General features: G+C 43.4%; 3 protein-coding genes and 1 pseudogene across 13 annotated transcripts in view; 3 read left to right on the top strand and 1 right to left on the bottom strand.

The window, feature by feature from the left end:
• LOC126195266 (testis-expressed protein 10 homolog) overlaps window positions 1-81,770 on the top strand; it is a 194,624-nt gene extending 112,854 nt beyond the window's left edge. For all 3 annotated transcript variants that reach the window (XM_049933792.1, XM_049933794.1, XM_049933793.1), the window contains exons 7-10: window positions 40,236-40,503; window positions 50,796-50,991; window positions 69,401-69,555; window positions 81,522-81,770. In XM_049933792.1, the coding sequence (XP_049789749.1) occupies window positions 40,236-40,503; window positions 50,796-50,991; window positions 69,401-69,555; window positions 81,522-81,715 (813 nt within the window). In that variant the 3' untranslated portion in view covers window positions 81,716-81,770. The remainder of the gene's footprint in view (window positions 1-40,235; window positions 40,504-50,795; window positions 50,992-69,400; window positions 69,556-81,521) is intronic.
• Window positions 81,771-82,381: 611 nt separating this feature from the next.
• LOC126194901 (zinc finger protein 594-like) lies at window positions 82,382-171,920 on the bottom strand. 5 transcript variants are annotated; one of them, XM_049933258.1, is made up of 4 exons: window positions 171,694-171,920; window positions 142,901-142,991; window positions 108,369-109,722; window positions 82,382-82,991 (listed from the first exon to the last, which is right to left on the bottom strand). In XM_049933258.1, exons 3-4 carry the CDS (start codon window positions 109,665-109,667, stop codon window positions 82,971-82,973), a joined length of 1,320 nt encoding a protein of 439 aa, XP_049789215.1. In that variant the 5' UTR covers window positions 109,668-109,722; window positions 142,901-142,991; window positions 171,694-171,920; the 3' UTR covers window positions 82,382-82,970. The 5 variants fall into 5 exon arrangements, 4 of the variants coding, with proteins under 4 accessions (XP_049789215.1, XP_049789212.1, XP_049789213.1 ...); XM_049933255.1 differs by lacking the exon at window positions 82,382-82,991 and adding an exon at window positions 91,221-93,695 and having other exon boundaries at window positions 171,694-171,919; XM_049933257.1 differs by lacking the exon at window positions 82,382-82,991 and adding an exon at window positions 103,360-103,775.
• An 83,733-nt stretch (window positions 171,921-255,653) lies between these two features.
• On the top strand, window positions 255,654-575,551 carry LOC126194679 (phenoloxidase-activating factor 2). 5 transcript variants are annotated; one of them, XM_049932885.1, is made up of 7 exons: window positions 255,800-255,853; window positions 333,948-334,046; window positions 480,161-480,520; window positions 492,356-492,661; window positions 539,656-539,924; window positions 540,345-540,508; window positions 574,662-575,551. In XM_049932885.1, exons 3-7 carry the CDS (start codon window positions 480,162-480,164, stop codon window positions 574,857-574,859), a joined length of 1,296 nt encoding a protein of 431 aa, XP_049788842.1. In that variant the 5' UTR covers window positions 255,800-255,853; window positions 333,948-334,046; window position 480,161; the 3' UTR covers window positions 574,860-575,551. The 5 variants fall into 5 exon arrangements, with proteins under 5 accessions (XP_049788840.1, XP_049788838.1, XP_049788843.1 ...); XM_049932884.1 differs by having other exon boundaries at window positions 480,156-480,520; XM_049932883.1 differs by lacking the exon at window positions 333,948-334,046 and having other exon boundaries at window positions 255,654-255,853; window positions 480,161-480,466.
• On the top strand, window positions 446,757-446,873 carry LOC126195975 (5S ribosomal RNA; annotated as a pseudogene).
• Window positions 575,552-576,716: the final 1,165 nt, after the last annotated feature.

Raw genomic sequence — 576,716 nt, 5'->3', positions numbered from 1 at the left:
ATTTTCATTTCTTGTTTCCTCACTATTAATTGGGATGAGCTTCAACATTTTAGCGACTGTCTGGATCCTTGATATGGGTAACTTCACATTTATAAGATGCCATAAAGCTTCACTGTACAAATTACTTGGTCCCCTCTGCTGAAGTTACCACACATCGGTTGAGGATGGTGTTGAATCTCACGTGTTGCTGAATGTGTGTGTGTGTGTGTGTGTGTGTGTGTGTGTTTTTTTTTTTTTTTTTTTACTGGCTAACACCTGCTTTTGCGTTTCCTTCTTTCCTTCTAGTGCCTGGAACATGGCAGTTCATCATTCTGCTGCTTTATTCATCACTGCACATGATGGACCACACTGTGAACAATGGTGATCAGATGATAGCTAAAACAGAGACCGAAAATGTGTATGTTAATATTCACAGTCCAAGCTAATATGAACTCCTAAAACTTCAGTGGCCTTCTGTTTTCCTGATGGGTGCTCACCTTTGGTTCAGTCGTTATTTTCAAACTACTTCAAGTTAAGGTTCCTGTTGTAGTATTCTCATGTAGCTGCTATGTTGTTTTATCTGAGAAATGTAGAATGCTATATCAGATGTATGCTAACAGAATGGTCCATCTCTACATTGTAAACTAAATCTTTGTCTTTAGCTGGCTTCAAAAACTTCTGCTGCGTGCTGTGTATGAAAGGTACATTCAGTAGAATCGAGAATAGTGTTCCAGGTGAATGAGTAGTAAGATCGACAGATCGAGCGGGTGTTGCAGTCAAAATCAGCAATGCCTGAGGAAGCGGTTGAGACTGAGATAGAGAAAGTGAAGACAAGAATTGGTTTCTCCTTATTTTGGTCCTTTCTGTGGGAAAATAGGTAAAACCCCTACAGAAGCATGGCATCCAGCATATTTTACTCCAGTCGGCATAGATAAAACACTTTCTTAGTCATGTTTAAGTCAGTGTAGGTCTCTGAATGCTCTGTATGTACCACATTCCATACGAGTGTGGCTCATCTTTTGTGGGGTAGGCTACTAGAGCATTTGAGGAGAGGTACAAGGAACATCACTGGCACACCGAGTAAAACAACTGAGCAAATTACCTGCCACTGAGCACTGCCTCATATTTAATTGTGAGATGCAATACAATGAGACTAGTGTGATTGTGCAAACACCAATTTTCTGAGGCATTGTAATTAAGGAGACTATAGAAATAAAGATGTCAGAAAACCTAATAAACTGTGACATAGGTTTCAGTTTTAAAAAGTCTTGGGGTCTGGTTCTCTATCAACATTTTGCCAACTATCTCGTCCCCAGGTGACAGGAGACGAACTTATAAATAGCGGTGTGGTGCCGACAGTACCTCGCAATCTGGTTGGAGTTAAAGCAGCAAGTACTTGCTACAACACAACTTGCAGCACCTGATTAAGATGACTGTACCAGTCATCAAAATATTGTGCATAAAAATTGAAACATCACTTCAACTGAATACCTGGAAGTGTGTTATCAATCATGCAGAGGAAAGCCTGAGAGATCACGTGTTCCACTAGGTAGACAAGTTGCATAACTGTGAATTTTAAAACTTTTGCAGTGAACTGAATATTCAGAGAAGTTTTGGGCCTGCAGCTGTTATTCACTTCACTACATATTTTGAATAGCCATCCCCAGGCGAGCCATCGAAGACAAACTGAGACATCCCCTGTCCTTCCTGCAATTTATTAGCAAGCTGTGTGTTCCACACATGTTAAGATTGTGGCAACAGACTGACCACATCACATCTACATCTACATCTACATCTACATATATATCGATACTCCACAAGCCACTGTACAGTGTGTGGTGGAGCGTACACTGTACCACTGCTTGTCATTTCCCCTCCTGTTCCACTCACAAACAGAGCGAGGAAAAAACAAATGTCCGTACACCTCCTTATGAGCCCTAATTTCTTGTATCTTATCTTCGTGGTCCTTACGTATGATGTATGCTCGTGGCAGTAGAATTGTTCAGCAGTCAGTTTCAAATACTAGTTCTCTAAATTTTCTCAATAGTATTTCTCAAAAAGAACACTACCTACCACTCCAGGGACTCCCGTGTGAGTTCCCAAAGCATCTCTGCAACACTTTGGTGTTGTTTGAACCTGCCGGTAACAAATCTCTCTGCCCATCTCTGAATTGCTTCGATGCCTTCCTTCTTTCCGATGCGGTACAGCTCCCAAACACTCGAGCAGCACTCGAGAATTGGTCGCTCCAGCGTCCTACGTGCAGTCTCCTTCACAGGTGAACCACTGTTTTCTAAGATTCTCCCAGTAAACCAAAGTCAGCCTCGTTCCACCTCGTATCAGTTTGAAACGTTATTTCCAGATATTTAAACGACTTGACTGTTTCAAGCAGGACACTAGTAATACTGTATCCAAACATTACAGGTTTATTCTTCTTACTCGTCCACATTAACTTACATTATTCCACATTTAGGGCTAGCTGCAATTCGTCACATCAACTGGAAATTTTGTCCAAGTCGTATCTACCTACAGTCACTCAACTTCGACATCTTACCGTACACCACGGCATCACCAGCAAACTGCAGATTGATGCCCACCCTGTCCACCAAATCATTTGTGTATACAGAGAACAACAGTGGTCCTATCGCACTTCCCTGGGGCACTCCTGATGATGCCCTTGTCTCTGATGAACGCTTGCCATTGAGGACAACATACTGGGTTATTTAAGAAGTCTTTGATCCGCTCCCATATCTGTGAACCTATTCCGTATGCTCGTGTCTTTCTTAACAGCCAGCATTTGGGCACTGTGTCCAGTGCTAGAAATACGGTATCTGCCTGTTGCCCTTCATCCTTAGTTCTCAGTATATCACGTGAGAAAAGTGCAAGCTGAGTTTCGCTCGAGTGATGCTGTCGAAAACCGTGCTAATTTGTGGACGTAACCTTCTCGGTCTCAAGTAATTGTATTACATTCGAACTGACAATAAGTTCGAGGATTCTGCAGCAAACAGAAGTTAGGGATATTGGTCTGTAATTTTGCAGGTCCGTTCTTTTACTTTCTTATACACTGGAATCACCTGCGCTTTTTTGCAGTCGCTTGGGGCTTTGTGCTGGGCGAGAGATTCACGATATGTGTGAGCTAGGTAAGGGCCCGATGCCGTAGAGCACTCTTTGTAAAATTGAACTGGAATTCCATCTGGACCCGGTGATTCCCCCTCCCCCAAATATTTCAGTTATTTTTCTATTCCAGGTATGCTTATTTTTATGTCCTCCATACGGGAGTCTGCCAGTGGTCAAATGACGGCATTGTGTATGGTTCTCCTTTGTGAATGATTTCTTGAATGTGAAATTTAAAACTTTGGCTTTCGTTTTTGCTATCTTCAATTGCCACACCAGACTGGTCAACAATGGGGTGGCTTTTCCATCCTTTATCCACTTACTGGGCACGTAACTCTCCAGACCACAATTTACAATCTGCTTAAACTTTGCCCATAATTCCTCTACATCCACCTTAGTGGAACTAAGATATGCAGATTCACTGTGTAAGTGATATGTTAATAACTGCTTATCTGATCCATCTCACAGAAACACTTTCCTAGCCTTCTTGACTGATTCATTAACTTCGGTGATCATTGATGCTCTATAATGACATCACAATCACTAATCCCTGTTTCTATACTGGCACTGTCAATAAGATCCGGCCTATTTGTAGCTACAATGTCTAAGATATTTCCATTGCCTGTGGGCTGCTGAGCTAGCTGCACAGACACTTTTCAGAAAACATGTTCAAAAGTATTTCCCATGACTGTCTGTCTGTCTGTCTGTCCGTGTTCTCCACAATGAATCCATAGACATCTTAGTCTATACTCGGTGGGTTAAAGTCGCGTCCAGTTAGTATTGCATGATCTGGGTATTTACACGCTGTTGATCATAGACTTTCTTTGAATGACTCTGTAACTGTCACAGCGGAATCGGGTGGCCGGTAAAAAAATCCAACAATTGACTTAGTTTCACTTACATGTGTTATATGCAACCAGATGACTTCACTCTCACACTCAACTTCGACCTCAATAGACAATATTTTTTGTCAACTACAATGAACTGTCTTTCTAATATATGTTCGGGGTGTATACGACCCGGGACAACCGGGAGATCCGGGAAAAACCTGGGAATTTTTTCATCCGGGAGAAAACCAGGAAAAACCCGGGAATTTTTTAGAATTTCGCGAATTTTTTGTTTAGTTTTCAGTTAAATTTTTGTAATTTTGACTGGTAAGAATCAATACTCTAACAAAGGATATTACTGTATCCCGCTACTGCAGAATAATACTGCAACAATAAAATGTGAATGAGGGGAAAAAAACGAAAATAAAACATAAATTGCAAAGGAAATGTGCCATATACAACAACAAAACACAGTGTTCATGCAAGCGTTTGCCAACAGCGAAATGTGTCAAAGGCCTTAGAAAGACTATGCAATGCTTCATAACAACAAATTGCCTCCGGTGAGCGTGAAGTCACAACTGTTTACATTAGATTCGTTTTAGCAGTTACGAGCAGGCTCATGCACATGCGCAGTTGAGTCACGTTTGAGTAGTTCTCCCACTTCTGGCTACAGGAATGTGGCTGTTGGCTGTGCAAGTAGTTGCAGCAAGCAGCTAGATGCTACTGGGGAAAGGGGATGCCAAGTTCGTATTCTTGAGGGGGAAAAAAACCTTGTTTCACAAAGCGCTTAGGTCCAGCGCACGTTGGTTTATTAATTATTCATATGATTTTGAAACGCATCCCTGTTGGTTTTTATCAATCTTGAACACATTTTAAGTTGATTTCTGAATGAATCATAAGTTTATTTTTGAATGCGTGCATAGTGTACGTGATGTCTCTGTCAGAAGAATCTTCGTCACATTTAGAAATAAACTTTCTGCAGACAAAAGGGGATGGGGCTATACGAGCTGAGTGGAGTAAAGCCGAATGGATGAATGCCAATTGCTTTCCGATTATATGGTTGACTGGGTTTGCGAATGATCAGCGTTGTTATAATTACTAACGAAATCCATAGATTCAGACTACCAGAATGGAAATAAATGACTAACAGCAATAACAAGTGAGAAAGATTCCATATTATCTTCTCAGTGTATCCAAGAAAATGAAATTTTGACAGAAAATTTTTGGCCAGATCGCTACACTAGTAAGGACCAGTTGTACAGTCCCCAGCTAGCAGCCGCTTAAGTTCTATTCTGGAAGTAACACGGAAAATGTGTTGTACAAACATGTAACAATGCCTAACCGGAGAATAATCGCGAGATTACTAAACCTGTGGTTCTGGCAGGGTTAGAGAAGTTAATTGGCGAGCAAATTTTGAGAATGGCAGGGATAGGTACAGAATTGGTGACGACAAGATTGTTTGTTAGAATGAGGAAGCAGAAGAACCGGGGATGTCACATGAATTAAGGAAGAACAAAAGGATTCCAAATTTATATAAAAATTTCGTAATACTACTTTTCGATCTCATTTGAGAAACTGGTACGTACGTATGAATGAAATGTGAAACTATTTCCTAACACAAAGCTTGATGCTTGTAGTAGGCCTAATAGGCATTTGGTATTGATAATTCGTGAATTATATTTGTCGTGTTATAAAAATGACCATTTGTGCCAAAACAGTCTCGTTTATTTGGTGTGTGTTACAAAATTGCTGCAATATTAGAAAGGCCTATTTTGTTTTATCTAGCAGACAGTGACAAAATAGACGTAATCAGATCGAGAAACCACACCAGTCTTGGGTATTATTTGTATTAACAGCTTTTTCAGTATTAGATGACAACATTTTGCTTTTTCATGTAGCAAAACGTTTGACGAACTTTGATGAGGTAGAAAGGCAGAAAGCTGTAGCAAGATTAGAGAGAAAAAATGCTGCGCTGGCAGGTCGATACACACACAAACAAACAAAAACATACACACAAAATTCAAGCTTTCGCAACCAACGGTTGCTTCATCAGGAAAGAGGGAAGGAGAGGGAGAGACGAAAGGATGTGGGTTTTAAGGGAGAGGGTAAGGAGTAGTCATTCCAATCCCGGGAGCGGAAAGACTTACCTTAGGGGGAAAAAAGGACAGGTATACACTCGCGCACACACACACACACACACACACACACACACACACACACACACACACACACACACACACACATCCATCCGCACATACACAGACACAAGCAGACAATTGTAAAGGCAAAGAGTTTGGGCAGAGATGTAAGTGAAGGCGGAAGTACAGAGGCAAAGATGTTGTTGAAAGTCAGGTGAGGTATGAGCGTCGGCAACTTGAAATTAGCGGAAGTTGAGGCCTGGCGGATAACGAGAAGAGAGGATATACTGAAGGGCAAGTTCCCATCTCCGGAGTTCTGACAGGTTGGTGTTAGTGGGAAGTATCCAGATAACCCGGACAGTGTAACACTGTGCCAAGATGTGCTGGCCGTGCACCAAGGCATGTTTTGCCACAGGGTGATCCTCATTACCAACAAACACTGTCTGCCTGTGTCCATTCATGCGAATGGACGGTTTGTTGCTGGTCATTCCCACATAGAAAGCTTCACAGTGTAGGCAGGTCAGTTGGTGAATCACGTGGGTGCTTTCACACATGGCTCTGCCTTTGATCGTGTACACCTTCCGGGTTACAGCACTGGAGTAGGTGGTGGTGGGAGGGTGCATGGGACAGGTTTTACACTGGGGCGGTTACAAGGATACGAGCCAGAGGGTAGGGAAGGTGGTTTGGGGATTTCATAGGGATGAACTAAGAGGTTACGAAGGTTAGGTGGACTGTGGAAAGACACTCTTGGTGGAGTGGGGAGGATTTAATGAAGGATGGATCTCATTTCAGGGCAGGATTTGAGGAAGTCGTATCGCTGCTGGAGAGCCACATTCAGAGTTTGATCCAGTCCCGGAAAGTATCCTGTCACAAGTGGGGCACTTTTGTGGTTCTTCTGTCGGAGATTCGGAGTTTGAGGGGATGAGGAAGTGGCTCTGGTTATTTGCTTCTGTACCAGGTCGGGAGGGTAGTTGCGGGATGCGAAAGCTGTTTTCAGGTTGTTGGTGTAATGGTTCAGGGATTCCGGACTGGAGCAGATTCATTTGCCACGAAGACCTAGGCTGTAGGGAAGGGACCATTTGATAAGGAATGGGTGGCAGCTGTCATAATGGAGGTACTGTTGCTTGTTGGTGGGTTTGATGTGGATGGACATGTGAAGCTGGCCATTGGACAGATGGAGGTCAACGTCAAGGAAAGTGGCATGGGATTTGGAGTAGCACCAGGTGAATCTGATGGAACCAAAGGAGTTGAGGTTGGAGAGGAAATTCTGGAGTTCTTCTCCACTGTGAGTCCAGATCATGAAGATGTCGTCAATAAATCTGTACCAAACTTTGGGTTTGCAGGCCTGGGTAACCAAGAAGGCTTCCTCTAAGCGACCCATTAATAGGTTGGCATATGAGGGGGCCATCCTGGTACCCATGGCTGTTCCCTTTAATTGTTGGTATGTCTGGCCTTCGAAAGTGAAGAAGTTGTGGGTCAGGATGAAGCTGGCTAAGGTAATGAGGAAAGTGTGTGTGTGTGGATGGATATGTGTGTGTGTGCGAGTGTATACCCGTCCTTTTTTCCCCCTAAGGTAAGTCTTTCCGCTCCTGGGATTCGAATGACTCCTTACCCTCTCCCTTAAAAACCACATCCTTTCGTCTTTCCCTCTCCTTCCCTCTTTCCTGATGAGGCAACAGTTTGTTGCGAAAGCTTGAATTTTGTGTGTATGTTTGTGTTTGTTTGTGTGTCTGTCGACCTGCCAGCACTTTCATTTGGTAAGTCACATCATCTTTGTTTTTAGTTATATTTTTCCTACGTGGAATATTTCCATATATATATATATATATATATATATATATATATATATATATATATATATATATATATATATATAATATATATATATATATATTAAAAAGGGGGGGGGGGGGGGGCAGGATGTCAAACAGGGCGACTTGGATTAGGAGAGGCACCACAGGACATTTCAATTTCCACTGTCCTGAATATAGTTTGATGGCATGCATAACAAAATATACACGTTTCAATTCCACAGAGCGAAATATCGTGACGTGCGATAGAAGAATGTTGTATGAAGAGGCATGGCACTGCACTTTGGCACACTTAAGACCAAATAACATGTCTTACATTTCCTCGAACACATGTGTTTTACGTTTCAGGCTTTCCAGAAAGAAGTGCGCTACAAGATGAACATATTTTTGAAAATTCGATTTTTTTTTAGTTTTGATCCGGTTAGCAAATATCGTAGATCTGTGGCTGATGCGCAGAGCAGTCTGAGTTATAGTGGGTAGTTTCCACGTGACCCATGTTTACATTCAGTGATTTTGTTGTTACCCTTCATTTACTCTCACATCAAATGAAAATAAAACGGATATCTGTGGCCGGGAGCTATCAAGTGAATTAAAATACATTCACATAATTACTGAAGGCTAACATATATTTTTAGTTTCAAATTTTATTTTATTTCCACCTTTCTGACAGTCAAGCATTGATCACCTTGCAGAACAATGAAGTTATTTTTGTTGGTTTGCTAAAGAAATTTGAGTTTTATTGACCTTTTCCGCAGAGGCAGTCAATGGATTTGAAACGAAATGTTTAATTCCACAGTACTGGCTAGTTTCAACTGTTTGCTGCATTTGAAGTGCACGTTTTGATCTTCTAGCGTGTATGGCATTATGCCATAATAAAGAACCAAACATGATGTAATACAGTACTGATGCTCTAACAAAATTTACATCTCTAAAACCACTCTGAAAAGCTTAATATCAAGTCGAGGTCTACTTCATTGGATACTGGACATACGAATGTGCACTTTAAGTATGTACTTTAAATGTGCACATTTTAGTTATGGTTCACGAAATTCCCATGCTCTCAGAGTATCTTCTGATGTCCTGTTTCTTTTATGACATAATCTTTCAATGTTTTACACGTACGTACATTTGGAATTCCTACGTCATAGTAGCTGCATGAGCGCGGTGTCGCCTGTTATCTGTGTGCTCTGGAAACTGCAGAAATGAACGTATTTTTAACAGGCCGCGGGAAAATATTGCGAATGCGTTATTTTCAAAGTAAATAACCTTTTACGTAAGTTGATCTATGTGCGAGAATGTACCACGAATTTCTTAAATCAAAGAGCGTTCGACTCTCATTTAAAAATCAACTCTTTGATGATGAGCCATTTAGAAGAATTTCCAACGCTGAAGATCAGACATTTATGTAATTATTAAAAATTTTAGTGGCACATTTGTGTGATATATCATAAAATGTAACACACACAAAAAAGATCAACATTATATGGGAAAGCTTAGCTTCTCTTGCAGCTTATTAACCTTAGAGACCAATAATATATGTGGAAGCTTTGCTTTCCTTGTAGTAACGCTATGTATATTAATTTAAACTATTAACTGTCCCTGTTTGTGTGTTCGTGCTACTTATCAGTGATGTTGTTGTTGGCCGACTACATCACGTGTCCCGTGCTCTGAATATCCACAGTCATTGGCTGGCGAGATCACGTGACGTGAGCTATGACTGGCTCACAAAAGCGCATTGCAATCTCGATTTCAGTGATTTGGAAAGTAACATGTGGCGTTTAATGGAATTCCAATGTATACTTTCATAATACGAAAATACGCTGCATACATGTTGCTGCACATCGAAGATATTTCCAAAACGTGTCTTTTTCTGCGCCCTTGTATAAAACCGTAACCATTCAAAGAATTGATAAGTTTTGCAGTTCTGAGGGAAAATATACTGTCATTTAACACAGAAAAAGTGTGTTTTCACTCGGGAGACAGTGTATTTTTAACCGGGAAATGTGGGAAAAATCCGGGAATTTTTTTTGCTTGTCCGTGTATACACCCTGATGTTCCAAGAGTCACTAAATATCTCAGAGCTTTCCACTTCGGGTTTCAGCCAGCTGTCTGTTCTGAGAATAACTCTGAATGTGAGAACTTTCCTGGAGGACAGTAAATTCGGAAACTTTACTATGAATACTTCAACAGTTTACTGATAAAATTGTGACCGTCGAAGTGTCTTTATTCTGAACGTCGTTTGACTTCACTTGCTGTGAATCGATTGGCAAGTGTTCATCACAGCACCTCAAACTATGGCCTAGCCTAAGAAACCCTCATGTGCACTGCACCAGTACTCTGCTACCCAAGTAGCTGCTTCCTTTGTGTAGTGTACCCCTGACCTATCAAGGGGAGCCCTACAGATCCCCATACAGTAACTAGAAATCTACAGCAAAGATCATCACAGAGTTGACAAAGCCTTTGGTTGAGATCCTCCACTCGGCTCCTCTGGTAACGATGCTGCAAATTGTGAGCTTTGCTTGCACCCTGCGCGCAAGGCCCGCAATCTTCACCACCTTCACCAACCGCCTGCATGAACTGAGGATTGCCTCAGAACTCATGTGACAGATGTCGTTGGTGCCAATGTGAGACACAACTTGCAGTCGACTGCACCCTGCATTCTCGATAGCCACAGCTCACGAGTGTGCACTGCCATCGCTGGTGGAATTTCAGAACCCTGCTGTTGTCAGGGTTGCCACTCACTGTGGCCACTGATGTACTCCAATCATTTCCGTTTAAAGCAAAACGTGAATTGGTGGGGTTCTACGCGCTCTCCAACTGGCACCTGCTTTCACAATTCATTGTATTTTCGGATGTGCATATTTTCATGAATTCTGTAATAAAGGAGTCCAGAAAGCTGTTGCTGTGACCAGAATTGTTGTTTTATCATACTTCATTGAATGTGACTTACCAAATGAAAGTGCTGGCAGGTCGACAGACACACAAACAAACACAAACATACACACAAAATTCTAGCTTTCGCAACCAACGGTTGCCTCGTGAGGAAAGAGGGAAGGAGAGGGAAAGACGAAAGGATTTGGGTTTTAAGGGAGAGGGTAAAGAGTCATTCCAATCCCGGGAGCAGAAAGACTTACCTTAGGGGGAAAAAGGACGGGTATACACTCGCGCACACACACACACATATCCATCCACACATATACAGACACAAGCAGACATATACAGAGGCAAAGAGGTTGTTTTTAGATATATTTTTCCTACGTGGAATGTTTCCCTCTATTATATTCATTGAATGTGATGCGTAGATACAACATTCGGCAATAGTAGACTGAGTTGGTTGTAGAAGGATAGTATTGTGTGATGTTTGGTGCAGCATTCTTCCACGGTGCATGCAGTGTGATCTATGTAAGCTGTCCCACATTGGCAACGTATTTTAAAAACTCCAGCCTTCCACAATAGCAAATTGTCTTTCACTGATCGTAGAAGGTCTGCAGTTAAGGATGGTGGCAGAAAACCACTTTCATCTGAAATTTCCACAGGATTGTGGCTATATGTAATAAATTTATTTGCCAGTAAATAGAAGAAAAGTTATAGATTTTTTCCCTGTGACCTCTCCTCTTTATCCACTTCCTGGAATTTGTCTTTAACTGATAGTGTCCTTGTTGTCCTTTTTCTCTGAATACTGTTTTTAGGTGGGTGAGCTCTTTAACAACCTACCTGGGACTGAAACTGTCAGCTTTGTGTGCAGATCTTTTAAACACACACAGCTTGCGACAAGGTGTGCCAACTTGATGTGTACAATTATAAATGTGAGTCACCATGAGTGAGCATACAATATACTTAGTGCACCAGAGAGCCATCATTCTTCTGTCTATTCATGATGTCCAGGAAAGATAGGCGGTATTCTTTCTCCGTTTCCATAGTAAATTGAACGTTCGTATGAATGGAGTTGGTGATGCAAAAAAAACCTTAATTTATCTACTCCATGGTCACACTATGAAAACATCATCCATATACCTCCGAAATATGGTTGGTTTAAGAGCTGTTTCCTGCAAGCCCTCCATAAAGATGTTGGGCATCTGGGGAGAAAGAGAGCTAACAAGGTGAACACATCATTCCGCTCAGAAAATTCCATACTACAAAGCTATCATCTCAACACTGCACAGGTATCATCTGAGTAGAATCAGTCCAAAAATTGAAGTTCCGATGGGAAAATAGAGCAGCGGTCAACTTCATTTTTTGGGTGTGTCAGAAAAGCCAAGAAACTCAATTACAAAAAGTGCGCGCGCACGTGCGCACACACACACACACACACACACACACACACACACACTCTCTCTCTCTCTCTCTCTCTCTCTCTCTCTCTCTCACTCACTCTCTCTCACCAATTGGTCCATCTTAAGGAAACCAACCATCATCTAAGACAAAAAAGAGGTTTCATTAAAATCTTGGTGGACAAGGTTTATAAAATATGTGAGCTGTTTAATTTGCAGTATTAGCTGAATCACTTCCAGTCAAATTTCCTGTAAGGAGGGGATCAGATACTCCATCTAAGAAGAGAGAAAGCCAGGATTAATTAGAAACAATGGCTGCCAACTTGTAAAGTTATCCATCCTTTTACTAACAACATTGAGAAAGTGTTGGCAAATTTTGGTTCTGGAATGATCTTTAAACTAGCCAACAAAATAAAAGAATGATTAAGAATGGCACAAGATTTAAGGCATGTATTAACAATGCCTGAGATATATAGAATTCTGCCTAATTGTGGGCAATTATATGATGGTATAAATGTTATCATCTGTTTAGCGGAACAAAAAAGGAACTGCTGTTGGGGACAAACTGACAAATCAGTTATAGCGAAACGTGCTTTCTGATAATGAAACCACAAAATAAAATTCGGTAGTTTAGCAAGCACAGCACATTATTGTGCGTGGATGTGTAGAGAGGTCATAAAAATTTACAAACACCATAATAATTTAACAGAGAACAACATTAAAGCTAGGTAAAATGTGGATGTTGATTTTGCGCCAATAGAACAAGTCAATTACTTCTAACTGAGATTGATGGTGCCAGCCAGAGATAATCCTGCAGCTGGGATCATATGTGGCAAATTGTGCAGCCCACTATACAGCTCTAGAAGTTGGTTGTCCCTCAAGTTTTTTTGCTCAGACTGAGACGAAACATCAGGGAATGATTTTCTGTATCGACCATGACCTCTCAGAGTTTTAATTGGAGTAATCACTGGCCATGAGAGCCAACATTTTATTACAAAAGAGCATATTCAGTCAATCACTTGAATCTCTGAGAGAGTGTGTCCTTTTTCTTTCCCAAATAGTAGATTGCATCAGCTCCATGGAACATCAAATGTTCAAATAAAACAATTACCTGCATTAGTCACTCTTTTTATTTCATCCCCCTATATGTTTCGAAAATTGACACATTCATCTTCAGGTGGAAAAATAATATTGTGTTACATTTTTGCTAGCTGGATGCAGCCAGTTGTTTGTTGTGATTTCATTTTGCTACTAAAACATGTAACAGATACTTGGCAGTGTGACACTAAGACAATAAACTTCAAAATGTTATAGAGTTCAACATAATATGCATTTTTAACTTAGTTTGTCTCACAGAATATTAACCGATAACATAAACAAACTGAAGATAATAACGCTGTAAAGATATAGTGCTTTGCGTTGGAGATCATTCATTACTAAATTACATGGTGGACCATAAATACATAGAACAATAATTGAATAATATGTTACGTATAAACTACCACTGCCCTACTTAGTGCTATTTGTACTTATGACAGCTAAATTTTTTTTCTAGTAAATAAGAGACAGAGTTGCTGCTTTATAAGAAGTTGCTGCCTCCTCAGTTATACTATATAGCTGCTGTTTGTCTGCTATAGGTAGCTTAATGTTCACTGTATTACAGTGACATGTTCTCAAAGAAAATATTTACCTGTACCTGGAAATACCAAATAATATTTACAGTACATTACTGTTTCAGACAGTGGAAAATCTAGGATGGAATAACAACAGTATTATGAAAAGGATAGTCCGGCCTCAGCGGCCAGAGACAGTGGTCATGTGTTTGAATTGTGCATGTGTGAATGTGTATGAGTGTTTTACTTTAGAAGGAGGCCTTTTGGGCAAAAGGTCAAGTGTGTTCTAGTCTGTTTGTTCTGCCTATCTGCAACTCAAGCTCTTTCCATAGTACGTTTCACCCTCTGCGGGTTCGGGGGTAAGAATGGACCCGCGGTATTCCTGCCTGTCGTAAGAGGCGACTAAAAGGAGTCTCAAACGTTTCGGCCTTCTGTGATGGTCCCCTCTTGGGTTTGACCTCCATTTTTCCAAATTTCCGTTGTTAGTGCGTGCCATTTGGGGAAGGACGCCTTATGTGGTGTTCTGGGTTGCCTCCTTCTCGTCTTGCGCGCAATCCCCTTCTTAGCGCCCCCGACAACTGTGGACCCTTTCAACACCTAAAATCCAGCACAGTAGCCAGTCCGTTGTGGTGGGGTCATCATGTACCCTCTTGGTGGTAGTCCCCTGACCACGCAGGGATCGCACTACGGATGCCAGAGCTGTTTCCTCCCCATGCATGCCAAGGAGTATGTGCCCATCTTGTCTGGGGCACGGGGACTCCGGGCAACGGGATATCGGGCAGGTACCCGTTGCTTTGGCTGGGTGGCGCCCTTGGGGAGAGCCCTCGTTCGGAGTAGGTGGCATCTGGGCGGATGTGGCGCAATGAAGTGCAATAAATCACACCAATCTGGTGGTCGCACGGCCACCAGTGTCTCTAAGCGAGGTAGAGTAGACTTTGATGCTGCGCAATATGACCCTCAGTCGTTCCCCTCGTTGGCTGCGCCATGGGAGGGACGTAGATCTAGTGCCAAGCGGGAGCCTTACGTACCGCAATACCTTGTCTGCAGCCCAGTCACGAGCGTTGCTCTTGTGTGATAAGCTGGGTGACGTCCCTGTAACCGTCACTCCCCACAGTAGCTTAAATATGGTCCAGGGGATTATTTACCATCGTGACCTATTGTTACAGTCCGATGACGAGCTGAGAGCCGACTTAGAACGACGTGGAGTGCATTTTGTCCATCGTGTCCATCGAGGACCCAAGACTAACAGGGTGGCCACCGGTGCCTTTATCTTGGCCTTCGAGGGTGATGTCTTGCCCGATAAGGTCAAGGTGATGGTTTACCGTTGCGATGTCAAGCCATACGTCCCTCCCCCGATGCGGTGCTTCCAGTGCTGGAAGTTTGGGCATATGTCCTCCCGTTGCCCGTCCAGCGCTACATGTCGAGATTGCGGACGCTCCTCTCATCCCGATTCTCCATGTGCGCCTCGGCCTGTATGTGTCAACTGTGGGGAGCACCACTCTCCATGCTCGCCGGATTGCCCCGTTCTTCATAAGGAGCGGAAGATTATGGAATTTAAGACCCTGGACCAGCTTACTTATTGAGAGGCTAAACTGAAATACGAAAGGTTGTATCCTGCTTCCCTTCGAACATCTTATGCTGCAGCCACGTTATCGTCGCCCACGCGAGCGACGGTTGTCGCCTCCTCTGTGCCGCCTTCAGTGGGCCCTCGGGGCCGTGCATCTCTGTCTGCCCCCCTCATGTCTGGGGGCAAGCCTTCCTCTGTTGCCCCCTTAGCCGTTGGGGGTAAACCCACTTCTGTCGCTCCCCCCACGCTTACTTCGGGAGTGACATCTCCTCCACAACCGGGGGGCTCGATCCCTCCCCCTCCTTCTCCACCGGCGTTGCCTCTGCCGGTTCCTCTCTCGCGGAAGGGGTCCCTCGGGGCTCTCCCTTCCTCCGTTTCTTCTCCTATCCCGCCGGATGTCAGCCAGTGGCTGAAGGGTCCGCCACCTGCTGGTCGTAGGGCTTCTGCGTCGTCGTCAGCCTCCGACGCACCTTCTGAGAAGCTCTCCCAGCCCTCTCACCCTAAGGGCCGTCGTGAGAAGAAGGAACGGCATGTGTCCAAGAAGAAGGACGTTCCGGCGGTTTCCGTACCGCCTGCTGTACATAGTCCTGGCTCCGGGGATGAGGTGGAGATCCTCGCCTCTGCCGCGGATCTCGCCCTCACGGAACCCTTGGGGGCCTTTCCTATGGACACAGCTGACTCTCCCCCGGTGGCGGCTGTTGACTCTGAGGCGCCGTCTGCCTCTTAGTCGCATTCACGCCCTCCCAGTCCCTTCCTGCTTCCATTCTCCAGTGGAACTGCGGCGGTTATTTCCGCCACCTGCCTGAGCTCCGGATGCTTCTGAGTGATTCCCCTGTTCTCTGCATTGCTCTGCAGGAAACTTGGTTTCCTGCAATGCGGACCCCCGCCCTTCGCGGTTATCGGGGATACTATAAGAACCGTGTTGCCTGTCACCGAGCATCAGGTGGAGTTTGCCTCTTTGTTCACCACTCTGTCTGTAGCTCGCCAGTACCCCTTCAGACGCCTTTAGAGGCAGTCGCTGCCAGGGTTGAGCTCTCGCCGGCTATTACTGTTTGCTCTGTTTACATTCCTCCGGATGGGGCGCTCCCGCGCCATGTCTTGGCTGCACTGCTGGCACAACTCCCGCCACCATTGCTGCTTCTGGGCGATTTCAATGCCCACAACCCTCTGTGGGGTGGGACTGTCTCCGATGACCGTGGTCGGGCCGTGGAGCATTTGTTGGCTCAGCTCAACCTTAGCCTCTTGAATACCGGTGCTCCCACGCATTTCAGTGTGGCCCATGGCTCGTTCTCGGCCATCGATCTCTCTCTTTGCAGCCCCGGACTTGTCCCATCCCTCCACTGGAGGGTGCATCCTGACCTGTGTGGTAGTGACCATTTTCCCATCTATTTGTCACTGCCCCAGTGTCATTCTTCTGGGCGCCTGCCCCGCTGGGCTCTCCACAGGGCTGACTGGCCGGCTTTTACTTCCGCTGCAACCATCGGGTCTCCCCCACAGGGTGACATTGATGAGGTGGTCCGTGTCTTCACCACGTCAATTATTTCGGCGGCCGAGGCTGCCATCCCCCACTCTTCTGGACTCCCTCAGAGGAAGGCTGTACCCTGGTGGTCGCCGGAGATTGCTGAGGCTATTCGCGACCGTAGGCGGGCTCTCCAGCGTCATAGGCGGCACCCGTCTCTCGAGACCCTCATCGCCTTTAACAGGCTCCGTGCCTTCGCCCGTTATCTTATTACACGGCGTAAGCAGGAGTGCTGGGAGCGGTATGTCTCATCCTTGGGCTCCCGTGTCTCCCCCTCGCTCGTGTGGTCCCGGATCCGACGGATTTATGGACACCAGACCCCTATGGGTGTCCCTGGGATCTACTTGGACGGCGCTGTCTGCACGGATGCTGCCGCCATTGCTGAACACCTTGCTGCGCACTTTGCTAAGAGCTCTGCGACTGCAACTTATCCCCCCGCCTTTCGCTCTCTCAAGGAGCGCGCCGAGCGGACGCCGTTATCATTCCACACGCGTCGTTCTGAAACATACAATGCTCCCTTCAGCGAGAGGGAATTCCTGGCTGCCCTCGCCGATTGCCCTGATACAGCACAGGACCAGACTCCATCCACGCGCAGATGCTGAAGCATCTCTCCAGGGACTGCCAGCGACACATTCTCGTGATATTTAACCGCATTTGGAGCGAAGGTGTGTTCCCGTCGCAATGGCGAGAGGGTGTTATTGTCCCCATCTTGAAGCCCGGTGCTGACCCGCTGGCGGTGGACAGCTATCGTCTCATTCCCCTCACCAACGTTTTGTGCAAATTGCTCGAACGTATGGTGGGGCGGCGTTTGTGTTGGGTCCTTGAGTCGTGCGGTCTCCTCGCTCCATCCCAGGGTGGCTTCCGTCGGGGCCGGTCTGCAGCGGACAATTTGGTGCGGCTGGAATCTGCTATCGGTACGGCCTTTGCCCGACGTCAGCATCTCGTTGCTGTATTTTTTGATCTGCGGAAGGCGTATGACACCACATGGAGGCATCACATCCTTGCTACGTTGCATGAGTGGGGTCTTCGTGGTCCGCTCCCGGCTTTTCTTCAATCCTTTTTATTGCGCCGCTCTTTCCGGGTGCAAGTGGGTGCCGCCTCTATTTCATCTTATATACAGGAAAATGGGGTCCCGCAGGGCTCGGTGTTGAGCGTCTCATTATTTCTAGTGGCCATTAATGGTCTGGCTGCAGCCGTGGGGTCGTCGGTGTCTCCTTCTTTGTATGCCGACGACTTCTGCATCTCATTTGGCTCCATGACTACGGGAGTCGCCGAACGCAGGCTGCAAGTAGCCGTTCGCAAGGCAGCATCATGGGCTCTGACTCATGGTTTTCAGTTCTCTGCAGCCAAGACTCGAGTTATGCACTTCTGCAGGCGTCGGACGGTCCACCCTCATCCTGAACTTTCCCTCTACGGCCACCTGCTTGAAGTGGTGGACACTTGCCGCTTCTTAGGACTCATGTTTGATGCCCGGCTCACATGGGTTCCTCATATTACTCAGCTGAAGCAAAGTGCTGGCGGCACCTCAACGCCCTCCGCTGCCTCAGCCACACATCTTGGAGTGCAGATCGCTGCACGCTGTTGCGATTGTACAGAGCCCTTGTGCAGTCCAGGCTTGATTATGGGAGCCTGGCCTATGGGTCTGCATCACCCTCAGTGTTGAAGTTGTTAGACCCCATACACCACTGTGGGGTTCGGCTTGCAACTGGCGCCTTTCGTACGAGCCCCGTGGATAGTCTACTGGTGGAGGCCGGGGTTCCCCCGCTGCGGATTCTCCGCCACAGACTGCTCGCCGACTATGCTGTCCACGTGCATTGCTCGCCGGGCCATCCCAATCGTCGCCTGCTTTTCCCTGCCATGGTCCTCCATCTGCCCGACCGGCGACCTCGGTCTGGGCTTTCCATAGCTGTCCGCGTCCAGTCCCTGCTGTCGGAACTGGGGTCATTCCCTCTTCTGCCTCCCTTCCGGGTCCGTGCACCTACGCCTGCCTGGTGTTTGCCCCGGCCGTCCGTCCGTCTGGACTTGGCACAGGGACCCAAGGACTCGGTTCCGCCTGTGGCCCTCCGTCGCCGTTTTCTTGCGCTCCTCGCCTCATTTTCGGACTGTGAGACTGTGTACACTGATGGTTCCCTGGTTGATGGTCGCACTGCCTACGCTTTTGCTCACGCTGCCCATGTTGAGCAGCGCTCCTTGCCGGCTGGCTGCAGTATTTTTACTGCGGAGCTGGTGGCCATATTGCGCGCTCTTGAGCATATGCGTTTCTGCTCAGGTAGGTCCATCGTGATTTGCAGTGACTCCCTGAGCAGCCTTCAGGCCATCGACCGCTGCCATACCTCTTCTCCTCTGGTGTCCTCTATTCAGGAGTCTGTTTCCACCATTGCCCGTTCTGGTCGTTCGGTGGTCTTGGTTTGGACGCCAGGTCATGTTGGCATCCCGGGGAACGAACGTGTTGACAGGCTGGCCAAAGGGGCGATCGACGCCCCAGCTTTGGAGATCGTCCTCACAGCTCGCGATCAGCAGCTGGTGTTGCGCCGTAAGGTGCTTGGGATGTGGTCTGCTGAGTGGCGAGGCATGACAGCCCCTAATAAACTGCGGGCTGTCAAGGAGACGACCGATGCGTGGCGCTCCTCCCTGCGGTCTTCTCGCAGGGACTCTGTCATCCTGTGTTGGCTCCGCATCGGCCATACCTACCTGACGCACGGCCATCTTTTGCGTCAGGAGGATCCCCCCCTGTGTCGGTGTGGGTCCCGGCTGACGGTCGCCCACATTTTATTGGAGTGTCCCCGACTGCGCACCCTCCGGCAGTCTTTTCATCTCCCGGGCACTTTGCCTTTGCTTTTATGTGACGATGCCTCCATGGCTGACAATGTTTTACATTTTATCCGTGATAGTCCTTTTTATGGTTCCCTTTAGGGGGTCCTGCACCTTTCCCTTTCTTTTGTCCTCGCGTCTCTCAATATTTGTTGCTATTTTGGTGTGTCGTCGGATGGTTAACTCTTTCCCTTTTTTTGTTCTTGTGGTCAGTCAACCCGTCTCCGGCCATCTTCTTTTCTTCTGTTTCTTTCTGTCTGGTGTTTGTCTGTACTCTTCTTTTCTGTAGTGTTCATTGCCTAATTAGTGTTCTTTAGTGCCTGGGGGGGGAGTCTCCTTCCCCCTTGGGGTTTTATCTGATTCGCGACTTTATGTCTCGCCTGTATTTTTGGAATGGGGGACTGATGACCTTAGCTGTTTAGTCCCCCTTAAACATCCCAACAACCACCTCCACCATAGTACGCTTCTACTTGTCGTGCAGCTTTACAACAAACCTTGCTACTTGCCATGTAGCTGACAAAATGTTTCAATTCCAGAATGTAGCTATTTGGATATTCCGTAGAAAGAGTGCCAAGTGAGATACATTTTTAATTTTCTTGTGAACCAGTTGAGATTGCCAATTTCTTGCTTTGTGTTGGACTGGAGCTTGTAGAATATATTCTTACCAGAATACATAAACCTATCCTAAATGCCAGGCAAAATGTACATGAAAAATATTTTCGTGCCTAGTGCAGTAACTGTGTAAATCACAATTCAGCCAAAATTGTTAAAACCCATTATGGGTGATGCACACTTCAGTGAGTTACGATTCCCAGGTTGAACTTACGAACACTTTTATTCACAGCATAAGTTAACAATAGAGTTTGGTTCAAGCTAACAACTCGAACATCGTGAGAGTGACAGAAACAAAGTTCACCGGTATAATACCGATCCCAGCAGGGAGCGTCATTCCGAGTGGCTGTCAGAGCGATGTCCACGGTGTTGCTCTGTGCAGCATACCCTGGAGCAGTGCAGAGACAGTGCTGGTAGATGTGAGCATCTGGGCCGGTCTTGACGAGTTCTGACTGGTGAGCTATGAGTTGTAGCCAGCTCACGGCCAGGAATTTGGTGAGCAATTGAATGCTGCTGCTGGAGTTTGCACTTTGCCTTAAATATCCAGCAGGCAAAGGATATCTGTGACCATGTGATGTGCAGGCGTAACTTGTTTCCAGGACAGCAGTGCCACCATTTTCCTGTCGCTCCGTGGCTGGTGCCTTCTGGAGGCACCCGTAACAAACAACGTTTCGATTGACTGTTTGTAAATGGTATTGCATCCATAATGCAGTATGCCCTTGATTTGTAAATAGTCTCCAAAGGAAAGGCATGCACAGGCTGAGAGTAGGCAACTGCAGGGTGAAGGCACTCCGATGGAAGCATAACATAGATGGCCTGTGGCTGATATATAGCAGAAACTGGTTTTTATCAGCAGCAACAAATACCATTAAGGAGTAAATGTTCTGAGAAGTGAGTCTAAGAATTCCAGTATCCTTGAAAAGGCTTCTGCTAGATAAACTTATTTGGCAGCATGACTCAGGGACCTAAGTACTTGCTATACTATATCGGGTGATTGGATTTTCCTGCCAAATATTAGTTTCACTAAACTCCAGACATGGGAACTTTCGCATTGACTCATCTTCACATACTGACACCCTCTTGGTCAGAGTCTTCATTAACTCATCCCACTCCCTCCCTCCCTCCCCTCTCTCTCCCCCCTCCCCCCTCTCTTCCCCCCTCCCCCCCTCTCTCTTTGTCCTATACCATCTCTCTTCCTCTTTCCCCCAACTTTTATTCCCTCCCTGCCTCTCTCTCTCCCATCCCTGCAGTCCAAGTTGTTAATAGCACTACTCATCTATCAGCTCTGCACTAATTTTGGCACAATGCTTACCAGTGTATACCACTTCTATGTCCTGCTCCCCCTGACCCCTCCTACATCTTTTATCTGTCCTCATCCTCACTACAGTTGGGTGCCTCTCTTCCTTGGGTTTGAGTGACCACTCTATCCCTCTCTCTTCCCCGAGAAAGGAACTGATAGTCTAAAAGCTAGGATAGATAATGTCATCACATGCACTTTTGTGTGTGTCTGTTAGCTGTACAACACATTTCACTTCCTAAAGGTAAGTAATAGCCAGCAATTCTATCTCACATTTATTAGTTCTCTTGACTGATTTTTCCAAGATGATCTAGGCCTCTGATAGCAGCACATGTACTGCATTCCATGCAGATGTGGCAGCTCTCACATGGGGAATACTATTGGAACTGTAGAGAAGTGTGGCAAACATCAGCGACAAACCAGAGTATAAAAACTGAGAGCAAATCGACTGTCATTGAATACTGTCTCAAATAGAATCGTGAAATGAAATACGGCGAGAAAGGAATGTGGTGCGTTACCTTCCATCTGGGCGACGTAATTAATGAAACTGTCAAAATAATTGTCAAAAAACCTAATAAACCGAGATGGAGGTTTCACTTTAAACAATAATTGTGATCCTGTACTGCATTTATTAAAAGCTCACTGGTCATCTCATACACTAGAGCAGAAGAACTGAGAGAATGTGTGTTTCGCTGAGTAACAGCGCACGCTTTAGTAAATTAAAGAACTTCAAAGCGTGTAGTAACTGCCAGGAGTTGAACTCTGCTATAAATAGTGGTGTGACAATGGCAATAGTTCTGTCTGGTAGATGTTGGGGCAGTGAGTATGCATAATGACTCAGCTCTTTATGTTTGAAGGAGACAATGTGGATCAGTTGTCAAAATATTGTGCATAAAAATGGAATCGAAAACTCAACTGAATGCTCACAGGGTCATGATTAGAGTCCACATTGATTTTGCACAGAGCAACAGACTTGTTTGTTTTTGCCAGGTTATGTCCACATCGTCCTTGTCTGCTCATTTTGCATCTTCTGTGACAACCACTATGCACAAATTCAGCTGGTTCTCTGGTAATAAGGCCATTCCATGCCAAGTCATCTAATATCAGAAAAAATTCCCACATGACCTTCACAAATTTTGCTGAAATTTTGTGAGAACATTTGCAAGGGTTCACAAAAACATTGGTAAAGTTTCATGAGCACAAATTCAATACTTCCAGAGATATAGTCATTTGTTTGACCCCATAGCGCAGCTAACAACATTGCACCCATGAGTTTTTGGCAGCTTTGAGATATAATATTTCCGGCAATATTCCCTTGAAGGAAACAAAACTAAACTATCTTGTACAACATTTCGCTCTCTGTTAAAGGAAATAATGAAAAAAAAAAAAATCCTGGGCAATTTTCATATGGATAATTTCAAGCAAATTGACCCTCAAAGAAAATGTGAAGTTTGCAAATCAAATCTACTTTTTAGGTGGTTTAGAACATGGTCTTTGTAATGGAAATGGTTTAAAAGAGTTTGCAGAAAACTTTACCAATGTTTGTTGGGAACATGTGTGAATGTTCACATACAATTTCATCAAAATCCTTTATGGTCATGTGGAAGCCTCTAGACCAGCTGGCATAGAATGGCCCAATAGCAATTTCCTCCAGTGATGAGTGCACACTTTTTGACACTCTCATGATGGTCACAAAAGTAGAAATTGTTTGACCTGCTTCAAGTTGACTCATAGCCACTCGGTGGACACAGTCTTTTACACATAAAAGAATGCTTTGAAAACTCTTAGAACTGGCTTTCTGTGTAGAAACTGCAAATACTGTAGTCTTCAGCCCCCTTCATGTCAATTCTGTAGTGCTTGTGAAAATAAAAGTAGGCTAACAACAGGTCACAAAGAGGCAGACAAGCAGCCATTATTTCCATGACTATCTGTCAATGGGGAAACATTAACAAATGGTACAAGTTAAAAATTCTTTGTCACACATCACAGTGCAATATAGTGAGTGATGCTTTAGTAGGATTATTGGTTGTACATAGCAGTATTTTCTAAGTATAAGTGACTGATTCTTTGGTCAACATTCTCCACAGGTGGTGATGCAGAAACTGTTTCTTCCTGAGTTAGCATTGCATCACAGATCACTTGGCTGCTCCCACTGCCAACAGTTACAGGCCGATATATTGCTACAGCATAGTGGCAAATTTGTAGATCCTGTTTTATCAATGATAAAAAAATTTATTTGCTAAGCTGAGACTCTTTAGGCATCAGTATTATGAAAGATTTGAGCTGATGTAAATTTAATTTTCAGGGATGTCATGTTTCTTATCAACTTTCTTGAAACCTGACATAAAACTTGACAAATCACTACAGGTCAGTATCTCATATAGTTATGTTGATTATTTGCAGATAACCAGTAACTTAAATGAAGGTACCATGTGACACTACACATGTCAGCAATGGCTCCCATAGTTCTCTCTCTCTCTCTCTCTCTCTCTCTCTCTCTCACACACACACACACACACATGGATTGTAAAATCAAGGCCAATTCATATGGAAAGTTCCCACACTTTAAATTTAAGTGATCTTTATATGAAGAGGGGGATCAGTTGCAGTTCAGCCTTGGCCATAGTGTTGGAGAACAATTGGTTAGGAGTCGCACTCACTTCAAAAGCAGTGCAGTCTTTATAGTGGAATAAGTGGAATGTTGTTCTGTGGGACAGATCTTACTTAGAGATCTTGCACACAGATTGCCTACCCTTACCTCAACATTGGCTTCTCTGACAATGGGAACTCTTCCTCTGAGATATCATTTCATTTTTAAAATGACCTTGGACTCCAGCCTTTTGTAGTCCCAGTCATAATATCCATCAGTCTCCCTGTTCCTATTTCATTTCCTACCTCCTCGTCAACTTTTTACTTCCCACATTTTGTTTAGGTGCCTATGATCTATTGAATCTTATCCACACTGTTAATTCAGAGATCCGATGCCCATCTGTTCAATCTTCTCCTCCTTTCCTCCCTGCCCCTTGCCCTTCCGTTCACCTCATCCATTCCACCCAATCGAGCTTATATGTGCTCTGAAGAAGAATCCTAGTTCAACAAGTGACCTACTGTAATTATGTTCTAATTTATGTGCTTGTCTACTGCTCGACATCGTCATTTTCAATAAATAGTTAATCTTTATTCACTCGAGTCCTAGATTTTTCTTGATTTTTCTAACATTCTGTTACTGCTAACATTTCATTTTTGTTGTGCTGCTCACTCTTAAGAACCTTATGTATGATAATTAGTTTTAAATTGTGTTCTTTGTATTGGAAATACACTTCTAACACAGTATTGTGTCTACTTAGGACCGGAACTAGGATTTTTGCCAAGGGGGACAAGCTTAAATTTGCCATCCCTTTTTTCACCCCCACCCACAATTAAAATTGGCTCTCTTATAACAATAATATTATGAAAAGGAAAGATTGCTGCTCACCATACACTGAGATAATGCACATATCATCGATGAAGAAACAATACCGCGTAACTGACAAAGTGCCGATTTTTCGTTTTTCAGTCAGATGATGTCGTTGACCGTAGGCGCATCTGCTCTTAACACTATAGTGCCGAATTTTTAATTATTTGCAATGATAAAATTACATGAAACAATACTGCGTATGTGACACAGCAAATAAATAAATGGCAATACCATGGAACTGTAGAGAATTAAATACCGCGTATCTACAATCTATGGATACTGTAAACAATACTGCAAAAATACAAAAGTGTGCGCAGCCACAGCACATTGTTACTGACTTATTATGTATTTAACAGTGCTCGAAAGTGGTTCCATGCTTGTAGCTTCATTTGTGATAATGCACAGCGATATAAATGATGGATGATCTTTTTACTGAAGAAGAAATTGCTTCTTACCTGAAATCAGCTTACGAAAGTGGAGAATCGTTCCTGAGAGTGACTGACAGCGGTAAGAAAATTCTTTTATTATTCACCTTTGAATGTTAGTAACATCGCAAGTGTCTTATTGTGATTTATATCGGAATGCCCCCACTTCACTCGTTCTGTGCTTTATTTATTTCTGCCAAAGATTTCTAGACTGTCCACTTTCTTATAGGATCTCCCGTAAATGCAGAGCAAACAACAGGCGAGAAAAGTTACATTTACCGAAGAAGAATTAATTTATATGGGGTCCTTTGTTGCTGTTCCCTGCAACATCTAATGACGTAGATTAATTTTCTTGGGATTATTGTTAGCCAGCTGGTGTGGCCGAGCAGTTCTAGGCACTTCAGTCTGGAACCACGCGACCGCTACAGTCGCAGGTTCGAATCCTGCCTCGGGCATGGATGTTTGTCATGTCCTTAGGTTATTTAGGTGTAAGTAGTTCTAAGTTCTAGGGGACTGATGACCTCAGATGTAAAGTCCCATAGTTCTCAGAGCCATTTGATTATTGTTAATAGGTTTACTGATGCTGTCGTTCTCATAAATACATGAATTTGAGCTTCATCTTTGTCTGCTTAAATTAATTTATAAATATTTTTCTTTCTAGAAACTTCAGTGGCTATGTCTAACAATGCTCAAAATGAAACCACAGTCATAGTGTCCACTTGAGACGACCATACTTCACACTCATTACCATGCGATGGTGCTCATTGTTTGCCAAACACTGGATAAATTATCGGAAGATCACGGGAGCAATAATGATGCTGACAGTATAGACCAAGAATTTTATGGTGACATAAGCAGTGACAGGAAAAGAAAGCCTAAACCACATCCTGAAGATTGGAAGAAAAATGCCGATAAAATTCTGAGAATGCATGGACAGGCGTATATTGGATACAAATTTTGTCGAATTGGTAAAATCACTCATGATGCTCCAAAGGAAGGCATGAAAATTAGGTCCAACATGTACTTCGAAGATTTGCCAGAAATCCGTTCAAAGGAAGTGTCATCAGTTTTCCGCTGATGATAGGCAGGCAGTATTTAATACATTTTGGGAAACGATGTTAAGGGGCCAGAGGAAGGTTTACGTTATCAACTTTGTGGACGTAATTCCAACCAAACGTCCAGGGAAGAACACTGGTGAATCCAGGGGAAAAGGGACGCTCATTTATCTTTTGAAAAATGAGCTGAGGAAACATAAAGTATGCAAAAAGATGTCTCTCAATACTCTAAGGATTAAAGAATGGACTATCCGATATTGGCTGTTTAGTTCCACACATGGGATGAGTCCCGATACAAAATCGTTAAGACCACAAAACAAACAGACGAAGAAGAAAGATGAGAGAACCTTCATGAAAGAATTCCTGGACTCTCTTCCAAAACTTCCGTCGCATTACTGCAGGAAATCCTCCTCAAAGTTTTACCTTGAGCCTATTCTACAATCCAAACAACAGCTGTATGGACTCTATGTGGAAAAATGTCATGCAGAGAAGGTTTTACCATTAAGTCAGGTTACCTTTAACGACTTATGTTAGAAGAAACATTAAGGAAAGGAAAACCTACGTTTCTAGCATTTGTAGACTTAGAGAAAGCTTTTGACAATGTTGACTGGAATACTCTCATTCAAATTCTGAAGGTGGCAGGGGTAAAATACAGGGAACGAAAGGCTATTTACAATTTGTACAGAAAGCAGATGGCAGTTATAAGAGTCGAGGGGCATGAAAGGGAAGCAGTGGTTGGGAAGGGAATGAGAAAGGGTTCTAGCTTCTCCCCGATGCTATTCAATCTGTATATTGGGCAAGCAGTAAATGAAACAAAAGAAAAATCTGGAGTAGGTATTAAAATCCATGGAGAAGAAATAAAAACTTTGAGGTTCGCCGATGACATTGTAATTCTGTCAGAGACAGCAAAGAACTTGGAAGAGCAGTTGAATGGAATGGACAGTGTCTAGGAAGGAGGATATAAGATGAACATCAACAAAAGCAAAACGAGGATAATGGAATGTAGTGGAATTAAGTCGGGTGACGCTGAGGGAATTAGATTAGGAAATGAGACACTTAAAGTAGTAAAGGAGTTTTGCTATTTGGGGAGCAAAATAACTGATGATGGTCGAAGTAGAGAGGATATAAAATGTAGACTGGCAATGGCAAGGAAAGCATTTCTGAAGAAGAGAAATTTGTTAACATCGAGTATAGATTTAAGTGTCAGGAAGTCATTTTTGAAAGTAATTGTATGGAGTGTAGCCATGTATGGAAGTGAAACATGAACGATAAATAGTTTGGACAAGAAGAGAATAGAAACTTTCGAAATGTGGTGCTACAGAGGAATGCTGAAGATTAGATGGGTAGATCACATAACTAATGAGGAGGTATTGAACAGAATTGGGGAGAAGAGGAGTCTGTGGCACAAGTTGACTAGAAGAAGGGATCAGTTGGTAGGACATGTTCTGAGGTATCAAGGGATCACCAATTTAGTACTGGAGGGCAGCGTGGAGGGTAAAAATCGTAGGGGGAGACCAAGAGATGATTACACTAAGCAGATTGAGAAGGATGTAGGCTGCAGTAGGTACTGGGAGATGAAGAAGCTTGCACAGGATAGAATAGCATGGAGAGCTGCATCAAACCATTCTCAGGACTGAAGACCACAACAACAACAAAGGACGTGAAATTACACTTCCTAGCCAATACGCTATGATTTCTAAAGAAGCGAGAAAAAAGCCACAGCCATACAAAGTCCATTACCTAGATTATTCCTTTTTCATCTACTATGAAGAGAAAAGTTTGTGGCTGTACAACTCAATTAGGCCTGGAAGAGCTGTAAAAAATGAGCCTGCAGTTACCGATTGGAGGGCGCTACACTACTGCCCAAATGGAATTATTTACTGCAAGTGGCCTTTCAACGAGGTGTGGTAAGAATTACCGAGGCGTCCGAGCAAAATTCTTGGAGATATTTGCTTCCCGAAGCTATACAAGTCTGAAAATCAAGAAATCCAAATCGGATCATTATCAACAACTTAAATCTGTTCTTCCTAAAGATTGTCATAGTTATTAGGACAACATTCCTTACGAATGAAAATTATCGCGGAGGTAACTGTGTGACGAGTATCAGTGCAGTGTAATTCTCTTTTGCTGCTTTGATTGACGTTTAGGAATATTCTTGAAGAAATGTTCAGACATTGTCGGAACTATGTAAACAGTATATTTATTTATAATGTTTCTATGAAATCTTTCAATAAAAAATGATTAATGCTCTAAAACGTGCTCTACTAGCTTTCTCAGCACCAAATAGCAACTTAAATGTGTCTAGTCATGCCGGGAGACTGACAAACAAATACCGCGTAAGTAACAGGTCGTTGCATAAATACTGAGACAGTTCCGCATATGTGCCGTAATTAAGCTTCCTACAGCATTTTTTTTTTTTTTTTTTTTTTTTTTTTTTTTTGTTCCACATTTTTATTTGATCCAATATTTGCTAGTAGTGCTACGATGCAAATTTAGCGCCGATGTGAAATGTATTAGGCATTTTAGACAGTTTTTTGTCTCTCGTGTAAAATTTTTATTTTGCTACTTACGCGGTATTGTTCCTTCACAGACGATAAACAGATGGCAATTGTATCGTGCACACAAATTATTCAGGGCAGTACCTAGGTGGAGTAGTTGTGTGTAATCGAGTGATTCGTGTGGAAACGTTTCTGACGTGACTGCGGCTGCACGATGGGGATTAACAGACCCCGAATGCACAATGTTAGTTGAAGCTACATGCACGAGACATTCCAGTTCGGTAACAGTTAGGGAATTCAGTATTCTGAGATACACAATGTCTAGTGTGTGCCGAGAATACCAGATTTCAGGCATTATCTCTCACCACGGATAACGCAGTGGCTGACAGCCTTCACGTAACGACTGAGAGCAGTGGCTTTTGTGTACAGTTGTCAATGCTATCAGACAAGCAACACCACGTGAAATAACCATAGAAATCAATGTGGAATGTACGACGAACGTATTCAGTAGAATAGTGAAGCAAAATTCGGTGTCAGCGGGCTGTGGCAACCGTCGGCCGACACAAGTGCCGCCTTTGCTGATACACAGCATTTCCTGCAGCCCCCTCCTGGGCTCGTGAGCGTATCGATTGGAGCCTAGATGGCCTGGTCATATGAGTGCCAATTCAGTTGGTAAGAGCTGACGGCAGGGGTCGAGTTTGGCACAGCCCCCCCCCCCCCCCTCCCCCTTTTCCCATCCACACTCTTGAATTCCTGGGCCCGAGATGTCAACAAGGTACTGTGTAAGATGGTGGTGGCTCCACAATGGTGTGGACTCGACTGGATCTTTTAGTCCAACTGAATCAATCATTGACTATAGATGGTTATGTTCAGTTACTTGGAGGCCATGTGCACCCATTCATAGGCTTTCTGTTCCCAGACAATGATGGAATTTTTGTGTACGGCAATGTGTCATGTCAGTGGGCTTTAGTTGTTCACGATTGGTTTGAAGAACATTGTGGACAATTTGACCGAATGATTTTACCACCCAGGATGCCCAGTATGAATCCCATCGAACATTTACGGGACGTAGAGAGGTCAGTTCGTGCACAAACTCCTGCATACCGGCAACACTTTTGCAACTGTGGATGGCTGTAGAGGCTGCACAGCTCAATATTTCTCTAGCCGATTTCCAATGCCTTGTTGAGTCCGTGCTACATTGGTTTGCTGCACTACGTCGGGCAGAAGGAGGGGTCCGACAAGTGACTTTAGTTGCTTCATTGTATAGACGAGTTGTTGGATGCACACAGACACAACTAAAAGACTGCCATACATGTTGAGCTTCTGACCAAAATACTTTTTCCTAAAATAGACAATATGCACTCATTTAAGCAAGCACAAATTACACATACATGACCACTGTGTACGGCCATTGAGGCTAGAGAATGTGAGTTGTGCTTTTGTGAATATGTGTGTTGACTGCTTTAGAAAAAGGCCTTTTGGGCAAAAGCTCAACATGTATGGCCGTGTTTTTGTTATGTCTATGGCGCAACATCTCCTCTATATGATGAATAGCAGTCTTTCCTTTTCATAATATTGTCTTATTCCATCTTGGATTTTCCAGAGTTTTATAACAGTAATGTAAATGATATATTTCAAAATAAATATCACCATCTCATAACTTATTTTATTGACTGAAGTAAGGCCAATGTCCAAACAAACATAAAATACAAAAAAATAGAAAATTATTATTCTCTGTACAAATAATAAAATTAAAATTTCACTTCCTGAGCTCTTTTTGCACTAAGAATGTTTATGATCTCATCATAGTTTATGGAAGCAGCTTGTTTGTGCTCTTTGGAGATTGTACTGAGATTTGTTAACCTTTGTTGAGCAGCTGTGTTCCTAAAATAATGTTTTATTAGTCTCAGCTTGCTAAAATTCCTCTCTCCAGAGGAAAGAGAAACAGGCATGGCATGGAATATTTTAAGGCTGTAGTAATTTTGGATTACCCCTCTACCAATTTGTTTTTATAAACTGAACTTAAATATGGATGATACAATGACATCTGGCAAGCCACATTCTATTGCCTGTGCATCATGTTTGAGACTTTTAGTTTCAAAAATAAATTATTCCTTGTTAAGATCTTCTACATAGGTATCCGCCAATTCCACTGTTTTGGTCTTTAAATGCTCCACTTCCATTTCTTGAGTTTGGACACCAAACGAAGAACAGAACTTGGCACAAATTTTCTCTTGTGCCTTAAACCTGGTACTCAATACTGTTACCACTCTGTCAGTTATTTCTAATAGGGACATCCCAAACAAATGTTCCTGTGAATGTTTGGATATTTCATCTTCTCAAAGCTCAATGGCCATTTCTTGTGTCCCTTGATCCATTGTCGAGAATTCCATTGATATCTTGTTCTTTTCTGCTAATACTTGAGCCTCAGAAATAGCTTTGGATGTACAATGATTTTTAAAAATATTGCACACCAACCAGAAGCAAGTTAAAGTAATAAAATTGAGTTTTCTCGTATTGTTTAAAGTAGATCTTGCCTCGGTTTTTGTTCCTGGTGTTGACAACTTATAAGTTTCAACTACTTCCAGAGCCTTTATAACTTTATCAAAATACTAGTAAATAACTTTGACTGCCTCTACTCTTGCAGACCACCTGCTTGTGTTGTGGGTACATGTTTTTGCAAGAGTTCCCATCTTTCTGTTGAAGCTACAAGAATACATATAAACGAGAGGTAGTTACAAAAATAGTTTGCGCTTCAATGTTAAGTGTCGGCTCCATGTGCTCCTATTAAATTTAAAGAGTGACCAACATGTGGTACAAAATAGGCCAGTACAATCTTCTCAAGTATTCTTGACTGGACTATTTCATATTTTGCAACCATTTTTATCCTTTTGTTATAAGACTGCTCTCCGCAGTGCTTCATGTTGAAATCATTTTGTTCTATTTTTTGCAGCACCTCTTGACTATAACCTCCTCTTCTTTTGTCTCTAGCTATAAAAAGTCAACAAAATCTTCCACAGCTTCTGAGTCATTTAACGTGACATAGCAAACTGCTTGAGTCATCTGTTCATTGTGGCTGTTATCTGCTGTGCAATCAAACATCAATGAAAAGCGTTTAGTATCTAAAATATCTTTAATAATATCTTATTTTCTTACCAATTATGTCAAGGAATTCATCTTGTGCATTTTTGGAAAAAATAGCTGTCTGCCCTTTTTTGTTGCGTTCAGTATGCTGACAAAGGAACACTATAGTGTTATATGACATAGTGTGTTATGAGATCAATGGTATTTGGAAATTTGCAACTCTGTAGATCACCAAAATCACCAACTTCTTTTGTTCCTGTAAATGGACTCCTGTGCTTTGCTAGAAAGGGGAAAAAAACAGCATCAATATTACATTGCAATTCTGTTCTCCAATGAGATTCCTTTCTTCTTATATGGTTACCTGGTCTTGTAGACCGCTACCAATGAGCCCATTTCCAGGAGAAGGTTCTAAAGCCTTCCATGAGCAAAACCAAAGCTTATGGTGTGATGAATTTTCATGAGCAGGCAATTTTTAACTAACCTTTTTCCAGTTAAGCACCCCTTCCTCTTTAACTAACAATGATTTTGAATCTGAACACAATTGAGAAAATAACCTGGACGGTATACAGTATAAAGCAGAATGAAATTTTCACTCTGCAGCGGAGTGTATGCTGGTTTTGAAACTTCCTGGCAGATTAAAACTGTGTGCTGGACCCAGACTCGAACTCGGTACCTTTGTCTTTCGCGGGCAAGTGCTCTACCAACTGAGCTACCCAAGCACAACTCACGACCCATCCTCACAATTTTATTTTCGCCAGTACCTCGTCTCCTACCTTCCAAACTTTACAGAAGTTCTCCTGCAAAACTTCCAGGACTAGCACTACTGGAAGAAAGGATATTGCGGAGACATGGCTTAGCCACAGCCTGGGGGGTTTTTCCAGAATGAAATTTTAACTCTGCAGCAGAGTGTACATTGGTTTTGAAACTTCCTGGCAGATTAAAACTGTGTGCCGGACCAAGACCCAATCTCGGGACCTTTGCTTTATGCAGGCAAGTGCTCTACCAACTGAGCTACCCAAGCACGACTCACGACCCGTCCCCACAATTTTATTTCAGCCAGTATCTTGTCTCCTACCTTTCAAACTTCAAAGAAGTTCTCCTGCGAAAGTTGCAGGACTAGTACTACTGGAAGAAAGGATATTGCGGAGACATGGCTTAGCCACAGCCTGGGGGATGTTTCCAGAATGAATTTTTCACTCTGCAGCAGAGTGTACGCTCGTTTTGACTCAAACGAAAGGCAAAGGTCCTGAGTTCCAGTCTTGGTCTGGCACACTGTTTTAATCTGCCAGGAATTTTCAAAACCAGCATACACTCCGCTGCAGAGTGAAAATCTCATTCTGGAAACATCCCCTAGTCTGTGGCTAAGCCATGTCTCCGCAATATCCTTTCTTCCAGTAGTGCTAGTCCTGCAACTTTCGCAGGAGAACTTCTTTGAAGTTTGAAAGGTAGGAGACAAGGTACTGGCTGAAATAAAATTGTGGGGACGGGTCGTGAGTCGTGCTTGGGTAGCTCCGTTGGTAGAGCACTTGCTCGCAAAAGGCAAAGGTCCCGAGTTTGAGTCTTGGTCCGGCACACAGTTTTAATCTGCCAGAAAGTATAAAGCAGCCATGATCTTTTAACTTTTGTCCCCCTTTTGAAACCAATCGTTATTTAAACTTCTGTCTTCTCTATAGCTTTTACTGATATCAGGATTGTATTCATTTCCTGCTCTTGTTTTTATTACATAACACCTTTCAGGGTCAGGAAACTGCTTTGACCATGTGAAACGATTGTTAAAATCAAATTCAGGCAGACAAGTTCCACACTTTGACTGAAGCTCCAGGAATTGGTCTTCCATATTTCACTGTGTTGTCAATCTCTTTCTAACTTGCGTCAGATTGGTTGTTCAACTTCAATTTCACATGAAACCGAGAAGTATAAAATCTGTACTAAACTTGTGCAATTTACTGTGCTGAAGTAACTTGTTTACATTCATTTCTGTCGGGGTAGTATTACAGCGATAGTAAGGGGTTAATCCATCCTAAAAGTGACGCTTAAAAATGAATACAAAAAGAAAGCTGCCCGTACACAGTCGGTTGTCTTTTAATTTACATATAGAAGCCTATTGGTTATGTAAAACCTATATGATTGCATGAGGCAATGCAATAGAAATCTACAGTTATTTGCTTCAAGCTTAGATACGAGTTTTCATCTGTAAATTTACATTCATATTTATACCTCTGATTCATCTTCTATTTCATATTTACACATCATTTTTAGGACATTCAACATTCAAATCCATTTTTATATGCTCTATATTTAAAGACGTATAGATATGTTTGTGTGTATGTTTATCTTAAGACAGCAACTATTTGATAATTTTCATTGTTCAGAACTTTCACATACACAGACATAACGCAAACTCACAACTTGTATGATTGCATGAACACGTTAAAAAACAAATCAAATGATAAAATCAGGATAAAAGCAGTTATATATATAATTGTAAAAACATATAAGATGCAAATATATTAATACAATTTCAAGTATCCGTTATGAATTGTATTTATATTATACTAGCGAACGCAGCATTGCTTAACAGTTGCTGAATATGATGGGAATTGGATGTACGTCGTAATCTCTGTCTCATCCTTCCCCATCTCTGTGTTCATTTCCCCCCACCCCTCCCCTCGCCACCACTTCTCAGACTCTGAGCCTTATTTATTTTTTTACAAAGGAAACATTTATTGGGAATTATTGTGAAAATGATGGGTAAATTGGGTGGGATGATTGTTTTTTTTTTTTTTTTTTTTTTTTTTTTTTTTTTTTTTTTTTTTTTTTTTTAAAAAGAATAGTAGATTCAATTTCAGCATTTTGCATCATTTTAATCTACAAACAGTTAGGATTACATAGTTTCAGATGGTTCAGACTTCATAGTACTGTTACCACACTTAATAGTAAGGGGCAGAAATAAGAATTTTTTTTATTAAAACTCACTCACACTGCCACAGGCGAATTCAAGTCATGAGAAACAGAAGCAGGAAGCAAGTCAATATGTTGCAAGTAGGTCAGGTCGTCGGCACTGTTTGCTGAGCAAGGGTACGCTTTCAGCAGAAAAGAGATTGCAACACAAAGCCAAAGGAAGTGAGACAAGCGTATTTGTTAACTCATAGTGCCTGTTGCAAGAAACTGTACCTCTTTCATAAGAACACATAGCGAGGGGCCAACACAGTGGTTAACAGCCTGTTAAGTGAATATAGCAGAGTGAGGAGGACCCATTTCATCATAACGAACCAAGCTTTGCATAATAGCCTCACGATGGCTCCCTTTAAATATTCCAGCTCTCATCATGAGCTGATCATTGGAATTGATGGCATTCACAGTAATAGCACTCAATTCAGTGATCCCAATACTGCAATGAATCTATGTGTTAGATGCTCCAGTACAGTCTATGAACTAGCCAAAATTTACTCAAGATGATGGCCTTCACCTGTCGAATTTCATGCTGCTCACTGCCTACCATCTTCTGATGGAGAAGCTACCTATCTTCCGACAACACCAAATCACAATGTGCTGCCAATGCCAGACTCCAATGCAGAAGCCAACAACAGGGCCTCTCGGGGTCCACATTCCTGCTCAACACTGAGGGGCGTTCAGGTAGGGGTAGAGAGGAGATCAACCGACCACACGACTTCGGCACCGAGCACATTGCAGATGGGTCATCAAGCATCATTATAGAATTTGCAGTGTGATGAAGTACACTCCAGCAGCTAGCGCAAGAACTACTTCGCACTGGGCAGTGGCTGGTAAATGACATAGTTGCTTTCACAGGTGGCCCGATATCTGACGGGGTAGGATAAACCTGTGACAGGACTGGAATAGCGAGTACTGGGTATGCAGATTTGGCAGGTTTTACACCTGGGTCTTCCACATGGATATGATTCGTGTGACAGGGTATTGATATGGGGATTGGGAGTGGCAGTGACAAAGAGATGGACTAGGATATGGTGAAGGTGGGGTAGGCGATGGAACACGGCTTTGGAAGGGATGGGAAGTATCTCAGATTGGATGTCACTCATTGCAGGGCATGATAACACGTGTTCTAGCGTAACCTGCTGCCAGTACATCAGCCGTCAAAGAGGTTGCGAGAAGATTGATAGTAGGTGCAAGCAACGCACCTATCAGGAGGGAGGCCAAAGATAAACTTGCAAGAAACGCGCCGCCAACCCACCCCTCCATCCCCCCAACCTCCCCGACTGCCAGTATTTAGATTGCCACCACGGACTGGAGGGCCCAGTCAGGCATCCATTGAGTCAGTGAGTAGCGTCATCACGTGCAGCCCAGTGGGAGTCACAGTCCCAGTTAGCTCGGCCTCTAGTTCAGTCAGTCAGCACATAGCAACCAGAATACAGAATAGTGCGCAGTGCACATCACCGGGAGTGAGGCTAACATGGACTATTACAGAAGAGCTTGTACCACATGAGCTAGCCTAAGATCTACATCTACATCATTACTTTGCAATTCACACTTATGTGCCTGGTAGAGGGTTCATCGAACCATTTTCATACTACTTCTCTACCATTCCACTCTCGAATGGCGCATAGGAAAAGGGAACACCTAAATCTCTCCGTTCGAGCTCTGATTTCTCTTATTTAATTATGGTGATCATTTCTCCCTACAGTTCGGAAGAGAAAGTTGGTGATTGAAATTTCGTAAATAGACCTTGCCACAAACAAAACACCCTATGTTTCAGTGACTGCCACCCCAACTCACGTATCATATCAGTGACACTCTCACCCCTGTTGCGCGATAACATGAAACGAGTTGCCCTTCTTTACACTTTTTCGATGTCCTCCGTCAATCCTACCTGGTAAGGATCCTACACTGCACAGCAATATTCCAGCAGAAGACGGACAAGTGTAGTGTAGGCTGTCTCTTTAGTTGGTTTGTCACATCTTCTAGGTGTTCTGCCAACAAATTGCAGTCTTTTTTCGCCTTACCCACAATATTATCTATGTGGTCTTTCCAATTTAAGTTGCTCGTAATTGTAATTCCAAGGTATTTAGTCAAATTGACAGCCCTTAGATTTGTGTGATTTATTGTATACCCAAAATTATCGGACTTCTTTTATTACCTATGTGGATGACCTCGGACTTTCCTTTATTTAGTGCCAATTGCCACTTTTCACACCATACAGAAATTCTCTCTAGATCATTTTGTAATTGGAATTGACTGTGTGGTGATTTTACTAGACGGTAAATTACAGCGTCATCTGCAAACAATCTAAGGGGGCTGCTCAGATTATCACCTAGATCATTTATGTGAATCAGGAACAGGACAGGGCCTATGACACTACCTTGCGAAATGCCAGATATCACTTCTGTTCTACTTGATGATTTATCGTCTATCACTATGAACTGAACTGTGACCTCTCTTGAGAGCAAATCATGAATCCAGTCACACAACTGAGACGATACTCCATATGCACACAATTTGATTAATGGTCACTTGTGAGGGAACGGTATTAAAAGCATTCTGTAAATCTAGGAATATGGAATCGATCTAAGATCCCTTGTCGACAGCACTCTTTACTTCATGGGAATGAAGAGCTAGCTGTGTTGCATAAGAACGATATTTTCTGAATCCGTGTTAGTTATGTATCAATAAGTCCTTTTCTTCAAGGTGATTCATGAAGTTCGAGTACAGTATATGCTCCAAAATCCTACTGCAAATTGAGGTCAGTGATATGGGTCTGTAATTCAATGGGTTACTCTTATTTCCTTTCTTGAAAATTGATGTGACCTGTGCTACTTTCCAGTCTGAGGAACAGACCTTTTGTCAATTGAGTGGTTGTATATGATTGCTAAGAAAGGCACTATTGTGTCTGCATACTCTGAAAGGAACCTGATTGGTATACCATCTGCACTGGAAGACTTGCCTTTCTTAAGTGATTTGAGTTGTTTCGCAACACCTAAAATACCTACTTTTATGTCACTCGTGCTAACAGCTGAGATGAGCAACTTCCTGTTCTGGTTAATAAAGAACCTTCTTAATATATGTGTGCAGTTTGTGTTATAGAAGAGGATACCGGCCACCAAACATCATCCTATCCTTGTGTCCCATGGTACAGGCCTACAGTGACAATGAGACGACGTACAAATAGGTAATCAAAGCTCTGGCAAAAGATGTTGTTCAGTTGTTCCAGTCTGGGGTGGTTCTGGGTGATGAAGGGGACACTTCATTGTGGCTGGTTCTTGGGAGTGGTGGGAGGATTGCAACTGTGAGGGGAATTGGCAAGGGAAATCGGGTTGCAGACTAGATCCAGTGGGTATCCCCTTGCTCTTGAGCACCTGGAGTAGTATTCCAGACATCACCTCCATAACTTATCCAACCTGCTGTCTTCTTACTCCTGCCTCAGGGCACCACTATCCAACCCCTTTCATACCCACAGTGTTCCTCCTCGTCCACTTGTGACCTTTCCAACTTGCCACATCCACCAAAACTCCCTACCAACTCTCCACCAAATCCAGAGCCAACAAATTCCCGCGTCACTGTTATTAAGCTTCCAACCAATACCCTCAGCTCCATAGAAGTTTGAGTGCTATCCAAGGGACTCGCCTTTAGCCCTAAACCCAAATTTACCCATGCTGGACTTGTCAAAAACCTACTTTCATTCTCCTGATCCCTGCAATGGAAGGAATTCGTTGCTGCCAATCCCTCTTACCAAAACTACCCTAATTCCAACATTCAACCTTGCCTCTTCCAGTTCATCCCACTATCCAACTATGATCCTCCCTCTCCCCACCTAACCATGCGCTGGTCAACTTTCAGGAATTCTTTACCTTCAACTTAGCCTCACCATCCTTCCCCACATTCCTTCCTCAGAACACCAGCCTTTCAGTAAAAGAAAGAACAGCCATTCACAACCTCAAAACAAATCCTGACCTAATCATCCTACATGCTGACAAAGCCTCCGCCACTGTTATGAATCACAGTGACTGCATGGCAGAATGCTTCTACAAGTTATCTGACTCCTCCACCCATAAACAATGCCATAGTGATCCAATCCCACAAGTTCAAAACCAAATCCAATCCCTTCTTAAAGCCTTAGGCCCTTCCCTCAACACCCTGCACACCCACCTCCTACATGACCCCCAAAATCCACAAACCCAAGAATCCTGGATGGCTATTGTCGCTGGTATTGTGCCCCCACTGAAAGAATTTCGGCCCCGATTGAGCAACACCTCCAACCAATTGTACGTAATCTAGCCTCCCATGTCAAAGATACCAACCATTTCCTTCATCAACTTTCCACCATGCTCACACCTTTACCTCCTGGATCCGTACTCGTTACTATTTGACGCCACCTCCTTATATGCCAGCATCCTTCGTGCCCATGATCTTACCATTATCGACACGATCTTTCCCAACATCCTTCAGACTCCAAACCACTATTATAGAAATTATTAAACTAATTAAAATACACTACTATTAGAAAACACTAGAGATCAATAGAACAGCAATAACAGTTAGCGAACAATGCAATGTCATATGATGGGAGGGGTAGGCTGCATGTGCATCACGTCTGAGACCATTTCCGTACCAACGTGGGGAAACTTCAGTTTTATTGAGTGGTGTCGCTTTTTAATTGCACGTGATTCACTGGTATATAGTTCTGTGATATATCAATTCATGAAATATTTTTCAAAATTTGTTGGTGAGATATCAGTATCTTTTCAGGCAGGTTGTTTAGGTCAATTATTTGGTAAAGGACAATGCAATTTTATTTCCATGGCTGAAATAAATAGTGACTGAATGATTAATATGAGAATTATTTGCAGTTTTTTCATCCTTCTAGTTATTTATCCAATTACCTTTTGGTTTCGTTTGTACTGTGATGTACAACATTTTGTGAGTTCACAAAGAATTATAATTTATGGAATTAGTGCACAAAAACATTTAATTGAGGCCACCTCACAATTCAATTTGTTTCCGCTGTTGTGTTGATCTCACCAAAAACATTTTATTTCAGTGTCTTTAAGTCAGAATTTTCTTTCCACTCTTGGATGTTTTATGTTAATGTATAGCATTCAATTAGTTATTCTGTAGACTAGATCTACGGAACTCTTTCGTTATTAACTGAGCTTCACATTTACTTTCAGTTTTCCTTTCTTCTTCCAGACACTGTTGTTTAGGCAACAAAGTTCTTCTGACTTCAGACAGCATTTGATGTCTGGCTTCCCTTACTCGATCAACAAGTTGCCGTCAAGTGACAAGAGAGAGCAGCGGGAGCACCGCAGAAATATGCAGCTACTAACAAAATCTGGAGTGCCTGCAGCTGTTGATGCTGACTGTGTACAGCAGAACCTGGCCCTCTGCTATTTGGCGTGCTGTCTGCTGCAGCCGGTAGACAGCCAAGTCTCTGAGATGGTGTTGCAGTATGTAAGAAGTGAGTTCTTGTCATCAAGTTGTAAATTATGTTTGCCAATAATTTTTGCAAAAATAATGCATAAAACTGTTTTCAAGGGAATCCGTTGTTATAAGTAAGAAATTTTCCAAAGAAGGCTCAGTTGAAAGACAAATAAAATAACAAATTCTGGTAAAGAGACTGTGAAAACAGTTATTTTTAATTTGTGTTTCCGTTCAAGGAAAGCAAAATTTTGATGTATGTATGACAAAAGTCAGTATTCTTGATCATGATTGGGGCCATTATCAAGCTATTAGTGTCACCTGTATCAAACGATGTGAGATATGTGGACCTGTCACAACAAAGATGATGTGACTTACCATACGAAAGCAAGCGCTGGCAGGTCGATAGACACACAAACATACACACAAAATTCTAACTTTCGCAACCAACGGTTGCTTCATCAGGAAAGAGGGAAGGAGAGGGAAAGACGAAAGGATGTGGGTTTTAAGGGTAAGGAGTCATTCCAATCCCGGGAGCGGAAAGACTTACCTTAGGGGGCAAAAAGGACAGGTATACACTCGCGCGCACACACACACACATATCCATCCGCACATACACAGACACAAGCAGACATTTGTAAAGGCAAAGAGTTTGGGCAGAGATGTAAGTCAAAGTGGAAGTACAGAGGCAAAGATGTTGTTGAAAGACAGGTGAGGTATGAGCGTCGGCAACTTGAAATTAGCGGAAGTTGAGGCCTGGCGGATAACGAGAAGAGAGGATATACTGAAGGGCAAGTTCCCATCTCCCGAGTTCTGACAGGTTGGTGTTAGTGGGAAGTATCCAGATAACCCGGACGGTGTAACACTGTGCCAAGATGTGCTGGCCGTGCACCAAGGCATGTTTACCCACAGGGTGATCCTCATTACAAACAAACACAGTCATACACACAAAATTCTAGCTTTCGCAACCAACGGTTGCTTCATCAGGAAAGTGGGAAGGAGAGGGAAAGACGAAAGGATGTGGGTTTTAAGGGTAAGGAGTCATTCCAATCCCGGGAGCGGAAAGACTTACCTTAGGGGGAAAAAAGACAGGTATACACTCGCACACACACACACCCATATCCAACCACACATACACAGACACAAGCAACTAAACGAGCAGCGATAGAAATACACCGTTTGTTGCAATATGCATGGGACAACAGTACATTTTCAGGCGGACAAACTTTCGAAATTACAGTAGTTACAATTTTCAACAACAGATGGCGCTGCAAGTGATGTGAAAGATATAGAAGACAACGCAGTCTGTGGGTGCGCCATTCTGTACGTCGTCTTTCTGCTGTAAGCGTGTGCTGTTCACAACGTGCAAGTGTGCTGTAGACAACATGGTTTATTCCTTAGAACAGAGGATTTTTCTGGTGTTGGAATTCCACCGCCTAGAACACAGTGTTGTTGCAACAAGACAAAGTTATCAACGGAGGTTTAATGTAACCACAGGACCGAAAAGTGATACAATAAAGGATCTGTTTGAAAAATTTCAACGGACTTGGAACGTGACGGATGAACGTGCTGGAAAGGTAGGGCGACCGCGTACGGCAACCACAGAGGGCAACGCGCAGCTAGTGCAGCAGGTGATCCAACAGCGGCCTCGGATTTCCGTTCGCCGTGTTGCAGCTGCGGTCCAAATGACGCCAACGTCCACGTATCGTCTCATGCGCCAGAGTTTACACCTCTATCCATACAAAATTCAAACGCGGCAACCCCTCAGCGCCGCTACCATTGCTGCACGAGAGACATTCGCTAACGATATAGTGCACAGGATTGATGACGGCGATATGCATGTGGGCAGCATTTGGTTTACTGACGAAGCTTATTTTTACCTGGACGGCTTCGTCAATAAACAGAACTGGCGCATATGGGGAACCGAAAAGCCCCATGTTGCAGTCCCATCGTCCCTGCATCCTCAAAAAGTACTGGTCTGGGCCGCCATGTCTTCCAAAGGAATCATTGGCCCATTTTTCAGATCCGAAACGATTACTGCATCACGCTATCTGGACATTCTTTGTGAATTTGTGGCGGTACAAATTGCCTTAGACGACACTGCGAACACCTCGTGGTTTATGCAAGATGGTGTCCGGCCACATCGCACGGCCGACGTCTTTAATTTCCTGAATGAATATTTCGATGATCGTGTGATTGCTTTGGGCTATCCGAAACATACAGGAGGCAGCGTGGATTGGCCTCCCTATTCGCCAGACATGAACCCCTGTGACTTCATTCTGTGGGGACACCTGAAAGACCAGGTGTACCGCCAGAATCCAGAAACAATTGAACAGCTGAAGCAGTACATCTCATCTGCATGTGAAGCCATTCCGCCAGACACGTTGTCAAAGGTTTCGGGTAATTTCATTCAGAGACTACGCCATATTATTGCTACGCATGGTGGATATGTGGAAAATATCGTACTATAGAGTTTCCCAGACCGCAGCACCATCTGTTGTTGAAAATTGTAACTACTGTAATTTCGAAAGTTTGTCTGCCTGAAAATGTACTGTTGTCCCAAGCATATTGCAACAAACAGTGTATTTCTATCGCTGCTTGTTTAGTTTTTATTGCCGTTTCATATATATATATATATATATATATATATATATATATATATATATATATATATATATATATATTTTTTTTTTTTTTTTTTTTGTCATAACCCCCAAAGGCCTCACACTTAAAGTTCCCATCTCTGGCTGCAACCCTTCTTTCCATCAGTCCCTATACCAGTTCCAAACTGAACAATCCATTGCCCTCACCCACCTAATCCTTCACCTACACATCAGTTCAGCCAATGAACACACCCGTCAACTCCTATCCTTAATAAAAGTCCTCAATCTTTCCTCTCCCACATCCACACCAGCTATTCAGAGCATCCTCCTACAGGCCAACCGCAAATTAGAACAGCATGCCAAAAAACTATCCAATCTCCTGGTTTCCCACCTCTGGAAAGGCAACTCACTCGCCCTTCACAACCTTTCCAGCAAACCTCAACCACCTCTCATTGCACACAAACCCAGTCTCTCCCATCTACTCAGTCTCCCACTTCCAGCTCCACTCCCTCCAAAACCTCAAAATTCCAATCAACACAATCTGGCACCACAACACCCTAATTCAGTAGTTAACCTTTCCTCCAAACCTCTCTCCCAATCCGAAACCTCTGTCCTATCCAAAGGCCTCACCTTCAGCCCCACTCCCAGATTCAACCAAACAGCCCTCGTCAAAGATTTACTGTCCTACACTCGTACTCTCTGCTGGAAGTATCACTTTGCCGCGAAGAAAAATGATCCTAATCCTACCCCTAATGATCCAACTCCCCAAGACACTATCCAAATTGAACCCTGCCTGGAACAGTTCCGTCCTCCGTCACAGCGGGACCCACCTCCTCTTCCTCAAAATCACCCTCTCCAAACCTTCCAGGAATTTCTCACTTCCAGCCTTGCCTCTCAATCCTTCTTAAAAAACCTTAATCCTACTCCCAACATCACCACTGCTAAAGCCCAGGCTATCCGTGATCTGAAGGCTGACCGGTCCATCGTCATTCTTCCAGCGGACAAGGGTTCCACGACCGTGGTACTTGATCGTCGGGAGTATGTGGCTGAGGGACTGCGTCAGCTTTCAGACAACACCACATACAAAGTTTACCAAGGTAATCCCATTCCTGATGTCCAGGCAGAGCTTCAAGGAATCCTCAGAACCTTAGGCCCCCTACAAAACCTTTCACCTGACTCCATCAACCTCCTGACCCCACTGACACCCCGCACCCCTACCTTCTACCTTCTTCCTAAAATTCACAAACCCAATCATCCCGGCCGCCCCATTGTAGCTGGTTACCAAGCCCCCACAGAACGTATCTCTGCCTACGTAGATCAACACCTTCAACCCATTACGTGCAGTCTCCCATCCTTCATCAAAGACACCAACCGCTTTCTCGAACGCCTGGAATCCTTACCCAATCCGTTACCCCCAGAAACCATCCTTGTAACCATTGATGCCACTTCCTTATACACAAATATACCGCACGTCCAGGGCCTCGCTGCGATGGAGCACTTCGTTTCACGCCGATCACCTGCCACCCTACCTAAAACCTCTTTCCTCATTACCTTAGCCAGCTTCATCCTGACCCACAACTTCTTCACTTTTGAAGGCCAGACATACCAACAATTAAAGGGAACAGCCATGGGTACCAGGATGGCCCCTTCGTACGCCAACCTATTCATGGGTCGCTTAGAGGAAGCCTTCTTGGTTACCCAGGCCTGCCAACCCAAAGTTTGGTACAGATTTATTGATGACATCTTCATGATCTGGACTCACAGTGAAGAAGAACTCCAGAATTTCCTCTCCAACCTCAACTCCTTTGGTTCCATCAGATTCACCTGGTCCTACTCCAAATCCCATGCCACTTTCCTTGATGTTGACCTCCACCTGTCCAATGGCCAGCTTCACATGTCCGTCCACATCAAACCCACCAACAAGCAACAGTACCTCCATCACGACAGCTGCCACCCATTCCACATCAAACGGTCCCTTCCCTACAGCCTAGGTCTTCGTGGCAAACGAATCTGCTCCAGTCCGGAATCCCTGAAGCATTACACCAACAACCTGACAACAGCTTTCGCATCCCGCAACTACCCTCCCGACCTGGTAGAGAAACAAATAACCAGAGCCACTTCCTCATCCTCTCAAACCCAGAACCTCCCACAGAAGAACCACAAAAGTGCCCCACTTGTGACAGGATACTTTCCGGGACTGGATCAGATTCTGAATGTGGCTCTCCAGCAGGGATACGACTTCCTCAAATCCTGCCCTGAAATGAGATCCATCCTTCATGAAATCCTCCCCACTCCACCAAGAGTGTCTTTCCGCCGTCCACCTAACCTTCGTAACCTCTTAGTTCATCCCTATGAAATCCCCAAACCACCTTCCCTACCCTCTGGCTCCTACCCTTGTAACCGCCCCCGGTGTAAAACCTGTCCCATGCACCCTCCCACCACCACCTATTCCAGTCCTGTAACCCGGAAGGTGTACACGATCAAAGGCAGAGCCACGTGTGAAAGCACCCACGTGATCTACCAACTGACCTGCCAACACTGTGACGCATTCTATGTGGGAATGACCAGCAACAAACTGTCCATTCGCATGAATGGACACAGGCAGACAGTGTTTGTTGGTAATGAGGATCACCCTGTGGCTAAACATGCCTTGGTGCACGGCCAGCACATCTTGGCACAGTGTTACACTGTCCGGGTTATCTGGATACTTCCCACTAACACCAACCTATCCGAACTCCGGAGATGGGAACTTGCTCTTCAATATATCCTCTCTTCCCGTTATCCACCAGGCCTCAATCTCCGCTAATTTCAAGTTGCCGCCACTCACACCTCACCTGTCATTCAACAACATCTTTGCCTCTGCACTTCTGCCTCGACTGACATCTCTGCCCAAACTCTTTGTCTTTAAATATGTCTGCTTGTGTCTGTTTATGTGTGTGGATGGATGTGTGTGTGTGTGCGCGCGCGCGCGCGTGTGTATACCCGTCCTTTTTTCCCCCTAAGGTAAGTCTTTCCGCTCCCGGGATTGGAATGACTCCTTACCCTCTCCCTTAAAACCCACATCCTTTCGTCTTTCCCTCTCCTTCCCTCTTTCCTGATGAGGCAACAGTTTGTTGCGAAAGCTTGAATTTTGTGTGTGTGTTTGTTTTTGTTTGTGTGTCTGTCGACCTGCAGCACTTTCATTTGGTAAGTCACATCATCTATGTTTTTAGATATATTTTTCCTACGTGGAATGTTTCCCTTTATTATAACCATATCATTAATTTGAACCCAACAATTACGTTTGTTATTGTCGCTGTTGCATTTCGAAATCTTTCCTGTCGTCTTATTTTCTCTTTATTTTCTCTTTGTGTTTTAACCAGTAGTCTCACTTTGTATTCACCTTCCCCTTTTTACCGTAATACAATTTTATCCCACCTATATATACTCAATAATACGTAACCCACTTCCAAACCATAACCAAAAAAATTTTTATTTTCCGCTTTCAACACTACCGCTGCTATAAATTCCACCGTTTCTAGTTCAATATCAGCTGCTTTCACGTATTAAACAACCATTTCGACTAGTTCTAATAACTTTCACTTTATTTCCACTTCCGTTTTTCGCACATCACTGATCATTTTTAGCCGCTCCCCACAGGTTTTAACGTCATTATTACAATTGTTATCCCCATTTTCGTAATCTTTCACCACAACACTACTCCTTTAATACATTTACACGTTTTTTCGAAATTTTTCCGAATTTCTCCGCCCTTTAACGTGTTTTAGAGGCAACACAACCACCTAACCTTCAAGCACATCGCTGTCTACCAACCCAAGTTCACCACAGGATCAACTTAACCAACACTTTTTCGCCTTTTTTCATACCAGATCTTCAGTTACTTTCTAGTTCACCCTTATCTCTCCCCATATATTTTTATCTTTCATTTTCATTTCAACCTCATGTTACACTTTCCACCTTCTAATACCATGTCACCCTCACAACACCCCCACAACGACCCCATTAAGTTTCATTTACATTCCCTCCGCAAACATACCTTCACCCTAGCCAGATTACGCTCACATATTTTATTTTCTCAGGCTTGTCTGACATTTGGCATAACCCCCAAAGGCCTCACACTTAAAGTTCCCATCTCTGGCTGCAACCCTTCTTTCCATCAGTCCCTATACCAGTTCCAAACTGAACAATCCATTGCCCTCACCCACCTAATCCTTCACCTACACATCAACTCAGCCAATGAACACACCCGTCAACTCCTATCCTTAATAAAAGTCCTCAATCTTTCCTCTCCCACATCCACACCAGCTATTCAGAGCATCCTCCTACAGGCCAACCGCAAATTAGAACAGCATGCCAAAAAACTATCCAATCTCCTGGTTTCCCACCTCTGGAAAGGCAACTCACTCGCCCTTCACAACCTTTCCAGCAAACCTCAACCACCTCTCATTGCACACAAACCCAGTCTCTCCCATCTACTCAGTCTCCCACTTCCAGCTCCACTCCCTCCAAAACCTCAAAATTCCAATCAACACAATCTGGCACCACAACACCCTAATTCAGTAGTTAACCTTTCCTCCAAACCTCTCTCCCAATCCGAAACCTCTGTCCTATCCAAAGGCCTCACCTTCAGCCCCACTCCCAGATTCAACCAAACAGCCCTCGTCAAAGATTTACTGTCCTACACTCGTACTCTCTGCTGGAAGTATCACTTTGCCACGAAGAAAAATGATCCTAATCCTACCCCTAATGATCCAACTCCCCAAGACACTATCCAAATTGAACCCTGCCTGGAACAGTTCCGTCCTCCGTCACAGCGGGACCCACCTCCTCTTCCTCAAAATCACCCTCTCCAAACCTTCCAGGAATTTCTCACTTCCAGCCTTGCCTCTCAATCCTTCTTAAAAAACCTTAATCCTACTCCCAACATCACCACTGCTGAAGCCCAGGCTATCCGTGATCTGAAGGCTGACCGGTCCATCGTCATTCTTCCAGCGGACAAGGGTTCCACGACCGTGGTACTTGATCGTCGGGAGTATGTGGCTGAGGGACTGCGTCAGCTTTCAGACAACACCACATACAAAGTTTACCAAGGTAATCCCATTCCTGATGTCCAGGCAGAGCTTCAAGGAATCCTCAGAACCTTAGGCTCCCTACAAAACCTTTCACCTGACTCCATCAACCTCCTGACCCCACCGACACCCCGCACCCCTACCTTCTACCTTCTTCCTAAAATTCACAAACCCAATCATCCCGACCGCCCCATTGTAGCTGGTTACCAAGTCCCCACAGAACGTATCTCTGCCTACGTAGATCAACACCTTCAACCCATTACCTGCAGTCTCCCATCCTTCATCAAAGACACCAACCACTTTCTCGAACGCCTGGAATCCTTACCCAATCCGTTACCCCCAGAAACCATCCTTGTAACCATTGATGCCACTTCCTTATACACAAATATACCGCACGTCCAGGGCCTCGCTGCGATGGAGCACTTCGTTTCACGCCGATCACCTGCCACCCTACCTAAAACCTCTTTCCTCATTACCTTAGCCAGCTTCATCCTGACCCACAACTTCTTCACTTTTGAAGGCCAGACATACCAACAATTAAAGGGAACAGCCATGGGTACCAGGATGGCCCCTTCGTACGCCAACCTATTCATGGGTCGCTTAGAGGAAGCCTTCTTGGTTACCCAGGCCTGCCAACCCAAAGTTTGGTACAGATTTATTGATGACATCTTCATGATCTGGACTCACAGTGAAGAAGAACTCCAGAATTTCCTCTCCAACCCCAACTCCTTTGGTTCCATCAGATTCACCTGGTCCTACTCCAAATCCCATGCCACTTTCCTTGATGTTGACCTCCACCTGTCCAATGGCCAGCTTCACACGTCCGTCCACATCAAACCTACCAACAAGCAACAGTACCTCCATTACGACAGCTGCCACCCATTCCACATCAAACGGTCCCTTCCCTACAGCCTTGGTCTTCGTGGCAAACGAATCTGCTCCAGTCCGGAATCCATGAAGCATTACACCAACAACCTGACATCAGCTTTCGCATCCCGCAACTACCCTCCCGACCTGGTAGAGAAACAAATAACCAGAGCCACTTCCTCATCCTCTCAAACCCAGAACCTCCCACAGAAGAACCACAAAAGTGCCCCACTTGTGACAGGATACTTTCCGGGACTGGATCAGATTCTGAATGTGGCTCTCCAGCAGCGATACGACTTCCTCAAATCCTGCCCTGAAATGAGATCCATCCTTCATGAAATCCTCCCCACTCCACCAAGAGTGTCTTTCCGCCGTCCACCTAACCTTCGTAACCTCTTAGTTCATCCCTATGAAATCCCCAAACCACCTTCCCTACCCTCTGGCTCCTACCCTTGTAACCGCCCCCGGTGTAAAACCTGTCCCATGCACCCTCCCACCACCACCTATTCCAGTCCTGTAACCCGGAAGGTGTACACGATCAAAGGCAGAGCCACGTGTGAAAGCACCCACGTGATCTACCAACTGACCTGCCAACACTGTGACGCATTCTATGTGGGAATGACCAGCAACAAACTGTCCATTCGCATGAATGGACACAGGCAGACAGTGTTTGTTGGTAATGAGGATCACCCTGTGGCTAAACATGCCTTGGTGCACGGCCAGCACATCTTGGCACAGTGTTACACCGTCCGGGTTATCTGGATATTTCCCACTAACACCAACCTATCCGAACTCCGGAGATGGGAACTTGCTCTTCAATATATCCTCTCTTCCCGTTATCCACCAGGCCTCAATCTCCGCTAATTTCAAGTTGCCGCCACTCACACCTCACCTGTCATTCAACAACATCTTTGCCTCTGCACTTCTGCCTCGACTGACATCTCTGCCCAAACTCTTTGTCTTTAAATATGTCTGCTTGTGTCTGTTTATGTGTGTGGATGGATATGTGTGTGTGTGCGAGTCTATACCCGTCCTTTTTTCCCCCTAAGGTAAGTCTTTCCGCTCCCGGGATTGGAATGACTCCTTACCCTCTCCCTTAAAACCCACATCCTTTCGTCTTTCCCTCTCCTTCCCTCTTTCCTGATGAGGCAACAGTTTGTTGCGAAAGCTTGAATTTTGTGTGTATGTTTGTGTTTGTTTGTGTGTCTGTCGATCTGCCAGCACTTTCATTTGGTAAGTCACATCATATATATGGGGGGGGGGGGGGGGGGGAGAAGATATTTGTTTCTATACGAAACGAAAGAGGGTAATTCGATTGGACGTTGGTGACTGTTATAGTGTATTTCCTTTCCTTTCATTATTTTTATAATTTCATGCCAGTATAATGCAGTTACATTTCTAGCCCCATGATATTTTGCTGAATAAGTTACTGAATACATCTCTGTAATGAAGATTAAAAATTGAAGTTATTTTAGATTAACGGTCTATTGTACGTATTGTACATTTGTAATAGTTTAAAATTGTGTGCTGGCAGTTGGTTCCGGCTGGAAAGAAGCAATGAAATGTTTGAATACGTCTGTAAAACAGGTCGCTTTAATGGAAGGGCACAAAGCTGTAAAGGATAAGGAGCTGGGATTGGGAATTTGGTGTCACATTTTAACACGTCACGAAGAAGTGATTCACATTTTGTGCTCAATCCTAACTTCTATTTCATCTACCGCTTGATCTCACAGTAAATAAATGCATCATAAGTGTGTTGCAGTATGACAGATTGAGGGTCCACTGTCTTGCAGAGTGCCTGGAGTCTCGCACGGTTGACGATGCCGAGCTGCTACCTGTGCTCCGGGAGTTGCTCTTGGGAGAAGCAAAGACGTGGCGTGGGGTGCCAGAGCTCCTGAATGTAGTTGTTGCTGTCATCGGAAGGAGAGCAAAACTCGTACATATCCTATGTGAGTTACTGTCCAGGTCTGAAATCTCCTACTGGCAAAGGTAACATTCTAATTTTCACTTAGAAATTCCTTCTTGTTGATGCTTTCTGTGAAATAGTGTTTTGTCTCTAGTGTTATTTCAGTGACAAAAAGTCTAAGAAACAAGTATAACATTTTAATGTTAAATCTCTGGAAACTGTTGAAACCAAATTGTTTTACATTGGCACATCTCCAACATATCTCACGTAGTTTGTCTGTAGAGCTAGTTTACCTTAGCTTGTTGAATTGATGAAAAGTTTATGGATTTACAGCTGAGAGTAATTGTACTGGTGGCTGTAAAGGATGATTATCAAGACTTTGGGGGGAGGGGGGGGGGGTGAAGCTTAAAAGAACCAATCTGGGTAGATGCCAGAATTTGGCCATCTGGAGAAAGATCGTGGTATAGCATACCGTGTAGTGCTTATTAGTAATTATGAGGACTGCCAGAAACAATTTGTGCACTTGAGGACAACATCAAGCACGTCACTCGGAACGCTGCTCGTGATAATGTGAAGATTGTCACTCTTTGAGTGATACTACTGGCCCGGGATGATGCATTCAGTCGAACATATAAATGCATAGCTTCAAAAGTCACTCAAGAAAGTGAGTGTGACTGGTGATCACCCTTCACACAGTCGCAGCACAGATGGCACGGTCTATATCTCAATGTTCCTAGTTAGAGGGTACTTGCACAGTTAATTTCCAGAAGCATTGAGTATATTAAGAGCACCAAATCTGCGTGACTTTCAGTATTTTTGCTATGTCTCTTTTAGGATAAATTTTCGCAGGAAGTTAGAGATGTGAGATAAAACCGGTTACAACTGCAACAGTTTTTGGAGAAACAAAAAATGATGGTTTGGACAGCACAGAGGGTAACAGTCATGATAAACTTCGTGTTTTCCATAAGAACATAAGATGCTTATTAAAAAATAATCTTATCATCCTGATTTAGGAAGTTAAAAATATTGAAGCTGCTTTTCAGATCATTAATGACATCCTCGTTATCTGAAATGAGGTGGAAGACACCCTATCCATATTCCTTCAGAACTTCAGTGCTTTCTCCTCCATTTACTTGACCTGATCCATGTCAGCCCAACCAGCCAACTTCCTCAATGTTTCCCGCCACCTTACTGACAGCTCCATCAGCATCTCTGTCCACATGAAACCCATCAACCACCAATAATACCTCCATTTTGACAGCTGGCACCTATTCCACCCCAGGATGGCCTTTTCATGCAGCCTAGCACAGTTGTTGAGTCTCAGTGACGAGCATTCCTCCTCCAAATATTTGGAGAGTCTCACTGTGGCCTTCGCAGATGGAGATTACCCACCACACAGTCCAGAAACAGATCACCTGTACATTGTCTCAAGTCACCTACCATCCATCATATATCCACTGGCTAGTTACGAAGAAGCGCACCCTACGTGTCTCAGTACCATCAGAGACCAGAGCAATTGAATTGCATTCTCTGCCTCTCGGTGTCCCCTGCCACCCACGCAAATCCACATTATCATTGTGTACCCCTGTCTCCAACCATTTTCTTGTGGCTCGTATCCTTTGTAAAACACCTAGATGAAAGACTTGCTCCATACATCCTCCCACTACTATTTGCCTCAGTCCTGTCACAGTTTATTGCCTATCCCTTCAAAGTTGGGGGCAACTATAAAAGTAGCACTCTTAATTCTGACGACTGTGTTGTATTCTACGTGGGTGTCACTATGCGTGATTATCTGTTCCAAAGTATGGCTGAAGAACAGCTTGTACCACCAGTTGCTGAGCATGGTACCAGCACCATATGCTCGACATCAGCGACTGCTTCGCAACACGTGCTACTGAAACCTTTCCACCGACAGCAAATTATCTTAATTGCATAGTTGAAAACTGTCACTGCAGCATATCCTTCATCCTCATAACCCATCTGGCCTCAAACCTCACTAATGCCTTTCTTCCACATGCCTCCATGCCCTTCCCTGCTCCCACTGCAGCGTCACACATACATATCCCCCCCCCCCCTCCCCCCTCCTTTCATCCCTTCCCACCACACCACAGCACAGCCTCGCACTGCTGCACTTATAGTCCACCACCTTGTCCCCACAATGACCCAGCACACTCCCACATTCAGTACTACAGCAGCTTACCCCACCCCTGACCTGCTCTATCTTCATCTCTCTGGCCCCTGTCTCTTCTGTACGCCCCACCCACACCCACACCATACAAAATTGCTTCTGGCTGCAGTCGGACCTCAGAACTTGAAGGTGATAGAGGGTATATGTATATGTGATTTGTGCATATATAAATGTGTGTGTGTGTGTGTGTGTGTGTGTGTGTGTGTGTGTGTGTGTAAATCTGAAGGATTTTGTCTAATGGTTTAGTCTTTTATATATACGTGCTTTTAAATGTACCTGTCTGCTGCTCAACATCTCCACCATATGGTGAAAAGTAATCTACCCCAATTCATATTGTTTTTACAGATATGTTATACATAACAGAACATAGTTTGGAAGTCACAGGTACCGAACAGGAGCATGTTACTTTGTGGTGGTGGTTGCTGTTGTTGATTTTAGTTCCAATAGCATCATTAAATTTCGCGTGCGGCAGTTTCAAAATCGCTGTGTTATGACAGTCTTGCACAGTATTCACTTTCACGTAGTGTTCATTACAAGTTGTTATTCCAGCATAAATGGTGTGTTAAGTCCGGTGACACCATAAGATTGAGCGTGTGCGTGATCTGAAGCCATGTCCATGTCTTCTGTTACGACACAACACTCCAGGTCCTTGTGCGTTTTCATGACTATTGTTCCCGGGGCATATATGGTCGATGTAGTTTTTAGCCTCCACATCGCCTACGACAGGTGCTGAGTTTGTTGTCTCCAAAGCATCTGAAGGCTGGCCAGGAACAGCGGCGTCGATGTTCGCAAAGCTAGGTGTTTCATCACGTTGTTTACACTTGCCAACAAACGTTCATTTGCAGTGTGAAAATCCTCATTATCGTCGAAGTAAATTGCAGTTTATATCGATTTACAAACAGTTATTTGGTTTATGCACCATAAGTTTCACAAATAACACAAAAATCTTCGTTTTTAATGTTCACAGTTTAACACTGTTTGCCATATTTACATTTTAACAAAGTTCACTGTGTCCCAGCATGTTTACATCATTAATTATGAAAGCTTACATTTCGTGGTCACATTTCAAAATATGTTGACAATATGCAAAGTTTTAACACATATACAAATACATATAAATTTACAAGAATATGCATGTGAAATATTTACACTAAAAAATTATACTAAGTCCCATTGGCTTTCTTTTATTGGGGTATTAATTTTTTTTTTTATTCAGGTTTGGGCGTGCCAAGGGATATCAGACTTAATATTTAAAGCATGGGCTTTCCTTCATTTATTATTTCTTTCTTTCTTTTGATTCCATATCTTGGCTAGTGGTTGACCCGGCTTGTAATGCCATCAATATTCATGTCTTTTTATTCATACCTGAAAGTTTATTGTCACACAATATATTCTTACATTCCATAAACAAATAATACCCAGCTGCAGGAGGTGGTAGGATAATGGAGAAAGAAAGAAGAAACTATTCACTAGCTATAAACTACCAAATCCTACAGCTAATACATAAAAAGAGAACATAATACATTATAACGTTTGCATCACCTTCAAGGGGTGTGCGAAAGGAGGTGCTTACAATTTACCAAATCATGGGTAAATGTAAGTGTCCTTACGTCAAGTCTGTGTGGTGTAACATCATGACAGATTCTCTGTTTGTGTTCTGACTGTTCATATGATTAAGTGTATTATACATTAACAAATCCTTGCATGAGTAAATCACATATCTGCTCAGTACTTCCTCGATATCTCCACTTCTTGTGGATACCGTCCATACAAATGGAAAATATGTCTCACAGAGATTCTCTCTCTCATAATGTGTATTTATAATAACATATCAAATTTCCTCTCAAGAGTTCAACCATGAACTTTCTTCTACTTTAATGAAGGTTAAACATCATATATCATTTCTTTCTATAAAACATAAATAAAAAACATAGTATTATAATTGACAGTAAAATGTCTCTTTCTCAGTGTCCGTTGCTCGATGTCGGCTGCATGGGTGGTCACTGCTCCTTTGGACTTACCTTTCATAGCCTGAAAAGTCAAATGTTGTCTTCAACGTAGGTGTAATTTTGTCATCTGTTTGCTTAAGTGGGGGTGCTGTACGAGTCGCAAAAACGGCCTTAATAACTCTCCTATCTTTTGCTTCCTCAGGGTTTTCTGTCATGTGTAAGTATAATAAAGGATAACGTGGCACTAAATTTCACTTTCGTATACACAAATGTATTCACATGAGGGCTGTGTAAAAACTATATTTCAACTTAAGTTCCTTAAAATATCATTCTCCTGTCTGAACATGAACTATAAATGTTTTCTTCCACACAATGGTTTTACAAAACTTAACGAAAGGTTACTAAGTTACACTTCTAAAATAAATTAAAGCTAATGTGTTTCCAAGTTACATTCTTACTACACTTCTTTCCACAGCTGTAATCATCAATATGTTCACTCTGCTTTTCTTGCAATAGTTCATTTTCAAGGGCACTGAAAATAGATTCACATTTAACGTCTTGTACTCACGTGCCCTAACTCATCACAAATGTTTTCTTTCAAAATGAAATTCTTATGTACTCTTAAAGATGTAGACTGTTTACTCACTTCTCTATGTAGCACAATATTACCAAAACATTCTCACTCATTCCTTACTCACATATTCATCATAATATATATATATATCCTTATACATTAAACATATTCCTCATCAAACATTAATATATCACATACGTGGGGCCATTTGGCACTTCCATTCTCATAAAACTCCAATAATATTTTCCTCAAATAATCTCTTGTCTCCATCAACTACTTCACAGTAACTTACCTTCTTATATTAACTTAAATATTAACTCATTCATACTGATCATTCATTCTTACATCCTCATTCATTCTGCTACATACCTATGTCATTACTTATCTCAATAGCTACTATCTCCTGTCATTAGAGTGCCTTGAAATAACTAACAACAAATGTAACCTGTGTAGATCTCATTCCTATATGAATATCTTTTCTCATTCGGTAAGTGTACTCACCTGGGTTTACATTCTCTTCATAATTATGTGTACAAGTGTAACTGCAGTATATAATTTCCATAAATTAATGTCTGTGTTCTTTGGCTGTATAACTTAATGTTCGTGTATTCAATACAAATATTTATGATCTCGTTTTCACAGCGACTTGCGCATGTTCAAACTAGTTGTCATTATATTATGTAGTTTTAGTGCTCAAAGGGTTTCAAATGTCTGTGCGGATGCAGCCCCCTCGGCTTGTGAAATAACAGGTATTCTAGGGAGTAACAACCTGGGTGAGGTATGCTTGCTATTCTAAAAGGACCTGAGTATAATAACTGCCATTTTCTGTTCAGTTGTTTTAATTTTGTAGACTTGGGATGTGAACGCAAAAGAACGAGGTCATCAACCTGATAGGTTTGTTAATTCCTGTTCTGCTGTCATTTTGTCATCGTACCTGAGGAAACAAATCGTCTCAGTCGTTGTGCTCTTACAACACCTCACGACCGAAGCACGAGCGCTTAGCTTGGTCGTCAACTGTTTTCCGTCGTCTGCTGTGTTTGGCCGGGTTCACTGACCAGCTCCACTATCTTTACATTCCGGCCGGTTGGCGCCCACGCGTCAGCTGATGGCGCGCCACAATTATTACTGCTACTTCGTGGCGGGGAGTGCATAACTGTACTGGGGAACAGCGGCGGTTTCCGTGGAGGGTTATGATTTGTCATGAGAGAATTTTGTGTGTTCCACATATTCTGTCGGTGATTGTTGGGATTGTTATTGTTTTGGTGGTCATTATGTCTGTTATATGGCATGTTCCTGTCAAAGTAGCCTGGGTTGTACCCGTTATTCTAACGTCTCCTATTGTGGTTGTTGTTGTACTGTCTGTGATTTTCATTTTGCTTGTAGTTACCATTTTGATATGGGTGATAATTATTGTTGTTATTATTATTCCACGAATTTCTGGGTTGTTCCTACCGTCATACACGTTTCCATTTGAATATGTTTCGCGCACAGGCATCGTATTGTGTCGCGGTGCGGATGGATGGTTCCACCAACCACCGTCCCTACGGTTCCTTTGGGCTGGGTGCTGATTTTGGTTACTAATATGCGTAAAATTTGAGTGGCGTGAATCGCCTCTGTAAACTACGTCCATTTGATCTAAGAAGTTTAAGAAAGTCTTAATGTCATTCTCTGGTACTCCTATTAATCTGTCTCGGTATGGAAAGGGTAACTGGCTTTTTAAAGTGTCAATTATCGCTGGCAAGTCAGCTGGTTTGGACCAGTACAGTGTCTTGTCTAGGTACCTCTCAAAGTATTGTCTTAATGTCTCTTTTTTAGGGTCATAGGTCTTGGGGTTGCACACTTCTCTCCTTAGACTCTGTTGCTCATTCTCGGACCAGAATTCGTCCAAGAAGGCTTGTTCGAACTGTTCAAACGTAAGGCACCGCCGCCTCATAGCGGCACCCCACTTAGCTGCTCGTCCTCTCATGAGATTGGTGATGTATCTGATTTTATCGACTTCTGACCAACTACGTGGAAAAACACCGTCAAATGATGTAATAAACACAATAGGGTGGACCTTGTGCTTGTCCTCACTGGAAAATGTCTGGAAATACCCATGCCTTACAAACGTGTCATCGGCCATGCCGGTTGGCATAACTGTATTGACGTGGTTTTTGTCACTTGCTACTCTGGGTGTCGTACCGTAATATTGCTCGTTTGGTGGAAAAGAAAGCGGCACATTATAATTTTGATTTGAAATAGGTGATTCCACAATAGGTGTTCTGTCTGTGTCATTAGCCATGGTTTTAGCTGTTTTGTCGTTCCCTGACGATGCGTTTGCACCAATCGCCAAACACGACACAACATTGTATCGTAATTTTGTCACTTCATCTTCTATGTGTTTTGTCTCGTCTTTAACATGTGTCTTTGTTTTTGAAAGTATGTCCTGTGTAATTGAATCAAGTTTTTTGTCCAGATAGTCGTCACACAATTTACATTCATGTACAATTCTCTCGGCCATGTTGGTGTCGTTGTTTAGTGACGCGAGGTCCGCTCGGTCTTCTAATTTTTCTATCTTTTCTTTGAGGTGGGTTTGTTCAAGAACTACCATTGTGAGCTGTTGGGTAATATTTCCCACTTCTTCAGTCAGATTTTCTTGGGTGGAGCTAGCTGAAGTGTGGTCCTGAGCTAACTCTTCCACACGGGTGTTCACTTCCTGCTGCACATTAACTATTTGAGTTAACTTATTCTCACATCGGGTGATATTGTTTTTTGTTTCATGTGTGAATGTAACCAAAGTTTCTTCCTGTTTAGTGACTCGGTCGGACAGTGTCTCAAATCGCTGGCTGAGCTGTTGAGTGGTGGTATTTAATTCTGTCATCTGTTTTGTCGTTCGTTCAAAATTTTCCGTCATAGTATGGTTTAATATGTCAATTTTCTGACTAACGTCTCGTTTCATGTCTGCAAATAACTCTAATAGTCGGTCCAGTTTATCAGTTTCCTGTGTCCAATTTGTGTCACATTGCTGAATTTGTCTCATATTCGGTTCTGACATTGATGTTAACAATGGCGCTGACGGTCTAGTCTCGCATCCATTCCACATTTCGTCATTTAAAGTCGCCATCTGTGTATTATCACAAATGTTGCGAGTTTGAGGCAAAATCATTGCATTGATCTGTGAACTCGTCCATGGAGGGAAATGCGGACTTTCTTGTTGGTTGAAAGATGAATCTACTCCATTCAACCCATCTGCCGAAACTATCTCTACCTTACCGCGTTCCATTGTAATAGGATGTATAATCGTAAGTCAAAAAGGGAATAATATAAGTCTGATTAATAAAGATTTGACTCAAATTTAGGTTGAAATATTTTCTTGTAAATGTAAATGATTGCTCTATTGCAAACAATGGTTGAGAAAGATGCAGCAAGGCGGCCAAAATTTTTCGTAACAAATGACTGTTTGGCGGTCAAATTCACGATCTTCATATGCTACAATAATACTATAATTTCCACAAACTACAATAGAGATAGATAATTTTGAAAAAATATAGAAGAAAACTACAGGATTTGTGGAAAGGGAAAAATTGATTTTGCAGTTGGCTATTGAATGTTTGAATGAAACATAATTGTGTGACTCACCATTAAATTTTCTGTCCTGCAGCGTCTGGTCAATCACTTCTGCGTAAATCGTATTCGTCAAAATATCAATTTTCTTAATACATCTCCATCGGATAATCACCAAAAGGTCTCAGAATAACAGTTTTGCATCAATATATGCCATGCCAAGAAAAACAGATTGAATTAGTTACAAAAATTGTGTGCAATATTGTTGTATAATCATTTGCTTAGGTACAATAAAGTTGGTCTTTTAGTTACCATTTAAATTTCAGGATTTTCAGTTATTCTCTGTTGGGAAAAAATACAAATTAAAGTTTCAAATTTGCTCAAAAACGACATCCGAAAATTGCGTCCTGTCACGGTCACCAGTTGTAGTGGTTAATAAAAAACAAAAAGGGAAGAAAAGAAAAGAAAAGGTTGAAAAGGTGGGAAGAAATGGTGAGTAAAAAGGGGGTTTTAAAATTGTAAATGACCGTGAAAAAGGGAAAGAATGAAATGCAAATCGGACTTCGTATTACAGAAAAGCTATCGGACTTCGTGATTCGGAAAAGCTATTGTTGGGGTGGTCCTTGTGGCGTTTTTGAGCAAAAGTTAAACCAATTTCCACAAAAATTATTGAAAAAGAACAGAGAATAACATAATGTAACTGACAGGGAGAAATGGCGTAGATAAGAGTTCATCCTTTACCATGTTAACATGTCTTCTTTCGTGCGGCGTCCAGGTCTTCAAGAATCTCCTACTTCATTTCTGCGTGAAAAGTCTGCTCCGAAATCTTGCAATAAGTTTCATCGTCCAGGAATTTCTAATGTATACAAAACCGTCTTGATATTAAATGCAATGTATTTTACGTTGCTTCCCTCCTCCAAATGTCAGAACAACTTCCACAATGTGTCTACACATTAGTAAGTTTTTTTCGTCTTCATCAGATCACGTCTGCATTAAGCTTCCGCTCTCGAGAGACAATAAAAAAGAAACGGATAAAAAAAAAGTTACAATTTTAGTATTTTCTCTGCAGTCGAGTGCTCATACCGCTGCGACGGTATAATTTATATCTGAGGGAACGAGTGTAGTGCGGTGAAATTCAAAGTCCCGCTACACACTGCAGTGTCACACGTACATATTCCCCCCTCCTTTCATCCCTTCCCACCACACCACAACACAGCACAGCCTTGCACTGCTGCACTTATAGTCCACCACCTTGTCCCCACAATGACCCAGCACACTCCCACATTCAGTACTACAGCAGCTTACCCCACCCCTGACCTGCTCTATCTTCATCTCTCTGGCCCCTGTCTCTTCTGTACCCCCCACCCCCACCCACACCCACACCATACAAAATTGCTTCTGGCTGCAGTCGGACCTCAGAACTTGAAGGTGATAGAGGGTATATGTATATGTGATTTGTGCATATATAAATGTGTGTGTGTGTGTGTGTGTGTGTGTGTAAATCTGAAGGATTTTGTCTAATGGTTTAGTCTTTTATATATACTGCTTTTAAATGTACCTGTCTGCTGCTCAACTTCTCCACTATATGGTGAAAAGTAATCTACCCCAATTCATATTGTTTTTACAGATATGTTATACATAACAGAACATAGTTTGGAAGTCACAGGTACCGAACAGGAGCATGTTACTGTGTGGTGGTGGTTGCTGTTGTTGATTTTAGTTCAAAGACTGGTTTAATGCAGATCTCCACGCTAGTCTCTCCTGTGCAAGCATCTTCATAACTGCATAACCACCACAACCTCCATCCGTTTGAACCTGCTTACTTTATTTTAGCCTTGGTCTTTGTTTACAATTCTTACCCCTTACACTTCCTTCCATTACCAAATTGATAATTCCTTGATGCTTCAGAAAGTGTCCTGTCAACTGACATCTTTTTTTCAGTCGGGTTGTGCCATAAATTTCTTTCCTTGCCAGTTTGATTCAGTACCTCCTCGTTAGTAATCTGAGCTAGAGTGGACACACAATAAATTCACCACTACCTGCGCAGACGACAGGATAGGGAAAGGGATGGTGGTGGTGGTGGTGGTGGGTGGGGAGGGGGGGGGGGGTTGGGATGCAGACTAAACGACGACTGTGCGGTAGGTCCAGTGCAGTCCGACAGCTGAGGCCTGCACACAGACTCCTATTTAGCATAACTTATAAGCTACATCCGGCAAGTCTGCAAATGATTGAATTAACAATTTATGTCTGTATGATGAATAAGTTGACAATAGTAGATGTTCAAAGTCAATAGTTTTCACTAGAGTATCAAAGAAGAGGCCTGAAGTGCAACGACATATGGAGAACAAAACTAGTTCAAATGTTATCCACTAACACCTGTTCCTTCTTTGTTTTCCCAGTGTAAGATTGTGAAAAATTCCTCTTGGTCATTTTTGGCTGTATGGAATCTCTTGGTTTTGGCTCCTCTTTCAGTTACAAATTTGTCGATGTCCTGATGAAGTGTGAGCAGGCTGTAGCGATTGGCACATTGTTATTGTTTTCGGCCACAATCACTCAGTGTCCAAGTGCCAGACTACAGGTCCGAAAGTCACATTCCCAAAGAGAAAGCTTCAGGGAATAGGCGGCAAAATTCCTCTAACATCAACAGTACATGTACTGACAAACTAGGAGAGGCACTCAGTGCAGCAAATATCATCAGGAATACAAAGTGAGGTCATTCTTTTAATCATAATGGCAATACGCTCCTGCAATTTGTTGAGTCGTGTGAGAACTACATTGTGGTGAAGCGTTCCCTCTGAGGCATGCAGCCATAAAAACGAAATTTGTCTGTAAATCAATGAAATATTGCACCTATCGGACCTGATCTATAAAATGTCCCCAAACCTATAAAAGGTTAATACTGATTAAAGAAAATAACAGCTTCATTGTTGGTCAATCTCTATATGTCAAGTTAAAATTATGTACCAGTCCCCTGTACTTGTTTGTTAAAATGATCTGAATGTTAAGTTTTCTTTTCATTTCTCTGCAACTTTCCTGGGAGGATGGGGGTTTAAAAACCATGGGAGGTGCCAATGCCTACTCTCCCCCCACCCACTCCCTCCCACCACCACCATCATCACCAAACACTAGTGGCACCCTCTCAAGCCCATTTTCAGTGGGATTGTTACACACTTGTTTGCCTCTCAAAACATGGATTCACATCCCAAGTGCCTCAGTACAGAGAGCTCTCCGCACACCTTCAGTCCACGAAGGTTCTGATTCACCACTTTGCAGTGCAGAGATAGCAACACAAATGCTCAAAACAAACTGGTCAGCAACCGACAGTCGACTGGTTACTGAGACAGAGGTGTAACAGAGGGTTGGATTTGCCCGATGCTCAGGCCAGCATCGCATTGCTGCACTGCCGTTCAGCACTGGCAGGGTTGCCTTTACGGGTGGATTTACTGGTAGGCCCTGTGTAGGCAGAAGTGAGTACCGTGAGTACCACATGCTGCCAATATGTGTATGTCTGTGGTTCGCTGACGTGACAACATTCCAATTTTTCTCTCACACTTGCAAGTGACTAATTGATGTAATCCTCGAAGTTCAATAAGAGACTGTGTTCAAAGACAGATTTCACTGTAAGTGCAGGTTGGTGTGGTTTACCTGATTTTTAGAGATATTTAGATTTGACGGTCACTGCAGTAAGTTGTGCTACACGTTTATATCCCCCCCCCCAGCCACGTGTGACAAGATAAAAACAAAAATGGATTTTGTTTGTGATGACATTTCTTCAGTAAGAACAGTTAGCTCTTGGTTCTAACACCTGGGTTTGACAAGGTTTCCCCAGTAGAGCCAGCAGATGTGGTTATCAAAGAAATAACTGAAAAAGCCCACAATACGATTCTCATCAATTGTCAGTCGAAAGTATGTGAAGCAGCAGAGCCTGTAGGAGCATGCCAATAGAAATGACAGTTAATATTTTACAATATAAGTTGCCAACAGAAAAATTATTCACCCAAAGGGCCTTGTGAAGGCAACATGGAAGAAGCTGTATTGGGAGCAATTTAAAACAATGAAAATGATGGGTCACTTCTGGTAAATTTGCTGCAAAGAAGATGGAGATATTCCCATCTGTCCAAAAGTTCTGGCAATGATATTATGGCATCTGAAGAAAGAATGATCACAGAACAATGTACCAGTAAAATATTTTACTGCTGCACCAATAAAGTGAATGAAACACAGCCACATATCACAATAAAAAAGTTCTGATTCATCCCATTTATGAGGAGTAGTAGGTGGAAAAGAGCAAGAATTCCATTTGAATTGCTGCCGCACCCTCTGTGTGGGAGGTGTTTGTCAATGCATCAGGAACAGGCGTTGCCGGCACACGAGGCCGAAGCTAGTCCAAAAGACGCACTGCAACACCCGTGTCCATCTGGATTTCATACAGGCATTGGCCACGGTGTCGTAAGACGCGGCCATGACTCCATTTTGCCCACCTGCCATATCCCTATACCCATACGAGGTAGTCGGCGGTGAACCGGCCAAGCGAAGGCACCCGCGGCCGTGAGGTGGAAGGCTGCAGAAGATGAAGTAGCGTGCTGGGCTGTCGGCCATGTAAGAGCTCAGCCGGGGTGTGGTCGCCCATGGGGATGAAACGGTAAGAAGCCAGAAATTGGAGAAGCGCATCATCAGCAGAAGAAGTCAGGAGTTTCCTCATCTGAGCCTTAAATGTGCGGACCAGTCGTTCAGCCTCACCATTTGACTGTGGATGGAACGGAGGGGCCGTGACATGTATGACGCCATGATGGGCACAAAAATCCGCAAAATTGGAAGAGGCAAATTGTGGACCATTATTTGTAACAAAAGTAGAGGGAAGGCCTTCCAAAGAGAAAATTCGAGCTAGAGCATTGGTGGTTGCCGAGGTGTTAGGCGACGTGCAACGGACAATGAAAGGAAAGTTAGAGTAGGCGTCAGTAACGAGAAGCCAATAAGTACGTAAAAAAGGTCCCTTGAAGTCAGCATGAATACGCTCCCAGGGCTTCTCAGGCGAAGGCCACGGTGACAAAGATGACTTCCGGGCAGCGGCCTGTGACGCACAAGGGCCGCAGGCAGCGACCGTGTGTGCGATTTCAGAGTCGATGCCGGGCCAGTACACATGACAGCGCGCCAGAGATTTTGTGAGAGAGACACCCCAGTGCCCTTGGTGAAGGAGGCGCAAGACCGAAGCACGCAAAGACGCAGGTACCACAACATGCGGCGAAGCATTTTCGGTGGAAAGGAGGATAACACCATCCCTAGCCGTGAGGCGGTTAACGCAAAGCGTAACAGTTCCGCAACAGATCAGAAGTCTTAGCGGCCGGACAATCTGTCCAGCCCTTCTGGATACAGCGTAAAACCCAGGAGAGGGTAGGGTCAGAACCCGTAGCAGCCGCCAGCTGGTACCCCGGTGATGGGAACCCATGCACAACCCGCCGCTCGGCAACATCCAGGTGGAAACACAAAAGTTCGTCCTTATCAAATGCCAGATCAGGACCCATGGGAAGGCGAGACAGTGCATCAGCATTCGTATGTTGAGCCGTTGGCCGGAAATGAATCTCATAATTGAAACGAGACAAGTAAAGAGCCCAACGCTGGAGGCGGTGTGCAGCCTTGTCGGGAAGTGACGATGATGGATGAAACAAGGAAACAAGCGGCTTGTGATCCGTAACAAGATGAAATTTGGCTCCATAGAGAAAAACACCAAACTTATGAAGAGCATAAATAATGGCCAAAGCTTCTTTTTCAATTTGAGAATACTTTTGTTGGTCATCTGTGAGCGTTTTGGAGGCATAAGCAATGGGTTGTTCAGAACTGTCAGAAAAACGGTGCACAAGGACTGCACTGACCCCGTATTGAGAGGCGTCCGTGGCAAGAACAAGATGTTGGCGAGGTCGATAAGTAGCCAGGCACGGGGCCTGTTTCAGCATAGTCTTCAATTTCTGGAAAGCTGCATCGCATGACGCGGACCAGTGAAAAGGCACGTTTTTATGCAACAGGCGATGCAACGGCTGAGCCACCGAAACAGCAGACGGTAAAAACTTGTGATAGTATGCTATTTTCCCCAAGAAGGCCTGCAGTTCCTTAACAGATGTAGGGCGAGGAAGGGCATCGATCGCAGCGACAGTTTGCAGTGTACACTTTAACAGTCAAATCATAACTGAGTCCAACTCTAGCGGCCGCTGGCTAGCTGGCCGCTTAGGTGGCGCTGCTTCTGCATGGCTGGCAGACAGCGCCGCATTGTAGAGGATGCGCGTAACTGCACGGCGGCACTTTGAAAGATCGGCGAGTCACAACAGAAATCCTTTTCTTGAGTGATGAATGCTTACCATCACAACTTGCTTTCAATAATGTGAATTAGTGACTTTTCATGATAGTAATGTTTCGAAAACAAAAGGCATTGCTGCCAACAAGTCACTTTCATCACCTGAAGTCACTTTGTATCATTGAGTTACTTTTTCTTGCTATAAATCACTTTTTCTGCAATCTGAGGTGGTTTGTGTAGCTTTTTGGCAGAGAAGGAAAATACTTACAGGTGATTTTCAAACCACAACCAGAGATACAAATTTATTCAGAGCAATATAAAAGAAACACTACAATAATTTACAATGCTTGCAATTAAAATGCCCATTACTTCAAAATGACACCACATAAATGGCCGCCATATTCCTTCATGCTCATAATCAGTCATTTATGGAAGTAAGACGTCATATCTTGCAAGACTGGCACTGAAATTTGATTAACCTCCTCCCAAACTTAATCCTTCAAGTCCTGGGTGCTATGTAGTGGGTCACACTAGAAGATCTGAGATATCAAATTACCCCAATGGACAAAATCATATGCTGATAGGTCAGGGGATCTTGGAGACCAGGAAAGATGTTCTTTAGCTCGTTAATAGAACGCTTTGAGGTTTTGCATGTGGCCTTGCCTCGTACAGGTGGTATTGCAGTTCCTCATGCAATATTAGCCACGCCCCGCGATTTGATATGTCAGGTTGCAGCATGTGCTTGCTTGCAGATTGGTGGGACTTCGGCTGGAGGCTTCTTCTACTCACGCAACGTTCTCCGGTGTGCACTTGTGTTTTACACTTCCACGTCTCTTTCTCAGTATGTCACCCATTTACCTCAAAGTTCTGTATTCAGACTCTTGATAGTATGTGCTGACCGGAGTGGGGCATGATGTTCATGATTATATAGAGCAGAAAATACACGTTGCACACCCACATAGCTGCCACTGTTTTGTAAAACTCCTCCACAGCAACAGTGCATTGTTCACCAGTCCACGATGTCATCTCGACTGAGTGTTGATATTGGTGTCAATTGAAAAGGTCTGTTGTCCATATGGCACCACTCCTGATTTATGACTAACCTTTTGTTTACATCCCATGGTCTTGTGAGAGTTGACATCAGACTTCCCAGTTGATGTATCTTCTTCCACAATAACCTACTGCTTTGGTGCGTCATCCCAAGTACAGTGGGCAGATGTTTTGTTAGAAGCAACTAGTTCTTCAAGAGAGAATGAAACAGGAGCCAAGGTGTCTGAGTGGACAGAAAAATGGTGACCATGAAGTGTTTTGTGTAGTGTGTGATATCGTCATAAATGTGGAAAAGAAGAGGTTTCAGGCACTGAACCAACATGCAGTGTCATCAAGGCATAAAGAGTTATTTTGTACAAAAATGGCACCACAACAGCTTCATATTACAGCTGCATTGTGCAGTTCAGCATCTTCTCTGAACAGTAGTAGCTTTCACAGGGATTGCCTAGGCTTCATTTAATAAAGCGTAGCCCATCCAGATGGTTAACCCTGCAAGCAGCTGCAGAGAGAGTGCTTCAGCAATGGGATGATGTCAAAAAATACTTCTTGCATTTTATTCTAGCTAAGAAGACAGCAGTGACAAGCACATTGTTCAGCTTCTGACAGCAACTCTCAAGCAGGTATCTGGAAAGAACCACCTTCAGTTCTTGGCTCATGTTAAGAAGCATTTTACTAAGGCCTGTATATATGTTCATAAAACCAAGCTGGCAGGGTCAAGGAATCTGCAGCATTTCTGGTGTCTTCATCCATGTAACAGAACATCAGCAGAAAGTGTCAGTGACATTGTAAACATCTCAAAAATATTACCTCAGGATACTGACTGTGGTCAGCTAGTGGATGAAAGGAGGCTTCTCTAGTTAGAAACCAGCACAAGTTCAAGCAAAATTTCGTGGACAAGTAGAGTGGTGAGAGCAGCTCTAGCTCTGTCTCATGGGAATGCTGAGGGTGCAAATTAGTTGCTTTCCATCAAGAAGATATCTTAGAAGACAGACATCACTCAGAAAAAAACCGTCACTGCAGTTATGACAGTAAAAGGTAAAATGAAATTCAATGACAATGAACCAGAAACACTACCTATGACCAAAGAGCTGATTTGTTTGGTGCATAGAGCATACTATTTAGAAGAAGAAAGGGAAAAACAAAAATATGAAGAGGAAAAAATAGCAGTTCAGGAAGAAGAAAGTAAACAAAAACTTTAAGGGGAGAAAGAGAGTTTTCATCATGTGAAGAAATACTTAAAAATGAGAGCAGGCACAGGAAAACTTATGGCAGCTAATAAGCTCTGATACTAGTGAGGCTTTTGGCTGCCTTACAGAAGAAAGACTTTTAAAAAGCAAGGTTTGCCCAGGCCATGTCGACAGCTGCTCTTCAGGTCCAGAAAGAAGTTTAGAATCAGAAAAAAGATGCAGATGCTCTCCAGTCTAGATTTAATAAAAGAAAAAATGCTTTAATAACATCATTTATAACAAAAAAATCAAAGAATTAAAAACGTTAATTACTCTAATGTAATTTTCTATGGAATTACAAGCTTGTTTTTTATTTTATCTCTTTTCAGTACATGACTTACATTATGAGCTAAAGTGTTTATTAATAATGGTGGAAAGTTTGTAAACTGTACACAACTTATGTAATTAGTTAGCAAACCAGATCCAAAGTTGTACATTTACTGTTGATAACAGCGCAGTACATAGAAGTTTGATATTCCCCTTATACAGTCCAGGAAGATAAAATAAGTATGAAGCATGTCACATATGACAGTTATTAGAATAAAAGTTAAAGAAATGATTTATTCTTGTTTTTAAACAGTTACTTATGATCTTATCTGGCGTTTTTGGTGGGGGATATTTCTCTACTTATATCAATAATGTTATTTTTTAAGTAAATGTCATCACGTATTAAATAAAGTTAGTCACTTGTTTGCTAAATTTTGTCACTTTTATCACCTTTTTCACATCCAAAAACTGTTGACAGTCCTGTAAAAGGGCTCCATGTAGGCACGCGGTGTGGCCCATCTTGAACCTATTCAGTTGCTTGTTATCTGTGAACCCTTAATTTTGACTTGTCAGTTTTCAAAATATACTCCTACAGTAGATGTGTGGACAATAGTGACACAGATTCCACTTCTACACTGTGGAATGTCCTTGTTCTTTTCATGTGGGAAGCTGCTGTCTCCTGTTGTGTTTTGAGCAGAAAGAAAACACATAGGACATTAACCAGCGATGGCAAGTTTTGCCAATCATTTATTCCTTGCTGGCACTAACTTTTTATGCCACACTGCGGTCATTACTGACCATTGAGACAGTGACTGAAATAGGCCTGTAGGCAATGTGCATGCTGGACTTTCTCCGCCACTGTTAACCGTACATCAGTACTCCTCATACGCAATGGGGCATTCCAATTAAGAAAGGAAAGGGCACAGCTGTGATCACACAATGTGGCAGTATCATGTGTGCATTACCTGTTGTACAATAAATACAGATGCATAGACAGTAAATATGAAACAATGTGACCGTGATCATCTGGGACAATGATTTAATATGACGTTTCAAAATGAAAGTGAAATTTTTAGACTGAGCATGGTACCAGCTTAGTACCCCCGTGAAGGAGGAAAATTTGTGGAATTTGCTTATGCCGCATTGTCATTAAAGTGATGCTGCCTATTAAATAAAAAATACCACACTTTGAAAATTAAAATGGTGAGCTTTCATAAAATTTCCCAAGTCACACCTTCAATACATGTAGTTTACGGAACTGACAAAAATTCAGTTCACGTTTCATTTTTACTTTTTTTCTTTCTTTTTTACTTTCTTTCTTTCTTTTTTACTTACTTACTTTCTTTCTTTTTTTTCCCCACTTTTTCCATTGTGCAGGCAATAATAAACCATGTATTTTTCTTCCTCAGGAGTCCTTCATTCAAGAAGTGGATTGGTCTGTTACCTGATGAGTTATGCAAAGAGCATGTTCCTTACAAAGTTGTTCAAGCTGTCCATCAGTTGTTATCCCAGAAGAATGTTCTTTTGCTTGAGCAGTTATGTCATAAGATTCACAAAATAATCGGTAAGTCTACTTTGTTCAGTGATTTTACTGTGGTATTTTAGTGTCAGAGCTACTCTGTGACTGATATTGAAATACTATGTCATGTTAGTACAACTAGCATTCGTTTCTCTCTGTAATTTTACTGTTGTTTCATTTCACGTCCATTGGAAATCAGCTTAAATACACATCATTGGCTTATAATGGAAACCTTCTATCTCAGAAAACACAAATTTAACAAGAGGTGAAGTAAATTGATTTTGAGTTAATGAGTTTTGCATTCTATCTGACATAACCTTTATACTTGGTTTTTACTTATAATTGTAGCATTTTGAAATAAAATTATTTGGGTATATTGATTAAGATATTAATGTAAAGATAAATAGAATTGTACATACCTAGTGGTGATAAATGTATGTCTGGCTGTTGAAAACTGCTGCAAATTATTAAAACACATAAAACAAACTTCTTGTGCATGGTTTTTTCAATTAACTTGCTCGCCTAGCAGTATACATGGTTTCTTGTTTTCCTCACTGAACACAGCACCTCCCATCAGCATACTGATAGTTGAGATACAAAGTTTTTTACAGAATAATTATTACGTAAAAAACCTTGGATCTCAATTATTATTTATATGATGGTTTCATTCTAAGCCGATGATATTTTATATATAACACATGTAATATATGTGACTCTCAATTCACACTATCTTTCACATCGTTTCCTTATTGGCACCTAACTGGATTATGAGATTATGGACACATGCCATGATGGTTCAACTTGAACTTGTCAGTTCAAAATCATTTGTGTACTGGAAAAAAGAAAATTGGAGATGAAAATCTGTGCCGCAAATAATGAAGGATAGGATGAATAGTCAGCAAAATACAATATAAATTATGAAGAGACTGGCAATAACAAACAATAGTTTATTTATTGTTTTCAGAATTTGTTTTTGTTCTCAATGAGAAACAGTCAGAAAAGAAAGCTGAAATGAAATGGGGTGTTAACAACTCATGTTTTTAAACTATTAAAACACAACTGCCTTTCCCTGGCTAATGGGATAAAGGGATGACTTGTTAGGAGTTGGAAAAAATGGCAGGTTTAGTAATCTGCCTACATTTCAGAGTGCAAGCAGTAATATATATAGAAGAAGAGAGTTTGAATTTGTATCATTATAATTTCTCTCAAATTTCATGCAGAATTTAATACAGTTTCTTTCCTATAAATTATGGGGTTGCTGGAACCCAAAATGTTGCTTTCAAGTTGCTTTGTACACTTGTCTCAGGACCATTTTTGAATAATATGAATTGCCATTACCATCCATTATAAAGAAATATATGGCATTACACTTATGAATACAAAACTTTCTGGGATACAATCCATTCGTCTTTCTCTGTATATTCCATCAAGGAAAACAGTAGGGGTGTGGAATGATTCAAGCCATACATTGACAAAGAAATCATAAAATCTAGATACGCATACTGTATTAATAATGAGCAATCATGTTGCTATCGTGATGCCTGTGCCAACGGAACTTTAGTAACAACCCTGTTACCTCCTCAGTTATATTAAGTAGCTGCTTTTCAGTTCATATTCATAGCTTATTATGTACTTGAGTATTTTGGTATTTTTATTTTTCAAATAAAATAGTTACTATAGTTTGGAACATTCTTCCCAACAACAACAACAACAACAAAAATAGTACTACTACTGCTACTGTTAAAACTACAGGGACTTGCCCACATGTTGTGACTGAATCTCCTCACACAAGACTATCATATTTATGAAGGCACGTCAGTTTTCTATTGCATCTGTTTACACCATTTGTGTTTCTTTTATCTGCATGTGATCTTCAGCATTAATCTGTCATTAATAAACATCCTGCTATCAGTCTTAGATTTCCAACCTTTTATGAAGTTTCTTCATTTTTTTTCGTGGCATTTATCCCATATCTTCATGGTGTTAGCATGTTAATTATTGGATTTGGTGATGGTTCTGGTGGAGGGTCCCTGAATTGCTGATGACAGAAACAGCCAAGTGAAAACAGTCAATTCAGTCAATTGTTGGAAAACAACTGACTCATTCGGTTGTAGATTTACGTATCGGGTGGATTAGTCATTTATTCTGTCAAGTGAAACTGTCTGGGAACAACTGAATAAAAACAGTCAGTTCAGTTTATTTTAGCTTTGAATATTGACTGAATTACTCCTTATTTCTTTTGAAGTGAAATCAGTCTGTATTTGTTATGTTGGTGGAACCATGTATTCGTTCTTTCAGCTGAAACCACTTTCCAGTATTTTAGTTGGCTGGATATCCACTCGTTCTTCTTAGTGAAACCAGCGTTTTCATCATTTGTGATTAATATGTTTAGCATTTTATCCATCCTCAGCAACTGTAGTTTTATGTGACGAAATAATAAGCAACCAGTTGCACAAAAGAAATTTAATTTTTTAAAAGTTTTGGGCACTTAGTGCCCTTCTTCAGAAAGTTACATGTATCGCGTTATTTGCAGGTGTCAGCATTAAGAGGCACACAGCAAAATGTTTTTGTGGAGACACTGTGAACCATATGATCACATGATCACATGATCACAGCACCACCAGTAAAGAAATTAAATTTCTTTTGTGCAAATGGTTGTTTATTTTGATTAATATATTGCTGTGGATTAAGTCTTTCCAAGTGTAACATGTTAACTAACTAAGCTGATGTATCATTGGGGGTACTAAGTTGAGCATAAAAGTGCCCTTAGGGGTACATAAAGAAGAAATGAACATTGATAAATTTTAGCAACTGATTGCATTCTGTTTTACTGGAAGGGCGTGATGATGTCCGTTAATGTGAAACGAACATTTAACACTTATTCAGCGATTTATTTGTGTAGAAAGTAAATGTATCGTGCCTAAAATTAAGTTGGCAGCTACATATGTCCAAACCGTACCCATGCACACAAACCTGTTTAAATTTTACAATCTTGTAGCTATAGTATTTCACAGGCATGAACAATCATAATGTGGAAATGGAGTGATTTATCTGATGTCGACAAAGACACGGTCATTGGTTTTCTTGTCAAGGGTGGGAACATTTTTGAAACGGCTAAGTTTGTAAACTGTTTGTATGCCACTGTGGTTAAAATATACCATGTATGTCAAAATGGCACTAACCAAAACTGATGCCGAGGCAAATTGAAAACCAGTGCCGAGGTAACTGGTGCACCACGGGCCATAGATGTCGGGCGAATGAAAACTGTGGAGATGTGTACGGTCGAACAGGCGTGCAGCTGTCGAGCAACTGACTGCCCAGATAACCTAGGGGCTACCGACAGTGTCTCCTCGACGACTCGTCACGAACGTTGTTGTGTACGGGACTCCGCAGCAGGCGTCTGCTTCATGCACACGTACTGACTGTTCTCAATCTGCAATGAAGACTGGAATTTGCCCGCCATTCCCCCGATTGGATGTTCATTCAGTGACAAAAGCTGACCTTTTCAGATGAATTACATTTTATGCTGTCTTAGTCAGATGCCTGTCGGTTTGTAGGCTCTGAAACGTCTAAAGGCAAACACCCTACAACAATTGCCAGAAGGATCCAGGCCAGAGGCCATTCCCTGGGTGATTTTGTCATTCTGGTAGGCATGAGGGATTAACATAAGTATCGATCTATTCTTGGGGACCATGTCCACCCCTACATGCAGTGTGTTTCTCCTCGGCACAATGGCATCCACCAGCAGGATTATGCAACGTTTCACACAGCTTGCTGTGTTCACGTGTGGTTCGAAGAGGACTGGGAGGGGTTTACCGTACTCCCCTGGCCACCAAACTCCCCGGATTTAATCCCAATCAGGAATGTGTGGGACCGACTCATTCAGGCTGTTCGCGACACGGATGTTTGCCGAGAGAACTAGTGCAGCTGGCCACAGCACTAGAGTCGGCACGGCTCCGCACCCACGTCGGTACCTTCCCGAACCTCGTTGACTCTTACTGCGCATCTCGCAAAAGTCCGCACTGCGAGAGGTCGTTATTTAGGCTATTGGCACGTAGCCAGTGTAATATGACTGTACAGTGTAGTTCAGTTCTTTGTACATGTTCGTGATTGGGCATTTACTTCATAGCGAACTTTGTGTCTTGATCAAAATGCTGAAATACATAATGGTCATGGGAATGGGAGAACTCGTATGACTGGGTAAAAAGGATTACTCGAGATAAATTCAATGTGATACACCATATCTGCAAAGGGGATTCATATTTTGAAACTATATTAATTAAAGAAATTCTATGGAAATTAATGCACAATGGGAAATATTTCTTGCAAACTGACATGCTTAAAAAACAAGTGATTAAGTCACTAAACAATAAAAGAAATATATCTTAAATGCTTTCTGTTTAAGTCATCTTAACATTTACCAAAAGAATAATTGGTGATGAGTTTGAGCCATTGGGAAGAGAGAGACCGAGCTTCGAGAAACTTAAATTAAAAAGAAATTGTTTGTTTCTTCAAACATAAATTTATAATGTAGCAGCAGTTATTGACTTTTTCAAACCAACCAAAAATCCATATTTAACCCTTTCCCTGCTAGATAAGTGCTGTTTGTACTCTGTGTTTTTGTTATGGCTGTACTGGTTGCCAAATGCTGGTACCTGTACTGAGAGATGGCATTCCAGCCTATATGAAATACTTAGCATCAAATTTTTCAAAAACTATTGGGTAAAAAATTAATTTCTGCACATCTTTCAGTGAGATATCTTCACTCAATAAAGAACTGAATTTATTTTTGTTATTCATCAGGACACATTCAGATATCCATAGCCCTGTACGAAACTAAAAGCAGAGCCGTCCGCGGTGGTCTTGCGGTTCAGGAGCTCAGTCCGGAACCGCTTGACTGCTACGGTCGCAGGTTCAAATCCTGCCTCGGGCATGGATGTGTGTGATGTCCTTAGGTTAGTTAGGTTTAAGTAGTTCTAAGTTCTGGGGGACTGATGACCACAGATGTTAAGTCCCATAGTGCTCAGAGCCAACTAAAAGCAGAGTGCGTATACACCTCCACAACACATGGAGAACTGCGTAGCAGGACGTGTAAACAGGCCCATAGCAGTGAAAATGTTAATGCCAGAATTATGAAAAAATCACATTCAAGCAAAGAAATACATGAAGTTTCAAAATACATCATTTTTAGAAATATACTTGCTATTTACCTCTCCTTGAAATTAGATACATTTCAAAAAAATGTTGGCAACCCTAGTCTTGGTTTATTTATAACCAAAAAGAATGAAAAAGTATGCAAATGGAACCACTCAAACCTGAAGACCGAGTGAAAACATTCGTATAACTGACATAACTGTCAATATTATGAAAATGATGGATTGCTACTCTCCATATACTGGAGATGTTGAGTTGCAAGCAGACACAATGAAAAGACTGCTAAACAAGTAAGCTTTCAGCTAAAAGGCCTTCTTCTGAAATAGCAGAAAAGAAACCCACATGATGTGGTGTGTGTGTGTGTGTGTGTGTGTGTGTGTGTGTTGTCTATTTCAGAAGAAGACCTTTTGGCGAAAAGCTTACTTGTTTAGCAGTCTTTTTGTTGTGCCTGTCTGCAATTAAACATCTCCACTATGTGGTGAGTAGCAATCTATGCTTTTCATAATATTTTCATGATTTGCTCCTGGTTTTTCCATTGTTTGACATAACTGTCAGAGAATGCTTGAACAGAAAGAAAGTTAAAACCAGCCTGTTGTCCTATTACTACAGATGACCTTCTGTTGCTGCTGACCCTTTCCTCCTTGTGGATGGAATTTGTGTACCATGATGATGATGATGATGATGATGATGATGAGGTCCCATACTCCAAGGAGTGTAGGGGACGATGCGGGAAACCTGCACCGCCATACTAGGCAAGGTCTTAGCGGAGGTGGTTTGCCATTGCCTTCTTCTGACCGTAATGGGGATGGATGGATGATGATGATGATGATGATGATGACGACGCACCACCACCTAGTCATCTCGAGGCAGGAAAAATCCCCTGACCCCGCCAGGAATCGAACCCGGGACCCAGTGCGCGGGAAGCGAGAATGCTACTGCAAGACCACGAGCTAATAGCATAATTGCATGCAAAAGTGTGCGAATCTGGGTATCCGTCTAGTCGGATGTGGGAAACTGCCTAAAAATCACATTCAGGATGGCTGGCACACCAGCACTCATCATTAACCCGCTGGGCAGATCTGATTGAGTGCTGGCATGATTCCCCAAATCCCAGAAGTGGTGTGCCAATGTGTGCAACTATCTGGTGGATCATTTCCAAGCTTTTATGGATAATCTTCACATTTCTCAAGTTCTCTCATTTTTTTAAGTTCTCTTCTTAGTTTCTGTGATAATTATTCATTTCTTTGCATTACAAGTGACAAGATTATCTTTCCAGCAACTGGAAAAGCTCAAGCCTTAGTTATCATTGACAACCGCTTGACTTCCTTTTGTGAATTATCTTGAATGTTGAGTACTGGCATCTCCATGTGATATTCTGATGGTGAGGCTGTGCTCCCTTGACTTGTCCAGTTTTCTTAGAGGTTCTAATTACTCATTTTTAAGGCACTGTTGCCTGTCCTTCCCTTTGCTACATGTCAGAAACACACTGTTTTTAAGTTGGAGGGGAGGGGGGGAGGTGCAGGAAGCAGATAACTCCCTGCCTGTAGGGTGAGCGGATGGAAGGAGCTGTGGGGTGTCAGAGAGGGCGTGCAGTGAGAGTACTATTCTCTGACAATGAGTCCTGTGTAGAACCTATAATGAACCAGCAATTGCTTCATCATTTATTTGGCCACGAAAACGCTGGATGCAGCAGCCAGGCATTGTGTACTAGTGACTTTATCAGATTGAGAAGTAGGAAAAAATGGACACACTGAAATCAGTGGATAGCCCGAAACTCATTGTGGCATAGAAATGAGATTCACGCTTCTTAGCTCTTTTTAATTGTGTGTGGATGCTATCGACCAGTACGGTCTCGGTCTCTATTGTAAACTCTGACACGTTCTGCCAACTGTTAACTAAACATATACCAGCAATTCATAATGTAGTTTTGTGCGTACTTCATTAGCATTTTCTCTCTCCTAGTTTGAAAATTAGGACTTAAAAACAAAAGCTACAGGCAAGAGTTGGGCTCGTAGGATGAATTAGTCATTAAGCGGACAGCAGTGCCATGAAAAGAAAGAGTTCTGACCATTGAACTGTAAGACACCTATTTATTGACTCACTATGGATTGGAAGTTAAACAGAGGCATCAAGCATTGCCTGTACAGAGAATTAGATCAGAACTGACAAATTTTCAGTTTCTCACTCTTAAATAACACTCACAAAATGTTAAAAGTTGATTTTATCAAACTGAACAAATAATTGAGCAATGAAAAATGGCAGCAAGTATTTATGTTTTTAAATCTGTGAAATTACTCGATGTAAGTCACAGATATAATCATTAAACTGCAATCTTAACACCCCTCCTCACCGGAATGATTTTACATTTAATATTAAGAGAAATTAAGATAAACCTAACAAGCTTCTCAAAGCAGTGAGTCTAGGGGCTGGTAAGCCTTTAGTATGCCTGCAATCGGCTCCTCCAAACGTTCACACTCGGCAGTGATGTTTTTGCAGTGGTGAAGTTGACGCACAAACATATATCTTAATGTTCGTGTGCCTCAACTAGTGATATTTTCATTTCTTCAGTAACCATATACAGAACTGCTTACGATGTGGTAGCTGGAGTGGAATTTGAATATTGTCCAGCAAGTATTTCAGCTAGAGTAACTCAGCAGCAGTTGTTGGCAGAGCTACATATTCTCCCTCTGTAGAAGACAAAGCAACACTAATCTGTTTCTTCGTTGCCCAACAGACTGTGTCGTCGAAAATTGTAACAGATCTTCCTTTTTGTTCCAGTTTGCACGGCACAGGCCAGAAGAATTCCTCAATTCCCTTTTCAATAATGTAATTTCCTATCAGTGGTTCCCTTAATATCGCTCTAAACTCTTTTCCGGCATCTTCAGAGTTCTTCTAATGGATTGTTTTGATATCTGCCCGAGAAGTTGACCACAGCACACAAATCTGGTCTTGGTGCTGTCATTGCATGCATCAAACATCCAATTGACACTTTGCATAGCTTATTGATCCTTTTTCTCTCCTTTATGTCCAGTGTAACATCTGTAGTTGTCTTGACCATCTTGTATGTTGAATCAATCTTACAAACTCTTCAAATACAACGTTTGGCTCAGATATGTATCTACTTTGTTCCTTAGAATCTCAGTTCCCAAGTATGGTTGCGGTTCTCCCAGTTACTTTATTTTAAACTTGTACTTTAACTCAAATTTCACTCTGTCCATTTCCTCTCTGTTATTTCCTGTCATCAGAATAGATCACAATGTAAATGAGAAGTTTCTTTAAAATCTTACAGTAAAGACATTTATCTGCTTCTGACTGAGTGAATCTTAAGAAATATGGAATGTGTGACTAGAATGATTCCATGCGAGTGGTGCTTGCTTTAAGCTGTTTAAAGATTCCTGTAACTTGCAAACCAAACCAGTTGTGTCTTTCAGTTCTTGAGGAATAGCCACTCCTTCAAGAATAACCGTGTATATTTCCTCCTTGAGCAATCCTTGAAGAAAAGCATCAGTGAGAACCAGTCCTTGCTGGATTGCAGTAACTAGCATTACTCTAACAGTTGCAGGTTGGGCCACTGGTGCATATGTTTCCTCACAGTCAAATCTCTTTTTCTGTGAACACCTGGTACCCAAAAGTCTAGCCTTATGTCTTACGATATTTCCATCCTTGTCCTTCTTTAATTTGAATACCCACTTACTACCGATGGCCTTCCTTCCAGCGGGTAATTTAACAATGGTCCAAGTCTTGTTTTCCTTTATATAGTCAGTTTCATCCAGTATAGCTTTAAACCAGTATTTCTTACCTTCACAAGCTGCAGTTTCCTTGTAGCTTTTCAATTCATCATTGATAGACGATTCAGCTTTCAGTGCACGAACAGCATAGTCGTCCAGGTATTTCGGAGGGTTCCTCTTTTGTGGTAGAACATCCAACAGTTTCCTTTTCAGTTTCCTCTTTGTCATCGGTCAGTTCTGGTATGCCAATTCTTTTATGACTACCATCATTTGACTTAACATTTTCTTCGGTAAAGGCTCTTTCGTTATCACCTTTGTGTTCCTTCTCTGATTATCCCTGTACACGTTCTGGAATCCAGTCCTCAATCAGTGCATTATCAAAGTCAAATCAGCCTTCATAGAAAACAATATTCCTTCCTGTAGCTGTTTTTCCTTCCTCTGACATCAAAGTCTGCAGTCAATAGGACAGTAGCCAGTGAAGTAGTACTTCAAGAACTTGCTTGCCAAACTTCCCTGGTTCCTATGGTACCAGTAGATAAGTAGTGCATCCAAATACTCTCAGCTTCCTCAAGTTAGCTTTCCCATTGTACGACAAAGCTGCAGGAACCATTCCTTCCAGAGTCACAGTAGGATTTCTATTAAGTATGTTCACGGCAGTACAAACAGTTTCTGACCAAAACGTCTTATTTAATTTACATTGAAGTAGCATACGATGAACTTTCTCAATAAGAATTCTGTGCATTTCCTCCAAGACACCATTTTCTGAGGACTATATCTGATTTTAAACTCAAATTGCATTCTTTGTTCTTCAAAAGGTGCTTCAACTCATTCGATACGTGTTCGCAATCATCGTGTGATTTTCAAATTGAATAGCCACGGCACGAAACATCTTCAGGTAGTGAGTACCTCCAACTTCAATTCCAGTGTGTAGGCCACTGCGAAATGTATAAAGTCATCGACGAGGATATACTTCTTTTTGTCAAATGATTACAGTGACGTTGGCTGACACAGGTCACTGTAGATAAACTCGAGAGGACTGGGAGAACATTTCCTTCTGTGACAGTATGACAGCTGTAATTGTTCTTCTTTGACATAATCTTAGCATCGACCGTTGGGGATTGTTGGTGTGTCCAGTTACATACCACCAACATGTGACTGGAGGCATTTAGTGCTATCGTAACTCAAATGGCCTAATCTTCTGTGCCACAGTTTCACACGAGATCCAGATGAAGCAGCTGACAAGGCTTTACATTGCAAAAAATTTAAAAATATAACTGAGATTCGTTCCTATTTGCAGTGGCAGTAGTTTCTTTTTCTTTTTTGTTTAAACCGTAAACTTTTTCAAACATGATACTAAAACCATTTAATTAAGTTTTCCGTTGCTCCAGTCCAAGAACCAATTTATGTTGTTCATTGATTGGTTCTCACTTGATGCTGCAAAACAAAAACCATCTTCCTCCTTGATGTTTGCTGGTTCCCGAGTTCTTGTTTGGTAACTTCACACTTCAGTAAGCCCTTTTGTGACCAGGCTTTTCACAATGTTGACCAGTGAATTGAGAGTGTTTCCATTGCAATAACTACTTCATTGTATTCTGCAGGCATCGTTAAAAGTAGGTTGCACACAATGTTGATATCTTTGGTAGTAGCTTTAGTCGAACATAAATCTTGAATCCATTTATCAAACTTTAGAAAATGATCTACTGGTATATCATTTGTTGCATTAAATTTCATAATTAACTGTTGTTTTCTCAACAAAGGTTGACTAGCAATTGCTATACCAAGCGACCATCTCCAATGAGTTGAATGAGATGAGATTTACATTTCCGATCTTGTTTAGCCAGTTCAGACCCATCTCTCCGGCCGCCTTTTACCTCCAGTAATCATTTGATAGCAGGCTGAGTAGACATGGGGCTGTCCCAGAGGGACTAGAACGAGGAAAAATCCCCGCCCATATTCAGGATTGATCTAGGAACCTCTAGTGCTCTACCCACTTGACCACCGTGGCCACACTAGCATAAAATATTCTTACAAAATCTTAACTATTTCATTTTGCAAGCAGTAAAAATAAATTATTCAAAATTAAAAGATTTGTAACATAATTCATAAGGATATAAGATAACTTTACACATTCTGTCGGTCTGTGTGCTATACGACAGCTGTTCAAAGGTCTTTGACTGGACAGCTGAATCATTGGTTGGCATCCCATAGCAAGGTATTACAATCTTTGTTGGGGAATGACTGTTGACTGCTAGCCAGTGAATAGGATTCAATAAGAGGGTTAAGTGCTGTCAATAATTAGCAATGTTATACAGTGGGATGTATAATGGAGATTCAAGTGTGTTTGACAATGCAGTTTTGCTGCTTGCACGTTTTTAACTCTGTATATTAGCACAATACTTTCAAGGTATGGAATGCCACATGGACAAAATAGAAAACTATCTATTATATATGTTACTTTGCGAAATGATGATTCAGTAGATTGCTACTCACCATATAGAGGAGGCATTGAGTCCCAAACAGGCACAGAGAAAAAGGATGACAGAAATATATCAAGCCTCCATCAGAAGTAGAAAACTCTCACACATTCACATGACAACTAACACCACTGCCTCTCTCTCTCTCTCTCTCTCTCTCTCTCTCTCTCTGTGTGTGTGTGTGTGTGTGTGTGTGTGTGTGTGTGTGTGTGTTTTTCTCTATTCTGGAAGAAGGCCTTTTGGCCAAAGTTTAAATATATAGCAGTCTTTTTGTTGTGCCTGTCTGCAACTCAGTGTCTCCTCTATATGGTGAGTAGCAAACTTTCCATATTGGTTCTGTTCCATACTGGACTTCCCATTGCTTAAAATAATGACTTGTGTGTTCCTTGTTTGTAGCACTTGATAATGGAAGTATGTCTTCCCAAAATGTGTTTTAAAGTAAATAAATTGCTCATTCACACAACAGGTGCATCATAATCACCTTACTGATACAAAAATTTTGATTTCACTTTCTGTTTGTTGTGCTGTTTCATTCAAGAGAAAAATATTTGTTTTAAGTTCCTCTCATACATTTATATTTTGTGGAACAAATTATCACTCAATTTTTTTTCTTATTAATTGTGCAGTGAGTAATATTATGCGAATATTTTTTCAGATAATCTGGCATACATTACAATCACTGGCACAGAGAACACTCTTGAAGCAAAAAAATATCTAGGCAGTTCAGTGTACTGGGTAATGAACCATGATGGAAGAGTGGCACCCGTAGTACAAAAGCACATTCAGAATGATAAACTGGACAAGGAACTGAAAGTCCATATCGCTCAAATTTTGGACCTGTATAATTGAGCATGATTCTTATAGAATGTTTTGGAACTATAAATAAAAGTACAGAAACAAACTTTTTTCTGCTGTTTAATTATTAATTCTGTTTAATTGTAAATGTTTAAAAATAAATGAAGCAACATAAAATACAGTCGAAACCTGTTTATCGATGTCGAAGGTCATTATAGCTAATAGTTGCAACAAAAAAAAAAAAAAAAAAAAAAATTCCTCCTTCTTCTTCTCTCTCTCTCTCTCTCTCTCTCACACACACACACACACACACACACACTTTTTTTAATAAAAATTTCTAATCTATAAATTTTAAGGCTGCTGAAGAGTGAAAACTTCAAAAAGTATCATATGTACAATACGCCTACAGTATTTGCAGTATGCTATTCATGGAAAGGGGCTGAAGAGAATTTTTCTTATACTTATGCAGCACTTACAGCTATAACATGCCAGAAAATTGTAAAACTCTTTAATAAGAGAAGAAAGCAGCAGCAACAATGTAAATTGTTCAAACATGTCGAACATGGTCTTCGATAATGAATGAGGTAACATGTTGAGCATCTTTAAAACTTACTATAAGTGCTGCATAGTATGATAGTCATTCCAATTACTGCATTACTAAAATTAATCAACAGCACCAAAATGAAAAGACAGTGTTCTTTATAATGAAAATATCCAGCACATACAACCACAGAACATCAATAACAAATACACTGTTATTCCACACTATATGTTGAAAAAATAACACATTTTGGAATTTAATTTTCTAGTATTCTACTATCACAGTAAAGACAGTTTTGTTTTGATTTCAACCAGTTGCTTTAAATTTGAAATGCAATAGAGTAATGCATACTTCAGTACACTGTTCTGCTATCTTTTGTTTGCTTTTTACATTTAAGATGTGCATAAGCAGTTTCCAGATATGTTGCATTTGTATATAACACTTCTTTGAAAATAAGAAATAATGGCGAGCTCAGAAACATTGTATCCAAGATCAACTGTTGAAGTTTGGATTTCCAACAGACGTGCAAATTTATTAGCTTTCGCTTGAAAAATCGAACCATGAAGCAGCACATTGTTTGATTTTTTTCTGCTTAAACCATGTAAGTAGAGATTTTTTAAAAAAGCGGTGTTCAAAAAGACTGTGTTCTCTCCCTGTCTTTCCAAATTGTAGAAATTGTGATGCTGAAGTGTGTTTCCCCATTTTCTAATTGCGTTATGTGTGACTTTTCTTCAATGTTAAATACTTTCCTCTTCTTTTGCAGCATTTTTAAAGCAATGCTTGCATTGGCTGTTAAACAAACAAATTGATTTGAAACAAACAAACTACAGAAAACAGGAGTTTGAACATGGCGTTACGTCATTGTTCGTAATCTCCAAGTAGTTAACAAACAAAAACAAATATTGAATGTTATACTCGACACATTCCTCCGAAAATTTAATGAAAAATATGTTGTTTTACACAATAAGTCAAAATAAGCAATGTTGTACTAAGCAATTTTTTCTTAATATAGCATTTACATATAATTTAGAGGGAGCTTACATGCAATTTAGGGGGAACCATTGGATTTTGACTGTTATAGTCAATACATCACTAAAAGCGATGTTGCTGTAAATGGTATTGACTGTATATTATTTTAATGTAATTAAATTGGATGGTGACACATTGGTGAGGCCACACAGCAGCAAGATCTTCGGCATCTGTACTAAAATATAGTGAGATGAGCATGGATAAAGGTCACAAAAATATTAAAATGGGAACTGCAAATAAAACCATCAAGAATGCCCCCAAAACTTTCGTGCGCTGAATGGTGCTTCCTTTCCCCACTGCTGTAGGTTGTACAGCTGGTCATCCACAAGCTGGACCATTTTCTTTGCTAGGTACACATGCTGCAGGAATTGTAGGGTACAGAGAGTCAGGGTCTCTTTGAGCTCTATGGAAAATACAATATAATGATTAGGAAGATGTATCCTGAAGACACTGTTGGGGTAGATTACTGAACACCTAAGGGAGTCCCCTTGATGGCAGCAATCAGTGTACACAATTTAAAACTGTAATGCCCGTCAAAAATGTTAAAAAATAGAAATTGAAACATAAAATCTGGAGCACAGTATTTCTTAAAATTTGTCAACTCCAAAATAATTCTGGGCTTCTGTAGGATCCCAGATGGAGACTTCCTCTAACATTGGTGTTAAACCTGAAAACTAGCCACACCCATCTCCAAAAAGGCAATCCTTTGCACGAATTACGTAGGGCCTCATCGGTCTATGCTGTGTAGGAAAGTGGGTTCCCATCGGTGATAGAGCAACGTTTTGTCACGCAGATGTGCACGACGTGGACTGGGCCTGGCGCATTGCGAGGGGTTGTTGCCCGATGTGAAGCAGTGGCTCACTGCCGACTGTGCTGAGGCTCGTCAAGAGTCTGCTTTTGGCCAGCCAAATTTCTTCGTGGCTGAGAGTGTCCTGTGGATGCATACACCATGCTCCCTTAATCTACCCGAATTTGCACGAAAGCCCTGTAAAACTAGAGCAGACAAGTTAAGACATTTTAAAATATTGTGTGGTTTTAGGGACTGTCTTTTCATGTTTGAAGGGTTGGCAACCGTGTAAGTTGAGAGTGAAATGTGAGGTCCAGAAACATCACTATCTCTTTAAAATTAAGAACAGTGCCCCCCATTCTCAACACAGGAAAGTTTAAAACATAATACAAACAGTTAAAAGAGTGCAAAAAGACTTCTCGGTTGAGAATTTAAAACCTCTCTTCCCTGCCAATTCATTCAACCGTCGAAGAGTCAGTTGCAACTGACGAGTTGTTGTTACAAGGCTTGAAGAGGAACAAAAGGTAGGAGTTGTCAGCAAACAAAGAACGCTGGACAGACGGTTTAACAATGACCGCGACACTGCTAACAGCTGTGGCAGAGACAGTCACACTTAAAACACTATGTTGAGGGCCACTGTTCTGCTCAAAGCAATCACAGGGGATGTTACCAACTCAACATCTAAAATAGCAGCCCAAGAGGAAGGACCATAAAAAGATGGTAAAACATCCTTGAAAACCTCATTAAAGGAGTTGCTGGGATAATGTGCCTCCCAAGTGATATTGTACGTCTCCTCAGTTCAACAAATATATCCGAGAGGTGATGTCAGTGCAGGAAAGCCTATGGTATAGCTGCTTCCAGGTGGACCAGGCGATCAGAGGTGGAGCAGTACTTCCTAAACCCACACTGAAAGTGAGTGAAGGAGCTGTCTGAACTCTAAGATTCAGACAAGGCAGTGGTTAACCATCTGTTTTCCCAGACAGCTAATGAGAGCAACACTACAATAGCTACTCAGGTATAATAAGTCCCTCCAAAGTTTTGAAAGTGAATTTAAAATGGCCTGTCACCGTGAGTCGGTAAAGTACACTGATGCCAAAATAAGATTAAAAAGGATGAGGAATATTTCTTTGCTTCGCCCTGTGAGGTGCCATAACATACTATAAAGGACCCTATCGTGCCCAGGTGACATGTTACGAGCTGCAGATAATGCAGAATCCAGCTCCCACACGGAGAAAGGATAGTTGTATTCTTCGTCGGTGATGGAATTGAAGTCCCAGCTGCCCCTCTCAGCAACCACTCCGTAGTGCCGGAAAGTTTAATCGTGATGCAGTGGCTGTAACTGTAGCAATATAGACTGCCATAGTCTGAGCAGTGTCTTGCAGCTTGATCTGGAGACTTCCACTCCCCATTGCAACTGCCACTAGGCCCCTTCCTTCTCTCCCAGAAATCCTCCTGATGGCCTCCCATAAGACTGTACTCTCAGTGGAACAGTTTGTGGTGGTCAGGAACTGTTGCCACAATCTCTTCTTGTTCTTCCTAATAATTCGGCGACATTTTTTTTCCCTTGCTACCTGGAAAATTTGTGAGGTTCTCTGTAAGTTGGCCAGCCATTGAACCAAAGCAGACTGCCTTTTCAACTGGCCTGAAGATTGCAAAATGGTTGCTTCAACAGCTCGGTGGATCATTTTGGCAATATGACCTACCCAGTCCTAGACCGTGTTATGGTTTTCAAGCACAGCAAGTTATATGTAATGTGTCTAGTGTGCCCTACTGAGCACGAATTTACTTTTTGCACAATTCTGTTTGGCATGTGAATCCAGATGGGGAAGTGATCACTCAAGTGCAAGTTACTGACCACTTCTAACTGAGCAGTGTGTGAGAGGGCTGGAGAGTGTACCGAGAGATCAATAGCAGTGAACGACTTTATCACAGTGCTGAAATACGTGCGGTACCCTGTGTTCTACAAACTCACACATGAGGACATGAAAAGCTGTTGGTTGCTATACCCTTGCAGCAGGTGCTTGCTGCAAAGCATGTTGTGTGTGTTAAAATCACCACAAAGGATGAAGGGGTGTGGGAGCTAAGTAAGGAGGTCACAGAAACCTCTTCTTTTGGCACCTCATGTGGGGGCAAGTAGAGTGAACAGATTGCCAACCGATGACACACACACACACACACACACACACACACACACACTCTCTCTCTCTCTCTCTCTCTCTCTCTCTCTCTCTCTCTCTCTCTGTTACAGCGACTGCTTGTGGGGCTGGTTGTGAGGGAGAGAAATAAAGAGCGATAGGCAGCCTGACAGAAAATAGTGTTAGCACCCAGACATTGACAGTTCAACAAGCTTTCCTACACCCAAAATAGTGGTGGCAGCTCAATCTGGTGTCAGCAAGAGTAACAGCCCCTTGCAGCAGGCAGGAGAAGAGAATGAAAAACATATTTCTGCTAAAACAGTCTTACCGCTGCTCCCAAAACCAAGGTGGGGAGTCCTAAGGAGGAATGTGTGCTCACAAGCCTACAACCTCCATCACCTCAAGGGGATAAAGAAAACCCTACTCGTACCACCAAACGGTGGGGAGAAGTCCAATGACCACTCACCTCGAGTGCCATTCCATTTCATTTACTGTCATTGCAGAAGCACCCTGGACAAATGCTTTCTTTTAGCATTACATGTTTGGAGAACTGCTTGGAGCAGGAATGCGGTGGTGATGTTCTCCGTCTAAAATTTTACTCTATACTGTTAGCCAGAAATTATTTACCATGTGCATTTTATTATTATTATTACTCTCAGAAGTCTTCCTGTATGTTGTGTGTGGCACCAAAACTAGGAATCTGTCAGTGTCAACATCATAGTGGTTTTCCCTTTCTGACACATTTCTAAATGACACGATTGAGGTTAGAAAGTGAGCTTGGCATTATCAAGTACAATCACTTGTGCAAGTACATTGGTATAATGCACAAGATTTTTTTTATGCTGTCACATGGGATTTAGATATAGCACTGTTGTGCTGCAGCACTCTTTCAAGTACAAATTATCAGCACTGGTTGCACCACTGATTATAGTCAATTGGCTCTCACGATCTTTTGCAATTGACTCGAGCTGCTAGACCCAAATATACTGTAGCTGTGGCTTATTTAAAATGTGAGCCAGTCATGAAGTGGGGACCAAAAATGTATGCACCACAATCCAGAGACAGTGACTGTACCTGGAGTGATGGCAGAGCAGCAAGCTGTCAGTGAGGTGCACTGTACGAGCACTGCCCCACACCCCACCGTGGGCACAGGTGCTGGGGTAGCACTCCTACTTATAGACTTGTCTTTTTCTTTACTTTGTGACCTAATTTCTCTTTTGTACTTTTTATTTGGCTGCTTCTAACTAAAGCCACAGAATATTTATAACCATGTTTCTCATGGTATATTTTTAAAGGTGCAATCTTACGGTTCTTGCCTGCACTTGTACTGACTCCTTTATGCTCGAGTCCATTCTAATGAGAGAGGTGTCCCCCCTCACATTTTCTACACACTACCTTCCTCCCAGAGGAAGTATTCCTCCTCAAGAGCATGGAAGCTACCGTGTCATAGTTCTACATTACCTGAAATTGCTCTGCATTGCACCTTGTGGTAAGGAATACTCCATCATATTTTTTCTACTACTTATGGTAATTTAACAAATGAAAACCTGTAAAAACCAACCATACCATGATTTTTCCCGGTAAGATACCTGAATTTAGCAGTGGTTGAATTTATGTGCACGAACTAAAGGTCCTGACATACAGGGCTACTCATAAACGAGAAAAAATATTTCATCCATAGTGTCACACATTAGGGCACAAACAAAGGGAATTCTTTTTTTCCCATGTTCCTGTTAATAGTAACTGAATTTTATAAAGCAGAAATTTGAAGGGAGCTTTCGGATGTGCCTTTGCACCTGCAGAAACCAGAAGGAAACAGGACAAAAACTGCACAACTTGACAACATGAGCAATACAGGTATTATTGTTAGTGGTGTTGGGAAACATCTAAACCAAACAAGGCTCCAGGGCCTGATGCAAACAGTATCAGAACCTATACAGAATTTGGAAGCCGAATCTGCTCCGCCTCTCATAATATTCCATAGAAATAACTCTACCCAGTGGTTAGAAAAAAGCATAGATAACACGTATCCACAAGAATGCTAGCAGAAATGACTCACAAAATCACTATTCAATCTTCAGACTGGAGACTGCACCAGGGCTAGAAGGAGTTCTCAGCCCTCTTTCACAACACCCCCTTCAAGTTGGGGGACCTGCAATCAAAAGTGTACAGGTTGTCACCCTTCCACTGAAGGAGCCACCCCAACTGTCCCAACTCCTAGCTGGCAATCGGGCCTGATGGAGATCTTGTGGCGGGCCAGATGTTCTGCTGTCATGTATGCCATTGTGACCTCACCACCACAAGTGGACCTGTAGTTCATCTCTGTTGCAAACATATGGAGGCAGCCAATGAAGAGAACCATCCTGGGAGAATTGGGTACACTGACCAGAAGCAGCATCCCTGTCTTTTGCTAGGGCAGAGGCTGAGTTGCTCTGGGAAATGACATGTCTTCATTAACCAACAGTTGGCACATCTTCCTGCACATAATGCTTGAGCTCATCAAGTGTCAGATGAGGTAACCTGCCCACTGAAGGCAGGTACAGAAGTTAACGGCTGTCCTGTGTGGTGGTCAACACGAGTAGGAATATTCTCTGGGGCCACCGGGTCTGCTGCTCGATATGGTGTGGTCATCTCTGCATCTGCCACCAGACGTGGGTGGCGCCATTTGGTCTTAGACACGTCACCTACTGTTGGGGAAGATTACATCTAGGCTATCAGAGCATGCACTGCCCACACACCTCATGGTGTCGTTGTGAAGTATCATTGATGATGCAAGTTGGTGCTGACAGGCTTCGATGTCACTGTGGAGTCCCACCTTTGTACTGTACATAAGGAGGAGTCCTGAAGCGGGACTTCTTTGCCAGCAACTGAGAGAGATGGCCTTCAACTAGGTTGTGAATTGTCAGGTGTGTGTGTGTGTGTGTGTGTGTGTGTGTGTGTGTGTGTGTGTGTTTTCAATCAGCTTCAACATCTACGAACGTATGGCAGCCACAAGGCCAATGCCAAAGGTTAACATAGATTAGAGAGCCAGTATTTACGCGCACTGATTTCTGGTGCCTATCCCAACAGAATTCCATTGTCGTTTGTGTTGTCTTTGTGTTTTTTTCTTTGTGTGTATGGTTCTGTCTTTCTAAATGACCAGGTGGTCATGTAGTGTGAATTTCATGCGTGTGAATGTGTATGTGTGTGTGTGTGTGTGTGTGTGTGTGTGTGTGTGTGTGTGTTGTCTAACGCAGAAGAAAGCCTTTTGTTTTAATGATTAAGTTGTTAGCAATCTTTTTGTTGTACCTGTCTATGACTCAGCATTTATGGAAGCATATCACTCTCTCTCTCTCTCTCTCTCTCTGTGTGTGTGTGTGTGTGTGTGTGTGTGTGTGTGTGTGTGTGTGTGATATTCACTATAATCAATTAAAAGTGACAAATGTGCCCCAGGGAAGCAAGTTGGAGCCATTGCTATTCATATTGTACATTAATGATCTGGTGAATAATATTAACAGTAGCTTCAGATTATAGTTCTTCATTATATGTAACAATCTGAAATAGCTGCAGAAATATTCTACATCTACATAGATATTCCGCAAGCCACTGTATGGTGTGTGTACCACTACTTGTCACTTTCCCTCCTGTTTCACTCACAAACAGAGCGAGGGAAAAACGACTGTCTGTACGCCTCCGTACGGGCCCTAATTTTTCGTATCGTATCTTTGTGGTCCGTGTGTGAAATGTCTGATGGTACCAGTACAATTGTCCAGCAGTCAGCTTCAAATGCCAGTTCTCTGGAGTCCCCAACATATCTCTGTAACACTTACTTGTTTGAACCTACCGGTAACAAATCTAGCAGCCCGCCTCTGAGCTGCTTTGACATCTTTAATCGATCTGACCTGGTACGGATCTCAAATACTCGAGCAGTACTTAAGAATAAGTCGCACCAGTGTCCTGTATGCAGTCTCCTTTATAGATGAACTACACTTTCCTAAAATTCTCCCAAAAACCAAAGTCTACCACCTGCCTTCCCTACCACAGTTTTCCCACCTCATACCGCTTTGCGACGTTACACCCAGATATTTAAACAACTTGACCGTGTCGAGCAGGACACTAGTAATACTGTATCTGAACATTACAGGTTTGTTCTTCCTCCTCGTCGACATTAACTTACATTTTTCCGACACCCTGTCTGCCAAATTATTTATCTATATAGAGAACAACAGCGGACCTCTCACACTTCCCTGGGGCATTCCAGACGATATTCCATCAGATCTTGATAAAATTTCAAAATGGTACAAAGGTTGGCAACTTGCCTTAAATTTTCAGTACTATAAATGAATTCACTTCATTAAACACAGAAGCATAGTATGCTATGACTACAATATCAGTGAGTTGCAGCTAGAATCAGGCAACTCATTCAAATTACTGGATATAACAAATTCTGTGGGTGCAAATTGTAATTATAATTCTAGGTAAAGAAAGTGGCAGAGTCTGGCCTGTTGGTAGAATACTGGAAAAATGTAGTCAGTCTTATAGGAGATTGCTCATGTAACACTTGGGATCTTGCTCGAGTGGGTGATACCGTACAATATAAGACTAACAGGGGATACAGAACATATAAAATGGAGGGTAGTATGAATGGCTACAGAATACATGGCACAGTGGGACGCACCTTCTGCTGTGCACTTCACAGTTATTTGTGGAAGGAAGATCAGGACTTAACATCCCATTGACATTGAGGTCATTAGAGATGGGTTGTAAGTTCGGAGTGAATCAAACATGGGGAAGGAAATCATCTGTGCCCTTTCAAAGGAACCATCCTTGTGTTTGCCTGGAGTGATTTAGGGAAATCGTGGAAAACCTAAGTTGGGATGGTGGCATTTGGATTTGAACTGTTGTCCTCCCAAATGTGAGTCCAGTGATCCATGTGGTTTGCGAATAATGGGTATGGTGATTGGAGAAAGAGGGGGGGGGGGAGGGAGGGAGAGAGAGAGAGAGAGAGAGAGAGAGAGAGAGAGATTTCAAAACTTATACCAGTCATTACTTTAATTTTGAATAATTCATGGTTTACATTACCCCATTTTTACAGAAATGCCATCAGGTCAGTAGGTGCACGATGTATGCAATCAGATGATTTCTACCCAGCGTCTCACACTCATTACAGGAACTTGTACAGTGAGAGTTGGTACCTTGCAGTGGTGAGCGTACAGTTAATGAAATGTTGTGACAGATTAAAACTGTCTGTGGGTCTGCATTTCAGTGTTGGCTCTTGCCCTCTGAGAGCAGTTTTCTTGCTGGCAGCTAACCAGAAGTGCCTCACCTGGTCTTCCAGAGCATTTCTTGTATGTTACCAACTCTTCAGATGCACACATCGGTGCACTCCTTTGCTTTGAAGTTGTAACTTTTTGCAGTAAATGGTACATGGCTGATACTGTTTAATTGAGTAAGAGAAAAAGACAATCTTTTCAGTGATACACTCAAGTAGGGTTACTTTTTATACCTTGATTTTAATAAAGAATGTGTTAAAAGCTGTATTGTACTTTGTTGAGTAGTTTGTGTATTACTGCCACTATGCACTTTGGGAGATTATTACAGGTGAAATAAAATTTGAGAGCATAAAAGTGTACTCCGAAAACATTTTATAGAAAGTTACAAAAAGAATAATTTCAGGTCTACAGTCATTTTTTATGCCCTGAAGAAAATGTATATCAAACATCAGATGGCCTGGAGTTCAAACGACTTTGAAAGTATTGTTGAGAAACATGGCTCCGATTGTGGTACATTATCACTGTCTGTTGTTGCAACTGCAGGAGATTGTTCTGTAATTGCAGTGCTTTGATCTTTGTCATTGTGTGGGTCTTTTGCAATGGGATCAGACACTTCTTGTGAAAGAGCAGGCACTAATGCTACTATACTATCATCAGTAGGTAACAACACATCAGAATTGCAGCACAGATTTCCATCAATAGTTATACTGAACGGCCTCCGCGTTGCTACTGATCCTGAAGCAGTATTTTTCAGTTCGGAAACAAGACTGCTATCAGTTACGGCTGCTGAAGAGACACTTAATTCTTGTGCTTCATTGTGGTTTAACAATTCAGTTACAGTGCAAAAACTGGTATTTTTCTGAGTTTCTTCATCACAGTCCTGAGTGTACGATTGCTCACACATATGAAATGAAAACAGACTGGGTAATTCATTTGCTCCTGGTAACTGCAGGCTAACTGACGAGTGTATCTGGGTATGCTTAACTAAACTGTCACGGTAACGAAAGGATTTTCGGCAAATGTTGCAGCGATGGGGTCTTGAGGATGTGTGCAGTGTGGAATGTGAACACTGGTCTCTGTCTAATGAACATACTTTCTCACATTCGTCAGGTGGAACGTTATCAGCATTAGTGGTATCACCTTTGTCTTCTGTGCCCTTGTGGGACTGGAGGTGCTTGTTTAGCGTATCTCTGCTGGAACATTTCTTGTTACATACTGAACAGGTAAACTTCCGTTCATTTGTGTGGGAACGTGTGTGCTGTCGCAGTGCGTCAGGGCGAGTAAAGGTTTTGCCGCAAGTGGTGCACTCGTGTGGTTGTTCACCGGTGTGGGACCGCCGATGGTAAATCACTGTGCTGCGACCTGAAAACTTCTTGTTACATATGTTACACGAGTAGGGGCGTTCACCAGGTTTAGAATGCTCACGAATTCTGTGAGAATTCAGTTTTTCTTCAGTTTTGTACTTCTTTTCACAGCTGTCACATGAAAATTTGTCTTCATCTTGACCTTCTCTTATATGTGTGTCCATATGCCGTAGCAGGTGGTTCTTCTGCATAAAACCTTTTCCACAGATATCACACTGGTGGCTCATATGACCTAAGTGAGAGCCAGCAATATGTATTTTTAAAGCAGTTTTAGTTGAAAATAAGTTACCGCAAAGTTCACAACGATGAGTTTTATTGTGCGATTTCATGTGTGTCCACAGTGCGTGACGTGTAAAGTTTTTACCACATATCTCACACACAGTACTTTTCCTAGAATTGTTGTCTGTGTGGATTTTTTTATGATGATTGAGACCTGTCCTTCCGACGAATGCTTTATGACATATGGAGCATTCGTACGGTTTACTGCCAGTGTGAGTTCGTAAGTGTTCTGTCACGTACTCCTTTCGACTAAAGGATTTATTGCACACATCACAAGCATACAACACTGACTTGTCTTTTGTATGAGTTTTTCTGTGTTTAGTGAGTGAACTTTTTGCAGCAAACCTCATACCACACACGTCACACTGAAATGGCTTCGATCCAGTGTGAATCCGAATGTGCAGTCTCATCTGACTGGGTTTTTCAAAGCCTTTGCCACAATATTTACATTTTATCATTTTAGCATCAGGATGAATTTTCAGATGCTGTCTAAACTGCTGCCGATTTGGAAATGTCTCATTGCAACTGTGACACACCAGCCCCAAATTGTTTTGATATTCATTAAAGTTGTCCAGGATTTCTTCATCATCATCATCTTCTTCTTCTTCTTCTTCTTCTGAAACAGGCCGTGTGTCAGGTGGTGATGCCTGTAAATGAGAGAAACTGTGCTGTTTATCCCTCTTCGAAGTACCTTGCCTTTTTATATACACTAACTGAAAATCACAATTACAGAAGGTAAATAAAAAGTATACCATGAAGGGTATAAAAAAAGATAGAGCTTGAGACAAACCAGCTGTTGTTATAAAGAAAGGACTAATAAAAGTTAATCAAAGAAACTTTAGAGCATAATGACTCCTCTAATGGATGGGCTATGGCAGGTCAGTGAAAAGAGATTTGTGAAAGTAGCTGACAAGAAACCTATTCACATGTTAAAACCGATCAAGATAGGCACACAGATTATGCGTAAAAAAGGAGGCTAGCAAAAACTTTGGGAAAAATAGACAGAGAGATAGAGACCAAAGACATATTCAGCTAGAGAACAAAACTGGGATGCTGAAAGTGGTTCATTACAGTATTTGCATACATTCCTCTATAATCACACAGTATTTATCATAATTAATTATTTTCCAGAAGACAGTGCACCAGCACTAATTTACATCCTCATTGTGCACGATGGATAGTCCTTGTCATGAACTACAAGAATCCTTGGCTCTCCTGGTCATCACAAAGGTTCACAAAAATACATCAAAAGTTTCTTCTAGGGACCATATGACTAGAAACGTTGGGTCTATGATCCTAATTTACCAATTTGACATTGAAGGCACAAGCAGAGCAAAATGCAAGTTATTGTAGTTGCAATCTTCAGTCTGAATACTGGTGTAATGCAAGTCTGTCCTGTGCAAGCCTCTTCATATCCAACTAATTACTGCAACTCCTGTCTATTTGAACCTCCATTAACAGATAGATGATTCACTGACATCTTAGCGTGTTTTCTATCAACCAATCCCTTCTTTTTGTCAAGTTGTGCCATAAATTTTTTTTCTCCCTAATATGATTTAGTACATCTTTATTAGTTATTCAACTCGTTCATCTAATCTTCAGCATTCTTCTGTAGCATCATTTTTCAAAGCTTCTATTCTTGTCTGAACACCTTATCCACTGTGTTTCACTTCCGTGGAGGACTACACTCCAGAAAAATGCCTTCAGTAAACTTTACCTAACATTTAAATTTATATGATGTTAACGAATTCTTCCTTTTCAAAAATACTTTCTTGTATTGCTAGTCACCATTTTATGTCTTCTCTAATTCTGCTATCATCAGTTATTTTGCTGCCTAATTATCAAAATTCATCAACTATTTTTAGTATCACATTTCCTAATCTAATTCCCTTGTCCTCAGCTGAATTAATGTGATTACATTCTGTTACCACTGTTTCACTTATGATTATATTAATTTTATAGCCTGCTACCAGCAAACTGCCATTCAACTGATCATCCAAACCTCAAAGTTTTTATTTTTTCTCCCTGGACTTTAATTCCTTCTCCAAATATCCCCTTGGTTTCCTTTACTTCTTCCTCAATCTACTGGCTTGAATACATTGAGAACAATCCACAACCCCGTCTCCCTCCCTTTTCAACTAATGCTGATTCCCTTTTATGTTCAGTTCTTGCAATTGCAGTCCAGCTGCTGTGCAAATTGTGGATAGCACCTTGCTGCCTGTGAGCCTATTTTATCCCTGCTAGGTTCAAAATTTCAGAGAAGTGTATGGCACAATATTATCTTAAGCTTTCTCTAAATCTACAAACATTATAAATGTAGCTTTGCCATTATCCAGTCTGTCTTCTATGGTGGGTCATCAGTTCAGTATTGCTGTTTTAACATAAAGTATTTCAGTTCCTGTTGAAAAACTGGTAACGTGTAAAAGAAAAAAAAAAACCTTTGTTTTTAAATGTTGCATGAGTAGGACAAGATGTGTTTGTTTAAATTAACACTCATCATCTATACATGCCCTGTAAACTAACTCATTCCACATCATTTCGATAAAAGAAATCATTTAAATTATCTACGGACCATGTAACTACCTTACTTGTATTTTCCTACAAATCTCTGGAATACAAACTGATCTTCCACAAGATTGGATTCTACCAGTTCCTCAATTCTTTTTTAAACAGTTCTTGTCATTATTTTACAACGATGACTCATTAAACTAATGCTTCAGTAACATTCACATGTGTCAGCATCTGCCATTTTGGAACTTGAATTATTACTTTTTTTTCATGTATGCTACAGGCATTTCACCTGTCTCATATGACACGCACAGCAGTTGGAATATTTTGTCGTGCCTGGCTGTTCCAAGAATCTCAATGGCACTGAGGAAACTATGTCTACTGCAGGTGCCTTTTCTCAACTTTAGTCATTCAGTGCTCTATTAAATTCTTCCTGTAACATGACATCTCTTACCTTGCCTACTTTTCCATCCCTTTCCATTAAATTGTCTCCAATTTCATTTCCTCTGTGTGCTGGGATGACAAAAGTGACGGGATAGCAATACGGACATACAGATGTCGGTAGTATCGAGTACACGAAGTGTACAAGGGCAGTACATTGGCAGAGCTGTCATTTGTACTCAGATTATTCGTGCGATAAGGTTTCCAAAACGATCACGGCTGCACAATGGGAATTAACTGACATTGAACGTGCAATGATAGTTTGAGCTAGATGCGTGGAACAATCTATTTTGGAAATCGTTAGGATAATTCAATAGTCTGAGATCCACAGTGTAAAGAGTGAGCCAAGAATACCAGATTTCATCCATTAACTCTCACCACAAACAATGCAGTGGCCAACGACCGAGAGCAGCGGCATTTGTGTAATGTCGTCAGTGCTAACAGACGAGCAACGCTGCACGGAATAGAAATCAGTGTCGGCTATATGATGAAGGTATCCGTTAGGACAGTGCAGCAAAATGCTGTGGCAGCAGATGACTGACGTCAGTGCCTTCACCTACAGCACCTCTCGTGGGCTTGTGACCGGACTGGTTGGACCCTAGGTGACTGGGAAACCGTGGCCTGCTCGGACGAGTTCCGATTTCAGTCGGTAAGAGCTAATACTAGGGTTCGAGTGTGGCACAGACTTCGCGAATTCGGGCTGTCGACGAGGCACTGTGCGAGCTGGTGGTGGCTCCGTTAGGTTGTGGGTTGTGTTTACACAGATTGAACTGGGTCCTCTCGTCCAACTGAATCAGTCATTAACAGGAAATGGTTATGTCTAGCTACTCGGAGACCGTTTGCAGCCGTTTGTGGGCTTTATGTTCCCAAACAATGATGGAATTTTTATGGGTGACAATGTGCCATGTCAGAACATTCTAGGTAATTCACGCAAATTATCTGACCGTCCAGAACACCCGACATGAGTTCCATTGAACGTTTATAGGACACAATCGAGAGGTCAGTTCGCACACAAAATCCTGCACCGGCAACACTTTTGTAGTTGTGGACGGATATAGGAGGCGACACGGTTCAATATCCCTTCCAAAAACTTGCTAAGTCCACTCGCCACCTCGAGCTGCTGCGCTGCGCCCAGCAGGAGGAGCTCCACCGTGGCATTAGGAGGCGTCCCGTCACTTCACCTCGGTGTATATTTCTCTCATATCTTCCTTTCACCTTTTAGCCTTTCTTTCTTTAATTAGTAATGGCTGAGTATCTGAGCTGTTGACATTCATACAGCTGCTTCTCATTTCTCCAAACGTTTCCTTAATTTCACTACAGGTGGTATCTATCTTTCTGCTAGTCATACATGCTTGTACAGTTCAGCATTTCTGAGTCTGCAATTCTAGCTTTGCTATTTTGCACTTTCTGTCAGTCTCATTGTTTAGAGGTCAGTATTCTCTTTTACTTGCTTTATTTGCTGCATTTCTACATATTTGTCTTTGCCAATTAAATTTAGTATCTTATGAGTTATCCAGAATTTTTAATCAATAAATTATGCCCAGAGTCCACACCTGCCCCCGAATATGTTTGACAGTTATCAGGTTCGAAATCTCTTTCTTACCGTTACATAATCTATATGAAACCTTCTGGTGAATCCAGGTCTCTTATGCAAATTCACAATAAACCAAACGTTGGTAATGATTAAATTACTTTCTGCGCAATTTCAGAGCCCCGATCACAATAAAATTTATGTCTCCTGTAACTATCTGAATAATTTATTTTATGTAATCATAAATTCTTCCAATCTCTTCATCCCCTGCAGAGCTAGTAGGCATAAAAACTTGTCCTATTATGGTGGGTGTTGGCTTCGTGTCTGCCTTGGCTAGAAGAATGCATTGACTGCGTTGTTTCTAGTAGTTAGTTTGTTTTCTTATTCATTATGTTTCTTATTCATTATTATTCTTATTTATTATTATTATTCATGTATTACCCGTATTTATACACGAATAATAATGTATTACCTGTATTTACCCCCCCATAAACCATGGACCTGGCTGTTGGTGGGGAGGCTTGCGTGCCTCAGCGATACACATAGCAGGCGTATCTGTTGAGAGGCCAGACAAACGTGTGGTTCCTGAAGAGGGGCAGCAGCCTTTTCAGTAGTTGCAGGGGCAACAGTCTGGATGATTGACTGATCTGGCCTTGTAACACTAACCAAATCAGCCTTCCTGTGCTGGTACTGTGAACGGTTGAAAGCAAGGGGAAACTACAGCCGTAATTTTTCCCCGAGGGCATGCAGCTGTACTGTATGGTTAAATGATGATGGCGTCCTCTTGGGTAAAATATTCTGGAGGTAAAATAGTCCCCCATTCAGATCTCCGGGCGGGGACTACTCAAGAGGACGTCGTTATCAGGAGAAAGAAAACTGGCGTTCTACGGATCGGAGCGTGGAATGTCAGATCCCTTGATAGGGCAGGTAGGTTAGAAAATTTAAAAAGGGAAATGGATAGGTGAAAGTTAGATATAGTGGGAATTTGTGAAGTTCGGTGGCAAGAGGAACAAGACTTTTGGTCAGGTGAATACAGGGTTATAAATACAAAATCAGATAGGGGTAATGCAGGAGTAGGTTTAATAATGAATAAAAAATAGGAGTGCGGGTTAGCTACTACAGACAGCATACTGAACGCATTATTGTGGCCAAGATAGACACAAAGCCCACGCCTACTACAGTAGTACAAGTTTATATGCTAACTAGCTCTGCAGATGACAAAGAAATTGATGAAATGTATGATGAGGTAAAAGAAATTATTCAGGTAGTGAAGGGAGACGAAAATTTAATAGTCATGGGTGACTGGAATTCGACAGTAGGAAAAGGAAGAGAAGGAAATTAGTTGGTGAATATGGATTGGGGGGGTAAGAAATGAAAGAGGAAGCCGCCTGGTAGAAATTCGCACAGAGCATAACTTAATCATAGCTAACACTTGGTTCAAGAATCATAAAAGAAGGTTGTTTACATGGAAGAAGCCTGGAGATACTAGAAGGTATCAGATAGATTATATAATGGTAAGACAGAGATTTAGGAACCAGGTTTTAAATTGTAAGACATTTCCAGGGGCAGATGTGGACTCTGACCACAATCTATTGGTTATGAACTGTAGATTAAAGCTGAAGAAACTGAAAAAAGGTGGGAATTTAAGGAGATGGAACCTGGATAAACGTACTAAACCAGAGGTTGTACAGAGTTTCAGGGACAGCATAAGGGAACAAATGACAGGAATGGGGGAAAGAAATACAGTAGAAGACGAATGGGTAGCTCTGAGGGATGAAGTAGTGAAGGCAACAGAGGATCAAGTAGGTAAAAAGATGAGGTCTAGTAGAAATCCTTGGGTAACAGAAGAAATATTGAATTTAATTGATGAAAGAAGAAAATATAAAAATGCAGTAAATGAAGCAGGCACAAAGGAATACAAATGTATTCGGATATCCTATGCTGAGAATAACTTGTATTTCATACTGATTTCTTGTTTGCATGTCTTCCACAGTTTGTTCCTGTATATGACATATAAACTGCTTGACACAGTCATGAACCCACTGATAGCCACACTGCTCTGAACTTCCATGTTCTATGGTTCCACTCATGCCTCCAGCAATGCGTCTGCTCACAGCCAAGTTTCTGCTGTTTTCAACCTCTTCTGCATGATACTATCTTGCCAGATAGTGTATTGGTGGCAACATACATACCTAATGTATGAGCAGTGACAATATGGACCCAAAATTTCTTACATTGTGGAATGACAATGGAGAATAAACAGATGCAGCAGCAGACACAATAGCACAAGGAACTGATAGAGCATCGCATGGAGCAACAACAGTGAGTAGCATTGGGAACTCCGTAGCCAGTGCCTTCTGCTACTTTTGAAGAGGCTATGAAATCTAGCACCACTTACCTACATCGTTTTCCTGTTATATTTCAATGGAGTATTCCCATTGCAGCTCAGCAAGGCTGGTGATTTCAAGCAGGAAACTGTATGAACTTTCTTAGAAATTGTGGTCTGGAGCTGATGCTAGCAAATTGTCTTTTCTTCAAGATTGTAATTTGTTGTGTAAACAACTATGGATAACACACTCACATTATAGAATCTAGACTCATGTTTAAGCAACTGATAAAACAGCCAGTTTGTCATATGCAGTTGGGTCACAGCATTGCAAGGGTTAGATAGACAGTGTAGCTTTCCATGCGCAGTCTGTAATGTTTCGTATGCCCATTTGCTTATCCTTGACATCATTGTCCACTTAACTAATGATAAGCAAGTTTGATCCAAAGCATTATCTACTTCAGATCCATCTTTGAAAGAGGAGTAGTGTAAGCTTTTGAAGTTGCTGTATGTGTGCAGCAGACTTTCTAATCTGACTGCAGTTTGTATAATCTTTTGAGTAGTCAACGTTTCTATTCAAATGATGACAAGTAAGACTCATTGTCCTTAATGTCTTCCACAGGGAGAGCATAAGGGAACAATTGACAGGAATTGGGGGAAGAAATACAGTAGAAGAAGAATGGGTAGCTTTGAGGGATGAAGTAGTGAAGGCATCAGAGGATCAAGTAGGTAAAAAGACGAGCGCTAGTAGAAATCGTTGGGTAACAGAAGAAATATTGAATTTAATTGATTAATTGATGAAAGGAGAAAATATAAAAATGTAGTAAATGAAGCAGGCAAAAAGGAATAGAAACATCTCAAAAAAGAGATCAACAGGAAGTGCAAATTGGCTAAGCAGGGCTGGCTAGAGGACAAATGTAAGGATGTAGAGGCTTATCTCGCTAGGAGTAAGATAGATACTGCCTACAGGAAAATTAAAGAGACCTTTGGAGAAAAGAGAACCACTTGTATGAATATCAAGAGCTCAGATGTAAGCCCAGTCCTAAGCAAAGAAGGAAAAGCAGAAAGGTGGAAGGAGTATATAGAGGGTCTATACAAGGACAATATTATGGAAACGGAACAGGATGTAGTGAAGATGAAATGGGAGATATTTGAAGATGAAATGGGAGATATGATACTGCGTGAAGAGTTTGACAGAGCACTGAAAGACCTGAGTCGAAACAAGGCCCCGGGAGTAGACAACATTCCATTAGAACTACTGACAGCCTTGGGAGAGCCAGTCCTGACAAAACTCTACAATCTGGTGAGCAAGACATAATCCCAAAGAAAGCAGGTGTTGACAGATGTGAAAATTACCGAACTATCAATTTAATAAGTCACGGCTGCAATATACTAACGTGAATTCTTTACAGACAAATGGAAAAACTGGTAGAAGCCGACCTCGGGGAAGATCAGTTTGGATTCCGTAGAAATACTGGAACACGTGAGGCAATACTGACCCTACAACTTATCTTAGAAGAAAGATTAAGGAAAGGCAAACCTATGTTTCTAGCATATGTAGACTTAGAGAAGGCTTTTGACAATGTTGACTGGAATACTCTCTTTCAAATTCTGAAGGTGGCAGGGGCAAAATACAGGGAGCGAAAGGCTATTTACAATTTGTACAGAAACCAGATGGCAGTTATAAGAGTCGAGGGGCATGAAAGGGAAGCAGCGGTTGGGAAGGGAGTGAGACAGGGTTGTAGCCTGTCCCCAATGTTATTCAATCTGTATATTGAGCAAGCAGTAAAGGAAACAAAAGAAAAATTCGGAGTAGGAATCAAAATCCATGGAGAAGAAGTAAAAACTTTGAGGTTCGCCGATGACATTGAAATTCTGTCAGAGACAGCAAAGGACTTGGAAGAGCAGCTGAACGGAATGGACAGTGTCTTGAAAGGAGGATATAAGATGAACATCAACAAAAGCAAAACGAGGATAATGGAATGTAGTCAAATTAAGTCAGGTGATGCTGAGGGAATTAGATTAGGAAAAGAGACACTTAAAGTAGTAAAGGAGTTTTGCTATTTGTGGAGCAAAATAACTGATGATGGTGAAAGTAGAGAGAATATAAAATGTAGACTGGCAATGGCAAGGAAAGTGTTTCTGAAGAAGAGAAATTTGTTAACATCGAGTGTAGATTTAAGTGTCAGGAAGTCGTTTCTGAAAGTATTTGTATGGAGTGTAGCCATGTATGGAAGTGAAACATGGACGATAAATGGTTTGGACAAGAAGAGAATAGAAGCTTTTGAAATGTGGTGCTACAGAAGGATGCTGAAGATTAGATGGGTAGATCACACAACTAATGAGGAGGTACTGAATAGAATTGGGGAGAGGAGGAGTTTGTGGTGCAACTTGCCTAGGAGAAGGGATCGGTTGGTAGGACACGTTCTGAGGCATCAAGGGATGACCAATTTAGTATTGGAGGGCAGTGTGGAGGGTAAAAATCGTAGAGGGAGACCAAGAGATGAATACACTAAGCAGATTCAGAAGGATGTAGGTTGTAGTAGGTACTGGGAGATGAAGGAGCTTGCACAGGATAGAGTAGCATAGAGAGCTGCATCAAACCAGTCTCAGGACTGAAGACTACAACAACAACAACCCTTATTTAATTTTTTATTTCTAGCCCTGTAATGACCTGACCAAAAGTCTTGCTCTTTCTGCCAATGCATTTGACTAACTCCCACTACATCTGAGATCAAACTATCCATTTCTCTATGAAATCTTCACGTCTCTTCTTCAATTCTGTAACCTTCTTATCAACATGATTAAAGGATTTTATTTTCCACATGCCACCCCGCCAAATGCCCAAATTGTTTTTCCTGAAGACAAAATCCATCTGAGTAGTTCTGGCTAGGAGATCTCAATTGTTGAGAATGAGGGACTATTTTACTTCTTGTATGTTGTTGTCAAGATGATGCATTAAGCATTAATCATAAAGCAGACCAGACCTGCATTACCTCAAGATGTAGTTTCCCCCCTGCTTCCAACTGTTCACAATACCAACACACAAAGACCATATTGGTTAATGTTATAAGGCCAGATCAGTAAATCATCCACACTTGTGGCCTTGTAAATGGTAAAAAGACTGCTACCTCTCTCCAGGAACCGTAAGTTAGTCTGGACTCTATACTGATCTCTCTCCGATGTAGGTTCATGTATGGCACATCAATCTGTATTGTTGAAATGCTGAAGCCTCCCCACAGCAGAAAGGCACACAATGATGGGGGAGTTCGGGATTGGGGGGGGGGGGGGGGTGTTACCCACATAGGATTGAAAAAAGGTAATGGGAATGACATGGACATAGTTGAGGAAATCCACACTGAAATTACTAGTTCAAGTATTATACACTGATAATTACTGGAATCGCTTCTAGGCGGCTTTATACATTTATATGAAGTGTGATTAAAAAGTAACAGGAATTTTTGTTTTTCATAAAGAATCTTTATTCATTCATAATCATCAACTTTGTCCCCTTCAAAGTAATCCTCCTCAGATATAATACACTTGTGCTAGTGCTTTTTCCAATCTTGGAAGCACTTCTGGACTCACTGTAAGTTATGGTGTCTTATCTCATCAATGGTGGCAAAACAACATCCTTTTGTGGTTCTCTTCAGCATCAGGAATAGAAAGAAGCTGCAAGGTGCCACATCTGGTGAATATGGTGGCTGAGGCAACATAATCGTACTGTTTTTTGCCAAAAAACCACGAACAAGCATTGAAGTGTGAGTGGGATCATTATTGTGATGGAATTTACACAAGCAGTTTTGTCACAATTCTGGTCATTTTCTTCAGATTGCTTCACACAATCGGCACGCGACTCCCAGGTAGTATTCCATATTGGCTGTACAACCATCGGGCAGGAACTTGTGAAGCACTGTGCCACTGCAATCAAAGAAAAGAGTGAGAAGAACCTTCACGTGATCAAACTTGTCAATTTTTTTTTTTTTTTTTTTTCGGCCTTGACTCTTTAGGCAGTCTCCATTGGGATGATTGGGCCTTGGTTTCAATGTAACACCTCATGTTTCATCACCTGTTATAACCTTCTTTAGAAGTTCTGGATCATTGTTGACTTCATTCCACAATTTCAGAATGATGTCATTTATGGTTGAAATTCAACAATTTTGGAAGAAACTGTACTGCTACACATTTCATGCCCAAAACACCCAAAACATTGCTTGGCATGAGCCAAAGGATAGGCTGACAGCATCCCCAACCTCTCTGTTGGTTATTCAGCAATTTCCCACAACCATTTTCTGTACTTCTTCCCCACTGTTACCTGTAATTGGTGTCTTCTTCAACGTCTTCTTGACCCTCTCTGAAACATTTATACCACTCGTAAACTCTTGTCTTACCCATAGTAGACTTGCCAAAAGCCAAAGTCAACATTTCAAATTTGGTGCTACACTTTATTCCATTTTGCAAGGAAAAATTAATGCTGATTCTTTGATCCAACTATTTCAAAAGCAAAAATTTTCTGAGCTCTCTAAATTGTGTATAATCATTTCAACTGTCAAAAATAAACTAAACATTCAAAACAGCTGAAAATTCATACATACATGAGGAACCTGTGTATCAAAAACATAAAAAAACCTGAAAATCAGATTTACAAATCCCTCAAAATTAAAATCTTCCCATTACTTTTTGATCAAACCTCATATATACACCATCTAATCAAAAACATTTAGTGACCTATTAGTGGACATTAATATGGGATGTGTGAACCATTTTCTTTTCAAGACAGCTTGAACTCTTGAAGTATAACATGTTGTTCTTGATCTACATTGGCCAACAATTTTGTGTGTGTGTGTGTGTGTGTGTGTGTGTGTGTGTGTGTGTGTGTGTGTGTGTGTTAAGGTAGTTAACAAGTAGGAAGCACCCCACTTTTAGGAGGTTTTTGATGGTTTGTGCAGATCAGAGTTGCACCGATCCTGTGCTACCAGTGTTGACGGCTGTGGACTGGCACCTCTAACTGCTCGGTGGAGGTGTTTGCTTCTCAGGGCCACGGGTAAATGGTATGGAGTGAACACGACCTCCAGGATGTCAAAGAAATCATCACCAAAGAGACAGCTGAAGTTCAGATTTTATTGTAAAAAGTTGTTCAGAGTCTCTTGTGAGACACACTCTTGCAAAAGTCTAGACAAAATTTTAAGTTTATGAAGTCAGTCAATTAGAAGTTAGGATTGTATGATGTAGGAAATCATCTAGTTCAACTCCTCTGGGTGTGTTGTTCCTCTATGCAGAAGAAAAAGTCTCTTTCAGTATAATTGACACTGCAGATGAAAGTCCACATGGGAGAAGCTGGTTCACAGTTCCAGGGAACTGAGTAACAGGACCCTCACAGCATCAATATTGTACAGCGACTGACAGAAAATGTAAGAGAATTGGAAAATCCAATAAAATACAAGAGCTACATATCAACTACTGGACTCTTTCAACAGCCCATTCCTCTCACCCCCAATGGGAAAATAAGCCGCCAAATATTCCACAAAGCAGGTATACTTTCAATGAGGTGTCTGAATGTCTGTGGAGAACTGGCAGCCCATTCTTCCACAAGAACCAGAGAAGATGGTGACGTTGGACACTGGGTTTACAAACGAAGTTGATATTCTAACTCATCCCTAAGGTGTTCCATTGGGTTCAGGCCATGCCATTTCAGGAATATTACTGCCAATAAACCAATAAACCATTGCTTCAAAGATGATGCTTCATGCATTATCATGCAGATGCAATCAACGTCATCGAATTGCTCCCCTACTGTATATGGTATGTGCAATGCTGTGTAATGTGTTCATATCCTTCTACATGTAGCATTTCCTTAAGTGCAATACAGGGACCACACCCCAACTGTGAAAATCACCACCTCCTCCATATTTCATTACAGGCACTACACATGATGAGAGTTAATGGGTCTCCAGGTACTCACCAAACTCAAACATTTTCACTGGACTGTCACTGACTACAGCATGATTCGTTACTACAAATCACTCGTTTCCCATCATCCACTGTCCAGTGGCACTGCTCATTACACCTCATGAAATATTGCATAGCACTTGCTACAGAAATGTGTGGCTTACGATGAGTAGCTGCCCGACAATTATACCCCGTGCTTTTTACGTCCCTAGACACAGTCCTTTTACTATCTGAACTTCTGGTAGCACTTTGGAACTCTCGTGTGATGTCTTGAGATTTTGTACAAACACCCTCTGGAATTCTAGACGAGTCCTTTCCATAAGTACGTAAGGTCTGTCTGGTCATGTTTAACTGTGGTCATTCTTTTGTGTTTCCAGTTCACAATCACATCACCAAGTCTACACGTGCAGGTTCTAAATGTCCCAGATGGATTTGTTAGAAAGTTGACATCCAATGACTAGTCCACATTTGAAGTCACTCAGCTTTCTTGACCAACCCATTTTGCTGTTACTGCTTGTCTATGATAACACAATAGTGCTCACCTCATTTTATGCCAGTGGGTCCGCCTCTCGTGAGAGCTAGCAGTCAATGCCACTTTACACAGGGGTGTCTGGATACCTCTTACCAGATAGTTTTTGTTAGAAGAACAGAGAGCTACTTTGGGAAAAAAGCCATTACTAGCACCAGTCTCAACTTCTCAGTCACTGGCGTTCTCTGCTACTTCATATGAAGCATTTATGTAACTTCACTGATTTGAGAGACCATTATCAGCTTCCTGTATACTAGAAAAGTTAAAACCTGCTTAATATGAACATAACTGTTAACCAGACTTTGTATTCCCAAGCCCAGATATTCTGATAAATTGAGTCTATGGATGGGAATTTCCAATTTACTTTCTGATGTCTACCACCAGTTTGTTGCAGAAGAATGTAAGACTCTGTTCTCATCCATAGACAGAGACACATAGTCTGTATGTAAACTATTTTTATTTCTAGTACTCCGGCTACCTGCCTGGAGAGCTGTGCATGTCAGAGCACTGCAACTGGGATTGGGAGATGCACCAGCCACAGACTGCTGAGGGTCAGTGTGCCGGCTAGTGTGAACGTGGTTTCTACATAGTTTCCCCTATCCTACTTGGTGAATACTGGGCTGGTACAAAAGTCCTGCCTCAGTCACATGATTTCCAGATATTTGTATAATGTTTGCTCGCTTACTGGTGTGCAGAAAGTTAGATTGCACATATTCCGTTCCAGGGGATAATGGAGTGGCGACAGAATGGCATCTTGTCACTCCACCAATTAACCACGACAAATTCATTCCTAACTGTGTTGACTCTGTGTTGATGTTGGAAAAAGGCACACGAAAAGAATTTGGTAATTTTTGGTAAGATCTTATGGGACCAAAATTCTGAGGTCATCGGTCCCTAAGCTTACACACTAGTGAAGCTAAGGACAACACACGCACCCATGCCTGAGGGAGGACTCGAACATTCGAGGGGGGAGCCGCACGAACCATGACAAGGCGCCTAAGACAGCGCAGCTACCACCTGCAGCACTCGAGGAGGGGGGGAAGAAGATTCTGAGTTCATCCTAAATTCCTTCTTATTACTGACCATAAATACCATAAAGGAGCATATGTATTTTCATGTACGAGTGAGAAGTGCAAGGTTTTTGAAGAGGCTTCTGCAAGATGTGGAGTTACTGTCTTTTAGACAATATTCTTACTGCACACTTTTGTAGAAGCAATACATTTTTACCATAACCGGTTTTCCCCAGAAGGGTGCATCATAAAACAGCATCTATTGAAAGTACGCTAGCAATCCCCTCGGCAGGTCGATACTGTGAGAGGGGGCTTGTAGGTGCAATTGGGCTGAACTGAGCATTTTGACTTACATCTTTCATTATGTGCCCATGAACTACATATCTGGTACCTGAACTAAACTTTTATTCATCTGGAACAAGAGTCTCTGTAAGATGAAGCGTTAAGTGTTTGCTGTGAACCAGCTGTAAGCCTGTTTCATTATTCACTCGTCTGTCTCTGGTTTCACTTTATCAGTATATTTGTGTCATCAGCAAACATCACAGTTCCAGAAGCCTGTTTCATTATTCTCTCGTCTGTGTCTGGCTTCACTTAATCAGTATATTTGTGTCATCAGCAAACATCATAGTTCCTGGAGTTCTCCTGTGTCTCTGGCAAATGATTTTTGTTTAAAAACAGGAGTGGGCCAAGCACCAAACCTTGTGGAACACCATACTTAATGTTTCTCCATTGAAAATTTACTTTTATTCCTGTGGAGCCATTTTTCAAATTCTGTTCTACAGTTCTGAACTTCATCTGTTGCCGATCAGTTGGTTTGCCTCTCATCCAATTATTTTGTGTCACACTTGGTCATTGCTGTTCTGTTTGCTGTAGTTGTTTCATTAACATCAATCAGTGTGCTATTACATATCACTGAATCACTGCATAACTCTACAGCTTCTTGTGCACCTGCACACAAAGTTTATATAAAAATATCTAGTGTTTGTTCAATTAAAACGGAATCATTAATATTTTTACATAACTTACCTTTCCTTCAGTAGTATCTTCATTCTCTGAGAATATAGTCTTCTCCGTTGAGTATATGTTTGTGACGTTTTCACTGGATGATGTCTCATTAACTGTGTCGGAGTCCGTATTATCGTACTGCGTTGTTACGCTGTTTTTCTCACACACTGGGAGCAAATCAAAATCCAACCATTCAGACATGAATTTACAGAAATCAGACACACTGCCAGGAAATTCTGCTTCCCCCCTATATATATAATCAATGAAAGCTTGTATATGTTGGATTCTTAAGCCACTAATCAGCACAATTGTATGGCTCAATTTGTCTTTGAGTTTGCTTGTGATATTTCTGAAGAGTGTGCTAAAAACGCTTAAAATAAGGAGGTGAGCTTCAAGTTTAGAATTTTCCACATATATAGAAACATCAACTAAATTTCCACACTGCAACAGAGAATAAAACAAGTCCTGCAGGGGATTTCTTACAATACCAGACTCCTCACATGCCCCAAATGATGTTCTTATCCTACTCTGTTCTCTTGAATTTACAACTTTTTGCATAACTTCTAAAACATAGGGAAATGCTAAGGAAAGTTTTTCACAAAGATTTTCGACACCTAGAAGCTTTGCTGTTTTGTACACAGATCTTGAATTTTCATTGCTAATCACCACAAATCCTTTATAACAAAACTCAAGCACAATTTGTAAGTCATCCTCTGTCACATTTGGCAGTACAAATAGAAATGGTTTTTGTTTTTCTTTTCGATGTTCTTGAAAAATGTGTAGCAAATAGGGACTGCAGGCACCTAAAATGCAAGAGTGAGCCTGCAGCTGAACATAACCACTTGTTACAAATATAACATCACACTTTGAAGGATCAATTCGTGAGTCCCACAGTTCCTGTAGTATTGTTTCAGGGTAGTTGGGTAACGTGTAGTAAATTCCTTCTTGCTTCACATCTTTCCTTGCAGCCACAAAATTGATGTCAAAAAATTTAGCACTGTTATCAAACTGACTTTTAAGTTCATTAGGTGCTACAACTACTCCTGTATAAAAATAATCAATCACTAACTTCAGGCTATGAGAATCGATTTTTGTATCAGAAATGTACACTGAGTATACTTCATCACAGAGGCAGTCTAGTATATGTGAACTGAAGCACTGGATTATAGGAAGATGAGCACAAACTTTGGTTGTCCCAGTCACAAAAGTAACATTTGTTAATATTCCATCTGTGCAAAATGTTTTCAGAGTATTAATGATGTGTCCACAATGATTTGTCACCACAAGCTTTTGAACAGATTTGTCATCTGTTGAACACATTTCCAAGGGTATTCTCGCTTTGGGAGCCTTCTAGCAGTACATTACCAGCTTCTTCCTGCAATAAATAATAAAATAATTCATTAGAGGGACAAACTATTTAACTGCCAGAAAATAATAATTTTACAACTAAAAGCATGGCAGATGAGTGCAACTAAAGAACAATGTACTTTTAACACCGGGTTGTTGGTCGAAAGAGCCACAAAATGTGAGATATACTTACTGGATCTTGAACAAAAGAAGACAGGATAGGAATAAAAAACTCAGATACTAATGAAGGATGATGTTAAGTTAGAATAGTCAGCAAAAGTAGAGGAAAGTTAGGGTGTAACATCCTGTTGACAACTGTATCGGCAGAAATGAGACAACAATGGAGCACAAATTCAACTTGAGCCTTTTTAAAGAAGCTTATCTAGTATTCACAGTAAATGGTTTAGGAAACCACAGAAAACCTTTTTAAGGATGACCAGAAAGGTATTTCAAACCAGGACCCCACAGAACGTGAATATGGTGTGTGTGCCTACTGCTCACCTTCCCAGAATGCTGTAGTTGCAAGTAAATTCCTCATATGGCCTAAAGTGACAGTCTATGACCAGTGAATATTGCTAGTACTAACTTATTGAAGTGAAACATGCACTTTAAATGCTCAAGCAGTTCAAAATTTGAAGGATGCCCAAGAAGCAATTGAAAGACATGTGTTCCACATTATCAGAAGTGACAGAAAAACAGACAAATGGATAAGAGAAAAGTCAAGAATTAAAGATGTGATAGTGGCTGTTACAAAACTGGAATGGATATGGACCAGGAAACCAGCAAGGCAAAATGATGGAGATGCATTAAGGGGTTTCTGTGTTTGATTCCTCATGATATAAAAACAGGCTATAGGATGATGTAACTGAATATGGATTGATGGCATAAAGAAAACACCCAGGGCACACTCTGATTCAAAAAGCGAAAACAACATAATGTATGGGAAAATCCGGACAAGGCCTATATCCAGTGGTGGGGGATGACAGACGATGGGTCCCTGCTACAAAGAGATACTTAAAACGCAAACTTAAACTGAAGAAATATATTTTAAATATTGATGAATGGTGTTTATTTGTTCCTGCCGCAATACGTGATGTTTTGTTCTGTTGTGTTTAAGGGCGCCAAAACAACTAAGGCCATACGCACCCATCTCAGAACCACAGAACACAAAGACAAAAAAGGAATGAAAAGTGACTACACATTAAGCCTAATCAATGGAAGGAAAGACAGCTAAAAACAGGGACTTTCTCTTGGAGAAACGACCATAAAGTATGCCATAGAGACAATGGAGGTCCTGAACTAAAGATTAAATGTCCTTCACCAGATTGTTATGACGGATAAAAAGTAAAACATGGCCAACAGCCCACACTCATTCACTAAAACAGCTGATAATTCACATAAATTAGAATGTAAGCAGTTGAAAAAAGGGCATTCCATCAGGAAATGGCAAAGCATCAAAGGTTGATGACGATGGGGACAAATTGGTGGGGTTACCACTTAACAAATGGGGATGGCTAAACAAATAGTGCCCAATATGCAACTTGGCTAAAATGATCTCCATGCAGCCAGAGGGTTTAATTTCCTGGAACTTATTCCCATGAAGGGAAGTCCAGTGGTGATGCCAAGGTGACACAGTGATCATCAGAGGGAATGGAAGAACTAGCAGGCCGAGGTACGAAGACTGCAGCCTTGGCAGCAGCATCAGTGGCCTCGTTTCCTATCAGACTGACATGACCAGGGACCCACAGAAAAATCACAGTGGCTCCATCAAGAGTGAGCAAGTGAAAGCTTTCCTGGACCTGCTGCACTAAGGGACGGATGGTGTACAGCACATAGAGGCTCTGAAGGGCACTGAGAGAGTTTGAGCAAATGACACAATCGAAAAGCCTGTGTTGCCAGATGTACTCAATAGCCTGACACAGGGCAAAGAACTCTGCTGTAAATACTGAGCAGTGCTCCTGAAGTCGATACCAAATATTGTCAGTGCCAGTGACGAAGGCACACCTGACACCATGGTCAGTCCAAGAGCTACAGTATACACAAAGGTACTATCATGAAGTTTTGTGCGAATGTCAATAAACTTACAGCGATAGAGTGAGTCTGGAGTAGTGTCTTCAGGAAGTGAATGAAGTCCAAGGTGAACATAGGCAACCACATGAAGCCAAGGTGGTGAAAGGTTCACCCCCCATCAGGAAAGTGGCTGATAGTGTTAAGTTAAGCTGCTGGAGCAAAAGCTGAAAGCAAACTCCAGTAGGTATAGAGAAGAGGTACACACCCCATACAGTCAGTCAAAGAGTCATCAAAGAAGGAGGCACAGGTTGGGTGGCCAGACAAACAGCACGCATATTCGCTAATGAGAGCACCGTATCAGTAAGACGGTGGTAGTTCGGCAGCTTCTGTATACGGACTCTCAATCGGGCTAGTGTGAAAGGTTCCAGTGGCCCGTACGGATGCCATGATGGTGGATTGTATTGAGACGGTGTAAGATGATGGACGTGCAGATGCATAAACAAAACACGCATAGCCTAGCTTCAAAAGGACAAGGGGTTGGCACAAATGGAGGAGGCGGTCCAATCTGCTCCCCGCAGGAAGTACCGCTGAGGACATTGAGTGACTAGGTACAGCAGGTGGCCAGGTAAGACACACTGGAGGACCAAGAAAGTTTCCTATTGATCATAGGCCTCAGGAATTTTGTAGTTTCAATGAACGGAAAAGCAACAGACCCAAGATGTAAAGACAGTGGAAGAAACCCATTGTTCCATCAGAAATTCATACAAACGGTTTTGTCAGTGGAAAAGTGAAAGCCACTGTCGATGCTCCACGAGTAAAGATGATTGAGACAATGTGGGAGATGCCACTCGAGGAGGCAAGTCCGAGGAGAATGGCAAAATTGTCAACTAAAAGAGAGCCGGAGATGCCCGGTGGGAGACAGGCCACAATGGCGTTAATGGCGATAACAAAGAGGACGATGCTCGTGACGGAAACCTGTGGCACACCGTGTCCGACAAGGCAGAACCCACACGTACCTTGAAAAACCTGTCTTCTAAAAATTCCTGAAGTAAATGGGGCAGGTGGTCTCGGAAACCCCACACGTAGAGAGTACTGGGGACATCAGTCCTCCAGCAAATGCCGCACACTTTCTCCAAATCAAAAAACCTGGCCACAGTCTGGTCTTTCCACAGAAAACTGTCCACGACACGGACTGACAAAGTGACTCGATGATCAACTGCAGAAGGTCACACTCGAAATCCACATCAGTAAATTGTTAGGCTCGAGCCACCATACCAGCTGGGCACGAACCGTACATTCCATCACCTTGCGAGAACAGCTGGTGAGAGAAATGTGGCGATAACTACCAGGAAGGTATTTGTCCTTACCAGGCTTAGGTATGGGTATGGGTATGGGTATGACAGTGGCTTCAGGACAGTGTCTGGAAAATGTGCCCTCTGCCCACGTGATTGTACGTATGAAGGAGAAAGTGCTTGCCCACAAAAGAAAGGTACTGCAGGAACATCTGAATGTGAACATCGTCTGGCCCTGGGGCTGAGGATGGGGATGGGGAGGAAGCCAGAGCACGATCTGGCTCCCTCGTAGTAAAAGTGGCGTTGTAGCACTCGCGATTCTGAGTACAGAAGAGTATCGCCCGAGCCTCCTTCAATCATTTCTGACGGAGGAAGGTAGCGTGATAGTGCGTGGAGCTCAAAATCTTTGCAAAATAGCAGCCCGAGGTGTTGAAGATAGCAATAAGGTCCACAATGACATCATCTGCTATGGTCGGGCTGAAAATTGGAGGATCGTGCTCCGTAGAGCCGTCGGAGGTAAGCCAACGTGGCCGAAGAGGGAGTGGAACTGTTAAAAGAACTACTAAATCCAGGTAGCTTTTTTGCTATCCCAAAGAATGCAGTGAGACTGTGCGTGCAACTGTTTACATCAAATGCAGTTCACCATCGTAGGACAGTGGTTAAAACTGTGGAGAGCATGTCTCTGAACCGATTTGCATTGGGGCACGTCTCTGTTCATCAAGTGTCCAGGACACACAGTGGTAAAGATGAAGTGAGAGGAATGGAATGTTCTGCAACAGTAAGGATACGCTTGATACGGTATTCTACCTGTTCGTCACAGCAGGGCAAATGTTGTTTGTCGAAGGTCGTGAGGAAGGAGTAAAGCCTCCAATTTGCCATGAAAGCTGCCATTTGGGTTTGCACGTATGTGCGGTAGGAGTCAGCAAACCAACAGCATGTGGGAAATGGTCTCTCCAGTATGTGTGAGAGAGAATGGACCACTCGAGATGACGGGCAAGCTGGGCAGTGTAGAAGGAGAGGTCCAAATGGGAATAGGTGTGCGTGGAGTCTGAAAGGAACATGGGTGCTCCAGTGTTAAGACAGATGAGGTTGAGTTTATTGAGAAAGTCAGCCAAGAGGGCATCTCTCACACAAGTTCTGGGAGAGCCCCAAAGGGGATGGTGAGCATTAAAGACACCGAGCAGCAAAAAGGTGTGAAGGAAATGCCCAACAAAATGGTTCAAATGACTCTGAGCACTATGGGGCTTATCATCTGAGGTCATCAGTCCCCTAGAACTTAGAACTACTTAAACCTAACTAACCTAAGGACATCACACACATCCATGCCCGAGGCAGGATTCGAACCTGTCACTGTAACGGTCACGCAGTTCCAGACTGAAGTACCTAGAACTGCTCGGCCACAGCAGCCGGCGAAATGCCCAACAATGTGGGCAAGTCTGCCCTGGTGACACCAAAGGATGCAGGGATGTAAATAGTACAGAGGGAAAATGTGTAGTGAGCAAGGAAAATGCAGGCTGCAGCAGCTACCAACTGGGTGTTTAATTGAGATGGTTTGACTATGAAAGTTGTCACGGATGAGCAGCACGATCCCCCCATGAAATGGAATACAGTCCTCAGGTAGAAAGTCAAAGTGGACCAGAAATAAATGCAAGAGGTCAAAGTGGACCAGAAAGAAATGTGAGAGGTCAAAGTGGTCGTGAGGACATAATGTTCTCTCCTTGAGGCAGAAAGTGGACACTACATTTCCAAGAGAAACCATAATTCCTCCTTATTGGATCTAAGGCCGGAAACATTCCATTGGAGGTGAGTGATGATAAGGAAAGGGGAGAGGGAAAAAAATAAAGGGTTGTCACCTCGGTGGCTGCCGAGTGCCAGCCTTCGAAGACTCTGTGCAATAGAATGCAGAGGCTGAAGGATCCTGCTCAATGAGATCTATAGAGGCACCGGCATTCTCCCTCAGTCAGTCTGCAGAATACAGGGCAGAAAAACAGTTGGCTGTGCACACTAGCGACAGAGGTCGGCCAGGTGAGGGTATAATGTGGCTACACCATTGAAGAGGATCTCCCAGTCAGCGAAGGAGAAGATTGTTGGACTTCTTGGAGCCTTTGCGATTGGCAAATGATGATTTAGATGTTTGTTGGCTTTGTGTAGATATTTGTTCTGTCCTTTCTGGCCTGCCGGTTTTGCAGCAGGTGATTTCACGGCTCGAGTCGAAAATTTGATGGCTTTGATGGCTTGTTGCACAGTGGGAGGAGAAGGAGATGAGGGTGCTACCATGACACTGTCAAATTTACATCAGTGGTGCTGAATCTGAGGTCGCATGTCTGCATGGCTACGTCCTTCGTGGGGCAAAATGTAAGAAGAACAGAACTGATAGTGCCAGATGGTAAAATGCAAGGTTTCTGACTAACCAACAACTTGCGAGCGACAGGGAAAGGCACTTTCTCCTTCACCCAGACCTCCTGGATGGCCCACTCATTGAGATACATGGGACAATCATGGGAGGAGGCATGGTCACCATTGCAATTGATACAGCGGATAGAAGAAGGCGGAAAATCGCCCTCGTGTGGATCCATATCACAGGTTAAACTTTTGGCCAGGTGTCAACAGGGCATTCGAGCGTGGCTGTAAGAATGACATTGGTAGCACCACATCAGGTTCGGAATGTAAGTTTGGATTTCTGCCTCTGTCAGACCATTGAGCAGCCTAGTGTGATATCACCATGCGCTTTAGCATTCAATGGACCTCGAGATGAACAGAATAGATGTGAAGGAGTGAAGCTGCAAGCAGTTGCTGCACTTGAGAATCACAGGTAGTTTCCAAAAGCAAAGTGCCATTGTGTAAAGGGGAGCAGGATTTCACAGGGCCGGCAATTGCATCAACACATTTCTGAATGATAAACAGATTAACCATAGCAAAGGGCTGACCACTTTCAGTACATGGTACCATGAGTACAGAATTGTTAGTCTCATTCCATTTACGTTTAGTAGATGTCAACTGACAAGAAGATGTTTGGGTCATTGCAAGAAAATGCCCCATGTTAGCCAGAGTCTCTAGAGACGGGATGCTCCTTCCAACTGGAGGACCTCCCCCCCCCCCCCCCCCCCCTCAGATGATTCTTTGGTCACCCACGTCACATCTCCCAAACACCTGTCAGAGGTACCAGTTGGCACTTTGGGAAGGTAACAGCTCAGGCAATCACCCCTCCCTGTGCCTGGCCAGTACCAGAGTGTACGTGCAAACCCTACCTGTCAACCAGGGGCTGGTAATTACACATTACCCAGTCACCTGTTACACGTAGGACACATGGGCAGGCCTTCAAGAATGCACAGGGAGGAAGAATCTCAATTGCTGAAGTGGGGAAACATAGGAGAAGGGGAATGAGGAAAGAATAAAGGAACAAAAAACAGTGGGTGGACTGTTCTGATGTCAGGCCACTGGAAATGCAAAACACATCACCAAAAATATCCCAGACATGTTCCCCAAGGGACAGAAAAAAATAGCAAAATGCTAGACATCCACTACAGAAGGGGAAAGATGCTGCAAAGGCCGGGGCCCGGTGATAGCCAAGCACGAACTCACCAGAGACATGAGCCATCTGGTGGGAGCAATACATGATGGTGGCACATTTGATTTGGTGTATATGTGTGGGTATAGGGTGGGGGGTGCAACCAATTTCACATATTCTTTAACGCAGAGACCAGTATCGATAATTGCAGTGCTTTAGTAAATTCTGCAAGACTTTGCTGTATGTGTTTTGTGCCCACCACCAACTGGGTGTTAAGTGTCAGGTAATTGTGTTGTTCCTTCACTTCTTTATATTTCTCCATCCTCCCAACTATCACCCACTATCTTCCCTTTTGTCCAAGTTTTCCTCATTTATGTTTCTGTACCTACTGGCTTTTTTGTTACATCTAATGTGCTACATACTCTCCATGTCAGTTCTAATCCTTTGGTTTTCATATTTATACCAAGACAGGCCTCCGCTTATTGCTTTCTGTTTTATACTTTTTTTACTATGCTTTTTTTTAAACGGGGGTCTCGGACACGTTCTTACTCAAACGCTGACCACTTCAAACTCTTTCCTCTCCTTAGGCAGATGGAATAACTTTCAATTTGGAAAGTTAACATTTGCTGGTGTATATATATGTGTCAAGTAGATGCATTTTTAATCTTTGCTCCACTATGTCATCAATTTGGAGATTGTTATAAAGAATAATTTGAGAGTTCATAGACTATAAAAGCAATCTGTCAGCACAAACGTACAGTTAGGTATTTACCCCTTGCAGAAAAAGCCAAAATTAAAAGTGCACAGGTAATTAACATCACACATAGTATATAGGGTGTACCATAATTAATAGCATAAATGCATACAGTTGAAAGTACACAATATTAGAAGCAAAAAATTCTCAGTAAATACAAGTGCACAAGTGGGCTGTTTGTGAGACAATTTCGACTTTGTGGTTACCAGCCACTACTAATGTGATTCTGTGTAATCACTGCATGCCAGTCTGTGGTGTGGTCTTTGTTCACATTTTCAAGATGTGGAGCTGCAAACAGAATGGCTACAATAGTGTAATATACAGTCAGAGTACCACTCCTGGCATTTATTTGTAGAGCATCAGTTGTGTTATATTAGTGTTGATGGCAACAAGGAACATTACAGTAACAAGGAATATATGGCTATGCAATTTACGTATGGTAATGCACGGGAGGCTGCACACTTTTACTGAGAAGCTTATGCCCCTGAAAGACACCCCAAGAGTCCAACATTTACAAGAGTGCAGCAATATCTCCAAGAAACTGGAAGCTTTGGACATGCTGTGAGAATGAGTAGGTCTCAATGAATTACAGATATGCTTGGAAACGTGGGCTGGAAACAGTGAAGCAGTCTCCACAAGGAGACCTACAACACGGTAGTGTTTGTAGGCTAATGCTTCACAAGGCAATATAACCTTACCACCTCCAATAAGTTGAGTTTCTTAGGCAGACTTTGGTCCTAGACTAATGTTCTGACAGTGGATGCAACAATAAGCTGTAAGCAGCTCTACGTTTGACAATAACATTTTATTTACCGATTAAGCAGGATTCACTCATCATGGTCTGTTTAATTATCACAATTCTCACGTTTGGAGTCATCTAGGCTCCAACGTACATGCTGTGCACAAGTCTGCACATCACTGACATTACTCAGTGAATGTGTGGTTACTAGGAGATTTTCGTATTGGGCTGTACTTGTGTTCAGTGGATGAAATTATCATTGGTTTCTGTGGCATCATCTTACAGGATTGCTTGCTCTCTTACAGCAGTGCCAGAGGATGTGGTACACACACCGAGCACTGACACATTTTGGTGCTACAGTGAGATGATATCTAATGTGTCAATAGGGCCAAAGATAGACTGGCCGAGGAGGATCTGTTCTGTAGCCCCCAGTACTGCCTGATATGAACCCCACAGATTTCTGTGCTTAGGACCACCTTAAAGGTGTTGTGTTCGCCATTCCAGTTAACGTGGTTGAAGTGTTGGAATAGAGATTTGTAAATAATTTCAAAATGATCCAGACACACTTGAAAGGATTTGAAACTCATTGTGGCAATGGGAATAGTCCTGCATCTGAGTACAAGGATGACATTTATGACATTTTTTCATTCACGTAAATGGTGTTGCGTTCATTCAAAATATGCACTACTGCCAAAGTATCTCTAATAACATTTGTTAATGTTGTGCATTATTGTAACCTTTTCCTAACTGGTATGATGTTCACATAGAATAGAATCAGCGGTGGCCAGTAATGACAAAGTTGCAATTATCTCAAAAATAGTTCGTTTGCACACCTATATTTATTGAGAGTTTTTTTGCTTCTAGTACCATGTACTTTCAACTGTACACGTTTATGCCATTCATTATTATACAACCTGCATATTTGGCACCACACAGAAAGATGCAAAGCTCTAGTGTAACAAACGGAAGTGTAAAAAAAAAATAATCGCCCAAAACCATTGACTGTTACTTTTACTTATAACAGTTTATAAAGGAAAGGCAATGTGTCTCTTTGTAAGAACAATGAATTGTGAAACAATACATGGGCTATTAAAGGTGGACGAAGGGGAATATCCTCATCACGCATAGTCAATGGTATTAATTTATGGAATTATCACATATTTAGATGGGAATCCAAACAGGCGGTCAGGACTCCCCACCCCCTCAAAAAATTATTTTAGTTAAAGAATTTATATTTTTTGCTTTCCGAGATGACTTTTGTTGAAAATTACAAGTTTTGTGTAACACACACCAGGATACTCAGCTGCATCCTGCAGAAAATACACCAGCCAGGTAGAGGTGTCCATGCATGGGCTGACTGCATCTGCCACCAACGAGCCCGACACCATCCACGAGTCCACAGGCAGAATTGGCAAATGACAGGAAGCTGAGGAGAAAATGAGAGAAAGACTGACTTCCCTAATGCAGGCAGCGACAGCCGATTCATAGTCTGGCGCTTTTCCACTGAGTCACATGTTGTGTAAATCAAGTTGTTAGAATTTCTAGGGGTTATAGCTTTTAAATCAACTGTCTAATGCATTTACTTTACGAGGGTCGCTCCAAAAGAAATGCAAACTATTTTTGTAAAAATACAGTTTTCATTCTGCATATGTGAAAGTTGTGTGTAGATACATTCTTCCCACTTGTTTTCAAACTTAGTTCAGCCTGTTCCTGTGAGTGGTGCCGTCACAGCTTGTCTTCAAGATGGCTGCTACACTTGACGTTCGTCAGAAGCAACGTGCTGTCATAGATTTCCTGTGCTGTGAAAACGAGACAGTGGGAAACATCCACAAGAGGTTGAAACAGGTGTATGGAGATGCTGCTGTCGATCGCAGTACAGTTAATCGGTGGGCAAGCAGGTTAAGTGGTGAAAGCGGGCACAGCAATATTGAGGATTGTCCTCGCAGCGGCAGGCCTCGTACTGCACACACTCCAGAGAATGTGCAGAGAGTTAACGAATTGGTGACTGCTGACTGATGCATATGTGACGACACTGAAGAAACTTCAAGCTTGACTGAGTCGTGTTTGACCATATCAGCAAAAGCAGGGTGTTTTGCTGTTGCAGGACAATGCACGGCCACAGGTCAGTCAAAAAACCATGGAAGCGATCGCAAAACTCGGATGGACAACACTGAAACACCTGCCTTACAGCCCTAATCTGGCTCCATGTGACTATCATCTTTCTAGGAAACTGAAAGACTCTCTTTGTGGAACAAGGTTTGAAGATGATGACTCCCTTGTGCACGCTGCCAAACAGTGGCTCCAACAGGTTGGTCCAGAATTTTACCGTACGGGTATACAGGCGCTGGTTCCAAGATGGCATAAGGCAGTTGAAGGGGTGGAAATTATGTGGAGAAATGAAAATATTGTTCCTAAAGGATGTATCTATACACTGTAAAACTTTCAAACATGTAGAATAAAAGATGGATTTAAAAAAAATAGTGTGAATTTATTTTGGAGTGACATTCGTAGAACAACTGTGCCATGTTGAAAGTTGGAGTAATAGCAAATTATAATTTGGCAGAGTGGGGGCAGGGGGGAGAGGGAATAAGACAGAAACAATCTCCCTACACACACCATCCTCTCAGAACTGAACCCTGGATCCCCACCTGCACACAATAGAACATACGTTGTTTGCTGTGATACATAGTCATTCATCAATAACATTGCCCAGTCTGTTGCAATCATTAACAAAAAGTATACTTTGCTTATTAATGCTATGATGAGATTCAATGTGAAGTTATTATTCATGAATGTGCCAAGAAGGAGACCACAAGCATTTTATGCAAATCCCTGGCACCTGACACCTGTGAAATACTGATGATTGTGATGACCCGTTTCATGTGGATAGCAAGCTCTACAAACAGCTAGAGGAGGTCACTTTGGGCAGTCTGTTAGTTGACAGTTCATTCGTGGAGAATTCTGAAAGAGAGACATGGCAACTCGTAAACATAAGGTGTGATACAGGTACGTCAATGACACACACAAATGCAACTCACACACACATGACTGCAGTCTCAGACAACTGAGACTCAGTTGCCTGCGACTGCAGTCGTGTGTGTGTGTTTGTCATCTAATTTTGTCAAAGGCCTTACTGGCCGAAAGCTTTATTTGTGACAGTCTTTTTGTTGTGCCTATCCGCGACTCGGTATCTCTGCTATATGGTGAGTAGGAAATTCCCTTTTCACAATATTGTTACTATATATTACACTTATTTACTTCCAGGATCAATTGTAGCTCCCTGCACCAATCATCAATTCTCTGCAAGTCTTCTGGCATTGCAAACTTCCTGTAGACATCAGCATCGTCTGCTTGTGGTGATATGCACAACTGCCCATTTTGAGATGTGGTGCAGTTGAAGCAATATAAAACCAATGTATTCACACTTTTCAAATGTTCAGGTAAGATTTAAAATAATATTTTCAGAAGTCTAGCCTAGTCACCACAGCATCGCCTGCATACGCATTCAATATATGTTGCACACATCTCCTCCTCCCCACTCTCTGTGTCCACCTCTTCTCCTTCCTTGATCTCTCTGCCCCCCTCATCTTCCCAGCTCCATCTGTCGTATCTCCTCCTCCTCACTCTCTCTGTCTCTACATCTCATCTTACCCCTCTTTGTCCACTTCCCCTGCCTCTTCTCTTCCCGCTCTCTCTGTCCATCTCATGCTATTCCTCTCTGGCTTTCCACCCCCTCTCTCTGTCCACTTCATCCCCCCCCCCCCCACCTTTTCTTGCCCAAATCTCCACTGTTACACAATCTAGAGGGTTGTAACCCCCACAGTGCTGATTCTCATATAGCAAGCAGTGCAGCATTTCATTGAAATCGCTCCAGTACTTTAGGAGGAGGTGGTGGACTCTCTCTCTCTCTCTCTCTCTCTCTCTCTCTCTCTCTCTCTCTCTCTCCCCCTCCCTCTCTCGCTCCCCCCTTTTTGTTCATTTCCTTTCTCTGACCATTTCCTCCTCCCCTCTCTCTTTCTTTTCCACCTGCCCACTATCCCTCTACACCTTCCACCTCCCTCGTGCACTCCCTCTCCTCCATTCTCTCTGTCCATCCCCTCCTCTATCCATCTCAATTTTTCACCAGCTGTTCCCACTGGCACCCCAATACAGTTCAGGAAAGCAGGCTGATATTACTCCAATATAGCACAACTGGCATGCATGACAGACTACATGCTGGAGTCCGAAAACAGTTGCTTGCCCATGACACGTAGGCTGCTCTGCAAAGTAGGTTGATTTGGCTGGCCAATTATGTTCCCACACAACATGCCTGTCGTGTAGGGCAGCCTATACAACAGGGACTGGAAAAAAACATGTTTCTGCCCATATCGCCAACCCTATTGGAACTAGTTGGTTAGAAACCCCATAATGCTGATATTCATGAGGCTTGATGTTTCTGTGCCAGATTTGGTTGAAATCAATCCAGATTTTGGGAGGAGATCCCAGACACACATACATACATTCTACTTTATGACACATACAAAAATCACACACTGAAAACCCATTTTTAGTTAGAGTGCATTCTTATTAGTTACAATTAGATTTTACTAAATGCCTTTGTTACAACTAGAATTTACTGCTGATCAAAACTGAATGTCATTCAAAACTGGTTTTAACTTCACGAAACATATTTTGGCCCTTACACCTGACGCAACAGAGTTAATTGTGATTGATCAAGTGACGTCCCCTGATTCGGGCGGGAAAAGTTGATCGAGAAGCGGCCCCCCTGGGCACATCTGTCCAGCACACACAGATCAACTGATATGTATGTCTCACGGCGGGTGTAAATCAGGAAATGCGATAGAAAGAAGCATATTTAAGATGGATATTACAGATTGGTGAACACAAAAAGTAAAACCTCTACAATAGGATTACTAATGAAACTTAGTGATACATTAGTGGACAAAACTGAAGCTCAATTAACTGAAAGAGAGAGAGAGAAACAGTTCAGGAAATTAAATCAGTCCAGAAAAATGAAGATGAAGAAAAGGAACTTGTTTTGAAACCTATGCTTCATTCAGAAATGAACAGTCATTGACAAGTTAATTGAAACGACATGCAAATGCAAGAAGATAACAGATATAAGTTTATAATGCTATATGAGTACCACATGATAAAATTTGTTACCATGCACTGCAAAGCACAAGAGCCATGGAAGTGACATGTCAATTAACAGGTATATTTTTGTGTTTGGTGCTCCTTGCCACTCTGATGATACCAAAGAACTTGTTAATTCTGTCACAAATGGTCTGACTTCATTTTGGCACTGCTGTAAACTGGTTCACGAAACACCAAGGCACAGCCAAAGTTAAAGTCCTGTTGAATGCGCTAACCGAGGCATTGAAAAAGTGTTGGCTTTATGGATGCAAGATGACAATACCATAAATTGGTCAAACAGCCTTCCTTTTGTACAATTTGTGGAAAATCTGGCACTTCATTTTGGTATCAAGCAATCACCATATAAAGTCATGTTTGGTACAGATCTGTGAACAGGACTTATGACTTCGAGTTTGTCTCTAGATGTTATTAACGAAATATGAGATGATTTTGACAGTCTGTAAGTAAAATTATTGTGATAGATGAAGCAAATGGTATAGATATATTACATAACTCAAAAGAGGTAATGGCTTTAGCAGTGGTCAGCTGCAGTCAGTGAATAAGTCCCAGAAGCCATATCTAGTACACGTGCAGACTCTTAAATAATTGCAGATAGTGATACAGATCTAGAAGTTGTATCTAGTGCAAACTGACAGTCCCAGATAACAGTAGCTAGACAAGACACTCATAGTAATACAATTATAGCAATTCCTAATGTCGATATAGGAAAGAGAGATCTTCGCAATATTATAGGAGTTGTTCTTCTAAAGGACGAACACGGTCTCCGCAAGACTGGAACAAAATATGGAATGCTTGACAAAATGGACTGTACTGTTGAACTGATTTCAATAATAAGGGCAGAATGTTGTTACTAACAGTTTCAGTGGCTCATTAGTTCAAAGCACTATTTAATGTTGCTAATATGCAAGTAATTCATTAATGTTTGAAGGTTTAATATTTTTACTGTAATACACACAGAGTGCAGAATCACCTATTAAATACCTAATCACTTGTTAAGTAAGCTAACTATACGTGTTTCTTCAGGTGCGAATTCGGTGTGTCCAAAGAAAAATTATTACTTTTAGAAGAGGTGCCAGAGAGAAATTTCTCTTCAAGAACTGTTGTCAAGACAACAGCCTTAGGAACACGACAAGGACTTGTTTGCTGTGTGTACAAGCAGGCATATATATTAAAAAGATACTTTTGTAAGGAAAAAAGAGGCAACCTGTATAACTCAAAACTTACTTGTTCCCTTTTTTATTAAGACTCAAGCTACTTTCATTAAACGTATCAGATTAATTCACACATTTTTAATGTATGATTTTCATTTCACATTTTTTAATTACTGCTGCTGACAATGCTCTGTAAACAATACTTTTTTTTTAAATTCCAGTCAACATGTAATTGGTTTTGATTGAATTGTTTCCCCCAAACAAGTTTCTCAAGCTAATGTGCCAGTTTCATCTAACTTTCAAAGTTAAAACTGGGTTCATCTAAAATTCAAACATTTATAGTGGTATGTTCTTGATATATAAAGGAAATTATAACAAAGGCATTCAGTATAAACTAGTTTTAACTAGAGAAAACACATTCTAACTAAAAATCAGTTTTGACTGCAACATATGTAATGGCCCTGTAATGCTCTTTTTGGGTACTCCCAAAATTACCTTCACACCTCTTGATTTTGTCTTGTTAAGAATTAAGAATAACACACTGAGTTCTCTCTCCTAGAATGTCCTGAATCCTGTCACAAATCTGGTCCGCTACTCAACAGGCTCATATTTTGTTCACTAAGTGACAATGTGAAACACCATTGAATGCCTTCCTAAATTTCAGGGCCATTACATCAACTTAGATGTCTTTGCCTATGGTCCTCTGAACATCGTGGATAAACAGTGTGAGCTGAGTTTCACAAGATTTCTGTTTACAAAATTCATATTGGTTTTTATAGAGCACATTTTCAGTCTCCAGAAATATCATAATGTATGAGGACAGAAAATGTCCCATAACAGTATAATGAAAAGGATAATTGTTGCTCACCATATAGTGGAGATGCTGAGTCACAGAAAGGCACAACAAAAGACTGTCGGAAAGTTCGTAGCTTTCGGCCAACGAGGCTTTGTCGAAAGTAGACAACGTACACACACGCACACACTCGTGCAAACACAACTCGAACACACGTATGACCACGGTCTCTGGCAGCTAGAGCACTGCAAGCAGCAGGGCATTATGGGACAAGCAACTGTGTGAGGGTAAGGAGGAGATTGAGGTGGGGAGGGGGAGGGATAGCAGGGTAAGGGTAAAGGACAGTAAAGTGCTGCTGGGAGTGTGCAAGGACAAGGTGGAGAGTGGGGGCAGCTACATACAGTTGGGAGGTTATACGGAGAGCGGGGTTTGCAGAAAAGGAGAGACTGTGGTGGAATAGAGTGCTGTGTAGGTACTGGGAATAGGAGCAGGGAAGGGGCTAGATGGATAAGACAATCACTAATGAAGGTTGATGCCAGGAGGGTTAGGGGAATGTAGGACATATTGCAGGGAGAAAACTCACCTGTGCAATTCAGAGAAGCAGGTGTTGGTGGTAAGAATACAAATGGCACAGGCTGTGAAACAGTCATTGTAATGGAGTGTGTCATGTTGCGCAGTGTGTTCAGCAGCAGGGTAGTCCAGCTGTTTCTTGGCCACAGTTTGTTGGCAGCCAGTCCTGCAGACAGACAGCTTGTTGGTTGTCATGCCCATTTAGAATGCAGCACAGTGGTTGCAGCTTAGCTTGTAGATCACACGACTGTTTTCACATGTCGCCCTGCCTTTGACAGGACTGGGGTAGACAGTGGTGGGAGGCTATATGAGACATGTCTTCTGTCTAGGTCCACTGCAGGAATATGAGACACGAGGCAAAGCCCCGGGAACAGGGGTTCCAGTTATTCGACACTTCCCAAAGCCCCCACCTACTGGCCAAAGAGGAGTGTTCACCTTGTGACTCAGTATCAACCAGGACTGGAGCAACTGAATTACATTCTATGCCAATTTTTTTTACTATCTCTCGTGTTCTGAAATGAACAAAATTCCTACCCACAGTGGTATTTCTGCCACCCTCCAAACCTCCACAATATCCTCTCCCATCTCTACACAACCCCTGCCCCCAGGCCCTGGCCTCATGCTTCATATCCCTGTTATAGACCTAAATGCAAGACATGTACCATACATCCTCCCAACACCACCTACTCCTCCTCTCACAAACATCACCTATCCCATCAAAGGCAGGGCGACCTGTGAAACCAGTCATGTGATCTACAAGCTAGGCTGCAATGAATGTGCTGCATTCTAAGTGGGCACGACAACCGATAAGCTGTTTGTCCACACGAATGGCCACAGTTTGTCGGACCACCCTGTTGCCGAGCGTGCTGCCTACCGTGACATCGTTCATTTCGGTCACTGCTTCACAACCTGTGTCATCTGGATCCTTCACACCGACACAAGATTTCTGAATTGCGCAGCTGGGAACTCTCCCTGCAATATATTCTACATTCCCATAACCCTCCTGGCCTCAACCTTCATTAGTCATTGTCCTCACCCATCTAGCCCCTCCCTTGTTCCCATTCCAGCACTACAAAGTCCTCTATTCCACCAACCCAACCAGTCTTTTTACTTCTCTCCTTCAAACCCCCCCTCCTCCTATGCCCTATCTTACCTTCCGACTGCTCCTAGCTGCCCCACTCCCCGACTCGTCTCTGCACACTCCCAGCATCACTTTACTGTCCTTTACCCTTGCCCTGCTATCCCTTCCCCTCCCTGCCCCAGCCTCCCCCTTACCCCCACAAGGTTTTGCCTCTCCCATAATGCCCTGCTGCTTGCAGTCTGGCGCTAGCTGCCAGAGACCGTGGTCGTATCTGTGTGTGAGTTGCATTTGTGAGTGTGCATGCATGTGTGTATGTTCTCTACTTTTGACAAAGGCCTTGTTTGCCAAAAGCTACTAACTTCCTAGCAGATTAAAACTGTGTGCCAGACTAAGACTCAAACTCGGGACCTTTGCCTTTCGCGGGCAAGTGCTCTACCATCTGAGCTACCCAAGCACGACTCGTGACCCATCGTCACAGCTTCATTTCTGCCAGTACTTAGTCTCCTAATTTCCAAACTTCACAGAAGCTCTTCTGCGAACCTTGCAGAACTAACACTCCTGGAAGAAAGGATATTGCACAGACACGGCTTATCCACAGCCCGGGGGATGTTTCCAGAATGAGATTTTCACTCTGCAGCGGTGTGTGGTGATATGAAACTTCCTGGTAGGAGTGCTAGTTCTGCAACGTTCACAGAAGAGCTCCTGTGAAGTTTGGAAGGTAGGAGATGAGGTACTGGCAGAATTTAAGCTGTAAGGACAGGTCGTGAATCGTGCTTGGGTAGCTCAGATGGTAGAACACTTGCCCTTGAAAGGCAAAGGTCCCTAGTTCGAGTCTCGGTCCAGCACACAGTTTTAGTCTGCCAGAAAGTTTCATATCAGTGCACACTCCACTGCAGAGTGAAAATCTCACTCACTAAGTCTACTAACTTTCCGACAGTTTTTCTGTGTGCCTTTCTGTGACTCAGCGTCTGCACTATACGGTGAGTAGCAGCTGTCCTTTTCATTATACTGTCACAGTCCATCCTGGATTTTCCATTGTTTGATTTTGAAAAACTGTTTTATGTCTGCAATATATGTCTATAATTGTGCGCACCTGTTTGATGACCCTTGTTGGAAACAGGAATGATGTGCTTTTTCCAGTTGTTTGGCACCTTTCATTATTCCAACTTCCAAAGAAAAGCTACTCATATAAGGAGACCAAGTTCTTTTACATAATCTCTGTAGAATTTCTCAGGTATTTCATCCTGTCCAGATGACTTTCTGTTATTGAGCAGTTTTAGTCAGTATTCTATTCAGCAACCATTTATCTCAATGCATTTTGGTGTGATGAGTGAAAGGAAGAACTGTATCATGATACTCCATAGTGAAACAATTTTGGAATACTGACCTCTCTTTTTGGAGTGATTATAGTCACTGAGCGACTGAATAGATGATGTGAACCAGCATACTGATTTTATGTAAGACCATAACTCCTTAGTCAGATCTAAGTCTCCTATTTACCTTCCCCACTACTGATTTCACATTGCTTCTTCATGTTACCCTTAAAAATTTTGACAATTTACCAATATAATCAGACACTACTGATTTCTTTGAGTTTGTTAGGAGCATTATCTTGCATTTATTTTTTACATTCAGTGAGCTATGTCACTTTGCTATAGGCAACGGCATGGTCAGCATACAATGAGTGTGCTGCATTGTGTATATTTAGCACACTGGCAGTCTTATTTCATTTCTTTGTAACACACCTGATGGTCTTTGGCCACCCCTTCTGTTGAACGTTCACTGCTCAGTATAATAAACTGGGTTCTACAAGTTTAAAATTCCTTGAGCTTATGTCATATTTGTGAAGATACTACATATGATCATACCTTGATTATCTGCCAACAATGTAGTACACAGTCAAACACCTTTCAGGAATCTACTAGCATGGTATCCACTTTTTCATCTTCCAAGAATCCACAAACGCAGTATCACTTTTCATCAGTGTCCACTATTTACAATTTATCATGCGTGAGAAGATAGAGTTCTTTTTAGCAAACCTGTTCCAATTCAATTCATTGAAACAAGCTTCTTTTCCGTTTTTCATTGTGTGCTCTAGGATCCAAAACAGGTGGACATTAGATATATTGGTACATGATTCTGTGGGATCCATTCTTTGATCCTCCTTATAAAGAGAGTGACCTGCATTCTTTTCCAGTTGTGTGGGATTTAATGCTGTATGAGAAAGTGTTAAGCAATATAAGTTTTGAAACACGCTGATTCTGCAGAGAATAATAGGAAAATATACTGAGAAAGGAGTGAAAAAAAGCCACATTTGCTGAAGAGGCATTTGTACCGTTGTCTGCTTTATGTAGTTTCTTTATTGCTTGAAGCAAGCAAGAGAGATTCATGATGTCGCTACTGTTATATTCTCTATTCAGCAGTCTACAGAACTATGAAAATAAATGTGTGATGTATCCACATCCAATGTCTGACTACGGCTTGAAAATGTATGGGGAGAGCATATGCTTTTCATCCAAGAATTCCTGACTGCTGGAAACAGTAAATTTCTGGAAGAATTATTTGTGTTATAAACACTATTTGGTTACTTGTCAATAGTAAGTGATGTCTTAAATGTACAGTCTACCTGAAATTTCTTAATGCATTCCACAACTATGCTTCATATGTTCCAGTTAGTTATTCTCTAATTTTTTTTATGACTAACCTGATCTTGGCATTTGCAACCTTTCACTCTTCTCAGAAATTACATGTCAGTTGACTGTACTTTGTTTTTATCCCTCTTTATGGTAACCCCAGTTTCACTCCCGTACAGTAGAGATATCACAGCCATAGTTTTGTAAAACTTTTTGTTTTTGTTTCCTCTCTGGCTCTGTTCTAGTACTAGTGTCACATATATACCGAAACTGAAAGCTTGTTGTCTATCTCTCTATTATGCTGATATCTTATTAGGCTTCCTAAGTAGTTAACCATGTTAACATGTTTAATTATTCTGTCATTGATAACAATTTTTGATTTCACTGGCTCAATTCCTTTAAATGCCTTTACCTTCATTTCATTAATTGAGAATTCCATACTGTATTCTTTGCCCAGCGAGTGCAGCTCATGAGCTTATGTATGGCTTATTGTAACTGATTTTCACTGTCAGATACAAAAAAATGACGGGCTGCAAAAAAGACAAATGTTCATGATTCTGTACTGTGTTATCTGTAAACTTGAATGTACTTATTGTTTCCATCTTCTCAATATTTCAGCAACTTATATATTAAATAATGTCGGTGATAAACTGCACCCTTGTCTGATACTCTTATTCTATTAAATGTAACATTCTTACAACCTTTTTTTTTTATTTTAGTTTCTGTGTACATATCTTCCAGAAACTTTATGATGTGTTTTGGATAATCTCATTTTTCTAGTGTGCTCCATAGCTTTTGACTATATACTGTACTGAAGGCTTTTATGTTATCTATGAAGACTATATGCATGTCCATATTAAAATTGTGCCTTTTCTCTACTGTTTTATAATGCTTTCCACTGAAAATATGTACTATAATGGTACAATTGATTCATTCCATAACACAGTGAGAGGTCACAATTATGATCCACAGAAATTAACTAACCAAGTGTTTCTCTTTTCCTCTGTCTGTGCTTTTGTCTGTAAAAATGGTTCATCACAAAATTTTAAAAGGCAATAGTGTTCTGTTTCCAGAGTGCAAACAGTTCTAACCCACACAGATTTTCTAACTGCTGTACACTGTTAAGAGGGTTATCTAAAAAAAGGAAGGAGAAACAGAAAACGGATCTTGTTCACAGAACAGAAACAATGAGCACAACCTCCAGATTCCTGCTTGCCTCCCATGGCCATTCAACAACGCTGCAACAAGCAAAGTGTCACTAAGACATACATACAATTCCTACCACTTGAGAAGTATGTCTCACCACAGATCATTGAGGAAACCATTGTGAATCAACACAATCTTACAAAGATGGTCAAACCGAGCGAGGTGGCGCAGTGGTTAGACACTGGACTCGCGTTCGGGAGGACGACGGTTCAATCCCGCGTCCGGCCATCCTGATTTAGGTTTTCCGTGATTTCCCTAAATCGCTCCAGGCAAATGCCGGGATGGTTCCTTTCAAAGGGCACGGCCGACTTCCTTTCCCATCCTTCCCTAATCCGATGAGACCGATGACCTCGCTGTCTGGTCTCCTTCCCCAAACCAACCAACCAACCAAAGATGGTCAAGAAATTAAAACACTCAGCTTCATCAAGTGTCACGGCTTTTGTGATGTGGCAACATTAATATAGTATTGGAAAGTTCTGAGTCGAATATAACAGTGGTAAGTGCATCTCAAACCACCTTATAGTTGAGATGTAGAGCGGTTAATAAACATGCTGCTTTCGCTGGAGAGAGAGAGAGAGAGAGAGAGAGAGAGAGAGAGAGAGAGAGAGACAGCATGCACAGCTGTCATATATACAGGGTGAGTCAGTAGGAAAGATATATGCTTTGACAGGTGATATTACTCGTGATTCTGGACAAAAAAAAACTTCTAATAAACATATGCCCTTCTCTCAACTGTCCCCAGGTAAACCAATGAAAACAGCTAGAAATGGGAAAGGTGCAGGTGACAGTAAATTATGGTTTGTTTAACTGTGTACATTTTCTCACAGAAGATGTTCAAACAGTCCACCGTCAACTTCAATGCATGTTGTTACTCTCGTAGACAGGTGTTGTGTCACCGGTTGGAGCTCAGTTTTGCATTCCTTTAACTGGGTACAAACATGTAAAATACAAGCAAGAAATTCCTCTCTTGTGTCCACCACTCTGCACTTGTAGACATGGCTCTTCAGCCTGCCCCCCCCCCCCCCCCCCTCCACAAACAGTAATCCAATGGGGTAAGATTGGGTGACCTCGGTGGCCAAGCAATGACTCTACAGCCACCGATCCAATGACCAGAATACGTTGTGTTGAGATACTGTGTCACTGGCTGTACAGAATGTGTCGGAGCTCTGTCATACTGAAAGTACATACGAGTCCATATTGCCAAAGGGATATTCTCCAAGTATACTGGTAACACATTTTGAAGAAACTCAAAATACAGTGTCCCAGTAAGACGGTTATCTAAAACAACTGGACCGATGAGTTTGTCACCAATAATACCGCACCACACGTTGACTGAGAAATGTCATCTAAAATTCGTTTCCACAGTAGCGTGCACATTTTCATTTTTCCATACATGAGAGCTGCGTGTGTTGTTGATTCCGTTGTGGGTAAATGTTGATTCTTCAGTGAACAGAATATGTGGAATTAATCGCTCATCAGCAATGATCCATTGACAGAATTCTTGCCGGGCGGCAGCATCTCCTTCATGCACTCTGCCAATGAAAGGGATACAGACTTTCTAGAGCTAGTAGTAGGTTGCATGTTCCACTACTTGAAGAATGATCTTAACTTCACGAAGAGTTTGTTGTACGGGATGTTCAGAGATAACATTTATGCTGGGAAGTGCACCACGCTGACACAATCCGTGGAACACCCTGATATCTGGCACCCTGGGTTTCAGAAATAGTTGTTGGTATTGTTGCACAGCAGCTCTGGAATTGCCATTGGACAAACCATAGACAAACACCATTTCAGCGTACTCTGCATGTGTGAAGATCCATGGCGTCTGACAGGGTTTCCCAGCTGCACGCCGCTCGGCTGCATCTTCTTCTTCTGACGGTATAGCTCTATTCTGGGCAGTTGCCCGTATCACAGGGGATGCATCAATTAACTCTTCATATGGGATTCGCGAGACTGCTTTCTAAACGTATGCGCTGTTCACGTAAATTTATAACTGCTATTTGTCCGCCATTATTTCTGGTCTGCAATAAACCCATAGATGATGCAGTTCCTGCACCCACTAAATTTGACAACACAAAATCGTATTCGTTGTTCACATAACACTGTAGTACCGAGACTTGAGGTAAACAACTGTACCATGCACAAGTGAGCTGTGTACTGATACGGTTAGTAAGGACAACGCTCACACGTTTCCTATTCCCAGTTGTTTTCATTAGTTTACCCAGAAACAGTTAAGAAAAGGGCATATGTTTATTAGGAGATTTTGGTTCAGAATCACCACTAGTATCACCCCTCAAAGCATGTACCTTTCCTCCTGACTCACTCTGTATATAGTCTGCAGCAGAGTTTGCTGACCTTCTTGCCGCAAGCTTAATGTGTTTAATAGTCTTTACATACTTATAATGTAGATATAGCTCCAAAACACATGATACCAAAATGCATCCTCCCAATGGGTGTTGGTAAATAAAACTAAAACCTCTCACACGCTTTCTGCCAATATGTTCAGGCTAATATCACTAGAGTAGAGTGATACACAATGAAGGTTTGTCTGTATAATTTATAAATATTTCATGAACTATGATGAATTAAAGCCTCCCGCCACTGTAAAAATGATGCTATTACCATCTAGTTGTGTATGGCAGGACTTTATTCACAAGATTGACCTGTGGGCCCAAGAGACAGGGCCAGGGCAGTGAGAGCCACTGTAGCCAGGAGAGGCTGGCAAGAGCCGCCACCCACTTCGTAAGTGACCTGTGATACAGAACCTGTCAGATATTAAGAACATATTTACGGAGTATTTGTGAGAAACAAACTATGACTGTTCCCAGCTTTTACAGACCATTGAAATGAGTGTCATTTCAATCCTAAGAAAAAAAATGTTTATGACTAACATCATGAATCAACAACAAGAAAGAGAAATTCTCTTTATAGTTGCCTGGAGGCACTAGCACACACATTTTTAAATAATCTACTACTCCCAAAAGTGAGATCTGCTGGACAAATTCCTCTCACTCTAGCATTGTCTCACATTGTTATGTTTTGTTTCAGGGTGCAAAAACAACTAAGCTCGTATGTGCCCCTTTCAGAACTGTAGAACACAAATACGACAAGGGAATTAGGAGTGACTACATTTCAAACCCAACTGTCAGAAGGAAAGACAGTTAAAAAAAGCAGGGACTTTCTGTTGGAGGAAGGGCCACAAAATACGCTATAGAGACAACAGAGGTCCTGACTAAAGATTAAATGTCCTTCACCGTATTGCTACGACGAATAAAAAGTAAAATGCTGTTGACAGCATCGTTCGCTAAAATGGCCGATAACTCAGAAGGCAAACAAAAACTAGAACGTAAGTGGTTAAAAACAGGGCATTTCTTCAGGAAAGGGTGAACCGTTGAAGGTTGATGGCAATGGGCACAAACTGGTGGGGCACCACCACTTAACAAATGGCGATGGCTAAAAAGACAGTGCCCAATACGTAACCTAGCTAAAATGATCTCCTCGTGGCAAGAAGGCCACGAGGAAGTCGGCCGAGCCGCTGGGAGAGGTTTAATTCCTCAGAGCTTGTTCCCATGACAGGAAGACCAGTGGTGATGCCAAAATGACACCACTTGCTGACAGACAGCAATACAGAGATCATTGGAGGGAATGGAAGAACTAGCATGCTGAGATACGAGGACTGCTGCCTCGGCAGCAGCATCAGCGGCCTTGTTTCCCATTAGACTGACATGACCGGGGTTGCACATAAACATCACAGTGACTCAAACAAGAGTGAGAAACTGAATGCTTCCCTGGACCCGCTGCACTAATGGATAGACAGTGTACAGTACACAAAGGCTCCGAAAGTCGGAGCAAATGACACAATTGAAAAGCCTTTGTCACCAGGTGTACTCAATGGCCTGATACGAGGTGAAGATCTCTGCTGTTAATACTGAGCAGTTTCTGGAAGCTGAAACTGCAAAAATCATCAGTGCCAATGATGAAGGCACACCTAACACCGTGGTCATTCAGAGAGCCACCAGTGTACACAAAGGTACTATCGTGAAGCTCTGTGCGAAGGTCGAGAAATTTACAGCGATAGAACGAGTCTGGAGTTGTGTCCTTAGGAAGCGAATGAAGTCCGAGGTGAACACGGGCCACTAAATGAAGCCAAGGTGGTGATGGGTTCACACTGGGGAAACTGGCAGGTAGCGTGAAGTTAAGGTGCCAGAGCACGATTTTTAGACTGAAGTCAGCTGATAGGTATACTCGCTTAAAGGAAGTCCCTCTAACTAAGGGCTCACCTTCAGAGGATGTCACGTTTCCAAGTAGAGAAGGAATTAGCATATTTCATCAAAATATAAGGCTTATTAGAGATAAAGTTGGTGAACTGCTTATAGGTGTTGACTATGAAATTATTGGTATATTGGAGCACCACTTAAATAATTTGACAATTCAGAGGCTTCCTTTACCAGGATACAGATTAGCTGGCTGTTTTTCAAGGAGTTCCTTGAAGGGTGGGGGAGTGGCCATGTACGTAAAAAACAGTATTCCATTTGAGTCCATAGATGTATCATGGCATTGCACTGAACAGATATTTGAATGTTGTGCAGGGGCAGTTGAATTTAGTTAAACTAAACTCTTACTTGTTGTTGTTTATAGGTCCCCTAACTGACTTCAGAGCATTTCTGCTCAAGCTAGAAAGGTTTCTTGATTCACTTTATTGGAAGTCCCAGAAATTAATTACATGTGGTGACCTCAACATTAATTTTGTATGTGATGGTGCAAGAAGAAGGAAGTTGGCAGATCTCCTAAATTCATATGATCTGATGCAGACTGTCTTTTTTCCAACTAGGATGCAGGGGAACAGTAGTACAGCCATAGACAATTTTTTTTTTATTCATTCTTCATTACTAGATGGGCATCCTGTTAGTAAAAGGGTGAATGGCCTTTTACACCATTATGCACAAGTTTAACACTAAAAGGGTTTAGTACTTTAGTACTCAAACAAATGTCACATATAATTACAAACTATGTAGGAAGTTAATCCAACAGCAATAGTTTTTTAAACCTCGCCAAGGAACAAGAGGCGGGATGTTTATAGTGCTGATAACATAGATGACAAATATAATGCTTTCCTTAACACATTTCTCATGCTCTTTGAGAGTTGCTTTGCTTTCCATTAGAATCCTCTAAACTGGATACTAGTAGTAAAAGGCAGCCCGGGTGGCTGGCTGGTGGGATAAGGATAACATGTAGAACAAAGCAGGAATTATATCAAAATATTACAAGTAGTCACAATAAAGCTACAGTAGCCCATCACAAACAGTACTGTAAGGTGCTTAAAAATGTTATTAGGAAGGCAAAGAGTATGTGGTATGCAAATAGAATAGCTAATTCACAGGATAAAATTAAAATCATACGGTCAGTTGAGAAAGAAGTGTCTGGTCAGCAGCACAAGGTCGACGATATAAAGTCAGTTCGTAGTAAAAATCGCTGTATCACCACAAGAGAGGTTGCTGATGATGTCAGCATATCCTTTAGCACAAGCCAAGCAATATTTTTGGATGTTTTGGGCATGAAATGCATAGCAAAATGTTTCTTCCCAAATCGTTTAATTTCAACCAAAAACAATGTTGCGTAGTCATCGCTCAAGAATTGCTGAACATAGTCAACAATGATCCAGAACTTCTAATAAACTTTATAACAGGTGACAAAACATGGATACATAGGTATGACATTGAAACCGAGGGCCAGTTGTCCCAATGGAAACTGCCTGAAGAGCCAAGAGCAAAAAAAAAATTGTCAAGTTGAATCACATGTGAAGGTTCTTCTCACTGTTTTCTTCAATTACAATAGAATAGTGCATCATGAGTTTTTGCCTTATGGTCGCCCAATCAATAAGGAATACTACCTGGAAGTTATGCACCATTTACGTGAAGCAATCTGAGGAAAATGACCAGAATTGTGGCAAAACCACACTTGGACATTGCATCACGACAGTGCCCCAGCTCACACCTCAATGTTTCTTTAACGATTTTTCGTAAGAAACAAAAATATAATGTTACCTCACCCGCTGTATTTATCAGATGTGGCCCCAAGCAACTTCTTTCTATTCCCGAGGCTGAAGAGAACTGTGAAGAGAGATCGTTTTGCCACCATTGATGAAATAAAAACAGAATTTCTGAAGGAGCTGAACACCATAAAAAAAAAAGCGAGTTCCAGAAGCGCTTCCATGATTGGAAAAAGCGCTAGCACAAGTGTATTATATTTGAGGGGGATTACTTTGAAGGGGACACAGTTGATGTTGATCAATGAATACAGACTGGTTAAGAAAAACAGAAATTCCAGTTACTTGTTGACCACATCTCGTATGTAACATTTTTACTGCTTTGAAGAACAATCGAAGTTTGAAGTGCAGGAAATCTTCAATATTTTTATTCACATGTTTGCTGATAGTTACTTCACCTTTAGGGTTCTTACACCATTCATAGGAGTGCATTGAAACTTTGATGAGTTGGGCACATGACCGTGAATATTTCTGTGGGCATAAGACCAACCCGCCACCTATGGGGATGGGTTTGAAGAGGGCTGACAAAGCTGTGCACAGGGAGCAATTTCAATCAAATTTGTTTATACATGACTCATTATCTGAATAATTATATCATGGGAGTAATATACTCCAACCACCCATAGGAGTGAGAAAATGTGACGTGTAAAAATATTCAATAACCACCAACACTAATACCAAATCCATAGTTTTCAGGGTCACTAGACATATTGGTGACAGTCATTATGACATTTTATCCCTTGAGTTGGCAGTAGTGGTGCTGGAGTGTGCACAGACAATGACATATCAGCATATCTCCATAATACCTGACGGAATTTCTGCCAAAATTGGCATACATATCACTTGTTATCAGGACAAATTTACTGCAACTTACCACTGTGGCTGATGGTGTGGGTGAAAAGGGAGGACATAAAAGCATTAATGAGGAACACCTAGAGCAATTTCAAACAAACTTGCTATAAACATGTATAAAAATACTGTGGGAGTAAGGCAATCCTACCAACACAAAAGATGGGGAGGGGTGGCAGGTGACAATGGGAAGTGGCGAAACCCAGAAATGTCCAAAAATGACCTGTTGGTATTTCTTTCCTGCAGTTAGTTTACTGGAATACTTCAAACGTATGAAGCGGCATTGTGTCATTCAGCACATCAACCACATCACGGGAACGAAAACTGCAGCAAATCAATAATTTTGCCAGTGTGTTTTGGAGCCAAAGATCATAGCAGATGGCTCAATACCACAGATACATTTAATGTCCTGTCTAGAGGTGCTTGGTGTAGAACAGCAGAAAATTAGACAGTTGCCAGCAAAAGTCCTTTTCCTTGAACTAATGATCGATTACTGGTGGAATTACAAGTTTCCTCAGAATTCAAATGAAATAGTATGCCAAAATTCACTAGAGGTACAAATGAAATACATGTGCAAATATCTGTGAAATATGTTAAATTTACGTGAAATACATGTGTGTGTGAAATATATATAACACATTTGCATATTTGGGCAAAACTGTGGGCAAAAAATTTTCAACTGTGTAGATTACATCTGAAAAATCAGTACTATTCACATGGTCCGTTATGTTCACAAGTACAACAGTCAACAAATTTGTTTGTTTTTACAGAAAATGGAAAGACCGAAAACACTGTATATCCCAAAGTATTTGAACACACATTTTACACTATATTTAATGCATACCACAAATCACTGTCTTTCATTGCCTGATTTATATACCTACTTAGAAGAAGAAGCATTACACTTCATGGTGTGCACAGCTTGTACTAAAATAAATTTTAGAGGCACCTCTGGTAAAATTTCCATACAAATACAGTGACTATTGCAGTAGTCTACTCTACTATGAGCTGGTGGATAGCCAAACAAATACCCCAATGTTATATGTAAATTGAAGGGTATAAATGCTGTTAGCTGCACTAGTACATTATGTGGAATTAGCGGCAATGAGTGAAAATGTGTACCGGACGAGGATTCAAACCCGGGATCTCCTGTTCAGAAGGCAGGTGCATTAACCACTGTGCCATCTGGGATATGTCTGAAAGAACAGACACCATGCATTTATATGATTGATACACCTAGCTGGGCAATGGATCCCCCTTCTTCAGTGCTGATGCACTAATAGATCTACATCTACATCGATAATCCACAAGCCATCATACAGTGCATGGCAGACGATACTCTGTACCACTACTTGTCATTTCCTTTCCTGTTCCACTTGCAAAAAGAGCAAGGGAAAAATGACTGTCTACATTCCTCCACGAGTCCTATTTTCTCGTATATTATCTTCGTGGTCCTTACGTGCAATGTATGTTGGCAGCAGAAGAATTGTTCAGTAGTCAGCTACAAATGTCGGTTCTCTAACTTTTTTCAGCAGTGTTTCTCGAAAAGAACATCACATATTCTCCAGGGATTCCCATTTGAGTCCCCGAAGCATCTCCATAACACTTACATGTTGTTCAAACCTACCAGTAACAAATCTAGCAGCCTGTCTCTGAATTACTTCGATGTCTTCCTTCAACCCAACCTGGTATGAATCCCAAACACTGAAGCAGTACTCAAGAACAGGTCGCACCAGCATCCTATATGCTGTCTGCTTTACAGGTGAACCATTCTTTCCTAAAATTCTCCCAATAAACTGAAGTTGACCATTCGCCTTCTTTACCACAGTTCTCACGTGCTCGTTTCACTTTATATCACTTTGCAACATCACACCCAGATATTTAAATGACTTGACTGCCAAGCAGGACACTAGTAATACTCTGTCCGATCACTACAGGTTTGATCATCCTACTCACTCGCATTAAATTACATTTTTCCACATTTAACCATTCGTAACACCAACTGGAAATTTTGTCTAAGTCATCTTATATGTTCCTACAGTCACTCAACTTCGACACCTTACCGTACACCACACCATCATCAGCAAACAACTGCAGATTGCTGCCCACCCTGTCTGCCAAATCATTTATGTATATAGAGAACAACAGCAGTCCTATGACACTTCCCTGGGGTACTCCTGACGAAACCTTTGTCTCTGATGAACAATCGCCAAGTACAACATACTGGGTTCTATTACTTAAGAAGTCTTCGCACCTCTCGCATATCAGTGAACTTATTCCATATGCTCGTACCTTCGTTAACAGCCTGCAATGGGGCACATTGTCAAATGCTTTCTGGAAATCTAGAAATATGGAATCTGCCTGTTGCCCTTCATCCATAGTTCTCAATATATTATGTGCGAAAGGGGCAATCTGTGTTTCGCACAAGCAACACTTTTAGAACCGTGCTGATTTGTGGACAAAAGCTTCTCAGTCTGAAGAAAGCTTATTATATTCAAACTGAGAATACATTAACGGATTTTGCAGCAAACCAAAGTTAGAAATATTGGTCTGTAATTTTGCAATTCTGTTTTTACACCCTTCTTATGTACTTACTGGAGCCACCTGCGCTTTTTCCTAGTTGCTTGGGACTTTATGCAGGGCAAGAGATTCATGACAAATGCAAGCTAGGTAAGGAGCCAATGTCGTAGAGTACTCTTTATAAAATCAAATTGGGATTCCATCTGGACCTGGCAATTTTTATTTGCTTTCAAACCTCTCCGTTGTTTCTCTATGCCAGATATGCTTATTGCTAAGTCAGCCATACGAGTGTTTGTCCGAAGGTGAAATCACGACATATTTGTATGATTCTCCTGTGTGAATGATCTTCTGTGCGAATCTCAGAGAAGTGAACAGGTGTCGTCAGTGGACAGTAATTGTGAATAGGTGGTGCTCAGTGGGAATGTGGATTGGCCGTGAGGTGCACTTAGATAGTCAGTGCAGTTGCAATAATGCCATGTCCTGGATGGTGTATCGGTTAACGCACCTGCCTCGCAAACAGTAGATCCTGCATTTGGATCCGGGTTGAGTACACATTTTCACTTGTCGCCACTGATTCCGCATACTGTCCCGCTGCAGCTGACGCAGTGATCCCCTTCGATTTTCATATAATGTTTCACAGCTGTGGATTTTCTTGGTGTCCATTCTTTCGGACATGTCTAAAGGAACAGACACCACGCATTCATAAAATACTGAACAGTTTGTTCTTTAGTTGCCATTTGTATTTTCTCTCAGACTTAACATGAAACCCAACTCTGGTGTTGATCTGAGTATGTGAAAATTGGCAGCAAGTTAGACTGTCATTTTAATTACAGCTTAACTGGTAGGTTGTGCCTTCATTGGGCCAATGTAGCAAAATGTATTAGTTTTTATTTGCCATTATACAGTTCCCAACAAAAGAAATAAAATACACAATTGTATACTTCATATTAAGCAACAAACACACAGCAATTTATATTTCTGAGATGGAGAAGAAACTATTTTCAGTCTACTTGGATGCAATTATACAAAGAGGGAAACAGCTACTGAATCACATGGCTGCTTTTACATCTACATCTACATTTATACTCCGCAAGCCACCCAACGGTGTGTGGCGGAGGGCACTTTACGTGCCACTGTCATTACCTCCCTTTCCTGTTCCAGTCGCATATGGTTCACGGGAAGAACGACTGTCTGAAAGCCTCCGTACGCGCTCTAATCTCTCTAATTTTACATTCGTGATCTCCTCGGGAGGTATAAGTAGGGGGAAGCAATATATTCGATACCTCATCCAGAAACGCACCCTCTCGAAACCTGGCGAGCAAGCTACACCGCAATGCAGAGCGCCTCTCTTGCAGAGTCTGCCACTTGAGTTTGTTAAACATCTCCGTAACGCTATCACTGTTACCAAATAACCCTGTGACGAAACGCGCCGCTGCCACTTCAAAGTAGTACAGACCACTGAGGTATGCAACTGATATCACAGTCAGAGCTGAGGAAGCAGAAAATATGATAAATCCGAGGAACATTCGAAAATTAAAGTTTGCACATAAACCTACTACTGACTCAGTGACTGCACTGAGCGTAATACTTTCAGACTTGTGATGCACAAATGGTTTTCATAGACAAATAATGTTTGAGCCTGTAACAATCACTGCAGGCTTGTTGCCATCCTCTGTCAAACTTCTACAAATGCAGCCATTGTTCGATAGTGAAGCAGAATATTTAAGAATGAGCAAAAAACATCTGTTGCAGATTGGGGCTACTGTCTGTTATGTCCTGTAAGTTAGGATGGGTCATCCAATTGAGCAGAATTAATCCTGAATGATTACTATACCACGCGATCAGTGTACAGGTTTTGTGAATGATGGTATTCAGGATACTGCCATGGACTACTTGTTGACTCTACAAACAGTCATAGATACACGGAGGGCTAAATAAACTGATGTTTAAGTGAGACCAATGAAATGATATTTAAATGATTATGGGGATGAGTGAACAGAATATGTGCCAAATATAACGTCTCTTATTTCTGCAATCTGTTAACAAATGTTTCCAGATGACAAAGTACTTTTTTTTTCCTAAATGACCATTATACTTATGCATACTGATAATTAATTGAAATCACACCAGCTTACAGAGGATGACTTTGCGGACATAAAAAGTTCCCAAAATTTAATGTGGTCATATTTTCCAAGAGTAAACTTATAGTCTCCTGTGTTTTAGTGTCAGACTGATTAAAAATAATGTCCAATTACTAGTTCCCAAATTAAAGCATATCTTTTTACTCAGAGAAAGTGGTTTATTTACACAGACATAACTACTACATATTTACAAATAAAATGCATTAGGCACAACAGCAATTCACTTTTTCTCAGCTTGCTCCAGAGCTTTCAGCATTTCTACGTCTCTCTTGCGTTGCAGCTGTTCTGCAAACTCTTGGATTTGTTTTCTATGCTGTGCACTCTCAGGGGGATACAATTCTCTTCTTGTCTTAATAACCCACTCTTCAAAGTATTCTGGCTGATTAAAAAAATGAAACATAGCAACAGGAAATGAAAGATATATTGCCATTTTTGCAGCTTCAAGTTTCCAGCCTCCCATTATCTGCTCCTTTTTTATAACGACCTGAAGTAATAAATAGACTGTAGAGTTTGTTCTGTCACATTAATATCTTCTATGATAATAAAGGAAATGTTCCCCATAGAAACAATATACCTGCAAAAGTAGAAATAATAATTACTTCACACTTTATTCCTTGTGTCAAATTTTAATGTAAATATATGTAAGTTATGTAAGTTCCATAAGTTTTTATTGGCAATTAGATATTCCACCAATCATTCCATACCAATATCTACAACAAATGTGTAATGGTAAACTGTTTAAAAAGTTTTAATTACCTTGTGAATAGAGAAGAGTTCACTAGTCCCACTTGGACACTCTTTCAGCACAAGCATGGATTTCTTACGGATGCACTCTCTTGCCTGGGCACTGAAACAACATTGAAGGCACCATAAACATATATAATTAATGTCACAAACAATTAACAACTTAACAACTGTGGAGTGGCAACAGGTTGCAGTATCAGCTTATCACTGCTGTGCTAAGAAACTGACATCCAATGTAAACAACATGAGAAAAAAGATAGATTGCTACTAAACGTAAAGGTGACACATTGAGTTGCAGACAGGCACAACGGAAAGACTTTTACACATTTAGCTTTTGGCCACAGCCTTCTTCAGAAAAGAAAAGAAAAAACACACACACACACACACACACACACACACACACACACACACACACACACGACCACCATCTCTGCCAGGTCATACTGAAGTGCCATTCCAGTCCGAGCTGCTGGTGATGGAGCTGCTGTTGATGGCGATCATGTGTGCATGAAGTGTGCTTCCTTGTGTACATTGTTTGATACCGAATGTATTTCTACCTGTATTCTATCAACTAGTGCCGAGGTATGGATGTTGTCTTGGAGTTTTTACCATATACACTCCTTAATTACTGAATCACGGACAGCTTAAAAGATATCGGAGAAAAGTATCAGTGCGAGCATTGTGGGATCATGATGCCTCGATGCACGGCTGACTCAGCCAGTGGTTGAGTTTGTAGATTGTCCTAGTTATGACTTTAATCTCTCATACTTATATATATGGCGCAGTTTTTCTCTTCTGCTAATTTTGATAGCAATTTTACACAGAGAAATATGGTGATGTCCAGTGCCGAATAGTCAAATTAAGAATTCCACCATGAGAAAAGTGGAAGATATAAGAATGTCAGTTAAGCACAAGAATTCGATTTGTGAGACTTTAAGATATTGTTTCATTATACCAGAAGGAAGAATCTGAGAGCTCCACAACTTCTCAACTTGAGGCAAAAGAGGTGGACTAATATTTTCTTTAATCTTCTTTCACGATTACTTAAAATCAAAATGCTGTACAGAAAAACTGGCATTTAATTAAATTAAACTATAAATATTTAAAAAATTACACACAAATTTAACTGATGACTTATTCAATTAAACTGAAAATACTTCATTCAATTTCTCAGTTTAATTTTCGAATTTTTGTCTCCCCAATGAAGCAACATGTATTCAGTCCATTGTGAACCAAGCTATTTACGGAGACTATTAAGTGTCATAACTCGTGCGCTATCAGCAGATTTTCTTGTAATGAAGGTATTCACCTGGTTGGTCGGTTGGTTTAAAAGAGGGGGTGGAAGGGACCAAACTGCGAGGTCATCGGTCCCTTGTTCTCAGTAAAATAATTACACAATGGAAAGAAGAAGTACAGCACAATACCGAGAGAAAGGAAGAACCAGAAGAATGACAGAAGAACAACCAACACTACTATGGACAAAAACAGGAAAAGAAAACCATAGAGAGAAGCAAGAAACAGGCAGAAGCGGTAAAAACAGGAGAGCAGATGAACGTGGATGGCTGACCACGAGAATAAAAAGGAAAAGCCAGCCCTGTGTGACACATTAAAACATCCACCCTAAAAGCATTAAAGTGGAGAACACAAAGGGACAAAGGACACGCACTAAAATTTATATCGAATGATAAAACCCACTGTCGCGTATAAAACGTAAAACTAAATTAGCCAATGAGGCATTGTCAGCTAAAATTAATGGCAACGAGTCCGGTAACTGAAGAGTTCGTCGCAGGGCAGCCAAAGGAGGACAGCTCACCAAGATATGGGCCACTGTCAGCCGGGCGCCGCACCGACACTGAGGTGGGTCGTCACGGCGCAGGAGGTAGCCGTGTGTCACCCAAGCGTGGCCAATGCGGAGCCGACAGAGAACCACAGAGTCCCTGCGAGAGGCCCGCATGGAGGACTGACACACATTCGTAGTCTGCTTCATGGCAAGCAATTTGTTGTGCGTGCTCAGGGTATGTCATTTCATCTCCCAAAGCCACAAAACCTTGCGGCGTAGTACTGAACTCAGGTCAGTTGCAGAGAAGCCAATCTCTATAAGTGGTTTCCACGTAGCCTGTTTGGCTAACCTGTCGGCAAGTTTGTTGCCTGAGATTCCGACGTGACCTGGGATCCAGACAAACACTACTGAACGACCGGACCGTTCCAGGGAATAGATGGACTCCTGGACGGTCGCTATCAATGGATGACGAGGGTAGCACTGGTCGAGAGCTTGTAGGCCGCTCAAGGAGTCAGTACACAGAAGAAACGCCTCCCCGGGGTATGAACGGATGTGCTCAAAAGCACGAGATATAGCCACCAGCTCGGCAGTGAAAACACTGCAGCCATTGGGTGAGGAATGTTGTTCAATATGTCCTCCGTGGACATAAGTGAAACCGGCACGAACATCAGCCATCGAGCCATCGGTGTAAACCACTTCATTGCCTCGGTACTTGTCAAGAATCGAGAGGAAATGGCAGTGGAGAGCCGCGGGGTTAACCGAAAGGTCCAGGCGAAGCTGCGGCCTAAGTGTACACCGTGTAAATGTACGCGAATGGACCTGAACTATAGGAGGTAAAGGCAAGGACTCCAGTTCAGAAAGAAGGGATCAGACACGAACTGCAATTGGAAGCCCTGACCTGGGCTGCCGATGCGGGAGATGAACCGACGTGGGTGGGAAAAGAAGACGGTGATTCGGATGTGCAGGAGAACTACGAATGTGTGCTACGTAACTGGCCTGCAGTTGTGCACGCCTAACCTGCAATAGAGGCACTCCGGCTTCTAGAAGGACGGTGGTCACCGGACTCATCCTAAAAGCTCCTGTCACTAGGCGAACACCACAGTGGTCCACTGGGTCGAGTAAATGCAATGCTGAAGGTGCCACCAAACCATAAATCAGACTCCCATAGGGAATGCAGGATTGAACAAGGGCTCTGTACAGCTGCAGCAGCATAGAGCGACCTGCACCCCAGTTGGTGTTGCTCAGGCAGGCAGCGGAGGTTCATGAGGTGCTGCCAGCACTTCCATTTAAGCTGCCAAAGGTGAGGAAACCAAGTCAATCGGGCATCGAAAACCAGTCTTAAGAATCGATATGTCTCTACTACAGTGAGTGGATCATCATTAAGGTGAAGTTCTGGTTCTGGATGAACGGTACGATGCCAACAGAAGTGCATAACACATGACTTTGTGGCCGAAAACACGAAACCGTGGGCTAGAGCCCATGACTGCGCCTTGTGGATGGCTCCCTGTAGGCGCTGCTCAGCAACACCAGTACTGGTGGAGCAGTATGAAATGCAGAAGTCATCTGCATACAGAGAAGGTGAGACGGACAGCCCTACAGCTGCTGCTAGACCATTAATGGCCACTAAAAATAGAGACACACTCAATACAAAGCCCTGTGGGACCCCATTCTCCTGGATATGGGGGGAACTATGGGAGGAACCACCTTGGGCACGAAGTGACATGAAATTCTGGGTAAAAATCAGGATTGGCCCTCGGAGACCCCACTCATATAATGTGGAAAGGATATGATGTGGACCAGTAGTGTCATACACTTTTCGTAACAAAAAAAAAGGGGGGGGGGCAACCAGGTGTCTGTAAAAGGCTGTTGAGGTGGCAGACCCTAGGGCACAAGATTACCAGTGGTAAAGTGACCCTGGCGGAAGCCGCCCTAACATGCAGCCAGTAGGCCACGACTCCCCGACCCAACCCAACCCAACCCAACCCCAGACACACTACATGTTCCAGCAGCTAACTTAACATTGGTGAGACTGATGGGCCGATAGCTATCCACATCAAGCGGGTTTTTACTGGGTTTGAGCACCGGAATGATGGTGCTCTCCCGCCATTGCGATGGAAAGGCGCCATTGCACCAGATCCAGTTGAAGATGACGAGGAGATGTCGCTTGTAGTCAGATGAGAGATGTTGAATCATCTGACTTTGGATCGAATCTGGTCCAAGAGCTGTGTCGGGGGCAATGTGCAAGGGCACAGAGGAGCTCAACACTGTAAATGGGGCATTATGGGATTCACTGTGGCATGCAGTAAACGAGAGGACTTTCCCTTCCAGCTGCCTTTTGAGAGTGCGAAAGGCTGGAGGGTATTCTCCGAAGCAGAGGCTCAAACATAGTGCTCGGCAATTGTGGTTGCGTCGGTACATAACACGCCATTTATGTTAACACCGGCAACACCTGTTGGGGTCTGGTACCCGAAAACACATTTGATTTTTGCCCGGACTTGGGAAGGTGATTTTTGGCACTCAATGGTCAAGACATATCTTTCCCAACACTCCTGCTTCCGTCGTTTGATGAGTTGGCGAACCCGAGCATAGAGCCATTTAAAGACTATGATGTGCTCCAGGGAAGGGTGCCGCTTATGCCGCTGTAGAGCTCGCCAATGCTACTTAATTGCTACAGCGACTTCCGGCGACCACAAAGGGACTGTCTTTCGCCGGGTGCATCTTAAAGAGACTTCTTAAGTAATAGAACCCAGTACGGTTGTCCTCGATGGTGAGTGTTCATCGGAGGTGAGGGTATCATCTGGAGTGCCCCAGGGAAGTGTGGTAGGTCCGCTGTTGCTTTCTGTCTACATAAATGATCTTTTGGATAGGGTGGATAGCAATGTGCAGCTGTTTGCTAATGATGCTGTGGTGTACGGGAAGGTGTCATCGTTGAGTGACTGTAGGAGGATACAAGATGACTTGGACAGGATTTGTGATTGGTGTAAAGAATGGCAACTAACTCTAAATATAGATAAATGTAAATTAGTGCAGATGAATAGGAAAAAAGAATCCTGTAATGTTTGAATACTCCATTAGTAGTGTAGTGCTTGACACAGTCACGTCGATTTAATATTTGGGCGTAACATTGCAGAGCGATATGAAGTGGGACAAGCATGTAATGGCAGTTGTGGGGAAGGCGGATAGTCGTCTTCGGTTCATTGGTAGAATTTTTGGAAGATGTGGTTCATCTGTAAAGGAGACTGCTCATAAAACACTAATACGACTTATTCTTGAGTACTGCTCGAGCATTTGGGATCCCTACCAGGTCGGATTGAGGGAGGACATAGAAGCAATTCAGAGGCGGACTGCTAGATTTGTTACTGGGAGGTTTTATCACCACGCGAGTGTTACAGAAATGCTTCAGGAACTCGGGTGGGAGTCTCTAGAGAAAAGGAGGCGTTCTTTTCGTGAATCGCTATTGAGGAAATTTAGAGAACCAGCATTTGAGGCTGACTGCAGTACAATTTTACTGCCGCCAACTTACATTTCGTGGAAAGACCGCAAAGATAAGATAAGAGAGATTAGGGCTCGAACAGAGGCATATAGGCAATCATTTTTCCCTCGTTCTGTTTGGGAGTGGAACAGGGAGAGAAGATGCTAGATGTGGTACGAGGTGCCCTTCGCCATGCACCGTATGGTGGATTGCGGATTATATATATGTAGATGTAGAAGAGTGAGGGATCGCATTGTCTGCCACAGAAACAATTGTTGTAGTCACCTGCTCAAGCATCACATAGAGGTTACCGTGTGGGGGAGATTCTACGGTGACAGCAGAGGTGTGAAAGTTTCACAGTCCGCCTTGTTTAAAGCCCACCTGGGCAGGCGTCCGTGGGCTTGATGCCAGGGCAGCGAGAGGAAGATGGGGAAGTGATCACTACCACACAGGTCGTCATGTGCTCTCCAGTGGATAGATGGGGAAAGTCTAGACTTCAGACTGATAAATCAATGGCTGAGTAACTACCATGAGCCACACTGAAATTTGTGGCGGCCCCAGTATTTAAGAGGCAGAGGTTGAGTTGTGACAGTAAATTTTTTCCATCTCTGTCTTGGCCAGTAAGCACAGTGCCACCCCACAAGGGGTTATGGGCGGTAAAATCTCCCAAAATTAGGAAAGATTTAGGGAGTTGAACAATCAGTGCAATTAATACATTCAGGGACACTACACCATCTGTAGGATACACATGGCAGACAGTTATTTCCTGCACTATCCTTATTCTGACAGCCACAGCTTCAAGAGGGTTTTGAAGGGACACAGGTTCACTACAGTCCGAGTTTAGGACATAAACGCAAACTCCACCTGACACACTATTACAGTCAGGTTCCTATAGAATCCCTTATAGCCACGGAGGGCAGGGGTCCGCATTGTCGGGAACCAGGTTTCCTGGAGGGCAATGCAGATAGGAGGTGTAAAGCTTAACAATTGCCACTTGTGAATGACGTCATCGTGAGACTGGGAAGGCATGGAACATTCATTGAGTCAGTTTACACCTCAGGGTCACCTGCTGCCACAGACTTTTCACCTGAGCAGTCTATATTCATTTTGTCTGAGGGTCCGGCAAGATCTAGGTCCTCAGCGAACGCCAGAATCTCCACCTCACCCGCAGAGCTCAGAGGTAGCAGTGGTGTGAGTGCCACCGCAATTCCCTTGGTTTTGGGGACCTTCTTTTTGGATTTCTCTCACTGTTCCTTGGGTTTCCCTGGCTGGGAGGACTTCACTGATTCAGTCTCCAGGACTGAGGATGATCGTGAAGCCCTGTGACCAGCTGCTTTTGGGCTCTTCAGCCACTGGCGGGTGTTATCTTTCCCACTAGCAGAAACCTGGGAAGGGAGCGACTCAAGGGATACCTTCCTAGTGAGAGCAGCCAAAGAAGTTATACGCTTCTCCTACTTAGAAGTGGGAAGCGGGGATGGACGTCCCCGATGGTTGGGGGAGCGGAGGGGGTGGGGGTGGGGGGGTTTGTTCCTGAAGTAGGTGGTGCAGGAGCAACAGGGAGGAAAGTGGCTCCCACCATCAAGGGGACAGGTGTAATCTTCCGGCTCTGAGAGGTGACTGAGGTTGGCGGAGCTTGTACACGATGTAGGCATTAAAATTCCCTCTTAGCCTCAGTGTAGGTCAGTCGGTCCAGGGTCTTGTACTCCACGATTTTCCTTTCTTTCTGGAGAATCCTGCAGTCTGGCAAGCAGGGCGAATGGTGCTCTCCGCAGTTGACACAGATGCGAGGCGGGGCACATGGAGTATTGGGATGTGATGGGCGTCCGCCATCTCGACATGTGGCACTGGAAATACAGCGGGAAGACGTATGACCAAGCTTTAAACATTTAAAGCACCGCACTGGGGGAGGGATACAGGGTTTCACATCACAGCGGTAAACCATCACCTTTACCTCCTCGGGTAAAGTATCACCTTCGAAGGCCAAGATGAAGGCACTGGTGGCAACTTGATTATCCCTCGGACCCAGGTGGACATGCTGAACGAAATGTACACCTTGCCATTCTAAATTGGCACGCAGCTCATCGTCGGACTGCAAAAGAAGGTCCCTGTGAAATATGATACCCTGCACCATATTTAAGCTATTATGTGGCGGCCCCACCACAACAGACTGGCTACCGTGCTGGATATCAGGTGCAACTAAGCAAATAAGTCCATTCTCATCATCAGCGTAGAAGACGATACTGAACAGTTGATGGAAAAATACGCATCCAGGAGGGTGACATCACCCAACAGTTGGAGAATGAGCAGAAGTTCAGATCCACATCAACGAAGGATGCAATAGGTCTCAGCGCACGAGGGACACGATGCACCACGTAAGGCGCCCTTCCCCAATTGGCTCGCTCTTCGGGAACATTTTGAAAAATGGTGGTCAAACTCAACAGGGGACCATCATCATTTAGTCACCTCTTACGACAGGCAGGAATACTTCGGGCCTATTCTAACCCCCGGAACCGCAGGGAGGGCATTCGCCTGGCAACCACTGTCGGAAGATGGTAGCTGTTTGTACACCGTGTGGTTGCACAAGTGTGTAGCTCCATCACCACCTTCCTATACAGGCACCAAACGCTCAGATGTGAGTAGGCGCGCATTAGTGAGCTCATCCCGGTGCAGGCAACGCATATAACAAATCAAACTTGAAGTAACTGTCACTGAGTGGAGAAATGGCTCGCATTATCCTTCACGAAGTCTTAGTGTAGCACAGAAATAAGTGAGACACTCAGCCACAAAAATTTTTGACCACTTACCCAGTAACGTAAATAATTTAACAGATGGTAAAATTAACTTCAAGTACAGACCGAAATTGTATCTGCTCGGTAATTCCTTCACGTCAACTGAACCTACGAATACCAAATATCGTCTTCATCCCATAACATAATAATGGTGTGATACAGAAAACAGAAAATTGGCAGAATGCAGACAATAATTCTTGTGTGTCTACATTAGTTTCTAGAATATATGTCGTGTTGTACCTACACTCTTTACCGATAACCACTACATATACAAAATCACGTCAGCTGAAAACTGCTCGCCTAAAACGACAAGGTCAGAGAAACATTAACACAACTATTAACTATACAAGTACAGACTCCTATCACTGACAACTCGACGTACACAGGCACAGATCTGGTCCGACTGGCAAACATTAGCTTACTGCCGAGAAGACACGAGTGGATGAGGCCCCACTAGCAATGGCCCAATGTGTGTGTATTTCCTGGCAGGCAGCAGTGGTGCACCTGCTTTACCTAGCTGCCACTGCCACTGGCACTGGGTACAAACACTGTGGTGGCAGGCTGCTGTGGAGCCAGTGCTGCAGGCGTCAGTGCCAAGAAAGACACCAGATCTGCCCAGGTGACCCAACGATGGCGACAGCAGCTGCACTGCTCATCATTGACTTCCGTTGGCCCCTACACATCTGAAGAGGCATTGCCATCACAGAGATTGGCTATCAGCTGCCTCCGGCCTCACGAGGCAGGAGTGTCCCAGACGACGGTGCGACGGCTGTAGTGGTGACCCCACGTGTGAGGGAGTCTGTGGACCGCGTAGCAGCGAGAGAAGGAGGTAGCGACGATAAGAGAATGTCTGTCCGGTGCTCTGAAGACTGGGTGGCATCCGGGCAGCCACCGTCACACAGTGGTAGAGGGTGCGGGGCAGCAGTTCCGTCTCTCCGTCGGCTACTGGCACGTGCGACGGAGGAGTCTCCGTAGTGCCCGGCCCTCGGTAGGACGCGGCACCTGTGGGAGGACCCTCCGACGGCATCCACTGCGGCTGTGGTGGACTGTTGCCTCACCGACGGTGTAGTTGACTCCGATGCCAGGATAGTGACACCCTGCCGATGTCCACAGTGAACATTCGGCAACTCGGTGTAGTAACACTGTTCACGTTACGTCGCACTTCACTTAGCGTAGACCGGGACTGTGTCCTAGGCATGCCCCATGTTAACTCACTGGGCACGGCCCGTGCTGCCGGAGTTGTCGTTGTTGTTCTTGTTGTTACGCCAGCAGAGGTCGCGTCCGAATTCTCGCGTGCCCTCTGGTGGATGGGACTCTACTTGTGGCAACTACCGCCCGTGACGCGCCGTGCCAATGTGCGCCTCCCGCGATCTTTCTGGTGGCTACTACACTCGGCATCTCCCAAATCGTAGCCGGTGCCCATCCCGGTCACTGACTAGCACACACACCCAGATGGCATCGCCCACGGCATATTGTGAAGGGCACAGCCGCGCCACAGGCCGTGGCATAGGATGGAACAGTATCTGGATTTGTTGGCTATGTGGAACCTCTGCTGAGCTATAGTCTTACAGAGGGGTGGTCCTGTAGGTGCTTAGGAGCAGAGGCAATGCTTTATCAGCAGACAAGTCCACCAAGTAGTTTGCTAATGGTGTCTTAAATGTATGCAACCATATATTGTGCCTCACAATTCAATTGGAGGTGAAATGGTGCAGATGGGAGGTGAATAATACCATTCTGGATGCAGAAATTTCGGAAGAATGCCAAAGCAAATTGTGGGCCATTATCAGAGATGACTGCCAGTGGCAATCTTTCGATCACAAAAATCTGCATAAGAATCCGCACAGTAGCATCTCCTGAAGTGGAGGGCATGTCATATGGATAGTTTGACAGTGAATCGACCACTACTAACAACGTGGAATTACAGGAAGGACCTACAAAATTGATGTGGATCTCACACTTTGCATCTGCAGATAAGCTTTTCAAGCAATGCCGAGCCAGTAGACAAAATGTGTTGCCTCACTAATATTTTCATGCAGTTTTTGCTTCAGTGGTTATGGTGGAGACGAACAAGAATCCAGGACCACACAAACAGTGTGGTGATAATGCAGACTTCATATGAATCCTTACCACAAACGAATGTGGCCGTAAGGTGCCACAAGCAGTGGTCAGTGATGAGAAGGAATTTGTTTTCATAAAGAAAAAGTGGAACTTGTAGACTGTGTAGCCAATCACCAACACTTCCTTTTGTATTTGTGAATAACTGCAATGAGCTGTGGTCAACATCGTTGAAGCATATGCCAGAGGTTGCTCAAATCCATCAGCTTCGCTGTGAGACAAAACTGCCCAAAGTCCATACTGGGATATGTCTGTGACAAAAACCAGCTGTTTACTGGGTGCAAAGGTAGCAAGATATGGAGAAGACATTAATTAGCAAGGACTTGATGTGGACAAATGCCTTGTCACAGTTCACTGAAAACACAAAAGACACACCTTTCTTCTGCAAACTGTTTATGGGATGAATGAGTCTGACATACTGGGGATGAATTTTGAATAATAACAGACTTCTCCTAGGAAAGCTTGAGTTCTTTCAGGCTTTGTGGTTTAGGAAATACTCTACTTCTGTCTGGGGGAAAAACAACTTGGACTTCCACAGGTTTCACTTAAGGCCTGTCTCTTGCAGTTTAGTGAAAAGATACAGAAGTTTGTCAATAGGTTCCTGCCATGAGGACCCTGTGATGAGAATATCATCCAGATAGTTTGCACAACATGGGAGGTCGCATATGAACTGTTCTAAGAATTGCCAAAAAATAGCAGGGGCACTCTCAGAGCCAAACGGCAAGCATGTGTGACGGTACAACCTGAACAAGTGTTGAGAACCATAGTCTGTTGGGATGGGAACCCAGACGGAGCTGTAGATACACCATTGTGAAATCAATTTTTGAAACACATTCGCTAGACAGCGACCACTAATGGTGGATTTGAAATCTCCATACAAACGAAGTGACCCTGAAGATTTGTGAATGACAACCAATGGCATAGCCGATTGGCTAGAGGGAACTGGTTCAACGATACCCAGACTCTGGAACCTGTTGTGTTACTCCTTGACTGCTGATCTTAGGGTGAACAGGAGAGGCTGTTCATGACAACTTTTAGTTCTGGACATTGGTTTGCGGGTTATGTGTGCCTTAAAATCCTTTAACTTCCCCAAACTAGAGGAAAGCAAGATACCAACCTCATGGCAGAAGTCATCCACTTCCTGGAACGGAATGAAGTTGGAAACCGAGATGGACCACATCTCGAATTTGAAAACCAAAATTTTCTCTAATGTGGCACTGTCTACTGCCAAAAGACGTGATTGTCCTCATGACAAGTTGATACTCCATGTCTAACATGAACTCTCCTTCAGCAGGAATGGGCTTGTTTCCATAACCAACCAAACCATGATTTGCGGAGGAGACAGGTGGTCAACCCAGACAATGATATGTTCCCAGGTCACGAGGGGCACAGAGGACCCGGTGTCAACCTGGAAATGGAATGTTGTAGCTGAATCAACAGCATAATATAAATCTTGCTGGGGATGTTGAGCTGTCAGTCATGGACTGGTGCAACACTGTGCCCTTCTGTGAACTTCAGACCCACATCCAAAGCTCTGCTGCACAGGTAGCAATGACACATCGAGGCAAACAGGGCTTTGTTTACAGGAAGTGGCCACACACAGCACGTCTATGTGGGCAGCAGTGCCACGAGTGTACACACAAACAATCAGGGCACGACGGGAAACTGCAGTGGAAAACAGCAACTGCTGATTGTGACCTAAATAAATTGGAGATCAAACTGTGGGCATCAGGGAATGCCGCTGATATTGTGCCAACGAGCGCACAGACGCAACATCCATGACATCCTCAAACTGTTCATACACAGCTGGTGACACTCTGGATGATCTAAATGCAATGCCTCCTGATGGGCCTCTCTGTCTGGCGCAGAATGAACAACAATGTTGCAAATCAGAGAATCGGCACAAGAGGGTTGGCAGTGAGCGCACACAAATTTACACTTCCTACTTAGCCCACAGAGGTTGGCTACACACGCTTGTCAGAACTGGACCGGTTTCTTCTGCTGCTGCTGCTGGTGGTGGACCTCCATATGGAAAACCACCATGTGTATTTGTTTAAGATAATAACCACTAAGGAAGTCATATTTCAGAAATAACAACACTGATGGGCCTTTCAATGGGGGCAAGTTTTCGAAGCAAATAAAATGTTTTAGGTGAAAGCTTTTTGCAGTGATGGATCCTCTACCTGAAATAATGCTGCAGCAGACACTGTGCCTTTTGTGTGTGTGTGTGTGTGTGTGTGTGTGTGTGTGTCCCAATCTTCCTTTGCTTCTTGGAATAGTGGACGAACTGAGAGGGGGCAGATTCGCATATATGCAGCAGAGACCTGGGGGAGGGGGGGGGGGGATGCGTTGTTCCCAGCGAATTTATACATAACTAATGAAACAAGTCTAACTCCTGCTGTTGGTGCTCAAGCTGTCGCTGCTGCATCTATCGAACTAATGCCTGATCCATTTCGCTTGCAGAAGACACACACTGAATGAACTACCTCTTCATCAAAACTACTATATCTGCATTCTTTACTGACAACCACTACATACACAAAATTGTGTTCGCTGGTAATTGCGTGCCAGATAATGAGAAAGTTAGTGAAACATTAACACAAGTATTAATTGTACAAGTACAGAGTCCTATAACTGAGAACTGAATGCACACCATCACGGAGCTGGTACGACTCGAGAACATTTGGGTACGACTGAGAAGATGCAATTGGATGAGGCCCCCCTGCCAGGGGCCCAACATGTTTGTATTTGCCGGCCTGAGCACGGCTGCAGGCAATGATGGCACAACCGCTTCGGCCAGCTGCTGCTGGAGCCAGATACGTATGCTGTGGTGGCAGATTGCATGGGTGCACCGCTACAAATTGTGGTGACACATTGATCGGTTGCGTACCGCACACTCTAGCTTAGGATGGAAGGTAACAGTCTGGATGTGAATTGGGAAAGCCAATGAATGTGAATATCAGGTCTTGACTGTGGCGACATGCTGACCAGTACTGTAGTCCACAATCTACATCTACATCCATACTCCGCAAGCCACCTGACGGTGTGTGGTGGAGGGTACCTTGAGTACCTCTATCAGTTCTCCCTTCTATTTCAGTCTCGTATTGTTCGTGGAAAGAAGGATTGTCGGTTTGCCTCTGTGTGGGCTCTAATCTCTCTGATTTTATCCTCATGCTCTCTTCACGAGATATACGTAGGAGGGAGCAATATACTGCTTGACTCCTCGGTGAAGGTATGTTCTCGAAACTTCGACAAAAGCCCATACCGAGCTACTGAGCGTCTCTCCTTCAGTCTTCCACTGGAGTTTATCTATCATCTCCGTAACGCTTTCGATTACTAAATGATCCTGTAATGAAGCGCGCTGCTCTCCGTTGGAACTTCTCTATCTCTTCTATCAACCCTATCTGGTACGGATCCCACACTGCTGAGCAGTATTCAAGCATTGGGCAAACAAGCGTACTGTAACCTACTTCCTTTGTTTACGGATTGCATTTCCTTAGGATTCTTCCAGTGAATCCCAGTCTGGCATCTGCTTTACCAATGATCAACTTTGTATGATCATTCCATTTTAAATCACTCCTAATGTGTACTCGCAGATAATTTATGGAATTAACTGCTTCCAGTTGCTGACCTGCTATATTGTAGCTAAATGATATGGGATCTTTCTTTCTATGTATTCACAGCACATTACACTTGTCTACATTGAGATTCAATTGCCATTCCCTGCACCATGCGTCAATTCGCTGCAGATCTTCCAGAATTTCAGTACGATTTTCCATTGTTACAACCTCTCGATATACCACAGCTTCATCCGCAAAAAGCCTCAGTGAACTTCCGATGTCATCCACAAGGAAAAGTGAGTTCAGTTGCGAGTTGGTAAATGTGTAATAATATGGTTTTGTGTGTGTGTTTTTGTGTTTGTTTTCTACTTCTGAGGAAGGACTTTCTTTATGGTTGTGGCTGTCTGTGACTCAATGCCGCCTCTACAAGGTGAGTATTAGTCTATCCTTTCCATACTGCTGCTGTTATTCCATCCTGGACTTTCCACTGTTTATATACAAAGGTTCTATAATGATGTATAACTGCAAAACTCATTCATTCTACATTAAAGCAAGAGGTCGCAATCGCGATCGTGGAGCAGGCAAATAACTTTAAACCGAACACCATATGCACAGCATATGAAGGCACATTTCAAAGAACATATTTATGTATCATGTTGTTCACTAGACACTTGCTGACTAAGAAAATGAGCTTTTCATAGCTTGTTTCTCATATTTCACTCTACAGTATCTGATGGAATACATTCTCCGTTGTGTAGCTGAAGCAAGTAAAGCATTCATCAAGAACAACTTATAAACATAGTCTATTGTGTGAAATGTGTCACTCAACATAGTATTGAGGCCTCTGAAACACATTTGTTTCCCTTTAAATTTACTCCTTAATGTAATTTGTGGGCATTAAAACATACTGCTTTCTGGTACATTGATATTTATGCAACCGTAGAGAATAAGTATAAAAATAATTTTCTTGTAGCCACTGCCTATTTGTCTGAGACTCAAAATAAAGATCTTGGTCTTATGCCATATGTCCTTAACAAGCAGACAAGACACACAGAGCAAGTAATATCTGCCTAAACTCAACAGAAAACTAGAAGTACAGTGAACATACATATACAACACACCAATTACTTGCAATCTTTGAGAACACTGACAAGAGTAGAGAAATAGACACTTCAAAGGGAGTGAAAAGAGTATCTAAACATTGGTTTCATATTCTGGATGATGTCAAAAGAACATCATTTGTGAGATGGCGAGAATGATTTCTGCCAATCTCATTAAGAAGACACCAGGATCACAATGAGCCGAAGAAGTGTTTTAGGGGAAGCCATGAATGGTTCCACAAGTCTAAGAGAACAACTGGCATCCACAGCACTGTGAGACACAGCAAAGCAGGCAGGTCCGACATAAAGGCAGCAGCGAACGTCGTCAGCAATTTCAAGATGCTCGTAGAGCCTGAGGGTTATCTGCCACAATAGGTTCTTAACTGTCACGAGACGGGTCTATTCTGGAAAATGATGCTGAAGCATACCTTTATAATAGTAAAGGAGAATGCACTACCTGGTCACAAGCCACTGAAAGACCATCTCACAATGCTATTCTATGCCAATGCTAGCAGTGATTTGAAAATTAAACCACTGCTTGTTTATGTTTTTTGTGATTCGATCAATGGGGTGTTTGGTCTTTCAGTGAAAAAATATTTGCTTGAGATGAATCTGCCACTCCAAGTCTTGCTTGTTACAGACAATGCTCCTACCCATTCTCCAGGCCTACTAAGACCATCTCCTTGAAGAATTTCAATTCATCAAGGGTCAATTCCTGCCTCCGTTACTCATGCCTATGGACCAGCAGATTTTCTAACTAAGAAGCTCTACACTGACGTACTCATCGAGCATTGCTTTGAGTTGACTGAAGCTACCAATCACACTCCCAGAGGGTTTTGGAAATACTGAATGATTAATTGAGGGCAGTTATGGGAATAAACAGCAGGGACATCAGAAGAGAGGCCCCAACCACAAGCACCCTGTCCCTGCTCCAGTGGTAAAGGAAAACTTTACACCTGGGAAAAAAAACAACACTTTCATGCAGAAAACTGAGAACCAGTTCAACCATTCACGAATCATCTGATAATATTAAAATTAAGTAATCTGGAAGACTACGCTTAGTATGAAGGGCCGAAAGAAGAGGACATTCCACCAATATGTGGGATATAGTCAGTCTGGCTCCACAACCACATTATGAGGGTAGTTCGTTACGTAGGAGGAAACAATGGGTGGGCGTGGTATGACCAATGCGTGGACGGAATAGGACAGTGGACTACTTCTGAGAGGAGCAGAAGGAAGAGCGCCAAGCCGCCATAGACTCCTTGATTGTACAGAGCTTATTACTGAGAGCAGTACCGCACCAGATGCCATTCGACTTTGGGGGGAAAAAAAAGATTTGATGTAGGTCTGCATATCTACAGCTGAGTGTTGGGAATATCACTTTGACATCATTGTCTGTGTCAAGATGATCGAAAAGGTGTGGGAAGGGGTTACTGAGAGAACTCTCACTCCTGCTCGGAAGGAGCTTTGGCCGGATTGCATTGTCATATGTGACTCCGAGGCATTTGAGTCAGTACCTGTCGAGCTTGTAGTCAACGAGATGGCCGAGACCGTGTGACTAGAAGTGGATAACAATGATGTCATTGAGTTTGTGGAACATCACAGCCAAGAAAAGACCACCAAAGAGCTTATGAGGTTTCAGTGTGTTTCATAAGAGGACACTGTGGAGAGGAGTTCTTCAGAGGATGAGGCAGTAACAGGAAAGCAGCAATCTTCTGGTGCAATAAGAGGAATGCTGAAAGCACGGGAATCAGTTGCATCGTAAAAGAAAACTTTTAGTATTTTTCTGCACAGAACGCATTATCATATTTTAGGTTAATTTATATGGGATTAATTATTTAATTTAACGAGTGTTTTGCACTATGAGTAAGATTCTGGAATGAATTATACTTCCTATGCGAGGTTCCACTGTATGTTATTAGGGCACACATGCGCGCGCGCGCGCACGCACGCACGCACGCGCACACACACACTTCCTTTTTTTTCTGGAACTGAAATTTCCTTCTTCAGAGATGAGCGACTGATAGCCCAGGAAGGAAAGGTGAGGTCAGTCAGACTCCAGGTCAAGAGCAACCTCTCTGTTGTGAGGATGAAGGGAGAATGAGATGAATGGGGAGCTGTCGGAGAAAGGAGGTCAAAGACAGCAAACTGTTAAGTTCTGTGTCAGTTCGCATGCAGAGGTCATGGCACAAAGTAAGAAGTAAGGATAGATTAGAGAGAACAAGAAACAAGAAGTGGAATGAATAGTGTATATACAGGGTGTTTCAAAAATGACCGGTATATTTGAAACGGCAATAAAAACTAAACGAGCAGCGATAGAAATCCACCGTTTGTTGCAATATGCTTGGGACAACAGTACATTTTCAGGCAGACAAACTTTCGAAATTACAGTAGTTACAATTTTCAACAACAGATGGCGCTGCGGTCTGGGAAACTCTACAGTACGATATTTTCCACATATCCACCATGCGTAGCAATAATATGGCGTAGTCTCTGAATGAAATTACCCGAAACCTTTGACAACGTGTCTGGCGGAATGGCTTCACATGCAGATGAGATGTACTGCTTCAGCTGTTCAATTGTTTCTGGATTCTGGCGGTACACCTGGTCTTTCAAGTGTCCCCACAGAAAGAAGTCACAGGGGTTCATGTCTGGCGAATAGGGAGGCCAATCCACGCCACCTCCTGTATGTTTCGGATAGCCCAAAGCAATCACACGATCATCGAAATATTCATTCAGGAAATTAAAGACGTCGGCCGTGCGATGTGGCCGGGCACCATCTTGCATAAACCACGAGGTGTTCGCCGTGTCGTCTAAGGCAGTTTGTACCGCCACAAATTCACGAAGAATGTCCAGATAGCGTGATGCAGTAATCGTTTCGGATCTGAAAAATGGGTCAATGATTCCTTTGGAAGAAATGGCGGCCCAGACCAGTACTTTTTGAGGATGCAGGGACGATGGGACTGCAACATGGGGCTTTTCGGTTCCCCATATGCGCCAGTTCTGTTTATTGACGAAGCCGTCCAGGTAAAAATAAGCTTCGTCAGTAAACCAAATGCTGCCCACATGCATATTGCCGTCATCAATCCTGTGCACTATATCGTTAGCGAATGTCTCTCGTGCAGCAATGGTAGCGGCGCTGAGGGGTTGCGGCGTTTGAATTTTGTATGGATAGAGGTGTAAACTCTGGCGCATGAGACGATACGTGGACGTTGGCGTCATTTGGACCGCAGCTGCAACACGGCGAACGGAAACCCGAGGCCGCTGTTGGATCACCTGCTGCACTAGCTGCGCGTTGCCCTCTGTGGTTGCCGTACGCGGTCGCCCTACCTTTCCAGCACGTTCATCCGTCACGTTCCCAGTCCGTTGAAATTTTTCAAACAGATCCTTTATTGTATCGCTTTTCGGTCCTTTGGTTACATTAAACCTCCGTTGAAAACTTCGTCTTGTTGCAACAACACTGTGTTCTAGGTGGTGGAATTCCAACACCAGAAAAATCCTCTGTTCTAAGGAATAAACCATGTTGTCTACAGCACACTTGCACGTTGTGAACAGCACATGCTTACAGCAGAAAGACGACGTACAGAATGGCGCACCCACAGACTGCGTTGTCTTCTATATCTTTCACATCACTTGCAGCGCCATCTGTTGTTGAAAATTGTAACTACTGTAATTTCGAAAGTTTGTCCGCCTGAAAATGTACTGTTGTCCCAAGCACATTGCAACAAACGGTGTATTTCTATCGCTGCTCGTTTAGTTTTTATTGCCGTTTCAAATATACCGGTCATTTTTGAAACACCCTGTAAAATTTAGTAGGAAGTTAAGAGGCGGAGAGGAGGGAAACCCAAATGAAAGAGGAGGAAAAACGAACATATAAAGTAAAGTATAATAAAGATGGAACATAGTAAATTAAGAAAAAAAAGGGGGTGTTAACCGAGTTTAAACCCTGGAGGTTGGTGGGTGAGAATAAGTTGGAAAGGAAGTTCTCATATCTGGAATTCAGAGAAACTAATGTGACAATAAACAAGGTTTCAGGGAGACTGCTGTGAGCATTACGGCTGAGGTCTACAGTAAGGCACACTGAGCGTTAGCCATTAAAACTGCAACGTTCGTAAGGATAGCAAAACAAAGAAACTTTACTAACGGTGCACATACAGCTCACCTACATACATACTGCACAAGCCACTGTACTGTGTGAGGCACAGCATAGCACGTTCTATTACTCATTATGTCCTTTCCCGTTCTGCCCACAAATACAGTGAAAGAAAAACAACTGCTGTATGCCTCCATATGAGCCCCAATTTCTCTTCCCTAGTTCTCACAATCTTCAAGCGAAATGTATGTCAGCAGCAGTACAACTGTTCTGCATTCAGCTGCAAATACTGGTTCTCTAAGCAGTATAGCGGGAAAAAATACACGATTAAATTTGTATGAAATTTGCGGATATAAGGATTTGAAATTTAGTGCATACAGCTGCCAACTCTGTCAGCAACAGCAGCAATAACCTCGACAGGCACCGAGCTGCATTCACCTCGGATGACAGGTACGTGTAATTGGGTATGTCATTCTGTACTGCTGCAGCTATAAGCCACAGTTGACGAGTCATGGTGATGGCATCACAGTCTCTCAGCAAATTGTGGTTTGGTTTGTGGGATTGAAGGGACCAGACTGCTACAGTCATTGGTCTCAGCAAATTACGACCAGACATTTTCAAAGTGTGAGATGCAGAGAGATCGTGCCAACCACACTGACAGGCGAACACACACTGTATTGAAGCAGGTCGGGATGGCAAACGTAGCGCACAGTCTCGCGCTACCTCCTCCGAGGGCACCAATATGGAGACGCCAAAGGTAGAGTACAGCCGCTGGCCTCGATATGTCAGAAACGTGACATCTGCTGTCCAAAACACCAGCTACAACGAATCGGAGGTGACTGTGTAGCATTGCCAATGGCACTCCATACCATCACGCCAGGTGAATGGTGTGCACGATGGAGACTAATGTGATCTAGTAATGTCAGTTTTCTCTGCAGCCTCGTCACACAGGTCCGTCCATCGCAATTCTGTACACAGAATCAGTTTTTGTCTGAAAAACCGAAGTGGCGCAACTCCCATGCTCAGTGCTACCACTGAGTACAGCCTTCCAGGCTGCCATGCTGACGGAAGCTGCAACTGCGGTGACCGTGTCGACAATCTGCAGTCCTCCAAACACTGTCATAGTGACCATATAAATACGTGTTCTGCTGAAAACAAACCCATTTATAAACTCGTAGCATGCGACTCGGCAATACAATCACACACGGATGAGTGAATGATGCGTCTGTCAACAAGAGCACCAATCGTGCGGAGTAACTGGTTCAGTACAGTATCCAGTCCTCGTCTTCCTGAAGCTGTCCATTTCATTTCCCCACAGCAGTTGCAGGATTCCGACTGTCATGAGCAGCAATATCCCGTAACTGTAAACAGCGGTCATGACAAGTGCCATTCCTGTCCTGCTTCTCCTTTTTACATGTGGCACAACATGATCTTCTCCAAACCAAACTAACTGAATGGTATTTACTATCGAGAAACCCAGTGTGTAATATTTCTTTGCATATATCTGGTGTAGTTGATGTTACTCCTACCTATGCTGTTGCATATCCAAGCATATAGTACACTTCAAGCCTGTCTGACATTTGTCATGTGCCGCCTTTGTGGTGTTCCAGCATTAAGAGTCAACAGCGTAGGACTGAGAGTCATATGGAAGAGAGGGATCCAGGTGGGAACGGAACAGATATGGGCTCGTGCATTCTAGGAAGTGGTTGGCATGTTTATGTAGGATGAGAGGCTCTGATGGATTGGAGGTGCTTCCTGTAGGCAGTTTGAAGTCCATTACAATATGGCAGCTGAGGTGGCCGGTATTTATGGAAACAGGTATAAGTTAAGGATGCATGAGCCAGGAAGTGTTAAGGAGTTCCAAGTAGGCAGTTGTGATGGACCTAGAGATTTTTGAAGATTTTCTGCAGCTCGGCCCAGATAGGGGCATACAGTACCCCATTACCGAGTACAGTGTGGCGCCTGAGTAGCTATACACAGCACAGCACACTGGTTCCCCTCAACTCCAGAGAAGGGAACTTGCTCTCCAACATATTCCTACACCTGCCAAAATCCTGGGGTTAACCTCAATTTATGCCCCTCCCTTTTTTCCCCCATTTTACAGTAGTAAATTTGCCCTGTCTTTATTTAATATATAATATTTCACATTTACTCAGTTATTTACTCTTTCTATTTTCTTTTCTGTACCTTTGTGTTTTACTCCCCCCGTCCCACCCTCTCCTGTCATGTCTTTTCTGCTTTCCTTCCAGTTCTTAATTCCTCTATTCGTTTTACTTTTCCTTTCTCTTCCTCTTAATCCAGCTTTACTTCTCATTCTATCTTGTCCTTTCTGGACTGATAGTGTTTTCCAATGTACTACCTTAACCCTTTCTATCAGTTACCCTTCATCTTCGCTCTCCTCTTCTTCAAAACATATGATACCCTTGACCTCCTACTCCTTCCCATCTAACCTTTGTGTTGAGTCCTATCAACAAGTTACTTCAAATTGATTCTATATTTCTAGATTTCCAGAAGGCTTTTGGCACTGTACTTCACAAGCAGCTTGTAATGAAATTGCACGCTAATTGATTATTCATCTGTTACACGACTGGATTCGTGATTTCCTGTCAGAGAGGTCACAGTTCATAGTAACTGAAGGACATTCATAGAATAAAACTGAATTGATTTCTCCCTTTCCCCGAGGTAGTGTTAAATGCCCTCTGCATTCCTTATCTATATTAATGATTTAGGAGACAATCTGAGCAGCCGTATTAGGTTGTTTTCAGATGATGCTGTCATTTAATGTCTGGTTAAGTCATCAGAAGATCAAAAACAATTGCAAAATGATTTTGGTAAGCTATCTGCATGGTGCAAAAATTGGCAGTTGACCCTAAATAATGAAAAGTGTGAGGTTATCCACACGGGTGGTAAAAGGAATCTGTTGAACTTCAGCTACATGATAAATCAATCAAATGTAAAGGCCATAGATATAACTAAATACCTAGGAATTACAGTTATGAACAACTTAAATTGGAAAGAAATATGGTTTGTTGGCAGAACACTCGGAAGATGCAACAGATCTACTAAAGAGACTGCCTGCATTACACTTGTCTGCCGTCGTTTGGAGTACTGCTGTGCAGTGTGGGAAGCTTACTAGACAGGATTAACATACTACAACCAGAAAGTTCAAAGAAGGGCAGCAAATTGTGTATCATCAACAAAGAGGGAAGAGAGCATCACGGAAACGATACAGGATTTGGGGTGGAAATCATTAAAACAAAGGCTTTTTCAGTGCAGCAGCAATTCAATCATCAACTTTCTCCTCCAAATATGAAAATATTTTTTTGATGCCAACCTACATAGGTAGAAACAATCATGATAGTAAAATAAGGGATATCAGGGCTTGCACAGAAAGATATAGCTGTTTGTATTTTCCATGCACTGTCCGAGAGTGGAATAACAGAGAATTAGTGTGAAGGTGGCTCAATGGATCCCCTGCCGCCAGGCACTTGGGTGTGACTTGCAGACTAGCCATGTAGATGGAAATGTAGATGTACCCATCTTTAATCCTTGTGGACGGGTCCTGACAGTTCTATAGCTTGTTAATAGTTTTTCCTACTTTGGGAAGTGGCCGTAATTTCAACACGCGAAGCTATGTGACAGCCAACCACCCTACCTCAATTTTACAGGTAATGGATATCCTTTCATAATGATTAAGCAAGCAATAGTAGAAAAAAAGAAAGTACAATTGAGAAAATAGTAGGTTTCCTGTTTATTTTATTAAATTTCATTGTTGTATTTATGAGTAGTATGTAAGACTTTAATAACATTCAATTTTGATAGCACCATACTTCCCTCTGGTCCTTCTTTCTATACTCCTGAAGGCCCTGCTTCCTAATGGGATCTAATGAAACTGAAGTACCAACTGATGGAATCAGTGACATTTTCAGTTAAGTAAATGTCAAAATAATTCTGCTTGCCTTGTTCCCTCAGTAATAAGGCTTAATTTTGCTGGAAACTTTTGCGTTGGTTTCTGTTTTCAACTGCAGCAATTACACACATAACTGTTCGGTCACTACATTTGATAGAGTCACTGTAGAGCGCTGCCCTCTCTGAAGTTATTTGTGCCCGAGTGTCTATGCTCAGCAGGTCACCAATCTAAGGGTGCCTAATGGTATATTTGCAGCTGCAATGAAGAGAACGGCTGTGAATGCAGGCTCAGTCAGTCAACTATCACAAGCTAGTGGCTCATGTGTCTCATACACTGAAAGGCGAATGTGTATATTTTGGCACACAATGAACTGTGGAAGGTCTCAGATGCAAATTAATTGTGACCAAGACTTTCCACAATTCATTGTATGCCAACTCTGAATGGTCGCCTGCTGTGTAGATGAAAGCATTTCTCTTATCAAGTGAACACTTATCAACATTCACTGCAATCTGAATGGATCCAAAATTGATGCAGTCCTTTTAAATTCCTCGTCCTCCGATAACACATTTGGTTTATGTTCTGTCTGCAGATGTAAACACTTTGGTTCTTCTGGGCCGGACTGCGATGAATTCAGTGAAGCAATGTGCAGTGGCAGCCATCTGTCAGAAGAACTGCAGTGACAACTTTCCGTGAAACCACAAGTAGATGCAACCAGCAGCACCGACATGACACTTCTGTAAGCAGAGTATCCAGTCTGGCTATGTTGCTTCCTGTAATTTCCATTCATCCTAACTGCTGCTTCTGTTGCTGCGTGCTAGCATTAGCTTTCTACAGTGAACAAAATTGTAAGAAAGGAATTCGTAACTTCATGCTCAGTGGAGAAAGCGAGTCTCATGAGACAAAGATTGTGAACAAATCTGGCGTAACAGGTATACCAGACACCTCTGATACTACTGTTAGGATAGAACAGTTGCCAAATATCATGGAGAAATATGATGTGCATGCAGTCATAGCTTTAATTGTTTGAAGAAAGAGATATGAGCTGAGGAGAAAGAAAGCTCCAAAAATAAGGAATCCAGCACCTGGTGAAACCTTGTCCGCTGTGTTGGCGTGATTCATCTGAATTGCTACTCTGTCTTTTTCTTTGCCAGATGCTGGGTCTGTTCTGAGTGTATAAAAACACAGCACCAAGTTGCCTGCCATAAAACTGCCACATTGTTTGACAGTGATGTAATGCAATGCAGGCATCTTTGTAAGTCTCATCCAAAGTCATAAGCAATTGGAGGAAATTGTTAAGTGTCATCATTTGTTTAGTTCATTAACAGGTGAAGCACACGATGTAACTGCCATCTTCTGATGATTAACACTAATTTTAAGGCAGCTTTTGCTTTGTTTGCAATAGATACAACAATCCTCGATTGATTGCATCAGCGCATTTAAAGCAACTGTTACTTCTACTGTCAATGACAGAGATGTGTGCAAGTGAACTTCGTCTACTACTGAATGATGCTTCAAGCAATGTGCATGCACTGATGGCAGTACAACTAGATGCCTCTTTGCAAGATGTCATTATGCAACAGCCACTCATAGAAAGGGATGACAAGTCTCTAAGATCAGGATCTGAAGCTAATTTGAGCTCAAAGAGCTTCCTGACATTCAAAGAAAGTGCACATTCCTTGAAATCAAATGCAAATCATAAGAAATTGTCAAGGCTACAGTACCACCACATAAGGGCACACCCAACAATAAACAGCCCAGTGCGTCAATGCTAGACAGTTTTGGCATTTGAGACAGACTAATGTCACTGCTAGTGCTGCTTGTGTCATGTGCTATCAGCCTAATGTGCTGCACAAGTGCAGTAGATTCAGACACACCACATGTAGAGAGTCAAAAGACATTGTAGTGCAGGAAAATGTTTGCTACAATTGTCTGACGAATAATCACAGGGCTTCCTACTGCAAATCTGTTGGCTGTGCTACTTGTCGAGACTGACACTATGCGCAGAATCACAACGCGCACAAGGTGGAATAAGGAAGGACTGCTCAAATGACACCCAACACACATACAATGACAAAACAAATCAATTACATTGAGTTGATGTTCGCTGAAGGTCACACCAGGCAAACAAGTGCTTCATCCAACAGCGAAAATAAAGCTGCAAGACAGTAGAGGTAAGTGGAAAACTTATTGTGCTTTTTTAGATCGATTTTCGCAATACAGGCTGAAGTGCACTTATGGAGTGCTAAGCTCTTCCTTTGTGTCCTGCTGTTGGCAATATGTTTCTGACGGTTGTAGCCAATTGCATGACAGTATATAGTAGCCAATGAGAGTCACTGAATCTGATATCCATAACAGACTGATGTGCAACTTAGCCCAAGATGTACATTCATCATTGCAGTAACCTAAGTGTATGTTTTATTTCTGATTTTGCCAAAAAATTATGACAACAGCATAAAAAAATTGACAATAGAATAAAATACCAACTAATGCTATTTATGAACCCTAGGAAATTATGAACGTGCACACCATAAGTGCACTTTTACCCAGTAATGCTTCAAATCAGAAGCATGTACACAACACTTCAGACTTCAAAGGTGGCACAGCAAGTACTTATTTAAGGAATAGGTGCAAATCTCTCACGAACAAAACATTGTGTCTCTGTACAAGTGGGCTCTGCATAAGCATCTTCTTGTTGTCTGTTGAATGTTTAGTTTTGCTGAAGATAAATGACACCTTGCCCGAACATACAACTGAGCCCAATGCATGGAACTTGGTAAAATTTGTAACATCCTGAACCAAAGTTTTTGTCATCTGACAAGATTGACGTATTGCTAACAGCAGAATTTTGTCCACACATTAAAATGTCTAGGTCTATCTGCAGAGGAACTGATCACATGTGCTTCAAGAGACAGAACTAGGCTGCTGGACCACATGAGGACATTATCACACAATAAACACATCAGTCTGTACAGGCAGCCTGTCGTTTCACGCTTTGTAAAAAGTGGCCCTGGCGTTCAAATACTTTTGAAGAAATTCTCCAAGACAGAATAATTACATCAAGTTAGTGATGAAAGAAGAGGAACAGTACGAAGCACATTTTGCTGAACATGGGAGGAGGGATTCTATAGGCAGATTCATTGCCCATCTTCCATTTCATGATGAGTTAAATCGATTGAGTGATTCTTTGCACACAGCATCAAAATGCTTCTCTCAGACTGAACAGAGACTAGCAACACTATCAAAGTGTGAGGAAAGCTACACAGAGTTTATGAGGGAGTATGAAAACTTAAGACATATGGAACCGTTTACTGACAATGAAGAGCCTAGCTGGTCCAACGTCATGAGTGTCTGCTGCAGACATGCAAGAAAACAGCCTGTGGGGGGAGGGTAAGCTGGCTTGAAGAAAAAATCACTTCAAGGCCTGTGCTACACACCTCTAACATTTCTGCATCTGCGAAGGTGCCACAAGAAAGAGCTAAAGTTCTCTGTCACATCAGCAGAACAATCCAAGATTAAGAAAGCATCAACCAGCATTTCATTCCTCCAGCATCACCATAGTTTGATTGTAAGTTCCACTTGAGACGCATCATGGGATCATATATCTAACGATCAAAGTGTTTACAATGCTGACTTGCAATTTGAGGCTTGCTTGAATTCTTGCCCACTCACAGATCTATCTTACAGTCCTGCTAAACCCCAAGGCCTCACCCCAAGTCATTTCCTTATTGTAACCACAGTCAACCATCCCTCAGCCAGATAAAGGTACAGCCAACCTGAGCTTGCTCACAACGTGGGAACTACTGCAGCAAGAGCTCCCCATCTTCCAGCAGTGCTGGTCATCTGACTTCCTGAATCATCTGCCGCAGCGGGCCAAGTGGACGGTCCCCAGTCAGAATTTGCAACTAATCACACTGGCTGTAATAAGGGAATATAATGTGCTACGTTTCTGCTGAAAGCTGGTCATCATCGAAGGGGTACACCATGGGCATAAGTGAGTAGTCACTGTTTCCACACTCCAAAACAGTTTTCAAGAGACCAAACAGCAAACTACGCCCTTTACCAAGTGTAGTGAAGCAAAATAGAACAGCATATTCATGTTTTGCCTTTTTTAACCTTGTATATTTTCCTTTCTTTGTGTATACTTCATCAGCAGACTCGTGTATTGTATAATTTTATTTTTAAGTTTCTGTCTATTTTTTGTTTATGCAGTCATGATTTTCAGGATCCAGTTACGAACTATATCTACTGACAGAGCAGGTAGTTGAATGACAACGATATGTGTATGTCCACATGTCCTCTATCATGGTTTACCATGACATGCATTACTTACAGTATTCTGAAAAGAAATTAATATTTCTTTGGCAACCAGACTATTTGGTTGCTACATTCGACCAAGTCACTGCTGAGTGATGTGACCTCTGCCGTTATTTGTATCTGAAAGAGGGGGGGGGGGGGGGGGCAATGATCAGCGGGCTACCCATCCTAGGTGCCTAACGATACACTCGCTGCTGCGGGAGAGAGAACAGTGATGTATGCAGTCTCCGCCAGTTTGCTGTCATAAGCTTATGGCCTGCTCGGCTCGTATGCTAAACAATGACACACACACACACATATACATATATATATATATATATATATATATATATATATATATATATATATATATATATATTGAATTGTGAATAGTAAGTGATTCACTGATACCTGTCGTCATTCATTGCAATCTGAATGCATCAAAACCATTATGCAGTCCGTTTATAAATTCTTGGTCCTCCAGCAAAATGTAGCGTTTATATTTCTGTCTGCAGGCACAAACATAACTATTTCATGTCACATTAATGTCAATTGTGTATATATTTTTTTTTAATCAAGAAAATTTTTAAAAGGGTCACAGGTGCTAATTTTGTATGAAAGTAGCACCTGTTTTCACGTTCTTTCTTCAGTTCATTCTAAGTAAACAGGCAAAAATACATCACAAGTTATCTCTTCACAGTCCTATTCATCATATGTCATAAATTACCTGTTGTATATCAACACGTCACAAAAATAAATACATTTTCTTTCACTAATTTCCCACCCACCAGTGAGAATCAGACATGTTTTATTTAATTTAGCTGTTATATCTAGATTGTCACTAACACACTTTACCCCTGTACTTCTCTCTCATCCTCAGTAAGCTGAATATTTTATGTAATGCTTTCAAACAGTGTTGTCTTTCTATGAGACACCTAAGCTCCCTTCCACATATTTTCAGTTGATTTCCGATATTCACAATGGTAATCAGTGACTTTCTCATGTGGAAGAAAGCAATATCAAGCTTAATGTCCCACAAATGTACGCCTTCTTAAATGTGGTGGGATCTTTGAAATGAATGCATTCTGTACGCAAGTTCACAGGGTTCACCACTGTGTACACGAATTATCAGTGGACTTAAAATGAAACTACTCTATAAGCAACAGCAATACTGGTGTAATTAGTTACATTAACAACACATGCTATATTAATCCACCTAGAGATAACCACGCAATGGCAATTCACTAGCTAATAAATACACCTGCATAACACGGCCAATATCCAAAGTAACCAGATTACAACAACAAATTCATGAGATGTGAAACTCCATTAGCTTATTGTTCAATGTTTTCAAAACAAAAAGGTATGGTAATCACAAAAGCTGTTTGCTTAGCATCACTTGTCTCTTAAGTCATCGTCAGTTCTATATATATGCTAGTTTTCTAACCTTAGCCCGAGGTATAATACACTCACGAAGACATGGGTTACCAGAAATGTCATACTTTCCGGGGATTACATGGGAACTTGCATGAATGATCGCTGCTAGTTAATATGTTTCACACAAATTTTGTTTTATGTTTGCAGTCTCCTATCAAGAGTTTTTGACGTTAGCAGGCATTACGCAACTGAACAACAAAAAAATTTGTACATCTGTACTTGCTGTTCACACAGCCTATCTGAAATTTTTTCATACCTCGGTATACCTCACCGATTCCACTCCTCCTCGGCACAAAAGCCGCTAGCACTTTCCTCACCTATAAAAATCACAACATAAACATTTGCATCCAGATCTTTTAGTGGAAAGAAATAACACACTTTGCTCGTGATATGTCCGATTCCGATTGTCGATTCACCATAGGATACTAGTTGGGAAAATAGCTGGCAAAAGTATGGTAACTTTCTGTAAATGAATAACTGTACCACGTCGTTGTTACTATATAGTATTTACCTTTCATTTTGTCTTTTCAGAACATAACATCGCAGATATTCTAATATTTTCATTCGAAGGAAAAATGTTTCTACTGAACTATTCGTAATTGACTAGTTAATAAATTCCATTTAATGTGTCTGAAGTCATGTGTTCGAATATTTTCTTATGTACAAATAAAATTATTACAACTTTTTTGGGTAATTTCCAAAAATAATTGTCTATTGAACGTCCGGGCCTCTAACGACATATATCGAATGTGCGACTCGATGTCGACTACACGATTCTGGTGGCGCGAATTATGATAAACGCGTAGTGAATTGCCGAAGGAACATAGTTCATAGCTATTACAGCGCCATCTATCACAAAGAGAAAAAAAGTGGTCCAACTAAAACATTTATATTTCTTTACGTACTACACGAATATGTAATAAAAAATGGGGTTCCTATTTAAAAAAAAACGCAGTTGATATCCGTTTGACCTATGGCAGCGCCATCTAGGACCAATCATAGCGCCATCTGGTTTCCCTCTTCCAGCTAGACGAGTTTCGTTCTATGTAGTTTTTTCGTTTGATGCTTATTTCGTGAGATATTTGGCCCGGTCACTATCAATGGACCACCCTGTATGTAGTCTATCATGGTATGTGTTGTCTATCATATAGTTTAACAATGACAAGATGTTGGTGTGATTCATGACTCGCACAGCTGGCTGCTGGTGCAGTTGCATTGAAATTACAGAGAAGAGTGACTTTATTATAATTATTATGAGAGGTATAGAAAAAATAAATCACAGTTTGTAGTAATATACATATTGTTTTTATTATTGAATGATCTTACCTTGAATGCAATACATCTGGGAAAAAATCAACAGGCTCTTTCTTCACCTTCACTCCTGTACAGAATTTATCAAATAAAGTTTTCATGTACGTTTGGAATTCAGCTTGAATTTCTCTCAAACTTGTTGGTTTTCCTTTGGTTTCTTTTGGCACTGTATTGATACACTGTTGTACATAATCAGCATACATACTTTTCACTCGGAGATAGTACACAATATCTTTGTATGTATGTTGAACATAAGGAGCTATCCGTTCACTCTTTCCAGCGCAATGGCTAGCAGCATCGATAGTCCAAACAAGTTTATAGTGGTAGAGCACTTTAAATAAATGGACCGACCGCCTGATCTCAGCATGAGTGCAGCACCATCATAAAATAATGTTATTGATATTGTCAGGCCACCACTGCAGATCTCCGGTGGAGGGTGGGACAGACTGTACTCTATGGTCATCTTCCGATTAATGTGAGGCCCTGCATTACACAGTTCATACCATTCTGACTGCATAAAACTCACATTAACACCTCTCAATGCATTTTCAATCTCTATCACAACAGATTAGTCACTGTCCACTGATGCTTTTATGCCAGCCAATATTTAAACGGTTTGAGGCGCTGGTTGTTACATTATAACTTGAACTGAATAGATTTAGAGCATTGGGAGGAACTGACAGTTTCTCACACACCACATCTACACATTGTCCTTGCAATAACATCAGACTTTTGTCGGATGGTGCGTATATCAGAGATCAGTAGTAACCTGCATTGTGTGGGGTAGAGATTTACGGACTGACAGCTTCTCACACACCACATCTACACACTGCGCTTGCAGTAACACCAGACTGTTGTGGGATGGTGCATATATCAGAGATCAGTACTAACCTGCATTGTGTGGAGTAGAGATTTAGGGGCTGGCTGGGTGTCTTCATTACACAAATTGATGACCAGGATGGATAACAGCAACACATTGTGCAGCTCCAACATAGCAGTCAGGTGCACTACTGGATCCTATGCTGTTGCAGATTCCAACAAGCTGCTGGCTGCCACTGCAGCTGGTCTGGTCATGATGGAGGTTGCTGTAGGTTCTGACAACCCAGGTGGTGCTGCTGGTCTGAACAAGCAGTAGCCCTCTGAACAAAGAAGTAGAAGAAACAATAAGCATCCACAGACAAAGACATGGAGTTGAACAGAGAACGACTATGTGCTGTAACAGTAGCAAACACATGTAATGAGAACTTACTCTGCCACTTCTTCTGCAAGATGGAGGTGGATGAGGATCTCGGCTGCTGTTGACATTTCGTGGCTAGTGCTATTCCACTGACTGCGACTGGTGGACTTCTCCATTCACCTTATATCACCCCTGCTGCCTTGATCATCTGACTGGATGTAGCATTCCTGCATTCCTATTGGCCCACCCCAATTTCCAGGTGAGGAGGACAAAATGCTACATTCCTATTGGCTCCTTGAGAAGGAGCAAATCCCACTCCGAGCACCATCCATGAAGGTTTTATGAACTAGCTCAGCCAGTCTGGGTTGTTGGTGAAGAACACACATTCGTCTGTTAGACATATTGATAGGACATTTCAAAAAAGATAGACAATATCAGCACAGACAGTGATCTGCACAGGTTGCAAAATGCATTTGCTGAAAAGTATTCTTCTTACACTCATCCATTATCTTTCGTTTCCTTTCCTCATTAGAGAGCTGTGGATGCAGTCCTCAGCTATGTACTTGCAGGTTTAGTTATGGTCTTCAGTCCTGAGACTGGTTTGATGCAGCTCTCCATGCTACTCTATCCTGTGCAAGCTTCTTCATCTCCCAGTACCTACTGCAACCTACATCCTTCTGAATCTGCTTAGTGTATTCATCTCTTGGTCTCCCCCTACGATTTTTACCCTCCACGATGCCCTCCAATACTAAATTGGTGATCCCTTGATGCCTCAGAACATGTCCTACCAACCGATCCCTTCTTCTGGTCAAGTTGTGCCACAAACTACTCTTCTCCCCAATCCTATTCAGTACCTCCTCATTAGTTATGTGATCTACCCATTTAATCTTCAGCATTCTTCTGTAGCACCACATTTCGAAAGCTTCTATTCTCTTCTTGTCCAAACTATTTACCGTCCATGTTTCACTTCCATACATGGCTACACTCCATACAAATACTTTCAGAAATGACTTCCTGACACTTAAATCTATACTCGATGTTAACAAATTTCTCTTCTTCAGAAACGCTTTCCTTGCCATTGCCAGTCTACATTTTATATCCTCTCTACTTCGACCATCATCGGTTATTTTGCTCCCCAAATAGCAAAACTCCTTTACTACTTTAAGTGTCTCATTTCCTAATCTAATACCCTCAACATCACCCGACTTAATTCGACTACATTCCATTATCCTCGTTTTGCTTCTGTTGATGTTCATCTTATATCCTCCCTTCAAGACACCATCCATTCCGTTCAACTGCTCTTCCAAGTCCTTTGCTGTCTCTGACAGAATTACAATGTCATCGGCGAACCTCAAAGTTTTTATTTCTTCTCCGTGGACTTTAATACCTACTCCGAATTTTTCTTTTGTTTCCTTTACTGCTTGCTCAATATACAGATTGAATAACATCGGGGAGAGGCTACAACCCTGTCTTACTCCCTTCCCAACCGCTGCTTTCCTTTCATGTCCCTCGACTCTTATAACTGCCATCTGGTTTCTGTACAAATTGTAAATAGCCTTTCGTTCCCTGTATTTTACCCCTGCCACCTTTAGAATTTGAAAGAGAGTATTCCAGTCAACATTGTCAAAAGCTTTCTCTAAGTCTACAAATGCTAGAAACGTAGGTTTGCCTTTCCTTAATCTTTCTTCTAAGGTAAGTTGTAAGGTCAGTATTGCCTCACGTGTTCCAGTATTTCTACGGAATCCAAACTGATCTTCCCCGAGGCCGGCTTCTACTAGTTTTTCCATTCGTCTGTAAAGAACTCGTGTTAGTATTTTGCAGCTGTGGCTTATTAAACTGATTGTCCGGTAATTTTCACATCTGTCAACACCTGCTTTCTTTGGGATTGGAATTATTATATTCTTCTTGAAGTCTGAGGGTATTTGACCTGTTTCATACATCTTGCTCACCAGATGGTAGAGTTTTGTCAGGACTGGCTCTCCCAAGGCCGTCAGTAGTTCCAATGGAATGTTGTCTACTCCGGGGGCCTTGTTTCGACTCAGGTCTTTCAGTGCTCTGTCAAACTCTTCACGCAGTATCGTATCTCCCATTTCATCTTCATCTACATCCTCTTCCATTTCCATAATATTGTCCTCAAGTACATCACCCTTGTATAGACCCTCTATATACTCCTTCCACCTTTCTGCTTTCCCTTCTTTGCTTAGAACTGGGTTTCCATCTGAGCTCTTGATGTTCATACAAGTGGTTCTCTTATCTCCAAAGGTCTCTTTAATTTTCCTGTAGGCAGTATCTATCTTACCCCTAGTGAGAAAAGCCTCTACATCCTTACATTTGTCCTCTAGCCATCCCTGCTTAGCCATTTTGCACTTCCTGTCGATCTCATTTTTGAGACGTTTGTATTCCTTTTTGCCTACTTCATTTACTGCATTTTTATATTTTCTCATTTCATCAATTAAATTCAATATTTCTTCAGTTACCCAAGGATTTCTACTAGCCCTCGTCTTTTTACCTATTTGATCCTCTGCTGCCTTCACTACTTCATCCCTCAAAGCTACCCATTACTCTTCTACTGTATTTCTTTCCCCCATTCCTGTCAATTGTTCCCCTATGCTCTCCCTGAAACTCTGTACAACCTCTGGTTCTTTCAGTTTATCCAGGTCCCATCTCCTTAAATTCCCACCTTTTTGCAGTTTCTTCACTTTTAATCTACAGGTCATAACCAATAGATTGTGGTCAGAGTCCACATCTGCCCCTGGAAATGTCTTACAATTTAAAACCTGGTTCCTAAATCTCTGTCTTACCATTATATAATCTATCTGATACCTTTTAGTATCTCCAGGGTTCTTCCATGTATACAACCTTCTATCATGATTCTTAAACCAAGTGTTAGCTATGATTAAGTTGTGCTCTGTGCAAAATTCTACCAGACGGCTTCCTCTTTCATTTCTTAGCCCCAATCCATATTCACCTACTACGTTTCCTTCTCTCCCTTTTCCTACACTCGAATTCCAGTCACCCATGACTATTAAATTTTCGTCTCCCTTCACTATCTGAATAATTTCTTTTATTTCATCATACATTTCTTCAATTTCTTCGTCATCTGCAGAGCTAGTTGACATATAAACTTGTACTACTGTAGTAGGTGTGGGCTTCGTATCTATCTTGGTTTGTAGTAGCTTACCCGCCTTCCTATTTTCCTATTCATTATTAAACCTACTCCTGCATTACCCCTATTTGACTTTGTGTTGATAACCCTGTAGTCACCTGACCAGAAGTCTTGTTCCTCCTGCCACCGAACTTCACTAATTCCCACTATATCTAACTTTAACCTATCCATTTCCCTTTTTAAATTTTCTAACCTACCTGCCCAATTAAGGGATCTGACATTCCACGCTCCGATCCGTAGAATGCCAGTTTTCTTTCTCCTGATAACGACATCCTCTCAGGTAGCACACCTATTAAAATTCTCCCTGCTCGCCACCAGCATCTCCTCGGTCGTACACATTCTGAACAAGATGACTACATCAGAGCAGATGACTGTCCCACCTCTTGCACTTTCGAAAACTGGATGGAATTTTCACGAAAGATCTATAGTTCCAGCACAAACTTCTGTCAACATGAGTTGCGAAATGTAGCTTCAACCCAGCCCACTACATCTTCTTTATTTGATGAAACATATTCTAGTTGCACTAATCCAATACCTATATGGAGACTGATCGTTTCCTGCCGTTTCCAGGGGCAGGATGGTGGTGGGGGTGGGTAACTTCATAGGAATGGGGGAAAGATGGGGGAGTTAGGTTGGTGGAGGGAGCCCAATTGTCTTATTTCCCACCATTTCCAGTGGGTGAAGGGTGTGTGACGCCATGCAGGGAGGAGTCAGCCGCCATTTTGAATAAACAATCTCTCCCATAAACAGCCTGGCCCCACTATTGCTCTGCTCACTCACGTACTCACTCCATGTCTATGTCCAGACTCTGGGCATACGAATAACCCAGCATGACCAGTCTTGGCACACTCCTATTTTCTTTCTTCATCTCTCTCTTTCTTTCTTTCTTTGTTTCTTTTATCTCTCTTTTTTCTATCTCTTTCTTTGGTTCAAATGGCTCTGAGCACTATGGGACTTAACTTCTGAGGTCATCAGTCCCTTAGAACTTAGAACTACTTAAACCTAACTAACCTAAGGACATCACACACATCCATGCCCGAGGCAGGATTCGAACCTGCGACCGTAGCAGTCGCACGGTTCCAGACTGTAGCGCCTGGAACTGCTCGGTCACTCCGGCTGGCTATCTCTTTCTTTCTCCTCCTTTTTTTCTTCTCTCTATTTTTCTTTCTTTTTTCATTCTCTCTTTTTAACACAAAAGTAAAGTTTCCAAGAATGCTTACTTTACAAGTTAACTTCATTCAGAACTTGGAAAATAATCTGATGTTCAGTACAAGATAGAAAAAAAAGACTCATTTCCAAATATTAGATTTATTCTGCTTGTCAATAATAGGAAACTACATACGCATTACATAAATAATATCCTTTAAATCTAGGAGATGACTGTCTTTAAAAAGAAAACATATGAAGAACTTCATATATTCACAACTGTGAGTAGTGGGACAAAGACAGTGCTGCCCAGTCTGCATTGTTGCCAAATTTATTCAAGACTGCAGCCATAGGTACGGCAACATCACAGTGACATCATGGTGGGAAGTTCAAAGTTTGGCGGGAAAATAGGTCAATTAGGCTACCTCCACGGACCTAACCCCAGGCCCCTGTGCCTACCCTCTCCCCTCTCCTTCCCCATCTGGAAATCGGTGTGGAAAGGATTCAGTCTGTGCCGTGCTGCCGAATAGGACGCGCGGTATCGATAGCTGCGACACCACGACGTAGGTCCGCTCTGTTAGGCTGGCACTACGAGAGACACCGACGACAGCGCCGTCTGGCCAGTGCTGTCGAGGTCTACGAGCTCCGTGACTCCTTCACCCCATTTGATCAGGTGCAGCCAGCCAGGACACTTCGCTTTAGCATCGCACCTACGTACAAAGTTATGTAATCGCTTATCACCTTGTTTTTGCACGAGTAAACCATTTTCTAGCAGTACCGGCTCGTATTATCTTTTCCCGTTCCTACCCACATGACGAGGATGGGACTAAATTTTTTTCTGTTTTTTTTTTTTTGCCTTTCCTATCATTTCCTTTTTTGCTCGGTACTGCTTTAGTTTTCTTGTGATACTCCCGTGTGTATGAGTGTTCCCACCATTCGCTATAAGACTTTCACTTGTGTAAACCGTGGCCTCGCCCCAGGAACACGCTTCGCTGTCCGATCTTGCACGTTTTCAGGCTCAGCAAATGACGCATCTGCTCGCTGCCATGAAGGGACCGGTCACACAACAAACTGCAGCTACTTCGGCGCCGCCTTCGCCGATGGCGCCTCCATTTCGTGCCTTCAATGCTGATGTTGAACGCTGGCCAGAATTCATCGCCCAGCTCGAGGCACACTTCGCAGCTTACGACATACCAGGTACAGGGCGGCTTGCCTTTTTCATTGCCAACGCGGCTGTTGTGTTGTACCGTGTGCCCGTGAAATTGTTTCCCACCACCCGCCTAGAAACTAAACGAAGAAGTGATTGAAGCTTTGAACTCCCACTTCCGTGACAGGGTAAATGTGGTAGCTGCACGCTACAAATTCTTTCGCCTCCGGCGCGGCCCTACTCATTCGAATAAATCTTGGTTAGCGGACCTTCGGGGACTAACTTCTGATTGTGATTTTAATTGCTCATGTGGACGCTCATATGCGGATATAATGATTAGAGACGCTATTGCGGAGAATGTGGCGGATCACCGCATCCGCGAACAAATCCTCCGATTTAAAAACCCGTCTTTGCAGGAAGTAGTGGACTTGCTAGACAGACGAGATACTTTAGACATGGCTACTTCCGCGTTCGAGGTGACCCCGGGTGTGTGTACTGTTAGCGCGGCACAACACGTGCCCTCCAAGCCAGCCGCGCCGCGCCGCGCCGCGGCGCTCGCGCGCACGTAAACATGGTTCAAACTAGGCAGCCTCTAACAAACTGAAATCATGTCCGAACTGCTTTCGTGCCCACCCACGGGGACAGTTGCCCATCCCGTCTAGCACAGTGTTATTTTTGTAGTTAGAAGGGACATGTACAAGCTATGTGCAGTAAGAGAAACACTAATTCACAACTTGTCTCCCGTTCGCGTGACTCGCGTGGGCGTCACCGCAACGTCAACCGCCGTGATCAGGATTCACATCAGCCTATGGACGTTAATGCCATTTATTCCAAGCCTTCTGCTTCACGTGCTTCGACAGCTCGTCGTGTGCATCAAGTTTTGGCAGACACTTCCTCTCGCATTCAGCGCGATGCGAGGAAACTTCTTGTGACTTTGAATATTTGTGGACGTTCTGCTCGCCTGCAGCTGGACACTGGTGCTTCAGTTTCCTTACTGAACAAATCTACGCATGACTTGCTTGGTTCGCCCCCGCTTCGTTGTTCGCATTCCACACTGACTGCATTTACTGGACAGGAGATATCAGTGCTCGGCGTGTGTAGTTTGCAAGCCACGTATGGTGCAACGACCCGTACAGTGTCTTTCCATGTGCTCGGCTCTAGTGTTGTTAAGAACATTTTTGGCATGGACGCATTTGAACTCTTTGGCCTCGCAATTCAGGACAATATACTTTGCATCAACGCCAGTGACCATGCAGACAGTGTTGCCACACTATGCGATGATTTTGTTGAACTCTTTTCTGATGGCCTCGGTTGTGCCACAGACTTTGCAGCGCATGTTATACTTAAAGACAATGCCGTGCCTATTTTTTCGAGGCGCACACCCGGTACCGCAAGCACTGCGCGACGCCATAGCCGCTGAACTTACGCATTTGCGAGACAGTGGTGTCATTGAACCTGTTCCTGCTTCGCCATGGGCTTCGCCTATAGTGTGTGTGAAGAAACCAAACGGTCGTCTCCGGATTTGTGCTGCCTTTAAGTCTACAGTAAATCCCCAGACAGTGGTAGCTACGTCTCCTTTATCGCGTACTGGAGACATTTTTGATAAGCTCGGTGCGGGAAAATTCTTTTCCACGATTGACTTGCGGGATGCCTACTTTCAGATTCCGCTCGACGAACAGTCGCAGTGCTATTTTGTGATCAACACCCACCTTGGCTTGTTCAAGTTTCGCCGCCTTCCGTTCGGTTGTGCTTCGGCTCCTGCTATTTTACAGTCTTACTTGCAGCAGTTCTGTGCCACTGTCCCTGGTTGTGCCAATTATCTGGACGATATAGTTGTATCAGGTCGCACCCCTGACGAACATTTGCAGAATTTGCGTGCCTTGTTTCCTGTACTTTTGCAGGCAGGACTAAAGTGTAACAGGGACAAGTGCAATTTTTTTCAAACTGAGATTCTGTATTTAGGACATGTGATTAACGGACAGGGTATCCACCCCTCGCCGTCACATCTCAGTGCAATTACAGACTTGCCAGCACCCAGGAACTTGAAGAACTTCAGTCTGTGTTGGACAAAATCACTTACTATATTCGGTTTATACGAAATGCAGCGCATATTGCAGCGCCTTTGCATCGCCTTCGGCGTAAGAACGTTACTTTTGTTTGGTCTTCGGGATGTGACGCTGATTTCCACAAGCTCAAATCTGCTTTGTTCAGTGATCGCTGTTTGATTCCTTTCAATCCCTCCAAACCATTTGTTTTGGCTGTCGATGCATCTTCTCACGGCACCGGAGCGCTTCTCTCGCACCATATTAATTCTGTCGATCGCCCGATCGCTTTTGCGTCCAAATTGCTCAATTCTGCCCAGCAAAACTATTCTCAAATCGCGAACGAAGCTTCAGCTATTGTATATGGAGTGACTAAGTTTCATGATTTTTGGTACGGTCGTAAGTTCTATTTAGTCACCGATCATAAGCCTTTGACGTCGTTGTTCCCCCATCAAATCCAGTTCCGGCCCGTACTGCACAAAAGTTGCAGCGTTGGTCTTTGTTTTTGTCCAACTACATTTACGAAATGTTGCTACGGCCCACGGCCCAGCATGGCACTGCTGATGCTCTGCCTCGTCTGCCTATCGGTCCTGACGAAGTGTTTCATTCTTCCGAACTGTCCTGCATGTTTATTGATTCGCAAAATAAAGATTTAGCTGATGGTTTTCCGGTGGGTTCTCGTCGCATTGCTGCCGCGACAGCCGCCGATGCTTCTTTGCAGATTCTTTTGCAGTACATTCCTACTCAATGGCCTCAGTCTGCTACGCAGATTCGAGATCCACTCGTTCGACGTTACTTTGCGGAACGTCACAACTTGTCTGTACACCACGGTGTTATCTTGTTACGACCCGACAATGATCAGTCTCGTGTGGTTGTACCTCGTTCGTTGCAGCCGGAAATCCTCCGTTTGCTGCACGCTGGTCATTGGGGTACAGTGCGGACGAAGCAATTAGCGCGTCACTGCCCTCGGGTCGGCATTGACAGACAAATTGAGAATTTGCTTGCCAACTGTCGCTCTTGCGCGGAGCATCAATCTGCTCCCCGCCAGCGCTTCTTTGCGTGGCCCACTCCTACTGCGCCTTGGCAGCGAGTTCATATTGATTTTGCGGGTCCCTTCTGGGACGCCCACTGGCTGATAGTTATTGATGCGTACAGCAAGTTTCCTTTTGTTATACCTATGTCCTCTACTACATCTGCCAGTACCATTCGGGCTTTGACATCTATTATCCGCATTGAGGGCCCTTCCTGAAGTTATAGTCTCCGATAATGCCCCCCCCCCCCCCCCCCCAATTCGTTGTGTGCTGCTAATGGCATTCGCCACCTGACCTCAGCCCCCTTCCACCCCCAGTCGAACGGCGAGGCTGAACGCTCTGTGCGTACGTTTAAGTCGCAGATGAGCAAGTTGCGCGCCACGAGCTCTCGCGAGCGCACCCTCTGGACTTCCCTCGCTTGCTATCGCTCTCAGCCGCGCGGCACCCGTTCCCCAGCGGAACTGCTACACGGCCGCGCCCATCGGTCGCTCCTGCAGCTATTGCACCTGCCGTTGCGCGCTCCAGGTTCTTTGCCTCATTCTGGCTTGGCGCTGCACGATTTGGTGTTCTGTCGCGTTTTCTCTGCCAGGCAGCACTGGGAGCAGAGGCGCATTCTTCTCCAGCTCGGCCGCGCCTTATTTGTCATTTCTGGTCCCTCCGCCACTGTCGAGCGACACCGGAACCAGATTCGTTTGTGCCGTCCTCGGTTTTCTGCCGGCAGAATTGGAGGCTTGGCGGCTTCCGCCGCCACGGCCCACGACGCCACCGACGGGTCCTCCGCCGCGGGCGCGCCTCCTGTCGTCGCCGCTGCCGGTCCAGTCACCTGCTCCGGACCGACGCCTCCCGCCGCGCAACTGGCCTTGTTCACAACACTGTCACCAGAGTGCACTGTTGTCCCTCCCCCACTTCCCTCTCGTCACGTAATCCAACATGGTAGTCGTGAAAAAAAGGGCAAGAACAAATAGGAGTCTTGAATCCAGTCATGTGATAGGCTTGGGACAATAGGATGACAGTATCTGGTGATGTGATCAGAGGGGACATAGGGCAGGCTCAGGAGCTCAGTGGCCTCAGTCTCACCCAGTCAGCGAGCAGCAGACGAACCATCAAGTGTCAGCAGCAGTCAAGATCCAGCACAGCCCTGCAGAACAGGAAAAAAAAAAAAAAAAAAAAAAAAAAAAACAGGCAGGTAAGTATCGTGTATCACATCTTTGTCTGTAGTTAGCAATATTATTATTATTATTATTATTATTATTGACTGTTTTCATTTCTTGGTCTGTATGTAATGCTTTCCCCTCCTCTTTGTTCATCAGTAATTTCGAAATGTCGAAGCCTGAGGGGCGAGCGCCAACATGTCGACCTTTGCCACGTCCGGACCTGGAGCAACTTCAGCTCCCATCTTGTTCAGACCTGCACCGACCTCTGAACATGCGACAGCAACAACCTCCAGCATGTCGGAGCCTGTAGCGACCATGTGGGATCGTTTAGCGCACATAACCCATTTTCTGGAGCACGACACACAGCTGTTGTTGCCTGTCCCGCTCATCGATTTGGGCAATGACGATGCCCAGTCTGTTCCTAACGTTTACAGTGCTGCTGGAGGTCCTGAACAACAGCAAGATGGAGGTCAGTGCCGGTCACCAACACACGATCCATCCCATCAGAGCACCCCTGTGGGAGTGCAGGAACGCAGTGCAGACGCTGTGGGTAGGATGGTTCCACACAAAGTCCACTGGATGGAGCAGGATACGGAGCTGTTATTGTCTGTCCCACTCGTCGATTTGCGTGGCGAGGATGCACAGTCTGCTGCCAACATCTTGAATGCTCCTGGTGGTCCTAAACAATAGCGAGATGGAGGACAGTATTGGTCACCAAGATAGGACCCATCCCAGCAGAACACCCCTGTGCTATCCCAGGGACAGATTGCAGATGCTGTGGATACGAAGGTATCAAGCGTGCCCTTTCTTTTCAGTTGTACATACAATTTAACTCCTTGTTGAACGGAACATCTAAATGTGGACATGGAAGCACATCACGACTGGGGGTTGCGTGTGAGAACAGAAACTGAAAATGCATCGATGGGTATTAAAGTGATTATTTCTGAGTTCGACTGGGACGTAATGTGTCATGCAGAGCACTAAATCAATCAGCAGATGACCATAGAGTATTATCCAGCTCATACCCCTCCAGACATTCACCTTCTGGTATGACACTATCGATTACAACGGTGTATGATGACTCAGCACTTTATGTGAAATCAGATGACAGAAGTGTTTATCTATGGCACGCCTCAGTTATGAACTTATACAATGTGGATACTGTCCTATGCCTTACATTGAAGACACTGAGCCGTTGGTTGCCGAGCATTGGCTCGGCATACAACGATGTTGTAAACTTCCTACTTATGCATAGTGAACAAGTTGATGATTTTTAGCAGCACCTTTGTTTGCACATGAATACGTGGCCAAAAGAGAAACAGGTTGGATGTCCGTCTGAAAAATCAGAGTATTGTGGGTTACTCATCAGTTTCAAGGAGATACACACAGATTTTTTTGCACATAAAAAAGCTTTATTTGGGAATTACTATACATGTACAAAGAAAAAGATAAAGAAAGAGACTAATGACTTTTTTAAATACCGGTACTGCATGCGATGTACTAGATTTAAATAAAAATGTGTATATATAATCTCATACCGTGTTTGTGTTTTATTTTATACCTCTCTCGTTATGGTCCAAGTATCGGATTTATTAGTATCTTTATTTTCAATACTGCACCTATAATAAAGCAGCAGCAGACAATTGCCTCGAACACCTCCTCACCAATCATTGTCAACATGAATAATGAAGTTATTCTTTGTGGGTTAATATTCTCTGTGTAGCCAATATAGCTCAGAATGAGATTTTCACTCTGCAGCGGAGTGTGCGCTGATATGAAACTTCCTGGCAGATTAAAACTGTGTGCCCGACCGAGACTCGAACTCGGGACCTTTGCCTTTCGCGGGCAAGTGCTCTACCAACTGAGCTACCGAAGCACGACTCACGCCCGGCCCTCACAGCTTTACTTCTGCCAGTATCTCGTCTCCTACCTTCCAAACTTTACAGAAGCTCTCCTGCGAACCTTGCAGAACTAGCACTCCTGAAAGAAAGGATATTGCGGAGACATGGCTTAGCCACAGCCTGGGGGATGTTTCCAGAATGAGATTTTCACTCTGCAGCGGAGTGTGCGCTGATATGAAACTTCCTGGCAGATTAATCTGCCAGGAAGTTTCATATCAGCGCACACTCCGCTGCAGAGTGAAAATCTCATTCTGGAAACATCCCCCAGGCTGTGGCTAAGCCATGTCTCCGCAATATCCTTTCTTTCAGGAGTGCTAGTTCTGCAAGGTTCGCAGGAGAGCTTCTGTAAAGTTTGGAAGGTAGGAGACGAGATACTGGCAGAAGTAAAGCTGTGAGGGCCGGGCGTGAGTCGTGCTTCGGTAGCTCAGTTGGTAGAGCACTTGCCCGCGAAAGGCAAAGGTCCCGAGTTCGAGTCTCGGTCGGGCACACAGTTTTAATCTGCCAGGAAGTTTCATATCAGCGCACACTCCGCTGCAGAGTGAAAATCTCATTCTGGAAACATCCCCCAGGCTGTGGCTAAGCCATGTCTCCGCAATATCCTTTCTTTCAGGAGTGCTAGTTCTGCAAGGTTCGCAGGAGAGCTTCTGTAAAGTTTGGAAGGTAGGAGACGAGATACTGGCAGAAGTAAAGCTGTGAGGGCCGGGCGTGAGTCGTGCTTCGGTAGCTCAGTTGGTAGAGCACTTGCCCGCGAAAGGCAAAGGTCCCGAGTTCGAGTCTCGGTCGGGCACACAGTTTTAATCTGCCAGGAAGTTTCATATCAGCGCACACTCCGCTGCAGAGTGAAAATCTCATTCTGGAAACATCCCCCAGGCTGTGGCTAAGCCATGTCTCCGCAATATCCTTTCTTTCAGGAGTGCTAGTTCTGCAAGGTTCGCAGGAGAGCTTCTGTAAAGTTTGGAAGGTAGGAGACGAGATACTGGCAGAAGTAAAGCTGTGAGGGCCGGGCGTGAGTCGTGCTTCGGTAGCTCAGTTGGTAGAGCACTTGCCCGCGAAAGGCAAAGGTCCCGAGTTCGAGTCTCGGTCGGGCACACAGTTTTAATCTGCCAGGAAGTTTCATATCAGCGCACACTCCGCTGCAGAGTGAAAATCTCATTCTGGAAACATCCCCCAGGCTGTGGCTAAGCCATGTCTCCGCAATATCCTTTCTTTCAGGAGTGCTAGTTCTGCAAGGTTCGCAGGAGAGCTTCTGTAAAGTTTGGAAGGTAGGAGACGAGATACTGGCAGAAGTAAAGCTGTGAGGGCCGGGCGTGAGTCGTGCTTCGGTAGCTCAGTTGGTAGAGCACTTGCCCGCGAAAGGCAAAGGTCCCGAGTTCGAGTCTCGGTCGGGCACACAGTTTTAATCTGCCAGGAAGTTTCATATCAGCGCACACTCCGCTGCAGAGTGAAAATCTCATTCTGGAAACATCCCCCAGGCTGTGGCTAAGCCATGTCTCCGCAATATCCTTTCTTTCAGGAGTGCTAGTTCTGCAAGGTTCGCAGGAGAGCTTCTGTAAAGTTTGGAAGGTAGGAGACGAGATACTGGCAGAAGTAAAGCTGTGAGGGCCGGGCGTGAGTCGTGCTTCGGTAGCTCAGTTGGTAGAGCACTTGCCCGCGAAAGGCAAAGGTCCCGAGTTCGAGTCTCGGTCGGGCACACAGTTTTAATCTGCCAGGAAGTTTCATATCAGCGCACACTCCGCTGCAGAGTGAAAATCTCATTCTGGAAACATCCCCCAGGCTGTGGCTAAGCCATGTCTCCGCAATATCCTTTCTTTCAGGAGTGCTAGTTCTGCAAGGTTCGCAGGAGAGCTTCTGTAAAGTTTGGAAGGTAGGAGACGAGATACTGGCAGAAGTAAAGCTGTGAGGGCCGGGCGTGAGTCGTGCTTCGGTAGCTCAGTTGGTAGAGCACTTGCCCGCGAAAGGCAAAGGTCCCGAGTTCGAGTCTCGGTCGGGCACACAGTTTTAATCTGCCAGGAAGTTTCATATCAGCGCACACTCCGCTGCAGAGTGAAAATCTCATTCTGGAAACATCCCCCAGGCTGTGGCTAAGCCATGTCTCCGCAATATCCTTTCTTTCAGGAGTGCTAGTTCTGCAAGGTTCGCAGGAGAGCTTCTGTAAAGTTTGGAAGGTAGGAGACGAGATACTGGCAGAAGTAAAGCTGTGAGGGCCGGGCGTGAGTCGTGCTTCGGTAGCTCAGTTGGTAGAGCACTTGCCCGCGAAAGGCAAAGGTCCCGAGTTCGAGTCTCGGTCGGGCACACAGTTTTAATCTGCCAGGAAGTTTCATATCAGCGCACACTCCGCTGCAGAGTGAAAATCTCATTCTGGAAACATCCCCCAGGCTGTGGCTAAGCCATGTCTCCGCAATATCCTTTCTTTCAGGAGTGCTAGTTCTGCAAGGTTCGCAGGAGAGCTTCTGTAAAGTTTGGAAGGTAGGAGACGAGATACTGGCAGAAGTAAAGCTGTGAGGGCCGGGCGTGAGTCGTGCTTCGGTAGCTCAGTTGGTAGAGCACTTGCCCGCGAAAGGCAAAGGTCCCGAGTTCGAGTCTCGGTCGGGCACACAGTTTTAATCTGCCAGGAAGTTTCATATCAGCGCACACTCCGCTGCAGAGTGAAAATCTCATTCTGGAAACATCCCCCAGGCTGTGGCTAAGCCATGTCTCCGCAATATCCTTTCTTTCAGGAGTGCTAGTTCTGCAAGGTTCGCAGGAGAGCTTCTGTAAAGTTTGGAAGGTAGGAGACGAGATACTGGCAGAAGTAAAGCTGTGAGGGCCGGGCGTGAGTCGTGCTTCGGTAGCTCAGTTGGTAGAGCACTTGCCCGCGAAAGGCAAAGGTCCCGAGTTCGAGTCTCGGTCGGGCACACAGTTTTAATCTGCCAGGAAGTTTCATATCAGCGCACACTCCGCTGCAGAGTGAAAATCTCATTCTGGAAACATCCCCCAGGCTGTGGCTAAGCCATGTCTCCGCAATATCCTTTCTTTCAGGAGTGCTAGTTCTGCAAGGTTCGCAGGAGAGCTTCTGTAAAGTTTGGAAGGTAGGAGACGAGATACTGGCAGAAGTAAAGCTGTGAGGGCCGGGCGTGAGTCGTGCTTCGGTAGCTCAGTTGGTAGAGCACTTGCCCGCGAAAGGCAAAGGTCCCGAGTTCGAGTCTCGGTCGGGCACACAGTTTTAATCTGCCAGGAAGTTTCATATCAGCGCACACTCCGCTGCAGAGTGAAAATCTCATTCTGGAAACATCCCCCAGGCTGTGGCTAAGCCATGTCTCCGCAATATCCTTTCTTTCAGGAGTGCTAGTTCTGCAAGGTTCGCAGGAGAGCTTCTGTAAAGTTTGGAAGGTAGGAGACGAGATACTGGCAGAAGTAAAGCTGTGAGGGCCGGGCGTGAGTCGTGCTTCGGTAGCTCAGTTGGTAGAGCACTTGCCCGCGAAAGGCAAAGGTCCCGAGTTCGAGTCTCGGTCGGGCACACAGTTTTAATCTGCCAGGAAGTTTCATATCAGCGCACACTCCGCTGCAGAGTGAAAATCTCATTCTGGAAACATCCCCCAGGCTGTGGCTAAGCCATGTCTCCGCAATATCCTTTCTTTCAGGAGTGCTAGTTCTGCAAGGTTCGCAGGAGAGCTTCTGTAAAGTTTGGAAGGTAGGAGACGAGATACTGGCAGAAGTAAAGCTGTGAGGGCCGGGCGTGAGTCGTGCTTCGGTAGCTCAGTTGGTAGAGCACTTGCCCGCGAAAGGCAAAGGTCCCGAGTTCGAGTCTCGGTCGGGCACACAGTTTTAATCTGCCAGGAAGTTTCATATCAGCGCACACTCCGCTGCAGAGTGAAAATCTCATTCTGGAAACATCCCCCAGGCTGTGGCTAAGCCATGTCTCCGCAATATCCTTTCTTTCAGGAGTGCTAGTTCTGCAAGGTTCGCAGGAGAGCTTCTGTAAAGTTTGGAAGGTAGGAGACGAGATACTGGCAGAAGTAAAGCTGTGAGGGCCGGGCGTGAGTCGTGCTTCGGTAGCTCAGTTGGTAGAGCACTTGCCCGCGAAAGGCAAAGGTCCCGAGTTCGAGTCTCGGTCGGGCACACAGTTTTAATCTGCCAGGAAGTTTCATATCAGCGCACACTCCGCTGCAGAGTGAAAATCTCATTCTGGAAACATCCCCCAGGCTGTGGCTAAGCCATGTCTCCGCAATATCCTTTCTTTCAGGAGTGCTAGTTCTGCAAGGTTCGCAGGAGAGCTTCTGTAAAGTTTGGAAGGTAGGAGACGAGATACTGGCAGAAGTAAAGCTGTGAGGGCCGGGCGTGAGTCGTGCTTCGGTAGCTCAGTTGGTAGAGCACTTGCCCGCGAAAGGCAAAGGTCCCGAGTTCGAGTCTCGGTCGGGCACACAGTTTTAATCTGCCAGGAAGTTTCATATCAGCGCACACTCCGCTGCAGAGTGAAAATCTCATTCTGGAAACATCCCCCAGGCTGTGGCTAAGCCATGTCTCCGCAATATCCTTTCTTTCAGGAGTGCTAGTTCTGCAAGGTTCGCAGGAGAGCTTCTGTAAAGTTTGGAAGGTAGGAGACGAGATACTGGCAGAAGTAAAGCTGTGAGGGCCGGGCGTGAGTCGTGCTTCGGTAGCTCAGTTGGTAGAGCACTTGCCCGCGAAAGGCAAAGGTCCCGAGTTCGAGTCTCGGTCGGGCACACAGTTTTAATCTGCCAGGAAGTTTCAATATAGCTCAGTTGGTTAAGTGATGGGGCTGTAGTGGATACACATACTGTATATCTATACTTTCTATATATGCCCATTACTTGTCAGTACCTGACGTAGTCGGTATCATGTTGGAGTGGGTGAAACATCCCCGTCACAAAGATTTTGTTGTTGGTGACTGGTCCTGTGAAGATCCAAAAGACGACGTGAAGAAGAAGAATGGAATACTCCTTCCTGATAATAAACGAGCAATTATTGTAGGTCCTTCCAATTGTGACAAGACTAATGTCTTCATGACACAAATAACACACGTAAATGGAGTCCAATTTGAACATGTTTGTGTATTTTCAAAAAAAAAAATAAATGGCTCTGAGCACTATGGGACTTAACATCTATGGTCATCAGTCCCCTAGAACTTACAACTACTTAAACCTAACTAACCTAAGGACATCACACAACACCCAGCCATCACGAGGCAGAGAAAATCCCTGACCCCGCCGGGAATCGAACCCGGGAACCCGGGCGTGGGAAGCGAGAACGCTACCGCACGACCACGAGATGTGGGCTTCAAAAACTCTGTTTCAGAATAAGTATCACCTATTACAGGAGATATTGTGCAGTGTAAAAGGTGTTACTTACACATACACGACGTCCAGTGAAAGCGGTGACATCCCCCCATCTGAAAAAGTAAAGCTGAACACTGTCTTCATATTTGATGATGTTGCTGTGGAAAACCAAGACCAAATTCGAAAATATTTCTATTTCGGTCGTCATATGAGTACTGATGCGTTTTATGTAAGCCAAACATATTCCAGGATTCCGAAACGGATGTCATGGATAATGCAAACCTCATTATAGCTTTCAAGCAAGACAATCTGAATTTGAAACACAGTTACTGTAGGAACTGACATGTCGACCAATGATTTTGCAAATATATGTTCCGATTGCTGGAATCATTCACAGTATGGTTTTCTCGCTATTGGTAAAACAAGCAAACTGAATGATAATATGTACAGGAGAAACTTCCAAGAGTTTCTGTGCCAGATAAGACAGGTGAGTACGTCAGTATGCACTGTACCATGGACAAATTCGTGCGCACGTCTAGCTTCCAGCCGAAGAGAATGAGTATACACAGACAGAACATTCGCTTGTATTTATACATGGAAATTTCAGACTATCGTGCATAAAGTTGGAGGTATGTACAGGGGGATAGAGACATATTATCAGATTCTTCTGAGAATGATCAACGCATTAAATGAGTTAGTTAATGAAGTTGGTACGACAGTAACGGACTTAACTGAAAAGGTTGAGGCTATTGAGGGGGGAATAGATGTAGAGCCCCTTTTTGTTGACAAGGGGAAACAGGCACATAATAAGAGAGAGAAGAGCGGATATATAAAGCCTCGCGCTGCAGTGACGTCTGGTTAGAATACACTGAGATGTCAATGAAGCAGAATGTCATTCAGGCACAGAAAACCCTTCGAGAGAAATTGTGGTTGCTAACATTAAGGTATAGGGATCGAAAGCAAACCCTAAGAGAGATATTTCAGCCAGTTACTGAATCTCTCTGGCAGTTCTCAGCAAAAACAAAACCACACTATAAAGATGGTGTTGCCACTGACGAATTCATTATCCATCACGTCACCTGGCGATACAGATAGGATATTTGGCGTCAGTAGGGGAAGACCGTACATGCTGGGCACACAGCCTGTAAATGTAACTGATGACACAGTACAGATTGGTGATAGGCGCTTTGAGAGAACACCTGGCTTAACGAATCTTATTTTCCTAAGACCCACGAAAAAAACCATAAACTAGTCAGTTAATTATAGGGAAATAGATCATGAAATACTGCATTTGACTGATGTAAGATCACAAAAACCCAGAGGAACAAGAAACATAAAACCATTATAAAACCAATACTTGATGCTGAAAACTACAACAACAGCAGCAGCAGCGGCGACAGTATTGACAGTGAGCATAAAGCAGTGAAAAATGGAATCCTGCTGTATATATACACTACTGGCCATTAAAATTGCTACACCAAGAAGAAATGCAGATGATAAACGGGTATTCATGGGACAAATATATTATACTAGAACTGACGTGTGATTACATTTTCACGCAATTTGGGTGCATAGATACTGAGAAATCAGTACCCAGAACAACCACCTCTGGCCGTAATAACGGCCTTGATACGCCTGGGCATTTTGTCAAACAGAGCTTGGATGGCGTGTACAGGTACAGCTGCCCATGCAGCTTCAATACGATACCACAGTTCATCAAGAGTAGTGACTGGCGTATTGTGACGAGCCAGTTGCTCGGCCACCATTGACCAGACGTTTTCAATTTGTGAGAGATCTGGAGAATGTGCTGGCCAGGGCAACAGTCGAACATTTTCTGTATCCAGAAAGGCCTGTACAGGACCTGCAACATGCGGTCGAGCATTATCCTGCTGAAATGTAGGGTTTCGCAGGGATCGAATGAAGAGTAGAGCCACGGGTCGTAACACATCTGAAATGTAACGTCCACTGTTCAAAGTGCCGTCAATGCGAACAAGAGGTGACCGAGTCGTGTAACCAATGGCACCCTATACCATCACGCCGGGTGATACGCCAGTATGAAGAATACACGCTTCCAATGTGCGTTCACCGCGATGTCGCCACACACGGATGCGACCATCATGATGCTGTGAACAGAACCTGGATTCATCCGAAAAAATGACGTTTTGCCATTCGTGCACCCAGGTTCGTCGTTGAGTACACCATCGCAGGCGCTCCTGTCTGTGATGCAGAGGCAAGGGTAACCGCAACCATGGTCTCCAAGCTGATAGTCCATGCTGCTGCAAACGTCGTCGAACTGTTCGTGCAGATGGTTGTTGTTTTGCAAACGTCCCCATCTGTTGACTCAGGGATCGAGACGTGGCTGCACGATCCGTTACAGCCATGCGGATAAGATGCCTGTCATCTCGACTGCTAGTGATACGAGGCCGTTGGGATCCAGCACGGCATTCCGTATTACCCTCCTGAACCCACCGATTCCATATTCTGCTAACAGTCATTGGATCTCGAACAACGCGTGCAGCAATGTCGCGGTACAATTAACCGCAATCGCGATAGGCTACAATCCGACCTTCATCAAAGTCGGAAACGTGATAGTACGCATTTCTCCTCCTTACACGAGGCATCACAACAACGTTTCACGAGGCAACGCCGGTCAACTGCTGTTTGTGTATGAGAATCGGTTGGAAACTTTCCTCATGTCAGCACGTTGTAGGTGTTGCCACCGGCGCCAACCTTGTGTGAATGCTCTGAAAAGCTAATCAGTTGCACATCATAGCATCTTCTTCCTGTCGGTTAAATTTCGTGTCTGTAGCACGCCATCTTCGTGGTGTAGCAAATTTAATGGCCAGTAGTGTATTATGACCACCCAAACGAGATAATAGGTCGACTACGGCTGCTCATGGAATCAGCTGCTGCAGGTAATACAGCTCACTCGAATGAGGCTCTTTCAGTAATCTCTATGCTTAGAGAGAGAGATATCATCGAATAAGTATGGAGATAGTAGTTCGAGAACTGGACAAACCATCACGCAAAACTTACCCTCGTAGGGATGTTATGATTAAAGTTTTGGATGACTTATGGTGGCCTGATCTTGGGATATGAGGGAATATTCACATGAGAATAATGGATTTAAATATATTTTAATGGCTATTGATACATACTCCAAATCTGCCTGGGCATTATCTGTTAAAACAAAAATGGGGAGGAATGTTGCAGATGTGTTTGAGCGTTTGCTGCAGACAGGGACGAATCGATGTCCAGACAACCTCCAAACCAATAAAGGTGGAGAGTTTTACAATAGATATTTCAAGACAGTGATGCAGCGGTATGGAATACATCACTACTCAACATTCACCCACTTGAAGGTGAGTATTGTGGAGTGTCTGAACAGAACAGTAAAAGGACAAATGTGGATGCATTTTATCTTTGCGCAGTATAATCGAACCAAACATAGCACAATAAAAATTAAATAAATCGATGTTAGTGATAAAGACTCATGGATACGCTATACTACCGCATTAAAATGCTGGATCCTCGCAAACATAAATTTAATGTAGGTGATTTGATATGTATCTCATAACACAAGACAGAATTTGAGAAATCATACCTACCAAACTGGTCAACAGAGATATTTACAGTCTCAAAGGTGCAAAGAACGTATATCTTGAAGGATAGTAAAGGTGAAGAAATTGCAGGTTCCTTTTGAAAGGGGGAGTTGCAAAAAAGCTCAGAACCGGATGTGTTTCTTGTGGAGAGACTGGCTCTGAGCACTATGGGACTTAACATCTATAGTCATCAGTCCCCTAGAACTTAGAACTACTTAAACCTAACTAACCTAAGGACATCACACACAACACCCAGCCATCACGAGGCAGAGAAAATCCCTGACCCCGCCGGGAATCGAACCCGGGAACCCGGGCGTAGGAAGCGAGAACGCTACCGCACGACCTCGAGATGCGGGCTTTGTGGAGAGAGTCATAAGATATGGGGAAATAGAACGCTAGTCAAACGCCTTGGTTTTCCTGCAGCACAGAACAGTTGGTTTGATGCTTTTTTTATGAATTAGAGATGGGGTCCCTCCACGCCCGCACCAACGTGGTGACCAGACCAATAGTTCTACTGTCACCTCCGTCAACATGTTAGTAACATGTTAGTAAGTGGATCACAGAATGCTGGGCTGTGATGTTATCCGTGCGTCTGGGTAAGACTACGCATTAACACGGTCCATCAGGTGATAGATAGTGGACGAAACGCGAGTGAGGGTAGCAATTTGAAGAGCAGAGGGAAAAAAAGTGCCAAGGCTCGTTCCGTGGGGAAAAAACCTCTGCGACAGTGGGATGGGTAGTAAGAGCAGTAGTGGCTTACTAGCTGTGATAGTTCATGCGAGGTTGGATTTGTTAGTGTGGGTATCGTGCATCATTACCGTGGCAGGCGATAGCGATGTATCCCAGTTGCTGCAGCCGCTACATTCCTGCAACAATCATGATCGTTATTCAGTAGTGGGAGATCGGCCATAGATCATCTCACTGTGTGGGGGATGTGTGGAGCTTGTCTGCATGCTGTACGGTACGGCTTCCCTGCGTCGTGCCAGTTATTCGGCAGTGTATTGCAGCTGGATATCCAGTAATGGTCTCTGATTAACAGGGGCTCACCTGCGCCGTTGTGTTTGCGTGTGCTTGGCCATAGATGTTAGGTCCTTACAAGTATGCCTTTTGGTATTTTATGTTTCCATCTATGGTTGCGGTCGTAGTTCCCCAGATTCAGAATAAACGGGTTCTGCGAATGTCTGGAATTTCTGTATAGTCTTGTGGTGAGTTTGTGGATTACCTTCGTGAGTCTCATGTCGGTATTCCCGGTGAAGGTCCGCGATGCGTATGTATCGTGGAGCATTGCTTATGATTTTGAGTACTTTGTTTTGTATGAGCTGCAGACGGTGCAGGCGTGTAGGCACAGCGTATACCTAGACTGGAGCTGCGTACATCTTTGCTGTATAATGAGGTGCGTAGTCCACAACTGCCGCAGCAGCATAACATGCGTGCTACGAGATGCATTAGGAGAGGTGGTGGTATTCTAGACAAACTGTCAGTGGAATTACACATTCCAGGATATAACTACTGTGGAGCTGGAACAAAGCTTCAAAAACGCTTGGCATGAGGTTGTTGTTGTTGTGGTCTTCAGTCCTGAGACTGGTTTGATGCAGCTCTCCATGCTACTCTATCCAGTGCAAGCTTCTTCATCTCCCAGTACATACTGCAACCTACATCCTTCTGAATCTGCTTAGTGTATTCATCTCTTCGTCTCCCTCTACGATTATTACCCTCCACGCTGCCCTCCAATGCTAAATTGGTGATCCCTTGATGCCTCAGAACATGTCCTACCAACCGATCCCTTCTCCTAGTCAAGTTGTGCCACAAAATCCTCTTCTCCCCAATCCTATTCAATACCTCCTCATTAGTTACGTGATCTACCCACCTTATCTTCAGCATTCTTCTGTAGCACCACATTTCGAAAGCTTCTATTCTCTTCTTGTCCAAACTGTTTATCGTCCATGTTTCACTTCCATACATGGCTACACTCCATACAAATACTTTCAGAAACGACTTCCTGACACTTAAATCTATACTCGATGTTAACAAATTTCTCTTCTTCAGAAACGCTTTCCTTGCCATTGCCAGTCTACATTTTATATCCTCTATACTTCGACCATTATCAGTTATTTTACTCCCTAAATAGCAAAACTCCTTTACTACTTTAAGTGTCTCATTTCCTAATCTAATCCCCTCAGCATCACCCGATTTAATTTGACTACATTCCTCGTTTTGCTTTTGTTAATGTTCATCTTATATCCTCCTTTCAAGACACTGTCCATTTCGTTCAACTGCTCTTCCAAGTCCTTTGCTGTCTCTGACAGAATTACAATGTCATCGGCGAACCTCAAAGTTTTTACTTCTTCTCCATGAGTTTTAATACCTACTCGGAATTTTTCTTTTGTTTCCTTTACTGCTTGCTCAATATATACATATTGAATAACATCGGGGAGAGGCTACAGCCCTGTCTCACTCCTTTCCCAACCACTGCTTCCCTTTCATGCCCCTCGACTCTTACAACTGCCATCTGGTTTCTGTACAAATTGTAAATAGCCTTTCGCTCCCTGTATTTTACCCCTGCCACCTTCAGAATTTGAAAGAGAGTATTCCAGTCAACATTGTCAAAAGCTTTCTCTAAGTCTACAAATGCTAGAAACGTAGGTTTGCCTTTTCTTAATCTTTCTTCTAAGATAAGTCGTAAGGTTAGTATTGCCTCACGTGTTCCAACATTTCTACGGAATCCAAACTGATCTTCCCCGAGGTCCGCTTCTACCAGTTTTTCCATTCGTCTGTAAAGAATTCGTGTTAGTATTTTGCAGCTGTGACTTATTAAACTGATAGTTCGGTAATTTTCACATCTGTCAACACCTGCTTTCTTTGGGATTGGAATTATTATATTCTTCTTGAAGTCTGTGGGTATTTCGCCTGTCCCATACATCTTGCTCACCAGATGGTAGAGTTTTGTCATGACTGGTTCTCCCAAGGCCATCAGTAGTTCTAATGGAATGTTGTATACTCCCGGGGCCTTGTTTCGACTCAGGTCTTTCAGTGCTCTGTCAAACTCTTCACGCAGTATCTTATCTCCCATTTCATCTTCATCTACATCCTCTTCCATTTCCATAATATTGTCCTCAAGTACATCGCCCTTGTATAAACCCTCTATATACTCCTTCCACCTTTCTGCCTTCCCTTCTTTGCATAGAACTGGGTTGCCATCTGAGATCTTGATATTCATACAAGTGGTTCTCTTCTCTCCAAAAGTCTCTTTAATTTTCCGGTAGGCAGTATCTATCTTACCCCTAGTGAGACAAGCCTCTACATCCTTACATTTCTCCTCTAGCCATCCCTGCTTAGCCATTTTGCACTTCCTGTCGATCTCATTTTTGAGACGTTTGTATTCCTTTTTGCCTGCTTCATTTACTGCATTTTTATATTTTCTCCTTTCATCAATTAAATTCAATATTTCTTCTGTTACCCAAGGATTTCTATTAGCCTTGTCTTTTTACCTACTTGATCCTCTGCTGCCTTCACTACTTCATCCCTCAAAGCTACCCATTCTGCTTCTACTGTATTTCTTTCCCCCATTCCTGTCAATTCTTCCCTTATGCTCTCCCTGAAACTCTCTACAACCTCTGGTTTTTTCAGTTTATCCAGGTCCCATCTCCTTAAATTCCTAACTTTCTGCAGTTTCTTCAGTTTCAATCTGCAGTTCATAACCAATAGATTGTGGTCAGAGTCCACATCTGCCCCTGGAAATGTCTTACAATTTAAAACCTGGTTCCTAAATCTCTGTCTTACCATTATATAATCTATCTGATACCTTTTAGTATCTCCGGGATTATTCCAGGTATACAACCTTCTTTTATGATTCTTGAACCAAGTGTTAGCTATTATTAAGTTATGCTCTGTGCAAAATTCTACCAGACGGCTTCCTCTTTCATTTCTTCCCCCCCAATCCATATTCACCTACTATGATTCCTTCTCTCCCTTTTCCTACTGACGAATTCCAGTCACCCATGACTATTAAATTTTCGTCTCCCTTCACTACCTGAATAATTTCTTTTATCTCTTCATACATTTCATCAATTTCTTCATCATCTGCAGAGCTAGTTGGCATATAAACTTGTACTACTGTAGTAGGCATAGGCTTTGTATCTATCTTGGCCACAATAATGCGTTCACTATGCTGTTTGTAGTAGCTAACCCGCACTCCTATTTTTTATTCATTATTAAACCTACTCCTGCATTACCCCTATTTGATTTTGTATTTATAACCCTGTAATCACCTGACCAAAAGTCTTGTTCCTCCTGCCACCGAACTTCACTAATTCCCACTATATCTAACTTTAACCTATCCATTTCCCTTTTAAAATTTTCTAACCTACCTGCCCGATTAAGGGATCTGACATTCCACGCTCCGATCCGTAGAACGCCAGTTTTCTTTCTCCTGATAACGACGTCCTCTTTGTAGTCACCGCCCGGAGATCCGAATGGGGGACTATTTTACCTCCGGAATATTTTACCCAAGAGGACGCCATCATCATTTAATCATACAGTAAAGCTGCATGTCCTTGGGAAGATGTACGGCTGTAGTTTCCCCTTGCTTTCAGCCGTTCGCAGTACCAGCACAACAAGGCCGTTTTGGTTAATGTTACAAGGCCAGATCAGTCAATCATCCAGACTGTTGCCCCTGCAACTACTGAAAAGGCTGCTGCCGCTCTTCAGGAGCCACATGTTTGTCTGGCCTCTCAACAGATACCCCTCCGTTGTGGTTGCACCTACGGTACGGCCATCTGTATCGCTGAGGCACGCAAGCCTCCCCACCAACGGCAAGGTCCATGGTTCATGGGGGGCATGAGATAATAAGAGGTTTAATCTGCTCGACGAAGCTTGTATGGAACACGTCATTGCATATGCTGCAAATAAAGATCTCCCAAGTTGTCAAATTGCAGATAGTATTATAGCTGATAAGGCTAAGGCAATATGCAGAAAAAGGATATTGGTATAAGTTAACACACTGCATCATTTGCAGCTGATACAACTATGGGTGAAAAAATTAAATTGGGTTAGGAGTGATGAATTTCAAATGACTTACGAATGCTGCACTTTGTGCACCAAAGAAGAACCATAAGAAGGGTGGGAAGCGGAGCTGTTGGAAGAACTGTATACCGACAGCAATGTATGCAGCTAAAAACGCTCCAAAACAGAAGGGAGTGGAAAGAAGTTGAGGATTGGTTCTAGCAATACCGACGACGTCTGGTGGTTTTCTTCCATCCCTCATTCCAGCCCTCTCCACTCTTGTATTGGCGTATGCTGCCGCCAGCACACAGGACGGCAAAGAGGTTGTAAGAAGATGGACGATAGGAGCTGGGTGGAGCGCGCCTGTCAGGGGAGAGGCCAGACAGTGTAAGAAGATGGACGATAGGAGCTGGGTGGAGCGCGCCTGTCAGGGGAGAGGCCAGACAGTGTAAGAAGATGGACGATGGGAGCTGGGTGGAGCGAGCCTATCAGGGGAGAGGCCAGACAGTTTAAGAAGATGGACGATGGGAGCTGGGTGGAGCGCGCCTATCAGGGGAGAGGCCAGACAGTGTAAGAAGATGGACGATAGGAGCTGGGTGGAGCGCGCCTATCAGGGGAGAGGCCAGACAGTGTAAGAAGATGGACGATAGGAGCTGGGTGGAGCGCGCCTATCAGGGGAGAGGCCAGACAGTGTAAGAAGATGGACGATAGGAGCTGGGTGGAGCGCGCCTATCAGGGGAGAGGCCAGACAGTGTAAGAAGATGGACGATGGGAGCTGGGTGGAGCGCGCCTATCAGGGGAGAGGCCAGACAGTGTAAGAAGATGGACGATAGGAGCTGGGTGGAGCGCGCCTATCAGGGGAGAGGCCAGACAGTGTAAGAAGATGGACGATAGGAGCTGGGTGGAGCGCGCCTATCAGGGGAGAGGCCAGACAGTGTAAGAAGATGGACGATAGGAGCTGGGTGGAGCGCGCCTATCAGGGGAGAGGCCAGACAGTTTAAGAAGATGGACGATGGGAGCTGGGTGGAGCGCGCCTATCAGGGGAGAGGCCAGACAGTGTAAGAAGATGGACGATAGGAGCTGGGTGGAGCGCGCCTATCAGGGGAGAGGCCAGACAGTGTAAGAAGATGGACGATAGGAGCTGGGTGGAGCGCGCCTATCAGGGGAGAGGCCAGACAGTGTAAGAAGATGGACGATAGGAGCTGGGTGGAGCGCGCCTATCAGGGGAGAGGCCAGACAGTGTAAGAAGATGGACGATGGGAGCTGGGTGGAGCGCGCCTATCAGGGGAGAGGCCAGACAGTGTAAGAAGATGGACGATAGGAGCTGGGTGGAGCGCGCCTATCAGGGGAGAGGCCAGACAGTGTGAGAAGATGAACGATAGGAGCTGGGTGGAGCGCGCCTATCAGGGGAGAGGCCAGACAGTGTAAGAAGATGGACGATAGGAGCTGGGTGGAGCGCGCCTATCAGGGGAGAGCCCAGACAGTGTGAGAAGATGGACGATAGGAGCTCGGTGGAGCGCGCCTATCAGGGGAGAGGCCAGACAGTGTAAGAAGATGGACGATAAGAGCTGGGTGGAGCGCGCCTATCAGGGGAGAGGCCAGACAGTGTGAGAAGATGGACGATAGGAGCTGGGTGGAGCGCGCCTATCAGGGGAGAGGCCAGACAGTGTAAGAAGATGGACGATAGGAGCTGGGTGGAGCGCGCCTATCAGGGGAGAGGCCAGACAGTGTGAGAAGATGGACGATAGGAGCTGGGTGGAGCGTGCCTATCTGGGGAGAGGCCAGACAGTGTGAGAAGATGGACGATAGGAGCTGGGTGGAGCGCGCCTATCAGGGGAGAGGCCAGACAGTGTGAGAAGATGGACGATAGGAGCTGGGTGGAGCGCGCCTATCAGGGGAGAGGCCAGACAGTGTGAGAAGATGGACGATAGGAGCTGGGTGGAGCGTGCCTATCAGGGGAGAGGCCAGACAGTGTGAGAAGATGGACGATAGGAGCTGGGTGGAGCGTGCCTATCAGGGGAGAGGCCAGACAGTGTAAGAAGATGGACGATAGGAGCTGGGTGGAGCGCGCCTATCAGGGTAGAGGCCAGACAGTGTAAGAAGATGGACGATAGGAGCTGGGTGGAGCGCGCCTATCAGGGGAGAGGCCAGACAGTGTAAGAAGATGGACGATAGGAGCTGGGTGGAGCGCGCCTATCAGGGGAGAGGCCAGACAGTGTGAGAAGATGGACGATAGGAGCTGGGTGGAGCGTGCCTATCAGGGGAGAGGCCAGACAGTGTGAGAAGATGGACGATAGGAGCTGGGTGGAGCGCGCCTATCAGGGGAGAGGCCAGACAGTGTGAGAAGATGGACGATAGGAGCTGGGTGGAGCGCGCCTATCAGGGGAGAGGCCAGACAGTGTAAGAAGATGGACGATAGGAGCTGGGTGGAGCGCGCCTATCAGGGGAGAGGCCAGACAGTGTAAGAAGATGGACGATAGGAGCTGGGTGGAGCGCGCCTATCAGGGGAGAGACCAGACAGTGTAAGAAGATGGACGATAGGAGCTGGGTGGAGCACGCCTATCAGGGGAGAGGCCAGACAGTGTAAGAAGATGGACGATAGGAGCTGGGTGGAGCGCGCCTATCAGGGGAGAGGCCAGACAGTGTGAGAAGATGGACGATAGGAGCTGGGTGGAGCGCGCCTATCAGGGGAGAGGCCAGACAGTGTAAGAAGATGGACAATAGGAGCTGGGTGGAGTGCGCCTATCAGGGGAGAGGCCAGACAGTGTAAGAAAATGGACGATAGGAGCTGGGTGGAGCGCGCCTATCAGGGGAGAGGCCAGACAGTGTGAGAAGATGGACGATAGGAGCTGGGTGGAGCGCGCCTATCAGAGAGAGGCCAGACAGTGTAAGAAGATGGACGATAGGAGCTGGGTGGAGCGCGCCTATCAGGGGAGAGGCCAGACAGTGTAAGAAGATGGACGATAGGAGCTGGGTGGAGCGCGCCTATCAGGGGAGAGGCCAGACAATGTGAGAAGATGGACGATGGGAGCTGGGTGGAGCGCGCCTATCAGGGGAGAGGCCAGACAGTGTAAGAAGATGGACGGTAGGAGCTGGGTGGAGCGCGCCTATCAGGGGAGAGGCCAGACAGTGTGAGAAGATGGACGATAGGAGCTGGGTGGAGTGCGCCTATCAGGGGAGAGGCCAGACAGTGTAAGAAGATGGACGATAGGAGCTGGGTGGAGCGCGCCTATCAGGGGAGAGGCCAGACAATGTGAGAACATGGACGATGGGAGCTGGGTGGAGCGCGCCTATCAGGGGAGAGGCCAGACAGTGTGAGAAGATGGACGATAGGAGCTGGGTGGAGCGCGCCTATCAGGGGAGAGGCCAGACAGTGTAAGAAGATGGACGGTAGGAGCTGGGTGGAGCGCGCCTATCAGGGGAGAGGCCAGACAGTGTGAGAAGATGGACGATAGGAGCTGGGTGGAGTGCGCCTATCAGGGGAGAGGCCAGACAGTGTGAGAAGATGGACGATAGGAGCTGGGTGGAGCGCGCCTATCAGGGGAGAGGCCAGACAGTGTAAGAAGATGGACGATAGGAGCTGGGTGGAGCGCGCCTATCAGGGGAGAGGCCAGACAGTGTGAGAAGATGGACGATAGGAGCTGGGTGGAGCGCACCTATCAGGGGAGAGGCCAGACAGTGTGAGAAGATGGACGATAGGAGCTGGGTGGAGCGCGCCTATCACGGGAGAGGCCAGACAGTGTAAGAAGATGGACGGTAGGAGCTGGGTGGAGCGCGCCTATCAGGGGAGAGGCCAGACAATGTGAGGGACGATAGGAGCTGGGTGGAGCGCGCCTATCAGGGGAGAGGCCAGACAGTGTAAGAAGATGGACGGTAGGAGCTGGGTGGAGCGCGCCTATCAGGGGAGAGACCAGACAGTGTGAGAAGATGGACGATAGGAGCTGGGTGGAGTGCGCCTATCAGGGGAGAGGCCAGACAGTGTAAGAAGATGGACGATAGGAGCTGGGTGGAGCGCGCCTATCAGGGGAGAGGCCAGACAGTGTGAGAAGATGGACGATAGGAGCTGGGTGGAGCGCACCTATCAGGGGAGAGGCCAGACAGTGTGAGAAGATGGACGATACGAGCTGGGTGGAGCGCGCCTATCACGGGAGAGGCCAGACAGTGTAAGAAGATGGACGATAGGAGCTGAGTGGAGCGCGCCTATCAGGGGAGAGGCCAGACAGTGTGAGAAGATGGACGATAGGAGCTGGGTGGAGCGCGCCTATCAGGGGAGAGGCCAGACAGTGTAAGAAGATGGACAATAGGAGCTGGGTGGAGTGCGCCTATCAGGGGAGAGGCCAGACAGTGTAAGAAGATGGACGATAGGAGCTGGGTGGAGCGCGCCTATCAGGGGAGAGGCCAGACAGTGTGAGAAGATGGACGATAGGAGCTGGGTGGAGCGCGCCTATCAGGGGAGAGGCCAGACAGTGTAAGAAGATGGACGATAGGAGCTGGGTGGAGCGCGCCTATCAGGGGAGAGGCCAGACAGTGTGAGAAGATGGACGATAGGAGCTGGGTGGAGCGCGCCTATCAGAGAGAGGCCAGACAGTGTAAGAAGATGGACGATAGGAGCTGGGTGGAGCGCGCCTATCAGGGGAGAGGCCAGACAGTGTAAGAAGATGGACGATAGGAGCTGGGTGGAGCGCGCCTATCAGGGGAGAGGCCAGACAATGTGAGAAGATGGACGATGGGAGCTGGGTGGAGCGCGCCTATCAGGGGAGAGGCCAGACAGTGTAAGAAGATGGACGATAGGAGCTGGGTGGAGCGCGCCTATCAGGGGAGAGGCCAGAGAGTGTGAGAAGATGGACGATAGGAGCTGGGTGGAGTGCGCCTATCAGGGGAGAGGCCAGACAGTGTAAGAAGATGGACGATAGGAGCTGGGTGGAGCGCGCCTATCAGGGGAGAGGCCAGACAGTGTGAGAAGATGGACGATAGGAGCTGGGTGGAGCGCACCTATCAGGGGAGAGGCCAGACAGTGTGAGAAGATGGACGATAGGAGCTGGGTGGAGCGCGCCTATCAGGGGAGAGGCCAGGCAGTGTAAGAAGATGGACGATAGGAGCTGGGTGGAGCGCGCCTATCAGGGGAGAGGCCAGACAGTGTGAGAAGATGGACGATAGGAGCTGGGTGGAGCGCGCCTATCAGGGGAGAGGCCAGACAGTGTAAGAAGATGGACGATGGGTGGAGCGCGCCTATCAGGGGAGAGGCCAGACAGTGTGAGAAGATGGACGATAGGAGCTGGGTGGAGCGCGCCTATCTGGGGAGAGGCCAGACAGTGTAAGAAGATGGACGATAGGAGCTGGGTGGAGCGCGCCTATCAGGGGAGAGGCCAGACAGTGTGAGAAGATGGACGATAGGAGCTGGGTGGAGCGCGCCTATCAGGGCAGAGGCCAGACAGTGTAAGAAGATGGACGATAGGAGCTGGGTGGAGCGCACCTATCAGGGGAGAGGCCAGACAGTGTGAGAAGATGGACGATAGGAGCTGGGTGGAGCGCGCCTATCAGGGCAGAGGCCAGACAGTGTGAGAAGATGGACGATAGGAGCTGGGTGGAGCGCGCCTATCAGGGGAGAGGCCAGACTGTGTGAGAAGATGGACGATAGTAGCTGGGTGGAGCGCGCCTATCTGGGGAGAGGCCAGACAGTGTAAGAAGATGGACGATAGGAGCTGGGTGGAGCGCGCCTATCAGGGGAGAGGCCAGACAGTGTGAGAAGATGGACGATAGGAGCTGGGTGGAGCGCGCCTATCAGGGCAGAGGCCAGACAGTGTAAGAAGATGGACGATAGGAGCTGGGTGGAGCGCGCCGATCTGGGGAGAGGCCAGACAGTGTAAGAAGATGGACGATAGGAGCTGGGTGGAGCGCGCCTATCAGGGGAGAGGCCAGACAGTGTAAGAAGATGGACGATAGGAGCTGGGTGGAGCGTGCCTATCTGGGGAGAGGCCAGACAGTGTAAGAAGATGGACGATAGGAGCTGGGTGGAGCGCGCCTATCAGGGGAGAGGCCAGACAGTGTAAGAAGATGGACGATAGGAGCTGGGTGGAGCGCGCCTATCAGGGGAGAGGCCAGACAGTGTAAGAAGATGGACGATAGGAGCTGGGTGGAGCGCGCCTATCAGGGGAGAGGCCAGACAGTGTAAGAAGATGGACGATAGGAGCTGGGTGGAGCGCGCCTATCTGGGGAGAGGCCAGACAGTGTAAGAAGATGGACGATAGGAGCTGGGTGGAGCGCGCCTATCAGGGCAGAGGCCAGACAGTGTAAGAAGATGGACGATAGGAGCTGGGTGGAGCGCGCCTGTCTGGGGAGAGGCCAGACAGTGTAAGAAGATGGACGATAGGAGCTGGGTGGAGCGCGCCTATCAGGGGAGAGGCCAGACAGTGTAAGAAGATGGACGATAGGAGCTGGGTGGAGCGCGCCTATCAGGGGAGAGGCCAGACAGTGTAAGAAGATGGACGATAGGAGCTGGGTGGAGCGCGCCTATCTGGGGAGAGGCCAGACAGTGTAAGAAGATGGACGATAGGAGCTGGGTGGAGCGCGCCTATCTGGGGAGAGGCCAGACAGTGTAAGAAGATGGACGATAGGAGCTGGGTGGAGCGCGCCTGTCAGGGGAGAGGCCAGACAGTGTAAGAAGATGGACGATAGGAGCTGGGTGGAGCGCGCCTATCAGGGCAGAGGCCAGACAGTGTGAGAAGATGGACGATAGGAGCTGGGTGGAGCGCGCCTATCAGGGGAGAGGCCAGACTGTGTGAGAAGATGGACGATAGGAGCTGGGTGGAGCGCGCCTATCTGGGGAGAGGCCAGACAGTGTAAGAAGATGGACGATAGGAGCTGGGTGGAGTGCGCCTATCAGGGGAGAGGCCAGACAGTGTGAGACGATGGACGATAGGAGCTGGGTGGAGCGCGCCTATCAGGGGAGAGGCCAGACAGTGTGAGAAGATGGACGATAGGAGCTGGGTGGAGCGCGCCTATCAGGGGAGAGGCCAGACAGTGTAAGAAGATGGACGATAGGAGCTGGGTAGAGCGCGCCTGTCAGGGGAGAGGCCAGACAGTGTAAGAAGATGGACGATAGGAGCTGGGTGGAGTGCGCCTATCAGGGGAGATGCCAGACAGTGTGAGAAGATGGACGATAGGAGCTGGGTGGAGCGCGCCTATCAGGGGAGAGACCAGACAGTGTAAGAAGATGGACGATAGGAGCTGGGTGGAGCGCGCCTATCAGGGGAGAGGCCAGACAGTGTGAGAAGATGGACGATAGGAGCTGGGTGGAGCGCATCTATCAGGGGAGAGGCCAGACAGACTCGACAGCAGTGCGCCGCCAGCGCCCTCTCCACCGCCAGTATTTAGGTCGCCGCAGCATACCAAAGGGCACAGTCAGTCAGCTCAGACGCAGACAGAATCAGAAACAGTCGCAGCCCACATCTCAGTCAGTATTCTGTTTGGCGTCTGTCAGTTCACGACACTGGATATGAGAGTGTAGTGTTTATAGTGGGACTTGTACTTCAACAGCAGTGAGGCAAACGTGGACTGTTACAGAAAAGCTTGTACTACAACACACGGACTACGTTAAAGATAAGTAGCTTTTTGTTCTGGTAAATAAAGAACCCTGTTAATACATGTGTACAATTGTGTTGCAGGAGGATGATACTGGCCACCAAACAACATCCTCTCCTTGCTTCCCATGGTACAAAACTCTAAAGTGGCAACGACGACACAAAAGTGGCGATGAGGGTTATTCAGTGTAGATCCTCTGATGTTTTAGCTCGCAGCGGTGGCATTTTGCTAATTTGTTGTTGTGTTCTTCCCTGTATTCCGGGAGGGGGGCCACAGAACTAATCAAATTTCCCTTTCCAGAGACTTTGCTTGCTTTTTGCTGTAACATATTTGTGTAAACCGTGTCTACTACACCCCCTCCAGCCCCTGCCCCCGCGCCGTAGCCGCAGATGGCCAATGTGATGGATCTGACACTAGCTTTTCAGTTTCAGAACCAACAAATTGCTGCCTTACTGACGACTGTACAACATGTTCAGGCTGCGCAAGGTGCATCGATCGCACAACCGCAACCGATCGACCGACCAGACCAACAAGTACCGCTGACAAGCATACCAACATTCCGGCAGTTTAACGACACCGAAGAGTAATGCCTCGAATACCTGAAACAGTTCCAAACACATTGTCAAGTCATCGAGTTCAAGGCACTTTAAAGCTAAAATACTTTCTCCCGATTGCAGGGTCCCCAGTTTTCAGATTAATACAAAAACTATTCCCGACTGCGTGTCCCGACAAACTCAGTTACGAGCTGCATTAACTCAATATTGTGACCATCAAGTCCAAGTAGCTGCAGCCAAATATCAGTGTTTAGCTTGCAGAAGAAGCTAGAACATGCTACCGCCCGTGGTACACAGAAGTAACGGGCATGACTAGGAAGTGTAAATTTAAGTGTAGTTGTGGCAACTTTTACAGTGAATTAATGATTAGGGATACAATAACATTCAGTGTCCCAGATAGTAGAATACAAGAACAGTTCTTAAATTACTCTGATCCATCACTTCCCCAAGTATTGCAAATCTTAGAGCAATATCATTCGGGTGCCATAGCGGCCGATAAGTTTCACCAAGCCCTGATCTGTCTGGTCAAGTCGCCCCTTGCTCACGACAACTCCAAGCAGCCACAATAACGAGCGAGTACACAGCCGCGCGGACAGCCACTTAGACTTGTAAACAAACCTGTAAATTTAGTGAAGTCTTGCCCTAGATGTTTTGCTCGCCATAAAAGACAGGATCTCCCATCACGTAACGCAACGTGTTCCATGTGTGGGAAAAAGATCCATGTCCAAGCAGTTTGTTTGCAACTGCACAAAAACGTCAATTTCTTCCGCTCCCAGAAAAAAAGAAGTTCGTGCACATGCAGCGAACGTTTTGTTTTACAAACCTACAACAGGTTCTGACAAAAGTAAGGTTAAGGCTGTGCCTCCTTCTCACCCTAACGTTGTACAGTGCCGTTCTAACAAACTGTTTCTCTCATTACGAACTGCTGGCCGCCGTGTGAACTTTCAGTTAGACACAGGTGCCTCACTAACGTTGCTTAATCGTGCCACGTACGAACAGTCAGGCTCACCACGCCTTTCTAAATCTAGCAAGCACCTCACTGCTTACAACAGCGCTCGGACAGTGTAGTTTGCCTGCCACTTACAAATCTCTCACTAGGACAGTGAATTTTACTGTGTTGAAGTCAAAAGTCAGTTAGAACATTTTCTGTTTAGATGTATTTGATTTGTTTGGACTTAGCATCCACGAGAACGTACTTTCCGTATCAGCTTTTGCCCCAAAAGACAGGATCGGTAGCTTGCTTAAGGAATTTCCTGAACTATTTTCAGAAGGAATGGGAGAAGCAAATAACTTTGTAGCGCATGTTACATTGAAAGACAATGCACAGCCTAATTTTTTCCGGACCCGCCCCGTACCAAATTGCTTTAAGAGACAAAGCAGCCAGTAAATTGAAGGCATTGCAAGATAATGGAGTAATTGCGCCGATGCAAGCCAGTCACTGGGCAAGTTCATTGGTTTTGTTGCCTAAGCCTTCTGGTCGTATTCGCATTTGTGTGTTGACTTCAAGTCTACAGTCAACACACAGACAGTAGCAGACACTTATCCGTTACCTCGCCCTGTGGAACTCATGGACGCAGGACGCTACTTTTCTAAGATAGATTTGCGTGATGCCTACTTGCAAATTCCATTGGATGAAGAATCACAGAAAGTGTTTGTCGCCAATACACACTTAGGGCTGTTAAAGTGTTTGCGTTTGCCCTTGGGCAGTGCTTCCACACCCGCCATTTTCCAACGTTACTTGGAACAGCTGACTGCAAAAGTGCCATTTTGTTCAAACTACCTTGACGATATTGTTGTCTCAGGTCGTATACCAGAGGAACACATTGCCAATTGGCGTACTCTTTATCGAGTGTTGTCAGAAGCAGGACTCAAGTGTCGTCTCGAAAAGTGTGATTTTTCTCAAACAGAACTACAGTATTTAGGTCATGTGATAAAAAATCAGGGTTTGGTTCAAATGGCTCTGAGCACTATGGGACTCAACTGCTGTGGTCATCAGTCCCCTAGAACTTAGAACTACTTAAACCTAACTAACCTAAGGACATCACACACAGCCATGCCCGAGGCAGGATTCGAACCTGCGACCGTAGCAGTCGCACGGTTCCGGACTGCGCGCCTAGAACCGCGAGACCAAAAAGTCAGGGTGTGCACCGCTTCCAATCTCATTTGCTTGCAATCCGTGACCTGCCTGTTCCTAGCAAAAGTATCTGAACTGCAGTTAGTACCAGGCAAGATGACATACTACATTCGGTTCATACCGAATGCCGCTCAAATCGCGGCCCCATTGCATCGCTTGCGTCGCAAAAATGTGCCTTTTGTGTGGACTAAAGACTGTCAAGACGCATTTGTAAAACACAAAAATGCTATGTGTAGTGACAGATGTTTAGTCCATTTTGATTCTGCTAAGCCAGTAGTTTTGCAAGTCGACGTTTCTTCCTACGGGATCGGCGCTGTGCTTTCGCAAAAAATTGGTGCAAGACAGATTTGCTTTGAGTTGTTAACTCAAACTCAGTCCAATTATTCACAAATAGTAAAGAAGCTCTCGCTATTGTGTATGGCGTAACCAAATTCCATCACTATTTGTTTGGTCGCAAGTTCTATTTAGTGATAAATGTTCAAAAATGTTCAAATGTGTGTGAAATCTTATGGGACTTAACTGCTAAGGTCATCAGTCCCTAAGCTTACACACTACTTAACCTAAATTATCCTAAGGACAAACACACACAACCATGCCCGACGGAGGACTCGAAACCGTGCGACTGCTACGATCGCAGGTTCGAATCCTGCCTCGGGCATGGATGTGTGTGATGTCCTTAGGTTAGTTAGGTTTAAGTAGTTCTAAGTTCTAGGGGACTGATGACCACAGCAGTTGAGTCCCATAGTGCTCAGAGCCATTTGAACCATTTGAGGACTCGAACCTCCCCCGGGACCAACCGCACAGTCCATGACTGCAGCGTCTAAGACCGCTCGGCTAATCCCGCGCGGCTTTAGTGACAGATCACAAGCCCTTGCAGTCCTTGTTTCATCCGTCAAAACCGATTCTTACACGCACTGCTCAAAAATTGCAACGTTGGGCTTTGTTGCTTTCGCGGAATCAGTATGAAACTGTGTACCGACCTACGGCAAAGTCATGGCCATGTAGGCGCCCTCTCTCGCCTTCCAATTATATTGGCTCAGACTCTGATTTTGATGCATCTGCCGCATTTTGTTGCCAAATCGATGGGCCCGACTCTAAATTGTTGGAAACGTTTCCCTTGAACTACAGAAAAACTGCACAGGCCACGGAAGCGGACGCAGATCTCAAGATTTTGTTGCATTACATTCGCACGTCTTGGCCTCGCTCATTGAACGGTATCCAGAACTCAGTCGTGTGCCGATATTTTGCACGTCAGCATAACCTTACAATTGAACAGGGTGTGATTCCAGCTCAAAATGACAATGGACAATCGCATATGCTTATTCCCAAAGTATTGCCAAAGGATGTGCTGCGATTGCTCCACCGAGGATATTGGGGAATTTATTCGCAATAAACAATGAGCGCGACAGCACATTATTTATCAGGGCACGGACGCCTACATTGAGCAGGTGATGTCCCAGTGCCGCGCATGCGCGGAAATCCAATCCGATCCGACGCAGACATTCTCCGCTCGGCCTTAGACTCAATCGCCATGGCAACGAGTCCGCACTGGCTTTGCAGGACCATTTTGGAACACTCGTTGCCTCTTAGTGGCAGACTCTTTTTAGCATGTTCTCATTTGCGGTGCCTATAAACTGTACCACACCACGTAGCACCTTTCAGGCGCTGTCCTACATATTTTGCATAGAGGGTTTACCAGAAGTACTTGTGTTGGACAATGGACACAATTCACTTCACAGGATTTTGAACATTTTTGTGAACACTATGGCATTCGTCATCTAACAAATGCTCTGTTTCACCCACAGTCCAACGGAGAATCAGAACGCTTTGTGCACACTTTCAAGCAACAGACGGCTAAGCTTCGCACTATTCACACACGGGACTAGGCGCTGCAACTCTTTCTGGCTTCCTATCGCTATCACCTACGAGACGGACCATCACCGGCAGAACTTCTGCACGGCCGCCGCCATCGAACGCCGCTACGCTTGCTGTACCCACCGCAGCATCTGGGGCCACAGAGCGATGTCGTTCTTTTCAGGGTTTATGGCAATTGTGAGTGCTGGAAAAGCGGCGTGCTCCAGGAACGCATTGGCTCTTCAGTGTATTTTATTGCAGGTGCCGACGGTTTGCAGCGCCGCCACCAGTTGCCCCGCAAGCCAGACGGTAGGGTACGGTCAGGAGTACACAGTCTTCCACAGTCACGGCTCCTGGCTCATCTCTACATTCAGCGTCCTGCTTCCTCCTGCCCCTCCTCCATTGTCGTTCGCATACTCCCTACTTGACAACGGTGCAGCATTTCGGGGGGAGGAATGTCTGGAGTAAGCTGTCGCCAGAACACCGGATTGCAAAGAGGTTGTAAGGAGATCGATGATGGGCGCTGAATCAATGGAGCCTATCCGGAGAGAGGCCAAAGCCAGACCCAGAAGCAACGCTTCACCAACGCCCTCTCGACCCCCAGTGGTCGGATCGCCGCTGCAGACCAGTCAGTCGGTCACAGACTGTCAGCCCAGTTACAGCCGATGTCTAAGTCTCAGTCACTGTCCCTGTCGGCATCGGTCAGTTCACGTCATCGGATACCAGAGTGTACTATTTATAGTGGGACTTTTACATCGGCAGCAGTGAGGCTAACGTGGACTATTACAGAGGAGCTTGTACCACAACACATGGACTAGCTTAAAGATAAGCAGTTTTCTGTTCTGGTAAATAAAGAACCCTGTTATTACATGTGTGCAGTTGTGTTGTAGAAAGAGGATACTGGTCACCAAACATCTTCTCCTCGATTCCCACGGTACAAGATTCTACAGTGGCAACGACGGCACAAAAGCTGTCTCAGTGGTAGGGTCTCTCGATGGTGGTGTTGCAACTATTGCTCGAACAGTCAAGAACGGACGAAACTCCCAAGCGCAGTTACAAGAAGCAGGACGAAACTCCCAAGCGCAGTTACAAGAAGCAGGAGGACATAACAGTATGAAGGAAGACACAGCCAGCGGAAAAGGAGCATACTTGAAACCGTACAGGAAAAGGCTTGGTCTATTCATAAATAAACGAAATGTCCATTAGCAGATCGGCCACTCACAAATACTGATCTTCTTAAGGTTGTTAGAAAAAATTCAACATTCCAAGATTCCATGGTGCGTTTATGCAGGATACGTCACCGAAGACAGTGTGGAAAACTGGTGAATGTGATATTGTGAATTTAGATGTTGCTGGAGGTCTTTAATACACATCTGTGCACACGTCTACGCATCACGTTTCTCTTAACATTTAAAAAGAAAGGGAAGACTATATAAGGAATAGCTTTAAACATTCCTTCATCAGTTGAGGTTCAGATGCAACGTCGTACTCTTTGACTTTAAAGGAACGATCATCTGTATTACGTGCAAATTACCTTCGATCCAACTGATTTGAACATTAGTGAATGGAGTATTGCACTGACCGGATTGGAGACGTACGACAGTATCCCAAATATCACCGAAGCTAACAACAAACTACATCTGGATATTAATTGTGAAAAAGACGTTGGGGAAATCGAACCAGGTGCGTACAATATCGACGATTTAAACAAAGTCTTAAAACAGTCAGGAAAATGTAATGAGCTATGTGCAAACATCAATACACTTAAACCTGAAATAAGGACTACGAATGCAACGATTGACTTTAACCAGAAGGTTCAATAGGGCGCCTGCTGAGTTTTGAAGGCAGGTTTTGAAGAAGGATCCAAGTAAATTTTGCAAGTCAGATCAGACTGTGGAATACTTCCTGTCAGCACAATCCGAGTTGGGTGTAACATTGCAACGAACTCCTATCTCAACGATAGTCTGATTCATGCTATTTACGGATTGTTCCCCTCAGTTGCAACGGGGTAGAAGATTGTTGAGACCCCTGCCAACGCAATACACCTTCCACTGACAGCCCAGACATTGGATTATTTGGAGCTGTGTATTGTGGACCAGAATAACCAACTTGTTGACTTTCGTGACGAGGAAATCATTGTACGATTACATCTAAGGCAAGATGTGCGTACGCTATAAAACCAGTATACGCAATCCACAGCATGTCACTTTGCTACCGGACAGCAAAGTGATAACATGTGCGAACGACGAGTTTCTTAAATCAATTGGCTCGAAGCCTCACAATGCCGTCCTCACTCAATATAACGAGTCCGGTGGAGTATGATGAGAGAATTATACGTTAGGAATACTTTTCTCATAAACCTTACGCTTCAACCACGTTTAACAAGAACGATGAAATTAGGATTGCCATCCAGCACCAATATGCACTCATGCTTTCATGCAAGAGTCTCATATATCTAGAGGGGTCATTCAAGAAAACCGACAGCAGCGATACAGTGGGATCCAAGCTTATATGTAACACTTTAGCATTCCTGTTCCAAGAGGTACGCTATGACCTCAGTGGGTCTGAGATCGACTGTACACGTAATGTCAGCATAACAACAACCCTTAAAACATACATCTGTGCATCACCCACGGATCTGAACTGTTCACAAAGTGTGGGATGGTTCATAGACGATCCGATGGATAGAACAGTTGCAGAGTACAAACGATTTACTGCATGAATACCTCTAGAAATGCTTATTGGCTACTTTGAGAACATGAAGCCGATTATGATTAATGCTGAACAGGAACTCATTCTGGTACGAAGAGCGACGGACAGTAACTCATACATTCAAGCAGCTCAAGAGGAGCGTATGATCACAATCAGAAAGATAATATGGAAAAAGCCTCACCTCAGTGTATCAGACGAGGAGCGCTTGAAGCTTTTAAAAGTTCTAAATTCCAGTACATATCTCCCTGACATTCTGCTCGTGGGAGGTTTTTGAGTAGCCAGTGCTACCGACTGCAAACAGAGAAACATGGGCTATTAAAACCTCTTTGCATCTAGAGACGCCTATATTCATCATACTTGAGTTTCAGACAGATAGAAGACAGAATATAGTAAATGGTTCCACTGTATTCGACAACTGCAGATTAACTAATGCCAGAGTCTACCTGAATTCGGAATTATACCCATATAACAAATTACACTTGGAGTGGGATAAAATGTATACAGTCTAGGATACGACATGTATGCAAGGTTTGGTGCTGAAGGAGGAGGAGGAGGAGGAGGGTGTCTAGTCAAGGAAATTTAAGGAGCTGTCGCCAACCGTTGTAATAGACTGCTCAAAACAGAACGAGATAATTAAGTTTGGACCAACAGATGTACGAATATAATTTGAATCTTCAGCACGTTTCCTGGAACACACTTCAGCATATGCTCTAGTTCTACGTGACCCTGTGATTAACTACTGTCCGCTCACCGGTGTTGTGCAACAAGCTGTATAAATGAGCAGGAGCTGCGCCATGCCCAGAGAATTCCACAATGGCGTCTCAAGGTGTCAACATCATTCCAGACGCTCAGGGTTTCTATGATGATGAGTGTAGGCAGTTCATGTTTAAAGATGTTGCATTCGTAGCATACACAGAAGATGCTGAAATAATAGGGACATTCTCAGCAAACATTGCATCACTGAAATCGTTCACGGATGTGAAGTGCACAAAACGCGGAAGGGTGCAAAGTGGTTAACACATTTCTACCCCTGGTAGCTGAGTGGTCAACATGACGGAATGTCATGCCTAACGGCTCGAGTTCGATTTCCGGCTGGGTCTGAGATTTTCTCCGTTCAGGGACTGGGTGTTGTGTTGTCCTTATCATCATCATTTCATCCCCATCAACACACAAGTCGCCGAAGTGGCGTCAACTCGGAAGACTTGCACCGGGCGAATGGTCTGCCCAACAGGAGGCCCTAGTCACAGGGCATTTCCATTCCACATGGAATTCACTGGGGTGATCCTGACATAGCCTATAAAGATATGATGACGTCGCTTCGATTATTTGACCTCACAAATAAGTGAAGGGGAAGAAGAAGATCTCATGGATGCATCGAATCTTCAAGTTTGCTGCTATTCAAGACTTGCCCGTAGGGATAGCCTGCTCTCATTCGACTCAAGAAGAAGACGATGTGTGAAAATAGTGTTGCTGTGTCCGTTTATGAAAATGTAAAATTACTTTTAAGTTGGATGAGAAACAAAAGAATTTTTACCTCATAATATGTGTATGATTTCTCTTCATCCTGTTTCCACTTTGACAGTACACATTTTCGTCCAGATACTACAAGGGATGTTCAATAAAGAATGATCATATTTTTTTTTGACAACATACCTTTACTCATCCTGGAGAATACTCAGTGTTGTAGAACACTCAGTATAATGTCGTTTATTGAAACTGAACTACACTTCTCGAACAATCACTATATACACACAAAAACAAATAACTTGTAGACGACCATTCATCAAGAGCGTCGGTGAGGTCCGTCGAAGCTGGTCCTAGCTCGGCGAGGAACTGGCTGTACTGCTCCTGCGCTGGCCTTATAAAGCCGGCAGAGTACTCCAACTTTCCCTGTGTCTGTGAGGCGACATCTGTAGAAAAAGGTTCGCGTTAGTCTCTAGCAAGTTCTGTTTGTTTTGAAGAATTGTTTTCCTCTCGGTTGCACCTGCAAGTGCTTGTGTATTTTATATGGTACACAGAGGTGCCTTGAGTGTAGTCTGCCTGGCAGGGGCCGTCTGTGGCAGACGTAAATACCTCCCTTCCGGGGGAAAGCTGCGCGAAGGATCGATAGCTGCTACATCGTGGAGATCTGCGGCTGCGGCTCCCTGGAGGAGGCTGTGTAGGCTGCCTCTTGGAGAATATGGTGCTGTACGTCCTGCGATGTGGGCTGACCTGCGTACTGGTTGTGATGGCTGCATGGGTGGGACCAGTGCCATCGGTTCGTCTTCATCGGTGGCCATCGGCTGTTGGGGAGGTGCCAAAGAGGGGCCGGACAGCTGGTCCGTCTACTGCAGCTGCTGTGTTGGTGGTGCTGGTGGCGGCGACCGATGCCCTGAAACGTCACCCATGCAACGTATAGATGGCATTAGTGAATGGGTCTGTGTAGGTGGTCCAGAATGGGTTGTAGAGCCGGTGGTGGTCCGTGTCGTAGGGTGCGGTGCAGGTGTCGCAGGGTAGCGAGGACGCAAATGATTTCGATGGCGACGGACTATGTGGCCATCCAAGATGACATCAAAAAGTTGGCGACCCCAGGAACGCTGGATGACGGCAGGCAGCCAACCTGCTTTAGGGCCAAAACCTCGGGTCCCGACTAAGGAGCCAGGGAAGAACTGGGACTGTCCAGGAGGAATCTGAATTCTTGGAGAGGGGAAGAGAAGATGTAGGAGGGTCCTGGGTTGTCGGCCATGGAGTGCTTCTGCTGGGCTTTTGTCCCCTATTGGAGTCGCTCAATAGGAACTGAGGAATAGCATCTTCAAGGGAGTGGTCTATGGTATATTTGAGCATTTGTGTCTTGGAAGTTCTGACTAGGCATTCCGCTTCAAAAAAGGCTCTGAGCACTATGGGACTTAACATCTGTGGTCATCAGCCCCCTAGAACTTAGAACTACTTAAACCTAACGAACCTAAGGACATCACACACATCCATACCCGAGGCAGGATTCGAACCTGCGACCGTAGCAGTCTCGCAGTTCCGGACTGAGCGCCTAGAACCGCTAGACCACTGCAGCCGGCCATTCTGCTTCCCCATTGGATTGAGGATGGAAGGGCAGGGTGAGAAGATGCTGGATGCCGTTGTTGGTGCAAAAGGAGAGGAATTCCTGGCTTCAAAATTGTGGTCCATTGTCCATGACTATGGCTTTCGGTAATTGTTCCAAGCAAAATATTTTTGCGAGGGCTGATAAGGTAAAGTGCGTGGTGATTGCTGAACACCGAATGATGTACGGAAAATGGGAAAATGTATCCATGACTAGGAGCTATTGGTGGCCCAGAAATGGTCCTGCGAAGTCAAGGTAGATGCGTTCCCAGGGACCGTTCGGCATAGACCACGGAAGGAATTTTTAGGGGGGACGAGGCAATTGTTTGGCACAGACGGTACAGCGCTGCACCATCTCTGTGATGTCAGACGTGAGGCCAATCCAAAAAACATGCCGTCTTGCGAGGGATTTGGTGTGAACGACCTCCCAATGCCCTTGGTGAAGAATGTGGAGTATCGTCAGCTGCAGGGATCTCGGAACGATGACCCTCGGTTCTGCTGAATGTAAGCGAAGGAGGACTCCATCCACCACCGAAAGCTGGTGTCGGATGGAATAGTACAACCGGTGGTGGCGTTGATCCTGAGGAGGCGGCGAGGATTTCCAACCATGCAGAACACGGTGTCGGATGACTCGGAGGAGGGAATCTTCTGCGGTGGCTGCAGCTACTTTGACAGCTGTAACGGGAAATGCCTTCAGGGCCTCTTGGATGTCATCATCTATCTGAAAAACGAGGAGGTCCAACTGGTCAAAAGCAGGGTCTGGACCTTGTGGTAGATGTGACAAGGCGTCCGCATTGGCGTGCTGGGAGGTGGTACAGAAATGCATGGTGAAGCGCAATTGGGATAGGAACAACGCCCAACACTCGAGATGTAGGGATGTTTTGGTCGGTAATCGCGCGGAAGGCGCAAATAAAGAGAGGAGCGGTTTGTGCTCAGTAATAATGTGTAAGGACTTGCCATAGAGAAAGGGATAGAACTTGGAATAGGCAAAAACCATGGCAAGTGCTTCTTTCTCGATTTGGCAATATTTGATTTGTGCTGTGAAGAGAGCTTTTGAGGTGTATGCTGTGGGGCGCTCTGTGCCATCTGGCAATTTGTGAGACAGGACGGCTCCCACACCATAGTCAGAGGCATCTGTAGCAAGTATCAAAGGAAGATTTGGATCATAAGGCATGAGACATCCAGCGGATTGGAGCTGCTGTTTGAGGGTATGGAAGATGGTCTCGCAGACTGGGGTCCAACAGAATGGGACATTTTTGCGGCAGAGGTGGTACAGGGGTGCTGCCACTTGAGCTGCAGAAGGAACGAATTTCCTGTAATACGAAATTTTGCCCAAGAAGGATTTCAACTGATGAAGGTCCCGGGGACAGGGCAGGTTGTTAATAGCGTCGATATAAGAGAAAGATGGAGAAATGTCATTCTGGGAAATGATGTGACACAAATAGGAAATAGATTGTTGGAAAAATGATCATTTAGAAATATTACATTTCAGACTGGCAGCGCGAAGGCGGAGGAAGAGGAGCCAGAGGTTGGCTACGTGTTCTTCGGAGGAGGACCCCGTGACGACTATGTCGTCTAAGTAATTTATACAGCCCGGGATATCAGTGAGAAGTTGTTCGAGGTATCTTTGAAAGATTGCAGGAGCGCTGGCTAAACCGAACATGAGTCAGTTTAGTTGGAAGAGGCCGAAAGGAGTATTTATAACCGTGTATTGTCGGGATGAAAGATCAAGAGGAATTTGGAGATATGCTTCTGCTAGGTCGATTTTGGTAAAGTAGGAGCCCCCTGCCAATTTGCGAAAAAGATCTTCCGGTCGTGGAAGGGGATAGTGGTCAACGAGAAGCTGTGGGTTGACTGTAGACTTAAAGTCACCGCAGAGGCGAAGGCGGCGGCCTGGCTTCTGCACGATGACTGAAGGCGTGGACAACAAGCTGAACCGCACGGGCTGGAGAACCCCTTCATCTCGAAGACGCTGGAGTTGTTCTTTGAGCGGCTGTTGTAGTGCCACTGGTACCTGGCATTCCCGGAAGTAGCGGGGCTGGGCGGTGGGACGGAGTCGGAGCGAGGCCTCAGAGTCCTCGGTGCAGCCTATGCCCAGTGGAAACAGGTCCTGGAATTCATTACAGAGTGCATCAACTTCAGCGAAAGGAACGAGCTGAGACACTAGGTGAACATCGTCCACAATGGAAAATCCGAAGGCGTCCAGTGCAAATAAGGCTGCTGTGGAGGAATTGTTGACAACCAGAAACGTGACTGGACGGTGAACCGATTTGTACTTGACTTGAGCCTGAATTGTCCTAGGAGAGCTATCTCTTGCTTATTGTACGCCAGTAGGCACTTAGGGGCTGGAGAGAGGGGTGGTGAACCAGTGTTGGCATATGAAGTGTAATTAATCAAGGATACTGCTGCACCTGTGTCCACTTGCAGACGCAGAGGATTGTCATTGATAGTGATGCCTATAAAAAGTTTTGATGTCGAGGAGTGGTCTACCTGGTTGATGTCCATTGGGGTGTTATTCAAGCAGTCTGGGTATGGCCTGGGCTGGCGGTTGCTGGAGGTGGTGATTTTTGCGCAACAAATGGACGCTAAATGGCCTTCCCTGCCTCAGTGTGTGCATTGCGTCCAGTGGTCTGGGCAGTCTTCTCTATCAGGTGTCGAATGGCAGGTGGGGCAGCAGGGCAGGCGGAGACGATCCCCACGACGACGTCGCCGATGCAGTGGCTTCTGGCTCCGGCCGGGATGGCGCGACTCGGCGTCTTGTTGTGGAGGCGTCTCCGACCGCGGCGGCGGTAGGAGCGCGGCGTTGAGCCCTGGATTGCTGCGACGTCTTTGGTGTCTGTCGTGGCATCGTCACGTATTGCTGCTACATCTGCCCAGGATTCCAGTCGACGATCGGCAGCTGTAGAAATTTCGAACTTATAGGCTAGTTCTATGACCTGCTCGAGGGACGGGTCTTCTAACTTGAGGGCATCGTGGCGGAAGGCGGTGTCTGGCGCTGCCTGTATCAAGTGGTGACGCACTCTGTCATCAGCGTATGAATCCTTGGAAATATGTGTGTGAAACTTACATTTTCTGCTGAGACCTTGCAGCTCGGCAGCCCACTGGCGATAGGTCTGCTCGGGTTTCTGGGCATTGATAGAACTCGACGCCTGCTGTGAGTACACGATATCGGCTTTTGTAGTAGGCATCTAACGTCACACAGATGGCGGTGAAAGTGAGGGAGTCGGGGTCCAGCGGCTGTAGTTTCGTGAGCAGGACATACATCATCGATTGGTTCCATGACAAGTAAAAACCGCCCTGCCTGTCGTCTTGGGTGAGTTGATGAATCGTGAAGTGTTGCCGTATACGTCGTTCGTATGTTTCACATTCTTCAACTTCATCGTTGAATGCTTGGAACAGTGGTGGCGTCGTGGGGCGGTGGAGGCTTCGGATTTCAGCGATCAATTGTGTCTGAGTTTCCAAAAACTGGTGCAGAAGTCCTTGAAAGAATTGTTGCCATTCCGTAGGTGCTGCTGTCGTAACCATGGTGGTCGTCGGTTCGTTGCACTATACTCGTCGCCACTGGAGAATACTCAGTATAGTAGAACACTCAGTATAATGTCGTTTATTGAAACTGAACTACACTTCTCATTCACTATATACACACAAAAACAAATAACTTGAAGACGACCATTCATCAAGAGCGTCGGTGAGGTCCGTCGAAGCTGGTCCTAGCTCGGCGAGGAACTGGCTGTACTGCTGTACTGCTGCTGCGCTGGCCTTATAAAGCCGGCGGAGTACTCCAACTTTCCCTGTGTCTGTGAGTCGACATCTGCAGAAAAAGGTTCGCGTTAGTCTCTAGCAAGTTCTGTTTGTTTTGAAGAATTGCTTTCCTCTTGGTTGCACCTGCAAGTGCTTGTCTATGTTATATGCTGTCTTGAGTGTAGTCTGCCTGGCAGGGGCCGACTGCGGCAGACGTAACACATCCTCCTAATTTTGATGGTCTTTCTCAAATTAGTCTCCCATGATGCAGTGCACTTGTCCCAGCGTTTCTGCCAGTCTTCAAATAGATGCTGCAAACCGTTTTTTTGAGAGGTCCTTCAAAATCGCCTCCGCAGCCTCCACCATTGCTTCTGATGATTGACAATGTCTCGCACGAGGGCGTTTCTCGCCCGCATCTCGTGGTCGTGCGGTAGCGTTCTCGCTTCCCACGCCCGGGTTCCCGGGTTCGATTCCCGGCGGGGTCAGGGATTTTCTCTGCCTCGTGATGGCTGGGTGTTGCGTGCTGTCCTTAGGTTAGTTAGGTTTAAGTAGTTTTAAGTTCTAGGGGACTTATGACCACAGCAGTTGAGTCCCATAGTGCTCAGAGCCATTTGAACCATTTTTTGAAGGCGTTTCTTCAAGTTAGGGAATAGAAAAAAGTCACATGGGGCTAAATCCGGACAGCACCAAATTGGAGGGAATGATCACTATTGGCGCAGAGGATGTTCCGAGATAGTGTAAGGGAATTCTGGAATCAGCACTGAATGCGGATTCGTAGCTTGTCGAGGGTAGTGGGGAGTTGAGTAACGTTGGCTTCGCTCTTGCGTTGCGTGGGCGCATGGCATTCGGGATCTGATCTTCATCTGAATCGGACGGTCTTGCGACTTGGTCGCACTTTTTCGGAATCGTTGTGGAGCATACTCCAGTTTTATTCTGCAACTTAAGACCCAGATTCTTACTCTACATTTTCGCACCTGTGCCGACAGGGCGAGTTTAGACGGTTTTCCTATGTCTCTTTCCAGAGATATCCTCATGCATCCAGGAGTTTCCCTGCTTTGAGCGTGTGAGCAGAACTCTCGGACAGCATTCTAGGCCACGGGTTGAAAGAGAGTTGCTGCACAGCAGGAGTCGGCGCCTACATCATCAGGACGCTGCCTACCGACGACGTCCTGCAGGTTTCAGGACTGCTGAAGTATTTTGCTACTCTGACATTGTACGGCATTTTATTTTTATACTGAAGTCCTCAGCACACACCCTCTACAAGTCCATCGTGTTTGTTTCTCCATGTCTTCCCATTTGAGCTCTCACTACTAATCACTAAACTACATCATAGTTGGAGAAGTAATATTTGATTCATTAGGACCTCTAGTCATTACCATCAATCTATTTCATCACAGAAAGTAGGAGCGTCTTGTTCTCGAGTCAACTCTTATTCTCATAATAGTTCAGCATACCCTATCCTTTAGCCTACTGTTTGTATTGACGATGAAGTATCCTTATGTTCTGACTTATATCTCATTGTAATATTTAATCCGCATATCATTTTGTAGATAGATGCAGAATCCATTTCCTGTCAATTATGATAGTAAAATTCCCTTTTTTTACTGAGTAGGTTATGATTTTTATTAAATTATTGTGGGTGTGCACTCATTTTACCAACTAGCCGGATCCACCATCAATTCCTTTCGTTGCGATATTGCACATAATCAATTAGGTGGTAGGTAAGGAGGGGATCGAGTGTATGTCTAGTTCTCACGCAAAATTCGCCAGAATTCGAGGTACGAACTCTTCTCAACCCCGACACCTCTCATACTTACGTGGCAGTTCATACTCTTCTTCTTCTTCAAGTCTTCGTCGTTTGCTGCTAACGTTGATGCTGCTTGATGTCATTCAACGCTTCATCTTCAACAACAAACGGACGCACAAGCAACAGGAGTGTAGGGGGTAGGTTTTATGTAGATGCAATTATTTGGCGGGAACCAATCAGGAAGGGCGCTTAATGGAAAGTCCTGAACGTTTTTTCCAGGAGCCAATAGGAGTGCAGCATCCAGTCCCCACCTGCAGATGAATGCTTGTCTGAGCATACAGGACAAGCTGGTGCTGGTGTGCCCGGTCACGGTTTTCATCTTCTTCATACATTCACCTAACATCATTGCTTCTCAGACATAGCGCATGTGGCTAGACACACAGTCCTCAGCTGTATGGTTACAGCTAAAACACCCATTGAACTCCTTCTCCAACAGATATCTCATCCATTGGACACATAATACACACAGTAAACAATTACATCTGTCCTCCCAATCCAGCAGCTAGACACTGACTGAGCCCTTTTCCCACCATTTTTCCCCGGACTGCCATATTGGATTACGTCATGGGAGGGAGATGGGGAGGGCTGACAGTGCCTCCTGGTGCCAGTGTTGTGAACTTGGTCAGTTGGAATCCAGATCTCATGGTAAACACACTGGATGGAGCCACTGTTTGTGACACCTCAAATTGTATAAATAAACAATGCATACAAAATAAAGACTTACGTCCATCCTATCCAGCAGCGAAGCACAGACTTTTTCCCTCCAATTGTCAGATGGGGGAGGGGGAGGGCAGGGGGCGTGGGGTTAGGTTAGTGGAGGTAGACCAATTGACGTATTTCCCTGCCAAAATACGAACTTCCCTCCATGATGTCACTGCAACATCGCTACATCTATGGCCGCCATCTTGGATCAGCCATCTTGAATAAATTTGGCAACAGTGCAGAGTGGGATAGTACTATTTTTGTCTTACTACTGCTGTGACTCTTCACACTTTTCATTTGAAGAAAATTTGTAGTTAATGTTGACCAGCAGTAAACAACTAGCATCTGAGCTACCGACGCACGAATAACGCCCGGTACTCACAGCTTTACTTCTGCCAGTATCTCGTCTCCTACCTTCCAAACTTTACAGAAGCTCTCCTTTCTTTCAGGAGTGCTAGTTCTGCAAGGTCCAAACTGTGATTCAGACCACTTTCTGATAAAATCAGTCTTGAGAGAGAAACTGTCACTAACAAATGGCAACAGAATGGGAAAGATGATGAAATGGAATACAGACAAACTGAACATCCCTGATGAAGTAAAAAAATACCAAGTAACACTAAGCAGAAAGTTGAGCAATGAAGAGACCACAGTAGGAGTAGATGAAAGGTGGAACAGGTTTGAAAAAGCCATTAAGGATGCTGCAGAGGAAATAATAGGCATAAGAAGGAACAGAAGAACCCAGGAGTGGTTTGATGAAGGTTGCAGGTCAGCAATAGAGGAAAAGAACAGGGCAAGAATAAAAAAGCTACAGAGAGAAACCAGAAATAATGTGGAACAATATAGAGAATTAAGGAGAAGAGTTAACAGACTGTGCAAGAGAAAGGAAAGAGAGTGGAATAAGAAGAAATTTCAAGAACTAGAAGAACTAAAGGAACAGAGTGAAATAAGAAAGTTCTATCATGCCATAGGCAAAATGAAGAATAGATTCCAACCAAAAACAATGGCCTGTTCCAGTAAAGATGGGAAAATGATACGGGAGGAAGAACAGATAGTGGGAAGATGGGCAGAATATTTCAAAGATACACTAAGTACCAGCCTAGAAGATGAAGAGACAGCTGCACAGGAGGGAAGAGTGGAGCTGGAAGTAGACAATGAAACCAATGAGGCAAGAAAACCAACACTACAAGAGGTCTCCCAGGCTGTGCACAAGTCAAAAAACAATCGAGCCCCTGGGGAGGACAGCATAGTTGCTGAATTAATAAAAACTGGTGGTGAGGCTGTAATAAAGGAACTGCACACATTAATATCAGATATATGGGAAACAGAAACTATGCCAGATAATTGGAAAATTGGAATAATAGTCCCCATTTATAAGAAAGGGGACAGAACAGCATGTGAAAACTATAGAGGTGTAACACTCCTAAGTACAGCTTATAAGATCTTCACAAGTATATTAAACGAAAGGATACGGAAGTGTGCAGAAGGCATACTAGGGGAATATCAGTGTGGCTTTCGACCGGGCAGAGGAACTACTGATCAAATATTTGTGATAAGGCAAATTATGGAAAAGTTCTATGAATATGATATAGATCTGCATTTCTTATTCATCGATTTCAAACAAGCCTTTGACAGCATAAATCGGCAAGAACTATACAGAGTACTGAAAGAAGTTGGTATATGTGCTAAATTAATAAGACTAATCAGAATGACAATGACAGAGACAAGAGCAAAAGTAAAGGTCCTTAGCAGAACAAGTGAAAGCTTTGACTTTAATAAAGGTGTGAAGCAAGGGGATAGTCTCTCCACTGTCCTATTCAACATTGCCCTGCATAGTGCAGTAAATAAAATCAACAAAAGAGGCACCATATTTATGAAAACTAGCCAGATATGTGCATATGCTGATGACATTGCTATAGTAGGGAGAAATACCAATACACTCCTAGAAACATACCGGGCAATGGAAACAGAAGCCTTAAAAATTGGCCTCATAGTAAATGTAAACAAAACAAAATATATGGTAATGTCACAATCTGAGGCCAGAAGAACCCCTAAAAACCTAAACATCAATGGGAAATGCTTCAATGGAGTGTCCTCTTTTAACTACTTGGGAGCCCTAATAACAAATGATAACAGTATTGGAAAGGCTATAAGGGAAAGAATACAAGCAGGAAACAGAGCTTACTTTGCAAATATGCAGCTTTTCAAAAGTAGCCTTGTTACAAGAAAAACTAAATTGCTAATATATAATTCCCTAGTCCGCCCAGTTATCACATACGGCTCAGAGGTATGGACGTTGACAGAACACGATAAAAATGCTCTAAGAAGCATTGAGCGGAAAATACTACGCAAAATCTATGGGCCAATAAGGGAGGAAGAAGGCTGGAGAATACGCTACAATGCTGAATTACAGGAGTTAATACAAGGCAGGGACATAGTAAAATTTGTTAAATCACAGCGAATACGATGGCTAGGACACTTGGAGAGAATGGCAGAGGATAGAATTCCAAAGAAAATGATGAAAGGTATGATCCATTCAGTTAGGCGAAAAGGGAGACCTAGAAGAAGATGGATCGATGAGGTAATAATGGCTATCAGCAATATGGGAGTCCGGGGGTGGAAAAAAGCAGCAAATAACCGAGAAGTGTGGAGGAAGATTGTTGAAGAAGCCAAGGCTCACCAAGGGCTGTAGAGCTACTGAAGAAGTTCTGCAAGGTTCGCAGGTAGCTTCTGTAAAGTTTGGAAGGTAGGAGACTAGATACTGGCAGAAGTAAAGCTGTGAGTAGTGGGCGTGAGTCGTGCTTCGGTAGCTCAGATGGTAGAGCACTTGCCCGCGAAAGGCAAAGGTCCCGAGTTCGAGTCTCGGTCGGGCACACAGTTTTTGTGGTGTCACCGCCAGACACCACACTTGCTAGGTGGTAGCCTTTAAATTGGCCGCGGTCCGCTAGTATACGTCGGACCCGCGTGTCTCCACTATCAGTGATTGCAGACCGAGCGCCGCCACACGGCAGGTCTAGAGAGACTTCCTAGCACTCGCCCCAGTTGTACAGCCGACTTTGCTAGCGATGGTTCACTGACAAATTACGCTCTCATTTGCCAAGACGATAGTTAGCATAGCCTTCAGCTACGTCATTTGCTACGACCTAGCAAGGCGCCATTATCATTTGATATTTATCTTGTGATGCATGTACCGTCAGACCTATGTTCACCAATTAAGGATAAAAGTTTAGTATTCCAGAAGCTACGTACCTTTTTGGCTAGTCTCTATTCCTTTAACTGTTCCAGACCTCACGCCAGCCTGCGTGAGCTTAAACGAGTGCCTTTTGTCTCCCTCTCATTGTGGGTTGGCGCTCTGGTCAATCCACAACAGTTGGCGACGAGGATTTTGCGTTCGTATTGATAGACTGATTTACTTGTGTAATGGCTTCGCCACAATCTCCAGATGTACTGTCCGAATTTTATCGCTTACAGAATCAGCAGACGCAGGCCCTACTGGATGCCCTTGGACAGCTCGTCCAGGATCAACGTGCAATGCAAACCGATGCGGCCGCCGCCGCTCCACCGCTCACGCAGCCACAACACGCAGTTGCACCACCTTTTCATCCTTTTGATGCAGCACTGGAAAGCTGGACGGAGTGGTCACGCCAATTTGGATTCCATCTCGCCGCCTACAGAATTCAAGGTAACGAGCGGCAGCCTTTTTTGTTGGCATCCGTAGGCGTCCAGACGTACCGTGTGATAGTGAAATTATTTCCCCGACGCGACGTAGCAACTCTGTCCTACGAAGAAATTTTGTCTGCCTTAGATGCATATTTCTAAGAATCAGTCAATGTAGTTGCCAAATGGTATATGTTCTTTCGTACAAAACGTACGGCAGGTCAAACTAATCGGGAGTGGGTTGCAACCTTGCAAGGCCTTACTAGGGATTGTGCTTTTGAGTGTGAATGTGGACTCCCTTATTCAGATACTATGGTACGTGATGCTATTGCACAGAACGTTTCTGATGTTCGTATACAGGAACAGATTTTGAAACTAGTCAATCCCTCCCTTCAACAAGTGATGGACATATTGGATCGGCAAGACACACTTGACTTTGCTCAGGAATCATTTGAAACTTCACCAGCCGTGTGTCACATTGACCGGCCCACCGGGCACGCTGCACGGAACAGTAAACAGTCCTCGTGCCCGTCCGCGCAGCCACGTGTACCGCGCCAGCAAGCAAATGCAGTGAAATCATGCCCGCGGTGTGCTACTAGACATTCGCGTGAGAATTGCCCGTCACGCCAAGCTATTTGCTTTTTCTGTAATAAAAAAAGACATGCCCTTTGCTTCGCGCCAGAATCGTAATCGAACCAAGGATACTCAGGCTCGTGAAACTTCGCCTATGGAATTTCATATAGTTCATTCCACTCCGCCCAGTGCCACTCTCTCTAACAGTGACTGTGTTCGTCCCACAAATAGTGTGTGTCGACGTCGCCGGAAATCACGTCAAGTCGCAAGTGATTCTGTACCAGTGTCAGTTCACGTTGCACGAGACAGTCGCTCTTGTCGTCAGCAGGACAATAAACTTTTTGTGGACTTGGACATTAACAGCAAAGTCATACCATTCCAGCTCGATACCGGAGCTGCAGTTTCATTGATCAATCAAGACACGTAAAAACAGCTGGGCACACTTCCGTTGCGTGCCGCAAATGTTAAGCTAACTACATATTCAGGTCATGGGCTCCCTGTGTTAGGACAGTGCAGCCTTCTTGCAATGTACAAGGGACAAACGAAACTTGTGTCATTGTACGTCCTTCGTTCTTCTTCTGCAGTGAACTTGTTTGGTTTCGATATGTTTCAGTTGTGTAACTTGTCTATAGTAAATCAGGTCCTAGCAGTGAACCAGACTGTGCCTTCAGACAGTGTTTCTCGTCTATGTGAAGAATTTGCAGACATTTCTGCACCGGGCCTCGGTTGTGCTAAGAACTATGAAGCACATTTGGAACTAAAAGTAAACGCGCAACTGAAATTTTTCAGAGCGCGCAATGTTCCCCACGCATTGCGTGATGAGGTCGCAAGAACATTAAACGATTTGGAATCACAAGGTGTAATTGAACGTGTGCAGGCTTCTCTCTGGGCATCACCCTTAGTAATTTTGCAGAAACCTTCCGGAAAATTGAGACTTTGTGTGGACTTCAAGGCAACAGTGAATCCCCAACTAGTGACTGCAACTTTTCCTTTACCCCGCCCAGAGGATCTTTTTGACAAACTGTGCCCGGGTAAATATTTTTCGAATTTGGACCTAGCAGATGCGTACTTGCAAATACCGGTGGACGAAGACTCCCAGCGCGTTTTGGTGGTTAACACGCATCTTGGTTTGTACCAATTCAAACGACTGCCATTCGGGTGTGCATCCGCCCCTGCATTGTTTCAGCAATATCTGCAATCTGTTTGTGCGTCGGTCCCTACTGCAGCAAACTATCTGGACGATATTGTGATTTCCGGAAAAACGGAAGAAGAACATTTAGCCAATCTCAGAACATTATTTCAGGTCTTGCGACAAAATGGTCTTCACTTGCGGAAGGACAAATGTGTGTTTTTTGCTCGTGACTTACCCTATCTGGGACATGTAATCAATGCCCAAGGCATACATCCAAGTCCAGAGCACCTCCGTGCCATACAAGACTTGCCTTCGCCGCAGAATTTGAAGCAGCTACAGAGTGTGCTGGGAAAAATCAATTATTATCATCGCTATGTGCGCCACGCCTCTTCCATTTCAGCTCCGCTTCATCGCTTACGCCGTAAAGGTGTTTCGTTCATGTGGACGACGGAATGCGAACGCGCCTTTCGCCAGTTGAAATCGGCGTTGCTTTCCAATACTTGCCTTACGCCATTCGATCCCCAGAAACCCCTTTTGTTGATGATGGATGCATCGGATTTCAGGATCGGTGCTGTGCTTGTGCACAAAGATGGATCGCATGATCGCCCTATTGCGTCCAAATTGCTCTCGTCTGCGCAAAGAAATTATTCACAGATCGAGAAAGAAGCTTTGGCTCTCGTATTTGGTGTTACAAAGTTTCATGATTTCTTGTATGGTCGTCACTTTACCATCATCACAGACCACAAACCTTTGACACCGCTTTTTCATCCGAACAAGCCTGTACCTCCACGTACGGCGCAGAAATTCATTCGCTGGTCTATTTTCCTCTCGCAGTACCGCTACGATACCTCGTATCGGTCCACTGCTAAGCACGGAAACGCCGATGCGTTGTCCCGTTTGCCTGTTGCTGAGGATAGAGCATTCGATTCTTCCGAACTTGCTTGCATGTTCATTGATTCGGAAACCGATGACGTGGTCGAATCGTTTCCGATAGATTTTCGTCGTGTCGCTACAGCCACAGCTGCCGACCCTGTCCTTGCTTCCGTTCTGCGTTTTGTTGCTACGCAATGGCCCTTGTCAAAGTCACGGATCGAGGATCCGTTGGTTCACCGATTTTTTGCTCACAAGGAGAGACTTTTTGTTCGACGTGGTGTTTTGCTGTTGCGTTCTGATAATGATCAGTCCAGGGTCGTAGTCCCACGTTCGTTACAGTCCTCTGTCTTACGGCGTCTCCACCAAGGACATTGGGGTATAGTGAGAACGAAACAACTTGCTCGTCAGCACTGTACTTGGTTCAGAACCGATGCCGCGATTACGCATATATGCTCTTCTTGCATGGCGTGCGCCGAACAACAATCCGCACCACCGCGGAAATTCTTTGCATGGCCAACAGCCACTTCCCCTTGGCAACGCTTACACATCGATTTTGCTGGTCCATTCTGGAATGCTCGATGGTTGGTTGTGGTAGATTCCTTCAGTAATTTTCCTTTTGTTGTCCGGATGTCTTCCACGACCTCATCTGCCACCATCCAAGCGTTATCCGCTATCTTTTGCATTGAAGGTCTTCCACAGACTATTGTTTTCGACAATGGCCCACAATTCATGTCCGCAGAATTTCAGTCATTCTGCAAGGCCAATGGTATTCAACATCTGACGTCCGCGCCGTTTTCACCACAGTCAAACGGTGCCGCTGAATGATTGGTCAGTACATTCAAGTCACAGATGTTGAAGTTGAAAGAGTCGCATTCTCGGGAGGACGCGTTATTGCTCTTTTTGTCTTCGTATCGCTCTCAGCCCCGAGATGGTCGCTCGCCGGCTGAGTTGCTCCATGGTCGTCCTCATCGAACCTTGATGTCTTTGCTACATCTGCCGCATCAGGTTCCTGTACAGCGGCAGACACCTGCTTTTGCTCCAGGCGACGTTGTCTACTATCGTCACTATCGCGGTTCACGGTGTTGGCTCGCAGGGCGCATTCTTCGCTGCCTCGGCCGCGCTATGTATCTGGTTTTGGGGGCCTCTGGTGAGGTGCGTCGGCATCTCAATCAGCTGCGCCTCTGTCGTCGCACGGGTTCTGCCGCTCCCCGTCTGCTTTCAGCGACGGTGCCGTCCGGCCAGCGCCCTGGGGACCCATCTACTGGCTCGCCTCAGCCCCAGGTGTTACCGACGCTGCCTTCCATTTTGCCCCATGGCGACGCGCCGCCGCCTGTTCTCCCGCCAGCGACGCCCGAAGTGGACGCGTCGCTGCAACCGCCGGGTGCCTCCCTGGGTCACGCGCCGCCGATCGCTTCCCGTGACCAGCTGTCATCCGACATGGAACTCTTGCCCGCTCCGATCCCACATGGCGTCTTCGCCCGTCGGGTGCCCCGCCCCGATGGAGGTCGACTCTTCAGCCCCTCCTGTCTCTCTACGGGCGCATACACCGCATGTTGGCGTGCACCCTGGACTAGGTTTTCAGGCGTTTCCTAGCTCCCCTCGGACCAAATGGCAGGGTGCGGGTGGCACAGCCTCGCCTGTTGTTAGGCTCCCCACCTCGTCGCATAAGTCAACATGGGGTCCTCCCCACGGCGGGCGGAAGCCTTATAACACAACCGTACGCCGATTTGCGGGGGACGAATGTGGTGTCACCGCCAGACACCACACTTGCTAGGTGGTAGCCTTTAAATCGGCCGCGGTCCGTAAGTATACGTCGAACCCGCATGTCTCCACTATCAGTGATTGCAGACCTAGCGCCGCCACACGGTAGGTCTGGAGAGACTTCCTAGCATTCGCCCCAGTTGTACAGCCGACTTTGCTAGCGATGGTTCACTGACAAATTACGCTCTCATTTGCCGAGACGATAGTTAGCATAGCCTTCAGCTACGTCATTTCCTACGACCTAGCAAGGCGCCATTATCATTTGCTATTTATCTTGTGATGCATGTACCGTCAGACCTATGTTCACCAATTAAGGATTAAAGTTAAGTATTCCAGAAGCTACGTACCTTTTTTGCTAGTCTCTATTCCTTTAACTGTTCCAGACCTCATGCCAGCCTTCGTGAGCTTAAACGCGTGCCTTTCGGCTCCCTCTCATTGTGGGTTGGCGCTCTGGCCAATCCACAACAGCTTTAATCTGCTAGGAAGTTTCATATCAGCGCACACTCCGCTGCAGAGTGAAAATCTCATTCTGGAAACATCCCCCAGGTTGTGGCTAAGCCATGTCTCCGCATTATCCTTTCTTTCAGGAGTGCTAGTTCTGCAAGGTTCGCAGGAGAGCGTCTGTAAAGTTTGGAAGGTAGGAGACGAGATACTGGCAGAAGTAAAGCTGTGAGTACCGGGCGTGAGTCGTGCTTCGGTAGCTCAGATGGTAGAGCACTTGCCCGCGAAAGGCAAAGGTCCCGAGTTCGAGTCTCGGTCGGGCACACAGTTTTAATCTGCCAGGAAGTTTCATATCAGCGCACACTCCGCTGCAGAGTGAAAATCTCATTCAGTAAACAACTGGCTGTACCGACTTGTTAATAACACGCAAATTTTACGAAAGCACCATTCAGTAGTTGCGCTTGTTGCTGGGATACACTTGCACAAAACACATATGTCTGCTCTCCGTTTTTAACAAGTAATCATTAACAAAATATGGAGCTCTACTTCATCTGCAGCAGAGAATGTGTTCTTATCCCAGTTCTCGAAGCGATCTCTCTGTCTGCATGATGATGACATTGTACTTCACGGCTCTGTCTTAATAAACAACAGAGAGATAAGTTACACAGAACTGCAGGAAGGTTTAGCCGGAAAAAATTATTTTACGTTAGTTAAATATTATGTTAATTATAATACTATGGCTATACGGCAGTATGCACTAACTATTCAAGAACGATTACGTTAATGATTGCATGTAGTATCCGTAAAACTAGCACACTTTCGTCGCACACTGCTAAGAATTTTCTACTTCCATTTATATCAAGCATATTGACATCACGGGAAGACGACCACACAGGAACGTAGCAATTTTACGGTGGTAATTAAGAAAAACATCAGAGTTCGATTTGTAAACCCTTGTACCGCTTATTAAAAAGTACATATCTGTTAGTAAACATCAGTTACGCTAATTGATTGCAAATATATCCTTTCTTCGTATCACAATGAAACAGAACTAGTAACTGCAGTAATGTATCTCACCTCACACTATTTGATAGGCATTTTCATTGACATGGCAGATTTGATGTCAAACCAAAGAAGAACTAACTTTACTCTAGATTCTTTTTCGCCTTCTAATTCATCAGTCCGTTCTTCAAAAGGTTTCAGAAAATCAACAGTTCTTCCTGTAAGCTCATTGCCATATAATAACATATTTGCAACTGACGACTGAATTTTATTCTGAAATATCCCTGTAACCTGTAAGCGGACTTCTTTTCTGTCAGTAACGCGGCCACTTAGTTGTACTGAGTGTAGTGTACAACCTGTTCTAGTGTGTACTGTCCTCTTGATTCAAAGATGAATTCAAAGATAAGCAGAGACCATTTCTCTTCATGTACCGTACAATGCATTTTGGAGTATATATTGTTGCTGCAATCGTTGGGGCACCATTTAGCAAGAAGCTGTCTTCATCGAAAGTGTGGCTAAGTGCTGTGTTTATCCAATGAGCAGCACAAAAAATCCTTTCGTCATTTTTCAGTGCTTACATTCGGGGACAACTAGAACAGTCACCAAAACGCTAATTTTGAAATGCATTTGGTGTATTATATTGGCACCCTGGTCACAGACAAAAACCAAATTGGGCAACACTTCTGGCGAAATTTTTCAGTCAGCGGGATTTTCTTATACTTTTATTTTGATATTTACTACTATCTTCCTGACGTCCGCGAATTAAGTTGTAAATAAAACAAGTCGGTGTTTGTGTAATGTGCTACAAGCGTCAAATAATGCACCTGCTTGCGTGAATCAATCCACATATCAATTGTTGTATCAAATGTTTTATTAATAACTTCCTGAATAACAGTAGGTTTAACGCTGTTTCAGATTATGTCAACCTTTTCTTTGACATGTCAGCTTATTGCGGAGGAATATAGCATGACATCTGAAACGCTGACTTCTTCACAATGTGTATCTAGATCGTCTTGGTCTAGTTCTTTGAAATCACTGGCACACGTTGCAACTATTTTGCTGTTATACTTTTGTTTTACTATTGCCGTTATTCTTCAAGAGCTGTGTAGTGTAAGAGTTTTTAAAATTGCGTTTCTTTGAATGAGTTGTTCCCGACTGGAAACAACAGTAGAGAGCAGTTTATGCACGATACGTACCCATGGCTTGCTGTTTTGGTCTACAACAACGGAAATTTATTCCATAGGTCGCTTTTTAGATCCTCCCACTCCTTGGTTTCAGTCTCACTACACTTCCTTCCTCGTGCTGCATGGTTACAGACAGGCAGCCTGTGCTGGAAAGAGTCACGCGAGGCTAGAAACACGTATTTTTAATGTAGTTGTAATGAGAGACTGAACTGTAGCATTGCCCGAGATCTTTAGGCTATGCTGGGAGATGACAGTCTGTCTGACTTGGCAAAGCCAACAAGTCTTTCATGACGATCTTTTTTATATACAGCGTCTTTCCTGTTGCTTTTGCGTCCCTGATCAAAACACATATTTTCAGATTTATATGTGTTTGAAGCTGTCAGTATAAGAACCTTCTCGGCCCAATGACCCCTATTTTCGAAGAGGTCTTGCTAGTCTGACAGATTCTGTTTATTGTGACACAGAATGCTCTTTAGTAACTTACAAATCGGAAAATATAAAACATTGCCAATTCATATTTTATGCGACTTCTTATAACCCTACCACTGCTATTGTAATTTAGTATGCTTTTATCTAAATAAAAGAATCCTGTCTCTATGTTGCCGCGCATAACCCTCTTATTAAAATTTAGTTTAGTTTCCAAATAAAGTATACTATGGGAGGATAGTCCTGTTATAGAAAAAGCCAATCAATAGAGCTACCCTTTTTACAGGATTTGACCGTGTGTTGCGTCTAATCGATAAGTAAATCAGGCCATTCAATTCTTTTCCTAAGATCTTACCCAGCTGTTAGAAAGAGACGCAGTATGAATAGCATTATATTGAAGCATTTAGTGATTTAAAACATAATGGTCGCCAATCTATCCGGGCAATGAAACAGTGGAGTATTGGAAAGACAGAAGTATGAATTTTGCCTGCTTTCTTGCTACTTTTTAACTTGCTTCTTCAAATAAATAAATATTACTCCACGTAAACAATGTTGGACTACACCATTATACATTACGTTTTTAAAAGAGAAAAAGACCCTGTGGATAACTTAAAGGAAGCTAAAAAAGATTTGGCCAGGGAGGGGGAGGAGGGGGGGGGGAGGCTGAAGAAAAGCATTTTCTGTAATCAACAAACTTAAATACTAAAATACTTAGATACTAAAGCACACGCTTTTTTATACTGAACATGTCACTTCAAGAAAACCTCTTTCTTACTGTAATTTACTTTCAAAAGCTATTACTCTTGGGAGAGCCAGTCCTGACAAAACTCTACCATCTGGTGAGCAAGATGTACGAAATAGGCGAAATACCCTCAGACTTCAAGAAGAATATAATAATTCCAATACCAAAGAAAGCAGGTGTTGACAGATGTGAAAATTACCGAACTATCAGTTTAATAAGCCACAGCTGCAAAATACTAACACGAATTCTTTACAGACGAATGGAAAAACTAGTAGAAGCCGACCTCGGGGAAGATCAGTTTGGATTCCGTAGAACTACTAGAACATGTGAGGCAATACTGACCTTACGACTTATCTTAGAAGAAAGATTAATGAAAGGCAAACCTACGTTTCTAGCATTTGTAGACTTAGAGAAAGCTTTTGACAATGTTGACTGGAATACTCTCTTTCAAATTCTAAAGGTGGCAGGGGTAAAATACAGGGAGCGAAAGGCTATTTACAATTTGTACAGAAACCAGATGGCAGTTATAAGAGTCGAGGGACATGAAAGGGAAGCAGTGGTTGGGAAGGGAGTAAGACAGGGTTGTAGCCTCTCCCCGATGTTATTCAATCTGTATATTGAGCAAGCAGTAAAGGAAACAAAAGAAAAATTCCGAGTAGGTATTAAAATCCATGGAGAAGAAATAAAAACTTTGAGGTTCGCCGATGACATTGTAATTCTGTCAGAGACAGCAAAGGACTTGGAAGAGCAGTTGAACGGAATGGATGGTGTCTTGAAGGGAGGATATAAGATGAACATCAACAAAAGCAAAACGAGGATAATGGAATGTAGTCGAATTAAGTCGGGTGATGTTGAGGGTATTAGATTAGGAAATGAGACACTTAAAGTAGTAAAGGAGTTTTGCTATTTGGGGAGCAAAATAACTGATGATGGTCGAAGTAGAGAGGATATAAAATGTAGAGTGGCAATGGCAAGGAAAGCGTTTCTGAAGAAGAGAAATTTGTTAACATCGAGTATAGATTTAAGTGTCAGGAAGTCTTTTCTGAAAGTATTTGTATGGAGTGTAGCCATGTATGGAAGTGAAACATGGACGATAAATAGTTTGGACAAGAAGAGAATAGAAGCTTTCGAAATGTGGTGCTACAGAAGAATGCTGAAGATTAGATGGGTAGATCACATAACTAATGAGGAGGTACTGAATAGGATTGGGGAGAAGAGGAGTTTGTGGCACAACTTGACCAGAAGAAGGGATCGGTTGGTAGGACACGTTCTGAGGCATCAAGGGATCACCAATTTAGTATTGGAGGGCAGCGTGGAGGGTAAAAATCGTAGGGGGAGACCAAGAGATGCATACACTAAGCAGATTCAGAAGGGTGTAGGTTGCAGTAGGTACTGGGAGATGAAGAAGCTTGCACAGGATAGAGTAGCATGGAGAGCTGCATCAAACCAGTCTCAGGACTGAAGACCACAACAACAACAACAACAAGAATCTATTACTCTTTGAACAAACTCTGTATAGTCATTTAACAGATTCCAGTTGAGAGGCACCCACTTGCCTTACTCATACTGTGGCATCAAGCAGTCAGGCCTGCAAGATGAGTGATTTGCCAAGCGAGTGGATTCTTCCTTAATTTATCGAGTAACATGAATTCTCGTATCTTACTATTTAGTTACACATTATCCTCCTGTATGAATACTACGCAACGGAAACGCATATCTGACTATCAGTGAATTACAGAACTCTGACTGTACACTACGCACTGGCAATGCCACATTTTCTTTTTGTCTTTTATTTAACGGCTTTTATCAACACGTGGCCACCGCACTGAATGTGAATGGCGCACACGTTATAAATTCGGGGCATCATGACAACATGCAATTCAATGGAAAAATCCACCAATCTTTTTCTTTTCACTATATTATTTATTCCAAAACACACAAATTCTATAACCTACACAATATCACATGAGAAATTCCGCCCAGTGGGCCTGGTTTTACATCAGTGAATCTCTATATTATGGTCTCGTAATTTATTTAACGCTACAGTGCACTTTCTGGATAGGATGGTGGATCTTTTATTATATCTCACGCTTCGACTCTCACAATCATCATCACGAAACTTTCCTCCAGACCGAGCGGTACAGAAGGAACAAGCATAACCCACAAATCTTTTGAAACTACCTTGCTACTCCCCCATGCAAACCACACATACCCAAATTACATGACATACACCACACAACAATATGAAATACTACACAAAGAATGGTTACAACATTATCACTTTCAGCTTTCCCACTTCAATCAATATTTATCCCAGTTTCACACGACACTGCCCCACTTTGTAATTCTACTTTCCTACTGTGAACTCTGGAGATAAATGCACGTCTTCCTGTGCAATGCAAGCCAAGTGGCGTTGCTGGATAGACGGCCGACTCACCTTGATTCTCTCTCAGAGTTTAAATCTAGCGTCACACGGAATCATATCATGCAGTTTAATATTAAGCACACACGCGAGTCCTCAACTGATACCATGGACGAGTACTTCTCTTTATCCTTTGTCTCATACACAGATTGAGGCTCATACAGTACTCACCACGTGGAAGTACTCGTCTCTAATTTCAAGTCCTGCACACGCCATTTCTTAAATATTTCAACTTATGATACACACGCTATTTCTTAAATATTTCAACTTATTGTACATGCGCTAGTAATTCAGCTTAACTTAAGCACATGGAAGTATTTCAGCTTATAGCTACACGTGGTTTCATTGTGACCGTTGGTCACTTCCTAAGATTACTACAATCCCCTTAATATTACCTGCCTGACATTTAATTCTCCCCACAAAAGTTCCTGAGATAGAGAAATTATTATTTCAAACTACTCTTAAATATTCCACATGCATACCATGCCTCCACTCTTTCGTCATTACGGAGCACAACAAAAAACAGGTCTTAACAGCAGAAGATCCAGCGGCAGAGTGTTGAAATATGGCCGTTCTGTTGGTCATCTCGAACCTCTGTCGAGGTGGGGGAAGCACCTTGCTATCGTATTGGTCAGCCACATTTCAGGCGCTCAAAGCTCTGGCACCTTTCGTCTCTTTGGTCCCACCAAAGGTGGCCAAAGGATCGACTCAAAGATGATCATATATCCACATTCACTATCTGCGGTTAGCAGACGACCATACATTCATTCATTTCACAGATCTCACCAAACTGGATGTAGGGATTTACTTTGTGGGAGTGCACATGTGATCAATTAAATAAATAAATTGTCATTCTTTCCCACACTGGTATCCAGCTTCGCTGTATTAATTGAAATTGAGTTATTTTTTACACAAAAAATGTGTTGTTCTGACAAGAATAATGAAGTAAGTTGTACCTATTTTCAATGTCGGGCGGTACTGTACCCTTTCACCACCGGCTACCCATGCAGAAAAAAATAGCACGGTACTATCCTTGCAATGCGAGGGTAGTTCCGAACATTTTTTTCAGAAAACTGTATTAGAACAAACATAGCAAGTCATCAAAATAACCAGGAGGAGACCTTAGCCCCTGGTGACCTCAAATTGACGACCAAATGTTGTTACTTTACCAAATTATTGACAGTTGTTGCATTATTGTACTCTCCACAATCCGGAGTAACGTACACATACAAATTTATAACAATCCACATGACAAATAAAACATCACATCATAGAAATAAAAAAATAATGTTGAGATAAAAATTTGCTTTAGTTACTGGGATCTTCGTTATTTTTATGAGTAATCCAAATTTCAATAATTCTAAAACAAAAATAAAAAAATACTAATTGTACTCATGAAATTTTAAATAGCTCACTGTCCAAACACAGAACAAGTAATCTGACATTCATAAATTGCGTTGTAATAATCTTTACACGGCAATGTCTAAATACAAAACAAAATCAACAAAAGAAAAAAAATTTCGTCCACTAGTTACACATAGAATGTCAGGCTCCATACCATTACTCTAAAATATACCTCAAACCTACAGAGAAATAAAACTGAGAAGAAAAACAATGAAATATACCACAAGTTACATACTGGTTACGTAATATAGTTCGTCTAAGACATCATGTCATACCTCATTAACTATCATCACCTAAGCAATTGCCACAACTACTCGACAGTGAGTTTAACCTTATCCTTATCCACCAGTACAAATACCTGCTGCTGAGCCAGTCAGTCCCTCAACTTTGATCAATACACGCAGTAAATAGTTTAGCAATAAGTGCTTGAATCCACCAGTAGCTCTCTTATCTTACTCTACTGCTTATTTCTCTGTTGTCACACATTTAGACGACAAGAACTTGCATTTCGACTTGCCTTCGTTACACTTTAATGTGAAATGTCACCACTGTGATAATAAAAATAAGTGGCTTCAGTCAAAACACCAACAAGATTATTACTATGCACGACATCAAAATGCATCAGTTAATTCCGATATTTGTTGTGCAATGCAATCCCTTGTCCCCTGTGACAACCTTACTGATCAATGCTACAAGAGCCGCTACGTTAGTATTACGCCACTGGCTAATAATTAAAGCATTTCTAATAAACATGCTACGTGAACTTGATAACCCAGAACAAACCAAAAAACAAACACTAACTATTCTAAACACAAATGTTAATGAAATACAATTACACTTGCTGTCCCTTCAGGAATGAAACACATAATAAAAAAAAAATTACACAATTACAAGTACAAATACATTATTCCCTATCTTGCGAGTCACACGGAAACATTTCATTCTGTGATTTTCTTGGGGTCAAATAAGTTGCTGATAGTTTTCCTAGAAACACTGTCTCGGCGTCAAAGCTCTCCCATGGTTTCCCGGACGAAAGTCTTTAAGTCACTCAAATCAGCATTTTGAACACGCACTGAACAGTAAACTGTATCTCTCATTAAACACAAATGTCATAGTCACTCTCAGCGCACCATCCACACGAATCTGGTCGTCCAGAAATGGCCCTACAACTACTATTACCCACGGTTCTGTCCTTTCAGTTCATGGTGTAATTAAAAGTCGTAAGTTCCAGCAAACAGCACTTATTCCCGCACCAATTCAAGAAATGTCTCCTACTACAGACGCAAATGTCAATGTCCCACTCTAGTTTCTTGCGTTCATACAATTATTAGTCACCAAACGACAACTGTCCTCTTTAAGTATACCAAGTGTCCCACATGCAATTCACAAAGCACACTTTACAAGTCACTGCCAAAAGTTTATGGATCCCACCATTCAGTGGTCGAGACAAAACAAAACGATCGTCCTGTCTGCTAAAGACAAAATCTTTTCCACCACTCACAACGTGGAAACACCAGTCCCTCACTTCCCACCTTATGGAGACATACGAGCAGTCATCTTGTTTCACGGCTCCACAGTCCAGTACTAGTTAATAGCTGCTGGTAAAAAATGCCCGCCGGGCTCTGCCGCACGTCGTCCATTCTGCCGTGGCGCCACTGCGTGGAAGAAACCACCCGCTGTTGCCTCCGCGGGATACTTTCCCCAGTCGTAAGGGTGGCGGAACTCATGAATGGCCAGTGGTACGTGCGTGTCGCCCCAGGCCGTTGACCTGCTGTAGCGGGCGCGTGGAGTGTACCTCGACCGGCAGTGGAGTGGGGAGTGCCGCGGCTCTGTCGCCCGTCGCCATGGCAACGTCAGCTCGGCCCGCTAGCGGTATGGGCGTTACGACACCCAATCAGTCAGATCCTTCCATGCATCTCGCAACATTACAGACAAAAGGATATTCTTACATTATTTAAATACTCATTGATTGCATGTATGATCTATTAGATACATCGGTAATAAAAGAATCTTTGTTCTAAAAAACATAAAATTATACACCCTAGTTTTCTACACATACAACATCAACATTTATATCTTTTCTATATACAGCCCACACTTGTGCTATTGATTGCCTGTCGTCCCTCATACAAAACATGAAAGTATAAAAAAAAACAAAAGGAATAATAAGCAATCTATACTACTCATAATTACAATATCCAATAGGAGACTACTCCAACATCCTATCACAGTGAAAATATTAGAAACTGTTGATTCTCAAGCTACAATATACAATGAACCTTTGTGTTTGTGACAGACTGAAATTAATACCCCTTGAAAGTGTTCTAACAAAAAAATAAGAAATAACCTACACAGCTCACAATTACCTACCACATATTATTAAATAGTAAACTACTTTAACATCCTAACACAACAAACATTTTAGAAATTGATGACTAAATCTACAACGTACAATGCACCTATGTGCTTGTGACAGACTGAAATTAGTATCTTTTTATATACAATGCACCTTTGTGCTTGTGACAGACTGAAATTAGTATCTTTTTATATATTTTACATTTTATTATATATAACAACATTTCTAGGACATGTATGAACCATCCACATGATGTCAGATCCTGACCTGCCATCGAGGTTCATCCAAATCAAACAATACACAATAATGTTTTAGTTACAGATCGGTAGCATCCCCTTCACAGGAGTGTGCGCATTGATCACACTACTCTACGACTCTCACTCACCAGACATCACATTTTCCTTCTCATTCAACCCATTAATACACTAACAGAATAGGTCTAGAAGTCAGCCAACCTTAACACCACCACACTCACGACAACATACCATACCTTTCCTCCCTTATACTCAACCACATAACACATGAAGCTGTTTCGGAGATAGCATTCCAGTCTCCAAATTCGTCCTTTCACTCTGGCACCTCTCTCCATCGGCTTACCTCTGCATTCACTTTATGCTAAATATCAACTTAGAATTGCGACATTTCATCTAAGAACAAAAAATACACAAATTATTCCTCCTGCAAAATAACAGTACACATTATTGGTACCGTTTTGATTAGTTATACTGGTACCAGGCTTCAACAACAACAAAAAATATTATTTTTCCCAAATCGCAATTGTTATGCTAAGAATTAGATCTACACTTATATTACATCTTACGTCAGTATTCCACAATGTTCACCATCTGGATCTCATACTCCCTTTATGTCCTTTCACATTGTGCAGTTGTCCTCATCTCTTCATTCGTATTTCGGCTCTCCGTCCGTCCATTACTCCATCATTTCCTGGTCTTCCTTCGCCATTGGCATCAATCTCTATTGCAGCATACACAGGCCTCTCTGTAACATACATCTAAGACATCTCCACATTATTAATTCCACTCACCTTTATTTACCACTGTTTCATCACGTCGAATCTCTCTTTATTAATCACACTGCTTCACGTCGCTTCTTTCCTTACATATCACCTTTATCCACTACTATTTATCACGTCGCTTCTCTATCTACCATCTTTATTCACTCATTAATCATCACGTCGTTTCTGCTTGATCCTCATTCATATGACAAAAAATACGTACATACACCACTCTGTCGACTCCTGTTCATGACTCATTTGACCAGTCTATTCCGTCATACTTCCTGACATCCCGCCTGAAAATTCTTATGTTCGATTTGCCCCTGCACAACGTTACACACCACAAATAAATACACTGACTATCTACCATAAATTGCCTACTTTAGATCTATCCTTAACTTTTCCATAATTTGATGTTAGAAATGTGATGAAGCCCACTCGGTTGTTTTCCCTTGATCGTCTCAATCAGTACAGCATTTTCATGGACAATCCGCCTCACTTTGAATGGTCCACTATACACAGTAAAGAATTTGCTAGTTAGGAATCTAAGCTTACATGAAAATTAAATGTGTGCAGAGAATATACAAGCTGGGAGAAATGGGCAGCCTAAGTGTTAGAAACTTAAGGTGCTAGTGGCCTCTTCAACTTTTGTGGTCCTGTCCTCCTCAGTTGCGCGTAATACTACGGTATATTGATAATTTTCACTTATGTACCGTCTGACAGCAACTGAATAAAACACAATTTTAGTGCCATACGCGTTTCGCCTTTATTTTCTGCAAGGCATCATCAGTGGCCTGGAATATGTACATATGTTAGCTATTTTATTTACATTTTTGTCACTGTGCCTATAGGTTATAAACAGTTCTGGTGGTTGGTATTTCCTATTAAGTAGTAATGTTTTGAACTGTACTTACAGGTTGCGTAGACAGTTTCTTACATATTACGCTCCTGTTGCATTTTTGGTGTTGTTCTTCTTCCTATGAGCGCCAATTTGCTATTTTTTCCACATTCCACAGCACTATGCACTGAACGCTTGTTTTAATGCAATGTTTTGGTTTCTGTTGCCGACTGTCAAATGTTTTTGCCAAAGATCGAATATTACTGCCAAACTTATGAGTGTAACTATTGAAGTATCTGTGGTCTGTTCGTGTATGCATTTGTGTGTGCGTTTGTGTATGTGTATGTGTGTGTGTGTGTGTGTGTGTGTGTGTGTGTGTGTGTCTGTATTTTAGTGTTATATATATATATATATATATATATATATATATATATATATATATATATATATATATTATGTTATCATTTCCTTTATTAAGTGTAGTAGGGAGCCTGTGCTGATGTGTGTTTGTTCATTTATCACATGTTTGTTTTCTGCTATGGCTTTCTGGATGTGGAAGTTTTCTTGCATTTGTATGAGATGTTTGTCATGGTTGCTTATTCTCATTATTTTCATTTCTTGTTCCATATTTGTAGGATGATGGTTGTAGTGTTTTAAATGCTCTGCAAATGTGGAATGGTTTGTTTCATACTTCCAACATCTGATATGTTCTTTGTATCTTGTTTCAAAATTCCTGCATGTCATGCCTATGTATACTGCATCACAACTTTGACATTCAAGTTTATATATTCCTGATTGTTGGAATTTGTCCCTCTTGGTAGCTGGCTGGCTTAGGTGTGATTGGAGGGTTTGCCCAGGCTTATATGCTATTTTGAAGCCCTGTCTCTTTAGGATGTTTGCAACTCTGTGTGTTAGTTTATGTGTGTAGGTCGTGGTGTACCATCTGGTTCTTTTCTGTGTGGTGTTGTCATTGTGTGTGTTTGTTGAGTGTGTTTGTAAGTTTTCAGCTTGTGAGTTCTTTTGTATTGTGGAAATGTTGTGTTTGTTTTTTATTTGTGTTTTTATTTTTTGATTGAGCCTGTGTACCACATGTGTGTCATACCCGTTGTTCCTAGCTATTTGTATGATCGTGTTCATTTCTTGTTCATAGTTTCTCTTGCTGAGTGGGATTCTGTTTAATCTATGTAACATGTGTCTTAGTGCTGCAAGTTTCTGGCTTTGGGGGTGGTTGGATGTGGAATGTATTATTGTGTCCATGGCTGTTGGTTTTCTAAAGATGTTAAATGTATGTTTTCCATTTTCTTTTTTAATTGTAATGTCAAGAAAATTTATTTGATTTTCTTTTTCTTTTTCAAGTGTGAATTTTATGTTCTTATGAGCTTTGTTTATTTCTGAATGGAGTTCATCTATTTTTTCACTTGGTTCGTCTACCAGACAAATAATGTCATCCACGTATCTGTACCAATATATGATTTTGAAACTTTCATTTGTGGTTATCTTATCAAATATCTGATTTTCAAGGTGACTGATGAAAATGTTTGCTAGTGTTCCTGATATTGGGGATCCCATGGGCAGTCCATCAGTTTGTAGATAATATTCTTCCTCAAACTGAAAGTAGTTTTGTTCAGTTGTCAGTCTGAGCATATCTGTTATTTCTTTTATTGCGTCTGTGGTGAGGTTGCTGTGGGATGAGAGATTTTGTTCTATGATTTCTATTGTTTCTGTGATAGGGATGGAGGTATACATATTTTCTATATCGAATGAAATCAGTGATGCTGTGTGTGGTACCTGTATGTTCTGTATGTTTTCTATTAGGTTTCCTGTGTTTATCACTGTTCTGTTGTTTTCTACTTTATAGTGTTTTGTAACTAACTTTTGGAGGTGTTTGGCTATGCGGTATGTTGGGGCTTTCTTGAAGTTGATAACAGGTCTCATTGGCATTCTGTCTTTATGTACTTTCGGTTGGCTGCGGAGTGTTGGTGCTTGTGGGTTTTTCTGTGTTAAGTAGTATTTCTGTTTGTCTGTGAGTGTGTGTTCAATGTTTTTCAGTGTTCGTTTCACATTTGCCTGGAATCGTGTAGTTGGATCTGACTTCAGTTTTTGTATTGCGTTGGTGTTTATGTATTCCTTGGTTTTTGTGATGTATTGCTCTTTATCCATGAGTACTGTTACATTTCCCTTGTCTGCTCTTGTTATTAATACATTGTTGTTTGTTAACTTTTGTTTTAACCTTTTCATAGTAGCTGCTTCTGTTTGGTTGTTCTTATTGTGTGTCTGCTGTGTTTGTTTTATTATGCCTTTTATTTCTTCTTTTACTAGTTCTCTTGTCGGTCCTATGTTTATTTCACAATTATTTTGTTGTGCTTCACGTGTAAGGATGTGTTCGGTTTCTACTATGAGATTTTCTATGTATTGATTGTTCACTTTGCTATTGGTGCAGTGTTTCAAACCTTTTTCCAAGAGCATTTTTTCGTTTTCGTGTAGTTCTGTCTCTGTTAGGTTAACTAAGCGTGGATGGAATGTGTGTTGGTGTTCATGTGGTTTCACATTTAAAATGTAAATGTATTTTTGCGTCTTTTTTACTGTTAGTTTCATTATCTTGTGTTTATGTTTGTTTTGTAAATGTTTCATTGCTATGTATGTGTTGTGCTCAGTTTTTTCTACTAGTGCCATGAAAACTTCGGCGTTTCCGACGTTTTTTGCCAATTATAGATGAGTCTCGTAGAGCATCATGTTTAGGTGCTGTTTTTTCGAATAGAGCATCTTAATTTCATGTAGTAACCAATATCGTTCTGCAAATGATTTCGACTTTTGTGCCACTGTAGAACTGTTTTTAACCTTTACATTAATGTAACTTGGAATTAAATCGTTCTTTTTGCATGTTCTGTTGAATTTTATATGCTGTATCGTCTTGTGGAGTCTCAGATGTATTTTCTTGAACCTGTTGTACACGTTGACAGGGAATGCTTGACATAGCTGTATTGACATCTTCAACTTTTGTGGTCCTGTCCTCCTCAGTTGCGCGTAATACTACGGTATATTGATAATTTTCACTTATGTACCGTCTGACAGCAACTGGATAAAACACAATTTTAGTGCCATACGCGTTTCGCCTTTATTTTCTGCAAGGCATCATCAGTGGCCTGGAATATGTACATATGTTAGCTATTTTATTTACATTTTTGTCACTGTGCCTATAGGTTATAAACAGTTCTGGTGGTTGGTATTTCCTATTAAGTAGTAATGTTTTGAACTGTACTTACAGGTTGCATAGACAGTTTCTTACATATTACGCTCCTATTGCATTTTTGGTGTTGTTCTTCTTCCTATGAGCGCCAATTTGCTATTTTTTCCACATTAGGAAAACATTCCACATTTGCAGAGCATTTAAAACACTACAACCATCTTCCTACAAACATGGAACAAGAAATGAAAATAATGAGAATAAGCAACCATGACAAACATCTCATACAAATGCAAGAAAACTTCCACATCCAGAAAGCCATAGCAGAAAACAAACATGTGATAAATGAATAAACACACATCAGCACAGGCTCCCTACTACACTTAATAAAGGAAATGATAACAAAAAAAAACATGGAACAAGAAATGAAAATAATGAGAATAAGCAACCATGACAAACATCTCATAGAAATGCAAGAAAACTTCCACATCCAGAAAGCCATAGCAGGAAACAAACATGTGATAAATGAACAAACACACATCAGCACAGGCTCCCTACTACACTTAATAAAGGAAATGATAACATAAAAAAAATATGTACATATATATATATAACACCAAAATACAGACAAACACACACACACACACACACACACACACACATACACAAACGCACACACAAATGCATACACGAACAGACCACAGATACTTCAATAGTTACACTCATAAGTTTGGCAGTAATATTCGATCTTTGGCAAAAACATTTGACAGTCGGCAACAGAAACCAAAACATTGCATTAAAACAAGCGTTCAGTGCATAGTGCTGTGGAATGTGGAAAAAATAGCAAATTGGCGCTCATAGGAAGAAGAACAACACCAAAAATGCAACAGGAGCGTAATATGTAAGAAACTGTCTACGCAACCTGTAAGTACAGTTCAAAACATTACTACTTAATAGGAAATACCAACCACCAGAACTGTTTATAACCTATAGGCACAGTGACAAAAATGTAAATAAAATAGCTAACATATGTACATATTCCAGGCCACTGATGATGCCTTGCAGAAAATAAAGGCGAAACGCGTATGGCACTAAAATTGTGTTTTATTCAGTTGCTGTCAGACGGTACATAAGTGAAAATTATCAATGTACCGTAGCTAGTGGCCTCTTTCACTAACACCAGATTCCGAATAACCATACACAGCACTTCATTATAACTGTCACCACGACAATGACATCAGATGGCATCTAATTTAAAAACTTCGATCACGATGTTGACTTTTTTTACATTACGTGTTAAGTATCTACAATAGTCTAACCGCACTAATTAAACTGGACTCATTGGCATTATTACATAACATTTTTAGCAACTGGTCTCTTTGAGGAAACAGTACTTTTACTTTACTGTTCGTAATTGCTCTGAGAGACCAGCCTAACAGATGCCATTACTGGTGTTTTATTCTCTGATCAGAAGTATGGTATTTGCATTCCTACATATTAGTAGAGTTTGTCTGCTACACAGACAATTTTCAGTGCCAGCTGCATGTGTTTTAAGGTAAGATGCTAAGGGCTGATATGTTGGATTAGTTTCTCCCATCCTTCAATCCATTATGACAAGAATGAAATGCCAGGATTCCATGCTCTCCTGTCATGCTGATACTTTCTGCCGTTCCTATCCTCGACACTATCTGACCTATGAGTCATGTCTCCGTTCACAATGTTGCTCTCATTACCCAGTTCCTGTAAGAAGTGCTGAAATGACGCAGAATCGTTCAAGCCTCTGCCTGCTATCACTGTATCTCTGCGCAATCTCACTGGCAACTTCGTTATACAGATCCTAATGAGCTCCCCAGTTTCGTATGGCACATCCAAATACCTGTTTCGTCTGAACATTTCCTGATAGCACGACACTGAATCCCTTATACCACCTTCGTTACGATTTGGCATCATCAATATGCTTAGCGTAATCTGGTCCTGCTTACTTTTCGGCCAGAATTCATTTAAATAGCTACTACAGTCCTTAATGTCTTCCTGCATTTTCGCTCTAGCCTCGTCCCTCAAATAGTTATACACAAACTTCGTTTTGAGGAGCAGTCCCCACGATGAAGGTAATGAATCTTGAAATTGAGACAGCCTTGGACTATACCCAGTTGGGTTTGTCACCTGTTTTATCCGACACAACCGTTCTTCTGACTCTCTGAATTCGTCTTGCTCTTTCTGCCTATTTTCGCTTTTTGAGTTTATCTCACTCTCCCTCTGCAATCTACCTGGTGGTGTGTCACCTTCGCTACTGCACGCTAATTGCAACTGTGCTAGTTCTTCACTATGTTTCCTACTTATTTCTAATTGTGCCTCTTTAAACTGTAATGGTGATTGTATCTCCTCCTGATCGGCATAAACCTCTCGCTGCGTACTGTGAGAACCTGTCTCGCCTCTTGTACTGATCTTTTCTGCATCTGCACTAATCGTATTCATTCTGACCACTACCTCTTTGATTCGCTCATCTGGCAACACGTCCCTACGTTCAGTAGTATCACTCTCTATTGTAAATACTTGTACCTCCAAATTATTAGCTTTTTCTTTCACGGCGTCACATGCTTGCTTCAACGCACCCAGATTCTTCTCCCCCTCATCTAACCGATTATTAATTGCGGGCAGACGCTCATCGATAACTGTGTGTAGCTTCCTCATTGCCTCTTTATTTCCCTTATCCAATGCCTCCATACTTTCCTCACTATCTTTATCCATCGCTTCCCATCTTTCCTTATTATCTCTATCCATCGCGTCCAATATATCATTAATTGCTTCAAATCTTTCCTTATTCTCCCTATCTCTCTCCCTATCTCTTTCCTTATTCTCCCTATCTCTCTCCTTATTATCTCTATCAAATCTTTCCTTATTCTCCCTATCTCACTCCTTATTATCTCTATCCATAGTTTCTAATCTTTCATCCATCCTCTGTAAAAACTGCAGTAGCACACTGTCATTTGCTACCGTCGACGCGCTCACCTCGTTCGCCTGAGAAACGGTAGCTTCGCTAAGGGTAGCTTCACTTTCACTGAATACCTGACCTAGTCCCGAGCCCGCGTCGTCGGGAAAAGCCCGCGTTTGTGGACAAAGCCCGCCGCATAAAGGATCCCCTTGCAGCGGTCCACCGAACAATTCAACCCCTTTCGAGTGTTTGTCTTTCTCGCTCGTTAACCCATGGTCAACAGCTACTTCCTGCTGCACTGCTACGTTCGCCCTAGAATCACTACTCTCCATGGTGGCTACGCTTTTCGACTGCGACCTAGTTTCTACGGACATTACGCAAAAAATATATACCACGATCTTCCAGCCTTGGACGATATAGCAATTAATTACATACAAAAAATAAAAGATCCTCACCAATCCAGAAAGAATTTGCAAACCAAAAAAAAATTTTACTTCTTAGCGCTATCACAATATATTCCATCAAAATAAATCTTAACAGCAAACCCTAACAGCAAAAAATCCTGAAATAATATCCTGGCAGGGTCGAAATTATGAGAGGCACCCACTTGCCTTACTCATACTGTGGCATCAAGCAGTCAGGCCTGCAAGATGAGTGATTTGCCAAGCATGTGGATTCTTCCTTAATTTATCGAGTAACGTGAATTCTCGTATCTTACTATTTAGTTGCACATTATCCTCCTGTATGAATACTACGCAACGGAAACGCATATCTGACTATCAGTGAATTACAGAACTCTGACTGTACACTACGCACTGGCAATGCCACATTTTCTTTTTGTCTTTTATTTAACGGCTTTTATCAACAAGTGGCCACCGCACTGAATGTGAATGGCGCACACGTTATAAATTCGGGGCATCATGACAACATGCAATTCAATGGAAAAATCCACCAATCTTTTTCTTTTCACTATATTATTTATTCCAAAACACACAAATTCTATAACCTACACAATATCACATGAGAAATTCCGCCCAGTGGGCCTGGTTTTACATCAGTGAATCTCTATATTATGGTCTCGTAATTTATTTAACGCTACAGTGCACTTTCTGGATAGGATGGTGGATCTTTTATTATATCTCACGCTTCGACTCTCACAATCATCATCACGAAACTTTCCTCCAGACCGAGCGGTACAGAAGGAACAAGCATAACCCACAAATCTTTTGAAACTACCTTGCTACTCCCCCATGCAAACCACACATACCCAAATTACATGACATACACCACACAACAATATGAAATACTACACAAAGAATGGTTACAACATTATCACTTTCAGCTTTCCCACTTCAATCAATATTTATCCCAGTTTCACACGACACTGCCCCACTTTGTAATTCTACTTTCCTACTGTGAACTCTGGAGATAAATGCACGTCTTCCTGTGCAATGCAAGCCAAGTGGCGTTGCTGGATAGACGGCCGACTCACCTTGATTCTCTCTCAGAGTTTAAATCTAGCGTCACACGGAATCATATCATGCAGTTTAATATTAAGCACACACGCGAGTCCTCAACTGATACCATGGACGAGTACTTCTCTTTATCCTTTGTCTCATACACAGATTGAGGCTCATACAGTACTCACCACGTGGAAGTACTCGTCTCTAATTTCAAGTCCTGCACACGCCATTTCTTAAATATTTCAACTTATGATACACACGCTATTTCTTAAATATTTCAACTTATTGTACACGCGCTAGTAATTCAGCTTAACTTAAGCACACGGAAGTATTTCAGCTTATAGCTACACGTGGTTTCATTGTGACCGTTGGTCACTTCCTAAGATTACTACAATCCCCTTAATATTACCTGCCTGACATTTAATTCTCCCCACAAAAGTTCCTGAGATAGAGAAATTATTATTTCAAACTACTCTTAAATATTCCACATGCATACCATGCCTCCACTCTTTCGTCATTACGGAGCACAACAAAAAACAGGTCTTAACAGCAGAAGATCCAGCGGCAGAGTGCTGAAATATGGCCGTTCTGTAGGTCATCTCGAACCTCTGTCGAGGTGGGGGAAGCACCTTGCTATCGTATTGGTCAGCCACATTTCAGGCGCTCAAAGGTCTGGTACCTTTCGTCTCTTTGGTCCCACCAAAGGTGGCCAAAGGATCGACTCAAAGATGATCATATATCCACATTCACTATCTGCGGTTAGCAGACGACCATACATTCATTCATTTCACAGATCTCACCAAACTGGATGTAGGTATTTACTTTGTGGGAGTGCACATGTGATCAATTAAATAAATAAATTGTCATTCTTTCCCACACTGGTATCCGGCTTCGCTGTATTAATTGTAATTGAGTTATTTTTTACTCAAAAAATGTGTTGTTCTGACAAGAATAATGAAGTAAGTTGTACCTATTTTCAATGTCGGGCGGTACTGTACCCTTTCACAGTAACTTGGCTACACTCTGACTGAATTTTGCGTAAGCAAACTTTACTATAACACTTTGCAATAGTTAAGAAAACACAAAAACAATTTAAATGGTGCCTCTTTATATTAACTTTGCACTTCATAAGTCTGTAAAACAGGATACTCGGATTAATCAAACACCAGGAAGGGACCCTATATAGGTGTATGATTAGGATGAAATAACGGGGTGAACCAATTTCTTTAAAGTTCAAGAATGATTGTCAAAGCACAGTTTAAATTAATGGTTCACGCTGTACAAAAGTAAAAAAAAAAAAAAAAAAAATCTTTTCTGGTGGCTGTAGACTTGGGTGTGGCGAACAATTATGACGGCTACACTACCCACTTCCTGTATTGGCTCAATTTCTCTTCTGGGCCTCGTTCAATTTTACATACAGTAGCCCAACAACTCGCAGGAATGCCGTAAGCCGTTCGCAGTCTTCATCTGAGGCATCTTTGTGGGAATTTGCAGGCAAAGCTTCTGCTGCTCCACAAACGTGTGCCTCAATCACTGCATCCTACAGACTGTGTGACTTAACCTCCCGCGTTTGCTCTAGGTAGCGCGCCAATTCGCCCTTGCCACCTTTTCCAACCCCCAGAGCCACTTTCGTTTCAAACAAAAGCACACTGGCTTATACATAATTGTTCCTAAGCATGACCATTTCTTAAATTGTCAAATTTACATCAACGTGAACAATTTATAAACAAAAATATTTTTAAACACAAAATGTCATCAGAAAATTATTTAACGTAATAAACAATTTACATAGTATTTTGCATGCATACGTTACTCACATGTTATGCGAAGAACTTCAAACTCCAGTATAGCACACTGTACTTTGCATCTACAGAAAATGTAGTACCAATATGCGAAAATTTTAAAGCAAAAAAATTATAAAAATTTAAATGAACCATAAACAAATAATGTTATATTCTCATTTGATTGTTCATTTAACAGTATTCTTGCGGAGAAGCTCAGATATTATAATATCAGAAACCGCGCTGGTAACTGGTTTCCATCCTATCCAATTAAAAGGCTGCAGAATGTTGTATTAAAAAGCCAGACAGTATACACAGTGAAACAGCATCTTCAGAATGGGGCACAATCATAAGTGTACCAGTGACGTGTTCAACTCCAGTCTTCGTTCCCTTTAATAATTCGTTCTCTGTCCACGCCTGACAAGTGGGCCTCGATGCAAACACCGAATTTTGGAGCAGAACTATTGTGCAAAGTCTGTCGGTATTTCTGGTGTGATCGGCTGAAGTAGTGCTGGTACAAAGTGTTCACCTGGAACACGCAACTGCTCGCCATAGACCAACTGGGCTGGCAGATCCTGCCGTTAATGATAGATCTCCACAGTTGACAGTTTTGAAATATGTTAGAGTCGCAGTCCTTCCCATATGCTCCAACATTAGCGTACACAAATCGGTATTCTGCATCAGCTACTGCCACCAAAACTATACACGAATGTCCTTTATAGTTGATGTGCATCGAGTTGAGGGGGTGGACGATCCTTATGTCTCCCACCAACGGCGCTCAAGCAGTTCAGGGAATTAGCGATAGTTTCAAATTTCTGGGCAATTGATTCCCCTTTCTTCTTATCTGGAGCAGGAATGCATTCCAATCGTAATACCGTCCACATTGCACAACAAACCTCTCTGACGATCTTACTTATGGTCGAAATCCCCAGGAGATACGTGTAATGCAAATCCGAGAAAGTGCAACCACTTTCCAAATACCTAAAACAGAAAAGAAAAGCCACTAGATTAAAAATATTTAAAATATTGTAACGCAAGTTGATATATAAAACCGCGAACGGGAGACAGACAGGTCTTGTGATTAATGAAATAAATTTTTTTCCGGTAAACACGTTCTGAAGAAGTGGACACAAGTGAGAGACTCGTGCCAAAAATCAATTTGCAAAACTAAGGAGAAATCGGGAGCAGGGGCGACAAAAGCAAAAGCCTACATCTATGCATCTCAGTTGCAGTTGCTGAACAAAATATTTAAAGAAAGAGAAACAGAGGACACTCTCTCACAAAATATTGATGATAATGATGGTGGTATTGCGGATATAACTGATGAAAATGATGAGAATCATATACAGTCAGTTCCAAGCGTACCACGTTATGCTGCAGCAGCTAAAAAACCCGAATCGTCTTTCAAAAAACCTGCATCAAAAAAACGGAAAATGGCTTCTGTTGAATTGGAAATGATTGCAGCCCTGAAGGAAACACCAAATCGGCACCTTTCCTTTTTTTTATAGGATTACTCCCTTCTCTTGATGATTTCGATGAATTTGACACTCTAGATTTTCAAATGGAGGTGCTGCAAGTAGTAAAGAAAATCAGGCAGGTACACCATATGCCTCTCCATCTAGTACTCCACCGATGGCCTCTTCATCTGCTACCCCATCGATGGTCCCTAATCAGTGTACACAGAGCCAGCCAAATCCGCAACACATTACATCAGCCTACCTAAAGACAATTCATTCACGAGTGTCCGCTGTTCAGTTCTACGAGGACTCACACAACCTTGGCCTGAACTGTCGTCACAGTTCTTTCGATGACAGCTCAGGATATGCGTTTCACAATTCGTAAAACATCATTTAACTTCGCTTTTACTTGTATTTACTCTGATGTATTATTTGTAAACTTATGTTATTTCAGTTTTATATTAAAATCGAAAGAAAAAAAGAGACTCTTTCAAAAAATTGTGTTAATTGTACTGTCTTACCTCAAAGTTACGGCCAGCATCTGAATCGGTTGAATACAGTCCCTCACAAGTGTATTTTAGCGTTGAAGAGAGTCCTCTAGTTTCACATGCAATTCATGAAATGATTTCATAGACATCGTGAATTAATTAAAAAAATTGTCTTAGTGCGCTCTCGCAGCTTCCGGAAAATGGTGTAGAATGCTCCAAATTCTTGCCGTAAAGTAATGAGAGGGTGCTACGAATGAATTCTAGCATTCCTCCTTCGTTTTTTCATTCTTTTAGAGAGAAACAACTTGGCTTCTCTCTATTGTCACTACTGAGTATGTGTGAAAGGATTTCGTTCGTTTTCCGTTGCAACTGAAAACGAATCGAACCGAACTGAACCGAATGAAACAGGTCTAACGCACAGCATAAAACGTATCCTCATTATCGTACTTGACTGTACTCGAGACAGATTCGCTTATGCTCCATGTGGAACGAAATCCAATGAGGTTCCAGCATACGCGAAAGAATACATAGTGTAATGTTTACATAAGGTTTATTCTTATGACGAACGGTGTATATATAGCCCTTGTATGAGTGAGGGCCCAAGTCTGGTGAGTGGTGCCGGCCAGTGGGATGCGCGCGCTCAGCCCTTGCGACGCCAACTGAGGAGCAACTTGACTGGTAAGAAGCACCGCACTCACGAAAACTGGTAACGGCTGGGAGAGCGGTGTGCTGACGCTGGCCGTCCGTACCCGCCTCCAGTGATGTCCCTCTGCTGAGGATGACGCGGCGGTCAGTCGGTACCGTTGGGCCTTCTGTGGCTTGTCCGGACGGATTAGACGTCCTGGCTCGGAAGAGTTTGTCTGTTTATACTGCATGCCCTTGTCATATGTCAGATAGAATACATCCCGCGCTTATGTGTAGCAGATCATATAAACTGAGAGAGGCAACATCAGCAATTTCGTGACAAAATATTTAACTGTATCCTCGCAAGACGAATGACTAGTCGACGCCGAAAGCCAGCCGCGGCAGCCGCCGTACTGAGTGCGACCTCAGGGCCTGCCGCGCAGCCGAGGCCGCCCGAGAGAATCCGACGGGCGCCGAAGCTGCAGCGCTGCGAGACGCGAGCGAGTAGCCAGCCGCCAGTAGCCAGCCGGGCGCCGACCGCCGTACTCCGCTCCATGTGAGTCTCGCCTAGTCATTTCATGATTATTACTATTTGCGACGTGTTAGTTGTATACTGCAGTTCATATTTTCTACAGAAGAAAAATTCCCTCCTAATTAGAAACAACAACGATTCGAGTGGCGTTCATACCGCGAGCAGAATGGCTACAAAACTTTCGTGAGTCTGCGCAGGGCCAACACTCGAGGCGTGTTGGTGAAAACAAGGGTAGTCGGTTCTTATTTCCTTGTGCCCGTTATATTGTTGGTCATCTGAATTACAATTTTAAAAAAGGCGCTGCTACCTGATGGTTTTTCGTAAAATACTCCTTCACGGCTATTTTTCGAGTTGTTATTCTAATGAAACAGTTGATTAATTACATCATGTGTCATCCGTAAATAGAATCAGATTCTACACTCGTAAATTTTAATTTTCCGAAATTTTTACCGACTTGAGGGACTGCTGCCCACAAAGTGTTTGTAAAAGCATGTTCCAATTGGAGAATTTATAATCAGGTAGTAGCAGGTTAGGTTTACTCCCAGTTTGGTTTCATATCGTACAGGACATACTACATTTAACAATTCTGGTCATCGGTTACGGCTGTCGCACATGAGTCGGAACTAAAAAAGTGGTTTGAACTGGATTCAAAACGTACGTTCTTGCATGTATGCCTGTGTCGTTTTGTAGATATCGATCTTAAAACTATTTAATTAGTTGTATAACCTGATGCACTAATTAAAATAGGGCCATGAGGAATGTACAGTCTTAGACAGTAAAACTGACCGCCGGCCGGCCGCCACAGAGACTAAGTCCGAGTCATTCACTTAAGGTGGCCAATAAAACTGACCGCCCCTGACAACTCTTAAGTCCGGCAATCTGCATAATCTGGCAACACTGTAAGATGCGGAAGTGTCAGGAGGAAGTGTTATCTACTTCCGAGACGTTGTTGGACGATGTGAGCCCGAGGTCTAGTGGCAAGCGTCGTGCGTTCTAAACTTATAGTCACCTGTTCGCGTCCAACTGTATTTTTTTTTTTTTTTTTTAACCACAGTCGGTCTAAAGTTATGAGTCTGACTGAACATCGAAGATAATTCGCTTAACATTCTACCCACCAGCAATAACAAGTATTCCAGAAACAATTCCGCAGGACAGCTCGTGGCTGCGCCGCGATCATAACAGCTTACGCTCGAGAGTTTCCTCGTGCTGCAGCGGCTACCGGCCACCGGCCAGACGCCACCCGCCGCCTGAAATCCGGCGCCGCCCAGGTGAACGCGTCGCGACGCTATCAGCGTGTGTCTCAACTGTCATTTTCGAATTTGAAGTTCTAGTTATTATCTGGCAGTTAAGGAATGGATTTTGCAAACTTGTAAATCATGAACTACAGTTAAGCATTGTAAAATTGAGTCGCAAGTGGAAATAGGTGTAACATCTGCAACACAACGTTTACTTTTGGTATAACAGAGGGGTGAATGCAGAGGAGGCAGCTAGAAAGATTTGAATTGTGTGTGGAGCGAGTGCTTTTGGGAAAAATACGCCAGAAAAAGATAATCTTGTTTCAACAAAGATCGTTCTGGCATGAATGATTTTCCACATTAAGGAAGTCTCGACTACTGATATATGTGATAGATTACCATTTTACCATCATGCGACATTTGCATTCAACAGGCAAAGTTCAGAAGTCTGGTGTAGGAGTACTGCATGCTCTAATTCGAAACAACAAAAATCAACGAAGTGACTATTATTGAACGTCATCAGGTCGCTCACTGAGCATTCGTATGCACTACTGTTACTGGTGACGTGTTACGATGCCTTTATCGTTAACTTCCTAAGAAGAAATGAAAGGCTGAGCCCCTCCAAAAGACATAAACTCGAGGAAAGAGTAGTGTGAACATAATATTTTACATCTGATAGCTCCAAAAGTGTGTTTTGGGCTACCAATTCTGCCCCAAGGGCTGTGTGCAACACAGCTGGAATTTGTTGCCAACAACTGAGACACCTTTCGGTCGCAGCGTAAGAAAATCGAGCAACATCACATGTGCTACTGCATGATAACGCACTTCTTGATTTGAGAAACAAAACTATCCAGGAGATTGAAATTAAAGACGTCTCTTAGGCACTTGTATTGATAGAGAAGTCCTCTCTCAAGCACTTGTCCCTCTCGTCATATATTCGTAAAGTTTTACCTTTCCCGCTCTTGATCGATCAACCGTCAACGCAATTCATTTCTAGACGAAAATACTCTTAAAACTACTCTGGTATAATGATATCGTGGGAACCAGTAGGTTTCTACTGGCGTAGAATTTGTAAACAACTTTAGCATTGTCAGATCGTTTTAGATATCGTGAAAGAAAATTCTTTTGATGATTAATTTCTCTTTGATGATTACTGTTGCGTTTAATAAACTAATGGAAAATCCAATTAAAATATTCACTGTACTAATACAAATTAAATTCGGCTTACTACAGAAACATCACGACGGCAGACTATCTTAATAAAGCATTAAGTATCTGTAAGACGATTGAGCCTATTTTAACACGAATTAGTAGGACATTACCGACTTTTGACTTCGAAAAGATCTGTATTTACTTCATTTCCTGTATCATTCGCAATTATTATGAAAATGTGGCATTTCACAGATAAAATTATGTATTCACAACAACAAAAAATATGTCGTCATTATGAATTTGGCAGTACCGTAAGGTTTTCGCTCTGACACTAAGGGTTACTGAAAGTAGCAAGGCGCATTTTGCTCGAGCGTTGTCTTACGATTCCCTTATTGCGTTTGTATCTGCCTGCTTGTAGCTCTGCTACAAAAGAATTAAAAATCTGGCTTTCAGCGAGTCTCGAAAGGCGAACGAAAGCAGCTTGCATCTGATAGCCAAACATGTTTCTTGGGAACAGACTACTTCCTAAAGTGGGAAGACATTCTTTTGTGATTGAATTGTTGGCAAATGTCAGTCAGACGTGTGCCGTTGGTCTAAGCGTTTCGGTGTGTTGAATTTGTACCAATGATTTTTCTACAGGTTTTTTCTGTCCCAAATAGAGAGTTGAAGTCTCCCATTAGTATTTTCACGTCATCTTGGTGAATTTTGCTCATAGTATTTTCGAGTGTATATCTTTTATAGGGGCTCTGAATGAGCATAGTCATAAGTCGATTGTTGATGGATGCGATTTCTTTGACAGAGTTGATGATAGATCTGTGTTCGAGAAATGCAGTGCCGAAGATTGGTACGCCTTTCGCTACCTTTTGTTGTATTTTGCTCTTGAAGATGGCATGGTTTCCGTAATGCAAGTTTTAATTGTCAATTAATCGTGGTTCTTGAAGAGCAAGGACGAGAATTTTTTGGCGGACGATTTCTTTCGTGAGATTATTGAGGTTTCTTGTTTGCATCAATGTATCGATATTTAGTTTTTAAATGAATGTTTTCTGCTTGTAGAGAAATTTACCAGAGATCTTCGATATTCTCTGCCGTGCTAACCTGGACTCCCCAGAGTGCGAAAATCCAACTGCCGCCTATCGGTGGCCAAGTTGTGTACCACCTGGGGTAAAGTTACCTTTGCTTGCATAGTTCATGTTTTCTTGTGTTTCATTGGTTTGGCCTGGGTGATACCAGGACCGGACAGGACCAGAGGGTGTTGAAGCCTTTGGAAGCAAATATTTTCAGCCAAGCTCATTGAGCCAACAGACGGTGACCAGAGTAGCGGTGATTTTCACTCAGATGTGTCTGGATTTTGGGTTCAACGGATTGAGTAGCCGTTCAGGATTGTGTTAGTATTTGGTTCACCCCAAGTATTTGATTTCCTCGGTACCACCCACATGGGGGAGGGTTTCCCCTATTGGCCACACGGGATTTTTATTATTATTATTATGTCATCAGCAAATCTGATATGGAGTATCTTCCCTCCACTGAAATAGATGTGTATTGTTCGATTCAATATTTCCATCAGATAAATATGGGTTATAATTACGTTACATTGCTGCTAGTCGACATATTTCTCACGTTTTCTTAGACAGTTGCTAGCTGTTACTCCATCATAGGAATTTATGTGCGCAGCATTGTTGCAATACAGACGTTCAAATTATCCGATTTCTGTAATTTCATTTCGATACAAGATCGTCCTAATGGGATTCAGCCAGTCAGTCTTAATGTGGATATCCGACTACGACTCTCATCATATGACAGACTGGGTGAACCACATTCTTAATCGGACTGTTGAATTCAGATCACTTATCTATGACAGGGAATGAATTCTTAAACACTGTGGAAAATAATAATCCAATGTGCTTATTACAAATACGTTATTTAAATACAAATATATGAACTAACGAGATAACAGTTTATTTACAGGAGCAGAGACCCATCCATCATAGCAGGGCAGTGCGAGATTGGTTTCAGGGCCAAGAGAGAATAAAGCTGTTGCCGTTTGTTCCACGATCACCGAACATCAACCAGATAGAGAATATGTGGGCAGAGGTAACAAGGTCATTGCCATGTGTCCCTACAAATGCAAGCGACCTTTGGACGAATATAGAAAACGTATGGTGGGAAGTAAACCATCACGCTACACTGTCGACGACTTAATGAAATCAATTCCCCTACGCCCTCGAGAAATCTTACGTAATGACCGTGGGTGGGTTGGTTACTAAAAGTATACTCGTCCACAAAGCCCATGTGGACAGTTATCTGATAATCGGTCAAGCTTTGCTTTGTCGCAGCTCTTTAGCATACAACAAGTCCATTTACTTTCTGTCGCCTCCCTACAATTCTTGCAATGCAAGGTAATTGAAAAATCTCATCCACTCGATGCCAACTGAGGAACTGACTGGTGCATGTGTTGTTCAACACACAGTAGTTGTCACCCTCACTGGAATCAATGACTGTTTGCGTGTGTGTGTGTGTGTGTGTGTGTGTGTGTGTTTTCGTGTTAACGCACAATCTGAATCAATACTATTAACATTAGAGAGACAACCAACAATAAATATTGCATCAAATATGACTAAAGTATTTTAATGCGATGGGAAGTTACAAACTGAATTTTTACCCATCCCACGTCCTGCGTATTACGTACGTTAAGTAAGATGTATTAACTCCATAGAATCGTTAGCAGAGACAGTGCGCTCTTGTTGTCGAGGCTCGCGACAAGCGCAGCGATTAGCAGTGCCCAATGCCGCCGCGATTTGTTTATGTTGGCTGAGCGTGGACACTGCAGCAGACGCTTCGCCATAAACAGAAAGAAATCACCTTGGCTCTGACTGCAGTGATCGGATATCACTGCCTGCGTGTTCTTATAGTAACCAACGTGAGACTCTACTCACAGGTGCCATGGAGCAATTGCAACGGGTATCATGTCATTAGTCATCAGAATATTAACCAGTGATGAAATGTCCACTCTATTTGAATCCCAAGAAAATAGGAACCTTCTCACAAAGGAATGTGAAGTGATATCAAAATTTATCCAACATACAAAAATTAATTGCAGGGCTTTCATGTATGCAGTAATAGCACACAAGGAAATATTATGTCTTTGAAGCGTATATTTCATTTTCTCTTCTCATATTAACGCCCTAGTTTTAATATGAAGTGAGAAAATAAACACGAAAAACTAAAGTTCCTGAGAAGCATATAAGTCATTTCCTCTTCTCATATCACAACTTTTGTTTTAGTATGAAGTAAAAAAATAAACAGTTTAGAGTTCTGAAGCATAATATGACACCAGATTCTAATCATAGGCGCTATCGGAAACGCCAAAAGCAGGGAGCTGTCCATTCTTTTGTCCAACAGTCTGTTTCCTTTCATGTATTACTCCCGCTAGGAGATTCTTATTTAAGGACTTGTGGGCATCACGTTCTTCAGCAGAACAAGCCTTATGTTGTTGTGCTAATTACGGTATGGAGAAAATGCAACAAAGAAGGGTTCCGCTAGAGCAGTGAGGATATTTGCACATGTGTGTATTCAGCAACGACTGCCAGCTGCCACAACAAAAAAAATGGTTCAAATGGCTCTGAGCACTATGGGACAACTGCTGAGGTCATTAGCTGCCACAACACTTCACAGAATCCTTGCTGCAGGCAACACAACTGTGCGTGCACTACAGACTTCATTCAGTGAGACGTCTGGAGATGGATGAAAACGTCAAATTAACGTCGCTTTCCGAGTCGTATTCAATCCAGAATGAAGTGTTATTAAGGTAGTTGAGCGTTCTAGCAGTTACACTTTTATGATTCCAATATGAGTATTTCGATAGCCAAAAGAACCCGTTAATGTGAAACTATCGGGAACTGCATTAATATCAAACTGCAAGAACTTGAGACAATACGTGGACTCTTCTCTTCGCTTGGTGACCTATTACTGCTATTTAGCATTCTCTCCGTCCTAGTCGTAATGCAAATGGAACTTCAGAGGCGCTTTCCGCTATTCGTGACAAACATCAGCAACCTGTAATCACTGAGAGTCACAACTGCGTGATGATAATGGTTCAGGTTGTCAGTAGTTGTGGTGGTGTTATGCTGTCAAACTGTTTACAGTAACATTAATGGTGGCGCACATAATTTAGCGCTGACTATCTACTTAAGTAAAGATAGTGTTGTGGCGTCGTCGCTTATCTTTATTTGGTCTCAGCTTGAGTAATCCGATTTAACGAACATAGTACTCCAATCGCGGGCTGCTAATACAGTATGACTGCAGAGATTATCGTGCGGATATTACATTAATTCTGCAATGAAATGCTTAACAAATCTTACCCTCAGCTATGCAGCTGGAATGACTCATTACACAGGTACTCCATTTTGCACTTGGTTAAGTGATCAGTTCGCTGCTATCCTACTTGTATTGTTCGTAAATACTCGTATACCTCATAAATGGTTCAAATGGCTCTGAGCACTATGGGACTTAACTTCTGAGGTTATCAGTCCGCTAGAACTTAGAACTACTTAAACCTAACTAACCTAAGGACCTCAGACACATCCATGTCCGAGACAGGATTCGAACCTGCGACCGTAGCGATCGCGCGGTTCCCGACTGTAGCGCCTGGAACCGCTCGGCCAACCCGGCCTGCATACTTGTATACTGACCATTCGTTATTTGAACTAAATATGAACTACTCGTACAATCTGATTCGCATATATATGACATCGGCTGGCGTTGGCACAAAGGTATGACTAAGGGTTGGATGCCGTTGAAGTCCTGTTACATTGATGGCAAGACAAATGTTCGCAAATCACCTCTATTGCCTCAAAAAACAATTGCATCTTAAATATCGAAGGACCGACGACCACACTGTCACAGCGCGTTGAAATACAGCAACGACGGCAGATGAAAATTTGTGACCGACTGGGCTTCGAACCCAGACCTCCTGCTTACTAGACAGACGTTCTGATCACTGGACTATTTTTTTTTTAATGTTTGAGAAGTCTTTCAGCACCAGGTAGGCGGAGGAAAAGAGCGCAAGGGTCGAAGATCCGAGGCCTGGCCACAATGCCTCTCCCATACCTGGCACACCCCCCTGCGGGTCCGGGGATTAGAATAGGCCCAAGGTATTCCTGCCTGTCGTAAGAGGCGACTAAAAGGAGTCCCTCCCCCTCACGGGGGTAGTTAGCGCCTGCGTCCGGAGACGGACGGTTCCACGACCTCTATTTGCGGTCATTTTGCTTTTTCACTTCTCGTTTCTTCCTTCCTTTTGTTGGTTCCTTTCTTTGCTCTTCTCCACCTCACTGTCTTCCTTACACTTTCCCCTGCAAAATCTGCTTGCCCTCTCTTTGCCTTCTTCTCCTTGCCTTCTTCTCCTTGCCTTCTTCTCCTTGCCTTCTTCTCCTTGCCTTCTCATTGCCTTCTTCTCCTTGCCTTCTCATTGCCTTCTTCTCCTTGCCTTCTCTGGTCTCCGCCTCGGCGTTTGAGACAGTCTGTCCTCTCTCTCTCCTTTTTCCTCTTCTTCCTTCCTCCCTGTGCGCGCCTGAAGGCCGACCCACGCGTTCGCACGCGTAGCCGGTGACGGGGTAACGCGTAATTCCCCGCCCTGGGTAGACATGTAGGGCACGCGCGTACCCCCTGGTAAAGGCCAGGCCAGGGAGGGGTGATTGCCTGAGCTGATACCTTCTGACCATGCCGATTGGTCCCTCCGTCTGGTTCTCGGGAGGTGTGACCTGAGGTGTAAACATTCACCTAAGGCGGTAGTGCCCTCTGAGAGGGTCACCACAAGGAAGGAGCGCGCCATCGGAGACGCTGGCAATCATGGGGGATTCCTCCGCAATGGATTCCACTCCATCTCTCTCGACTTCTGCCCAAAAACGGAAACGTGACCAGCTACCAGTGACAAAAGTACTACCGCCTGCCCCACAGTTCCTCGTCGTTTCTCGATCTGAGGACGGAAAGGATTTTTCCTCTGTCAACCCTTTCGTTATCCAGAAGGGCGTCGATGCCATAGCCGGATCTGTCAAATCTTGTACCAGGTTGCGTAACGGTACCTTATTACTCGAAACTGAGAGTGCCTTTCAGGCACAAAAACTGCTTCGGGCCACACTCCTGTACACATTCCCTGTCCGGGTGGAGGCTCACCGAACTTTGAATTCGTCTCGTGGTGTGGTCTATACTAGATCCCTCGACGGCTTGACTGACGAGGAGATTCAATCTTTCCTCGCTGAGCAGGGCGTGACGGCTGTCCATAGGGTCATGAAAAAGGTCAACAATGACCTTGTACCGACCCGGACGCGTTTCTTGACCTTCGATAGTGTTCAGCTGCCATCGCGCATCAAAGCGGGCTACGAGGTTATTTCTGTTCGCCCCTATGTCCCGACACCTACGCGCTGCTACCAGTGTCAGCGTTTCAATCACACTCGCCAGTCTTGTTCCAATGCGGCTAAATGTGTCACTTGTGGCAGGGATGCCCATGAGGGTGACTGTCCACCTCCGTCTCCTCGTTGTGTGAACTGTCAGAGTGACCATGCCGCATCCTCCTGCGACTGTCCTGTCTATAAGGAAGAGCGCTGTATCCAAGAAATTCGGGTCAAAGAGAAAGTGTCCACCTCGGCTGCTCGCAAGCTATTGGCTAGTAGGAAGACCACGCTGCTCCCAGCGGGGAAATACAGTACTGTCCTCGCCTCTCCTCGGACTACCAGGGAGGTGGCAACCCAGACATGCGATCTGACCTTCAGCACCACGGTCGTCCGTTCGGCCAGTGCTAAGATCGCGCGGTCGACGTCTCCTCTTCCTCCCATCACCCCACAGACACCAGCCCCTTCATCAGCTTCTGCTAAGACGAAGACCCAGAAGTCAGATGCACGGGCCTTCAAGAAGGAACCGTCCCGTGCAGACTTCCTACGTACCTCGACCTCCCAGCCTTCGACCGGTCCTTCCACCAAACGACCTTCCAAGAAGGCTAATAGGAAGCACAGTTCTCCTTCTCCACCACGGCGCATTTCTTCTCCTGCGCCACCCAGCGGTTGCCGCCCCAGGCCGTCATCCGTTTCGCCTGGCCGCACCGCTGGTAGCCGAACATCTGGCCGTTCACCGGCGGAGGAAGCTCCCCCTCCCGGCCATCTTCCCAAGATGGCCGATGAACCTATAGACCCAATGGACGCTGACTGTCCGCCTACTGATAGCGGCGGCAGTGCTCGCTCGAAGCCAGGCCCTCAGCGGCCTTCGAGGTGACCCCTTCTTTCATCTTCCCTTTTTTTTTTCTTACGATGGCACTTATTCACTGGAATATTCGCAGCATTCGCTCCAACCGAGAGGACTTGAAGTTGCTGCTCCGCTTGCACCGTCCGCTCGTCGTAGCCCTCCAGGAAACGAAGCTACGCCCATGCGATCAAATTGCCTTGGCACACTACACCTCTGTGCGTTTTGACCTACCCCCTGTGGTAGGTATCCCAGCTCATGCAGGGGTTATGTTGCTGGTCCAGGATGATATTTACTACGATCCCATCACGTTGCACACCGGCCTGCAGGCAGATGCCGTCCGCATTACTCTCCCCACTTTTACATTTTCCATTTGTACCGTTTACACTCCATCGTCGTCTGCCGTTACCAGGGCAGACATGATGCAACTTATTGCTCAGCTACCTGCACCATTTTTGTTAACTGGAGACTTCAATGCCCACCATCCCCTTTGGGGCTCTCCAGCATCCTGCCCGAGGGGCTCCCTGTTAGCAGACCTTTTCAACCAGCTCAATCTTGTCTGCCTCAATACTGGCGCCCCTACTTTTCTTTCGGACACATCTCACACCTATTCCCATTTAGATCTCTCTATATGTACTCCCCAACTTGCACGCCGGTTTGAGTGGTATGCACTTTCTGATACATATTCGAGCGACCACTTCCCGTGTGTTATCCATCTCCTGCAGCATACCCCCTCTCCGTGCTCATCTAGTTGGAACATCTCCAAAGCAGACTGGGGGCTCTTCTCTTCCAGGGCGACCTTTCAGGATCAAACCTTCACAAGCTGCGATAGTCAGGTCGCACACCTCACGGAAGTCATTCTCACTGCTGCTGAATATTCCATCCCTCACCCTACTTCTTCTCCACGTCGCGTACCGGTCCCCTGGTGGACCGCAGCATGTAGAGACGCTTTACGTGCTCGTCGACGTGCTTTACGCACCTTTAAACGCCACCCTACAGTGGCGAATTGTATCAATTATAAACGATTACGTGCACAGTGTCGTCGTATTATTAAAGAAAGCAAGAAAGCCAGCTGGGCTGCTTTCACAAGCACCTTCGACAGTTTTACTCCTTCTTCTGTTGTCTGGGGTAGCCTGCGCCGGCTATCTGGCACTAAGGTCCACTCACCAGTTTCTGGCTTGACGGTCGCGAATGACGTCCTTGTGGCCCCTGAGGCTGTCTCCAATGCCTTCGGCCGCTTTTTCGCAGAGGTTTCGAGCTCCGCTCATTACCACCCTGCATTCCTCCCCCGCAAACAGGCAGAGGCGGCTAGGCCACCTAACTTCCGCTCCTCGAATCGTGAAAGTTATAATGCCCCATTCACCATGCGGGAACTCGAAAACGCACTTGGCCGATCACGGTCCTCCGCTCCAGGGCCTGATTCTATTCATATTCAGATGCTGAAGAACCTTTCTCCTGCGGGTAAAGGTTTTCTTCTTCGTACTTACAATCGCATCTGGATTGAGGGACATGTTCCCGCATGCTGGCGCGAGTCTATTGTTGTCCCGATTCCTAAGCCGGGGAAGGACAAGCACTTGCCTTCCAGTTATCGACCCATCTCGCTTACCAGCTGTGTCTGTAAAGTGATGGAGCGAATGGTTAACTCTCGATTGGTTTGGCTGCTCGAGTCTCGACGCCTCCTTACCAATGTACAATGTGGATTTCGTAGGCGCCGGTCTGCTGTTGACCATCTAGTTACCTTGTCGACATTCATTATGAATAACTTCTTGCGGAAGCGCCCGACCGCGGCTGTGTTCTTTGATTTGGAGAAGGCTTACGACACCTGTTGGAGGGCGGGCATTCTCCGCACCATGCATACATGGGGCCTTCGCGGTCGCCTCCCTCTTTTTATTCGTTCCTTTTTAATGGATCGACAGTTCAGGGTACGTGTGGGTTCTGTCCTGTCAGACAGCTTTCGCCAGGAGAATGGGGTGCCACAGGGCTCAGTTTTGAGCGTCGCTCTCTTCGCCATAGCGATCAATCCAATAATGGATTGCCTCCCAGCTGATGTATCAGGCTCCCTTTTCGTGGACGATTTTACCATCTATTGCAGCGCGCAGCGTACGTGTTTCCTGGAGCGCTGTCTTCAGCGTTCTCTTGACCGTCTTTACTCCTGGAGTGTCGCCAATGGCTTCCGTTTTTCTGCCGAGAAGACGGTCTGTATTAACTTCTGGCGCTACAAAGAGTTTCTCCCACCGTCCTTACGACTCGGTCCCGTTGCTCTCCCATTCGTGGAGACAACAAAATTTTTAGGTCTTACATTTGACAAGAAACTTAGTTGGTCTCCACATGTGTCTTACTTGGCTGCCCGTTGTACCCGTTCTCTCAATGTCCTCCGTGTTCTCAGTGGTATGTCGTGGGGAGCGGATCGAACCGTCCTACTTCACCTATATCGGTCGATCGTCCGCTCCAAGCTGGATTATGGGAGCTTCGTATACTCCTCTGCACGGCCATCCATCTTACGCCGCCTCAACTCCATACCACATCGGGGTTTACGACTTGCGATCGGAGCGTTTTATACTAGTCCCGTCGAGAGTCTTCATGCTGACGCTGGTGAGTTGCCACTCACCTACCGGCGCGATATACTGCTTTGTCGGTATGCCTGTCGGCTACTGGCAATGCCCGACCACCCGTCTTATCGTTCCTTTTTTGATGACTCTCTCGACAGTCAATACGGGTTGTATGTCTCCGCCCTGCTACCCCCTGGAGTTCGCTTTCGTCGCCTCCTTCAACACCTTAATTTTTCACTCCCTGCCACCTTTCGAGTGGGCGAGAGCCACACGCCACCTTGGCTCCAGGCTCAGGTTCGCGTCCACCTTGACCTCTGCTCGCTCCCGAAGGAGGTTACCCCCGGTTCAGTCTACCACTCCCGTTTTGTCGAACTTCGTTCGAAGTTCATTAATATGACCTTCATTTATACAGATGGCTCTAAGACCAATGACGGGGTCGGGTGTTCTTTTATTGTCGGGGCACAAAGTTTCCAATATCGGCTCCATGGCCATTGTTCGGTCTTCACAGCTGAGCTCTTTGCCCTCTACCAGGCTGTCCTTTACATCTGCCGCCACCGACATTCTGCATATGTCATCTGCTCCGATTCCCTGAGCGCTATCCAGAGCCTCGGTGATCCGTACCCGGTTCACCCTTTCGTGCACCGGATCCAACGCTCTCTTCAGCAGCTGGTGGACGTCGGTTCTCCGGTTAGCTTTATGTGGGTGCTGGCCATGTCGGTATCCCTGGGAACGAAGCTGCAGATGCCGCGGCCAAGGCTGCGGTCCTCCAGCCTCGGACAGCTTCTTGTTGTGTCCCTTCGTCAGATTGTAGCAGGGTAATTTGTCGGCGCATTGTATCGCTGTGGCATGCCGATTGGGCTGCACTTCCAGACAACAAGCTTCGGGCCTTGAAAGCTCTTCCCGTGGCTTGGACGTCCTCCTCACGCCCTTCTCGGCGGGAGGAGGTAGTTTTGGCCCGGTTGCGAATTGGCCACTGCCGGTTCAGCCATCGCCATCTGCTGACGGCTGCGCCGGCGCCGTTCTGCCCATGTGGGCAATTGCTGACGGTCCGCCACATTTTAACGTCGTGTCCGGATTTTAGCACCCTGCGTCTCGATCTTGGCCTGCCATGTACTGTAGAAGCCATTTTAGCGGATGACCCACGAGCAGCTGCTCGCGTTCTTCATTTTATCAATTTGACAACCCTCTCAAAGGACATTTGATTATGCTGTTTTCTTTTTTAATCCTATGCCTGTCAGTATGTCTTTCATCGTGTTTTCCGTTTCGTTGCTGTTTTAAACTTGTGACTCGCGGTGCATTCCTAAAGTAGTCTGGGCGCTAATGACCGTTGACGTTGTGCGCCCTAAAACCACAAAAAAAAAAAAAAAAAAAAAAACATACCTGGCACTGTTCAGCTGCATTATTCCCATGTATTCCATGTTTGCACACGTATATTCTTGTAAATTGTAGAACAAAACTGAAGTAGTAATTTAGGTAAAATAAATTACAGATTACCGCCTCCAATGGCGTGCGTTCCTTGTAGAACATAACTTATAACAATGGAAAGGGTGGCGGAAAAATACATAACAAACATTCATGCAGAAATGTATTCACATTTTAATTTATTATGCACTGGATGCATATGAGGTCTGTAAGGAAGCCATATATTTTTCAACAAATAAAAGAAATTTCGGAGCCGGTGGGGTTTTGCCAAATTAGAACAGTTCTGATTTTAGATCCAACGTAAAAGAATATTCCAGGAATATAAAAAGTGAAAGAACTGTATTCCTCTTCTAATGAATAAAACTGCCCACCTCTTTGTAGCCCACATAAAGCAATAGAGATAAAATTTAAAACCATTCCTTATATTTGTTATTCTTCTTCAGCTTAAAATGTTCTACTGCAATATAGAACATGTACTCTACTAAGTTTTGTTTGTTATGACGTAAAACACAAACTGTCCCAGAAGCCACGAATAACTGTTATTCTTTGCGGACGGGTAACATTTCCAGTCGGGTTGTAAAGCTTCAGTTATCGGTATTTGACTTTCTGCGTTTCTATTGACAGTGCTAACTTCTTCGTAGTCCTGTTCCAAATATTCTGATTCTTTTTTCACATGAGAAGATGTGCGCTACAGTTCTACAAGCCGTCATTTGTCGCCGCATGGAGATGGTCTCAATTTGATTTTACATAATCGTTCCGCTGTGGGTATGGTTTCGTTTACAAAGTCGCACCATACGGCACTTACTCTAGTTGGTATAATTTTATTGTTGATATTTTTCCAGACGTTCCTCCAGTTTTTTGTAGGTTAAGTTACCGGAATTGGTTTGTGAAGACGATGTCTGGTAATATAATCATAAACGGTTCTAGTGTTGGTTTGTGCTCGTGGAAGTCTTATACAGCTCCAAACGCCATAGTACTTTCGGACGTAATCTAGGCTGGCATGCTACATTAACAGGAGCGTTTCTATCCCCAGGATCTAACGAGAGGAACAGAAGTTTCGTGATGCCTGTCTTAGTGGAGTGTATTAGTTTAAAAGCACGTCTTTAATTCAAAGTCCTCCGTTTTGCCTCTGCAAAGTCGCCGTGTCGAAGGATACTTTGATGATATTTTGTTTCCACACATACCAAGAGGCTACAGCTTATATTTTTATGTGCAGTGACCTGCAGTATCGGTAAGACTGCTCCAACGCAATATATTTTTCTAAGTATGTGTGTATTTATAATCTGAACTTTGTGCAGTCGGTTTAACGATCGCATGTCATGGTCCTTCAACAAGGTCCTGATGAGATTAAGTTTCCACTCCCAGTTGTTCGTGGTCATGCGCTTGGGATTCGCCCTTAACTACAATCCGAGTTGGAGTCTCTCTTCGGTTACATCTAACCAGTGCGCACCTATTGCACTATTGTAAGAACCGAGATGCTGTATTTTGGTATTAAAATTTTGTAAATCCGGGTTCGAATCTGGTCAGCCACAAATTTTCATCTGACGCTGTTGTTCTATTTTAATGCCCATGACAGCCTGGACATCTGTCCTTCAATCTTTAATTGATTAAGAAGTCTGTCTATTTCGATTCGTAGTGTATGTTCTTTCGGAAATGTCCTAAGAACACGCACACACACACATTTATATCATTTCGGAAAACATTTGGCAACTCAGTGATAGTGCCAGACTGGAGCTGCATCAACCTACTCACTTCACCAGATATAGTTGTAATTTTCTGAACAATTCCTGTTTAATAAGTGACAGCGACAGTGTCTCTCATCGTTCACTTTGTCGGAAACCTGCTTCTTTCTTCCCTAGGCTATACTTTAGCAATGAGTGATTGCTAACATTCTTGATACCTCCCTGGACGTGCTACTGCAACTGTAGCCAAAGATTCAAATCCCACTGGAAAAGTATGTTTCAAGTCAAATGGTTTTGCTCCTCCCCTACTGTCATTGAAAACGATCACAACGAAATTAAGTATAGGTATTCTATGAAATCCTTGAGTTCATACTGCGGTGCTGTGAAGATGAAAAAGTAGTTTTCACAATTATCAGATGACAGATGGAATTTGTCAGATTCCACTAATTATGATTGCATCATTGGTTCACAGGCGCTTTTCTGCCGCTTATTGTAACTGTTATTTGTATGTCAGAGCTGGAAGAATAGAAACATCAAATTTTCGCCATATGGAATGTTCGAATTCACCTTAAGTCTTCACGTTTCGAGCAAAGGCAGAATATCCGTTACGAAAGCTAACAATAAGCCAGGCCATGCCTGTCTTCTGGTGGATGTGCCAAAGACAGTGATCTCAATAACAATATTGTACAGCAAAGAGGAATTGCCAACTCAACCACTGGAGAAGCTCCAAAATTGTGAATCGCGTCTGGTGAATACGCTTTCAAGGTTTCGATGCGATTAAGACAGTAAAACACAAATAATTGTCGCAGTTATTAATATATGACATTTAGTTTGCATTCAGTGCATCGATGTATTACAAGTAATTGCACTCTAGCCTCTAAACCTAGTTACAGAAATGCGAATAAGACTCATGGGCATATAATGAGGATCTTGCAGCCCTTGCCACCCACAACTTTGAGATGAAGCTATAGTCACTTCCGAGGTCACTCACAGAACACATCAGCTGGTATCCTTCCTGGTACTATAACTGAAACTTGGCAACAGCGCAGAATATGTTTGGCAACTCTGTGACCGACAAGTTACTTCCTTGATGGCACAGAACTATCCTGCTGAATTCACTTGATATTATCGCCGGCACAGTAGCTCAGCGTGTTCGGTCAGAGAGCCAGTTGGACGGATCAACAAACGAACTTGAACGGATGTCACTGTGACGTCCGCAGCGACCAACCACAACGATCGACAACGAACAAGATGCAAAAAAAAAAGTTAACGTGCTTGCCTGTCAGGTGCACGCTGCCTTTGTTTGCCTTTCGAGACTCGCTGAATGCAAGATCTTTAATTCTTTTGTAGCAGAACTACAAGCAGGCAGATACAAATTCAATGAGGGAATAATAAGACAACGCTCTAGCAAAATTCGTTTTGCTACTTTTAGTAACCCTTAGTGTCAAAGCGAAAAACCTTACGGTACTGCCAAATTCATAATGCCACTTTTATTTTCTGCCGACATACTTTTTTGTTGTTGTGAATACGTAATTTTATCTATGAACTGCCACATTTTCATAATACTTACGAAGCAAATCATGTGAGGTAACACTTCACCAACTTGTCGGGAAGGTGGAAAAAGCACTACCCTTTCTGGATGCTCTCTGTATCTTCCTGGATGTCGAGGGGGTTCTAGTAATACGACCTTCGAGTAAATGGTTAGAGATGAAGAACCTAGTGGTGAATGAACTCAAAGATGAGCTGAATGCGAGAGACTACTCTTGAAAAGAATAAGTAGACGATTTATTCACAGTAAGACTTAGAAAATTTGATAGTATTGTTAAACCTATGTGCACTGAACATTGTGAAAAAATATTTAAAGACAAGCCGCACAAAAATTGGTGTAGTATTATTTATGGCGAAGCATGTCCAGCACATATACTGAAAAATTATGTTTCTCGATGAAACTTTAGAGAGGGTTGTAGTGTATCTAGAGGTAGCCCTGGATGGAAAACTATTATGAACACCTCATATAAAGAATATATTCCACTGCGAAAGATAATCTTATAAGCACTAGAACTGCTGTAGGGTAAACGGGGGTCTAAACCCAGTACGTACTGGATATACACCTCTGCAAAAATACCAATGATAATTTATTGTCTTATAATATGAACAAAGTCGAACAGGAGGTGGCTGCTAGGGAGTCTCGCAAAGTGCAGAGACTGGCCTTCTTTCACAAACAGACGGAATTAGCAGGACATCCACTCTTGGGATGGATATTAGGCTAGACATGCCCGCCTTACATCTGTGGCTTAAAATGGAGGCCGCAGCAGGGACATAAGGCTAAAAATTGTAAATAACTGGATATAGTTAGAATATACGGAACCCCAAATCAGTATGGCGATGGCTGGGGAAATGTCGACTAACTATACAATAACTTCTAGCTGTTTCAATAAACCTTGCCATGTAACAGTTGGAAGCAGGGAGCAGTGGAAGAACGAACCACTACACCGTTCAGGAGACATAATATAGTGGTATACTGACAGGTCGAAAACAGATGAAACCACCGGGTCTGGTGTGCTGCCTAGAATCTCTTTAGGGAAGATGGCCACAGTATTACATAATATCTTCTATCAGCATGTGCACGGAGGAGAATTAGAGTAGACCCTACAAAAATCGTAGCATCTACTTTTATTCAGACAGCCAAGCAGCTCTGAAATCTCTATCAGCCCCTGCGACCGAAGGTCGTTACAGAATGCCATGAAGCATGTTCTTTCGGACATGTCCGAAAGAACAGACACCACACACATATCCATATACAGAGTGTTTCAGGAGGAATATTAGATATTTTAGCAGGTGGTAGTACAGACGAATTGCATAAAAAACTCCATATAAATGCGTCCACTTTTAATTGTGTACAGAGATACAACTGTTACTACGTAACCCTAACAAACTCAAAGCAAAGACAACGAGGACATTCAAAGTTGATTTTCAAAAATTCCCCCACCAACTTCAATGCACATTTGACTTCTCTTGATAACACCACGTGTAGGTCGTCTTTGCGTTCTTTTATGAGGGCTGCACTATTCATAATCCGAACGATCAAATCGGTTCTTGGGTTTACTTTTTCTTTGTAGACTTCGCCTTTAACCCTCCCCGCAGGCAAAAATCGAAAGAGATAAGGTTCGGGGACCTTGAAGACCAAGAAAAGTGCCCATATCCAATGATCCATCTTCCAGGTAATGTTAGGTTTGGATAATGTGTCACCTGGCGACTAGAATGTGCAGGAGCCCCGTCATCCTGGAGGAACATACGCATCCTAGTAGCCAAATGAAACTCTTCCAATTACGCTGGAAGCTCATTTTCAAGGAAGTGTAGACAACTGGGTCCTGTAAGGACCAACATACGAAACGAAAATGCGTTGAACCCAGCTATCTGTATGTTCAATAAAAATTGTCATTAATTCAACAATTTGTCTATACTATCATCTCCAAGAATATTTACTATTCCTCCTGAAACATCCTGTACAATTATTTGGGTCTCCACGGATCATCGAAAGTTTTCAGTGCTAGACGCACTAAATCGTCCGACCTTCGCGGGAATACAGTGTGGACGCAAGTCAGTGGAACAATGGCCGTGGGGTACCGCGCATGTGGTATGCGGCGAAAATGGGAATTCGCGTCTGACGAGGAGCGTGTGTAGATAGGTGCTGCAGAGAGGTTGACTGCTGTGTCATTATAGTATCCACCGTCGGAGGTTCGAATCCGGCATGGGTGTGTGTGTTGTCCATAGCGTAAGTTAGTTTAAGTTAGATTAAGTAATGTGTAAGCTTAGGGACCGATGACCTAAGCAGCTTGGTCTCATAAGTTCTTACCACAAATTTACAAAATTTTAATACCAAAATACTGCATCTCGGTTCTCACAATAGTGCAATAGATGCGCACTGGTTAGATGTAACTGAAGAGAGTCTCCAACTCCGACTGTGGTTAAGGGATAATCCCAAGCGCATGGCCACTAACAACTGGAAGCGGAATGTCATCCGAACCTTGTTGGAGGACCATGACAGGACCGGATCTTCGGCCCCTGCCCTCTTTGCCTCCGCCTATCTGGTGCTGATAGTCTTCTCAAACATTAAAAAAAAAAAAAAAATAGTCCAGTGATCAGAACGTCTGTCTAGTAAGCAGGAGGTCTGGGTTCGAAGCCCAGTCGGTCACAAATTTTCATCTGCCGTCGTTGCTGTATTTCAACGCGCTGTGACAGTGTGGTCGTCGGTCCTTCGATATTTAAGATGCAATTGTTTTTTGAGGCAATAGAGGTGATTTGCGAACATTTGTCTTGCCATCAATGTAACAGGACTTCAACGGCATCCAACCCTTAGTCATACCTTTGTGCCAACGCCAGCCGATGTCATATATATGCGAATCAGATTGTACGAGTAGTTCATATTTAGTTCAAATAACGAATGGTCAGTATACACACCGAGCGAGGTGGCGCAGTGGTTAGCACACTGGACTCGCATTCGGGAGGACGACGGTTCAATCCCGTCTCCGGCCATCCTGATTTAGGTTTTCCGTGATTTCCCTAAATCGCTTCAGGCAAATGCCGGGATGGTTCCTTTGAAAGGGCACGGCCGATTTCCTTCCCCATCCTTCCCTCACCCGAGCTTGCGCTCCGTCTCTAATGACCTCGTTGTCGACGGGACGTTAAACACTAATCTCCTCCTCCTCCTCCGTCAGTATACAAGTATGCAGGCCGGGTTGGCCGAGCGGTTCCAGGCGCTACAGTCGGGAACCGCGCGATCGCTACGGTCGCAGGTTCGAATCCTGTCTCAGACATGGATGTGTCTGAGGTCCTTAGGTTAGTTAGGTTTAAGTAGTTCTAAGTTCTAGCGGACTGATAACCTCAGAAGTTAAGTCCCATAGTGCTCACAGCCATTTGAACCATTTATGAGGTATACGAGTATTTACGAACAATACAAGTAGGATAGCAGCGAACTGATCACTTAACCAAGTGCAAAATGGAGTACCTGTGTAATGAGTCATTCCAGCTGCATAGCTGAGGGTAAGATTTGTTAAGCATTTCATTGCAGAATTAATGTAATATCCGCACGATAATCTCTGCAGTCATACTGTATTAGCAGCCCGCGATTGGAGTACTATGTTCGTTAAATCGGATTACTCAAGCTGAGACCAAATAAAGATAAGCGACGACGCCACAACACTATCTTTACTTAAGTAGATAGTCAGCGCTAAATTATGTGCGCCACCATTAATGTTACTGTAAACAGTTTGACAGCATAACACCACCACAACTACTGACAACCTGAACCATTATCATCACGCAGTTGTGACTCTCAGTGATTACAGGTTGCTGATGTTTGTCACGAATAGCGGAAAGCGCCTCTGAAGTTCCATTTGCACTACGACTAGGACGGAGAGAATGCTAAATAGCAGTAATAGGTCACCAAGCGAAGAGAAGAGTCCACGTATTGTCTCAAGTTCTTGCAGTTTGATATTAATGCAGTTCCCGATAGTTTCACATTAACGGGTTCTTTTGGCTATCGAAATACTCATATTGGAATCATAAAAGTGTAATTGCTAGAACGCTCAACTACCTTAATAACACTTCATTCTGGATTGAATACGACTCGGAAAGCGACGTTAATTTGACGTTTTCATCCATCTCCAGACGTCTCACTGAATGAAGTCTGTAGTGCACGCACAGTTGTGTTGCCTGCAGCAAGGATTCTGTGAAGTGTTGTGGCAGCTAATGACCTCAGCAGTTGTCCCATAGTGCTCAGAGCCATTTGAACCATTTTTTTTGTTGTGGCAGCTGGCAGTCGTTGCTGAATACACACATGTGCAAATATCCTCACTGCTCTAGCGGAACCCTTCTTTGTTGCATTTTCTCCATACCGTAATTAGCACAACAACATAAGGCTTGTTCTGCTGAAGAACGTGATGCCCACAAGTCCTTAAATAAGAATCTCCTAGCGGGAGTAATACATGAAAGGAAACAGACTGTTGGACAAAAGAATGGACAGCTCCCTGCTTTTGGCGTTTCCGATAGCGCCTATGATTAGAATCTGGTGTCATATTATGCTTCAGAACTCTAAACTGTTTATTTTTTTACTTCATACTAAAACAAAAGTTGTGATATGAGAAGAGGAAATGACTTATATGCTTCTCAGGAACTTTAGTTTTTCGTGTTTATTTTCTCACTTCATATTAAAACTAGGGCGTTAATATGAGAAGAGAAAATGAAATATACGCTTCAAAGACATAATATTTCCTTGTGTGCTATTACTGCATACATGAAAGCCCTGCAATTAATTTTTGTATGTTGGATAAATTTTGATATCACTTCACATTCCTTTGTGAGAAGGTTCCTATTTTCTTGGGATTCAAATAGAGTGGACATTTCATCACTGGTTAATATTCTGATGACTAATGACATGATACCCGTTGCAATTGCTCCATGGCACCTGTGAGTAGAGTCTCACGTTGGTTACTATAAGAACACGCAGGCAGTGATATCCGATCACTGCAGTCAGAGCCAAGGTGATTTCTTTCTGTTTATGGCGAAGCGTCTGCTGCAGTGTCCACGCTCAGCCAACATAAACAAATCGCGGCGGCATTGGGCACTGCTAATCGCTGCGCTTGTCGCGAGCCTCGACAACAAGAGCGCACTGTCTCTGCTAACGATTCTATGGAGTTAATACATCTTACTTAACGTACGTAATACGCAGGACGTGGGATGGGTAAAAATTCAGTTTGTAACTTCCCATCGCATTAAAATACTTTAGTCATATTTGATGCAATATTTATTGTTGGTTGTCTCTCTAATGTTAATAGTATTGATTCAGATTGTGCGTTAACACGAAAACACACACACACACACACACACACACACACACACGCAAACAGTCATTGATTCCAGTGAGGGTGACAACTACTGTGTGTTGAACAACACATGCACCAGTCAGTTCCTCAGTTGGCATCGAGTGGATGAGATTTTTCAATTACCTTGCATTGCAAGAATTGTAGGGAGGCGACAGAAAGTAAATGGACTTGTTGTATGCTAAAGAGCTGCGACAAAGCAAAGCTTGACCGATTATCAGATAACTGTCCACATGGGCTTTGTGGACGAGTATACTTTTAGTAACCAACCCACCCACGGTCATTACGTAAGATTTCTCGAGGGCGTAGGGGAATTGATTTCATTAAGTCGTCGACAGTGTAGCGTGATGGTTTACTTCCCACCATACGTTTTCTATATTCGTCCAAAGGTCGCTTGCATTTGTAGGGACACATGGCAATGACCTTGTTACCTCTGCCCACATATTCTCTATCTGGTTGATGTTCGGTGATCGTGGAACAAACGGCAACAGCTTTATTCTCTCTTGGCCCTGAAACCAATCTCGCACTGCCCTGCTATGATGGATGGGTCTCTGCTCCTGTAAATAAACTGTTATCTCGTTAGTTCATATATTTGTATTTAAATAACGTATTTGTAATAAGCACATTGGATTATTATTTTCCACAGTGTTTAAGAATTCATTCCCTGTCATAGATAAGTGATCTGAATTCAACAGTCCGATTAAGAATGTGGTTCACCCAGTCTGTCATATGATGAGAGTCGTAGTCGGATATCCACATTAAGACTGACTGGCTGAATCCCATTAGGACGATCTTGTATCGAAATGAAATTACAGAAATCGGATAATTTGAACGTCTGTATTGCAACAATGCTGCGCACATAAATTCCTATGATGGAGTAACAGCTAGCAACTGTCTAAGAAAACGTGAGAAATATGTCGACTAGCAGCAATGTAACGTAATTATAACCCATATTTATCTGATGGAAATATTGAATCGAACAATACACATCTATTTCAGTGGAGGGAAGATACTCCATATCAGATTTGCTGATGACATAATAATAATAATAAAAATCCCGTGTGGCCAATAGGGGAAACCCTCCCCCATGTGGGTGGTACCGAGGAAATCAAATACTTGGGGTGAACCAAATACTAACACAATCCTGAACGGCTACTCAATCCGTTGAACCCAAAATCCAGACACATCTGAGTGAAAATCACCGCTACTCTGGTCACCGTCTGTTGGCTCAATGAGCTTGGCTGAAAATATTTGCTTCCAAAGGCTTCAACACCCTCTGGTCCTGTCCGGTCCTGGTATCACCCAGGCCAAACCAATGAAACACAAGAAAACATGAACTATGCAAGCAAAGGTAACTTTACCCCAGGTGGTACACAACTTGGCCACCGATAGGCGGCAGTTGGATTTTCGCACTCTGGGGAGTCCAGGTTAGCACGGCAGAGAATATCGAAGATCTCTGGTAAATTTCTCTACAAGCAGAAAACATTCATTTAAAAACTAAATATCGATACATTGATGCAAACAAGAAACCTCAATAATCTCACGAAAGAAATCGTCCGCCAAAAAATTCTCGTCCTTGCTCTTCAAGAACCACGATTAATTGACAATTAAAACTTGCATTACGGAAACCATGCCATCTTCAAGAGCAAAATACAACAAAAGGTAGCGAAAGGCGTACCAATCTTCGGCACTGCATTTCTCGAACACAGATCTATCATCAACTCTGTCAAAGAAATCGCATCCATCAACAATCGACTTATGACTATGCTCATTCAGAGCCCCTATAAAAGATATACACTCGAAAATACTATGAGCAAAATTCACCAAGATGACGTGAAAATACTAATGGGAGACTTCAACTCTCTATTTGGGACAGAAAAAACCTGTAGAAAAATCATTGGTACAAATTCAACACACCGAAACGCTTAGACCAACGGCACACGTCTGACTGACATTTGCCAACAATTCAATCACAAAAGAATGTCTTCCCACTTTAGGAAGTAGTCTGTTCCCAAGAAACATGTTTGGCTATCAGATGCAAGCTGCTTTCGTTCGCCTTTCGAGACTCGCTGAAAGCCAGATTTTTAATTCTTTTGTAGCAGAGCTACAAGCAGGCAGATACAAACGCAATAAGGGAATCGTAAGACAACGCTCGAGCAAAATGCGCCTTGCTACTTTCAGTAACCCTTAGTGTCAGAGCGAAAACCTTACGGTACTGCCAAATTCATAATGACGACATATTTTTTGTTGTTGTGAATACATAATTTTATCTGTGAAATGCCACATTTTCATAATAATTGCGAATGATACAGGAAATGAAGTAAATACAGATCTTTTCGAAGTCAAAAGTCGGTAATGTCCTACTAATTCGTGTTAAAATAGGCTCAATCGTCTTACAGATACTTAATGCTTTATTAAGATAGTCTGCCGTCGTGATGTTTCTGTAGTAAGCCGAATTTAATTTGTATTAGTACAGTGAATATTTTAATTGGATTTTCCATTAGTTTATTAAACGCAACAGTAATCATCAAAGAGAAATTAATCATCAAAAGAATTTTCTTTCACGATATCTAAAACGATCTGACAATGCTAAAGTTGTTTACAAATTCTACGCCAGTAGAAACCTACTGGTTCCCACGATATCATTATACCAGAGTAGTTTTAAGAGTATTTTCGTCTAGAAATGAATTGCGTTGACGGTTGATCGATCAAGAGCGGGAAAGGTAAAACTTTACGAATATATGACGAGAGGGACAAGTGCTTGAGAGAGGACTTCTCTATCAATACAAGTGCCTAAGAGACGTCTTTAATTTCAATCTCCTGGATAGTTTTGTTTCTCAAATCAAGAAGTGCGTTATCATGCAGTAGCACATGTGATGTTGCTCGATTTTCTTACGCTGCGACCGAAAGGTGTCTCAGTTGTTGGCAACAAATTCCAGCTGTGTTGCACACAGCCCTTGGGGCAGAATTGGTAGCCCAAAACACACTTTTGGAGCTATCAGATGTAAAATATTATGTTCACACTACTCTTTCCTCGAGTTTATGTCTTTTGGAGGGGCTCAGCCTTTCATTTCTTCTTAGGAAGTTAACGATAAAGGCATCGTAACACGTCACCAGTAACAGTAGTGCATACGAATGCTCAGTGAGCGACCTGATGACGTTCAATAATAGTCACTTCGTTGATTTTTGTTGTTTCGAATTAGAGCATGCAGTACTCCTACACCAGACTTCTGAACTTTGCCTGTTGAATGCAAATGTCGCATGATGGTAAAATGGTAATCTATCACATATATCAGTAGTCGAGACTTCCTTAATGTGGAAAATCATTCATGCCAGAACGATCTTTGTTGAAACAAGATTATCTTTTTCTGGCGTATTTTTCCCAAAAGCACTCGCTCCACACACAATTCAAATCTTTCTAGCTGCCTCCTCTGCATTCACCCCTCTGTTATACCAAAAGTAAACGTTGTGTTGCAGATGTTACACCTATTTCCACTTGCGACTCAATTTTACAATGCTTAACTGTAGTTCATGATTTTCAAGTTTGCAAAATCCATTCCTTAACTGCCAGATAATAACTAGAACTTCAAATTCGAAAATGACAGTTGAGACACACGCTGATAGCGTCGCGACGCGTTCACCTGGGCGGCGCCGGATTTCAGGCGGCGGGTGGCGTCTGGCCGGTGGCCGGTAGCCGCTGCAGCACGAGGAAACTCTCGAGCGTAAGCTGTTATGATCGCGGCGCAGCCACGAGCTGTCCTGCGGAATTGTTTCTGGAATACTTGTTATTGCTGGTGGGTAGAATGTTAAGCGAATTATCTTCGATGTTCAGTCAGACTCATAACTTTAGACCGACTGTGGTTAAAAAAAAAAAAAAAAATACAGTTGGACGCGAACAGGTGACTATAAGTTTAGAACGCACGACGCTTGCCACTAGACCTCGGGCTCACATCGTCCAACAACGTCTCGGAAGTAGATAACACTTCCTCCTGACACTTCCGCATCTTACAGTGTTGCCAGATTATGCAGATTGCCGGACTTAAGAGTTGTCAGGGGCGGTCAGTTTTATTGGCCACCTTAAGTGAATGACTCGGACTTAGTCTCTGTGGCGGCCGGCCGGCGGTCAGTTTTACTGTCTAAGACTGTACATACCGACCCTATGGAAAAGCGTGTTGTACTAGACAGACAGCACATGTTTTGGGACAGGAATTTTTTTTTTTTTTAATGAGACTACCAGTTTGTAACGCGTTCTTAGAATATGCATGGGGGCTTAATAAAAATATTGAATGCAAATAATTTTAATTTCTGCTTTAGTAGCTGTCTGTCCGATTACGAAGTCTCGTAACGGTTGGCCCTGACTATTATTATTACGCAATCTGACTGCTTAGAACAATAACAAAGAATGAAATGGAAATTTTCATTAACACAGTTAATTAATTAAGTCCCCAGCAACTATAAAACCAACGCAACAACAAGCACAAGAGTAACTGTTCTGTGTGTGGGAGTGTGACTCAACGTACGCATCTGGCACGGTTCTTCTTCAACAACACAACAATTTTTAAATAACATTATACTGAATTAATTAAAGAAAATACAAATACCATAATTACTCAAGAGAACCACAATTACACTCTAATCCAAGAACACAAGCCAGATGCTTTGTTGACTGAACCTGTAATGACACATTATTTAAAACATGGAAATAATGAAAAATAAATCAAGTTTCGTTACCTTCATATATTGACCAAAATCACTCTCATAATTACAATATATCTCCACACCGTCTCGCTATTACCACATCTCAACAAGAACTTTTCAGTATCACATCTCAGCAAGCACTCGCTACTAGCACATCTGAACACCAACTGACTACTACGAGTCCTGGACAAGCACTGACTACTACGACATCTCAATAATCACTCTGCCAGTGGAGGCGGCGGAACAATGCTCTCTAGCGATCTCTGGCGCTGTGGCTCAGTGTAGCCACCTTTCATATGCCCTTCCTCCACGGCTAGAATTTGATGGTATTTTTGCCAGCATTGGTGGTGAAAATACCACCAAATTCGTCAAAAAAATACAGACAAAAATAAAAGATAATATTAATACGTAAATATCATATAACTAGATAAAATTTTGGCTTTGCACTGACCTTTCAATAACCTATTATATAGAATACAGTAAGCAATACAAATTCTTTCATACATGTGACTTTACATAATAGTTTACACAAGTATTATGTGGTTAAACAATTCAATCAATAGCGTCAGCAATGACGAATATGTGCAGGTAAGAGTCTCATAACTTTTCACAACCAGTAATACACAAAAAATCAGTTTATACAAATATTCACATAAACGCTTTCCATAGCTCAAGAATAAGCAGTTGACAGTTCCAGCAGTAGCACTCAGCAATGGTCAACAGGTGCAAATACCAATAAGTAACATTTTTTCAATAGAAGCAGTCCATCAGTGGCACCCGCAATGTTGATCAGGTGCACACAGCAACAGATGACTTCATTTCAGTAGAAGCAATCCATCAGTGGCACCCAGCAATGTTGGTTAGGTGCAGACACCAACAAGTAACACCATTTCAGTAGAAGCAGTCCATTAGTGGCACCAGCAATGTTGATCAGGTGCACACAGCAACAGGTGACTTCATTTCCGTGGAAGCAATCCATCAGTGGCACCCAGCAATGTTGAGCAGGTGCAGACAGCAACAAGTAACACCATTTCAGTAGAAGCAGTCCATTAGTGGCACCAGCAATGTTGATCAGGTGCACACAGCAACAAGTCACATTTCTCAGCAGAAGCAGTTCCATAAAATTCACTAGCACTGATCATACTGTTCATCAGAGTTTATAAGCAGAAATTAAACATGTCCTAGTGGCACCAATCATGTAGAAAAGGTACAAGTAACAGTCCATAATTTTTTACAATCACTGATCACACAGTTCATCAGCAGAAATTAAACATGTCCTTGTGGCACCAATCATGTAGAAAAAGTGCAAGTAACAGTCCATACTATTCACCATAACTACTGAGACAGTTCAGTCATGAACAATAGTTTGAATGCACATACAATTTCTTTAACAAATTATTATCAATGCTCTTACACTAAACATACAAATCATAATAAACACACAAATGATATCAGGTAATTGTCACATTAACTATTACAGTACACAATAACAGTTAACCTATAACATTTATGGGTGTCAGTGCAAGCCACTACCAACAAATAAAATAATATTTAGGAGATAGGTGGGTAGGATTAGAAAAGGAAAACACACAAAACACATCCACTCATCTTTCATCCACATTAAGTACTACTGTGTAATTGAATAGTGTTAACTGTGTAAATGTAACTCTGTCCAAGATTTGATGTTCATCATGTGTACCAAGTACTAGTGGCAGCAATGTATAACAGTCAATAATAGTTAAGTCAACGTCATAGTCATCATGTCAAGACCAATGTTTGCCAAGCCAGATCACATTGTACTGTTGCTGAACAACTGTCAGTGAGCCAAGATATGCAAATACTTCCTCTCTTCAAAAAAAAAAGTGTATACTGCTTATTGATTTAACAAAGTGTGTGTGTAGGCAATCTTCTTTCTACTTGGGTGTTCTAGTCTGCCATCTTCATCCTCCTTGTTCCATATGGACCAACAAAAAGAATATGCTCCTCATTTACTTTACCTCTTATCCACCAAAACTCCAATAATCATCAACTTAATCTCAATACTTCACTAATACCTTTTCAATACGTCGATCATCAATATCATTTATCTTACCTTTTATCCACGAAAACTCCAATAATCATCTACTTCACCTAATCTCAATACCTCAATAATACGTCGATACATATAAACCTCAGCACCAATATCATTTCACTTCCATAACAACTCTTTCCTCTAGTCAGTCTCCTCGAACAAGTACAGACAAAATCCTAGTGCAACTTCAATTCATCTCCCATACAATCCGAAGACACAGTGTCCACACACAACCTCTGTGTAATCCATCTGACCCAAATTTTCTACTCATTATAAATTATAAGATACATTTTGGTTCCTTGTCCATCATTAAATAAAAGAAATGCATACATGACCTCTAACAGACCTTAGTTCGAATAACTCTCAGTAATTAAGTACGATTACGGAGTGTGAATGATCATAACATTTCACAGTGTGTACACCACTTCAAGAATCATAGCAGAAGCAAACATGTGGAGTATTTTTTGTGTCAATTGTCACTTCCTATTTCAATTGCTCACGAAAATGCAGTGTAATACTGTCAATGGTCTAAACCTAGTTTTGGTCTGTCATGTCGTTAGCTTCCTTCCTATTAGCATAAATTTATACAGCTTCCATAAAACCTCAGCTCATGTGACTTCTATGACTTTCTTTTACTAATGTCGTTCGTCGAATTATAGCAGTTCATTTTCTTATCTTAAAAATATAAGGCACTGAGCGTAAGCAAAACATGCAATAGCGAGTAAATATACCAGTAGAGAACAGAATGTCAACAAGTGGATGCAGCACAATTCCTACAACGAGGCTCTGCCAAGCGAACAATCTATAATTAATACCACAGTGTAACCTAAACTCTGTTCGTACACAGTATATCAGCATTTCTATATACTAAATTGAAGAGTAGTTATGACAACAAAACAGAAATGTGTAAATATGCAATCCATACGCACAGCAGCAAACATGACTTACACAATAAACAGGTCATTAGCATCACATCGACATAAGCAAATAAATGTTCATATGTAATCTTAATAAGTACCCATGAAGGCGCAAGCAGATAAATCACAAAGTATAACTTACATATCTAACCACATTAGCACAATTAATCAGGTGACAATTATAATTTAAATAAATAAGCACAGCAGGCACATAATAAAAAAATATATCATCAGTGAAAAAGCATAGCAGCCAAGCGATGCATAATATATACAAATAACAACCCTGTTCATTAGTCAATCATTGTCAAAATCAGTTAATGTGCGCAAGCACGTCGCTTCACAAGTAAATTCATAGAACATGAAATTAGCACAAAGTATGAGTCACGTAATCGCAAGCAGCAAATTACGTCTAAAGTACGTACCTAAGTGGAATTATGTTACCTGAAAAATAAACTCAATTAATAGTTACCCTTTTTAATTTATTACTTTTTTTTTTTTTTCGAAATTCCATTCTTCCTGAAATTTTCTCCAAAGCAAGTCGTCTTAACGTCGGACACGCACAGAATTTACCTGAAGGTCTTAAATATTTTACACAACCGTATCCTGAAAAATACTGAACGTTAATAACATAATTTATGAAGTCATCATAGCTTTATACAGAATTTATTCGGAGAAATTAGACTGTGTATTTGTTTACGTCTGTCAGTGCATTCGCACTGAGCGCTCGATCAGCTGTAGGCGCGTGACGTAGGAAGGTAATTGTTTGCGGTCAACGACTGCCTTGTGCGGCGCGCAGACTGACAGTTGCTTTGAGTATGTGCCGCCGCCAAACACAGCGCGGTATCCTTGTACTCTCTCCATGTTTACGTAAACTGTTGGTTTCTCACAAGTATGTCATTCCACAAAAATTTTTACGTTAGATATGTGATGTATTCCCTTAGAGCGCCGAGTTTTAAGAGTTTCTACTTCAACAGTGTTATCATGAATAATTTTGCGAACTCTATATGGACCGTTATAAAGCAGAAAAAATTTGCTACATAAGCCTTTTCCTTTATGAGACAAACGATGAGATTTAATTAACACCTTCTGACCAACTGACAAGATTTTTAAACGACCAGGACGTTTAGCTGATTTCTCTCTTCTAGCAGCCGCAGATGCAATATTTTGTAGAGCCAGGTTGACAACTTCAGAATGCCGCAGTTTCCGTGAAGGCGGAAAAGAAACGATTTCAGAAATGCGATTTATCGGTGCTTTATTTTTTAATATCAGTATAGGCGGTAAAGAAGTTGAATCATTAGGAAGTTCATTCAGAATGTTTTGAAAAAGATGAAGATACTGATCCCACGTTCTGTGATTCTGATGACAATAAAGACGACACAATTTATTGATTTCCTTCATCCATCTCTCTGAAGCATTAGATTGAGGGTGAAAAAGTGAAATGAAAATTGGTTTAATCTTCCGACGCCGTAGAGTACGAAGCCAAATTTTAGAGCGAAACTGTGATCCATTATCTGATATAACCTTATCAACATGACCAACTTCTTTAAGAAAATGTTTGATGAAAGCGTTAGATACTGAACGAGCTGTTGCTTTGCGTAAAGGTGTAAAACACACATATTTTGATGTTAATTCCACTGCTACGAAAATATACGCAAAACCATTAGTAGAACGAACCACTGGACCGAACAAATCGACTGCAGCCATCTCCTTTAATTTCGCTGGAATGATAGGAAACAACGGTGCTCTGTGAGAAACTGTTGGCGGCTTAGCCTTTTGACATAATTTGCATTTGGCAAGAACAGATCGAATACGTTTTTCCATATTACTGAAGTAGCAATTTTCTCGTAATTTATGAAAGCATTTTCTGGGACCAAAGTGCGCATAACTGAAATGTGTGTACCAAATCAATTTATTGACCCACTCATCAGGAATACAAACTAACCAAACAGAGTTGTCGACCGATTTTCGTTTGAAAAGAATATCATTGCGAACTAAATAATACTGTCTGATCGCTACGCTTTCCTTTCTCCTCCACTTCTCCTTAATGTCCTTCCAGATTGGATCCCTATTTTGCTCCTTAGCGATGTCCTGGAGCGAAGACGAAATAAAGTTCTCAAACGCAGCACCTTGAATGTACATCAAACAATAATGGTTTTCTTTGCCGTCCTCTTCGGCACTTCGTTTCAAACCCATAGGTGCACGTGATAAAGCATCAGCAACAATATTTGAAGATCCCTGTATGTAAACAATACTAAAATCAAATTCCTGTAGGTACAACGCCCATCGTGACAATCTGCCATGAGTTAATTTTGTCGACATAAGAAATTCCAGAGCTCGATGATCGGTGTAAACCTTAGTATGTCTGCCAAACAAAAATGTGCGAAATTTTGTGAAGGCCCATACAACAGCCAAAGCTTCAAGTTCCGTAATCGAATAATTCTTCTCTGATTTAGAGAGAACACGGCTTCCAAAGGCAACAGTTTTCTGTACTACAACGCCGTTTTCTTCTATCTGTTGAAATAAATGTGCACCTAGGCCTTTGTATGATGAGTCCGTCGCCAAACAAAAATCTTTAGATAAATCCGGATGTGAAAGAAGTGGGGCAGCAACTAAAGCATCACGAAGTTGTTCAAATTCTGACTGAGCTTCCTCATCCCAACACCAATTAGAATTTTTTCCAAATAATTCACATAAACGAGGTGTGGCCAAATTGTCCAATCTAACAAAGCGTCTAAGAAAATTACAGACACCAAGGAAACTACGAACATCACGTTTTGTGGTAGGAACAGCATAATTATGAATAGCGTCTAGTTTCTCTGGATCAGGGAGAATACCTTCTGTAGAAATAATGTGACCGAGAAATTTCACCTGAGAACGACCAAATTCAGATTTTTCCAAGTTCACTGTCATGCCAACTCGTGCAAAAATGCGTAATAATGAATCCAAAATTTTGTTGTGCTCATTCCAAGAACGTTTAGCAATAAGAATATCGTCAACATATGAAGTAATATTGTCACGAAGATAAACAGGTAAAATTTCATTTAAACTGCGAATAAATGCTGCAGAAGATACAGTAAGTCCAAACGGTAATTTCCGAAATGTTATGCTCACTCCAAGAACGTTTAGCAATAAGAATATCGTCAACATATGAAGTAATGTTGTCACGAAGATCAACAGGTAAAATTTCGTTTAAATTACGAATGAATGCTGCAGAAAATATAGTAAGTCGAAATGGTAATTTCCAAAGTCACTTTTGGGTAAAACAGTCAAATCTGGTTATTCTTTACTTACTGTCTAGATAGATGGATAGTAGAAGAGTTGTTTTTATAGATGCAAAGAATAGTGAAAGAGTAGGCAGCGGTGCAGAAAACTAAAAGGGAAATAGCACCACTACAGCTCGGGGCCCTGTGATCGCTACTGCACATATTCACTTAGTGTAGTGAATCCCCTGAGGACATTAATAGCTGCACATAATTTCCAGTTTGTGACTTAGTGGCACATCTGGCGGAAGTGCGTACGTAAACTGATCTAACCATGAACATGGATGTATGTCATTCCTAGAATTGCAAAAGATCTTAAATTTCCGAACAGTCAAGAAGTGTTTACAGTCAAAGCTTCCGCCTCGCGGCGACAAAGATCTACCGCGTCTGTTCCAGTCCGAATGTCGATTATTGTCAAGTTCACGCGCCTGGCGCTCTCTTGTTGCATCCCGTAAATGAAACAAATTATTTTCTTCAAACCCCTCTGGTATCTGTGATTCTAAATCTCTTTTGCCGTCTTTTCCTACGATTTCGCCTTCAATTTGTTTGACTTGCTTTTTTAATGCCTCAAATTCCCTTTTCACGCGTTCATTAAATTTTCCCTGATTTTCAACATGCTTATTTATGTCCTGATACTCTTCGGTTTCTGCAAATGGCAATGGTGCTGTATCATCTGAATCTCTGTCCCCATGTAAACTAAGATTTGTCAATTTATCTGAAATCTCCTCAACTCTTTCCGATAAGTCACCTATTTTTTCTTTCTGTTTACCTACGTCTTCCGTAAGTGTCGCGACTCGGGTTTCAGTGTTGACACATTTGGTAGTTAACTGTTCATATTGTTGTGTTAGGTTATTTAATCTGTCATTTGGTACGGATTCCTCGATTCTCTCAAATATCTCTTCCTTATCGTGTGCACGTTGTAAATTTAACTCTGAAAATTTTTGTACTATCACGCGATCTTTCTTCCTGTTCTCTATCCTGTTCCCTTTGTCTAATCTCTACTGCAATTAATCTATTATTGTGAGAATTCAAAATCGGTTGTACTTCTTCTCTGATTTCTTTCTTTAATTCATCTTTCATGTTTTTGAAACATGTCCCTATTCGTGAATCTAACCGTGTTTCCATTGTTCCCATCTCAGTTCTAATTGTTCCTATTTGTGAGTCTAACCGTGATTCCATTGTTCCCATATCTGTTTCTAAACGTGTTGCCACTGTTTTTAATTCAGATGCTATATCAGTTTTAATTTCAGATCGTAACTGTGATCCCATATTTAATATTGCACCCAACAACTGCTCCATAATAGCCGGTTCGAAATTCTTTTCGCCCCTAACATTTCCCGCAAAACCAGTTTCCTTCGTCATAGCTGTAAAGCTATCTGTGTTCGATACTATTCCAGAATCTTCTATCGGTAATCTCGTATTCTCTGAATTTTCTGATTGAGAAAAATTTTGAAAGGGTTCTGGACTATTTTCCCTGCTTATTAAATTGTTTTCAACTTCATTATTTATCGTACTGTTGTCCTGTGTTGGCGAGTTCGCCATGTCAACAATTTCGTCATTCTGACTATCCATCATTTTTGCCTTTTTCATCGATCGCGTAATCATTTACAAAACATACAAAACTCGTCACAGTACGAAAATTACAGAGAATATAACACGTTATCACCAACAATACCATTCACACGAAACGCTTCCTTCAAACACGATTAACGAACAATTGAAATAATTGCACTAATTTGTCAAACCCATAGACAAGACAACCAATATTAAATTTTGAAAAATACCATCAGAAGAATGCCAATTACCAAATCTACACATGCAATATAGACTCCAATTACTAAACTACAAATTACTACAACAATACTACTGTCTACTATTTTTACAATCAGAAGAATTCCAAGGGACGATCCGAAGCAGCGGTCGCCACGTGCATGGGGGCTTAATAAAAATATTGAATGCAAATAATTTTAATTTCTGCTTTAGTAGCTGTCTGTCCGATTACGAAGTCTCGTAACGGTTGGCCCTGACTATTATTATTACGCAATCTGACTGCTTAGAACAATAACAAAGAATGAAATGGAAATTTTCATTAACACAGTTAATTAATTAAGTCCCCAGCAACTATAAAACCAACGCAACAACAAGCACAAGAGTAACTGTTCTGTGTGTGGGAGTGTGACTCAACGTACGCATCTGGCACGGTTCTTCTTCAACAACACAACAATTTTTAAATAACATTATACTGAATTAATTAAAGAAAATACAAATACCATAATTACTCAAGAGAACCACAATTACACTCTAATCCAAGAACACAAGCCAGATGCTTTGTTGACTGAACCTGTAATGACACATTATTTAAAACATGGAAATAATGAAAAATAAATCAAGTTTCGTTACCTTCATATATTGACCAAAATCACTCTCATAATTACAATATATCTCCACACCGTCTCGCTATTACCACATCTCAACAAGAACTTTTCAGTATCACATCTCAGCAAGCACTCGCTACTAGCACATCTGAACACCAACTGACTACTACGAGTCCTGGACAAGCACTGACTACTACGACATCTCAATAATCACTCTGCCAGTGGAGGCGGCGGAACAATGCTCTCTAGCGATCTCTGGCGCTGTGGCTCAGTGTAGCCACCTTTCAAATAGATGCGTAAGTTAATGCACAGTTCAGTCTTTAATAAATGATTCCAGCAACTGTGCTTTGACGATACTGCAAACTATTATTCTGATGTTTCATGTAAACATAATAAAATTAATATTTGCAAAGCGCTCTCAAAATCAGCAACACGGTCAGTAGCTGTGTCTCCTGGTTTTTAGCGGAAATGATTCATGAAAACCCTAAAATGATACCAAATAGCTGCAGTTGTCATGATAACTTATTGTGACACGTTTCTGTACTTCTTTTAACACTTTGTGAAGAGCGGCGGTGAGTTTCTGAACTCATCCGCCATAGACGTTGCACCGCGTCTGTGTTAACGAGGCACCGGGTAGTCACACACGACAGATATTTGTGCATTAATACGTCTGCAGTTGGTATTTCATTACTCGCCTGTAACTGGGAGTATGATTGTTTACAGAAAACTATACACTTCACTGGCCTCCGTTTTTGGCACCATGAATCTCGGCTGTCGGCACCGCCTTGACTGGGAGGGTGCCGCCTGCCATGAAGACCCAGTGAAGGTTGGCAGCAGGAGGCCCTGTTGCCTCCGCTGCTCCGGACGGGCAGCGGCTGCCTGGGCGCGGTGCTCCGCCCGAGTCCTCGGCCTGCTCTTCTTCCCCCTCCTCGCGTGTTCTCTTTGACTTCGTCTTTCTCCAGTGCTTCTCTCACCCTGTCCGTGTCGCTAGTCTTCTCTGTGTATTGTTGGGTGGCGTATCTCTTGTAAATGGCGGGGGGCGTGCCTCCCATCGCACTTCGGTTGGTTTGTTTGTTCATTTGGGGGAGAGAACCAAACAGCGAGGTCATCGGGTCCACGGATTAGGAAAGCATGGGGAGGTCGGCCGTGCCCTTTGAGAGGAACGACCCCCATTTTTGCCTGCAGCGATTTAGGGAAATCACGGAAAACCTAAATCAGGATGGCCGGACGCGGGATTGAACCGCCGTCCTCCCGAATGCGAGTCCAGTGTGCTAACCAGTGCGCCACCTCGTTCGGTCATCGCACTTTCTGCGTATGGGCGCCTCCGGTTGCTTGCTGGTCGGGGCACTTAGCCCGTCTTTCTTCCTTCTGCCCCCCTCCACCTTCGGTAGACCTTGTGGTCTCCTTTCCTTGGGTTTCGCACACTACGTCCTTCTCTGGCGTGTCGTTTTGTTGACTTGCCTGTTCCAGGTAGGAGGGACTGATAATGTCCTCGTCGTTTGGTCCCTTTAATCACTAAACCAACCAACCTTCCTGAGTAGTTGGATCACGGTTTCTAGTCAAAACTATTTTTTTCTTTTTTTTTCGCATTGTTCGTCAATGACTCGTCAGGCGCTAGATCGTCGTTTTCAGATATTCTGAAAAACTGAGTGTCGAATACTGCTTAGTCGTCAAAATTGTGGGATCTATGATGTCTGCCTTCTCAGATCGCTAGACAATATTCCGACAAATCGTATTAATGAGTTTTATTACGAAATAAACAATTACAATACTTAACTCTGACAATAACACAGAAATGTCGCAAGCAAAGGGCGACAGAAAATGAGATAGCTCTGAGTACTGTGGGACTGAACATCTGAGGTCATCAGTCCGCTAGAACTTAGAGCAACTTGAACCTAACCAACCTAAGGACATCACACACATCCATGCCCGCGGCAGGATTCGAACCGGCGACCGAAGCGGTCGCGCGGTTCCAGACTGAAGCGCCTAGAACTGCTCGGCCACAGTGGCTGGCAAAGGGCGACAGACAAAACACTCGTAGACAATGCTCCTAAGTATACAGAATTGCTAAGTGGCTGGTCTTAATGTGGCTCGTCTCGGTGCTGCTGTAGAAGTGTGCCGCGGCCGGCCGGGAGCGGCTCTCGTGTCCTCTCCACACAGGGAGCGACGCCGTCCTGGAGAGCGGTCGGTCAGCCAGCGTGCGGTTGGCTGACGTCTCGTCACAGCCCTCTGTGCTCTGTAGTTCCCGAGTGGCGTGCCGGCGCTCGACTTCACGCCGTAACACGAAGCTGTGGCACATGTGAGTTCAGATGTTTAGTAATCTTGCCCCACATTTACATCATTTTGTATGAATCAGGCAGGAAGTGTCTACGAAACAAGACACGAGTGATGGCTGAAATGAACTTTGTTGTATGAACATAGTATCTTTTCCCGAAAGAACAGATACCATTGATGACCGTGCATCTTCTTTAAAATGAAATGATAATTAAATCGAAACCCTTAGGTGCCGAGTTCTTTTGGGAACAGATACTATCTTCATATAGTTAAAGGCTACGCAGCCATTGACCCACTTCTGTGCGAATGCACACGCTTTGCCCGAACTCTTACGGGTCTCCCGCGAGTAATGAGTGAATGGGCAAATATCTATTAGGAGCACTACGAACGTAGGTTGTGGACAGTTGGGAATGTGGGTCTCACGGGAAGCGTGCAAGGGGTAAGTCCCTGCAGTCGCACAACCCTCTCTGCCCTCGGTGGCTCAGATGGATAGAGCGTCTGCCGTGTAAGCAGGAGATCCCGGTTTCGAGTCCCGGTCGGGGCACACATTTTCAACGTGTCCTCATCGATGCATATCAACACCTGTCGACAGCTAATTTAAATATAATTTCGAACTTTGTTGTGTCCGCAGCCGTTCCTCTGCGTACTGCTGTCGCCATTTTCTTCTCATTGCCCGTCATCAAGCGGGTCGTACTATACTGAATCCAGTGAGAATATATCAGTCTTATAGTGTTTGTTGTCTCAAATATTTGGCCGTTTTTTCCGAATACGTAAAGATTTCCGAGATTGTGGTTAGATTGGGACCTGGCGGCACAGCTTAAATTGCTGCAAGTGAAACGAGGAACCATGAAATTTATGATCTTGGCTCTCACAGACACTTGCCTGTTTTCCCCACCTTTGGCAATTATTCAGGATTATGAAACCCGAATGGGCTTCACTAAGGTGCGGGGCGACCAGAACGCTGAAAAGTCTGCAGAGTCTGGAAACTGTGGTTATGGAGACTTTCTGGTCAGCGATATTGACGAGATTTAATAGCGCAAATAAATTGTTGGAAAGTGTTGATACCGTTATTGGGACGGTAATAAAGTCCTAAGATTCTGCATTTGGCTAACGGCGTTGCCACAGTGGTAACACCAGTTCCCATCAGATCACCAAATTTAAGTGCTGTCGGGTTTGGCCAGCACTCGGATGGATGACTGTCTGGGTGTGCGGAGCGCTGCTGGCGAGTGTGGCGCACTCAGTCCTTGTGAGGCCAATTGAGGAAGCACACGGCCATCCGTGTCGGCATCCAGTTACACCACCTGTCGTCAGAGGATGACACGGCGGTCAGTCGGAAGCGTTGGCTCTTCCGAGGCTAGTTTTTCACTTGGATACATACGAGAGAATCGTTCTACATACGAGACATGTGAAAACGTTGGCTTCGAAAAGAGTAAGATAAATATGTACAAAACAGGCGCAAGAAGACTGAAAGTCGATGGTAGGTGAGCTTGTACTACACTCCAGGGAAAAAAAGGAAAAAGACTTACCATGAGGGAATTATACGAATGGGACGGAAAGAGATAGATGTGGTGAACGTGTGCAGACAAACAAATCATTACAGTTTCAGAAAAAGTGGATGATTTTTTCAAGGGAAAGAGCTTCACAAATCGAACTCAATAACGCGTTAGTTTGCCTCTGGCCCTTATGCAAGTAGTTATTTGGTTTTCCGTTGATTGGTAGAGATTTTGGAGGTCCTCCCGAGTGATATCACGCCGAATTCTGCCCGAGGACGAGCAGCAGCAGCAGAAACTGTCGCTCTGTGCGGGCGGGAGTTACCTTGCTGAACTGTAAGCCCAGGATGGCTTGCCATGAAAGGCAACAAAACGGCCTGGACTCAGGAATCCAGTCGACACTACACTGCACGAAAACGCTTCTCCTCTACGTAAACAACGATGAGAATATGAAAACACTTGCACGAATACGAAGAGTATGGAGTAGTCACACAAGTCCGCCAGCCCCGGACCCGGGGCAAAAGCTCGATAGTGGCGGCCCTCCCCCTCGAGCGTTTGAGATAGGACATCAAAAATTTAAAACAGCGATTTCCAAAAATATGTCCATTTTGTAGCGGACATCTTTCGTAGCGCTTGATGTATGAAGCATATATGTTCGTTCTCTGCCTCGTGATGACTGGGTGTTGTGTGATGTCCTTAGGTTAGTTAGGTTTAAGTAGTTCTAAGTTCTAGGGGACTGATGACCAGAGATGTTAAGTCCTATAGTGCTCAGAGCCATATATGTTCGAGGAAATGTAAGACGTGTTATTTGGTCGTAAGTGTGCCAAAGTGCAGTGCCATGTCTCTTCACACAGCATTATTCTACCGCACGTCACTGTATTTCGCTCTGTGGAATTTGAAATACTTTGTAATGGAAGCCATCAAAGCTATGTTCAGAACAGTGGAAATTTAAAAGTTCTTTGGTCCTTCTCCTGCTCCCAGTCGGCCCGGTTTGACGTCCTACTCCCGTTAAACAAAACTCACAACTAATACTGGGCGGGATAATTTGTAACCAGGAGAATAAGAATTCTTTAGAAAACTTGCACTTTTTGTTGCCTATTAGCTGACAACTTTCTCTTTTGTGCGACATAAAAATTAAATACAGGAAAAAAAAACAATAAAGACAAGAGACAAGCAAGACGGTACACATCTCTTAATCCTTAGGTCTCAACATGTTTTCTCTCTAATCTTGCTACAGCTTTAGACGACGTGCTTTCCTTTCTGCGAAACAATCCATTACCTGATGAAATTTCGTCAAACGTTTTGCTACATGAAAAATCAAAAAGTCGTTGTCTAATACTGAAAGAAGCTGTTAATACGAAAAGTACCCAAGACTGATGTGGTTTCTCGATTTGATTACGTCTATTTTGTCACTGCCTATTACAGCAATTGTAACACACGCCAAATAAGCGAGTTTGTTTTGGCACTAATGGTTATTTTTATGTATCTCACTTACATAAGTAACACGGCAAAATATAATTCACAAAGTACCAATATCAAATACCTATTAGGGCTACTACAAGCAAAATGTTTTATTTTAGGAAAAAGTTTCGTTTTTCATTCATATGCTCCAGTTCCTCAACCATGAGCTCGAAAAGTAATAGTATGAAATTTCTGTATAAATTTGGTATCGTCATATTCTTCCATATAATTTGTGTGATGTCCCCGTTTCTTCTCCTTCCTCGTTCTAACAAGCAATCTTGCCCTCAATAATTCTGTAAGTATTTCTGCTATTGTCAAAACTTATTCTTCGGTTAAATTCACTATGCTCCGTTTAGGCGTTATTAAGTGTTCGTACAACGCGTTTTCCGCCCTATTCTGAGAACTGAACTTTAGCGGCTGCTAACTGGAGACTGTACAAATGGCCGTTAGTTGTGTAGCGTCGGTCTTTCTGCGATTCCCTGCGAATATCCGTCGTCGATAGTTCCTTGCGGACAACAGCATCACCGGCGAACAGTCTCATACTGTTCTTTACCATGTCTAGTAAATAACTTGTGTACATTAAGAACAGTAATTTACGGAACCAATCGCGCTTCATTGGGGCTCATCTGATTTTCCTGCTTCTGTTAGACATCGGCCGTCCAGTGCAACATGCTGCGCTCGGCGAGTAAAAGGTTCATTGCTTCAGCCTGCCACAGACCTGTGAAGGTACTCCGTGTGTAGTCCACGGGGCGCGGGGTGTCCAGCGCCTTTCCGAAATCTGTGCACTTGCACCTATTGTTTGCAAGATGTCAAATGTTCAAATGGCTCTGAGCACTATGGGACTTAACATCTGAGGTCATCAGTCCCCTAGAACTTAGAACTACTTAAACCTGACTAGCCTAAGGGCATCACACACATCCATGCCCGAGGCAGGATTCGAACCTGCGACCGTAGCAGTCATGCGGTTCCGGACTGAAGCGCCTAGAACCGCTCGGCCACCGCGGCCGGCTGCAAGATGTCGCGTTTAATACTGCAAACTGGCTTTCACATGAATGGTTTCCGGTTTCTCCGTATCCGTTCTGGTTATATGAGACAAACTTTATTTTCATCCAGGAATGTCATAATGTCCGAGCCGAGAATATGCAAGGCCGTCAGCGACTTCGGCATGCAGTTCGTTACACCCGCTCTGTTAGTCTTCGGACTGTGCTCACAGCGAAAGATTCTAGGTTAAAGTGAGGTAATTCTGCAGCACATGCATAGTAAAATTTAACAAGAATTGGGAAATGGCGTGGGGCCTCTTACGCTGAAAGCAGTCTTAACTGGTTTTCAGCACCGATGTTTCTTCTTTCAGTCTGTCTCATTTGTGAGCGGGTGAGATGGTGTGGTGGTATCATCATGTGCAAACGAACTGTTAATGCGGAATTTAATGTTTAAGTATCTGAGAAGAGACTTAACGGACGAGAGATTGAATAGAAGGCCTGGGTCTGTTCACTAACATTGCGTGAATGCGGCCTCTGTTCACCTAGATCACACCAGCGTTTGCGTTTTCTCCATGGAGGTCTTGAACTTTTGTACGTTTACAGTGGTTGTGCTGGGAGAACTCTGTCATGATGACAAACAGCAGTATTGCGTCGTCCTTTCCATAATGATTAACTTCTGACGACACGGCTCTTGTAATAAGTTTAGAGTAAAATTTTAAAAAAGGTAATAATCATTCTAATTCTGATTAAAATTCGCAGCAGCTAAGTAAGTGTCCTCGTCGCAGCATAGTGCGCCCTGACGGTGTCCGCAATACCGGGACAGTACCTGTTGTAAGGCGAGGGCACCGTCCAAACTTTAGTACGAGGGTGAGTCAAATGAAAACCTTAAATTTGTAATAAGAAATCGACATTTCGCGCCGTTATCCTGTAAGTTGGTAAGTGTGCTACAAACAGCGTGCAGATTGGCCTGTAGGTGGCAGCATAGTGCAGAAGCACACATACCGTAGTAGTATCGGTATAAAGATGGCCGCCCCACGAGTTGTGACTCCACAGAACAATGCAGCAGTTGAAGCCATAGTGAAGGAAAATCGCCGAGTGACACTGAATGACACTGCAGCATGTTTACAGATTAGTCATGGGACCGTTCTGATGAAGAGGTACGCAACGAATTTTTTTCTATAGGAAATTATGCACTTTGTAAGCGCTGGAGGACTTGTATTGAGCGTGGGAGAGATAATGTTGAAAGGTGATATAGGTTTGTAGCACTTCTCCACAATAAATAATATTTAAAAAAATATTTAAGTTTTTCATTTGACTCACCCTCGTATGTCGTTGGGCTAGTATCGTTTTCAGCTGTAACTATTTTCATTGTGCACCTCAATTTGCCACGAGTTTGCTCTAAAAAAAACCTAGGGAACCTGTTGAAATTCACAGTGATATGACAGATACTGTTTTGGTCTGATTTTATGCCTCTGACAATTAGTCGTACAAACAGTCTCTTACCAGAGGCAAACCGTGCAGAATATGTCGTCACCGAGTGAGGAGCGCTGCATTCATCACACCCATGTGTGAATTCCCCGTAATCACGGGTATACAACTGAGGCAAACAACTGCGAGTGCTCCTCGCTTAGGTGTGAAGGTAGGGGCGGCCTGAGAGCTACGGTAGGCGAAAACTGCGGAACGTGTTACTGCAGAGCTCGGAGCGGTGCGTTGTAGGGGAGCTACGCGTCAACAAATCACCAGAGCTGGAAACAAGCGGCGAACAACGGAAACGGTTAGTGAATAGAGCGAGACGCGGTAGTCTGTCACTCGCTTGTTAGGGACGGCGCTTCCGCTATCACACTTCGCCAAGAATGGTAGTACAAGAGAGGGAAGATGTCGGTCCGCGCACGACATTGAGATATACCAATGTGTTTCACAAAGCCGCTCGAAGAAGCGATTTTTCAAGTTGGTCATATCCTAATTTCTATTGATCACAGAGATAAGCGTAAAGTGTTTTAGATAGCCCTTGGCCTAGCGATCATTCGTACTCGTGCAGCTGTCGGAAGAACGGGCATATTATATCTATCCTATCTTACAATTGTTGTCGTCGTCGTTGTTGTTGTTGTTGTTGTTGTGGTGGTGGTGGTGGTGGTGGTGGTGGTCTTCAGTCCTGAGACTGGTTTGATGCAGCTCTCCATGCTACTCTATCATGTGCCAGCCTCTTCATCTCCGAGTAACTACTGCAACCTACACCCTTCTGAATCTGTTTAGTGTACTCATCTCTCGGTCTCCCTTTACGATTTTTTCCCTCCACGGTTCCCTTCAGTACTAAATTGGTGATCCCTTGATACCTCAGAACATGTCTTACCAACCGATCCCTTCTTCTAGTCAAGTTGTGCCACAAACTCCTCTTCTCCCCAATTCTATTCAGTACCTCCTCATTAGTTACGTGATCTACCCATCTAATCTTTAGCGTTCTTCTATAGCACCACATTTCAAAAGCTTCTATTCTCTTCTTGTCTGAACTATTTATCGTCTATGTTTCACTTGCGTTCTGCACTCCATACAAACACTTTAAGAAAAGACTTATTGGCACTTAAATCTATACTCGATGTTAACAAATTTCTCTTCTTCAGGAACGCTTTCCTTGCCATAGCCAGTTTACATTTTATATCCTCTCTACTTCGACCGTCATCAGTTGTTTTGCTCCCCAAATAGCAAAACTCATCTACTACTTTACGTGTCTCATTCATCACCCAATTTGATTCGACTACATTCCATTATCCTCGTTTTGCTTTTGTTGATGTTCATCTTATATCCTCCTTTCAAGACACTGTCCATTCCGTTCAACTGCTCTTCCAGGTCCTTTGCTGCCTCTGACAGAATTACAATGTCGTCGGCAAACCTCGAAGTTCTTATTTCTTCCAGATGGATTTTAATTCCTACTCACAGATTGAATAACATCGGGGTGGGCTACAACCCTGTCTTACTACCTTCTCAACCACTGCCTCCCTTTCACGCTCCTCGATTCTCATAACTGCAGTCTGGTTTCTGTACAAATTGTAAATAGCCTTTCGCTCCCTGTATTTTACTCCTGCCATCCCTGCCACCTACAGTACAGTGTCAAAATTTAAACATTACACGGTTCGTCCAGCCCAAGCAGATTGAACAAATCGGTGTGTTGTACTGCAGTAGGGGTGGTCTAGGGCGGGGCTTAAGAGGCTTGTAAAAGCACCATTTCTTCCTGGGCGGTTCCTGAGAAAACCCCGAAAAACCATGATTTTTGGGGAACTGAATGTACAAATTGTGGGGATAGGCACATTGTGAATTGTATTCGTGGCAGATCGTCGATATTTATACGTTAAATCATCATCTTGGGTAGCCATGAAACTTTTGTCGGTACCGTTACCCGTTACCGAGATCCAGAGATTTAGTTGCCGTACTTATGCACGTAATATCCAGTCTCAGGCGTAAATTTAGTTTTCACTGACGTAATGAACAAATGACAAAGGTTCTGGGATCGTCGGAAGAGTTCTGAGCTCACCAAAGTGTGTTTTCAGTCGCCAAAGTTTGTTTTGTTTTTACCGGTAATACTTCGTGACGCGCTGTGCCTGTTTGGTGCGCGCTTCACGCCTGTGCAAGGTGTCTCGACCAGGACGTTGTTAGATGATGCCACGTGGCGCCACGGGTACCACGCGGTCACACGGAATTCATTCTGCTTGCAGGTCCAACACCACGTTTTGTGCTATCTCTAGGTGTAGCCTAAAAATTGTGCGCATTCATGTACAGTAAGGTGAACTGGCGTTGGATGGGAAACGACTTTGTGTTAGCGTTATGCATTTATGTGTTCTTATTTATTGTTTATACGTGTCGAAGTATATACACTAAAGCGTCAAAGAAACGTATACGCATGCGTATTGAAATACAGAGATACGTAAACAGGCAGAATACGGCGCTGCGGTCGGCAACGCCTATATAAGACAGCAAGTATCTGGCGCAGTTGTTAGATCGGTTACTGTTGCTGCGATGGCAGGTTATGAAGATTCATTTGAGTTTGAACGTGATGCTATAGTCGGCGCCCGAGCCATGGGACACAGCATCTCCGAGGTAGCAATGAAGTGGGAATTTTCGCGAACGACCATTTCACAAGTATACCGCGAATATCAGAAATCCGGTAAAACATCAGATCTCCGACATCGTTGCGGCCAGAAAAAGATCGTGAAAGAACGGGACTAACGACGACTGGAGAGACTCGTTCAACGTGGCAGAAGTCCAACCCTTCCAAATTGCTGCAGATTTCAATGCTGGGCCACCAACAAGTGTCAGCGTGCCGACCATTCAACGAAACATTATCGGGCTGAGCTTTCGGAGCCGAAGGTCCACTCTTGTAGCCTTGTTAACTGCACGACACCTTTACGCCTCGCCTGGGCCCGTCAGCACCGACATTCGACTAGGAAGATGTTGCCTGTCAGACAAATCTCGCTTCAAATTGTATGGAGCGGATGGACATGTACAGTTACGGAGACAACCTCATGAATTCGTGGACCTTGCATGTCAGCAGGGGACTGTTCAAGCTAGTGGAGGCTCTGTAATGGAAAGGGGCGTGTGCAGTTGGAGTGATATGGGATCCCTGGTACGTCTAGGTACTACTCTGACAGGTAACACGTACATAAGCATCCTGTCCGATCACCTGTATCCAATCGTGTGCATTACGACGGACTTGGGCAATTCTAGCAGGGTAATGCGACACCCACCCCATACGTCCAGAATTGCTACACTGTGCTCCACGAACACTCTTCTGAGTTTAAACACTTCCGCTGGCCACCAGACTCCCCAGACACGAACATTATTGAGCATATCTGGGATGCCTTGCAACGTGCTATTCAGAAGAGATGTCCACCCTGTGGTACTCTTACGGACTGATGGACAGACCTGCAGAATTCGTGACGTCAGTTCCCTCCAGCACTACTTCAGACATTCGACGTCGTGTTGCGACACTTCTGATTGCTCTTGGGGGCCCTACACCATATTAGGCAGGTATACCAGTTTCTGTGGCTCTTCAGTGTGCCGGCCGGAGTGGCCGAGTGGTTGTAGACGCTTCAGTCTGGGACCGCGCGACCGCTACGGTCGCAGGTTCGAATCCTGCCTCGGGCATGAATGTGTGTGTCGTCCTTAGGTCCTTAGGTTAGTTAGGTTTAAATAGTTCTAGGGGACTGAAGACCTCAGATGTTGAGTCCCATAGTGCTCAGAGCCATTTGAACCAACCTCTTCAGTGTAGTAGTTACGTTAATGCGATGGACGTAACGAACTGTAGAATTCACTCGATAACACTCGGCGAACAAACGATTCGTTGTCGGTCAGCACTTAGCTATCATTCGCACATGACGTGCGTATTGCTCCGAAGCTTCCACTGCCAGCTGGCTCCCTGCGGAATCGGAAACTCGGAGATGTGAGCGCCCGGCCGTACGACGGAAGTGGCGACCGCAAGCCACACTTCCCTTGTTGCGGAAGGAGGAGCGCTCTGCCAGACGCGGGCTGCGTCCCGCTCTGCTCGCGAAACATCCGGCACGGGTGTTACAACTGCACGCAGCGCCGCCTCCGATCGAGTCGCCATCTTTCGTCTCTGCCACGCTGGAACACGGCGTCGTGTGTCTTTCCACATATACACACGGTTAACATAATAGACGAGACAGCTACGAAAAATTATTAATTAAAAATACAGTATTAGTAAATTTCGTGAAATAGAGGGGAAAATCAGGAAGGTGCAGATTCTAACGATGTCTCTCACACTGTTTGACCAAATCTTTGTCTCTCTGCGCCAACAGGGCGGTCACTCGTTTACTTATGGTCGGCTTTAATGCGGTATCCCAACTTAAATTTTCACAGGGTGGGAACACTGAGTCACACTGCCTGGAAAAAAAAAGTGAGGAGGGAGAAGTAATGAAATACCTCACGAAGTGAGGTAATGTTATTTCACTGATTTAAAAATAGTCAGATTTACAAAACTTGACGATATGAGTCCACTTACCAGTATGACAATGCACCCCTCTGGCCTGGTTGAGTGCACTCATTGGTTTGTAAAAGGTGTCATAAAGTGGTTGCAGCCTCTCCTGAGGCAAGCTAACCCACCGCTGCTATAGCTCTCCCTCCACATTGCGGATACTGACATTGACACCGTGCATGTTGTACGTCCCCGGAAGTCTCCCACTTTGGTGTATGGACTCTGATATTTCGTTATACACTGAAGCGCCAGACAAACTGGTATTGGCATGCGTATTCAAATTCAGAGATATGTGAACATGCAGAATACGGCGCTGCGGTCGGCAACGCCTATATGAGACAAGTGTCTGGCGCAGATGTTACATCGGTTAATGCTCTACAAGATTTAAGTGAGTTTGAACGTGGTGTTACAGTTGACGAACGAGCGATGGGACACAGCATCTGCGAGGTAGCGATGAAGTGGGGATTTTCCCGTACACCCATTTTACGTGTGTACCGTGAATTTCAGGAATCCGGTAAAAAATCAAATCTCCGATATCGCTGCGGCCTGAAAAAGATCCTGCAAGAATGGGTCCAACGAACGTTCAATGTGACAGAAGTGCAACCATTCCGTAAATTGCTGCAGATTTCAGTGCTGGGCCTCCAACAAGTATCAGCGTGCGAATCATTCAACGAAACATAATCGATATGGGCTTTCAGAGGCGAAGGCCCACTCGTGTACCCTTGATGACTGCACGACACAAAGGTTTACGCCTCGCATGGGGCCGTCAACACCACCATTGAACTGTTGATGACTGGAGGCATGTTGCCTGGTCGGACGAATCTCGTTTCAAATTATATCGAGCGGATGGATGTGTACGGGTGTGGAGGCAACCTCATGAATCCATGTTGGGGATTTCTCAAGTTGGTGGAGGCTTGTAATAGTGTGGCGCGTATGCAGTTGGGGTGATATGGGATCACTGATACGTCTAGGTACGACTCTGACAGGTGTCACGTACATAAACGTCCTGTCTGATCACCTGCAGCCTTTCATGTCCATTGTGCGTTCCGATGGACTTGGGCAATTCTAACAGGGTAATGCGACACCCCACACGTCCAGAATTGCTACAGAGTGGCTCCAGGACCGCTATTCTGAGTTTAAACACTTCCGCTGGCCACCAAACTCATGAACATTATGGAGCATATCTCGGATGCATTGCAGCATGCTGTTCAGAAGATATCTCCGCCCGGTCGTACTCTTACGTATTGATGGACAGCCCTGCAGGATTCGTGGTGTCAGTTCCCTCTAGTACTACTTTGGACATTAGTCGAGTTGCGGCGCTTCTGCGTGCTCGCGGGGGCCCTACCGGACATTAGGCACGTGTACCAGCCTCTTTGCCTCTTCAGTGTAGTTTCAGAGATGTACGTCTCGACTTCAAAATGGTTCAAATGGCTCTGAGCACTATGGGACTTAATATCTGAGGTCATCAGTCCCCTAGAACTTAGAACTACTTAAACCTAACTAACCTAAGGACAGCACACACATCCAAGCCCGAGGCAGGATTCGAACCTGCGACCGTAGCGGTCGCGTGGTTCCAGACTGAAGCGCCTAGAACCGCTCGGCCACAGCGGCTGGCAGATCTCGGCTTCATTCTTGTAAGTGTATCAACAGTAATGTCTAGTACCAGTGTCATAATACTAAGAGGTGAATTCAGCGGCATTTCACTCTTCAAAATTAGATTAATAATTTCAGAGACTAAATATTTAGAACTTCAGACTCATCTAGTTTTAACATGAAATTGATTGCTATCTCACGCGGGAGTTAGTGATATCGTAGTCAAATAAGGAAATACGCCACGTCACGTATAGATGAAATAGTGTTGCACCGCTCTGAAATCGGTATAAAAGGATCACATAGAAACTGGAGCTCTCGTTCTGTGTTTGTGATTTACATTTGTCGAGTGATGGTTGGTTCGTGAGGATTTTGTCGCTATTCATCTAGGTAAAAGCAGAATTAGGGTATCTTGAATGGTTCCGGAAATATTTGATGTGAACCGCTTAGCTCAATCACCTGTAAATAACAAGAGTATTAATATTCCACCGTAAGAGATGCAATTCTTTTTCCTGTGTTTACTAAGTATCTTGGATTGGAAAGTCCATTTTGCCAGCGCTGGCTGATCCAGCTGTCGCTCGTATCTTTAATTATCCTGGCTGTTGCAGTTATTTGTTATTCCACAATTTCAGAAAGCTCCTTCGACTTTTAGTGTTATGTCAGTAATTCATCCGGTAGTCTTCGGTTTTCTGGTTATTCAATTTATGCTCTTTCGCGTTCTAGAAACTCCTCACATCAGAGGTTAAGCTTTGGACTTACAGTTCCAGCCAAACTTTCGACTTTGGTCTCCTAATCGATTTTCTGATACGCTTTGATTAAAGTACCCACAGTTGTTTTGCTACTGTGACTGCCGTAATGTAGGCGAGCGGATTCATTTCGTAGCTTGTTGTTGTTGTTGTTGTTGTTGTTGTTGTTGGACGACTGAGAGATCAGCCCTTCGTCAGTGGCGGCGCAATTTTTCTGCGGAAAGTTTTCTAAGTCGGCAGCAGCTTCCTTCCTGTCAGTGTGCCAGGCATTTCGTCAGTGACTTCATCTTCTCCCCCTCCTCCTCCTCCTCCTCCTCCTCCTCCCCGTTTTATTCCTAAGTCTTAGTCAGGTTAAAGTTCTTCAGTGACTCCAAATATTGCTATTGCCAAAGCAAGTTATTTCACTTCTGTTGCATTGCAGTCAATACTTTGCTCTCTGGGTAAACTGTCTCTGATGAGATAGTTCTACACTGTATTAATCATAAGAATAAACCAGACGTAAACATTAGACCATGTGATCTTCCAAGTTTTCTTGAATCTCATTGGAGCGGAAGCCTAGCTGTGTCCAGTACAGTCAAGTACCCCGTCCGGGGGCCGAACCGCGCAACAACCCTGGGTTCGGTGTGGGGCGTCGGTGGGGTGGGTGGACTGCTGTAGCCTGTTGAGGGGCTGTGCACCACTGAGGGCTACGGCGGGGACGAAGCCTCTCCGTCGTTTCTAGGTCCCCAGTTCCATACAGTACAATACAATACAATGCAGTCAAGCACTGAGCGACAATGTGGGACAACATCTTTAACGGCGTATTTAACTTGGACACCACTGGCCAGCCAGCCGCTTCCAACTAACCTGCAACGATGTGAGTAGTTGCAGTTCAGACGTAAAAAGAGACGAGCAGAGAAACAATATAGTTTCGAATGCCTCTTGATTTTTCAGGACTATGAATAATAATCGACAAAACTCCAGCATTACCGCACGCTTCTTTGGTGACGAGACGGAAAGAATAAAATGCTCTCGTTCTCACCTAACACATTATTCTAATTACAAAAAAGAGGATGAAAATTCGTAACTTAAACACAGAGTAATTTTTCCGAGCGAGCTATGTGTGATCCAAAAGCATACCGCAGGGATTTCACCGTACTGTGGAGTACTGACGCCAGCGAAGATGTTAATTACGTCAGTCGTCTGGTAATCTCTCAGCTCCTTCCTTACACGGATCCGAGAAATAAATTTCAGTTCTGGAACTGTCATCTGCTGCGTTGATAACGAGTCGATCAACAACAGAATCCACAAAGCCACCCAGGCGGCGCATTTTCTCCTCTTCTTTTGTGACGTACCGTTGTATACCCCGACAGCTTTCGGCAATGACGTGTGAAAAAGCTGCGCGTGTTAGTTCCAGTACGTCTGGAAGCTTGAAAAATCCCTTACCTTGGCTCTAGATCAGTTCTGATGGGTTCATATTGTAATTGTAAAAATGCAGCATTCGTATGGTGTACTTGATACTATGTAAATGATTTGTTTTTCATGTTTCTACACACTTGTCACTCTCGTTCGTGTGAGATTACATCTGTTGCATAAAACAATGGACACAATCGAGTATTCGGTTTTTCATTTTTATCCTAAAGAAAACAAATTGTTTACTTAATTTAAGCAACCTTTATTAACAATCTTTCATAAAATATCGATAGTTAAGAATTTATATTTGAAAAGCAAACGGGAATTCCGCGTGCAATATATAATTAGTATCAAGAAGAGGTGCACTATTCATCAAAAATGATGATGGATTTTACAATTACGAGATGCAGGTATTTCAAAGTGAACGGAAAAAAGGTGACCAAGTTGAGACTTGAACAGGCTATCCACGAATTACAGTTGATTTTCAAGCTACTGCACTATCAATTCAGCTACACATCCATGTGGATGCGTACCTCAGCTGTCTCATATTTCAGTGTCTCCGAGAACTTCAAAGCCGAATTCTTCTGTAAATTTATGAAAAACATTAAGAACAACCTATTTCTCGGCACTTGTTAACAATGTCCCGTGTTTCACTACGGAGTACACTCATGCTCATAAATTAAGGATAATTGCAGAATGTGGTGCCACACAACGTGGCACTACACAAAACTGGCGCTAATAGCATAGGCACATAGGGAACACACACGACACAGATCTGTAAGTCCATGGTATTGGTGATAAGTTGAGGACACCGTCCCGAAACACATGTGCTACAAAACGCCATGTATCAGTATGGGATATGATCACCATGCACACGTACACAGGCCGCACAATGGGTTGGTATACTCTGGATCAGGTGGTCGAGCAGCTGCTGGGATATAGCCTCCCATTCTCACACCAGTGCCCGTCGGAGCTCCTGAAGTGTCCTAGGGTGTGAAGACGTGCAGCGATACGTCGACCGTGAGCATCCCAGACGTGCTCGATGGGGTATAGGTCTGGAGAACAGGCAGGCCACTCCATTCCCCTGATATCTTCTGTTTCAAGGTACTCCTCGACGATGGCCGTGCACTATCATCCATCAGGAGGGACCCACTGCACCTCTGAAAAGGCGGACATACTGGTGCAAAATGACGTCCCGATAGACCTGACCTGTAACAGTTTCTCTGTGAAAGATATGCAGGGGTGTACCTGCACCAATCATAATTCCACCCCACACCATCAAACCACGACCTCCATACAGGTCCCTTTCAAGGACATTAATGGGTCGGTATCTGGTTCTTGGTTCACGCCAGATGAAACCCGTCCGTGAACATAACCTGGGACCACTGTTGCAATGACCATGTATTATATTCTTGACACCAGGCTTGACGGGTTCTCCTGTGATCAGGGGTCAGTGGAATGCACCTTGCAGGTCTGCAGGCGAATAAATGACGTCTGTTTGTGCGTTTGTGAATATTCCCCACTGTTTCTTTCTCTGTAGTGCGAAATTCAATGACGGCACGTTGCTTGTAACGTACGTCACATTTTCAAAGTGCCCTGCAGCTACGCTATCCGTCGAAGTGGCGGAAACTTGGCGTGCTCGCTCGTTTCGCATTCGTAGTATTGTTTTCGGCTGAGAAGAAAAGTGGTGTACACTACTTTCTGGGCAACTCTCGTAAAACAGTAAATACAGCAAACTAGATAACAATGGTAAATTTCATATTTTGTCACCAGTCGAACAATGCTCAAGTGACTAGAATGTCTTGGCGTATCTGACCCCATCAAAGTGTTGTTTATAATTGGCAGATACGTGTTTTATCGTTGCCAGGACTGCAGCCTGTGCGCCAAGGACCACGGCTCTCTCCTTTACAGAACTGTGCCAGAATTACTCAAGTTCGAATTTTGATACTCATATTCAATCGTATTCCGGCTGTTGTCCTTCAGTGAGCTGTTGGGTGGTGCAGCAATTCGTATGATGCGCACTTTCTTTTTCTCCACCACTGCCACGTCCGGCATGCCGTGAGCCAGTCGTCGATTAGTCTGAAGTAATCACTTTGGTTTACTCGCCGTGACTGATTAATGGTGTTCTCGTCTCCAGGCGAGTTGTTAACGCCCTCTGGTGGACTATAAAATCAAATTCGTCAAGACACCCAAAAAAAAAAAGTCATTGATCAGTCTGACTTGCTCATTGTCGGCTACATTTTCCTGTCTATAACTCCGCCATTGGCTGATGATGTTTCTCATAAGTTCAAAAGTATCGTTTGCACCACAAAATTCTCTTCTTTTAATCCGCCTGTGCGACCTCCTCGCAACAGGTCAGAATGTAGTCGACTGTTCGATCAGCTCCTTTACAAAGTCTGCAGATCTGGTTTCTGCTGGTTTCTCAGTGCCGTCTTTGATAACATTCCTTCTGAGGGCTTGCTACCGTGCAGGCAGACTCAGTATTTCCCTTTTTAATGGTTCCACTGGTGAGCCACAACCAGACACAGATCGCAGCTGCCTAATAAGTCGGCAAATGCGAAACGTCGCCTTTCGGAATTACACGCAAAGGGTTACGACCGCACTAAGGTTGTAACGCCTGGGACTGTGTTACTAAAGAATTCTGTAGAGATTCGAGTAAGGGAGCCACTGATCAGTCGTGCTAGTGGGTGCATCCTTAGCCACAACGAACTGGCCTGGTGGGCAGTGGGCAGGCAGAGAGGCCGGCCGCGAGCGCCCCTGGGTGCAGGAGGTGAGCGCCGCGCCAGCAGCTCTTCAGGGCTCCGTCGTCGCTTCCCGAGATCTTTTGTCCGTTGGGCGCTCAAGTCCGCCCGATCATCTCGATCGAGAGTTACGCTGGAAGAATTTGAAGAATCACAGGCTCTCTTGCTTGCGTATACTGTATGTTTCAGATATTCTGCAAAAATTGTTCATGCAGTTAGTTTATTGCACTTTTTGTTTTCGGATTGTCCTACTAGGATCACATAACAACTTCAATTTCTCTTCTTTGCGTGTTGTTTTCTGTTTTACCAGTTTATCTTCTCCCCCTGTTTTCCTTTGTTCTGTCCGTGTTGTTCCCTTTTCATATTTTTTATGCATTGAAAGCCTTAAAATTCAATATTTTATTCTTGAAATGAAATGATTTCTTTCTGTTATTTCCGATTCTTTGATGTTATTTCATTCTACATCTTTCCTTATTTCTGTGATCGATGCTATTGTCCTTCCCTTGTTCGAGAATTACAGGAATAGTTTCATGAACCTGTTCTCATTCATTTGATAGAGGTGTCCAAAAAAGCTTAATCTTCTTCTAGCCATCACTTACGACATTTGCTCTACATTTTTGTAGATCTCCTCATTACTTCACATATTCCAGCCATTGAACCTATTATTTTTCTAGCTATCCGTCTTTTAAATGCCTCTGTTCTGTCCACCTTATACACACATCAAAAAAAGTTTTGCATCACCTCAGTTCTGAGAGGTCCGCAACCTGTACAGAAAATTGGAATAGAGATCAACATAAACATCGTTTTCGCCCTGTTTATTGCTCATGAAAACCACACATTGCATGCTGTACCACCATGGCGAGACCTTCAGAGGTGGTAATCCAGATTGCTGTATACGCCGGTACGTCTAATACGCAACAGCACGTCCTCTTGTACTGATGCATGCCTGTATTCGTCGTGGCATACTATCCACAAGTCCATGAAGGCACTATTGGTTCAGACTGTCCCACTTCTCAATGGCGATTCGGCGTAGATCCCTCAGATTGGTTGGTGGGTGACGTCGCCATAAACAGCCCTTCTCAATCTACACCAGGCATGTTCCATAGGTTTCATGTCTGGGGAACATGCTGGCCACTCTAGTCCAGCGATGTTATCCTGCAGGAAGTCATTCACAATATGTGCACGATGGGGGCGCGAATTGTCGTCCGTGAAGACGAATGCCTCGCCAAGATGCTGTCAGTGTGGCTGGAGGACGGCATTCACGTGTGGTACAGCCGTTACGGCGCCTCCGTGGCCACCAGCGCCGTACGTCGGCCCCACATAATACCACTCCAAAACAACCAGGAACCTCCACCGTGCTGTAGTCACTGGACAGTGTGTCTAAGGCGTTCGGCCTGACTGGGTTGCCTGCAAACACGCCTCAGACGATTGTCTGGTTGAAGGCAAATGCGACACCCCTCGGTGAAGAGAACGTGATGCCAGTCCCGAGCGGTTGTTGGGCCCATCTGTACCGCGCTGCATGGTGTCGTGGTTCCAAAGATGGACCTCGCCATGGACGTCGGAAGTTGCACATCATGCAGACTATTGCGCACAGTTAGAGTCATAAACCGACGTCCTGTGGATGCACGAAAAGCATTATTCAACACGGTGGCCTTATTGTCAAGGTTCCTTCGAACCATAATCCGTAGGTAGCGCTCACCCACTGCAGTAACCGCTCGACCGCTGCGGTCGCAGGTTCGAATCCTGCCTCGGGCATGCATGAGTGTGGTGTCCTTAGGTTAGTTAAGTAGTTCTCAGTTCTAGGGGACTGATGACCTTAGAAGTTAAGTCCCATAGTGCTCAGAGCCATTTGAACCACTGCAGTAGTAGCCCGTGGGCGGCCTGAGCGAGCCATGTCATCGACAGTTCCTGTCTCTCTGTAACTCCTCCTCGCCCGAACAACATCGCTTTGGTTCACTCACACACCTGGACACTTCTCTTGTTGAGAGCCCTTCCTGGCAAAAAGTAACAGTGCGGACGCGATTCAACCGCGGTATTGGCCGTCTAGGCATGGTAGAACTACAGACAAGAGCCGTATACTCCTTCCTGGTGGAATGACTGGAACTGATCGGCTGTCGGACCCCCTCCGTCTAATAGGCGCTGATCGTGCATGGTTGTTTACATCTTTGGGCGTGTTTAGTGACATATCTGAACAGTCAAAGGGACTGTGTCTGTGATAAAATATCCACAGTCAACGTCTATCTTCAGGAGTTCTGGGATCGGGGTGATGCAAAACTTTTTTTGATGTGTGTAGTTCACTATTAGACATTCTCATCTATGTAAACATTCTGGTCGTACCACTGTGGTCCAGTGTTTGTTTTGTTTTTATAGATACACATTTCTTGTCAAACCGTGCTCTCTCTCCATTTTGTTAACTCTTATACCTATCACAAATGTTTCTAGTGTATTCTGTTGTATAAGATCTTTTAATTTACTTACTCGCACTATTTTACCTATTTGTGTTTCTATGAACTGTAGTTCATTTTTTTATGTTTGTCATGAATTTTGTTTTTTCAGCTGAAATTTTGAGACCGATTCTATTTGCTATTTCTTCCAGAATAATTACTTGAATAACTGCATCTGTCAGATCTTCTGAAAGTATTGCAAAATTGCAAAAACCAGACAGTTTAATTCCGTTTGTTTCCCTTCCTATAATTATTGGTTCAATTTTGTGGTTCTTTAGCTCCAAATTCCCGATCCTTACTATTTTTTCTAGAACCAGCCCCTTGTCTAACACCAGTTTTTATTTCAAATGGCTGAGATATTTCGCCCATAAGATTAGCTTTGGATATCGTATTTGTTACAGTTACATGAATTGTGTTTGCTAATTTTGCTTGAACACAAAATTGTCTGATGATTTTATCTATTACCTCTCTGTCTACAGAACCAAATCATTTTTTGGAATTCAATAAATTACACTATTATAGGTTTGCTGGTTAACTTTCTGTGGCGAATTATTGATTTTAGGTTAAAAATCTGTTCTGTGCAGAATCTTCCCATTCGAAAAACCTCCCCGATTTCTCCCAACTGTTTAGATAAAGTTTTTACCATTCTGTCGATGAGAATTCTTGATAATATTTTATATGCCCTGGCATAAGTGACACTCCTCTGTAATTGTCGACCTTTTGTCTCCTTCTTTATGTAGAGTGTGAATTAATTATATTTTCCACTCTTCTGGAATCTTTTCAATCTTCCAAATGTTCTCAAACAGCAGTTTCAGATCGTTTATAATCTTAGGTTCCAGTCTAACTGTTGGAACTTGACAGTTTACGAACCTGTCAAAAATTTTGCTAGCATTTCGCAATTTTTGTTATTTAATCGTGTTTTGCCAATTTCATCTTTGAAACAAATTGGTGCTTGATAGTATGTAAGTACACGTTTAAAAGTTTGGTAAAAATCTCTGGTGTTATTTTTGCTAAAATTTCAAATTTCACGTGCCGTCATTGAATTTCAAATTTCAAAACGCCGAATTTTTTTCAAAGTTCTTTTGATTTTTGGGATTATTTTTGACTTTTTTTTTACTTTGTTGTCTTGAGTTTTGTATGTGTTCTTTTTTTAACATCACCGGTTTCTGCATTTTTGACCTCTCTGTTCTCAAGTTCTTCATGCGCTTTTTATTCTTGGCCCCTCCTAAACTCTTCTCTGCTGCTGTAGTAATTTGCACCTGGAGTTCATGACAATCACCTTGTTTTGATGTTTCAGTTTCTTTAATTTTTTCTATATTTTCAATTGTAATATTAGCAGTAGTGGAGTTGTACTTTCTTAGCGATATTTTTTGTTTTATGTGGGAGAAGTCGTATTTTAATCTTAGATAATGAACTAAATCAAATTCCCCATTTCCGAGTACTTCGACGTTCATAATTTGCATTATATGCCTTTTAGATATGTCTATGTGTTCCAGTTGAAATTCTCCTTCGTTTGGATTTGGAGATATCAAAGTTTTATCTTTACTTGGTAGTTTGCGAAAATGTGTGGACATACAGACACAGGGCGAGTTCGACCTGGGCAGACTTGATCCCGGGGCCCCTTGCACTGCCCCCCCCCCCCCCCCCCCCCCAGCACCTGCAGGTGGCCCTCTTGTAGATTACGCCGCCGACTTGGGATGCAGTGTGCTAGCCGTGGACTTTCCTTTTCTTCTGTTAGACTATATTAGATTGTAGCAACTGGCGACACTGAAGGTCGACAGGTCATCGACGTAACCGCAAGGCGTTTCTCTGCTGCAATCAGATAATGCGTTTTGCACAACATACGATTCCACTCTAACAACAGCAACGAAAAATAGTTCTAAATGAGCTTCTTTGGTGCTCACTAATGGGACTCGTGACTGAGGAAGCGATTTTCATTTTCTCCGTGTCGCCTTTTTTTCGCCTCTCTCTCTTCCCGTCTGAGTATCTTCTCCCTGTGCCACTAGTAGCGCTAGCATAGAAACAGGAGACACCGATCTTAAGTGACTCTTGCTGTGTCTGCGATGAAAACTGAAATGTCAGACATGACGCCGAGGTCATCGAATGTCACCTCCGTCCTTGACGAAACGCCAGCGGGCTTCGTTGCGAATCTGCTGCAGCAGAACTGCAGTTGGGTGTTCGACACCGCAATGCCAGTTATTTCATTAAGCATTGGTTACTGCTGCCAAACGAAATAATTTCGCTTTTCTCGGTGCAGTAGGGTCTAAGCCCATGAAAAAGAAAAAGTAAGACAGTACGAATGTGTAACAGGTAACAGCGACACTTTGTTTGGTCGAAAGCGTACAGTCTTATTTTCAATACTTGGAGCAGTAATTTTTCGTTCGCGTGTGGGGTTAACGTGCACAGATATAACCTGAAGGCAGAAGCTTACGAGCGACGGTAAAAGGTTTAAGAATCATCTCGAAAAAATAAAATAACGCACTTAGTTTTTGTCTGCAAATACACGAGTGTATTGGTGGCACAAAGTGGAACGGCGGCGCAACAGCATGTCGGCAAGCCGCTAGGCTGGCTCAGCAGCGGCCGGGAAACTGGACTTCCCCGGCGGGCGCCTGCGCGAAGGAGAACCCACTCTCCGCGGCTGCGGCCTAGCTGCGCTAGTGTTACTTAAACATCGATAAACTATCGATTATCGATAGTGCCTGCATCCATAGCGCCTGCACTGTCGGTAGTCTGGTTTAACTGTCGATAGTCATTTCGTTTACAATGCAATTCTTTTTTAACTGACTCGCGAAAAATTGTCGGATCCCGTTGCCTCCATGGCGTGTGGAGTGTAGAGGGAAAGTGATTGCATGGTGGTATTTAGTCAAAATCAAATATGGTGGAGCCTTATCCAGGCTATGCTGTTTATTAACGTATGTTGTTCGTAGATTCGCTGCTGTGGGGGAGGGGACGTGTGAGAGGGAATTTTCTTGTTTGTCTTCTAGTGATGACAACCCACGGTCGTGCTTATCTCTTACCGATTACATGCTTATGGTAAAAATTGCCCGTATAAATAACATGGAATCAAGAATGCGCATTATACCGATTGTCACTTCAAATTTCTGAGCAAAGGTATAGAAAGGAATACAAATGTAAATAACGCTGTTCTAATATAACGCAGTTAGCAGAGGAAAAAAATGATGTTTTAAGGATTTGTTAAGCGTTTCTGATTGTACTCCATAATGCATTTTAAAATAAATATGATTATTATCATTATTAATTAAACGCATCCGCTATTGTCGACTTCTGTGTCTGAGTCCACATTGCACTTACAAGTGTTTTCAATTGTACGCGTTAATGTATGAGCCGATTTGGAAACACAAAACATCGATGTAACCCTAACGCCCCTGCGTCACTCCAGCACAAGTATCCTTCACACGTTGGCTCCCTGTGTTGTGTTCGATTAGCGGAACTCGTTCCTTCACGGACGCATCAGTTCACGCAAAACTGAATACAGTAAAAGCACAACCTGTCGAGTGTCAAATTTTTTATTTGTATGGTGGCTGGACATAATCATTAAATGTATATCTGTATTTACTTGCTATCTGCTTTCACAGTACTACAATGCTTGTTCATAAGTCATTCGGGCGAAATGTGAATGTTTCAATGTATGGGAAACAACACTAACCTCCTCTTGCGAAGAGTTGACGCTGAACGTCTGGGAATGTTTTTGTAAAATCTCCTAAATCTGTCGACAGTTCTTAAGCTCTTGCCCGTCAATAATGATGCCCCTTGTTTGAAATTCTGAAGCGCGCGAATTAGCTGACCATTATTTTTATTTTTCATTTTTTTCGAGTTTACAGCATTCTGAGATGTGACTAATAATTTTTCGATGGTCACGAGGAAGAATGCTGCCCCAAAAGCTTCAAGCTGTTCGGGTATCGTAGCACGTGACTTCAGTGTGCCAGCAACGGTTCCTGCGTCACTCATTTCGTTACTTAAACGCCACACAACCACAGGATTATTCTACGTCATGGAACTATAGTCCACAAGTGGTGAATCGCTGTCGTTGGCAGCAGTGATACAAAGAGCATAGTCGCCACGAAGTGTTCTGAATCGTGCCACCGAAAGTTAGCCGAGGAAATCCTGCGCTTCCGAGATTGGTTTGTTTCTGAGAGAAGTAAATAGTTTTTTATTATTTTCAAAATCAATCGTAAAAATCAATCATCTATCTGGAAATTATTCAAAAAGTGGGAGATAATAGTTTGTGAAGTGTACCATCTGCAGCAAAGAATATAGATGTTCGGGGAATACTACTAATTTAAGAGATCACTTAAAAAGAAACCATGGTAAGAAACTAGAGAACCATGGATTTTAGCAATAAAACTGAAGAGTGTGGGAGGGATCAACTAGTGAGCTAGATCAAGTGCAAGAGGTGCAACCAAAAGATCGAGAAGCTCTCTAAAAAATTATGTTAACATTAGTCATTTGTACGATTTTAGTTCAAAAGTAAAGAAAGAACTTGATTCTCTTTATGCACAAATGATGGCTATCGGTATGCTGCCGTACAGAACTTCCGACCATCAAAGCTTGAAAAAAAAAATTGTTCATGCTTTGCACAACAGATAAGAGTAGCCAGATAAAACCACACTTAAATGTTCGCTGATCTCAAAACTATATGAGGAGATAGAAAATAAATTAGAAAAGGCCGTTAAAAATGCAATGTATTGAGTTTTACAGCGGACACGTGGACAAGCCGTGCAAGTGAAGGCATACTGGCACTGACTTGCCACTTTATGGTGGCTGAAAAATTAGTTTCATCCACATTAAAGATGACAAAAATTGCAGGTCATTACAATGCAGAATCTGCGACACATGTAAGTAACATTAAAAAAGAAAATGTTTCCTCCTTTAACTTGTCAATGCCATGCTGAATTTCGGTTCATTCTTGTGATCTGTACATGTTGGTACAAGTCAAATCGGCATGCATAGCTTGTAAAGTTTTTCTTGGCAGCTTCACCTCCCACTTTTATTTATTTTCTTATTCATTCCTGCAAATAAGTAACGTTTGAACGTTGATATCTCTGCAATGCGCTTTCTCAAACCATTGTTACTGCCGCGCGCCATTTATAGCGGAGCTGGCTACAAGCATTTATTTCTATTTTAAGCTAATGTATCGCAACTACAGTGAAGTCGATGAAATGCTGTCTATCAGGACGTGTCAAGTGCGAACCCTGAGCGGCCCGGGTATATCATAGAAATACATCGGTATGATGTGCTGCTGTCTCTCCCCGCACCTTCACAACACTATTGTACTTTTTATACCGCTTCGTGCGCTTCCCTCGGCGAGAGGCGAAATTCCCAGGAAAACTTCTACAAGCTACACCTTTATGTCGACTGTATTAAGATCACAAGTGCTGCCGACTTTAGCTATGTAGCAACTGTAGCACTACAGTAGAGTGATGGCCCTAAAATTTGTATTCAGTGTCAACTCAACTGAGAAACACCCCTGGTCTCTTCAGTGGGCCTTCACTACACCTGTGTGCAGTTTATACCATACCTGCTGCAGCTCATCAGCAAGCGTGCACACCTGAAGTAGCAACATTGTATGGCAGACTAGTAAACATTTTCCTTGTCGCATACCTATTCCTCGTGTGATCTTCTTCTTCGTCGTCGTCGTCTACCTCTTCCTTCTAAGATGCTCAAGTTCAACTTCGATCGATAAGTAATATATCGGACTGGGTTTTTTGAGAATTATTTGTTTGTATATGAAAGTAATTTGTCACAAAACAAGACGTTGAAAAATAATTTCTTGAGAATATTACACCAAATTTTGGACATATTGGCAGTTAATTTCAACATTACTTTTTTCACGTTGCGAGGTGCCGGGGCTAGTAGTGTATTTATCACTAAATTCTACTAGAATCCACATGTGTAAATCATGCTCTAAGCCCCCCCCCCTATTCTAACTCCGACTTTTGCTGTTGCACAAGGATAAAACAAATACGCGAACTGACTCTAATCAACCCTGCTAGTGGAGTAGAAGAGAGTTTGGCACCTGCAATAATTTAATTTGATAAATAAGTTAAATAAACAAAGGTTTCATTAGCATAGTGAGGAATGATAGGGTTGCTCTATTGATTAACAGAAAGAAAGTTCTGTCCAAAATAACAATATGATTTATTAAGATTAAACGCAGAATAGTAAAAGAGACACAGGAAATATAAAACATCAAATTGGCTAAAATTGGAGATTCATACAAACACAGTAAAGGTGAAGTTGTCCCTAACTTAGATCGTGAGGTTTAAGACGAAGTGGTATGTGGAGCCAATTCCTTTCCACTCAAATCTCAAGAGAGACACACAGCTAACCCAATAGTAATTGCTGCTACTCGAAACTGAACAAAGTTAGAAAAGGATGAACAGGCGCGCTCTGCTGAGCTCTGATTATCACCTAGGAAAATCCCTATCTGCCGGTGCTGCGGACGTACATTACCAACAGTCTTCTTATCTCCCAGAACACGATCTGGCGTACCGCAGGCGAGGGCTGGTTGCTCCGACGTCCTCGACCGAAAGGCGACTGCCCACTACCCAGAGCACCCGCACAGGCCGAACACCGAACATTCCCGCCCCCACGACAGTGGCCGTGGTTACGTTCCAATCAGCGACTCGAAAACCGGCGGAAATTCCACTCCATTGCCGGAGCACTACCATTCCACCAATGGAGATTCTTGGCGCCAATTTCTGTGCTGATTTTGCAGAAAGTGCGGGAATTTTCCCGCCACAACTGCGTGGGTACACAAGTCATTCCCACGCCTCGCTGGTAGCCCGCCAGAAAGTGTTTTCGCAAAGTTTCTCTGAAGTAACGGAACCTCTAGCCCAGCCGCTACTTCACACCCCAGCGGGCGTGTCTCTTGACAATGTCGGCGTCTGAAAAGCATTCACTCGACTGCCTCACACACGTCGGCTTAACTCTCTCCAGTTCCACAGAGCCCGCCTGTCACCGGCCCACCCGGGTGACGAGAGACGCTGCGTGGGAAGTACGCGTGTTAAGGAAAAGCAACCCTCCACCGCATGCAACTAGAGAGGAGAATCGTAAGATAGAAATATGAGAGGGGGCTCATGCCACCTCTCATTGCCCCTACGCCATTTTAGATTGTAATTGGTGAGCGGTTGGCTCACTTAGGAGCAAGGTAGTGAGTCAATCGCCCAAGAACAATCTTACAAAGTGACTCCATATACCGCACTCTATAAAAAAGATCATTGCAACTGAAAAATGCAACTCATAGAGGGAGGATTATTTATGATGTAGCCAACTTCACCTTCTTAATATGGAACACTAACACTCACATCACACATCCATACCCAGGGAGCCCCTTCCCAAACACCGATTCACGCAGACATTCACTCTCTAAATATGGCCCGGGCATCTGAGCCAAATATGGAGCAGTTTATTCTTTACAATCAGAGTTGGAGTGCTCCGCAATTAAATGCCCAAGATGTTACAACAATTTTAATCATTAAACTAACCTGAACTCACTCACACATGATACTATATAAGTTAACAATCTCTTTGTGAGCTTTCAGAATCTAATTACAACCTCCGATTCATTCTGTCTCCCTGCAGCAAGAATAACCTTTACAAAATGTTCCCTGAACTGATGGTCCATTCACAATGACAGTGGTGGTATCTGCTTCAGTTTATGGGGACTTCAGGCACACTGTTTGCATACACACAACAATAAACACAAAATACAAAAAAAACATGGTGTGGAGAACAATACAGTAATCTGTAATAAGAATTACAGTGTAAAACACAAACGCATACAAGGTATAACATACATTACAAAAACAACATAAGAAAAAGAAATTTAAGAAAAAAAACAAGGTTCATGGGGCATCAAATTGTGCGTGCACATTGCACAAAGTTCACGACTGTGCTGAGAATGAGGCACTAAATCACATTGTTTGAAATATCCGTAGCACTTCACAAATTCTACAGTACTGACATCACATAAGGCTAAACGTCGGGTGTTGTTGCTACGTTGTGGCAACAGCAATAGGGAGTTCTGGAGTGTCTGCAGTACGCTGTTGAGATTGTAGTCAGACCCACGCATATGATCACGGCAGTACGGTAGGAAGACACAGTGATAGGCTCTCCTCACGTCGATTAATTGTCTCTGAGGTCTACTCGTTGGGATACATCACTAGTCTAGGTCTCTTCTCTCGCTGGACAGAACTTTATGTTTCCCAATATTGCAGTTCGACGAGGGATGATGGCACGTGGAGTGACTCCACAAGTGTGTGAGGTCATCCATACAGGATCGAACTAGGAGCAACTATTGTTAAAAACTGCTCTCTAATAGAGAGGAGAAGTAAGACATGAGACCATACATTTGTTAGTGTGGCACGATACTGCTTTGTGTATGCAGATCGGCCAATGCTAGTGAGTTGTAAAAACCCAAACAGGTGAGTATAGAGCGTCCCTTTCTGTCCTGAGGCACATGAGGCGCAGGTTCTGACACGATATGTGATGTTCTTCGTGTACTCACGACAACGTGGTCTGCCGCAGGGAATCCCTCCAAGCGGCTGCCGCGTCCGGAGAGCTAGCAGGCTGTCGCGTGTCAGGGTCAACGGCCAGCCCCACTTTCGCTTGTGGCGGGGCGAGGGTCCCGTGTAATCCCTCAGGTAGGCAGCCGGGTGACTGTCAGCGTGTAGGACGGGACGCTCGCCCTCTAGCAGGTAGCCGAAGACCTCTTGTTTTTGCGCTGGCTGGCCTCTGCATTGCCACGTTCCTTGTCATCTGTACAATTCTTACAAAAGTCTTATGCCTAACTTTTTCCCATGACCTTCTATGTTATAATAAATTTACATAATGAAACATTGATGGTCTGTCATTTCAGACACTCTTATTTTACTTTTATAGTTATTAATCTATGGCAATCATTATAACATCTAATCTAGACATGGAAATAATTTATTTTGATATATGTGTAGAGACCGATCTCAGTATGTACATGGTGTGTGATAACTGATGCTTTGTAATGGATGAACAACTAAATGTGCGGGCCCGCACTAATATTACTATTAATTATATAGATCGACAGTAGACATGCTTCAAGAATTAACTACCATATCCCAACGATCTACATTCTACGTCTTTTAATTAAATTATGTTGTTATGCAGGTCTAAGTTTTACTGTGCTATAAAGAACATGCAACTACGCTACTTTCGCTCGCCCGTCGTCCCTCCATCTCGGGTCTGTGGTTTGGTGACCTGAAAAATAGCAACTCAACAGGCGCGCGCCACACTTGTGGTAGAAAACCCCCACAATATTAATCTAGTTATTGTTAAATCCTACAGTTTAACTTATCCTAGTATCGTACTTTCCCTTTTATTTATTTATTTATTTATTTTATTTTATTTATTTATTTATTTATTTATTTATTTATTTATTTATTTTTTTATTTACCTTATACAATACCCTTACATAGTTCCTGTTACGCTGAGGTGTCTTGCTGCTCGCCGCTATTGACGACAGTGATGTGCGCGCCGTACGACATGACCTCCGAGTTTTCATTACGCCTCACTGAAACTCCAGAGACTGGGTTAGCCATGGCTATACACGACAATAAATTTATAGTTGCAACTTCCTTCTCTATGTGATGCGGTTTTCGCGATCAAAGCACACCTTTCCAGAAGCAATGTAATATGACCAAGCCAGGACTGGTTCCTGTTGAGGATTCAGACACCCAACACACGCCAGCTACACAGTATGTCACGAATATCCAAGTACAATTCCTTGGTGATTCATCTGTGACAAAAACGAGCAGCACGCTAAATCCCCAACCACCACATTAGCATGGTAGGCTTTTATGCCCTCATTTCTCTCGTCTAGGGCACCATTAGAGTCAAATGCTCACAGGTTCACCCCGACTTGCAAGACAACGATACCGGCGCAGCTCTGCAAAAACTATACTGCCCATATTCACCCTCGAAATCGCGCAATATACCACAATCGTGCAGTGCACTGACGCGTGCCTGCAAGCATTGGTATGAACGTCTCACGAACTGGTTGTGGCCGCTATGGAGCGTATCACGACCTCTCAGAACGCTTCTAAGAGCACGTTCTTGTATGCGCCCGTTTGTGCGACGTCTCGTCACTCATCCTTATCCCTTAACATGGACACCAGATAGGAAAGGACAAAAACATTGCTCATGAAAAGGTAGTGTCTCCTACTCCATCGACATTGGAGATCGCAAACATAAACAAAAAGAGGATAGCAGCAGTAAATTCTTATGCAAGACAACGCAGCGTGTTAATACTTTAGCAATCTTAATCTATTAATGTAACGATTATTGTTCCCCGAACAAAGGTTCATATATTTGCCTATTCTACTATGTACATTTCTTACACTACTACTATTCTACGAACTCCTTTACGTGAGATATGTGGTGGAGTCCTATGGACTTCTTTCCTTTCAGCGTCTCCAATTCATAAGCATTGTGGTGAGCTGCTCTCCTTATACGGTACGGGCCGTTGTAAACAGAATAGAATTTTTGGCATTTCATTTTTTTGTTTGTTCGAAAGTCGGAAAGACTTAACGAGCACCTTTTGTCCAACTTGGAAGTGTCGTAGACGAGCTCCCCTGTCGGCACGTCTCTTCCTGACCTCTGCTGCAGCCCGTATCCTCTTGAGAGCCAAATCCACTATGGCTTGGTGCTGCGTTCGCGCCCTTGGTGGGAAGTTTACGACCTTGGTTATCAAGTCCTTAGGAATCCAGTTTTTTAGTACTGTAATGGGTGCCAATTTTGTTATCCCATGGGGTGCCTCATTGATCACCTCCTGGAAGTCTTTAAGGAAAACGTCCCATGTCGTGTGCTGTTTGTTACAGTACAACCGGCACAAGTTTCCGAGTTCTTTAATAACCCGTTCTGCAGCATTCGAGCTCGGATGGTGTGAAGATATAAAAATGGGATCAATTTTACATCGACGCAACGTCTCCTTCCATGTTTTTGACTTAAACTGTGGCCCGTTATCAGAAATGATTCTACTCACATGACCAACCTGTGGTAGGAAATCCCGGATGAGGGCTCGTGATACAGTTCGTCCTGTCGCCCTCTTCAGTGGCGTAAAGGTAACGTATTTGGACGTTAGTTCAACAAACACTAATACGTAAGTATATCCTCTTCTTGTTCTTGGCAAAGGTCCCATCAAATCTGTTGCTGCTAATTGTCTTAATTTGGTCGGTACGATTGGGTATAATGGTGCCTGCATGCTCACAGTGGTGTGCTTAGCCTTTTGGCAGTCTTTACACACCGACAGTACCCTCCGAATTCGACGCTCCATGTTTCGAAAGTAACACATGGTCCTTAGCTTGAGATTGCACTTGCGTGGTCCGAAGTGTCCATAGCTAAGGTGAGTATGCCATATAACCTTGTTTATTAGGTGTTCAGGGATGCATACCCCCCATTCAGTGTCATTGGTATAATTTCGGTGGAAAATTATGCCTTTACGCAAGAGGTAGAACTGCCTGATGGTGGCGTGTCTTCTGTCTATCCATTTCTGCTTCAATAACACTAGGGCAGGGTCCTTGTCTTGCTCCTTCTTGATGTCCTGCATACTACAGGTAATAAAATTCTCAAAGGCTACTTTCTGCATATAGTAAAGGCAGTAGTGATTTTCCTCTAGATCTTCTTCCATGTTGTGCTCAAATCCGATCGGTGACCGTGATAAGGCGTCTGCAATAATGTTCTGACTGCCGGGGATATATTCTATCGAAAAGTTGTACTGCTGTAGATATGATGCCCACCTAATGAGCCGCCTGTGATTAAGCTTTGCAGTCATCAAGAACTCGAGTGCCTTGTGGTCTGTGTAGACTTTCGTCTGGCGACCAAACAGAAGGTATCTGAATTTTTCAAACGCCCATACAATAGCCAGCGCCTCTAACTCGGTTACTGAGTAATTCCTCTCACTCTTGGCTAGTACTCTGCTAGCAAACGCAATTGTCTTCCACACCCTGTTTCCTTCATGTACATAGTCTTGGAACACCATGACACCCAGACCGGAGTATGAACTGTCCGTTACTATGCAAAGCTCTTCAGCTAAATTAGGGTGTGATAGGATGGGTGCTTGTAATAATGCGAATTTTAATGTTTTCCATTCGGATTCGGCCGCCTCATCCCATTCCCAAGGAATCTTCTTTCCTGTAAGTTGATGCAACCGAGGACTGCTCTGAGTTTTGACATGTATAAAGCGGTTGTAAAAATTTATGATCCCCAAGAACCCCCTTAACTGCTTCTTTGTCGTAGGAATGGGAAACTTTTCAATCGCTTCGATCTTTTCGGGATTTGGCGCAATGCCCTCACCCGTGATGATATGTCCTAGAAATTTCACAGAGGACGTCCCAAAATTCGATTTTTCGATATTGATAGTCACACCGTATTCCTTGAATGTCGCTAGGAGTTCACCGAGGACCGCATTGTGCTCTCCCCAAGATTTCTCCGCGATCAGCAAATCGTCCACATAGCTGGTGACATGACGTTTCAAATTATCGCTTAGTATGCCGTCCAGCCCCCGAATGAATGCGGCAGATGAAACGTTCAAACCAAATGGTAGACGACGAAACCGGTAACATCTTCCAAATGCTAAAAAGGCTGTGTACTGTCTGCAATTTGGATGGAGCTCGATCTGCCAGAAACTCGATTTTAGATCAACTGATGAGAAGATTGATATTCCATGGAAGTTTTGTAAGAGTTCCTCTAATCGTTCCGGTCTGTCTGTTTCGGGTTCTATTATGGTATTAATTTGTCGCGAGTCCAAGACTAAACGAATACTACCATCTGCCTTCTCGACTACTCTTAACGGGTTATTATAGGCTGAAGCCGTAGGTTCTATTATTCCTTCACTCAGCATTCGCGTAATTTCAGCTGCTACTTTCTGTCGATATGCCAAGGGGATTGGATAGGGTGGCACACGAAACTGGTTGTGCGGACGTACACGAAATTCATATTGGAAGTTCTTTATTGATCCTGTCTTGGGAAGGAAGACCTCCGCATGTTCTACTAGTAATTTATGAAGTTCTTTGCGGTGTTCGCCCCTTATATTCTTTATTGCTTCCACTTTTTCTCCTATTTTCTCCTTTATTTCTCCCATTATTCCGACTTCCTTCTCATCCGTGTCCTCTCCCCTATCCGCAACGTCGTCCTGTTCTTCCTTTCTGTCTTTCAGACACGCATAGTTTATCCGAACACAGTTAGACGGTAGTTGAGCTGGGATCAGCTGATCGTCGAACTTAATGTGGACGGGATTCCCTTTCCTCAAAACCACTTCACCTCGTCCTAGATCAACTATCGCTTCATGTTCATTTAGGAAGTCCGTTCCTATTATCATGTCGATCGCCAGATTTGGCACGATCCAGAAGTTAGACTCTATTTTGTGTCCTTGGCAGGAGAATTCCAGTCTTGTTTGTTGGGTGACCTCCGTACATTTACCCGCTAATGCCCCTTTTATTTTGGTTTTCTTAACCGATAGGACAGGCCAGTCCATCTCCTGAGAGCACCTCTTGTATGCTGCCTCAGATATTGCTGTTATGTAGCTTCCACTATCTATTATCGCATTCAGACTCTTTTCAGCTATTGCTACTGTGATAAGAGGCTGCCGATCATGTCGAGGAGTTGCTTTATGTTCCTCGAGCAGGATTTCTGATAAATCTTCGTAATGTATCATCCGTAGTTGGCCAGGTCCGAGATTACGTGCGAAATTCCGGCGGCCTGTGTTCGCACTAGTCTGGCGTCAATCCCTAGTTAGGCTCCCCCTCCTCTGACGTGCATTAGGATTTGCGGGTCTGGTTTCAATCTCCTGGTTCCACCGTTGTCCTTGGTTTCGCTCTCTCCAATTACGGTCGCTTTGCCGTTCGTTATTCCTTCTATCCCAGATTCCTTGTCTAGATTGACCCTGCTCCCTGACGTTCTGGTTTCCGTGTCTTTGGTTTCCATAACCTTGAATAGCGTAACCTTGACTTCCGTAACCCTGGTTTCCTAACTGACCAGTGCGATTATGCAATCTGCTATCGTCTTCTGTTCCTGGCCGGTGGTATTTGTTACTTTGCCCCTTCTTCCTGTCCTTTGCGTCTTGTTTATCAAAGACTACTTCGAGTTCGCGCAATAGAATCTTGAATGCTTCTATGTCAGCTCCACACTTGCCGACAAGTGTCTGTTGGTACCTAACTGGCAATTTGGAAAAGCAAAATTTAATGATTTCTCCGTTACTATATGGACTATCTAAAAATTGATTCTTCTTGAGTAAATCATCAAGAAATTTGGTTGCGCTCCTATGCCCGGACACTTCCAGTTCAGGACAAAATATTATTTCCTCTTTAATCCTATCTTGCGTTTCCTTTGACCAGTAGGTCCGCAGGAATGCACCAACAAATTCCTGATAAGTCCGACACGTCACTGCCACACCCCGCATCTTTTCCGCGGCTTGGCCTTCGATGTGTCCACACATGAATTCTAATTTTGCCTGGGTTGGCCATGATGCCGGTAATGAATTTGTAAACTGCATCACCCAGCTCTTCGGATGCATCGACCCTCCATTTTCTTTGAACTTCTGGAATTTCAGTATCGACAGGAAGTGATTGTGATCAAAATCCTGTCTGATCCTCGCACTGGTGTTGTCACTCGTTTCCGATACTTGCACGTCTGCTGAGTGTCCTGTTCTATCTTGCTGATAACTGTGATGTGCAACCTCTGTATCACAGTGGAAGTGGCACTCAGAATTCACTCTCCTAAGTGGGCTATAATTATTGGAGCTATTACTTGCTGTTTCTGCGTGTGCATTGTTAGTTCCGCACTCTGTCACTGGGCTAGAGCACGGCGGGCTTTTCCTCGGAGACACAATTCTGTGTACTCCATCATGGGTATCCGAACGCGCAGTGCTCGTGTGCCCGTTTTGCTCTAGTTTTGCTATCCGACTCTCTACTTCTTCCATTCGTTTCGTGGAGTTCGCAACCGCGATATTACCTTGAGTTTTTAAGAATGCTAGGGATTTTGAGTGGGATTGTGTTGTACGTCGCAAGCGCCCTGCGAGTTTAGAAGTTGCTTCCGCGACTTTCATTGCCCCTGTTGCTGCAGTTTTGGCAAGGCCTGCTACTTTTTGTGCTACCGTTGACATTTGTTTTGCTTCTCCACATTCTTTCTTTATTGTTAATAATTCCCCACGAATTTCCCCTATATGCGAAATTATTGCCTCCGTGTCCTTCTTACGCTGTTCGTCAGCTTCTTCCTTCTCCTTCTTACGTTGTTTCTCCTCTTCTTCCTTCTCCTTCTTACGTTGTTTCTCCTCTTCTTCCTTCTCCCTCTTACGCTGTTCGTCAGCTTCTTCCTGCTTCTTACGCTGTTCGTCAGCTTCTTCTTTCATTGATCGTAGGAAGCTCAGTATTGGGTTTACGTCATCTTCTTGATCCTCTTCAAACATGGGCGATGTAACTCTGGACACCTGGGCGCTAGAGCTCTGACGTGACCGAGCTGGCCTCTGTCTGCACTCGTTCGTTTGACTATAAACTTCTGCTACCGTCTCGACCTGTGTGCCTGTCTCTGTTTCATCCTCTACTTCACTATCATAATCACGGCCGCAACGCTGCTCTGAGTTCGCGTCCAAATCACCTTCCTCATCAATGCCCCTGGCGTCCTGTCCTGCTAAAAATGTGCCCATCTCATCTCCGAACCTATTCCCGTCAGTAAACTGCCCCTTATCCATTATGCTATCCTCTTTTGTTTTAGCTTCGCCCGATAATAGTCGTGCCTTACTTCTCGTTATCATTCATAAAAACAAATTCATCTAAAATGCACAATAAAATTAATCTACTCCATATATTTTTTACACATAAACATAAAATTTCAACAACGCTGTTCCAACGCTGTAATCACAAACACAATTTGATGTGGTACAGAAACCGCACACAAATCCGACAAAGTGCGATGCGGTACAGACACCACATCAGCGAAACACAAAAAAAACAATGAACAAAAAATATATACACTGAAAACAAAAACTGTAGTCATGCGCCGCTACTTAAAACTAAACGCGGAACTACCAAAAAAAACTTGGGTATTAATCATTAAAAAAAATAGAGAGAAAAAAAATTGAATGTTCCTACTAAGAATCCTGTTTGTTTATCAGAGATTCACAGGAAAGATCCGAGGCCAAGGGTCGCCATATTATGCGAGGTGCCGGGGCTAGTAGTGTATTTATCACTAAATTCTACTAGAATCCACATGTGTAAATCATGCTCTAAGCCCCCCCTATTCTAACTCCGACTTTTGCTGTTGCACAAGGATAAAACAAATACGCGAACTGACTCTAATCAACCCTGCTAGTGGAGTAGAAGAGAGTTTGGCACCTGCAATAATTTAATTTGATAAATAAGTTAAATAAACAAAGGTTTCATTAGCATAGTGAGGAATGATAGGGTTGCTCTATTGATTAACAGAAAGAAAGTTCTGTCCAAAATAACAATATGATTTATTAAGATTAAACGCAGAATAGTAAAAGAGACACAGGAAATATAAAACATCAAATTGGCTAAAATTGGAGATTCATACAAACACAGTAAAGGTGAAGTTGTCCCTAACTTAGATCGTGAGGTTTAAGACGAAGTGGTATGTGGAGCCAATTCCTTTCCACTCAAATCTCAAGAGAGACACACAGCTAACCCAATAGTAATTGCTGCTACTCGAAGCTGAACAAAGTTAGAAAAGGATGAACAGGCGCGCTCTGCTGAGCTCTGATTATCACCTAGGAAAATCCCTATCTGCCGGTGCTGCGGACGTACATTACCAACAGTCTTCTTATCTCCCAGAACACGATCTGGCGTACCGCAGGCGAGGGCTGGTTGCTCCGACGTCCTCGACCGAAAGGCGACTGCCCACTACCCAGAGCACCCGCACAGGCCGAACACCGAACATTCCCGCCCCCACGACAGTGGCCGTGGTTACGTTCCAATCAGCGACTCGAAAACCGGCGGAAATTCCACTCCATTGCCGGAGCACTACCATTCCACCAATGGAGATTCTTGGCGCCAATTTCTGTGCTGATTTTGCAGAAAGTGCGGGAATTTTCCCGCCACAACTGCGTGGGTACACAAGTCATTCCCACGCCTCGCTGGTAGCCCGCCAGAAAGTGTTTTCGCAAAGTTTCTCTGAAGTAACGGAACCTCTAGCCCAGCCGCTACTTCACACCCCAGCGGGCGTGTCTCTTGACAATGTCGGCGTCTGAAAAGCATTCACTCGACTGCCTCACACACGTCGGCTTAACTCTCTCCAGTTCCACAGAGCCCGCCTGTCACCGGCCCACCCGGGTGACGAGAGACGCTGCATGGGAAGTACGCGTGTTAAGGAAAAGCAACCCTCCACCGCATGCAACTAGAGAGGAGAATCGTAAGATAGAAATATGAGAGGGGGCTCATGCCACCTCTCAACGTCATCAATAAAATGATAAGACAGTGGTAAAAGTTACAGTCAACGCGGCAGTTATGAAAAAAAAAAACTGCCGAAATCATAAGTATTCGACATTCACCTTGTTTTGCCCACTGCATCAACTTAACAGTATGAGACTGTTTCAGAGTGGAATTATTTTCCGAAATTTTATTGAAAACAAAAGCTGTTGTGGCTTTCTTATATAACTCTACACTGGCCAGTGACAAGCTGCGCCATACTAAAAAAACAGCAAACAAAAAAGAGCTGGAGCTGACACAAGAGGTGCCGACTCGATGCAACACCTCATACTACGTGCTCCCAAAGAATTTTGGAAATATGAAGTGAGCTCGGATTGCGATCAAAGTTCAAAAGCACCGCTTCCCTCACAGCAGAAAATTACTTTGCTATATGAGAGATAATAGGTCTTCTTGAACGTTTTTAAGTAGCAACAACAATAATCTCAGGGGTGTCATACGTCACTGCTTCCTTAATTATACCCCTTAAATGAGATATTTCTGCAAAGCTGCCAGACTTGGAAAGCACCTTAACACCTAATGAAACACAATGTGATACGGATTCCTTGATTAAATCAGTCAATGAAATACTGAAACTATTTGGCACACGGACTGTTAATATGCTTGCGACATTATTAGATCCTAGGTTTAAAAAACTTGGTTTCAGGATATTTCAAGAGGCAGACAACACTGGACAATTACTTCAGAAAGAGTATGCTGCGATCACTGCATCAACACCAAGGTAATACCTGAAACAGAAGTATCCATGAGCTGTGATAATAGTCTACTGATACGTCTACCAGTTTGAAATCGGATGATCTACTTTTTTTTGCCCAAAGAGCAACAGCGTAACGTTGACGTCGTTACACCATTCAGTGATTCCATAGCTCACCTACGTCAATATTTTGAGAAACGTGTAGTAGACGAGGATGCTTGTGTATTAGAATATTTGCTAATACCTAACAGTATGTTGCGTGTAAAAGCCACTAAATATTTGTGCTGTCCAGCGACTTCAGTTCTTGCAGAGAGGGTTTTCTTCAAGGCAGGAGAAATGATTAACGAAAAACGCAGCAAACTAAAGGTGAAAAGTGTAAATCCCTTACTTTTTATAAAACAAAATGTACATATCTTGTAATGTTGTATTTTAAACAGCAGGCGAGCAAGAATGTAAATAGCTGCCGCGCGGTCTGGGGCGCTGCAGTCATGGACCGTGCGGCTGGTCCCGGCGGAGGTTCGAGTCCTCCCTCGGGCGAGGGTGTGTGTTGAACATTTTTTTGTAAATACCTTAATTTTATGAAACAAAGTTTGCATATCTATTATTGTTGTCTTAAATCAGTAAAAAATTCTTAGAAAGCTATTTTTTCATTTGAACTACAGGCACAAAACAACACATAGTATACATATCGACAATCTTAAAAAATACTATCGATAACGACGTACGTCTTAGCTATCAATCTTAAAGTAACACAATACTGCACGTAGTTCGGGGACGCGACCCACTAGCAGAACGGGAGCGGTTTCTGAACTAGCACTGACGAAAGAATATCGATATGTCTTGCAAGAAAATCATCGATTTATTATGGCTATTCTTTCTCATCTACGTATCGATATCGAAACATCAGTATCGACTTAAGATTTTGTATTACACTGTTTTGTTCTTTCGAAATTGTAGTAGAACGCAACTAGTGTGCTATTTCTTCACATCGGCATTCTCCACCACCGTTACTGAAACCGATGAACAAAATTCTAAATGACAAGATTGGCCTGTGCGGTGGACTGAGACATGTGAGCGGAAATGATGACGTAATCGGCGCTTGACGCTACCAACAGAAACTGCAACGTTTATCTTCAGCACCCAATTTTGGCACTGCAGCTGCTAAGTCACTGGCGTTTGCAGAAAAGAAAAACAGTTGGGTGGACATGAAGTGTTCCGGACAAATTCGATATGTGACAAAACTGAAGTACGGACCCATCGGACACCTATTGTGCCACTTACCTGCAGTGGTGGCATCGCCGAGCGTGAACGTGCATCGTACACTACTGGCCATTAAAATTGCTACATCACCAAGATGACGTGCTACAGACGCGAAATTTAACCGACAGGAAGAAGATACTGTGATATGCAAATGATTAGCTTTTCAGAACATTCACACAAGGTTGGCGCCGGTGGCGACACCTACAACGTGCTGACATGAGGAAAGTTTCCAACCGATTTCTCACACACGAACAGCAGTTGACAGGCGTTGCCTGGTGAAACATTGTTGTGATGCCTGGTGTAAGGAGGAGAAATGCGTACCATCAAGTTTCCGACTTTGATAAAGGTCGGATTGTAGCCTATCGCCATTGCGGTTTATCGTATCGTGACATTGCTGCTCGCGTTGCCGAGATCCAATGACTGTTAGCAGAACATGGAATCGGTGGGTTCAGGAGCGTAATACGGAACGCCGCGCTGGATCCCAACGGCCTCGTATCACTAGCAGTCGAGATGACAGGCATCTTATCCGCATGGCTGTAACGGATCGTGCAGCCACGTCACGATCCCTGAGTCAACAGATGGGGACTTTTGCAAGACAACAATCATCTGCACGAACAGTTCGACGACGTTTGCAGCAGCACGGACTATCAGCTCGGAGACCATGGCTGCGGTTACCCTTGACGCTGCATCACAGGCAGGAGCGTCTGCGATGGTGTACTCAACGACGAACCTGGGTGCACGAATGGCAAAACGTCATTTTTTCGGATGAATCCAGCTTCTGTTTACAGCATCATGATGGTCGCATCCGTGTCGGTGACATCGCGGTGAACTCACATTGTAAGCGTGGATTCGTCATCGCCATACTGGCGTATCACCCGGCAGTGTGGGGTGCCATTGGTTACACGTCTCGGTCACCTCTTGCTCGCATTGACGGCACTTTGAACAGTGGAAGTTACATTTCAGATGTATTACGACCCGTGGCTCTACCCTTCATTCGATCCCTGCGAAACCCTAGATTTCAGCAGGATAATGCACGACCGCATGTTGCATGTCCTGTACGAGCCTTTCTGGATACAGAAAATGTTCGATTGCTGCCCTGGCCAGCACATTCTCCAGATCTCTCACCAATTGAAAACGTCTGGTCAATGGTGGCCGAGCAACTGGCTCATCACAATACGCCAATCACTACTCTTGATGAACTGTGGTATCGTGTTGAAGCTGCATGGGCAGCTGTACCTGTACACGCCATCCAAGCTCTGTTTGACTCAATGCCCAGGCGTATTAAGGCTGTTACTGCGGCCGGAGGTGGTTGTTCTGGGTACTGATTTCTCACGATCTATGCACCCAAATTGCGTGAAAATGTAATCACATGTCAGTTCTAGTATAATATATTTGTCCAATGAATACCCGTTTATCATCTGCATTTCTTCTTGGTGTAGCAATTTTAATGGCCAGTAGTGTATTTCTTTCAATTCTTGCTCTACAGGGGATAAGCAGGCTGCTAGCTTGTTGATGAACAGAATATCTAATAATAAATCAATACTTAATTTCTTTTTGCCATCAGTCTGCTGACTGGTTTGATGCGGCCCGCCACGAATTCCTTTCCTGTGCTAACCTCTTCATCTCAGAGTAGCACTTGCAACCTACGTCCTCAATTACAGCTCTAATACTGCCAGTGTATTTGCAATGTGCAGCCGATATTTTGTTTGGCCGAAACATAGATAATTTTTCCGTCATTATATAGAAATGTCGATAATTTTGCTTGGATATATCGAGGGCAGATAATGAGATCTCTTTAAATATCGATATATCGGTTTTCTGATATTTTTAAAAATATCTACCGTCCTAAAACTGAAGCATGCTCGCATAGGACACGGCTGGAGTCTGACCTTAACTGCCTCGTTTATTACACGGCTAGCCTCAGCTGCCTCACCGAGCAACCGCACGGCAGCCATTGGGAAATGCTTTGTGTACTTCGTTTTGCCTTCGCTTATGCGTCGGTTGTTTGTTTGTTTCCTCATTTTAAAACCAGTAAAAAGACTAATCCTGGTGCATCACAGGGTTTGAAGTCTACTGACAGTGTTTGACGTGTGCTTTTGCAGAAGCTGCCAGCCCTGCGAGACGGAGCAGCAACTTGTAACCCTGCACCGGTCTTGACGCTCCGGCGGTTAAACTTATTTGCACTGGTAACCAGCTGCCACGTAAGTGCCCTCACTGTAGTAGTAGTAGTAGTACGAGCTCTTGTTGATGTTGTTCCAGTTTTTAGTCGGGAGGCTGGTTTGCTTGCCCCAATTCGAGTCACTACCCCATCGTAACTTACCCGATCTCCCAATCTAACCTTTACGATTCTGCTGCATGTATGCAAATCGCCAATGTAGTGTCGACTAAATGTACTTCTACCAGGCGACCAGTAGTGGGGCAAAGTGATAATGAGGACAGTTCGTTAGCACGGGTTGCATCCATTCAGAGGCAAACTTGATTGATGACCTTAACTTATTGTTCTACTAAGTCGTTTATGACCTGCTGAGGCTTCATATATGACAACCTGGAAATAATCCGCCCTTCTGAGAAAACCCCCACCCCTTCCACTTCCTCCTCCTCCTCCCCTTTTCCCCTCCTCTACCCCTCTTGAACTCCCCACACAAATACAAGCACACATTTGATATCAAATCGACAGACTAATTAATTAAATCTGTAAATTAGTTACCCCTCCCCCTCCTGAGAGATCCCTCAGCCTTTCCCTCCCATCTGCACACTCCACCCTCCACTCCACCACCTGGAAATAGACGGGAAAAACACTCAATCTGAGCTGGAGAGGAACGATCTCATGATACAGAATTGAAGTCTATGTCATTATATAAATGAGGATATACTGTTTATTTATGAAACTCAATTTGCAGGAGTTGACACTCTTTAATTGGCGGCAAAGGCTCACATCCAGCGACTACATGTCCTAATTACGTAATTACACTCCTGCAGATTGGAGGTGTTGTCTTGTTGGAAAATTTTCGCGTGTGCACCCACCTTGACGTGCAGGCACCGACCGAGCGCGCAATCAGTGCCACCGCCGGACGACGCCTCACCCCCCCCCCCCCAATCCTCGCCCCCTCCTTCCCCACCCATCCCACAAAAAATTAGCGGAAGAAAGACTCACCCTGCGCTGCAGGAGGAGGACCTCACAACACGCAATTCAAATCAATGTCAAGAATGTAATGATGATATTTTTATTGAAAGAGTTTGCGGCTGGTCCCGGCGGAGGTTCGAGTCCTCCCTCGGGCATGGGTGTGTGTGTCCTTAGGATAATTTAGGTTAAGAAGTGTGTAAGCTTAGGGACTGATGAACTTAGGAGTTAAGTCCCATAAGATTTCACACACATTTCAACATTTTGAACAATCAGTTTGCGGGAGACATGGTTCTCCCACTTCGGTAGAGCTCACATCTGCAACCCCCACACTACCTCCCATGACGTAATAACTGTAAGCACCGAGAAATGGAATGAAGTGTGGTAAAGTAGCCAAGTTTGGGATCTCCCGCGCTTGTCTGTCGTCGGGGCACCGCCAGATAGGTCAAAACCGGTCAAACTCCTAATTACGGATCACTGTACCAAACTTTCGTCTTGTATCCGCAGACAACACATCAGGTGGCGCAGTCTGCTGTTCCGGAAAACCCAGACTCGTTTCCTGTCTCTCTCTCTCTCTCTCTCTCTCTCTCTCTCTCTCTCCCCCGACCTTACTGCATGGTGTTGTGTGTGTGTGTGTGTGTGTGTGTGTGTACACAAATGTCTCGCAGCATGCAGACAGAGGTTTTCATCTCTCCTCAGAATACTGTGTTCATATTGGGTAATGCTTCGGGCAAAGGGAGAGATGGCAAAATTTTGATAAAAAATAGAGCGAACTACTCCATTTGGCTACCCTATCAAATTAATTGATTAATAATTTACAGGATTCAAATAGATAGCGTAAAACACTCATCTCCACCATACGAAGATCCTTCTTCGTAATAAAACATATTTTCAATGTCTGAGTATCACATGCAAAGTTTATGCAAATCAAGTACTGAAATTCCCGCCACAAATGCACTGAAGCAACAAAGAAACTGGTATAGGCGTGCGTATTCAAATACAGAGAAACGTAAACGGGCAGAATACGGCGCTGCGGTCGGCAAAGCCTATGTAATACCAGTGTCTGGCGCATTTGTTAGATCGGTTACTGCTGCTGCAATGTCAGCTTATCGAGACTTACGTGAGTTTGAACGTTGTGTTACAGTCGGCGCACGAGCGATGGGACACAGCATCTCCGAGGTAGCGATGAGGTGGGGATTTTCCCGTACGCCCATGTTACGAGCGTACCGTGAATTTCAGGAATCCGGTACAACATCAATTCTCTGACATCGCTGCAGTCGGAAGAAAAGCCTGCAAGAACGGGACCAACGACGACTGAAGAGAATCGTCCAGCGCGACAGAAATGCAACCATTCCAGAAATTGCTGCAGATGTCAATGCTGGGCCATTAACAAGTGTCAGCGTGCGAACCGTGCAGCGAAACAGCATCGATACGGGCTTTCGGAGCGAAGGCCCACTCGTGTACCCTCGATGACTGCACGACACAAAGCTTTACGCCTCGCTTGCGCCCGTCAGCGCCGACATTGGATTGTTGATGACGGAAACACGTTGCCCGGTCGGACGAGTCTCGTTTCAAATTGTATCGAGCGGATGGAAGTGTGCGAGTATGGAGCCAACATCATGAATCCATGGACCCTGAATGTCGGCAGGGGACTGTTGAAGCTGGTGGAGGCTCTGCAGTGGCAGTGTGGGGCGTGTGCAGTTGAGTGATATGGGGTCCCTGATACGTCTAGATACGACTCTTGACAGGTTACACGTAGGTAAGTATCCTGTCTGATTACCCGCATCCATTCGTGTCCATTGTGCATTCCGACAGACTTGGGCAGTTCCAGTAAGACAATGAGACATCCCATAGGTCCGGAATTGCTACAGAGTGACTCCGAGGACACCAAACTCCCCACAGATGAACGTTACTGAGCATATCTGGGATGCATTGCAACGTGCCATTCAGAAGAGATCTCCACCCACTTGTACAGCCCTGCAGGATGTGCCGTGTCAGTTCCGCCCGGCAGTTCATTAGTCGAGTCCATGGCACTCCGTGATGCTGACCTTGCGCGTGCTCGCTGGGGCTCTACACGATATTAGGCAGGTGTGGCAGTTTCTTTGGCTCTTCAGTGTAGATCGTAGCGCCAGATGTACCCGAGGCCTCGTACGCACCGATGTTTGAGAACAGACACACACGTTCTCTCTTCCAACACAGCGTTTCATCTAAACATATCTGTTGTAAAAAATCCTACCGATTACACAAGTTGGCGCTCGCGAGGCGCGCCATCCGCCGACTGCTGGTTAGCTCCGGGACAGCCCCGCACCCGCGCCTGCCGTGCCGTGCAGTAGTCGGAGAGGGACTGTCACCGAGCTGTCTGTCAACCGATCAATTTACAGCATAAACACCTGTCATACGGAATCTTCTGACGCAACACTGGTCACTTCGCCAGCCCCTGCTGCTGCAGGGAAGACCACACAGGTTGAGCAATTCTTTGTATCTAACAGCACATCACGGGCCGAGCTTGTCCGCGACTTCCGATCGCCCAAGTCTCGTGACCACTGGTGCCGCCGGCTGCTGTCCACTGCGAGACAAACAGCTGTGTCTTGGATCTATACAGTAGTTCTAATCAGCTTAATATCTGTCACAGGACCACCGCATTAAACTCGTAGTGCTAAGACCTACCTCTGTCGCAGGATGTCTCCTCACATCAAACTCCCTTAAAGTAACCAAATACCTTGCCATACGTAAAATCTCTCAAGGTAAAAGCGCAGCTAAGTCGTAAATATCAGACTCGTACTATGTATCACTTGATTTTATTACGATGGTCATCCCTCTCTGTGTAAGTGGAAGACTGAAATTTCGTTAAAAGATTTCTCCACAACGAAAAAACGCCCGATTACCGCTCCAAGTCCCGAATCATATCCCTGATACCCTATCCATCGCTTCCATCCGCCAGACGTCACATGCATGATATCAAACTGATAGGCTAATTCATCATATTGATCACGAGTCACTTTGAATCACGAATAATTTTTGTTTTCTGCAGTCGGATTACAGTCACCAAGTGGCTCAAAAAGGTATCTCTGGACAGAAGATTGATGTTCTTTTCGAGTAATGCTATTGATAACCGACATTTGGACCACAGAAAGATTATACCGCTGGCAACATAAATTTCATGCAAGGACCGCAAACACGAGAAAACAGAAATTGGCATTCGTGAGGAGCCATATAGGCAGTCTTTTCCCTCACTCTATTTGTGAATGGAATAGGAAAGGGAACAACTATTAGTGGTACAGGTTACCCGTACAATGGCTTGCAAAGTAAACATATAGATTTAAATGTGATTGTAGTCTACCTACTTAGCCTACTCGCAGGAGAATGTTGTCTCTTACCTTGGACACCAAAGGAAAAATCGATTCTTTGTAACACAAACACCACATAGTTTTCCACAGGTGTATGACACCTGCTGTTTACAAAGTTCAGCCCGATTACTCTTCGGAAATTATGATATGTTCGCAACAGTCCTACAAAATGATCGTCGTAAACCGAAAATGCATACGAAGAAACGGCGATATCTTCCGAGGAAATGAACGCAGTGATCTGTAGCCAGAGGAGATGTAACAGTCTTATTGCAGTTTACCACCGCCCTTGGTACCCTTCCACTTGCACACAGAAGTCGTGGTCTGATGTTAGGTTGTATCGCTCATGTGCAGGATAATATGTCAAATTCTTGTCCGGTTTCCAGCCGGATCAAACTGTCGTCTGAACACAATATTTTAACGTTCCACCTGGCCGCCATCATCAGGTGAGAAAAGCTCCGCTGCTCCCGACGATAACTGATTCCACTCGCAATTGACTGCACCTTTATATGCATCGGAAGTACAACAGCGCATGCCCTAGATGCAGTGCCACGCGCTCAATCATTCCTGCTGCCCCCTGGCGCAAAAAGAGTTGCAGCGCCTCCGGTGGTGAATACTGTTGAAAACGATGCATCGTTACAAATTATTATTCATAGCCGGCCGATTCTGATACCGTTGTTTCTTCATGTCTGCTAAAACAGGATTCCACGTTTTACTTAGCGGGTATCAATTATCACGATTTATCATATTATCTGCTAGTCTGATTTCCACAAATTCTTTTAAAACACAATCCCAGTACCGAGAAGCATTTGCAACTACTTGCGTCTCATTGTGTAGCATCGTATGTCCCTCTGAAACGCAATGCTCAGCCTTAGCATTTTTACCTCGTTGTAATATTCGAGTACGGCGATGACGTTCAATACACCTGTCGTTGAAGGTACGAATAGTTTGGCTAACGTAAATTTTCCCGCACTCACACGGTATTTTGTAAACTACCAGTTGCCATCCACCTTTAAACCTTGGAGTATGTCGCGACATGTGTGCTTACAGAGAGGGCTGTTGCTCGCTGTTGGACGTGACAAAGATTGAGGCCTTATTTACCCTTCAGGACGGCGAGGGACTCCTAGCTGACTTAAAAATAACATACCATGACTCACAAAGGAACCTTCTGAGGCCAACACGTGTCTGGTCATTGGCGGTGGGATGGGGAAAGTCTGGGCCACGTGCGGGATTCGCGATGCAACATAAATGTGTGCGTAACAGGTCCGTTGCAGCATGTCCAGGGTTTGGAGTCGAAGCTCAAGGAGCTCCGCCCAGATCCGGTGTAATAAGCGCCTACTGTGAAGAGCTACAGACCGCCGCAAGGCGCCCAGACACCTCATCACGTCGTAGACCGGCAGGGCAGCGATACGTTCATCGGGCAGCCCACGTGCCATAGGCAGCACGCGAGGTCTGTGAATGTTGAGGACGCCGTCTGCAGCAGCGCCGTAGCATCCCAGCCACTCCAGGTCTGCTTCAACGAGGACCATGTCGTCCGCATAGGGCCTGAAAAAGAAAGTGTGGCCGGTGAGGCGTTGGCAGGGGCTGCAAAGTGTCTTAAGACCCCCGTCCTGCACCATGTACACGCAAGCAGGATCGTGTTATGTTATCAATATAAGGAGGTCTAGATGTTCCGATTGCCTCCAAAAGTCGCCTGATCATGGGAGACCACGAAGTAGGCGTCTCTTGTAGGCGTGCTCCCAAAATGTGGGTCAGAGTTCAGGAGCGAGGGGGGCGGGGGTGGTAGTCACTCACGCTGGTTCCACCATGTGGTTTATGGACAGGGAGAAGCAACCCTTTGAGGAAGAAACCAGGAAGTTGTACCATAGGGGACACCAGGTCAGGCGGCAGGGGTGGCCGAGCGGTTCTAGGCGCTACAGTGTGGAACCGCGCGACCGCTACGGTCGCAGGTTCGAATCCTGCCTCGGGCATGGATGTGTGTGATGTCCTTAGGTTAGTCAGGTTTAAGTAGTTCTAAGTTCTAGGGGACTGATGACCACAGAAGTTTTAAGTCCCATACTGCTCATAGCCATTTGAACCAACACCAGGTCACGGCTTATGTCTATCCAAGCCGGGCATCATTGGCTGGTGGTAGGTCCCGTAGAGCTTTAACGGGACACTGTCGGGTACTGCTCACTTGAGGCATGCCAGCTTGTATATCTGCAGTGACCTCCTCCTCTGTTACGTCCTCAAATAATTCCATTTGCACGTCCTGCAGTAGAGTACCGTATGTAAGGCGGGCGATGATCGTGGTCCGTAGTGAGCGTGGAGAGCATCTCTGATCTCATGTTGTGTAGTGACACAGCGACCATCAGCCAAAGTTAAGTGCGGATCTGTGACCACCGCCGACAGTGGCTTTGGTTGATGATGTGATGCATGGATGGCCCTTCACGGTCCGTGTTATCTATGGTGCACGCACGAACAATTTTTCCTCCGAGATGCTGCCTGGTTAGTGCCACCAACTGCACTTTCACATGGTTCATTGCTTGCTGATGGGTAGGTGAGTGCAGCATTGCGGAACAATCACGGTTCGTGAGGCTAGGTCTAACAGCTGAATGTCTGAGGACTTAGCGTCACCGGATATTTGGTCATCGTGTCGTCGCCCCATTCATTGAAGGTAATCATCCGGGGGCATACAGTGCCACTTGCGATGATTTTTGCTTACAGACATGCTGTTCAGAGTGGGAATTGTAGCGACTGTCCGTCGCTTCCTTGCCAGATGGAAGGAAGGCAGAAGTCGGTACACCACCAGGTGCCATTTCTATCTCCTTGTCACGGGCATCGGTGCTAGGTAGGCGAGTGTCTCCTCTCGACAATTTTGCAAGTGTCAGACTTTGTCGGTGGCGGGTGGCACGTGTCGTGTTGAAGATGGTGCTGTGACCGCGGTATAGGTAACAGGAAGGATTGCGGGCGGCGCAGTGGGGGCGGCATCGGAGACAGTCTTTGTAGACACGTCCTTCCTGGCCGCAGCCAGTACAGCTACCTGTCACTCGTGAGGACCCTGTATCCTCCTATAACCAGGTATGACGGCACATGCTTCACCAATTCAATTTTCGGTTAATGGACGCCGTTGAGAACAGAATAAGTGTCAAAGGTTTTCTCCATTTTTCAGACTGGTGACTGAGTACATCGCCATACGGCTTAAAAGCCTACATGACGTTCGGTGGGATCTCGAACGGGAGCTGGAAGACCCCAATCGTGCGCAGGCCGAGACCGGCGTGGGCAATCACGACAGCACCAACTTGTCTGTCGGAGTGCTTAAACTTAGGTTCCGAGCGGTCTAGGGCGCCATGCCGGGGTTCGCGCGGTTGCTCCCGTCGGAGGTTCAAGTCCTCCCTCCGGTTTGTGTGTGTGTGTGTGTGTTGTCCTTGGTATAAGTTAGTTTAAGTTAGACTAAGTAGTGTTTAGGCCTAGGGACCGATGATCTCAGCAGTTTGGTCCCATAGGGGCTTGCCACAAATTTCCAAAAAAGCTTGGTCTCGCGCGTGGCGGCTCACATTTTCCGTACATAGTTGTTCGGTGCCCATCTTTATACCTCCAGTGATGGAAAAAGTGAATAATAATTACATCCTGTGGATCCGGGTGAAGATAATTCCGTGTGAAGTTACCAGTTTCTAAAGATGTGGCCTTGCGTATCCTGCGTGCAATGCGCTCTTGATCGTTGCCAGGCGGTAAGTGTGTGGCATGGCTCGCTCGCATGAGGGACGCGGGGCACGAAACCGCGGCGGGAAGTAAACCAGGAAACCGCGAGCGCTCCGCAACAGGTGGGGACGCAAGCAGATGTCCCCGGCTCATATCTGTGCGAGCCGAAGTGCTATTCGGATCACACGCAACGTGTATCAGCACCGTTCGTTATGTCAGGATCTCCAGAAGGTTTTTACAGCCAATGCCTCGTTAACTGACATTTAATAATAAGAAATTGTACCAAGGGTGACATATTTGTGATAAATCTTCAGTGCGGCAGAAACGTTAGTTAAGAAAAATGTCGTGTGAGTAGGGCCTCCCGTCGGGTAGACCGTTCGCCTGGTGGAAGTCTTTCGATTTGACGCCACTTCGACTTGCGCGTCGATGGGGATGAAATGATGATAGTTAGGACAACACAACACAAAGTCCCTGAGCGAAGAAAATCTCCGACGCAGCCGGGAATGGAACCCGGGCCCTTAGGATTGACATTCTGTCACGCTGACCACTCAGCTACCGGGGGCGGACAGAAACGTTAGTAATATGGACCTACACGCGGGCGAAACGTGGCGCTTTTCGATTGGCCTCACACCTCTGGGTATTACTGTCGCTCGGTTAGAGCTCCGACAGAGTGGTGAGGATATTACAAGATCCGGTATTTCCGTGCTTGCCTGTGCTGACGTAGTGTGTGATGAGAATCTTAATCTTAGGACAATTAGAGCGGCAGGGATGACGCCACATCACACACACACACACACACACACACACACACACACACACACACACACACAGAGAGAGAGAGAGAGAGAGAGAGAGAGAGAGAGAGAGAGAGAGAGAGAGAGAGCGAGCTGCATCTCTTCTGTGAGTGGATCATAGCGCGGCTCAAATCATTTTCAGTACTCGACACTGGTTTCTTGTAACCGCGGAGAGAACGCTACAAAGCATGTTTTCATCCGTTTTGTTTGCATGCCAGCACGCTTTTGAAGAGAGACGGCGATTTCCAGCTCGCAATCAAAGAGAAGTGGCATAATTATGATGTGGAAGTTACAGCGAGCTGTAGCCCTTAGCACACGGTTATCGGCCGCCACTGGTGGGGGAGAGACAGACGCCCGGCTGGCAGGGACCACAGCCGAGCAGCTAGCTGGGCGCTGGTGTTCAGTGAACGAAACTGACGTGGCGAGGTTTTCGTGTATTCCCATCCAGAGGTCGGATCGCGAAATTTTTCTTCAAAGTAGGCCCCAGGTTGGACTGATACAGGATTTTTAATGGTTGACTTCAAACTTGTGAGAAGTGTAACACCGTGCCACGGATCGAAGTAAGGCTGGCGACTCTTTGTGTTCTACATTTACATGGATACTCCGCACATAACATTTAAGTCCCTGGTAGAGGGTTCATCGAACCACCTTCACAATAATTCTCTGTTATTCCAATCTCGTACAGCGCGCGGGAAAAACGAACACATATATCTTTCCGTGCAAGCCCTTGTTTTCCTTATTTTATTATGGTAATCGTTTTTCTCGATCGGCGACAGCAAAAAAATATTTTCGCAATTTGGAGGAGAACGTTGGTGACTGAAATATCGTGAGAAGGTTCTGCCGTGCCTCCGCGGTGGTCTCGCGGTTCTAGGCGCGCAGTCCGGAACCGTGCGACTGCTACGGTCGCAGGTTCGAATCCTGCCTCGGGCATGGATGTGTGTGATGTCCTTAGGTTAGTTAGGTTTAACTAGGTCTAAGTTCTAGGGGACTGATGACCAAAGCAGTTGAGTCCCATAGTGCTCAGAGCCATTTGAACCATTTGGTTCTGCCGTAACGAAGAACCCCTTTGTTTTAATTATGTTCACCACAAATCCTGTATCATTTGAGTGAGACTCTCTCCCCTGTTTCACGAGAATACAAAACGTACTGCCCCTCTTTGAACTTTCTCGATGTACTCCGCCAGTCCTATCTGGTAAGGAACCCACACCGCGCAGCAGTATTCTAAAAGAGGACGGACTAGCGTAGTGTAGGCAGTCTCCTTAGTAGGTTTGTTACGTTTTCTAAGTGTCCTGCCAATAAAATGCAGTCTTTCGTCAACCTTCCCCGCCACATTTTCCATGTGTACCTTCCAATTTAAGTAGTTCATAATTGTAATTCCTAGGTATTTAGTTGAATTTACGGCCTTCAGGATTGACTATTTACTGTGTAACCAAAGTTTAACGGATTCCTTTTAGCACTCGTGTGGATGGTCTCACACTTTATTTAGGGTCAACTGCCAATTTTTGTACCATACAGATATCTTTTGTAAATCGTTTTGCAATTTGTTTTGATCTTCTGATGAGTTTACTAGTCGATAAATGACTGCGTCATCAGCAAACAATCTGAGACGGCTGCTCAGATTGTTTATGTAGATAAGGAACAGCAAAGGGCCTACAACATTACCTTGTGGAATGCCAGAAATGATTTGTGTTTTACTTGATGACTTTCTGTTAATTACTACTAACTGTGACCTAGCTAGTTATGTTTCACAAGAACGACGTTTTCTAAATCCGTGTTGACTTTGTGTCAGCAGACCGTTTTCTTAGAGGTAATTCATAATGTTCGAACACAATACATGTTCGAAACTCCTGCTGCATATCGACGTTAATGATAGGGGCCTGTAATTTAATGGATTACTTCTACTAGCTTTCTTGAATATTGGTGTAACCTGTGCAACTTTCCAGTCTTTGGGTACGGATCTTTCGTCGAGCGAGCGGTTGTATATGATTGTTAAGTATGGAGTTATTGGATCAGCATACTCTGAAAGGAACCTAATTGGTATACAGTCTGGACCAGTAGACTTGCTTTTATTAAGTGATTTAAGTTGCTTCACTATTCCGACGATATTTACTTTTACGTTACTCATGGCGACAGCTGATCTCGATTCGAATTCTGGAATATTTACGTCGTTTTCTTTTGTGAAGAAATTTCGGAAGGCTGTGTTTTATAACACTACTTTGGCAGCACTGTAGTCTATAGTATCCCCATTGCTATCGCGTAGAGAAGACATTGTGTCTTGCCGCTAGCATACTTCACATACGACCAGAATCTCTTTGGATTTTCTGCCAGGTTTCGAGACAAAGTCTCGCATTGAAATCAGCGTAGAGAAGTAATAAGGGTCTCCAGTTGGACGCGACCTGCAGTTTGTACCGCGCGCCACACACCGCCACAGCAGTACGTGGCTGGCACGGGCTCCGCACGCTCTGGCGACAGCGCGCCGCCCACTGCACGCTAACTGAACGTGGGCTCCTGCTGCAGACGTTCACCTGCTCACCCAGTGACGTCAACCAAGACTCCGGCGTGCACTGGACCGTGGGTCAGAGGCGACGTGCTGCCTCGTCGGCCTGCAGATGCGGTGCACGGTGTCCACAAATAGAGCATCACTTTCTTAAAATATGTGTTGCACTGTCGTTATTTACAGTGCCATTCCTTTGTTACATGTTAGCTTCCACATGAGCACCATTTACAGCCCTGCTGGCTGTGGCACGAAAGATACTCCAAAGCACTTGTGACGCCACATCTGCAGCAGCTTGTTTAATACGGTGTCGGAGGTCCGCCACCGAGTGGATACGGTGTTGGCGAAATGCCACGTTCTTACATAAATCCCCAGAAGATGGTAGGGAGAATGCGCCCCCCAGTTCGTGGGTGTTGGGCGCCCAATCCGTCTTCGGGAAACGCCTAATTCCAAAACTTACGCACAGCTGTGGAACTATGGCACGGTTCTCCGTCCTGTTCGAAGTAAACATTATGAACACGTAAATCCAGCACAAGCTGTGGTAATAGAAGCTGTTGTAGCAAATCCACGTATATTGCCTCATTCCTGGAGTTTCGACGAAGAAAAAGGGGCCATAAATTTTGTCAACCGACATTCCCGTCCCACACGATTGACCTCTTAGCAACAAAGAATCCTGAGTTAATAACGATCATCAAAATGGATACAGGTATAAGTGAACACAGGGTTGTCGTAGAGAGATTTAATATTGTAACCCCCAAATCCTCCCAAAACAAAGGAAAAATATACCTATTCAAAAAAAGCAGACCAAAATTCACCTGACGCCTTCCTAAGAGACAATCTTCACTCCTTCCAAATTAATAATATAAGTGTAGACAAGATGTGGCTTGAATTCAAAGCAATATTATCGGCAGCAATTGAGAGATTTATACCAAATAAATTAACAAACGACATAGCTGATCCCCCTTGGTACACAAAATGGATTAGAACACTGTTGCAGAAACAACGAAACAAACATGCCAAATCTAAACAAACGCAAAAACTTCAAGACTGGCAATCTTTTACAGAAGCTCAAAATTTAGCGCGGACTTCAGTGCGAAATCCTTATAATTGTTTCCACAACTAAATAAATATTCCAGTACCTGAAGCAAGAACAGCTGCCACATGAGTAACGTAGAAGTACATATCGTCGGAGTAGTGAAGCAACTTAAATCACTTAATAAAAGCACGTCTTTTGGACAAGACTGTATATCAACTACGTCCCTTTCAGAGTATGCTGACATAATAGCACCATACTTAACAATGTAGACTGCCAATGGCAAGGAAATGGTTTCTGAAGAAGAGAAATTTGTTAACATCGAGTATAGATTTAAGTGTCAGGAAGTCGTTTCTGAAAGTATTTGTATGGAGTGTAGCCATGTATGGAAGTGAAACATGGACGATAAACAGTTTGGACAAGAAGAGAATAGAAGCTTTCGAAATGTGGTGCTACAGAAGAATGCTGAAGATAAGGTGGGTAGATCACGTAACTAATGAGGAGGTATTGAATAGGATTGGGGAGAAGAGAAGTTTGTGGCACAACTTGACTAGAAGAAGGGATCGGTTGGTAGGACATGTTTTGAGGCATCAAGGGATCACAAATTTAGCATTGGAGGGCAGCGTGGAGGGTAAAAATCGTAGAGGGAGACCAAGAGATCAATACACTAAGCAGATTCAGAAGGATGTAGGTTGCAGTAGGTACTGGGAGATGAAGAAGCTTGCACAGGATAGAGTAGCATGGAGAGCTGCATCAAACCAGTCTCAGGACTGAAGACCACAACAACAACAACTTAACAATCATATACAACCGTTCGATCCGTACCCAAAGACGGGAAAGTTGAACAGGTCACACCAATATTCAAGAAAGGTAGTAGGAGTAATCCACTTAATTACAGGCCCATATCATTAACATCGATATGCAGCAGGATTTTGGAACATATATTGTGCTCGAACATTATGAATTACCGCGAAGAAAACGGTCTATTGACACACAGTCAACACGGGTTTAGAAAACATCGTTCTTCTGGAACACAACTAGCTCTTTATTCACATGAAGTGTTGAGTATTCTTGACGAGGGATTTCAGATCGATTCCGGATTTCTGGATTTCCGGAAGGCTTTTGACACTGTACCACACGAGCGGCTTCTAGTGAAATTGCGTGCTTATGGAATATCGGCTCATTTATGTGACTGGATTCATGATTTCCTGTCAGAGAGGTAGTAATTCACGGAAAGTCATCGAGTAAAACAGAAATGGTGTCTTGCTTTCCCCAAGATAGTGCTACAGGCTCTTTGCTGTTCCTTATCTATTACACGATTTGGGAGACAATTTGAGCAGCCGTCTTAGGTTGTTTGCAGATGATGCTGTCATTTATCGACCTGTAAAGTCATCAGAAGACCAAAAGAAATTGCAAAACGATTTAGAAAAGATATCTGAATGGTGCGAAAATTGGCAGTTGACCCTAAATAACGAAAAGTGTGACGTCATCCACACGAATGCTAAAAGGAATTCGTTAAACTTCTGTTACTTGATAAATCAGTCAAATCTAAAGGCCGTAAATTCAACTAAATACCTAGGAATTACAATTACGTACAACTTAAATTGGAAGGAGCACATAGAAGATGTTGTGGGGAAGGCTAACCAAAGACTGCGTCGTATTGGCATGACACTAAGAAAATGTAACACACGTACTAAGGAGACTGCCTACACTACGCTCGTCAGTCCTCTTAGAATACTGGTGCGCGGTGTGGGATCCTTACCAGATAGGGTTGACGGAGTACATCGAAAAAACTCAAATAATGGCAGCTCATTTTGTATTATCGCGAAATAGCGGAGACTGTTCACCGAAATGATACAGGATTTGGGATGGACATCATTAAAAGAAAGTCGTTTTTCATTTCGGAGGCATCTTCTCACGAAATATCAATCACCACTTTCTCCTCCGAATGCGATAATATTTTGTTGATGCCGACCTATATCGGGCGAAACGATCACGATAAATTAAGGGAAATCAGAGCTCGTACGGAAAGATATAGGTGGTCGTTCTTTCAACGCCCTATACGAGATTGGAATAATAGAGAATTGTGAAAGTGGTTCGATAAACCCTGTGACAGGCACTTAAATGTGATTTGGAGAGTATCCATGTGGATGTAGACTAGCTTTAGCGGAGTCTCGCTGGAATTCCACTGGTGGTACGTCACCCAGCCGATGCAGTTATGTCGGTTACCCTTCCACAAGTGTGGAAGTTGTTTCGCCGCTGAGTACGATCTGGTTGAGAATGCTGTGACTTGCATCTGCTTGACGCAAATCCTGGCATATTATCATAGGCTCTACTCCTCGTCAGGTAAGTTGTGGAGAAACTGCAGACGGAACGGCGTTGTTTTTTTCCCCCTCTCCAGTGTGTGTCGCAACACTTCCTGTGTGAGCGTGGACTGTCCATATCTACCGACAATTGCTGCACCGATTTTGATTGTGTTCAACGGATGTTCTATTGTGTTCGATTCGGTCAGCAGAGGTTGCTGCACGGCCTTGTCCGGGGCCGTAACGGTACCAGTGGGCTTAAACTTGTTCAGTAAATGCTTCATCTGTAGATCCAGGTTTATACAATCTCGTCAACTTGTTCAGTAAATGCTTCATCTGTAGATCCAGGTTTATACAATCTCGTCAACTTGTTCAGTAAATGCTTCATCTGTAGATCCAGGTTTATACAATCTCGTCAACTTGTTCAGTAAATGCTTCATCTGTAGATCCAGGTTTATACAATCTCGTCAACTTGTTCAGTAAATGCTTCATCTGTAGATCCAGGTTTATACAATCTCGTCCGAATTTCACCATACGAAAACCTCTACAACCTCCATGTCAGAATGACTATCTTCTGTGCTGCACAGTTAACGTCACGCTTGTTCAATTATCTGTAACAACAGAAGCTAATTCTTTCACAAGCTGCAACGTGTTCGCGAATAAAAAAGTGACCCGAGTATAGAATAAATTTCCTTTACTTTACGTCTTCGGTCACAAATTTTTTGTCATCAGATTACCTGTTTCGATCCATGATGACAATCTTCAGATCTGTTTCATAAAAACATGTCCTAAGGTACTGCAGCCATATATTATATCTCTTAAAAAAATAATGTATACTATTTATTTAGAGGAAACACTCTCCTAGTAAATTTGTTTGTCCTTTGATTTATCGTGATATGTTACTGATTTTTAGTGAAGTTAGTTTTTACGTTTAGCTTTCAAACAAAATACAAAAGAGATATAATAAGCAAAATAATGAATTTCGTAGGTTGCCAATTACGTATTATATCTGGTTTTATAGAGCGCCAGGCTCCCTACAAATTACTGTAAATGCAATAGCGTAGTATTACTCAGCTCCAGTTCACTATCACAGAAAATAGACAAGTTTTAATAAAATTATTTCACTGGATTCCTTCAATTAATCTCACTGAATAATTTTACATAATATCTTTCGCTCCGGCTATCAGACATTGTGCTGTGAAAAAATATTTTTAAATGTACCGCGTAATGGCGGCTAATTGTTAACAGTCAGAGATCACTGTTACTTGCTCCGCAGCAGCTGGAAACATGCTAAATAATTTTCATTAAATATTATTTTCATAAGATAAATGTGGCGTAGGTTCTCGAAATAACACACGGAGATCACTTTATACTAATATATTCTTACTAGGACACAGTTTACACCATTAAATATTTGCAATTACGTTACGATAGAAACAAATGCTAGCGCAGCACAATAGCTTGCGTATTTTATTCCAGCTAACACCAGAACGAACAGACTAGACAGAAGAATGAGCATTGCATTGTATTTTATACTCTTACAAAGGAAATATTTCCTTTAATTACTTACACATTATAATCTCATACAATAAAAATGTCTTTTCTGCATCTATCGATCTATATTGTATATTTTTACAGTTAGTGTTATTACCTTTCGCAGATAAATCGATGTTTGCAGTTCATTTTGAGTCACATACAGTCATTTTTATTTATGTTTCACCTCGATAATGGCGAATATAGCAAAAGGGACACTACGCTGCCCCCTGGGCTACAAGGAACACACTACTTAATGTTTGGTCCTTGTAGACCACGAGTGTCACTTTTCTTTCGTTCGTTGGTCACTTTCAGTTCACTTTACCGTGTATTAGGTCATGGGTACACATTCATTTTGAGTCTTTTTACATAACATGGCTGGGGACAGTTACAATATAACAAGCTCTTCCATTTGGACGAGGGCCGCAGGGAAACCCCAGAAAAACCTCGGCAGAGCTGATAGATTTAATCCTTTGTGTTACTTATATAAGTTGGTTCTACATGTTTTGGTATTACAAGTATTTACATCAAATATAAAATTTTCTGAAAAAGAAACAAACATATAGTTTTTATATGAAAGTATTCGCCAAATTTTTTATATTGTGTTGGTAATATTTTGAGTTTTTTTTTTTATTTTTGTCGGCGCATTTCTCTTCGTCTGGTGTGGATGACGCTGTATGTCGCTACCGCGATGCCTCGTGCCCGTTGCCATGGAGCGTCGGCTGGAAACTGTTGTCTTCTTTCTTGTCCGTAGGCGGCGGTCAGGATGTGGAGTACGGAACGACGTTATTTTGTCTGCGTAGTGCGTCTGCATTGTTGCGCACCGCTCGTTAAAGTTTTCAGCACGGGAGAGGATGTTGACTCGTGCAAATCATGAAACAAATGCACGTATGTTATAGAACGGATTTTGTAAGATGTTATGGCTGTGGGTAAGAATTGATTAGTGAACATTATTGCATCATCGAGGCACAGGCTCAGTTACTTGGTATTTTCGTGTTCGTTTGCACGTACTGGGGCTGAATGATGCAGGAGATATGATGCTGAAGTAAGCACTGCACATCCCTGTTGTCATCACTTCGTTTTTGTTTGACAGCGTTCCAGTGTAGTTGCCGTTGCAGTAACGTCCTACTACGTGGTCCGTGGCGTTATATTAATTGTTGGCGCACAGGAGGTATCGTCCAAACTACAAATGTTGTCTGTACAGTTTCGAACACACACTGATCACAGTTTTGTGTTTTCGGTCACTGCACACATATGTTTTGTTAATGTTTGTACCTCGCGGTTTGTCAGTTGTACAGCACGTAAGTGTTCACTGTCCAAGTTGATCACTAATACAGTTCATTTTGAGTCACATACAGTCATTTTTATTTATGTTTCACCTCGATATTGGTGAATATTGCAAAAGGGACACTACACATAGTGACATCGTCAAATGTTAAACACACAATCAGCACAAGCAAACAGCATGTGCAAGAGTCATCTTGTCAGCACGATGACTCTTGCATGTCCTGTTATTTACATATATTTGACGATACTGGTGCTGATTTTGCGTTTAACATTTGACGATGCCACTATGGCTGCAAGACATTAGGACATGTTTTTATAAAACTGATCTGAAGATGGTCATTATAGACCGAAACCAGTAGTCTGATGACAAAAAAGTTGTGACCATAGACTTAAAATAAAGGAAATTTATTAGAAACTAATTCATCCTTTTCAGCAGGCATAACTACTTTAACATCTATTAATTTAAAAGTTTTGAACATGGCTGCGTTGTCAGCGACCGTTTACAAAGTAAAAGTAAGCAGTAACAACCCTCGGTCCCAAAAAAGAAGTCTTTTGACCCAGATTTCGGCACTGCTATAAGTGCCTTCATCAGAAGTAAAACCGTCAAACTGGCCGTAACATAATTACAAAATTATAGGAAAGAATTTTAAGTGTAAATACTGACTAGCAGTGCAAAAAAGAAACAGTACTTACGTGTCACTTACATAACGAAATATCAAGCGATAAAGCTTTAGTCGCAAAACTTTTGAAATAGATACATAGAAGGCAATCAACTTTGGGCTCCTCACACGTGTCCAGCTACGGTGGCGTCGGACTGAGGCGCCCGCGTTAGCTGCTGCGGGCAGGTGAACATTGTACCAAGAGAGCCATCTAGTAGCCGCAAATACAAACAGCTCAGTTAACATGAAACTTCCTGGCTGATTAAAACTGTGTGCCGGACCGAGACTCGAACTCGGGACCTTTGCCTTTCGCGGGCAAGTGCTCTACCATCTGAGCTATTTGTCCTCACAGCTTCAATTCTGCCAGTACCTCGTCTCCTACCTCCCAAACTTCACAGAAGCTCTCCTGCGAACCTTGCAGAACTAACACTCCTGGAGGAAAAGATTTAGCGGTGACAAGGCTTAGACACAGCCTGGGGGATGTTTCCAGAATGAGATTTTCACTCTGCAGCGGAGTGTGCACTGATATGAAACTTCCTGGCTGATTAAAACTGTGTGCCGGACCTAGACTCGAACTCGGGACTTGCCCGCAAAAGCTCAAAACGCCATTTTAGAAGCACAAAGGGTGCTAAGTAACTAAGCGAGCAGAAAAATGGTACAAACCATTTAATAAACAAAAAAAATTTGAGTCGACTTAGATAGAAAAAATTATTAGGTAACTGCACGAGGGAACACGAAATCAGATATCAGGATTGTAGCTGCTCATTAAGAACGAGACCATCATTTCGAGAAAGATGTTTATAAATTTCTAATTTTTCAAGAACATCTAATCTACGGCCTTTCTTCTCAGTGTGTGACCTGTTATCAGAAGGTGGTCGGCAGAAGACAAGGACAAACAGAATGTGCCTTTACAGTCTGATACAAAGAACATCTTTTAAGAAAAAATGGCACTAGCACTCAAAATTAGTATTTCGCCTACCACCTTCTGATTCGTAGTCAGTACTCACACTTAAAAAAAAATTTTTTTCCTATAATTTTATGTCCGCAGCTCGTGGTCGTGCGGTAGCGTTCTCCTTCCCCGCGCCCGGGTTCCCGGGTTCGATTCCCGGCGGGGTCAGGGATTTTCTCTGCCTCGTGATGACTGGGTGTTGTGTGATGTCTTTAGGTTAGTTAGGTTTAAGTAGTTCCAAGTTATAGGGGACTGATGACCATAGATGTTAAGTCCCATAGTGCTCAGAGCCATTTGAACCATTTTTTGAACCTATAATTTTATATTTATGTTATAGGCCAGTTTGTGTGTTTTACTTCGATGAAGGCACTCATAGCAGCGGCGAAACCTATGTTAAAAGACTTTTTTTGCGACCGAGGGCTGCTATTGCTTCAGTTTTATCTATAATGCACCTGAAATGCGCTGTTGTATACACCTTACCACTACACAACCGTTTCCCCATTTCCTGCAAAATGGACAATTTGTGGACACCCGGTACTGTGTTACGGTGGGTCATTCACCTGGGCTTGCGTGGGACCTGTGATGGTACTCGGAGGCACCGCGGCAGCTGTGGACTACGACAGAGATTTGAGGAACGTGCCGGTGAACTGATGTTGACGCCTTCGCCACGAAACTAGCCTGATCGGAACCCAGTGGAACAGATCTGAGACAGTATGGGAGCCAGAAAGCAGCTGTTCGTAACTGCGTGACCTGTGCATTGACTCCTGCTGCTGTACTCCATTCCAGAGATGAGCCGACTCGCGATTCAGTATGTGGGCAGCGTCTCCTGCCTCGTCAGTGAAGCTCCTGTACTTAAGGCAGGAGTTTGCTGATACGCCTTTGCTGTATCACTGGAATGGCGAGCCATATACCCAGGTATTCAATATGGGTAGACGCTAAGATTAGTAGCTAATTAGAAGTGTAATTGCTTGTGTGTCTACTCTATGTCCAATAAAGACATCCAGACTGCGTTTGTCGGGCACTGAATCCATTCCTTTCTCAGTTAACTTGGCTACCACATAGCTGAAACCTAGTTGCAGGAAGTTAAACGCACTGTTATGGCCCTGTATTTGGCACGTGGCACAAAGTCGTCTATGAAATAATGAAGTCCGTACCCAGTCTCCGTCGTAAGTGTGTTAAAAATTAGCGGACCTAAGGAATACGCTCGCGGCAAATCATCATAAACGGTTCTGCAAGTCAGTTGTCAGTCCCCCCCCCCCCCCACCAGTGGTCTACACATGAACCGAGTTACGCTGCCATCCGACCATGTCTTCTAGGCGGTTAATTTCTCTGTCAGGCAGTGTAAATCGTTGAGCTCGAGACGAATGGTGGTCATTTCGTACGGGAGATTTAAAAACTTGCAACACGACATTTTTTTTTTGAGCCTAGCGCCGTGTCTTCCTTCCTCTGACAGCGATGCAGTCATTTGTACCAAAAACGTGTATCCAGTCGTGATGTGTAATTAGGTGCACATTTCTGCCTCACGTTCGGCAGCTCACAGTACTTCGTGCCACACAGACTAGCTACTGCTAACAAATCTACGAATGACTGCGTATACATCTTATTTGCCCAGATTATGTCGTAGAGAGTTGGTTCTTTGAAAGATTTTACTCTTTTGAGTGTTACTGCTGAAATATCCGGTCCAAGTTCGGACATAAATTTAATTGTCCCTTCTTTTGTGCATTACGTGTGACATTTTTGCAAGCTGTCTTTTCGCGATAGCTCCAGAACATTCCTCTGTACTGCAAGAGGCGACTGTTGGCAGGGAGGAAAAAGAGATGCTTCGCCCGCATCTCGTGGTCGTGCGGTAGCGTTCTCGCTTCCCACGCCCGGGTTCCCGGGTTCGATTCCCGGCGGGGTCAGGGATTTTCTCTGCCTCGTGATGGCTGGGTGTTGTGTGCTGTCCTTAGGTTAGTTAGGTTTAAGTAGTTCTAAGTTCTAGGGGACTTATGACCACAGCAGTTGAGTCCCATAGTGCTCAGAGCCATTTGAACCATTTTAGAGATGCTTCTGTGTCGGGAGGCAGCCCCCAGTTGGCTCTTTACTCGTTTGTCCGCAGCTCGTGGTCTGTAATCCGTTCAACCTAAGAATAAACCTGATGGAAACAAACACAAACGCGATGATTGGTCAGAAGCCGTAGCAAACGTACACTGCTGTTGTTACGCTCTTGGAAGTAGGTCCTACTTGTTGTTGTTGTTTGTTACTTATGTATTAGATATCTTATTGCTAAGTTACGTTAAATGAAACTTTAAGATATTCAAATCTATTAACAGCAATCAACGATTTTCTTAATCACGTTTTAGCTACGGAGTTTTTACTTCAAAAATCGTGTACAGTCACAGCCTCTGCAGAGTTGAGCTCCGATTGTCACGCTGTTACTGCGCAGTACAAAAATGGCTGAGACTGCTTTTGTTCCGTTGTGTAACACGCGCGTGGAACACGGTTAAAAAATGCCGAGAAGTAGGCTGTTTCTTAATGTTTTTCATAAAGTTATGGGGATAATCGGCTTTGAAGTTTCCCAGTGGCGTACATAATGCAGTAGAAAAACCGGTCTTCATCGAACGTGTAGTCCAGTCGGTAGCATAAAGAAAATTGAACCAAATGCTGTTATATGTGCGTATCATTTCATAATCCCCAGTATCAGTTTTTTTTTCTCGTTCAATTTGAAATACCTACGTCTCGTAATTATAAAACTCATCAACATTTTTATGAATAATGCACGTCTTCCTGTTTGTAATTAAATATTGGACGCGAAATTCCTGTTTTCATTTGAAATACAAATTCTTAATCATCGATGTTTTGTGAAAGATTTCGTAAAAGTTGTTTAAATTAAGAAAACATAACAGCTTAATTTATTAAGGCAAAAATCCATCGTTTTATACCACAGAGGTAGATAAGTATCGTACAAACATGAAAGACAATCATTTTCACAGCATCGAGCACATCGTACAAATGCTGCGTTTTTACATTTGCTCCTACACCATTACAATATGAACCCAGTAGAACAGATGTGGCGCCAAGCTGCGGGATTCGCCCGAGAAGTAATAAGACTGTTACGCTGCCAGACGTACTGGAAGTAACGCACACAGCTTCTTCACACTTCACTGCCAAACAATGGTGGGATATAGAACGGCTCGTCGTAAAGGAAGAATAGGAAATACTGCGCCTCGTTGGCTTCGTGGATTCTGTTGTTGATTGGCTCATTATCAACATAGCAGGTGACACTTCCAGAACTTAAACGTGTTTCTCGGATTCTGGTAAGGAAGGACCTAAGAGAGTACCAGACGACTGACTGTAATACCTTCAGTGGCTTCAATATTTAACTATACGGTGAAATCCTTCAATGCACTGTTACGTTATGCAGTAAAATTACCCTGTGGTTAAGTCTGGAATTTTCATCATTCTTGTTTTTAATTACAATAGTGCGTTAGCTCAAAACGATAACGCGTTGCGGTTTTTGTCTAGTCGTCTAAGGACCGTATTGTGGAAGATTTGCAGCGTATTGTTTCATTCTACTTAAAAATGAAATGACATTCCTCTGCTCGTTCTCTTTTTACGTGTGAACTGCAGCTGGCCACGTCACAGCAGGCTAGCTGTTCCAGCTGACCGGCCAGTAACCGAGGCGATGTGCGCGTAACGCACAGCACAAAACGTACACTTATTACCGTACTTGACAGTACTCAAGACAGCTTGGTTGGAGTCCCAAGTGGAACGGAAATCCAATGAGGTTCCAGCAAATGAGGAAGAATAGATAGTGCAATGTTTACATCAGGTTTATTCTTATGATGAACGGATTATAGTAGCTAGTGTTCCCCGGCTTCGGGGATTTTCTCTGCCCGGTGACTCGGTATTCGTGTTGTCCTCATCATTTCATAACCATCATCATTCGTGACAGTGGCTAGAATGCGCAAAAAATTGGAGTGCGAAAGAATTGAAGCTTTGTTAGGGCGCTGCTGACGGCGCTTTTGAGCGCGTCACAAACCAATCATCGTCATCATCTTTACTAGTTTTCCTCGGAAGGATGATGGTGATCTCTTGTCGCCGGCTGGCGCAGCGAAAGAAACGTCTGGACTGGCTGCTGACATCGGCTGTCGATGTCCGTCGAGGAGTCACGTCGTCGGCGGCCTTCACTCCGCTCGAGGCAGCTAGGTGTTGCGGCATTGCGGGCTGCTGCTGCGGCGGCGGTCGTCACCGGCGTCGCTGCACTGGCAGAAGCGTTTCTGTCGTCCCGTAACGTACGTGACGTCATGCTGAGTGCCGCTGTCTGGCTCGGTGGTGAAATACAGGGCGTATCAAAAAGAACCATCCGATCTGGCACGTCTATATGTCCGAAACTAATAAACATGTACAATGAATTTTGTTTTTTGGTGAACGCAAACTCAAAGTTTATTTCATACCCTTTCATAGGTGTTCAATATGCCCTCCTGGAGATGCACGACATATGTCGAGGCAGTATTCAAACTGTTCCCACACTGCAGCGAGCACGTCTTGAGTTACAGCTTCATTGTTGTTGGTAACGGAGGCACATAGTCTTTTATAAACCCCCACAAGAAATAATCGCGTACAGTCGCGTCCGGTGACCGTGGGGGCCAGTAATGTAAGGCTGAATCATTTGGTCCAGCGCGACCGATCCGTAGTTCAGTAATCAACTGATTTAAAAATCCCTAGACTTCCAGTGTGGCGGTGACCCATCCTGCTGCTAAATGAAGTCGTTCGAATCAGTCTCCAACTGTGGGAAAAGAAAGTTCTCAAGCATATCGAGATATGAGCCTCCTCTAACAGTGTTTTCGGCAAAGAAAATGGACCATCCACCTTTTCCTGTGAAACTGCACTCACGCACACACACACACACACACACACACACACACACACACACACACACACACACACACACACGCACACACACACACACACATTAAATTTTGGAGAGCCCCTCTCGTGATGTAAAACTTCATGCCGTTGTTCTATGCCCCATATTCTCACATTATAACGGTTCACCTTTCCTTTTAAATGGAATGTTGCCTCGTCACTAAACACTAAGCGTGGAAGAAAACTATTGTCCTCCATCTTGCCAAGAATGAAATCGCAGAACTCCACACGTAGTTGTTTGTCACCTTCACGAAGAGCTTGCAGTAGGTGAATTCTGTACGGTTTCGTGTGTAAACGTCGATGCAACGCACGCCAGTCATTCATCGGAGGGCATGTTGAGCTGTCGAGCTACACGACGAACGGATTTCTGCAGACTCCTTGTGCAACTATGGTGGATGCATTCGATGTCTGTGTCAGAGACAAGGGGACGGCCCGGCGATTTGCCTCTTTCTCAGAATAGTTCACGCCATCGCCTAATTCTCTGTGCTGTAGGAGGATCGACACCATAACTTGTACGAAAGTCACGCTGAACAGTTGTTACTGACCCGCACTGCGTAAAACGTAGAACACAAAACGCTTTCTGTTGTCCAGACATCATTGTCACTACAACTGAAGTGGACACATACGGCTGCTACCTAGCGGGAACCATATAAAACTCGGGAGTTTCCTCTTTCCAACAGTACATTGTTCTCGCACATATCTCAAATAATAAATGAAAAGTACCAATTTCCTTTTGTTCTACAATATTACTTTTATTGTTAACCGGTTTTCGGCTTACAAGGCCATCTTCAGACATTTACTGAGTATTATCACCAAAGAAGCTACAATGTTTGCAAAAAAAAAAAACATTGGAAGAGAAGTAACACTTCTAGACTGAAGTAGAAACATACAGTAAGTAACATCTTTGACAGTGTGGTGGCAATGCAATGAAAAAGTAAAAATCGAACAGTACATAAACAACAATGGAGTAGACAGGAAAACCTTTAACGCAAAATAGGAATATAACAGTTTCTATTAATAAACAAAACTAATAAAATAAAATTAGTACTAGACGAGGCTACATCAGGAGGTATGAAACATGGAGAGTGATACACAAACCAATTAAAAGAAGAGTCAATGATCAATGTAGCTACAGAATACACAAGGAACTTAAGCACCATCAATAAGATAAACAGAAATAAATAAATGCAGGAAAATGGAGGCGTTTGAGGGAACCTACAGTCAATGCAATCTTTGAGAGTGTGGTGGTACTGCATTTTAACATTAAAATTATAATCAAAACAGTGGCTGTGTAACGCTTTGCATGAAATAAATGAAAGTAAAATATGAACAATATTTGATGAGACAACTACAAGGGGTGTTAAACATGGACAGTAATACCAGTTAAAAGAAAGCCTTAACTATTGAAACTACAATCCATATGGAATTCAATACAACTTTAACAAAACAAAACAATGAATACAGGAAAATGGGAATATGTAGGAAGAGAGAGTGTGGGAAGTAATGAACAACAGAGATGATTATATGAAGTTTAGGAGAGGGGAAGTGTTGAGTTGTGTCTGGTCATTTAGGATCAGATCTGTACTGTGAGCAAGATGTTTGTTAATTTCCAGGGCTTCGAGCAGGTTGAGTTTATGACCTTTGTTTGCTAAGTGAAGTACATGGGACACTGGCTGGTAGTTGTGAACCTCACTCAGTACATGCTCAGCAAATGCAGAGTCTGAATTCTGCAACGTCCAGCTGCGTTCATGTTCAGCCAGCCTAGTTGCTATGTCTCTGCCTGACTGACCAATGCAAAATTTGTCACAATCAGAATAGGTGATTTTGTATACCCCACTGTTGGCTAATAACTGGATCTTATCTTTGCTATTAAAAACACACTGGACTGTCGTGCTCCTGACATAGTAGGAAAGCCTATACTTGCAGGATTTCAGTGCTTTGGCTACAATCTGTGATACCTCACCTAGAAATGCTAGTGTACACCATTTCTTGCAGACAGTGGATGGGGAATCAGGTGGGACATAGAGGAGGCGTGTAATTTTCCGTTTTTGTTTCCTGTGCAAGATAACATAACAGATATAATTTTTTTAAATCGGATGATTCTTTTTGCTACACCCTATATTATTCTTCGTTTCGACACTGCTGTAACTCAAGCAAGACAGACTCGATGTGGGAGTTAACTGATTGGTGCCTCGTACAAGGCTGGCGTCCAACAGTCCACTGTGGGTTGTGGTTGTGATAGGTTATCGGGGTTTCAAAGGCAGCTGAATGTCTATAAGACACACGTGTCGAGATTTGATCTCATCGTTGGGTACATAAACGTTAAATATCTCATATAATGTTGGTTGATATCCCTACCAGTTGATACGCCTTTAGTTGATGTCATCGTCCCTTGTTTATCCGCAACAGTGTGTACGTTACACCAAGGAGAGATTTCAATAAGATGGTGATCGCCGCGTAGTATGTCAGTGACTGGTTCCCAGCTGCATTTCAGTGATGATGATGAGACACAATTGCATATAATACCTGGAGAGAATGGCCGTTGTGACAGGGTGACTAATCCCATTGGGTATTTCGTGTCAAGTAAAACTAGATGCGACTGAGTGGCAAAGATCACTATGCGCTTTTCACCTGTAAAGACATGATCACACCGTTACCGTCGTGGGGTCACCGTGGCCGGGTGTGAGCTCGTTTGTCTGTTCTGTTATACATAGGTGATTTTAAAATCTCACTGGAAAGTTCATCTTAAAAGACATTCGAAAGACCGGTTGTTGATTACAAGCGTAACTCTATCAACGTTTGTAATAACATTCAGCTGTCACTGTTTCTGTACCCATCTAGTAGCATCGCACTATTTTTTTATTATTTAATTATTAGTATCACGTACGAGTAAACTCATTAGATCATCCTCCACACTTTTTACAGTTTCCCAAGAAAAAAAAATGACGGCAGAGGCTTTCAGAAAGTGTTGAAAACTTCCGTACAAATGCAATACGAAGGGACGTACACGATTCTTTCTTTGTCTCGTAGCGAATTGTCAACAAGCTACAAAGCGCTTGCTGCTGCAAGGGAGACCTAGACTTGGGCAATATTCGAACTAATTTTATAAATTATTAAAAGAATTGAATATTAAATATGATCTGCATACACGCTATAACATGCTGATAGACGGGGATGACATCACTTTATGGAGGCGGCTTGATCTGGGCGCCATCAAATTGTTGAGATATGAAGGAAGGCCTATTTTCTATTTGGACGAGACATGGCTGAACTCCGGACATAACCGAAGTAAAGTCTGGAGAGATAAAGCCATAAAATCCTCAAAATAAGCGTTACTGTCCGGATTACCAACTGGAAAACGCCTGATTATGACACACATTGGGAGCAGAGCTGGTTTCCTCGAAGGCTATCTGTGGACTTTGGAATCCACGAAGGGCGAAGATTATCGTGAGATGTGCGCCGATTCGTTGGAGAACGGTCGCAGGATCCGAGCCCCTTGCGCTCAGAAAAATAAGATCCATGCCTCCTGGTCCTCAAGGAGCGGTCTGGAGCACAGCACTCAAGTCCCGTAGGGTCAGAGAAGGAACCCGGTGCTGCCGCTCAAAAACACACGTATTTCTAGTCGAAGCTGCAAAACATTATTCTGCCAAAAGTAATAAGAAAAAACGACTCTGATTATCCTGCAATTGCTTACAACTGACTCCTGTCCACGTGGATGGAGGAAAGAGTGCGTTTCCGATCTGTACAGCGTGAACATTAATAAAACCGACAACCTATAGGGACGGATTCCTGACAGTAAATGGAAGGAGAAAGGTCCCTATGACATGTGTCCGGAAATGCGTCGTTGCCACGGTAGATGGCCTCGAGTGTTGCAGGCTCTGTGATTGACGGAAAGTACTGTAAGCAGCAGAATGGTCCTGTATCCATGTCGAGAACGAGTCCAGATGGTATTTATGTACGGCCAAGGAGATGGAATCGGTCGGCAGGCAGCACGGCTATACCAAAACAAGTACCCTCATAGACACCAACCTCATCGCAAAACATTTCAAGCAGTTCTGTGATGATGGTTCCTCTCAGACACAAGAACCAGCATGGTGGCGGCCGACTATGCGCACAGGACCAGGTTCAACAGGATATTGAGACGAACCCTAGTACAAGCTTCAGCCAAGTGGCCCGGGAACGTGGTGTACGCCAAAGTGTGATTACGTGTGTCCTGCATGACCACCTCTACTAACCTATCACCTGCATCGAGTGCAAGGATTATCACCAGCGGATTTCCTTTTATAGGAAGGATTTTGTCGATCGTTTTTGCACCAGACCATCAGAATTATGGGGTTTCTATCATCGATCCTGTTTACCGACGAATCAACCTTTACCAGAACCGGCATCATCGGTCTCGATAATCGTGATTTGTGGGCCACCGACACGGCACGCGGTCAGAGGAGCTTTCATTCGTCAGTGCCATCTACCGTGGCCATTGTGCATTTCCGGACACATGTTCGTAGGACCTCATTTCCAGTCAGAATGAATAAGCATCTACTAAGTAGTCGCCGAACGTTTGTAGTTTTCAAACAGAGGCATCGCTGACATTTAAGCCCTCAGCAAAAGTCATCAACCATTGATCCAGCATTGGCAGACCAAATATAGTTATAAAATAGAAACTTCCCGATTCAATTTCTGGAATAGTCGTCATGTGCAAATCTCAAGGTTTGAATCTTTTTTCTGTCGGATGAAATTTACAACTTTGGATTCTTAGATTAGTTCACATTTCAGCTTTCATTGTGCTTTCTTCCAAGCCTAAATACATTGTTGCTGGAGATAATTTGAAACATAAGTCATCACTTTTATCAACAACTGTCGAAAAGACAGGCGGATATGGTGTTTTCTTACCGTTCAACAATGAAAAACCTTTTGGAATACTATGTCCACTAAAAAGCCTGTGGATCGTAAATAGCCGACAAGAAACTTCGTGCAATACTTGAAAGTTCCATCAACATATATTGTCAGTGTAAGTATTTTGACGTTTCTGCTTCACAGAAAGTTACAACATTCTTGTTAACATCATTGTATAACAACATATCCGCCGCATCTGTAGTTTTCACACTTAATGGGTTCAGAACAACGCGAACCTCCTGAATACTTGTAGGTAATTTCGGTAGAAATTTCCAGCTAGCTTTGTAAATAGCCGCGGTAGTAGTTGACCATGACGAGGAATCGGTGGAGTCCTTTATATGTTATTGGGGGGGGGGGGGGGGGGCATCCGATGAACTGCCTCCACACGTTCAGGAGCGCGTTGCAGGCTTGAGGACTTGCGACGGAAGCTTGTGTTTCACGTATTGTTCAGTGACGATTTTTTTAAGACATAGTTCTGCCGGTAAAGTGTAGCGTTGTATTAGAGCCTCTTTTAACGTTGCGTAACTGCGTTGTGACGAGGTAACTTCCAGTTCTAGACGTGAAACCAGAATGTTGAACATATCAGTATCACAGGCTACCCTGCGTCGTTGCAACATACATTCCGCCTGTGTGAACCACAGCTGTGGCCTCGTTGTCCAGAAAGCAGGGAGTTTGACATTTCCTTGGCCTATAGGCGTACTTCTGTGTTCTCCTGTCGAAGAGTTTGCGGCAGGCGACGTACTTTGTTCCTCCTCGAAACTGTTTTCCGCTTCTGATGTCGGTAATGAAATGGCCGTATGGCATTGTTGGCCGGGAGGCCCCATGTGGGGAAGTTCAGCCGCCGTATTGGAAGTCCTTTTTAGTTGACGCCACTTCGGCGACTTGCGAGCCAATGATGATGATGATGATGATGATGATATGATGATAAAGAACACACAACACCCAGTCATCACGAGGCAAAGAAAATGCCTGACCCCGCCGGGAATCGAACCCGGGGCCTCGTGCGCGGGTAGCGAGAACGCTACGGCTAGACCACGAAGTGCGCACACAGCGGTGTAGTCATTATACCGACTTGGTGTGTGCGCTGTTGCGTCTTCTTCGCGGGGTCACCACTGTGGCCACTTTCTAGTACGCCCGAACTATACAGGGTGCTCCATTCATGGTGACCGGGCCAAATATCTCACGAAATAAGCATCAAACAAAAAAACTACAAAGAACGAAACTCGTCTAGCTTGAAGGGGGAAACCAGATGGCGTTATGGCTGGGCCGCTAGATGGCGCTGCCATAGGTCAGACGGATATCAAATGCATTTTTTTTTTTACGTATTCGTGTAGTACGTAAAGAAATATGAATGTTCCAGTTGGACCACTTTTTTCGATTTATGGTAGATCGCGCTGTAATAGTCACAAACGTATAAGTACGTGGTATCACGTAAGATTCCCCCAGTCCGGACGGTATTTGCTTCGTGATACATTAGCCGTGTTAAAATGGACCGTTTACCAATTGCGGAAAAGTCGATATCGTGTTGATGTATGGCTATTGTGATCAAAATGCCCGACGGGCGTGTGCTATGTATGCTGCTCGGTATCCTGGACGACATCATCCAAGTGTCCGGACCGTTCGCCGGATACTTTCGTTAAGGAAACAGGAAGTGTTCAGCCACATGTGAAACGTCAACCACGACCTGCAACAAATGATGATGCCCAAGAAGGTGTTTTAGCTGCTGTCGCGGCTAATACGCACATCAGTAGCAGACAAATTGCGCGATAATAGGGAATCTCAAAAACGTCGCTGTTGAGAATGCTACATCAACATCGATTGCACCCGTACCATATTTCTATGCACTAACAATTGCATGGCGACGACTTTGAACTTCGTGTACAGTTCCGCCACTGGGTACAAAAGAAATTACGGGACGATGACAGTTTTTTGCACGCGTTCTATTTAGCGACGAGGCGTCATTCACCAACAGCGGTAACGTAAACCGGCATAATATGCACTATTGGGCAACGGAAAATCCACGATGGCTGCGATAAGTGGAACATCAGCGACCTTGGCGGGTTAATGTATGGTGCGGCATTATGGGAGGAAGGATAATGGGCCCCCATTTTGTCCATGGGAATCTAAATGGTGCAATGTATACTGATTTACTACAAGATGTTTCACTGCATGACGGAATGGCGATGTACTTCCAACATGATGGATGTCCGGCACATAGCTCGCATGCGGTTGAAGCGGTATTGAATAGCAAATTTCATGACAGGTCGATTGGTCGTCGAAGCACCATACCATGGCCCGCACGTTCACCGGATCTGACGTCCCCGGATTTCTTTCTGTGGGGAAAGTTGAAGAATGTTTGCTATCGTGATCCATCGACAACGCCTGACAACTTGCGTCAGCGCATTGTCAATGCATGTGCAAACATTACGGAAGGCGAACTACTCGCAGTTGAGAGGAATGTCGTTACACGTATTGCCAAATGCATTGAGGTTGACGGACATGATTTTGAGCATTTATTGCATTGGCTGGTTCAAATGGCTCTGAGCACTATGGGACTCAACTGCTGTGGTCATAAGTCCCCTAGAACTTAGAACTACTTAAACCTAACTAACCTAAGGACAGCACACAACACCCAGCCATCACGAGGCAGAGAAAATCCCTGACCCCGCCGGGAATCGAACCCGGAAAGCCGGGCGTGGGAAGCGAGAACGCTACCGCACGACCACGAGATGCGGGCTTTATTGCATTAATGTGACATTTGCAGGTAATGACGCTGTAACAGCTTGCGTTCTCAGAAATGATAAGTTCACAAATGTACATGTATCTTATTGGAACAACCGAAATAAAATGTTCAAACGTACTTACGTGCCGTATTTTAATAAAAAAAAATCTAACTGTTACCAATTGTTCGTGTAAAATTGTGAACTATATGTTTGTGAATATTACAGCGCCATCTATTACAAAGCGAAAAAAGTGGTCCAACTAAAACATTCACATTTCTTTACGTAGTACACGAATATGTAATAAAAATGGGGGTTCCTATTTTTAAAAAAGCGCAGTGGATATCCGTTTGACCTATGGCAGCGGCATCTAGCGGGCCAACCATAGCGCCACCTGGTTTCCCCCTTCAAGCTGGACAAGTTTCGTTCTTTGTGGTTTTTTCGTTTGACGCTTATTTCGTGAGATATTTGGCGAGGTCACGATCAATGGACCACCCTGTAGAATAATAATCAGTTATCCAGAACAACTTTTATTACTTTCACACTCGAAAACACAACGACAAATGTAAACAACTGTAAGTCACGATGCCAACAGCGGCAAAGATTATGCTCTAATACGTCATCGATACGATAGCGATAAACTCACGTGGCAAGGAATATCAAAGTGTTGTCACATCTTTAATGATTCTCTCTTTCGTGTGTTCTCTTTTCAGTTGTGTATCGCGTGTTTTGACGGTCTCTCACATACGTATTCTGTAGCCTTCCTCTTCAAATCACAAACTGTTTTCTGCCTCTGGATTTTATCAGCAGCTATATCAGTGTGGCTGTGGACGTGATCTTCGACTATCGAGCACACCGGCGTCGTCAGTGGAGGGAGTTTTAATACTCTTTGCAGTTCTCGGTTTACAAGCTGCACCACGTTTTAACCATTTTTTTGAATCCGAAAGTTAACTATTTCTGAAGTAGCGTTTTCTTCCCTGTTCCGCTGACAGTAAATGCAACGGCGTCGGAGGACACGTTCACTGTGAAACGATCTGCCGTAGACAGAAACCTGAGGCCACAAACTACCACTCCGAGGAGGCACGGAGGCGCAGAGGCCCGCGGACCTCACTGCCGCCTGTTGGCGCTTAGACGTGTTCGGGAGGCACTGCAACTCGCTTGTGGGAGACTCGCGTCCAGCGCCCTCGAAAAGTGGTTTCAAGGGAACCCCTCTGCTGGTGCCGGTGTGAGACACACTCCGGAAGTAGCTGACCCCTGAATGTTACCCGGTGTAGCAACAAACGTCAGTGCAAGGATCCGCCATTGGCACACGTTTTCTGGGGGAACTGTTAAAAGCAGGGTCTTAGTAGTTTAATTTCCCGATTAATATCCGTGTCGATGTTGCGTATCGTTCAGTGTTTGTGTAATGTGTGTAGATACAGAACATTCCTGCTTTTTCTCTCACAGCAATGACGTCACAAGTGAAATAGGTGATCTGGCGAATACGAGTTAGAGTCTTTACTTATTCATTCGCACTATACTGATATCAGCAATTTTAATTTATTTAGTCGGGGCTGCTCGGAGCCGTAGGACGGATTTGGACGACGTTCTCAGATACACTCCGGATGTGGACAACATACGTACGCAGCCTCGTCGGAGAGACCGTCACTTGTTTCTTGAACTACGTTCGCTGCGCCCCTGTCGTGTAACGGTCCGTGTGTTAACGGTTAGAGCTACTCCGGTACTGTTACATCTGGTGGAATTGCTGCCACAGTTGTCTTCGTGTATATGTTACAGCGAAACACCGAAATCTGGAGAATGTCGACTTTCACCGGTGAATGTCAAGATTCACATAGTCGGTTAGAGTATGTCCGAAATATTTGCTAAATGCCCTTATTTCTGACTTACACCGGTAAATGTTGACATTCACCATGCACTACTGGTGAATGTCGAACATGTTGGAGATTTATAGTTTCTTCTCCCTAATTCAGTCGCTATAAAACGTCACAAACGTGACGTAACTTTTTCGCCTCTCTTTCTGAAAGTAATGACCAAGAATTTAAAATACACAGTACATTCTACATGAGAAAAGGAAATAATAGTTATAAAAAAATTACTAACTTATGTTATTCAAATCTTATTTATTGCAACAACTTAAACTATTATGACACTTTGAATTGCACAGGAGTCCCTTGCTTTTAAACTGCATTTATTTGTGGAACACTTCCTTTTGTAATGAGAGCGTGTATAACCTCGTCCACCGGTTCTCGAATTAGCCGCAGCTGCTTCTGTCAGCGACATTTCTTGAAAAGAACTCTCATCTATGGAAAGTAACTTTTCTTTACAAATTACTAACTGATTACGTGTGTAAAGCTCCTTCAGGGTACCATTTGTATTTGCCAGTTTATAGAAGTCGTAGTCTTCTATTCCACCAACAACCGCTAACACATTTCAGCTATCTGAACGCCCACGGTCGACATCAGGGACTTGTATTCGTACATTATCACCAATTTGAGCAGGAGGAAATTGTTTTTGTGAGGTTCGTAACACCTTTGTTGCTTGCAGTAGAAGATTTTCTTTCACGGCCGCTCTTTTTGTAGAAATCAACTCGTGTTTTTCACACAGAATTTGATGTGAGGACGTTGTAGGTCCTCTTTAATATTTTTCTTTCGAATATGGTTTTCGGTATGACTACCGCTCAAATTTTTTTTATAAGCATTAACAGTTTCTTCAAGCTGTTCTTTGGTTTCAGAAGTACTGGCAATTTCTTCGAGTTTCAGTATTTGTGATTTGTTCGCCAGGCAAAAAAGACGATGCTATGCCTCTTTTTGCTTTAACGCCAAACATGGCTTCATAAGGACTTTGGCGTATTCCTTCATGGTATGTAGTGTTCTTGGCAAATTGAACAAAGGATAAACCATCTGACCATTTATTTGTATCGTTATCTTTCATCCATGCAGTTAGCATATTCTGTATATCCTGATTGGCCCTTTCAACTGAGCCTTGTGTTTGACTGTGACGAGGCTTTCCATGAACTATTTTAACATCTTTCCACATAGCGCACATTTCGGATATCTGATTGCAATATTGCTGGTGCACCAAATGTTAAAAATATTGAAAGAACGCGATGCGCTACTTCTTCAGCTCTTTTAGTTTTCGAAGGTCGTAGCTGGACAAACTTAGTTAAATGATCTTGATACACCAGTATGAACTTATATTCGCCATCTCTGTTTGACTGCAGATCTATCAGATCAACTTGACATCTTGAGTTTAATTCAGAACTAACCGTTGGCTTCACAATACCTTTCTTAGGTGCACTGTGTTTCATTTGACACTGTTTGCATAAATTTAAATACAACATTACAGCCGGCCGGAGTGGCCGAGCGGTTCTAGGCGCTACAAACTGCGCGACCGCTGCGGTCGCAGGTTCGAATCCTGCCTCGGGCATGGATGTGTGTGATGTACTTAGGTTAGTTCAGTTCAAGTAGTTCTAAGTTCTAGGGGACTGATGACCTCAGCAGTTAAGTCCCATAGTGCTCAGAGCGATTTGAACCCAAGATTACAACTTCATATGTAATATTTTTGTATTTAACTTGCAACTCTTTAAGCATACGTGTTCTTCCTCCGTGGCCTATTCTGATGTGAGTTTCATATAGTATACTGTACAATTCTTGATTGGTAACAATACTTTATGTTCGTTTCCCCTGGTTTCAATGGTACAATTAACTTCTCTTCATCATTAATTTTTAAAACATCAAAACGTTTTAATCGTCTGTAATCCAAAGGTGTGTTGCATTTAATTTTAGCAGAAACCACTCCAGAAAGTATTTTAGAATACTTTTCTTGAGAAAAATAAAAGTAATTGTCTTCTCGTTTACCCGCAATTAATGCATTTAACTTTTCATGAAAAAGATCACGATTTACTGCAGTATCCATTTAGTATAAATTAGGGTAAAAAATTAGGAAAACGTTTCTCGCCTTATCAAAGCTACCATAAGACTGACAAAGCTGATTGACTCCGAGCAGAACAAAGGATTTGGCGGGAGAGAGTCAGTCTTCTGTTTTGGACCTCCACCAGAGCATATCTGTGATTGTCGTCACACACCGGAGGGGGTCAGAATGTACAACAATGTTATGAAATATTCGATCTTTCAAAAATGGCTCTGAGCACTATGGGACTCAACTGCTGTGGTTATCAGTCCCCTAGAACTTAGAACTACTTAAACCTAACTAACCTAAGGACATCACACACATCCATGCCCGAGGCAGGATTCGAACCTGCGACCGTAGCAGCCGCACGGTTCCGGACTGCGCGCCTAGAACCGCGAGACCACCGCGGCCGGCATTCGATCTTTCACCGACGTATTTGGTATCTGTTGACATTCACCGGTGAAAGTCGACATTCTCCAATTTCGGTCATTCACGGTAACATGTACTTGACTACGCCTCGTTTCTCCTATTTTCGAGGTGTACGGCACGAGCAACTGGAGTTGGCGTGGTAGTGCTGTAGTCAGTACACATCGACGTTCGTATTGCAGTCTTCTATCTGTCAGGGTGGTTCAAAAGGAGTCGTCGATTTAGGTTCTTTCAGTATTAGTATTACAAGGCGATCCGTCGCAGAGGGTACTGGTCTAGCGCGACAGCCATTTACCGATAGAACAGGTGAAACTACGAAAATTAGCAGATACAATATCCGCGCGCTAGAATAGAGAGCAGTTCTAAACTGCCGTCAATCCGCGCATGCGCAAAGAGGGTTCCGCAATGGTTTTTTTTTCTTATATTTGCTTATTGTTAGGTGGCTAGCGGCTAATTTCAGATTTTCGTGTTCGGGATTTTTTGTATTTTTTCAGTAAGTAGATTTTCGTTAATGCAGTACGAAAAGCAGTATTTTTTGCCAGTACTTCTGAAAATCTTGCGTATCTTCCGGTTCGGTCCTCTCCAAGCAGTCAGTCATTTCCCTGCCTTCATCCCTTCTTTTCAGCCAGGGTCTGGCATTTCGTTTTCGTCGTCGTTATGCCCTAATCTTAAGATTTACCGTCATTGCCAGGGCACTAGCTTAAGAAACAAGTGGGTCTTCTATGTGAAATTTGCTGTATAAATGTAAATTTACATATACCAGTGCAACTAAGAGTGGTAATATGAAACTAACTGTTGAGTCTGTAATGCAGAACAGTAGTAATCTACATAGGAGAATAACAATTAGTTAATAAATAATCATTACAAAACAACTTTTTATGAAACAGGAACCTTAAGCTCACAGAAATAATTTGAGCGAATCACTCTACATCACACGCTTCCCCGTGTGTTTTCCGCTGTACAACGCTAACCACTTTACAAGAGATCAGACAGTTCTATTTACGTTTCGCGCGGTGCTATCGTATACTGTGCACGTGCACCAGTTATATCCCGCGTGGATAGCGGGATGTGAAGTGGGAAAAGTGTTCCGTACGACTTAATGTAACGTATAGGGGATAGGCAAAATAATGTGAACATCTGTACTTACTTGGGAATTGTTTATGAATATGGAGCTGTACCCCCATTTGCCCGTTAAACAGCTGTGATTCTTCTTGGAATACTGGCATATAGCCGGCCTCTGTGGCCGAGCGATTCTACGCGCTTCAGTCTGGAACCGCGCTGCTGCTACGGTAGCAGTTTCGAATCCTGCCTCGGGCATGGAAGTGTGTGATGTCCTTAGGTTAGTTAGGTTTAAGTAGTTCTAAATTCTAGGGACTGATGACCTCAGATGTTGAGTCCCATAGTGCTTAGAGGCATTTGAACTGGTATATAATGATTGTATACTCTCCAGTGGAATGTTACGCCACTCTTCGATCAGAACCCCTTCTACCTCCTGTAGGGACGAGGGAGGCGGAAATCTGCTCCGGAGTCTGCTCCAATGCCGCCCATAAGGGTTCGATAATGTTCAAGACCGGGGACTGTGCTGGCCGGGGAATATGCCGCAGTTCAGTTACATGCTCCTCATATCACGATTGTACTGTCCTGGCTGTGTGAATGGGTGCATTATCATCCTGAAAATATGTCATCATTTTTGGAGAACATCATTTGAATCACGGGGAACACCAAATCACTTAAAACGTTCACATAATCATTGGCTGTAACACTACCTGCGAGAGTACTGATGGGACCAGCAGAATACCGTGATGTGGCTGCCCACACCATCACACATCCACCTCCATGCTTAATCGTTGGACTCAAGCAACCAGGATTGTAGGCTTCTTTTGGCGTTCGCCAGACGTAAACCCGGCCCGATGTTGGAAATAACGAAAACGTTTACTCGTTGGACCATATGACGTGTTTACACTGACCAGCCATCCAGGATTTATGCCCCTGACACCATGTTTCACGCTTCTTTGCGTTGGTTGTTGTCGCTAATGGTTTCGCTATAGTAGCTCGTCCACGAATATTCGCTTTATGTCCTCGGCGGACAGTGTCGATAGATACGGGGTCTCGAAGATGGTTATTGACCTCTGCAGTCACTTTAGCCGCCGTAGTTCTGTGTTGTTTTGACACAATTCGTGTTAGCGTACGACGATGTCTGTCATTTAATTTTGATTTGCGCCCACTATTACGTTTACACGATGATGTCTTTCCATCTTTCGTGTAGGCTATCCTGACTGTTGGTACAGTTGCTCTTGAAACGTATGATAAGTTGGCCGTCTTGGTTACTGATGCAGCAGGTAATCGGCCCCTCACAATCTTCTCTCTTTGGAACCCTGTCACGTCTTTCACTGCACGTCGACCTCGGCCTCTGGATGCAGACACGAAGTGTGCGCTACTGGTAAACAACCTGCACTGATGCCTAGTCCGTACTGAACACGCACAGTCCTGCACGACAATTTGCTTAAAATTAATTGTACGTCATGAGAGCAGATGTAAAAAAAAGCAAAATTATATCGATACTATTCTTATGAGTACTAGCAGCCTTTGTCTTTCTATAAAATAACGTTGTCTAGTGGAAACGAACAGTGGAAAACCACAAATCTTCGATATGTGTAAATACGCCGAATGTTCAGACACAAATAATTTAGCGAGCACACGCCACCGTCACCACATTTCGGTATATACAAACCTCAAGACACTTAGTTTTTCAAAATGAAGGTAACGATCTGCAAGGATAGAAGAACTCAACTGCGCCAAATCACTGTCGCACTGTTTAGTCGTACAAAAAGCTATGCATTTCGAATCCGCCTGTTACAGCTCTTTGGCTGCTATATGCAGTCTGCAGTTTATATTTGTTTGCATGTACGGACGAATCCAGAATTTTCTTTATTTTCTTACTATATACGAGGGGGTCGAGACGTTCCTAGCCTAACAAATAACGAATGACAGAAATTTCATAACACCAATTTATTTTTCAATATAGTACCTGTTGCGGGTTGATATTTGTAATTGTAGACACTCTGGAAATATTGACTATCGTTGTATTAATGTTTTATATTCCATGATGTACGTTCCTTGGAGAGAAATAAATTAATGTTGTATTGGAATCACGGTGTTGCGTGTCCGTAATAGTACCTGTGTACACTAATACACTCGCGGCTACTCTCAGATAACTTCTGCAAACCATTCAAACAAAAGATCTTCGATTTCGAGTCCAACCAAGCGTTCACAGTATTAATCACTGCACCATCATTGTCAAATCGTCATCCTTCGAGGTCTTTTTTTAGGTTTGGGAAAAGAAAAAGTCTGATGGAGCCAAATCTGGAGAATAAGGCGGATGACGTAATAACTGGAACCCGCAGTCACGCAGAGTTGCCTTCACCTTACCGACAGATTTTTGCACACGCAATTTTTTTGGGATAGGGGATGAAGGATGTTTCCATTGTTGTGACCGTGTTTTGTCTCAGGATCAAAGGGATGATCTCACGTTTCGTCCATTGTCACATACCTTGGAAGAAAGCCGTCTTCATGCGCTTCAAATTGGCGGACGATTTCTTCACAATACTGCACACGCTCCCGCCTCTGATGTGCACTCAAGTCTCTCGGGACACAGAAAACTTTTCGCATTCCCAAAATACCCACAACAATGTCATGAGCATGCCAATAGAAGATTCCAAATGTGGTTTCAATGTGCTGCAACGTTGTTCGATGGTCCTGCAAAATGGTACGTGAGTTGTAGTCACAGGCCTTCCGCTCCTTGGTCCGTCTTCCACACTCGTTCTTCCACGCTTGAAGTCGGACACCCAGTTTTTCACTGTTCCGTAAGGCGGAGCACACTCCTTAAGTGTATTCCGCATGTCCTCCGCAATTTCCTCGGGCGTCATTCCCTTCAAATGAAGATACTCAGCCGCGCGGAGTGGCCGCGTGGTTTGAGGCGCCATGTCACGGACTGCTTGCCCCTCCCGCCGGAGGTGAGGTTAGAGTCCTCCCTCGGGCATGCGTGTGTGTGTGTGTGTGTGTGTGTGTGTGTTTTGTTCTTAGCATAAATTAGTTTAAGTTAGTTTAGGTAGTGTGTAAGTCTAGGGACCGCTGACCTCAGCAGTTTGGTCCCATAGGAATTCACACACATTTGAACATTTTGAAGATATTCAGTTACAGCGCGGTTCCTGATTCTCTCGATATTCGCCGTTTTACTTACACTGAGGTATGCAATGCGTCTTAGCGTGAAAACTAACGAAGCTGGAGCCGCGAAATTTGGCTTGCATACCCGCAAAGTGTAACCATAAAAGTAGGTGGTGGTCTTTATGCGAGACATCACGGTAACTATCTCGGGCTAGAAACTTTTCGGCCGCCCATCGTAGAGAAGCGCACGGTCCTCTGAGCTCGACATGCCGAGTCTCTCCCCTCGCTGCTGAGGTGAGGAACTGCGGCAACCAGTGGCGTGGTGTTCCTCTTCGGTCGCAACGTGTGCGGACGGCCCGAGTGTTGTCGCGACGCGCCTGCCTGCTGCCGCTATTGCTGCAAGGCCCGACCGAGTTCTCCGCGACGGTGTGGCGGAAGTTCCGAAGGACGAGGCTGCTGCCGCAGTGACTGTCGTGGCCAGTTTCCGGCTTCCGGGAGGTCCACGTGCCGCGCTAGGTTGCTGTGGTTGCGTGTACTGTAATGCTTGTTGAGCTGCTGGTGCATCAAACGCTCTTCAGTTTTTAAGGTACTGCTAGCCCGGCAAACACTTTGCTCCTCTGGGATATCATTCCCGGAGCCACTCGTGAGGACACGCGCGACACGCGGTGATTGCAGCCGCTGCCGCTGTTGACCAGCGTGTACTGGGGAGGCGGGTCGGTGAGCATCCCTGCTACTCCAGCTGAGCGCCGCTCGTGCAACATCGAGTGCGCTTCTCTTCCGTTACTCCTTATTAACGCTCCCGTAAACGAGCAACCGTGTCATATTTGCCCTTTTGTCTAGCCACGGATTTGTCAGACGAGCCCGCACACGTACAGACTGAGTTTGCAGTTCAACATGACTACGAAGCAGACGCTGTTCGTCTGTTTTGACTGTAATGAGAAAGACCACACTGAAAGACCTGAGTCGAAACAAGGCCCCGGGAGTAGACAACATTCCATTAGAACTACTGATGGCCTTGGGAGAGCCAGTCATGACAAAACTCTACCATCTGGTGAGCAAGATGTATGAGACAGGCGAAATACCCACAGACTTCAAGAAGAATATAATAATTCCAATACCAAAGAAAGCAGGTGTTGACAGATGTGAAAATTACCGAACTATCAGTTTAATAAGTCACAGCTGCAAAATACTAACGCGAATTCTTTACAGACGAATGGAAAAACTGGTAGAAATGGTTCAAATGGCTCTGAGCACTATGGGACTCAACTGCTGAGGTCATTAGACCCCTAGAACTTAGAACTAGTTAAACCCAACTAACCTAAGGACATCACAAACATCCATGCCCGAGGCAGGATTCGAACCTGCGACCGTAGCGGTCTTGCGGTTCCAGACTGCAGCGCCTTTAACCGCATGGCCACTTCGGCCGGCAACTGGTAGAAGCGGACCTCGGGGAAGATCAGTTTGGATTCCGTAGAAATGTTGGAACACGTGAGGCAATACTAACCGTACGACTTATCTTAGAAGAAAGATTAAGAAAAGGCAAACCTACGTTTCTAGCATTTGTAGACTTAGAGAAAGCTTTTGACAACGTTAACTGGAATACTCTCTTTCAAATTCTGAAGGTGGCAGGGGTAAAATACAGGGAGCGAAAGGCTATTTACAATTTGTACAGAAACCAGACGGCAGTTATAAGAGTTGAGGGGCATGAAAGGGAAGCAGTGGTTGGGAAAGGAGTGAGACAGGGTTGTAGCCTCTCCCCGATGTTATTCAATCTGTATATTGAGCAAGCAGTAAAGGAAACAAAAGAAAAATTCGGAGTAGGTATTAAAATTCATGGAGAAGAAGTAAAAACTTTGAGGTTCGCCGATGACATTGTAATTCTGTCAGAGACAGCAAAGGACTTGGAAGAGCAGTTGAACGGAATGGACAGTGTCTTGAAAGGAGGATATAAGATGAACATCAACAAAAACAAAACGAGGATAATGGAATGTAGTCAAATTAAATCGGGTGATGCTGAGGGGATTAGATTAGGAAATGAGACACTTAAAGTAGTAAAGGAGTTTTGCTATTTAGGGAGTAAAATAACTGATGATGGTCGAAGTAGAGAGGATATAAAATGTAGACTGGCAATGGCAAGGAAAGCGTTTCTGAAGAAGAGAAATTTGTTAACATCGAGTATAGATTTAAGTGTCAGGAAGTCGTTTCTGAAAGTATTTGTATGGAGTGTAGCCATGTATGGAAGTGAAACATGGACGATAACCAGTTTGGACAAGAAGAGAATAGAAGCTTTCGAAATGTGGTGCTACAGAAGAATGCTGAAGATAAGGTGGGTAGATCACGTAACTAATGAGGAGGTATTGAATAGGATTGGGGAGAAGAGAAGTTTGTGGCACAACTTGACTAGAAGAAGGGATCGGTTGGTAGGACATGTTTTGAGGCATCAAGGGATCACAAATTTAGCATTGGAGGGCAGCGTGGAGGGTAAAAATCGTAGAGGGAGACCAAGAGATCGATACACTAAGCAGATTCAGAAGGATGTAGGTTGCAGTAGGTACTGGGAGATGAAGAAGCTTGCACAGGATAGAGTAGCATGGAGAGCTGCATCAAACCAGTCTCAGGACTGAAGACCACAACAACAACATACACGCATGAAAGCTTGTGAAACGAAATGTTACACGGCGAACGTAATGAGTACGAGAGGGAACCCAAAAAAAACTGGAATTCTTTTTTAAAAGCTATATATTTTCAAACTGTTTACAGAACAACCTCATCCCCTTCAAAATACTCTCCATTACAACTAATAGTTTGTCCCACTGGTGCTTCCTCTGTTCGAAACCTATTTTCCAGTCATCTTTAGAAATGGCTCACAGCTCCTCCCACGATTTTCCCTTGTTTTCTTCAATGGTGTCAAATTGCTGCTCTTCCATGCCCCTTTCCATGTGTGGAAATAACAAAATGTCGCTCGGAGCCAGGTCAGACGAGTAAGGTGCGTGGGGCAGTGGAACCGTGCCATTTTCAGCTAAACAGTGCCCAACAGAGATGGCTGTGTGTCGAAGAACCAGTCTCCTATGAAACTTCCTGGCAGATTAAAACTCTGTTCTGGATCGATACTCGAACTCGGGACCGTTGCCTTTCGCGGGCAAGTGCTCGACCAACTGAGATACACAAGCACGACTCACGACTCTTCCTCACAGCTCCAATTTTGAGAGTACCTCGTCTGGAAGGTAGGAGACGAGGTACTGGCAGAATTGAAGCTGTCATGACGGGTCGTGAGTCGTGCTTGGGTAGCTCTGTTGGTTGCCGTCGCGCTATCTCAGTGTGTTCGGTCTGAGGGTTAGCTGCCCTCTGTAGTAGTAGTAATAATAATAATAATAATAATAATAAAAAGACTGACTTAAGGGATCAGCGATGAACTTGAGGAAGCGTCATGGGACGTCCGCTCCGAACAAATTCGACGACCGATAACGAACAAAATGAGATAAAAAAAAGTTGGTAGAGCACTTGCCTGAAAAAGGCAGAGGTCCTGAGTTCGAGTATCGGTCTGGCACACAGTTTCAATCTGTCAGGAAGTTTCATATCAGCGCACACTCCGCTGCAGAGTGAAAATCTCGTTCTGGAACCAGTCTCCTGCCTGCCAAAAATCGGATCTTTTTTGATGAACGCTGTTCTGCAATCTTTTTAAAAGTTCCAAATGAAAGGTTTGATTGACGGTCTGACCTGGGGTAACAAACTCGGAACAATTACGCCATTGGCATCAAAAAAGCAATTCAGCATTGTTTTGACGTTTGATTTAACGTGACGACATTCCTTTGGACGGGGTGACGATGACGTCTTGCTTTCTTTCTGCGTCGTAACCATAGCACCGGGACTCATCACCACTAATGACCTTTGACAGAAAATCTGGATCAGTTTCAAGCTGTTGTTTCAAAGCACGATATGTTTCAACTCTACGTTGCTTTTGATTGTCAGTCAGAACCCGAGGAAAAAACTTGGCACCAACCATTTTAATTCCCAAATCTTCGATTAAAATTCGTGGAACCAGCTCCAATATAATCCACTAATTTGACAGTTGATCAGTTGTCTGTCGGTCTGTGAGTACAAGCTCTCTATTTTTTTCAATATTTTCGTCGCTTCGGACAGTTGCTGGACGTCCAGAGCGAGGTTTGTCAAGCTCCGCTCACGGCAATGCTATACCGGTTTTTCTTTTTTCTACATCAAATTTATGTGAAAGGGCAATGAAACTTGCAATTCGAAATCTCTTCTATTTGGTCCTCTAGTACAGTTCATTAAAATACTACAAAGTGGAAACATAGAGCCCACATCATCCGTAGAACCTGACAACTTGGATTCTTTTATTTTATTCAATTCCACGTATATGTTATGTGTAGAATAAACAACGTACGCCGTCTTGTCAAACTTCCCGTTCTGGCGTTAGGAACTTGCTTATTAATAATAGTGATGCTGTAACTGTTGGTTGGTAATATTTACTGACAAAATGCAACCTGACGCTAGATTACGTACTTACGGCTATCCTGTGTGGCCGTTTCTTAATACGGCTTAAAAAGAGAGAGAGATTATTAATTGATCACCGATGCGTCGGCTCTCGATTGTGTTGAGGAGACGAACGGATTAATTACGCGAATAATTGACCTCTTGACTCGGATTGCCTTCACGCAATCAGAATCTTCGATGAAAATACCTAAGGGGCCTATTTGAATATAAAAATGGAAATAAAGCAAATTAGTCGAATTTCGTAAGAGAAAGCTTAACAGATCGGAAATTGAACACATTAGTGGTCTCCCAAATACAATCGAGACACCGCGATAAAGAGCGAACCTGTAACAAAGCTCATACACAATTTGAACATCATTTCTGGTTAGTGAAAGAAAAGAATAAGAAGAAAATTACTGCATCGTAAAATATTAATATATTTTGAACAAATTGGCATTAAACTACTAAACATTGACAAATACACAATAAATGCATGACAATCTGATATTTCTTTTGTAAATAGCGCAGTCCAATAATCGCTGCTTTGTCAGGCCGTTCCTTCTTAAAATTAAATGTCCTTGCGTGTGCGTAAGTACATTGTATCCACACCCGAGTTACCGAAATGTTTGTTCGTCGTATCACATAGTTTTTACACAAAATGAAAATTGTAGCAATGCTATGTAGTACGTCTTAACATGTCGGGGACCAAAAGTGCAAGGGTTAATGAAGTCTCTAGAATATTTCTTAACAAAAGATAGATTGTTCGTTCTTCTGTTTCGCAGCCTCTTGCTATCAAGCGCTGCGGCAATGATTTTAAATATCTGCGCCCAGCGGGTCATAGTGTTTATTTAGAGTATTTAAACGCTGGACGCGCGTGTTGGTATAGCCGCACATTAAAAAAAATATTTCGTCTCTTTACCCTCGCGCTGCGATGCTTAGCATCTTTACGAACTACATCTCGTTGGCTGTCCTTTTCTTTTATGACAAATATCTTATATGCAAAGTATGTGAAATCCAATAATATTACACCGTCAACCAAAATGTCTCGAAAACACACCGCAGACACGGTCGGTACTTGACAAGTATGTCAAACAGCACCGTACGCGGTGAAATGTTTGACAAACATAGTTAAGTTTGACAAAATGTTCCATCGTATATGGGGACCCATTTCTGCTGCCGCCGGCCGGGCATACTAAACTACGTTCCTAAGCATAATGTCAACCACTTCTCACACCCGCAACCCTTCCCACATTTAATTCTAGCAACAGTCTGTGAGCAATATTTATCAAGACAAGAAACCGTCCTCGCTGGTCACTTACTCTGCCTTGGACGTATATTCTTCCAGTCAGTGTGCCTAATGCACAATGTCAAAAAATGATTTAAAGTGAAAAGTTTTGTATGATTTTCTGAAAACAGCACCCTTAATTTCCCAATCCTTTTAATCGTTCTAGGTCTCTACGTATAATAAAAAGACAGTAGATTTTTCAATAGTTTCACCCCTCATTTACCTGTACAAGAATTAAACTAGCCTACTGTACATTTGAAACTTTCGCGAGTAAATCTGATGAGCTTCTATCCTGTTTTCTACCCTCATGAAAGTAATGTTATAAATTGAAGTTAAAATCTTCTGGGTTATTAGGCCGCGTCATGTTTCTTCTAAAATGTTCGGCGTTTCGACCCCTCTGCTGGGATCTTCCTCACGATGTTTTGGTGTCCAGTACTGCTGGAACATTGTCAGAGACGAGTGTCGCGTCCACTTATAATGATGTTATTCCCAGATTCTCCAGAATTAGCCACCATGTGCAGACAGTGAAAGCCAGGAGAATCTACCAAAGGGCCAGCGAAGCACTTCTCCGTGAAAGAATCCAGCAAATTCGCAGAGACTTGAATTATGTTAGCTCCGTTTTAATTGATGCGCATTTTTCACTGGCGGAAACTCTCTCACCCCAGGACTGGGATAAAGTGGACAGAATAACGTTTGATCATTCAAAAAGGTTTTCGGATTTCAGTGCTATGAAACAAAAAGAGAAGTTCGAGAAGCTAGCGGTTACAGTTCAGAAGGAAGACGCTACTGTGGATCCGAAGCGAGTAGTGGTGAATCTCTCGTCAGAAGCACTCGATGAAGCAGCTGTTTCAGTTGTGCGCAAAGGTCTGAATTTCGCAGCTACACCGAAGAGAATACCTGTTGAAGAAATCGTAAGTGCCGTCGAAGCATCATTGTTTCGTCTTCCGAAGATGCAGGCCGAAGAAATAAGACAAGATGTGTCGAGAATTATACGGAAATCGAAACCTCCGAAAAACAACATATCGGCGCAGGAAAGGAAATCTCTTATTGAACTCATGAAAAACGAAAGCATCCTTGTAACAAAATCGGATAAGGGGAATGCTACTGTTGTTTTGGACGCTGTGGATTATCACAGGAAGGTGGAACAACTACTAGCTGACCCCGTGTATCGCAAGTTAAAAAGCGATCCGACGAACAGAATCGTTCGGAAAGTGAAAAGCCTGATATCAGACTCCAGACTGGACAGCTCTATTACAAAGAATCTAACAACTCAAATACCTGTCTCACTCAGAATGTACGGACTACCGAAAATACACAAAGAATCGGTTCCTTTGAGGCCTATAGTCAGTGGGATTAACTCGCCGACTTATTTTTTTAGCACGTCATTTATCTAGCAAACTGAGACATCTAGTTGGTAAAACAAATACTTTCATAAAAGATTCGAAACATTTTTTAGAAATTATACGCACACTGAGGATATCTGCACGTGACATTCTTGTTAGCTTCGATGTGACATCGTCCCAGTATCAGATACAATGAAGATCATAAGAGAGAATGTTGCTCCAGATGTTCGTGACTTAATTGAGTTATTTTAAATACAATGGTGAATTCTATGAACAGGCTGACGGCCTTGCTATGGGCTCACCCATTTCGCCAGTTGCAGCTGACGTTTTTATGGAACATTTTGAGCAACAAGCTTTAAGTAGTGCTCCTTAGGAGCCTTCTTGCTGGCTCCGCTGTGTGGACGATACATTTGTTATATGGCCTCACGGCGAAGAAGAACTTCAAGCGTTCCACAATTTCATAGATGGAATTCATCCCAAAATCAAATTCACCTTGGAGGTTGAGAGTGAGGTCGGTCTCCCGTTCCTAGATATGTTGGTTTACAGAAGAACTGATACCACTCTAGGTTCAAATGGTTTAAATGGCTCTGAGCACTATGGGACTCAACTGCTGTGGTCATAAGTCCCCTAGAACTTAGAACTACTTAAACCTAACTAACCTAAGGACAGCACACAACACCCAGCCATCACGAGACAGAGAAAATCCCTGACCCCGCCGGGAATCGAACCCGGGAACCCGGGCGTGGGAAGCGAGAACGCTACCGCACGACCACGAGATGCGGGCCCACTCTAGGTCACAGAGTGTACAGAAAGCCGACTAACACAAACAGGTATTTAGATGCCACTTCGCACCACCACCCAGCCCAGAAGCAAGCAGTTCTCAACACTGTCTTCACGTGCCTTCCGTATCGGCGATGACGACAACCTGGAATTCAGTTGACAGGGCTTTTAGGCGGAATATTTATACCGCTAATAAGAATGACGAGGAACCGCCTTCTCACTCCGTCATGTTACCGTTCGTTTCTAGGGTCAATGACCGCGTAAGCAGAATTTTAAAGAAAAATAGTATTCTGACATCTTTCTTTAGTCAAAACAAAATAAAATACTTTTTCCGACGGGAAACGGCTGCACCTGATTACCTTCACAATGCAGGCGTTTATCAAGTGTCATGTGGCTGCGGCAAAGTATATATAGGCGAAACGGGAAGAACTGTTAACGCATTAAGGAACACGAACGGCACACGCGGCTAAAACAAAGTGCAAAATCGGCAGCAGCGGAACATCACGAGAACTGCGGCTCTGACATCGATGTTAATAACGTCCGTGTACTGGCTAAAGAAACAAACATTTATAGAAGGAAGGTCCGAGAAGCGGTTGAAATTTCTAAGAATGCATCTAATTTCAATAGAGAGGACGGCTATAGGCTTCCGGCATCGTGGCTCCCCGTCATCAAGGACGTAAATACGCGGCCGCGGTGTGTGAGCGGCATAAACAATGCGCTGCAAGTCACCTCGGAGGACAATAATATGCTGGGTAAACATTCCCCCTCTCTTGCTCTGTCCGTTTCGGATCTAGCCACTGATGACGACCAACCAATAGCGGTAGCAGGCATTTCAACCAATAACCCTTCTCCAGCATAGTGTGGAATAGTGCCTTTCTATCCAATGACGATGACCGCCAATGGTATCCACAGGAGATAAGCTACCAACGCCCCTTCTTCTGTATGACTATGGCCCACCAATGGTAGCCATATGAATTTTAACCAATACTATCACTTCTCCAGTACGAACGCCAGAAAACTCCCCCTTTATAAGTGAAAGCGACACTCGTCTCTGACACACCCGCCTTATGCGGGTTTTCTCCGAGGACGCCCCCTCCATTGACCGTCTCCTGGAGGAGGCTGCCCTCCTCTTCAGCCAGCGCTATAAGGTCGATCCCTCACGTTCCCCTCCTCAATCCCTTCGCTGTCAGAGGTGTCTGCGCTATAACGCACACCCAACAGCCGACTGCCGCGAGGCCCCCACCTGCCCGCATTGCAGGCAGGCGCACTTCCTCCGGCAGTGCCCTAACCTTCAACCCCCTCCCTCCTGCAATACCTGCAATTCCCCCCCCCATCCCACCTACTCCCAAAAGTGTAAAGCCCGACCCCCTCCGACCACTCCTGAACTCACCGTCCCTGTCCGTCCTCTGGACGCCCCCGCCCCTCCTGGCAATTCCTTTCGCCCCCCCCCCCCCCACGCCGCTGAGGACATCATCAGGTTCCTCACCATTGTCCTACAAAACGTCCACCCTTTCCAGCGCCCTCACACCCTCCAACAGGTCTCCCTCGTCGCCCGTTCCATTTTCCACTTAAAAATGTATGCTACCTACTCCAACAACCAGGCCCATTTCACCTTCTCCCATCTTGACACCCTTCTCTAATTCCCTGTCATGGCGCGACAGCACCTTTTCAACAACTTCTGCTCCCTTCCAGCCAACAAGAACGTCTTCCTGCACACCCTTACTACCCACCGTGTGGATGCCTTCCTCCTCAATGAAACCTTCCTCCGACCCCACCACACCGTCCACACTTCGCCCTACTTCCTTCACCGCTCCGATAATCCCCTCCCGATTGCGCGTGGCGGAGTTGCCATTAGTCACCACCGCCAGATCCACGTTCGGCTCCAACCTCTCCTTCCCAACCCCACCGAACACCTGATCCTTAGTCTCTTCTTCCCTGGCCTTACCGTTACCTGCGCCACCATCTATGTCCACCCTAACGCCCCTATTCCCTTCGACTTCCTCTCCCACATTGACCGTACATTCTCCTCCTACGTGATCGCCGCCGACCTCAACATCCGTAGTCGTTCCGCCACCCAGTTACGGCGGTGGCATCGGTTACTCTCCTCCCTTCGAGGCGACCTCATCCCCATCCCCCAGCACACCCGTCCCGAATCCAACTCCACTTCCGATGTTATCCTTTCCTCCCCCAACCTCCTTGGCCGCAAAACGGTGGATGTCCTGGAGCCTATTGGTAGCGACCATTTCCCTGTCCTCCTCACCATTTCCTCGTAATGACCCTCCCCCTAAGTACGTCCATGGCTATTCCTGTGCCAGCTGGAATGCCTACCGGGATACCCTCTCCACCCAGGTCGATAGCCACCCCTTCACCTACCACCACCCTGACGATGTAACCCATGCCGCCTCCTTTCTCCAGCAGACCTTGTCTGAGGCCGTGGAGGCCCACGTCCCTACTGTCGCCATCCACCCCCACCGTCCTACCTTACCCCCACAGGCTGTCCTCCTCCTCCGTGAATCCCGCCGTCTCTACCGTGCCTTCCTCCACACGCGTGACCCGGACACACTACGACGCCACCGGCAACTCCAGCGACACATTCGTAATTTGCTCGCGGCTAAGAAACGCTGGGACTGGCGACTGTCATGCACCCATTTAAATGCTACCCTACCTATCAACTCATCCAAGCTCTGGTCAGCCATCCGTCGGCTTACCGGAACTAAACCCTCCTCCTACTATCCTCTTCTCCACGATGATCACCCCTTCCATGACACCCTTAGTAAGGCCAATCACTTTGTCTCCTACCTCTCCAATGTGTTTTCCATCCCCGATGATCTCCAGTTCGATTACTCCCTCTTCCCGGATGTCCGCGATCGAACTGACACCTCTGTCCCTCCCCTCGCACCTGGTTTCCAGTACTTGGACAACATTGCACACACGGAACTCAATGCCCCTATCACTACACAGGATCTCATTGCTACACTCCGAACAAAACGCAACACCGCTCCTGGTCACGATCGTGTCACCTACCGTCACCTTCGTAAATCTCCTGTCTCTTTCCTCTCCACTCTGGCCAGGCTCTACAATGTAGTCCTGTCCACCGGTTACTACCCCGACCTGTGGAAAACCTCTGAAAGGTGGCTACACTGAGCCACAGCGCCAGAGATCGCGCTAGAGAGTATTGTTCCGCCGCCTCCACTGGCAGTGATTATTGAGATGTCGTAGTGGGCAGTGCTTGGGGAGAGCTCGTGGTGGTCAGTGCTTGTTAAGAACTCGTAGCAGAGAGTGTTTGTTGAGATGTGCTAGTAGAGAGTGCTTGCTGAGATGTGATAGTGAAAAGTTCTTGTTGAGATGTGGTAATAGCGAGTCGATGTGGAGATATATTGTAATGATTAGAGTGATTTTGGTCAATATATGAAGGTAACGAAACTTGATTTATTTTTCATTATTTAATGTCGTAAATAATGCTTCATTACAGGTTCAGTCAACAAAGCATCTGGCTTGTGTTCTGGGATTAGAGTGTAATTCTGGTTTTCTTGAGTAATTATGGTATTTTTATTTCCTTTAATTAATTCAGTATAAATGATATTTAAAATTTCTTGTGTTATTGAAGAAGAACCGTGCCAGATGCATACGTTGAGTCATACTTCCACACACAGAACAGTTATACTTGTGCTTTGGTTTCGTAGGTTTTATAGTTGCTGGGGACTTAATTAATTAATTGTGTTAATGAAAATTTCCATTTCATTCTTTGTTATTGTTCTATGCAGTCAGATAGCGTAATAATACTAGTCAGGGCCAACCGTTACGAGACTTCGTAACCGAACATACACCTACTAAATCAATTTAAAAATTATTTTCATTTCATTTAATTAAGCCCCCATGCACCTCCCGTATCCTGATGTTCCTTAAACCTGGCAAACCGCCGTCCACCGTCTCCTCCTACCGTCCCATCAGCCTTACCTCGGTCTTCAGCAAGGTCCTGGAATCTATCCTCACCTGACGCATCCACCAGCATCTCCGCCAGCACCGCCTCCTTCCCATTACCCAGTGTGGCTTTCGGCCGTCCTTCCCTTCCGACGACCTTCTCCTTCACCTCACTCATCTCCTTTCCGACCAGCTTAATTCCCGTCGCTCCGCAATCTTCCTCTCCCTGGACCTCGAACGTGCTTATGACCGCGTATGGCAGTCCGGTCTCCTCTTCAAGCTCCAAACCTTCGCCCTTCCCATTAACTATGTCCGTCTGATCGGCTCCTTTCTCTCCCACCGTCTTTCCTACGTCACCATCTATAACACAGATTTCTACACCTTTTCCCCTCCGCCGGTGTACCCCAAGGCTCCGTCCTCTCACCCCTTCTGTACCTTTTGTACACGGCGGACATGCCGCCGCCGTCAGCCCCCGTCCACCTTCTCCAGTTCGCCGATGACACCGCCTTCCTTGCCCTTGCCCCAACCCTGCAGCGCTCCCAACATCTTCTGCAATCCCATCTTGACCGGTTCACCGCTTGGTGCAACCAGTGGTTGCTCAAGGTCAATCCCTCCAAAATCCAAGCGATCATTGTAGGCAAAACGACCCCTTCCTTCCGCCTCCTTGATTTCTATCTCACCATCTATGGCCGTCCTATCGCCCTCACTCCCACCCTTCAGTACCTTGGCGTCACCCTCGACCGTCGCCTCTCCTGGACTCCCCATCTCCGGACAATCCGAGCCAAGGCACGCTCCCAACTCCGTCTCCTCAAGCTCCTTTCCGGCCGTACGTGGGGTCTGGACCCCTCCACCATCCTTCACACCTATAAATCCCTCATCCGCCCTATCCTTTGTTATGCCCATCCGGCCTGGATCTCTGCCCCCCCCCCCCTACCTTTTATAAATCCCTCCAAATCCTCGAATGCCATGCTCTCCGCCTCGCCTATCGCATCCGTCTCCCCTCCCCCACGCGGATCCTGTACGATCTCATCCCCTTCCCCCACCTCCTCCTTTTCCTCGAAAGGATACGAATCCTGTACACCTCCCGCAAACTCGATCTTCCTCACCCGCTCGTCTCACCCATCCTCTCCCACCCCCGCCCGCTGCCGCGCCTGTACTCCCACGTCCCACCCAGTCTCCATCTCTCCACCCTCCTTACCCTCTCCCGAGGTGGCTTCCGCCAGCTCCCCCTCCCTGATGATGTCCTCCTCCCCTCCATCTACCCCTCCTATCAACTTTGATCCTGCCCCCCCACCTCCTGTGTCCTTTCCTTTAGGCACCCTCCCTCCCTTCTCTCTCCTTTTCCCCCCATCCCTCTTCCTCCATCCCTCTTCCCCCGGGCTTCCCCTCCCCCTTCCTCCCTTCCCCCTATCTCCTCTGCCCATGGCATCTCTGCTCTCCCGTCTCCCTGTCCCACTCCCCCCTTCTCCTCTCTTGGCAGGTCCCCGGACTCGCACACGCTACCTGGACTTTCGCGAGCCGGAGATCGTCGCCATCAGTGTCTCGTGTGTGCCGTCGTGTTTAGTGTTTAGTGTTCACCGTCACACTCCATCGTTCACCTGTGCCATCGCCATCTTCAGTGTTTGTGCGTCGTATCAACAGTTTGCAGCGTGGATTATCGACGAGTGTGAACGGCTCCGTGTTTGTATTTATGTGTCTACTGTTCATTACCCGCCATTATGTAACTTATGTGTATTCTTTCTGTTTTTTCTCATTGTCTATTCTATGGCTGAAGAGCAGCGCAGAATGCTGCTGACAGCCTGCCTGTTGTACAGGTTTTAAAATAACAATAAAGGAAAAAAAATCGTCTCTGACAGTGTACTAGCAGTAGTGGACACCAAAAGATCCTGAGGAAGATCCCACCAGAGGGGTCGAAACGTCGAACATTTTAGAAGAAATATGACGCGGCCTAATAACCCAGAAGATTTTAACTTCAGTGACAACGGCCACGAAAGCCTGCAGACTTACATAATGTTATAAAGCTATAGGGACTATTCGTCTTTCCGTGGGGTTTGTTTTTCGATGTTCTTGTTTAGATATAGTAATCTGATATCTCAGCTGATTTACACAGATAAGTTTGGCGAACAGCTGCACGACTTTTTAATATGAAGTGAGTTGCTGATTATATCTATTTTTCGACGACAAATACGTTCTAAGACTCAAAACCGGAAGGACCTGAACTCACCACCATTAACGTCCTTACGTTCACTCCAAGGTCAGTTCCAGTCCCAGGACTCCGCAAAATAATGTAAATATGGTCAGCGTTCCAAGGAACGAAATATTATTTCTGGTTGGAGCACCGTTTTACTTGACTTACTTCGAACCGTGTTATTAGATACAGCTATTTTTATTGCAGAAACTGTACCTCTGCAAGAACTGCTGATACAGAGTGAAAGTTCTCTTTAAATAATAAAAATATTACTAACGTACTCTGTTTTGAATAATAAGAGCTGTACAGAAGTAATAATGAATCGTAATAGAAAATCGAACTGTCGTAATGAGAAGGCAATCGTTTAATACTGATAAAGTGAATAATCGGACTGCAAGAATTTTGAACAGTGTAAACTGCCCGAATAATGAACGGTGACATAAAAGCTACGATAATTAATTTTGCAAAACTGATCCCAAAATTAAAATTCACACACAACAGAGAAAAATATGTCTCTGAATGACATAAGTTGGCCCTGACTGACTAAAAAAAGCATCAAGATATTTAGTCCTTACCTCTGTTCTGCGTAAATCTGTATAACGCGTTGCAGTACTGCTCTGTCTTGCGTGCCGCTATGCTAAAGCCGCAAATTACTGGGATAAATACCACCCGTCCACTTTCACCAATGACGTCATACGTGAAGCAAAGATGCTGCAGTGGACAATCTATGAATGGAACGGATCATACTCTTAAACAAACGAATGTAACAGGCCATAAAATAATATAATTAACGCGACTATTATTTACGCGCGAATTTCATTTAAACGAGTTGAAGATGACTGAAATAAATAAGAACACGAGAGCAATTACGAGTGCATATATTATATTATATTTTCCACACGTACTGCAAAAACAATCTAAATAACGAACCGTCGAATAGTTGGAATCGTTAACTAGAAGCAACCTATGTAGGACGTCATTTATAGTTACCGAATCCAATATTACTGTTTGTTGCGCAAAAATCTTATATCAGAAACGTGCTTAAAAAATGATCTTGTTAGTGAACTACAGAATACGACTAGACTTTCAAAAAATAGTAATCTTTATATACATTACTGCACGCAAAGAAATAAAACGTAAAAATGACCAAACCTTGCAACCGATAACTATACTACACGAAAGTCACACCAGCTACAGTAGCTCCAAATAACACTCAGTAAAATCGATACACGAGGAGTGACAGAAATAAGAGAAGTGTAGCAGAAACATCGAAAAGGAAAACATAAAAGTGGCTACATAAAAAGAAACTTACCGCACATAATTTTCAAAGAAGTCACAGATCGAGGCTGACAAGAATGAAATAAGGACATAACAAGAAATAATCTAATGAAAAAAATAATAAGAAACACAAACTGCGAGGTACGAATGAGGTACCAACCAAATCAGTTCTTCCCTACCACCCGCACTCAATTTTGAAATACTAAAAAAATGAAACCACGAGTCAATAACATAAACCTCCGGCAAAGACACAGCAATACCCCTCGGCCCACCACTATAACGAGAAAATATTAAAACGACAGAAAAACCTCCCTCCAGAGAAACCAAAGAAGTAGCACTGGCACAATTCAGTATCATAAAACATAAAACAAGAAAAAATTTCAGATCCACCAACACCTAACTAACAAAACGAGGCTTGTACATTTTGCTGACTACTTTCATAAATGCAAGAAATAAACAATGACATTAAAAATACTCTTGCTCCAATAATATTCATCTAAATGGCCTTGCAACACAGAAATCCTTCTCCTTCCTCGCCCGACAACAGATTTTACAGCCCCCCAATACCCCTCGATAGTATTAGTACATGCCCCCGTCTTATAATCTTTAAACTGAATATTGTGATTCACGACCAAATGATGATAACCCCTTTCACCCAACTCCTTGTACGAAGCAAACCCATCCGACATGATTACAGAACCTTCTTCCACATATTCTTCTATTAAAGATGTCAAGACTTCCTTTGTCCGATTTGGTACAACCCTAAATACATCATCAGCACAAAATGGCTCTGAGCACTATGGGACTTAACATCTGTGGTCATCAGTCCCTTAGAACTTAGAACGACTTAAACCTAACTAACCTAAGGACATCACACACATCCATGCCCGAGGCAGGATTCGAACCTGCGACCGTAGCAGTCGCGCGGCTCCGGACTGAGCGCCTAGAACCGCGAGACCACCGCGGCCGGCATCATCATCAGCACAATTTCCTCCAGAAACTACTACTCCAAAAACCCAAAGCCCAACATCCTCGTGTCCCCTTTCGTACTTTCTCTTTCCAAAATGTGACTCATCTACTTCAACTATAACGCCTGCCCTCCCCCCCCCCCCCCCCATACTTTATAAATTCCCCGCAAACTTCTCTACAAAACGAGATCCAGTCGACTACAGTGCCACAGGAAACCCCTGCTTCGTGCGTGACAGATCTGCAAGAAAATTCATAGCAAAAATAGTAGAATAGCATGACAATTACTTCTAAATTCAGCTTCGATCTTTCGAACCACGTCCCCCTGCGTATGTATCTCCATATGTTATCTTTTTTGCACCTCCACATGAATTCGTCGGAAGTTCGTGATGACGCAACCTTCGTCAAAACCATATAATTTCCACAGACACTGCACTTGTAAAATTCAGCAATGACGCCCAATGATTGCAAAAATTTTATAGTTGATTTATGGTCACTCATTTTCGGAAGCAGAATTTCGTAATAAAAACAACTGAGTCATCCATAACGAACAGCGTCAGAAATAAAAACCTTATAAATCACGACTACTTTCATTAACAAAAGATGCCGAAAACAAATTACGAGATGAAAACAAAACGATCTACATCGAATTTTTAATATACTCGAGTAACGAGAAAATCCAGAGAAATCATTTAACATTCATCGACAGCAATCTGCGGCACAAACAAAATAACATCACACATTACGTCATTGGTCAAAACCGACGGGTGGTATCGGACACTAGAATTGACCCGAGTATCTACACAGAGACAATCGCGAGGTGCAATGAGTTGTTAGTTGCAAATCGAAATATTTTCGGAACACACTTGGTTTCTTTTCTACTTGCGTGGAAACCATGATCAATTAAAAATTGTAAGAGAAATGTAGATGAAAAATGGGAGTCAATTCTAGTGTCCGATTCCATTCGTCGGCTTTTAGCAAATGACGTCATACCTTAGGCAGAGACGCTACACAGAGGCAGTATTTGAAAGCAACTGATCATATTCGTCAACAAACGAATGTAGCATACGATAAAATTACACTGTTCACATGATTAATTGCTTAGTCACAAATTATACCTACAAGAATTAAAGGTAACGAAAGTAAATAAGAACAGAAAAAGAAAAGTATACATGTCTGAAATAAATTATTATCGTAATTTATGCGAGTAAGAAAAGCACGGAGATCCCTTAAATCAAATACAGTATAGCGCATGACGAAGTAATAATATTATGAATCAGCGTTAACTTTTAATACTAATTGTTAAATCTAACGGGACGAGTGCGCAAGTAAAGAAAATTGACATAAAGTAGCGTCCAACAAATACTGTACTCGGTATCTGGAACAGGCCTGAATAGGTTAATTCTATTTATCGATTCCAACCATTCCACGGTTCGTTATTTACTTAGTTTTAACAAATTTTTACAGGATTCCTGCATATGGTATTACTATCTTCATCACAATGAAAAAGAGAAAAATTTGGAAGCTGTACCTGCAACATTTATTAGTTTTTACGTAGTATTTCTGAGCTCAATAATAAATCTAGAAATCCTACAAAAACATAGTCCACAGATTTACTGCAAAAATGTCCAAAATTATGAACCATTGAAAAGTTCGAATCGGTTACTAGATTTGACTTCCTAAATAAGTCAACTCTAGTTACCGATTACAGCCATTCGATGATTCGTTAATTAGACCGTTTTCTCAGCAGTGTGGGCACTAAAATATAGGCTTATATGATTTATGCACTTGTTATTGCTCTCTGAACTACTGCAAAAAACTTACTAATATTGGAATCAGTAACTATATAGAAGGTCAGTTCTAGTTGCCGATTCCAATTTTTTATACACACCGCACTAGTTTTAGGGAGCAATTACAAATGTAGAAATGCTATTACGTTTCAGTGTATACAACTTCAATAATAATTTACATATGAATCATTGAGCGGGTGGAATCTGTAACTGGAATTTACCTACATAGGTTAATTCTAGTTATCTATTCCAGTATTCTCTATGTTTTGCAGATATTCGTTTGTCATGTACTGGCTTTTGTTTTAGAATTTAGTGTGTCGGTTTTTCCATATTTTACGCTACTGTATCGTATTTGTTGTAAATTAATTTTTCCGTCTTTCTGACACATTTTAGTGTCTCCCGCTCAAAACTCCCACTTTCCTGCACTTCTTCCGTTACATTCAATAATTAATATAAAGTTAACGCTATTTTATAACAGTTTGACTTCACCATGCGCTTTACTGTAATACAATTTAAAGGTTCTCTGTGATTTTCTAATCGCATAAATTACGAGAATACTTCTAAACAGACCTGAAAATTTGTTTTTAATTCTTGTTCTTAACTATTTTTGTTATCATCAGTTCGTTTCGATATGATTCATGACTAAGTAAAGAACTGCGTGAATCTGATTGTAATTTTATCGTATGCTACATTCATCCGTTGGATTCATATATTGTCTATGCGTAGTGTCTCTGCCTTAGGTATGACGTCATTGTTCAAAGCCGACGAGTGGAATCGGACACCAGAATTTATCCAAAAACAGCTCTTGAATAATAAGAGTGACTTCAAAAGAAATACGTTATAATTCCTATTTACGTAAATAAAAGGTTCCATTACACTTCCTCCATCTCAGATCAATTACCATTACATAAACATCTTAATTAAACGCATCGATAAATTGACACTTCACATTTAATACATAACTGCATCGTCACTTTTAATACAACTAACCACTATCTGCTGCTGCGCCTACGCACACACCAAAGATGATAACCTAATCCTGCGATACAGCTTACAACATCGTTGCTCGCTCACATGTAACAGCACACATTATTGTACATTCGATTAATGCTCAAATGACACCTATCAAGAGAGTATCAATAAACATAAGTGTGACGGACCTCTTATATTCGACCAACTGCGCCCGCAGGAACCTACATCTACATCCATACTCCGCAAGCCACCTGACGGTGTGTGGCGGAGGGTACTTTGAGTACCTCTATCAGTTCTCCCTTCTATTTCAGTCTCGTATTGTTCGTGGAAAGAAAGATTGTCGGTACGCCTCTGTGTGGGCTCTAATCTCTCTGATTTTATCCTCATGGTCTCCTCGCGAGATATACGTAGGAGGGAGCAATATACCTCTTGACTCCTCGGTGAAGGTATGTTCTCGAAGCTTCAACAAAAGCCCGTACCGAGCTACTGAGCGTCTCTCCTGCAGAGTCTTCCACTGAGATCTATCATCACCGTAACGCTTCCGCGTTCCTGTAACGAAGCGCGCTGCTCTCCGTTGGATCTTCTCTATCTCTTCTATCAACCCTATCTGGTACGGATCCCACACCGGTGTGCAACACTCAAGCAGTGGGCGAACAAGTGTACTGTAACCAACTTCCTTTGTTTTCGGAATGCATTTCCTTAGGATTCTTCCAATGAATCTCAGTCTGGCATATGCTTTGCCGACGATCGGCTTTATCTGATCATTCCATTTTAAATCACTACTAATGCCTGTTCCTAGCCGCACAGACCACAGGTTATCGCCCTAAGGAGGGGTCACACACGAATATGAGGAATGAATAATATTATCCCCTTAATAACCGTTATCTAATTGTAGTAAACCAGGCGAGCCAACCTCCACGACGACGATTGTACACCATTCAGACTTTAAACTGACTTGCAGATCATCATATCAGTCCATCAGAACACCACGGAAGTCAGCACAGATTAAATACATTATAATACGCACATCAAAAAATGTTTTGTATCACCTCAGTTCCGAGAGTTCCGGAACCTGTACAGAAAATTGGAATAGAGATCAACATGAACATCATTTCCGCTCCCTTTTTTTTAGCTCATGAAAACCACACATTGCATGTTGTCCCACCATACAGTGAGACCTTCAGAGATGGTGGTCCAGATTGCTGTACACACCGGTAACTCTAATAACCAGTAGCCGGCCGGAGTGGCCGAGCGGTTCTAGGCGCTTCAGTCTGGAACCGCGCCACCGCTACGGCCGCAGGCTCGAATCCTGCCTCGGGAATGGATGTGTGTGATGTCCGTAGGTTAGTTAGGTTTAAGCAGTTCTAAGTTCTAGGGGACTGATGACCTCAGAAGTTAAGTCCCATAGTGCTCAGAGGTATTTGAACCATTTGAATATCCAGTAGCACGTCCTCTTGCATTGATGCACGCCTGTATTTAAAAAAAAAACAAATGTGTGTGAATTCCTAAGGGACCAAACTGCTGAGGTTATCGCTCCTAAGACTTACACACTACTTTAACTAACTTATGCTAAGAACAACACACACACACACACACACACACACACACACACACACACACACATGCCCGAGAGAGGACTCGAACCTCCGTCGGGAGGGGTCGCGCAATCCGTGACATGGCTGCCTGTATTCGTCGTGGCATACTAGCTAAAATTTCATCAAGACACTTTTTGTCCAGATTGTCCCACTCCTGAACGGCGATGTCTTCCATAAACAGCCTTTTTCAATCCATCCCAGGCATGTTCGATAGGGTTCATGTCTAGAGAACATACTGGCCACTCTAGTCGAGCGATGTCGTTATCCTGAAGGAAGTCAGCCACAAGTTGTGCACGATGGGGGAGCGAATTGTCGTCCATGAAGACGAATGCCTCGCCAATATGGTGCCGATATGGTTGCACTATCGGTCGGAGGATGGCATTCACGTATCGTACAGCCGTTACAACGCCTTCCGTGACCACCAGCGGCGTACGTCTTCACCATATAATGCCACCCCAAAACAGCAGGGAACCTCCACCTTGCTGCACTCGCTGGCGTTCAGCCTGACCGGGTTGCCCCCAAACACGTCTCTGGCGATTGTCTCGTTGAAGCATCGGTGAAGAGAACGTGATGCCAATCCTGAGCAATCCATTCGGCATGTTTTCCGGCCCATCTGTACCGCGCTGCGTGGTGTCGTGGTTGTGAAGTTGGACCTCGCCATGGACGTCAGGAGTGAAATTTCGCATCATTCAGCCAAATGCGCACAGTTCGAGTCGTAACATGACGTTCTGTAGCTGCACGAAAAGCATTATTCAAAAAGGTGGCCTTGCTGTCAGGGTTCCTCCGAGCCATAATCCGTAGGTACCGGTCATCCACTGCAGTAGTAGCCCATGGGCGGCCTCAGTGAGCCATATCATCGACAGTTCTCGTCTCTCTGTAACTCCTCCACATCCGAACAACATCGCTTTGGTTCACTCACACAACTGGACACTTGTTGAAAGCCCTTCCTGCCAAAAAGTAACAATGCGGATGCGATCGAATCACTGTATTGACCGTCCAGGCATGGTTGAACTACAGACAACACGATCCGTGTACCTCCTTCCTGGTGGAATGACTGGAACTGATCGGCTGTCGGACCCCGTCCGTCTAATAGGGGCTGCATGGTTGTTTACATCTTTTGACGGATTTAGTGACATCTCTGAACAAGAGACAGTGTCTGTGATACAATATCCACAGTCAACGTCTATCTTCAGTAGTTCTGGGAACCGGGGTGATGCAAAACTTTTTTTGATGTGTGTATATTGTCTCGAAAGGATTATCTTAGGCCTAATGCGCCTCTTAAAATCCGGGCTATCATAGACTGATGGTAATTACAAACATATCACTTTAAATTAACTGTAATTGAAACCAAGGTGTGTGCTGAGATCCTTACAGAGCCCCGTACGGATCAGAGCAAAAGTTTTTTTTTTCCCCTCAATCGACGCCAACGAGGTTATGAACTGGCGATTTCCTCTTTCTCTCCCGGCTGTCCCGGCCGTCGGGCAGCACTCTGCTGTTGACCGGCTACGAGGTACACCGATCGTTTTACCAGCAACGACGTCGCGTAACTTGTACTGTGGTTTCTGCAACATCCATCAGTTCCTTTTAACACATGGAAAATCCCCCGCGTCCAGTCGATTACCCTGTTAGCTGTCCATGTAACTTCCAGTTATGACGTCCTGTAACGCGTGACCTCCGGGTAAGGTAATTTTAGACGGCCGATATCGGCTGTCCGTCACAGAAGTGGTCGAGACGATAAGGAGACATCGCCTCTGACCTCCGCCGATAACTCGTCTGTGTCTCGTTACGGTGACGGTGCCTACTGGACAGAACACAGCACACAAACTCCAGTTTCAATAAAAACAATGTGTTTCTCCAAAGCATCATTACCGAATGTGCCTAATAGTTCATTTAAGGACCAAGATAATGTTCTGCCATCTTGAAATGAGTGTCAGAGTGTACTTGTTGCTATACCATCTACTGATGTTTCTTCCTGCTCCACTTAGATGGGGAGGGGAACCATGACTCTTTGCACACTTTTGCTGTTTACCTAATCTCACGTGCTCGGTCTTTATCAGATTCCTAGGGTGCTCATAACTTCTTCACATAAAAGAGCTGCTAGACGTTCTACAAACAGGTTCTCACGAACTGTACGGCGTGTTTATCATTGTGTCTGCCAGATGCTATTCTACACGTCCCAAACAAAACTGAGGAACCATCATGTTGTGTTGAGTTAAACTACGCATTTGATGCGTTTTATCATACAGTACGTGGTATGAATGTCAGCATGTTTCGAAGCATCAGGAAAATGAGGACACCTCGAAACCATTTCTCTTAGCTACGATTTTTTAATAATAAAACGGTAAACTACGTATCTGTAATAAATGCTTCCTTTACTTCATGTTGTTAGTGTTATTACTTGTGTACTGTGAAAGTATATAGTTCACATTCAATAGCATAACAGCAGCGTGTAGTTTTGATGCAATTTTCCACAGTTAAACATCAGATAATGACATTAGTAGGTACACTCTTCAGACAGTGTAAACCACGTCGAAGTCTCAGCCAGGCAAGTTGATAACGTCGTGAGCTGTGAACAGAAGGGTAGCAGAATAAGAGTTTCACTCTGCAGCGGAGTGTGCGCTAATATGAAACTTCCTGGCAGATTAAAACTGTGCGCCCGTGAAAGGCAAAGGTCCCGAGTTCGAGTCTCGGTCCGACACACAGTTTTAATCTGTCAGGAAGTTTCATATCAGCGCACACTCCGCTGCAGAGTGAAAATCTCATTCTCGAAACATCACCCAGGCTGTGGCTAAGCCATGTCTCCGCAATATCCTTTCTTTCAGGAGTGTTAGTTCTACAAGGTTCGCAGAAGAGCTTCTGTGTAGTTTGGAAAGTAGGAGACGAGGTAATGGCAGAATTGAAGCTGTGAGAACGGGTCGTGAGTCGTGCTTGGGTAGTTCCGATGGTAGAGCACTTGCCCGCGAAAGGCAAAGGTCCCGAGTTCGAGTCTCGGTCCGGCACACAGTTTTAATCTACCGGGAAGTTTCAGAAAGGTAGCAGTCTTGCGTCCACCTCGTTCCAAATATTTTTGTCAACTTTTTTGTTAAAATTATTGGGACTTTCTTATTAATTTAATAGAAGAATTAGGTGCAGTAGTCCGTGTAATTTATTGCAAATAACGTATTTGCAGCAATTCTTTTTGCAAGTGCCATATTTCCTCAATGACCAGAAATGTTAACGTAGACGTCAGTCTGTCAGAAAGTAAACTGAAGTTACACACTGGAAGTTTTTGTTACTACGAAACTTTGCGTAAAATATATGTATCTCTCTTTGTTTCATGGACTGCCATATGTTTGTATCTCGCCGCTAAGTATCTCTTTCCAAATGTGAGCAGTGTCGAAAAATCTCCTCAGCCATTCAAATGAAATTACGAAACGAATCTCGAGCTAGATATATGCGATGAAGTACTTTACTTCAGAGTGATGGTAGTCATTGCGTCGTTGAGAGTTTGGTATTATGCATGCGGATACATTAGACGCTATACTTTAACTACATATACGCTATGTGATCAAAAGTATCCGAACAACCCAAAAAACATACGGTTTTTATATTACGTGCATTGTGCTGCCACCTATTGCAAGATATTCCGTATCAGCGACATCAGTAGTCATTAGACGTCGTGAAAGAGCAGAATGGGGCTGGCCGTTGTGGCCGAACGGTTCTAGGCACTTCAGTCTGGAACCGCGCGACTGCTACGGTCGCAGGTTCGAATCCTGCCTCGGGCATGGATGTGTGTGCTGTCCTTAGGTTAGTTAGGTTTACGTAGTTCTAAGTTCTAGGGGACTGATGACCTCAGATGTTAAGTCCCATAGTACTCAGAGCCATTTGAACCATTTTAGGGCGGAATGCGGCGCTCCGCGTAACTCACGGACTTCCAACGTGGTCAGGTGACTGGGTGTCACTTGTGTCATACGTCTGTACGCGAGATTTCTACATCCCAAAATATCCCTAGGTCCACTGTTTCTGATGTGATAGTGAAGTGGAAACGTTAAGGGAGACGTAAAGCACAAAAGCCTACAGGTCGACCTCGTCTGTTGGCTGACAGAGACCGCAGACAGTTGAACAGGGTCGTATTGTGTAATAGGCAGACATCTGTCCAGACCATCAGTCAGGAATTCCAAACTGCATCAGGATCCAATGCAATCTATGACAGTTAGGCGGAAGGTGAGGAGACCTGGATTTCATGATCGAGCGGCAGCTCATACGCCACATATCACGCCTGTAAATGCCAAACGACACCTCTCTTGGTGTAAGGAGCGTAAGCATTGGACGATCGAACAGTGGGAAAACGTTGTGTGGAGTGACGAATCACGGTACGCAATGTGGCGATCCGATACCCGGTGAACGTCCTCTGCCAGCGTGTGTAGTGCCAGCAGTACATTCGGAAGCCGTGGTGTTATGGTGTGGCTGTGTTTCTCATGGAGGGGGCTTGCACCCCTTGTGGTTTTGCGTGGCACTATCACAGCACAGGCCTGCATTGATGTTTTAAGCGCCTCCTTACTTCCCACTGCTGAAGAGCAATTGTCCGCAGCTTATGGTCGTGCGGTAGCGTTCTCGATTCCCGCGCCCGGGTTCCCGGGTTCGTTTCCCGGCGGGGTCAGGGACTTTCTCTGCCTCGTGATGACTGGGTGTTGTGTGATGTCCCTAGGTTAGTTAGGTTTAAGTAGTTCTAAGTTCTAGGGGACTGTGACCATACATGTTAAGTCCCATAGTGCTCAGAGCTATTTTTGAAGAGCAATTCGGGGATGGCGATTGCATCTTTCAACACGATCGAGCACCTGTTCATAATGCACAGCCTGTGACGGAGTGGTTACACGACAATAACTTTTCTGTAATGAAATGGCCTGCACAGAATCCTGACCTGAATCAAATAGAACACCTTTGGGATGTTTCGGAACGCCGACTTCGTGGCAGGCCTCGTCGACCGATGTCTGTACCTCTCCTCAGTGGAGCACTCCGTGAAGAATGGGCTGCCATTCCCCAAGAAACCTTCCAGCACGTGATTGAACATATGCCTGCGAGAGTGGAAGCTGTTATCAAGGCTAAGGGTGGGTCAACATATTGAATTCCAGCTTTACCTATGGAGGCCGCCACGAACTTGTGATTTTCAGCCAGGTGTCCGGATACTTTTGATCACTTTGAATATCGAATACGCTGCATCTTTCGTTTGCATCGATATCCTGACTCAAATCGTTCCGTTTTTTATTTCCACTACTTCCAGCTCATGTATTTAAGCGGAAGGTTTTTTTGTAACAGCTTCTATTACACTGTGAACTGGGATCAGTGGTGTATTTTGCGACAACATTGCGTGAGACATTGCCACTGACAAGACGCAGGTACTCACCTACAGTAGCCGCCTACTTTCACGCCAGCCCCTCGAGTTTGTGTGGCTCGGCGAGCTGCTGTAACACAGTGCAGCAGTACAGCAGTACAGCAGTACACAGGTGCCGTACCTGGCCACTGCCAGGTCAGCGACTAGCGTTGTGTAACGGGCCCTGACGGATCGTAGGCGGTAGGTGCGGCCGGAGGCGAGCACCTTGACCCAGCGGCCAGCGACTGCTGCTACAATGTGAGAAAGAAAAAAAAAAAAAAAGACTGCAACACCCGGCTACACGACAAGACACACTTGAAGGTCGCTTACTTCACTGCAAGGTGGAAGGATTCCGAATAATTTCTTATGCGACAGTAGGTAATGGGCTTCCCAATATCCGCATATAATGTGTAAGGTCATGAGTCCATAGAAATCCGATCTAGCAGGCCAGTGTCCAGTGCACGCGTCAGAGATGACGCAGAAATAATTTACAGGCAGAACGATGTTAGTCTCCGCGACTCAAACGCTTCTGCGCCAGGCGTCAAGACTATAGAAAACGTATGGGCGGAAATGAAACGGACGATGCGAGGAGACCGTGCCAAGAACCAGAGATGCCAGCTCACATAGTACCTTAAAAAATGCTCAGCACTTTTCGTGGACCAGAAGATCTCTTACTAATAGCTGTAATCTCGTAGTCCTATTAATTTTGTATTCTCGACAATACAACGCTTTATAAAATTAACAAAATAGATCGAACACGGGGATTGAAGCCACACAGCGACACTTAGGAACAAAGAGCCATGTCCCAGCCGTTTATACATCGTGCTGTTTTCAGCAGTACGTAGGTATCTTAATACCACTGAATCGGTTTCGACTCCGCCTCGCCACAGTAATTGTCTGCTCCAGGTCTGTAACACTAGAGTCAAAAGGCGCACGTTTCCTCGCGTGTTCGCAGAGAGGCTCCTTACGCCGAATGTCCGGGCTTTCGATCAAACTGACGAGCGCTCTGTACTTTCGACACCCGCGTAACGTGAGGTTAAGCTCGGGTTTCGGGTCTGGCCATGTTTGGAGTTGTAAAGAGGATTTCGGCCAACGGGGTAGAGCAGAGTGGAAGCTGAGGGAGGTGCGGCAGTCTGCTACACGGCGGCACAGGGCAGAGCGTTTGCCGGAGCTGAAGGTCGCGCCGGCCCCGTGCGCTGGCGGGGCACCGCGGCAAATTACGATCCGGGTTTTCCCAGCTGAGCAGCCCGCATGACGAGAACGGATCAGCTGCGGGGCTTACCCCACGAGTCGCTCTTCGTCATGTCTGCAAGCGTGCGTCAGCCTAAATCGACACCTACATAATTACGTTATTTCTTGTCGTGGTCTTTAGTCCGGAGACTGATCTGACGCAGTTTTCCGCGCTTATGTAATCTGTGCAAGCCTCGTCGTCTCCGAATTACTACTGGAACCTACATCCGTTTGAACCTGCTTATTGTATTCGTATGCTGGTCTCCAGCTATAGTTCGTACTCCGCACCTGTCCTTCCAATACTTGATGTCTCCAGATGTGTTCCATCAATCAATCCCTTATTTTAGTCGAGCAGTGACATAAATTTATGTTTTCCACAGTTCGTTTCAGAAGTTCCACATGACTTATTCAGACTATCCGTGTAATCTTAAGCGTTCTTCTGTAGGACCCCATTTCGAAGAGGTTCCATTTTCTTCTTGTCTGACCTCCTTACCGACCACGCTAGGGTGCACTACATACAAGTATCTTCAGAAAAGACTCCCTAACACTTAAGTTTACACTGTGTGATCAAAAGTATCCGGACACCTGGCTGAAAATGGCTTAAAAGTTCGTGACGCCCTCCGTCGGTAATGCTGGAATTCAGTATGGTGTTGGCTCATCCTTAGCGTTGATAACAGCTTCCACCATCACAGGTGTACGTTCAAATCAGGTGCTGGAAGGTTTCTTGGGGAATGGGAGCCCATTCTTCACGGAATGCTACACTGAGGAGAGGTATCGATGTCAGTCGGTGAGGCCTGGCACGAAGTCGGTGTTCCAAAACATCCCTAAGGTGTGCTATAGGATTCGCGTCAGGATACTGTGCAGGCCAGTGCATTACAGGAATGCTATTGTCGTGTAACCATTCCGCCACAGGCCGTGCATTGTGAACAGGTGCTCGATCATGTTAAAAGATGCAATCGCCATATCCAAATTGCTCTTCAACAGTGGGAAGCAAGAAGTTGCTTAAAACACCAATGTAGGCCTGTGCTGTGATAGTGCACGCAAAAAACAAGGGGTGAAAGCCCCTCCACGAAAAACACGACCATACCATAACACCACCACCTCCGAATTTACTGTTGGCACTACACGAGCTGGCAGATGACGTTCACCGGGCATTCGCCATACACACACCCTGCCATCGGATCGCCACATTATGTACCGTGATTCGTCACTCTACACAACGTTTTGCACTGCTTAGTCGTCCAATGCTCAAGGCTCTTACACCAAGCGAGGTGTCGTTTGCGGTATTTACCGGAGTGATGTGTGATTTATGAACAGCCGCTCGACCATGAAATCCGAGTTTTCTCACCTCCAGTCCAACTCTCATAGTTCTTGCAGCGGATCTTGACGCAGTTTGAAATTCCTGTGTGATGGTCTGCATAGATGTGTCGGCCTATTGCACATTACGAGTCTCTTTAACTGTCGGCGGTCTCTGTCAGTCAACAGACGAGGTTGGCCTGTGTGCTTTTGTGCTGTACGTGTCCCTTCACGTCTCCACTTCACTATCACATAGGAAATAGTGGACCTAGGGATGTTTAGGAGTGTGGAAATCCCGCATACAGACTTACGACACAAGTGATACCCAATCACCTTGCCACGTTCGAAGTCCGTGAGTTCTGCGGAGTGCCCCATTCAGCTCTCACGATGTCTAGTGACTACTGAGGTCGCTGATACGGAGTACCTGGCAGTAGGTGGCAGCACAATCCACCTAATATGAAAAACGTATTTGTTTGGTGGTGTCCGGATACATTTGATCACATAGTGTATATCAGTTGTTGACTAATCCCAGTTTTCAGAAAAGCTTTTCGTGTTCTGAATAGTATACATTTTATATCCTCTCTATTTCGGCTAACATCAGTTATTTTACTGTCCAAACAGCAATACGTCGATCATCTTTAGAGTCTCATTTCCTAATCCAATTCCTTCTGCATTAGCTGATGTAATTCCGCTATATTCTATGAACTTGTTTTACTTTCGTTCATATTCATCTTACAACTTCTTTTCAAGAGACTGGCCATACCTCCCTGCGGGTCCGGGGGTTAGAATAGGCCTGATGTATTCCTGCCTGTCGTACGAGGCGACTAAAAGGACTTTCACACGTTTCGGCCTTTATGTGATGGTCCCCTGTAGGGTTTGACCTTCAAAATTTTCCCGAAGAGCGAGCCAGTTGAGGAAGGGCGCCTTACAAGGTGCATTGTGTCCATCGTGCATTGAGATCTTTAGCCCACTTCCTCATCGTCGCATTGCAGACCTGCCCATTCTCCATCTCTTGGGTGAGGACACCTTCCTGGGTGTGTTTTCCGCCATGCACTATGCAGTGTCGATTTCTGCATTGACGATGAACATGGACTTCTTTGCACCTGATATCCAGCACGGTAGCTAGTACATTGTGGTGGGGCCGCCATGTACCCTGTTGGTTGTAGCCCCCTGACCACACAGGGATCGCTCTGCTGATGCTGCGCCATCAACTCCCTACGTATGCCAAGGGGTAGATGCACATCCCCTTGGGGCATTGGGACTCCCGGCAATGGCCATCTTGCAAGGTGGCCTTTGCTGCGGCTGGTTGGCGCCCGTGGGGAGGGCTCCTGGCATCAGGGCGGATGACATGCGATGAAGCGTAGTCCTTTATCTCTTGCTGGTGGTGAAGCACCAGCAGTCTCTAAGCGATCACAAGCTCAATTCAATGCACAGAAGTATGACCCCAAATCGTGCCCCCTCCCCCCCCCCCCTCCCCTGCTGGCCACACCATGGGAGGAACGTCAGGCTAAGGATAGCAGCGGACCTTATTCGCCCCGGTACCTTGTATGTTTGCGAGTTGATGGGGAATCTTCCATGACGATGAAGCCTCAGTTTTTTGTTGAGCATTTAGAGGACAAGTTTGGGGAGGTGGAGGGCTTGTCCAAAATGAGATCTGGGTCAGTCTTGATCAAAACGGCATCCTCTTCCCAGTCACAGGAGTTACTCGCTTGTGACAAGCTGGTGGATGTTTCTGTAACCATCACGCCCCATAAGACCCTAAATGCGGTCCAGGGTATCATATTTCACAGAGACCTTCTTTTGCAGTCCGACAATGACCTGCGCACCAGTTTAGAGCGGCGAGGTGTAAATTTCGTCCGGCGTGTCCACCGGGGTCCGAAGGAAAATCGTGTTGCCACCAGTGCCTGCATCTTGGCCTCTGAGAGTGATACATTGCTCAAGAACGTAAAGGTGGTGATCTACCAGTGTGATGTAAAGTCCTATATCCCTCCCACGATGTGGTGCTTTAGGTGCTGGAAGTTTGGCCATATGTCTTCCTGCTGTACTTCCAGCGTCACAGGTCGAGATTGCGGACGCCCATCACATCCCGATACTCCATGTGCCCTGCGTCCGATCTGTGTCAACTGCAGAATGCACTATTCACCTTGTTCCTCTGACTGCAGGATTCTCCAGAAAGAAAGGAAAATAATGGAGTAAAAGACGCTGGACAGACTGACCTACACTGAGGCTAAGAGAAAATTTAAACACCTGCATCCTGTGCTTATGACATCGTCTTACGCCGCAGCTACAACAGTTCTGGCACCATCAGCTCCTCCAACCCAGGTCAGCTCTCAGAGCCAGAGGACTACACCTGCCCCCTTGATGGTGGGGGGCATTTCCCTCCCTGTTGCTCTTGCACTACCTACTTCTGGAGCAACACTCCCTCCCTCCCAACCATCAGGGACGTCCGTCAGCACTTCTAAGCCGGAGAAGCGTAAGCCTTCTTCGGCTTCTCTCACTAGGGAGGGGTCCCTTGGGTTACTCCCTTCCCAGATTTCTCTGAGTGGGAAAGACGACACCCGCCAGTGGCTGAAGAGCCCAAAAACAGCTGGTCGTAGGACTTCACGCTCATCCTCAGTCCCGGAGACTGAGCCAGTGAAGTCCTCCCAGCCAGGGAAACCCAAGGACGAGTGAGAGAAATCCAAAAAGAAAACTCCTAAGACCAAGGAAATTGCGGTGGCAACCACAACACCGCAACCTACAAGCTCTGCCTCTGAGGATGGGGTGGAGATTTTGGCGTCCGCAGAGGACCTAGATCTCGCCAGACCCTCAGACACAATGGATATAGACTGCTCAGGCAATAAATCGGTGGCAGCAGGTGACTCTGAGGCGTAAACTGCCGCACTGAATGTTCCATGCCTTCCCAGTCTCACGATGTCATCCACCAGTGGAATTGCGGTGGTTTTTCCACCGCCTGGCTGAGCTGCGGCAACTGTTAAAGCTTTACATCTGCTATCTGCATTGCACTCCATGAAACCTGTTTGCCAGCAATTCAGACCCCTGCCCTCCGCGGCTGTAAGGGACATACAGGAACTTTAGCGACTATAATAGAGTGTCAGGGGGAGTCTCCGTTTATGTCCTAAACTCACTCTGTAGTGAACATGTGCCCCTTCAAACTCCTCTTGAAGCTGTGGCTGTCAGAATAAGGACGACGCAGGAAATAACAGTATACAATGAATATATTCCTCTGTTAGTGCAGTACCCCCGAATGTATTAGCTGCACTGATTGATCAACTCCCTAAACCTTTCCTACTTCTGGGAGATTTTAATGCCCATAACCCCTTGTGGGGTGGTACCATGCTTGCTGGTCGAGGCAGAGATGTCGAAACTTTACTGTCGCAATTCGACCTCTGCCTCTTAAATAATAGGGCCGCCACACATGTCAGTGTGGCTCATGGTAGTTACTCCGCCATTGATTTGTCAATTTACAGCCCAGGACTTCTCCCATCTATCCACTGGAGAGCACATGACGAGCTGTGTGGTAGTGACCACTTCCCCATCTTCCTGTCACTGTCCCAATGTCGGGTGATTTCCCTAAATCACTCCAGGTAAATGCCGGGATGGTTCCTGTGAAAGGGCACGGCCGACTTCCTTCCCCATCCTTCCCTAATCCGATGAGACCGATGACCACGCTGTCTGGTCTCCTTCCCCAAACCAACCAACCAACCAACCCAATGTCGGTCAGACGGACGCGTGCCCAGAAGGGCTTTGAACAAGGTGCACCGGGGAACTTTCACCTCTGCTGTCACCGCCGAATCTCCCCAACACGGTAACATCAATGTGATGGTTGAGCAGGTGACTAGCACAATTGTTTCTGCGGCAGAAGACACAATCCCTCACTCTTTAGGCTGCCTGAGGCGTAACGCAGTCCCTTGGTGGCCGCCGGAAGTCGCTGAAGCAATTAAGGAGCGTCGGCGAGCTCTACAGCGGCATAAGCCGCTTCCTTCCCTGGAGCAGCTCATAGCCTTTAAACGGTTCCGTGCCCGTGTTTGCTACCTTATCAAACAACGGAACGAGGAGTTTTGGGAGAGATCAGACTCAGCCATTGGGTGCCACATGTCACCTTCCCAAGTCTGGGCAAAGAACAAACGTCTTTTCGGCCCATCAGCCTCACCAACGTTCTTTTTGTAAGCTGCTGGAACGTGTGGTATGTCGGCGGTTGGGTTGGGTCCTGGAGTCACGTGGCGTGTTGGCTCCATGTCAGGGCGGCTTCCGCCGGGGTCGCTCTACCACTGATAATCTTGTGTCCATCGAGTCAGCCATCCGAACAGCCTTTTACAGACGGGAACACCTGATTGCCGTCTTTTTTGACTTAAGTAAAGCGTATGACACCCCGACTTGGCGACATCATATCCTTGCCACATTGTATGAGTGGGGTCCGCGGGGACCACTCCCAATTTTTATCCAAAACTTCCTGTCACTCCGTATTTTCCGTGTCCAAGTTGGTGACTCCTATAGTTCCATCCATATCCAGGAGAATGGAGTCCCGCAGGGCTCTGTATTGAGTGTCTCTCTATTTTTAGTGGCCATTAACGGTCTAGCAGCAGCTGTCGAGCCCTCTGTCTCACCTTATCTATATGCAGACGACTTCTGCATTTCGTACTGCTGCTCCAGTACTGTTGTTGCTGAGCGGCACCTCCAGGGAGCCATCCACAAGGCGCAGTCATGGGCTCTAGCCCGCGGCTTCCAGTTTTCAGCCGCAAAGTCGTGTGTCGTGCACTTCTGTCGTTCATCCGGAACCCGCACTTCACCTTGATGACGATCCACTCACTGTAGTGGATACATATCAATTCCTGGTGGAGGCTGGTGTCCCTCCACTGCAGATCAGACGTGCACGACTGCTCGCCAGTTAGGCAGCACACATTCATAGTTCCCCTGAGCATCCGACTTACCGGCTCCTTTTCCCGCCCGCGGCAGGCCATCTCCCGCATCGGCGGCCCAGATCGGGGCTAACGATTGCGGTTCACGTGTGGTCCCTTCTCTCCAAAGTGGAGTCTTTCCCTTTACCACCTCTACTTGCAGTCTGTTCACGTACGCCTCCATGGTGTACGCCTCGCCGCAGCTTCGTCTGGACCTTTTGCATGGCCCTAAGGACTCTGTTAACCCCGCCACTCTCCACTGTCACTTCCTCTCGATTCTTGACGTGTTCCGGGGCACTAAAGTGATTTACACTGACGGCTCAATGGCTGATGGTCACGTAGGCTTCGCATATGTTCATGGAGGAGATGTTGAGCAGCACTCCTTGCCAGTTGGCTGCAGTGTTTTTACTGCAGAGCTGGCGGCCATATCTCGTGCTCTTCAGTACATCCGCTCATGCTCTGGCGAGTCATTTCTCCTGTGTACTGACTCAATGAGCAGCCTACAAGCTACCCTCTATTAGCGTCCATTCAGGAGTGCATCTACGCCCTTGAACAGTCCTGCCGTTCCGTTGTGTTTGTGTGGACCCCAGGACACGTGGGAATCCCCGGCAACGAACTTGCAGACAGGCTGGCCAAACAGGCGACGCGGAAACGGCTTCTGGAGATAGGCATCTCCGAAGCTGACCTGCATTCTGTCGTTCATCGCAGGGTTTTCCGGCTTTGGGAGACGGAATGGCATAACAGCACGCACAACAAACTGCGTGTCATTAAGGAGACTATGAATGTGTGAAAGTCTTCCATGCAGGCCTCTCCCAGAGAATCAGTTGTCCTCTGCCGGCTCCGCATTGGCCATATGTGGCTAGGAACGCATGGCTACCTACTCCGTCGCGAGGACCCAACTAAGTGTCGCTGTGGCTCTCAAATGACAGTCGTCCACCTCTTGCTGGACTGCGCACTTCTAGCCGCTCTGCGGCAGACTTTTAACTTTCCCAGCACCCTGCCTTCGGTGTTGGGCGACAATGCCTCCACAGCAGCTTTAGCTTTGCGTTTTATCTGTGAGAGTGGATTTTATACTTCTATGTAGGTTTTAGTGCATGTCCTTTGTCCCTCTGTGTCCTCCACCCTAGTGCTTTTAGGGTGGAGGTTTTAATGTGTTGCAGAGTGGCTGGCTTTCCTTTTTTATTCTCGTGCTTGGCCAGCCACTCTAATCTGCTTTCATGTCTTACTCTCTTCTGTTTCTAGCGTCCCTCTGTTGTTTCCTTGTTCTTTTCTGTTTCTTTTAGTGTTCGTTGCCTTCCCTTCGTTCTTGTGGCTTTTCCTTTCTTTCCATTTTGAGTTATATGTTTTGTCCGTTTCATTCTCACCCTTGTGGCATTGTTTTATTAGGGAGAAGGGACCGATGACCTCATAGTTTGGTCCCTTCTCCCGCCTTTAAACAAACAACCAACCACGGGCCATACCATTCAACCGCTCTTTATAAGTGATTCGTTGCCTCTGACACAATGACAATGTCATCAGCAAACCTCGAAGTTTTTGTTCCTTCTTCTTGAAGTTTAATTTCTACTTAGCCGGCCGAAGTGGCCGTGCGGTTAAAGGCGCTGCAGTCTGGAACCGCAAGACCGCTACGGTCGCAGGTTCGAATCCTGCCTCGGGCATGGATGTTTGTGATGTCCTTAGGTTAGTTAGGTTTAATTAGTTCTACGTTCTAGGGGACTGATGACCTCAGAAGTTAAGTCCCATAGTGCTCAGAGCCATTTGAACCATTTTTTTTTTCTACTTGGTGTCATTTACTACTTGATCAATGTGCAGACTGAATAACATCGCCGATATGGTACAATTCTGTCCCACTCCTTTCTCAACCACAGCTTCCCTTTCACGCCCTTCGACGCTTGTAACTGCAATCTAGTTTCTGTACAAGCTGTATACAGCCTTTCGCTTCCTGTGGTGTGTTCCTGCTATCTTCAGAATTTCAAAGACTGTATTTGTCAAAATTATCAAAAGATTTCTATAACTCTACAAACGTTATAAATGCGTTTCCTTAATCAATATTTTAAGAGAAGTAAGTCCAGCCAGCATGGCCCCTCAGTTGCTACACTTCTCCGGAACTCAAATTGATCTCCCCCAATGTCAGGTTGTACCAGTCTACATTCCTCTCTATATTTGTTGGAGTAGGAATTAAACTCCAGGGAGAAGAAATAAAAACTTTGTAGGTTGCCGATGACATTGTTTTTCTGTCAGAGAAAGCAAATGACTCGGAACAGCAGTTGAACGGAATGGACAGTGTCTTGAAAGGAAGATATAAAATGAACACCAACAAAAGCAAAACGAGGATAATGGAATGTAGTCGAATTAAATCAGGTGACTCTTAGGGAATTAGATTAGAAAAGTAATAGATCAGATTAGCTATTTGGGCTGCAAAATAACTGATGATGTTCGAGGTAGGGAGGATATAAAATGTAGACTGGCAATGGCAAAGAAAGCTTTTCTGAAGAAGAGACTCGCTCTGTAACGGTAGGCCGGCCAGCGCAGCAGTCCTTACGGTACGGCGCCGGTTTGGACACGTAAAGCATAGGATAAGAGTGTGGCTGATCGCTGGTACCAACAGTAATTGTGTCGCTTTTGGAGGCCTGCCCACAGCGACGAGTATGAAATGTTCTCATTCCAGTGACATCGCCGCGTGCTACTGAAACCTGTGCTGCACATTGCAGTAGCAACAGCACCGTTTCGAATAAAAGCACACTGTTAGTCCGCTAGTACCTTCTTTTCTGTCTCTGTATTGGAAGTGACTCAAAGATTTCGGTCGCAGTCGTTCTGAAAAGTAGTAAAAACAACATTGGCTCTAAGGTTTCGCTAAAATATGATAACCAGTCTCATTAGAGAACAAAACATGCAAAATAATTTAATTTTCTTGTCGCCTTTAGTTATAACCGTGCCTACCGAGAAGTGGCTGGGCTAACGAGCGCTTTGAAGTCTAGTGTGCCCGTAGTTACGGAGAAACGACTGGTTGTAATAACCGACTGGTCCCAGTCGATTGTTTTTTCGTTTAGTTGGTTATACCTCGATGTTTTTTTAGTCAAGTGAAACTGATCTCTGCGGCTAGATCAACTGTATGAATGTTTGATTCCAAGCAATGTTAAATTTTTCTCCTTGTCCAAGTCATACAGCTTTACAACAGGCTCAGTGGGAGACAATTGAGTGTGGTAAATTATTGTCTTGAACGACTCGTTTTGGAAGTGAAGAGTCTTGTATCGCAAGGAAGAGGATGCTGTTATGGGTGGCCGGTATCACGCGTTCAATGTCTAGGATTACCAGTTTTTGGATACAAATATATATTATTTCACGGAGAGGTAAGAAAGCTTATTTGTAAAAATGAAATGTCTTTCAAAAACATGTATGTGTATACTTATTATTACATAATGAATTTTTCGAACTTCTGACAACAAATGTTGGTAGTTTTTAAAGCTTTAATAATTATTGCTATTATAAATTTATATTTAATCACATTTTTATTTAAATTTATTTAACTCTCTCTCTGGTTTTCACCCATACTCATCACCGATCATTCTCTTTCGGTAAATGGACAAGTGTATAGGAAGCAGCAATTTTAGTTGTTTTGTGAAATCATTTACTTTTTTAGATTCCATACATCAGTCGTATTCAGGAACAAGGACGTAAAACTGAACTAAAAGCTACTTATTGGCAGTAAATAAAAACCAAATATCGAAACGATAATAACTCCGACAGTCAACAATAATGGGGTATTTTCCTATATTAAAAGTATCGTTCAGAGCGTCGTTCTGAATGGTGAGAAACATTCAAATAGCATATTCGGTCAATATTCTCACAAAATGGTATTTTTACGTAAGTAAAGATTAAAAATTATTAAATTTCAAGATTTGCTCAGGTGATCGAAAACGCTCTGTCATCGGCGGAAGCTCTCGTGACGTCACAATGTGTGTTACAGGGGTGTTAGGTGAAAGAAAGGCGATGCGTTTATGGTCTCTTCGTTGTTCAAAAACAACCTAGATTTTTATGTGAAAACTGCGTTGCATGGCGGCTGAGGCGGAAGTACTGTGACAGAGCAATAAATCGCAGAACTGTCTTAGAAGTGAGGAATCGGGAACGGGTTTATTTGTTCATACCATGCTAATAAGGTTTCTCACGGCAAATTGTGAAAGCCTGCTCAATAAAACACAGTGGAAAGTGTTTGAGTTAGAAGATAATTCTGATTATTAATTGCTTTATAGTTGCCATGGCTGCTACTGTTTTCGCGGTAGTGCTTTTAAAATTTCTAGACCGCAAATAATAGTCGTGGTGGACTGCAGAGGATCATCATGTCTGCCTTCAACAGCCTACACATTACAGTTTTTCTGTTCCTCCAGTTCATTAATTTAAACGACTGGAAACTTGTGTCTATGCAACTAATACGGCAGAACCTCTCAAAATCTGTTGTTCTACTGCGTACTTAGCTGCTGCTGAAACACTACGATTCGAGTGCTTAACCGGGACCAACTTTCATTTTATCATAATGCCCTGGTCTTATTATTTTTCCTTGTAGGTTCCAAGCAATGTTGAATTTTTCTTTTCGTGGGTAGGAGACAGCTGGCTGTAGTAAATTATTGTCTTGAACTACTCGTTTTGTAAGTACTGTCTCGTACCGCAAGGGAGAGGATGTTGTTATGGATGGCCGGTATCTTCCTTCTACAACATAAATGCACACGTGGATTAATATGGTTCTTTATTTACACGAACTGGAACAAAGTCCACGTTTTGTCGTCAAAACTCATTGTAACCTGTGACGAACTAGAACCACACAGCGAGTGAACTGACAGACAGAAAAATGGACGACTGAGTGAGACCATCGGTCAGCTGCGGCAGCCTAAATACGTGCTGTCCAGAGGGCGTTGGCGGCCTGTTGCTTGTGGGTGTGTCTCTGGCCTCTCTCGTGATGGGCGCACTCGATGCAGCGCCTACTAATCGATCTTCGCCCTTCATCTTCGCCGACCGGTGTGTGCTGGGGCGACAGCTTACGCCAGCGCACTCCTCCTCCCCCTGAAGGAGGGGAGGATGCGAACCTTACCGGGGGGGGATAAGCTGGACATCGGGAGCTGTGACAGTGGAGGACGACGTTCTCCCGACCGCACCCTGCCGTCGGGCTTTCGAGGCAACGGGAACATCCCCTGGAAAACTTGTGCACGGGCACACGTCCGGGCCAGAGGGCGCGCCCTGGGGCGACGACGGGTCCACGTGCGTCAGGCGGCGATGGGGCCGGAGGTGGCGAGGGCGCATCCGTCGTCCATCCGCTTGGTGCCGTGAGGCCGTGAATCTGGGGGCACAAATACAGCACAATTGTGGGGCAAACCAAAGGCAAGAATTTGGTTCTGTTGGCGGCGCTGCAAAGCCGAGTACGTATAGGAGGCAATACGTTCCTGGATCTCGTCTCTTTCCCAGCGCCCACGAGAGCCATAAACCCTGAAAAGAACGAGGTCGTGCAGCACAAGGCGATACTTGCGGACCACTGGCGGCGCCGGACGCTACGGTGGGTGTCGCAAGTGAAACGGCGTCTGGTGGCGGCTGCTTGCAGAAGTTCCGCTGTCGATGGTCCGTCTATTGGGTGGGAGCGGCAGGAGGCGAGGAAGAGCTGCAGCGCCTCTTCCCGTGTCGGGTGGTGCGAAGCGAAGCCACCTGTGTAAAAGTGGGTACGAAGCGCTCTGCTTCTCCGTTGGACTAGGGCTGAAACGAACCGCTTGTTAGATGACAAATGACATTTCGCTAACAAAACCGTTCAAAGTCACGCGGAGTGAACTAAAGTCCGTTGTCCTACACAAGTACTTCTGGCAAACCTCTGCAGAATATGGAGGACGACGCTCGATTGGTACCACGGGATGTGGATGGCCATAGGCACCGCAAATGGGAACTCGATAAGAGTCTACCACTATGAGCCAACGAGTGTTCCAAAATGGTCGTGCAAAGTCTATGTGCGCCCATTGCCACGGGGACGCCTGTGGCGGAGCGGATTGGTTTTCCGCGCATGCGCTACACTGTGATGTCATCTGTTCAATATGGTCGTCCATGCCCTGCCAAGTGTAGTGGCGTCGCGCTAACTGTTCAGTGCGAACAATTCCCCGATGTCCTTGGTGGAGCAACCGCAACACATCCTTTTGCAACACTTTGGGAATAAGCACACGCGATTGTCCAGTCATTTTGAACTAGAATCACATGTTGTACTGAAAGGTTATGCTGACGTGCAAAATGTCGGCGCACAACTGAGTTCCAGATACTGTTCAATGAATGAGGCCAAGACGTGCGAAAGTAATGCAACAAAATCCTGAGATGTGGGTCTGCTTTCGTGGCCTGTGCAATTTTTCTGTAGTGCAAGGGAAAACATTCCAACAATTCACAGTTCTCTGCATAAATTTGCCAATAAGATGCGGCAGATGCATCAAAATCAGAGTCTGGGCCAATCGGAAGTCGAGATACGGGGTCTCCATTGCCATGCTTTGCCGTATGTCTGTATACAATTTCGTGCTAATACTGCGAAAGCAACAGAGGCGAGCATTGCAATTCTTTAGCGGTGACCTTAGGAACCGGCTTTGATGGACGAAACAAGAAGTGGAAAGGCTTGTGATCTGCCACTAAAAAGAGTTTTCGACCATACAAACAGTGATGGAATTTGGTCACGCCGTACACTATAGCGAGAGCCTCTTTTTCTATTTGAGAATAACTGCACTGAGTTTAACAACTTTGAGGCAAAAGCAGTAGGTTTGTCTTGTGCACCAATTCTGTGCGAAAGCACAGCGCCGATTTCGTAAGAGGAAGCGTCTACTAGCAAAATCACTGGTTTGGCTGGGGCAAAGTGCACTAAACATCTGTCACTGAGTAAAGCGTTTTCGAGTTTCTGAAATGCGTCGTGTCACTCTTTAGTCCACACGAAAGGCACATTTTCCCGACGCGAGAGGTACAATGGGGCCGCGATTTGAGCGGCATTCGGTATGAACCGAATGTAGTATGTCATCTTGCCTGGTACTGACTGCAGTCCAGATACTTTTGCTAGGAACAGGCAGGTCACGGATTGCAGGCAATTTAGATTGGAAGGGGTGCACACCCTGACTTTTTATCACATGACCTAAATACTGTAGTTCTGTTTGAGAAAAATCACACTTTTCGAGACGACACTTGAGTCCTGCTTCTGACAACACTCGATAAAGAGTACGCCAATTGGCAATGTGTTCCTCTGGTATACGACCTGAGACAACAATATCGTCAAGGTAGTTTGAACAAAATGGCACTTTTGCAGTCAGCTGTTCCAAGTAACGTTGAATAATGGGCGGGTGCGGAAGCACTGCCCGAGGGCAGACACAAATACTTGAACAGTCCAAAGTGTGTAGTTACAACACTTTCTGTGATTCTTCATCCATTGGAATTAGCAAGTACGCATCACGCAAATCTATCTTAGAAAAGTAGCGTCCTGCACCAAGCCTGTCCATGAGTTCCCCAGGGCGAGGTAACGGATAAGTGTCTGCTACTGTCTGTGTGTTGACTGTAGACTTGAAGTCAACACACAAACGCAAATACGACCAGAAGGCTTAGGCAACAAAACCAATGAACTTACCCACTGACTAGCTTGAATGGGAGCAATTACACCATTACCTTGTAATTCTTTCAATTTACTGTCTACTTTGCCTCTTAAAGCAATTGGAACGGGGCGGACTCGGAAAACTTAACTGTGCATTGTCTTTCAATGTAACATGCGCTACAAAGTTATTAGCTTTTCCCCTTCCTTCTGCAAATAGTTCAGGAAATTCTTTAAGCAAGCTAGCGACATTGTCTTTGGTGCAAAAGCTGACACTGAAGTACATTGTCGTGGGGGGTAAGCCCAAACAGAAATAAGGTATCTAGACCGAATATGCTCTCACTGTCTCTTTATTTCCAAACAGTAAAATTCACTGTCCTAGTGTGAGATTTGTAAGTGGTAGAGAAACTACACTGTCCGAGCACTGGAATTTCCTGTCCGTTGTAAGCAGTGGTGAGCCTGACTGTTCGTACGTGGCACGATTAAGCAACGTTAGTGAGGCACCTGTGTCTAACTGAAAGTTCACACGGCGGCCAGCAGTTCGTAATGAGAGAAACAGTTTGTTAGAACGGCACTGTACAACGTTAGGGTGAGAAGGAGGCACAGCCATAACCTTACATTTGTCAGAACCTGTTGTAGGTTTGTAAAACAAAACGTTCACTGCATGTGCACGAACCTCTTTTTTTTCTGGGAGCGGAAAAAATTGGCGGTTTGTGCAGTTGCAAACAAACTGCTTGGACATGGATTTTTTTCACACACATGTAACACGTTGCGTTATATGATGGGAGATCCTGTCTTTTATGGCGATCCGAACATGGTTACTAATTTACCCTCGATACGTTGGCGAAAATACGTTTAATTCCGGAGGTACGCATAAAACACCATTCGAAATTGTGCTAAACGCATTCTCCGAAAATTATCTGGAGCAGTTAGTTAATGAGCCCACGCGAATAGTAAACGGTTGTGAAAACACGCTTGACCTCTTAGCAACAAATAATCCTGAGTTAATAACCAGCATCAAAATGGATACAGCAATTAGTGAACACAGGGTTGTCGTAGAGAGATTTAATATTGTAACCCCCCAAATCCTCCAAAAACAAAAGAAAAAATATACCTATTCAACAAAAGTAGAGAAAAATTCACCTGACGCCTTCCTAAGAGACAATCTCCACTCCTTCCAAATTAATAATATAAGTGTAGACCAGATGTGGCTTGAATTCAAAGCAATATTATCGGCAGCAATTGAGAGATTTATACCAAATAAATTAAGAAACGACATAGCTGATCCCCCTTGGAACACAAAACGGGTTAGAACACTGTTGCAGAAACAACGAAACAAACATGCCAAATTTAAACAGACGCAAAATCCCCAAGATTGGCGATCTTTTACAGAAGCTCGAAATTTAACACGGACTTCAATATGAGATGCCTATAATAGTTTCCACAACGAAACTTTGTCTCGAATCCTGGCAGAAAATCCAGAGGGATTCCGGTCGTATGTGAAGTATGTTAGCGCCAAGAAACAATCAATGCCTTCTCCGCGCGATAGCAATGGAGATACTATCAAAGACAGTGCTGCCAAAGCAGAGTTGCTAAACACACCCTTCCGAAAGGCCTTCACAAAAGAAGACTAAGTAAATATTCCAGAATTCGAATCAAGAGCAGCTGCCAACATGAGTAACGTGGAAGTAAATATCCTCGTAGTAGTGAAGCAACTTAAATCAATAAAAGCAAGTCCTCTGGTCTAGACTGTATACCACTCAGGCTCCTTTCAGAGTATGCTGATGCAGTAGCTCCATACTTAACAATCGTATACAACCGTTCGCTCGACCAAAGATCCGTACCCAAAGACTGGAAAGCTGCACAGTTTACACCAATATTCAAGAAAGGTAGTAGGAGTAATCCACTTAATTAAAGGCCCATATCATTAACGTCGATATGCAGCAGGAGTTTCGAGCATATACTGTGTTCGAACATTATGAATTAACTCGAAGAAAACGGTCTATTGACACACAGTCAACATGGGTTTAGAAAACATCGTTCTTGTGAAACACAACTAGCTCTTTATTCGCATGAAGTGTTGAGTGATATTGACAAGGGATTTCATATCGATTCATTATTTCTGGATTTCCGGAAGGCTTTTGACACTGTACCACACAAGCAGCTTGTAGTGAAATTGCGTGCATATGGAATTTCGACTTAGTTATGTGACTGGATTTGTGATTTCCTGTCAGAGAGGTCACAATTCGTCGTAATTAACAGAAAGCCATCAAGTAAAACAGAAATCATTTTTGGCGTTCCACAAGGTAATGTTATAGGCCCTTTGCTGTTCCTTATCTACATAAACGATTTGGGAGATAATCTGAGCAGCCGTGTTCGGTTGTTTGTAGATGACGCTGTCGTTTATCGACTAATAATGTCATCAGAAGATCAAAAGAAATTGCAAAACGATTTAGAAAAGATATCTGAATAGTACGAAAATTGGCAGTTGACCCTAAATAACTAAAAGTGTGAGGTCATCCACATGAGTGCTAAAAGGAACTCATTAAACTTCGGTTACACGATAAATCAGTCAAATATAAAGGCTAGAATTACAATTACGGACAACTTAAACTGAACCACGTAGAAAATGTTGTGGGGAAGGCTGACTAAAGACTGCGTTTTATTGGCAGGGCACTTAGAAAATGTAACAGATCTACTAAGGAGACTGCCTACACTACGCTTGTCCGTCCTCTTTTAGAATGCTGCTGCGCGGTGTGGGATCCTTACCAGATAGCACTGACGGAGAACATCGAAAAAATTCAAAGAAGGGCAGCACGTTTTGTATTATCGCGAAATATGGGAGAGAGTGTCACAGAAATGATACAGGATTTTGGCTGGACATCATCGAAAGAAAGGCGTTTTTCGTTGCGGCGGAATCTTCTCACGAAATTCCAATCAATCCGAATGCCAAAATATTTTGTTGACACAGACCTACATAGGGAGAAACGATCACCACGATAAAATAAGGGAAATCAGAGCTCGTACGGAAAGATATAGGTGTTCGTTCTTTCCGCGCGGTATACGAGATTGGAGTAATAGAGAATTGTGAAGGTGGTTCGATGAACCCTCTGCCAGACACTTGGATGTGATTTGCAGAGTATCGATCTAGATGTAGATGTAGAACATCCAGGGTAAGGCTTCACTAAACTTACAGGCCTGTTTAAAAGTCTACGTGGCTGTCTGCGCGTCTGTGTAAGCGCTCGTTGTTGTGGCTGCTTGGGGCTGAAGCCAGCAAGGGGCGACTCGAACCGAAAAATCAGGGCCTATGGCAGCCCAGTCATATTGCTCTAAGATATGCAATACTTGGGGAAGTGTTGTTGGATCAGAGTACTTTAAGAGCTATTCCCGTATTCTGCTATCTGGGACACTGAATGTTATTACATCACGTACCATTAAATCACTGTAAAACTTGGCACAACTACACTTAAATTTACACTTTCTAGTCGTATCTGTTAATTCTGTGTACCAATGACGATACGTCTGTTCCGACTTTTTCTGCAAGCGAAAGAACTGAAATCTAGCTGCAGCTACTTGGACTTGCTGGTCATAGTATTTAGTTAATGCAGCGATTATTTGATCGTAGAAGAGTTCGCCGGGAGACGCAGTTGGGAAGAGTTTTTGTATTAACCTGAACACTGGGGACCCCACAATCGAAAGGAAGTGTTGTAACTTCAACAGCACCTCGAACACGATGAACTTGACAGTGTGCTTGGAACTGAATCAGGTATACAATCCATTCATCCTCCGTTTCGTTAAAATGCCGGAACTTTGGTATACTGGTTGGTGGCACTTTCTGGGTTGCTCGGTTGGTCGGTTATGGTTGTGCGGCCGACACAGCTTGTGCAGCCAGAAGTTGTTGTACCGCCGTCAGTAATATCTGTTGGCTCTGAAACTGGAAAACTTTTGTTGGATTCATTTCGTTGGCCGCCTGCGGATGAGGCGCGTGGGCGGGCGATGGAGGGGGGGAGGGAGGGGAATTCATGGTTTACACAGATACGTAAATCGAGCGAGCAAAGCCTCTGAAAAGGAAATTTGATTAGTTCTGCGGCTCCCCTCCTGGAATACATGCAAGAACACACCAAACAATTAGCAATTCCAAACACTTGAACACGATCAGTTCTGCAATCTTCAGCCAAGTTCAGTATCTTCGATGGCAACTGAATTATCCTCGTTCGCCACTGTAGAATCCTGTACCACAAGGTAGTAAGGGAGAGGATGTTGTCGGTGGACGGTATGCTCCTCCAAGCCCGCCCAGTTAGCCGCTCGGTTTCCGCACTGGGAAGGAGCGCCTGGTCCCCGGCACGAATCCGCCCGGCGGACTTGTGTCGAGGTCCGGAGAGCCGGCCAGTCTGTGGATGGTTTTTAGGCGGTTTTCCATCTGCCTCGGCGAATGCGGGCTGGTTCCCCTTATTCCGCCTCAGTTACACTATGTCGGCGATTGCTGCACAAACAAGTTCTCCACGTACGTGTTTACCACCATTACTCTACCACGTAAACATAGGGGTTACACTCGTCTGGTGTGAGACGTTCCTCAGGAGCCGAACTGCACAATAACCCTGAAAGAGTGGTTCAGTGTGGGGCGACGGAGGGGTGAAGTGAACTGCGGTAGTCGTCGTGGGATAATGGACAACTGCGACTGCGGCGGGGACGGAGCCTCTCCGTTGTTTCTAGGCCCCCGGTTAACATACAATACAATACATTACAATACAATCCTCCACCTACAACACAAGTGCACACATGGATTAAAACGGTTCATTATTTACATGAACTGGAACATTTACTTAACCTGAACAAAGTCCATGTTTTGTGGTAAACTAATTAGTAATAGTCTTCTTGAAGAGTGATGTAATGTCAGCATTTACTGCTAGTAAAGTACAATTATGGTTGAGGTAAACTAGTCCCACTGTGGACACTAACCTGGTCGCTATGTACTGTCGTAACCTGTGACGAACTAGACCCGCGCGGCGAGTAAACTGACGGACGCCAAACTGGATGACTGAGTGAGACCTTCCAGTCAGCGACGGCGGCCTGAATACGTGCTGTCGAGAGGGCGTTGGCGGCCTGTCGCTTGTGGGCGAGTCTCTGGCCTCTGTCGTGATACGTGCGCTTGAACCAGCTCCTACTAATCGATCTTCGCACTTCATCTTTGCCGACTGGTGTGCTGGCGACAGCTTATGCCAGCACAGGAAGAATAATGTTGTCAGAAATTGTTAATTGGTTTCTCAAATTGTTCATAATAAGAGCTACATCAGGCATTAAATAGTTTCTTAACACCATCCTTGAGTTTCACCTAAAATTTATCAAATGTAAGATAAAGCTAATAAATGAAAATAGATATTAAAATGTAATATTACTTGACTGTACTAGGAATAAAGTAAATCTAAGGAGAGAACAGGAAGGGAAAAAAATGCTCCAAATAAAGCTCGAACACCACATTAGATGTCCAGTATGCCACCTATTATGCTACAGGCGATGACGTTTTCATATGGAGTGTAATACGCACATTTACGTCTCTATGAGCGAGTTGTAACCACGTTTTACACATCTTCACATTCAGTGGAACAACGAAAAATTTCTCAGAAGCTTTTATAGATGTGTTTGTTCAGTCATTTATAAACATCATTTGTAAGCCAATTTCTGAAACGTAAATTCCAAAATAAAGTATCCCAGTGAATGGAATTTACGACAAATTATTTGTATTTCATGACAGTGATCATTAGGGGGAAAAGACATGTTACGAGCATAAACTGATGTAATTAACAATTTAGGATTTCCAGAAAACAGTCGAACGCTACCCCAAAAGGATCGATTGATGCAGCACAGAACTGAATGTGGCGGCGTAAAGCGAATTCAATTGGTTACGATCTGTGCACATTGCATTTCCTCAGCGCAGTAACTGAGTGATGCCGCATAAACTCTTTCTTCACTTTCGGAATGAGCCACGGACTGAAGCTGCGATATTTTTCCGTCGTTTTAAACGACAAATACGCATGCGCCACAGACGAAGAGCGGCGGCGAAGAGTTTGCGTAATTTGAATTCATGACTACGCTCCCGAACTACGCTGGGATATCGATGTATCTTTATGAGCTGCTTCTTGTTTAAAAAAAGCGCCGAATTTAATGATTTGTCCATGTTGAAATCACTATCTATTTTAAATTTCATCGCCAAACGATTTCAACTCCTGCTTTCAACACAGAGCCCCAAATGGATGAAGCACATGTTAGAATTTCGACCTTCTCATACCGCACAGAATGACCTATGTAGGTAGAATAATTTGCCACAGCCGATTTAATGGGCTATAAGAGCTACGGTGTCAGAGAATCTGTCAAGGATTGTATGAGTCGTTTGCCCAACGCACGAAAGGCCACACTATCAGGTATCTTGTAAACGAAAGCCTTGCGGAGCATGAAGCCGTCGTTGGCGGAACGCAAAAGTGCTGCTGTGTTAACTTTGTGGTCGGTGAAGATCCGACCTAATTTTAACGACGGGTTTCTCACATGCTGCAGGAAAGCAACGTATTTAAATCTCTCTACGTGTTCTTCCTTGTTCCGTATGTCCACCTTAAGGGGAGGTTTACTATCTTTGGCCCGAAAAAAGCATGTTCTTCGAGAATTTATTTCTCAGGATATGATATAGATATCAATGTCAAATTTAGTCAAAATGTTTATCGATATTTCCTCTACAAACTGGAATTTTTTCGACCGGAAATGTCGAAGAGCAAAGGCGGAAGTGCCGTCGGAACGAAACCAAATTTCGATGTAGACCTCCACGCGCGGTATGTCACAGGTCAGCCGGCTCGTCTGAAAACAAAACTGAGTTGACGTTAGCGAAGTATATAAGATTCTTTAGGAGCTGTACCTCGCTTAAGTTATTTGGACCATAGGAAACAAAATGGCGGAAATTTAAAAAAAAAACGACTTCGTCGACCAAGTAAAAATATTTATAGTTGATGGATCGGAATAAAAGTGGTACATCTCCTAGACAATTTAGTTAGATTCGTCGGAAACAAAGAATCATGCGAATCGGTTCAGTAGATTTGAAGTTACCATATCGCGCAATAAAAAAACGCGAGAAAAACGCGTTTGAAGTTTTGACTACATATAAATGCAATATTATGCAACTTACGTTCAATCTGCTATTCCGGGTCCATAAACTAGTCCCTCTTCCTCATATAGGGCGTTCTGCTCGATCTGAACCATCCTGCGCTACTTCAGAGCCTCTCGCACGGCCGGCGACAAGCTGCTTGAATTCGGTGGTCGAATGCTTGACGAACTGCGCCGAATGAGTCCCAGGGTGACGTCCATCGTTGCCATGGTCTTCAGAATTGCTGATACCATTCGTTGAAGCTGCTCACTGCCAGCAGAGTCGCTATCTCACAGTCTTCGCACCAGAATGCAAATGCTTGGGGGCTAACTTCCAAACACACGCGTTCAAACTTTCATTTGAATTTTGTGTGTTTCCTCCCAAGCACCGGTACAATAACTCGTCCTCTGAAAGGGCCTCGTAGATCGGATGAATCACATTTTGAACTTGTTTGGAGAGCAGCTGGTCGTGTTGATATTCGTCCAGATGTCCGGTAGCCTCTGCAATGCGCCACTTGCACCAACTAGTTTCCCCTGCCGGACACTTTTGGTGTCGTGGGTGGTCATCCGTCGAACACTTGTTGTGGAAATACGTTGCACAAATTGCCTTCTTCAACTGTTCCACCGAATTGGAATGCCGTCGGATTGCCAAGCCGAGTACGTCATAAGCTCATTGATCACTTTCATCAGTGTTGGTCATGGACAAGCACATAGAATAATTTTTCGCGGCTACAAACTCGAAATTCCCGAAACAAAAAGTGGTGCTCGAAAAAGGCCGATTTCAGACAGGTACATTTTTTTGTTGAACCGCGAATAACAAACATTTCCGTTCCGTATTCGGAAAAAACGTTTCAGGGGTAGATTCTAAACACTTTTATGGATCCAAAATTCAATTTTAAAAAAATCTATTTTTTGAACCAAAACATAGTAAACCTCCCCTTAATTTTTATGTGTAGAAGCACTTTCGGTCTCCGTGATGCTCCTGCCAGCGTGCCCTTTCTACGTCGGGCAGACGGCTCCTACACCACGTGGAACGTTGAAGAGTACAATGGTTGTATAGAGTGTCCAAGCACTAAGAACGAACTTGAAGACAATTTTATGGGAGATGAGATATGCGACAAGAATTTGACAAATCACTGAAAAATCTAGTCGACACGAAGCCCCCAGAGTGGACGTTTCCTCAATATTCGACAGCCTTGGAAGAGTCAGCTCCAACAAAACTATTCCACTTGGTACACAACACACGTGGTACAGCGGAAGTAGCCTCGGGCGTCAAGAAGACAGGTACTGACTTTTGTGAATATTACCGAACGATCAGTTTAGTGCGTTACAGCTGAAAAATACAGGAATAATGAAAAAACTGTACAAGTCAAACTCGGAGATCAAATGGAAACTTACGTTTATAGCATTTGTAGATCTGGAGAAAGGTGTTCGCAACGTTCAATGGAATACACACTCTCAAGTTCTAAAGGCAGCGGATATTAAATACGAGGAGCGAAAAGGTTATTTACAACTTTTACGGAAAACAAGACTGCAGTCACAATAGCCGAAGGACGTAAAAGGGAAGCAGTCGTTGAGAAAGGAGTGAGACGGGGCTGCAGCTTATCCCGATGTCGTCTAGTCCTTACATTTAGCAAGTAGTAAAGCAGGCGAATGAGAAATTTGGAAGGAGAATTAAAAGAAACGTATTCGAATTTCATCAGGTGATGCTGAAGGAATTAGGAAATGAGGCACTTAAAGTAATCGACGAGTTTTGTTGTTCGGGTAGCAAAATAACTGGCGATGCCGAAGTAAGAGGACATAAAAGGCAGACTGGCTATGGGAGGAAAGGCTTTTCTGACGAAGAGAATTTTATAACGTCTGGTGTAATTTTAAGTGTCGGAGAGTATTTTCTTAAGGTATTAGTCTGTGTGCAGCACTGTACGGAAGTGAAACGTAGACGATAAGCAGTTCGAACGAGAAGGGAATAGAAGCTCTTCGATAGTGGCGATACAGAACAATGGTGCACAGATCGGTTAACTGAGGAGGTTGAGATGAAATAACTTTATGGCACAATTTGACTGAAAGAAGGCCTCGGTTGATAGGCTCCTGAGGCATCAAGGAATCGTCAGTTTGAGAATGGAATGACGTGTGGACTGATCGCTACCACAAACTAGTGCTTTGTCGTTAATAAGCGTTGGTGTGGTACAGACTCTTGTTGTTTTTTGAACCTAAAAAATAATTTACTCAGTTACTACGGTGCATACATTTTCGGATATCGTGTGAGAAAACCGCAGCTGAGGTATGACAGAAGGAAACGGGAGAAGCGTGGCTCCACCCAGTTGGAAATCCCAGTGCGAGTGAAGTTGGTGCCGAGAGACCGACGTTGATGAAGGCGGAGTCTACGTCGGTGCTGTGTTGTGCCGGCTCGGCTACCAGCTACCTACTTAGCAGTACTCGTTATGCGCGGCGACCACAGGCTCCTACAGTGGCGTAACTCTAGCACCCCAAGGTCGGCAGGGAACGTGGCCGCCACAGCCGTTGCATAATCCGAGTACGCGCACCGACACGGCAGTCTGCTTTGGCGCTCGCAAGACCTTCACCTATCCCCCCCTCTTCCTGATAGTTGCATCAGACAGGTGATTCAAAACCCGTTCGATGCCTGAAGGCAAATATGTCTGTTCTGGAATGGCACAAACTTTCAGTTGCGCCAAAAGGTTGTTACAGACTCTGGCCGATCATCGAGTTCCTCTATGACGAGGGCAGGGCCAACCACTGGACTCCAATTCAGGAAGAAGACAGTTCGAATCCCCAGACTGAATTTTGCCGCTCGCTATGCTCAAAACCAATTCCGGGAACAAATTGTGACTAAAAATGCCTTTCGAATTCTCTGAATGTAACCTTTCGACAGAGCTGTCGTTCAAAAAAGTTACACCGTGAAATTACTTCCTTAACGAAAAAAAAAAAACTTCGTTTCGACCGTGTCACGTTGATTTAAGCCAGGTTTATGCAAGTCTAGAAGCGTAAATCAGACTCAGTGAGAGAAAGACAGAACTGAAAAAACTGGTACGAGGCACAGGAAGATTAAACATCACGTTGGAGAAGTAAAATGTTAAGCTACGAAAACTACAACCGAAAACCTCTATTAAAATGGTGAACACACAGCGTCAAATTTCTGCAGTCTAGGAAGTAAGATAACAAAGAGAGGACGATGTCAGTAGAGTCGCAGAGGCGAAGGTAGGCTTACTCGAGCCCCCGATCGATAGTCGAACACGTTGGCCAGCAAGCACCTGACACACAACGCAACGGCGAACCCAACATGTGCTCCATACATTGACGACCTTCAGACCGAGTTTGTTGGTAAAACGTAATTTTTGCAATGGATTTTGCATCGGCTATAGCTGTCTGTGGCGATGTTTTTTGCTTAAGTAAAAGGGAAAAAAAAAGTGGCTATTAGAGAGAAATGGTCATATGTGTTTACTGTCACAACTAGCCGCCAACGATCCACAAGATTATAAGAACTACTTACGAATGAACGGAGAGTCTTTCAAAGACATACTTGCACGAGTTTCCAATTTTATTCAAAAGCAAGATACTAGGAAGAGGGAATCCATTTCTCCTGAAGGACGGCTTGTTGCCACGCTTGTTTTTAATCAGTGGAAGAAGCTTTAAGAACCTAAAGTTCAGCTGTACAATTGGCTCTCAAATGCTCGGAAGGATTGTACCAGAAATATGCGCAGCTATTTTTGATCTTCTCAAGGAAGGCTTCTTAAGGGTAAGTACACAATGGTTGAAATACTTTCGTATTAACCTGAACCTGTTATCACCCAAACTTTTACTTACGTATTATAGTGGAGAAAGTGTTGTTCATACTGATTCTTACAAATGGAAATCAGAAAAGGTGATTTAACTTTTGGTGGAACCAGAGATTTCGTAGTGAGATGACTCTGTATCGGACAGGGAGCCTTGCATTCCGTGCGCTGACATTCTAACAATTTCCTATTTTAGTTTTTACATTTAACTCATACCTCGATGGACGCGCTCTTACGAAGACGTCCAGGAATGGCACCTCAAAGTTAAATCGTGATTGGGAAAAGGCTGTCATCCAGCTTGAAGTTAAAATGCTAAAATTTGGGTACAAGATTCACAAAACAGCGAATACTCCGCTAACGAATCGAAGTCTGACAGCACAAATCTTGCGACACGTTGAGACTAATGCAATGATCCCCTGTGTTTTAAATGTTAATATTTTGCATTGTAATCTAATGAAATGTAATGCAAATCAGTATGTGACAATATTATGAAAAGGGCAGATAGCTGCTCATCAAATATTGGGGATGGCCAGTTGCTGACGGACACAACAAAACGACTGCTAACCGTTCAGCCAAAAAGGCCTCCTTCTGCATTAGACCATATACACACATATTAGCAATAGGGCAATGTTCGTACGAACCCACTCTGCATTGTTGCGAGATTTATTCAATCCAAGATGGCGGCCACAGATGTGGTAATATCATGGTAGGAAGTTCAAATTTTTGCGAGAAAATAGGCCAATTGAGCTACCTCCATTAACCTAACCACCCTCCGCTCACCCCCTCACCCCCCCTCCCCTGTCCACCCCCATCTCGAAATTGACGGGAGAGGACTGAGTCTGTGCTGGGCTGTCAGATAGGAAGGGCATAAGTCTTTATTTTGTACCATTGCTCCCCTCCCGTCACTCCTCTCGAAAATGGCTTTTTGAGGACTTAAGTACGTAGTTGTTCTAAGATACCAAAAAAAAAAAAAAAAAAAAAACTTCCGACAGTATCCCACAAAAATTCTCCATAATTATTCTAGCTCGAGATATCTGATAGTTAAACATTCTTTCGCGGCTGCCTTTCTCTTACCACTCTGCATATGGTTTCATAATGTACTCTGAAGGAGCAAACGCGTCATCTCCCGCCATGAAAAGTGGGACATGCTCACTTCTTCCAGGAAGTGGTCTTGGTGTGCGTTGACCAATCTTTTCTTTAGCAAATCGTACATCCATCTTGGAGCTGTTAAAAATATCACCGTCTGAAATACTTCCCTGCATACCTACCTCGTAACTGCTTACATTGTATTTTGCGTTTACAAATGCTAGCAGCACGATAGTAAATGTTCCAGCTTAATAACGGTAAAATGATCCCGTTCCTGCAGGTTGCAATATTTCAATGTGTCGACCATCTATTGCACCAATACAATGTGGGATGTTCCTTTTGGTCACATATCCATTTGAAACGTCTTCGCGTTCTTCCTTCGTAGATGAGTCCGATAAAAATAAGAAAAAAATATTGTTAACTTTTAAATCTCTTATCTTAATAAGAAGCGCTATAGAGTGAGAGGGGCAGTGTTTTAAAGGTAACATTTCGCCGGCCGTAGTGGCCGAGCGGTTCTAGGCGCTACAGTCTGGTACCGCGCGGCCGGTACGGTCGCAGGTTCGAATCCTGCCTCGGGCAGGGGTGTGTGTGATGTCCTTAGGTTAGCTAGGTATAAGTAGTTCTAAGTTCTAGGGGACTGATGACCTCAGAAGTTAAGTCCCGTAGTGCTCAGAGCCATTTGAACCATTTTTTTGGTAACATTTCGTGCATTTCAGAATTCATCAGAAACATTTAATATAGAGGATGATGATGAAGTTGAGTTAGGTGACTTTTTAAGTAACAGCACTGAGCTGCGGCTCCAGTCTACAAACCATAGTGAAGGCATCCCACCTGTTACACCAAACATCTTTGGGCCCGGAATGTCATCTCCATCATCACACCCAACATCACACTCTCCATCACCTTCAACATCTATCAGAGACCCAAAATTTTGCAAAGCAGAGGCAGAGGACCACTGTCGCAGATAATCCATTAACGTGCATGCATTCTGTCACTTCATTAGTACAAAATAAAAATCCATCGAAAACAACAAGCAAATACTGTGCATTTGCAAATTAGGTTGCTTCAGAGCTTAGAGCAGCAGCAGAAACAGTGGCGTTATTTTATGCAGCTGATAATGGGGCTGTGAATGCAGTAAATTCAGAGACCGTCACTAGGAACCGAGCAAACAGTGACATCTTTATTTTTAATTCTGTAGAGCCAATGCCAATCAGCAATTTTATAAATAAATTATTCCAATTCAGCAATCGTTCTATTTTAAATTTAAGGTAGTGACATGAAGTATGTCCCATTTTGGGTCTTAAAATATATTATCTTTCCTTCTTTTTAGAGGGCAATGGTGACAGGATATAGTGTATCCGAGTGTAAGTGCATGTATTTAAAGTGGTTCTGGCTACTCATATTTTTTTTTTACTTTTAGGTTGAAGTATTTGCCAGCTACTAAGGTAGTCAGGCCTTAATAAGGATTTTCAGTTTCTTTTCTTCAGATAATGCGCTATTGGGAAGGAACTAAATATATTGTATGTGCGAATAAGTGCACATATTAATGTCATAAGAATACATAGAAAGTAAAATAACTGTACTTGCTTCTACAAAATCCTTCAACATTCACCGTAACCACACACACACTAGGTCCAGATTCAGTATACGTGGCCAGTGATATTCGATGAGAATATATTAAACTTCCATACTGTCACCTATTACCCAAAATCGAAGGGCTACAGGAAGTTGTTCCGCTGGTCATCCTTATGCTCTGAAATCTGTGTTTTTCCCTTGAATATGTGGTGCTACTAGCCTCAAGAGTTCTTTGTCAGAAAGACATGTAGGCAATTCAAAATTCTTGAAAACTGGGGTGTGTTAAGTATACAGCTCCTGCGATAAAGAATTATAATATCAATGTGTTTCTCTTTGTAACAAAAATATTCTCGACCACATGCGTCTTTTTTGTATTCATTTTCGTGACTGGTGCTATAGTTCTTGGTGTAAGTGCCGCGAGTATCAGCACAAAACAGACGCATGTGGTCCAGAAAGAGAAAACCATGGAGCTGGTAATTCTGTATTGGAGGAGCGCTATACTCAAGACAGGTAAGTTTACAAGATTTTTGCCAGAACGATCTGTGGGCAATTCGAAGAAATCTTGAGGCTAGTAACACCACATATTCAACGGAAAGAGACAATTTTAGAGCAGCAGTATCATCAGCGGAACAACCTGTTCCAGCCCTTCGATTTTTGGCAACAGTTGACAGCTATGTTAGTTTAATGTACTCTCATCGAATTTCATGCCAACGTAACTTAGAAGTAGATATCCCCGGAGTAGTGAAGCAATTTAAGGCGCTTAATAAAAGCAAGTCTTACAGTCCACATTGTATACGAGTTAGGTTCCTCTCAGAGTATGCTGATGCAGCAGCTCCATTCTTAACAACCATATACAACCGCTCGCTCGACGTAAGATCCGTACCCAAAGACTGGAAAGCTGCACAGGTGACACCAACAGTCAAGAAAGGCATTAGGAGTAATCTACTGAGTTACAGGCCCATGTCATTAACGTTGATTTGCTGCAGGATTTTGGAACATATATAGTGTTCAGACGTTATGAATTACCTCGAAGAGAACGGTCTGTTAACACTTAGTCGACACGGATTTAGAAAACATCGTTCTTATGAAACACATCTAGCCCTTACTCACGCGAAGTTGAGTGCTATCGACCAAGGGTTTCAAACTCATTCCTTATTTCTGGATTTCCAGAAGGCTAGTAACACCGTACCTCACAAGCGGCTTGTATCAAATTGCGTTCTGATGCAATAGCGTCTCAGCTATGTGAATGAGCTTTTGATTTCCTGTCAAAGTAATTGCCAGAAACTCATCGAGTAAAACAGGAGAGGTTTCTAGCGTCCCCCAGGCTGGTGTTGTAGGACCTCTGTTGCTGCTTATCTGTATAAACGATTTAGGAGGCTGTCTGAGCGGCCGTCTCAGGTTCTTTCCAGACGATCTTGTCGATTATGTTCTAGTGACGTCATCAGAAGACCAAAACCAATTGCAAAACGATTTATATAAGATATCTGGTGGAGTGAAAATTGACATTTAAACCTAAATAACGAAAAGTGTGAGGTCATCCACATGAGCGCTAAAAGAATCCGTTAAACTTCGGTCTTACGACAAATCAATCAAATTTAAAGGCTGTAAATTCAACTATACACCTAGGAATTACAATTACGAACAACTTAAATTGGAAAGAACACACAGAAAATGTTGTGGGGAAGACGAACCGGAGACTGCGTTTTATTGGAAGAACACGCAAAAGATGCAACAGATGTGCTAAAGAGACTGCCTACACTACGCTTGTCCGCTCTCTTTCGGAATACTGCTGTGCATTGTGGGATCCTTACCAGCAAGGATTAAGCAAGTTCAAAGAAGAGCAACACGTTTTGTATTACCGAGAAACAGGGGATAGGGGTGTTGCAGACGTGATATAGGATTTGGCGTGACCATGATTAAAATAAAGGCGTTTCTCGTTACGGTGGGATCTTCTCACGAATTTTCAATCTGCAACTTTCTCCTCAGAATGCGAAAATACTTTGTTGACGCCGACCTAGATTGGGTGAAACGATTATCATAATAAAATAAGGAAAATCAGAGCTCGCACGGAAATATATAAGTCTTCGAGAGTGAAATAAAAGAATTATTGTGAAGGTGCTTCGATGAACTCTCTGCCAGGCACTTAAGTATGATTTGCAGAGTTGCCACGTAGATGTACATGTATTAGTGAAACTGTGTGGAAAGAACACACAGAAAATGTTGTGGGGAAGACGAACCGTGAATGTTCAAGGATTTTGTGAAAGTAAGCACTGTTATTTTACTTTGTATACATTCTTAACGCATTACTAGTGTACTTATTCGCACATACTATATATTTAGTTCCTTCTCCATAGCGCATTATCTGAAGGAAAGGAAGTGAAAGTTCTTGTTGAGGTCTGATTGCCATAGTAACTGGCAGATTCTCCAATCTGTGACTAAAAAAATATGAATTGCCAGAACTACTTTAAATACATGTTCTGACACTCATATACACTATATCTTGCCAGAATTTCCGTCTGAAAGGAAACAATGAAAATATATTTTAAGACGAAAATGGAACATAATACATATTACTGCCTTAAACTTACGAGTAAAATAGAACGATTGTTCAATTGAAATAAGTTATTCATAAAATTACAGATTATCGTTGGCTCTACAGATTTTTTTTTTAAAGATAACCCTGAGTTTCGTCATTACCTAGTTACAATCTCGTCCTGCATTTGCAGCCTCATTATCAGTTGGAAAAAATATCGCTGTTCCAGCTGCCACTGCTGTTTTAAGCTCTGATGCAACCCAGTTTGCAAATGCACAGTATTTGCTTGATGTTTTTTATGGTTTTTTATTTTATATTGATGACGTGACAGAATGCATGCACGTTAAAGCTTTATTTGTGACAATGTTCCTCTGCCTCTTCTTTGCAAAATTTGGGTCTATGAGAGATGTTGAAGGTATGGAGAGTGTGATGTTGAGTGTGATGATGGTACTCCAGATGCAAAGATGTTTGGTGTAGCAGGTGGGTGCTTCGCTATGGTCTGTACACTGGGGTTGGGGCTCAGTGATGTTGCTTAACAATTCACCTAACTCACTACCTTCATCATCAGTGGCGGCTACGTGGTGTACATTAAATGTTTATGATGAATTCTGAAATCATACCTTCTCTAAAGCGTCTTATTAAGATACGAGATTTAAATGTTAACAATATTTTTTCTTATTTTTATCGGAATCATCTACGAAGGAAGAATGGGAAGAAGTTTCAAATGGCAACGAGACCAAATGGAACATCCCACATTGCATTGGTGCAATAGATAGCCGACGCATTGAAATAGTGCAACCTGCAGGAACGGGATCATTTTACCGTTATTACGCTGGAACATTTAGTATCGTGCTGCTGGCATTTGTTAACCCACCAGGTATGCAGCGAAGTATTTCAGATGGTGATGTTTTTAACCGCTCCAAGATGGGTGTACAATTTGCTAAAGGAAAGATTGCTCAACCCGCACAGAGACCACTTCCAGGAAGAAGTGAGCATGTCCCACATTTCATGGTGGGAGTGATGTGTTTGCTCTTTCACAGTACATTATGAAACCGTATGCTGAGTGGCAAGAGAAAGGCAGCCGCGAAAGAATGTTTACCTATCGGATATCTCGCGCTAGAATAATTGTGGAGAGTTTTTTGTAATACTGTCAGAAGTTTTTCGATTTCTTAGAACAACTATGTATTTAAATCCTGAAAAAGCGACTTTAGTGATTACTGCAGCCGTGCCTTTGCACAATTGTTTTGGAAGAAATAAAGGAAGTGCCACAGTTTACTCACCATCTGGCAGCTCTGATGTTGTGGATCCAGAAACAGACAGGGTTTCAGATGGTAGCTGGAGGGTGTATCCACAAAATAAGGCTTCAGAGAAAGGTAGGGAACGCAGGAATAACCGTAAAGACATTGGATGTTGGAAAAGTGATATAGTAAGAGAAATCTGCATCAATGAAAAATGTATGAAAGGACAAATGTAATTAAAAACTTCCGAACAAAACCCTTACAGCTTTTATTATAAACAATATAAGCCATGAGTTAGGGAACTAATTTGTATAAGATATTGGTAAAGTGATAAGGCAAGAGTGATAAATAAATATCCAGTAAAAAGACAGGTGTGATTACAAACGTATGACCTCAAAACCCGACAGCTTCAGTTTTCTAATGAATGACATTTTACTTACAACTGTAAATTTTTATCCCCCTGGCCCGTTCACGCTCTCCAAAAACTTTGTATGTTCTAAAAATATCCAATTCTGAACGTAGATATCAGCTGTCCTGGATGCACCTTGTTCTCAGTATTTTAGAATGTTCGCGATTGAATTGAATTTTTCATATTGGTCCATTTTCTTTCACATTCCACAAGCAGTGGATCAATTTATTCTGAAACTTCCTTCAACACCGAAACGGATGGATCCCACAGAGGTTTCCTGATTTCAGTTTTCAACAAAAACTGAGTAGTTCTTTCTGTTGAACACTCGTGAGTTGCCATTGTACTCTTGATTCTTGATATAAACAGAAGAAAGAAACACAGCAGGCGACACGACAGTACGCATGCGCAAGTCACCCGAATTTGCGCCGTGTCGTGCGCACTGACCGTAAACTACAAAGGCGAGACACAACTTCCCTCAACCAGTTTTTCAAACTAACAATTTCAAACAACTGTTGACAATACTTGAAAGCTAAGTCAATATTAGACTTGAAAACAGCTGTCAACCGAATTTGTTGGAGTTGGTTCTGAGTGTGAATATACCTTAAAGGTACCTTACATGCAGTCTGTCTCCTGAAACCCACACTATGCATCGTGACGTTACGGCAATATTGAAAATGGTGTTACAATGTTGTAGGAAGGAAAGTTATCTACATTCAACCCCTTTGAAAAAAGTTCAGTATCGAAACCGACTCATTTTAAAGCTGTAGGTGATCTACATGTAGGAGAAAAGTTCTGTTGAACATTGGTTTTTTTATCAGTCTCACTTGTATCGAACTGAAGAACTTCAAACTTTGGTGCTTAGACATTTTAGGATACTCAACAGATATGAAACGGTTTCCTTTCAGTGATAGTATCCTAAAAGTTTTGGATGCACTTGGCGTAATTTGCGTTAGAGAAAGAAGAGAATTCCGTCTATAGCCAGTCTTGCATCAAAGTTTCCAAGCTAAATTAAGAGACATTCAAAACGTTGACACTGTACGGAGGCTACTGAGAAATAGAGGTAGGAACGAAGAGTGAAGTGTGGCCTGCTGTTCGTATGCCCAAACAGATACATGGAACACATATATTCCCCAAGTTACCAGACATGATGTCGCTATTGTGCGTACGCCATTCGTCTTCTAGTGTGGAAAGAGTATTTTCGGCAATAAACAGAATCAAAACCAAAGTAAGGAACAGACAGTACACTAGAACGATAACCGGACTTTCACATTCCAAAAGGATTGCGAGATTTACCATGTTAAGACGGGTACGGAATTTGTACGCATGATAACTAATGACATTTACAAGGATTGTGTGGAGGATGAAGATTGAAAATTGCAAAGTATAATTTTCTCACAACGTTGATGTTTGTCATATTTTGTAGTATAGCTTCCGAAATTTTTAAGCTCCATCTTCTGGGGGGGAAAAATTGGACAGTTGGTGCGGTTGCGTAGAGTGACTCGGATTTGTTCGTTGTCTACGGGAATGTTGAAGTGAAGAGAAGAGGAGACAACCATGAATTCCATAAATGTGATAGCTACATCTACGAGCAATGGAATGGAGAAAGATCTGCAGTTGTGAGCTGAAATTTTATTCTACGTATATTAGCTACGTAGGTTTGTAAGACGTCTAAACTATTTCGAAGTTCCGTGTATTTCATGAACAACAACTTGGCAACTGGTTTTTTTCTGGTGTTTATGCATGCATTACTTTTTACGCATAATAACTATGGTTGCATATATATCGCATTAAAGGCCCCTGTAAACGATCGAACAATTTGTCAAATTTTACTATGTTTGCCAAATATTTGACCGTGTACGGTGCTGTTTGACGTGTTTATCAGAAATTTTGTTTGACAGAAAATGTAAGAAGACGGCGAACGTTCCCGGAATGAGATCTTCACTCTGCAGCGGAGTGTGCGCTGATATGAAACTTCCGGGCAAAAATCTGCCAGGAAGTTTTGGCAAACGTTGTTTGTGCCGATGTTTCGCCACATATGCCTCGCCAAAAGTTGTGATAAAGTGTATCTCAGTGTATCGTGAGTTCCCACAAGTGTGGATATTACCATCACAGGTAAAATCAAAACAGCACTGGCAATTACCAAGACGGTAGAGGTCTCATCTTTCCCAGCCATAAATACACAGAAAGAAGTTAAGACAATAATCAAAACCTGAATTCAACTCACAACACACAAGCAGGAGCGCAATAAAATAAAAAAAATCTTAAGTTCTCCGGTTCTTCCACGGACAAAATGTAGAGTACATGTTATCACATTGTGGTATTTTAATGAACTATCAATTTTCGCATACTTGTGTCTTTTTCAGTGTGAGGGCTAAGCAACTCTAAACACGTTATTAAAAATTGGATATTTGTGATAATGTCTTATGGGACCAAACTGCTGAGGTCATCGGTCCTTAAGCTTACACACTACTTAATCTAACTTAAACTAACGACAACACACACACCCATGCCCGAGGGAGGACTCGAACCTCCGACGGGGGGAGCCACGCGAACCGTTATAAGGCGCCTCGACCGCTCGGCTACCCCGGCCGGCTCGTTATTGAAAGCTTAATAACGATCCGGGAAGTTGATGTAATCATGTTTCTAATGTAACTTTTCTTTTAACAGGCTTTCATATGTATGTTTCTCTCTCATTTTAAACCATTCCCTTGACCGACGTCTTGTTTTCGTCTTCTTCGTCTTATTTTACACACAGTTCCAGAGTCAGTGTTCGGAATGCTTTATCAGATTTATCAGCATTTGTAGCTATTCCTTCTAGTGTCGAAATACTGCACACACGAACAGCATCTGCGTCAAGAGTAAGGTTAAATTGACAAACTTTGTTGGGCTTGTTTGACACATCCGTGGCCAGAAGTTTGATCATATAAGAGGAACTGTATGAAACTGATCGTACTCTCACTGCGCTTGTGCATCTCAATGAAATATTAACATAAACATTCTATTGTTATTTCAAACAATGGAAAATCCGGGATGGAATAATCACAGTATTATGAAAAGGATAGATTGCTATTCACTATATACACTGCTGGCCACCGTAAATGCAACACCCTGAAGGAAGCATCCGAATCAAGTGAAATTTACACCATGGGTTTGCAGCGATGAGATATGGAACTGATTAGAATTTCAGCGCAGACGCACATCACGCGCGCCTGTGGCGCCACCTCATAGCGCCGTTTAAGGCTTGGCGATTTCGACGAGTGTACGTTCGGCACGTGTATTTACCTTGTGGTTGTTTCACAAGACGATCAGTTATGCCTCGTAGACAACAGCGAACATCTTTTGATCAAGTATCCGAGTTCGACAGAGGAAGGATAGTGGCTTACCGAGAATGTGGATTATCATACAGAGAAATCGCTAGTCGTGTTGGACGAAACCAAACAACTGTAATGCGGATATGTGACCGTTGGATGCAGGAGGGTACGACGGACCGACGTGGTCGATCGCATTCACCTCGGTGCACCACTGCACGTGCTGATAGGCAAATTGTGCGCATGGCAGTGACGGATCGCTCAGTGACATCCCGAACCATAGCACAGCACATTGCGTCTGTAACGCATCATCCAGTGTCTGCGCGTACCATTCGACGCCGTTTACAGCAGAGTGGTCTGTCCGCAAGACGTCCATTGCTTCGTCTACCATTGACGCAGAACCACAGACGTCTCCGTCGCCAATGGTGTGATGACAGACGGATGTGGACGGCAGAATGGAATGACGTTGTCTTTACTCACGAGGCACGCTTCTGTCTGCAGCACCACGATGGTCGGATTCGAGTGTGGAGACACCGTGCAGAGAGGATGCTGGACAGCTGCATTATGCACCGCCACACTGGTCTTGCACCGGGTATTATGGTATGGGGCGGTATTGGATATTACTCTGGCACGCCTCTAGTACGCATTGCCGGTACTTTAAATAGCCGGCGCTACATATCCGAGGTGCTGGGGCCAGTTGTCCTTCCTTACCTTCAGGGCTCGGCCACAGCCATATTTCAACAGGATAATGCGTGACCACACGTGGCACGCATTGTCCAAAGGTTCTTCGTCAATAACCAGATTGAATTGCTTCCCTGGCCGGCTCGCTCTCCGGATCTTTCGCCGATAGAAAACATGTGGTCCATGGTTGCTCAACGAGTGACCCAGATTACATCCCCAGCTGCCACACCAGATGATCTTTGGCAACGTGTGGATGCTGCTTGGGCTGCTGTACCCCTGGAACACATCCAACGTCTCTTTGACTCAATGCCGAGACGTGCGGCAGCTGTTATCTCCAACAATGGCGCCTACTCTGGCTACTGATTCTGGCAGGAACCACATGTCACAGACGTCTGTAAACGTAATCATTTGATACTTGGTCAACATGTTATCTACAAAATAAATTTTGTTGTGCTACCTCTTGTCTTTCTTGGTGTTGCATTTACGGTGGCCAGCAGTGTAACATAGATGCTGAGTTACAGATAGGCACAACAAAAGGCAGTTTGTTACACATGTGAGTTTTCGGCCAAAAGGCCTCCTTCAGAATTACACACACACACACACACACACACACACACACACACGCGCGCGCGCGCGCTCGGCAGATGCCTCGTGTACCAAGAAACAATTAGGTGAAAAGGCAGACGATGGTGGTTAGATAAGTCTGATAAAAAAAGCAAGAAAATATTTGCCTCGTAAACAACTCACCATACTTTTCTACATAGCCTCCTTTGAGGTATACACGCGCGATCCAGCGCTCCTATAGCTTTTTCATCCCATCGGAAAAATAGATTCTTCGACTCTGAAAAATGCTCGTTGACTACAGTTCCTCGTTTATGAAAATTTCTTTCCAGCAAGCCAGAGTTTCAAATTACGACAGAGGAAGAATTCACTTGGGCTAAGTCTGATGGAATATGTTGGATGAGGAACCAATTCCCAAAAAACCAGCGGCCTTCACCGTACCTGCCGACAGATGGGCTTTGCCTTCTTCGGCGCACTTTCTGCAGGCTCTGTCCATTTTTTTGACTGCCATTTTGATCTGGTGTGTAATGATGGATCCAGGTTTCTCGAACAGTCACAGATCGGCGGAAAAAGTCTTGCGAATTGAGATTAAACATTGCCAGACATTGTACTGAAACGTACCAGATGCGTGTTTCGTAGTGTTTGAACAGTCGCAGCTCCCACCCCGCACCCAGCTTCTTCGTAGCCAACTCTCTGTTGAGGTGCCTGCAGTCTCAAAAATCTCACGAATTTTTATTCGGAGGCTTTGCATTATCGTATCAAGGGTTTTGTCTGTGATTTCCTTCGTGATGACCTCAGTTGGACCGCCGGAACCCTCTTCGTCTTTGGTGCTTGTCCGACGAGATTTAAATCCATTAATCCAAAAGCAAACGGTCTTCAACGTTGATGATGCAGAGTCTGTGTGGACGGCATCCAGTTCTACTTTCATTTGTGCGGCAGTCCAACCCTGTTTCCTGCATTTTCAGTCACGGTCGACACATTGACCAATTCAGGCGACTGTCAACAGTGAACTGTAAGCTGTACATTGGTGAAATTCTTAATACCACCCTTAGCATAATAGAGCTTACCAGCCATGAAGGTGCACCAAAAACCCTCCATTCCTTCATACAAATTTACGAGACTTATCAAACCACCGTCATACATTCAGGCTTTTATATGAATCACTACTAGTCAATAACTGGAAGGTGGTGACCAAATTTATTGTAATGATGTACAGTTATTTCTATTGGTGTTATACTCTGTTCATCACAAGAATAAACCTGGTGTAAACAAACACAAACGCATGATTGGTCAGAAGCAGTAGCACGCGTACACTGGTAGTGTTACACTCTTGGAAGTAGGTTCTACTTATGTATCAGATATTTTGTTGTTAAGTTACGTCACATGAAACTTTAAGATATTCTAATGTATTAACAGCCATCGACATTTTTCGCAGTCACGCTTTAGCTACGTCTTTTTTGTTTAAGTAATTGTTATCAGTCACAGTCTCTCTGCTGTTGTCCTCTGATTGTCGCGCTGTTAATACGTAGTATGAAAATGGCTGAGGCTGTTCCCTGTTTCGTAGTGAAACACGCGTTTGAAACACTGTTAAAAAGTGCCGAGAAATGGGCTGTTCTTAATCTTTTTCATAAATTTGTAGAAAAAAATCAGCTTGATTTTCCAAGGGACTGAATATGATAGAATTAAGATGCAAATACATAGCAGAGTCGATAGTATAGTAACTAGATAACCTAGTGCAGGTCGTGGATCGTTGGTTCAAGTCTCATCATGCTTACATATTTTCTTTCGTTCAATTGTAAAATTCATCATCATTTTTTATGATTTTATCGCATTTGTAGACTTAGAGAAAGCTTTTCACAATGTTGACTGGAGTACTCTTTCAAATTCTAAATGTGGCTGGCGTGAAATACAGGTCTCGAAAGGCTACTTACACCATGTACAGAAACCAAATGGCAGTTACAAGAGTCGAGGGGGAAGTACAGAAACCAGCAAGATGGCAGTTATAAGAGTCGAAGGGCACGAAAGGGAAGAAGTGGTTGACAAGGGAGTGAGACAGGGTTGTAGACTATATCCGATGTTATTCAATCTGTATATTGAGCAAGCAGTATAAGAAACAAAAGAAAAATTTGGAGTAGGAATTAAAATCCAGAGAGAAGAAATAAAAACCTTCAGGTTTCACGATGACATTGTAATGCTGTCGGGGGCAGCAAAGGATTTGGAGGAGCAGTTGAACGGAACGGACAATGTCTTAAAAATGGTTCAAATGGCTCTGAGCACTATGGGACTCAACTGCTGTGGTCATCAGTCCCCTAGAACTTAGAACTACTTAAACCTAACTAACCTAAGGACATCACACACATCCATGCCCGAGGCAGGATTCGAACCTGCGACCGTAGCAGTCGCACGGTTCCGGACTGCGCGCCTAGAACCGCGAGACCACCGCGGCCGGCAATGTCTTAAAAGGAGGATATAAGATGAACATCAACAAAACGAATGAAATCAAGTGATGCGGAGGGAATTAGACACTTAAAGTAGTAAATGTGTTTTTCTATTCGGGAAGCAAAATAACTGATGATGGTGGAACCAGATAGAATATAAAATGCAGAGTGGCAATGACAAGGGAAGCGTTTCTGAAGAACATCTAGTATAGAATTAAGTGTCAGACAGTCCTTTCTGAAAGTATTTGTATGGAGTGTAGCCTTGTATGGAAGTGAAACATGGACGATAAAAGGTTTAGATGAGAAGATACTAGAAGCTTTTGAGATGTGGTGCTACAAAAGAATGCTAAAGATTAGATAGGTAGATCGCGTAAGTAATGAGAACGTACTAAACACATATTTGTGGTACAACCTGACTAAGAACAGATCGGTTGGTAGGACATATTCTGAGGCATTAAGGGATCACTAATTTACTACTGGAGGGAAGCTTGTGTGTGTGTGGGGAGGGGGGGGGGGTTGTAAGTAAAAATCGTAGAGGGAGACCAAAAAAAATGGTTCAAATGCTTCTGAGCACTATGGGACTTGACACCTGAGGTCATCAATCCCCTATAACTTAGAACTACTTAAACCCAAATAACCTAAGGACCACACACATCCGTGCCCGAGGCAGGATTCGAACCTGCGACCGTAGCGGTCAGGGAGACCAATATATGAATACAGTAAGCAGATTCAGAAGGATGTAGGCTGCAGTAGTTACACTCAGAGTTTAAGAGGCTTGCACAGGACAGAATAGCATGGAGAGCTGCATCAAACCAGTCTTCGGACTGAAGACCACAACAACAACAATAACATTCGTAGAGGAGAGAAGTATGTGTCTTAATAGGCTGTACAGGTAATTTAGATGTGGTAATATTTAATTAGAATCCCCATTGTGCTTCCGGAACATTTCAAAAGCCACATACAGAAAACAAGACGTACGTGTGTGGTAAGATGGAAGTCTGCTGTTAATGGGGTAGGGCGGTCGCGTGAGACCTGGCACTTTGACATCCTAGACAAAGTTTCCGATCCTTCGGGAGATGGGCGACTGTAAATGTCTGCAGAAAGTAATCACTTGGATTGATCTAATCTTTCGACTAACGGGTAGTTCACATTGTGGAAAGATTCCAAATCAATCACGTGGGAAAATACAGCAAATCTTCTTTCACGTAATCACAGGTTGGCTAACAGATTAGTATTGAATACGATGGACAGTTAATTTGATTAATATTGCACGACAATTCCACTGTGACTCCAGTAAACTGTTGTTTCATCAGGTGCCTAACTAGCTTCAGAGCTCTTATCAAATCATTTATACGATACACTTCACTCTTCGCCAAAACTCACGAAGTCAAAGATTGGTTGCTTATATTTTTCCCCCTTTTGCTTACAGAAAAACAAACGTCGTTTACCGAATAGATGTTACTGTTACACAGCTACAGATGTACATTGTACGAAGGTAGACTTTGCTCCTACCAGAGCAAATTGTTCAGTGGCTGCAGAAGGCTGTTTCATGAATTATTGCTTCCAACATCGAAAAGTCTGATTATGTGCCAACTGCTGCTTTTACAAATATCGTAAAACTGTAGCGAATAGGTAATGTGCCTGACATCCGCCTGTTGTACGATGATCTTGCCATGCTTTATTAGATTGTGCATATAACTAAACAATTCACACCTATAACGTTACGTGTAGTAGAACCTTGTGCTATTTGTAGCAGCTACTACATGACAACGTAACATCTTGTGATTTCATTTCTCTCTTTAAAGTGGGTAATAACTGACCGCAGTGAAACGTCAATCAGAACCGAAATTCAAAAAGTGCAGAGTAAAATCTGTAAATGAGCACGAAAAGAACTGGTCGGTGGAATTTGCGTCAAGGTGTAACTAGCATCACTAATGTGTTACTCCATTTTTAAAACTTAGTTCAACTTCTATGGCATCAGCAGCAGTTCCACAGCTTCTGTAAGCCACTCACTAGTATGTGTCATCAAGCAATGTGCAAATGATTAGTATTAAGAGTCCAATTACTGTGTAACTGCCGTTACTGCGGTTTCAGTTTACTGTCACATCTTGAAGCAGTAGAGTCGAGAGGCGAGTCACTTCTCGTGTCGCTTTGGGAAGTCGTATAGATACAGCTTAACTCAGAATACAGCGTGAACTAAACTCAGTGATAATCCAAATCCTAAAAGACCGGCACACTCGCACTACTCTCGCTCTACAGTTACTCCTTTTGATTCGGACATGTACGGACATTGTCTATGGCTAGAACAGTACTTGTTTGCATGTCGCCCGTGACACCGTTTGTAAATTCAAAGGTAAGTATTGTCAATCTTCTTATTTGTAATAAAAACTATTAATGTTATTTGCTCGAATTGTGGAATAGGTATCCGAGAAGTCAGCATCCTTTAGGCATCCTATAAGCGACGAGTGGGCAGAACCCACACCTTTACGATACAACAATATAACGAAACTAACAACCACAGAAAACTCGTCCACAATAAAACAGCCTGCATACTGAATATCACGCTGCTTGGGTGGTAAGTGCCTTAGTGCCAGAAGCAGTGCACCGTAAATTTTAAAGCCGAAAACAAAATTAATTTTCACATAAAAAATACAGCATTTCATTGTTCAATAAAAGGCTTTATTTTAACATACTTAAGCATCACATTCTACCATTTTCGAACGACAATCACACCACCATTGTTGTAACAGTTTCACGTTTAAGTCGGCAGTCACTGCTTCATTTCTGTCGACAAACTTTTCCGTTGGAGCGCAGGCAATACGGACAGCCCTCGTCCTGAGTATTATAATTCCGGGTAACATGTTCGTTAACTTTCTCGAAGCTTTTCACGAAGATACACGACTCGGCTGGCATAATGGAGCATATAAAACTCAACACCATCTCGAAAGGCATGTCCGCTGAGCTGACTGTGTGTGTGTGTGTGTGTGTGTAAGGTATTTCGCAAACAACCATTCTCTACAGGGTGTTCGAAAATTCCCATTCCATATTTCTAGGACTTGTAGAGAGGAGTGAGTACATAGTATTTTGAATAGGAATCCATGTCCGTTAACACAGTACAGTGCAGCGAGTAAGAGTGCAGACGTTTTCAGACGAGCTAATGATGATTGTACGTCGAAAATGGCTCAAAGAACACATATTGATGTTATGAGGGGTAGAATACTAGGGCGAATGGAGGCTGGTCAAACACAGCAGTTCGTAGCACGGGCCGTCCGAGTGCCACAAAGTCTGATCTCAAGATTATGACAACGATTCCAGCAGACAGGAAACGTGTCCAGGCGCTACAGTACGGGACGCCCACAGTGTACAACACCACAAGAAGACCGATATCTCACCATCGGTGCCCGCAGATGGCGACAGAGTACTGCAGGTAGCCTTGCTCGGGACCTTATCGCAGCCACTGAACAATTGTCTCCAGACCACAGTCTACAGACGACTAAACAGACGTGGTTTATTCGCCCGGAGACCTGCAATGTGCATTCCACTGACCCCGGGTCACAGGAGAGCCCGTAAAGCCTGGTGTCAAGAACACAGTACATGATCATTGGAACAGTGGTCCCAGGTTATGTTCAGGGACGAGTATAGGTATAGTCTGAACACTGATTCTCGCCGGGTTTTCATCTGGCGTGAACCAGGAACCAGATACCAACCCCTTAATGTCCTTGAAAGGGACCTTTATGGAGGTCGTGGTTTGATGGTGTGGAGTGGGATTATGATTGGTGCACGTGCATCCCTACATGTCTTTGACAGAGTAACTGTAACAGGTCAGGTGTGTTGGGATATCATTTTGCACCAGTATGTCCGACTTTTCAGGGGTGCAGTGGGTCCCACCTTCCTGCTGATGGATGATAACATACAGCCCCACAGAGCTGCCATTGTGGAGCAGTACCTTGAAACAGAAGATATGAGGCGAATGGAGTGTCCTGCCTATTCTCTAGACCTAAACCCCATCGAGCATTTCTGGGATGCTCTCGGTCGACGTATCGCTGCACATCTTCAGACCCCCTGCGACACTTCAGGAGCACCGACAGGTACTGGTGCGAGAATGGGAGGCTATACCCCAGCAGCTGCTCGACCACCTGATGCAGAGTATGCCAACCCGTTGTGCGGCCTGTGTACGTGTGCACGGTGATCATATCCCATAAAGATGTCGGGGTACATGCGCAGGAAACAGTGGCGTTTTGTAGCACATGTGTTTCGGGACGGTTTTCTCAGCTTATCACCAATACCGTGGACTTACAGATCAGTGTCGTGTGTGTTCCCTATGTGGCTATGCTATTAGCGCCAGTTTCGTGTAGTGCCACGTTGTGCGGCACCACATTCTGCAATTATCCTTAATTTATGAGAGTAAGTTTAGATTGGAGAAGCGATGTTCGCCTGAAGATGTGGCTTTTAGCGCGACGAAACCGGTAGTGACACAGTACGAATTAAGGACGAACTACAGCTGAAGTGGTTATTACTACCCAAGATGAATACTCATGGGTGTGGTTCCCCACCAACAAGGTTGTCTGTACAGTTATAAAGCTGTCCGCATCGAAAGTAGACCTCGGGCTACGCCGTTTCTGCAACTTTTCTTTATTGTTCAACGCAGCAGCCAGATTTTCACCGCCCCACGTACCCAAGACCTCCTGCTGCGCTAGATCTGCCTGTTACCACGACCGAGACTTTGAGGTGTGCCCCCGTATTTCGCTCGCTCACTACGAATACGGGACAGTAATGGTGTTGTCACGAGGCGCCCCCTGGCTACTACTGCAACAGACACGTGGCCCGCGGCCTCAGGAACCTTCGGCCGCATCCGCTTGCGCCACAAGCTCGCTGGCCCGCTAATGGCAGCAGAGTACCGTTCGCCAGCTGCCAGCTCGCTGTGCCCACTGGGTGCGTTCTCGGGACGTGGCTGCGCCCCTCTGGGCGTCCGAGTGTCGCCCGTAATGCCGGCCGTGCAGTCCGGCAACATCGCGGCCACACGAATTGCAGCCACTTTTACGGCAACACCGCTGGCTATTGTTGCCTCGGTATGTCCGCGGTAACACACATTTCCGGGCCGGAGTGTTTGAACGAGCCCTATTATAGCCGCGAAACGAAGGAAAACGAGATTAGTGGAAGTGGGTACATTTGCATTGCACGAAGAACAGAGGAAGAAACTAGCAATCAGACTTCGTGGGTGTGTTCTTTTTTAAGTACGCGAACTGCTTCTGGAATTTAACTGTTGAACTGCTACTGGGTCGCTTACATACAATGCATTTTTCAAAATGGTGGAACAATTGGATCGTATCATTTAAAAGCAAATCTTTCGAGAACTGTGAAGACTATACTCTGATAATCGTAAGAATAAACCTGATGTAAACTTTACGCCATGTATTCTTCCGCGTTTCCATGAATCTCACTGGATTTTGTTTCGCGTGGAGCGGAAGCCAAACTGTGTCCAGCACAATCGAGTACAATCATATGGAGACGTTTTGTGCTGTGTTGCACGCACATAGATTGAGCGATAATGCGCGACAACAGCTTCAACGGCGGGTTCAACTTGGACAGCACTGGCCAACGAGCTGGTCCAGCTAACCTACAATGACGTCAGCAGTTGCTGTTCAGACATAAAAAGAGACGAGCACGGAAACAATATAACTTCGAATGTCATTTGATTTTTAAAGAGAATGAAATATTATAACATTCCGCAAAACTCCAGCACTACCGCACGCTTCTTAGGTGACTAGACGAAAAGCATAAAATGCTCTTGTCCTCGCGTAACACAGTATTCTAGTTACAAACAAGAGTTCTGAAAATTTCTAACTTAAACACAGGGTAATTTTTCTGAGCGAGCTTTGTGTAATGCAAAAGCATACTGCAAGGATGTCAACGTACTGTTGAATGATGATGATGATGATGATGATGATGATGATGATGATGATGATGATGATGAAGTCCCATACTTCTTGACAGAGCGTAGGGGAACGATGCGGGAGACCCGCACCGCCGTGTTGAATACTGAAGCCATTTAAGGTATGAATTACAGACAGTCGTCTGGTAATCCCGTAACCCATACTCATCCGAATCCGAGAAACACATTTCAGTTCTGCAACTGTCATGCGCTACGTTGATAACGAGTCGATAGACAACAGAATCCTCGAAGCCACCCCACGCGCCGGATTTTCTCCTCTTCTTTTATGACGTGCCGTTCTCTATCTCGCCAGCGTTCAGCAGTGACATGTGAAAAAACTGCGTGCGTTAATTCCAGTACGTCTGGCAGCTTAACAGTCTTGTTATTTCTCGGGCCAAATCCCTTAACTTGGTTCCATATCAGTTCTGTTGGGTTCACATTGCCGGCCGGTTTGGCCGAGCGGTTCTAGGCGCTTCAGTCTAGAACTGCGCGACCGCTACCGTCGCTGGTTCGAATCCTGCCTCGGGCATGGATGTGTGTGATGTCTTTAGGTTAGTTAGGTTTAAGTAGTTCCAAGTCTGGGGAACTGATGACCTCAGATGTTGAGTCCCACAGTGGTCAGAGCCATTTGAACCATTTCAGGGTTCATATTGTAATGGTACAGTGGCAACATTTGTATGGTGTGCTCGATGCTGTGAAAATGATTGTTTTTCTTGTTCTTTGATACTTATCATTCTGCTTCGTGTGAGACTACTTCTGTGGTATAAATAAAAATGAGATTGTTATGTTTGCTTAATTTAAGCAACATAGATTTCGCTCACTTTGCAAGCAGAATAAGGTATCAAACACACGTGACGTTTGACGGAAATTTTCGTCAAACCTTCCAAATCGAAGTTACTTCGGGCTATGTAGAAAAGTTTTTGCGGAGAAAGCTGTTCTATAGGGCTCGCATAAAAGTGTCGATTTCACAGAGATGGTTGTGCGTGCACCTAGACGCACACGAAGTAATATATTGAAGTACCATAGATTCTTAATTATATAATGCTTCAGATACACCAAGGGCAACGGCCTTGCCGCAGTGGATACACCGGTTCCCGTGAGATCACCGAAGTTAAGCGCTGTCGGGCGTGGCCGGCACTTGGATGGGTGACCTTCCAGCCGCCACGCGCTGTTGCCATTTTTCGGGGAGCGCTCGGCCTCGTGATGCCAATTGAGGAGCTACTCGACCGAATAGTAGCGGCTCCGGTCAAAGAAAACCATCATAACGACCGGGAGAGCGGTGTGCTGACCACATGCCCCTCCTATCCGCATCCTCACCTGAGGATGATACACCAGGTCAAAAATAGCGGGATGTCTGGTGCGGGTTGTGTATCCTTAAAATGATCACAGCAGGGGGAAAAAAGTTAGATGCTGGAGCAGTGGGCGAACTCTAGAAACCGCGTATGGGGACCTAACTTGAAATGCAAACCTCCCCTGGTCTCAGTACTACCACTAAGCACTGAGAGCCACACAGGGTCGGGTTAAAGGAAGCCATCCAAGTGGCTCACCACAGGACGCATGCGGCCCGGTGCGTGGTGGTGTCAGGAGCGCGCGGGCGGCGAAACCTTACCGGCGATGTAGCCTGAGGGACAGGTTGTGTCCGCAAGGTTCTCCTAGGTATCGACGAAGGTCGAGAACTCGAGGGCCGCCCCACTCGGCATTGTGCTGGCGCCACGTGCTCTGGTTGCCAGCTTCAGCTGCCTCGCGTCGCACACGAGGGGCCTAGAGCACAAGCCGATACCACCTGCAGATGCTGCTCAGTCTTCAGCGCTCGCGCTGAGCACATCCCGTAAGGTCGCCGTTATAATAGGCTGCTCAACAGTATCTCACCCCCAAAAAGTAATATTGCTTGACGACACTATGACGGAAAGTAGGAGTTTGCATAGACAAAATGGAACAGCGAATCGCCTAATAGAGATATATTGATCAAAGTACGTGATTACTAACGCATATTTACAACAGCAAATGACTACCACAATATTCATTTCATATCGCACATGTCAAGTGCTATTCTTCTCACTACAGCTATTGGCCATGCGTGTTGTCAGAGATTGCAAAAAAACGTAGGAACCACAGATGACTTTTCGGTTTCCACTGACGACTTAACCTCAACGCACGGCAGCTTTTCCGTAATTCTCTTGTTAGTCTTGGGTAGTCCCTTCTACTTCCAGCTTGGTAGGCAGACAGATATTCGCCTGCTACACTTATGTACGTGGAGATATTGGGAGAATAATAACACTTATACTTACGTACGTGGGGATATTGGGAGAATAACAACACGCTATTTCGTCATACATGGAGTTCTGTTACTATTCCCAATACACATGGGAGGCGCCTGAATGAAATACCGCCCAACTATTCTGCACTTCGCGTAATGACGTGCGCACATGTTAGACCTGCACCGAGCACAAATAACGAAACAGATGTTTTCTGCGTATGCATGCAGAAATATATGACTGATAATCGCCCGCAAGGATCAGATATTCACACGGACGTCATTGTGCGTGCTGTCATAAATTTTGTTAATATTGCTGAGATGTCAGCAAACTAGCCGTTAGGTGTATTTGCTGTCCATTTAGGAGCCGAGTGCCATTTCTAGAAATTTATAAACATTACGGTAGTTTTACACATGTCTAGCGATCACAATCAACTGGGCACGAGAACAATATACGAGCGTTGCCCAAAAAGTAAAGAACCGCATTTTTTTTTCTCAGCCTCAAAAATACGAATGTTACGTGTGTATTATTTGGAGTCTCCTGAATGAGCGCTCCAGGTTTCCGTCACTTCCGACAGATGGCGTAGCTGCAGGACAGCTTCGAAATAGTGTCTGCAGGTGATGTACGTTTCAAACAGCGTGCCGTCATTGAATTTCTCGCTGCAGAGAAAGGAACTGTGGGGAATATTTACAAACGCTTGTGCAAAGTCTATGGAGCATCTGCTGTCGACAGAGGTACAGTTAGTCGCTGGGCACGAACGATGAGGTCATCAGAAGGCGGTTCGGCGGAGCTCCACTATTCGCAGCGGTCGGGGAGGCCGTCCACGGCTGTCACACCCGACATGCGGCAGCGAGCTGATGATGCCATTCACGAGAGGCCATTAAAGGATGCCGTTCGTGGAAGACATTTTGAGGACTATGAGGAGGTGATTCACACAGTGAAGCACTGGCTCCGCCACCAGGACAAGGATTGGTACCGACGGGGCGTACACGCTCTTGTTTCGCGCTGGTGGAAGGCCACAGAGCAGGATGGAGATTACGTGGAAAAATAGGGTGTGCAGATAAAACAACATTCTTTCGTGCGTGTAATTCTCATTATGTTCAGTAAAGAATTGTTGAAGAAAAAGAATGCGGTGCATTACTTTCTGGGCAACCTTCGTATAGTTGTTTTAGAACAAAAGCAGTTTGCTCTGTTATTGCTGCTACAGTAAGCTCAAAAGAATGTGATTGCCAGTTGAAAGCAAGAACTGTCACCAGTATTTGATTCACAAGACACCAGCAATTAGAGAAAGCAACATTTACTCGCTGCATAGATCGATTTGGTATTTTTTTAAATACTATTCTGATAAAAATGCAATGGCTACTACACTTTTATTAGATAACATATCTTTAGACAGGCAACGAAGGTAAGTCCTCATTTGCGTCGGGAACTTCAAACGCAACGTAACCCGTTCACATCAGCGCGCCGCGCGCCATCGGAAGACGAGTGATGGCTGGCCTGCGACATTCTGGGTCACCCGCGTCGCTGGTCGGACAGCTTCAAAATAGTGCTGCCACGTGCTTTCTCAACACTACGTACCCTCTCAGCTCGTCAAGTTTCGTTTCGTTTCCACCTCCCGCTGTAAGCGCTTCACTTTTGTCAGACAGTGTCCAGCAAAAGGTTTGTGAGGTGCACAGGGGTGCAGATAAGGGGCGCTCGCTCACCTGCCAACAAGTCTAGGGACACGCGCTTCTAATTCTGCGCGAACTGCGGCGAACAAGGCCACTGCGTTCACACTCTTACGGGTCGGCGATGCAGCGAGCATCAACTCCGGTTTTTTTTTCTTTTTTGTTTTTTACACGTCTGAAATAATGAAAAAATTGTTATTATTGAAGTTTTAAGAAATTGTGTGCGCATTTCGAGTAAAAGCACATTTTCTTGTTTTATACGTACTGTAAAATTCTTTTCCGACTACTGTATCATACCAAATGTACTTAAGCGGCGGAAAAGTCTTGTTGAAGTCCCTTCCTCATTACATTTGATACAACTGTGGAAAACATACTCTGATTTTCTACCTTTCTGTAGAATGTCACGAATATGAGGCAGATAAACTTTTGGTGAAACATTCCTAAACGTAGTATTTTTCGTATTGTGTGGAACTGACTGTAACCCAATCTTTGAGAGTTCTATTCGTGTTAACTATTTTTTTAAAGTACTACCACGTATTTACGAAGACGACTGTTGTTCGTATAGTGCTCGCATAAAAAAATGCTGATTTCTTGTACCTTGCGTTTGTAATAACTTTGTTTACTCTGCACGCAACCTGCTGTCAACCACATGTGACAACTCAGCGCGCATGTCTTCTGCGGTAATGTCGCGTCCTGAGGCTCGCATCCGCCGACGGGCGCGCAGCAGATAACGCCGCTCTGTCGCACCGCCCCCCCCCCCCTCCCCTCGTGTCAAACACACAGACACGTGGCGACTGCCGGCCGAAGTGGCCGTGCGGTTAAAGGCGCTGCAGTCTGGAACCGCAAGACCGCTACGGTCGCAGGTTCGAATCCTGCCTCGGGCATGGATGTTTGTGATGTCCTTAGGTTAGTTAGGTTTAACTAGTTCTAAGTTCTAGGGGACTAATGACCTCAGCAGTTGAGTCCCATAGTGCTCAGAGCCATTTCGTGGCGACTCGGCCGCTGAGAAATCCTTGTGAACTGGTATTATTGACAACATAAAAGATTCACTAAAATACAAAGTGACGGCTAGCACACTTCAAACGTCTGTCACTACCTATATGGCATTTGACGCTAATATACCGAAGCGCCAAAGAAACTGGTATAGGTGCGCGTATTCAAATCCAGAGGTACGTTAACACGCACAATGCGGCGCTCCGACGGCAACGCCTATATAAGACAAGTGTCTGACGCAGTTGTTAGATCGGTTACGCTGCTACAACGGAAGGTAATCATGATTTAAGTCAGGTTTAAAGTGGTTTTATAGTCGGCGCATGAGCGATGGGACACAGCGTCTCCGAGGTAGCGATGAAGTGGGCATTTTCCCGTACGACCATTTCACGAGTGTACCGTACCAGGAGTCCGGTAAAACATCAAATCTCCAACATCGCTGCGGCCGGAAAAAGATTCTGCAAGAACGGGACCAACGACGACTGAAAGAATCTTTCAGCGTGACAGAAATGCGCCCTTCCGCAAATTCCTGCAGATTTCAATGCTGGGCCATCAAACAACGTGCAAACAATTCAACGAAACATCATCTGTACGAGCTTTCGGAGCAGAAGGCCCACTCGTGTACCCTTGATGACTGCTCACACTGTTTTACGCCTCGCTTGTGCCTGTCAACACCTACATTGGACTGTTGGTGACTAGAAACATGTTGCCTGGTAGGACGAGTCTCGTTTCAAATTGTGTCGAGCGGATTGACGTGTACGGGTGTGGAGACAACCTCACGAATCCATCGACCCTGCATGTCAGCAGGCGACTGTTCAAGCTGGTGGGGGCTCTATAATGGTGTGGGGCGTGTGCAGTTGGAGTCATATGGGACCCCTTATACGTACAGATACGACTCTGACAGGTGACACGTGCGTAAGCATTCTGTCTGATCGCCTGCATCCATTCATTTTCGTTCTGCATTCCGGATAACTTGGGAAATTCCAGCAGGACAATGCCACAGCCCACACGTCTAGAATTACTACAGAGTTGCTCTAGGAACACTCATCTCAGTTTAAACACTTCCGCTGGCCAACAGACTCCACAGACATGACTATTATTGAGGATATCTGGGATGCCTTGCAACGTGCTGTTCAGAAGAGATCTGCACCCCCTGGTACTCTTACAGATTTGTGGACAGTCCTGCGGGATTCGTGGTGTCATCGCAGCACAACAGCAGAACTTGACACATTGGTTGAGTCCATGCGACGTCTTGTTGCGGCACTTCTGTGTGCTGACAGGGGCGCTACACGACATTAGACATGCGTACCAGTTTCTGTGCAATTCACTCGATAGACAATCACCTTTCTTGCTCATTTTAATGGACTGTTCAGTACTGACTGCGACCACTACTTCTCGTACGTAAGATTTATCACTGAGTTTGAAACATCAATAACCATAGGTCTTCTTCTGAAATTCACGGCAACTTCAGTATCCATACTTCTTTTTGTTCACGACTTTGCAATTGCTAATCTGTCTGTTTCTATTGATTACTGATTTTTAGAGTCTTTTTTATGTGCAGTTGTGCTTGGGGAATTTTTGACAAATGATCCCACCTTGTGAATACGACCGACTGCGGTTTCCAATAATCGTAATGGAGTCTCGCCTCCTCCTACTCTTCCTCTCGGTCAACTCGCGAACGATGTAGCGAGCGAGGACACGCAGCTGGCGAGCGCTACCATTTCTCTGAGCACCTTGTGCACCGACTCTGTACCTACGCTGCTACACAGACGCTGTCCACATAATTCAGGAGTTTACGTTGTGTTACAACCCTTCTGCACAGCATACTGATTAGTTGCCGTTGTATCTATTATTTATGCAGCCGCACGTATGCACTGTGTACTACTGTTCTTATAGTTTCTGTCGGAAAAAACCTGTGATTTCGTATTTCATATGTCTCCAAATGCTACCGGCAGTACCTCGTATGACTGCCAAAACAATTACACGATGTACATGAAATGTATTCGCAGTTGCGAATATGAACAACGATCGACTGTATAATGGGAGAACGACAGTGACAATTTGTGCCGCACCGGGACTCGAACCCGGATTTCCGGCTCTTCGCGAGCGGCCGGGCCGCCTCACCGCTGGGATACCCGTGCAGCTTGTCTTCAGCCGTGTGTGTACTTAGCAGCCGGCAGCTGGCAACTGGCTTTCAGTTCAAATTTCTCCCCTGTTCGGGAAGATACGTAATGAACGTAAGGTCGTAGTGCGAGGTTGACGATGTTTGGAAGTTCGGGTCTGCCCGCCAGTCGTGCTTGGTTAGCCTAATTGTAAGGCGACGGCTCGCGGTAAGTGGGAAATTCGAGTTCGAATCCCGACATGGCACAATTTATCGTTGTCATTTCATTTTACGCCTGATGGTTTCCCATATTCGCAATTAGGATTACATTTCATGTACTTCATAATGGCTGCCGTCGTCATAGTGCTTGTTTTTTCGGACATGCATGCATATGCGAAGGAACCTTGCATAGTAACGGTTGTCTGGGAAGTAAACACGAATTTGAACTTTGCGCTATTTTGTTATATGACGGTTGGTAGCCGTGATTTTTTTCGTGTTTATCTGCAATCCTCCCCATTACTTGCCTGATAGCTTATGTGTGCTGAGAATTGTTGTTTGATGTTTATTTTCGTCATGGAGTAGTTGACAACTGAGCAACGTATCTGAGCGATAAAAAGTTATTACAAAAGCAGTGTTAAGTCACACGACAACCGTTCGTGAATTCGTGTGACATTCGGACGTAATGCTGCTCCGACCGAATGCTCAGTTCGAAGTTGATTCGGAAGTTTGAGGGGACGGGTTCTGTTTGAAACGTTAAGAAAACAGGACGACCGCGTTCAGGCGTAAGAAAACATTGCTGTGTGGCAGTGCGACAGTCAGCTCAGAAAATCGGTTCGACGACTAGATCAGTAACTGAATTTATCACAAAATTCAATGTATGAAATACTTTCGAAAAATCTGAAAATACGTGAGAACAAGATTCAACTTACAGAAGAGTTGAAGCCTGAAGATCGCGGAATGAGACATCGATTCGCTCAATGGGTTTTGGCTGGACAAGCGGTGAAACAGAACTACACAAAAAGAATAAATTGCTCAGACGAGAAGCACTTCCACCTCAGATCAGGTGCATCCACAACGCACTGCTTTCTGATTGGTTTTTCCCTCTTATTGATGTAAATGATTATTTTTGCTTTCAACAAGATGGTGCGACATGTCACACACATCCCGTGAAACGATTGCTCTTCTGAATGAAAAGTTTCCTCGAAAACTACCAAATCATGCGAGTTTAATTGTATCGGGATTGAATACAAAATGCACAGTGCCGACTTAACTGCAAGAAAAGTTTGAGCTTTGAGCCTTTATTGGGAGAGCAGTATTACATTCCGATGCACCACTGCAAGTTTACTGTATCCCTTGGACCTTGTAACTTTTTTTTTTTTTGGGGGGGGGGATTTTTGAAATCAAAAGTTTTTCTGAAAAAAAACCACAAACAATACACCAATTGTAGGATGAGATTAGAAGAGTTATGAACGGCGTCCCACCAGATGTTTGTAATCGCGTCATCGAGGACTTGAGCGAACGCGTTGCTCTTTGCCGCGCGGCCCAAGTCGTCGTAAGGAGGATATAATTTTTCATACATAAATGGGACAAGTTCCTCGTGTTCCTGTAAAAAAAAATACATTTTCAGTAAACTTTGTACGTTCTATAGCGCTCTAATATTCGTCACTACTTACCGGACAGCCTCTCTTTCTTAACAACATAGGCACTGCAATATCGTAGTAAATAATTTAGAGAAGCAGTCTGTTGAACCTTGACACACTAACCATTAATGGGGACCGTGTAATGGAGCTAGTTGGAGCGGTCACTACTGTTGTGTCTCATTACAAATTTGACAGTCCCTCCTGATGGCATAGTTAACAACTTGGTAGTTCAAATGGCTCTGAGCACTATGGTACTCAACTTCTGAGGTCATCAGTCCCCTAGAACTTTATTTCATAACACAATAATAATTATACAAGATTGACCCACCACCTTATTGATTAGTGGGTCCTATGTTCCTACCTTATACAATAGCAGCTTTTACATTATACTTAATTACAGACAGTTATGCGGTTAGTACTAGGCAGACTACTTCTTATTTTAGTTAGCTTGAATTCTAGTTACTACAAAAGGGTTAATACTAACTGCCTGCAGCGTTACAATTGTGCCAGTGTAATTATAAACCTACTTTGGAAGCCTTGCCCATAGAGCTAATCCCTATGGGCGTGCCCTTGGCACCGGGCAGGCAAGGGTGGTTTATCGCTGCAGGTTCCTAATTTACTATCCTATTCTAATTGCCTAAAGCTACTTTTTATTCTACATCATGGTTTAGTGCGTTGTCATATTCGGGATCACCCCAGTCCCCCTAGTCCCGGTCGTGGCGGATTCCAACTGTGAACTTAGAACTACTTAAACCTAACTAACCTAGGGACATCAGACACATCCATGCCCGAGGCAGGATTCGAACCTGCGACCGTAGCGGTCTCGCGGCTCCAGACTGTAGCGCCTAGAACCGCACGGCCACTCCGGCCGGCACTTGATTGTTCGTTCTGTCTAAAGGACATATGTGGGTTGTCGAAACTAGCAGACTATCGTGAAAAGCAGTGGGTACAAAAAAAAATAGCTGGCTGACTCGAGAGGATGCGCCGAATGTTTGACGCATCTGAAAACGGATAATGGCTAAAGGCCAATGCATAACACCTAAGGGAACGGTCCGGGAGAAACCGACACACGCGTACACATAATAGCGCAGTTGGGCTAGGAAACTGATCTCTGTTGGCCAAAAGAGTTCTGGGGATCCTTGTTGTTCGTACTGCACATTTATGACGTGACAGATAAAATTACCAGTAACCTTAGGCGTTTTGCAGATTTCAAAATCGTTCAAAGAGTGGCAACTTCCTTTAAACGTACAGAAACGCATAATTGTAAATTTCACAAGAAGCAGGAAAGTACGTGGCTTTTTGAGAATTTCGACACTATTTGTTTTCTATACTATTAAATTTTGGAGGCTCATTGTCAGACGTAGGTGTTACGACGAAACACACACACACATACAGACACAGACTGCGAAGGTTCACTTACACTGGCGTACAAAACTCGAGATCGAAAGTCACTTTTGCATGATGTACGACCGTCGACTGACGTAGTTCCATGACCAACCTTGATTCCTTAAGAAAACCTTGAGCCTGTAGACACACAATGCTGCGAGTGTGTTGGATTGTAGCTCACTCAAATGATATGTTGACTAGAATGGATCATTGCTGTTGGATAACTTGGTGTTTTACTTAGTATTTTATCTTTTACTTGTTGTATTTTAGCACTGAAGATGGCTATATATAGCCAAAATTTCGATATGCAAGAATAATAATAATAATAATAAAACCAATGGGATTGGAATGGGTTGCTGCGTTCCTATCCTTCTTGATAACAGTTCCATGAATCTTAGACCATACATAGAAATAACTGCTACAGCACAGTACGGATCGTAATTGAAAGAAATGCGCAATGAGACGAACAGAAAGAAGACCACTAATGAGAGACAATGATTTCGCTTGACACGGCGGGATGCACTGCAGCCTGGAATCGCGTCCGTCAGAAGTGACACAGTACGCTCGCTCACGTCTCCAACACTGTGGCATCTGAACCATTAAAAATGGTCACGTTCGACAATTCTGGACGTAACGAAAGATAACCTAGTGCTCATAGCTCTCGAAGTATCCATTTTAGAGCCCTTATTGACTAGACACTTTTTTCTTCGAACGATCGTTTCTGTGATATCCCTGAATAGTGATCATTCCTCCAGTGACATCCTGTAATTCTTGTTATCCTTTGACGAATGAAACGCAAAGAAAAATAAACTGACTTCTCCATATTTTTTTCATTAGGCTACTAAAGTTTTGCTACAACAGACATATTTTAACTCTCGTAAGGTGTACGGGATGAACTGGAACTCAACTGATAAAAATTGCAGAGGTTGTTCAGAGGTATTTTCTGAGACATTTCGGTACGAGGAACTTTTCGTGGTCGATGGTTCGGTAGAATTATTCCTTTTTTCGTTTCAACAACGATTTGCTCACAGCAATTCAATTTCAGTAACACATCGAAATGGTGGTATTCTTGAGCGTGTAAAACGTACCCGTAAACTGTGTTCCGAGCATGGTGGTACAGGTCTGTAAATATAATAATTCTGCATTTGTTACGTGCTGTACAATTATTACATTTCGTAACATAGATAAATGACCGAGCGAGTAGCGCCTGAGCAGTCATGGACTGTGCGGCTGGTCCCGGCGGAGGTTCGAGTCCTCCCTCGGACATGGGTGTGTGTGTGTGTTTGTCCTTAGGATAATTTAGGTTAAGTAGTGTGTAAGCTTAGGGACTGATGACCTTAGCAGTTAAGTCCCATAAGATTTCACACACACAGTAGCGCCTGAAGTTTCTTTTCCGCGGATCAGCCTGTTGCATAGAGCAGAGAAGTAAGTTTAGAAAACTGTAGCAAAAAGCAGGGTGACCTGCATCACGTCCAAAAACTGCCCAGTATTGTAATTGCAACATCATTATTTAACTTAGCATCCAACCCAGTTCATTGTCACTTGATGACAACCCAACTGAGGGCAAATTAGGAAGTAGTAATGTCAAGTTTAGATCGAGAGCAAACAACCTCTTTACAACATTCCTTCATGACCAGAAGAAAATAAAACACACATTTCTAGCACACTATAACAATACACAGGGAGAGCGGACAAACATTTTTTTTTTTTTTTTTTTTGTAAGAGCTATATTGTATTTGTGTGTATGAATATGAGATAGAGCAGTATAAAAATATTAGTACCTATCCGGTGCTAAAGTCTGCTAAAGGCTCCAAAATAACATGCATGATAAGTACTCTCTAATACAGACTGAGGTGCCAAAAGCCACGGGACGCCTCCCTCCTAATATGGTGTAGGGCCTCCTTTTGCCGGGCGCAGTACGGCATCTCGACGTGGCCTGGACTCAACAAATTGTTGGAAGTCCCCTGCAGAAATACTGAGCCATGCTGTCTCTGTAGCCGTCCATAATTAAGACGATTTTGTGCACGAGGTGACCTCTCGAGTACGTGCAATAAATGTTACATGGGATTCATGTCGGGAGATATGAGTGGCTAAATCATTCGCTCCAGTTGCCCAGAATGATCTTCAAACCAGTTGCGAGCGATTAGGGGCTGGTCACATGACGCATTGTCATCTATAGAAATTGCATCGTTGTTTGGGAACATGAAGATCATAAATAGCTGCAAATGGTCTCTAAGTAGCGGAACATAACCATTTGCAGACAATTATCGGTCCAGTTGGACCAGAGGAGCCGGTCCAGTCCATTCCATCCGAGCGCTGCCCACTCCATTACGAAACCACCAGCTGCTTACACAGTGCCTTATTGACAATTTCGGTCCGTGGCCTCGTGAGGTCTTCGCCCCATTCGAACACAACCGCCAGCTCCTGCCAAGTGGAATCGGGACTCGTCTGAGCAGGCCACTCCACTATTTTCCACTCGTCTAGGGTCCAACAGGGGAGGCGCCGCAGGGCAGGCGGCGTCGTGCTGTTAGTGGAGGCAACCGCGCCGCTCGCCTGCTGCCACAGCCTGTCGACTAGAGATGGGGGATCCGCTCTTGAACTAATTCATAGAGTTGAATCTTTCAAAGGAGTGAACAATCAGTGATTCAGAAAAAAAGAACGGTAGCTCCAAACGTTTCCCACGGCAGTGAGAGAGAGAGAGAGAGAGAGACGGAGCATATCAGCAGCGCCTCTGCTGGTCAGAGCACAGTGCACGCCACACAACACAGCCAGTGCCGGCCTCTGCCCTGCTTCTACCTTGGCTGCCTGCATTGTGCAGTGCCCCATTGGATTTTGTGTTTCACATATGCCGTGCCGTCTCTGTGCGTCGTCTGCCGTGTGCAGTGTCTGGCGCAGCTGAACTTCGTATCGCACTCTGTCGGCGATCGTTTCAGTCGCACGTCCTGCCCTCTGGGCAGTTGATGCGAGCAACAGGACAGAGAGCCACCTAGCGGATAACATAGGAACTACTTGCAAAAACCTGCTCGCAAGGGAACCGACGATTTGGCTCGGAGCGGGTGAGCTCCCCCCACCCTCGGAACTCGTCCGCTCAACGCTCACCCCACCGTCTCGACTCTAGCCAGAGCGTTGAGCAAAGCGACTCAGGTGTCACTCTGGTCTCTGCGGTCTCAGCTCATGCAGTAATACAGCTCGCGGCTCGACCTGCTCGACTCAGCGCCTCTGCATCGGAGTTCCTCTCTACTGGATATTGTTCTTCGTAGTAATACCGCTATGTATATTACATTATTATGTTATGGATACATCAATCGTTTTTATTTTATTTTTATTTGTTTAAACTGATTAGATTAGGTTCCTGATGACTCCTCTTACCATAGGATTTTTATTATGGATACTCGAATTTACGCCTTAATTACGAGCAAACCGATAAACGTATCGCAAAATGTGATACACCAATATTTTCCTTGTTTTATTCTGCGTAAGGCTATATGCAGCACTTTCGTTTTACAGTCAAATTTATATTTTTTTTTTCTTATTGTGGTACAGATTTTGCGATTTTAGGCGTCTTCGGAAGGAAACGTTCACTTTAAAAATATATGGCTTGCGATGTATTTGTATGAGGTTAATGAAATTTTAATACATTATAGCCAAATATATTGTTAATGTAAATCTCAAGATACAACATTTTCCGATCACCCAAAAAACCATGATAGTGCAAAATAAATCAATAATCAAAAACTTTGTTATATCGTGGAAATTTCAATAAACAATACAAAATTCTTACTCATTATCTGTGTTACTTCAAAATAGGATCAAATAAGATCAAAATACAGGTATAGTACTGGAATAAACCAAGTTTAAAGGGCAATGTGCCTTCCATTTATTTTCTATTGTAAGTGAGTGGTGAGTCATGAAAAAGAGCTAATTCATTTCAGGGAGCGAACAGTTCTGATACAATCTCTGAAAAGAACAGTTTTGCCCATCTCTACTGTCGACTCCACATTTTGCCGGACTGCCCTAACGGGTATTTTCGTCGTACGTCCCACGTCGATTTTTACGATTATTTAACGCAGTGTTTCTTGTCTATTAGCACTGACAACACTACGCAAACTCCGGTGCACTCGGTGCCTAAGTAAAGGCCATGGGGTACTGCTTTTTGCCCACGGTGAGAGGTAGTGCCAGAAATTTGGTGTTTTCGGCACATTCTTGACTATGGATTGTGAACTTTTGAATTCCCTAAAGATTTCGAAATGGTATGTCCCGTACATCTAGCTCCAACTACCATTCCGCATTCAGTCTCTTAATTCCCGACGTACCGCCATAATTACGTCGGACACATGTTCACATAAAGCACCTGACTACAAATGACTAATTCGCCAATGCACTGTCCTAATACTGTGTGTACGAAATACCACAGCGATCTGTATGTGTGCATATTTGCTATCCCATGACTTGTCACCTCGGTGTATAAAAAATGGCTATTCACTAATGAAATGATAATTAAATCGACACCCTAGCTGCAAACAGGCGTTGATATACATCATTGGCGACACGTTGAAAATGTGTGCCGCGACCGAGATTCGAACCCGGGATCTTCTGCTTACACGGCAGACGCTCTATCCATCTGAGCCACCGAGGGCAAAGAGGATAGTGTGCCTGCAGGGACTCGGGCTTACCCCTTGCACACTCCCCGCGAGACCCACATTCCCAGCATATCCACACCACTACATTCGTAGTGCGCCTACTAGATGTTTGCCCAGCACACTCATTACTGCACTACGAATGTAGTGGTGTGGACATGTTGGGAATGTGGGTCTCGCGGGGAGTGTGCAAGGGGTAAGTCCCCGTCCCTGCAGGCACACTATCCTCTCTCCACCCAATTCAGATAACGATAACTGTAGAATATCCACAAGTATCACTCTCGAGGTTGGGGGTATTAAAAAAGTAATGGTTAACTGCTGAAGCATTCACAACAAAGTGGCAGAGTTTGAAGCGCTCCTGAAAAGCAGTGAAGCTCACATAATACTGGGTACAGAAAGCTGGTTGAAACCTGAAATTGATTGCAGTGAGATTTTGGGGGAAAATTAAGTGTATATCGAAAGGATAGGAAAACTGGAAGCGGAGGTGGTGTATTTGCCGCAGAAGATACTCAGATCCACCGAGATGGAAACTGAAGCTCCATGTGATATTGTTTGGGCGAGAGTCAATAACAGGGGTGCGCATAAATTGATAACTGGATCCTTCTCTCGCCCACCAGACTCATCTCCTGATGTAACTTTACAGAAAACCTCAGTCCCTCAATCATATTGTAATCATCGGTGGAGGCTTTAATCGTGCAACAATTAATTGGGATAATTACAGTTTTATTAGTGGAGGGCGTGACAATACGTCTCTTTGGGATATAAATGACCACGACGCAGTTGTGGCAACAATGATTACCAAAGTACAGAAGACAACTAAAACAAGCAGAAAAATGTTCAGTTAACTAGATAAAAAATCAGTAGTGTCATATCTCAACAAGGTACTTGAAACTTTCAGCACATGCCAGAAGCATGTTGAGGAAGTATGGCTCAAGTTTAAAAGAATAGTTGCCCATGCATCGGTTCGATATGTACCTAGTAGGTTACCTCCATTGCATACAGTCACTGTAAAAAAACTTCTGAAGAAACAGAGATTACTGCATAATAGCTGTAAAACAAAGCCTAACGCTGTAGGTGGAGAGTGCTGAATGTAATGCATTTGGTTGTCAAGAAAGCAATGCGTTTTCAGTGACTACCATAGCAGAATACTGCCAAATAATATTTTGCAAAACCTAAAGAAATTTGGTGGTATGTAAAGACTGTTAGTGGCACTAAAGCGAGTGTCCAGTCCCTAGCGAATGAGACGGGAACTGAAATTGAGAGTAGCAAATCAAAAGCTGAAATGATTAACTCCATTTTCAAATGTTCCTTGACAAAGGAAAGCCAGGAGAATTGCTCCAATTTAATCCTTGTACCACTGGAAAGATGAATGAATTAAGTATTAGTCTCAGCAGTGTTGAGAAATAGCTGAAATCGTTAAAATCTAAGAAAGCTCCAGACCCGATTGAATCTGTCCGCTACAATACTGAATTTGTGGCTGATTTAGCCCCTCATCTAACTATAATCTGTAGTAGATAATCGAACAAAAAACATGTCCAGTTCTTGGAAAAAAGCACAGGTCACACCCGTCTACAAGGAGGGTAGTAGAAGTTATCCACAAAACTACCGTCCAGTATCCTTGACATCGATTTGTTGTAGAATCTTAGAACACATTCTGAGCTCAAACATAATGAGGTATCTCAAACAGTATGACCTCATCCGTGCGGCCAGCATGGATTCCGAAAACATCGATCATGTGAAACCCAACTCGCTCTTCTCTCGGATGATACAGTGAAAGCTTTGGATCAAGGCTGTGAGGTAGATACAGTATTTCTTGACTTTCTAAAAGCATCTGGCTCGGTATCACATCTATGCTTATTGTCAAAAGTACGATCGTGTGGGGTATCAAGTAAAATTTGTGTCTAGATTGAGGATTTCTTGATAGAGAGGACGCAGCATGTTGTCTCCGATGGAGAGTCGTCGTCAAATGTAGAAATAACTTCAGGTGTGCCCCAGAGAAGTGAGTTGCGACCCTTGCTGTTCATGTTATATATTAATGACCTTGCAGATATTATTAATGGTAAAATCAGACGTTTTGCAGATGAAGCAGTTATCTATAACGAACTGTCTGAAAGAAGCTGCCTAAATATTCAGTTGATCTTGATAAAATTTCAAAGTGATGCAAAGAGCGGCAATTTGATTTAAATGCTCAGAAATGTAAAATTGTGCGCTACACAAAACAAAAAACCGTTGTGTCCTATGACCGTCACAACAGTGGGCCACTGCTGGAATCGGCAAACTCATACAAATATCTGGGTGTAACACTTTGTTGGGATGTGAAATGGAATGATGTCATAGGTTTAGTGGTGGTTAAAGCTGGTGGCAGACTTAGGTTTATTGGTAGAACAATGGGTAAGTGCAGTCAGTCTACAAAGGAAATTGCCTGGAAATCACCTGTGTGACCTGTTCTAGAACATGCTCAGGTGTGTGGGACCATGAATCAAATAGGACTGACGGGGGATATTTAACGTATACAGAGAAGGGCTGCACGAATGGTCAGAGGTTTGTTCGATCCGTGGGAGAGTGTGCAGGGATGCTGAAGGAACTGAACTGGCAGACTCTTGACAATAGACACGGTAAAACTAGACAGATAAAAACGTGGCGTCCCGAACTGTCATTCAGTCAGTCGGTCGTTATCACCATCGCACACACACTAGTCACTCCTTCAACTGTCGGTTGCAGATCAACATTGTTGCTTCAGCAGTATTCAAACTACCTCACGAAAAATGTTTCGACAAGTTATTGCGTTCATCGTTCTGAATTGTGGAAACGTTCGAATCGCAAGACTAGAGCACACATCGTAACAACCGTACACCCACTGCAAGGGGATGTGACAGTTATCCTCACTAGTGTCACAAGACTGCACTGCTTAGTTAGGTATATACACTCAAAAAAGTACCACATGGGACGGAAACTGATAGATGTGGTGTACAGAAAAACAAGTGATTACGATTTCAGAAAAAATGGATGATTTATTCGGGAGAACGAGCTTCACAAACTGAGCAGGTCAGTAACGGACAGGTCCACGTCTGGCCATTATACAAGCAATTGAAACTTCCTGGCAGATTAAAACTGTGTGCCCGACCGAGACTCGAACTCGGGACCTTTGCCTTTCGCGGGCAAGTGCTCTACCATCTGAGCTACCGAAGCACGACTCACGCCCGGTACTCACAGCTTTACTTCTGCCAGTATCTCGTCTCCTACCTTCCAAACTTTACAGAAGCTCTCCTGCGAACCTTGCAGAACTAGCACTCCTGAAAGAAAGGATATAGCGGAGACATGGCTTAGCCACAGTCTGGGGGATGTTTCCAGAATGAGATTTTCACTCTGCAGCGGAGTGTGCGCTGATATGAAACGAGATACTGGCAGAAGTAAAGCTGTGAGTACCGGGCGTGAGTCGTGCTTCGGTAGCTCAGATGGTAGAGCACTTGCCCGCGAAAGGCAAAGGTCCCGAGTTCGAGTCTCGGTCGGGCACACAGTTTTAATCTGCCAGGAAGTTTCATATCAGCGCACACTCCGCTGCAGAGTGAAAATGTCATTCTGGATACAAGCAGTTATTCGGCTTGGCATTGATTGCTAGAGATGTTTGATGTTCTCCTGAGGGGCATCATGCTAAATTCTGTCCAGTTGGTGTTTTACATCGTCAAAATCCCTAGCTGGTTGGAGGGGCTTGCTCGTAATGCTCCAAATGTTCTCAATTGCGAAAATATTTGGCGTCCTTGCTGGCCGAGTTAGGGTTTGACAAGCACGAAGACGAGGAGGAGAAAATCCCGTCGTGTACGGGTAGGCACAGTCTTGCTGAAGTGTAAGTCCAGGATGGCTTGCCACGAAGGGCAACAAAAGGGGATGTGGAATACCGTCGACGCACGGCTGTGCTGTGCCGCGGGCTACAACCAAAGGGGCTCAGCATCACTTCTCCTTATCGGGCCGTATGGCGGGTGACAGTCGGGTTAGTATCCTGGGGCGCCTCCAGATACGTGTTCACTGGTCTTCGGGGCTAATATACGGCGGGAGTGTCTACTGCTTGTCATCGAGCTTACCTTGGCCCGCAAGATTACCAGATGTCTCCCCAGTTGAGAACGCTCGGAGCATTATTGGCAGGCCCTCCAGCCAGCTCGAGATTTAGACGATATAACGCACCAACTGCACAGAATTTGTCATGATGCCTCTCAGGAGCACATCCAATAGCTCTTTCCAATCACTGCCAAGCCGAATAACTGCTTGCACAAAGGCCAGAGGTGGACCAACGCTATACTAACTTGCTCAATTTGTGAAGCGCTTTCTCTTCAATAAATCATCAAATCTTTCTAAAATTGAATCATTTGTTTGTCAGCACCTCTACATCATATCTACTGATTTCCGATCCATTCGGATAATTCCCTCACGGTGCATCGTTTGTTTTTCTCGTTCGTATACCCCAACTGACGTTTTATGACAGTGCACGTAGGGAAGCTTACAGCCACAATCCTAGAGTTCGGTATGAGCATGCCTTATTCGTCATTTATTGGCCGCGCATCACAGTAGCCCGCTTTATTTATTTACGCGTTTCGAGTACAGCCCGTCATCAGAACACCAAATAAAAGAACTTAATACCGAATACCGTGTCACAGGGCCTAAAGCCACCTAAGCAAGCGTCGTCCCAGTTGACTAAAATTCTATTTCCGTTACAGTTTTCAAATGTGTTCGTTCATTCCAGTTCTTAAAAACCCTTTCACGAACGAAAAACGTCATTAAGTTACGTTTGTGGGTACGGTAAACGAGACAGTGCACAAGCTGCTCCTGAAATTAGGCACAGGTGGTGCCGGTGAATAAATACGAGTTTGCTGCAAAGTGTGTTAATCTTACTACTATGTCTGTTTCACGAATGGATGTGGGATGGTGGGCAAAGGACCAAGATTCAAGCTGCCATCAACTGTAAATGATAACGTAAACAAAAGAACATTTGCTGACGTCGGGGACACTTATGAGTAAAGCAAAATCACCAATCACAAGCATAGATTGCAGTGAAGACTTATAGGGTCTTCCAAAAAGACAAGTGTAAAGCGCATATTTAAATTGTAAATGATGCAAACTTGATCATACTTAATGTCAAGTTACATGAGAATAAAATAGATGTTAACAAAGCCGATAAAGGCAAGTCTGTTGTTTTGATATGACACTGACTATATCAGTAAAACAACAAATTTCTTCCAATCTGTGAAGTGAAAACAATTCATTGTATAACTGTAATAATGACCTTGTCCTTAAGAAATGTGAAAAAATGCTTAATTTTTTGTTCGAATCGGGAGTCCAGTAAGAAGAGACTTAGTGCGATGAATCCAAATATGAGACTTCACTCCTAAATGAAATTATGTCAAGTTAACAGCACAATTAGACATATTGTATGGGGTGCTGACAACGCTAATTATAAAACCTATAATTTCTGTAATGCCAAATTGAAAGAGGCCTTTGCCTTCTCTCTGCCTCCATCTTTGAGTGACACGATACAAATGCAAATGTTTTATTCCACTCTTGAACATATTTACATACAATCGGTGTCGTCAGTGTTAACAAAATAATACTAACAATAATAATAATTTACACTTTGACATGAGAAATGTTGTTAACTACAATATAATAATCCAAGATCGATACAATACACATCTGTGCAAATGTCAGTAACAAGAAGTAGTTTCCTAAAAGATCAGTTACAAGATAAATGAACTACATAGTTCAGTGAATGACAAATAAATAATGAAACATAATTAACAATAAGTACATGAAACAGTAATAAAATAGTAGCACAGTGTGGCATATGTATAGTTCGCAGCTAATTTTAAGTTCATTCTCATAAGGAAAATGGGTCATTTGTCACATACTTACAGGAACTCTTGAGCAGAGTAAATTACTTTACTTTTGATCCAGCTCGAAAGACTGGTTTTAATTTATTTACTTGCACTGTGTAGGCATTTTCGGGTAATGTGTTGAAGTAGACAGGACCAAGATATTTGTAGCTGTAATGTGTCACTGCAAGCCTAGAATATGGCATATTAATTGTATGTCTACTTCTTATGTTATGGTTATGAACTATTCACCTAAGTAAAATTTACTCAGATTCTCTTTAACGAAGATTTAGTTTCTTAAAATAATCTCGACATGATTCATACGGGCTAAGTTCTGCTAATCACCTTACGGCTTTCTTTGCAAGTTAAACATTAATTTTGAGCCTACGGAATTGCCCCATAATAGTATTCCATAACTTAGATACGCTGTATTAAGTGAAATTTTGTAAATAGCACAACAGTGTCTCATAGGAAATATTTGTTTATTCGATTACTGGCTTCAGTCATAATGATCATCTTCAGATTGATCTAAAAAGAGGAAATAGATTTATGAAAAACTATATTTACTAGTAGGGTATTAGCTATTACAAGCTATAACGTAATATACGTCGTCTGGTAGGTTAGCAAACATTAAGTTAACTTCATGAAGTAAAGAGAGTAAGCTAATAAAATGTTTAGCTATAAGTAGCATCGTCACCAAGTACTGTCGTGATAAAATGGTAAACACCCACGACTCGTAATGTCGAGTCGTCGCTGGCGTACTGTGCGAACGGCTAAGCGGACATAGCCGTTGGATTTCGGGCTGGAGGCAGCCTGCAATAGCATGATACAAAAGTCCAAAATACGATCTTAGAGATTCTGCAAAAGACTAAAACAGGTACATACATTTGCATTTCAAGTACGAGCGCGAGTTTTAACATGGGTCCAAAGAGAAACATTGCCTGAAGTTATACGTAAAAGATAGCTTTCTCTTTGGACCTGTGTTAAAAATTGTGCTCTTTCTTGAAGTGTATTTTAATGTACATATCTGATTTAGTCTTCTGCAGAATCTCGAAAACAGTATTTCGGATTTTTGTATCACACCACTGCAAACTGCCTTCGGTTAGCGACATCTAGCGGCTATGCCCCCTCAGCTGTGAGCGCTGTAATTGTAAGAATAGTATACCGGAGACGACCCGGCATTGCGAGTCAACGGTGTTTACAATTTTATCGTGATTGATTGTACTCAGCGACGATGCTACTTAAGGCAATATACTTTATTATATGTTAACTTGATAAAGACAACTGTGTTTGCTAACCTTCCAGACAATGTATATTAGGATACTGCTTGAAATAGTTGACAATCTACTATTACGCACATTTTCTCGTAAACAGGCACATTTTCTCTTATTAGATCGAGCTGAAGATAATTGTAATGACCGAAACCGACAATTGAATAAACAAATATTTGCGATCTTACCACTGTGGTGCATACAAACTTTTTAACGATTGATTGCTGTTAGCTTCCTATTGACTGTCACTCGTCATCTCTGTCAAGGTCTTTTATCTGATAGGGGTGTATCTCTACTTAAGGTAGCGGCCTATCACTAGTAATTGTATCTCTGACTTCCTGCCATAATCGTTACTGAAGACTCAAATTACATATTGCTTCTTGTGTCCAGTATGTATAACAAAAACACATCTGTTCCCATTTCGATACCAACATCCCATCAAAGTGGCATGAAATCTGCACTGGTAGAAACCAAAGTTGGATTGTATCCATCTAAACAAACTAAAAAGTATCCCACATAAAACCAGTACATATGGAAGTCTATTACAGAACTCCCAAGACTGACTTTTCTCTCATAATCTGAAACTATGGTAATTATAACTTAAACAGCAGGAAGTACCTACCCTAACAGCACACATAACATTAAATGTAATAATTAGAGAGGAATGGAAAGGAACCGTCACAATACACACATAAGCAAAGTCGATTTTCAATATACAGTAGACATATTTGATAAATGTACGCATGACACTCCACAAATATAAGTTCTTATACATGGACGTGCTTGGAATCTTGGTAGCTATATAAATCTTTGAGTCGTCTACAATCACAAAAACAAAACAGACATTTTCCTGGGTTTGGGCTTCTAGCAGTAAAAAAAGGTCCTAATGTTATAATTCCTATTTCCTCATTCACTCTGATACAAACAAAGATTTTGTATGTGTGCAAATGAGCACATATCATCTCTCTCCCTCTCCCTCCCCCTCCCCCTCCCCCCTCCCCCCTCCCCCCTCCCTCCCTCCCTCCCTCCCTCCCTCCCTCCCTCCCTCCCTCCCTCCCTCCACCTATCAGCCCGTTCTTTCTCTCTCTGTCCATCACTTCGTTATCAGCCTCACCCCAACCACAGTGGTGATTTTTACCCCACAATATTTCTTTCCAGATGGTAATTAATGTGTACCAAGTCTGGTTGAAAGCGATCCAGGGGGCTAGGAGATGTTGAACATACGCACATGTGACAAATATTATACATAAATATGTCCAGTGCTCTGATGTTTTACAGTATGCAAGTCCTGAGAGGATATTAAAGTTGACTGTGATATTTAGCCATCTGGCTTGATGTTACGGCCCAAGACAGGTTGACAGAATTATCGGCTCGCTGCAGCGGTCTTTCTCGTGACCTCGTTGACAGTGAACAGTACAAATGAGAGATAAAGTGCACTTCATACTCTTAAAATTATTCGAAGTCAGCTAATTAGAGGAAACAAACACCAACAAGTTGTTTTAGAACATGTTTGTGTCGCCTCTACTCATCCACACTCCCACCCCTTGTGGTAGTGGGAATATTAGCCCCAAACTATTTTTATACAGATAATAATCCATATACATGGTTGAAATTGCTCCAGGTGTTACTGAGGTATGCTGTGACACTATTCATGTTGTATTCCTGCCTTCCCCCCTCCCCCTACCAATGGGATCTAAGTAGCCCGCAAGATCGTAGCGCTTCTTTCCAGATAGGAGCAGTAGGATGACAATGGGCAAACGAGCCAGGAATTTGCTGACATCAGCATCAGTGCTTTCTTATCTGTATTGTCGGCTGAGACAATTGTGCACGTCATATTTCGCAGACAGCAACATCGGCACCAACTTATCGAGGCATTTCTGCCCCCACCCCTGTGCTCCTGCAAAATTTTGCACGAAGTACCATGTCCTAGCATGCCTACCATCAGAGTGTGTGGGTAAATTGAGAATTTGGTTCTGATGGGAGGCGTGGTAGGGTAGTTAGTGCAGTTGCAATGACTACTGTGTATGGATTTGCTCAGTGGTCAGAGCATCCGCTTAGTAAGCAGGAGATGGGGTTCGAATCCTGCTCTGGTACAAATTTTAAACCTTCTCCATTGATTTCAATTAATGGCTGCTCACAGCCAATGTCTGTAAGTCCTTTGTGTCTTAGTACACCGTGCTGCTGGATCAAAATGGTGTCTCTTCTATCAGACTACATTATGTAGTGGTCTCCAGGCTGATAATTCCGTGTTCCTCAACAAAGGAAGATGAAAAAGTTTTCTGTAGTCACATATGTTCATATTTTATAAAATCTGTAAGGTGGTTGCCAATAACTTTGCTCACGTCTGGGCTTGTGATTTGACACACATAATACAGTATACAAGCTTGATTCTACAGTTGGAGGTTATCCACATTAAACAGTCAACCAGTGACCCTAGGTGTCACTATATATGCGAGATGTCACCTCCGAGCGAACATCGTGCAGCAAATAATAATGTAACAGAATAATTTAATGGTAAATTCTGTGGTTTGTGTGACTGAGTACCAAATAGCAATGGACAGCCTGTAGTGTTGACAGTGTTGTGGAAAACAATGCTTCCCCTGTTTTAATATTGCACTTCTGTCAGAGCCAGAGTATCTTTTTATAGCTGTATGCAGATGCAATATAGTTAATGGTCTACCTGTATGTCAGTGGACAAACAGCAGAGGAGCTTCCAACCCAATGCTAGCAGAACTGACAGTCACAACACAAAAAGTGTAGGAGACACAGTACCAGAGTGCGTGCTCAAACACAGAGTGTGAAACCTTCTATAATTAAGTTGTTGGATGGATATGTATGACACATCATGATGTTTGTGGGTAGGGATATGAATTGTATACAGTGATATATGTGAACTTGCTTACAGGAAAGGTGTTTATTGTGCTTTACAACAGATACACATTGATTTGTGAATTGTTGAGTTTAACATGTAGCAAAGGCAAAAAGTAGACTATTTGCTGATACTGTCTTAATTATGTAGAATGAATACTCTAACTGTAGATGCAGTGCAGAAAGAAATGGACTGTGCACATTTAACACAGGTAGTAATGTGTCCATGTGGGTGGAAAACTGCACCCACCTCATTGTGGAAGCACATGTTACACAGCCGAATACTCTCAACAACGTGCTGTTCAGATGGCACTACTCTGTTCTAGTTTAATATTTAATGCATTCTTTGCTATAATTATTACATTTTTTGTTTGGCAGATAATGTCTACAATGTCAGTGCCCTTTAAATAAATCAGAAACACATATTTGTAGAACCACAGAGTGTGTGCTGTCCGTGGATCATACTTTTGATGCCAATGCTTCATACCACCACCACAATGAAAACACATTGTTTCATCACCATTACTGGTGTAAAAGTACCCTGATTCACCTAGCTCAGTAGGTTGCACACTACTGCGCCATTTGCAGCTTCTGTGGAATGGGAGACCTGATTATTTAACACAGCAATACAATGCCTACTGCGACCTGCGGGTGCAACCTGAGAGGCAGGTCAGAACTGCAAGGTTCTTCTTTGTATCAGTCAAGGTCAAGAAATTATGACTTAGGGCTGTTAGTGCAACAAGGGAACAGGTAGCTCATCTGGGTAGCAACAACAACTGTCTTGCATCTGCTGGAGACATGAACGCCAGAAAGTGAGTTCACTTTCTGGACCGTGGGTGCAGGTCAATTTATATATTTGGCGGCTGAGATCTTACCGTATACAAAGAGGCTCACATGGGACACTATCAAAGCTGGATGATAAAAAAAAAAACCAAACCACACCTGTTTATGTAAGCAATAAGAGCATATTCATACTTGTACATTTATGTATGGAATATGAAAAAATGAATAATTATTGAAAAAATGTGAGACATGTTGCTTATGTCGAATACGTGCCCAACCTAAAGCAGCTCCATCCCCATACTCATTGAGAAAACCACAGACTGCATGGTTATCATAGTATAAAATATTAAAAATGGATGTCTGCATCTACATCTCAATCCTTACAAACTGCAGATCATGTGATCATTAATTTTTAATTCCCTAGGTTGTTCCGCCTGCTTGGATTGACATCAGATGCCTTACTTCTCTGCCTGCTTTACATTTGTGTTGCTGCACCACTGATTACAATGTATTGTACCTACACACCAGAATGAGGTGTCGTCTCACGACCTATCATTATGAGAACACCATCATTCTACATCTGGCCATCTAGGTTCAGAATACTATTCTGAACAGGTAGATAATCCACTATATATGCCCCCAACCTATGGTGTTCTTTGGTAATGTCAACTTAATACTTTTCTGAGGAGAATCTAACCTAGTGGTGAACAAGCTCCTATCCGTGTATTATGGTTTTGATGTTTTAACAATTGCATGGTGTTCCATGTATTATACAGGGTGTACATAAAGTCTGGGAACACTTTCAATTATTTATTGCACAAGAACTTAACATTGTACTTATGTCATACGTATTGCAGTTTGAAGAGAAACTCTGATGAAAGTTTTTTTACAAACATTCGATAAGCGAACCACAAGTGATCTGGCAGATGTCAATACGGTAATCAAATTCTTGCCATACCTGCCCCAGCATGGCATCATCGACTGTGGCAGTTGTTTCCTGTATTCTGTCCCAGAGCTCTGCTACATCACGTGGTAGAGGCGGTACGTACACCAGGTCTTTAATGTGTCCCCACAGAAGAAAGTCACACGGAGTGAGATCTGTCGATCGGGGAGGCCATTTCGTGAAACAGCTGTCCCCTTCTGTAACATGGCCGATCGATCTATGTGGCAGCTCCGTGTTCAGGTACATATGAACCTCGTGATGAAAATGGGACGGAGCTCCATCCTGCTGAAAGATGAACGGAGAGTCCAATTGCATTTGAGGCATCAGCCATTGCTGCATCATGTCCAAGTAGGAATATCCTGTGCCAGTGCTCTCGGCAAAGAAGAATGGCTTGTACAGTTTTTGACGTGACAAAGCACAAAAAATATTTACCTCTAGGGAATCGTGCTCAAATTCAATGCATTCGTGTGGATGCTTTGTTCCCCATATTCGACAATTATGCCTGTTCACTTTCCCATTAGTGTAAAAAGAGGCTTTGTTGCTAAAAATTAAGTGATCAACAATGCCATCCCCATCCTCATTCAAGTGTTGCAACTGTGACAAAACTCAAAACACTTGTCTTTGTTGTTGTCATTGAGCTTCTGCACTAGCTCCTATCTGAATGGTTTTGTAGACAACTTCTGTCACAGGACTTTCAACACTGTCATTGGAGCCATTTTGAGTTCACAGGATGCACAACACACCGATTTCTTTGGGTTCCTTACGAATGTCTCTCGTACGCGCGCCACATTCACTTCACTCACACTGAGACGTCTGCTTCTCTTTGCCGGGTACAAGTAACCTGTCGTAACAAATTTGTTGTGCCAGTGGTAAATGGCCCTCCTTGTTGGTGGCTTCTTACCCTACTTGGTTCTAAACATCCGTTGAACAGCTGTAGCACACTTGTTTTTGTCGAACTTCATCACACAGGAAGCTCGCTCTGTACCTGAACTCACCATGTTTGTGCCTAGCACTGATTATCGGCAAATTACCGAACTAAGCTGTGATGGTATACATAAAAAAAAACTTTCAGGATTTCTTTTCAAAATGAAATATGTATGATATCTGTACAATGTTTGGTTCTTGTGCAATAAATAATTGAAAGTGTTCTGTACTTAGTGCAAGCACCGAGGGCTATCTGGGGCAGCTATGGTGTGAAAATTCACGTGGTCAGCTGTGATGTGAGCTTGTGCACGTGACTGGTTGCTTCCCAACATACCATCACATACTCCACCAATAAGTCATTTTTTCGTAAACAGAACTTTGTATTTATTTTTTTTTACTTCCTATTTTCCATCTCCTCACTTATAGGCTTCACGTAAGCATTTAACATACTTGTCAGTGCTGCTCCTGATGAATAGGAGAAATGAGTTTGGAGACATTGTCTGTGTGTGTGTGTGTGTGTGTGTGTGTGTGTGTGTGTGTGTGTGTGTGTGTGCGCGCGCGTGCAAAGGATGATCCATAGACAGCACACTCTCTGTAGTTCTCCAAATGCCTGTTTCTGGTTTGTGTAAAAGTCACTGACTGTGGATACTACCTATTGAACGAAAAATGCAATAATTACAGCAAATGAAGAACTAAATATTAAACTTGAGGCAGATTTTCTGAACAAAGCAGTGTCATCTGGACAGCATGTGGTTGACAGTACTTGGTTGTGTAAAATTTGCTTCCAGGATGATGTGGGTGCAGCGTTCAATCCTTTATATTTTGTTGTTAGTGTTCACTGCGCATGCCATTACGTCATGCGCAGTGAACACTAACAACAAAATATAAAGGACACTACTGCATAGCTAGAATGCACCATCAGACCCAGAAGAAGGGCGCTGCAATTGTGGCCGAAACATTGGTTTTTCTCCAGCAGCAGTAGTTTTTACATTATGACGCGGTACTGTACCCAGAAAACTTTTATGTCGACTGACTCTGGCCGCGGAAGCCTACACAATTAATAATGTGTATCTGTTGTAAAGCACAACAAATATCTCTTTTTGTAAGCACGTTCACGTATGTCGCTATGTGAAATTCGTAGCCCTACCCGTGAATAAAATTTAGTCAAGTTATGCCACAAACTTCGTGTCTCCCAGTTTTAGTCAGTACCACCTCATTAGTTATGTGATGTACTCATTGTAAGCATTCTTCTGTAGCATTAGATTTTAAAACCTTTTTTATCTTTTTGTCTGAACTGCTTATCATCCACATTTCATTTTCATGTGAGCCTACTTTCCAGACAAATGCCCTCAGAAAACTCTTCCCGACACTTATATTCATATTCAATGTTAACAAGTTTCTCTTGTTCAGAAACTCTTCTTACCACTGCCAGTCTCAGTTAATAAAATATTCCAGGCCAAAATTTCATTCACATCTGCAGAACACATTTTCAAGGGGGATCGTAGCTTTGTCGAATGTCCAATCCACACCCTGGCTTGCTACTGACAACAGCAAAATTCCGCTTCTGTGAAGTGGCATGACATCACATTTCGAATATGTGAGCACTGTTGACTGTTGTCGACTGATGCCTGCTGTTGCTACGATCCAATGGTGGCATGGGGAATGACTAGTACACATCATCTTGAGCACTGGAATCCAAATTTCATTCAATTTCATGCCCTTCTCTTTCCCATTGAAATTCCTGGGGTGTTTCACAATCTCTATGTCCTCTCTTTATAGCCTTTAATGGTACTTGCTTCTGGCTACCATTACTTGAGTCCTGTCAAAATGGATGTTGTGGTCTCCTGGCTGTAAAGCATGTTCCGCAACAGCTGATCTCTCAATCTCCCATCTTCTGCTATTGCCATGGTGTACTTCGAGACTTTTTTGACAGCTCTTGTTAGGCAATAGAGAAAAGTCACATTGGGCTAAATCTGGACTATAGGGAGGATGGGGCATGCACTTCACGTTGATTTTTGCAAGATATTCAGCAACAACATCGGCAATATGCGGCCGCGCACTGTTGTGTTACAGCATCCAGAAATATGGTCTTTTGCACCTGATATGGACCTGCAATGTTTTCAGGTCATCCTTGTAGTATTGTCCAATTACTGATGTGTGTGCAGGTATAACATGCTGATAAATCATTCCACAAATCTCAAAGAATGAGATGACCATAATTTTCCCAGCAGAAGCAACCACTTTTGCATTTTGGGGGGATGGTGATGAAGGAGATTTCCATACTGAGCTTTGCTGTTTGCTCTCAGGATCAAAATGATGTAGCCAAGTTTCATCAGCAGCGATTACTTGTGAAAGAAACTCCGGATCTTCCTCTAACATCAACTTTAACTGCATGCAGACCTGCACGCGAATGTCATTTTGTTTGGGAATTGACAGTCTTGGAACCCACCACGCACAGACACATATCGTGTGTAATTTTTCTGTCACCAACATGTGGGTGACACCCGATGAAATGTTCATTATTTCAGAAAGTGATCTTAAGGTAATTCGTCGATCCTCTCTCACAGCGACAGCAACAGTGTTGATGTTTTCTTCTGTAAGAGCAGTAACTGGAGCACCGGGCCCACCTTCCTTTGAAATTGTCTCCCCTCTTTAAACATTTCAAACCATCTTCAAGTTGTGCTGTAGGGAAGAACAGACTCTCATTGGCCTCCTGTAACATTGTATAGACCTCAGCTGAAGATTTGGTGAGACGAAAGCAGAATTTCAAAGCCACATGTTGTTCCTCGTTTGTTACCTCCATTGCAGCAGTAGGCAATACTGAACGTGTCTGACCTTACCTGCCTCTCACATGCAGGAACCAGGAGTCCCAACAATGAAACTACTGTGGTGTGTTTCTTGCACAGTAAGCTAACAGAATATCATAAGATTAAATTTTAGTGCGGAAATTATGAACATAAATAATATATGATCATTCTTTATTCAACAGCCCTCGTAGAAGGCTGAGCAGCGTTTACACAATAGCTGGTATATGACATGTGTTGTTTTGCAGGTGGCTCTCCCTTTAATAGTACATGTTTTGTCAGTTACAGGGCTATTGTAGGTGGTGATAGGAGGGTGCATAGGGCAAGTCTTGCAGCGGGAACAGTCACGGGGGTAGGAGCGTAGGGTCTGACAAGAATATTGCAGAGATTGGGAGGGCGCCGAAAAACTATTCTAGGTGTGGAGGGCAAAATTTCAGACAGAATGGATCTCATTTCAGGGCATGATTTTAGGATGTCGTGGCCCTGTTGAAGTAGCTGATTAACATATTCCAGATCAGGATAACACTGAGTCACCTGTGGTGTTCTCCGAAGTTGTTTTTTTGGAGGGGTCAGCAGCACCAGGACTGGATGTGATGGCCTGGGAAATCTGCTTTTTAACTAGGTAGGTGGGGTAATTACGTGCAGTGAAGGCTGAGGCGAGAATGGTGGTGTATTGCTGTAAAGAGCCTGCATCCGAACAAATATGTTTTCCTCAGATGCCGAGGCTGTGTGGGAGGGAACATTTGGCATGGAAAGGATGGCAACTGTCAAAAAGTATGTACTTTTGTTTGTTGGTAGGTTTAATATGGACGGAAGTGTGTAGTTTGCCTTTGATGAGGACAAGATCAAAGTCAAGGAAAGTGGCATGGGATTTGGAATAGGACCATGTGAAATTTAATTGGGAGAAGGTATTCAGAAATTCCAGGAAATTTAGCAGGTCAGCCTCACCCTGAGTCCATATGGTAAAGACGTCATCAACGTATCTAAACCAAACCAGGGGCTGAAGACTTATGGATCCCAGGAAAGCCCCTTCCAAGCAACCCATGAAAAGGTAGGCATAGGAAGGAGCCATACTCCTGATCTGTTTGTATGTCTGCCCCTCAAAGGTGAAGTAGTTGTTGGTAAGTATAAAGTTGATTAAGATGAGTAGGAAGGCTGTCATAGGTTTGGAAATATTCAACAGCAGACAGACCATGTACGTGGGGGATATTGGTAGAGAGGGAGGTGGCATCAATGGTGACAAGCAAGGTGTGGAGAGTGGGGGTGGGATGGGTATGGATTTTAGATGGTCTTGTAAATGGTTGGTATCTTTGATGTAGGGGGGGGGGGGGGGAGTTTTTGTACTTTGGGTTGCAGGTGTTGATCAACTAAGGCAGATATATGTTCAGTGGTTGCATTGAAGCTAGCTACTATAGGACTGTCAGGATGATTGGGTTCGTGGATCTTAGGCAGAAGGTAAAAGGTGGGAGTGTGTGGTTTGGGTGGGGTGAGAAGTTCTGTGGATTGAGGCATTAGTCCTTGTGAGGCGCCAAAGGTTTTAAGGAGGGACTGCAGGTCAGTTTGAATCATAAGGATAGGATATTGACGGTAGACACTGTATGTAGAGGTGTCAGACAGCTGGCGTAGACCTTCACTAACATACTCCTTTCGGTCAAGTACTACAGTGGTAGATCCTTTAACTGCTGGAAGGATAATAATGGAGTCGTCAGCTTTTAGGGAACATAGAGACCGGAGTTCTACAGAAGATAGTTTAGGGTCATGTAGGGAACTGAGGAAGGGTTGTGAGGCAATGCTGGATGTGAGGAATTCTTGGAAGGCTTGTAAGGGTCGATTTTGAGGTAATGGTGGTGGATCAAGTTGGGATCGTGGTCTGAACTGTTCGAGGCAGGGTTCAATGTCAGTTTTGCTGTTGGAAAGGTTTTGAGGCTGGGTTGCAAAGTGATATTTCCAATGGATATTACGTGTGAAAGAAAGGAGGTCCTTCACCAAAGCAGCATGATAAAATGCAGGTTTAAGGCTGAAAGTGAGGCCCTTAGATAATACAGATAATTCAGGAGGGGAGACTGCTTTATATGAGAGGTTAAAGATACTGTACTGTTGTGACTGGTTCTTGGGATTATGGGTTTTTATTGGCTTGGGAGGCAGCGGTGAAGGCTGTGGGATGTTAAGGAGGTTGGCGAAGCTCAGTTTGTAGGAGAGGAATGGTAGTTGATGGTGTGGCTGTTTAGGGAGCTGGAGAGGGACAGGAAGGGAAATACCACTGTTCCAGTAATTTAGGAGAAGTGTATTGACAACATTAGTGGCTGGTATATGGTATCAGTGGAGAGAAGCAGCAACTGAACCACCAGGTTTCAAGTCACTCACTACTACTTAAATATTGCAACAATAAAACTTTCAGAAGACAAAAGATGCATCATTAAGTTTTATTTCATTGAACACTTAGTTCTGATGACTAATGATTGATAAACACATCTGCTCTTCTCCTTCTCAAAGACTGAGCAATCTTTCTGCTTTCCTCACTTCAGCTAATTACACATTACTCCACACACAATAGCTTCAGCTCAAATAAACACAATCCAAAGAACTCCAGAGACACAGTAATCTTACTATTGAGGATTCTGTGGTAGGGGAAATGCAGTCATATATAGTTGTAGAAGTAAATTCAGGTGTGACCCCAGGAAGTGTCCTGTGGGACCATTGCTCTTCATACAGTATATTAATGCCCTAACAGAAAATACTAATCATAATCTCAGAATTTTCCAAAGATGCATTTATCTTCAGTGAAGTAGGCTTATTAGATGACAGGATGTCCACAAATAGGCAGGCATATATTGATAAGCTTTCAGAATGGTGTGAATGTTGGTAACTTGTTTTAAATGTACGGAAAAGCCAAATTGTGCATTTCACAAAATGCAAGTATGTAATATCCAATGGCTACAATACAAATTGGTTGCAGTTGAAATAAGTCAACTTGTAAGAATACTTTGATGTAACAATTTGTAGGTGTATGAACTGGATTTATCGTGTAGTCCCAATTGTAAGTAAAGTGGGTGACAGACCTTACTACATTGAAATGTTGACTGGGAAAATGCAGTCAGTCTGCTAAGGAAGCTGAATACGAAACACTCATACCTACAGTCTTAGACATTGTCAGCATGGGTCCCATACACCATTGTATTGTAACAGAAATATTAAATGTATGCAAAGGATGGTATTATCAGAAATATCAGAGGTTTGTTTGACTTGTGGGGCAGCATTGTGGAATTAAAAACTAAATTAGTAGATGCCTGAGATAGGTACCAATTACCCCACAAAAGAAAAAGCTTCAGCAACCAAATTGACATACTTCCCTGACAGATACACACACATTCATTGTGTTGGTTTGAGGAAACCTGTAATGATACTGACTGGTATAAAGTTTACGTAGATTCATTTGTCTTGAAATTGCAAAACTATTTCATTGTTCACCACAGACCTAATGTAATTTTCTTCCAAAATTTCCTCCTTTCCCTCACCCCAGCTCCTAGATACCAGGAATGTCCTTGGAATTCCCCTCCCCCGACCTGCATATTGATCACTTATGGACCAGGAAGGTTAGATTAGACCAATTATATGGTACACAGAAGCATTAAAACAAACATTTTTCCCATGCGACCAGAACAGGAAGAAACTCTAATACATATCCTTCAGTAGTTTTCAGTTTGTAAATGTGAATTTACATCAAGGTGGAATCATACCCTGTCTAACAAAAAGCAATCGCCAAGCTCTTCTCTTCTGCCATTACAGCTAACGTGAACCAGTGACTCATAGTTGCACATCTTGCATTGTATTAAGGTGACAGGCTCAAGAATGACAGTAATTTTGTGCAGATGTATCTTTAAACACACAATGGTGTGTGGGCACTGCCAACAGAGCGATCGTGTTGGGTATAAAGGCGCCATAAGACTTCTTGGGACTAAGGGTATACATCTTCTACATCTTTCTAGAGCTAGCACTTCAGATTGACCACTTTTGGATGCATCTTGCACATTTACTGTTTTCTGGAAACTGTGAATCCTTACCATAATTTTCTGTAAAGGCAATTTCAGTCCCAACATACAGGCTCATGTGACTTATTCTATGACAGTGAATGCTTTCTGCTGTAATTTGTTACCAATTTCTTGCTCAATTAAATCTTATCATAACTGAAACAGAAAACAATCACTCTTTCATAAGGTGGCATCATTTGTGATCGTTCTGTGTTACCTTTGAAATGACAAGTGACAAATCTTTTACTTGACGAGCTTGTATGTTCAGGAAGTGGTGTGAGCAGTATGTTGCTTGTTGCAGAGCAGAATGACCATCTCACGGCGGATGGTGGTCGTGTCGGTCTTGGTGGCGATGACCGCAGTGTGCAGGGCACTGCCCCAGGGTGGCGGCCAGAGCTTGTCCGAGCTGATCAAGGGAGCCACGACGCGCCGCCCAGGTGGACCTGCACCTGCGGCCCCCTCAGCAGAGACACAGCCTCCGACAGCAGCTGGAGCTCCGCCCCAGGACAGGCCAAGTGGGTCGATGGCGCAGGGTGACTGCGAGTGCGTGCCCTACTACCTGTGTCAGAACGACTCGATCATCACTGACGGGGTCGGCCTCATCGACATCAGGTCGGGCCTCGACTCTCTTTCCGTACGCCTTTCACGTTCTGCTGAGCACCCGGGGTGAGTCTGTGATGCCCGCATCACACTGGGTGGCTTGCAGATCGGTGGTTGGTTATGTATTGTGCATGCCCTCTTCAAAAATTCCTTTGCGATTGTTAGTCAACGTTGTCAACATCAGAAAGAAAAAATAAAATGCATGGGATGTTGTTAACTTGTGCCACTAACTGTGTACATAATTCAACTCCTCCTAGAGCCACAAAGTTTGCTCTCGTAGGCAAATACTTTCAATTATGGTGATGCTACATTGGTGTTTGATTGACTAGAAAATACAGGAAAATTTAAAAATTATTGGACAACCATATGTGCACATTTCCTTGTCTTGTGGTATGAGGAGATTGTATCTTTAGATAAATTAACAGTCTTGTGTCACTATGTAACAAGATTGCGGTTTTTAGGTTGTTCCCCATACTTCAAACTACTCCCCTATTTGTACCTCAGAAACAAAACATGAATATGAACAAAATGTTTTTGACATGATTCACTCACTCGATGCATACAAATTCTCTCCCTGAAAGTAACAATTTGAACAGCATGAAAGGCACTGGATACAGAATCAAACTATATTAAATGCCTTATAGTAGATGAGGACATCTCTGTCATTACCAGATCCTTTCAAAGGTAGGGTAGGTGCTAAAGAAAAGAGGGAAAAATTACAAATCATAGTACAATCTGATAATTTTATATTATCAACAGCACAGAACATTCCTTTATAATCTTACTGCCATGTCTGAGAGGGAAGCTTGAATTTTGAACATCAACATTTGGCTACATATGTCATTTTAAGGGAAACGTGCAATAACGATGAGGATTACTATGCTCACATTGTTCTTGATGATAACTGCATTACCAGTCATTCATAGCAGATATTTATTACACTGATACGTAATTGTTATTGTTTACTGGCTATTTTGACAACTGTTTGGACACCATACTTTTCTTGTGAGGTCAGACTGTAGACGACAACAGTTTCACAAAACAGAGTGCAAATATAAAGGTAAAGAATCCACAGTTAAGTTAAATATGCAGATAGTTTCATATGGTGCCTACAGAAATTAATGTAAAGATTTAGCCAACAATTACAGTTAACTACAACATTTAGTAAGTATGTTTCTATGAAACTCATTGCAGTGTGTCCCCTATGAACTGCAACTTAACACAACCTTGAGACTAATAATTTTATAAATAGGCAGACAATCTGTGGGAATTTTACAGTTGTTACTTAAAAAGATAAGGATTGGGGAAAATGAATAGTTGCAGTAGATGTCAAATTTTATTTGTGGGGAAAGTAAATATGTACAGTATCAGAATAGGAAGACTTGAGAAGTATTGAGCTATTATTTAATGTAAGAACACACAAGTGTTCTTCCTTGTATTTCTGAACAATCTGCCTTCTGACAATTTTTCTTCTCAGAACTAATATACAATATATGTATCCAGGCAGTTTGGAACATTGATTAATGTCACAAATCATACTATAGGAGAAGAGAAAAGAACCAATTTTCAACAGTACCTAACTCGTGTTGTTCAAAAGTTCCTGCAGACAGCACCTGCATGTGGCCATCTCACTTCCTGGATCTCTCAGTACACAGTCCTGTGGAATTATATTGGTGTGAAAGTAAAAATCCTTAACTTGCATCAGCATTATCGACCGAAGTGCCAAAGAGAACGTGACACTACACTGCTTCTTTGCAGGATTTACTGAGAATAATGCTACCACTTGAATGTTGGGATAACAGCAATCAGTGATTTTATAATGTTACTTATAATCAGTCTGGATTGCAAAATTTTTTATTCATGTGACCGGTTTCGTTGGGATAACAGCAATCAGTGATTTTATAATGTTACTTATAATCAGTCTTCATTATAAAATTTTTTATTCATATGACCGCACATGCATGTGAAATTTGCTGGATTTGAATGGGTTACTCCTGAACAGGAATATCAGATCTGAAGATGGTTCTGAATGAACCGAAACCGGTCATATGAATAAAAAATTTTGCAGTAAAGACTGATTATAAGTAAAATTATATGTATAGCAAAAGGAGAATTGACATGAGAAGACTGCAAAATTAAAAGGATACAAATTTATAAGTGGAAAAATCTATTTCTAGGCTTCAGGGCTGTTAGTTCCTTCATAAGGGAGCAAATCCCTGAGCCTCCAGATGAGAGAGGACCTCCTATTGTGAGGAGAGGGAGACAGAGATTCTACCTTAGTGAATGAAGCTGTTTCTTGCACCATATTGTACAGGCAACATGGGACATGAGCAAAGATGCCACAGTAACAGTGGTGGTAGTATTTGACTATGCTAATGACATAAATGATGTCATAATCAGTGAAACACTACAGAGGCTCAGTGCAATTGCATTCTCATAGATTTAATTTTGCTCATGCATCTCAAATGACAAGTTGTCTAGAGACAACTTATATTCTCCCACATTTCTGAAAACTACAGATGAGTTGTACTTAATATGCCCACTAGTTCTGCTGCACCAATTTGGTCTGAAGAGTTTAATGGAAAATTTCCTCTGAAGGATCTAATGGAAAACTTCCCCCAGTACCTGGACACAACCTTTTTTCATATGAATGTGCAGCACACATGGGAGACAATGCAAGGATTTGATTTTGCTAAAGATGTTTATAACACTGCTGTAATATGCCTGAAAGTTATTCATTTACATAATGTTTTAAGACCTGAGCACTCTTTACCTAAATTATTGCAATGGTTATTCTAGTGCTTTAAATTATTTCTAGAGTGTTGTGTTGCAAACATATGGCCAGTACTGCATAGTTAACTTAGCTCAGTCAGGGGAAGATTCTTGGTTGTGGAAACTTGCTGCATGACTAAAGACTCGTATAAAACATATCTGCTTGATGTGACTTTAAACTTCTATTGTGACAGCTCATTATAGCAATGACAACTGAACAATATGGAGAGTTTTGCACTGATACCAACACAGTACTCTGCCTGACAAATACACACTGAATCAATCAAAAATACACAGCCACTGGTTGCACGTAAGTGAGCTATTCATAAATTTTTAAGTAACAAAAATTTACATCATTGTTAACATGTTAGGATACAATTTTGTTAACATGTTAGCATATAATTACAACCGTCAGTATATGAAGTGTTATAATTTTTTTTAGTGTTTTTGGGTTGTTTAGTTTCAGTCATGATGTTCAAAAGTACAGATGTTTGACATGTTCATAAATTTCTAATAAATATTCTAAATTAAATGTAATTTGACACAGTATGACAGTATGACAGTTTGGAGAGTGTCGTCGTAACTGCCGTCTGTGTCACGTCTGCTGTGCAGCGAGCTACGTTAATTTAAGTATTGACTGTATTTTTCTTACTTGTCACTACTTCTGTGTGTTTTTGCTTTTAGGAAGCTTTAATTGTCAAGTGCTAGTAATAGTGTTCATAGATTTCGTGTTTGTTTTGAATACAGTCAGAGAGAGTCCCTTTAGTCAGCCACAGTGCCAGTAGTGCTAGTGTTTGTTTTGAATACAGTCCAGAGACAGGTAGTGCTATTTTCATTGTTTTCTATGAGAAATGTCTAGTAACCACAGTTTAGTCAACTATAAGCCGCCTTTAGTGAATTAGCAGTCTAGTTAAAAGTTGATTAACTCTCTACAGTAAATTGTTTTCTTAGGATGGATAGGATGTGTGACTGCTGTGTACGGATGCAGGAGGAGCTGGCCACTGTTAGCGAACAGCTGAACGTGTTGATGGCCGCGGTCAGCCGTCTTCAGGCTGCTGCCTCGGAGTGTAGCGGCAGTGGGGAGTCTGGTGTGTTGCAAGGTACACCCCAGGTGTTACATGCTTCACCCACTGTCCCTGCTGTCGAGACACCTTCGCGGATACCGGGCGCAGTTGGGCCACCCTCTCCCCAAGGGGAGTGGCATGTTCAGCGGCGTTCGCGGCGCACAAGGCGGAGGGTCAATGTGGAAGCTGGCCGTATGGCATCGCCCACTCTGCCTGTGAGTGGACATGTGGCCACTCCTTCAACAAGGTCCGAGCAGGCACACGGGGGGAGGGGTTTATTAGTTATTGGGAGCTCCAACTTAGGCAGGTGATGGAGCCCCTTAGCAAAATAGCAGAAAGGTCGGGGAAGAAGGCCAGTGTTCACTCTGTCTGCTTGCCGGGGGGTCTCATCCGAGATGTGGAGGAGGCCCTGCCGGCGGGGATAGAGAGCACTGGGTGCACCCGACTGCAAATTGTTGCTCATGTCGGCACCAATGACTTCTGCCGTCTGGGTTCAGAGGTCATCGTCAGTTCGTACAGGCGGTTGGCGGAGTTGGTGAAGGCAAAAAGCCTCGCTCGCGGGGTTGAATCTGAGCTAACTATTTGTAGTATCGTTCCCAGAACCAATCGCGGTCCTGTGGTTTGGAGCCGAGTGGAAGGCTTAAACCAGAGGCTCAGACAATTCTGCGGAGATCTGGGGTGCAAATTTCTCGACCTCCGCTATCGGGTGGAGAAATGTAGGGTTCCCCTGAATAGGTCAGGTTTGCACTACAAGCAGGAAGTGGCTACAAGGGTAGCGGAGTACATGTGGAGTGCAAATGTTGGTTTTTTAGGTTAGAGAATTCCCTCCTTAGGCCCGACAAGATGCCTCCTGAGACGCGGCAAGGTAGGAGTAGGCAAAATGCAAGGAATAACAATATTAATCTGCTAATAGTAAACTACAGGAGCGTCTATAGAAAGGTCCCAGAACTGCTCTCATTAATAAATGGTCACAATGCCCACATAGTACTAAGGACAGAAAGTTGGCTGAAACCAGATGCAAACAGTAATGAAATTCTAAACTCAGATTAGAATGTATACTGCAGAGACAGGCTGGACAGTGAAAGGGGAGGCGTGTTTATAGCAATAAGAAGTGCAATAGTATCGAAGGAAATTGACGAAGATCCAGAATGTGAAATGATTTGGGTGAAGGTCATGGTTAAAGCAGGCTCAGACATGGTAATTGGATGTCTCTATAGGCCCCCTGGCTCAGCAGCTGTTGTGGCTGAGCACCTGAAGTATAATTTGGAAAATATTTCAAGTAGATTTCCCCACCATGTTATAGTTCTGTGTAGAGATTTTAATTTGCCGGATATAGACTGGGAGACTCAAACGTTTATAATGGGTGGCAGGGACAAAAAATCCAGTGAAAATTTTTTAAGTGCTTTATCTGAAAACTACCTTGAGCAGTTAAACAGAGAACCGACTCGTGGCGATAACATATTAGACCTTCTGGTGACAAACAGACCCGAACTATTTGAAACAGTTAATGCAGAACAGGGAATCAGTGATCATAAAGTGGCTACTGCATCGATGATTTCAGCTGTAAATAGAAATATTAAAAAAGGTAGGAAGATTTTTCTGTTTAGCAAAAGTGACAAAAAGCAGATTTCAGAGTACCTGATGGCTCAACACAAAAGTTTTGTCTCAAGTACAGATAGTGTTGAGGATCAGTGGACAAAGTTCAAAACCATCGTACAATATGTGTCAGATGAGTGTGTGCCAAGCAAGATCGTAAGAGATGGAAAAGAGCCACCGTGGTACAACAACCGAGTTAGAAAACTGCTGTGGAAGCAAAGGGAACTTCACAGCAAACATAAACATAGCCAAAGCCTTGCAGACAAACATAAATTACGCGAAGCGAAATGTAGTGTGAGGAGGGCTATGCGAGAGGCGTTCAATGAATTCAAAAGTAAAGTTCTATGTACTGACTTGGCAGAAAATCCAAAGAAATTTTGGTCTTATGTCAAAGCGGTAGGTGGATCAAAACAAAATGTCCAGACACTCTGTGACCAAAATGGTACTGAAACGGAGGATGAGAGACTAAAGGCCGAAATACTAAATGTCTTTTTCCAAAGCTGTTTCACAGAGGGAGACTGCACTGTAGTTCCTTCTCTAGATTGTCACACAGATGACAAAATGGTAGATATCGAAATAGACAACAGAGGGATAGAGAAACAATTAAAATCGCTCAAAAGAAGAAAGGCCGCTGGACCTGATGGGATACCAGTTAGATTTTACACAGAGTACGCGGAGTAGATATCGAAATAGACAACAGAGGGATAGAGAAACAATTAAAATCGCTCAAAAGAAGAAAGGCCGCTGGACCTGATGGGATACCAGTTAGATTTTACACAGAGTACGCGAAGGAACTTGCCCCCCTTCTTGCAGCGGTGTACCGTAGGTCTTTAGAAGAGCGTAGCGTTCCAAAGGATTGGAAAAGGGCACAGGTCATCCCCGTTTTCAAGAAGGGACGTCGGACAGATGTGCAAAACTATAGACCTATATCTCTGACGTCTATCAGTTGTAGAATTTTGGAACACATATTATGTTAGAGTATAATGACTTTTCTGGAGACTAGAAATCTACTCTGTAGGAATCAACATGGATTTCGAAAAAGACGATTGTGTGAAACCCAGCTCGCGCTATTCGTCCACGAGACTCAGAGGGCCATAGACACGGGTTCCCAGGTAGATGCTGTGTTTCTTGACTTCCGCAAGGCATTCGATACAGTTCCCCACAGTCGTTTAATGAACAAAGTAAGAGCATATGAACTATCAGACCAATTGTGTGATTGGATTGAAGAGTTCCTAGATAACAGAACGCAGCATGTCATTCTCAATGGAGAGAAGTCTTCCGAAGTAAAACTGATTTCAGGTGTGCCACAGGTGAGTGTCGTAGGACTGTTGCTATTCACAATATACATAAATGACCTTGTGGATGACATCGGAAGTTCACTGAGGCTTTTTGCGGATGATGCTGTGGTATATCGAGAGGTTGTAACAATGGAAAATTGTACTGAAATGCAGGAGGATCTGCAGCGAATTGATGCATGGTGCAGGGAATGGCAATTGAATCTCATTGTAGACAAGTGTAATGTGCTGCGAATACATAGAAAGAAAGATCCCTTATCATTTAGCTACAATATAGCAGGTCAGCAACTGGAAGCAGTTAATTCCATAAATTATCTGGGAGTACGCATTAGGAGTGATTTAAAATGGAATGATCGTATAAAGTTGATCGTCGGTAAAGCAGATGCCAGACTGAGATTCATTGGAAGAATCCTAAGGAAATGCAGTCCGAAAACAAAGGAAGTAGGTTACAGTACACTTGTTCACCCACTGCTTGAATACTGCTCTGCAGTGTGGGATCCGTACCAGATAGTTTATCTATCATCTCCGTAACGCTTTTGCGATTACTAAATGATCCTGTAACGAAGCGCACTGCTCTCCGTTGGATCTTCTCTCTATCTCTTCTATCAAGAAGAGATAGAGAAGATCCAATGGAGAGCAGTGCGCTTCGTTACAGGATCATTTAGTAATCACAAAAGCATTACGGAGATGATAGATAAACTCCAGTGGAAGACTCTGCAGGAGAGACGCTCAGTAGCTCGGTACGGGCTTTTGTTGAAGTTTCGAGAACATACCTTCACCGAGGAGTCAAGCAGTATATTGCTCCCCGCTATGTATATCTCGCGAAGAGACCATGAGGATAAAATCAGAGAGATTAGAGCCCACACAGAGGCATACCGACAATCCTTCTTTCCACGAACAATACGAGACTGGAATAGAAGGGAGAACTGATAGAGGTACTCAAGGTACCCTGCGCCACACACCATCAGGTGGTTTGTGGAATATGGATGTGGATGTAGATGTAGATCATACGATGTACATAACTTTTTGGATAATAGTCATGATCCCAAAGTTGATCCCAAAGTTTTTTGAACAGAATTGCTGGTTTTGGAGTTGTACAGTAGGCATCTTCAGAATCTAAAATCTAAAATTCACACACACACACACACACACACACACACACACACACACACACACACACACACACAGGGTTAGTCACGTAAGATGTAACACCTCTTTTAACTTGTGAGTGGTTACACATATCAATGAGGATATTGATGCAAATACGTTTTTTTAAAATGGAAGCATATGCTTTTTATAACTGTGTTCAATAGCTCTTGAGATGACAATTGCAGTGCTATAGCATTTGTTAATGTTGAGGTTGAAATCTGTCATAAAAAATTCGAGAGATGCCCCAGAATTTGAGAGCACGGTGGCCGCAATCGGCATTAGCAGTGCAAACACTGCCAAACAGAGCTCTTGTTCTACACTGTGTCAGAATGTCAACACATTTGCCTGTTTACTTGTGTGCTCTGCAGGTGACTCACTTCTGCTTCAAAATTTGTTGAGTGCAGATGTGTACACCAATGAGGAGAAGTTGGATATACTACTTTTATATGGTGAATGCAAAAGAAATGCCATAAAAACAGGACAGTGATATAGGGCTATCTGTTGGGATCACCAATGTCCAGTGCGCCAGGCAATAGCACAAATTATTAAGGTGATAGTGTGGACAGGCTGCTTGAATGTCAAAAAGAGGACAAGAAAGAAGGCTGAAAATCACAGAGAACAATGAAGATGTTGCTAATGAATTCACACAGTGGTATGAGACATGTTACCGAGGAATGTGGAATCAGTCAGATGAGTGTCATTTGCATCCTGCATTGACAGAATTTCCATCCCTATCATGATTTCAGATGTCATATAGAATTTTGTCAGTTTTCCCTTGAATGTTGATCCATTCATAATGTGTATGTAGCTACACAAAGTAATTAAAGGAGTGTTCATTTAAAAACATAGTTATTTAAAGTATTCTCAGTTATATTTAAGCAAGGAATTTGTCCTCTGACTGTTTAAAGCTGGTCACAACTAAACAAAACATTCAAAAATACAATCTTGATTACAGAAATCATTCTAAAATTGAACCCATACATACCATAAAATATATGTTTATGTATGTTTGTAGGAATCAATAATATTATCTCTGACTTTTCATATAATGAAATTCCTGGAGCTTTGTTAACTATATTAACTATATCTACCTTCTTAAATTTCATATCACTATTGCATACAAAATTGTCTGTACCATTGCACAGAACTGTTAAAGCAATCAGTGATCATTTATAATTATGCAGAGCAATTGGATTAAAATATTATGTCATTTTTGTCTTACTTGTTCCCTGAGGAAATGTTAATAAATCCTTGATCGAATCCAATATAACGTTATGTTTTGCTAATTGATCAATTACAATAATTATTGGTATATTTAACCCTGGTACTAAAAACACTGGTTATTCAGAGACATTTTTCTGTAGACTAAATTTCACTAATAATTCAGTATAGAGTTGCTTAGCTAACTTCCCTGTAATTCCTACTATTTTCACCCCATTTACAAGTATTATAGGGAACACACACAGCATCTTGCATTATTCTAAGAACACAGGTTTCACTACCATAACCCGCAATAATGGTCACCACAATGGTGCCCACCCTGCAGTTACATTCAGTTTCAGTTGTATGTCTCTTAGGACTTTGTTCCCTTTCGTGTAATGAATCATCCGATATGCTTCTCTCCTTATCACACCTCATTAAATTAGAATGCAGTTGTCACAACCTGTTTTCAACTGCTTCTGGGGCCAAGGCCCTCCCCGGAAGTGCTCTAGTTTTCCCCTTTCTGTGTTATTACAGTTAATACTGGTGGATGCTGTACGTTGCTAGTCCCTATGATTATCAATGTTATAGCTTGTGATTTACCTCTCCACTGCTGTCTATTCCATGTATTCCTCTGTTCAGTATTTTCATCTCTAACAGTTCTTTGACTATTGTTATTATTCTGATTATCATTATTAAATTGAGGTACGTTAGCATTAGAATGGCTCTGCTTTGATCGAGTTTGCCCAAGAGTTTATCCCTTATTTGCCAAGGTGGTCTTCTTATAATTACTTAGTAAGTGCTAGACTGCAAACCCTAAGGTCCTGGTCTTGATCATCTGTTGGCACTGGGATTTTCTCTCACTGACTGTGTACTTCCTTCCTGTCTGGCAATGACTTGTGTAGGGGAAAAAATACCAAGTCACACATCGGTTCAGATTCCACAGTAAGCAGTAAGGTCTCTATCACTGCCTGAATAAATCACTTCAGCAGTCATGTTAAGGCGAGAACGTACCACCACTGACAACACCATTCCTAATGGAGCACTGTGAAGTTCAAACAGACCTGCAGGTCGAGGACTGTTTCACCTTTGCTTTTGATGGTCGATGGAGTTACCCCTCTGTGTCGCAAATAAAAACAAAACTACAGTGGAAAATATAAATGATATGTATATCACACACACATTTTACTCTATTTATAAGATAAGCTAGTAGTGAATGTATAATTCAGTTTCTTCAGTTCGTAATACAGTGATAAAGATAACAGTTCACAGTTCCACAAACCTGACACACACAATGATAACTGCAAACTAATAGTTTATGCTCCTATTTTGTCTTTCTTTTTTGTTTTTACTGTTACTTTTATGATTAGTAAAAGACCTTGATGCTCACATTTTTCTTCTTTTTGTTCCTCGGTCAGTAATTTAATATAAGCTGCCTGACAAAACAAATGAACTACCCAGAAGGGGTTGAGAAAACAAAATGAAACTTCATGGGTTAAGGGGTATGTGATGTAATTTCAGTGATTAAAGTATAGAGTCCAATTAACAAAGAACTTTGCAGTATGTGCCTGCTTACCAGCATATTTTGACACATTCTGGCTCGGATGTGTACGGTGGCTATTTTTGGAAGCATATTGTAAAGCTGTTGTGTTCTCTCCTGGAGCTGCCTGTAACAGTTGTAACTGGTCCTCAATATCCCGGATATCGGCACAGGGACGGAGTCGACATCTGAGCTAGTCCCACACTTCGAGCACAGGCGTGGTGGTCTCACTGTGGTACTCCAGTCCCCCACCACTGGTAATATCCAATGCAGAACAACTTGCAAAAAGTGATTGTTGTTCACCAGCTAACTTGTGTTCACTGTACAGACTTCTATATAAGTAGACTGCCTGTTTATCTGAGTGGTAACACATTTGTCTATCTTGCAGTGGGCCTGGGTTCAATTCCCAGCTCAGTCGGGGATTTTCTCCGCTCGTGGACTGGGTGTTGTGCTGTCCTCATCATCCTTTCATCAATACCACTGACATGAAAGTCGTCCAATGTGGCATCACCTGAAATAAGACTTGCACCCAGCGGCCAAACTTTCCCAGATGGGGCCTCTCGGCCATCAATGCCACACGATCATTTCATTTTTTCTGTGTAAGTGTGAACACCATTAATCTGGCTGAGTGCATGACTGGGCATAGAATAACAATCCACCTCAGGGCATTCAGTACCCAGTTGCTTGAACATGATGTACAGCATAACTCAAAGATGCTCACTATATCACATCAGCTGTTCAGCTATTTGGAGCCACCCACTTAATACCAGTTTTCCTGGACTGTGAAGAGGGGAACTTGGCCTACAACACATCTTTGTGTCCTGATATCCTCCAATTCTTAATCTCCATTGACACTATCACCCCCACTCCCCTTTGTTTTTCCATAATACTTTTCATTTCATCTCTTAATTTCACTATTCATCTGTCTTTCCCCTTATCTGTGTTTACTTCTCTCTCTGCCCTTATCTCTGGGATGATGCTGGCATGATGCTTATCAGTGCCTAATAAAAAATGTTCTCATTTGAAGACTCTCTTCTACTTTTGTATATATGTGACAGAAGTAATGCACATTTCACCTCCTGGCTGGCAAATCTGTCTCTCAATTTATTAGTTTCATGAGTTGCATTTTCCTGTGATACAATAAACAAACACATGCAGTTACACAAAGTTTGTTAATATTATGTAAATGTAAAAATGTTTATTGCTTTTACACTTGTGTCCTTTGCCAGCTTTTTTTAAAGAAAAGAAAAAATAGTAAAATTTTTTTCTTATGTCTGAATTTTAGGATTCAAGATGGACCTTGTGAAAATTATTTGGATGTGTGCTGCAAGAAACCGCAGACTGTGGACAGGCCTATCACACCTACTCCACATATAAGGAGTGGCTGTGGCCGCCGTAACCCGGAAGGCGTGGGCTTCCGCATAACGGGCAACAATGACAATGAGGCACAGTTTGGGGAATTCCCTTGGATGGTGGCAATCCTCAGAGAAGAGAGCGTCAATGGAAACCCAGAGAAATTGAATGTTTATCAATGTGGTGGTTCACTGATACACCGTGAAGTTGTTCTGACTGCCGCTCATTGTGTAGCTGGGTAAGTATTCTGAGAGTTTGGCCTAAATTATGACTGTATTGTGTGTGTGTGTGTGTGTGTGTGTGTGTGTGTGTGTGTGTGTTCACTGTACAGACTTATATATAAGTAGACTTTTTTTGTCCTTGTTGTTCTGATGAAAGCAATTTGTTATTAGTCTAATTTGTGTTGGTAAAGAATGAATTTCATTGTCTACTGCTATTTACTGTTTAGCACCATTAAAAAGAAGAAGAATGAAACCAGAGACTCTCAGTGAATTTAAGGCTATTATTATGCACGTTGCATTCCCTTCATCATTTGATGCTAAGGAAATCGTTATCACTATGAGATATAAATCAAAGTGACTCTCTTTTAGTACAGATTTGAATGTCGGAAACATACAGTTTTATTAGCTAAAATGTTTCATTGATAAAGGGTTATAGGTCGATACAGTGTTCTGATGCAAGAGCTATTCATTCCTCTTCATTTAAGGTTACTTCTTTCTCACAATTTCATGCAATTTTTTGAAAACTTCTTCGTAATACATTTAGTTAATTATTTCTGGGAACATATTCTGTGTAAATGATGCCCTAGATATCAAAGAAAGCATTGCCTAGGACTTAGTGACTCGTATGTGATATCTTTTCATATGGAGAAGTTGTCTGTCCTAAGGAAGGTTGCCCCTTGATTTCTGTATCATATGCGAAACTACACATCTCATTAACAATAATTTGTTTTATAAAAATCTGCTCTTTTCTTCGTTCATGCAACTTTTTTCCTGCATTTTTGCACACACTTTCCTCACATTCAGCTTGTCTGCTAAAAGGCATCAAACCTAGATCATTGGGCATCATTTCAACAACACCAAAAACCCCCATTATTTGGCCTTTTATGCATTCCTACTCAGACTTTGGCAATGTTTGCCTGGAGGCTCAATCTGCATGGATGACCTGGTCAGTTATCATTTTTCACAGAGTCGCTGCCTTTAAAAGAGAATATCTTATGTCATTCCTAGGCATGCAAACATGATAAGCACTTATTTACATAAGTTTTGGACAGCAACTGGAATGTGTCCCTTGCTGTCCTTTTATGTCTCATGAGGAACTTCATGTTTACAGATCACAAAGTGCTACACAAATAGGTCCTTAGTAATGGAGTAGGCTTGTTTCTTTTATGTTAGGATTCATATTGTTGAAATCTCATATTTCTTTACTTTAACTGGGAGTAGCTTAGAAACCCATTACATGGCATTGTTCCACTAATTCTTTTATTTAATATTTATTTATTTATTAATCCATCTGTAGACAGTGTAAATTGTATGTATTTTGTCAATACACAAATATGTAAAATATAGACGCAAAGATACATAAATGTACACAACTACACCGATAAATAGATAAGGCTTACTGAGTTACCCATTTGGACACTGTATTTTACTGTTCCTTTTAACATATAGCAAAGTGCGTCTTAACTGCAGTAATTAATCATTAGTATGATCGTTAACAAAATTTAGACATTATTTTAGATAATACTTTATGGTATAAAAACACTTTTGTAACATATAATTTTTTAGGGTATTCCTGAAGACATGTTTTTCACTTTTGCCTTTGATGTCTTTTGGTGGATTATTGTATAGTTAATTCCATCATACAGCACAATATTTTGTTTTTTTAAATTTGAGATTTAAGTGGTGGCTTGATCTGGTTAAATGTTGATGTAGAGACCTGTTTACTGGCTACTTTTTTTAACGTGGATCACTGTTTGCAATAGGTACTCACATGGAGCAGTCAAGAGTTCCATAGATTTAAACAACTCAGTGCAATGAGTTCTCTTGCTACTTGATGCCATAATTCATACAGCATTTTTTTTATCTTTAAGATTGTTTGTTTTGTTGTTTTCATTTGTTCCCCAGAACATTATCCCATTATCTGCAGTGAAATATTTATATTGTGCTTCAAACAGTGGAAAATCCAGGGTGGAATGCCACAATATAGCAGAGATGCTGAGTCATAGATAGGCGCAAGAAAAAGACTGTCAGAAAGTGAGCTTTCGGCCAACAAAGCCTTTGTCAAACACACACACACACACACACACACACACACACACACACACACACACACACACACATGATGGGAGAGGCAACCAGGTGGGGGTGAGGAGGAGGCTGGGATTGGGATAGCAGGAAAGGGGTGGGGGGACGGTAAAGTTCTGCTGGTGGGAGCTTACAGGGACGAAGTTGAGAGTAGGACAGCTAGGTACATTTGGGAGGTTAGACAAAGGAGGGGTGGGGGGTGGGTGGAGGTGGGGGGGGGGTGGAGGGTGAATAGCAGAAAATGAGAGAAGTGCAAAGACTTGAGTGCATTGGTGGAATAGAGGGCTGTGTAGTGCTGGAACTGGAACAGGGAAGGGGCTAGATGGGTAAGGTCAATCACTAACGAAGATTGAGGTCAGGAGGGTTCTGGGAATGCAGGATATATTGTATGGAGAGCTCCCTGTACCGTTCAGAAAAGCTGTTGTTGGTGGAAGGAACCAAATGGTACAAGCTGTGAAGCAGTCACTGAAGTGAAGAACTTTATGTTGGGTGGCATGCTAAGGGGCCACAGCTTATTGGTGGCCATTCATGCGGACAGACAGCTTGTCAGTTGTCATCCCCACATGGAATGCAACACTGTTTGTGACTAGATTGGAGTTTTGTGTGTGTGTGTGTGTGTGTGTGTGTGTGTGTGTGTGTGTGGTGGGGGGGGGGGGGGGGCAAAAGCTCACTTTCCGACAGTCTTTTCACTGTGCCTTCTGCGACTAAACATCTCCACTATATGGTGAATAGCAAGCATGTGTAGTCCTTTCCTTTGTGTCATTATGTGAAGTGAAACCAGTAAGCAAGATACTAGACACTTTCTTTAACAGAGTACCATTTTGAAATAAAAATAAAACCAGCAGACTCTTCTTCGCAATTTTATTTTACATGGAAGCCTGTACTTTAATGTACTTTTTAACATAATTCCCATCAATATTAAGGCACTTGTCATATTGTGCAGCCAGATTTTGAATATCATCCTTGTAGAAACCTGTTGCAGGATTCAACAATAGCTTCAACATTCTGTAACAATTGTGTAAAGTATCTGTTCTCTCTCCCTTTCTCATCAACTTTCTGCACCAAACCATCAACAATGACTGGAGGTCACCCGTTTCATTCGTTATCATGACCATTCGTATGGCCACCTTTGAATGCTCTGACCCATTTCTGTAACAGCCCATCATTCACAAAGTTTTCTCCACAGACCTTCAAAATAGTACTTCCTTTAAAAACACACCGTACACCTTACCTGTCAGTTTACAACTGATCCATTTCCCATCCCTAATACTGTTGTTTCTCACTCATCTTAAATGTTAGCTTTACCTTTTTCCTACAAGGGGCATCCAATAAGTAAGTTTCCCTATTTTATAAAAAGACATTACACACAACTTATCCTGTTGAAATAATTTTATTCACACTGCACACTGCTCCTGTTACTCTTCTACATAGTTGCCATGTTTTTCTACACACTTTCTGTAACATGACAAGAGTTTTTTCCATTCCTGTGTTGTACCAGGTCTGATTCTGTCCTTGAAACCAACAGTTCACTGCTGATGTGACTCCATCATTTGTTGAAGTGCTTCCCTTCAGGATGACTGTTGAGTTGGGGAACATGTGAAAATACCTTTGGGCAAGATCTGGTGAATATGGAGGATGATGACACATTTTCCAGTTGAATCTTACCATCTCTTGCTAGGTCATTCAAAGTGCACTAGAAAGACCATTATTATGAGGGAAGGGAACTTTGCAAGACAAAGGTCCAGGATGATGATGAAGTCACATAAGTAGTGAACAGCTGGTTAGGAGCACAGGACCTGACCTGACCTGACCTGGTACAACACTGGTTTGGAAAACTTTTGCCATGTTACCAAAAGTGTTCAGAAAAACATAGCAACTGTGTAGAAAAGTAACAGAAGTATTGTACAATGTCAATAAAATTATTTTCACATGATAAATTGGGTGTAATATTTTTTTTAATGTGGAAACTTACTTATTGGACACTCCTCGTAGAACAGAAAGTACTTCTTTCAGTATTTCAGCAAGGATGCAACCATTTCTGTTAAGTCAATTAGAAGCAGGTTACAAATAATAAGCACTGGTTGAGAACTTCCACATTGAAGTATATTCTTAATGTCATGAATAAGAAACGAAGTAAGAGTGAAGGTCAAAGACTGATATGTAGCATATGTTACTTTTAATTTTGTCAAATGTTCGGTACTCAATTTGAGTGTGCTCCTTCCTGCCTTTTCCATGTGCATCCTCCATGTCAGAGCTAATGTGTAGCATGCTTCTATAATTGTTCATGATTCTATTACAGTTGAAATATGTGGGAGCAGAGCACAAAACAACAGATCTGTCTTTCTCTACATAAGAAACTGATTCTTCTTGAAGTCCTTGAAATATTTACATACTGGAACACAAAACCCTACATATTCACAGTGGGCTTAGTGCAACCTTCTATAAATTTAATATAATATATGCTCTTGCACTTCTGGCCATAAGATAGCAGCAACTGGTTTGATAGCACATAATACTCAATTTAGTAGGAGGAATACATGAGTAAATCTGTAGGTGATCTGGGAATGTATGTGGCGTACACAGAGCTATCACCACTGGAAGGAGTAATGGCTCTGACTCAGCTGAGACACTCTTTGAACTGAGCTCTGATGACTATCTCAGGTACAGCATTCTGTGCTGCTTCAACTTTATACTAGAATTCGTCAGTGGTGGCGGTTGGTGAGTGGTTCTGTGCCAGTGTCTCAGCAACCTGTTACCAGATGTTTTTAATCAGTGAAAGATCTGGAGATAGTGTCGACTGAGGTAGTAATATAATACCTTATGTAACCAGGTAGGATAGGAAGGTGCAATCTCATGTTGTCTTCTCGAAAAGTGACTTCATACAGACCAGCAATATAGGGCAAAGTCATCAGCATTAGTGGAATAATGCGACTGAGTACTCGAGCTGGAGGTGATTGTCGTGGCACTCTATATTGTCACATCAATTGCTTTGCCTGAATGAAGATGACAAATGCAATCTCACAATGTTTGTTCTCATTTGTTGAAGTGCTTCCCTCCAGGATGACTGTTGAGTTGGGGGAATATGTGAAAATACCTTTGGCCAAGATCTGGTGAATATGGAGGATGATGACACATTTTCCAGTTGAATCTTACCAGCTCTTGCTGGGTCATTCAAAGTGAGCTAGAAAGAGCATTATTATGAGGGAAGGGAATTTTGCAAGACAAAGGTCCAGGATGATGATGAAGTCACATAAGCAGCGAACAACTGGTTAGGAGCACAGGACCTGACTCTTGCAGATATAACCCTCTCAAAGTTGTGTGAAGAGATAGGAATCGCACGGAGAGGTTACGTGGTGCCACTCCTGTGCCTATTACTTCTGTCAAGTGCACCACTGCTTGTGCACTGTTGCTGTTTTCCCTCTCTGCTGCTTCATTAAGGGATCACACTGAAGTATCTGCACTAGCAGAGTAGAAATGTGGAAACTGCACGTTCGAAAACAATTTATGGACTCAGCAAAACGAAACAATAATACAATCTCCAAAAAGAACAACAGACTCAATCCCAACTGTGGATAATCACAAACATAAAATAACAAATAATAATAGAAAAGACCTGTCTCTTCTTGGGGAGAGATAACAATAAAACAATTCTAAAATGTCTAGACGTTAATCGATTATACCGAGTCCATCTGCAAGAGATTGGCCAGCTAGAAGAGGCGTCTGGCCACGGCTGCCAGGGAGGCAGCTCTGTATGCTTCCAAGCTGTGTGCCAAACTGACCTTTGCCCGCAGTGTGCCGCCCTATCGAGCCCGTTTGGCGGATGTATCTGCCGGAACTATTTGCGATCACATGCCTGGCGTATCAAGCTCTGTGAACGGGTAGCGGTCCCTGGCAGCCATTGGTGGAGAGCTGGTGTCGTGTTGTAGTCGCTGGTAAATATTTGTGTCGACAATGAAGATGACGAAAGTTTTCCTGGTGAATGTACGCCCTGTGATGGACATCCCGTGTCGGTTGGACGTGGAGTGGGATGCCGATGCAGTAGGAGCTGTGATGTATGAAGTGGACAGCCACAGCACACACGACCGTGGTCGCTGTGCTGTCAGTCTGCAGTGATCCAGACAGTACTGTCCATGTGGATATTTGTCGTGCTGCAAATGAGTCCATTTCGTGACCGAAGGATTGTACAATTCTACACAGCCTATTAACAAGTATCTGTTGACGAGGGTGAAATCCTATACTACTTGGAGTATGGCTGTCCTGAACACATTTATTCTATACTTGCATGCAAGCTAGATTTCCTGACCAATGTGAGTAGCAGTACTGCAGAATGATAAATCAGGCTCGGTAAACCACGATCCTGCCACTGTCAAATGTTGACACATTTTAGTAGGTATTTCTCGTTCTTACCATACGTGAGACACTACATGATTTACTCACAAACAGCCACCTCCAATCGCAGTTTCTGAATGAGAAACCTTCTGCATAATCTTTTATTGTGTACAGATAATGGATGATGTCACTTCTACTTGTTTAATGTGGCTGCACTGAAATGGTAATCATTTCTATACCCAAGTGTTCAGTATGGTGGACATGTACAGGGTTATTACAAATGATTGAAGCGATTTCACAGCTCTACAATAACTTTATTATTTGAGATATTTTCACAATGCTTTGCACACACATACAAAAACTCAAAAAGTTTTTTTAGGCATTCACAAATGTTCGATATGTGCCCCTTTAGTGATTCGGCAGACATCAAGCCGATAATCAAGTTCCTCCCACACTTGGCGCAGCATGTCCTCATCAATGAGTTCGAAAGCATCGTTGATGTGAGCTCGCAGTTCTGGCACGTTTCTTGGTAGAGGAGGTTTAAACACTGAATCTTTCACATAACCCCACAGAAAGAAATCGCATGGGGTTAAGTCGGGAGAGTGTGGAGGCCATGACATGAATTGCCGATCATGATCTCCACCACGACCCATCCATCAGTTTTCCAATCTCCTGTTTAAGAAATGCCGAACATCATGATGGAAGTGCGGTGGAGCACCATCCTGTTGAAGTCGGCGCTGTCGGTCTCCAGTTGTGGCATGAGCCAATTTCCACGGGCTACGCGTGAAACTTGCCCGCACGCGTTCAACCGTTTCTTCGCTCACTGCAGGCCGACCCGTTGATTTCCCCTTACAGAGGCATCCAGAAGCTTTAAACTGCACATACCTTTGCCGAATGGAGTTAGCAGTTGGTGGATCTTTGTTGAACTTCGTCCTGAAGTGTCATTGCACTGTTATGACTGACTGATGTGAGTGCATTTCAAGCATACGCTTTCTCGGCTCCTGTCGCCATTTTGTCTCACTGCACTCTCGAGCGCTCTGGCAGCAGAAACCTGAAGTGCGGCTTCAGCCGAACAAAACTTTATGAGTTTTTATACGTATCTGTAGTGTGTCGTGACCATATGTCAATGAATGGAGCTACAGTGAATTTATGAAATCGCTTCAATCATTTGTAATAGCCCTGTACATAAACCTCTACTATTCTGAAGCATTCAGGAAACTCACCAATGATGTGAGAAATGTGTGCTGGAGAGAAAATTCACTAGGAATTTTGCAAGTATATGTATCATGTTACTAAGCAGAATATTGTTGACAGATCTCCCACAAAACCAGAAGAAATTATGGCAATTTGTAAAAGCCGTTGGTAGTATCAAAGTCAGTTTACAGACATTCATGAGGGAAGATAACAAACGGACTGCCAAAAGGATTGGTACTGGGCCCTCTTGTTTCCAACCCACATAAATGATAGTCCAATGGCTTTAAATCTTGATTAAATCTTCGCTGACAACACAAACTTACTAATCGAGCTTCCAAACTCAACAGTGGCAGATTCATCTCACGTAGGCCTACTAATCTAACAGTTCATATTAATCTGCATCTACAGCTATACCCTGCAAACCACTGTGAGTTGCCTGCTAGAGGATACTTTTCAACAACAACAAAAAAAAAAGTGAAAACAGAAGGAAACAAAACCAAACATTCAACACAAACCAAAAGAAATTTTACCAGACAATAGATAACACACACATTAAAATAGACAATCCACCAAACATAAGACATGGAACACTTCTGGAGCAACATATGGTCAAACCCGGTACAACATAACAGGCATGCACAGTGGATACAAGCAGAAACAGACACATACAAGATGATACCACAAATGCCTGAAGTGATAATTTTGCAACATGAAGTCACCCAAGCAATTAATTCTACTCACAATTGGAAAGCCCCTGGAAAAGATAAACTAGCAAATTTCTGGCTAAAGAAGTTCACCTCAACACATTCACATCTAACTAAATTATTTAACAGTTACATTGCAGACCCATACACATTCCCTGATACACTTACACATGGAATAACTTATCTGAAACCTAAAGATCAAGCAGACACAGCAAACCCAGCTAAATATCGCCCCATAACATGCCTACAAACAATATACAAAATATTAACTTCAGTCATTACACAGAAATTAATGACACATACAACACAGAACAAAATTATAAATGAAGAACAAAAACGCTGTTGCAAAGGAGCAGAAGGATGTAAAGAGCAACTGATAATAGATGCAGAGGTGATATATCAAGCTAAAACTAAACAAAGGTTGCTACACTACACATACATTGATTACCAAAAAGCTTTTGATAGTGTACCCCACTCATGGTTACTACAAATATTGGAAATATACAAAGTAGATCCTAAATTGATACAGTTCCTAAACATAGTAATGAAAAATTGGAAAACCACACTTAATATCCAAACAAATTCAAATAATATCACATCACAGCCAATACAGATTAAGCGTGGAATATACCAAGGAGACTCATTAAGTCCTTTCTGGTTCTGCCTTGCCCTGAACCCACTATCCAACATGCTAAATAATACAAATTATGGATACAATATTACTGGAACATACCAACACAAAATCACACATTTGCTATACATGGATGATCTAAAACTACTGGCAGCAACAAATCAACAACTCAACCAATTACTAAAGATAACAGAAGTATTCAGCAATGATATAAATATGGCTTTTGGAACAGACAAATGTAAGAAAAATAGCATAGTCAAGGGAAAACACACTAAACAAGAAGATTACATATTGGATAACCACAGCGACTGCATAGAAGCGATAGAAAAAACAGATGCCTATAAATATCTAGGATACAGACAAAAAATAGGAATAGATAATACAAATATTAGAGAAGAACTAAAAGAAAAATATAGACAAAGACTAACAAAAATACTGAAAACAGAATTGACAGCAAGAAACAAGACAAAAGCTATAAATACTTATGCTATACCAATATTGACCTACTCATTTTGGAGTAGTGAAATGGAGTAACGCAGACCTAGAAGTGCTCAATACACTTACACGATCACAATGCCACAAATATCGAATACATCACATACATTCAGCAACAGAAAGATTCACATTAAGCAGAAAGGAAGGAGGAAGGGGATTTATCGACATAAAAAACCTACATTATGGACAGGTAGACAATTTAAGAAAATTCTTTATAGAACGAGCAGAAACTAGCAAAATACCCATAGCAATCACTCATATAAATACATCGGCTACACCATTGCAATTTCATAACCACTTCTACAACCCTTTAGATCACATAACATCAACAGACACAAAGAAAATAAATTGGAAAAAGAAAACACTACATGGCAAGCACCCGTATCATTTAACACTGCCACACATCGATCAAGACGCATCCAACACATGGCTAAGAAAAGGCAATATATACAGTGAGATGGAAGGATTCATGATTGCAATACAGGATCAAACAATAAACACCAGATATTACAGCAAGCATATTATTAAAGATCCCAATACCACAACAGATAAATGCAGACTTTGCAAACAACAAATAGAAACAGTAGATCACATCACAAGCGGATGTACAATACTAGCAAATACAGAATACCCCAGAAGACATGACAATGTAGCAAAAATAATACATCAACAGCTTGCCTTACAACATAAACTTTTAAAACAACACGTTCCCACATACAAGTATGCACCACAAAGTGTACTGGAGAATGATGAATTCAAATTATACTGGAACAGAACCATTAAAACAGATAAAACACCACCACATAACAAACCTGACATCATACTCACCAATAAAAAGAAGAAATTAACACAACTAATCGAAATATCCATACCCAATACAACAAATATACAAAAGAAAACAGGAGAAAAAATTGAAAAATACATCCAACTGGCTGAGGAAGTCAAAGACATGTGGCATCAGGATAAAGTTGACATCATACGAATTATACTATCAACTACAGGAGTCATACCACACAATATCCACCAGTACATCAATGCAATACAGCTACATCCAAACTTATATATACAACTACAGAAATCCGTAATTATTGATACATGTTCAATTACCCGAAAGTTCCTAAATGCAATATAACACATACAATACAGTTAAAAGGAAGTGACGCTTGATCAAGGTCCGCGTCCCTTTCTATTTTTAACCAGACTTAACGTCTGAGAAAGTAAAGAATAATAATAATAATACAAATTAATTTTTATGTGAAATATAAAAACATAAAAAATATATTCTATATAAAATATTTTTATATAGAAGTTGAACAATAGTAAAAAAAATAATAACTACAACAATTATTATTATTATTTCTTTTCTTTCTCAGACGTTATGTCTGGTTAAAAATGGAAAGTGACGTGGATCTTGATCAAGTGTGACTTCCTTTTAACTGTACGGTATATGTTACATTGCATTTAGGAACTTTCGGGTAATTGAACAAGTATAAATAATTACAGATTTCTGTAGTTGTATATATAAGTTTGGATGTAGCTGTATTGCGTTGATGTACTGGTGGAAATTGTGTCGTATGACTCCTGTAGTTGATAGTATAATGGGTATAATGTTAACTTTATACTGATGCCACATGTCCTTGACTTCCTCAGCCAGTTGGATGTATTTTTCAATTTTTTCTCCTGTTTTCTTCTGTATAGTTGTTCTATTGTGTATGGATATTTAGATTAGTTGTGTTAATTTCTTCTTTTTATTGGTGTGTATGATGTCAGGTTTGTTATGTGGTGTTGTTTTATGTGTTATAATGGTTCTGTTCCAGTATAATTTGTATTCATCATTCTCCAGTACATTTTGTGGTGCATACTTGTATGTGGGAACGTGTTGTTTTATTAGTTTATTTTGTATGGCAAGTTGTTGATGTATTATTTTTGCTACATTGTCATGTCTTCTGGGGTATTCTGTATTTGCTAGTATTGTACATCCGCTTGTGATGTGATCTACTGTTTCTATTTGTTGTTTGCAAAGTCTGCATTTATCTGTTGTGGTATTGGGATCTTTAATAATATGCTTGCTGTAATATCTGGTGTTTATTGTTTGATTCTGTATTGCAATCATGAATCCTTCCGTCTCACTGTATATATTGCCTTTTCTTAGCCATTTGTTGGATGCGTCTTGATCGATGTGTGGAAGTGTTAGATGATACGGGTGCTTGCCATGTAGTGTTTTCTTTTTCCAATTTACTTTCTTCATATCTGTTGATGTTATGTGATCTAAAGGGTTGTAGAGGTGGTTATGAAATTTTAGTGGTGTAGCCGATGTATTTATATGAGTGATTACTTTGTGTATTTTGCTAGTTTCTGCTCGTTCGAGAAAGAATTTTTTTAAATTGTCTACCTGTCCATGATGTAGGTTTTTTATGTCGATAAATCCCCTTCCTCCTTCCTTTCTGCTTAATGTGAATCTTTCTGTTGCTGAATGTATGTGATGTATTCTATATTTGTGGCATTGTGATCATATAAGTGTATTGAGTGCTTCTAGGTCTGTGTTACTCCATTTCACTACTCCAAATGAGTAGGTCAATATTGGTATAGCATAAGTATTTATAGCTTTTGTCTTGTTTCTTGCTGTCAATTCTGTTTTCAGTATTTTTGTTAGTCTTTGTCTATATTTTTCTTTTAGTTCTTCTTTAATGTTTGTATTATCTATTCCTGTTTTTTGTCTGTGTCCTAGATATTTATAGGCATCTGTTTTTTCTATCGCTTCTATGCAGTCGCTGTGGTTATCCAATATGTAATCTTCTTGTTTAGTGTGTTTTCCCTTGACAATGCTATTTTTTTTACATTTGTCTTTTATAAAAGCCATATTTATATCATTGCTGAATACTTCTGTTATCTTCAGTAATTGGCTGAGTTGTTGATTTGTTGCTGCCAGTATTTTTAGATCATCCATGTATAGCAAATGTGTGATTTTGTGTTGGTATGTTCCAGTAATATTGTATCCATAATTTGTATTGTTTAGTATGTTGGATAGTGGGTTCAGAGCAAGGCAGAACCAGAAAGGACTTAATGAGTCTCCTTGGTATATTCCACGCTTAATCTGTATTGGCTGTGATGTGATAGTATTTGAATTTGTTTGGATATTAAGTATGGTTTTCCAATTTTTCATTACTGTGTTTAGGAACTGTATCAATTTAGGATCTACTTTGTATATTTCCAATATTTGTAGTAACCATGAGTGGGGTACACTATCAAAAGCTTTTTGGTAATCAATGTATGTGTAGTGTAGCAACCTTTGTTTAGTTTTAGCTTGATATATCACCTCTGCATCTATTATCAGTTGCTCTTTACATCCTTCTGCTCCTTTGCAACAGCGTTTTTGTTCTTCATTTATAATTTTGTTCTGTGTTGTATATGTCATTAATTTCTGTGTAATGACTGAAGTTAAGATTTTGTATATTGTTTGTAGTCATGTTATGGGGCGATATTTAGCTGGGTTTGCTGTATCTGCTTGATCTTTAGGTTTCAGATAAGTTATTCCATGTGTAAGTGTATCAGGGAATGTGTATGGGTCTGCAATGTAACCGTTAAATAATTTAGTTAGGTGTGAATGTGTTGAGGTGAACTTCTTTAGCCAGAAATTTGCTGTTTTATCTTTTCCAGGGGCTTTCCAATTGCGAGTAGAATTAATTGCTTGGGTGACTTCATGTTGCAAAATTATCACTTCAGGCATTTGTGGTATCATCTTGTATGTGTCTGTTTCTGCTTGTATCCACCGTGCATGCCTGTTATGTTGTACCGGGTTTGACCATATGTTGCTCCAGAAGTGTTCCATGTCTGTTATGTTTGTTGGATTGTCTATTTTAATGAGTGTGTTATCTATTGTCTGGTAAAATTTCTTTTGGTTTGTGTTGAATGTTTGGTTTTGTTTCCTTCTATTTTCACTTTTTTTGTATCTTCTGAGTCATTTGGCTAATGCTTGTAATTTCTGCATCTTTTTGTCTAATTGCTCTGTCGCTTCTTGTTGTTAGATTTTACCTAACCTTTTTCGTTTTTTTTCCGAGATTTCATTTCTTATAAATTGTGTTAGCTGTCCGACGTCTTTTCTCAGTTTTTCTATTTTGATCTGTAGCCTGTGTTGCCATGCTGGTTTTGTGGGTTTCTTCTGTGTGTTGGTTGGTTCTGGTCTCTGCCTAGTGTGTATATTTAGTGTATTGAGTGCTCCTATATAAACCAGTAGTTGTAACTCTTCCATAGTTGTGTTTTCATTTATTTTGTTGTGTATGATTGTGTTGATAGTTTTTATTGTTGTTTCGACTTGTGGGTTATTTGGTGGTCTATGCAAGAATGGTCTAATGTCTGTATTTGTGTCTTTGTATTCTATATATGTTAGCTGAAATTTTTCTTCTATATCTAACATCTGTGTCACTTCGTGTTCTATTTGTGCTTGTTCTGGTGGCTGTCTTAAGATTTCGTTTTCCTCTGATTGTTTAATTGGTGCGTGTTGTTCTTTGTTTGTTTGCTCTGGGATGTTTGAGTCCATTACTGTATTTTCTTCTTCTTCTGATTGCACATTATTTTGTTCCAGTATTTGTTGTACTTGTTGTTTGATGTTTTCTCATTCTGACTGGGGTATCCTGTTATTTTTGATTATTACATGGATCTGATCAGCTAGTCGTTGTTCTGTTAAAAATTTTAATTCTGGGTATCTGGTAATAAATGTTGTGTATACTTGTGATCTGTATCCAGTTGTGTTGGTTCCTAGGTTTGTTGCTTGGTAATAACAGAACATGAGGTATCGGTTAACTTCATCTGACTATCTCATCCTCTGTCTATGTTTTCCTTCTAGAGTAGTTGCAGGAAGCACATCCTGCAAAACACCCCTATTTGGACTTAAATTATTTTCCATGTGGCTAGCAGTGTCATTACCATTGTGGACGGGCACAGGGTTCAAGCGTCGTCCCCGACCATGACGGCGCTTGTCCGAGGCTTCATTAGTTCTGTCCTGAACCAACTAATCAGACTAAAAGTGGGGTTAGCCCTATTAGTGGTGTTTGTTCTTTTCATCGCCTTTTACAACTGGCAGAACATACCGGAGGCCTATTCTTCTTCTTCTTCTTCTTCTTCTTCTTATTATTATTATTATTATTATTGTTATTGGTGTTTTGCCCTTAAAGAGCCCAGTTGGACTAAACTACATGGCCAATTCCTTTTGCTGCCTTCCTTGCTACTCAAACTTCCCTCATTCGCTCGCTGTGTTTCTGTTTCCGGTCCCCTGTCCATGCTTCTTGTCGGCTTCGTGTCTTTGGCTTCATCTTGATTGCCTTTTTGGTTGCCCATATTTCTTTCATCTACTGGCAGTGATCTTGCTTGCGTTCTTCAGTCCATTTTACTCCTGTTCATTTGTCACAGTGTATCTCATGTAGTTTGCTTTTCTTAATGATGTTTTTTTTTTACCTCTGCCACCCATTTGTTGTTTCTAGTGGTTGCCCAGTCAGAGATCTGTTTGGTCAGTCTGCGTGATGGCATTCTGTATAGGTGTCCACAGAATTGTAGTCAGTGTTTTCTAATCTTTTCTGTGATTGTCTCCGTATGTTTGTATAGTTCCTCTGTAGTTTCTTGATCCATATTCCATTGTTGTTATCTGCGCCAAATATTTTCCTAAGTATTTTCCATTCCACTTTTTCTAGTTGTCTGATACGTGTATGCCCTAGGATTAGTGTGGTATCTGCTGCATACAGTGCCTCAGGGAGCACCATCGTGTCGTAGTGGCGTAATTTGGCTTTTTGTGAGACAGACTTCTTGTTGTAATGATTCCACACTACTTTGTATGCCTTGTCCAGTTTAGTTTTTCTTTCTTCGTTTGAGTCTCTGTTATGTCCGCTCATTTGTAGTGTTTCACTGAGGTATTTGAAGTTTGCCATTTTGTAAATCGTGCTATACTTTGTGTTCAGAGATGGCAGTTTCTTTGTGCTCATAAACTGTGTCTTTTCATAAGAGATCTGTAGTCCAGTTCTGGAAGCGATTTCGTGTAGTTTTTCAATAGCGCCTTTTGTTTCATTTATATCTTTCGTGACAATCGCCATATCATCTGCAAAAACCAGGCATTTAATCTGTAGGTTTCCTAGGGTTATCCCCTATTGTGATGTCTCCCATTCTTTTATTACCTTATCTAACACTAGATTGAAGAGGAAAGGTGAGAGGCCATCGCCGTGTTGGACACCTGTGCGAATTTCAAAGGGCTCTGATAGTTCCCCACAGAACTTTACTTTGGAGGTTGTGTTGGTGAAGGTTTGCTCTACGATAGTCAGTGTTTTGTTGTCTACTTTGTATTCTGCTAGAATTTTGAAGAGAGTTTTCCGGTTGATAGAGTCGTACGCCTTTTTGAAGTTGACAGAGGTAATGAACAGGTTCTGTTTGTGTTGTAAAATCATTTTCAGGTTCCAAATTTATTCCGCACAAGACCGCCCTTTATGGAAGCCTGCTCGGTATTCACCAATCAAGTGGTCGGTCTGGCATTCTAGTCTGTTCAGTAAAGCTTTAGAGAGGATCTTGTATGTGACCGGTAGTAGGGATATTACTCTGTAGTTGTTCGGGTCAGTCTTGTCACCTTTTTTGTGTAGTGGGTGTATCGGGGCAGTTTTCCAGTCATCAGGAATTTTCATGGTCTTCCAGATATCTTCCAAGATCCTGTGGATGTCTTTGGTGAGTTCTGCTTCTTGTAACATCCAGATTTCCGCAATGGTACAGTCTTGTCCTGGTGCTCTATGATTCTTGAGTGGCTTGATTATTTCTATAACTTCTTCTAGAGTTGGAGGTTCACTATCTGGATTGTACGTGCTCGTTTGTGTCATCATTTCTTCCATAGGGCTGTCCATGTTGAGGAGTTTTTCAAAATACTTTGCCAGAATGTCACAATTGTTTTTGGTATTGGTTTCTAGGATACCGTCCGGTCTTCTGAAGCACAAGTTGGGTGGTTGATATCCAGTCATATTTTCTCTGAACGTTCTGTAGGTTTCTTATATTGTTCTTCGTGAAGTCCGATTCGATCTCCGTCAGTCGCCGTTTATCATACTGTCGTTTTTCACTGCAAATGATTTTGCTTGATTGTTTCTGTGTTTTCGGGAAGTTCGTCCAATTCTCTTGTGATTTATGGCTACTAAATTTTTTTCCATGAACTGATTCGTTGATCAATAGCTTGGTCACATGTGTGGTTCCACAAACGGTGTTTCCTCGTGCGTGGTGCTTGTGCTAGTTTCATGGCCTCTTAGATTCTTCCTGAAAGTTGTGTCGATTCTGTCATTTTCTCCATTTTAATTTTTTCTAGTATTTGTGTCTGGTTTACAGTAAGGTATTCTGGATCTGGTCTAACAATTTTATTCTCCTGGAGCTTTTTCTTGGGCAAAAGACGAATCCTGATCTGTAGTAGGTGGTGGTCTGAGTCGAAGTAGCCTTGACGTGTGTCTATGTTCAAAATTTCTTTTTGTGAGTCTTTCTGGACTATTACATGGTAGATTTGTAGTTCTTGCTTTCCGCTGGAGAATTTCCATGTGGTAAGTTTCTGTGTTGGTTTCTTGAATTTTGTTGACATAATGGCGAGGTCGTGGCTTTTGCAAAAGTCTATCAGGTGTTTTCCATTTTTGTTTGTGTCCTTGTGTGCAGTATGTTTTCCTGTGGTATGTCTGTATATCTTTTCTTTTCAGAGTTTAGCATTGAAGTTATTATTATTATTTCTTTACTTTCTCAGACGTTAAGTCTGGTTAAGAATGGAAAGTGACGCAGACCTTGATCAAGCGTCACTTCCTATTAACTGTACGGTATGTGTTATATTGCATTTAGGAACTTTCGGGTAATTGAACATGTATCAATAATTACGGATTTCTGTAGTTGTATATATAAGTTTGGATGTAGCTGTATTGTATTGATGTACTGGTGGATATTGTGTGGTATGACTCCTGTAGTTGATAGTATAATTCGTATGATGTCAACTTTATCCTGATGCCACATGACTTTGACTTCCTCAGCCAGTTGGACGTATTTTTCAATTTTTTCTCCTGTTTTCTTTTGTATATTCGTTGTATTGGTTATGGATATTTCGATTAGTTGTGTTAATTTCTTCTTTTTATTGGTGAGTATGATGTCAGGTTTGTTATGTGGTGTTGTTTTATCTGTTATAATGGTTCTGTTCCAGTATAATTTGTATTCATCATTCTCCAGTACATTTTGTGGTGCATACTTGTATGTAGGAACTTGTTGTTTTAAAAGTTTATGTTGTAAGGCAAGCTGTTGATGTATTATTTTTGCTACATTGTCATGTCTTCTGGGGTATTCTGTATTTGCTAGTATTGTACATCCGCTTGTGATGTGATCTACTGTTTCTATTTGTTGTTTACAAAGTCTGCATTTATCTGTTGTGGTATTGGGATCTTTATTAATATGGTTGCTGTAATACCTGGTGTTTATTGTTTGATCCTGTATTGCAATCATGAATCCTTCTGTCTCACTGTATATATTGCCTTTTCTTAGCCGTGTGTTGGATGCGTCTTGATCGATGTGTGGAAGTGTTAGATGATACAGGTGCTTGCCATGAAGTGTTTTCTTTTTCCAATTTACTTTCTTCGTATCTGTTGATGTTATGTAATCTAAAGGGTTGTAGAAGTTGTTATGAAATTGCAGTGGTGTACCCGATGTATTTATATGAGTGATTGCCTTGTGTATTTTGCTAGTTTCTGCTCGTTCTAGAAAGAATTTTCTTAAATTGTCTACCTGTCCATAATGTAGGTTTTTTATGTCGATAAATCCCCTTCCTCCTTCCTTTCTGCTTAATGTGAATCTTTCTGTTGCTGAATGTATGTGATGTATTCTATATTTGTGGCATTGTGATCGTATAAGTGTATTGAGTGCTTCTAGGTCTGTGTTACTCCATTTCACTACTCCAAATGAGTAGGTCAATATTGGTATGGCACAAGTATTTATAGCTTTTGTCTTGTTTCTTGCTGTCAATTCTGTTTTCAGTATTTTTGTTAGTCTTTGTCTATATTTTTCTTTTAGTTCTTCTTTAATATTTGTATTATCTATTCCTATTTTTTGTCTGTATCCTAGATATTTATAGGCATCTGTTTTTTCCATCGCTTCTATGCAGTCGCCGTGGTTATCCAATATGTAATCTTCTTGTTTAGTGTGTTTTCCCTTGACTATGCTATTTTTCTTACATTTGTCTGTTCCAAAAGCCATATTTATATCATTACTGTATACTTCTGTTATCTTTAGTAATTGGTTGAGTTGTTGATTTGTTGCTGCCAGTATTTTTAGATCATCCATGTATAGCAAATGTGTGATTTTGTGTTGGTATGTTCCAGTAATATTGTATCCATAATTTGTATTATTTAGCATGTTGGATAGTGGGTTCAGGGCAAGGCAGAACCAGAAAGGACTTAATGAGTCTCCTTGGTATATTCCACGCTTAATCTGTATTGGCTGTGATGTGATATTATTTGAATTTGTTTGGATATTAAGTGTGGTTATCCAATTTTTCATTACTATGTTTAGGAACTGTATCAATTTAGGATCTACTTTGTATATTTCCAATATTTGTAGTAACCATGAGTGGGGTACACTATCAAAAGCTTTTTGGTAATCAATGTATGCATAGTGTAGTGACCTTTGTTTAGTTTTAGCTTGATATGTCACCTCTGCATCTATTATCAGTTGCTCTTTACATCCTCGTGCTCCTTTGCAACAGCCTTTTTGTTCTTCATTTATAATTTTGTTCTGTGTTGTATGTGTCATTAATTTCTGTTTAATGACTGAAGTTAATATTTTGTATATTGTTGGTAGGCATGTTATGTGGCGATATTTAGCTGGGTTTGCTGTGTCTGCTTGATCTTTAGGTTTCAGATAAGTTATTCCATGTGTAAGTGTATCAGGGAATGTGTATGGGTCTGCAATGTAACTGTTAAATAATTTAGTTAGATGTGAATGTGTTGAGGTGAACTTCTTTAACCAGAAATTTGCTATTTTATCATTTCCAGGGGCTTTCCAATTGTGAGTAGAATTAATTGCTTGGGTGACTTCATGTTGCAAAATTATCACTTCAGGCATTTGTGGTATCATCTTGTATGTGTCTGTTTCTGCTTGTATCCACCGTGCATGCCTGTTATGTTGTACCGGGTTTGACCATATGTTGCTCCAGAGGTGTTCCATGTCTGTTATGTTTGTTGGATTGTTTATTTTAATGTGTGTGTTATCTATTGTCTGGTAAAATTTCTTTTGGTTTGTGTTGAATGTTTGGTTTTGTTTCCTTCTATTTTCACTTTTTTTGTATCTTCTGAGTCATTTGGCTAATGCTTGTAATTTCTGCATCTTTTTGTCTAATTGCTCTGTCGCTTCTTGTTGTGAGATTTTACCTAACCTTTTTCGTTTTTTTTCCGAGATTTCATTTCTTATAAATTGTGTTAGCTGTCCGACGTCTTTTCTCAGTTTTTCTATTTTGATCTGTAGCCTGTGTTGCCATGCTGGTTTTGTGGGTTTCTTCTGTGTGTTGGTTGGTTCTGGTCTCTGCCTAGTGTGTATATTTAGTGTATTGAGTGCTCCTATATAAACCAGTAGTTGTAACTCTTCCATAGTTGTGTTTTCATTTATTTTGTTGTGTATGATTGTGTTGATAGTTTTTATTGTTGTTTCGACTTGTGGGTTATTTGGTGGTCTATGCAAGAATGGTCTAATGTCTGTATTTGTGTCTTTGTATTCTATATATGTTAGCTGAAATTTTTCTTCTATATCTAACATCTGTGTCACTTCGTGTTCTATTTGTGCTTGTTCTGGTGGCTGTCTTAAGATTTCGTTTTCCTCTGATTGTTTAATTGGTGCATGTTGTTCTTTGTTTGTTTGCTCTGGGATGTTTGAGTCCATTACTGTATTTTCTTCTTCTTCTGATTGCACATTATTTTGTTCCAGTATTTGTTGTACTTGTTGTTTGATGTTTTCTCATTCTGACTGGGGTATCCTGTTATTTTTGATTATTACATGGATCTGATCAGCTAGTCGTTGTTCTGTTAAAAATTTTAATTCTGGGTATCTGGTAATAAATGCTGTGTATACTTGTGATCTGTATCCAGTTGTGTTGGTTCCTAGGTTTGTTGCTTGGTAATAACAGAACATGAGGTGTCGATTAACTTCATCTGACCATCTCATCCTCTGTCTTTGTTTTCCTTCTAGGGTGGTTGCAGGAAGCATATCCTGCAAAACACCTCTATTTGGATTTAAATCATTTTCCAGTTGGCTAGCAGTGTCGTTACCATTGTGGGCGGGCATAGGGTTCAAGCGTCGTCCCCGACCATGACGGCGCTTGTCCGAGTCTTCTTTAGTTCTGTCCTGAACCAACTAATCACACTAAAAGTGGGGTTAGCCCTATTAGTGGTTTGTTCTTTTCGTCGCCTTTTACGACTGGCAGAACATACCGGAGGCCTGTTCTTTTCCCGGGCCTCCATTATTATTATTATTATTATTCTTTACTTTCTCAGACGTTAAGTCTGGTTGAGAATGGAATGTGACGCGGACCTTGATCAAGCGTCACTTCCTATTAACTGTACGGTATGAGTTATATTGCATTTAGGAACTTTCGGGTAATTGAACATGTATCAATAATTACGGATTTCTGTAGTTGTATATATATGTTTGGATGTAGCTGTATTGCATTGATGTACTGGTGGATATTGTGTGGTATGACTCCTGTAGTTGATAGTATAATTGGTATGATGTCAACTTTATCCTGATGCCACATGTCTTTGACTTCCTCAGCCAGTTGGATGTATTTTTCAATTTTTTCTCCTGTTTTCTTTTGTATATTTGTTGTATTGGGTATGGATATTTCGATTAGTTGTGTTAATTTCTTCTTTTTATTGGTGAGTATGATGTCAGGTTTGTTATGTGGCGTTGTTTTATCTGTTATAATGGTTCTGTTCCAGTATAATTTGTATTCATCATTCTCCAGTACATTTTGTGGTGCATACTTGTATGTAGGAACTTGTTGTTTTAAAAGTTTATGTTGTAAGGCAAGCTGTTGATGTATTATTTTTGCTACATTGTCATGTCTTCTGGGGTATTCTGTATTTGCTAGTATTGTACATCCGCTTGTGACGTGATCTACTGTTTCTATTTGTTGTTTACAAAGTCTGCATTTATCTGTTGTGGTATTGGGATCTTTAATAATATGCTTGCTGTAATATCTGGTGTTTATTGTTTGATCCTGTATTGCAATCATGAATCCTTCTGTCTCACTGTACATATTGCCTTTTCTTAGCCATGTGTTGGAAGCGTCTTGATCGATGTGTGGCTGTGTTAGATGATACGGGTGCTTGCCATGAAGTATCTTCCCTTTCCAATTTACTTTCTTCATATCTGTTGATGTTATGTGATATAAAGGGTTGTAGAAGTGGTTATGAAATTGCAGTGGTGTAGCCGATGTATTTATATGAGTGATTGCCTTGTGTATTTTGCTAGTTTCTGCTCGTTCTAGAAAGAATTTTCTTAAATTGTCTACCTGTCCATAATGTAGGTTTTTTATGTCGATAAATCCCCTTCCTCCTTCCTTTCTGCTTAATGTGAATCTTTCTGTTGCTGAATGTATGTGATGTATTCTATATTTGTGGCATTGTGATCGTATAAGTGTATTGAGTGCTTCTAGGTCTGTTACTCCATTTCACTACTCCAAATGAGTAGGTCAATATTGGTATGGCATAAGTATTTATAGCTTTTGTCTTGTTTCTTGCTGTCAATTCTGTTTTCAGTATTTTTGTTAGTCTTTGTCTATATTTTTCTTTTAGTTCTTCTTTAATATTTGTATTATCTATTCCTATTTTTTGTCTGTATCCTAGATATTTATAGGCATCCGTTTTTTCCATCGCTTCTATGCAGTCACTGTGGTTATCCAATATGTAATCTTCTTGTTTAGTGTGTTTTCCCTTGACTATGCTATTTTTCTTACATTTGTCTGTTCCAAAAGCCATATTTATATCATTGCTGAATACTTCTGTTATCTTTAGTAATTGGTTGAGTTGTTGATTTGTTGCTGCCAGTAGTTTTAGATCATCCATGTATAGCAAATGTGTGATTTTGTGTGGGTGTGTTCCAGTAATATTGTATCCATAATTTGTATTATTTAGCATGTTGGATAGTGGGTTCAGAGCAAGGCAGAACCAGAAAGGACTTAATGAGTCTCCTTGGTATATTCCACACTTAATCTGTATTGGCTGTGATGTGATATTATTTGAATTTGTTTGGATATTAAGTGTGGTTTTCCAATTTTTCATTACTATGTTCAGGAACTGTATCAATTTAGGATCTACTTTGTATATTTCCAATATTTGTAGTAACCATGAGTGGGGTACACTATCAAAAGCTTTTTGGTAATCAATGTATGCGTAGTGTAGCGACCTTTGTTTAGTTTTAGCTTGATATGTCACCTCTGCATCTATTATCAGTTGCTCTTTACATCCTCGTGCTCCTTTGCAACAGCCTTTTTGTTCTTCACTTATAATTTTGTTCTGTGTTGTATGTGTCATTAATTTCTGTTTAATGATTGAAGTTAATATTTTGTATATTGTTGGTAGGCATGTTATGTGGCGATATTTAGCTGGGTTCGCTGTGTCTGCTTGATCTTTAGATTTCAGATAAGTTATTCCATGTGTAAGTGTATCAGGGAATGTGTATGGGTCTGCAATGTAACTGTTAAATAATTTAACAGAGGGAAACATTCCACGTGGAAAAAATATATATCTAAAAAGAAAGAAAGTGATGAGACTTACCAAACAAAAGCGCTGGCAGGTCGATAGACACACAAACAAACACAAACATACACACAAAATTCTAGCTTTCGCAACAAACGGTTGCTTCGTCAGGAAAGAGGGAAGGAGAGGGAAAGATGAAAGGAAGTGGGTTTTAAGGGAGAGGGTAAGGAGTCATTCCAATGCCGGGAGCGGAAAGACTTACCTTAGGGGGAAAAAAGGACGGGTATACACTCGCACACACACACATATCCATCCGCATATACACAGACACAAGCAGGCTTGTGTCTGTGTATATGCGGATGGATATGTGTGTGTGTGCGAGTGTATACCCGTCCTTTTTTCCCCCTAAGGTAAGTCTTTCCGCTCCCGGGATTGGAATGACTCCTTACCCTCTCCCTTAAAACCCACTTCCTTTCATCTTTCCCTCTCCTTCCCTCTTTCCTGATGAAGCAACCGTTTGTTGCGAAAGCTAGAATTTTGTGTGTATGTTTGTGTTTGTTTGTGTGTCTATCGACATGCCAGTGCTTTTGTTTGGTAAGTCTCATCACTTTCTTTCTTTTTAGATATGTTAAATAATTTAGTTAGATGTGAATGTGTTGAGGTGAACTTCTTTAACCAGAAATTTGCTATTTTATCATTTCCAGGGGCTTTCCAATTGTGAGTAGAATTAATTGCTTGGGTGACTTCATGTTGCAAAATTATCACTTCAGGCATTTGTGGTATCATCTTGTATGTGTCTGTTTCTGCTTGTATCCACCGTGCATGCCTGTTATGTTGTACCGGGTTTGACCATATGTTGCTCCAGAAGTGTTCCATGTCTGTTATGTTTGTTGGATTGTTTATTTTAATGTGTGTGTTATCTATTGTCTGGTAAAATTTCTTTTGGTTTGTGTTGAATGTTTGGTTTTGTTTCCTTCTATTTTCACTTTTTTTGTATCTTCTGAGTCGTTTGGCTAATGCTTGTAATTTCTGCTTCTTTTCGTCTAATTGCTCTGTCGCTTCTTGTTGTGAGATTTTACCTAACCTTTTTCGTTTTTTTTCCGAGATTTCATTTCTTATAAATTGTGTTAGCTGTCCGACGTCTTTTCTCAGTTTTTCTATTTTGATCTGTAGCCTGTGTTGCCATGCTGGTTTTGTGGGTTTCTTCTGTGTGTTGGTTGGTTCTGATCTCTGCCTAGTGTGTATATTAAGTGTAGTGAGTGCTCCTATATAAACCAGTAGTTGTAACTCTTCCATAGTTGTGTTTTCATTTATTTTGTTGTGTATGATTGTGTTGATAGTTTTTATTGTTGTTTCGACTTGTGGGTTATTTGGTGGTCTATGCAAGAATGGTCTAATGTCTGTATTTGTGTCTTTGTATTCTATATATGTTAGTTGAAATTTTTCTTCTATATCTAACATCTGTGTCACTTCGTGTTCTATTTGTGCTTGTTCTGGTGGCTGTCTTACGATTTCGTTTTATTATTATTATTATTATTATTATTATTATTATTATTATTATTCCTATGGGTCAACAGCCTGGTGTGAGTCTTTCAATTGGATGCCTCTTCAGCAGCTTGTGTGTCCCTAACCTGCCTCAGTTGTCCAATTGGGCACAGGGAAACTACAGTTTAACCCCTTAGTGCATACTGTGCCAGATATGGCACATACCACTTTTCTCTTTGTCAATCTCATATCTGAGAATACATTTTCAAACTGCATGTTGGGACAGATATGGCACACAGTCAAAAGCAGCTGTACAAGTAGTGTATGCCATCTGTTGGGAGAGTAAGGAATTACGTGTTATGAATCTTTGCTTTGTGTTGCTAGCTGTTTACGTCCAAGTTTGGTCACACAAACAGTTGCATCAGGTACAGTAAACATTTGATTTCAGTGTTTATATTATTTCTAGAGGGAAAAGGAGATCTGTGGACAGTTATAAAGAGGTAAGTTTATATATTTGTTCATTAGAATACATATAATATTGAAAAATAGGTCTGTGACAGATATGGCACAACATGCATCCTTGGAAGCATAGAGTAAAAATTGAACATAACCTAACCTTTCCTACTAACATATAGCAGTTCATTTTCTTTCTTTTCAGCTCTGTTAATGCAATGAATGTAAGAAAGTTTTATGGCTCTTCGGCCGCAATAAGAGTTATAGAGGACGGAAATGCTAGTGAGAATCCTGATATGTCAGATGATGAAACATTGTCCATGGGAAAAAAAAAAAACTTGCAAAATGGACATCTTGTTTTCTGTTCGGAATCAGACAGTGATGATGATATTAGGCCTAAGAGTTATAATACAAAAAATAAAAGTACTGTGATATCAGAAATGGAGTCAGAAACAGAAGACAACAGTGAGATTTGGTCTACTGATGAGTGTGACTTTGAATTCTTCTTGCAGACAGGATGACAGCAATGCAATGAGATTCAAAACCTTCAACTAATGTGGGGAAACCTACCATACATTGGAAACCAGGACATTTGATTAGAGGGGATGATGAGACGAAATTCGCCGGAAATACTGCTCTTCCTCAGGAAGTATTAGAACTTGACACTCCAGTGGAATATTTCCAGTATTTCTTCACTAAAGATATAATGCAGTACGTAGTCGAACAATCCAATCTGTATTCGATACAGTGCCGACCCAATAAATGTGTAAATGTTAGTGCTGGAGAAATTAAACAATTTATTGATACTGCCTTCTTTATGTCAGTCATTCAACTCCCAGCAACAAGACATTATTGGTGCAAATATCTTGGCCACCCTGCTGTGGGTGACATAATTAGTTGTAATCGATGGGAAGAAATAAAGCATTTCATACACTTCTGTGATAACAGTAATCTAGTTCCCGCTGGTGAACCCAACCATGACAAACTTTTCAAAATTCGCCCACTGCTAGACCAACTGCGTGAAAGACTGTTGCGAGTACCAAAAGAGGAATTCTTAGCTGTGGATGAACAGATTATTCCAACAAAATGCAGATCTTCACTAAAACAATACAACCCCAGTAAACCACATAAATGAGGCTTCAAAACTTTTTTTGTCCTCAGTGGAGTGTCAGGCTTCAGCTATGATTATGAAATTCTTGCTGGAGCTCAGAGTAATATTACAATACCTGGTGCTATGGATCTAGGAGCTAGCAGCAATGTGGTTGTGCGTCTTACACAAACAGTCCCATGACATGTGAATCGCTTGTTATTTTTTGCTGGTTCACTAGTGTGCCCTTGGAAGTGTATTTGCACAAGGAAGGTATACAATCACTAGGGACAGTCCGGTCCAATCGAGTACGTGGTTGCATTTTACCTAAGGAGGCAGAAATGAAGTAGAATGGTCGAGGCAGCATGGAGGAAAAGATAGCAACAGTAGACGGTGCGCAACTGTCAGTTGTCTCCTGGTTTGATAATAAAGTAGTCAACATCTTGTCAACTTATGTTGGATGCAAACCAGAAGGTGAGATGAAGAGGCTTTTCAGGAAGGAAAAAGAATACAAAATGGTACCTTGTCCACGCTCTGTGATGATCTACAATGACTACATGGGGGATGTCGATCTATTAGATTCTATGCTAGGATATTACAGAATTCAAATCAGAGCAAAGAAATGACACTTGAAGATATTCTTATGAAGATATTCTTTCATCTAGTTAACTTGGCTTGTGTGAACAGCTGGCTGTTATGGAGAAGAAGAAATACAGACTACATGCCCCTTGTTGATTTCAAGGTCGCAGTTGCAGAGGCCCTCTGTAAAACTGGGAAATCCTTATCCAAGAAACATGGTAGGCCAAGCAATGAAATACAAAAATAGCTTGACTGCAAGAAGAAGAGATGCTCTACAGCAGTGCGACATTGTGCTTGAATAAGGAGAGAAATTGCTTTATCAAGTTTCATAATGAATAGAGAAAAATGGAAACAGAATTTCTGTTGTTTTCTCAAAATATGTGTATTGTAATGAATAGAAAGTGTAATTGTTTTATATAAATACAGTTCTGTCAGTTCATGTACATATCTTATTGTATATTTTCCACATTCTGCATAATCAATCCCAAAACTGGTATCACATGGTATTAGTCATTACTGCATGCTGTCCCATATATGGCACAAACATTTAATTCTAAAATAACCGCCCCTACATAAGATTTAGAATTTTTTAAGCACTTTTTATGAAAACAGAACATCGAACATAACATGTAACTTTTTTTCAGAAAAATAAAAAAAATCATGCAGTAAGGGGTTAACATGGAATCCAAACCATGTGCCATTTATGATGAGTCTTCAAACCAGTAAGAGGAAAATACTAGGTTAAAGGCAGACTAAAAAAGCCTGTGGCCCAACAAGAATTTGATCCTTGGATCTTTCAGTTTTGAGGCACACACTTTACAGCTAGACCATCTGATTCCCCCCTCCACTCTTTAGAACCATTAAAACTACCAAAGTTTAATTGAAAAGTTGTTAATTTTATGTAATAACTGTGTGTTTATTGTAGGTTAGAAATCTTCAGCTATTTAAAGCACAAATTAGAAAGTGAGAGAATCAGCAAGAAGTTTCTGCACTCAGCTTATTTCTCAGTGTTTATTGTTGGTTGTTCTCTTCTTATGGAAGTTATAGTTTGATGATTACTTCATGCAAAAAGCTGCAGAGAGGTGTCTGGGTTTGGTTTATCTGTATATCATATCAGTAAAACTATGAAGAAGGAAAATTTATTTCAGATTTTCTGCAGTTTCCACAATTTAACACACCTCTTGTCAAGTACTGCCAACTTCCAACTTTCTCATGCCAAAATGTATCACACACTGCCTGTGTGGACAAGAACAGTGATAAAATAATTGGAGTACAGAGAGATATTTACTTGATTGATGTGATCAATGTCCTTGACCAGAGGGTTAAAATTCATTAATACTTCATTAAACCAAAAAAGAAATACAATGTTTTATTGATTTTATCTTTTAACAATTATGGAAAACAATACATATGATTATAATATTAAATCCGAATATTCATGGATTCACAACTGAGCAAAACTGTGAAGTGCATTGAAAATACAAAAACAATTATGTCTCTTACAAAATAATTATCTTATACCACCTCCATGCTTCGTCAGCGTACATCTGCATCAAAATTATAGAAAATATACAATTTGCAATATTGATCTGTTTGGATGACAGTGAATCAGGTTCCTTGATACCGTACTTGCCAAAGAAAGAGGTGAATTGACCACTTCCATTGCAACCACAAGGACTGTGTTCCAGTTATTAGGGTTTTGTTCTGTTCCATTCAGGGTAACAGGAAGAATGATTGCTTAAACATCACAGTGCAAGCTATAATTACTCTAATTTCGTTTTCACAATCACTGTGAGAGCGATACGTAAGAGGTTTTAGTATGTTCCTAGAATCCTCACTTAAAGCTGATTCTTCAAACTTTGTAAGTAGGCTTTCTTGGGGTAGTTTGTGTCTATCTTGAAACATCTGACATTTCAGTTTTTTCAGCATCTCCATGATACTCTTCCATGGGTTAGACAAATCTGTGATCATTCATGCTGATTTTCTAGGTATATATTTAATGTGACATTTGTATATGTTTAATATAGCCGTTTGGTCCTATTTGATATGGGCCCCACACACTTGAGCAATTTTATAGTGTGGATTGTGCAAGCGTTTTGTAAGCAGTCTCCTTTGCAGACTGACTGCATTTCCCGAGTTTTCTGCCAATGAAACAAAGTCTGCCACCTGCCTTTACTATCCTTACAAATTATTACACCATATTTATATGAGTTGCCAGATAAAAATTGTAACTCGTTGATATTGTAGTCATACAACAGCATATGTTTTCTTTTTGAACATTAAAAGCAAGTCACCACTTTGAAATCATATTGAGATCTAACTGAATACTTGTGCAGCTGTAATCAGAAAATAATTTATAATAGATAACTTGTCAGTATCTGAGGTTACTGTTAACATTGTCTGCAAGATCATTAATATAAAAGATGAACAGCAAGAATCACAACAAACTTCCCTGGGGCACATCTGAAGTTACTTCATCTGTCAATGATTCTCCATCCGAGGTAACATGCTGTCTTTGCTACCAAGAAATCTTCAGTCCAATCAAAAATTTCACACGATACCCCACATTATTGTATTTGAGATAATAAGTACATGTGTGGTGCTTTTGAAAAACAAAGAAATATTGGGTCTACCCTACTGCTTTGATCCGTGGTTTTCAGCACGTCATGTCTGAGAAGTGTGAGTTAGGTTTCCCATGAGTAATTTTTTCCAAAATCCATAGTTGCTAGTATGGAAGAAATCATTCTATTAAAATTTCCTAATCTCATTTGAGCTCAAAGTACAATCTCAGATTTTACAACAAACGTCAAGGATACTGGCCCGATTTCTACGATCACTTCCGCTGGCCTTCTTATAGACGGATGTGACTTGTGTTTTCTTCCAATTATTAGACATGATTTTTGTTCAGTATATCTACAGCATATTATTGTTAAAAGAAGGGCTAACTTGGCCTAAAATTCAGTATAGAATGTGATAAAGGTTCTGCTGGGCCTGAAACTTTATTCAGTTTTAAAGATTTCAGCTGCTGCTCAATGACACTGTCACTAACACATTTATCACTCATTTTTCCAGTGATGGAGAACCAAAATGGAGCTGTACTCCTGCATTTTCCATTGTTCAAGAACATTTGAAAGTGAAGTTCAACATTTCTGCTTTTGTCTTGATATCTTCAATTTCAGTTTGTTTCATCCATGATTGTCTAGTGTAACATTCCTGTTCTTGTGCAAGATGTAGAAGGAATTAACCCCAAAAATCCTGGTTTTATGAGTGTGTGATGAAATGTAATACCTCCAAATTTTTCATGTGGAAGTTCTTAGTTCTGTAAATAAATAAATGTTACCAGCATTCTACATCGTCATTCTTTTTAGCTCATATTTGTTTCTCAACATAGTCACGCTGGTGACCAACAAATTTCTCTCGAGGATAGACCACTTTGTTGATACCGTCACTGCAGAATGTTTGACTTTGTTGACAGGATCACAACCTCATCTCCGGTTGCACAACCTCATCGCTATCAGAGAAAAGTCCTTGAAGGTATTCTTGTTTTGGAAACGGGTGAAAATTGGATAGGGCCAAGTCTGGGCTGTATGCAGGATATTGATGACTGTGAACTAAAGGCATCAGATTGTTGCAGCATTTGTATGTCATCTGACATTGTCATGCAGGAGAGGGTGCTCCATGTGGGGATGAGTGTTTTCTGTATTTACAAACTCAGATACGGCACTCTGTTTTTCTCGCAACAACATAGTTCCCCCCCCCCCCCCCCTCCCCCTGTGGGTCCAGGGGTTAGAATAGGCCCGAGGTATTCCTGCCTGTCATACGAGGTGACTGGAAGGAGTTTCATATGTTTTGGCCTTTATGTGATGGTCTGCTGTGGGGTTTGACCTCCATTTTTCAAAATTTTCCCGAATAGTGAGCCAGTTGTGGAAGGGAACCTTACATGGCGCATTGTGTCCATCATGCATTGAGATCTTTAGCCCACTTTCGTGTCGTCGCATTGCAGTCCTCCCCATTCTCCATCTCTTGGGCAAGGACACCTTCCTGGGTGTGTTTTCCGCCGTGCACTGTGCAGTGTCGATTTCTGCATTGACAATGAACGTGGACTTCTTTGCACCTGATATCCAGCACGGTAGCTAGTACATTGTGGTGGGGCCGCATGTACCCTGTTGGTTGTAGCTCCCTGACCACACTGGGATCGCTCTGCTGATGCTGCACCATTAACTCCTCACATTTGGCAGGGGTAGATGCCCATCTCCCTGGGGTATTGGGACTCCTGGCAATGGCCATCCTGCCAGGTGGCCTTTGCTGCGGCTGGGTGTCACCTGTGGGGATGGCCCCTGGTCAGAGTAGGTGGCATCAGGGTGGATGACACACGATGAAGCGTAGTCCATCACCTCTTGCTGGTGTTGAAACACCAGCAGTCTCTAAGCGATCTTGAGCTCAATTTGACACACAGAAGTATGACCCCAAATCATCCCCCCCCCCTCCCCCCGGCCACACCATGGGAGGAATGTCAGGCTAAGGATGGCAGCGGACCTTATTCGCCCCGGTATCTTGTATGTTCCAGAGCTGACGGGGAATCTTTCATGACGGTGAAGCCTCAGTTTTTTGCTGAGCATTTAGAGCACAAGTTCGGGGAGGTGGAGGTCTTGTCCAAAATGAGATATGGGTCAGTCTTGATCAAAACAACATCCTCTGCCCAGCCACGGGAGTTACTCGCTTGTGACAAGCTGGGGGATGTTTCTGTAACCATCATGCCCCATAAGAGCTTAAATACGGTCCAGGGTATCATACTTCACAGAGACCTTCTTTTGCAGTCTGACAATGAGCTGTACGTCAATTTAGAGCGGTGAGGTGTACATTTCGTCCGGCGTGTCCACCAGGGTCCGAAGGAAAATCGTGTTGCCACCAGTGCCTGCATCTTGGCCTCTGAGAGTGATACATTGCCAGAGAAGGTCAAGGTGATGGTTTACTGGTGTGATGTAAAGCCCTATATCCCTCCTCCGATGCGGTGCTTTAGGTGCTGGAAGTTCAGCCATATGTCCCATTGTACTTCCAGCGTCACATGCCGAGACTGTGGATGCCCATCACATCCCAATACTCCATGTGCCCCGCCTCCCATCTGTGTCAACTGTGGAGAGCACCATTTGCCTTGCTCACCTGACTGCAGGATTCTCCAGAAAGGAAAATCATGGAGTACAAGACCCTGGACCGACTGACCTACACTGAGGCTAAGAGAAAATTTGAACGCCTGCATCCTGTGTGTATGACATTGTCTTACGCCGCCCCTACAACAGTTTGGAAGACTACACCTGCCCCCTTGATGGTGGGGGGCATTTTCGTCCCTGTTGCTCTTGCACTACCTACTTCCGGAGCAAAACCCCCCTCCCCTCCAACCATCCGGGACGTCCGTCCCCTCTTCTAAGCCAGAGAAGCGTAAGTCTTCTTCAGCTTCTCTCACTAGGAAGGGGTCCCTTGGGTCACTCCCTTCCCGGTTTCTTCGAGTGGGAAAGACGACACCTGCCAGTGGCTGAAGAGCCCAAAAGCAGCTGGTCGTAGGGCTTCACATTCAACCTCAGTCCCGGAGACTGAGCCAGTGAAGTCCTCTCAGCCAGGGAAACTCAAGGAGCAATGAGATAAATCCAAAAAGAAAACCCCTACGATCAAGGAATTCCCCCCCAGGGGGTCCACAACTCTTTTGTGGATACGTGCGTAGCGAGCACGGGACCCCGAGCTAATGTGGCCTTCCTTCCTTTCCGGGCTACATACTTTCCCTTTCCGCATCCTTCCCCATTCCCCATCTTCGCCCCTCCTTCCCTCACCTCTGGCTCTTTCCTTCCCTTTCTCCCCATCTGGCAGTATGGTTTGTGCCTATGTCCGGAGACGGACGCTCGTAAATGTAACGCGTTCTTCACCTTCTCTGCTTGTATGTCTCCTTCCTTCCTTTGTCCTTCTCTTTTCCTTACCTCTTCTCTTTACCCTTTTCTCTGCTGCGGCGTTTGAGACCTCTCTTCTTTCCTTTCCCTTTCTCTTTCTTCCTCCCTGTGCGTGTCTGAAGGCCGACCCACGCATTTTTGTGCGTAGCCAGTGACGGGGTAACGCATAATTCCCCACCCCGGGTAGACAGGTAGGAGACGTACATACCCCCTGGTAACGGCCACGCCCAGAGAGGGGTGATTACCCGAGCTGATACCTTCCGAAAGTGCCGATTGGTCCCTCCGTCCGTTTGTCGGGAGGTGTGACCTGAGGTGTGAACAATCACCTAAGGCGGGAGTGCCCTCAGAGAGGGCCCCCACAAGGGAGGAGCGCGCCATCAGAGACGCCGGTAATCATGGGGGATTCTTCCGCAATGGTTTCCTCTTCTTCTACTATGTCTGCTAACAAGTGTAAGTTCAATGAGTCTCAGCCACAGACAGTCCTTCCATCGTTGCCACAGTTCCTTGTTGTTTCTCGGTCTGACGAAGGTCACGACTTCTCCACGGTCAACCCTTTCATTATTCAGAAAGGTGTCGACGCAATTGAAGGTCCTGTAAAGTCTTGTTCCAGATTACGGAATGGCACCTTGTTGTTAGAAACAGTCAGTGCCCTCCAGGCACAAAAATTGCTGTGTACTTCACTGCTGCACACCTTCCCTGTCCGGATTGATGCACACCACACTTTAAATTCCTCGCGTGGAGTTGTTTATACACGCTCCCTCGATGGATTGTCTGACGACGAAATTCAGCGCTACCTGTCTGACCAGGACGTAACGGCTGTTCATCGAGTCATGAAAAGGGTTGACACGAACATCATTCCAACCCGCACTGTCTTCTTGACATTTGACAAAGTTCAACTCCCATCGAAAATCAAAGCAGGCTACGAGATAATTTCCGTTCGCCTTTACGTCCCAAACCCTACGCGTTGCTATCGGTGTCAGCGGTTCAATCACACCAGCCAGTCCTGTTCCAATCCGGCCAAATGTGTTACGTGTGGCAAGGATGCCCATTAGGGTGCTTGTCCACCTCCATCCCCTCGCTGCATCAACTGTATGGGTGACCACGCTGCTTCCTCTCGAGATTGCCCCGTTTTTAAAGACGAAAAGCTCATCCAGGAAATCAGAGTGAAGGAAAAGGTGTCGACCTTTGCTGCTCGAAAATTATTCGCCAGTCGACAGCCCACCGTGCCTCAGACAGGAAAATACAGCACTGTCCTTGCTTCTCCTCGGCCAACAAAGGAGGCGGCCACGCAGACTTGCGACCTCACCTTTAGTGCCACGGTTGTCAGATCGGCCAGCGTAAAGATCGCCCGTTCAACCTCACCACTTTCGCCTGCCCACTCTATGGCTCACCCTTCATCGGGTTCTGCTAAATCTCGAGCCCAAAAGTCAGACACCAAGACTTCGAAAAAAGAGCATACTCGTGAAGATTTTTTACGTACCCTAACTTCACAACCATCGGTTCCTCCTTCTTCTAAACATCATAATTCCAAGAAGGCTACAAAGAAACCCAGTTCATCTCCTTCTCCGCCAAGGCGTGTCCCATCTACAGCACCACCTGGCGGAAGTCGCCCTCGGCCATCTTCTGTGTCGCCGAGGCGCACTGCTGGCGGCCGATCAACCGGCCGATCGCTGGTGGCAGGAGCTGCTCCTGAACACCGATGGATCAGGATCTTCTGCCTTCGGCTGAATGCCATTCCATGCTGTCGGTCGCAAGCTCTGAGCAGTCGTTGAGTTGACGGCAACCTTGGTCACATTCCTCCAATTTCTGTTCACCCTATGTCCATTATCCACTGGAATCTCTGCGGCATTCGAGCCAATCGGGATGAATTGTCGATCCTCTTATGATCCTACTCGCCGGTCATCTTCTGTCTTCAGGAAACAAAGCTGCGTCCCCATGACCGCTTTGTTCTCCCTCATTTTCAGTCCGTCCGATTTGATCTCCCCTCTGTTGAAGGCACTCCAGCCCATGGAGGACTCATGATTCTTCTCCATGATACTCTCCATTGTCACCCAATCCACTTAAACACTTCCTTCCAAGCTGTCGCTGTCCGTCCTTCCCTCTCTGGATATACCTTTTATCTTTGTACTGTATACATTCCATCGTCCACACCAATGGCATGAGCTAATCTTCTTCTTCTTCTTCTTCTTCTTCTTGGTCAGCTTCCACCCTCCAATTTGCTGGTTGGGGACTTCAATGCCCACCACCAGCTTTGGGGATCTCCACATCCTTGTCCACGTGGCTCACTATTGCTAGACGTCTTCCACCAAGCGGATCTAGTTTCCCTCAACACTGGGGTCCCTACATTTTTGTCTGCCTCCACGACAAATTTCTCTCATTTGGACCTTTCGGTCGGTACTGTTCCGCTAGCTCGGCACCTCGAATGGTTCGCCCTTGATGATACACACTCGAGTGACCACTTTCCATGTGTCCTTAGACTGCAGCCTCAACTGCCATATATGCGCCCGCGACGCTGGAAGTTTGCCCAAGCCGATTGGACACTTTTTTCGTCTCTAGCGACATTCGATGACTGTCACTTTCCCAGCGTCGACGATGAGGTCACACATATTACCGACGTTATTCTTACAGCTGCGGAATGTTCAATACCAAGCACCTTCGAATTGCCCCGGTGCCCCCCAGTTCCTTGGTGGAACGAGGCGTGCCGTGACGCAATACGTGAGCGACGATGTGCTCTTCGCGTTTTCCGCCACCATCCTACTTCGGCCAACTGTATCCGCTATAAGCAGTTCCGTGCGCGATGCCGTCGCGTCATCTGCGATAGCAAGAAGGCAAGCTGGGACTTCTTTACTAGCTCATTTAACAACTTCACTCCCTCCTCGGAAGTTTGGAGTCGGATTCGACGGTTATCAGGCGCGCCTAGTTTCTCCCCGGTCTCTGGGCTCACTGTCGCTCATGATACATTAGTGGACCCCGTCGCAATTTATAACTCATTGGGTCAGCATTTTGCTGAGATTTCGAGCTCTTCAAATTACCTGCCAGCGTTTCTCCCGAAGAAACGTGCAGCGGAAGTGCGACCTCTTGCTTTCTCCTCTCAAAATAGCGAAAGCTACAATACTGTTTTCTCCATGCGGGAACTCCAACATGCACTCTCTTCTTTTCGCTCCTCCACCCCAGGACCCGATGGTATCCACGTCCAAATGTTGCTGCATTTATCAACCCATTGTCTGCGTTACCTCCTTCGCCTTTATAATCGAATTTGGACCGACAGTACTTTTCCCAGACGATGGCGGGAAGCTATCGTCGTTCCTGTTCCGAATCCTGGAAAGGACAAACATCTCCCCTTTAGCTATCGCCCCATTTCTCTCACGAGTAGTGTATGTAAGGTTTTGGAGCGTATGGTGAATTGCTGTTTAGCTTGGTGGCTGGAGTCCCGCAGTCTTTTAACACCTGCCCAATGTGGATTCCGAAAGCATCGTTCTGCAGTTGACCACCTTGTTTCTTTCTCCACTTATACCATGAACAATTTTCTCCGGAAACGCCAAACAGTAGCAATATTTTTTGATCTGGAGAGAGCATACGATACCTGTTGGAGGACAGGCATCCTCTGGACACTGTTCTCTTGGGGCTTTCGAGGTCGGCTGCCCCTTTTTCTTCGCGAATTTATGGCAGAGCGCACATTTAGAGTGCGGGTGAACACTACTCTCTCCCGTACTTTCTCCCAAGAAAACGGGGTACCCCAGGGCTCCGTGCTAAGTGTTGTACTGTTTGCCATTGCCATAAATCCAATTATGGATTGTCTCCTTCCTGATGTCTCAGGCTCCCTCTTTGTGGACGATTTTGCGATCTATTACAGCTCTCAACGGACCAGCCTTCTTGAACGACGTCTTCAAGGCTATCTCGATCGCCTCCACTCTTCTAGCATCGAAACCGGCTTCCGTTTTTCTCCCAGTAAGACCGTTTGTGTTAATTTTTGGCGACGTAAGGAGTTTCTTCCACCCTCCTTACATCTAGGACCTGTCAACCTTCCGTTTTCAGACGTCGCTAAATTCTTGGGTCTTACGTTTGACAGAAAACTGTGCTGGTCCTCCCACGTTTCCTATCTTTCGGCTCGGTGTCTGCGATCCCTCAACGCCCTCTGTGTCCTGAATGGTACCTCCTGGGGAGCGGACCGAGTGGTCCTTCTCCGCCTCTATCGCGCCTTAGTGCGCTCGAAATTGGAGTATGGAAGCATAGTCTACTCCTCTGCTCCGCTGTCTATTCTTCGGCGTCTCGACTCTATCCACCACCGTGGATTACGTTTAGTGTCTGGAGCTTTTTACACCAGCCCTGTGGACAGCCTTTATGCTGAGACTGCTGAACCTCCGCTGTCCAATCGGCGAGCTGTCCTTCTGAGTCGTTATGCTAGCCATCTGTCTTCCATGCCTGCTAATCCAGCCCATGATGTTTCTTTCGACGCCTCCTTTGATGTAGGGTATGCAGGCCGCCCCTACTCCCTACTACCACCGGGAGTCTGCTTCCGTCAACTGCTCCATTCTCTTTCCTTCCGCTTTCCTAAAACCTTCTTCACAATTTGGGGTACAGCACCGCCTTGGCTCCATCCCCGGATCTGCCTGCTCCGTGACCTTTGTCAGTTTCCCAAGGATTGTACCCCTTCACTTGTTTATCATCGGGCATTTTCTGCTCTATGTGCACAAATGAAGGAAGCCACATTTATTTACAATGATGGCTCAAAAACATCGTTTGGTGTAGGGAGTGCCTATATTGTTGGCGACACCCCAAATCAATTTCGGCTTCCCGACCAGTGTTTGGTTTATACTGTGGAGCTTTACGCTGTTCTCCAGGCTGTCCACTACATCCGCTGCCATCAGCGGATACGGTATGTTATCTGCTCAGATTCTCTCAGCGCTCTCCTCAGTCTCCAAGCTCTTTACCCTGTCCACCCTCTGGTCCACCGGATTCAGGACTGTCTGCGCTTGCTCCACCTGGGGGACCGTCTCGGTGGCGTTCCTCTGGCTCCCAGGACACGTTGGTATCTGTGGAAATGAGGCGACCGATATAGCGGCCAAGGCTGCAGTCTCTCTTCTTCGGCCAGCTATTCAATCAATTCCCTTCGCTGATCTATGGAGCGTTTTATGTTGTCGTGTTGTTCTTTTATGGCACGCACATTGGTCGACACTTCCCCATAATAAATTGCTGGACGTGAAAGCTCTTCCTTGTGCTTGGACCTCTTCCTCCCGAACGCATCATCGGGAGGAGGTAATTTTAACTCAACTGTGGATAGGGCACTGTCTTTTTAGCCATCGACATCTTTTAAGCGGCGATCCTCCACCACTCTGTGCCCAATGCTCTCAGCTGTGGACGGTAAGACACCTTTTAATTTAGTGCCCCTATTTTACTCCGTTACGCGCCCGTCTACAGCTGCCGCCTGATATATCGTCCATTTTAGCAGATGACACGCGCTCGGCCGATCACGTTCTCGAGTTTATTAATGCCAGTGAAATGACGTCAGTCATTTGAAGCTTTTTTTGGGGACAACCAACCCCTTTCTGTAGTGGATTTTTAAGCCTTCCTTCTGCTTTTAGTTTCTCCAATTTTTTGAGTTTCATTCCCATTGCTGCTGGTTTCCATTTTCAGTTTTTTACTGTTTCCTAAGTCACGGACCGGGCGCTAATGACCATAGCAGTTTTGCGCCCTAAAACCAAAAAAAAAAAAGATCAAGGAAATTGCAGTGGCACCCACAGCTCTGCTACCTACTAGCTCTGCAGCTGAGGATGGGATGATTTGGACATCTGCTGAGGACCTAGATCTTGCCAGACCCTCGCACAATGGATATAGACTGCTCAGGCAATAAATCGGTGGCAGCAGGTGACTCTGAGGCGTAAACTGCCTCATTGAGTGTTCCATGCCTTCCCAGTATCACGATGTCATCCTCCAGTGGAATTGCGGTGGTTTTTTCCACCACCTGGCTGAACTACGGAAACTGTTAAGCTTTACATCTGCCATCTGCATTGCCCTCCAAGAAACATGGTTCCCAGCAATGCGGACCCCTGCCTTCCAGGGCTATAAGGGACATTACAGGAACCATAGCGTCTATAATCGAATGTCAGGTGGAGTTTGTGTTTATGTCCTAAACTCGGTCTATAGTGAACAAGTGCCCCTTCAAAACCCTCTTGAAGCTGTGGCTGTCAGAATAAGGATGACGCAGGAAATAACTGTCTGCAATGTGTATCTTCCTCCAGATGGTGCAGTACCCCTGAATGTATTAGCTGCACTGATTGATCAACTCCCTAAACCTTTCCCACTTCTGGAAGATTTTATTGCCCATAACCCCTTGTGGGGTGGTACCATGCTTACTGGTCGAGGCAGAGATGTTGAAACTTTACTGTCACAATTTGACCTCTGCCTCTTAAATACTGGGGCCGCCACACATTTCAGTGTGACTCATGGTAGTTACTCGGCCATTGATTTGTCAATTTACAGCCCAGGACTTCTCCCATCCATCCACTGGAGAGCACATTACGACCTGTGTGGTAGTGACCACTTCCCCATCTTCCTGTTAGGCACATGGACGCCTGCCCAGATGGACTTTGAACAAGGCGGACTGGGGAACTTTCACCGCTGCTGCCACCGCTGAATCTCCCCCACACGGTAACATCGATGTGATGGTTAAGCAGGTGACTAGCACAATTGATTCTGCGGCAGAAGACACAATCCCTCTCTCTTTAGGCTGCTCGAGGCGTAAGGCAGTCCCTTGGTGGTTGCCGGAAGTCACTTGAGGAATTAAGGAGTGTCAGCGAGCTCTACAATGGCATAAGCGGCACCCTTCCCTGGTTCACCTCATAGCTTTTAAACAGCTCTGTGCCCATGTTCGCTAACGTATCCCAAGTCTGGACAAAGATCAACCGTCTTTTCGGGTACCAGTCCCCAACAGCTGTCCCTGGTCTTACTGTAAATGACGAGCTATGTACCAACGCAAATGTTATTGCTGAGCACTTTCTTCAAGCCTCTGCGTCGGAGAATTACTCCACAGCCTTTTGCACACTCAAACGGTGGCTGGGAGGGAACATCCCCTCATTCACTAAATGCTGCAATGAATTCTATAGCTCCCCATTTACAGAGTGGAAGCTCCTTAGTTCCCTTGCACATTGCCCCAATGCAGCTCCTATGCCTGCTCACATCCACAGCCAGATGATTAAACATCTCTCATCGGACTACAAGCGACATCTTCTCATCATCTTCAACTGGCTCTGGTGCGATGGCGTCTTTCCATCACAATGGCGGGAGAGCACTATCATTCCAGTGCTCAAACCCTGTTGATGTGGATAGCTATCATCCCGTCAGCCTCACCAACGTTCTTTGTAAGCTGCTGGAACGTGTGGTATGTCGGCGGTTGGGTTGCGTCCTGGAGTCATGTGGCGTGTTGGCTCCATGTCAGGGCGGCTCCCGCCAAGGTCGCTCTACCACTGATAATCTTGTGTCCATCGAGTCTGCCATCCGAACAGCCTTTTCCAGATGGCAACACATGACTGCCGTCTCATACGACACGACTTGGTGATATCATATCCTTGCCACATTGTATGAGTGGGGTCTCCAGGGACCACTCCCGATTTTTATCCAAAACTTCCTGTCACTCCGTACGTCGGTGACTCCCATAGTTCCGTGCATATCCAGGAGAATGGAGTCCCGCAGGGCTCTGTATTGAGTGTCTCTCTATTTTTAGTGGCCATTAACGGTCTAGCAGCAGCTGTCGAGCCCTCTGTCTCACCTTCTCTGTATGCAGACGACTTCTGCATTTCGTACTGCTGCTCCAGTACTGTTGTTGCTGAGCGGCGTCTCCAGGGAGCCATCCACAAGGCACAGTCATGGGCTCTATCCCACGGCTTCCAGTTTTCAGCCGCAAAGTCGTGTGTGGTGCACTTCTGTCGGCGTCATATCGTTCATCCGGAACTCGCACTTTACGTTAATGATGATCCACTCACTGTAGTGGAGACATATCAGTTCCTAGGACTGGTTTTTGATGCTCGATTGACTTGGCTCCCTAATCTTCGTCAGCTTAAGCAGAAGTGATGGCAGCACCTCAGTGCCATCCGTTGCCTGAGCAACACCAGTTGGGGTGCAGATCGCTCTACGCTGTTGCAGCTCTACAGAGCCCTTGTCCAATTCCGAATTGACTACGGAAGTGAGATTTATGGTTCAGCAGCGCCTGCAGCATTGCGTTTACTCGACCCTGTGCACCACTGTGGGGTTCGATTAGCGACAGGAGCTTTTAGGACAAGTCCGGTGACCAGCATCCTGGTGGAGGCTGGTGTCCCTCCACTGCAGATCAGATATGCGCAACTGCTCTCCAGCTATGCAGCACACATTCATAGTTCCCTGAGCATCCGAATTACCCTCTCCTTTTCCCATCTCCCACATCGGCAGCCCAGATCTGGGCTAACGATTGCGGTTCACGTGCGGTCCCTTCTCTGAACTGGAGTTCTTCCCTTTACCGCCTCTACTTGCGGTCCGGTCCGTTCATGTATGCCTCCATGGTGTATGCCTCAGCCGCAGCTTTGTCTGGACCTTTTGCATGGCCCTAAGGACTCTGTTAACCCCGCCACTCTCTGCTGTCAGTTCCTCTCGATTCTTGTCGTGTTCTGGGCTCTGTAGCGGTTTACACCGACAGCATAGGCTTCGCATATGTTCATGGAGGACTTATTGAGCAGCACTCTTTGCCAGTTGGCTGCAGTGTTTTCACTGCAGAGCTGGCAGCCATATCTCGTGCTCTTGAGTACATCTGCTCATGCCCTGGTGAGTCATTTCTCCTGTGTACTGACTCATTGAGCAGCCCACATTCGGATCTCCGGGTGGGGACTACTCAAGAGGACATCAGTATGAAGAGAAAGAAAACTGGCGTTCTACGGATCAGAGCGGGGAATGTCAGATCCCTTAATTGGGCAGGTAGGCTAGAAAATTTAAAAAGGGAAATGGATAGGTTAAAGTTAGATATAGTGGGAATTAGTGAAGTTCGGTGGCAGGAGGAACAAGACTTTTGATCAGGTGAATACAGGGTTATAAATACAAAATCAAATAGGGGTAATGCAGGAGTAGGTTTAATAATAAATAGGAAAATAGGAATGTGGGTAAGCTACTACAAACAGCATAGTGAATGCATTATTGTGGCAAAGATAGACACGAAGCCCATGCCTACTACAGTAGTACAAGTTTATATGCGAACTAGCTCTGCAGATGACAAAGAAATTGATGAAATGTATGATGAGATAAAAGAAATTATTCAGGTAGTGAGGGGAGATGAAAATTTAAGTCATGGGTCACTGGAATTCGATAGTAGGAAATGGAAGAGAAGGAAACATAGTAGGTGAATATGGATTGGGGGTAAGAAATGAAAGAGAAAGCCGCCTAGTAGAATTCTGCACAGAGCATAACTTAATCATAGCTAACACTTGGTTCAAGAATCATAAAAGAAGATTGTATACATGGAAGAACCCTGGAGATACTAGAAGGTATCAGATAGATTATATAATGGTAAGACAGAGATTTAGGAATCAGGTTTTAAATTGTAAGACATTTCCAGGCGCAGATGTGGATTCTGACCACAATCTATTGGTTATGAACTGTAGATTAAAACTGAAGAAACTGCAAAAATGTGGGAATTTAAGGAGATGGGACCTGGATCAACTGAAAGAACCAGAGGTTGTAGAGAGATTCAGGGAGAGCATAAGGGAACAATTGACACGAATGGGGGAAAGAAATAAAGTAGAAGAAGAATGGGTAGCTTTGAGGGATGAAGTAGTGAAGGCAGCAGAAGATCAAGTAGGTAAAAAGACGAGGGCTAGTAGAAATCCTTGGGTAACAGAAGAAATATTGAATTTAACTGCTGAAAGGAGAAAATATAAAAATGCAGTAAATGAAGCAGGCAAAAAGGAATACAAACGTCTCAAAAATGAGATCGACAGGAAGTGCAAAATGGCTAAGCAGGGACGGATAGAGGACAAATGTAAGGATGCAGAGGCTTATCTCATGAGGGGTAAGATAGGTACTGCCTACAGGAAAATTTAAGAGACCTTTGGAGAAAAGAGAACCACTTCTATGAATATCAAGAGCTCAGATGGAAGCCCAGTTCTAAGCAAAGAAGGGAAAGCAGAAAGGTGGAAGGAGTACATAGAGGGTCTATACAAGGGCGATGTACTTGAGGACAGTATTATGGAAATGGAAGAGGATGTAGATGAAGACGAAATGGGAGATATGATACTGCGTGAAGAGTTTGACAGAGCACTGAAAGACCTTAATCGAAACAAGGCCCCGGAAGTAGACAACATTCCGTTAGAACTACTGACAGCCTTGGGAGAGCAAGATGAATGAGACAGGTGAAATACCCTCAGACTTCAAGAAGAATATAATAATTTCAATTCCAAAGGAAGCAGGTGTTGACAGATGTGAAAATTACCAAACTATCAGTTTAATAAGTCACAGCTGAGAAATACTAACGCAAATTCTTTACAGACAAATGGAAAAACTGGTAGAAGCTGACCTGGGGGAAGATCAGTTTGGATTCTGTAGAAATATTGGAACATGTGAGGCAATACTGACCCTACGACGTACCTTAGGAGGAGGATTAAGGAAAGACAAACCTACGTTTCTAGCATTTGTAGACTTAGGGAAAGCTTTTGACAATGTTGCCTGGAATACTCTCTTCCAAATTCTAAAGGTGGCAGGGGTAAAATACAGGGAGCGAAAGGCTATTTACAATTTGTACAGAAACCAGATGGCAGTTATAAGAGTCAAGGGACATGAAAGGGAATCAGTGGTTGGGAAGGGAATGAGACAGGGTTGTAGCCTCTCCCCAGTGTTATTCAATCTGTATATTGAGCAAGCAGTAAAGGAAACAAAAGAAAAATTCCGAGTAGGTATTAAAATCCATGGAGAAGAAGTAAAAACTTTGAGGTTTGCCGATGACATTGTAATTCTGTCAGAGACAGCAAAGGACTTGGAAGAGCAGTTGAATGGAATGGAAAGTGTCTTGAAAGGAGGATATAAGATGAACATCAACAAAAGCAAAACGAGGATAATGGAATGTAGTCAAATTAAGTCGGATGATGCTGAGGGAATTATATTAGGAAATGAGACACTTAAAGTAGTAAAGGAGTTTTGCTATTTGGGGTGCAAAATAACTGATGATGGTCAAAGTACAGAGGATATAAAATGTAGACTGGCAATGGCAAGGAAAGCGTTTCTGAAGAAGAGAAATTTGTTAACATCGAGTATAGATTTAAGTGTCAGGAAGTCGTTTCTGAAAGTATTTGTATGGAATGTAGCCATGTATGGAAGTGAAACGTGGATGATAAATAGTTTGGATAAGAAGAGAATAGAAGCTTTCAAAATGTGGTGATACAGAGGAATGCTGAAGATCAGATGGGTAGATCACATAACTAATGATGAAGTATTGAATAGAATTGGGGAGGAGAGGAGTTTGTGGCACAACTTGACTAGAAGAAGGGATCGGTTGGTAGGACATGTTCTGAGGCATCAAGGGATCACCAATTTAGTATGAGAGGGCTGAGTGGAGGGTAAAAATCGTAGAGGGAGGCCAAGAGATGAATACACGAAGCAGATTCAGAAAGATGTAGGTTGCAGTAGGTACTGGGAGATGAAGAAGCTTGCACAGGATAGAGTAGCATGGAGAGCTGCATCAAACCAGTCTCAGGACTGAAAAAAAAAGGAAAAAACAACAACAACAACAACAACAACAACAACAACAAGCTATCGACCAGTGCTACCCTTGCCACCCTCTGGTAGCGTCCATTCAGGAGTCCATCTATGCCCTGGAAGAGTCCCGCCATTCCGTGGTGTTTGTGTGGACACAGGGACATGTCGGAACCCTGACAATGAACTTGCCGAAAGGCTGGCCAAACAGGCGACGTGGAAACCGCTTCTGGAGATAGGCATCTCCGAAGCTGACATGCGTTTTGTCTTACATCGCAGGGTTTTCCGGCTTTGGGAGATGGAATGGCATAACAGCACACACAACAAACTGTGTGTCATTAAGGAGACTATGAATGTGTGGAAGGCCTCTCACAGGGAATCAGTTGTCCTCTGCTGGCTCCGCATTGGCCATAGGTGACTAATGCATGGTTACCTACTCCGTCGCGAGGACCCAACTAAGTGTCGCTGTGGCTCTCAAATGACAGTCTTCCACCTCTTGCTGGACTGACCACTTTTAGCCGCTCTGCGGCAGACTTTTAACTTTCCCAGCACCCTGCCTTCGGTGTTGGGCGACATTGCCTCCACAGCAGCTTTAGTTTTACGTTTTATCCGTGAGAGTGGGGTTTATACTTCTATGTAGGTTTTAGTGCATGTCCTTTGTCCCTCCGTGTCCTCCAACCTAGTGCTTTTAGCGTAGAGGTTTAAATGAGTTGCAGAGTAGCTGGCTTTCCCTTTTTATTCTTGTGGTTGTCCAGCCACTGTAGTCTGCTTTCATGTTTTGCTCTCTTCTGTTTTTAGTGTCTCTGTCATTTTCTTGTCCTCTTTTGTTCCTTTTAGTGTTCGTTGCCTTCCCTTCGTTCTTGTGGCTTTTCCTTTCTTTCCGTTTTGTGTTATATATTTCGTCTGTTTTATTCTCACACTTTTGGCATGCTTTTTTTAGGAACAAGGGACCGATGACCTCATAGTTTGGTCCCTTCTCCCGCCTTTAAACCAAACAACCAAAATAGTTACTTTGGACACCGCCATGTCATGCGCTAAGATTCACAACCTGCTAGTGGTAGACAGTTGCAACTTGTCAGTAAAGTGGGGAAATTGGCAAAGTAATATGTGTGACGTATTAAAAAAATTGGAAGCATTACTTTTCAGAAAGCTGTCTTAGATTCCATTGCCTTAGTTACCAACTGAGGCAAGTTGTTAATCATATCATTCTTCGAACAAGAAAATGATACTCTTAATGCTTTACTTAGCTTGTAGAATTGTCCATTATAATTCACAGAGGGTAACTTCTTTGAAATGAAAAATATGACATCACTTATCTGATAACTTCATGTATTCAATCCTGCTAGCTGCCATTAACAAGTTTTTTCAACTGGTACTGTATCCACCTGCTTTCTTCGTGTGACATAAATGACTACCAACTCCCTTATTCTCTCTCTCTCTCTCTCTCTCTCTCTCTCTCCTCTCTCTCTCTCTCTCTCTCTCTCTCTCTCTCTCTCTCTCTCTCGTACGTCCTACCCTGTGACCTCTTTCATTTTGTTATGCATTTGCTGACTCGTCCAGTGAAAGGACTACCTCAAACTACCCTGCTACTCCCTCCTTGCCCTGTGCATCCTTTCCTACCCACTTCCCACCTCCATGTATTCAGGCAACTGCTTACAACAATAGAAATTCAATAGTTTTTCTGTCATGTGTTTATGTGCCATGCACCAGTCCTCTGTAAGTAAATGGTTCCCTTTCTGTTATTTTATGTAGTTCTTCACTTTGGAATTTCCATTATTGTTATATTCAAATGCAAATTTTGGAAATACTGTTGTTACACAAAACTAATAATTGCACAAATTACAAGTATTTTCAAAAAATGAAATATTATAACTTACAATAAAGTTGCAATGTGTTTTCTCACTATAACACATTTGCTTTTAGATAGAGGTATGCTAATATTGCTATAGACATCGAAGCACTAAAATAAAAACTTCTTTAAATACTAAACTGCAAATAGTATCATCCAAACTATTGATGTAGATAACCTGGACACCAGTTCAATAGAGACACATTTCTCATGTGCAACAATCACTCTCACATATACACCCCTTCTCCCCTCCCCCGATTTTGATCTCTGTGTGGGCACTATTTTCCCTCTGGAATATTTTATTCAACAGGATGCCATCAAATTAAAGCCATACACAGCAGGTTTCCAGGAAATGTTATGACTATAACTGTCCTTGCTTTCCAGCACTCACGGTACCATAATAGCGAGCACGTATGTTAAAATCCTGTTGCCCCTACATCTATTGAAAAGACTTCTGTCCCTCTTCACAGGCAATATGTTAGTTTGATGTCCCTATAGATATTGTCCCTATAGAAACCCCTTTGATGTTGTTGCACCTACAAAAAGTTGTGTATATAATTGAGCTATACAAGCCACTCTACCATGAAGTACCATGATGTAACATTAAATAATGTTTTGTTGATTGGATATTGCAATTACTTCTAATTATTTAATTTCTGCATTATATTTGTATTGTTTTTATCAAGGTGTTGTAAAAAGTGCTTGCCTAATTTCCATATTTATCTCATGACTAATACTTCACTTCATTTATTTTATATAGGAAGGATGTAAATCAAATGAAAATCAGAGCTGGTGAGTGGGATACACAAACGAAAAATGAAATTTATCCCCATCAGGATAGAAGAGTAAAGGAGATCATTGTTCATGAAAATTACCATGCAGGAGCTCTTTACAATGATGTAGCTCTTCTTTTGCTTCAAGAACCTGTAGATTTGGCAGAGAATGTAGATGTGGTGTGTTTGCCTGACAGAAACACTGTTGTCAACAGTTCACATTGTTTTGCAAGTGGTTGGGGAAAAGATGTGTTTGGTAAGAGAATACAATAAAAGATAACATACATGTTACATGATTTTTTTTGCTATTGAACACTCTAAAATTGGCACAAACAACAGAAAACTACTACTTCTAACACTTGGAAGCACAGGCTGTAATGTTTTCCATTGTGCTTTACACTGATGATAACCAAAGTTAATTGCGACAGTAACATATATTAAAGTTGTGAGTCTAAATTTCTAACTGTACATTTCCTCTTTGTGTTCTTCTACTTTGGCAATAATGCTCAAATCTTTTCCACCTCCCTGACCACATGATTACCTGTACCACCCTCAGTTCGCCTTTACTTACTTTTAATGACTTGCCCTTTACTCATTATCCATTTTTCTCTTTCTAGAGAAAAGTTGCCACAAGAACAATTTTATAAAGATTTTTCTTCACTGTGATTTTTTACAGGAAAGGAAGGAAAATACCAAGTAATATTGAAAAAAGTTGAGCTGCCCATTGTGCAACACCACACTTGTCAAGAAGCACTTCGGCGAACTAGATTGGGGCCTTACTACAAGTTAGACAAGTCATTCATTTGTGCTGGTGGACTGGCAGGCCGTGATACATGCAAGGTGAGGCATTGCTCTCTTGCTACAAATATGGAAAGGCGATGCCACTTTATAATATTTAAAAACAAGTAACAGTTCTGACAGAGAACAGTAATAGTGATAAAAATCTCTACAGGGTACTAAATCAATTATAAATACCCTTCATTGAGCAATAAGCATAATCTGTTTTGAAATGTGGTATATTCATTGTTTTTAAGTACCTGTTCTCACAATATACCCTGCAATGCCATTATAATAATTTGAAGCATCCACACTGTAGCTATTACTGGTATAGAGGGTTTTTTAGATATATGTTTTCTACATCTACATCTATATTCTGTAAACCACTATGAGGCATACGGCAGAGGGTATGTCCCATTGTACCAGTTATTAAGGTTTCTTCCTGTTCCACTCACATGAGGAGTGCAGGAAGAATGGTTGTTTGCATGCCGCTGTGTGTGTGTAGTAATTATTCTAATCTTATTTTCACGATCCCTATGTGAGTGACATGTAGGGAGTTCTAATATATTCCTAGAGTCATCATTTGAAGACGGTTCTTGAAACTTTGTTAATAGACTTTCTTGGGGTAGTTTATGTCTATTGTAACAAGTCTTCCAGTTCAATTCCTTCAGTATCTCTGCAACTCACTCCCATGCATCAAACCAACCTTTGACCAATAGTACTGCCCTTCTCTGTATACATTCAATATCCCCTATTAGTCCTATTTGGTACGGGTCCCACACACTCGACCCCCCCCTGCGGGTCCGGGGATTAGAATAGGCCCGAGGTATTCCTGCCTGTCGTAAGAGGCGACTAAAAGGAGTCCATCCCCCTCACGGGGGTAGTTAGCGCCTGCGTCCGGAGACGGACGGTTTCACGACCTATAATCGTGGTCTTTTTGGTTTTTCACTTCTCGTTTCTTCCTTCCTTTTGTTGGTTCCTTTCTTTGCTCTTCTCCACTTCACTGTCTTCCTTACTCTTTCCCTTGACTCCTCCTTGCCTTCTCATTGCCTTTTTCTCCTTGCCTTCTCATTGCCTTCTTCTCCTTGCCTTCTCCTTGCCTCCTTCTCCTTGCTTTCTCATTGCCTTCTTCTCCTTGCCTTCTCTGGTCTCCGCCTCGGCGTTTGAGACAGTCTGTCCTCTTTCTCCCTCTCTCTTCTTTTTCCTCTTCTTCCTTCCTCCCTGTGCGTGTCTGAAGGCCGACCCACGCGTTCGCACGCGTAGCCGGTGACGGGGTAACGCGTAAGTCCCCGCCCTGGGTAGACATGTAAGGCACGCGCGTACCCCCTGGTAAAGGCCAGGCCCGGGGAGGGGTGATTGCCTGAGCTGATACCTTCTGACCATGCCGATTGGTCCCTCCGTCTGTTTCTCGGGAGGTGTGACCTGAGGTGTAAACATTCACCTAAGGCGGGAGTGCCCTCTGAGAGGGTCCCCACAAGGAAGGAGTGCGCCATCGGAGACGCTGGCAATCATGGGGGATTCCTCCGCAATGGATTCTACTCCATCGCTTTCGACTTCGACCCACAAACGGAAACGTGACCAGCCAACAGTGACAAAAATACTACCGCCTGCCCCACAGTTCCTCGTAGTTTCTCGATCTGAGGACGGAAAGGATTTTTCCTCTGTCAACCCTTTCGTTATCCAGAAGGGCGTAGATGCCATAGCCGGATCTGTCAAATCTTGTACCAGGTTGCGTAACGGTACCTTATTACTAGAAACTGAGAGTGCCTTTCAGGCACAAAAACTGCTTCGGGCCACACTCTTGTACACGTTCCCTGTCCGGGTGGAGGCCCACCGCACTTTGAATTCATCTCGTGGTGTAGTCTATAGTAGCTCTCTCGACGGATTGACTGACGAGGAGCTTCAATCTTTCCTCGCTGAGCAGGGCGTGACGGCTGTCCATCGGGTCATGAAAAAGGTCAACAATGACCTTGTACCGACCCGGACACTTTTCTTAACCTTCGATAGTGTTAAGCTGCCATCGCGCATCAAGGCGGGCTACGAGGTTATTTCTGTTCGCCCCTATGTCCCGACACCTACGCGCTGCTACCAGTGTCAGCGTTTCAATCACACTCGACAGTCTTGTTCCAATGCAGCTAAATGTGTCACTTGTGGCAGGGATGCCCATGAGGGTGACTGTCCACCTCCGTCTCCTCGTTGTGTGAACTGTCAGGGTGACCATGCCGCATCCTCCCGCGACTGTCCTGTCTATAAGGAAGAACGCTGTATCCAGGAAATTCGAGTCAAAGAGAAAGTGTCCACCTCGGCTGCTCGCAAGCTATTGGCTAGTAGGAAGCCCACGCTGCTCCCAGCGGGGAAATACAGCACTGTCCTCGCCTCGCCTCGGACTACCCGGGAGGTAGCAACCCAGACATGCGATCTGACCTTCAGCACCACGGTCGTCCGTTCGGCCAGTGCTAAGGTCGCGCGGTCGACGTCTCCTCTTCCTCCCATCACCCCACAGACACCAGCCACTTCCTCAGCCTCTGCTCAGTCGAAGACCCCGAAGTCAGATGCACGGGCCTTCAAGAAGGAACCATCCCGTGCAGACTTCCTCCGTCCCTCGACCTCCCAGCCTTCGACCGGTACTTCCACCAAACGACCTTCCAAGAAGTCTAATAGGAAGCACAGTTCTCCTTCTCCGCCGCGGCGCCTTTCTTCTCCTGCGCCACCCAGCGGTTGCCGCCCCAGGCCGTCATCCGTTTCGCCTGGCCGCACCGCTGGTAGCCGAACATCTGGCCGTTCACCGGCGGAGGAAGCTCCCCCTCCCGGCCATCCTCCTGAGATGGCCGATGACCCTATAGACCCCATGGACGATGACTGTCCGCCTCCTGCTAGCGGCGGCAGTGCTCGCTCGAAGCCAGGCCCTAAGCGGCCTTCGAGGTGACCCCTTCTCTCATCTTCCTTTTCTTACGATGGCACTTATTACCTGGAATATTCGCAGCGTTCGCTCCAACCGAGAGGACTTGAAGTTGCTGCTCCGCTCGCATCGTCCGCTCGTCGTAGCCCTCCAGGAAACGAAGCTACGCCCATGCGATCAAATTGCCTTGGCACACTACACCTCTGTGCGTTTTGACCTACCCCCTGTGGTAGGTATCCCAGCTCATGGAGGGGTTATGTTGCTGGTCCGGGATGATATTTACTACGATCCCATCACGTTGCACACCGGCCTGCAGGCAGTTGCCATCCGCATTACTCTCCCCACTTTTACGTTTTCCTTTTGTACCGTTTACGCTCCATCGTCATCTGCCGTTACCAGGGCAGACATGACGCAACTTGTTGCTCAGCTACCTGCACCATTTTTGTTAACTGGAGACTTCAATGCCCACCATCCTCTTTGGGGCTCTCCAGCATCCTGCCCGAGGGGCTCCTTTTTAGCAGACCTTTTCAACCAGCTCAATCTTGTCTGCCTCAATACTGGCGCCCCTACTTTTCTTTCGGACACATCTCATACCTATTCCCATTTAGACCTCTCTATATGTACTCCCCAACTTGCACGCCGGTTTGAGTGGTATGCCCTTGCTGATACATATTCGAGCGACCACTTCCCGTGTATTATCCATCTCCTGCAGCATACTCCCTCTCCGTGCTCCTCTCGTTGGACCATCTCCAAGGCAGACTGGGGGCTCTTCTCTTCCAGGGCGACCTTTCAGGATCAAACCTTCACAAGCTGCGATCGTCAGGTCGCACACCTCACGGAAGTCATTCTCGCTGCTGCTGAATATTCCATCCCTCACCCTACCTCTTCTCCACGTCGCGTACCGGTCCCCTGGTGGACCGCAGCATGTAGGGACGCTATACGTGCTCGTCAACGTGCTTTACGCACCTTTCAACGCCACCCTACAGTGGCGAATTGTATTAATTATAAACGATTACGTGCTCAGTGTCGTCGTATTATTAAAGAAAGCAAGAAAGCCAGCTGGGCTGTTTCACCAGCACCTTCAACAGTTCTACTCCTTCTTCTGTTGTCTGGGGTAGCCTGCGCCGGCTATCTGGCACTAAGGTCCACTCCCCAATTTCTGGCTTGAAGGTCGCGAATGAAGTCCTTGTGGCCCCTGAGGCTGTCTCCAATGCCTTCGGCCGCTTTTTCGCCGAGGTTTCGAGCTCCTCTCATTACCACCCTGCCTTCCTCCCCCGCAAACAGGCCGAGGAGGCTAGGCCACGTGACTTCCGCTCCTCGAATTGTGAAAGTTATAATGCCCCATTCACCATGCGGGAACTCGAAACCGCACTTGGCCGATCACGGTCCTCCGCTCCAGGGCCTGATTCTATTCATATTCAGATGCTGAAGAACCTTTCTCCTGCGGGTAAAGGTTTTCTTCTTCGTACATACAATCGCATCTGGATTGAGGGACATGTTCGCGCATGCTGGCGCGAGTCTATTGTTGTCCCGATTCCTAAGCCGGGGAAGGACAAGCACTTGCCTTCCAGTTATCGACCTATCTCGCTTACCAGCTGTGTCTGTAAAGTGATGGAGCGAATGGTTAACTCTCGATTGGTTTGGCTGCTCGAGTCTCGACGCCTACTTACCAATGTACAATGTGGATTTCGAAGGCGCCGCTCTGCTGTCGACCATCTGGTTACCTTGTCGACCTTCATCATGAATAACTTCTTGCGGAAGCGCCCGACCGCGGCTGTGTTCTTTGATTTGGAGAAGGCTTACGACACCTGTTGGAGGGCGGGCATTCTCCGCACCATGCATACGTGGGGATTTCGCGGTCGCCTCCCTCTTTTTATTCGTTCCTTTTTAATGGATCGACAGTTTCGGGTACGTGTGGGTTCTGTCCTGTCCGACACCTTTCGCCAGGAGAATGGGGTGCCACAGGGCTCAGTTTTGAGCGTCGCTCTCTTCGCCATCGCGATAAATCCAATAATGGATTGCCTCCCAGCTGATGTATCAGGCTCCCTTTTCGTGGACGATTTTACCATCTATTGCAGCGCGCAGTGTCCACGTGTCTTGGAGCGCTGTCTTCAGCGTTCTCTTGACCGTCTTTACTCCTGGAGTGTCGCCAATGGCTTCCGTTTTTCTGCCGAGAAGACGGTCTGTATTAACTTCTGGCGCTACAAAGAGTTTCTCCCACCGTCCTTACGACTCGGTCCCGTTGCTCTCCCACTCGTGGAGACAATCAAATTTTTAGGCCTTACCTTTGACAGGAAACTTATCTGGTCTCCACATGTGTCATATTTGGCCGCCCGTTGTACCCGTTCTTTAAATGTCCTCCGTGTTCTCAGTGGTATGTCGTGGGGAGCGGATCGAACCGTCCTACTTCGTCTATATCGGTCGATCGTCCGCTCCAAGCTGGATTATGGGAGCTTCGTATACTCCTCTGCACGGCCATCCATCTTACGCCGCCTCAACTCCATACAACATCGGGGTTTACGACTTGCGATCGGAGCATTTTATACCAGTCCCGTAGAGAGTCTTCATGCTGACGCTGGCGAATTGCCACTCACCTACCGGCGCGATATACTGCTTTGTCGGTATGCCTGTCGGCTACTTTCAATGCCCGACCATCCGTCTTATCGTTCCTTTTTTGACGACTCTCTTGACCTTCAATACGGGTTATATGTCTCTGCCTTGCTACCCCCTGGAGTTCGCTTTCGTCGCCTCCTTCAACACCTTCATTTTTCACTCCCTGCAACCTTTCGAGTGGGCGAGAGCCGCACGCCACCTTGGCTCCAGGCTCAGGTCCGCGTTCACCTCGACCTCAGCTCGCTCCCAAAAGAGGTCACCCCCGGTTCGGTCTACCACTCCCGTTTTTTGGAACTTCGTTCGAAGTTCAACAACATGACTTTCATTTATACAGATGGCTCTAAGACCAATGACGGGGTCGGGTGTTCCTTTATTGTCGGGGCACAAAGTTTCCAATACCGGCTCCATGGCCATTGTTCGGTCTTCACAGCTGAGCTCTTTGCCCTCTACCAGGCTGTTCTGTACATCTGCCGCCACCGACATTCTGCTTATGTCATCTGCTCAGATTCCCTGAGCGCCATCCAGAGCCTCAGTGATCCGTACCCGGTTCACCCTTTCGTACACCGGATCCAACGCTCTCTTCAGCAGCTGGTGGACGTCGGTACGCCGGTTAGCTTTATGTGGGTTCCTGGCCATGTCGGTATCCCTGGGAACGAAGCTGCAGATGCCGCGGCCAAGGCTGCGGTCCTCCAGCCTCGGACAGCTTCTTGTTGTGTCCCTTCGTCCGATTTTAGCAGGGTCATTTGTCGGCGCGTTGTGTCGCTGTGGCATGCCGATTGGGCTGCACTTACCGACAACAAGCTTCGGGCCTTAAAACCTCTTCCCGTGGCTTGGACGTCCTCCTCACGCCCTTCTCGGCGGGAGGAGGTCGTTTTAGCAAGGTTAAGAATTGGACACTGCCGGTTCAGCCATCGCCATCTGCTGACGGCTGCGCCGGCGCCGTTCTGCCCATGTGGGCACTTGCTGACGGTTCGTCACATTTTAATGTCCTGTCCCGATCTTAAAACACTGCGCCTCGATCTTAACCTGCCTACTACTTTAGATGCCATTTTAGCGGATGACCCACGAGCAGCTGCTCGTGTTCTTTGTTTTATCAATTTGACAAACCTCGCTAAGGACATTTGATGATGTTTTTTAATCCTATGCCTGTCAGTCTGTCTTTTATTGTGTTTTCCCTTTTAGTTGTTGTTGTCAACTTGTGCCTCGCGGTGCATTCTTAGAGTAGTCAGGGCGCTAATGACCATTGAAGTTGTGCGCCCGAAAACCACAAAAAAAAAAAAAAAAAAAAAAAAAAAAAAAAAAAAAAAAAACACTCGACCAATGTTCTGGAGCTGGGCACATGAGTAATTTGTAAGTAATCACCTTTGTAGACTGATTGCAGTTCCCCAGTATTCTACCAATAAACCAAAGTCTTCCACCAGCTTTACCCATGACTGGAGCTAAAGGTCATTCCATTCCATTTCATATCCCTACAAAGTGTTACATCCATGTATTTGTATGAGTTGGCCAATTCCAGAAGTGACTCATTGATATTATAGTCATAGGATGCTACGTTTTCAAATTTTGTGAAGTGCAAAGTTTTACATGTCTGAACATTTAGAGCAAGTTGCCAGTCTCTGCACCATTTTGAAATCATATCAAAATCTCACAGAATATTTATGCAGCTTCTTTCAGATTGTACTTTGTTATAGTTAACTGCATCATCTTCAAAAAGCCTGATTTTACTATTAATATTATCTGTAAGGTCAATAATATACAACATGAACAGCAAGTGTCCCAACACACTTCCTTGGGCACACTTCAAGTTACTTATACATCTGACGATGGCTCTTCATCCCATATAATATGATGTGTCCTCCCTAGCAAAAAGTTCAGTCAAGTCACAAATATCACTTGGTACACCATATGATCATACTTTTGACAATAAGTATAGGTGTGATACTGAGTCAAATGCTTTTTGGAAGTCAAGAAACACTGCATCTACGTGATTGCCTTTATCTAAAGCTTTCACTATGTCATATGAGAAAAACGCAAGTTGTGTTTCACATGATCAGTGTTTTCGAAATCCATGCTGGTGGGCATGGAAGATGTCATTCTGCTCAAGATATCTCATTATGCTTGAACTCAGAATGTGTTCTAAGTTTCTACAACAAATCGATGTCAAGAATATTGGACAGTAGTTTCGTGGACCACTTCTACTACCTTTCTTGTAGATTGGTGTGACCTGTGCTTTTTGTTAGAAGAGAGGCTAACTAAGCTGCCAGTTCAATATAGAATCCGACAGGGACTCCATCTGGCCCTGGAGGTTTGTTGAGTTTTAATGATCTGCAGCTTTGTTCAGTGTTAATGATTTCAGCTGTTTCTCAAAACCACTGACACTAATACTCATTTCATTCATCTGTTCAGTGGTACGGAAATTAAATTGGGTCACTTCTCCTTTATTTTCCTTTGTAAAGGAACATTTGAAAATGGAATTAAGCCTTTCAACTTTTGCTATCTTCAATTTCAGTTCCTGTGTCATTTGCTAGGGATTGGACACTAACTTTGGTAGCACAAACAGCCTTTAAACATGATCAGAATTTCTTTGGGTTCTGTGAAAGATCACTTGACAATATTCTGCTGTGGCAGTCATTGAAGGCATCACACATTGCTCTCTTGACAGACACATGCATTTCATTCATAGCCCCACACTTTATTTTACACCTACTGTGCAGTAATCCATGTTTCTGTAGAGGTTTCTTTGCAGTGACTGTATGCCATAGAGGTTTCCTCCCATTATGAACTGTTCTACTGGGTACATATGTATCCAGTGCATGGTCAGGTAACCTTTTAAAGTTGAGCCTGAGTTCCTCTACATGCTCCTGGCCTGTGCTGAAAGTTTCTTGTTCCTCATTGAGATATGACACTACTTATCTTTTATATAGTTTACTGAACATATATATCTTTCTGCTTATTTTAGCTGTCCTTTGTACTTCGGTAACCATTTTTGCCACAACTGTGCCATGGCCACTGATACGTTGTGAACATCCTCAAAGATGGGAGGTCTCTTTCCTGCCATTAGATCCAGTATATTTCCATCACGAGTGAGTTTCCTAGCTATCTGTAGTACATAGTCTTCACAGAAGTCACTGAGTAAAGTTTAACAGGATGTCTTACGATGCCCACCGATGATTACAGTGTGATTGGGGAACTTATGTTCAAGTGAACAAAAGTTTTCTCTAAAGTTTTTGGTTACATCACAAGATGAGTCTGTTGAACGATAGAAGGATCCAATTATCATTCTATGCCCACCACTAATACTGAGTATTGCCCAAACAGTCTCAGATGCAGCTTCAATTTCTAACTCAGTGGATGTGAGTCTCTTGCCTACTGGAACAAATACACCACCTCCGTTTCCCATTTGCCTATCTTTTTGATTTACATTTTAATTTTTCTGATAAAATCTCACTGCTATCAATTTCAGGTTTCAACCAGCTTTCTGTACCTAGTGTTTTGAGAGCTTCACTGCTTTTCACGAGCACTTTAAACTCTGGCACTTTATTGTGCGAATGCTTCAGCAGTCTACCATTAATATTTTATTACTCTCATCTGTAGGAGAAATTTCTTTCGATCTTACATTGATACTTCTGGGTTTCCTACAGCTGTCGTTATATGGATTGGATGGAAAGTCCCTTGATGTAAACAACCCTTGTGTGCAGAGCACATCTGACCCATTTATTAGCTTTTCACAGAACTTTTGAAGGCTCTGGTTCAGTCCTTTCACTCAGAACAAAAGGGCCATGATCAGTTCTGGGAACAATGCTGTAAATTAGTTGAAACTCCATGCAGAAGGTTGGTCTTTTCAACCTTCTCTGCAAGTCGCTGGAATGACCCAAGAATGACTTTGGAGCCCAGATGACGGGCATCATTTGTTCCGACATGTGCCGCAATCTGCATTTGGTTGCACCCTGATCCCTCAGTGGCTGCTGGAATAGCCTCTTCAACGTGTTGATGAGGCTCCCAGGCATACACACTGAGTGCACCTGGTGGCTTTTCCTGTCCCTTGCTGCCATTTCCCTAAGAGGTACCAACATTTGCCATATCTTTGAACTGATGATGATTAATAGACCCCTACCCTTTAGTGTTTGCCTCCTCCTGACTCTGGACAAAACAGGTTTCTCCAAAACAGATGAAGTGAGACCTACAATTTCAGTTTCAGCAAAAGGCAGCACTTCAGGCATGTTGGTTGAGGGATTGGTACAACACCATTAGTCCTTTATGGTCCAGGTCCACCCTTTACAGGAAGCCTAGATCTACCATTGAAACACCACCCGCAGTCAAGTGGATGAGTAATGACAGATCCTGTACTTTCTGCAGAGGAGACGGGATCCACCGGACAGATAGTACTTGGGGTATCTCTGGTACAGGTATCACAGGTACACGAATCCCGCGAGCTCTTCCGACACACCAGTTAGCAGCATCTGCCAATCATTTGACAGTAGTCAGGGTGATTTCCAGCTGCTTGTGAATATCAACCATCACAGTGGGACTGCATTTTGGGTGGTGCAATGTATTACAGGGCAGTGAACAAATAACTTTAAATTAAACCTGCTGATTGTCTTTTAATCTGTTGAGCTAAAAAGTGGGTAATTTCCTAGAAGATATGAAGCATACACAAAATGAGATTTTATTAAGGCACACAAAAACCTGTGGTAAAAACTGCTAGTTTCCTAAAACATTTTGAGTGTAATTGTAGTTGTCAGCAAACTCAAAAACAGAGTTAATTTACAGAGAATGCAGAGAATATATAGATCTGCTACTCTTTAAGACAAGACTAGTTGTAACACTATATGTTAGTTTTGCTACAAATTGCTAGATTATACAAAGGACAATGGAAGCTTCTGTAAATTTTCAAAAATGCAAGCCCACTTGCGTTGATATACAATAAAGTTCAGGGGTGATGCATTCTTTGGTAGAACTGTGAACCACAAATGCTGATTTGCTACAAAATAAATTACGTATCCAATTTTGTTACATATTATCTTGACTAATGAAGATTCTTAAAAAGAAAGCCAAGGTCGATTACAAAATTTTCTCAACAAATAGTCCAGTTGTCTCTTACAAGGGAATGGCCTGACTGTCGAAATCTGCTGTAATTCTTTTGTTATTCATGCATAATGTCATTTAAAATCCATATGCTAAATTTCAGTTGTCGAAACACACTGAAAATGACCTAAAACTGAAGCAAACGTATTTCCTGTCTTGGCACTTCAGATTAAGAAATGACACTAGCTGCTGTTAGGGTGAATGAGGTATGCATGATGGTGAAGTGAACCAGAATTTCATTTCTCGCAATTATTTATTTTAATTTCTAATATTTTTATAGTGCAGACATGTGGCTAGAATCACTTAAACACTTGCAGATGATGAATCAAGCAATATCATGGAAACTGGAGATGGTTATAATCATACTGAATCATAACAGGAGGGAGACTATTTATTCCAATTGACAAAAATATTGTCTATCGAGGTAAAAATTGAGTCTAACTGCAAAGGTATCTGGGCATAAGTAACTGACCTTGACAACTTAGTAATTGGATGTTTTTACTAGCCACCCAATTTTGCGGCAACATTCAAAGAAAGTGCATGCTCAGTAGCATGGAAATACGCTGAGCATGAAATGTTAATTGGACGGATGCCACTTTAACCTACCAGGTATAGCCTGAAACAGCTCGGTTTCATTGAAAAGTTATATGGAGCACTTTCTACAATACCTGTCTTGAGCCACTAGTTCAACAACCCACATGCAGTGGAAATAATTCTAAACTTTATAGCTACATAAAGGCCTGGTCTTGACAGTGTCAGTATTGAGGTGAGGGTTGGAGAACACAATGGCATTATTGCCATGATGCTTACTAAAGTTAATAAATCCATCAAGAAGACTAGGAAAGTTTTCATGGTAGAGAAGGGAGATCATTTAGTTCCAGTATGATGGATGTAGAGGGATTATGCACAGAGTTCAAAGTGATTGTAAATAGCATTCTGAAGAAGTATGTGTCAAATAGCTGAATAAAAGATGGAAGAGAATCACAATGGTTTAACAACAGAAAGTCAGAAAATACTGAGAAAATAGAGGTTGTTGCACTTTGAGTCAAAAAAAGAAAACAATACAGAAATGCTGACAGGCCAAATCTAGTAGAAACTTGAGTGTGCATAAAATAATTAATGTGTAAAGCGCACAGCCATTTGTAACTATTACTTCTTTCCCATATATATGTGTATAGAGGAAAAACAAATAGCTTATTTGAAGTCTCTACAGACAAAAACATCAGAGAATTGGGAAACATACAAAATAAAAAGAGATATTGTGAAACAAATCGTGTGCATGGCATGCCAAGATTCCTGGGACTTGTTCATAAGTGTCTTAGAACATGACATACACAGTAGACAGCAATGGGCATAAAATGTCATGAAAGTGCTGAACAAGGAAGAAAAAGACACTGCCTCACTGAACATTGTAACCAATGCACAATGTGAAGTACACAGAACGCCAAAGATGACACTGGAGAAAGTATGTATAATGAAATAGTAGATTAGTTACCATGGTGGAACTAAAAGAGGCTTTGAAAGGCATGAAGAACAGAAAAGCTACTGGAACAGATGGAATAAATGCGGAACTAATTAAATATGGAGGGTTACCAGTATATAAGACCTTTACAATTAATTAATTAATAAATAAATGTTGGATGAACTGCAAGATCCCATACCCAAGTAATACATCAGAAGTAATCTCTCTTTTCAAGAAAGGGAAACTTAATGACTGTAGAAACTATAATGGTGCCAGTCTTGTAAACACTGGCTACAAACTGTACTCAAAGATTACCACAACCACATGAAGAATATCACAGAAGCTATTATTCCTGAAGAACAAAGTAGATTTAGATCAGGTTGTTCATGCATAGACAATGCATTTTTAATTACAAACATTATAGAAAAATACAGAGAATTTAATATGGAAACTGATCAGCCTTTATTGACCTTGAAGACTTTGGACCATGTGAGCCGTGATAGCCTATGGAAGATTATTTCTGAATGTGGATATCCTTGCCACCTAATAGATGAGGTTTCTTTACAAAACTAAATGCATGATTAGAAGAAATAATTATTAACCAGAGAATTAGACAAGTGTGTAGACTATCATCTATCCTTTTTAATATTTAAAAACAAAGATGATGTGACTTACCGAATGAAAGCGCTGGCAGGTCGATAGACACACAAACAAACACAAACACACACACAAAATTCAAGCTTTCGCAACAAACTGTTGCCTCATCAGGAAAGAGGGAAGGAGAGGGAAAGACGAAAGGATGTGGGTTTTAAGGGAGAGTGTAAGGAGTCATTCCAATCCCGGGAGCGGAAAGACTTACCTTAGGGGGAAAAAAGGACAGGTATACACTCGCACACACACACATATCCATCCACACATATACAGACACAAGCAGAGATATTTAAAGACATGTCTGCTTGTGTCTGTATATGTGTGGATGGATATGTGTGTGTGTGCGAGTGTATACCTGTCCTTTTTTCCCCCTAAGGTAAGTCTTTCCGCTCCCGGGATTGGAATGACTCCTTACCCTCTCCCTTAAAACCCACATCCTTTCGTCTTTCCCTCTCCTTCCCTCTTTCCTGATGAGGCAACAGTTTGTTGCGAAAGCTTGAATTTCGTGTGTATGTTTGTGTGTTATCGACCTGCCAGCACTTTCGTTCGGTAAGTCACATCATCTTTGTTTTTAGATATATTTTTCCCACGTGGAATGTTTCCCTCTATTATATTGATATCTTTTTAATATTTACATTGACATCATCCTTTGCAAATGGAAATGTGTAAAATAAACAAAGGAACTAAGATAATGAATGAGGAATGCCTCCAAAGAGCAATATACCAGCTGAACAAAATTCACAAGAAGTACAACTTCAAAATTTGTAGTAATAAAATGAAAAAAAATGACATTCCAAGAAAAATATCTAGTCAGATCAAAATTGTTGTGGATAATTCAGTTTTAGATAAAGTGTCTCAGATCTCTTATTTAGGCAGGAATTTTTGACTCTGATATTTAAAAGAAAATACACTAATTCCAAGCTCTCTGTCGTAAAAAAAAAGAACCTATGAAAGAAAACTTCAAAAATATTATGAAGACTAGAGATGATACCTCATGAGAATGCCAAATTACAAACTTCCACATGAGATCCTGAACTAAAAGCTGAATGGAAAAAGAGATACTGGTAGACCACAAAAAAGATGGGGATGACTTTGTTTGTGAGTTCAGAACGGGCAACAGCCTAATCCTTTAAAGGAAGTGGTGGTGGTGGTGGTGGTGGTGGTGGTGGTGGTGGTGGTGGTGGCAATACTATTTCTTTCTGAGTTACATGCAACCAAATTATAATGTCTAATTCCAGATGAACAACTGCAATTATAACTATTCTCCCAAGATTAGCTGCATGAGTCGTCATATTTCATACCAGACAACACCTACATCTAGTCATGTATCCAAATAATACACTCCTGGAAATTGAAATAAGAACACCGTGTATTCATTGTCCCAGGAAGGGGAAACTTTATTGACACATTCCTGGGGTCAGATACATCACATGATCACACTGACAGAACCACAGGCACATAGACACAGGCAACAGAGCATGCACAATGTCGGCACTAGTACAGTGTATATCCACCTTTCGCAGCAATGCAGGCTGCTATTCTCCCATGGAGACGATCGTAGAGATGCTGGATGTAGTCCTGTGGAACGGCTTGCCATGCCATTTCCACCTGGCACCTCAGTTGGACCAGCGTTCGTGCTGGACGTGCAGACCGCGTGAGACGACGCTTCATCCAGTCCCAAACATGCTCAATGGGGGACAGATCCGGAGATCTTGCTGGCCAGGGTAGTTGACTTACACCTTCTAGAGCACGTTGGGTGGCACGGGATACATGCGGACGTGCATTGTCCTGTTGGAACAGCAAGTTCCCTTGCCGGTCTAGGAATGGTAGAACGATGGGTTCGATGACGGTTTGGATGTACCGTGCACTATTCAGTGTCCCCTCGACGATCACCAGTGGTGTACGGCCAGTGTAGGAGATCGCTCCCCACACCACGATGCCGGGTGTTGGCCCTGTGTGCCTCGGTCGTATGCAGTCCTGATTGTGGTGCTCACCTGCACGGCGCCAAACACGCATACGACCATCATTGGCACCAAGGCAGAAGCGACTCTCATCGCTGAAGACGACACGTCTCCATTCGTCCCTCCATTCACGCCTGTCGCGACACCACTGGAGGCGGGCTGCACGATGTTGGGGCGTGAGAGGAAGACGGCCTAACGGTGTGCGGGACCGTAGCCCAGCTTCATGGAGACGGTTGCGAATGGTCCTCGCCGATACCCCAGGAGCAACAGTGTCCCTAATTTGCTGGGAAGTGGCGGTGCGGTCCCCTACGGCACTGCGTAGGATCCTACGGTCTTGGCGTGCATCCGTGCGTCGCTGCGGTCCGGTCCCAGGTCGATGGGCACGTGCACCTTCCGCCGACCACTGGCGACAACATCGATGTACTGTGGAGACCTCACGCCCCACGTGTTGAGCAATTCGGCGGTACGTCCACCCGGCCTCCCACATGCCCACTATACGCCCTCGCTCAAAGTCCGTCAACTGCACATACGGTTCACGTCCACGCTGTCGCGGCATGCTACCAGTGTTAGAGACTACAATGGAGCTCCGTATGCCACGGCAAACTGGCTGACACTGACGGCGGCGGTGCACAAATGCTGCGCAGCTAGCGCCATTCGACAGCCAACACCGCGGTTCCTAGTGTGTCCGCTGTGCCGTGCGTGTGATCATTGCTTGTACAGCCCTCTCGCAGTGTCCGGAGCAAGTATGGTGGGTCTGACACACCGGTGTCAATGTGTTCTTTTTTCCATTTCCAGGAGTGTAGTAACCATAACACTAAGCATGAATCATTGTAAGGGGATTTCTATTACAATTGCCATCCAGTGCAGCACTGTACACTTACAGTGGGAAGAAATAATTATAAATACTAAGTGAAATGTACATACCTCTCCTTGCCATCATGTAGATGATTTGTATTAACCTCTGGCTCTATGGTCAAGGGCAGAGGTTTCATTATTGCTCTGACTGAAACACTGTTTACCAGTTGGATTCTTGATATTTATTGTTATCCAGAGTACTTCTTTGAAAACAGTATAGTGAAATACACAAGAGAGAAAACATTTATATGAAGCTCAGTTTCAAAAAGAGAGGGACTGAATGACATAACATCTAAAACAACTGAACTGCTAATAATTTGAATAATGACTGAAGTACTGAACACCAACTGAGTCTGAATAACAGCAGAACTGCAGATGAACACTTTTTGCCTATTTATGGACTGTCTGTGCATGCCAGAAAGTGCTAAAAAATACACTTTTAAACTACAATAATTTTCTAATTTAATCATAATTTCCACAAAAATATACATTTTTGAATACACTATATTACTGTCACAAAAGAATATTATTTATATTAATTTCAAATTTTGATTTGAAAGATCTAGAATCTGCAATTTTGCTTATTTAATATTTTTTCAATAAAATGATTTTAAAGTAAACTTAATATTATTTCATTATTAAATTATCAGATGTTTCCATTATGTGACAGTTAATTGAAATAACTTCTGTCTATGTAAAAATATTATGTATTAACAAGTTTGTTGGCGCCATAACTTTTTGTTACATTTCTTTAAATAACATGTATCCATTGAAATTAAATTCATTTTCTCATACATGTAACAGATCCTTATATCTGGAATGATAAATCTTAATTCAAATTAACTTAATTAAAAATTCTTAAAATTTATCAGTTGGTCATTATGAATGCAATGAATGATACGATAGTAAGGTGTAGTGTTAAACAAATAGTTATCTCCCAAGTTTTTCTTTCTAACCACCTTTCTCTATTTCCAAATAAATTATGAGATGTTGAGTCTTTATTGGTATATTGGTATAGACATTTTGCTCATGAGAATAGCCCAAGAGAAACGCGTCTGTTTATTACAACCGATATTGTCTGCTTATTACAACTGATATTGAATGAAATGATGAGTTTTATGTGGCAAATGTATCACCTTTTACATATATAAGTTTCCATTGTAAAGTATACTTGAGACAAGTTGTCAACTACTTTGTTAATGAAATTTTCATTAATGACGTTTTACTACTCCCACATACATTTCAAACTTACACCATCATATGTTAGCTAAAGATTCTGCCAGAATCCTAGAAAATGCTGCTCCTGCATAATGAGCTATTGTGAACAGAATTACCTCCTCCATGCTAGCAAGGATGGATTCTGAAAACATTGATCATGTGAAACCCAACTCATACATTTCTCACATGACAAACTGAAAGCTTGATAGCCTTAGCTGTTACCTTCCCATCTGCCCATGGGTTCCTCTGTTTGGAGTTTGGGAGATGTGACCTGAGGTGTGAAAAATCACCTAAGGTGGGGAGCTTGGGTGAGGGATGGGGGGTGGGGGGTGGGGTTTGGGGGTTGGGGGGGTGGGGGGGGGGGGGGTGAGCAGTCAGAATGAGCATATTCAAAGTACTGAAAGGGTTTCCTGATGCAAGAAGATGCATGTTCTGTGAGTGCTATCAGAGACACTGGCAATTATCTACATTTCAGTCTATGTGTAGAAAGTGTAAATGGAATGAGGCTAAAAGTTCAATGACTGTCCTCATGGTGTCATGTACTGAAGGGGGTCAGTCTTTCACTACAGTTAATCCATTTGTCATTCAGAAATATATTGTCGCAATTGCAGGCCCTGCGAAGTTCTGTTCTCGCTCACGTAACAGCACTCTGCTTCCGGAGACCGATTGGGATTTTCAAACTCGACAACTGCTTACAGTTTTGCTCCTCCCCGGATATCCCGTGCATATCAAGGCCAATCGTACAGCGAATTCTTCATACGGCGGTGTTTACACTCGGCTGCTCGACGGTCTGGCCGAGGGGGAAATCCGACATTCAGAGCGTCACTGTGGTCCGTTGGGTAATGAAAGAGAATGATGCAATGTTAGTGCCTACACGCCCTCTTTTTCTCACATCTGACTGTGTAGTGCTTCCACCAGTGATAGAGGCAGGCCACGAAGTCATCAGGGTTCTGAACCTGGCATGTTGCTACCAGTGTCACACTTGTGTGTCCTGTCAAAACACGGCCAGAAGTGTTACTTGTGGTAGAAATGGTCATAAGGGTGATCGTGTGCCTTCTTCTCCCTGGTTTATCAGTTGTAATGGTGACTGTGCCACCTCATCCTGTAAGTGTCCCGTGTATCTCAATGACAGCGCTGTCCAGGAGCTCTGGGTGAAGGAAAACGTGCCTTACCCTGTCTCTTGCAAGTTGTTAGCTACTTAAAAGCCCTGCATTTTATCATCCAGTACTTATAGCACCATTCTTGCTACACCTTGCTCTACAAAGGACACGACCTTGCAGAGTTCTGACTTGTCCCCAGTGTCCTGTGTATCTGAATGAGCAGGCCATCTAGGAGATCCAGGTGAAGGAAAAAATACGTTACCCTGCCAGTTGCAAATTGTTGACCAGTTAAAAGCCCTGCTGTTTACCATCCAGCACTTACAGTACTGTTCTTGCTACACCTCACTCCACGTAGGACACAGTCGTGCAGACTCGCAGTCTCCAATTTGGTACTGCAGTTGTGAAATCGGCAAGTATCACAGTAGCATCCCCGTCTTCTTACCTTACGGATGTACGACGAGCCACCAAATCCTACCCTCCCGGTAGCGAAATCACCTGCTACACGACCGGCAGGCCAGAAAGAACAAAATGAACACTCCTGCAAAGAATTTTTATGTCCCTCCAGCCGACAAACGTCTGAATCTTCATCTGCAGATTGTAAAGGCTCTAATAAATCAAGCAAAAGCAAACGGTCTTTCCTCCCCCAACTCGGAGAACATCTTCGACAGTGTTGCCACGTGATACCTTCACCCGGCTGAACTCTGTTTTGCTGGTGCACACCACCCACCGTTTTTCTCCAGTGGAGTTCACAGGCTGACCCTTGGAGAATGCCAACATCTCTGTAGATTTCACGGAAAAGGATCCTCCGGCCCCTCTGCCCCGTAACAGTAAGTCTTCAAAGGCTGGCACTTGGCAGCTGGCAAACTTGTTGCCCTTAATTTGTTTCCTCCTCCCCATTTCCCATTACATTCCGACGAGGAGGAATTGTGTCTGCTCTTGGAATTGCAGTTTCTAGTTTTTTTTCTGCCTCCAAGGAATGAAGATGCATCCTTGCAACCACTTTGACCTCTCTCGTTTCCTTCCAGTATGCTCTGACCTTCTCCCCGAGGATGACATTCTGTCTCGTGGTGGAGTCGTGCTGCTCGTTTGGGATGATGTCCGCAGCCAAACCATCTCATTGAACACCCAGCTAAGAGATGTTGCAGTCCACGTTTTCCTTCATTGTTTCTCATTTTCTCTTTGTAATGTCTACATCTCTTCATCATTCGCTGTCACCAGAGGAGATTTACTACAGCTTATTGGTCAGCCCTCTCAACCCTTTTTGCTGCTCAGTGACTTTAATGCCTACCGTCCCCTTTGGGGTCTTCGATACCGTGTCAGAGAGGTTCCCTCTCGGCTGACTTTCTCAGTCAGCTCTGCCTCATCTGTCTTAACACTGGCGCACCTGTCTTCCTCTCAGACTTTGTGCACACCTATTCCCATTTGGACATCTCATTCTGCCCTGCCCTGGTTGCCCATTGTCTTGGATGATGTGTTCTCTCTGACACCTTCTGGAGCAACCATTTCCCGTGTGCTATCTGTTTGCTGACTCCTGCCCCATCTGTGTGTAAACCCAATTGGCAGCTTTCTGAGGCTGACTGGAGGCTTAATCCTTCCTGATGACCTTTGATGAACATTTCCCCACTTGTGATAACCAGGTAGAGTACTTTACTAATGTTATCCTTACCACCTTACAATGTTCCATATCTTGCACTTCTTCTGTGCCGCACCATGTTTCGCTCCCCTTTGGGCCGAGGCAAGCTGCGATGACATCATCCTGTGATGGCAAACTGTATTCCTTAAACCGATGCGTGTGCAGTGTCGTCGCATTCTTCAGAATAACAAACGAGCTTGCTGGGTTTCCATTATTAGTTCTTTTAATAGTTTCTCTCCCTCTTTTGTTGTGGGGCAACCTTCTTTGGCTCTCTGGGACCAAGGTTCATTTCCCCACTATCACCCTGCCTTCCTTCCTCAGAAATGAGTGGAGGCGGCTCAGGTGATATCCTTCTCCTCTCAGAATCGTGCTACGATGCCACCTTTACTCTGAGGGAACTTGACCGTGCTCTCATCTCGTTCCGATCTTCTGCCCCAGGGCTGGATGAAGTTCGTATTCAGATGTTTCAGCACCTCTCTTGCAGGTAAGCACTTTCACTTTTGTACATACTGTTGTGTCAGCTACTGTGGGACTCAGCACGGACACAAACAAGGAAGCAGAGAAGTTGGAATTGCCAGTGGCAGGAATCCAGAATGATCTGTATATATCACATGCTGATTAATACAACACTTTAATTTTACAAAGAAGAGAACCATAACTTGATTCCTATGCTTCCTGCATCACCTACATACAAGAACTCTCTCTCTATTATTACTCACAGAACGCAGGCCAATAAACATCTTCCTATTACTCAGAACTGATGCTCTCAAAGTCTGTGACCAAACTGGACTGACTAGCAATTGGTGGCTGGTTAAATCAGCATTGCCAGGGGGTGCCGAACTCTCTCTTCCTGGAGGAGTGGCATCCCTCGCTCTTTCCATCAGTGCGTGGGTCAGTGCCTTCTCGATGCTGTCGCGCAGCACTGCACTAGTCGGTGTGCAGTTGATGCTTTAGGTCTGCACACTCCCCCTCCGCCAAATGCCACACCATTGTTGTGTGGAAGAATCGTGACAATGGGGGGTGAGGAGGGGGGGGGGGGGGGGGCAGAAATTAGGGTGACGTGACGAGCCAGGAGCCGCAACTGGAACTGACGTCGAGTCCCCGGCTGTGCCTCGACACCCTTCCAGTGCTCGGAGGGGAACGTCAGTCGGAAAAACCCCAAAAGTTGAGCTGCAGTGGTGGCGAAGGTAACGGTTCCGTCTCTATCGGTTCCGCAGGCAGTCCGGAGGAGGCACCTGGGGGCAACTGCACTGGCTGTGCCAGCCACAAGATCCTAGTAGGACGCAAATCTGGGGACAGAAAATCTGCGGAAGAATCTCACAACTGATAAGCACAATATGGTTCTGACGGTGGCAGCAGGACCTCGAATTAAATAAATGCAAGTGCCCACATTTTAAAGAATAAGAATTGTATCTCTCTCACTGTGCCCGGTGCAACCAGAAACTGAAAAGTTTACAATCATTAGGCACAAAGCGTGGGATGTGGCCCGTACTATGGTGGGTGCACCAACTGCAGCAGCATGCTGTGGCAACAGGTATGCAGATGATGCGTTGGCGACGGACTGTCACGGAGCTGGGAGTGGTACATTATGAGGAAGAGCGGCAGTGCTTGCTCCCATGTGTGGGAGGCACACGGTTTATTCATCTGTCGTTTGACAGTATGCACAAATCATTCAGAGCTGCTCCGTTCGACTGTACAAAACTGTGAAACTTCTGACTAAACAGATAACGGTGAAACTTCATCGTGCCACAGATAATAGTGAGTGTTTCCTTCTCCATTCAGGAATCGTTACATCGAGTCTCGGTCAGTAACTTCGAAGTAAAAGCAATTCGCCTGTCCTGTGAACCAAATCTGTGTGAGGGCACAGCTCTGATTCCGTGCAAAGAAGCGGCCACTGTCAAAATGACAGACTTAGGGGAATTGACGTGAATGAGGTGTCTGTCGCTCAACAAGGCGTTTATTAATTTCCAGAATGGATACTGAAACTCTTTGGTCCAAACAGAAAGCGCATTCTTCTGATGCAAATGATGCAATGAAGCCGCGATGTGGACTGTATTGGGTATAAACTGGATATAATATATCGACTTCCTGAGAACTGACCGCAATTCTGTCACATTCCGTGGGGCAAGGAGGTCCACTACGGCCAACAAATGTGACTGAAGGAGATGAACAACTTGGCTATTAAGAACGTGGGCGAAGTATTGAATTTCAGACTGAAAGAAGGCACATTTGTCTAGGCGACACTTCGAACCTACAGCTTAAAGTACGTGAAAAAGTGTTTGAAGGTTACCATTTTGTTCCTCTGGTGCATGTTGTAACACCTTAATATCGTCCAAGTAATTTGAATTGAATTGAACTTTTGCAGTAAGCTTTCCTAAGTAATGTTGGAATATGGCAGGTGCAGAAGCATTGCCAAAGGTTAAGGTCAAAAATTTGAACAACCCTAAATGTGTGTCGATCACAAACCCATTCTGAGACTCCTCCGCTAGCGGAATTTGCGAATACGCATTACGTAAGTCGAGTTTTGAAAAATAGCGGCGTGCACCTAGCCTATCCGTTAATTCCTCAGGGTGAGGCAACGGATTAGTATCAGTTATTGTCTGTGGATTCTGAGTGGAATTAAAGTCAACACAAAGACAAAGTCTTCCAGAAGGCTTTGGCAAGGTGACTAATGAAGAAGCCGGTTGAGTGACACCATCTTTTGGGTTGAAAGCAGAAACAGAAAGTACATTGTCCTGATTGTGAAGACCAATGAATCAAATAATCTAACCCAAAAATATTTTCACAGTCTTGTGAACGCAAAACTGTAAATTTCACTGTTCTGGTGTGAGACTTGAATGTGCAGGCAAACTACATATATAAAGCACTGGAGTGTCATGACTGTTATATGCAACAAGTTGTGTACAAGATTTTGTCAACTGTGGCAAGCCCAACTGTTCTTAAATGGCACTATTAAGCAATGTAACGGAAGCACCAGTGTCTAGCTGAAGTTGCATAGAACATCTGGAAATGACTAAATTCAAAAATATTTTGTCTGACTGTCATTGTACAGCACTCGGGCAGAGTGAAGAAGGCACAGCCTTAATCTTGACATTACTAGTAACAGTAACTGGTTTAGAAAAAAACTAACATTCACTGAAGAAGAAGGTGCTCTGCACTTAAGAGATTGAATGTGGGTAGAGTTCTTTTTCTGTTCCAAGCACTCACTGTGCATGACCTGGTTTCCCGCAAGCAAAGCAAGTTGTGTTCCACAAAGAGCAATTTTGTCTTGTTATGTGTGGAAAAGCAGCAGGGACACAATTTCATGGTAGATACAAATTTGGACTATTGTTTACTTTGTTCACAGTGTGGTGGCCTGTTTGCATGCATTGGTCTGTTGCAGAGCCATACGTGTTTGTCACTTTGTGTTACACTACAGACAGGAGCTATCTCAAAGTTTTCCACAGCACTATCACACAAGTGCAGATGTTTGATAATTTGTAACTCTTGGTTCAAAGTAGGATCAGGATGGTTGAGAATTTGTTCACAAAATCTGCTGTCTGGTACATTGTACATAACTGCGTAATGAATCATTGTGTCACTATAGTACCGTTCACAGCTACACTGAAAACAACGCTGTTGTGTCAAACTATGAAGTTCAGCGGCCCAGTGACGGTATGTCTGTTCTGGCTTCTTTCACAGTTGAAAGAACTTGTAATGAGTTGCAGCAACCTATACCTGGCTTTACTTATTGGTGTTCTAAGGTTATGATATGAATGCTTATGACCTCAGTTGTTTTTGCATCCTAAAGAAAAAAATGAGATTTAAAATGGATAAGGATGTCGGGGCTTAACTTGAAATGATTGTTTGGAATCACGAAATTTCATCACAAATTTCCCTAATAGTTGGAAGAAAGCACAGATCATGCTTGTTTACAAAAAGGGTAGTAGAAGAGGTCCACAAAACTACTGCCAAATATCCCTGACATCTATTTGTTGTAGAAACTTCAAAAATATTCTGAGCTCAAACATAAGAACACATCTCGAACAGAATGACCTCCTCCATGCTAACTGGCATGGATTCTGGAAACATCGATCATGTGAAACGCAAATCACACTTTTTTCGCGTGACATACTGAAAGGTTTGGGTCAATGCAGTCAGGTAGATGTAGTATTTCTTGATTTATGAAATGCATTCAACTCAAGAACCATATCTATGTTTATTGTCAAAAGTAAGATCATATGGGGTATCATGTGAAATTTGTGACTTGACTGATTGGTTGTGGGGATGCTGCATTTATCTTAGATGAAAGTCATTGTTGGATATAGAAGAAACTACGGGTGTGCACCACGGAAGTGTGTAGGGATGCTTGCTGTTCACATTGTACGCACATCGAAAAAGTTTTGCATCACCTCGGTTCTGAGGGTTCTGGCACCTGTACAGAAAACTGGAATAGAGATCAACATAAACATCATTTCTGCCCTTTTTATTGCTCATGAAAACCACCCATTGCATGTTGTACCACCATACAGCGAGATCTTCATAAGTGGTGGTACCTGTAATACCCAGTAGCATGTCCTCTTGCATTAATGCATGTCTGCATTCGTCGTGGCATACTATCCACAAGTTGATCAAGCCATTGTTGGTCCAGATTGTCCCACTCCTCAGTGGCAGTTCAGCGTATATCCCTCAGAAAGGTTGGTGAGTCACGTTATCCATAAACAGCCATTTTCAATCTATCCCAGGCACGTTCGATAGGGTTCATGTCCGGAGAACATGCTGGACACTCTAGTCGAGCAATGCCGTTATCCTGAAGGAAGTCATTCACAAGATGTCCACAATGGGGGCCCAAATTGGCATCCATGAAGACGTATGCCTCGCCAACATGCTGCTGATATGGTTGCACTATCGGTCGGAGGATAACATTCACGTATCGTACAGCCATTATGGCACCTTCCATAACCACCAGAGGTGTACGTTGGCCCTACATAATGCCACTACAAAACAGCAGGGAACCTCCATCTTGCTGCACTCGCTGGACAGTGTGTGCCTAAGGTGTTCAGCCTGACCGGGTTGCCTCCAAACACGTCTCCGACAATTGTCTGCTTGAAGGCATATGTGACGCACATCGATGAAGAGAACGTGATGCCAATCCTGAGCGATCCATTCGACATGTTGTTAGGCCCATCTGTACTGAGCTGCGTGATATCGTGGTTGCAAAGATGGACCTCACCATGGATGTCGGGAGTAAATTTGCGCATCATGCAACCTTATTGTACACAGTTTGAGTCCTGTGACTGCTCGAAAAGCATTATTCAACATGGTGGTGTTGCTGTTAGGGTTCCTCCGAGTCATAATCCATAGGTAGCGGTCATCCACTGCAATAGTAGCCCTTGGGTGGCCTGAGCGGGGCATGTCATTGACAGTTCCTATCTCTCTGTATCTCCTCCATGTCCGAACAACATCAATTTGGTTCGCTCCGAGATGCCTGGACACTTCCCTTGTCGAGAGCCCTTCCTGGCACAAAGTAACAATGCGGACATGATCGTACCACAGTATTGACTGTCTAGGCATGGTTGAACTACAGACAGCACGAGCCATGTACCTCCTTCCTGGTGGAATGACTGGAACTGATCGGCTGTCGGACCCCCTCCGTCTAATAGGTGCTGTTCGTGCATGATTGTTTACATCTTTGGGTGGGTTTAGTGACATTTCTGAACAGTTAAAGGGACCGTGTCTGTGATACAATATCCACAGTCAATGTCTATCTTCAGGAGTTCTGAGAACCGAGGTGATGCAAGACTTTTTGTTGTGTGTATTAATGACCTTGCAGGCAATATTAACAACAAAACCAGGCTTTCTGCAGATGGCACAGTTATCTATGGTGACATACTGTTTGAAAGGAGCTACAAAAGTATTCAGTCTGATCTTGATAAGATTTCAAAGTTGTGCACAGATTGGCAGCTTGCTTTGAATGTTCAGAAATGGAAAATTGTGCACTTTTCAAAATGAAAAAACTTAGTATCCTGTATATCAATAAGACACTGTAGGAATAGGCCAACTCCTACAAATACCTGGGTATAACACGTTGAAGGAATGTGAAATGGAACTATTACTAAGGCTCAGTTGTGGGTAAAGCAGGTGGTAGACTTCAGTTTATTGGTAGAATGCTGGGGAAATGCAATCTGTCTATAAATGAGATTGTTTATAAATCACTCATGTGACCCATTCTAGAATATTGCCCAAATGTGTGCAACTCATATGAAATAGTACTAACAGGAGATATTGAATGTATACAGAGGAAAGCAGCAGGAATGGTCAAAGGTTTGATTGACACGTGGGAGAGTGTCGCAGAGATGCTGAAGAAACTAAACTGGTTGACTCTTGAAGATAGCCTACTTACAGCATTTCAAGAGCCATCTTTAAACGATTATTCTAGGGATACACAACCTACAGCTTACATAGGGATCATAATTATGGCACACACAGAACCATTTAAATAGTCATTCTTCTCGCACTCAGTGATTGAAACCACAATAGCTGGTTTAGTGGGATGTATCCTGTGCCACGTTTGTCGCAGTGGTTTGTGGGATGCAGGTGTAGATGTAGAACAGTGAAGAATACCCAGAACATGGCTCATGTCAGTGTAACGTCATACACATACACATTATTGGTGGTTATGCAGACGATTAGACTTGCAATTCTGTGTGACAGGTAGGGCAGCCAACAGATTCCGCAAGTGTTTTTCATATTAAGAGTTGTTACCATGCCTAGTAGTGTATCTATGAGCATGAACAGTATCAGATGTTGAGTGATCACTGTGAAGGACATGGAAGTGCTGTATACTTATCAGCACTTGACAGAGTTGTAAAGGGACCTCTTTGCGGGTCTACATTTGATCACCTGCTCAAAATGTGTGGAATATCTAAATTTGTGAGCCAGTGTTGGGCCTCATGGGAAGGTGAGGCAAGGCATACTCATTGTCAGGGTTCCATCTGACCATAGCAAGGGATGATTCCCATATTGTGCATCGAGTACATCTTAACTCCTTTACATCTGTGCCTGCTATATGAGACCAAGTAATGGACAACTTGCAACCTTCTGTGTGGCCCTGCACTATTGGCCAGTGACAAAGAGCAGCCAATATGAGGGAACTTCTGTCCCATATGTAGGCTACCATTAACAGCATAACACACACAGCTCGTCTCTGGAATTCCGCCATGAGCAGGAAGTGTGGATTGCTGGCAAATGGTCTTACAGTGTGTTCAGCGGTGATTTGTGGTTCTGTGCTACCCGAGCTGAACATCATGAAGAGTGAAGAGCATGTGGTGACCTGTGGAGATGTCCCACTCCTCTGTTGTGTATGTGTGTGTGTGTGTGTGGGGGGGGGGGGGGGGGTAGAACTGCCAGATATTAGCAACTTACTTTACAGCTCTTCTGAATTGTGAACCTCCAGTCTCCACATTTCCCTTTACTGACTACGTAGAAATACACCCAAATTCATCACCACCCATGCAAGAGGAAATCGAGCTAATTATTCACTTTCTTAAAAACAACAAGGCACCGGGGGAAGATTCTACAACTTCTGAGCTTTGAAAGTATGAAGGGATAAAGCAGTAGATAAACTAACAGAAATTATCAGCCAGATTTGGGAAACTGAAAGACTCCCACATGGCTGGAATTCCACTCTAATTCTTCCCCTTCATAAGAAAGGTGACAGAACAGATGTAAATAACTATTGTGGTATCTCTCTCATATCAACAACCTATAAGATTCTGTCAAAAGCTGTGCAAACTAGGACAGAGGACAGAAAACAGCTAGACCCACAGCTGGGAGAGTATCAAGGAGGTTTCAGGAAGGGGCGATCATGTGTCGAACCTCAAATTCAAACCCTGTGCAGAATTCTAGAACAACTTGGCCTAGACAAGAAGACCAAAGCAATAAACCAGCAAACACTAACCAGCATGACCTCAAAAGTGATATTTAGAGGAGAAACATTAGAAGCTTTTGAAATAAAGACCAGAGTGAGGCAAGGAAATGGGCTCTCAGCTCTGCTCTTCAACTGTGCCCTCGAGAAGGTGATCCGTGAGTGGTGCAAAGAACTGGAAAACCAAGGAATTAAAAATGGTGTCAGGCAGGGTTACAAGAAACAAAATCTTGAACTCAACTGTCTTGCTTTTGCAGATGATCTTGCAATTTTTTTCAGATTCCATGGAAACAGCTGAGAGACAGATTAATGAGCTTAACATACAAGCACAGAAGACTGGCCTCCAAATTTCATTTGATAAAACCGAGTTTATAATGAACATAAATTCATCACCAAGGGAGCTTGTAGTGAGTCAAGGCAAAATTAAGTGAGTTGAAAAGTTTAAATATCTCAGAGAATGGGTAACAGCCACCTTATCAGAGAAAGAAGCCTTCATATCAGGCATGAACAAAATGGAAATGGCATTCCATTTAACCAAAAACATCTACAACAAAAGATCAGTATTATTCAATGCAAAGTTAAGGCATTGCTGCAGTGTTATCCATCCGGACATCTTGTACGCTTCTGAATGCCTAGTAATGAACAAAAAAGGCCTAATTGAAAAACTGGAGACCAAGGAAAGGAACATTTTGAGAAAGATCTTAGGTCCCATCAAGGAGAAGGGGGAATATAGAAGACGTCATAATCATGAACTGTATAGAGAAGATAATCGATACCATCCGGAAAAGAAGGATTATGTTTTATGGACATATGACGCAAATGAGTCCTGGAACAACCACCAATCATAAGATCACGTACTTTCAGGAGAAGGAAACAAAATGGGTCTGGTTCACAGAGGTGGAGAAAGACCTTAAAGAAGTGGGGATCACCCATGATGACATATTGGAGCATGTCCCACTGAAGGAGAAACTTACGGCATGACAGGGTTTCCTAGAAAAGCCAAAACCAAAAACAGGAAAGGCTTGGACCTAGGAGAGGAAGGAGCAACACCGAGAATGAATGTGAGAGCACTGGGCAAACATCAAAACACTTAAAGCAAAGCAGTTGAAATGATGTGGTCCAAAGATGGCCTATACAAAATGAATGAATGAATGAATGAATGAGAAATTAATGACACATACAACACAGAACAAAATTATAAATGAAGAACAAAAAGGCTGTTGCAAAGGAGCATGAGGATGTAAAGAGCAACTGATAATAGATGCAGAGGTGACATATCAAGCTAAAATTAAACAAAGGTCGCTACACTACGCATACATTGATTACCAAAAAGCTCTTGATAGTGTACCCCACTCATGGTTACTACAAATATTAGAAATATACAAAGTAGATCCTAAATTGATACAGTTCCTAAACATAGTAATGAAAAATTGGAAAACCACACTTAATATCCAAACAAATTCAAATAATATCACATCACAGCCAATACAGATTAAGCGTGGAATATACCAAGGAGACTCATTAAGTCCTTTCTGGTTCTGCCTTGCCCTGAACCCACTATCCAACATGCTAAATAATACAAATTATGGATACAATATTACTGGAACATACCCACACAAAATCACACATTTGCTATACATGGATGATCTAAAACTACTGGCAGCAACAAATCAACAACTCAACCAATTACTAAAGATAACAGAAGTATACAGCAATGATATAAGTATGGCTTTTGGAACAGACAAATGTAAGAAAAATAGCATAGTCAAGGGAAAACACACTAAACAAGAAGATTACATATTGGATAACCACAGCGACTGCATAGAAGCGATGGAAAAAACGGATGCCTATAAATATCTAGGATACAGACAAAAAATAGGAATAGATAATACAAATATTAAAGAAGAACTAAAAGAAAAATATAGACAAAGACTAACAAAAATACTGAAAACAGAATTGACAGCAAGAAACAAGACAAAAGCTATAAATACTTATGCCATACCAATATTGACCTACTCATTTGGAGTAGTGAAATGGAGTAACACAGACCTAGAAGCACTCAATACACTTATACGATCACAATGCCACAAATATAGAATACATCACATACATTCAGCAACAGAAAGATTCACATTAAGCAGAAAGGAAGGAGGAAGGGGATTTATCGACATAAAAAACCTACATTATGGACATATATCTAAAAAGAAAGATGATGAGACTTACCAAACAAAAGCGCTGGCAGGTCGATAGACACACAAACAAACACAAATATACACACAAAATTCAAGCTTTCGCAACAAACTGTTGCCTCATCAGGAAAGAGGGAAGGAGAGGGAAAGACGAAAGGATGTGGGTTTTAAGGGAGAGGGTAAGGAGTCATTCCAATCCCGGGAGCGGAAAGACTTACCTTAGGGGGAAAAAAGGACAGGTATACACTCGCACACACACACATATCCATCCACACATACAGACACAAGCAGACATATTTGAACCCTACATTATGGACAGGTAGACAATTTAAGAAAATTCTTTCTAGAACGAGCAGAAACTAGCAAAACACACAAGGCAATCACTCATATAAATACATCGGCTACACCACTGCAATTTCATAACCACTTCTACAACCCTTTAGATCACATAACATCAACAAATATGAAGAAATTAAATTGGAAGGGGAAGGCACTACATGGCAAGCACCCGTATCATCTAACACAGCCACACATCGATCAAGACGCATCCAACACATGGCTAAGAAAAGGCAATATATACAGTGAGATGGAAGGATTCATGATTGCAATACAGAATCAAACAATAAACACCAGATATTACAGTAAGCATATTATTAAAGATCCCAATACCACAACAGATAAATGCAGACTTTGCAAACAACAAATAGAAACAGTAGATCACATCACAAGCGGATGTACAATACTAGCAAATATAGAATACCCCAGAAGACATGACAATGTAGCAAAAATAAAACATCAACAGCTTGCCTTACAACATAAACTTATAAAACAACACGTTCCCACATACAAGTATGCACCACAAAATGTACTGGAGAATGATGAATACAAATTATACTGGAACAGAACCATTATAAGAGATAAAACATCACCACATAATAAACCTGACATCGTACTCACCAATAAAAAGAAGAAATTAACACAACTAATCGAAATATCCATACCCAATACAACAAATATACAAAAGAAAACAGGAGAAAAAACTGAAAAATACATCCAACTGGCTGAGGAAGTCAAGGACATGTGGCATCAGGATAAAGTTGACATTGCACCAATTATACTATCAACTACAGGAGTCATACCACACAATATCCACCAGTACATCAATGCAATACATCTACATCCAAACTTATATATACAACTACAGAAATCTGTAATTATTGATACATGCTCAATTACCCGAAAGTTCCTAAATGCAATATAACATATACCGTACAGTTAAAAGGAAGTGACGCTTGATCAAGGTCCGCGTCACTTTCCATTTTTAACCAGACTTTACATCTGAGAAAGTAAAGAAATAATAATGATACCATGTGGCTAGGGCCTCCCGTCGGGTAGACCAGTCGCCTGGTGCAAGTCTTTTTAGTTGACGCCACTTTGGCGACTTGCCTGTCAATGGCAATGATATGATGATGAAGACAATACAACACACAGTCCTTGAGCAGAGAAAATCTCTGACCCAGCCAGTAATCAAACCCTGGCCCTTTTGCATGGCGTTCTGTCGCTGCTGACTATTCAGCTATCGAGGCGGACAGTGAAGATGCAGTGAAATGAGACGATATAATTGTAAACCAGTGAGATGTGGTAAATCTGCAGTGTAATGAATATGTTGTGTCAATTGAATATTTTTACTAGATTGGGTCACAAACCAGGATTTCCTACTTCTCAAGGGCAGTCATCTCAAACAGTATAATACGAGGGTGAGTCAAATGAAAACCTTAAATTTGTAATAACAAATCGAAATTTTGCGCCGTTATCCTGTAAGTTGGTAAGCATGCTACAAACAGCGTGCAGAATGGCCTGTAGGTGGCAGCATAGTGCAGATGCACACATACCGTCACAGTGTGAGTATAAAGATGGCCGCCCCACTTGCGACTTGCACCAAGGAAGAACAGCGTTCTGTTATTCGGTTTTTGTGTAGTGAAGGTGTGAAACCTATTGAAATTCATCGATGAATGAAGGTTCAGTATGGTGATGCATGTTTGCCACAGCAGCAAGTCTACAAATGGAGTAGGAAGTTTGCAAATGGTGTGACTTCAGTGGAAGATGCTCCTAGTGCAGGTCAGGCACAATAAGTTGTGACTCCACAGAACATTGCAGCAGTTGAAGCCATAGTGAAGGAAAACTGCCAAGTGACACTTGCATTGCAGCATGTTTACAGATTAGTCACAGGTCAGCACACCACATTGTGTATGATGTGCTCCAGTTTCACAACGTGTCTGCAAGATGGGTGCCACGGCAGCCGACTCCTGAAATGAGAGGACGACGTGTCAATGCTTGTGAAGAACTTCTTTGGCACTTTGAATGAGAAGGAGATTGCTTCCTTGCAAGAATCTTTATTGGGGACGAAACCTGGGTTCACTTCCACCAACCAGAAATGAATAGTGTGAGCAAGGAACGGCGCCATTCCTCGTCACCAAAACCAAAGAAGTTTCGAACAGAACCATCAGCAGGGAAGGTTATGCTGACACTCTTTTGGGATGAAAAAGACGTCATTTTGGAACATTACATGCCTGGAGGGACCAATATCACATGCGCATCATACACAGATCTCCTAAAAATTCATCTGCGGCCTAAAATCAAATCGAGGCTGTCAGCAGGTGTCCTTTTGCTAAATGACAATGTAAGGCCCCACACTGCCCGTACAACAGTTGCAACAATCACAGACCTGCATTTTGAGTGTCTTACTCATCCACCATACTCACCAGACCTTGCCCCAGGTCATTTCCATATGTTTACACCACTCAAAGACGCAATGGGAGGAAAGAAGTTCCGTTCTGATTAAGAGGTATGCCACGCGGTGCATGAGTGGTTGCGCGGACTACCAGAAGAATTTTTTTTCTAAAGGAATTTATGCACTTTGTAAGCACTGGAGGATTTTCATTGAGTGTGAGGGAGATTATGTTGAAAAGTGATACAGCTTTGTACCACTTCTGCACAATAAATAATATGTAAAAAATATTTAAGGTTTCCATTTGACTCACCCTCATATCTTGGCACCTTCCCATGCCTACCACAAATTTAAATTGTCACAGATGTTTCCACATATCATTTCCATATACTATATAACCAGAGGATAACCATTTCCAGGTTAAATGTTTCTTACTGGCTCTCACTGATGTGTTTGTATGTCACTGGACCTTAACTGATTTCAGCTCATTGATCCATACACTTCATTTCAGTGCATTTAATTTTTCGTATACATGGTGTCTCTCCTATGAGCATTTTCTCTAGTATTTTGGCAGATATTAGCAGATCTTTTTTTGCAATGTGTAGCTGGAGTCAGGCCAAACAAATACTGCTCATCACATCTTTCATCCGATGCCCAGACTCAATGGAAAGTATCAGTTTGTTTCCAATTACGACCACAATGATTTTTAAAGTGGTGTTTTACATCCCCTTTCAGTAGAGTGGTCCCATATTAATCTAGTGCTTTAGTTATATTTGTTTTAACCATAAGTATTAAAAGATACAGTAAAACAGACAGTATAGCCAGCACTCCAACAGTGACTCGGCAGCACTGCTACATGGTAGCAGTCGGTGCAATCAGAGGTTATGCTGTCGCTACTGGAGTACTAGTTATTCGTCGTACTTTCCTGTCTCTTTTAATACTTGTCGATAAAACATATATTGCACTAGTTTAATTTGGGATCACTCTATTGAGTGGACATACGACATTCCACCTTTAAAGTTCGTTTTGTTGCTAAAGAGAAACAAACTGATGCTTTCTGTTGACAACAGGCATCAGATAAAAGATGTGATGAGCAGTATTTGTTTGGACTGACTCCAGATATACACTGCAAAAATAAAATTGCAAATATTTGCCAAAACATGAGAGGAAATGCATCTGACAACTCTTAGGAGGGACACCTGGTATATCTCTTGTGGGTGAGGAAACTATAATCCTCCACTGACCACAGTGGTTCTAGTCTCACATAATATGCAAGAGACCATTTCCAGTAGTGTCTGGAAATCATAAAGGAAACATCAGTGATACAAAAAATTGATTTAACTCTGGATGTATTCACCGATAGCATCACAGTTAAAAATGAATGATAAGCAGGAAATGTCCAGATTTGAGTCCTGACTTGGCACCAGTTTTCAGTTGTCACAGTTGTTACTCAAATATCTCCCTTCATCTAGTTGAGCATTTAGGATTTGTGTTTCTCATTTTTTCCTGCCTACCGTCCTTACCTGTTGTACTTTATTATCGACGCAAATTACATTTTTTTTAAAAATATGTCTATCATTTAATTTGTTTGTACCATGTTTCCATGCAATTCACACTTGTAAAATTGCCATTTGTTTCACATTTAGTGGATCCTCTCCACCCTTACTACCTAAAGTATGTGAGTACCCTTCATAATTCTTCCACTTGTTTTGCAGTATGTAGTTTATTTTATGTCTTGCATATCTTAGTGGCTTTTTCTCCTCATCATCTGGTGCATTCAACTTAAGTCCTAAATAAAGATGTTAACTCTGAAGCATTAAAGATTGTTGAAAATGAATAAAGTTGTAGATTTCTGATCATCCCTCCTGCAAGTTTTATTACATTACGAGTTAAAAACGGCATGTCCATTTTTTCAGGGTGATGGAGGCAGTCCTCTTGTTTGTCCGCGACCTAATGACCCGGCCACATATGAGCAGGCTGGAATTGTGGCTTGGGGTATAGGGTGTGGTGAGGATGGTACACCTGGAATTTATGCAAATGTTGCTGGATTAAGAAACTGGATCGATGAACAGATGGTTTACAATGGTCTTGATGTTAATGCATATGTACCTTGAAATTAAATAATATTTTGCTGTGTAATGAACCTTACTTTATATTTATTCATTATTATTGGCAACGTGTATATCAGTCTGTCTCTCTATCTAAATAATTAAGAACAGGTACAAAATACAAAGTAAAAAAGTGTATGAAAGTCATTATGTTTTAGGATTGTTACGCACATCAGAAATCACTTTAAGTGTACTAGGTGTTATCATTTTTTATTTTTAGGGTAATGTGATTGTATGTAACCTTTTTTTCATGAAGATATTTGATTAATACCCAGTGGGAAAAATTGTTAGGTATACAACTCTGGAAGCCTATATTTCAGTGTTTCCAGTTGTAAATATCTACCAAAATATTTTTACAGTGTCTGTACGTTGACTTTTATCTTATTTTATCATATTGTTTTTTTTCTGAAAATTAGACAAATGATTAAACCACAGCAATGAATAAATGTTGATGTTCACCTGAGATTAGAAGAGCAGTTTAGATAACCTGTTATTTATATGAGTGTTGTGAGTTGGCTCACATCTCTGCTCACTAATAAATTGATGAAGCTGTTATTGAATACCTGATGTAATTGCTCTAAATTTGTGATGGTAGCAGTTCAATTAAAGATGAAGACCAGTGGAACTCTGAAATGTAATTACATATCGTGACCTGGCTCTATGTCATAGAATTAAAGTTCTCATACTTCTTTTCCAAATGACTGCAGACTCAGATTATTCAATAAGCAAAAAATAGACATGGAAAGTTTTGTAACAAAGTTACAGAAGTGGCGGATCAGTGCCATGTCGATATGTTGCACCTCTCCCACAAAAGGTTGAAAAATGAAATTGATAAGACGTTTATAGTTAGCATAAATATATGAACTGATATGGCAAGAAAGTATTTGAACACATTTCGATTGAAATTTAGTTTAATATACACTCCTGGAAATGGAAAAAAGAACACATTGACACCAGTGTGTCAGACCCACCATACTTGCTCCGGACACTGCGAGAGGGCTGTACAAGCAATGATCACACGCACGGCACAGCGGACACACCAGGAACCGCGGTGTTGGCCGTCGAATGGCGCTAGCTGCGCAGCATTTGTGCACCGCCGCCGTCAGTGTCAGCCAGTTTGCCGTGGCATACGGAGCTCCATCGCAGTCTTTAACACTGGTAGCATGCCGCGACAGTGTGGACGTGAGCCGTATGTGCAGTTGACGGACTTTGAGCGAGGGCGTATAGTGGGCATGCGGGAGGCCGGGTTGACGTACCGCCGAATTGCTCAACACGTGGGGCATGAGGTCTCCACAGTACATCGATGTTGTCGCCAGTGGTCGGCGGAAGGTGCACGTGCCCGTCGACCTGGGACCGGACCACAGCGACGCACAGATGCACGCCAAGACCGTAGGATCCTACGCAGTGCCATAGGGGACCGCACCGCCACTTCCCAGCAAATTAGGGACACTGTTGCTCCTGGGGTATCGGCGAGGACCATTCGCAACCGTCTCCATGAAGCTGGGCTACGGTCCCGCACACCGTTAGGCCGTCTTCCGCTCATGCCCCAACATCGTGCAGCCCGCCTCCAGTGGTGTCGCGACAGGCATGAATGGAGGGACGAATGGAGACGTGTCGTCTTCAGCGATGAGAGTCGCTTCTGCCTTGGTGCCAATGATGGTCGTATGCGTGTTTGGCGCCGTGCAGGTGAGCGCCACAATCAGGACTGCATACGACCGAGGCACACAGGGCCAACACCCGGCATCATGGTGTGGGGAGCGATCTCCTACACTGGCCGTACACCACTGGTGATCGTCGAGGGGACACTGAATAGTGCACGGTACATCCAAACCGTCATCGAACCCATCGTTCTACCATTCCTAG

Source organism: Schistocerca nitens, chromosome 7, assembly GCF_023898315.1.
Source record: "Schistocerca nitens isolate TAMUIC-IGC-003100 chromosome 7, iqSchNite1.1, whole genome shotgun sequence".
NCBI classification, from domain to species: domain Eukaryota; kingdom Metazoa; phylum Arthropoda; class Insecta; order Orthoptera; family Acrididae; genus Schistocerca; species Schistocerca nitens.
This window is presented reverse-complemented; position numbering and strand designations above follow the sequence as displayed.

What these genes read in the sequence shown, in the direction of transcription:
- LOC126194679 (XM_049932881.1), top strand. Translation starts at nt 255,669, where the DNA reads ATGACTAGTCGACGCCGAAAGCCAGCCGCGGCAGCCGCCGTACTGAGT. An exon ending in CGTTCTGCTGAGCACCCGGG is followed by an intron (nt 480,521 to 492,355) that starts GTGAGTCTGTGA and finishes TCTGAATTTTAG; the next exon opens with GATTCAAGATGGACCTTGTG. An exon ending in CAGGCCGTGATACATGCAAG is followed by an intron (nt 540,509 to 574,661) that starts GTGAGGCATTGC and finishes CCATTTTTTCAG; the next exon opens with GGTGATGGAGGCAGTCCTCT.
- LOC126194901 (XM_049933255.1), bottom strand. Translation starts at nt 109,667, where the DNA reads ATGTGTTCAACAGATGACAAATCTGTTCAAAAGCTTGTGGTGACAAAT. An exon ending in AAGATACTACTGAAGGAAAG is followed by an intron (nt 93,696 to 108,368) that starts GTAAGTTATGTA and finishes TCTCATTTACAG; the next exon opens with GCATCACCACCTGACACACG.